General features: G+C 41.4%; 1 protein-coding gene and 3 pseudogenes across 4 annotated transcripts; 2 read left to right on the top strand and 2 right to left on the bottom strand.

Annotated features, from left to right (window-relative positions):
• Positions 1-44,763: 44,763 nt before the first annotated feature.
• On the top strand, positions 44,764-467,829 carry FBXL17 (F-box and leucine rich repeat protein 17). Its single transcript, XM_080933091.1, has 9 exons — positions 44,764-47,639; positions 58,153-58,275; positions 61,179-61,436; positions 74,183-74,314; positions 160,465-160,572; positions 185,033-185,163; positions 312,904-312,980; positions 447,976-448,118; positions 465,155-467,829. Exons 1-9 carry the CDS (start codon positions 46,671-46,673, stop codon positions 465,287-465,289), a joined length of 2,076 nt encoding a protein of 691 aa, XP_080789217.1. The 5' UTR covers positions 44,764-46,670; the 3' UTR covers positions 465,290-467,829.
• LOC308432965 (protein LSM12-like) lies at positions 141,685-142,271 on the bottom strand (annotated as a pseudogene). Its single transcript has one exon. The product of its transcript is annotated as a protein LSM12-like (transcript).
• Positions 170,649-171,087, top strand: LOC308432998 (ferredoxin-2, mitochondrial-like; annotated as a pseudogene). The gene has a single exon. The product of its transcript is annotated as a ferredoxin-2, mitochondrial-like (transcript).
• Positions 369,569-369,970, bottom strand: LOC308433093 (large ribosomal subunit protein eL32-like; annotated as a pseudogene). The gene has a single exon. The product of its transcript is annotated as a large ribosomal subunit protein eL32-like (transcript).
• Positions 467,830-527,498: the final 59,669 nt, after the last annotated feature.

Here is a 527,498-nt window from a genome sequence, read left to right as displayed (position 1 = left end):
ACAAAGAAAGAAAGGAAAGAAAATCCTTACCTCCAAGTAGGTCTAGGGCCCCTGGGTGGTCGCGCAAATCCAGGACGAGCCCCCAAATGAAAGACCTCCGAAGGGAGACCCTCACTCAAATCTCAGGAGAGGCGCGCACCCAGCGAGGCACCGAGACCAGACTTGCTGCAATCGCATGAGGAAGTTTATTGAAAGTGAAAGAGTGAGATCTCAGGCCAGCATGCTGGGGTCGAGACTCATACACCACGCAGGGGTAGAGGAGTTCGACCCCGGCCTGAACTTGTAACAGGCTTATAAAGGCAAAAATCACAAAGGAGGGGGAGGACAGGGGGAATGAGGAAATTCATAAGGGGAAGAATCATACATTTTTTTATCAGTACACCCCCAGGCACACCTAGGGCGTTGGGACATTCCACAGAGGTCATCAGGACCTTCTGTGGTATTTTGGGAACTCAAATCTCAAGAAAGTGGGATTTCCTGGGTGGGATTTCCTGGGAGCGGCAGAGGAAATCCCTAGGGCAAGGAATCAGTGTCCTTTGACAACCTTTTACTCTTCATTCTGATTGTCTGTCTTTCTCTTGTTCTCAGTTTTGGTGTGCTCAAGAGCATCTGTAAGTTATGACCATAGGGAGTCTGAAAGATGCTTCAGGCTCCCATTTGGAACCTGGTTGACTCTGGCGAGCATGTGCTTGGGAGTCGTCTGTGTGACTCTGGACAACGGGAGTAGTTTGTTTGACTGTGTCAGCGTTTGCTTGCAGGGTAGCCTGTTTACCTGTTTTCTGTGGCCTATGGCGTTCATGGCAGGACCGCTCAAGATTTTTGTTTATGTTTCTGTTGTGTGTGTGTAAACTTGGACTGACATTATTTTTGGACATTGGACAGAGTACCTCTACTCTTTTAAGTTTAAGCTTAGATTAATGAAGTGATGTTAAGAAGAGGAGAGTTTTGGTCCAGAGCTGGGTGTACACCCCGATCAGATTCCTTACATCCTGGTATGGAAAAAACTGGTGTTGGGCCCTCCTCTATGGCCCAACCCTTTTTGCCTTCCCCTTTAACCCAGATTCTCGCTTTACAGGACTGCACACCATCTAAGAAAGAGATTATACAGGACTCTTCCTCCTTTGACTTCTTCTCCTAGATCCCCCTTTTTCTAATAATCCTAGGGGGCTTACTGACCTGTTAGATTCTGTTTTGGTCACCCATCCGCCTACCTGGGATGATTGCCAGCAGCTTTTGCAGATTCTCTTTACCACCGAGGAAAAAGAGCATATTATTCTGGAGGTCAGAAAGGATGTCCCCTGGGCAAACAGGATTCCCACTCAGAACCCTGCTGACATAGATGAGGGATTCCCTCTCTGAAGACCAGACTGGGACTACAACCCTCCTGAAGGTAGGGGGCACTTAAAGGTATGTCACCAGGCAGGTCTCAAGGGGTTTGCAGGAAGATCCACCAATTTGACAAAGGTATGTGAGGTTAAGCAGGGACCAGAGGAGTCACCCTTAGCCTTTCTAGAGCAGCTCATGAAGGCATTCCACCAATATGTACCCTATGACCCCAGCAGCAAGGAGGACAAAGCTACTGTGACCATGGCTTTTATACACCAGTAGAGATGTCAGGAAAAAGCTTCAGAATCTAGAAGACCTATGGGATAAGTCATTGAGGAGTTTAGTGCAGGTTGCTGAGAAAGTCTACCATAATAGGAGAAGGAGCAGAGAAAGAAAAAAAAAAAAAAAGGAAGATGAGAGAGAGAGAGAGAGAGAGAGAGAGAGAGAGAGAGAGAGAGGAAGAAGAGGTAAGAAAGAAATTTACAGAGGATCCTTGCCAGCATAGTGAATGACAAAGAATCAGGAACCAAGTCTGCACTAGAAAGAAGCCTCTTGACAAGGATCAATGTGCTTACATTGGTGGGTCTTCCTGCAACCCCCTTGAAACCTGCCTGGTGACATACCTTTAAGTGCCCTCTACCTTCAGGAGGGTTGTAGTCCCAGTCTGGTCTTCAGAGAGGGAATCCCTCATCTATGTCAGAAGAAAAGGGCCACTAGGCCAGAGATTGTTTCAACATAAAGAAAAGGGAACCCCAACAATGGGATCCCCAGACCCATGGCCTCAAAGTTCTGACCATACAAGAAGACAGTGACCAGAAGAGATGGAAATTGGACCCCCTCCCCGAGTCCAGGGTAACCTTGAAAGTGGAGGAAAAACCTATCCCGTTCCTTGTAGATAAGGGGACTTAGTCCTCTGTCCTGCTACAAACTGATGGACCCATATCAAACAAAAAGTCTTGGGTTCAAGGGGCTATTGGCACCAAACTATATTCATGGACTACCTAAAGATCTGTGGATCTCAGAGTAGGCCAGATATCTCACTCATTCATAATGCCAGACTGTCCCTGCTCCTTGTTGGGGAGAGACCTTCTGACTAAGATGGGGGCAAAAATACACTTTCACCTGATTGACCACAGGTTAGAGAGCCAAAACAGAACCCATACAGGTCCTAACCATCCAGTTGGAGGACGAATATCAACTCTGAACAAAACCAGTCTGCCTCAGGTTAAGATGGACTGGTGGCTCAACCATATCCACAAGCCTGGGAGGAAATGAAGGGAAGGAGAGGCTAAAATCCAGCCCCTCAACCATATAGAACTGAAAGTCCAGGCTAGCTTGATAGCAGTGTGTCAGTAACCCATGTCAAAGGAGGCACAGAACAGGATCAAGCCACACATTACCCGGCTACTCCAATTAGGGGTTCTATGTAAGTACCAATCAGCCTGAAACACACCCTCCCTTACCAGATCAGAAACCTAGAACCAACAAATGCCAGCCAGTTCAAGATCTCTGAGAGGTAAACAAACAGGTGGCCAATCTCCATGTCATTGTACCTAACTGTGTTTATTGCCCCCATCCAGAACCTGGTATGTAGTACTGGACTTGAAGAAAATGTATCAATGAACTCATCTAGAGATCAACAAACTTGTGAGAATCATCTTCCAATCAAATTCTTTTTTGCCAGATTTGAGGCATCATTGGGACAAGTAGTAGATAAGTTTGTGCCATACCAGAAGGTGATGCAGGTAGAACTAAGGTAGAAAAAGATAGAGGTTAAGGGAGGGATAGACCTAGGGTCTGTTGAGATGTGGACTTTTCAGAGATTAAGCTCCTATATCATGAGGGCTTCTAGATCTTTAATATACTAGAAAAGGGGCCAGATCTAAGCCGAAGAAAGAGAGAACCAATTATAGCCTTAACCCTGAGTGTGCTTCTGGGAGCCAGCCTGGGAGGCTTAGGAACAGGATTTACCTCCTTGGCAATCTCGTCCAGCTTCTACTCAAGTTTGCATGCATCCATAGACCTTGATATCCATAGGATAGAAGATTCAATCTCTCACCTTGAGGAGTTGCTCACCTCCTTGGCATTAGTCCTATAGAACAGGAGAGGGATAGACCTATTGTTTTTACACGGTGTGGGAGTCACTTTAGATTCAAATCAGATAGGACCTTTGATCATTCTATGTTTGTTCCTAAAGTTTGGTCCTTATATTTTGAATCACTTAGTTGCTTTCATCAAGAAACACCTTAGCAGGAGGAACTTTGATTTCAAGATTAAAATAGTAGTCTAGAAAAGGGGGGATGAAGAAGTTGCAGTGAAAAATTCTCTACCCTTGGCACCCCTGCCCAACACATTCCTAAAATTCTCCTTCTCCCGGCCCAAGTGAAAACAATGGCCCAGCTTCCTACCCCACTGCAAGGAACTTCCTTGAGTAAATAGTTCTCAGGAGAATTGTATAATGTGCTGACTGATAGCTATCTGGCCCTCTGGAGAATCCCAGTTAGGGTCCTGACTTATATACTCACTCACCTACAGGTTTAAGGTCAATATGCTCAGCTAATGAATTTAAATTATAACCTTGCTGATGCAACCTGTAAAGTATAAAAACTGCTTGTAAAAGCCTCCCCTCTGGATATAGGCCACCCCAGGGCACTGGACTAATAAACCTCTTGTTTTTGCATCAATCCCTGATCTCTCATCTCATTCATGGGAGCCTCAAATAGATAAAACTCAATTTGGGTCTTAGAGAAGGATGTAACTTCTCTTTGTTCCTCTTCTGTCTTTTTCTTTCAGATGCTTGCCATAGCCTAAGTGTGCTTTATCTGGTACGCTGGGGATTCCTTCTCTTTCTGGAAAGCTTCCCTTCCTGACATAACTGCTTTTGCCTCATATGGCTAACCTGTACCAACTGTTCGTTCAAACACAGGACAAAGGCTGAGAACCTATTTAACATATCAAATCAGACTTGGCTGCCAGGTTTTCCTACCAATCCCTCAGTCCTTACCCTTTACAGGGTATGGCTGGCATCCTGGTCCCCTACCCTGATAGCTCTACAACCTAGAGTCTGGCCCTCACTTACCCCCAGAGACTCTCCCTATACATTCCCAACATTTTGGTTATCTGGCCTATTTGTACTTTCAGGCCTCTGCCTCTGCACCTGGTTCCCATCTCTCCCCTCTCCCTTCTTCTGTCCCCTCTCCGAATAAGGCTCAGTGTTTTAACAACTCTGGACTCCCCCACATGTGTCTGCCTATGCTTTCCCTTTTATCTATACCGTAGATAAAACATTTTCCTCCAGTGTACATAGGAGCAATCATGTCTTTCCTTTCCTTCCAGTCTGTCTTAAGTCCTTTTATTAATGAGACTAAGAACCCCAAGATGAGACTCTGATATTTAGGGTGCAATATTAAACAAAATGTGATGATGAGCATGTACACATGTGTGTCTCTGTGTCTGTGTATGTCTCTGTGTCTGTCTGTGTATATGTGTTGAGCATAATTAAAACATATTTAGATTGAATTCAAGTTACTAATTTTTCTCATATCTAGCTTGACTTTTTCTCCTCCAACTAAAGGAAATACTCTACCACTGAGTTTTAGCTCTGGACAATTTATTAAATTTTAAGAATGGGTTTTTCTGAGTTGGTTTACCTTGAACTCACTCTTTAGCCCAGTGTAGTACCTATTCCTGATTGTCAGCTTGACTATAGGTCTGGAAAGAGGTACAATCCAGAATTGAAAGGCTCACCTGTGATCCTGATCTTGAGGCTGGAAGATACAAGTTTCTGACCTAGACCTTGGCATGGAGATCTTGAGACATAGTTGCTATGAATCCCAGGATATTAAGGCAAGGAGATCTCTGAGTTCAAGGTCATCTGGGACAAAGCAAATCCCAGATCCAGGTGTGGTGCTACACACTTTTAATCTGGGATGCATCTTCTGTTAGAGACCTACATAAGGACATTGGAAGAAGGGAGGCGCTCTCTCTCTCTCTCTCTCTCTCTCTCTCTCTCTCCCCATCTACCTTGTGAGACTGAGCAACTGTTAGATCCTTGGACTTCCATTCGCAGCTGCTGCTGACCATTCTTGGGGAGTTGGACTACAGACTATAGTCTCACCAACAAATTCTATTGCTATATAGAAACTATCTATAGGTTCTATGACTCTAGCAAACCCTGTTTAATACACCCACCAAGGTCTTAGCTTGTGATACTTTTACCTCAACCTTCCAAGTAGCTTTGACACCTGGCCCAAACCACTTACAAAGCCCTGCTCTGGTTTCACACAGTGAAACTGATCAGAACAAAGGTGATTTAACTTCATTTTTGCTTTCCTATGCCTAAAGCTAGTAGTGTTTATACTAATAATCATCATCATCATAATCACAATCATAATCATAATCATAGTAATAATAATAAAATATCATCAAGTAGAAGAACAATTATATTGGTACTGCATTAAAAAATGAAATCATTCTTGACTTGCTGGAATTTTCCAAAGAAGAAAATGTAAACACAGGAAATATGTTGGTACAGCTTTCCCTAAACAGTTCCTATGAAATGGTGTTACGAAAGGCCTGAAGTAATGTGAATTTGTCTTAAATTAAAAGTTAGCCTGAAGAAAAGGCTCAAATGAAAGAAACTGGGAGAAGTTTGAAGGGCTTAGTAATCAGTGTTAATGCATGCATGTGATGCCTGGACTTCAGGAGATCCATTCAGGGAACCCAGGGGATTAAACGGACTTTCATATGAATAAAAGGAAGGATTTACTTCTTAAGACCTCATGCATTGAGTTGTTAGTCATTTCCCTAGAATCTTAGATGGGCTGATTTGAGACAATTACAGGTGTCATTAGCATCCAAATGAGGAAAAGGAACTGGGGTGGGGGTTGGTGCGGAAGAGTGTGGAAGGGACAATAAAGAAAGGCAGTGTCAGAAACTTGAAGGAAACAAAGGCTCAGAACAAACTCAGGGTTAGGAAAGCTATTGTTCTCCGGAGTCAGTGAACCCCACCCCTGCCAAATTTCAATTGTAACAAAAGAAAGCCCTCTTTTCATTCTGTAAATATGTTAAGGGGCACAATGGCATGCATGAAATTCTATGATAGGGCCTAGGAATTAAGGTGACCAGAGGAAATCCTTCAGTAGAATGAAAAACAACCTATTCCCATCTCCAGTACCTTGAGCACACAGGTAAAATCGATATGGTCATATTTCCTGGGCCTTGTTTTACCTAAGTTGTATCGTTGGCCATCCATAGGGTAGAGGTAGATTGTCGATTATTTTATTTTATTTTTTGGTTTGGTCAAAATTGTAAGTAATTTTACTTTTGCATTTTTATACATATTATGTTATTTTTTGTTAATTGAGGCCAAGCATTTAGACAGGGAGGCAGGTTTCCTGAATTGAAGTTGGCTATCAGTTTAAGAAAAGGACCCCAAAGTACACACGTTTTCTTTGTAAAGGCTTGAAATGACCGTGTTTCCCTCTTGACTCAGTGTTGCCCTTGCCTAGAAACCAATGTGCCTGAAAGGAAAAGATGATGGGGCACCAGTGAAAGGAAAAGTTACTGAAAGGAAAAGTCACGGGACACCAATGTTGTGAAAAGATGACATCCTGGGTTTCAGCAGCAATGTTAGGGGAAGCATGAAGAAAGTGGGGGGGCATATGGCCCATGGAAGTACAGCAAGGCCTGGGGGCAAGAGAGATGCCTCTGGAGGGTGCCTGTGTTGGGAATCCCTTCCCCCTGAGGGGCCACATAATGATGTAATACAGAATAGAGTTGATTCAGGTCATGGGAGAGTTAAGAGGGTGGTAGAGGCAGAGAGAGAGAGAGAGAGAGAGAGAGAGAGAGAGAGAGAGAGAGGAATAGAGGAGTAGAAGAGTAGAGGCCAGCCATGAACACATGGAGGGGGGGGAAGAGGAGGGGTAGGGGTGGGAGAGCAAGGCTGCAAGAGGCCTAGAGAGGCAAGAGGGAGAGGAGGGGGTAAGCAGCCCCTTTTATAGTGTCAGGTCACTGGGGCAGAGCATACCTGGCTACTGCCAGGTAATTGAGGGGTGGGCTTTACAGAATCCCAAAAGTTCCCACTTAAATTTTTAAATTATTTTTAATTAGATATTCTCTGTAATTACATTTCAAATGATATTCATTTCCCCCACACCCCTACTCCCATCCCCCCTCTTTCTTCACTTTTCTTGACAAAGGTACACCCTCTCCCAATCACCCTCTCCTCCTCAGTGCCTTGGCATTCCCCTACGTGGGGAAAGCATGCCCTCACTGGAGGCCTCTTCTCCAATTGATGCCAAACACTGCTATCTTCTGTTACAAATGTAACAGGAGCCATGGGTCTCTCCATGTGTGTTCATTGGTTGGCTTTTAGTCCATGGGAGCTGTGTAGGATTTGGTTGGTTGATAATGTTCTTCCCATGAGGTTCAAACCCCTTCAGCTCTTTCAGTCCTTTCTCTAGCACCTTCATTGGAGGTCCCTGTGTTCAGTCTGATGTTTATCGGCAAGCATGCTCAGCTGTATCTGTATGACTATGGTAGAGCCCCTGAGGAAGTATCAATATCTGGTTCATGCCAGTAAGTATTTCTTGGCATCAGCAACAGTGCTTGGGTTTGTTGGCTACATTTGGGGTGGGTTCCAAGGTGAGGCAGCCTCAGAATGATCTTTTCTTCAATCCCTGCTCCTTTATCTGACCTTGTATTTCCTCCTGTGAATGTTTTGTTCTTCCTTCTAACAAGGACAGAGGAATTCACATTCTGGCCTTCCTTCTTTTTAAGCTTCATAAGATCTCTGAATAGTCTCTTCAGTATTCAGGGCTTTCTGGAGTTAGTATCCACTTATCACTGAGTGCATACCATGTGTGTGTTATTTTCTGACTGGGCTACCTAACTCAGGATGATAGTTTCTAGTTCCATCCATTTGCCTAGGAATTTTATGAGGTCATTGTTTCTAATAGCTAAGTAATACTCCATTGTGATTATGTACCACAATTTCTGTATCCATTCCTCTGTTGAAGGACACCTGGGTTCCTTCCAGCTTCTGGCTATTACAAATAAGGCTGCTATGAACATGGTGGAACTTATTATATGTTGAACATCTTTTGGGTATATGCCCAGGAGTGGAATAACTGGGTCTTTAGGTAGTAGTATGTCCAATTTTCTGATGAACCGCCAGACTGATTTCCAGAGTGGTTGTACCAGCTTTCAATCCCACCAACAATGAAGGACTGTTCCTCTTTCTCCACATCCTCACCAGGATCTGTTGTCACCTGAGTTTTTGATCTTAGCCATTCTAACTGGTGTAAGGTGGAATCTCAGGGTTGTTTTGATTTGAATTTCCCTGATGACCTGAGTTGTTGAGCATTACTTTAGGTCTTTCTCAGCCATTTGGTATCCCTCAGTTGAGAATTCTTTGTTTAGCTCTGTATCCCATTTTTTTAATAGCATTGTTTGATTCTCTGGAGTCTAATTTCTTGAGTTTTTTATATATAATGGATACTAGCCCTCTATCAGATTGGTTGGCTGTCAGTTTGTCTTCTTGACAGTATGCTTAGTGTTACAGAAACTTTGTAATTTCATGAAGTCCCATTTGTCGATTCTTGATCTTAGAGCATAAGCCATTGGTATTCTCTTCAGGAAAATTTCCCCTGTGTCTATGTATTCTAAGGTCTTCGCCACATTCTCTTCTAACAGTTTAAGTGTACCTGGTTTTATGTGGAAGTCTTTGATCCACTTCTGCTTGAGCTTATTACAAGGAGGCAAGAAAGGATCGATTTGCATTCTTCTACATGCTGACTGCCAGTTGACCAACATCATTAGTTGAAGAGGTTTTCCTTTTTCCATTAAAGTTTTCTAGCTCCTTTGTCAAAGATCAAATGACCAAAGTGAAGAAAGTAAAAAATTATTCCCCCCCCCCACCTGTGTAGAAACAATGGCCCAGCAGCCCACCCTGCTTTGGCCTAAGGTTCTTCCTTGAGTAAACAATTCTCAGGAGAATCATAAAATGTGCTGACTGATAGCCATCTGACCCTCTGAGTCCCAGTTATGGTCCTGACGCATATGCTCACTAACCAATAGGTTTAAAGTCAATATGCTTAGCCAATGAATTTAAATTATAACCTTGCTGATGTAACCTTTACCCCTGAAAAGTATAAAAACTGTTTGTAACAGCTTTTTGGGGTCGCCTCTCCTCTGGATGTGGCCACCGCAGTGCACTGGACAAATAAAAATTTTGCGTTTGCATCGATTACCAATATCATTCCTGGGGGCCTCAACTAGATAAGACTCAATTTGGGTCTTACAATAGGTGTGAGGGTTAATTTCTGGGTCTGCAATTCTGTTCCATTGATCTACTGCCTGTCTCTGTAAGAATACCATGTGGTTTTTATCATGATTGATCTGCGGTCAGGGATGGTGATTCCCCTGGAAGTTCTTTTACTGTTGGGAACAGTTTTCACCATCCTAGGTTTTTTGTTATTCCAAATGAATTTGCAAATTGGTCTTTCTAACTTTATGAAGAATTGAGTTGAAATTTTGATGGGAATTGCATTGAATTTTGTCAAGTGCTTTCTCAGCATCTAGTCAGAGAATTATGTGGGGATTTTTTCTTAGAGTATGTTTATATAGTGGATTACGTTAATGAATTTCTGTATGTTAAACCATCCTTGCATCCCTGGGATGAGCCTCCTTGATCATGGTGAATGATCATTTGGATGAGGTTCACAAAAATTTTATTGAGTGTTTTTGCATCAATGTTCATGAGGGAAATTGGTCTGAAGTTCTCTTTCTTTGTAAACTCTTTGTGTCGTTTAGGTATGAGAGTAATTATAGCTTTGAAGAACAAGTTGGGTAGTGTTCCTTCTGTTTCTATTTTGTGGAATAGTTTGGAGAGTATTGGTATTAGGTCTTCTATGAAAGTTTAATAGAATTCTGCAGTGAACTATCTGGTCATGGGCTTTTTTTGCTTGGGAGGCTTTTGATGACTGCTTCTATTTCTTTAGGTGTTACGGAATTGTTTAGGTAGTTTATCTGATCCTGATTTAACTTTGGTACCTGATATCTGTCTTAAAATTTGTTCATTTCCTCTAGATTTTTCAGTTTTGTTGAGTATAGGCTTTTGTAGTAGGATCTGATAATTTCTTGAATTTTCTCAGTTTCTGTTGTTATGTCTCCCCTTTCATTTCTGACTTTGTTAATCTGAATACTGTCTCTGTGCCCTATAGGTAAGCTGGCCAAGAGTTTATTTATCTTGTTGATCTTCTCAAAGAATCAACTCCTGGTTTTGTTGATTTTTTTGTATAGTTCTTTTTGTTTCTACTTGGTTGATTTCTGCTCTGAGTTTGATTATTTCCTGCCTTCTACTCATCTTTGGTGTATCTGTTACTTTTTCTTCTAGAGCTTTCTGGTGTCTGTTAAATTGCTAGTGTATGCTCTCTCCAGTTTCTTTTTGGAGGCACCCAGGGGTTTGAGTTTTCCTCTTAGTACTGCTTTCATTGCATTCCAAAATGTTTGGGTATGTTGTATATTATTTTTTTCCTAAATTCTAAAAAAAAATCCTTAATTTATTTTTTAATAACTTTTGACCATGTTATCATTGAATAGAACATTGTTCAACTTCTATATGTATGTCTGCTTTTTGTTGTTTTTGTTATTATTAAAGACCAGCCTTAGTCCATAGTGATCTAATAGTATGCATGGGAATATTCCAATCTTCTTATATCTGTTGAGGCCTGTTTTGTGACCCCACTATATGGTCAATTTTGGAGAAGGTACCATGGGGTGCTAAGAAAGTATATTCTTTTGTTTTAGGATGAAATGTTCTATAGATGTCTGTTAAATCCAACTGGTTCATAACCTCTGCTGGTTTCACTGTTTCTCTGTATAGTTTCTGCTTCCATTATCTGTCCATTGATGAGAGTGGGGTATTGAAGTCTCCCACTATTATTGTGTGTAGTACAATATATGCTTTGAGCTTTAGTGAGGATTTTTTTATAAATGTGGGTACTCTTGTATTTGGAGCATAGATGTTCAGAACTGAGAGTTCATCTTGATAGATATTTTTTCTGTGATGAGTAAAAAGTATCCTTCCTTATCTTTTTTTTGATAACTGTTGGCTGAAAATCTATTTCATTCTATATTAGAATGGCTATCCCAGCTTGTTTTTTGGGACAATTTTCTTGGAAGGTTTTTTCTCAGCCTTTTACTGTGAGGTAGTGTCTGTCTTTGTCTCTGAGATGAATTTCTTGTATACAATAAAAATGCTGAATGCTATTTACATATCCAGTCTGATAGTTTATGTCTTTTTATTGGGGAATTGAGTCCATTGATGTTAGGAAATATTAAGGAATAGTGATTGTTGTTTTCTGTTATTTTTGTTGTTAGAGGTAGAGTTATGTTTGTGTGCTTTTCTTCTCACTTTCTTGTAACATTATTTTCTTGCTTTTTCTAGGGAGTACTTTCCCTCCTTGTGTTGGAATTTTCCATCTACTGTTTTTTGTAGGGCTGGATTTGTAGACAGATAGTATGCAAATTTATTTTTGTCCTGGAATATCTTGGTTTCTCTATCGTAATTGAGGATTTTCCTGGATATAATAACCTGGGCTGTCTTTGTGTTCTTTTTGGGTTTGTATGATGTCTGTCTAGTATTTTCTAGCTCTTTATAGTCTCTGTTGAGAAGTCTGGTGTAATTCTGCTTGGTCTCCTTTTATATGTCACTTGTCCTTTTTCCCTTACTTCTTTTAGGATTTTTTTTTAGAACATTCAGTATTTTAACTATTATGTGTTGGGAGAAGTTTCTTTTCTGGTCCAATCTATTTGGAGTTCAGTAGGCTTCTTGTATGTTCATAGTCATCTCATTCTTAAGGATAGGGGAGTATTCGTCTATGATTTTGTTCAAGATATTTACTGGGCCTTTTAGTTAGGAGTCTTTGCTCTCTTCTACACCTATTATCCTAAGGTTTGGTTTTCTCATTGTGTCCTGGATATCCTGTATGTTTTGAGCTAGGAGCTTTTTGATTTTTGCATTTTTTCTGACTGTTGTGTCAATGTTTTCTGTTATCTTCTGCTCCCGAGATCCTCTTTTCCATCTCTTATAGTCTGTTGGTGATGCTTGCATCTATGACTCCTGATTAATTTCCTAGGTTTTCTATCTGCAGAGTTGTCTCCTTTTGTGATTTCTTTATTGTTTCTATTTCCATTTTCAATTTCTTTACCTGTTTGGTTGTGTTTACCTGTAGATCTTTGAGTAGTTTTTGTATTTCCTCTTTAAGGGCTTCTACTTGTTTATGTGTGTTCTCCTGTAATTCTTTAAGGGAGTTATTCACGTGCTTCTCGAGGACCTCCATCATCATCATGAAGTATGATTTTAAGTCCATATCTTGTTTTTCTTCTGTGTTGTGATATCCACTACTTGCTGTGGTGGGAGAACTGGGTTCAGATGTTGCCAGGTTGTCTTGGTTTCCATTATTAGTTTCTTGTGCTTTCTTCTTGCTATCTTGTTATCTGTTAGGTGTTTTTGTGTTTGACTAGAGTTTGTCTCTCCCATGGGTCTGAAGGCCCATGGGCTCAGCAGGAAGATTGCTCCTGGGCTCTCAGTTCTTTGCAGGCAGGCAGTGAGTTCTGATGGCAGTGACTCAGCTCTGTCTCTGGGGGCTCAGGTGGAAGAGAGCTTCTGAGGTTCTCCTGGGTGCTCTGCAGTCTGTGGGTAAATCCTGAGTCCTGATGGCAGTGACTAGGCTGTCTCTCTGGGCTGGAACAGACTCTTTTCCAGAGATCACCACACTAGCTGCACCCTGAGAGTTCTTGGAGTTCTCTTTCTGGATGGTCAGTGGGGGTTCACCCATGGGCTCCAGTGGGAGAGCGCTTGTGAGGTTCTCCTGGGTGCTCAGCAGTCTCCCGTCAGGTCCTGGTTCCTGATGGTGGCCACCAGTCTTTGCCCATTTAAATTTAATGTTCAATTAAATGTTTGTAGGTTCAGGCCTGTAACCCAGCAGCTCAGTAAGCCAAGACAAGAGAATTACACACTCAAGGAGTACTTGGGCTAAGAGTGTGTTCAAAGGCCAACCAGAGCAACTTGGTGTGAACTGTTTCAGTTAATTCATCAAATGCAAATGGAAGGTTGCTGGTTAGAGATGTGTTTTGAAGCTAATAGTTGTAGTGTTTCCTTATTTCTCTCCCTGGAGGAGCATCCATTGCTGGCAATGGTATGCTCTAACTGAACATGAGAAGCACATGGCCTGTATGACTGGCCAAGTGCACTGAGCAGTTCATCTTCCTCCATAGCTCCATGCAGTACAGCCTAATTAATTCCAATGCACGGACCCTCGGAGACATTCCATGTCCAGGGAACTAGTCCCACATTATAAAAGCTGTGCCTTCTCTATTCATCTTCTGCTCCTATTCAAGAGCAACATATAACATAAACTTTCTAAAACTCACTGTCTTCTAATGAGGGATGCTAGATTCTGCTCCATTGACTATTAATATTATCCCACCAGACTTTATGGCAGGGAGTTCTGATAAGAATGCCTGCTACATAGAAGGCTGAGACAAGAGGATTGCAAGTTTGAGAATGATGTAACAAAGTGTCTTTAAAATAATAACGTTGTAAGAAGAGCTCAAGCATCCTCTAATTTAAATGCAGCGATCATTTCACTTGGGACTGAAAGTGATGGGGGTAGAGGAAGCAGAATAGAACTGGAGAGTGTTTGTGTCTTCATGTTACACACCTTTCTTAATGCCTCAAACATTGGTCCAAATTTGTGAAAAATTACTGAAAGGGAGCTGAACCCATTGGAAGGATGTAGTCAGTGCCTACAAGGGTAACGGCATGGACATACTAGACAGGTGACAACTGCTAACATTTGCATATCTACCACTGAAACCCCCCGGCGTCATTCAAGAATTCATATATTTTTAATTCAATTCATCCATCAGTGCAGCCTCAGACTACAGCCATGCACAACTAAAGAGCTTGTAATTAAGAAAGATTAATTGTGGTCATTATCCTTTTCATCCTCCAAAACACACACACCTCTACACCATTCTGTCTTCCTCTCCACACGTTTTTTAAATGCTCCTTAGTCTTCTCTCTGGTTTTGTGGATCATATGTCTAACTTATCTTTCTTCACTGTGTCCTTTACTCTCGGTCACTTCAGAGCAGTGGTTCTCACCCTTCCTGATGCTGCAACCCATTAATACAGCTCCTCATCTTGTGCTGACCCCCATCCCAGCAATTATTTTCATTGCTGCTTCATAATTGTAATTTTGTTACTTTTACGAATAGTTATGTAAATACCTGTGTCTTCTAATTTTCTTAGAGGAGCCTGTGAAAGGGTCCTTTGACCCTGAAGACCAAATTGTCCTTCCCTACTGTCAAGTGAAGTATCATGATCCAGGCAGCTTCTTGTCTCCTATGTGTCTGTCACCTTAAGAGCTCTAACACTTTTAAGGAAGTCGATGGTACTTTTTCCTCAGATTTAACTGATTTAAAAAAAAAAAATAAGATCTAAAGAATATTTAGGGGTGACACTGCATACTGTGTTAACAGCTTCAGCACAGAAGCGACACCAGTCATTGGTTGCTGTGGGCAGGATGGAGGTACCTCTGGTATTTCCTGAAGCCTGGCCAGAGCAAAGGAAACTGGAAATCGACACTTTAATGTGTCAGGACCAATGATGGTAGGGTAGGAGTGAAAACCATGAAAACTACTCAGGGCATACTGATCCTCACATAGGACCTCAGTGTCTCAGAAAACAGTGAACTGGTAAAGTCACTGTCACTGTCTCTAATGCTTTCCTGAAGCAGGTCATAGAAGCATAGGAGGGTTTGCCTGATCCTCTCCTGAACAAAGTCGCAGAACGTTCATTTGAGAGGTACCTTTCCCATACCATGAAAGAAACAGGGAATCCAGATGATGACAGAGAAAGAGCTTTCCCACAAGGTTAGTGAGAATATTATTAGATATGATTTATGTTCCGATCCATAAGACATATAGAAAGGCTCTTGGACTTTTGTTTCATGGATATTGTTACTAAGTGTATGTGGGAGTTTCTTCCCTATCAGTCACATAGCTCCTGTCAAACTGTACCTGTCCTCGACAGCAGTACATGTTTCCCCACAGAAGAATGATTAGTGTCTTGGAATAAATCAACACTGTAGCCTCCCAGTTACCATCCTTCATTGGAGCACAAACTTAAATTTGTTTCCTGAAATTTTTTTAACTTCATATTTTTTATTGAAAGTATTTTTTCACACAATATATTCTGATTACAGTTTTCTCTGCCTTGGATCTTCCCAGCCATCTACCCACGCACCCATCCAACTCCCTGCCTTCTTTCTCTCTTCCTTTATAAAACAACAGGCAAACAAACAAACCACAATAAAAAGAAAATCACAAGAAACAGACATACATGCACACAAAAACCTAAAAACATAAAATGTTTCCTGAAACATAAAATACCCAATAGTTCCTTTCACTTTTGAAATTTATGAAGTTGGATTGATCAACAGTAGAATACAGGAACATTCTTGCAAGTGAAGATGGCTGTATGTAAAACAGGAGTCTAAACCAGCTGGCTTTCCTAAGGTTTCTTTGACTCAAAATGATTTAGCACATGCCCACAGTTTTCTTACTCAAACTACGACTTAGCGTGTGCCCACTGTCCTCTTACTCTGTTTCTCATCAGTGCGCTATAAAATTATTCAGATGTCACTGTTTTTATGGCTCTTCATCTCATGAGTCACACAAAACAATGCACCTTAATGTAAATTTTCTTCTGCCAATCAGTGTAGAGAGCCTTATTTTACATAGAGAGAAAAACAGTTTTCTCTCTAGTAGATGCTAAGGAAAAGCTCTTCTGACACTTGCTAAAACTGTGTGGAAGAGTTTATTGAAGATTATTGCAATAGGGGTAATACACTAAGAAAGAGAGGTTAGGGTCAACTCAGAACACAGCGAAGACTTATTTATAAGCATTCATTAAGTAGTCTCTGGGTAGAAATTAGTAACAGAAAACAGAAGATTTTAACTAATCTGATCTAAATAGACTCCTACTACAAGTAAGAGTCTTACTGATGAGAAACATGGCCAAGCAGGCAGGATAGTAGGATAGTAAGAATGGAGAAAATTTCCCAATTCTACTTATCACAGTGGTTCCCAAACTCCCTTTAATACAGTTCCTTGTGAAATGTTCCTCTGTGAACATAATTGTAACATTTTATTGGCCGCTTTCTTTTAACAGTAAGATTAATAGGAATCATTTCCAATATACCAATTATCATATCACTCTCCTCTTATATTTCCTTAATTAGTAAAATTAGTTACAGATAATTTCAATACAGAGTTTTGATGTTATTCAACACAATCAATTGATGTTATTCAATACAAATCTACTACCAATTATTCAATACAATAATTGATAGTAGAAAATATTTTAATAATTAAAAATAGGCATGTACAGTTAGTACCAATGAACTATAAAATGTTAAACAGAGGAACATGTAGATGTAACAATATTGTCAAAAATTCTAATACTGAAACTTTATTTCTATTCTCAAAGGACAATAAAAACACTAATGAATTAAATTTACTTAAGTCACTACATTTAAACAATCTATATTTGTTTTAAGTAAATAAGAAATCTTAGGAAGGAGGGGTTAGAGGTAAAAGCACTTGCCTACAAAGCACAAGGCTCCTGATTCTATCAGTAATACCACTATGCTGACTAATTTTATGTCAGCTTGACACAGGCTAAAGTCATCTGAGAGGAGGGAGCGCCCGTTGAGAACGTTCCTCCGTAAGATCCAGCTGTAGAACATTTTCTTATTTAATGACTGATGGGGAAGTGCCCATCCCACTGTGAATAGAGCCCTCCCTGGCTGGATTCTGTAAGAGAGCAGGCTGAGCAAGCCTGGAAGCAGAGCCTACGTTAAGGTTCCCACCCTTCATGGATTCCTGTCTTCATTGTTCTTAATGATGAACTGCTGTATGGACCTGAGTGAAATAAACCCTTTTTCTCCTCAAACTGCTTTTGGTCATTTTATTTCACTCCAGCAAAAATAACTTTAAGTTAGACAACCACAAAATGACAAGAACAATAAACTTTTAAAGTTCCTAGCAAAAAAGATACACTTTAGATATTCTACAAGGCTGATTGACTTATTAGAAATTCTTTACTATAGAGAGTTGGAATGTAGCAGATCCAGAGCCAAAGTATTTTGGGCTAACATTAGTCCTCTGTCTGATGAAAAATATCCATGCATCTATCAGGTAAACCCTTTGGAAGTATTCATTAACAGTTTCTACCAACGCAGAAGCTCCAGAATTTGTCTTGTAACATTTTAAAAAATGTAGCACATGTGTTCCCTTGTGCTGTAACCACCTATATAATGACAGTTTTGTGTTTGGAAGATGCCTCATATGTGATATGTGGTTTTTGTTGTTGCTCTTGTTCCTTGACAGTAAAAGTTCATTCAACTTCCTTGTTAGAACATAGTATTTGGGGCAACTTAGGACAACTTGAATAATGTTTTAGGACCATGGTCACTAGTCACTCAGATTTGCCTCAGACTAGACAGCACACACCATCTGTAACTTCAGACCCTCCATGGGCATCTGCACACATTATACACAGACACACACACAAACACACACACACACACACACACACACACACACAGGGGTTACAGGGAGTTAATCTTACACTGTTACCATATAACTTGCATAAACACAATTATTTCAACTAACTAGAGCTTTTCGTTTGTTCACTGAAGTCTGTCCCCATCCAACAGACACTTACATGTTTCTAAACATGGTTTTAAACATTTATAAAACACTCACCTGTATACTGTGTCACGAATTCCCTGGGTATTATATGTGATCTTTGTTATATACTTTTCTGTAAATCAGACCATAATTGGGGTGCTTAATACACAATGTTTGCCCTGGCAGCCATTACAAGCTAAGCACAGCCACACTTCCTGTTACACTAACTACAGAGGTAAGCAACACTGAAAGGCAGTCAATTATTCACTGTGGTCATTTGGCAAAGAGGAAAGGTTGAAGTGGCCCGTGACCTCAAGTCCACCTTTTGGGGTGCTTACATGAGATTTAGACTTAACCTTGAGTAAAATGGGGAACAAAGGTATGAGAGATATACATAATTAAGCAGTCCTGTGGAGAACTTGATCACCCACTGCTTCGGTTATGCAAACTGATCCGAAGTCTTTACCTCCCTTATTGTTTAAGTAGGGGCATCAGTCTGGTTGCTAGAATTGACTGCTTCTGTTTCATGAGTAATCTAGGGTTTTGTGGCATAATGCTTTGTTGTTCTGAAATCTGAGGTGACTTCACATGATTAGGACAGTGACTTTCCTCTCTGCCTTCAGCCCTAAAAAAGGAAGAACTAGTTAGATAGACACTTCTTGAGGAACTAACATACCTGTGTGCAGACATAAACAGGTGACCCTAAGTAGAAAAAAAAGAAACCAAGGAAGGCAGAGACACCAGGCTTTATTGAGAACTTAGCTACACTGCAGCCTTAGAGGGGAGTCAAGGATTTTTAGCAAAAGCAGCTTCTAAATGCCTGTTTCTGAATTTCTGAAGACCTGTAAGACCCAAATTGAGTCTTATCTATTTGAGGCTCCCATGAATAAGACAAGAGATCAGGACCGATGCAAAAGTAAGAGGTTTATTAGTCCAGTGCATTGGGGTGGCCTACATCCAGAGGAGAGGTGACCATGAAAGGCTGTTACAAGCAGTTTTTATACTTTTTAGGGGTACAAGTTACACCAGCAAAGTTACAGTTTAAACTTATTGGCTAAGCATTTGAATCATTGGCTAGCAAGCATATGACAGGTATTCAAACTCTATCTGGGACCAGAGAGTCAGGTGACTATCTGTAGTGCCTGCACCACAAACAACTACTCTGAATGGGCGAAGGCCTGAGGATTTGGGAGAATGACATAACTCTATTATTCGATTATTCATGTTACCAGAAATGATGCTTTAGTCCAACTGGCTCTCAAGATATACAGCTACAAAGACAGTATGCAAAGTCCCTAGCTGCTAGGTGGAAGTGCCACCCCCTGGGGTGAGTCTGCAACCTGGGGTAGTGAAAACAAGAGAAACACAGGTGTGGATCAGCTTGTGATTGGGCCCATCTAAACTTGAATGGAGGGCATGTCCTATTCCCAATGTTTAGGCAAACAAGCAGGCAGTTCAGCTAGCCCCTAGCTGATGGGGCGCGTGGGCATGGTTCCCAACAACTATCAGTCAGTACATTCTGTGGTTTTCAAGAATCTTCCTGCTTCTCCATAGAACTGTGGGTGGAGAAGGGAACTTGGCATAGCCTTGACCTGAGGCAGTGTGTGTAAGGCTAGCAAAAGCCCCTAAGGTCCTTCATCTCTCCCCCCCTTTTTCTAGGCCACTATTTCAATCTTGAAATCAAAGGTCCTCCTGCTCCACAGCCTCATACTATTATTGTTTGAGCACTATTATTTACACAGTGTTCAGGTATTCCTAGATGAAAGCAACTAAGCTATTCAAAATGCAAAGACTAAAGGTTAGGAGCAAGCATAGAATCATCAAAGGTGAAACTAAAGTGAACCCCCTGATGTAAAAAAATTAGGCCTACCCCTCTCCTGTTCGGTAGGACTACTTCTTTCTGCCAGGGAGGTGAGCATCTCCTGAAGGTGGGAAATAGAACTTTTATCCTATAGATAACAAGATTTATGACTGCACACAAACTGGAATAGAGGCTGGACGATGTTGCCAGGGAGGTAATTCCCATTTCTAACCTTCCCAGGCTGGCTCCCAGAAGCACACTCAGGGTTAAGGCTATGATTGGTTCTCTCTTTCTCCATCTTAGAACCAGTCCCTTCTCTAGTATGTCAAAGACCTTGGAGCCCTCATGATACAGGAGCTGAGACATCAGCTGAATGAAGACACAAAACCACTTGGTCTGATTTAGGTCCTGAAGATGTACACTAGGGATCAGCCCTGAAGAGCAAGACCACCAGGTATCCTCAGGGGGAATCAAATACCCATCTGGTCTACCACAGTCATGATTAGAGTTACAAAGAAACCTTTTCTCTGGGAGGACAGTGCCTATGCCCCACCACTTGTTGCAAGGTGAGAGGTTGTCAGGACCTCCACCGGCAGCCCTCATCTGTGTAGTTCTGTCTAATGGGGCCTGAGGCAGCAATTTTCTCAGAATATGGTGGAACTGTATCATAGCAGAGCTGACAAGAGGTGGTAAGGGAAGGCTTGGTTGAGTTTAGAACTAGAAAAGATTATTCTATAAGGTTTAGAAGTGGGTGCTCATTGCCCTGGAGAACCCGATTAGAGAGCAGATTCTCTATTATCGAGGCCATGTTAGTTACTGCAGTAACCTCAGTCACCACCTTGAACTTAAAAGTTGACATGGTGGGTCAAAGGACCAGATGTGGCAGGGCTATAACAGAGTTAGACATGATGAAGGTAGTCAAGGCCTCAATTTGCAAGTGGATGGTTAAAAAAGCCCATTATCATAGCCATATTGATATAGCCTTAGTCTTTATGTAGTTCTCTTTTCCCAAGTATGTGTTCCTTTCCCCTGCTTTGGTAAGCCAGATGGAGAGGGGGTTGAAGGAGAAATTAAGACAGGGCCTTTCTCTTTCTCAGCTACCACTTCCCTGGGTGACGTCAGGGAGGGCACCAAGGACACCAAAAGACCCAGATGCTCTACTGGTCAGTGAGCTTGTGTAACAGGTGCTGTGTGTTAGCCCCCCACTTGTGGAATTCCTTCTTATAATAATTAAATCTTAAGGAGGAGTGGGGCTTCCAATGGGCATTCCCCGTGGTCTCAACTCCACAAACCACAAAAGTAGTCCATGCCCTACCTTGCCCATAAACTGGGATGATGTATAGCTCATTCCTTAGCTCAGGGTGCTGGCATCCTCATCCTCCCAGGCCACCCCCGGGACAGAGTTTTGGGAAGTATGTGGGCTTACTCTTGCATTCTGGTAGTCCCTCTCCCAGTTCCTGAGTGAGAATATCCCACTTTTCCAACCTGGCAGCTAATTTACACAAGTCTGGGGTTAAAGTGGGCCACCAGCTGTAAAAAGGTGATTCTTTAGACATGGACCACACCTGTAGCTCACAGGACCTGCCATGTAACTCTAGCAGAGATACGGAGGTTGCTCAAGGTTCTTGAGACATCCTCTGCTGGCAACAGACAAACTAGTAGCCAGATCATAGTGTTTAGAATATCTTGAGTTTTAGGGAGTTGTCAATCTTTTCAATTTTCCAACTGAAAATGTCAGACTGCTCAGGTGATGAAGGGAGTTACACATGACAGGCTGTGATCCTGTCACCTTTCACCACCATTGGTGTAGTCAGCAAAACCAGGTATAGTCCCCTCCAGTGTGGTTTGAAGGTCAGGGTCTAATGGCATGCTACTTATACCAAGTTTCTGACTTTAAAAGGGTGAGCAGGCTCTGGAGTATCTGGGATATAGGCCAAAGCCAACAAAGCCCAGATTTCTTTTTGAATTGTCTGCATAGCCTTAAGTCTGACATATAAATCATTACCATTATGGCAAGTCAATTCAGGAACATTCCCCCAATAGGGTGAGAGGAGAAAGGGTCCCATATTGTATCTCCAAGTGGATCAAGTTGAAGCAGGAGGGGTTGTTCCTAACCTTAAAGAAAGCTAAAGGAGTGCCACATAGTTTGTTCCAGTCTCCAAGGTCAATGTAGTTAAGGTCTCTTTAGAGCTTTATTTATTTATTTATTTATTTATTTATTTATTTATTTATTTAATTTATTTATTTCCTGTCCTGAACTTTGGGGATGGTAAACACAATGAAGTTTCCAATTGGTCCCCAAGAAATGAGCTAATATCTATCTGACTTACTGAGGCAACAAAAGCTGGCCCATTGTCTGATTCAATTACCTTAGGGGTGCCAAACCTAGGGAAGATGTCTTCTAGAATCCTTTTAGCCAAATCTACTGCCATTTTTCTCTTTGTTGAGAAAGCTTCTACCTACCCAGAAAAGGTATCTACAAAGACTAATAGATACTTATATCCATATCTTCCTGGCTTAATCTCTGTAAAGTTGACTTCCCAGTAAACCCCAGGTCTATATCCCCTTGGCCGCTTTCCATTTTCTACCTTAGTTTTACATGTGTCACCTTCTGGCATGGCACACAGTTATCTGCTGCTTGTCCCGCTAGATGCCTCAACTATGGCACAAAAGAATTTGATCGCAAGATGATTCTCACAAATTTGTTGACCTCTAGATGAGTACATTGATGCATTTGCTTCAAGTCCAGTGCTGTACACCAGGTCCTGGATGGTGGCAATGAGCTCAACAGGTTATAGGGGTTAGGTACCATGGGGGTAGAGATTGGACACCATTTATTTACCTCTGAAATCTTGGACTGGCTGGCAGTCATTGGTTCTAGGTTTCTGCACAGGTGGGAAAGTTGGCACTTATGCAGAACCACTAATTGGAGTAGCCGGGTGATGTGTGGCTCTTTCTCTTAGATACCCCCCTTTTTTTCTGATAAACCTAGGTGGCTCACTGACCTTTTAGATTCTTTTTTGTTCACCCATCAGCCTATCTGGGACGATTGCCAGTAGCTTTTGCAGATTTTCTTTGCCACCGAGGAAAGGGAGCTTATTAATCTAGGGGCCAGAATGAATGTCCCCAGGGCAAATGAAACTCCCACTCAGAACCCTGCCGACATAGATGACTGATTCCCTCTCTGAAGATCAGACTGGGATTACAACTCTCCTGAAGGTAGGGAGCACCTAAAAGTCTACTGCCAGGCTCTGTTGGGAGGTCTCAAAGGAGCTGCAAATGCCCCACCAATTTGACCAATGTAATAAAAGTGAACCAAGGTACTGAGGAGTCTCTGGCTGTCTTTTAGAAGAAGCTTATGGAGGATTTTTGTCAGTATACCCTCTATGACCCAAGAAGTGAGAAACACAGGGCAACAGTGACTAGAGAGAGAGAGAGAGAGAGAGAGAGAGAGAGAGAGAGAGAGAGAGAGAGAGAGAGAGAGACAGAGACAGAAAGAGAGAGACAGAGAGACATAGAGACAGAGAGAAAGCAGAAAAAGATGCAGAAAAGGAATTTACAGAGGATGCTGGCCACAGTGGTGAGGGACAGGAAATCAGGAACCAAGTCTGGTATTAGGAGGGAGCCTTTTGATAAGGATCAATGTGCTTACTGTAAAGAAAAAGGCCACTGAGCCAGAGATTGTCCCAATAAGAAGAAAAGGGAAACCCTACAACAGGACCCCTGGACCCATGGCCCCAAAGTTCTGACCATACAAGAAGACAGCAACTAGGAGGAACAGGGTTCAGAACACCTACCTGATATGAAGGTAACCTTAAAAGTGGATGGGAAACATATCTAATTTCTTGTCAACACAGGATTCGGTCTTCTGTCCTGCTACGAACTGAGGGACCCATGTCAGAAAAAAGTCTTGGGTTCAAGGGGATACCTGCACCAAACAATATTCATGGACTACCCAAAGGTCTGTGGATCTCGGAGTGCGCCCGGTATCCCACACATTCATAGGAATGCCAGACTGTTTCAGCCCCTTGTTGGGGAGAAACCTCTTGACTAAGATGGGGGCACAGATTCACTTCCACCCTGATGGACCACAAGTTAGTGGGCCAAAAGGGGAGCCCATGAGGGTTCTAACCATCTGATTGGAGGACAAGTATCACCTCTTTGAGCAAGTCTTTGTAGATACCTTTTCTGGGTAGGTAGAAGTCTTCTCAACAAAGAGAGAAATGGTGGTGGCTAAAAGGATTCTAGAAGATATATTCCCTAGGTTTGGCACCCCTAAGGTAATTGGATCATACAGTGGCCCAGCTTTTGTTGCCCTGGTAAGTCAGATATTAGCTCATTTCTTGGGGAACAATTGGAAACTTTATTGTTCTTACCATCCCCAAAGTTCAGTATAGGTAGAAAGAATTAATAGAAGTTTAAAAGAGACCTTAACTACATTAACCTTGGTGACTAGTGCAGACTGCATGGTGCTCCTTCCTTTAGCCCTTTTTAAGTTTAGGAACAGTCCCTCCTGCTTCAACTTGACCCCGCTTGAGATACTATATATGACTCCTGCCCCTCTCACCCTATTAGGAGATGTTCCTGAATTGACTTGCCATAATGGTAATGATTTATATGTCAGACTTAAGGCTCTGAAGACAATTGAAAAATAAGTCTTGGCTCTGCCATTGCTTATGCTCCAGCTCCTCGAAGGGAGACTGCTCACCCTTTCCAAGTCCGTGTGAGACACCATCAGACCCAGACTCTCAAACCATGTTGGAAGGGATCATACCTGGTTTTGCTGACTATGCCAATGGCTGTCAAGGTGGACAGGATCAGAGCCTGGATACATGCCTTCCATGTGAAACCCGCTCCAGCACCTGAGTCATCTGACATCTCCAGTTGGAAAGTCAAAAAGACCTAAAACACCCTAAAACTCAAGATCTGTCAAATGTCATGACCTGGTTACTAGTTTGCCTATCTCTGATGCAGGACACCTCAGGAACTATGAGCACCCCACATACCCCTGCTAGACTTATATGGTAGGTTCTATCAGTCACAGGAGATGTGGTGTGGTCCACATCTAAGGAATCACCCCTTTATACCTGGTGGCCCACTTTGACCCCTGATTTGTGGATATTAGCTGCTTGATTGGACAAGTGGGATATTCCCACACAGGAACTGGGAAAAGGGCTATCCCCTAACTTCAGGAGTCATTCACCTCCCTGCCAGAGGTAGTCGTACAGCACGAGAGAGAGCTATACCTATTGCTTTTTACAGCAAGGGAGGTTATGCATGGCCTTAGGAGAGGAACGCTGTTTTTATGTAGACCTCTCAGGGGTAGTTAAAGATAACATGGCTAAGGTTTGAGAAAGGCTGGCCAAAAGTAAAAAAGAAAAAGAGGCTACCCAGGGATGGTTTGAGTGGTGGTTTAACTCTTTCTAATGGCTGACCACTTTAGTTTCAACTCTGATAGGACCTTTGATGACCATATGTTTGCTCCTAACCTTTGGTCCTTGCATTTTGAGTCACTTAGTTGTTTTCATCTTGGAACCTTAACACTGTACAAATAATGGAGCTCAAACAAAGTATGAGGCTGTGGAGCAGGAGGAACTTTGATTTCAAGATTGGCCTAAGTAAAGGAGGGGAATGAAGAAGTCCCAGTGGGAAATTCTCTACCCTGACACTCCTACCTTCCACATTTCATAGATTCTCCTTCTTCTCCCCACCTGTCCTTCCTTGAGTAAATAATTCATAGGAGAATGGCAGAATGTGCTGACTGATAGCCATCTGACCCTTTGGAAAGTCCCAGTTACGGTCCTGACACATATGCTCACTAACCTACAGGTTTAAAGATCAATATGCTTAGCCAATTATTTTGAATAACCTTGTTGATGTAAACCTCTATCTCTAAAAAGTATAAAAGCTACTTATAACAACCTTCTGGAGTCGCCTCTCCTTCGGGTGTAGGACAACCCTGAAGTCCTAGACCAATAAACCTTTTGCTTTTGCATTGATTGCTGCCTCTGTGTTGCCTCTGTGTGTCTTTGTGAGAGGGTCTCCTGGATACAACGGCTCTCTGAGTCTTCACAGTGCATGACAAAAGTAGCCAAACTGAGGTTGTATTTACTGTGTACTTGATTTTATAATTCAGAAAAACATTTCCCTCTAATTTTTTAATTGTAAAGTTTTTTCTGTCTTTAGAGACTATACTAATTACATAATAGACTATTCAATACAGTCTTTTAAAAGAACTCTATTCTTATTTGTTCGTAAAATACTGCATAAATTTTGTCTAATTAAATTAAGTCATTATTTTCATAAACTATCATTTCAATAGTAAAGCACTTATATTTTGTAATATCTCTGCTTAAAATAATTTGCAAGGTTATTTTATCTTTAACTGAGAACCTTGGACTGTTATTAACAGAAAAATCATTGAATACTGCGCTATAAATTAGTAAGTACAGTTTGAAATTTATTCATTTTTGTGTCCTGATTTATTTCCTGCATAGAGCTTAGCCTTTTGTTCCCATCGATATATTCATTTTTGCTACCTAAACAGAAACATGCATTGCTAGCAAGTTGTGTTTTGTGTATTAACATGGGACTGTACCCAGATGCATGCACATGCTGAAGAATTTGACAGTCTGTTCCAATGGGAAAAGATTTCCCATTGTGACTAGGGCCTGGAACATAGCAGCCAGTAGTCAGATTCGCCTGGGGGTAAAAAAATGACAGATTGTTTTGTCTGCAGATTCTTAGTTATTGATCTCCTAATTCTACAAAGATTAAATAGAAACTTCACATCCACAAAGTGGCATTCTTAGGGATTAAGAAGATTAATGGCAATGTTGAAGAGCAGACCCATGGGCCTCTTCCATGCCAAACTCTTAGCCCCTGGGATTTTTAATACTAATGAGTATCTGTACTGTTGTATTCAGAGGTAAGGTGGGCCTTCTTAACAACAGTCATCTTCCTGGAAGACAGTTGCTCAGTTGGAGTCTGTGTCAGTTCTCTGACAGATATGAAATTTATACAAACATTTATGCACTGCCACCGGAAAGGAAGACAGGTAAGAGACAATGGTGACTGATTTTCATGAGTAGTAAGGAAAGACTTACTGAAGAAGGCTGGAAAGAAAGAACTCCCCACATAGCCTTCTTACAACTTCACATAGCCTGGAGTGAGAATTAAATCCAGGGCTTAGACTTAAATCTCAGTAACAGGCCTACCACAGCAAAACCCGGAGGCAGGCACATAACTCTCATCCCCAGGGTAGTAGGTGTGAAGTGAATTGATATAACCATTAACCAGGAGATACCAGTTTCTCCTGGTGCTGGGCATTAGGGATTGGGGTCGAGCTATCTTCACTCTCAGTATTGTAAGTCCTGTTGGAAGCTGGTTTTTATTATGAAGGACTGGTCTGTACCATACTTCTTTCAGTCACTGGTACCACAGCTGTCCCAGTGCTGCTCCTTAAAGAAAAAACCCTTAACACTTGCCTCTGGTTCCGCCAGAAACCGCACTCCAGTGTAACCAAATGTAATGGGACTTCCTCTTGGTGAATGCAAAGTCAATGAGCACAAGCCAAAGTCAAAAGAACAGAGAAGGACCTAGTACTTTGAGCAAATGAGGAAAGCTATGGGGTAATTTACAGTCAGTATCCTCGCAGCGCAGAGAAAGCATGGATAGTGGTTTTTCCTATGTCCATGTAGGGTACATGTAGGATGAGCACATTTCTAAGCATGCTCAGATTAAGGTCATAATCAAATATTTAGAAAGGAAAGATGGAAGACTCAAACTTGTTTCTAAATATATTCAACTCCAGGGCACAGAGCACTTTTTGAAAAAGGAGAAAGAGTGGATGTAAATTATTTCTGACATGCTCAGTTCAGCACTATAATGAGCCATGATGTAGCCACTACATCAACTTAAAAAGGATGAGTCAGAGCCGCTTATTGACCTTAGGTTTATAGAAGGTCCTCTGAGGAGTTTTAGTTGAAACAAAAACAGAACAATGGTGAAGTTACAGCAGGATTCTTTAGAGGAATTCAACTTTTCCTCCAGGAAGTATAGGCATTTTTTTCTTAAAGTTTTCTTCCTCATTAAATGTCTAACTGCTGATAGCCAGAATCTCGATCAGCTATGGTGCAGGCACTGGCCCACCCTGACATAGTGCAGGTCCTTGTGGTGCAACCTTGCTTAGTGCCAGCAGCCCTGGTGACTTGGAGGCAGTCTTCTAACAACTTTGTACAGCCTAGAGTGGAGAAAGACTCCATTCACTGGAGGTAAAATAAGGTAGGTTTGCATAAAACTTTGTTGGACTAGTGAAATCTAATACTGGGAAGAACCTAATGAGTCCCATTCACAGTCAAGTGAGGCCAGAGATGACAGTCTATTGTCGATTTCAGTATCTCCAAAGGCTAGAAGGTTAATTCCTGTATGACTGTTCTTCCTGCATTTTTCTTGGTTTTGCTTGTTATTTTGTTTTTCTGGTTTGTTTTGTATTTTGAGCCAGGTTCTCATGTTGCTCATATGGTCTCAGACTTGCAATGTGGCTGAGGCAGGCCTCAGAGTTTTGATTTTCTTAAATCTATCTTTTAAAATTTATATTTATTTATTTGTGTGTATGTATATATATGTCTCTCTGTCTCTGTCTCTCTTTATCTCTCTCTCTCTCTCTCTCTCTCTCTCTGTGTGTGTGTGTGTGTGTGTGTGTTTGAGTGCAGGCATGTGTACTTTAAGGTCTATAAAAAGAAAGTATACCAATGTTATTATGTAGTTTTGGAATAACCTTAACTTATTTTATTTCTGCAGTTACTTCTGTCAGATATCCTCTCCCTTTCAATAACACTCCTTAATATTTTTGTACCCAAGTACATTTTACTTTCTTGATGATGAATAAGAGGTGGATAAATACTGAGTTAGATATTATCTACTTTGAAAGCATCAACTTTGTTCATTTCAAGTTTACAAGGTTTGAGATATGATTAAATTTAGTGTTTATGTTTGAAACAACATTCTGAGGAACAAAGAATTCTTCCATAGATATTCCATTCAAGCCTTAAAATAAGAACTAGGTACACAACATCTAGAAAATCTAGAATAGTATGAAAAGACTAAATCTATAAATTTATATATGAATTTATAATAGGGACAGAGAAAGAAAAAGAAGCCTAGATCAAAAGCACAGAAGATATTTTAACAAAATCATAGGAAGAAGCTTTCCAAACCTAAAAAAGGAGCTGCCTATCAAGGCACAAAAACCATAAAGAACATCACATAGACTGGACTAGAAAAGAAATTCCCCATATCACATAATAATCAAAACACTAAATGTTCAGAACAAAGAAAGATAACAAAAGCTAAAAGAAAAAAAAAATACAAAGTTATATAAAGGCAGGTATATTGGAATAACACCTGATTCCTCCATGGAGACCCTGGAAGCCAGAATAGCCTAAGCAGGGGCCCTACAAACTCTGAAAGATCACAGATATCAGTGCAAAATACTATGGACAAAAACAAAACAAAACAAAACAACAACAACAACAAAAACTAATCATGATCAACAGAGAAAATAAAATCCAGGATTAAAACCAAACATAAGCAGTTTGTCTGCACCAACCTAGCTTTACTGAAGGAAGTAAGAGAAAATTTCCATTTTGAAGAGATTAACCATACCCAAGAAGATACAAGAAATAAATAATCCCAGACCACTCCTTAAAAAATAGGAAAATTATCCCAGAAAAAAGTAACAGCAATCAATAAAAATTGCTCATTGAGAACTCTCAATATTGATGGTGTCAGTCTTCCAATAAAGACACAGAAAAAGATTGCATCAGAAAACATGATTCATCCTTCTTAGGCATCTCAGGAGCATATCTCACCGTCAAAGGTAGATGTAACCTCCAGGTAAAAGAATAGTAAAAGGTTTTCCAAGCAAATACACCAAGAAGTAAGCCCATGTAGCCATTAGATTACCTGACAAAATAGACTTCAAGCCAAAAATCATCAGAAGACACTACTAACTCAATAGAGGAAAAAACCCAAGAGAATATAATAATTCTAAACATTTATGCATTGAAAAAAACTTAATTCATAAAAGAAAAATTACTATGGCTAAAAACACATGTTCACATTCACAGAGTGTGGGAAGCCCTAACCACAGGACTATTGCTTTGACATCATCATCGCTATTTAAACTTTATCTGCCATTTCTGAAGTTACAAACAAAGCCTGCTTTAGTTTCTCTTCTTGCATTAGTTCTCAGTTATGCAGGTTCTCACTTGTGCAGGTTCTCACTTGTGCAGGTTCTCACTTGTGCAGGTTCTCAGTTATGCAGGTTCTCCCTTGTGCAGGTTCTCACTTGTGCAGGTTCTCACTCGTGCAGGTTCTCACTCGTGCGGGTTCTCACTTATGCGGGTTCTCACTTGTGCGGGTTCTCCCCTATGCGGGCTCTCACTTGTGCAGGTTCTCAGTTATGCAGGTTCTCACTTGTGCAGGTTCTCACTTATGCAGGTTCTCACCTGTGCAGGTTCTCACTTGTTCAGGTTCTCACTTGTGCAGGTTCTCACTTGTGCAGGTTCTCACTTGTGCGGGTTCTCACTTATGCGGGTTCCCACCTATGCAGGTTCCCACCTGTGCAGGTTCTTACCTGTGCAGGTTCTCACTTGTGCAGGTTCTCACTGATGCAGGTTCTCACTTGTTCAGGTTCTCACTTGTGCAGGTTCTCACTTATACAGCTTTTCACTTAAGCATGTTCTCACTGCATAAGTTCTCACTTTAGTTTCTCTTCTTGCACATGTTTCCTTATACTGTATCTAGAGCTGTTTCCTTTAGGTATTTCCTGCCTGTGACCAGTTACCATAAATAAATCAGATTTCTTGTTGCCCCATTTTCCCTTTCAGTATATAACCCTTGCCATAAAAGTTGGACTTGGTCAGAATGCTCTGTCTTGTCCCATTACTTAGTGTCCGGTTCCTTTCTTTTCACCCCTCTCCCAGGTCAGCCATTGACTGACCTGTAGACCTGGTCAACAGAATAACAGTGGGTTACTTTAATACCTTTTTCTCTCCAATAGAAAGGTCATTCAGAGAAAAAAATTAAAAAGAAAAATGCTGGAATTAAATAACATCATAAATCAAACAGGCCTGTGAGATATCTGCAGAACAATTCACTCAGACACAAACAAATTTACTTTCTTATTAACAGCTCATGGTATTTTCTGCAAAATTGAACCCATACTTGGATAAAAACAAGATATGAAAAAAACTCAAGCACTCTTTATTCTATCTGACCACTGTGGATTATGGATATCAACAACAGAAAATGATAGCAGCAGCTGCAACAGAAAATATAGAAAATCATGGAAAGAGAAAAACTAGACAGTAAAAGAAAAATGAATCAAGACAGAAACCAAGAAAGAAATAAAAGACATGTTATAACTAAATGAAAATGAAAACATAACATACCCAAACTCTTGGACACAAGGAAGGTGGTAGTAAGAGTCAAGTTCATGTTCAATATCATTGGCTGTCCCCAGAATGGAAATTGAGATTTCATCTGTACCTGTCCGGTTGTCTAAGATCAACAAAACAAGTGACAGCTCATGCTGACTACGGTATGGAGTAAGAAAACTCATCCATTGCTGGTGAGAGTGCAGACTTGTACAGACACTATGGAAATCAGTGTGGCAGTTTTTCCTGGAGTCAGGAATAGGTCAAAATGTATCCCTGCAAGATTCATGGTTAGCAGCAAAAGATCCACAAAGAAAACTCATTTCAGCCTGGCTTAGTCAGCAGGAGTCTGACTCCAGCTGAGTTATTGCCAGCATTTTAAACACAGTACTATTTGAGAAACAGTTTTCTGCTGTAATACAATCCTTGGTGCTCAAGGAGGCAAAATTAGTTCAAAACTAAACATCAGCATAAGTATATAGGGAGCATCTGGCACCGTCTTTGTCATACATATAGCTTAAAGGTCATTTGGGCTATTGGCCATTTCCAGTCACAATTTTGGGAGCTTGATGTGGCCTAGCCCTTCAGATAACACAAACCAGATGGTTAATCACCACCAATTCACCCTTCTTTCCTTTCAGAGTATAATCCTGCTTGCTTAACATTCCTGCTTTCCTTGAAGTCTAATGGGCACAAGGGCCTTCATGCTTCCAACACCTCCAGATCCAGTTAAACTGCTCTTGGGTATAGACACAATGACATGTGCTTAAGCATGCTCATTGCTGATCTAGTCATAATTTCCAGTATTTAAAACAACCTGGACATCCCTAGACAGAAGAATAGATAAAAAAAAAATGTAGTATGTTTACACAATGGAGCATTCTTCAGCTGTTAAAAAAAATGATGTCATGAAATTTGCAGGAAAAAATGGACTGAACTTGAAAAAAATTCATCTTGAGCTATCTCAGATTCAGAAAGGTAAATATGGTATGTATTCACTTATATGTATATATTTGATGTTAATAATAACACAGCTACAATGTATAAAACAACAGAGGGGAGATACAGAGTAGAGGACTAGAGGGAACAGAGAGCTCTCATTAAGAAAGTGAACTAGAATAGATAAATATGAATGGAAGGGTAGCGGCTAGAACGCAAAGATCCTTCAGGGAGGAGGAGGGGTAGAGGGTGTGGGAAAGAATATGGGAGAGACAGCTAGGGCCATTTGAGGGGAAGTGTGGTGACCTAGCAAGTAGACAATTCTAAAATATATGCTTATATGAAAGCAATCTAAATGAAATTGCCAAATACTGGGGGAGACAGAATCCCAGCAGGCCAGCTCTTATGACAAACCAAGTTTCCAATACTGGGACTGGATTACATCTAGTTGAGTTGTTAGCCAAAGAGGCCCCACAGACATCCCCAGGCAATCCCTGCGGTTGTTCCCCACAGACTAACATCAAGATCCCATTGCTGGGACAACACCCACACAAGTCATTGAACATGGAGGTGTTAAGTCAGGTGGATCCATAAAGACTTCTATATTCATGTGTCTTTGCTACAGAATGGTACTCTGCACACCATCAAAAGAGAAATGTAAACACCAAGCCAGCCACAAACCCTTTATTCACAATGGTGTCCTGCCAGCAAGATATGCTAGGATAACGATGGTACAAAGGTCGTGGGAGTAACCAACCAATATCTGATCTGACTTCAGACCTACTTCATGATATAGTACCCAGGCCTGACACTTCCTGGGTGACCAAGAACCTGAAATTAGGTAGCCCAGGGACCTAGGATAGAACCAAATATTTAATACTGGTATTTTTTAAAGAGCAAAAATGTAGTTATAAAATGAATCCTGATGATATTCTTCTATAAGTTAGTTTCTTGTTCAGCCACCATCAGAGAAGCTTCCTCCTGCAGTAGATGAGAACAAATTCAGAATCCCACAGCTAAACATTAAGGAGAGAGTTAGAAACCTCTGTATACTCATCCCCAAATGTGATGTCTCCATTAAGTACCTTCCCACAGAACAGGAAGCAGAAAGAGTTTGGGGGGGGGGGCTGGAGAGATGGCTCAGTGGTTAAGATCACTGATTGCTCTTCCCAAGGTCCTGAGTTTGAATCCCAGCAACCACTTGGTGGCTCACAACCATCTGTAATGAGATCTGGTGCCCTCTTCTGGTGTGTCTGAAGACAGCTACAGTGTACTTATATATAATAAATAAATAAATCTTAAAAAAAAAAAAAGAGAGAGAGCCAAGGGGGATGGAAGACATCAAGGAAACGAAGCTCTTTGAATCAACATAAGGAAAAGTCATATGAACTTCCAGGATACAGCAGCACACAGGAACTACATGAGTCTCTACCAGGTCCTTTTCACATGTACTTTGGCATCTAGTTTAGGGTTTTTATGGGGTTCCTGAGTGTGAAATGAATGGATCCATGATTTTGATGCCTTTTCTTGGGATCTTTTCCTTTTGTTGGTTTGTCAAGTTTGAAGTAATATTTTTTCTTTTATCTGACTGTTTTATTTTATTACATTGTTAAAAACAAATGAATGAAAACGAGCCAATAGGGTAAAGGTTAACAACAACTGTCATTTATCAGTGAGACCAGGGTAGATCTCATGTTCAAAAGTAGTTGACCAAAAGGTTGACTCCAACGTTTTATGGGTTTGCTTACTTTTTTTGGAGGGGGGCATGGTTGTTTGGTTACAGTTTGATGTTTTCTTTTCATTTTGGATGACATTTTATTTCGTTTTCTTGGTTTTAAATAGTTTTGTTCTTGTATTGGTTTTTGTTTACTTTTTGAGACCTAGGCTCTAAGACAAGGCTTCTCAACCCACGGGTTGCATATGATATTTAAATCATTAATTCATTACAGTAGCAAAATTACAAATGTGAAGTAGCAAGAAAAGTAATTTTATGGTTGGGGTCACTGCAGTACAAGGAACTGTATTAGGGTCACTGCATTAAGAAGGTTGAGAACCATTGTGAAGATGATGTCAGAAAGCAAACCAGGAGACTTTGCTAACTCAAGATCTACAAAATAGATCTTGATATACATATTACCAAAATGTATAGATATGCCAGAAATCTGCTGAGAATTTACTTATTTGAGACACAGTGTCAGTATTTCCATGGCTGGTCTGGAATTTGGTCTGTAGATGAGGCTGGACATGAACTCCAAGATCTGCCTGTCTCTGCCCCTGCTCCTTTGAGTACACCAGCTATAAGTGACACCGTACAGAGACATACAGGTTGTTTCTTAGCCTCACCATGCCAAATGAGGATGCTCTTAGAATTCCAGTCCAAGGTTCCTTACATGCCTGCCCACTGTGAAGTTCATGCTGTGATGTCAATATTTAGTACTAATGTTTGAGTAGCAAATCAGAGAGGCCCTGTGTGGTTCATTAGCATCGGTGTTCAGTTTTTTTTTTAACTAATATTTTTGGGTTTTATTCAAGACAGAGTTTCTCTGTCTTTCCTGGGACTCACCCTGTAGATCAGGCTGGCCTTGAACTCAGAGATATGCCTTTCTCTCCCTCCTGGGTGCTGGGATTAAAGGTACCTAGCTAAAGACTAGTATTTTAAGGTGGTCAATTTTTAGATTTTACAACAAGACCAAGACCAAGTACAGTTTAGCTGTGTCCTGGCAAGGCTTGTGTTGCATAGGAGGGAAAATATTATTTTTATCCTCATAAGGCCCATGACTTAGGTTCCAATAACAGAGGACAAATTGATAATAACCCATGAAATTAGTTAGTATGTGCTTTACTTGACAGGAGAGGCTTTGTAAGGTAAACAAGTGGTGTTCCCTCTTTAAATAAAACCAGAGTTACCTTTAAACTTTGAGGGCTGCCACACAGTAGGTGTGATAAGGAATGGTTGGTGTTGAAGAACTATGACAGAGCAAAGACAATGATCTAATGGTCACAAGTCAGGGCCACTTAGAAAAGCCTCTTAGTTCTGACTCTTGAAAGTTTGGTCTTTGGAGAGAAGGCTCTTGTCATGAAAAGGATAAAGAGAATGGGGAGTGGGGATATATTCTATGGAGGTGTGGAAGGCGGATGCCTCTGAGGCATTACTCTGTTTGTCTCTCCCTGTCTCTGTCTCTCTGTCTTTCACTCCCCCCCCCCCACTACCCTCTTAACTCCCTTCTCCATGCCCCGAATAAACTCTATTCGATTCTATACTATACCATCTTGTGGCTGGTCCCTCAGAGGGAAGGAAATGGGGAGAGAAGGGCCAAAGGGGTAAGAAAGCAAGAGGGCAAGAGGGCAAGAGGGCAAGAGATGCAAAACAGCAAGAGAGTAAGGAGGGGGCAAGTAGCCCCTTCTATAGTGCCAGGCATACCTGGGTGTTGCCAGGTAACTGTGGGGTAGAGTTTAGACAGAATACTAGCATGCCTTCCTTACTGTTGAATAATCATCTCCTCTCATTTGAGCCTTGAGATCTGCTCTGGCTGAGAAGTGCCTGAGGCAGGGACCGCCTTTTTCTCAGATACCTTTAGTTTAAAATGTTCAATATGCTATGATATTACATTTTGGGGTAGCATGTTCTGAACCTCATCAAGAAACAAAACCAAAAATTCTTAACAATATTTTGACTATCTCTGTTTTAATTTGCTGACACATACTCATACTCTTTACTGTTGACCTGAAAGTGTGTGTGTGTGTGTTTGTGTGTGTGTGTGTGTGTGTGTGTGTATGTGTGTGTGTGTGTGTGTGTGTGTGTGTAGTACCCAATGTCCATCAGATGGTATCCAGTGTAAGGGACTTGTTTTGCTTTTGGGTTGGCTGTCAGTCAGCAAGTCCTAATGACCTTCCTGTCTCTGACCCTATAGCACTGGGGCTGGTTATAGGCATGAGACCATATGTAGCTTCTTTAAGCAAGTCATGGGACTTTCAGCTTTTTATAAGCTACACAAAACATTAAATATTTTATTATAAAACAGGTCTTGTGTAAATAATTACAGAAAATTTAATAAAGCTAGCCTTTTGTGTGATGAAGAATAGTTTTGATATTTGTTTTTGTGATAAGGTTTCATATAGCCCAGTGTGGTTTGAAATTAAAAAAGAACTTATTTGTGGTATGTGTATATATGTTTGTATGAATGTATATGTGTGTTGGATGTGAGTCAGTGCAGGTGTAATGTTCTGTGGTATGAACATGGAGATCAGAGGCTAACTTTCAGTCAGCTCTTCCTTCCACTATCAGTCCAAGGGATTGGTTTGCTCAGTCAACACTTTAACCCACTGAGTCCCCACATACCCGTAAATTCACTGTGCAGCCAAGGATAAACTTGAACTTTGATCCTCTTACTTCCGAGAGCTGGGATTACAGATGGGCACCATCCCACCGGGTTTTATGCTATGTAGGAGACCAAACCCAGGGTTTGTGTATGTGAGGCATGTACTCTACCAATTGAGCTTTAGGTACATGTGAAGTACTTGAAATGACAAAGAGAACAATTAACTCTGGGCGCCTGTGGACTCTGCGCATCTTCAGTATCAGTCCCCTTCCCTGCGTCGGAGGTACTTACCAGTCTGAGTTGTGCTCAGCTGCTGGGAATGGAAGTTGTCTTTGCCGATGAAGGTAAAACAGTGTTTTCCTTTGGAATTTGACTAATTTTTCATGTTAAGTTCATTTCAGCGCTCTAACTTGCCTCTACTGTGTTTTGTCTTTGAATCTCCTTGAACGGGCCATTACATTCTAGTTCCTGCAACAATTAAAAATATTCTTTAGGTCTTTATTTTTGTACTAGCTACATGTTTTGTATTGTTTCAAAAAAGGCAGTGTGTGCATATGTGTATGTGTGTGTGTGTGATATGAACGTGTTGCATGTATATATGGGCATGTATATTGGGTGTGGTGTCTGTGTAGGTATGTGTGGTATGTGTTTTTGTGTTTCAAAATTCAAAGTCCATTACCAGGGAAGTAAGTTTAGTTTCTTCGATGATTGTTTGGTCCACGCTTAGTGAGCACCAACTGTTTAGCATGGAGACTGGAATACACCAACTATGAACAAGCAGACCCTTTTATGATCCAGAGCCTCCCTTGTCTTTCCTATTGTCTAGTGAGACTCACGGTCTCACTACAAACATTTATATTGGACAGACCCACTGTTAGAATTGTAATTTGGTATATTTGGGTTGAATAAGATTTTCCAACCTGGACTTTAGGCCTTACAGATATGTTTAACAATTCTGCTATGAGAAAAATATTCTTTCATTCTGAGGAACTTCTGCTGATTAAACAGAAACCAGAATAACCTCAGCTTTTGAAATATGTGCTGTCCATGAGAAGATTAGCACTAACCTGCAAATGAACTTTTAATTAGCACTACTGTCTTGAGAACTGCACGCATTACCTGTAGAATGCATTTTTCCAGTGATGTCATCAGTATTGGATGTTTTTATTCATTGAGATTGTCTTCAAAGGCAAAAGAACATTTATGAATACTTGATTTTCATCCATTTAAGAAGGATGTAAATTTAGAAAGGATTTGTCTTCCTGTACAGATAATGTACTATGGGTCAAAGAGATGCTTTAGATGCCTCTTCACCTAGTCTCCTACCAAGTGAGGAAAAGTTGTTGAAAGGTCTTTAGCACTGTGAGGTCATATCAAGTGTTATGCATAGAATGATGAATAATATTTCTATTTGAGTTCTTCCAGTGCCTGCTCCTCTGCCTCATGCCAAATGGTGCTGGAGCTGGAGATATAAAGAGCATTAACCACAACATATAACCTATATATATCAAATTATATAGACACACTTGTATGTATGTATAGATTTAAAAACTTAGAATCATTCAATACATTTAACTGAATTTTCATTTTATATATAATTGTTTATCAGAGGTAGCGTTTTAGTCAGAAAAGATGTGTCTGATCAGTACAGTGAAGCCTCTAGGTAGGAACCAGCTTGGCTGTGTTCAATAAGAGATGTAAGAGTTGTTTTCAGCAGTAGGGTCTTACAATCAGTTTGTGGAGAGCAACCTGAGATATTTGAGAGTTTCCGGTTAGTTGAATATTTCTTAAGTTTCTCAGACATTTGTGTTTTATCTTTTGAGAACTCCATTTTGTCTTTTACTCCATTTTAAAATCAGGTTACTTGTTTTCTTGATGTCCAGATATATATTAGTTTTTATATATTTCAGGTGTTACCACAGTATTATATATGCAATTGGCAATGATATTTTCCCATTTTGTAGCCTGCTGCTTTTTCCAAATGATAGTTCCTTGATATAGAAAAACTTTCCACTTCATGAGATTCCATTTATTAATTGTTGAATGTGCTGCCTGTGCTATTAGTATCTGTTCTATTAGATTTAGGGGCCTGATGTTCTATTAGATTTAGGGGCCTGATGTTCTATTAGATTTAGGGGCCTGATGTTCTATTAATTAGATTTAGGGGCCTGATGTTCTATTAGATTTAGGGGCCTGATGTTGAGGTCCTTGATCCATTTGGAGTTGAGGTTTGTGTAAGGTGACAAATATAAAGCTATTTGCATTCTTCTTTCTATATGCAGTCATTCAATTGGACCAGCAATTTTTCAATGATGCTTTTTTTTTCTAGTGTGTTTTTGGAACTTTCTCAAAAATCAGTGTTCATAGGTTGTGTGCTTAGGTCTGAGTCTGCAATTTAATTCCACTGGACAAATTGTCTGTGTATAGGCTAATGCCATGCTGTTTGTATTATTATAACACCACTTGAGATCTGGAATGGTGATACCTTCTTTTATTATTCAGGAGTGTTTTAGTTATCCTGGTTTTTTTTTTTTTTTGTGTCCCTATGAGCTAAAATTGTCTTCCCAAGATCATGTTTCCTGTTCTCAGCATTCCTTACTTTCCTACAGAATTCTGTAGTGTGCAAGCTGTGTGAGCTTTCCCCTTCCACACTTGCATGTCTATTAGTGTCACCCTTGTTCAGCTCATGTTTAGTCAGTCATGTCAGCGAGACATCATGGTTGTTGCTTCTGACATTCCTGGGAAACACAATCTCACAAGCTCCATTTCTCTAGTCTTATTCTGCATCCCTTCTGTAATGATTCCTGGGCCTTGGCTCAGGAGTCGTTTTGTAAATAGGTTCATTGGAACTTGGCCCTACAACTTCAAGTTGATTGTGACCTTCAGAACTGTTCTCCATAGTGCAGTTCCTTGATGAGGGGTGAAAACTACAGTTACCTGTGGACATAGGGACACACATGTAGAACAGGTTAGAGATTGTAGTAGTGGCTATTGTATATTTTCCTACTATTGGAGATACAGTAACTTTTTATTCTAGGTATGCTACCTATTGCCTCCTAGTCCTTCAAATCTGTTCACATAACACAAACTATACAATAAAGTGAATATTACTATGTGAATAAATCTATGATTTTCATCAGCAGAAATTTATAGCTCTTTATAGTATTTAGACATCCTTTTACTTCTCAGGAAAAACAGTAAAATATTAACTACTGTTTGAGAAAGATTAAAAGGCTCTCCATCCCTGAAACACAAATGAGAAATCTTATTTTTAAATAAAAACCAATTTAAGAATTGACAACTGGTGCTGGAGAGATGGCTTAGCCGTTAAGAGCACTTGACTACTCTTTCAGAGGTCTTAAGTTCATTTCCCAGCAACCACATGGTAACTCACAACCATCTGTAATATAAATATTCATATAAATAAATCTTAAAAAATTTAGAGCAAGCCATTAAAAAAAGTTAAGGACCCAATTCAACAAATGTATATTCAAAAGTCCAAATAAAACATAAATATGACAACATATTAAGGTAATAGTATATTTACTGAAAGTCTATTCTAGCAATATAACTATCACCTCATGTATAGAAATATATTCATGTAACTTACATAAAATAGGCTAAACATAAAAAACAAACATGCATTTCTATAGCCTAGGAATTATCAACTTTCTGGTACCACACTGTACGTTAACTAGGAAAAAGGAGTGAATCGGTTTTGAAAAACCCAGTATTTGCAGAGTTATATCAAGACTAGACTAACTATAGAAACACCATGCTTACTGAAAAATGTCTAGTTCTTTCTGGTCATATGTAAGGGGAATGGTTCCTGCCCCTAGAACAGAGCCAGCAGGGTGTGGGCCTATACAAATGTTAATTGTTGCTGTGAGCAAAAGGTTTGTTTGTATAATAGTGTACACATATTTTCACTTTCTTCCTTTGAGGAATATCCTCTCTGCCAAGGTTAATGACTCCATGATAATCAGAAAAAGCATAAGTCTGGAAGGCTAATGTCTCAGAAAAATGTTAGAATGCTGTGACCTTCAGGACCTTAAGGCTGTGGGAACGAACACTGAAAACCTGAGTTCAAAAATACATAATTCCTCAACTATGAAATATATAAGGATGCAACATGAATTGTATAAAGAGCTTCACAGATCTAAAGAAACAGAGGCAGTGTACACTATAGGTCAGCTTATCAGAAAGATCTTAAGAAAGGAGATAAAGAAATTTAGGGAGTAAATTTAGGCAAACCTAGCTAAGTTTTTCCTTATTTATGCTTAAAAAGTCCTATATATTCCACGTTCATGGTTGAAGTCATCCTTGAGTAGAGGGAGTATAAGTCCAGGCCTGGGAGTGGTAGGAATGGTAATTTCAGATCAGGATCCCACCCAGCTAACTTACTGTTGTGCTTGTGCCTGTGTTTGCTGTTTCTTTCTAGGAATCAAGGCACTGGAGTCATAGGAGGCTGATTCATGGGATAATCAAAAGGGAACCTGGGGTAAAAACTGAATCTATATGTAAAGAAAAGAAAGGATTTTTGAGAGATGAGCTACCCAGAGAGGGCTTTTTTCCCTCTTTTTTTTTTTTTTGAATTGAAAAAAGCTGTCTGGAGACCTCCAGAGAAAGCCGAACATACAGAGAGCAATCTGGAAAGCTGTCTCAAGAACATCAGCTGTCAGCATGAAACCCATGATTTGACTTTGAGTTATTTATCTCATTGCTCTCAAACACCCCTTCTCTCAGAACCCTTCTCCAAGCTGAGGCTGGTCCCTGGTGGGAATACATAACTCTATTAACATGTTTATTTTTCCAAGAGTTAAGATGTACATTCACTTAATATTAAAAGTGAATTAAATATTAAAAGTAAATTAATATTAAAATATTAAATCATCTCCAAAAGAGATGATTTGAAAAAAATCATGGTAAGTATGAAATAAAAACAAAACAACCAAACAAAAAACAAACAATTTAATTGTATCTAACTACCACTGCTAAATTTTAAAAGAGAATTATAAGTCTGTGCCCAGATACGCAGGACTGATCCAAGTGTTTACAGATATGGAAATACACTGTCATTATGGATTGGTAGAGTGCATGGAAATAAACCGCTCTGGAGATGGTTTTGGAACAGCGTTTGCTTTATTGTTCATGAACACACACTTATACACTGGAAGGCTACTGACTGTGATTTGTTAGCATAGTACCTTGGATTTCATAGTGAGCACTGATACCATCAGGGTTTCTATGCAGAAGACGCACATCAAAGGAGACAAGCATGCTATTCATGATACTTCAGGATTCAGTGTTCTGGCTTCAGGAGCATGGTTTCTTATTTAGAAGTGCAGTATGCCAGGTAGGCTGGTTGCTAGGTCATGCCTGAATTTTCTCCTACAGGAATATAATATTACTAGATTTACTGTATTACCTCTAACTATAATACATTCCAGATTAATGCATTTAGCATTTTTATTTCTACTCTCTCCTTGGATTTAGTTCAAATATTCTACTCTTTTATTTTCATAACATTAAAGTTTTTAAAAATATATTTTTGTGTGTGGGTATGCATGATTCTATATACATGTGGGTGCATGTATTCATGCACATGGAATTCTGATGCCAACTTCTGGAAGTCAGTTCTCTTTTAACATGTGGCCACCTAGAGAGACTGAATTCAGGTCACCAGGCTCAGGAACAGTGCATTTGGCCACTGAGACATCTTGCTGGCTGGACATTGAAATTTTGATAGTCTAGGCTAGGTGTCTTTACATTTGAGTCAGGTTGAATACAATGTATTTAACATGGGCATCCATGTTCTTCAGTGTGAATGTTTTAGATTATACAAATATAGTCAGTTGAGGTGATCCCCATTACAGTCAACACTCTCCCTTTTCTTAGTTACTGTTCTGTTCCTGTGAGGACGCACCACAACAGAGGCAATTTTAAGAGAAATAATGTAATAGGGGGCTTGCTTAGTTTCAGAGGGCTAGTCTATCATCATCATAGTGCACATCATCAAGCACAGCAACAGGGATAAAGGTACAGTGCTGGAGTAGAAGCTGAGAGCTCAAAGGATCTGCAACTTGCAGCCACAGCAGGGGTGGTGGGTGGTAGGTAGTGGGTTGGGGGAGACAGACCAGGCTTGGCATGGGCTTTTGAACTCTCAAAGCTCACCCTGAGTGAAGTGACATACCTCCTCCACTGGGTGGCACCTCTTAATCCCTCCCGTTAGTTGCCCTAACTGGGGACCAAGCATTCAAACATGTGGGTATTTTTATTCAAACCACTACATCCTCCCCTCTGTCTTTCACAGGCTTGTAGATATAGCATAAAGCAAACTGTATTCAGACCAATTTAAAGGCCTATAGTCCTTCATAGTCTAAGAACTATTTAAGAGCTGGAGAGATGGCTCAGTGGTTAAGAGCACTGACTGCTCTTCCAGAGGTCCTGAGTTCAAATCCCAGCAACCACATGGTGGCTCACAACCATCTGTAATGAGATCTGATGAAGTGTACTTATATATTATAAATCTCTTTTAAAAATCCTAACTATTTAGAAGTCCAAAGACCAAAATATCTTGAGACCCGAGGCAATCTCTTAGCTGTAATTTTCTGTAACATCAAAAGGTCAATTACATACTTTCGACACATGATGGCACAGACTATAAACTACCATTCCAAGAGGGGCACATCCAGAAAACACTGGATAAAGCAAGACTGAAATCCAGCAGGGAAGCTCTAAACTCTGTCCCTATTCTTGATCTCAAAGGACTAATAAAATGGCTCTGTGTCTTCCACTCCTTGCAGATTTCCTGACTGCAACATGCTTCTCTCTCTTGGGCTGGCTCCACATCCTACCTATAGCTCTCCTTGGCAGATTTCTCATGGCTTTGGAATCCCCAACATCTTGGAGTGTCCAAGGTAATCCAGGCTTTCTCTTCAAGTATTCACACAGTGGTCTCTCTGGGCTTCCATGCTATGTGCCTGACCTCAGAAGCATTCCTTAATCATGAAGAAAGACTCCCTCCTCCTCCCCCCTTGTATTCTTATTGTCTTTCCGTCTAGAACCATGTGACTAAAGCTGCCAAGTTCCACTGACTGCTAGGGATAAAACCTCAATCCCTCCATTTACATGAGTTTTGACTAGTTGTTTTCCTTTGCTGCATAGGAGCTCCTGTTTACAAGTTGCAGGACTATCTGGGGCGCTGTGTTGTTCTTAAGTTTTTGGTGATTATTTTAGCTATTTCTCTACTGCTTTGATAAAAAAATCATGGTTAGTGCAACTCAGAGAAGAGTTATCTGGGCTAGAGCCCTTGATGGCAAAATGCAGGGCATGACACCTGAACCTGGAGGCTACCATCCTGAACTCCTCGGAAGCAGACTGTAACCTGACAATGGTGACCAGCTCTGACCTCAAAGCCTACCCCACAGTTCTTCCATCAAGGTCACTCCTCCTAAATCTACACAAGCACTACCACCAGCTGGGGTCCAAGTATTAAATGTCTGAGACTTCAGGAGACATTCATCATTACAGTCTCAATGACCATGATAGCAATTTACTGCCCCCATATCCCTGTTTTAAAGAGTGACTGCAGCCCAGGCATGCCCTGAACTGGTGACAATGCTCCTGCCTCAGCCTCCTGAGGGCTGGGATTACAGATGTGAAACCCTAGAGAGCTGATTGTGTCAAATGTTAAGTGATGTTAAATTTTCGGAATTTCATTTTGTTTCCTCAGGAAGATCTACGTGGTTAAGGGGAGCTATCAAAGAGGACACACATCTTTTAACTACTCAACACAAACGTCACTTCTCAAGCAGAATGCAACAAGACCAAGGGCAACCAGTTTGCTTCTAACTGGCTAAGGATTATAATAAAATAGCTACTGAAAGTTTCAGAAACTTCAAAAAGTCTCAGTCATCTGCCCACCTCATCTTTAGAAACACTAGGTTGGAGATCAGGCACAGATGAGTACGCAGAGTGCCAGGATCTCTATAAACCACTGGCTAAAATCAGAAAGGCATTCCGGGTGCTCACTGCAGTCTGATTCAACACACACATTTATGAGATTCATTCATATTCTATTTTATTTTTAATTCATGAGTAGTATTGCACTGAATATTCCAACTTCCCCATTCTCCCACTGACAGACATCTGGGCTCCTTGAGAGTTTTGCTCTCATGAGTACACTAGCCATGAACATCTCTTGGTGAACACAAGATGTGGGTCTGATGTGTCAAAGGGTAGATACACGTTTGACTTCAAGAAACTGACAGGGCTGTACTTTCAGCTTCGTTTGCTCAACAAAACAGCTGAGATGGTGAAGGACTGGTAAGGCCATGGTTCTGAGCTTCATGAATGGATCTCGGAGACCCTGGAAGACCCTTCCCTCACTTACAGGCAGAACAATGCCACGTGGGAAATGTCTGTAGAGGAGCTCAGGCAGCACATTCAACAGCAACAAGTTTGTGAATATCTGGCAAATCTTTGTCTCTATGATTTTCTGAAATTCAGATGATATCCCCAACCCTCTCCTTGGTAGCTTTTAAATGTACCCTCCATTTTTTTCTTCAGCAGTGGTGGTGGGGCTTCTTTTACTGGAAAGTAGAAACTGCCAGAAACAAATTACTCTATTTCTTTCCAGTCTTTGTTTCTTGTCCTCCTAAAGTCCCCTCCACTTCATTGATCTGCTTTAGACTTGTTAGCATGGTTTGAAAGTTCCTCCAAAATTCACGCCGAAATTTGCCACTGTAACAGTATGCATGCAACATTAGTAAGGAGGGGTCCATAAAAGATTATGAGTACACTGGAGTTTCCTCCCTCAAAACCAAATTGCTACCGCAGGAGTAGGTTCCTAAAGAAAACGACGACAGTTCCCAGTGCTCTTACCCTGTATGTTATTTTACCTTCTAACGCCTCCACAACCAAACAAACTCGTTCATAATTTAACGTCTGCAGTACTGTCACAGCAGAAGAGACTAAGTCAACCAACTCTCCCTACCTTCTCCTCTGTGAAAGTTGACCTCTACACAACCAATCTGTTACATTACTGTCATTTGAGACTTCTAAAGGATCAACTTGCAAGGTTACTTTTCCACCCTGGCCACCAAAGTCTGTCATACAGGCTCCGCACTAATATTCATAAAGTGGGCAGTCTGGATTTCAAGGTGTCAACAACAGTAACACTGAGCTTGGAGCCCGGAATGTTGGAGCCCTTGTGTTTGAGAAACTACCTTTCAACGTGTGTACCTGATCTGATACATGCGTCCATCCTGCAACTGCGTGTAAAGGCAGCATTATGCAACAGGTGCCCAGACAAGGGAGTAGGATCAATGTTGTCACACAACTAACCGGCCGTGCTTCTGTCTCTCACTCAGGCTTCTCTGGCGGAACTGGTTCTTTGGTTCCCAACTGGGCTGATGGTAGGGTGGGAAGTGAAGGGGAAGAGCCAAGCGGCGCCTGGCCAATGGCAGCTCTTGAACTTACACCTCCAGACGTCAGCGAAGCCGTGGAAACGGATGTCACACCGCTGGCTCGGAAGCTTCTCCATCCGCCTCCGGAGAGGGGGCGTGAGCCCCTAGGTGTCCGGGCAACCTCCGCGCGGGCGGGGCGCGCGCCCCCGAGGTCCCGCTTCTCCCCTGCGCTCCCGCCCTGGGCGAGCCCCCGCGCGCCCCCGCGGCCGGCTCCGCCCCCTCCCGGAGCGGGCGGCGCGCTCCCGCGGCGACGGGCCGTGTCGCGGGCGGGTGCGCGCGCTGCCGGCCGAGCCGCTGTTAAAATGGTCCGAGTCGGGCCGGCGCTGCCCACGCCGCGGCGCTGACTGAACCGGCTGGCCTAGCCGGCAGACTCGCTCCCTCCCTCGCGTCCCCACAGCTCGCGCCCGTCCTTCCCCGGCTCCCGGGGCAAAGCATGTAGCCCGCGTCCGGCACCCGGGCGGCCCGCAGCTGACGCCCACCCCCGCCGTCGCGTGTGCCGGGTGCGCTGCGCGGGCGACCCAAGCCAGCGGCCTGCCCCGCCGCCGGAGCCCCCCCGCGGGCCTCCCTCTCCCGCCCCGTCCCGGTCGCCCTCCTCGGGGGCCTTCTATATGGGCCACCTTCTCTCGAAGGAGCCGCGTAACCGCCCGAGCCAGAAGAGGCCTCGCTGCTGCAGCTGGTGCCGCCGCCGGCGCCCCCTCCTCCGACTGCCCCGCCGGACTCCGGCCAAGGCGTCCCCGCAGCCCGCGGCGCCCCGGAGCCGGGACTGCTTCTTCCGCGGGCCCTGCATGCTCTGCTTCATCGTGCACAGCCCCGGCGCGCCCGCCCCCGCCGGCCTAGAGGAGGAGCCGCCGCTCTCGCCGCCGCCGCGGGACGGGGCCTACGCCGCCGTCTCCTCGCAGCACCTGGCGCGGCGCTACGCGGCCCTGGCAGCTGAGGACTGCGCCGCCGCCGCACGCCGCTTCCTGCTGTCCTCCGCCTGCGCCGCCGCCTCGTCGCCCGCGTCCTGCTGCAAGGAGCTGGGGCTGGCCGCCGCCGCCTGGGAGCAGCAGGGCCCGAGCCTCTTCCTGGCCGGAGTGGGGCCCGTGCGCTTCCTGGGACCGCCGGCCGCCGTGCAGCTCTTCCGGGGACCGCCGGCGCCGCCGCAGGCCGAGCCCACCGCGGTCCTCGAGATGGTTTGCAAGCGGAAGGGGGCCGGGGTGCCCGCCTGCACCCCCTGCAAGCAGCCCCGCTGCGGCGGCGGGGGCTGCGGCGGGGGCGGCGGCGGCGGGGGAGGGCCCGCGGGGGGAGGTGCCTCGCCGCCGCGGCCGCCGGACGCCGGCTGCTGCCAGGCCCCGGAGCAGCCCCCGCCGCCGCTCTGCCCCGCGCCCGCCTCTCCCGCCTCCGAGTGTGTCCCCATCGAGGCCGCCGCCGGGGACGAAGTCCGAGCCGGGGGCACCGCCCCCTCGTCTGCCCAGCAGCAGCACGAAGGCGGCGACGCGGAGTTTCAGGAGCCCCCCGAAAACCCCTGCGAGTGTCACAGGGAGCCGCCCCCCGAGATCCCAGACATCAACCAACTGCCGCCGTCCATCCTGCTTAAGGTGGGTCTGGGCGAGACGCGCAGGGAAGCTTGCTTTCCCCCACAACCCGGCTCCCCCGCCTCGGAGACTTTCTCTCTCCTCCCCCTGACTGCGGGGGAGGGGGTCCCCTGACAGCCGGGGGACGCCGGAAGGGGGGACTGGGAAGCCTGTGTGGCCTGGTGTCGAAGCTGGAAAACCTGGAGGCTGCCGAATGCCTTGTAGTAGCTTAGGTCTTATGCCTACAACTCACGGTTCATACATTGCGTTAGCAACCCCCGATATAGAAACTACTAGTTATGAGGAATATACACGCATTCTTGAGCAGTTTGTATGCAGTGGGCAGCCACTTTGCATACTGGTGTTTGAAAAGTTTTCAGGTTTGATAGCTGTTAGTGGCTTGTAGTGCTCATTTACCATGAGCAGTCGCAGTGTCCTAGCTTTCTATATCTAAACCTCATGGATTTCTCCCGTTGATGCTGGGGGACAAGTCCTTTTAATGTCGTATGCAAAACAAACTGACATTTCAGTGTTGGGGACAGATGATTTACAGTGGTTTGCCTGGAGGGGGAGGGTTTTTTTTTTGTTTTTGTTTTTCTCTTGTGAACCTAGCGTTCCAGATGGGCCTAAAATGGTTGAATGATTTGTTCAAGGTCACACCCATAAACACTAAAGGGCATAACTGGTTCTTGAACTAGAGAGTTTTGGCTGGTTTGACTTAAGACCAATTACCCTGTTGTTTATGCTGTTTTCCTTCCTGACACGGATTACTACAAGTCAGAAGTGCTGTTTTTCCCTTAGGGGGTTGGGCGAGTGAAGAGTTGAAGTGCCTGCGGGAACTTTGTGTTAAATTACCAAGGAAAGTTTCCAGGTTTGTCAGTGCTAAGGGCAAGCTTTGTGATGGAATTTGTATAGTCCTTAACTTCGTTCCTCACCTTGTTTTCTGTCTTTGTTAGCACACCTCTTTCTGGAGATAATAAATGTGAACTTGGTTTTTCAGGGTGGATGATATTTAAATAAGACTAGCCAGAAATAACCTTCAGGAGAATTTGGCTCCTTTTATTTTTACTGAGGTAACTGTCATGAATTACAATTGTTACTGTCACTTCATTTGATTAGACTTTTGTGTTTGGCTCTGTTTCAGTGTGAACACTGTTCTTATGAACAATACAGAAACGAGGGCAATTTTTCCATGTCCTTGTGTCAGATTGTAATGATTTAATTATTATGTAGGTATATTTGTTGGAGAAGTAATTACTGTCTGTGTTCAGGGGATATGTTTAGAGCAGAGGAGACTTTCTCAAGTCCTTTAAACCTGGATGATATGGATAAAGTGTCAACGAACATTTGGTGTAGATGCTTCATTGCTGCCTCCTTAGATAGTCAGGGTGTAGAAGCAAAGGAAGACAAACGGACTCTTTTCTCCTTTTACCTTTATGTCACCAAGAAAAGGACTTTATTATCTTTTTTGGTTTATTGTGACACAGTCTCACCGTGTAATTCTGGCCTCCAGATTCTTGCTCCTGTTGCTTTGGCATCTTGAGTGCTAGGATTACAGGTGCACACTATCATGATTAAGTAAAATAAATACATCTTATAAAAAAGTTATTGAAAACTTGGTTCAAGAGACATGTAGGAACTCAGGACTTGCTTGTTGTGCTGGAGAATTTGAATATGGTGTGTAGATTCCGATTCCTTGTGCTAAAACTGTGAAGGAAGGTTCTCAGTTGGAGTCTCAGGTCTAGTTCCATGTGTCCCATGTGAAGCGAGTTGGGCTACCACGAAGTGGAGGGATTTTCAGTGTCTTCCAGCGCAGGTAGAACTTTTGCAACAGTGGCTTTGTGAATGAGCATGGCTTGCTCCTTGCTCTGGGTCTGTACTACTGAGGGAGTGAGGGGGGAAGGAAGGAAAAGGAGGGAGTGGAGAAAGGAAGGAATCTGGGTTGAGGTTCTGGGTGATGTGCCTTGCTATGAGAATGTTCTGTTTGACATGAGGTCAGAGTCATGTTAGAGTCACAGGAGGATGAGAGCATTCTGATGGTGGAGTGTTTCATTTGGAAAACAAACTTAGGAAACTGACAACTTTTCTCCTCCCATTATTACAAAGGTGATTGTATAGAGAGGTGCATTTATCACCTGCATTGAAAGTGTTACTAGTGTGACCTCCCCATAATGGACTATGATTGTATTGCTGTTGTTCCTTCTGCTCCTCCTCCTCCTGTTCCTCCTCCTCCTCCTCCTCCTGCTCCTCTTCTTCCTGCTCCTCCTCTTCATGCTCCTCCTCTTGCTCCTCCTCCTGCTCCTCCTTCTCCTGTTTCTCCTCCTCCTGCTCCTCCTCCTCCTCCTGTTCCTCCTCCTCTTGCTCCTCCTCCTGTTCCTCCTCCTCCTCCTGCTCCTCCTACTCCTACTCCTCCTCCTCTTGCTCCTCCTTCTCCTATTTCTCCTCCTCCTGCTCCTGCTCCTCCTCCTCTTGCTCCTCCTCCTGCTCCTGTTTCTCCTCCTGCTCCTCCTCCTCCTCCTGTTCCTCCTCTTGCTCCTCCTCCTGCTCCTCCTCCTCCTCCTGCTCCTCCTCCTCTTGCTCCTCCTCCTGCTCCTCCTTCTCCTGTTCCTCCTCCTCCTCCTCCTCCTGCTCCTCCTTCTGCTTCTCCTCTTTTGTACATTTTTGAAAAGAAATGGAAGTTAGGAGACTTTAGGAAGGAAATATGACTAAGCAATTGAAATTACTTTTCTAGATCTGCTCCATCCAATCAATATGTTAGCCACTAGCTACATGTATCCACATCTGCAATGTGTAAGTAAAAGTTAAAATTCAGTTTTTCAGTTATAAGAGCCAGGTTTCAGAAATCCATAGTCACATGTACTTAGTGCCTACTGTACTGGACTGTGTTGGATTTCCCCTTCACTGCTGAAAGGGCTGTGTATACTTTTCCCTCCTCAATGCCCGTGGTATTAAAAAGTTCTATGGGCTGTAATTTTGTGGTTAATGTGTTTTGGAAGTCTTTATTTTTTGTCTTTTTTGATAGCATATAGTTTGTCATTTTAAGACAGTGCTTAGTATCCAATAGTATTGTATTGCCTTCTGTTAAGAGATGCTTCCAGTTTTGTTTTTGCTGCTAGATGTCTGCATACACGTGGTAATAATTTCAAGGATAGGTATCAAGGAAGTGGAGTTTCATGTTGAAGAGTATGTGTTTGGCAGCTTAGAAACCTTTGGTGGCAATTAGTGCTCTCCTAGACGTGGAACAACTTTCTTGAACTAGTAAGCATTGCTGGATTATAACACACACACACACACACACACACACACACACACACAGAGAGAGAGAGAGAGAGAGAGAGAGAGAGAGAGAGAGAGAGAGAGAGAGAGAGAGGAAACAGGTCAGTCCAAACAGTTTAGTGACTGGCAGGTCCTGAGCTGGATGCCAGCTGTGTGCTCCTCTGTAGACACCGTTTGAATACACTGCTACGAGGACTTGAGGACTTGAGTACTCTCTCGGAGTTTATGAAAGGTATTTCTCAGTGGGGGAGGTTTGTTTGCTTACTCCAGACAACTTGTACACCGCTGAATCAGAGACTGATTAATCACTGGTGTGGGACTATTGTGTGGTCTTTATAGGAGATTTGAGAAGCAGAGAATGACTCTTCGAAGGTCAGCTCTGGGAATAGCAGTTTTCCTAAGTACCTAATAAACCTGCTACGTCTTTGGTTACTGTATTGTTCTGAATCCAATAAACTAGCCTCAGATTTTGCTACTCGTTGCTTTTACAATTTGAAGCACTTTTCTGTACTGAAATCACAGCTGGATTTTTATATGGCGAAGCCATTGGGTAACAGTTTCTTTACATATTTTCTCTTTGCACTTTGGCTACCTAGAGATAAACATTCAATATGATGTCATGTGCGTAATGTTTAGATTGTTATCCTGCTCTCTGTGAGTAAGCCTGTTTCCTTCCAAAATGTAGTAAAGAGGAGGAGAACTTGTCTGTTATCACTGTCAGAAACCCTTCTCTATGTATAGTTCTTTCCACTCTGATGTGTCAGTAGACACAAAGTTTTCATTTTGGTAGGTTTCTTTCATATGGGCTGCTTTAGTGGTAAAGGTAGTTTCAGGTGAGAAATTTGCTCTGGTAGAAAGCCTGGAAAGTTTTAGAAAGGCAGGTTTACCTCATTTCCTTTCTGAAGTGTGCTAATTGGTCTTAGGCAAATTAGGCTACCAAATAGTGCTGTGTGTTTACTTCAGAATTCTATCACTTGTTTTTAGTGAAAGCTGCCAGAGGCTTGGAGCTTCAGTGGTATAAAAGATGCTGGGAGAAATGTGGTTAAGAACCACTTCAGATCAGCACAATAGATTCTAAAGTTGGCCAGTCTTCTGGGGTGTCTCTTCCCTCTTGTCTACTACCTACATATTAAATTCCTTTCACATTGATAAGCAAAACTAACCTAGATCCACGTGGATTCAGTCAGTGCTGTGGGCCAAAAGTGCCGGAGAGAAAACTGGAGGAGTACTGGTCAGACTTGTTTCAGCTGGATGCTGCTCTGTACTATGAGCATTCGGAAAACAAATATGGAAGGCGAGAAAGGACTCCTGCAAGTTGTCCTACCTTCACAGATGTGTCTGTCTGCTTCTGCCTCTTCTGTCTCTCAGTGTCTCTGTCACACTCTCTCCCTCTCTCTCTCACATACTCATGTGCATGGACACACAGTCTTGTATATATGTGTATACATTTGTGCACATACACACTTGCACATGTGCATATACACTTTTCTATGCACATAAACAAATACATGGAATGTAAAAACAAAACGTCCAGCTTTTTAAAGAAGTTATACAGGTGACTTAGTTTCCTCAGATCTTTATTTTCTCATCTATAAAATCAGGAGGATAAGCATAAAAATATCTGCATAGCTTGGAGCTTTGAGAGGGACCATGGTTGTATGACAGGCGAATACTTTCCAAAGAAAAATAGACCTTTCCAAATGTTTGCGCTCTAGAATTAAATAAAACAAATACTGAGAAGGATTTATTCTTAGGAAACTGTTTATAAACGGTCAGTAGTCTGCCATATCTGGGGTGGTGCTCCTGGTGTGACCTACCCAGGGGTCTAGCTCAGTGTAGGACAATAAGTTAAAGCCAGTTGCCAGCTAAAAGCTTGGTAGAGAAAAAAAGAAAAAAAAGGAAAATCACATTAAGCTGGTCTGGAGGTGTAGAGCCACTTGGAGGAGTGGGAGAGGAGCCAGAAGCAGAACAAGTAAGCGAGAGCCATGCAGGAATAATAATCTTTCCACACATCTTGATTTATTATAAACTTAAGTATGGATGACGGCAGGCAGGAAGGAGTGCCAAGGTAGATTCATAAATTGGCTAAGCTGATTATCCCAGTAATTGTAGCACTTGGGGGCAGTCTGGAGGATCACAGAGGCCACCATGATGAAGACCCTGTCTCATTTACAGAACAAAACCACACTGGCTGAGCCTTGAACATCCCCTGTCGAACCCGTACTCAGACTGAGGAGCAGGCTAGACAGTTCTGAACAAACTTTCCAAGACACTGAAACAGCTGTGTGGACACAGCAGTTTCCCAGGGAGCCAAGGTAAAGGACAAGAGGACACTAATGGAACAGACACTTGCACCATAGCGAACAGCTTCCAGAGGGATCAGGCAAGTTGAAAATAAAAAGACCCAGAAAGGTCCAATTCTGTAATTGTACTGTGTTACCTGAAATACTTCTTTCAAACAATTTTGAGATATGTAGACAGTATAAAGAATGTGAGCCATAGTGAGGGAACGAAAGCAGATGGGAGAAACTGACACGGAGGCTTCAAAGAATTCAAAAGGACTGTTGTAAATGAGCAAAATAAACAATGTAAATAACAAAATGATGCTCATGACTTGAGGACCATATTGCCACATTGACTCAGCAAGTGCTAGTCCATCTCTCCAGCTGGACCGTTGTCTCCCCTTCCCAGACCGGCTCAGGTTGTTCCATAGGACCCAGTGATAATGTGCATCCTTGTCTTGTTCCTGTTCTGTGGGAAACATCTACAGATTCAGGTGTACAGCAGTTTGTAGGTGGGTGGAGTGACGTAGATCTCATTTTCACGTTGAAAAAAACACTCTTATTCTAGATTGTAGAATGTTTTAATCAAGAAATGGTGTGGTTTGGGTAAATGCCTTTTTTTTGAAACAGTTGGGGCACTATTTTCATCTTTGATTTTATTGGTCTGGTGTGTTACACGTTTTATTTTCTCACGTGTTGACCCACCCTTACTTAGAATAACTCTCGTTTGTCCATGGTTCATGTGATCTTTTACTATATTGCTAGATTTAGTTTTTATTTATTTATGTGTACGGGTGTTTTGCCTGCGTGCATGTCTATACATGTAAATGCATGTCTAGAGCTCTTAAAGGTCATGTAGGTGTTGGGAATTGAACCTGGGCCTACTGGAAGAATACCAGCTCTTTTGGTTGAACCACCTCACTAGTCCACTAGTTTGTTAATTTTTAAAAAGATTTTTTTTTAACCTACATTCATGAGGGACTTCAGTCTGTACATTTTCCTGGAATTCTTTGCTGGTCTTTGGTTTGGCTTTCAGTTTCATAATGCTGGCCTCACAGAACAAAATAGAAGGTGTTCTGTTATTCCAAAATTTATCAAAGAATCTAAGAAAAAATTAAGAATTTAAAAATTTAAATCACTTTCAACCCAGTATCTCTGAAGTCTTTAGTTCTTATAACTGTAAAGTTCTATGTTATCAACTGATAACAGGTATCTCAGAACCTACAAAGCAAGCAGTATGCTCTAAATGATTAAATTTTTATTTCTGGTTACCTTGAAGTTTTATTTGTAACAGTTTTTAGTTCATCCTGAGTGACTTGGGCTGCATCTTAGAAGAAGGAACAATGGAAAGGCTCCTTTACCTGTAGCTCTCACCTGCTCTCATCTGTCCATTTTTATAATGAAATTTTCATTTCAGTTATGGTGTAATTCAGCCCTAGAATTTCCTTCTGGTTTTCTAATTTCTGCCTTCCATTGGTATTGTCTGTTTGAGGAGACATTTCTGTTTGCCTTTGTGAACTTTAGTTCTTTTGTTTTTTGTTTTTGCTGGGCTGAGCCTTGAACTCCCACTGCCTGTGTACTAGGCCAGTGTTCTGCAACTGAGGCTCCATCCCAAGCTCTCCCTTAGCTCTTCTGCCTTCACTGTTGACTTATTGTCTAGGAAGTCTGGTATCTTAGGCTTCTTCATCTGCAGTTTCCAGTGACTTTTCTTTGTTTAGGAGTTTTATCTCACTGTATATTTGATTGTGCGCCGTATTTAAACTAGGCACTGAGAGTGTCCCAGAGCAGCCCTTCTGGGAATTAGCCTTTTCTCTGTAGGATGCATTTCTGCTGCTTGTGCTGCCAAGTTTGTCATTGGCTATCCATCACTGCTCCATGCCGTGTGTAGCCCGAGGCCTCTGCTTAGGTTACTCATTCAGTAGTCATGGGACACAGATTGCCTTAATGCTGGAAATTGTCTGCCTTTCCCCCTTGGTTAATGAACCACTTACTAGTTTATAAAATTTTAATACAATTGGTGTTGACAGTCTAAGCAGGTTTGGTGAGCAAATAGACTTTTGGACTGAACCTGTCTACCATTTTTGCTAGCAGTCTCATTCTTCTGAATAACCGTTCATCAAGGAAGACATCACAGGAATATTGGAAATATTGGAAATTGAAGGAAATGAAAGCCAATACAGGAATCATTATGGGATATAGCTAAAGTAGATTGGAAGGAATTTACTTACAGCTTTAAGTAATCTGTGTTATAAAGTGGGTTTCGTGAACCTAGCCTGGGGCAAGACAAATCTGCTAAAGTTTCATTGGCACACAGCCTTGCAAAAAATGTGTGTACTAGGCTGTGTGCCAGTAAAAGTTACTTTTGTTGTTTGAAAGATGGAGTTTCTGCCAGAGATGTAGATCTGGGCTGCTGTGTAGTTTTGTGTGACTGGGATTGCTCTTGTGATGAATTTTGTTTTAAATAATGACTCCACAGGACTCAAACCCTGGGTCACAGAGTTCTCTGCTTCCATGGCTGAGAAACATGTTCCCTTTGGGGTTTTAGGATTCTGCAAACTGTCGCGCTGCAGCTCTGCCACACAGGCGGCATAGGGGACGGGGCAGTAGGGTAAAGGACAAGAGAGAAAGAAGAGCAAGCAGAAGACACTCTTCTGGCAGATGCAGTTTTGGTCCTCTCTGGAGAGAGGCTGGTCTGTTGAGTTCGCTGTGTCTGCTTCCATTTCCAAGCAGGAGACCAGCAAAAGCAGCCGACAACCCCGTCCAGTTTTAGGCCATTCTTTGCAGTTCTGCTTCTCTGCATTTCACCCATTATTAATTTGTAGTCCTGAGGCAGTCACTCCTACTGCACTGCCAATAGCGTTTAAGAACCTCGTGCTTCTGAATAACCGTAAGGTGCTGCAGGAATACTGGAACTATTGTTCACTGACAGAAATGAAAGCCAATGCAGAAAATATTATGGGGCACAGATAAAGCAGATTAGAAGGAACTCATAGCTTGTCAATAGCTTTTATGTGTGAGCAATGCAGGGAAGGGCTTACGCCATCCTCATGAGGACTGCAGCCACATCCGCTAGGCGTTTCTTACGCATACTCTGTGCTCCCAGTTACACTCTCTGTGGAACAGAAAGGCGGTGGTTTCCCTCAGGCTCCAGGTCTAAGGCAGTAGCCTGGAGACCTACAGGTGTTGCTTGTATAGAGGTAAGTTATTTTAAGACAGCGGAGACAGAAATGATTTATATGCTTCTTACCGTTTCTGACAACATGGTAGAAACTGAACTTAGGCTGTTACATACAATCTCGTCACCTTATTAGATAAATGCTATATTATTCCCATTTTAAGAATTAGAAAATTTAGGCACATAGAGGTTATGAAGTTTTGTAAGGCTGTGACTCAAGCCTAAAGACAAGGTAATTGTGTTCATGTCTGTTCTCTCTAAAACTTTAACTTTTGTGGAAATTTTTGTGTATGCGCCAAAGCCGAAAATACTAAAACACTTTAGATGTTGTTCACCAAGCTTCAACTATATTCTACTTTTCTTGTTTTAACCTTTCAGTGTTTTAAAAATTTTCCAATAAAGAATATAAAAGCAAATTTTAGATTATAATTTCTCATAAGCACTAGAATAAAATATCAATATAATGGTGATATAAAAGATAAAATCTAGTTTCCTTTATATCATATAACGTGTGTTTGGTGCCAGTTTTCACTCATTGTCTCAGAAGCGTTTCTTTCTCACAGTTGGTTTAGTTCAGTCTCTCAGTCTGCCGACACCATTACTTGATGACATGTCTTCATGTCTTCAGAGATCTGCCTGGATTCCACCCCCGTCTTCAATAGTCCTCTCATGATGGGACTTAGTGTTTTTTTTTTTTTTTTTTTTTTTTCTGAGATGATAATTTTATTTATTCCAGTGATAAGTTTTTTAAAATTAATTTATTCATTTTAACATCCCAATATAGCTCCCTCTCCTCTCAGTACCCCCATTGCCCCCTCACCTTCTCCTCTGAGAAGGAGACCAACCCTTACGCCCTCCCACCCCTCCCTACCTGCATCAGGTCACTGCAGGACTAGGTGCTTCCTCTTCCACTTAGGCCAGATAAAGGTGGCCCAGTTCGGGGAGTGACATCCACAGGCCTCAGAGTCAGGGATCGCCTATGTTCTTTTAAAATAGATTTCACTGCAGAGTAGTGTCATTTTGCAGCATTTAAGATTTGTAATGTATATTGGCATGGACTGATTTTAGATGTATAGAGAAAGTGCAGAGGTAAAGAGAGGTCCCCTCTACCCTGCACCTGGTATGTTCCCCGTAACTTTATTTTCATTCCTGAGGTGCATTTGCCAAAACTATGGCGCCAGCACTGTTGTATTCCTAGTGATTACAAATTGACCTCTGTCTTGATTTGATCAGATTCTTCACTAATGTTCTTTTCTATTTTCTATAGTCCCAGAATCCAGGTCAGGATTCGCAGTGGTACTAGTAGCTATTTTGTGTAGTCTTTTCTGAACTAAAACTATTATATATTCCCTGTTTTTCATAACCTTGAGCTTTTGGAATCTCTAGCAGATGTTTTTGTGGGACATTCAGTGTTAGATCTGTGTCTTTTAGTGTTGGACAGGGTTATGGGTTTCTAGGGATAAGCCATGAGGACTGTACTGGATGTCTTTCCTCCCTCTTCTTCCTGTTCTGTAAGTGTAAGCATTTTTTCATTTGATTTTGGCTTTTTCTTGTGATTTTTTTTAAATACACACATTAGTATCATCCTGTTTCGCGCCCCCCCCCCCCCCCCCCCCCCCGTTATCTGAAGGGTAGTGCCAATTTCTGTCCTTAGCCTGTGTTACCAGACTTCTTGTTCTGTGGACAGTCTCTGAGTTTGGGTGGTGTCCACTTGCATTCAATGTAATTTAAGACAAAGCTTTGTCATATTGCTATATCTTGGAAAAACACTCAGCAAATACATGATTCTTTTTGTAATTTGCAGATATTTTCCAATTTGTCCCTGGATGAACGTTGCCTTTCTGCATCATTGGTTTGCAAGTACTGGCGTGACCTTTGTCTAGATTTCCAGTTTTGGAAGCAGCTGGACCTTAGTAGTCGTCAGCAGGTACGGAATTGAATTGTTAAAACCCTTATTTGATCTACTGTTGAAGAAGAGTCTTTATTTTCCCTTAGGATGACTGTAATCTACAACTGTATGCTTCCTTTTCTAAAACAGTGATTTTCTAATAAATTTAATGGTGCGTGCATGCGTGTATCCCTGCATGTGCACACATACGTTCTCATACTTGGTGTGTATATATGGTGTGTATATTTGGTGTGTATAGAAGTTTATGTGAAAGCTAGACTCCATGGAGGAAAGGGTAGTTTCTAATATAGACTGGTAATTGTGCAGTTCACGTCTCTGTCTCAGTTATTTCTGTTTCTCCCTTTATCATCATTTCAAAACTACGAGCCTTTCATTGCGGTGACATCTTAAGAGTTTAACAGCGGAGAACGTTGGCACTCATGCATCTGGCCCATGTGATGGCTCCACACATAAGACGTCATCCATCTCTTGGCAACTCCAACAAGAGATGCTGCTGTTTCCAGTTTTATGGATAAAGAAATGGAAACACATTGGATGAAAATAACTTTTTGAAAAGCCTTTTCATTTGGATGTTTTTCAGTTTTCTAGTTGCTCAGTAAACGTGCATGATTATTAGAGTCCTAAACTGCTGTTGAGTCTCTCATGCATGTTACCATTGTGCATTGGGAAGTCCTTGATGGCAGGTTTTCTTAAAGAAAGCAGATTTGTAAGATTTGTTAATTACTAGGGTGTGAATAACCCACCATGACTCATTGCAGGCTCCTTGTCTCATGTTATCAAGTGCAGATTACAAAGATGTGCACGTAATAGGCTTTTGTGAACTGGTACACGGGTCTGACATACACTGGTAGTCTGTATGTGACTCACGTTTTAAACAGAGTCAGCGAGTTCCAGACATTCATGCACAAGCCTTTCTGTCTTGCCTCCTCCTCACTAACAGACGGGCACATAGGTGGTTACTTGCTCGTGTTCCTGAGCTGTATGAACAGAGGCATGGCAGGAATGAAGATGAGACAGATGGGAAGTGACCCTCCTGCTGACTTAGCCGTTTCCTCTCAGCTACACTGGGCAGCTTCCTCTGGTGGTGAGGTCTTGAGGGGAGAAAAAAGAGGAGCAGCAAGTTGTAACGTCTGTGCTTCTTCCAGCGGACACTGAGGTGCTCCCTCTGTGGCTCTCACTCCAGTGCTCCTTTCCAGTGGACACTGAGGTGCTCCCTCTGTGGCTCTCACTCCAGTGCTCCTTTCCAGCGGACACTGAGGTGCTCCCTCTGTGGCTCTCACTCCAGTGCTCCTTTCCAGCGGACACTGAGGTGCTCCCTCTGTGGCTCTCGCTCCAGTGCTCCTTTCCAGTGGACACTGAGGTGCTCCCTCTGTGGCTCTCACTCCAGTGCTCCTTTCCAGCGGACACTGAGGTGCTCCCTCTGTGGCTCTTGCTCCAGTGCACTCAACAGGTCCCTTTTTGCCTCTTAACCGTTATCTGCATTTTCTCTTTCCCCTGCTTTTGCCACAGGATTGGAATAACATTAACTGATTTTGAAAACGTGGTTGGGCTGGGAACGTGCCTGGCTGGTATTTCATTTTATTTATAAATTCAGGTGGCTGTGAGTTTTTGACAGATGAACTTACTTGTCTTTAGCACTGAGTCTCATGAGTCAAGTTTTCTGACAAAGGCATTTCTGTGGCCTCTGCTGTGTTGCTGCCCTGCACAGTGATGCATTTTCCCAGCTGTGTGTCACCTGTGAGGTGGCTCTGTGTCAGCAGTAAAGCTCACAGCTACATACTGTGCTGCCATCTGATTCCAAGTGCGAACATTCAGGTTATGGGCTGCGAATAACTCGGAAGCTTGCCAGCTATGTGCAAGGCCCTGTGGTTACTTCTAGCACCAAAACAAACAAACAAACAAACAAACAAACAGAACATCAAATACATCGAACCAAACCAAAACCCAATCCATGTGTCATACTGATATGTAATAGTTATATATTTATAAATATTTAGTTATAAAACATTTTAAGTCTCAATGTAGATTGTTTATAGTTTTTGGTGAGCTTGAAGCTTTAATAAAAGCAAGCCCCCCAAATGATTGATTTCTGGGGTTTAGTGAGAAGTAGCGTGTGCATTCTCCTTGCTCTCTGATAGCACTTACAGTACTAAATAAACCATGGAGCTTAGTCCACACGAGCAAACAGTTTCCCATCAGAAATATGTGCTCAGGAGTCAGCACAGACTGCAAAGGGTCTGGTGCCCCGCCTCCACCTCAGACACCACTTTCTACGTCACACAGCTAGCTACAACTTCAGGAGCTATACTTCCCACCCGATCTTCAACTCAGGAAAATGTTTACTTATATTTTCTGGTTTATAATTAAGGCTATGGACAGAAACATTCACATGGAAAAGTTTCAAGTCAACTTAGGGATGAGTCTTCCAGTCGTTTGTTAACTTTTTGCTGAGACTGTTTATAGCCTCATCTCCATTGAGCGTTGTTTCCCTCCTCAGAGGTTAGAGGGATGGTAGCTCGACTCTAATGTCTATTGACTGGTTGGTGTGTGTTTTTGTTTGTTTTTACTGAAGTTTGAGCCAGGGGAATGCTCTTGCACTGAGGGGGAGCTCTCACCCTCCCTGTTTAGTCCCTGTAGTAACCAGACTTGATTCTGAAACTGTCAAGGAGCCCCTCCCTCATTTACCTTATTCAGGAAGGGTCAAAGGGGCTCTTCATGGATGACCAACGACTCTGACACTTGGAAGGTTCTAAGAGTTTTAGGAAGTTTATAGCAGGCATTGTAAACAAAGAACAAGTATGTACATAGTTTGTTGTACAAACTAAAAAAAAAGTTTTTATTACTTATTGGGAGAAGTTAAGTAATGCAAAATAGTTTTCCAGCAAAGTTTAATTTATTGTATTTTTTTTTCTCTCTCATAGGTTACTGATGAATTATTGGAAAAAATTGCCTCCAGAAGTCAGAATATAATTGAGATCAACATTTCTGATTGTCGCAGTATGTCTGATACTGGCGTGTGTGTTCTAGCATTTAAGTGTCCTGGACTTCTTAGGTATACAGCCTACAGGTGTAAGCAGCTTTCTGACACCTCTATCATTGCGGTCGCATCTCACTGTCCTTTACTGCAGAAAGTCCACGTAGGCAACCAGGACAAACTCACTGATGAAGGACTCAAGCAGGTAAATCCACCGCGTTTACTGCGAGGTTTCACACACTGATTGAACAGCTGTCGCAGCAACATTTTGAAAGGTTGTTGCATTAAAACGAATTACTAGAGACTAAAGTGAGCTATGTTTTTTTTCCTGTAAAAATGAATATTTGATTAGGTGAGTGAGCTACGGAGCTGTAGTGATGATCAGATATATCAATTTTTCTGTGTTTTACAGTGAGTATCTGGGGCCAGCCATTTTACTGGATCCCCAATTGTTAGCTCCTATTTGAAATTACAGTATTCAGTTTAGGTCAGAATAATTTATTTTAAAGATTTATTTATTTATTATATATAAGTACACTAGCTGTCTTCAGACATAGCAGAGGAGGGCATCAGATTTTATTATAGATGGTTGTGAGCCACCATGTGGTTGCTGGGATTTGAACTCAGGACCTCTGGAAGAGCAGTCAGTGCTCTTAACCACTGAGCTGATTGTCTTCAGCCCCAGAATAAGTTTTTAAAAGTTATTTAAAAGCTTAATTTCCCTTTCATGTTATCAGATGACATATTTTAAACATGGTTTTAAGACATATATGGACATTCAAATTGAAGAGCACAAAATAAGAAAAATGGCAATTACCTACATTTGGCTTAATAATTGGAATTAAATCAGTTCAATAATACCCTCCCTTTTGATACTCTTCCTCTGGAATAGCATTTAACATACCCGGAGAGAGTAGCTTACACATTTATGAAGGGAGGCTCCTTAAGTGAATCATTAAATATGGATATGTGGAAAGTTGAGTATGAGGAGAACTTTGGGAAGACTGTTTTGAGTAGAGTCTACTGTGTTTATCAAAGATGCCACTAACTTAGAGGCTGTGAAGGGATACTTTTCTTTAACTAGTTTCTTCTTTTACAGATAAAGCATTTTATAACATTCTTGAAATCAGTTAATATATTCCTTTCTAGCGAAATATATACTCCCTATGATTTTTCTTTTTCAGCATTTCATTTCTCAGCAAAACATTTTTTATATTAATGTATTAACAGCTAGATTATCTTTACATATTTAGTGTCATGTAACACAATAGGCATTATTAGCAGGCTAGTGGGGATGTTCTGAGTAATACTTGGAAAAAATTCATAGTTGTGGTTAGAGTAGAGAGAAATTAGCAAGGTTTTCAAGGAACGGACTATGTTGTCACAGTCACACACCCCTGAAACTGACTGTGTAAAGCCTGTGCTATGTCAGTCATCATAAGTGTTAGCTAACATTTCAGTGTGGTAGTTGTTCATGGGATTCAACTATGAAGTAGCTGTATACAGTGCAGTGTTCTAATAGATAGGAAAGCCGCTTGAATATTTTCTTTGTAGCGAACAGATTCTCATTGTAGTGTACAGTACCACTTTTCTGTTCTTAACTGTTCTGTAGCAGGGCATGGCAAGATTTGGCTGTTACGTTAGACTGCTCTGACTGACAGAGCGGTGTTTGGGTATGGTACAAGGAAAATGGATTATTATATATATATATATATATGTTTTCTAATTTATACTATATTACTGTGTTAAATAAATGTTGCCCATGACCCACTTAGTGAACTAATTTCTAACCTATTGATATTTGATAAATTGTGTTATGGAGTGTATTGTGGTTTTAGTAAACCAATTGTTTCATGGTGACTTATTCATGAGTAACGGTTTTCTGTGATTATTTTTTTTTTTCTTGAACTCAGTTATTTAGCAGTTCCTTGTTGACTTTGGTGACTCGTTGTCCCCCTTTTGACAATAAATGACAAATGGTGCAGAAATGAGTACATGCCTTTTATTCGTAATAACTTTGAAATGTCTTTCCTTCAGAAGTGCTATAATTTCAGCTGTATTTAGCAAAAAACAAATGTATGTTTTTTAAGTTATAATTAAAGTATTGAATTCTGCTAGATGTTTCTCCGACTATAGTGACTTCCTTAAGATTTTAGTTGTTTAAAAAAGTTTTTTTTCTTAGCATGTGTGTGTGTGTGTATGTGTGCGTGAGTGTGCATGTGTGTCATAGTGTACATGTGGAGGTTAGAGGACAGGTTGGCGTAGTTAATTCTCTCTTACCATGTGAGTTCCAGGGTTAAGACTTAGGTAGTCAGTCTTGGTGGCTAGTGCCTGTACCACTGGGTCATCTTGCTGCCCTCCCCTTCTAAAATTAACTAATTCATACGTGTGCACACATGCCATGGTTCGCACGAGTCAAGTGGCTCCCAGAGATTGAATTCGGGCACCAGGCTTATAGCAATGGCCTTTACCCACCGAGTCATCTTGCCAAAAGTTGGATGCTTTGACCAAACTATCTTACTTACAGAATGTCATCTTTTGAATGTGAATCTTTCTGTCTCCATGGAAATCATACTATATAGTTTCATCGGTGGGAACATTTTACCACTATGTTGTACCTCTGTTGTATTTGTCTAATCAGACTATGATTATGAATCTGGGAGAAAGAGCAGTTTAATTAAGAATAATAGCTATTTTAGTTTTCTTAATATTTTCTCATTTAGCATTTGTATTCATGTAAGTAATTGTTAGTAGTCAACTCATTAAAATATTTAAGAAACTATATCCTTTGTTACATTATATATGACAGTCCCAACTTAGTTTGAGTCGTGTAACTCCGATGTTTCTGAAAATAAGCCATTGTAGATTTTTTTCCATATTAAAATGATAATTAAAAACTGAATTGTCAGTAAATTTCAGTCTGGCTGTTGTATGAGTTCTTTAGTTTTCAGAAGATAGATCTTTAGGCTACAGCTCTAGCTGAGTGGTGGAGCGTTCGTCCAGGCTGCACACGGCCTGGGCTTGCTCTCCAGCTCAGCCCAACAGTCCGTCCACAAACCCCAATCCAGGCGAAAATTCTTCGAACAGGTGGAAATGTTTAAAAGGAGCCAGAGGAGCCTGATCCACTGGAAACAGGACCACAGCAAGCAGCAGGCACCGCACGTTGGAACTAGAGGCTAACCTGGCCAACAAAATGAGCCAGAGCAACACTGAACACAAAGTCAATCAAAAACCACAGCAAACCAACACCTCAAAAGCAGAAATCAAGGAAAGGCAAATTAAAAGTAGAAGGAATATAGTGTTGTTGCTTTAAAAAACACACAAAACCAATTTGTGTTCTAGTCTCTAGGATGGCAGTAGGTGGAAAGATGGCAGCTACATTCCAAGTGTGGGCACAGGTTCCTGGTCCCAGAGGGAACGGGGTGGACCTTATTTGCACATTACTTGTGTGTGTGTTTATCTAAACTATGGGGAACTACGCATAGGGGTGATGCAGGTATCCTGTAATATATTACCAGCATTTTTATGATAGAAAAGCTGTAGACATAGGTTGAAAATATTTTAAAGCAAATAGAAAAAATCTTGTAGTTGCTGTGTAGAGCGTATGAGGAGCCATACAGTAGCCTTCCCGAGGGAGACGGTTTGGGTTTAGCATCCTGTCTGAAATTAGGACTGCCAGTCTCATTATGTACAGGACAGTTTAGAAGGTCCCACGCCCTGCTCAGAACACGTTTGTTTAGGAAGACAGAAGCATCCGTTCTCACCACTGGCTGTCTTGTGCGCAGTGATGCCATGTCTCATAAGTCACCTCCCCTGTGACAAGAGAGGGACAATTAAGAGCGGAAGAAATGAAACAAGTAAGAAGCGAGCAGAGCAAGAACAATGTCGGGTCATAGCCAGAACAGAGCCTGATTGCCAAGGCTGTCCAGAGAGGGGTGTGTGTGTGTGTGCGCGCGTGTGCGTGTGCGTGCATGTGCACGTGTGCAAGGTTTTGCTTTGCTTTTAAAATTCTGGTATTTATGGAAATCTCCTTTGAAATCCCAGCCTTCAAAGTGGTAAATCCCAGGGACTGAAGGAGAGTCCTAGGTTTTCAGCTCAGCACACTGTAATGATTTACCTACTTTATTTCCTTTATGTGTGTGTGGGGGTGAGTGGATATGCATGTATCATTGTCATGGAGTTTGTAGAGGCCAAAGGGTGGTCGGCGCCTCTGGAACTGGATTGACAGGTGGCTGTGAACTGCCTGGTGTGGATGCGGGCATCTGAAGCCTAGTCCTTGCCAACAGCAGCCACTGACCCTAACCACTGAGCCATCTCTGTAGCCCTTCTAATAACCGATTTTGGACTCGAGTCACAAGGCGCGCCAGGATTTTAAATGGATAGAATCCTTTTTTGAGGAAATGTGCATGATGGACTTCTGAGAACAACATTTAAAATCAGTTTTTAAAATAGGATACTCCAAAAGCTGAGAAAAGTCACTCACAGATAGCCCAGCTGGGCTTAAAGATTGATGAATAGGTGGAGAAATGCTTATCTTTATGTGCATGTGAGGTTTTCTCATAAATAGACTGCCTTTTGAAAACCTTGAAAGTAATGAAATTATCCAGTTGTTCCCACAACTATGACGGAATTAACCTGGAAACCAAATAGAGAAAATAGTAAAATCCTCAAATATTTGCAAATTGAACAGTCTACTCATAATAGCCGGTGGCTCCCAGAAAAAATGGAGGAGGAATTGAGAGTTAGGAAAATGCGTGTGATAGGAAGAGAGTCATCTGCTGTAGAGCTTCGGGTAACAGTGCTGCAGCTCAGAAACGCAGCCGTGTGCATCTGAAGGCACTTATGTGTGACGATGAAGCCCCCAAGACTAGCAATACTATTCAGTCACAAAATCAAGAAGACTGTTGGAAAAGCAAAAACCCTTCCATTCTGACTCATTTAGCGTCATTCTCCTGCACGTGACTGACGTCTTCTCTCTTCCTAATGTTAACGATTCTGTTTGAAGTTGTGCAACGTTTAGCTTTTTCAAATTTGATATTCTTCACGGAGTCCTATATGTTTAAGGACTCTTTGTCTTTTTGTAGCTCATTTCTCTTTAGCAATTGATGACGTTCCATCACCTCTACATACAGTTCATTTCTCCTTCGTTCAGCTCCTGCAGGACTGTTGTTTAGGTGTTGTTTCTCAGAGTCTGGAAAATAATAGCAGTGAGTTTGGTGGTTGCTCTGGTCACAGGGCGAGTCTCCAGCTGTACCGTGGGCCCCTTTTTCTTCATGATGCTTATCTTATTGTTTGTCTCGGACATTTTGACAGTTTGCTGTAAGCACACGTTAGGACTGCTGTGAATTGTTGGGGATTTGACTCATATTACTTAATGTTTCCTTTTATTTCCTGTATATTTAAATAACTTTGCTTAAAGTGTGCTCTTCAGAGAGTATAGCTTCTGCTTCCGTTGGAAGGTTAGTGTTAGCACGGAGTGCCCAAGCCCTGTGCTCTCCGTCTGCTTTGTCTGTAATGGATTTTGTAGCGTGTGCCTTGCTCCTCTCTCTCTGCACTTTACCTGGTGCTCTCTTGTCACCCACATGTAAACATTTTACTCTGTTCTCTTGCGTAGTGTATGAGATTAGATATATCGTCATAGTTTGCTGTAGGCACGGTGTCCTTATCATCTGCCTCCTATCTTGTCTTTGATTTTCTGTTATTTGATAACATCCTGTGGTATCATTTGAGATTCTCAGCTTGGCATTTGGTGTGGAACATTAATCTGGGGAACGTTTGGGCTCCAGAACCTCACACACTGGCATTCTTCCCTTCGCATGGAATCACACACAACCTTTTCAGTTCCGCTATGCTCCTGCAGCAGGCCAGTGTATCCTGGCCATTCCATTCCACCTCTCCAGTCTCTTGTGTTTGCTTTCATTTTTGCGGCGTACTAGTTTCATAAAATTAAACCCTCATATTCCACTCAGCTCCTTGCAGCTTGCTAATGAGTCTGTCTGAGACAGTCTACATTTTTGTTAAAATGTATTGTGTTATTTCTAACTTGGATAATTTTTAGAATTTTTGCCTCTCATGTATTCACCTACTCTTGCATGTCGCCTATGTTTTCCATTAAAGCCCTCGGTATATTAGATAAAACAAAAAACAAAATATCCTGGTTCAGGAATTCAGCATCCCAGCTCTGCCTGACCCTAGTTCTAATGATTATGGAGTCTCTTTTCCCTGCCTCCCTATCCATCTGTGCTTTCTAATACACGTTGTGGAATTAGATCTCGGTAAGTGGAACGTGTGGAAATGCATCTTCTTTAGAGTGCAGGAAGGACTGTGTGGCAGATGGTGTCCCCTCTGTCCTGTGACGAGGGCTCTGACTGTTCGGTGAGTCTTCCCGGAGTGTTCCTGGATGGTTAGACTCCTTGGACTCTTGTACTTTTCTTCTGCCCCGGGTGGACTGGAGAGGCATAGCCCAAGGGAAGGAACTTTTCTGGGTCAGGGGGCGGGGAAGGGGTTAGGCTCTGACAGAACTCCAGCACACTAGGCTCTGGTAAACAGTTGCTCCTGAGGAGAAGCACTGTCAACAGCCGAATGTAGGCCTGTGGCACAAACTTTTAATCCCAGCACTTGGATCTCTGTGAGTTTTAGGTCAGCCAGGGTCAGTAGATGAGACCCTGACTTAACCGAATGAAATGAAACAAAACAACCCAGACCTTCTCTGGTGTATTTCGAAATAGTTTTTCTCTTCCACAGCCACAAGTGATTGTTCTCTGACAGAGTCTGTGAAGACTGGAATGTCTGTCAGGGAAGCTTGTACAGGTGCAGGGACCTTCCAGTCCCACCTTCCTGTGGGTTCCATTGTCAGAGTGACTATCCTGAGTCTATAGCAATTTGTTGATTTCAATTCAGGTTTTTCTATTTCCTGCTGCTTCTGTCAGGAGGTTTTGGTTCTGGTTAAATGTGATTATCTATAGCAATTTGTCCTGCATGTTCATAGCCGTGACGGAGGAGAAGAATGCTGTCTCCTCAGTTTGCTTGACTCTTATGCTGTTAGGACACAGAGGACCAGAAAGCAGAAACTGTTTCACTAATAGAAACGTGACTCCCAGGTGATGAACTTTATCTCTTCTCTTAATCAGACACTCATGCTGGATTATGGAACAACTGTAGTGTCTCCCCGATTGTCTGCTGGATAGTTTAGATGAAACCTTATTTAGGGATCCTGCTCTCTAACTTTATGTTAACTTGACACAAACTATAGTCATTGGAGAGGATTTATCTTATTTGAAAAAATGCCTCCAGAGGATCTGGTTGTAAGTAGATAGTGTGTAGGACATACTCTTTGTGATCAGGGAGAGAGGGCCCAGCCCACTGTAGATGAGGACACTCCTGGTCCTAAGTTTTAAAAGAAAGCAGGTTAAGCAAGCCATGGTGAGTCAAGCCAGGTCCTCTGCAGTCAGCTCCTTCTCAATGTTTCTGCACTGTTTGAGTTTCTGTCCTGACTTCCTTTGATGATGGACAGTGCTGTGGAAGGTTAAGCTGACTAAAATTGCAGCAGGAACAGTGATCAAGACAGGGACATATCTTATTTCCAGGGTGCTACTTCTGTGTGTGTGTCTCAGCTAGAGGGCAGGCATCTGATCAAGATCCCTCCGCATGGCATGGTCAGAGCTGCACTGTCATCAGCATCCTCTTCCTGGGTACAGAATCTTGTGTTGAGAAGACTTGTGTGCTCTATCTGTGGTTTGGGACTCAGGACGAGCTTATAGAGAAACCGTACAGGCTTGGTTGATGCCCTGTAAATGTCTTTCTGTGAGTCATGGTCAGATTTTTTTTACAACATGGAGGAATTGAAGGACAACAACAAAATAAACTGATATGACGGTGCCTTGAGAGTCTAGACCTTGGAATATTAATGGATAAATAATGGCAATTTGTTCAGTCAGGATTGATCTGCTTCGTGGGGTATGTTGTCTGAAACAGCGGCAGTAACCAACAAGGCAGTAACTGATGTTTCCCCTTTGGTAGTGAGTCATGTTAGCCTGCTTCCCAAGACACTAATCACTAGTGAGATAATGAAGGGACGTGTGGCATTGTGACTTGGTCCTGTCCTCTGCCATGATGTCATTTCCTTGCAGATAGAGTGACCAGTATCCTGTGTTAGTATTCCATGCAGTCAGCCTGATTCTCTGACTTTAGCTGGAGCTTTACCAGCGTGGCGTTACACAGTGATGTCTAAGACTCCACCAAAGTCGCTGTCACTCTTAGATGGAAGCTGCTTTACTTGTCTTTCCGGTGCAGTAATGGTTGAAGTTCCACAGAGGTGTGTCCTTTGCTGCCCAGAATCTCAGTAGAGTAAGAGTAAAACAGAGTGCCAGAATCACACACCAAACTCAGCACTCAGAGACTTTAGGCACAGGACGTTGCTTCTATGAGGCTAAGCGGGCTTGTGAACGTGACTCTGGCGTCTGGCCATCTGATGTAGTCATAGCTGGATAAATAGGCCAGCAGAGTAGTCCCAGTCAGAGGAGTCTGAGCTGCTTGTCCTCAGGGACAGGAGTGTAGAGATGAAGTGTGCATGTCTCTCCCTTGCTTATAGTTAATCCATTTCAGTTAGATGGCTGCTTCCTTTCCCCAGAGAGGAGAATTCAGCCCCCTTGCCCACCCTTCTCTGGTTTTTACCCTTTCATCTTGTGACTAGATTGTGTTGTGTCTTTTGTTAAAAGAGTTCTGTTTCTTCACATTGTGTAATTGTGTACTGCATTCTTGTGTATAATATTTTGCTCTGATTGGGATTTGTGTGTTCTATCCTCTTTAGTCAGTTTTTATATTTAGCAGCAGTGGAACTCACTAATTTCTCTTGTTGCATGAATGGAATTGCCTTCCTAAACTTAGCTAGTGTCCTCTGAAGACTTTGACTGGACTTGTGCCCAAGGGCTGCTGCAACAGCAAGTCATCTATACGACTTCAGCGCAGTCCATTCGCTCTTTTCATCTAGATGCTGGAGTACATTAGATTCCCTACTACCACTTCTTAGGTCTTCTTGCTTTGATATAGTCTCAGGATTTGTGCTTTAATAGCATCCTTATTAAAAGTACATGGGAGATTTTCTTTCTTTCTTTCTTTCTTTCTTTCTTTCTTTCTTTCTTTCTTTCTTTCTTTCTTTCTTTCTTTCTTTCTTTCTTTTTTAGAACTGAGTATTTGGAAAGCAACAATAACATCACCCCCCCCCCCCAAAAAAAATCCCACAAACCTCTAAATCTACCCCCATGCTTAAAGGTTTGAGTGCAGATTTCTATTCTAGGAACACAGGCATCAGGATTTGATAGTGTTGCTCTGTGGCTTTATGTGAAAACTGTCAAGAAGTTTGAGACATTCTTAGCCCACTCCTTTGTATGAACCGAATTTTTACTGGAAGCCTGGACTGTGAGACTCTCATAGCTGGGGTTGTCAAGGAGTATGACGATCTGTTTTGATCATCTGTGGTAGACACATGGATGAACCTTTCCGTTTAGAGCATTTAATAGCTTTTTAAAAGTCAGTCCAGTGCTCCCTGTGAAATGAACTTTAGCATCAGAATCATCACCAACGTGCTTGTGTTCTTAGAGACAGACCCTGTGCTCAGTTTTGTGGACCAGGAGCAAGGTCTGTGAGAAGGTAATAAAGAGGTTGTCTGAGGGTTAAAGTGGTACTTGGACTGAAAAAGTCTCGTTTTACCTTTTTTCAGACATATTTGAGCCAATTCAGAGTTCTCAGTATCGGTTTGGATTCGGCTTTCTTAGGCATACATTCTAGAAATGTACCTCCTTTTTTGATTAATTAAATGGGATTAGATAGCTGATATCAGTGAGCATGATGAATAATATCGGCAGTGTTGTATACACGTGTACATAAAGTGTTTTCACTAACAGTAAGTTTTCAGATCACATTTAGATTATGTTGTATACAGAATCACCATTTAGCTACTATAGTGTATTGGATTTACTGTTACTGTGGCTTTCACTTGTATTGTGAAGGAAAGACTAAAGCTTAGATAGATGATGGTATGTAAGTGAATTCATGTTCTTGTTTTTCTGGTCTACTCTTCTGGTCTCTCTTCTATGCGTGGACATAGTTTTAAAATCTGGGATTAACTTTGACATAGAACTGTATAAAGCAACCATGACTACTTGTGTTTGTTGCATTTAAAGGTGTGTGGAAGGTGTAGGTGTGTGAAAAAGTGCTGGTGTAGTACACACACAGCCTGGGGCTAAATCTTTAACACCAATGAAAAACGTCTTAGAGAGCTGTGTATGTACTACTTGATTACTGTATTCAATCAAGAATACTTAAGTACAGCAAGAGAAGGCCTGAAGCCACTACTCTCTCCACAGACTCAGAAAAGGGCTAGTGTTCAGTGTGACCTCATGATGCGAGTCCTGAGAAATTAGGGACAGTAGGAACATACCATAGAACAATAAAGGCTCTAGCCAACAAGCCTGTAGCCAGCACAACAGCAGATGGTGAGACCAGTATTTCCTCTAAAGCCTACAATAGGAAGGAGTTCTCTTCTTGCTATTCTTCAGCATAGATTTAACATGAGTAGTGATATGTAAACCATGAGATGGATAAAAAAACAAGAGAAAAGAAGTCAAATGTCCTTTATTCATTGACAGCTTGATTCTATATGTGAAGGACCCTGTAGACTTTGCCAGAACCTCTAATAGACCTTTCAGTTAAGTTGCAGAATACAAAATCACCATATAAAGGTTAATGACTTTGTTCTATACTGATAACAAACTCTTTTAGAAAGAAACTAAGAAAAATGTTTTTACACACACCCGGGACAAACCTAACGGAGGAATTAAAAGATCTGCAATAAAAATCTGAAGACACTGAAAAAAGGAACGAAGCAAACAGCAGACAGCAGCGGTGTCCTCCTGGATTGGCAATACGAATGCTACTAAAATTAGTGTACAGATTTAATACCTGTGCCATCAAAATTACAGTGACAGTCTTTACCAAAGTAGAAAACATAATCCCAAACAAACCTTATGGAAATGTAAAACCAATAATAACCAAAGAATTCATAGGAGAAAGAATACAGTTGGAGGTATTCTAATACTTGACCTCAAAAATTCTACCAACTATAGTGTCAAGACCACAAAATACTCTCAGAAAAATAAGGTATGTGGACCAGTGGGGTCAGGGTTGTGGACCCTGACATAAACCCACAGAGTTCCGACCACTTAATGTTTGACCTAGGTGTCAGAAGCACAGAGTGTGTGTTGGTGTATTCAGCAGAAGGGTGAAATCAGGATCCCTGTCTTCTACACTGCACAAAAATCAGTTCAAACTGGATCGAAAACCTCAATGTAAAACCTGGAACAGAATGCTCCTAAGGATAAAGTGGAGCAAGGGACGTTCCGAATAGGAAATAGCCCCAAGAATTAACACATGGAATTCCACACGATTAACAGTGTCAGCAGTGTGACCAGGCAGCTTGCAAAGGAGGATCAAGTCTTTGCCAACTTAGCTGATAATCTAGAATTTATGAGGGGCTGCAAAAATTAAAATATGCTTCCTAGAAATGGGAAGAAGTGAGCTAATGAAACAACTCTTCTCAGAAGAAACGCACGTAGCCAATAAGTACTTATAGAAGTGTTCAGCATCCCTAGCCCTCAGAGAAATGTAAATCAAAATCAAGATTCCGTGTCACCCGAGTCAGAAGAGCTGTCTGTCATCAAAAGTGGCATCAGGAAATGATGGTGAGAATGTGGGGAAAGAGGAGCCTTGGTTCCTGCTCACAGGAGTGTAAGCAGTGCAGCCTTTTTGAAAGTGGGTATGGAGCTTTCGCAGGGAAATAAAAAGAGGTCTACCATTAGACCCCGCTGTGCCGTTTCTGAGCATCTCCTAAGCACATCGTAGTGCACACCTGGGCATTCATGTTCACTGCTGCTTTCTTCATTATGGCCAGGACACCAAATGAGCCTTGATGAACGGAGAGTAAAAGTATGATACACCCCATGGAATTTTGTTTAGCTGAAAAGAAAAATTGTGGAATTTTTACAAACAGTACATGGATCTATAACTTACTCTTTTAAGCTGATTGACCCAGGCACACGTGTGGATTTCAGCTTTTAATACAATCAGAGAGAGGGAGGGAGGGAGGGGATAGGAGGGAGGGAGGATTGGTGAACAAGTCAGAGACACATTGAGGTGATGGAGGGAAAGGAATATGGGCAGAGATCGAGAAATTGAAGATGAGATTGGGGGAGGGGGAGAATGAGAGAGCGCATGAGAGAGCAGTTTTTCTGAGGAAGACCCAAGGACAAGAGGAGCCACGTGACATGACAGCACATATGAATCAGAGGAAGACAAGGAACACGAGTGGAGAGGAAGATCAACATTTGCTTGGGAATCACACAGTGAAGCAGGACTGGGTACTGATATCAAGACTCGGTTAATGAAAGGGCAGTCAGAGGAATGCTCCTCCCTGCAGCCAGTAAAGCTAGTCGTTCCCGTGTCGGTCTGCGTTTCCGTCTCTGTATACGTGCCTGTTCATCTAAGCATACACACATTGCTGTGAAAGTGTGTATATATTTTCATATTTCTTTTCCAATATTCCAGTTTAATGGCTATGTGATACTGATTTATATGACTATGCCATTAGTTTTATATTTAGGTTCCCCTAACCCCCGTCTGCATACACTATTAAGACTTACAAGTGTGAACTTAAAACTGTTAAGTCTATGTGTGTTGTGTGGCACAGTTGAAACAAGTGTGTTAGAGGGCAGATGGTTTCTAAAATAAGGTTTTAAGTGATTAGTCACCTTTGTCACTTTCTGTTAGTTTAAAAGTAATTTACAAGTCATTCTTTAACTTTGGTATGGCTTCTTTAAAGTATTGCATGAAAATCTCACTAGAAATATGTTGCCTTTGTTATTTTTTGAGCATTGAGCTAAATCTCTTTGTTTACAGCTGGGCTCAAAATGCAGAGAACTCAAAGATATTCATTTTGGCCAGTGTTACAAGATCTCAGATGAAGGCATGATTGTCATAGCTAAGAGCTGCCTGAAGTTACAAAGGATATACATGCAGGAAAACAAATTAGTAAGTACTTGTTTTTGTCTGTGCTGTTCAGTCTGTTTCTCTCTTCGAATTCCTTTTATTCTGTGTACAAGTTGTCTTCTGGATATCAAGTGGCAAGTACTACTCGTTGAAATACAGAAGTTGCTCAGCTGTTTTATAGTCTGGTGCCGTAAGAGAATAGATGCTCTTGTGTGATGCTGCTCTTAAACCTTCGTTAATGCATGCTGCCGTGCCTTTATAGAGTTCTGACGGTGAATCTGACTCGGGCACACTGGGATAGATACGGTGTGTTAGCTGAATCTGTTTATTGTGGGAGTTCCCATGGTGCCTCTAGGAATTATAATAATTCTAGATTAAGAATGTTTTAGGTCCAGCAATGTATATATTTACAAATAGTGCTTTTTATTTAGAATGGTTAAAAGATAGGATCTAGTAAATGTGGGTAAAGAATCGTGATAATTGCGTAATTTGTATATTTTGAGCACATGCATATGCGTTTCACAATGGATTAATGTACTCATTTTTTTTGGTTGAGATGTAGTCACATAAGGTTTTTATTATATACATAAAGCTGTGTAATAATCACCAATATCTAATTATATAACATTTTTTAAATTAGCTCAGACTCTGCTCATTAACCATTGCTTCTGTTCCCTTTCCCTAGCACAAGGTAGCTGCTAGTTTATTTCCTGTTTCTGTGAGTTAGCCTATTTTATATGTTTTGGTAGAAGTGGAGTCACATTGTAATGATCTTCTGCGTCTTTTTTAGGTTCACCTGTGGTGTAGCTCGTATCTAAATGAAACTCAAAGCCACTTAATTTTAACTGATGGGGATAGCATACCAATTACCAGGACATGTTGTCCCTGGGGGAGCTGGTGGGAGTTTCCAGTGTCAAAATAATGTGTGTGTGTAAAGTTTAAACTTTTAAACTTGCATCTCAAAATGAAGACATTTTTGTTGCCCTTTTAAGTTTTAAGGATTTTGAGATTAAAGACAAACTGAGATTATACTAGAACATCTCTCCCTTCCTATTCCTCTGTCCACGCCCTGCTGTGTACCCTTCTCCACTCTCCTTCAGACTCCCCACTGTGTTCACTTCCTGCTATCTTACACATATATGTTTCTAATTGTAACTTGTTCGGTCTGTATAGTTATTTGAATGTGTGTTTTCGGACCTGACCGCTTGGTATCGGACACGGAAGTGGTGTGCTCTTCCCTGGAGAGGACCTCCTCCCGGTCTCCCAGCCTTCCCTTGTTCTCCATGGGTCTTTGTGTAGAGTTGAGGCCTCCTGGGTTTTCACTGGCATGTGTGTTGCTTATCATTGTTCAGCCTATGTTTGGGCAGTCACATTTGTAAGAGCCTGGGTCTAGCTTCTGATGTTACTAGGAGACATAATCTCACAGCGAACTCCTTGATCCTGTCTCTTACAGTTACCTTACCCACTCTTCTACAATGTTCCCTGGGCCTTAGGTGAGTGAGTGTTTTGTAGATGTATCTGTAGATGTATCTGTTGGGACTGGGGTCCACAATTGCCTTTTGATTGGTTGTGGTTTTTCTGTGATGGTCTCTCTCTATTGCAAAGAACAGGACACTTATCTGTCCTAAGGAAAAGCGTTTCTAGATTGTCGTTAGGGATTATGTGGTTTAATAAATTAGTGGTTGTAGATTCTCCTCCCATAACCATGGTTTCACTTGACTGAGTAGTTAGACAGGTCCCTAGTGACCGACATGTCTGCTCTCCCTCTTTCTGATCAGGTTTTAAATCCAATATGAGAGCTGTTGGTTACCACCAAGGTGTGTGTGCCACTACTGCACCTTTAGGGTTACCATTCCATGCTGGCCATCGATGTGGAGAATTGTTAGCTGCCTCCTTTTTTTGGCAGCTTCCTTGGTGCTTTCTGGCACCATGAATGTTTGTCCACAAAGAAGGCCTGTCTGCTTCTGAAATGTAGAAAAAAAGTCCATGTATGAACTTCAGTTGTGGAAGGGGTTTGAAGTATCACCTATTCTATTGAGATGACACTTTTTGAAAGTATTTAAAAATTGAAACACCATGAATTAAAATTAAGTGCTCTTATTACCACAAAATATGCTTTTACCTAGAGAATACACAGTAAGGAGTACCTCAAAGTCTTCTTTAAAGTTAATGTGAATATAGTCTTTTGAGGGTATATGCTTACCGAGAGGTTTCTGGGTCACATAGACTGACATTTAGTTTCTCTCTTGCATGTAACCTGAAGGTCATGAAAATAACCTGAAGGTCATGAAACCTCATTTGTTGATGGTGTTGATATTTGTCTTTCAGGTTATAGTTAAGATTAGGACATATATATTTATTATATTGGCATAATAAGTACTCCCAGATTCATCAGTGCAAATTGACTCATACGATACTCTAAAAGCCTAAGGCAGTTCATATCTTATCACAGATAAATTTATTAATAAGCTTTGGTTTCCCTGGTACACAACATAAATGAGAGGCTATTAATCCTGACTTAAGCATTTCTAATGTTTAGTAGTGTTGTTGGTTTGAGTGACAGTTGTGTTCTTGTCATGAAATACAGAGATGCAGGGAGGATTAGCTAATGGCTTTTCAAAGGTGGCACTGCTCATGTTGGGAAGATATGCTTTATTTTCTTGCTTGTTTTGTCCATGCTGCGCTGCATTGGAAGTGTGGCATATACTTAAATCCATAGAGAATCAGATCTGGACTTGGTTTTTATTTTATGGGGGATTTAAAGTGTTTCGATAAACCTTAAAGAGAAGCCATGTGATAGTCATTAAGGTTCTTAGGAGGAAACTCAGAACATGTTGAGCTCTGTTGGGCGATTGGATTCCCGACAACTAACTTGCCATAGGACTTAAGCATATTTCTGTTTTTGCTCTGACAAGTATACTGGTCATTTGCTAATTTCATTAGCTGCTAATAGAGATGTTGCAAAAGAACTCTGTTTCAGAAAAGATGCCAGCAGTTTGCCCTGTGTTCAGATGAACTCCTTTATTTCTCTCTTAGTGGGTCTTCTCTGAAACAGTTAGAGCTCCTGCTTGCCTGTGTAGTCCGGAATTACTACAGTTAATTGCATTTGTCCTGTAGCTGCTCGAGCAGGCAGCATTCAAGTTAGGCCTTGGCCTTTAGGTGGCAGCATTGTCTCGGTCCATGTTTCCCTGACAGGGTTTCCCATCCTTGATGCACTGTGAAGATGGAATGCCTACAGTTTCTGCTGCTGTGGGGCCTCATTTAACTATTTTCTTTGAGGTGGTATTAGTGGGGAGATTTATGCTTCTGCCATTGAGTACTAACTGCATGAGGAACACCACACATTGGGATTGCATTTGTATGTGATCCAGAAAGAGATGTGAATATCTTATTTATGGTTCCACCTAAAATAGAATAAACTTTAGAATTTGAGATAGATGTCTTTGTCTATGAGAACTTATCCTATGGAAAATTATGACTAATTGGCATTTAGAGTCTCAATAAGCCATGTCAAAAAATAGAGAACTACACCATAGACCTTTTAAGAAGTATGAGTTTGTGCTTCTCTCATTTTCGATTGAGACAGGTGCTTTCATGGATGCATTTTGCATTTTCTGTAACCCCTATGTAGACTCTAGAACAGGTTTGTGGAATTCAGATGTAATGAGGGTCTAGCCTGTCCCAGGCTTCCGTCCTTCTCCTGAAGATTGCCTTTCAGTCCCTTTTGTGCAGAATCTGCTACAGAGCAGTTTTTAAGGTTATACTTAGCTAGAGCATTGTCTTAGTCCATTTTCCTCTGCTGGAATAGAATACCCATGGGTTAGTTATTTGTCAAAGCAGAGGTTTATCTGGCACATGGTCCTGGAGGCTGGGAAGTCCAGGAGTCTGTGCCGTACAGCTTTAGTGCTGTATCTCCCCATGAAGGACAGTAGAAAGGGAAAAAGGAGTACGGGGGTGTAGGGGGAGGGAGGGAGGGAGCGGATATAGACTACCAAAGAGCCGTAAATCAGTGCTTACCACAGAGAAACCGTTAACCTCCTGTTAAATTTTCTGCTCTCTGAAGTAGTAAAGCAAGCCCCCTTAAGCATCCACCGCTAGCTTCACGGTGTTTTCCTCCCATTGTCTCCTTCCAGAGGCAGCTGTATTGATGGCCTAGGATTTTCAAAAAGTATTTCACTGTCCACATGGATAGGATGGCGTTTGTCTTCGTGTAATTTATATTTGTTGTCATATGCTTAAGGATCTGGTCTCACAGTCTGTGCTCAGTCTGTCCTTGGTGTTCAGCTTGATTGTTGGGGTGTAGCCACGGTGACGATAATGCATTCTCTTTATGACTGGTGACTTGTGCTGTGTCTTCTCATCCATTGCTACTTGAAGGCACTAATGTCGTGCCTTCCCTCGTGCCTAGCGTTTTGTTGTCACAGGCAATAGAATCTGCGTGTCAAGGCCACCAAGTCAGGCTCAGTTCCAGTTTACTTTTACTAAGGCTCGGTCACTCCTTCATTGGAACGGCTTGGCTGTGCTTCTGCTCCTGGCCTGTCATTTCTTCTGAGGGCAGGGAGTATCGGTCACCTGTTTATCTGTCACCTTGTAAGTGTAGATCTGAAAAGAGATTGAGTAAATACTGGTTTAGTGTTACATGGGTTACATTCGACTTGAACATACTGTTGAACTGTATTTCTGTAACTGCTCTGGGAATGTACTTTTAAAAGTAAGGTACCTTTGAACAAGTAAGTAACAGCTTTATAGTTTAACAATGCAGAAATAATCATTTCTACGTTAAAAAATAATTGCATTAAAAAAAATTCAATTGCCTCACCTGTGATGTAACTTTTGTGCTAGTTTTCCCCAGACAAGTTGGTTAGTGAGGTTGGAGAGGATTTGAAGGGTTCAACACATGCAGCTCTAACCAAACAGATGATGGAATTTTGGTCAGAGTTACGCTGAGTTGAATATTCTGTTAACAAATTGGCTTAATTTTGTTGAAATACTATTTGTAAAAATAATATAATTAAAAGTAGAAATTACAGAATAATTTCAATCTAAGAGTAAATTTTTACTGTTATGATCTTGTCATTCATTTTCGTCCATTGTTATCTTTCCTTAATAGTATTTTTTATGTACCTACAACTTGTTAAGGTAAATGCATCTATTTTGTCATTTTAAATGCATAGGAAAACAAGAATGAATGTATGTGTTTCTGTTGTATGGAGGGCAGGCAGAGTGACTTGTAATATCTCAATAACTTTTCTTGGTAGTGTATTATTTTTTTACCCTGCAGATTTACTTGCCTAATTCTATTTGTTTAGTAATATTAAAATTAGTTTATGAACTGGAGGGACTCATCAGCTGATGACAAGGAAGCCCAGATGCTAGTAGAAGCTCAGAGGAGTTTAACTTCATGTTGGAGGCCTTGGTGCAGACACTGTGGAAAATGCAGAGTGATCATGCTCAAAACAGGACACTGCAAACACTGTTTTATACTCTTTTTTTTAAAAGTGATTTTTGTGTCAGATTTTAGATGCTTCCCTTGAGTTTATAATTCTCAGTTACTGAGGTAACTTGCAGTTTTGGAGATCCTCCACTTGTGTTTTTTAATGGTTTCTTTTATATGTGTAATTAAAAATTTTTTTATGTTCTTAGGATTGCATATTTTAAGAAATTAGAAACATGTGAGCAAATCAAATTCTCTCTCTGCTCCAAGAGTGAAAGTGCTGTCTTGGCTCTGTGCTGGAGTGCTGGCACCGGGAGATAGTGTGTTAAGATAAAGAATCACATCATTAGGCTTGGCAAATAGAAATTTATAAGGTTGGGTGCCAGAGGGATGCTGGGAGTACATTAAGCCTGTCACTTACGAGGACTTGTTTCCCTCAGCTACCTTCTAGCTTGCCAGTCAGCAAATGAGATGCATTATTTGGATCTGGGGAATGTTTTGGCCAATGTTTTTCTTTATTCACAGGAATGAGGTGCTGAGGTTTCTAGGTTACGTGAGACTTAATTTCATTATTATTCTGGTGATTAGGCTTAAAGACAGAGGAATTGGAGAGTTAGCGTCTTCTCTTTTTCTGCTCCTGGTCCCTTTCCCCTTTCCTTTACATTTACCTTGCTGAACATAGTTTAGAAGCTATGTTTTAATTTGTTGTACAGATTCAGTTTATAGTTTTCCCACTATTTCACTATCGTTATTTAAAAGAAGCACCACTGTGATCTCCCTATGACATTTGGCTTTTTACACACATGATCTTCTGATATAAACTGCACAAGTTCAGCTCCTGTGCAGCCCTGTGTAGGCGGTGCTCTTGCTATGGGACATGTACATACTTGTGGTATGCAGGCTGTCTCTTCCTCCCTATTTTGTAATCTTTGCTTTTAAAATAAAAATTACTTTATTGTAATGGATTTACAAATAAAATCATTGTACATCTAGGTTTAGGCAACCATTCGAACAAACAGTTGCTCAGTCTCAGTTTTCACATTATTGAAATTAACTGGTATATTGTATACAGTTAGAGCAGTCATTCTGAAGACACGGGTGTCTGCAGTCACTGACGGCTAAGTTCAACTGACGTTTGTAAACACACTGTCGATTCCATTGTGTGGACATGTCTACTACAAAAAAAAAAGACCACAGCACAGTTGAAAGGAGAGAAACAGTTTTCTATCTTCTATGATTCATACGTCTTTTTTTTTCTGCATTCTGTTCGTCACATCATCATCCAATATTACCCTATTTATTCTCCTTAATATATATCATATTATACCCATAATTATAGCTGTTAGTATGTATCTATACCTCCCAGGCTAAGATCTGCATAGAAAGAAAACATGATTTTTTTCCTTTTGTGATTGGAGTAACTTTACTTAATATTATTGTTTGTATTTACTCTCCGTAATACACATCATAGTTAGCCCATAATTGTTTACATTTATGCATGTTTAACATTATAGATTACAATCTGCATGTGAAGAGCACCTGGAATCTTGTTTTCTTTCCAAGATCAGGTAACCTCAGTAATATTGTAGATTATAACGCTGTTCACTTTCTGCCAATGTCCTGGTTTCCCTTTTATTTGAGGGTTGAATAATATAGCCTTTTATGTATGTTCCAGACTTTCATTACTCATTTAGCCTCCTAGGTTGTTTCCATTTCCTTTCTGTAGTGAATAAAATACCAATAAACCTAGATGTCCACCTCTCTGAACAGAATAGTTGCAAACCAAATTCAGGAACACGTTAAGAATGTCATCTGTTCTGACTAAGTGGGCTTCATCTTGGAGGGGCATTATTGGGTCAATATGTATAAATGTCCACAAATTGATACTGAAAAGCTTCTGACAGAATCCAGCATGCCTTTGTTATAGAATAGATGTTAGGAATAGATGGAACAGTCCTCAAAATAACAATGGTTGTGTATAACAAAGACTGCTTACAACAAACCGGCAGCTAGCTTTACATTAGAGACACTGTAGCATCTCCTCAGACATCAGGAGTTAGCACAGTGCTTGCAGTGTTACCTATTAAAGTGGGGTAAGCAGAGGAAGGAAAAGGAAACTCTCAGTTTGTGGATAATATGAATTTGCACTTCAGAGATCTTAACAGAACTTGCTGCAAAATTCTTAGATCCAGTGAACACTTACATAAAGTTGTAGATTATTGAGTCAATGTAAAAGTTTTGTATCCTTCATCTAATACCAACAATGTGCTCTTAGAGAAAGGAATCAGAAAAATTCTCTCTTTTATAATAGCTTAATAACAACAACAAAAACCAAAGAACAAACCCCACTGACACACCTAGGAATACACCCAGCCAAAGAAAAGAAAGGCACTGAATGAGAGATGAGAGACTGTTCTAGAGAATGAAAAGACCTATTGTTCTGCAATTGGCGAAATTAATAGTGTAAAATAGCTATAGCAGCAAAATTATTTACATACTTAATGGAGCACACATGTCTTAGCCCGGGTTATTGTTAATGTGATGAAACATCATGACCAAAGCAACTGTGGGACAAAGGTTTGTTTGGCTTAACCTTCCACATCACAGGCCCTCATTGAAGGAGGTCAGGACAGGAACTCAAACAGGGCAGGCACTTGGGGGTGGGAGCTGAAGCAGAGGCCATGGAGTGGTGCTGCCTACTGCCACCCCCACCCCCACCCTCACCCCGCACTGCTTTCTCATAGGACCAGGAGACACCAGCCATGGAGTGGCCCCACCCTCAACGGGCTGCACACGCCCACATCAATCACTAATTAAAAACTGCCCTACTTGCTGCCTTGCAGCCCAGTCTTTCCAGGCTTCTTTTGCAGTTGAGGTTCCCTTTTCTCAGATGACTCTGGCATGTGTCAAGCTGACATAGTTAGCAATGCACAGTAAAGTTCTGGTGTCATATTTCACATATCTAGATTTAAAAACAATCTAGGAGTTTATAAGGACTCCCAGAATTCCTTGTACTGTCAAAACACTCCTAAGAATTAAGAGCACCTCCATTAAGGAACCATAGTGGGAAACACAGCCCAGTACTGGCACAAAACCAAACAGACAGTCAGATGGAACAGATGATCTAGATATAAGCCAATCTAAATTTTGCCCACCTAAATTTTGACAAAGGCGCTAAAAATATGAGTAGAAAAGATTATTTATTCAACGAATGGTGCTGGCAAAGCTAGCTATCTACATGCAGAGAGTGATTCGCAGCCACACTCTCACCTGTGTAAACAGTTCAGAGTGGACCAGAGGCTCTCATTTAAAGGCGTAAGCATTGAAGCTGACCACACACACAGAGTGCTCTTGAAGACATCCAGCAGGAACTTTCTGAACAGAACGGAGAAGCACAGCAGCAGCGGATGGGACTCCGCCTCAGGAAAGCATTTGTACAGTTGAGGCCCACAGAATGGGAGAGAATGTTTGCTAGATAAGATCCAAAATTTACAAAGAATTGAAGAATTAAATATCATAGAAATAACTATCAACAGATGCACCAATGAACAGTTTTCAAAAGAAGAAACCCAAAAGTAAGTGACTATTTTTAAACATGTTCAATTTCCCTAGTTAGTAGGGAAACTCAAATTATAACTACCTTGAGATACACTTTATCTGAATCGTCAAAGGTTATTTTTTGGTCAGCTGTGTGTGCTGCTTGCATGTATGTCTAACCAAGTGCATGCCTGGTTTGTGAGCTCAGGGCAGGGCACTGATACCCTTCTCTGGAACTGGAAGGAATGACGGTTGTGATCCGCCAGGTGGGTGCTGGGAACGGAACCTCCCTGTGCCAAAGCAGCCAGTTCTCTTCACTGCTGCACCATCTGTAGCTTCTTCTGTATGATGTGAAAACTCTATTACGATTTTCTGTCCTTATGTGCTTTAATAGTTAGGGAGTAAATGACCCGAATAACACATAAATGCGTATTTTGGGTTTTCTTGCTTTTTTGGGTTTTTTTTTTTTTTTTGGATGATAAATTGACATTTGGATAACGTGGGGAGAAAATGCTTGAAATTACTGATTTTTGCACACTCTACTGTTTACCCTTTGACTTGCACAGTGAAGCAGTAGTGTTTGTATAGCTTTTATATTGGATAGTTCCGAGTGTATGAACTCTCCTTTGCATATTCCAAGGTCTAGTGAAAATGATGACTTTTACTATTACACTTTGAATTATAATGTCTTTAGATTGTTTAATAGGATATAATAATGCTAATTGCTGATAGCATACGAATTTGAATATTTTTCATCTAGTCCTCCACAGTAATAGTTAATTTTTAATCGTTTGGCTGCAGTTTCCTAGTTTATTCAGCTGACTTTTTAGACTTGGGCTCCTCCCTCTTTCTGTGAATGCATTTGTCTTCCTTCAGCTGTTGGAGAAGTTAGTGTTTGCCACATATCAGAGCAGACTTAAACCTCTTGTTTATGTATGTGCAGTGCTAACTAATTAGTGTTTGTTCAGTGCTAGATTACATTCACCTTAACTTCCCTGCTTCTTATTGCCATGGTCTCCACCTACTTTTTTTTTAAAGTTAAGAAAAGCTCTTCTTTCTTCAAAATGAAAAAAAAAAAAAGAGAGATCGCATTATAACTTGGAGTAATTTTAGAGGATCTTTACACTTTCTAAACTTCCCTTTAGTGTGTGTACCTGATAATATTTTGTCTGTGTGTGTATGTGTTAGAGGAGAGAGAAATATTTCTATTTAAGGATTTTTCAGTATAAAATGATGCTTTTTCCTATTGCTCATTTTATGAGAAATGATTACTGGTGAAATCAAAGGTAACACAGTCAGGGCATTATTTTAATAAGATCCTGGAATTGATTTTCAGCCTTAATCTAGTGTGAGAATGCATAGTTTAACAGTTGATTGATTTTCCTCTATGAATGTACGCATTGTTTTAGGATATCTTTCTGTTTTTTTGGCCATGAAGGCATGAACTAAAGTCGTAAAAGTTGGGTGATTTCATTTGCCACTATACTGCTGTCTGGCAGCTGTCCTAAGTTCACATAAGGGTTTGAAACCTTTTCCTTTTAGGTTTAGAGTTGAAATACAATACATTGTATCCTTTGTTTTGTCATGGAAAGGGATTTAAACAAACTTTCTTTTACACTTGTTGAATATGTATTTCATAGTAACCACCATGAAGTTTGCAGCAGTTAGGAAGATGAAGAATTAAAGATAAAAGATACACATTCAAGAAGGCTTGGGTTCACAGTTGGTGCATAATCCTTTCTGCTCTCACTGGTACCCCAACCCTGTACCTATCAGAACAAAAGAAACTGAATTGGAAATTGTGGGAGCAAGGGCACATTCTGTTGGCAGCACATCGCATGGCCCATAGGCGTTGTCAGGTCTCAGTTTGACACCCTTTATTCTTTGTGACAGATGTGAGGTAGGGTCTATGAGGGGGAAGTCATTACTAGAGAGAGGGCAGTGTCAGATCAAAAGTAACCAGTGATCAAACAAGGTAAAGGCTGTGGAGAATAGGCTCTCTTTCTGTCCTCAACAGCTGCCTGATCACGGAAGGGAGTAGTCCTTCTGCGGCTGGGCAAGTTGATTTTCTTTGATGTGCAGTGAATTACAAGTCAGAATGGAGGCTTAAGTGCAGTACAGAGGTCTTTACTTCCTACTTCTTGGGCAATTTGAGTGCTTAAATGTTTTATTTCTGTTACCTAGATGTATATAGAAGTCATTTTCTGCTGAACAACACTGTGGAGGTATACTGTTTTAGCCGCTCAGTTTGTCACTGTGCTTAGCGGTGGCACTGTTGTACAAGCCTCAGTACAAACAGTGAACTCTGAACTCACCAGACTTCATCCTGAAGCCCCTACTGTCATTTGAATCAGATTATTCTGTAATTGTCTGGTGGACAGAAAGTGTGTGCTGGTAAAGTCTGGCACATGGTACACCCCGCATAAGGAATCTAGTAACATAAGACATAGCGCACCTAAGACTTAGCATTTTATTACTGACTAGCCAGGCCACATCGAGTCAGTTGTAAGTGAATATAAAGACTTTCCCCACTGTGCTGTGCAGCAAAATAGCACTTGATGTGGAGCTCCAAGCGTGCAGTCAAGGTGTCCTCACCTGGGTCCCTTCCATACTTAAGTACGGATTGAATCCACTGCATTTCAGGCTCTATAGATGGTTTTGACCTTTGTAGAAAGGAGATTTTCTTGAAATTGCTTATTATTTTCAGTTGGAAAAGCAGTCTTAGTACCTCATTGCCTTAAAAATAAACCCTTGCCTGTGGTTTGTTTCTGTTTCATCCTTGAGGTTCACTCTTTGCTTTGCCATATGTACATATCAAATTCTTTACACACGTAGAAATCAAATGAAAGTCATCTCCTCACTTATTGACATTTGCTTATTAAGTATAAATTGGTTATGTATTTAGGAATTTCAGAATTAGTGAACTTCTAAATAGTGATATTTTCAGTTTGATGTAACTAAACATTGCTTATGAGTTCACAGTGAGTTTGTTTGGGTCCTTTTTGAATCAGAGAGATTTATATTTAGATGTATTCTAATTTTTCTTTTATTTATTTGTGGTTTTTTTGAGAAAGGGTTTCTCTGTCCTGGAACTCACTCTGTAGACCAGACTTTGAACTCAGTGCACCTGCCTCTGCCTCCAGAGTGCTGGGATTAAAGGTGTGCACCACCACTGCCTGGCATGTGTTCTAATTTTTAAAATTTTATTGGTATAAAATGGCATGCATATTAAACCAGTGATTTGAGCGTTGCATTACATTATTCCATGTACCTGTTCTCTTCATGTGGGTGATAAGACCCAGACAGCCAACACCTCAGAGTTTATGTCTTCCCATTTGTTATAGTTGACTGTGTATTTGAATAATAAGTAGTGTAATTTCTTCGTGATTTTGATCAAAATCTTAAGATCATTAATGTTTGGTAAATGTGATGTTTTAATGAATTTAGTATTTAAGAGGGTTAAAATTTAACAGACTAAGGAAACTATGTTCTTGAAGTTTAATTTGAGGATAATTCAAACCTAATTTTAAGTCTACTCTTTTAAAGAGTTTTCACATTAGTTGTTGAAATGTTTAGTTAGGGTTTTACTGATGTAAACAGACACCATGACCAAGGCAACTCTTATAAAGGACAACATTTAATTGGGGCTGGCTTACAGTTTCAGAGGTTCAGTGCAGTGTCATCAAGATGGAAACATGGTGGCATCCAGGCAGGCATGGTGCTAGAGGAGCAGAGAGTTCTACATCTTCATCTGGAGGCTCTAAGTGAGTACTGGCTTCCAGGCAGCTAGGACAAGGGAATTAAAACCCAGGTCCACAAGGCCACACCTTCTCCAACAAGACCACACTTCCCAACAGTGCAATTCCCCAGGCCAAGCATATTCAAACCATGGCAGAACGTCTGTTGGTCCCTTGAGTTTTTTATCTTCCATCTGTGAATCGTGTGTATAGATTTTGTAGTGAGGCCCTTGCTCTGTTTTGATTTCCTTCAAGTCCAGCTTCAAAAAGTTATGTTTTTTTGAGATATACAGTGACAGACCAGTAATCTAACCCAATTACTAGTTAACTATGGGGGTTACTGAAGTCAGATTAATCATACTAATATATGAAAATTTACCTACTAGTTTATATTGATACTAGCAATTGAATAAGCACAACCAGTATATTTATTCATAAAGATAAATTTATTAATCTCTTTGGTAACAGCTGTAAATATGTATGTTTTCTCCTAATTTTAAAACCACCCATTTTCAGAAAAATTGGTATTTTTTTATTAGTTAAGTAATTCAGTCAATAGTAGTCTAATATCTATTTTTTTTTTTTTTTTTTTTTTTTTTTTTTTTTTTTTTGGTGAGGTAAAACCTAATTAAGCACAGTCTTTTCTGCCTAGTTAGCAGCTGTGCACGTGTATCTAGTGACGGTTCCAGTGCATTGCCTTGTGGTGTCTCAGTGTGTTCTGTGTGTGCACACCATGGAAATGGCATGGTGAACACCAGATGGTGCTCACACAGTCTATTCAGTCTGCCAAGCAGTGGTGTGATGTGTTTGAAACTGATGTTCATTCCTAATAGACTTTTAATGAGCAGACTTGAGTGCATTCTGAAGTGAAGGTAAAAGTGTTATTAATAAGTTGGCCAATAGATGCTGTAGCCTCATTCTATCCAGTACTCTCTGATGTTTTTCAGTACATTTTAGGTGCACATTATGAGCATTGTGACATCAACCTAATGAAATAATGCCAACATTCAGCTTTCTGTATTCAGTTCTTCAAGTGCTGTTAACTATGGAATATACCCCCTACTCTTTCCATATATATATATGCATGCACACACACATATTTGGAAAAATACAACATATTAGGAAATACAAGAAAGAGCCTATTGTTCTTATAAAAGTACATGAAGGTAGGTAGAAACCTTTTCACAGTATAGAAAAGTAGACTGAAGTAAGTGCTTCTTGATAAGGCTCCTGTTATTTTCAGGAAGCTTAGTGCACATAAATATGTGTCTCTTTAAAATTATACTAAATATTTTCATCTGTAGTATTTCTTTATTGATGGATATTTTGATTTGTCTTGATTTTTTTTTCTCATGTAAGATTTTGCCACAAATCACAGTTGTTTTCTAGCAATGTATTTTGTGTGACATTTCTTTATCTTGACATCTTTTGATAACAATACTCTTTTGTCTATTTTTCATTTACGTTTCTAGCATTTGCTTTGTTATTAGTGATGTTTCTTGCTACAATTCTTGAAACTGTCAAATAGTTTTGACATAAGAAGGCAGAGGTAAAAATGTAATTATGTAAATGCTTTTAATGTTCTTGATGTTATTTACTCTGCCCTCCCTCCCTCCCTCACCCCTCCCTCCCTCCCTCCTTCTTTTCCCTGGACTTCCCTTCCCCTCCAGTTCTCTTTCTCTTCTTTCTTTTGAGACAAGGTTTTATTTGTAGTCCATCCAAGCTGTCCTAAAATGAACAGAAATCTACCTGCCTCTGGCTCCCTGGTGCTGGGGTTAAAGGTGTGTGCTGCAATACCTGGCTTATATCTTCTTTTGAGAAATATGTGTCCAATGTTTTGCCCATTTTTAAATTGGGTATTTTGGTTATTCTTGATGAGTTGTAGGAATGTAGTATATATTCTGTTCTGCAAACTAACTCTTCCAGGTGCGTTATCTGTAAATATTTTTGTCCACCGTGTATGTTATTCCTTTCTTTTCACCATGTCTTTGATGCCCAGAAGTGTCAGGCTTCTGCCACTCTAAAGACACTAGGCTTTATGAACAGGAACTCTTTCTTCCACTTTTTGTCTTTAATTTTTTTAGTGATATTTTGCTATTTTTTAAATTAAGTCTATGATTATCCTCAAGTATTGTACTTCTGTTGCTGCTCTTGTAAACATAACTGCTTTCAGCATTTATCTTTTTGATTGTTCATTGTTACCATTCTTAAGTATAACAAATTATTGTGTGGTAGCTTAACGTTCTACAACTTCATTAACATCATTTAGTCTAGCAGCCGGGGTTGGGGGAGGGAGATTATCTCTCTCCTGCATATCCTCCTCCTTCCTCTTCTGTTCATTCCCCCTTTTGGTTCCCCTCCATTTTTACTTCTCTTTTGTCGGGGATTGAACCCAGGGCCTCATGCCTGCTAGGCAAGACACTCTATCAATAAGCTCCACACCTAGCCAAGGGCCTTCTGATTCTATTGTGACAACAGAAATAAATTTCCCCTCCCGAGTAGGATGTTCTCTATTTCTTTTCTACCCTGTGTGCGCTGGTTAGAATGTTCTTAGCAGTATGCTTAATATAAGTGGCATGAGCTAAAGTCACTGTGTATTTTCTTGCGTTAGAGGACAGTTGGTATTTTGTCATTGAAAATGATGACAGTGGTGAGTCTTCTTATGTCATAATTTTTTGAGTATTCGTTTTCTGAGTCTATGTCTTTTTGTGTAGTCCAAGCAAAGAACCGCCCTAGTCTTGTCATGTCCCTTCCTCGGTCCCTGGGTGCTGGGCTACATACAGTGTGCACCGTCATTCTCCTCATCAGTGGTTCCTGTCAGAGGTGTTGTTCAGATGCACACAGTGTGGATGTATTTCCTAAAGACAAACTGACAGATGCGCTATTCGCACCAGCCTTTTTCTTCCCTGGGATCCTTAGCACAGTAACTTTTTAATATCTCTGATAATAGCCATCAATGGGACACTAGTAGATCACCATCCTGCTGGAGGACATTCATTAAGCAGTTGTTGGCAGAATAACAAATGGTTTTGGGAAGGTGAAGTAATAGATTGCAACTGTTGTATTGCAGATCAGGGTTTTATGTGTTGGAAGATTTTATGGCCTAAAAATTGTAATTCTAGCACTAGAACAGTTCTCGAATGTGTGAGGCCTAATGTAGTTTCCTTTTATAAATTGTTGATATTATTTACATGAACACAGTATGTTAATGTTCACATAGTCAAGTTTGTTTTTATCTTTTAAATTTTATATTTTTAAGGTTTCCTTTTTTTGTATTTGTTTCTTCAAAATTTTAATTGGTATAAATTTATGTATTTTTTATCTTAACACATTTTTGTGTTACATCTCTATACTGTTCTTTTGTTTCTGACTTCTGAAACTGTTATGGCCGTTTATTTGACCGAGGATCCAGCTGCTTATACATCTAAGTTTTACAGATCATTGCTTTAATTTAGTGTGTGTGTGTGTGTGTGTGTGTGTGTGTGTGTGTGTGTGTGAGAGAGAGAGAGAGAGAGAGAGAGAGAGAACCAAACCTATAGTTTTTATGTAAAAATTTGTACAGATTTTGCTGTGTTTCTCAGAATGGGACTCTTTTCCTGGAGTACAGGCTTTCATAAGTTTGATCTCTACTGTCAGGTTCCCTTTAAAGGTTCCACCAATTTCCATTCCCTTAGCCAAATGTGCTGTTTCCCACACATTATCAATGCACTGACAAACTCTCAGTTGATGCTATTTCAGTAGATGAGAAAAGGTGTCTGAACCATTTGTAATTGGTCTGTTGTTATGAATTCCAGGTGGTGGTATATGTTTAAAAACCATTTGAATCCTTTTTCTGTGACTCTTAAAGGTTGGCCCCTTAATGGAGTCACTAATATTTTTTCAGCATTATATTTTTAATACATCACAGGTAAGCAGTTCCTCGTGTGATAAACATTGTACATTTTTAATTTATTGTTTACTTGTGGCAGCATTTACCATAAGTTTTTTGTTTGTTTCAAAATTTTATTTACTTTTATATGTTTTTCTTGTTTTTGCTTTTCAATTTGAAATTAAAGTCGGAAAGGCAGAAGCAGACCTTTGGATGGCCAGGAAAACCCCCAGTAACAACATTTGTAACCTAAAGTGCACAACCCTTGTGTGGGCGTGACAGTGAGTTGTGTCAGGATGACAGTGTGTGCCCCTGTCTGCAGGGTACTCCTCAGCACTGTTGTGTCTTTCTGAAGTGTATTTCCTCCCCAAAGGTTTCAAAGGCCAGGGTCTGGCAGCCCGAGACGGCATAGTCTTTGTGGCTGCACTTGCCAGACTGAGACTCACTGTTATCTGATACTTTTTTTCTCCCATTTTGGTGCTTTAATAGTTTTACATGTTAAGTTATTAAAATTTTTAAATGTGAATATTGCTATAGGATATTATAGAATTACAGTAGTAGGTGTGCACGTCTTAGACATAGTCATTAGCATCAGCGGTTAAGAAGCTGGGCAGTGAACACCTGCTGTGGGAAACCACTTCAGTGCACCAGTTGGTGATCACTTATTTGTAGACAGTGTGAGTTTTGTTTGTTGATGGATATTAAACGCCTGCTTTAAAAATAAGTTTGCTTTCTCTTTGGTGTAGTAAAAATTAGTACTAGCTAATCCATTAAAAATCTGAGAGCAATCAACTCAAGTATGTGGATGTCCAGAAGGTCGTCATTTTCTTAAAGGCTGAGTCAGGAAATCACTTACTTATTTTTCTGTATCCCAGTGATTATATATTTGGTAGCTAATATTCTTACTAACCAGAGCAAACATTGACAGAAGCATGAGACAGTTTAGTCTGGCTTCAGATTTAAACATTTAAGTGAAACTAAAAATGGCTAAAACTTCTAGATTATAGATTTCATTTTTTTATGTGTGTTCAGCAGACTTGCTAAGGAGACTGAATTATTATATCTCAATTATTTGTTTAGTTCCCTTTCCTAGACAGAAGAGAGTTAAAAAAAAAAAAAAACTTGGATGCTTTCCAAGAGCTCCTCTGTGTGTGCATGAGAAGTTATAATCAGTTCATTCGAGTCCGAGTTTTATTGGACAGCTTTACTGGCGCCTTAAAATCCCTCCTCATCTCCAAGATGATAACTGGGTTATTTTTTTCTTCCTTAAAAACAGGAAGAATGTATTTTTTAAATAGCTATATCAGGCCTGGTGACATGGGCCATTTCGGCTGTGTGCTGCTGGATAAAGAAGGAATGAAATATGAAAGACACAAAGAGCCGGGAAGGTGAAGGTAAGAGAGAAACAAAGAGCCCGGGCTCAGAGTCTGTCTGCTGCAGTCAGCCCAGGTAGCCAGGAGGCAGGCTGCAGCGTCGCGGCTCTCAGCCAGCTGTCAGCATAGAGAGGGCTCTCTTAGCTCTCTTAATAGTTATTTTTAGAAAGACATCAAGACTGAGAGTGTCTCATATGGAAGCAGTTGGCCCGCAGGTCAGTTTTGGACATTGGTAAACATTCTGAGCTCATGTTGATAAACTTAGTTTCATCACGCACACCTCAGTCACGTACATTTGAGAAACAATTTACTGCTATTCTTTTTAAGGTGCATATTGTGATATGAATAATTACCTTAAATTCTCTAGTAATAATAGGAAGTGTTTACATAAGTGACTGCAGTCACAATTGCTACTTTTAAAAATTATATTTAGGAGGGCATGTAACTTTGAATTTAGTTTTCTTTTAACTAAAATTGCCAATTTCAGATTTATTTTAGAAATATCTCTGCAGTGGAATCAGTAAAGCTTTCACATTACCTTAGGTACATTATTTGGTAAATTTTGCTGAGAAAAACCAGGAAAGCTGTTTTATTTACTGCTACCTTTGCACTGGAGTGCACAGGCAAGTCCAGCAGGTACGTAGTAGACGGCTTTGCTTCTCACAGCCCATTCGCAGACGTTTCAGTTCACAAAGAAAACACCTGCCTTTTGTTGGTCAGTAGGCTAATGCTTACTAATAATTTCCATATTTGGAATATTTTCCAAGGTACATGTTTTAAAACATGCCTTCGGAAGAATGTGTGTGTGTTATGTTTTTTTATTTCTGGAAATTCCCTTGTGCATTTAATTTTAATGACTAGATTGACTCTAGTTTTAGAGCTTCCACACAGAACATAGATGAGTAGGTAGCTGATCTGAAAGGATCTTTTCTGTGTTATATGCATGCTCATAGTTAAAATGAAGGCAGAGCTTGTCCCTGTCGGGTATTTTTAGGAATATAGACAAAGTAGACTATTGTAGCTGTGGGGAAGCAGTCAGAGTTTATTAAAGTCGGCTTTGGCCTTGATTTGGGGATGTGCTGTGACTTATTTTTAAAATAAATTTAAATTTTCCCATGTGATTTTTCAAATGTGAAATTAAAAAGACTTTCTAAACTCTGGTTTCAGTCTCCCTGCCACACATACACTGAGGCTTAGGGATTGTTCCAAAAACTGCTTCCTGGTTTGTTTATTATTTGAATGCCTTAGATAGGAAGATCAAACATTACATTTTTATAAACACCGCATGTGTGGTGTTTGAGGCCCGTGTGGTATATTTATACCCCATGCTTTCAAAGCTCACATAGTTGTCTCCTATTTAGGATCACTCAGTGCCAGAGAGAAGCACAGTTTTGATAAGGGAGAGACAAGTATTTTATGTTTGAAGTTACCGTTATATAAATAGTAAAATAAACTAAATGTTACAAACGGGTAAGTTTTTTAAACTTTTTCACTGTGCATCAGAATTGAAGACTTTTTAATGCATATTGATTATTGAGGGCCCTTTTCCTCATGTACCTACATCAAAACAATATTTGGTTATTTTGGATTTTACAGCAAAAACCACAATTACCAAGCCAGCTATGGCTAAATAGTGAGACCCTATCTCAAAAATATTAAAATATACTAATTAGGCATATATTGAAAGGGAATGCAGTGTAAGATAATAGGGCAATGAATTTTTGTTTATGCACGATTCTGACAGCTTCAAGACATGGGGTAAGGATAAAATCCTAATGAAGAAAACATAAGTAACTGAACACAGGTTGTTGTTGAGTATGAGAAGATATACTTAACATATAGATCATCCTATATCTTAACCAAATTAAGTGAGAAATATTACAGCATAACACATTTTTGTTTTGTAAGTGGGTTTTTTCGTCTCCCATTTAGGAAGCCTAGTGGTCGTCCCTTTGGACAGCTCTCCATTAGCACAGTACTTTGCAGACACTGGCGTGAGCTCTGAACTGTTCTGTGGAAGTTGCCTGGGGTCAAGAGCGTGTATAATTACAGTTAACATATTTTAGGTTGACAAATACACATTCCAATAAAAACAGTCTCAGGTGATTTTTCTTGTAGATGTCTCCATAGGAAGGTCATATAATTTTCTGTAGTATAATTATGAGATTTATAAGGTACACCCTTTTATGCATAATATAAAATTATTATAATTTTATTGTAATTTATTCCATATCATTAGTAGCTAAAACTTTATATAGGTCTTATATAAGTCTTTTTAATACTATTTTAATACGACTCTAAATATTTGAAGATGTCTCTTACTCTACCTCAGGAGACTCCCTTTGCTATAACTGGCTTTCATTTTTAAACTGTAGAAAAGAATCTTATTTTATAGTAAATTATTAGTTTCTACTGTCATTTAAAGTGTCTTTTTTAATAGCAATTTTAGAGCTTACGCCCAAAGTTCTAGGTGTCTCTTTTCAACAAATAAGTGAATGTATATAGGCTTAATTTTTGGAAAATTAATATGTTCATATTTTTCAGTTTGAAAATTTTTTTCTGCCTTTGTAGTGCTGGATATTAAATCTAAAGTCTTATAATTGAAAATATATTGAAGAAAAACATTACTTTAAAAATTGTGCTCATTTGTTTAATTAATGTCTGAGTATATCTGCTAGACATAAAAATTGATCCTCTTTATGTGCTATTCTCCTGTGAGCCACTTTGAAATTATAAATAAAGTTAGGTATACATACAAATAATGCTCTAAAAAGGCTTAAGAAATACACAGTTTGTTGGTTTGGAGTTTAAAATGATTAATTTCTGAAGTTAATTTGTTTCAGAATTATTTTGTTTTCTGATAGTTTAATAATTTTTATAATTTAATGTCTATAAATCTTAAGCCTAAATTCTTAGAGACTGGGACCTTTTTAATGTTCTTTTTAAATTCTTGAGATGCTCATTTTATTTATGATGTTGTACTGTTTACATATGACTACTTGATTGGCAAACCAAAACCATTGACCCTGGTTGACATAATAATTAATAAGAATCATCATCATCGCACAGGAAATAAGTTGTGTTTTCTGAATATAAAAGTAATGCTTCAGCCTTTTTCTTATTTTAATGCTTGAAATATATAGTTTATATTTAGAAAGCTATCATGCCTGCATGTACTTTTGAGAATCTGCTTATATTTTCATATGATGCACTACAGTTCTGAATAGTAGGATCTCATTTATCACATATTAAGTGTGTCTGAGGTTTAGTTGATAACATAAAAAGGCTGTTTTTCAGAAGTTATTTCTTAAGATACAGGAATTTAACTGTAATTTTTCCCATTGTTGGTTATCTTTTAAAAACATACTCGTTGGCAATCACTTTAAGAACAGCATGCTGGCATATTTTCTTCCCATCCTTTAAAGTTCTTGATCATCTGGTGAGGGAAGGGATTTTTAACTTTTCACAAGGATGGCGTTTTATTCGATTCTAATATTTATTTATTTGTTTTTGACATGACACATAGTGTTCAAAAGCAGTCTGAGGAGACATCATTTATGTCTCAGGCTGATGCTGAGACAGCCTCTTGAGCAGTTTCTGCTGCCCAGGCTGCATTGCAGGCAGCGTCTCCACAGCCATGCAGTCACCCTGCAGCCACACGCTTGCCCAGCTGAGGGTGTGGGATGGAAAAGCATTTCCGCCGGAGTCCATTGTCCAGTTAAAGGACAGTGCTTTCCAACACTGTCAGTTGAACTTACTAGGATTTATGCCATGCTTGTGGGTCCTCAAATAGTCTCAATACTGTATGCATTGGTGAAATGTTTGGTTATATCTTAATTAAATTATTAAGTGATACAGGCTAACCATTGTAATTTCAGGGAGCTTGTTGGCTTTTTATGAGACTGACTGATGATGAGGTTAAGTGAATGACTAACATCTTATTACCTAACACATATTTCTGTGAAGTTTATAGCAAAGAGAAAATATAGGTTCTGGTTAAATCACAAATAAAAGAGAAAGAAAGGAAAATGCTGCCCTATGTGGATGAAGTTCTTTGTAAGGTAAACCTAGTGTTATTTTAGCCTAGCTTAAAATTGATTTTAGAGACAGACTATTCATTTATAGTTAAACACTATGTATTTACTGCAGTGCTTCTAAGCTTATTCATGACACTCATTTCTGCGTACTACAAATCCTGAAATATTAAATCATACATGAGAGAATTTTAGGATCATGTTGAGACAGTTGTGTTCTAAATAGCAGAGCTGGGGAGACTGTGAGGCCGATTCTTCTCCTCTGTCATCTTTCACAGACTCAGTGTGGAAAGATGTGAAGGGATGCTGTTTTATTAACTGTGCTTTTATTAAGATCTTTACTTCATCAGTAAAGTAGCCAGTGCGCACACTGTTTTCCTGCGTTTGGTCTTATTTTCCCTCTAAGCAGCAGTGCTTTGTAAGCCTGTAGATTGACGCCTTCCAAATGGCTGACCTGTTCTTTTACTTGATTTCTAGGACATGCTGTCAGTGAATGAAATGCTGAACTGCTTGGCATTTGTTGTTACTGCTCAAAAGCTGTTAAAAATGGGAGAACATCATCTTTTTAATTTTAATTGAGTTTCTTCCTTGACAGTATTACATATACATGTTTTAAAGTGATTCTGATCATCATAACCTACATGCTTTGTTCCCCTCTGTCCACCTATATAATCCCCCAGAGTCATGTTGATATCAAGTCAATATAAAACTTACCGCACAGTTGATGTTAGTACCATTCACCTAGTATTTGGGGAGACTAGAATAAGACGACAGATTTTAAAGCACTTTGTAAAGCTTGAAAATATATAAAAATGACTTTTAGAATGGCAGGAATTTAATAATGATGATGAAATAAATCATGCCACTTTTATAAATGGTAATTTGCACTTTGCTCATTTTTGTTGATTATTCTTTTTATTGGCTTAACTGGTGAGTACTGTGTGTCGGTGTTTAACCTTCAGATCCTATTCTGGTCTGAACTCAGTAGGATTATGTATCAGATACAGTGCTTGGGGCCCTAGGCACCAGCCATCCAGTTGGAGTACTCCATTGTGGCTGGCTCTCTGCTGCTTGCTTATAAACTTGCTCATGAGAAGGTCTTAAGGACTTTTGAGATATAGAGAATCCATTTTTTCTTATGAGTTTAGTGTTTATAAACATAATTAAAACTTGATTATGCTATTTTAGTATTGTCAGACAACAAACAGACTTTTCTTTAGAACACAATTAGACTTCTTTGTTATAAATTACAGTTGAGGAGAAAATGTATTTAGAATAATATAGGAACATGTTAGCATTTAAGCCTGTCTGATTTCTTATATATATTTTAGAGCATCAAAAATGCTTTAAATGATATCCTGCTTTTATTGTAATTTTTAAATTTTCATTTACTGTGCAATAATTTCAGTATAGAAGTATTGTCAGAATCATAAAATTAACTCATTAAAAAATTTTTTATACAGATATCGTAATTAAAAAAACTTTTTGATTTTCAAACATAGTCTTTTAGTCTTCCAGCTTCTATTTTGGTGCTGAAAGCATTCCTTTTTTTCCCCTTTATTCAGACAGGGGAAACTTACATATAGTTGGGGATGGCCCTTAAGCCTTGATTTTCTCGCCTAGCCACGAGGCGCTGCAGTCAAGGGCACTACTGAACTGCAGCCCCGGCATCCTGTTTTACAACCTCGTGACTCTCTGTTTATGTTAGGTGACATGTTGGTTTGGCTTGTTGTGTAGTAGGCTGGCCAGACTGGCTGAAGAAGCAGCACTCCTCCCTGTGTGTCCTGAGCCATGGGATTGGGGGGCACACCACCACATTGCAGTACTCTGAGAACTTCCGTTCTAGATTTGTAAAAACCAGGTCTTTTATCTGTGTTGTCCATCCTTTCATCATGTGGGAAATAAGGTGTACATTTTTATTGCATTTTTCAAATGATTGTTAGATGTGTATTGGGACTAGAAACAGTAAACTCTCAGATGGCTGTGTTTGCCTGTGGGTTCAGTTGAGGGCGCCATTACCGCTGACTTGTCTTTGTAGGGCGAGGAGCAATGGAGACACTGGGTGCAGGGACAGGTAATTGAAAGGCACAGGTCTGATGGTGGGTAGAGCCACACTTAAATGGTTGTATGCCTCTGTTACTTTTAAGAACACTGACCTGCTATTTGCAGATTGAAATACCTGTTTCCCAAGGCTGCATTTGTAGCCCAGTCCTCTTCTTTGGGCGCAGCTGTGACAGGAAAGACGATGGGGTCCGGACCTCCGCCTGGCTTCTTCTCTGACTTGGGAGCTGGCGCGTGCATTAGTGAAGGCTGCAGTCAGGTGGATTTTCACTAGAGGACTCCTGTTGAACAATGTGCTTCTCTACCTTGTTTATCACGTCTCAAAGCTGTCTTTCTCAGTAGTAAGCAGCGAAGAGCTGAAGGCAGACCTTGAAAGGGAAATAAAGCTCAGTGAGCATTGGGCATCATGGAGAGAAACGGAAACCTGAGCTCTTCTCACTGTTTAAAAGCATTAGAAATTGTCGTTCGGAATTTCTAAAGTCACTTCACTGTAATGAACTTGCTAAGACATCCCACAGGCAGCTTGAGGTGGTCCATTGCTAAGGTGCATCCACGCCAGTGAAACGGAGGGGAGCTGCTGAGCTCTACTTGCCGGAGTGACTGCACTGTCTTAGAAAGAAATGGCTAGTCATCAGAGGGCCCACAGAAAGAATACATGACTGTGTGTATGTAATGTAGCCCAGTGACTCCTTCTTAACGCCGTGACTCTTTAATGCAGTTCCTCATTTTGTGGGGACCCCCAACCAATTTTCACAACTCTAATATTTTTTGTCACTATGAATCATGATGCAAATATCTGATGTGCAAACCCCACAGGGGTTGTGTCCACAGGTAGAGAACCACTGTGTAGAGCATCAAGCTGACTTGGAGTTTGAGCAAGAATCGTGTGCATTTTCTGAACATGAACCTTTATGTAGGAGTACTTATAAGGATAAACAACTTCTTAAAAAAATTTTAGTACAGGATTACCATACCTTGAAATAACTAATTCAGAATTAGAGTATTTCAGGCAATTTTATAAAATTTAAGGTCTTCTTGAGTAGAACTAGAACGTTTTAGGAAAGTTCTTTGCACTTTGGTGTTTGGATGATGTCATTATGTGTCACTAACCTCTACAGAGTGCTGACTCTGCTCTGGGCTGTCTTCAGCGATGGAGTGCACTGCCTTAGAGTTGGAGGACTCTCGCCTTTCTAGGAGTGTTCTGTATAATAGGTCCTTCAGTCTGCAATGCTGTAGGTGTTATGAGACCCAGACAGCATTTATAAAAAAGAAGGACCCCCAAAATAATGTTGCAGTTGATTGTGACAGGAGCATTGGAAGCTGAGGTGTGTGAGTACGTTCAAACTGTATCGAGTGACGTTCTCCAAGAATTAAATACTTAAAAGTAATTTTACTAAAACCATGTTCATACACTGGCTTACTCATCTAAAGGGTTCATGCTTGTCTTCTGATGGCGTTTGCACAGGAACTATTAGTGTGGCACAGAGGCCACAGGAGGGTGTGCCAGGGTCTGGAGAACAGCTTTTGGTTTGTGTGGTGAACACTGTGAAACTCTTCCTTTGAATCCCCAGAGCAGTCAACACTCAGCCCAACTAGACCATTGCCTTCTCCGCTCTGGGCTGTTGCAGCCTCTCCTTACCACACGCTATGTTCTAAGATTCCGTTCACTTTCTCCCACTTACAGACCAGAAATCATGCCATCTCTCCTGCCATCAGAGCAAGTCTTCCTTTGACATTTTTCATAAATTTATACAAATAATGAATGGAGACTTGGAGAAGGAGTAAAAGGTTCCTGAGAGAAGCCTAAAGTCCAACAGTTATTTTGCACTTGGAAGAACTCCCAGGCTTCAGCAGGATGCAGAGGGAAGAACTTAAAAGACGTGATTAAACCGTGGAAGGTGGGCTGTGTTCCCTCTACAGCGGCACACAGAGGGATGTGTGCTGGGATTTCAGGATGCTCTCCTTTTCTTCACCCCCTTCTGTCATCCTCACACACTAGAATGGCAATGCCTACGACTCTGAGGCTTTTCTCAGTGTGTGTAAAGGGTATTGTGACTGGCAGCAGGACAGGAACATTCATGACCTGTGGACTTGAGGGTTTGTGTTTCGTGTATGACACCTGCGGAGCCAACAGTGCCTGATGCTTAAATTTCATTCTCTAAAGGCTGAAGTGATGTTTTTCTAATACAGCAGTGGGAGAAGGGCTCTGCAGCTTGAACATGTCTCAACCCGCAGTCTATTAATTGTTAAGTGGTTGTCGTTAGTGTCTGAAACATTTCAGAAATAGTTCAGAGTTCTAATGGAAAGTGATTTTAGCGTAAGTAATTTACTAAAATGTTTCAATTATACACATCATTATGTCACCTGGGCTGCTTCAGTGCACATTTGACGTGAGCGGCTGTTGGCATACATGTTTTGGGATATAGATACCTTGACAGGATTGTCACACAGACACTCGCTAGTTTGGGACAGGATATTAAGGCAGGGCATCTCAGGTTTATAGTAGGAAACTTTCATTGAGAAGAAGCTGTGACCAGATGTGTCTGACTAGGTGGTGCATGGGGCAGGGCTCTCCTTCATGCCCGTCCATGCTCTTGCGGTTCCGGGCTTACATGTGCTGTCTGTGTAAACCCACAGTTGTGGGGAGCTGTGGTTGTATATAGGAAACATCCCGCAGAAGACTCGGATTATCCTCAGGCAATAATTGCTGGTAGCCTTTAATGCACAAGAATCTACTGGCCTTTAAAAAGAACAATAAATGTTTAATTTCCTTTACACATCCTTTAAGGATTATATTCCATGTGTATGAGTGTTTGCCTATGTCTGTGTCTGCGTACCACTGGCATGCCTAGTGCGTACAGAAGCTAGCAGTGTAGAGAATGGAATGGAGTGGAGACAGTTGTGAGCTCGTGGGTACTAGGAACTGAACTGGGTCTTCCGTAAGAACAATGCTTTTAGCCACTTAACCATCTCTCCAGCTTGATATCCAACTATTTCAGAGTTTTATTGTGTAAAAATTTGCTGGGCAGTAGTGGCGCCTACCTTTAAATCCCAGAACACAGGAGGCAGAGACATGTAGTTCTCTGAGTTTGAGGTCAGCCAGGTCTACAAAGTGAGTTCCAGGACAGCCAGGGCTCCGAAAGGAAGCTCTGTCTTGAAACAAACAAACAAAACAATGTAATATCCTTTGGCCAATTCTCTTATTTTATGTAGAGTATTTTTTCTTTAAATTATCGGACACAGTATATTCAGTGTCTCAAATATGATAAGGGTAGATAATTCTTTTACTTATTTACTTTTCTTTTACAAATTACAAAAACAGTGAATTGCATTAAAGAAGTCTTGGTAGCCACAGTGAAGCTCAAAGGGTAGAAATCATAAATTACTCAGAATCCAGTGCTCAGCAGAAAAATTATTCATGGTTTATACCTAAGTTACTAGCTTATTTTTCTGTGTAAATAGAAGTTGTATTTTATAAAAATGTTATACTTTGCATGTGACTTGATTGAATCTATTGTGGACATTATTGTGAGGCAATTAATCATCTTCAATAACAGTTTAAGTTTCCCATGTCTGAGGAGGATGTATACCTGTACCATATAGGATACTGTGCTAATTCTTAGTCTTAGTGCTGTCTATGAAGCTCTTCTATTGAATCAAATTGTTTATACTGATTTTTTAGATTAAAATACAGTGAAAGCTGCTTTTGCAGATCTGTATTCCTTAATACTATGCTCCATTCTTACTGGGTCTATGTCTGAGGATTCAGTCCATTATGGATGAAAAATGCTCCCCAAAAGAAGTGCATTGGCACTGAGCATCTACAGACATGATTTCCTCCCTTGTCATTCTGTCTTAAGTAGCATAGCATGAAAACTGCATGTGTGTCTGCAGATTCTGCATACCATAAGTAATCTTGCAGTAATATCTGGAGAGCATATGCAAATACTTGACAGAAAGATGAGAGCTATGTGTGTCTCGCTTTTTGTAGGGGTCCTGGAAACAGTGGTTTCTTTGATAACAGTGGGCAGGCCATAACTTAGCACTGCTGAGTATTTCTCTTGTAGCATCATGGAGAAAGTCTTGAGGCTGACTTAAGGCAACGAGAAGTATGTTTTCCTATGTATCAAATATTCAAAGAGTAAAACAATCTATTTGCCATCATCCCATTTATCTACCTATCAATTTCCCTCAGAATGAAAACTTTACCCTCAATGTAAAACATAACCCTAAAAATACAGATTATTATATCTTTTGTGTGCATAGGATTTAGAGATCCACATGCCAGAGCCCTTGGACATTAGAATTTGCTCAGAATCCTTCAGTAATAGTACCCTGTTTATTATCTTGCAGTACTTTGTAGATTCATACGCCTCCTACTAAGATTTATGAATATTTACTGGACTCAAGATAATTTTTTATTTAACTTTTTATTAATTCCTTGGGAATTTCATATCTTATATCCCAGTCTCATTCATCTCTTTATTCTTCTATATGTTTTCTTGCAAACCCCACCCCCAAACAAATCAAACAATCAGACAAAACTGGCAGTGGAAGCTGTGATGTGTCAGTTTTACTTGCAAAGAGTCACTGGTCAAGTCTGAGGCATCTGGCTTCTGCTACACCATCAGTTCTGCATTCCTACTGAGTCTTCCCTATTGTTGCCTGTGTCATGGAAATCCTGCAGTTTTGTTTTTACAGGACCAGCCCTTTCACATGCCCCAGCAGATCATAGATGGGGCAGATGTTAGGGTAGGCCAGCTCAAAGCCCTGGATCTGGGCTTGCGCTGAGTTAATGTGCTCACCACCTCTCCTGCACCCACACTACTGGGTCCTGCTTTTCTGCTTGGTCCAGGGGCTAGCTTTCCTGCATATTGTAGTTATGCAAGGGATGTTCAAAGTAGTTCTTTAGAAAGACAATAGAAGCTTGTCTGGATGACTTACATGATAGTAAATGCTGGTTTTCTGTCAACTTGACACAAGCTGAAATATCACAGAAAAAGGAGCCTCCGTTTAGGAAATGCCTCCATGAGATCTATGGGACCTGGAGCCAGAAATCCCACACAGCTCTGTGGCTAGAGATGGGGCAACCTCTGCCACCTCCCCCTCTGGGTCCAGCTAAAGGAAGGGGAAAATCCAGTTTGGCTGTTGCTTCAGGAGACCAGTTTCTTCTGCTGCTCTACTCAGCTGGGTGCACAAGCTCAGGGAACAGAGGGAAAAACTGGTTTGGCTGCCTCTGCTGCTACAGGGCACCAGGCCAGGCTGAACTGAGCCAGCAAGAGGCTTCAGCCCCGGGGTTGCAAGAAGCTTTGGGAAAGGAAATCTCTTCCCAATCGGAGGTGTTATCAGCTCTTTAGAAAAGAGGATCTCAGGCGGAGGAATGATTCTTAAACACGTGTTTTTCTGGACCCAATCCCCCGTGTATATACAGTTTTGAAATGGTTCAGAGTCTGACAACTGGTACTTCCTATTGGCCTGGCCTGAGGGCTTGGGAAGACCTTGTCTACATATTTGGGGTGATCCTGCTTCTGCCTGGAGCTTATGTGATGTGCAGTCACATCTACCTGCAGGGGAGGGACCTGGGGCATGGCTGATCTGATTGGAATCTACAGCACATCTTTCTGTGCAGGAGGTACTTGTGGTGTGTTCAGTGCCCTGCTTATGACTTCGTGAAGATTCCTGATTCTCAGGAGTTTGGGAAGCTTCCTGCCATCTCACTCATTGATCCTGGGACTTGGATTGTCTCAACTGAGAATCAGGGTTTCTATCACAGCCTACCTGCCCCACAGAAATCCAACTGTAAGGCATTTTCTCAACTACTGATCAGGAACAGGGCCCAGCCCATTGTGGGTGGTGCCATCCCTGGGCTGGTAGACCTGGGTTCTATAAGAAAACAAGCTGAGCAAGCCAGGGGAAGTAAACCAGTAAGTGACATCCCTCCATGGCCTCTGCATCAGCTCCTGCTTCCTGACCTGCTTGAGTTCCAGTCCTGACTTCCTTTGGTGATAAACAGCATGTGGAAGTGTAAGCTGAATAAACCCTTTCCTCCCCAACTTGCTTCTTGGTTATGATGTTTTGTACAAGCAGGAATAGAAACCCTGACTAAGACAGTAAATATAAGAATGGTTAGTTGGAGAGCCAGCTAGATAAAACTGACTGATATTTGCTGCTTTCAAGAAGGACTTAATGGTTTGAAAGGACCACCTAACTGCTTTATTTCTGATAGGCTAGGGATGCCCAAACTGAGTGGGCTGAATTCATAATTTCATTTATTTTTTTTATTCAATGTATTTTTCTTCTCTGTTATTCATTGGCAAAACCTTTCAGTTTTCTTTCCTCTCAAGTAGGATATTGTTCCACAGTCCTTAGCATAGTTAACAATGACTCTCTTAGCCTAATTTCTCTTTAGAAAGCCACATTTCTGCATTGCCCTAACAAACCCATTTTGTATTAGCTGAATCCACATGCTCCCCCAAACTCGTTTCTTCCCACTCAGAATTTCCCTTTCCCAAATTCTTTATCAGACTGATCTTTGAGCTTCATTGGTTTATGAGGCAGGCTCATCTTCTCATTTCCATATGAGAAAGTTGGAAATCATATCAGCTCCTTTCTTAAGTCCACGCCAGAGCCACCTCTTGGAAATTAAAGTATTAACAAGATAAATAAATTCTTAATAAAAGTTTTATTATAGACATGAAAGGGACCTTGTTTCTGATAGATATATTTCATTGTAGACAAAGATCAGGAGGGTGTTTTTCTTCCTGGGTAAGAGGTTTTATTCTAGATTACATAAAACTGAGATATGAGGAAATCTCCAGAAAGGGATGATGAGAATTCTCACCAAGAGTCTCTTTGTGCCTCGTGCTTTTCACTCTGGTGCTGGTGATTGTGAGGGCTCCCTGAAGTTCACTTGAGAGCTTAGTGCTTGGCAGGCATGTAGACACGTTGAAACATACACATTTTTTTTTTTTTTTTGTTAAGCAGACCTTGGTTTTAGGCAAGTTCTTCACTAAACAGTGATTTCATTCTTCAGATTAGTTTATAAGTTGGAAAGAATTCAGAAAATTCCTCTTTAAAAAGTTGTTAATTCAGTTCTTTAGTTGTTTTATATATGTTGAACAAACTCATCAGGTTGGCCTACTGAGTATTTGAATGAGATAATTTGAAGTATAATCATTAGGGAGAATCGTTAACTCAGATTAACAGCATTATAGTTTTTTTCTGAAACCCTGCTACTCAGATGAAGTTTAAAGAAATATAAAGTATTAAATACAAGTTTTCCTGGGGTTTTGTTTGTTTCAAATTTATTTAAACATCTGTACTGATTCTGTATAGTATTGCTGTAGTTTACTGGTTTGAACTTACAGTAGTATAAAAATAAATAGTGATCCATGTTTTGAAAGTATGAAGCATAAATTTGTAGTGAGGAATAAAGATGGTTATGGCCCCACTTTCCCTCAAACGCAGTATTGAAATGACTTTTCTAGTTCACTGATTTTTAAAATGTGGATTTGTAGACCTACTTAGATTCGGAAGACGTGTTTAAACTCTGAAGAAATTTAGGAATTTGTTGAATTTGGACTATTGTTTACATTTTAAATTTGAAATAAGAAAAATGAATTATGCTCTGTACTGAGAATTGTAATCCGGTATCATGTGGCAGGATTGTATAGGTGACAGTAGGAGACATCGTATGATCACTGAAGTTCTTTTGGACATGCTATAATCTGCATAGGCTGTAGGTAACAGTTCATCACCAGCCTGAAAAGCATTCTGCTTCCTCTATGTTAAAGCTCTTTAAATGGGAGAAATAGGAATAGGTGTCTATTGTCTATGTCAGTTTAGCAAATTGATTACTCTTGAATTCAGAATTATTCATGGGAATATAACAGTAGTGAACACTTGGTCTTAAATTGGAAGACCAAACTATGGAAGAAAAAGTGTGGATGTTGGTGGGTTGGTCTGTCTGTCTGTTGATCAGTATGTCTATCTGTTTATACCTAATCGACATACATACATACATACATACATACAGACAGACAGACAGACAGACAGACAGACAAATGTTTTAGGGAGATGGAACTGGTTGCTTGCAGCTGAGCCAGGACTAGATGGATCTCCCAATTCAATATTCGATGGTGGTAACAGGCTCACCTTGTGACTTATCTGAACGCAGTACCTGATAGTGTAGTCACTTGGTTAGTGAAGGGACAGTTTTAAGTGCATTTCTATATGACAGTCTGATCTTTGGTTTGGACAGTGAAGTAATGATGACACTACATAATTTCAGGTGTAGGTCTTGTCCTACAGGCTCACGTCCTCGCTACAAAATGAATATAGGCTCGGTTGGTTGTATTCCTGTCTTGAATGGATGAGTCCTAGATCCAGTTCCTATTATGACAAAAATAAAAGAGAAACCAAATCTAAATAACTGTTTAACCTGTTATTTTCATTAATAAAATGAAAAATTGTTTGAACTGCTACTAACATGTCTTTCCATGTAATTTTTTCTTAAGATAGCTATTTGTGAATCCAGTTGACAATATTATGGAAATGTGTTTGTATCCTTGAAAGACATCTACATATGATGAACAGACATTTAAACTGTTCAAGTAACACTTGTTCACTTCAGTTCAGTCCACTGTTTCTTTAGTATCATTTAAATATAAAATTATTCAGAATGAAATACTGACTGTTTTATCAACAGTTCAATTTATAGTTCTTCAGGAAGTTTAATTATGGTTTTTTATTAGGTTTTGTACATGTAAATATACATTGACTTTTAAAAGGTTTTCTTGGGGCCTACTTTGAAAATTAAAGGCAATGCTCTTTTTAAAAATGGTTATTTTAAAAGTAATTATTTTTTCAGGCTAAAATTTCAAGTAGAAACATTTCTAGATTAAGACTTACCTAAATAGAATAAGGAGCTACGTGTTACCAATAATTATTTCGGGCTCTCTGTGGAATGAGTGTTCTGTGGGCTGGAAACGAGCCTTCTTCCCAGCCACAGTTCTTGTTACTGCTGCAGGCTGTCCTCCCGTGATGACTGCCTGGCGTGGGGAAAGTGAGTGCCCTTCCTCTCTCGCCATACTGGGGTCCGGTTTGTCTTCCTTGCTGTATAGCATAGTTACAGTGGATCACAGTTGTGCTTTCAGGTGAGTTAGCCGTGTATAGTTACAGTGGATCACAGTTGTGCTTTCAGGTGAGTTAGCTGTGTATAGTTACAGTGGATCACAGTTGTGCTTTCAGGTGAGTTAGCCGTGCATAGTTACAGTGGATCACAGTTGTGCTTTCAGGTGAGTTAGCCGTGTATAGTTACAGTGGATCACAGTTGTGCTTTCAGGTAAGTTAGCTGTGACTCAGTTGACTGTTTCATATTCATGCCATGTTTTCATAAAGACATGCGTTGGGCTGACACACAGAAATGTCATGTTCCAGTCAGGACATGAGAAATGGCTGGATTGCCTTAGTAGTAGCTGGTCTTAAAATTAGTTATTGTAGCTGTAGAATGTGTTGGTGGCTAGCATTTGTTCCTGTCACAGTTAAGTGTCATGATAGGTGTTTAAAAATATTTTAAATTATCATTTATGGGAACTAACATGTCAAAATTTTGGTGACTTCAAGTCTTTTATAATTCCTTTTCTAACTAAGAAAATGCTGACTTTTGTGAATAATTAACATTATCATCTGGTTTTGATTATAACCATTATAAAATTTCTAGAAATTAAGTTTAATAAATTATATTACATGTAGGAAATGACCTAATTCTCCAGTGAAGTTTTTTATTGAGGTTACATCTGTGATACAAACAAACAAACTTAATCATGGTGTCCATTGCATGAAAATAGTAATTAGCATAATATTTATACATTTATTATTAGAAATTAAGGATTCACATGCAGCTTAAGACATATGCTATAATCTCTTCCATACAAAACATATATTAAAAGGAACTTGGCAGATTTAGCGTTGAATTGTTTTAAAAGCTGGTAAGTCAAATCCTCCCTGGGTGAACGCGGCTCGCTTTGTTCTTCAGTCACTTTTACTTCTGAACAACTTTAATGTTCTGCATCTCATCTGATTTCTGTTAGTCACTCTCCCCAGGCACATGTGTGAAGGCACAAGCTCACATGTACACGTGTGTGCTTATCCAGTGATAGGAAACTGTAGCAGATTAAAGCCAGAATGGCCCTAAGTAAGAGGTGGGACTGTGTCCGAGGTGTAGTTCCAGGGCTCCCCTGTTGGTCCCTCTGAATCAGCAGGTCACAGAGCTAGTTTTCAGTAGTAGGTCTGCTGGTATTGTCTTGTACATGCATACATGTATCTTACTATGTCTTACTCTCTGTAAACTAATTGTAGACTGTATGTTAATCTGCTTAATGTGTTTAATTTTCACACTTTCAAGAAGATAAACATTTTCACTGTAATTTTAACTGTCAAGTACTTTAAATCATCAGTTTGTGTTAGAATAGCAGAACTTTATTCATATAAAAATTTAATATAGACCTTTTTGATATAAAATTAGCCTTTTATACAAATGTGGAACATTATTCAGCCTTTACTTCCCCCACTTGTTCGGCTGCTTTTCTGTATGCGTGTGTAAAGAACACAAGTATTTTATTGTAGTGAATAACTAGGTTCACAAGCTGTCCTGGGTTTTTCACATTGCCAACCACAGCAGAATAAGACTGACTAAACACACCTAAGTAATGTCCTCCTGAATTCCAGCACCGCGGTTGGAAGTCTTCGCCTCGACACAGTTGCATGGGGGGGGGCATCTTTTATAGTCATTTATTTTACAGTCCTGTCCTGTTAATACTGTTGATAACTATAGCCACACCTCTCAACTGTAATTCTCCAGACTGAGTGTGAGGAATGTCTGTGTATTAACAAACCTCAGGTTCACATCCTTGATATAGTTTAATGTTTTCTGCTGTTTGAATAAAATAAAATGAATTCTTTAGGAATAATTGAATGAAACTTAAAAAAAAATAGTTCATGTTCCCAATTTCTACATTTTAGAGTCTCAGATGCTCCTCCAGCTGTTAGCACAGTGATTCATTTAGAAGCTAAAACCTCGACCATCTCCTGCTCCTAGATTATACAACCTGGAGATTGCAATTAGAGTCCTCTCAAGAACGGACCATGCTTTCTAATCATTAGGAAATGAATTGTCAGCAGCATGTAAGACCTAAATGCACACTTAGGTTTGTCTACCCATTGCTTCAGATGTCTGGGAAGATTTTTCTATGATGTCTAACCTTTTATTCAGATTGACAACTGACGGTTAATGTGTTCCTGTGTGCGGGCTCTTAAGAATTTCACGGGCGCTGCTTTGGTCACCTGGGGACCTGGGTCTCTTGACAGGGGGCTAGTTGGGAAAGGGCCAGACCAAGCTAACTATTTAGTTTATTTTAGCTGGCATTTCACAAGATAGGCGTTCATGGAAAGTGAGAGCCAATTCTTTCTAGAATTACTCAGCTTTATCTAAAAGAGAGGCGTCCTGAGGCTCAGCCTACCTGATAGGGGCTTCCCTTGTATTAACTTGCACTGTGACTCAAGCTCTGACCACAGATCACTCCGCTCTGTGCCACAGATCTTAGACTTGTAACCTACTTTGGCAGATACAAAAAACAGCTTAAAAGCAATTTTGTTTTTTTTTTTTTTTCAAAGCATAATTTTGTGGGTTTTGGAGAAGTTCTCTAAGAACTTCAACTTTCACAAGGCATTTAATAAGGAGTACAAGATAAATTTGCCCAAGAAGCTTCAAACCGACTGCAAAAACAGGAGTTCATTCTGTGTCCCAGGTGAAGGGACCAGCCACCCTGCCGGTTTACTAGACTGTTACAGATCGAAGTCATTTTTAACAGTTTAAAATCAATCAATCAATCAATCAGTCACTCAAATAAACAGACAAAAACAACAAAAAACCAAAGAAACTTGGATATCAAACTTTTAAACAGGAAAAAAACAAGGATTTAGAGCCGCTTTTTCTATGTGTATTAGTTTAAAACTCTTGATACCGGCTGTTAAAAATGTTATTTAATTTTAATTAAATAGTGTTTTTATATAAAACCAAAGATTAATTATCAATACTTAATGAGGCAAAATTTTATTGTGTATGCAGGAGAAAAATACCATTATATAAAAACTTAAGTGATAACTACATGTTTAAATGATTACTATTAGTTTTTTTCATTAAAATCTCTGAGAAATGGATTAGGCTTTTTTTTTTTTCAGTCCGTGAATATACCTTCATGCAACAGTGAAGTGAACACAATGAATTCCAAGTCGCAAGACTGCTCGTTACGTTTGCTGACTGTTCTGAGGGAGGAGGTGGTGCCCAGGGATGAATGCTGTTTCACACTGACTAGCATTCCTCCTTTGAGGGTCATCTGACTCCTCTCAGATCCAGTTCCATCTCCTCATGGTGCCATTGGGCAGAGCGGACAGTGCGGGCTGTGGGTGCCTCCAGCAGAGCGGGCAGTGCGGGCTGTGGGTGCCATTGGGCAGAGCAGGCAGTGCGGGCTGTGGGTGCCTCCAGCAGAGCGGACATGCAGAGCCTCATTGAATTCCGGCCTGTGCTGCTCACCCGCCTCCTTTGACTAATGGACCAGAAACTGCTTTTCTGTGCACAAGTTTAAGACGCACTTCCTTCTTAGACCCCTCTGTCCTGTTGACTCTGGAAGAGAAATACTTTGGGGCACTTTTTGTCTTTAGCAAGCCGGAACACTGCCGTTTGAGGGATGGAAACATTGATGGCTTTTTTTTTTTTAATCCAATGCAGTTAAATTTTCAAGAACTTCTATGGTTCTTTGCATGGTTTTCTCCATAGGGAAGGAAAAAAGAAACACAGTAAAGTTCTATTATATATGCCCTACTTGCATTTTGTGGGAATTTAGGAGTAAAGTTATCATATCATTCTGAGATGTAATAATAGCACTGCTTTTGGTGAGAGGAGCTGACACTTAGAATTCATTCATTTGAGCCAGAAACTGCTTTTACAAGTGGAAAACACACGCTGTATGGCAGCCTGAAGTTTCAAAAATGTATGTATGACAAATTTGAACTTAGTTTTTGTGTTTTAAAAACAAGTTCGTATCATGGAATTAGGATGATAGTACTCAGATTCTAAAGCATGAGTTGGGCTGGAATAAAATGACGTATTTCCTAACTTGTTAACAATGGGGCAGTTTTAATGAAATCTGTTCTAGTTGTTTATCATCTGTATTCCAGCACTGGGAGCAGCGCTTATATGAGACTGCAGGGTAATCGGAGCCATCCTGATTCTTTTGTAAGATAAGTAGGTGAAATTATTTTCCGCTACGCAGGAGAAGCAGCTGATTGCCTTGTCTGAAATTCTATGGGAAATGCTTTGAGGGACTTTGTTTAAAAATGGAGATTGAGCGCCACCTATTGGTCACTCAGAAGCGTTTTAACTTGTGCGTCCACAGTGTATATCTTCTTATACTTCACCATTGTGCCTATGTTGTCTGTAACTGTTATAAAATTATTTAAATAAGTATTGTGTGTAGTTATTATCAAACCGTGAGGATATCCCTGTGGTCAATATGAAGTGATTTGTGCTTTTATCCTTTCTGCCGTTTTTCTGCTTTATATTGTTGAGTTTTAAAACAACCTTTTGTATTAAAAAGAATTGGTCTTATAATTATATAAGTCTGAGGTTCGATATGAGTATATAATTTTAGCTTAAATATTTATAACTCAAGTAGATATTAATAGAGCAGCATTGTTGTCAAATATTGATTTTAGCAATATCATGGAATGTGTTCATTTTTGCCATGATGATATTAACTTATTTTTTGAAATATATATTTTTTATAATTTTATGGTCTAGAGAAGACAGAATTTCCTAAGGTGTAAAAGTCAGCCCAGTGCGTCTTTCTATGCTGACATCAAAGCAAGTTCTGGAGCTTATCAAAGTGTTAACCCTCATACATTAATAATCCACAGTAAATAAATCAGCGCTCTGGGGCTTGGGGGGTTGGTCTTTTATTTTAGGTCTTATTTCTAAGACTGAATCACTCAGCACTTGTTATCAGAAGCCTTTTCAGTGAGAGTGAGTTTATAAAAAGGAAAGACACAAGCTTAGGAGACACATACTGTTATTTTATATTTTGTACCAAAGTTTTTAATATAAAAATCAAAACACTGTCAGCTATTTTGTTTTAGGTCATATATTTGATTTTCTTTAATGCTCTTTTTTTTTTTTTTTGGGCCAGATTTTTTTAGTATTTTAAGTGGGACACTTGAGACTTCTCCTCACTTTTCCCCCCCCATCTCTCAGGTTACTTCTAAAATATTCAAATTTTAGGCTTTTTAAGTGACTTCATCTTTTCCCTCTCCTAAGTACAACCCTTCATCTCTCTCAGCTCTCTGTCAAATATCTTTCCCATTCTGTTCCATCTTCATTATACCTAAAGAGCGAGTCTTCCCCCTCCCTCCCTCCCATCTCTCCTTCTCTCTCTTTCTTCTTGTTTTGGAGATACTATTCTGCTATGTAGCCCTGTGTGGCCGGGAACTGCCTATATAGATCAGGCTGGCCTTGAACTCACAGCGCTCTGTCAGCCTTGGTTCCAGAATGCTGGCACTAAAGCTGTGCACAATTACACACTGCCTAGAGTTCTTATGGATTTTCCTTGCTTTTCTGAAACACGTGGGTGGCCATCTTAATGGTTCTCCATTGCTCATCACACTTCTGAGCTTCCTGGACCATATAGTCTGGCTCCTTTTAGTTTTCTTTTCCCTTTCTTCTGCCAACCATTGAGGCCCCGTGGACAGAGTAAATGTGAAGTCATTTTAAGAATTAGCCACTCTGGCTTGTTATCCGCTACCTTTTGGATATTAGTGAACCTCATCATTAGAAGTTCTAGGAACTTCTTTAGATATTAACAGTGTTCTTGTTTGTCTGCTTAACCTATAAATTTTATGACATGTAAGTGGTAGCTTTGATTTTTAAGGAAGAAGCTTGGGCTCTGGATCAAGATTTTCTGTGTCCAGATTGCAAGTGTATACTCTGTAGTTTGACAGCTCTGCTCCTTGGTTCCCTTTTCAGTAAAATGCAGATTATGATAGTACCTCCTTCAAAGTGTCCAAGTGAAGATTAAATTACTTCTCTGTGTAACTATTTACAATAAAGTAAATGTTATTGTATTTACTATTTTCAAGGCAACAAAGCAGTAATTAAGAAATGTTGTGTTAAACGTTTTAGGACATTCAAACACAGCACAGAGGTCTAAAGGCTCTTTTTTACTTCTAGTAGTGCATCATTTCTTCTAGTAGTGCATCATTTCTTCTAGTAGTGCATCATTTCTTCTAGTAGTGCACCATTTCTTCTAGTAGGGCATCATTTCTTCTAGTAGTGCATTCTTTCTTCTAGTAGTGCATCATTTCTTCTAGTAGGGCATCATTTCTTCTAGTAGTGCATTGTTTCTTCTAGTAGTGCATTATTTCTTCTAGTAGGTCATCCTTTCTTCTAGTAGGGCATTGTTTCTTGCCTGTGTGACTCTCGTCGTATTTCACTTAGAACTGAGTGGTCAAAGGCTGTGGTGGACACAGTACCAGAGTCTGTTTCCAGGCTATGGTCAGCAGGTGCTTGTTTCTCTTTCTTCTCTCTGAGACGAGAGTTGTGCTTCTGCACACACATGGGATGTTGTGATGTAGCAGCAGTGTTAGAGGCGGACAGGTATCTAATGAATCCATCCTGTGAGGCGGCACACGTGGTGCTCCCTCCTTGCTCCTGCCCTGTTTGTGCTTTTGTGTCTCATTATTGCTCTGGCAGATCTGAGGTGTCCATAAACCTTTCTCTTTCAGGTTAGCTCATGTGTTCACACACAGTTCCAATGGTCCCCACCGTCCTTTGCATTTCTGTCACCAACTGTGAATGTTGCTTTCCTTTGTTTGTTTGAGACCATGTCTGTTCTTTCCAGTGTGAGGTCTGTTCACTGCTTCTTTTTAACTCCCCTCCCTTCCTTCTCCAGATCCTTATACGTTTCCCTCCTCGAACCCTTTTAAGGCCCCTAACTTCATTAATTATTGTATGCATATATGTATATGTGTGTGTATTCCTGAGCACAGACATGTACCCAGCTCCGGCTCCATCACGTTCCTTTCCCTTCCTTCTCCTTGTTTTGGATATGGATTGTTCTTGCTTTCCTAGTTCCTCAACTATAACCTAGATTATTTATTTGAAATCTTTGTTAACTGTGGGCACTATTGCTATAAAATAAGCATTTTGTTCACTTTTACTGTATTCCATGTTTTTTTCAAGTTCATTTGCTCTGGGACATTTTAAAATTTCCCTTTCACATTCTTGATTGGCTCACTGTGAGGGAAGAGAATGCTGTTTAGTCTCCCTGTGTCCTTTTCCTTTAAAGTTAAAATCTTTTTGTGTTGATCTCTAGTTTTAGTCCATTATGGTTAGTGACAGGGAGACTGATTTGGGGAATGTGACGTGTGATGCAATCTGTTGCAAAGAATGTTTCCTGTATTTGTGAGAAAAATGTGTATGTGCAGCTGTTGGGGCAGATGTTCTGTCAGTGTTTACAGACCTAATGGTGCCCAGTCCAGCTCAGCCCTGCTGTTCCCAGTCCAGCTCAGCCCTGCTGTTCCCAGTCCAGCTCAGCCCTGCTGTTCCCATGCTGACCTTTGTTGGGATGACTTTCCTTCTGCATTATTACTTTTCTTGTTGCAAGAACACACCTGAGCAAAGCGTCTTAGGGAAGGGCTTATTTTGGCTCAGAGTTGGGGGTACAGTCCACGGCAGAGGAAGTCACCTTAGCAGGGACTTGAGGTAGCTAGCTGCTCACATTCATCCAGGAAGCAGGCTCAGTAACTCCCTACTTTTCATTAAGTCTGTGACTCCAGCAATGGTTCTGCCCAGAATAGGAAGATCTTCAGTGGAACCTACACTGGGTAACTCCTCAGTTGTGCCTAGAAGCTTTTTTCACAGGCAGGTCACCACAAAACTATCCAACTATTCAAAAAGTAGCTTGTGGGCTGGAGAGATGGCTCAGTGGCTAAGAGCTCTGTCTACTCTTCCAAAGGTTCTGAGTTCAATTCCCAGCAACCACATGGTGACTCACAACCATCTATAATGGGAGCAGATGCCCTCTTCTGGTGTGTCTGAGGACAGCAACCATGTCCTCAAATAAAATAAATAAGTAAGATTAAAAACAAAATAGCTTGTTTGTCTCCCTTTAGAGCTAAATATTTTTGGTTTTCTGTTGTGCACCTTTCAGGTTTTGTGCTTACGATTGTTACTTCCTTTCTCTTTTGGATTAGGTCCTTTTATCAGACACAGTTCTGCATCTGCACAGCTGCAGGATGACCTGCCCGAGGAAAGGAAGAAAAGACAACACACACAGGTCCTCAGACAGGTGCACAGACAGAGAGCTAGGACCTGGTGGTCTGGGGCCTGTGTTGGGGACACTTCAGCACCCTGGAAGCTTAGGGTGTTTATTTCTCAGTTGAATAGAGAGGCGGGGATACTGCATATAGCCAAACAAGGAGACAGGGTCGTTGTGTCCAGAGACGCAGGGAGGCTGGGGTTGTAGTTCACATGGTCAAGGAGACAGGTTCACATAATGTTGGTGGGAGCCGTCTGTATGGCAAGTGTCCTCAGGCTGCAGCCATCCAGGAAGAAGGAGCCATGGTGGATGTTTTCTGCACCCATTGTCAACTCCTCAGTTTCTTCCTCAGCACTCAGTCAACAGTATCAGGAAGGCCGTGGCATCCCTCTCTCCTGTGGAGCCTCTGCCATTCCTCCCTGATCTGAGCCTTGGGCGTCTTTGGCATGGCTAGCTCATGTAAGCACACAATTCACTCATGACTTTCCACTCTTTGCACAGAGAGACCTTCTTGGTGTCCTGCTGTCTGACTGAACGTGTGCTTACCTTTTTAAGTTGCTAACTGAGCTGGCTTTAGGTCTCTGTTCATGATATACCTCATCCTTCCCTTTCCCCTTTACGCTCAACCATTGCTTCTTCACAGGTGAAATACATTTCTTAAGCCCAGCATAGTGGCTTAGTTTTTATTTTTTAGCCAGTCTATTTTTACAGGGAGACTTGATTCTGTTTATATTGTAGGTTAGTATAGGTGAGTGTTCCAGACTGGGGATATGACTTAGTGGGTGGGGTCTAGGATCCACTGCATGTGACTGTGTCTTTAAGAACTCCAATACCCCAGGTATTCAGAAGCTGACCTTCCTGAAGTAAAGAGCTTCAGGTCTAGTGAGGGAGCCTGTCTTAAAAAATGTGGAAGACAGCAACACAGGAAGAGGTTGCAGGTCCCCCTCTGGTGTGCGCTTTCGTGCCGGGGTGAGCACTGCACGGCCCTTCCCCAACTCACCCGTGTCTTCTTACTTGTAACTAGTTCTCTTCATATTTGTGCTTTTCTTGGTTGACAGGGATGGTTTTTTCTCTTTCTTAAATATCTACTGTCGAATTTTTGTATTGTTCATTTTTACGATGGCAACTACCATTCTTTTATTTCTTTTTTAAAGTCTTTTTCTTAAGCCTTTACTTTTCAATAGAATCTTCCATGCTTACAATGCTCTGTAGTGAATGTCTAAGACAAGTGACCATAGTCACTATAAGAATTTTAAAGGCCGCTTCTCACATTGATGCAGACACTGCTGTCTTCAGCTCCATATGCTACTGAAACCACAGGTCTCTCAGTGTGTGCTCAGTGGTTGGAGATTTAGTCCATGGGGCTGTGGAGGATTTGGTTGGTCGACATGTTGTTCTTCCCATGGGGTTGCAGTCACTTTCATTTCTAACAGAGGGAAACTTCTACTTTTCTCATGGACCCAGTTTGATGGTGATAGGTTGATTGATTTTGGGTTTTTGGTTTTGTTTGTTTTTAGTTTTTTTCTTCATTTATGAAAAATAAGTTTGCTGGGACTAGTGTCCTTGGTTTGCTTGTTTCCTGGACTTGTACATCTTCCCTTGCTGGCCTATGGCGTTTGTGATGACAGTAAAGTACCTGTGTGAGTTACTCTCTTTCCTGCTAGATTGAGAATTGTTCGCCATTTACCATTGACATTTGATTACACTGGCCCATAGGATATTTTTGGTCAAACCTTTTACATGACACTCAGGCCTCCGAAGTTTGTGTTTGTCTCTTCCAGCATTAGGAAAATGAAGTGTTTCAGCCTTTAATTCATTGCCTATACTTTGTATGTCCATCCCATCTCCTTTTGGAGCTTTTGTGGTAAGAGTGCTGATCTTTTCATAGACCCTGTAAGCCTCACAGAGCTTTGTTGTTTTTTTTAAATTATTTGCTTTTTTTTTTTTTAAAGCAACTGAAAACATTATTTCACACAACCTCTCTCAGGCCAAGAAACTCTTCCGTCCGTTTGATCATGCGGTTTCCTCATTTCATGCACTGCTTTGGTTTTGATCACTCTGTTTGGTCATCTGTGTCTTCTTACTGAGTATCTGTGTATCATTGAATTATCTGATGTAAAACAAGCCAGGCAAGGAGAGACAAATGCATGCATTCTCACCCATTCATCACGGTACACTTAAGCAACAGCACAGAGATCCCTAGGAACAGGGAAGAGCAGCGAGCACAGAGGAGATTACATGGGGCAGGATAGGGTGTGATGAAGTGGTAAGGGTGCATAACTGAGGGTGGTAATGGGCATGCTCAAAACACAGTGTTGGGATGAGTGCAAAAAGCACAGTGAGTTCCACTAATCTCTATGATTATTATAAGGACAACAGAATCTGTAAACATCAGCTTAAATATGAGTTTCTGGAACTTCATTGTTTCTAAGTTGTACCGTTGTCCACAATGTATGATGTAAAGTTATATACTGGTTAGTTTCTAGGTCTCGATGCATGAGTTCTGCTAGGTGCATGTCCATACTGAAATAGTGTTTAGGAGAGACAGTGACAACCACGCTCTGTCATCCTGGAGTTCACAGAAGAGTCTGAATTCTGCTCTCACCTAGCTTATGTAAGTCAGTGGACTTACAACTCAGGGGAGAAAGAAAGGAAACAGGCAGTTTCGGGGGTGTTTACAGAGCTGGTGCTGGAGGAGGACAGGCACTTGCGTACAGCTGACTGAAGGTGTAGGCTGGAGAAGGGGTATTCATTTCCTGCTCCAAGGAAGCTTCAGCATTCTGAGTATACATGCCGGTCTGATAGTTTATTTCTCTTTATTGGGGAATTGAGTCGATTTATGTTAACAGATATTAAGTAATAGTAATTGTTGTTTCCTGTTATTTTTGCTGTTAGAAGTTGAATTATGTTTGTGTGTCTTTTTTCAATTGAGCAACTTTATTTTAAAACACAAAGATAATGTATAGATTTTAAAAGCATTTTTGCATAAAAATATATGAATACATTTTTGTCAGTACTTGATTTTTTTTTAAAGTTTGATAGTATACCTTAAAATCTTACTAGTTACAATGAGCATAAAGTACATGTAAAACAAGATGTAACCTGGAATTAGTCAAAGTTTTCTTGGTGTGTAAAGATTAAGCATAATGATTTTTCAATTTTTTTTTTTTGGCTTTTGTTTTTCTTGAAGTTCATATAGTCTGTAAGTTGTTTCTGGGGTGTTCAGAGCTTTCTGGGGTTAGTATCCCATTATCAGTGACTGCATATTATGTCTGTTCTTTTGTGACTGGGTTACCTCACTCAGGATGATATTCTCTAGATACATCCATTTTCTTAGGAATTTCATAAAGTCATTGTTTCCGATAGCTGAGTAGTACTCCATTGTGTAAATATACCACAATTTTTGTATCCATTCATCTACTGAAGGACACCTGGGTTCTTTCCAGCTTCTGGCTATTATAAATCGGAATGCTATGAACATTGTGGTGCAGGTGTCTTTGTTGTATGTTGGAGTATCTCTGGCGTATATGCCCAGAATTGGAATAACCGGGTCTTCAGGTAGTATTATGTCTAATTTTCTGAGGAATCGCCAGACTGATTTCCAGAGTGATTGTACCAGTTTACAACCCCACCAACAGTGGAGAAGTGTTCCTCTTTCTCTGCATCCTTGCCAGCATCTATTGTCATCTGAGTTTTGGATCTTGGCCAATCTGACTGGTGTGAGGTGGAATCTCAGGGTTGTTTTGATTTACATTTCCCTGATGGTTAATGATGTCGAGCACTTCCTTAGATGTTTCTCAGCCATTCGATATTCCTCAGTTGAGAGCTTTTTGTTTAGCTCTGTACCCCGTTTTTTAATAGGGTTGTTTGATTCTCTGGTGTCTAGCTTCTTGAGTTCTTTGTATAACTTGGATATTAGGCCTCTATCAGATGTGGGGTTGGTAAAGATCTTTTCCCAATCTCTTGGCTGCCATTTTCTTGTTTTCTTGACAGTGTCCTTGGCCTTACAGAAACTTTGCAATCTCATTAAGTCCCATTTGTCAATCTTTGACCTTAGAGCACAAGCCATTAGTGTTCTGTTCAGGAAATTTTCTCCTGTGCCTATGTGTTCTAAGGTTTTCCCTACTTTCTCTTCTAATAGTTTCAGTGTACCTGGTTAATGTGAAGATATTTGATCCACTTGCACTTGAGCTTTGTACAAGGAGATAAGAAAGGGTCTATTTTCATTCTTCTGCATGCTGAGTGCCACTTGTACCAACACCATTTGTTGAAGAGGCTTTCCTTTTTCCATTGAATGTTTACAGCTCCTTTGTTAAAAATCAAGTGACCGTATACGTGAGGGCTCATTTCTGGATCTTCTATTCCATTGATCCACGTGCCTATCTGTGTATCAGTACCATGCAGTTTTTTAACACCATTGCCTTGTAATATAGCTTACGGTTAGCGATGGTGATTCCCGCAGATGTTTTCTTGTTGTTGAGGATGGATTTCGCTATTCTAGGTCTTTCTTTGTTCCTGGGTGTTCGGCTCTTTGTGGGCAGGCAGTGATTGAGTTCTGATGGCAGTGACTCAGTTCCGTCTTCTTGGGCTCAGGTTTGAGAGCTCTTGTGAGGCTGTTCTGGGAGCTCAGCCCTCTGCCCATAGGTCCTGAGTTCTAATGGTGGATACTTGGCCCAGTCTCTAGGCCAAAAAGGACACTTTTCAGAGAGCACCACGCTCCCTCTCCGTAAGAACTCCCTCTCCAGGCCTGTGCCTGGGGCTCACCCTGGTCCAGGTGTAAAGCTGCCTGTGCAGCTGGTCTGGGAGCTCAGCCTTGTGCAGTCAGATCCCCAGTCCCTGTGACCAACATATATAGCCATTTTTATATTTTAAGATTGTATTTACATTTTTTTCTCTTTCCAGTCCCCCTACCCACAGACACACACCAACTGCCCGTCTTTCTCCCATACTCATGGTTTCCTGGTTTTCTGGGTGTAGTGCTATCAACAATGAACTGTACATTATGCAGTTTTCTCACTTTACTCCCTCACTTTATTCACCTTCAGTTAATTTTATATTTTACTCCACCTGGGCAGTCTTCCGTGGTTGTGAAAGGCTGAGGGTGTTAGCCTGAAGTGAGAGCGATCCCTCTGTGTGTTCCTGTCTCCATAGAATTGCCCATGATGGTTTCCTAAGTCCCCCCAGCCCACCTCATAGCACAGCCCCTGTCTGTAAATCCCTGTTAACCCAAAGCAGAGTAACTTAGAATCTCTCTGGGCCCACTACTGTTGTGATCCATTCCTTTTATAGTTTTCAGGCATCAGTAGACATTTGCTGGTGTGACACACTGCTGCCGAGGTCCCGCCTATCCCCTCCTCCCACTGCTTCCCTGGGACAAGGTCTCAGTGTGTAGCTGGCTGTCCTGTAACTTTGTAGACCAGGCTGGCTTTGAACTCACAGAGATCCTCCTGCCTGTGCCTGCCAAGTGCTGGCACTAAAGCCTGTGTCACTACTGCCCAGATGTCAAAGAATTTTTATGGTGTATTCTGTTTTTTTTTTTTTTTTCTGTTCCATGGTGACTTGTTTTTGTTATGGGCAGAGGGATTAATTTTTTGTTAATTTGTTTAGCTTTCCTTGTGCTGATTCACATTCTTATTCCCCATTCTAACAGAACTCTATACTCCTTTTCTTAGTGGCCAAAACCGTTAACGGATTATTTATTATTATTATTTTTTAGTGATATTCTTCTGGGGACTTGATCCCTTCTGCTTCCTTTGAGACTTTTCCTTCCTCTTTTTGGTGAGATGTTTGTCTTCAGTGTTGATGTCTCTGGCAGCTTCTCAGGGAAGAATGCACCAGAGTGCGAGTGCGTCCCCCCCTCCCCCACTGTAGAGCAGACTGACAAGGCTGTGAGAATTCTCTAGAAATCCAGTCAGGTCCTGTGGTTCTGTAGCAAAACAGATTGTTTCTTTTTCATGCTGTGTTTGGGGGGTTTGGGAAAGAAAATGGGGAGCAGGTTGCTTGCTGGCAGATTCCCCTAAGTTGGTGCTGGCGTGGGTTTCAGGTGAGTGGAGCTTCAGGGAGGAGATGTGCAGATTCAGGAAAGTCTCAGTCGGGAAAGTGTCACGACGGCTTTCATTCACGTGCTGCCATTCGGTCCAAGTAATGTTGATCTAAATGAAAATATCTAAATTGTAGTGTTTGGAAGTAAGCATAATGACAGTCTTACATAAATATGTCTAAGGCACAATCTAAATACCGATTAAATTAGAAAAAAGTCTTTTCTAATTGCTTGTGCCAAAAAAATAAAATAAAAATTGTAGGGTGTGCATATTGGCTTGTATGGCTTGTGCATGAAAGCTTTCTGTTTTTGGAGATGTAAAATGTCTTTTTACATAAATAACATCTCACAAATCATTTCAAAATGTCTGAGATTCTCAGTAATAACTTTTTCCTTGAGCAGTCTGCAAATGACATGTCAGTCATTAACTACTTCAGGATAAAAGCATTTTGCTAACATTAAGCTTCAGTCAAAATTCTTAACTTGTTCAGATCGGCATGTGCTGTTTCTGGTGTTGTATTTGGCTTGTTAGATGTCTTTTTCCTTCCTTCTTAGTAAGAAATTTTACTGCTCTTTAGCTTGTCAGAGATGATTATAAGTAGGCGATAAAAGTCCTGGTGGTAGGTGGCTGTTTTTATTCTAAGCATTATTGATCCGTAAAGACTTACAATATATTATTCTAAGGTTGCCATTGCTAGAAAGGACTGGGGAAGGACTAGGAAGCCACAGTGACAGAAGTCATCATTTTAATGACAGGCAATTTAGTTTGAAGTAAGTGAAGCAAGCAAGGAGAACACAATCAGTCATCGTGCACGAACGGTCCCAAATGTTTATCAGTCTGTGATGGACACAGCTCACATCCGCAAGGTCATTTCCATAGTGTGTCCTGGGACCCCAGCAATGCTTTCAGATGGTAGCAAAGCAGACCATGTCGTCTCCCCAAGTTTGGGATATTTAAAGGGTTACAAATTATGAGAAAGACCCAAGAAAAATTTATCTGATTCATGTAACGTTTCATTTCTTGCACAGTATTAAGTAGTTCTTCCCTCCTGAGATGACTGCCTCGTCATCTGGGACAGGGACATATGGAGAAGATAGTTTTGTGTGAAGTGTTCTCTTAGCCTATCTGCAGTGCAGGAACCCTTTCCTACCCAGATGCTCCATCTAAGTAGAGAGGAATGCTGAGAGATTGCTGGTGGCCAAGAAAAGAAGACTGTGCTGTTTGCGGAGAGTAGCAGAGCACGCTGTTCGAGTCCCTAGCTGAATAGTCTTTAGAACTGATTTTGAGCTCAAAGTTAGGCTCTACTACCTGGATGATGTGTTTTTTGTCAGGATGTAAGTTCTTGCCTCTACTTCCATATCTATAAGATGGGAACAATAATTTTATAGCAATCCATATGGTAGTTGTAAGGAGTAATTTCATAAAATGGGTAGGGACCTATTATTTCTTGGTACTGATTGGTACTTCAGGAATGTTAGTATATTGTTCACCCTAATTTTTCTGGGTGATTGTATCATTTTAGTGATAATCGGGTTGCTTGATGGCAGACATCTAGGATGGCTATTTTATTTATTAAAACCTTTTTTTAAATTTAATTTGAATTTATGTGTATGTGCACTTGCCTGAATGTATGTGTGTGCACCATGTGCATACAATACCAGTGAGGACTTGGAGAAGTCATGGGTACTCTGACACTGCAGTTAATAGTTAACCCCACCAACATGTACGTGCTGGGAGTTGAACCTGGGCCCTCTGGAGCAGCCTCCAGTACTTTTCAGTGTTGAGCCGTCCATTTCTCTAGGCCACAGGAGCTATTTTATATATTCCAGTGGTAGATTGTTTAGAGCAGCTCTTGGAGTAGTAAACTGAGATCATTGCTGCCTAGAAGTGAAATCGCAGCATCTAAAACCTATCTTAATAAATTCATGTATCGATATTATCTTAACATATGAAGGAAGGCCTGAGGTTGACTGGGGACGGTAAGGCACAGGGGGGTAGAGATGTCAGAGAACAGGAGAAGAAGAGAAACAGCAAAAACAAATTTCTCTTGAGAAATGACATGAAACACAGTAAAAGCTGTTAAGTTGTCCATTTGAGTAAGAGGTTTGTTGGAGTCTTTTGTTCTGGACACTTTTAGATCTGAAAGCTCAGTATAGTCTCAGGTGGTGGAAATTTCCTTGTGATTGCTTTATGGTTATACACGTGTTTTAAATCACTGTTCATGATAAGTTATAGGTAGTTAGACGTGTGCATGTAAATTGCAGGTTTAATTGATAGTTCCTGGTGTAGGCTGCATATATTCTGGTTTGGGGGTTTATGTACATTTGGCCTTATTTTCTGGCTTAGTTTGCTTTGTTTATGAAAATATAAGCAGGTAATTAATGTTACTGCTCTTCATTTTCAATATTAATATAATTTAGATAATAACAGTATCCATATTTGAGTTTCTCTTTTCAGTGAAATATTACAATATGTGTACTTAATTGTTAACTATGTTTTCTTTTTCATAATCCCTCAAGATAATGTAATACACACATACATTCCACATGTCCTCACACACACACTTCAGTGTAAGCATTTATAGCATGAAGTTTTTCAGTTAGGTTATTGGCTTACTCCCATTGTAGAGTAGGTAGGCTTTCTGAGAGAGGAAACCAGAAGGATGTGATTCCATTCTAAGGAGTTGCACACTCTGTTATTGGGTAAGGTTGTCCTTTGTTACAAAGCCATGGCTGACATTTAAGTTTCACATTTAGTAGTAATGTAGTGGTCCATCTTGTTCTCACCATGACCTTGTAAAGCTCGTTCTGGTGAGGAGACTGAGCAGAGAGACTGGCTTGCTCAGGGTCATCCATAGCGCCCGGGGTGGGCATCTTTGAGGAGTGATGGCCTGCACTTGCTGTCCATTTTTTTCAATAAGTTGGTTTCTCTCTGAAGTAACAGGAAATGAAAGATTGAGATGTCATAAGTAGACACACAGAGAACCCTGCAGTCAGCTAGGTCTCTCTGACATGCCACCTTAAGCCCTGTTTTATAGTTTGTGATGTGGTTTTTTTTTTTTTTTTTTTTTTTTGGGCAGGTGTCTCCCAGCTCGTAAACTTTGTGCCTGTTGTGAATGTGTTCTCATGTACTTGGCTTTAATGGCGGTCTTTTTCATGACAGAGCGTCATGCAGTGTGTGGTCTCTAGAACATTCTCATTATCCATCTAGAGTGTATTTATGCTGTAATGAATAAAGGGAATGCTAAAGCTTTGCCAGGCTTGGACATTCATGAGCTGTTTTATTTAATCTCTCTGCGTGCGTGCGTGTGTGTGTGCGTGTGTGTGTGTGTGTTCTGTTAATCTGCTAGATTTCTCAGTGGGAAGAGGAGAACCAGAAGAGCCTGGGAGACCTGTGAGTACTTCACAGCCGTCCCCAGCTCAGAGCAGCCTCTCTCTTCTCAGGTCTCCTTCCCTCTGGGCTGACCCTTGATGAGGACTAAATGTAAGTGGGTGGGTAAAAGCTTGTCTTTGCTTCTAATTTTCCCAATTCCTCACACATCTGTGGAGGATGAGTGAAGACTGTAGAAAGAGGAAACGGCTCCACGTGAGTGCAGCATGGGCTTGAACACCTAGTAATCGATGGCCCTCTAGAGAAAATGGGGTCTGGTATTGAGGTTTATTTTCATGATTAGTTGAAAAAGTGTTTTGGGTTTTGTTTGTTTGTTTTTTTCTTCACGATTTTATTAGGTATAGATAAGATCATGTTCTGTCCTGTTACTGTTTCAGTAATAAAGATAAGTAACTGTTTACTGTTACTTGTCTTTATTCATTTACTCACTTGTCTTAATCATATCTTTTTTCTCTATAATGTGATGTTCAGAAATGGAGATACATTATATGTACACATGGTGTTGAGGGGATGAAGGAAGAGAGAAAGGAAAACAGGATGTTCATTATGACTAAATAGACTTTTGAGGGTCAGTTTCAGTAATTGCTCAGTTCATGTTATTTCCTCAATATTATAAAGGAAAAAGTGAGACAAATTCTTGAATTACAAAGAGCTTTATACAGATTTAATGCGGAGACAGAAGATGTTACGTTGTGTTAACTAGGTGCTTTATTGTTTTGATCTAATTATCTTCTCAAAAATATATTTTGGTAACTAGCCTGAAGCTGTATTCCTCTTCATTGCAGGAGTGTGGAGGAAGCCGTCTGTCAGCCCCTCCCACCGTAATGAACTACAAGGAGAACTTTCCATTTCTACCCTCTTTCTCTTTTGTAGTAAAGACAGAATGTCTGTGAATTCAAGGCTTATTTTTCATTTTTATGAACAGCCACTATTCTCACTGAGTGTGACTTAATGTTATGGTAACCTGTCTGGCATTCCTTCTTTTGAGTCTTTTGTGTGTTTCACAATTTCTCTAATAACTTTTTTTTGAAGTGCTTTGTTAATTTATTTTCTTAATACAACAGCAATGCATTATTAGTGACCTAGATTTTTTTTTCCAGTTACTTAAAATTTTTTTTTTGTTGTTTTTAGTTTTACACTCAAGATTTTATTTCCCTCCTGGTCCACCTTCCTATTGTTACACATCCCATACCTCCTCCCTGCCCACCCTGTCTTCTTGAGGATGTACCCACGCCGCCCACTCCACCAGACCTCTAAACTTCCTGGGGCCTCCAGTCTCTTGAGGCTTAGATGCATCTTCTCTGACTGAATCCAGACCTCAGAGTCCTCTGCTGTACATGTGTTGGGGCCTCATATCAGCGGGTGTGTGCTGTCTGGTTGGTGATCCAGTGTCTGAGAGATACCAGGGGCCAGGTTACTTGACTCTGGTCCTCTAACAGGGTCACCCTCAGTCTCCTCCTGCTTTTCCCTAATTCAACCACATGGGTCAGCATCTTCTGTTGGTTGGTTGCATCTGATTCTTTCAGTTGCATGTTGGGTCTTTCGGAGGGCAGTCACGATAGGTTCCCTTTTTGTGATAGCTCCTCTCACTGGGCTTTCTTTTCCAAAGGTTTTTCTCTGTTTCCGTCCCTGCAGTTCTTTTATTCAGGAACAATTATGGGTCAGAGTTTTGACTGTAGGATAGCAACCCCCATCCCTCACTTGATGCCCTGCCTTTCTGCTGGAGGTGAGCTCTACAAGTTCCCTTTCCCCACTGTAGAGCATTACATCTTGGGTCCTCCCCCCCCCCCCTTAATACATGCTTTAAAACTCCAGCCCGAAGTCAACAAAGAGGCATTTTTTTTTTTTTTTTGGTCTGGAAATGCTTTTTTTCTGCTTTTCCCTTTGTGCTGAGCTCGGTCTATGCTGAGGGGAATCTGTCAGCATCGCCTTTTCTGATATTTGTAGCAAAAGTAGGCAAGGGTGTACTTTATTGTTGTCACTATGGTTTCCAATGATAAAAAGAACTTGAAAAATATAATAATACCCTTATCTAAAACATTTCTGAAAGACCCCCAGAGGGTATCTTCCGTCTGTAGAGACCCGTCCCAAGGAACAGCGAGACCACTCACTTCGGATGCAAACAGCAAGAGGTTTATTTAGATACTCAGGTACCTGTGGGCACACAGTCTCTCGGAGGACTTGCGCGCCAGACAAAGGGGCAGTCCCCTTTTTTATAGGGCTTGAGGGGCAGAAGCAAGGTACAGAAGCAGAAGCATAGTTACAGGGAGGTGATTGGTTGATTTAAGTGAAGCCAGGGTGAACTGAGGACAAGCCTCAAGTTTTCGGAAAGAGCGGCCTTGGCCCCTCTTCTGGGACAGGGGTATTGTTTTTTGTCCTTGCCTTAACATGTATGGCAAAATATTGTGTCTTTCCCCCGGTCCAGGTGGTCAACTACAGATATCTTGTTTGGCAAGGACTGTGCTATTTCTTGGCTGACTCTCAGTTTAGTTTTTTTTTTTTTTTTTTTTTTTTTTTTATCCCTGTCTAGCTTAATTCTTGCACAAAATGGCGTTACTGCAGCTAAGGCAGTAGGGGGTCTTTCAATTTCCACTGACATTATTATTTGAGTATCCGTGGCAGCACTATCTCAGATGGTAGTGATTCCAAAATCAGTGATACTGGCCCCAGATTCTGTCCTGGTGATGGGAGAGGGATGGAGAATGAGACAGTACCTAGGTTATGATATTGCTGCTTAATCTAAGATTTTTTAAAAGCGTGGGCTGTGAGAATTCTTTTGTGAACCAGCTTTATGATCATATGCAGCCAGTGATGGAATAAAACAAATAATGTGAGGGGATTTTCACATTTTTGTGTCAGTCGTTGTATTTCTAAGTCTGTAGAACTGTGTTGTGTGCATTTCTGTCATATTCTTAAGGCTGTATCAGTCTAAGACTATGTCTCAGTGTCTTCACGTTGACTGTCCCTCTCATTTTATCTTAAACACTGACGCCAGGACTCAGCATCTGAAAACTCAGCACCTGCTTTTGCTTATTGAGTTGAAGAGAGCAGGTGCTAGAAGATCATGAGGTCTTCTTGACAGCAGAAAGTTAAATTCTCACAGAGATGTTCTTTGTGTATCAGTAGGACACTGACCTTAAGCAGAATGAGACATGTCTGGTGTCCTGTTTGTCCACAGTTGAGGCTGGGTGAGAGTGATGGGACAGTCTTTCGCATTATTATTTTACATTATTATTATTATAGTTACTGTATTATAGTCCCGGTGCAATCCTTTGCTCATGTCTTCCTGGAGACCTTTCACGGCTGTGAAAGGCTGAGCAGGGGAAGAGAGGGACAAGAGTGCAGTTCCCAGAAACTTGGGATACAGGGAGTTCAATCCAGTTCAGATAAATATTGCAGCAGACATCCAAGAGGTGTCTGAGGATCAGTTTTAAATCAGTAGCATTCATCTTCTCCGCCTTTGCTAGAGACCCTGAATCTGTGGGAGCGGAGCCCCACCCAATGCTATGAGATCCAACCGAGTTCAGGGAGCAGGCAGCAGAAACTCGCCGAGAAAACCCAAAGGGTGTTGCAGTAAATATCAAAACATAATAATAGATTTATCTCTCTACTGGCCCTGAGGTCTCACTCCTTGGGCCTGACCCGGATACAGAACCACACACGCCTCTGGCACCTGGCCTGAACAACCACGGCCCAATTTGTCCACACAACTTCCTTTCCTTGGCAGTTTTCTACCGCCTGTTCTCCACCTCTGTCCCAGGGTGTTTCTGTACCCCCAAAACCCCACAAACACAACTCTACAGCCTAATAACTTTTTATACAGGTTTATATGTTCTACTCTCAATCCGCAAACCCTCTACACAACAAGATTGCATCAAATAGACGAAGATACAAACTGCCCTTCTATATGAGATATTAGACTTGTAAAATCCTTAATATTCATAGCTTTAACACCAATAAATCCCACCTGGGTCCAGCTGGTACTTGGAAAGCTCCACGTCACCACGACCTTCCCCCTCTGCCCTCTGACCTTCTCTGACCTCCTGTGACCTCTCAGTCCTCTCTACCTCCCTAATCCTTTCCTTTATTTTACTAATTAATATGGGAAGGTTCTGTTGGAGTCACGTGACTAGGCAGCCTTCTTGGGGAAGTAGAATTAACATTAAAATCTAAACAGCTTCCAGACAATCTACTAAAGGGTCCTGGGCTGGGAAGATTAGGCAGCAGCTGGGAATAGGTTATTCCTTGTGTCTGGAGGAAAGATGGGAAAAGGAGAGGTTCTCTGTTTCTATGTGGTGGGGGTGTGTCCAACTAGCTGGTAAGTTATTTCTCCACTGGTAAAATGAGCCAATTCAAGCCAGGTTCAAGTATATGTAAACAGGTTTAACAGGCAAGTTCACTGGGCCTAAGAAATGAGGCCAAGGGAAGTCACTGTGGGAGGGAATAGGGGAGGGCAAAGAGAAAGAGAAAGCATGCACAGAGAAAGGGAGAGAAGGAAAAAGTAAGGGACAGTCAAACACAATCATTAAACTAACCTTTACTTTCCCAATCACTTCTTCATCTCATTACACTAGATGAAGCCCCTGGCCTTGTCATATTTCTGTAATCATCTACTTGTCTTAGTCTGTTTTCTTCTACTATAGTATTAAAAACATACATAAAGTGTTTTGGCTCCTGGTCCTCAAAGTTAGGATGCCTGTGAGGTTGCCAACCTGACAGGTTTTGTGTTGTACTGCAGTGTTGCAAAGGATGAGCTGCTATAAGTAGTTGAGAGGGAAGGTCACAGGACTGTGATAACTAAGGTGCCCTTCTGTTGGCATTAATCCTTTTGGAAGGAAAGAGCCCCCTGATTTCATCATCTCTTAAAGCCCTAATTCTTACAACTAAATATTTTTGGATATATTTTATTTATATTTCAAATGTAAAACCTTAATTCTTAGTTACTTTCACGACAATTGAAACAAGAGTTTTTGGAGAGAGCATGATTTTTAATAGTAGCATTATTTATGTCTCTAAATAGATCAGTGAGCTCATGTCTCTGAATGTTCGTTTAGAAGGTTCTATTACTGCAGTGAATTAATGATTTCATTAGTTAAGTTATGTCTAGAAGATACTGTTTCGTTACTGTTCCCCTTGACCTCTTTTTAACAATCTTTCAACCTGTTTTCTTCAGTGGTCTCTGAGCCTTGTTGAGAGGTGCTGTCGTGTAGATGTCCCATTTGAAGCTGAACATTCTGCAGATATGGATTTCTACTTTAACTGCCACACACTATACAAAGAACCTTCTCTGATGAGATCGGAGAAGTGCACTAATGCATGTGTAGAAAATTGAATTGAGCAGGCAGTTTGATACTATGTTAATACAACAGAGTAATAGCTGAGTCACCTCAAGTGTCCACTAGTTCCCCAGCCATGGCTCTCCATATTTGTAGTATCAGACATGTGCTTTCTCCTGTAGAGCTCTCCTGAAATCCAAATGGAGAGCTGTTGGTTGCTTCTGTAACTCTCACTATTATAACTCTCAGCATTCACAGTTGGGTAAGGCTCTTGGTAACTTCTCCCAACCCTGGATGACCTGCATAGCATCATTGTATAGTGTGTATGGTACACTGTAACCACTGTATAGCCAATAGGGAAAAGCTTCCTGGTCCTTAGCAAGTTTAGTACATTGTGCATGTCTTGTGGCCAAAGTTCATAGTGTCTTCTCAAAGTGAGTCTTGGTGAGTGAGCAAGAACAATGGTAGTAGACTACAACTCAAGGGGTGGGACTAAATACTTCGCACTGGACTTTTTTTTTGGGGGGGGGAGCATATGGCTTCACACACACACACACACACACACACACACACACACACACACACACACACACACAGAGCTCATAAAATAGTAAGTTTCCATGTGATCTTTTAAAATTTCTTTATCCTCTGTTCTGCCTTATTCTTCTCCTTTCCCTGAAAAAACCTGCAAAAGATATAGCCATGGAATGTCAGGAAGGGGTACAGGAAGGGGGCTCATGATCACTGACCCCTAGCTGATGAGCAATTGACATGTGATGTCTTCTGGAGAAGGAAGAGTCAGTTTTCTTTAAGAATACTGTTCCTGGTGTTGACCATGGTGCAGTGCGTGCACTTCACCCCCACGAGTATATTGACAGCACAAATTATAATCAGGGGTCCAAGACACACACACACACACACTGGGGGGGGGGAGACTGACAGAGAGGGGGGGAGGGAGGGAGGGAGAGAGGGAGGGAGCATAAAGTATATGTAAAACAAAATGTAACACGGAAATAGTCAAATTTTTCTTGGTGTGTAAAGATTAAACATAATGATTTTTAGATACTAAAATTGCCACAAGGCTTTCTTCTTAGTTCTTGAGTTATTAATGATTTAAGGTCTAGGTGTACCCCACTCTGAGTGGGTGCTATACACTTGTTGTTGTTGTTTTCTAAGAGGGACTGAGGCTTCCACTTTTTGGCCTTTCTTTTTTTGAGCTTCATATGATCTGTAAGTTGTTTCTGGGGTATTCAGAGCTTTCTGGGGCTAGTATCCAATTATCTGTGACTACATATTATGTCTGTTCTTTTGTGACTGGGTTATCTCACTCAGGATGATATTCTCTAGATGCATCCATTTTCCTAGGAATTTCATAAAGTCATTGTTTCTAGTAGCTGAGTAGTACTCGTGTACGTTTTTAAAATGCATTTTCTTCTACTCTCCTGTCTTTTTGTGGTTGGTTGGAATTCTTGCTTTTTTTTTTTTTTAACCAGACACTATTCAGCATAGTTCTGATTGAACAGTTTATCAGGGAAGAAGTGAAGAATCAGGTGTTTGTATTCTGTGCCAAGTAGCTGATGCATCTCAGAATCATGCATGCATGTGTGTACAACCTAACTTTTCTGCCGAGTTTCTGACATCAGTGAAGTGGCAATGTCCCCAGTTCCTGATTTGTTTGCAAGTCTTGCTTTATGACACAAAGCACTTGGAAGTAAGACTGGGAAGTGTAAGGTGAAGTTAGACAGAAAAGCCGAAATGTTCAAATTTATAAAGAACTTAAAAAAAAAAAGGTTTATCAAGAAAACAATACAAGTAAAAAGTCAAGTACAGATCTAAACAGAAAATACTCAAATGGCTGATAAAGCACTTAAAGAAAGCTTCAATGTCTGTAATCAAGGGAATGAAAACTACCTAGAGATTGCATCATATACTCATCAGAATGGGTAAGATTAGTAAAGCAAGGGACAGATTTGCTGACTAGGGTATGGAGCCAAGAGAATGCTCATCCATTGCTTTGATTTGAGTGAAGGTTCGCTCCATCTTAAAATGCATTTCTCAATTGTTAACAATTTGCCAAATTAAGAATGTACAGTGAGGTAAATTTCTTAATCTGTATATAACTTATAAGTTGACTGTTTTGTGGCTATGTATATTCTCTCTCTCTCTCTCTCTCTCTCTCTCTCTCTCTCTCTCTCTCTCTCTCTCTCACACACACACACACACACACACAGACACACAGACACACAGAATGTTTTATTTTTAGTTCAGTCATAAAAACCTGCTCTGTTTTTATAATTATGTTCAAAACATGTTCTGGAAATACTGCCTTCACTATATTTAGAGAATTCCATGGCTGTTTTACACGTGTTATATTTTCTGTTGTAGAGAAATACTTGGAAATTTAGATTTGTTTCTGTAAAGTTAGAAACATTGAAATAACAATAAGGTAAACAGTCTTGACAATAATTCTCAGACCAACTCGTAGGCTGCATTTGCCAATATAGTCCACTGAGCTCATAGCCCAATCCATTCAGCAAAAGAAGTTTATTTGAATGAATACATCGCGTGTTTTTTTTTTGGGGGGGGGAGGAGGCTGCCTTGAATACCTATATATGGATACTTGCAAATATTAAGGCAATAAGCAATATAAGATTTGCAAAGCCTTATTTTTAAAATTAAAAATTTTTAAATTTTCATTCTTTCAAAACAGGGAAACTGGTTCTTAACTACTAAGTAGGTCTTTAATAATATTGTAAATTATCTCCCTGATTACTCATTACTGGGACATCATGATTGTTCTATATTACTTTTATAATTCTTACTAATATCTAAATGTTAAATGTATTTAATAGTTAAGAGAATGTTTTGAATAATTTAATGGGAACCTTAAATAGTTACAGCTTACTCTGTAGAATAAATATTAAACCTTATAATCATTAGTTATTAAAATTATTTCTCATTATTCTAAATTTAAAATTAGTAGTATAATCTCTGCAAGTTAGTTATTGGTTTTTAACTAAAGGGCTGTTTTTAAATGTTGAAAAGTATGTATATTTTAGAACTTTGCTTCAGCTTGATAACGTTGTAAGTTCAGATGTGAGAAAGATTTGGGGTACATGCCAAGTGATAGTGTGAGGAATCTGTATTTTCATCTTTTACAGCTTCAGTTATGATCAGCACTGCTCTGAGAGTGGTAGATAGGCATTGCTGGAAGTCAGCAAGCTTTAAGTTGCTTGCTGCTGTGAGTACCCAGATGCAGTCACACATAGTCCTGACCTTTCTCATGTAACTTGAATGAGGCCCTTTTCCAGCAGGTCTGCATGGTATCCCTGAGAGTTCTATTATCTGTACATACAGTGTGGTGGCTGTCGTAGTTTTAGAAGGGGTGTTAATATCACGCTGTTTTTGTTTTGGTTAACCCACATGTAGATATGTATGAGGAATATAATATTTATATGAAAAAAAACCTATCATGTTCTGTAAAGATTGTAATTGTTATCTTGAATCTTGCCACTCAGAATATGACTTGAGTATTTGTAACATTTAGGTATTCGTTATTTAAATAGTACAAGTATTACTAGAAAACAGAGAGGTGACTTTTTAAAATCCTAGGAAAGGAACTGCCCCATGTCTGAAGAGGGAAGCCAGTATGGCCAACAGATAAAACCATGGAGTTTTACTTTGTTTTTGCAAGACTATACAGAAGATAGAGAATCAACTTAGATGTTTCTCTGTGGATAAAGGTAATAAGGAATACACACACACACACACACACACACACACACACACACACACACACACACACAGTTTCTTAGCTAATAGTGAATGCATGACATTTATGGCAACAATATGTTGAAGACATTGTACTAAGTGCAGTATTTCAGGCATGGGTATTCACAGACTGATTGCTATATATACAAGAGCGAAGGTTGAGGTCAGAGGACAAGAAAGCAGGCTCATGGTTTCCAGAGTCTTGAGAAGAGGGAAGAATCAGGGGTCTGGAGAGAGGAGGATTAACAGAGGACACAGATGCCATCACTTGGATGGAGCCATCCTGTTCTCTGTAGCACTGGATATCTGTGTCACAGTGTCACAAAATATCTACACTGGATATCAGTGTCACAGTGTCACAAAATATCTACACTGGATATCTGTGTCACAGTCTCACAGTTAATCTACACTGGATATCTTGTCACAGTGTCACAGTTAATCTACACTGGATATCTGTGTTACAGTGTTAGAGGATATCTACTCATGGCCTTTTAAATGTTACCAACAAAGAAAAATAAGGAAGGCTTGAGTTAGTGGTCAAGTGAGTCTTTGGCATGGCCATTACTGGCATTTCACATTGTGTACTACAAATAAGTAAAGTTACTGTAAGTTGAAGAACATAAACTTTAGTAGGTTATAGAATACTTCAGAAAAATAAACCAAGTCTTTATAAATGCAGGACCTCAGGTCTTATACACTGGGACAGTATCTGTTTTATCAACATGATGTTGTTAATATTATATTATAGTTTTGTTTGCTTTTTTTGAGACAGGGTTTCTTTGTGTTGCTCTGGCTGTCCTGGAACTTCCTCTGTAGATCAGACTGGCATTGCAATCACAGTGAATTTCCCTGTCTCTGCCTGCTGAATGTTGGGATTAGAGGTGCGCATTCCTCCACCCAGCTTATATTAAAACTTTTTATTTGTTTTAGTGATGTTTGAGATGCTCTGGTTTACAATAAACTCCTCAAACAAAAATATAATCAGGACTCAACTTTAGGCTAAGTAATGCTTTTCAAACTTACTAAGATATTCGATAATAGTATAATTGTTGTATTTTGTGAAAATAAACTTGTTATCATGTATATGAGAGTTTAAAAATTGCAAATAAAAGAGTTTTTAAAAAAATATAGTACATTCTGTTCAAAGTTTCCTTTCGCTTGTCTCTTCCTAGATCATCCTTCCCTTCTATCTCCATGCCTGCTTTCTCTCTCTCATAAGAAAACAAACAAAAAACCCAAATGTGGATAAGACAAATTAACTAATGGTTTAGGATTGAAATACAGTAGGACACTGAGAAGGAAGAGGAGGGTCTGTTTAGTGTGTGGATTGTATTGATTGACTGACTGGAACGTGGCGTCTGGCCAACTGTATTCTCTGTAGAAGAAGCGGTAGAACACCACTGGCTCTACGTTTTGCTGCTCAGACATGTGTATTTGAACTGAGAATGCAGCTGTTCAGTTGAGTGCTTACCTGCCCCTCTATACGACAGCTAAACAAAAGAGCACTGGGTGTGCACATGCATGCGTGTGCGTCTGTGCATGCATGTGTGCATTTGTTTGAAAACCACCAGTTTTGCAAGACTTTACATATATACATCTATGTGTGTGCTTACATAAGTTTGCATATGTTTATGTATACATATTGTTTGATCCATTTGCCTAGTTTTAAGATTTTAAGTGTGAAAAAAAATTCTTTTCCTAAATTAAGTAAACAATAATTTTTTTTTTAAACTTACTAGGTAAAAGATATTTCATTATTCCAAAACCCAATCTAACTGCTGGATTAGCTATTCATATAATTAAAACAACTAAAAGAACAATAAACAGAGAGTGGCCAGTTACAGACACAGAAAAAATTAATCAACCTTCTCTCTGTTTCTGTCTCTGAGGACAGCTGATTTTCCTCTTTTAACAGCCATTGTTTTCCCGAAGCTCTTGATCCAGGGAAAGGACCTTGTGAAATTTTCTTATCCATGTTGGCATGTTGACTGGTGTGGTCAACTGTGTTGTTGAAATTTTCTGGGTACAACTTCCCTGTTGTGTCTAGCAGACATTATCTGGCAACAGGTATTCTGGACTTCAGGCTTTTAGATTCTACCCCGATTTCTATGATGATTACTGAGGTATGGAGACAGTGTTACAGACACCCTAAGTGGGCTGGGTCTTCCACGGTCACTTTTTCTCGCCATTGCACATTTGGACCTTTTTAGAGCCTCCATTTGTTGTAAAAAAGGACTTACTTATAAAATGTGTGTGTGTGTGTGTGTGTGTGTGTGTGTGTGTGTGTGGTGTATGCTTAGTTGTGGATATAAAAATAAGTATTTAGAATGCTTTCAGGAATTATATTGTTTTAGTAAATAGCGGTCATAGGTTCTGTTGGGGTTAGTGACCTTTTGCTATGGGCAAGTGACCAGATTTACAGTACCAGGGGTGAATCCTTCCCATTGGGTAGATCTTAATTATAATGAAGCAGCTGTTGGCTTCCCTGAGATAAAAGGGCCACAGTTGTATTATCAAGGATATCTCAATGGTTGGTTATTAGAAATTTTTATTGTTTTTATCACTTGGCATCTTGCATTGTACCTTCAGACATTCTGAAGCTAGTTCTCAAGGAGGCTTCCAGGTCAGCTCCTGGTTTAATCTTCTAAGTCCTGTGCACAAAATGTGTTCTGAGAGGCATCCAAGGTCTGTGACAATAGCCTATATTGTTTTGAAAGTCTTTTGGACCCCACTGACCAACAACTTGAAAGAGTGCCTGGCACTGGGGTTTCTCTTAGATAGTCCAATGGCTCTTGGATAGAGCATTATCTACTTGTATCCCATAACTCCACTTAAACCAAGTATGTATACATATCTCTCTCTCTGTCTCTCTCTCTCTTATACACACACACACACACACACACACACACACACACAGTGTGTTTTAAAGTAAGTCTTTAAGATGCTATGTTTCTCTGGCTTTTCCATATATCCCTAGTGTCACCTCTCCTTCCTCCCTTCCTGTTTGACCCGCTCACCGTCCTCCCACATGAATGCTCCTTACCCTTTTCTCCTGCACAGCATCTGTGTCCTACTACCCCTCTAGAGACGCCCCTCCCACTCTTCCATCCAGTGCTACTTTCCCACTGCCCTGCTGTTGCAGCTGCTTCAGGTTGCACATTCCATCTTTAGACTCAGAGCTAGGATCTACAAATAAGGGAGAACTGCAGTGCTTGTCTGTTGAAGCATGACTTACCATACTGGATTTTCTATTTCTATCCATTTACATGCAAGTTTTATGATTTTATTTTTATAGCCAAATAGTGTTTCATTATGTGCTGTGTCACATTTGCATTTTTCACTTATCTGCTGAAGGACATTTAGGTGGTGTGCATTTCCTAGCAGTGAGAAGCTGGATAGTGAATGTGACTGGGTAGTTTTCTTTGTAATAAGGAGTCTCGCACTTGGGATCTATGTGTAGGCAATGTTTTGTTATAGTGTATGAATGTGTGAGGGTGAGTGTCTTAGTCTGTGTTCTGTTGCTGTGAAGAGTCACCATGCCCATGTTTAGTTGGGACTTGCTCACACTTTTATCATTGCACGTCAGCACGTAGGCAGACATGGTGCTGGAGAGGAGCTGAGAGTTCTACATCAGATCCAGGGCCCCAGGAAGAAAGAGCCATTGGGCCTGGCTTGGGCTCTTGAAATCTCAGAGCTCACCCCAGTGACATTTTTTCTCCAATAAGGCCACAACTCCAAACAAGGCCACATCTTCAAATACCTGTCAAGTGGTGTCACTTCTTGATGACCGAGTATTCACATTTCTGAGCCTGTGATGGCTGTTCTGACTTATACCACCACGGTGTGTATTCACGGTTTTCTCTCATCGACTGCCAGTGAAACGGATCTGTGTTTTTTCTCGTTATATTATCTGGTTTTAGAGTCAAGATTATATTGACCATCTGTCCTCTGCCCATCCTTCACCCCAGGACGCTTACTGTGTTCATACATCTTCAGTATCTTGACTTTTCTTCTATCTTGCTATACAATCCTTTCCTTTTGCCTTTTAGGAAAGATCCCCAATCTGATTCTTGAAGGCAATAGCTAAATTTATTTCACTATCTTATCTATTATTTTAAAAACTCTGTTGCTCTAGGTATATTTTAAAGCTATTAGTACCCATGTGCCATAGTCTGCAGTAGACAGCCGTGAAAGTCTGCAGTATCTGTGATGAGAATTACAAAAACTTGGGATGAATGTAATGTAATGAACCGACTGGGAATTCACTAGCTGGAAATTCAGTTTGTCTCAAATCTGTCCCTGTCCTGGCCATGGTTTGGTGCCATCTAGTGGTCATTTGGCCCCTGGTTTTTAATTTCCATGAGCAAAATGCAGTTTTCTTTGATGGGCTTCAGGAGATCCGCAGTAGTGTAAGACACTCAGTAAAGTACTTTCTTGCTTTGTGCGACAGATTGGAATAGTTGTCTGGTGAAATATGCTCATAGAAGACACCTTGCCTTTTTCTTCCCTGTAAAGCTGACATTTCCTGGCATGCTTTACTGTCTTCTGCCCTTTCCACGTTTCTGCCAGAAGGGGATGCCAGTGTTACATGTTTAGGTTTAAAATTGTTTTTGATGAGTAGATGTTTTTCATAGTTGATTTCTAGATCAATTCTGATTCCCATGGTATAGCTACTCTGTATGGCAGTGTGAGTTGGAAGGGGCTAAAGACCAACCTGTGGTCACTGTGTGTCTATCTGTGGATCACTGTCTGCTGGTTTCCTATGGAATCCACCTTCACTCCATCAGATGCCTGAAGCAGTTTCATACTGATGTTGGACCTTTGCTGGACACTTTAGTGCTGCGGTGATGGTGGGTCCACTTGTTGCTCATCCTCGGGAGACACAAACACACTTCTGCACAAAGAAGGACCCAGCGCCCTGACCCCAACATATACCAGTTTTGTTCCTGTTAACTTTTTGCTTTTCCATGTCCTTTATTGTGTTTTTATTTTTATTTATTTATTTTTTTGAGTACTGAATTGGAGATCTTGTATAGAGAAGCACATACTGAATCTCTGATCTAAAATGTAATGTTGAACATTAGGCATTTTAATAGACTTGTTTATCCATGATGCTCTCTTGGGTCAGTTCTCTTAGTTTTCTGACCCTTGGTGTTTGGAAAGCTGTATTGATGGTTTTCTTTTTCTCAGATTTAAATTCTGCCGATATCAGAGCAACCAGTAGCAACAGGAATCTGTCAAATTGTAGGGTGTGTGCAAATACTCTCCTTATGAAATCTAAACAACTTGGACATATATGGGTTCTGAATATTACCTATCATTTTTTATTATATTTAGGCCTTTATTGTTTGCTGGTATTTAGTTTATAGCAGTAGAATTTCTTTTAAATCCAGTGTGCTATCACTTCAGGAATGTATACTGGCAGACTATGTTAGCTTTCCTATACCTATATAGGCTCCCAGACAAATGTGGGAGCTTGAATGAAAATGGCTCTCCTAGCCCTGCCTTCAGGCCCATAAGGAGTGAGACTATTAGGAGGTGTGGCCTTACTGAGGTAGGCGTTACCTTGTTGGAGGAAGTGTGTCGTTGGGGGTGGGCTTTGAGGTCTCAGATGCTCAAGTCACACCCAGTGTGGCATTCTCTTTCTGCTGCCGGTGGATCCAGATGTAACCCTCTCTGCTACCTCTCCAGCACATGTGGACATTTTAATATATTCAATTGGTCGTGGCAGGCATTATTAGAATTTCTTGGGTTGAATCTTGGTTTTGCCAAGTGGCACCTCTGGGAATAGATTAACGTCTTCAGTTGCTCTCTGGTGAATTAAATGTATTCCTGACGGGATCTGACATGAATATTACCTGACAAAGTCCCAACTAAATAATGTCTTCAGTTAATGATAGTGATTATCATCATCTAAACTTTGTGTCTCTAGGCAATGTTATGATCTGAATGTTTTTTTTTTTTTTGATGGTTAAAAAAATTTGGGTTTTATTGTTTTTGCTAAACAATACTAAAAAAAGGTTTTTCCATTTTGGAGGCAGGACTTGAATTATTTAATTTTGATCCATTTATTTAATTAAAAAAAAGGAAAAAGAGATCATGGCCCAAAAAAAAAAAAAAAAAAAAAAAAAATTAGCCCCACCCTATCCCAAAGCTCTAGCCAGTCACATGAGCATCACCATGTCCCACTCAGTGCCTGATATTCAGGTGGTGGCATTCTGCCCCATGAGACTACCCTGGAGGTGCAGGGCCAACAAGTACCAGTTTCAGCTCTCAACAGGTTAGTCAAACCAGGCAAACCGGTGGGTGGGCTAAAGTTCAGAAATTCTTTCCAGGTTTCTGCCCATTGGCTGAGCACATACAAACTGTCATTAGCTTGTAAGATTTCAGGAGGGACAGAAGAGCAGGAGGATGGCAGAAGAGAAACTAGAGGTTATTCAAGCTTGTTCCTGGGCTAGAGGCTCTGGACATAGATTTAAGAAAGACTAGAGTAGTTGGAGTCCAGGTTTCTTAGAAGAGAAAATCAGCCCAAAGGAAGAGATGAGATGTGCCATGCAAGTGAGTTCTTCCTGCAGAGGCACGGGGGAGGGGGAGGGGGAGGGCTGACTCCCGAGTGGAGGGTGCTCAGACTTCATCTAGTACCATGAAAACAAAGGCAGAGGGAGTCCTGAGGTTGGGACCGAATGTGAGAGTTACATACAGTTAAAGACCAGAAAGCCATCGGGACCCTCAAGGCCAGATCCCGTCTGCACACTGGCTCTGCAGGGCTGTAGGAGATCCTCGCTGCGAACTAAGTCAAGTTAATCGTCGGGCTCTGGGTGGTAGAAAGAACAATACATTTTTGTTTTCAGAGGGATAAGGTGGGAAGAGTGGCCATGATCTAGTAAAAAGAGACCTGCAAGAAGCAGAAAATACTTAGAGAACATTTTAATATATATTTCCATATATATATTTAAAGTTAAGAAAAATAAAACTAATTCAAGCCATGCCCTGTGCAAAAAAAAGAAAAAAAAAGTCAAAGAAAAAAATGAAAAATTCAAAGTGAGACCCTCTGTCTTCTGTTCTCTCTGGTCTCAACTTCAGAATCACAGTCAGCTTGTTACTTTTATTTTGGAAGAAAAGATGTAGAGAAGTTTCTTTCAATCATTCAGAAGGCAAGTATATCCACTTACTTACAACATCAGAATGGCAGAAACAGACTAGGGAAGGAAAGTCACAGGTGAAGGGCAGAACGAAAAGGAATTTGCAAAAATAAAACTAACAAGATGACTGTGAAGGACATGGTGGGCCGGTCTGCTAGTCAAGTAATGATTCAGCGTTTAAATTATTCTCTTATTCTTTTTTGTTGGGTGTTTGTTCAAGTCTAGTTTTTTTTTTTTTTTTTTTTTTTTTTTTTTGAAACACTGACCCTAAGAGTCAGCAAGAAATACAGGATCCCTTCCCTCCCCCGGCCTGCCTCCGCCGAAGCCACCACCACCATCTCTGTGGCTGGATGCTACAAGAGTCCCCATGTTTGAGGACTCAGGATGACAGGACAGCTTCCTTCTGTGGTTGTTGGGCTTGTGAACGCTGCAGTATCTTTTGGCTTTCCACGTCTCTAAAATGTTTTTCAACTATTTTGCGTACATGGCTCAGTGCACTCCCCTCTTTGCCTTTACAATTTTCCACTTGATATGGGGGTGTAATACCAACTTCTTCCATGACTACAATGTTTTCTTCTTGCCATTTACAGTCTTTAATGGTCTTGTGAATGGTCTGGAAGAGCTGCTGGCCTTCCAGGGAGACGCCAGCACTGATTGCATAGGCCGGCTCAGCTTCTCCTCCTTCTCTGTCCGTGCTTTACTGGCAAGCTTACTAACACTGAGTGAAGCTAGGGGAGGAGGGGTTTCTGTTCGATCATTAATTATTTCCACTTCTGAAACATACTGTAAGTTTATAAGCAAGATGTCTGCATGGTTGGGCTTTCCACTGGAAGAGGGACATTTTAGAGCCAGCATTTTGGACTGGTAATCGAAGGCTACCACCTCGCCTTGCAGCCCCTGCTCCTGGCACGTCCGGCATGACACCTGGCTCCCAACGCTGAAGTACTCGCCCGGAGGAGCCGCCATCTTGGGAGAGCAGCCGCGGCCGGCGGTGGCGGCAGCAGCGGGCGAAAGACGGGCCGATCTGAATGTTTTTAACATCTGACTTCTAAATACCATCTCTCAAGATTTCTGTAGGCATGTGTTTCACAACCTACTTTAATAAGGGTTCAACCTTCTCTCTGGCCCAGCGTCCACCAGAGGTAGTGGGGAAGAAAGGATGTTAGCATATGGGTGAGTGGACCTTTCCAGACCTGTTTAGAAATAGCTCTTTGGGGGTGATTCCAATCCTCATTCTCAGTCCAGTCCATTGGTAAACATCAAACAAGAAACAGCAAGGCCACCAGTGCTCCAGTCCCAGTGTCTGTAGGGTCATTTATATTCCTTCAAAACAGCATGTGTCCTTTGCCATCCAGGTCTGCTTTAGCAAGTGGAACAACCAGAGCTCAAGTTTCATTGTCATATATGGAAAATAACTCAATTTTTACATTGTAAATGGTCAATGTAGGCATGGCATTTGGAAGCATGGAAGAGTATTGTAGAAAAATCTTTGGATGGAACTGAAAGTGTTTGTTTATCTCTGGGAGGGGATATAAATGGTGGGAGGATGGGGGGAGACTAGTCTGCTGTGTGCTTAAACAAATCTCCTGGAGTTACTTAATGATCAAACTATGTGAGCACAGTCTTAATAAAATGAAAGCTAAATATAAAGAAAAACCAAATTTGCCTAATGATAAATATTTTGACTTTAACTCAAATTGATGCTTTGCTTGAATGTCAAGATAAGCACCAGTTTCTTGAGAAGGCATCACAATTAATTTGCCTAATATTAAATGAATGTGTGCTAGTTTTGGCTGGGGATATAAATGTAAACGAGACAATAATCCTTGCTTGCAGCAAAGTCATGATTCTGTCAGGGGATGAGATATGTAAATGACCCACACAGAAGTTATTGCTCAGTACCTGCAGGAACCCAAGCATTCCTGAAGCTTGACTCTGGGCTTTGCTCACCTAATTCCAGTGAGGGAGCATTTGATTCCTTGGTGTCATTTGGGTATTATTGCTCTTGACTGTTTTCTCCGGACCTGCTTGGCTCAGGGTCTTGCAAGTTAGAGCTGTTCTGCAGATAGGAAGGAAACTCATTCATCAGTAGTTGTACGTTTAACTCCAGCTTTCCTCTCACATCAGAACAAAGCTTCTTCATGTGCTGACACTTTTTTTTTTTTTGAGTGTTATAGTGGGGCACAGATAAAGGTTCTGCAGTCATGTGTTACATGATATGGAAACCAAACCCTGCTCAGCTTATCTCCGAGACTTGGACTTTGAGCCAGAGACTCTTATACCTGGGTAGGTTGGAATCTAGGAGTATAATTTTATATATGAAAATAGACCTGTATAGGTAAAATGGTTTGTCTAAGTGTAACATGTTAGGCTATGTAGAAGAATAACATAGAAGCCAGTATTTCAAGCTTTTTTTTTTTTTTTTTTTTTTTTTTAGTATTTCTGCATACTCATCATAGAGTTTTGCTGGCCAGCTTCTCGTGGTTCCTTGCTCCATCACCTTGGGACCCATTGTCTTAGAAGTTGGGCACCTTTAATCTCCTAGTGTCAGGTTTTGGAATATTTCATATTTTAGAGTTTCAGATGAGGATGTTTAAGCATTCCTCAGGCATTCTGAAGCTAAAGGCCCTGTGGCAAAGCATCTACTGAAGGGACAGTATTTACTATTTCTCACTAACAGCTAGGTAGAAACTTTAAAATGTTTGTAATACTATCTGTTAAATGCTCTGTTTCCTACATGATTTGTCTGAGGCTGTCTAGCTAGAAACAGACTTTAGAAGTGCCATTTATAAAACCCTTGGAAGGATTTACAGTATTTGGGGGTTGAAGATGGGGGTTTCCAATCAGAGCAGAGCAGTTCAGCATGTGGAGATAGACTGGCGTGTGTCACACATGAGGAGTCTTAGCTGTGGTTACTTCACCACCTGGAGCAGAGCATGGGCGGAGACACCCCCCCCCCCCCCCCAGTGCTGAAGAATTCTAGGATGGAGCTGAAACTTGCAAAAGCACTTGAATTTTTCTTTTTATGAATTTATTTTGAATCTACAGACATGTAGCAATTGATGAAGAAACAAAAACAATGTATTAGTTCTTTGTATATGTTGGATATTAGCTTTCTACCAGATGTAGGATTGGTAAAGATCTTTTCCCAATCTATTAGTTGATGTTTTGTCCTAATGACAAGGTTCTTTGCCTTACAGAAGCTTTGCAATTTTATGAGATTTCATTTGTAGATTCTTGATCTTATCACGTAAGTCACTGGTGTTCTGTTCAGGAAATTTCCCCCTGTGTTCATGTGTTCGAGGCTCTTCCCAACTTTCTTTTCTAGTAGTTTGAGTGTATCTGGTTTTATGTGGAGGCCTTTGGTCCACTTGGATTTGAACTTTGTATAGGGCAATAAGAATGGGTTAATTTGCATTCTTCTACATGCTGATCGCCAGTTTGACTAGCACCATTTGTTGAAAATGCTACCCCCCCCCCCCATAGTTTTAGCTCCTTTGTCAAAGATCAAGCAACCATAGGTGTGTGGGCTTATTTCTGGGTCTTCAGTTCTATTCTATTGATCTACCTTCCTTTCTTCTTTACCAATACCATACGGTTTTTATCACTATTACTTTGTAATACAGCTTGAGGTCAGGGATGGTGATTCACCCCAGAAGTTCTTTTATTGTTGAGAATAGTTTTTGCTATCCTGGGTTTTCTGTCAAGGCTCTTTACAGGATGTTTTCTTAACTCTGCCGGATCTTTTGGCTCAGCCAATGACAGCTCAACCAGACCCTAGAGTGAGAGCCTTTCATTTTAACTTGGCTTCTGTCCTGCCTCAGTCCAGATCTGTCATGCACAATGATAGTTTATGAGTTCTCTGATGACAAAATAGTTCTTGGCTTTCTGACATCAAGATCACTTTATGTCTTTAAAACTCTCTCCTCTAGAGTGGTGTAGGTGACCTTTACCCTTTGAATTAAAGCCAGACAAAGTCTTACGTATGCATCAGGTCCTTCCCTGTGTGGTAGTATTACTTAAATATTTAAGTGTGAAAGTGGTATTAAAGGACTACTCAATCCCTGAGTGTGTGTCTGCACATTCTCAACTCTCAGAAAACAGTTGGCTGCTGCATTCACACTAAGTATATCATGGTTTGTACTTGAGGTCTTTATTGACTTCATGTCTTACTTTAGCAGAAACTAGACAATAGCAATCTTTCAGTATTTTGATTTTTGAGGATTTTTTCTTAATATCCTAGTATTGTATTTTAACAAACCTATTGCTACTTTGATTTTTGCAGTCTGGATAGTCTGTAGTCATATGTTGGTACGTGTATTAACTGTAGTTTACTTGCTTCAAACTTCAAGCACATTCTTCCAAAGCCAGTTTTATACTTAAAACCATAGAAATCTCCACCCAACAACAAAGAGTGAAGGAATCTTATGGAGGAGAGTTTAGCCTTATGGAGGAGGAAACTAGAAGATAGTACTACTGCCACATTGCTGTCTAAGTGTCCCTGACAGTCTGTTCTCACAGCTTGTCCTCTTTCTCCTTTCCACTTCACTCAGCATCCCACTGTGCAGGTGAATCCCACTGTGCAGGTGCATCCCACTGTGCAGGTGCATCCCACTGTGCAGGTGCATCCCAATGTGCAGGTGCATCCCACTGTGCAGGTGAATCCCAATGTGCAGGTGCATCCCACTGTGCAGGTGCATCCCACCGTGCAGGTGCATCCCACTGTGTAGGTGCATACACTTGTGCATCCCAATGTGCAGGTGCATCCCAATGTGCAGGTGCATCCCACTGTGCAGGTACATGCACTTGTGCATCATTTGTAGAGGATACTCTAGATGTGTCCAAAGACATACAAGGTTATGTAGTCATTCATTGCAACTTTTAAAAATATACTTTAACAAAGCTAGTAATTAAGTCACTGTGTAATGTATTGGGAGTGGTTCAAATTTATGAAATTGTATTTACATCTTATCCACATATGTCAGACAGAAAGATAGAAAGTAAGGAGGGTTCGCAATACAAATATGTAAGGAATAAAAGCTTATAGAACATAAAAAGGGTATTGATAGAGTTGTTCAGCTTTACAGAAGTTTCTAGAACGTGGAGATATGTATATTAGGAAGACGAGAGACGATTGTTTGTGAGTGTGGTTGTAGGCACCTGTAGGAGTCCGACTTTGTGCTGTGCTCATGTTGTGTGACTTGCTTGCCTGTGCTGTTGCCAGCTTCTTTTGGCTCAATTTCAAGAATCTTGTGACTTTTGAAAAGCAGCATTCGAGTTTGTCAGAATAATTCAGTCTGTGCAGCAGCTCAGCCCACTAGTCTGCTGCTTGATTCACTCACTGGAGAGACAGGTGTCAAGTTTCTTGCTGTTGTGTGCCAGGCCCCACACTTAATCAACCAGACTTAGTTTTTCTGTGGTAACTACTAGGAAAATCAGAGTAATTTCAAAAATATGGTTTTTTTAGGACGGGCATTAGAGTTTTACTCTGTTATCAGTAATGAAACAGCCTCATGTTTGAGAATTTTTGATATATATTTCCCTTCACATAGTTTTGGGCAATGCCAAGGAATTTCTCCAGTGTCTGGGCTCAGTCACTCCAGTCTTTCTGGAATATAACTTAATAAAAATCTGTCACTAGTGTCCTTTTATAGGAGTCAGAATGCAGACTAGAGTCAAAGTAACCTGGTATTGTTTTTCAAAAGATGTATATGGGGTCATCCGTCCACAGATACATTTCTTGCAATAAATATAAAAGCAAACTAAACAATACAAACACTACATGACTGAGATATGCCTCCCCATAGGAGTAATTAAATACATTTTCAATTTTTGTGTTCAAGTATTGTGTAGCTTTTAAGTAAATATGATAAATTATGTATGCTACTGTGAAAGAGTCTGAGATATTGTAAGTGAAAAATGAAAGTTTCAAACAACATATCAAAAATATATCTATTGTATAAATCAGAAGGAAATTAAACAGATGAATTTTTATGTGGAGACATCGCCACTGAGCTTTGTGAGGGCCTTAGGAAATGACAGTGATGGCCTTTAGCTTTCATCTTGTCCCTTTTAGTTGCCTGTTATCTGCCCTGGTGCTGTCTCACTGGTATTTTATACTGTTTACTGCCAGGGGAGCTTATCTGTGATTTTCAATCTCCTCACCCTCCTCCCTTATTTCCATTTTAATGATCAAACACCACCAGCTGCAGGGAGAAAACAAGCAAAAATCAGCCATTGACTGGGTGATTCTGTAAACACAAAAGAGTTCAGCTTTCAGCAAGCAAAGATGGTCACTGAGAACCACCCTTCAGAACAGGTCATCATTAATTGTTATTTATTGTCTGGTATTTCAGAACGTGATGTAAAGGTCAGGAGAGCAATGGTTAGAGCCAGTCGGTCATTAACTGACAATTATTGACCTAAAAGGAGAGTTGCTCTTTGGAATGCTCTTCTCAACGTGCCTGACTGTGTCTAAGGATGTGCAGTTACATTGTGCTGGTCACAAGCCTGCCAAGAGACATTGGCCCCATTCAGATGAAAAATTAGCTTTCTAGTGTGTAATTTGCAATAGCATTCATCAAATTATGCATTCTTTCTAAGAGGAAAAACATTGATTGGTAGCAGCCACAGTGCCAAGGTTAGCATTAATGGTGCTGAAACATCTAAATTCCCTGGCTTTTAAACCATTAAAAAAAAAAAAAAAAACTTTGAAGAGATTTATATGGGCTCTTGGATATGAAATAGTTCTTAAAAAAATAATAAAGTTGCTTCTTGCTTACATACCAAAAACATGCTTTGTCAACATAGCAAGGAAGTGCAGCCCATGCCTAACAGCTGCACAGTGCATTCCTTCACTGCTGTGCACCTGTGGTTGGAAGAACACTATTTCTCTGCGTTTGTATTTTATTAGTAAACCATGTCTAATGGTGGACTGCAGGCTCCTGATAGCATATTCATGAAACTAAGGGCACATGTATCTTGTTCTTGGAATTATACTGTCCTCATGGAATCTCGTTTGGAATCTTGGAATATGCACTGAGGCCCAAGTCCTTACTACTCCTTAGTACAGGTGCAGATCTCTCTGTCTTTCTCTGTGTAAGGTCAGGTCCTATCAATGGTGAGGTATGTAACACTGATCGCAGCTGCGTTTTTATGCATTAACATGTTGGCACATAATGGAGCAGTACTGGATTGTGCTTGGCCAGATCATAAGAAAGAACTTTCTTTATAAGCATTTGTCACTCTCTGATTAAAAGTGATGTGCAGAAGTGTACCAGCCCATTGTCCTCTTGGCTCCTCCTTTACCTGTCCTGACTGCAGAAGGTACTAAATCCCTCTCATAAGCTGTAAGCTGTAGCAGGGTAAGGGATGTCCCATTGATGTAGTGTGCGGCCATCTGCTGGTGTAAACCAGGAAGGAAATAGGAAAGGGATATGTAGCTGCCATCCAAGTTGGCTTTGTTTTTCTTACTTGTTGAATGTTGAAGTGTGTTTAGGAAACCTGAAGATGGGGGTGGAGAGTAGGCTTCCCCCCCCCCCCCCCCCCCCCCGCATTCTCAGAGCTTCAGAGCTTCTTTTGTTCTTTCCTGCTTTAAGAGATATGTTAGTCTTTTTTGGCAGTTTGGCTGGCTGGCTAAGAAATTCTACGTTTTCTTCATCAATAAACATTCCTGAAATGTATTTTTGCTAGATTTAGAATTTTGGCTTGAAAATTTAAATTGCTTTAATACGTTAAAAGCTTTGGCCTACTCTCCTGATGCTGATAAAGATGTCTTTTCATTTGCAAGAGGTTTTCCAGCTTTCAGGATGTTTGGGTTGACTCTTTAGGAATTCATTACGTGATATCTCACCCTGTATTTCTGTGAGTCTCTCTTTTGGAAGCTTTACTGACCTTAAATTTGTAGGTTCACATCATTTATGAAACCAGGGGGAATTTCTTCTGTTTCTTTGAATATCACTTTAGTTCCTGTATTCACTCTAAAGTCTCATGATAGGACCATGGCTCCTGATACAGCACCATGTGTATCTAGGTGTATCTAGGGATATGTTTGGGTTTGGTTTTCACTGTTTTGCAGATGGGTATTTGCTGTTGTTTTATCTTAAAGTTTACTTTTTTCCTCTCTTGCTTTCATTGTTCTGTTCATGGTTCTCCACCTGTGGGTCATGACCCCTCTGGGGGCGATAATGACACTTTAACAGAGATCACCTAAGACCATCAGAAAACACAGATATTTACATTATGATTCATAACAGTAACACATTACACTTACGAAATAGCAACAAAATAATTTTATGGTTGAGGGTCTCACATAACATGAGGAATTGTATTAAAGAGTTACAGCTTTAGGAAGGTTTAGAACCACTGGTTTAAAATGACCAGTAACTTGATTTTGGTTATTGATTATTCTTTTATAGTCTAATGTTTCCATTTGCTTCTTCTGTTAATTGCTTTGCCGACATCATTGTCCATTTCTTCAAGTATGCCTATACTTGTTTTCTGAGTATTTTATGTACAGGGTGCTTTACAGTTGTTGCTAGGTAACGGCAGTGCCTGTGTTATACAGGTGTTGGTATCTGTTGTCTTCCTAGCCATCCTGCAAGGCACCACAGAGGCTGCTGCTAGTTCTCTGGCTGGATGTTGTTCCTCAGTCAGGGCCTGTGGTTGAGAGGTACAGTTGAGCACACCAGTGAGCACAGATAGACTCACGTCTTCTTCACCTCTCGTGCTGGCAGCCTATCTAGTTTGAACCCGTGCAGGCCTTGAGTCAGTGAGGTCATATGTGCACTGGTCCTGTCGTATTTGGAATACACTCTTTCCCTGGAACTGTATATTACCATTGGCTTTTATAACCTCTCTACCTCCTTTCCCACATAGGCTCTCTGAGTCTTGACTGGAGAGGTTTGACCAAGACATTCCCTTAAGACTAAGTGGTCCAAATCTCTCATTGCATATTGTCGAGTTGTAGGTCTCTGGAAGCTCTCCTGATGAGGGCTGAGCAGTGCTGTACCCTGTGGGTGTAAGTGCTTGTGGGAAGGAGATTTTCCTTCCCACAATTTTCATTGTGGGAGTTCATGGCAGAGGAAGCTGTTGTAGTTGTTGGTGGAGGCAGGAAGGGGACCAGGGTTCTCATCATGGTCAAGGCATGCATTCGTTGATTCACTTGTAATTCATGCAACAGGCTGGAAATGTAAGCCTTTGGACATGGCAACTGGAGCCCCTCTCTATGGGCCTTGGAGTCCCCTCTCTTTGGGCCTTGTGTATAGTATTTGCTAGTTTCTAGTCTAGGTATGCATCTTGAAAACAAAAGGCGAGAAAGATTGTGTGTGTGTGTGTGTGTGTGTGTGTGTGTGTGTACTGGGAAATGTGTAAGTTGTATGACATCCCTTTTCTTGGCCCTTGTGTTCAATTCCTTCTCTTGAGTTTTAATTTTGTACTTAGAAAACAAACAAGGAAAAACAAAAAAACAAAAAAAAAAAAACTCCCAAAACTTTGTGTTTGAGACAGACGTCTGTGAGCGTCTGTGAGAGGTAGTCCCCAGGTAGACCTTGGATTTGGACTTCAGGTGTGGACCAGAGCAGGCAGCCTTCAGGCATGGAAAAGCTGTGATTGCTGAAGGACATCACCATGACCTTGGCATAGCTGAGGCAGGAGAAGACACTGAGTAGCTTGAGTGGCAGACTTGGGTATTCCAGAGTCAGAGCAAACAGCCTGTAGGGGCAGCGACCAAAAGAGGGCCTTGAGCAGGAATGAGGTGGCCCCTCAGAGATAACTGTGGAAGGGATTTAGAGCTGCTCCCCTCTAGAAGGCAGGCTAATAGAGAATCTAGCTTCCTTATTAGGTCACTAAAAGCGGGTGTCAACAGGTCTAGGGGAGTCGGATGTGTGTTATCCTGAGACTGGGCACAAGTGAGTGGCTGTGCAATACAAGCACGCTGTCACCATGTCTGAGGGAGGGTGTGGTCCCAGCAGGCCTGGAGTGTGCTCCACAGTTAACTGTCTCTGTTCAACGGAGCTGCTGACTACATGACTGCTTTGCAGTACATCCACAAGCATTCATATTTTTAAGCTAACAAATTAAATTCAGCATAGCATTGTTTTTATTCATTTATTTTAAAGAGAAACTTTAAAGGGTTTTCAAAATATATAAACTAAAAGCAGACTTAAAAGTAGCTTTTGGGCCTGATGCACAATACTCAGAGTTCATGAGCATTGCTTTATAAAATGTTCTTTCTTCATAGTTTATTTAAAAAGCTCCTTTTTTACCCCCCCCCCTCTTTTTTGGTAGAAAAAGAGACCAGATAATAATATGGTGCTGCTTTTTATCTATTATTTTAGAGGCTGAGGCTGAATAATCTCTTAATTTTTAAAGATATTTCCATTTTATTTTGTGATTTTTATAAGCTTTGATGGAAATTATTCATGTTACAAGGAGAGACGGAATTGGACCCTGCTGCGCACTTTCCCCTCGTTGTTTTTAAGTGTTTTTTGTGACTGAGTACTGATGCCCTTCCTGCAGGCAGTTTGCACTGGAAGCTGACTTGATGCTGAGGCAGGAGAAATTTCTGAGCTAGAGTGAGTTCAGGGTTCGTCTCTGCCTCAAATGAAATGTCAGAAAAGGGCTGGGTGTTTGGCTTAGTTGTAGAGTGTTTGAGTTTCGTGTGTAGGGCTCTTGGTTTAGAGGAAGTGGACATTAAAACAGTCATGCAAGCTCTGTGGACCAATCAGACGGCATCAGAAAGTCCTGTCAGCACTAGCTGCACTGTGAGGAGATGGAACTACTCCACCTCAGTTGTTTTCTGCGTGTGGGTAGCAGTGATCAAACTGTCTATCCTTTAATTTTATATCTACACGTCAGTTTTGTACTTTAATATTTTAGTAAATATCTTTGGCCACATAAGCTACTATTAGCCATGTTGTGACTTACAGCATATTGGAATGAACACTGTGATGTGCTAATTCGTCTCTTTTATTCTTTACTTTGCACACCCCATAGGAGTCCCTAAACCTCCTCCAGAGTCAAAATATGTACAACTCTAAGACTTTTACACTGTGTATAAATAAACATAAATGAATATAACCTAGCATCATGTCTGACAGACAGACACTCAAATCCTCAGTTTTTCTTATGGCGCTAATTTGTAAATGCGTTTGTCTGTGTGGTGTCCATGCAGGTGTTTCCAGTCCCGCTCTGCCTGGGTGGTGCATTCCTTTACTTCCACTGATGCTTTTGGGAGACTGACTGGGCTGCCCAGCTGAACTTGGTGGAGCAGTCTGCTGAAGAGGCTGTCAACCTTCGCCTCTCAACCTAGAGACCTGGGCGTCGTGAGCCTTGCTTGCTCTGTGTCTCTAATTTAAAATGTGAGGCATTTGCACAGTGCACTGTCTCTTGTCAGATGAAAAACCTCTCCCTCGCCTTTCTCCAGTTGGCTTCCCTGTGGAGGGGCGGCGTGTCCCGCACACTGGTTTGGGCTAAATGGCAGGGCTGCCCTCTCATGCCTCTCCCTGTTAGCATCTTACTAAAAGTAGGTGAGATCTTACAAGCTGTTTAAAATGTAGGAAACAACTTTTAGTGAGCTGTGAATGTATTTGTCTGACATGATGAAAAATGAATAACCTAATTTAAATTTTGTTTTTGATGATGGGTTTTTTTGTTTAAAGAATGTTAACATGAATATGTAAGAAATGTTCTGTATTCATATACCAGATTGTGTGTATTGTTTTTTAAGCAAGTGATTATTGCCTTTCATTTATGATTAAAACGTAGATTATTAGGCTTTATACCTTGGTTAGACTTTATCCATTGTGGGCTGCAGTTTTACCTGCTAAAATATTAAAGTCTAATCTAAATATTTTCCTAGCTCAGATGACTCTTGAAGGTTGTGCTCCTGTTCTTTAACACTTGGTAGCTCGTGTGAGCCTTCCTGGTGTGTGCTCTTTGCTGTTACAAAATACTGTACATTCAGATCATTCCTTCTTATACACATGAGATGAACACACCAGTGCAAGCCTGCCTTGTGTAATTCCCTCACAAATAAGATTTACCATTCTCTTACTACTGGGGACCAAATTTAAAGCTGGATGGTAGCCTTGTCCTGGGCTTTTTCACCCTGACAGGTGTTCCAGCGCTGTCACTACAGGAGAGTGTGCTGTGCTCCAATGTCATTGGCAGAAATCATTTGTGGACCAAGTCACTAAAATGTCTATCAGTGAGCATACAGTCTTGAACTCCTTACAAATTCCGCACCATATTATGTAGTTAAAGTTGGTATTGATACTTTATTAACCAGATGTTATTCTTATCACTCTACTCCTGTAAATACAACTTCAGCCTGAGTATGGAACAAACAGTTCTCATTTCTATGTTCACTAGCTTGGGCGAGAGTGGGTATGGTATTATAGCAGCTTTTGATTAGCTGCATATGCACGTACTCTCCTGAATACAGTGAGAGGAATATAAGGTATCTCTGTGCAATAATGTTCAAAGTACCACCTCCCAGGACCTAGGAGAGGAAGAGTACCTGCTCTAAGTAATGGCTAAGCTTTATGGAACACTTCATGTATTGTGGGCCTCTAGGAACATCTCATCTTTATACAAGGTTTCCCAGGTACTGAATAACTTCCTTACGTTCCCTGGATTATAACCTAGGCTGTCTGATTCCAGGAATTTCTTTGAAGTCATATAATTTTAAATTTCTTTTTGAGATAAGTTTGTTTCTATTCATTTATGTACTTATTTTATAAATAAAACTATTGTAAACTGCCAGTATTTTAAATTAATAGCATAATACTATTTAAAAGGCGTTCATTTTGAGCCAGGTGGTGGTGGCACACTCCTTTAATTCTCGCACACAGGATGCAGAATCGGATAGATCTTTGTGAATTTGAAGGCAGCCAGGGCTACACAGGGAAACCCTGCCTAGCCTCTCCAACTTACTGTATGCAAAGGCTTCCATGTGTTTCGTGCACAGTCAGCTAATGAAGAGTAGGATATTGGACAGGAGGGTTTACAAAGGCTACAAGTTAGAGCCAAGCCTTGGAGAACATTGTCAGTGACACATGGACCAGGGAGACTAGAGAGTGATCGAGGGCAGAGAGGAAAGTTTGGCGTCAGAGGTCAGGGGAGAACTCAGACTGTAGGAGCACTGTGAAGAACAGAAGCAAAGACAGCAGTGAAGTCTCAGTAACCTACTGACGGCTTCCTGCCTTCTGCTGTGTAAATTTTAACATCCTTGTAGAAGTCCTCTTTAACCTGTGTTCTCTCTAACCCATGTCCTCCCTAACCTGTGTCCTCTCTAACCTGCTGTAGATACTCAAAGACTTTGCTGTGTTCTTCCTTTCTTTTGTGTGTTAGGGAGAAGCATCGTTTGAAGCTGGATGGTGCAGAATTCAATTATAGAGCACATTTCTCGTCTCCTCATGCAACACATGATACATCCCAACAACCAAGGTTTTAAGTGCTCTGCATGAAGGATTAATATAACAGTCATGCTCCTGACTTTTTTCTTTTTTTTTTTCCTTTTCTTTTCTTTTTTTTTTTTTTTTTGAAATGAGTTTTCTGATTGTATCTAATTTTAATGTTCTATTTAAAAATAAAATAATGCTTGACAGAGTAGTCAAAGAATCTTTTACTTTCATACAATTAAAGCATGTTTCTGTGATGAACTACAGAACTACTTGCAGTTACTCAAACTTTGGATGGGCCTTTGGAACCACAAGCCAAAATAAACTCTTTCTTTCAAAAGCCAGAGAAAAGTAACTAACGCAACTTGAGGTTGTTTCCCTTCCAGATGTGCATTGACTCAGACGGTAATACTCTGTAGTAGTTGGTTCAGCCGTAATGCCTAACTCAGTGACTCAGCCTTACCTATCTGGGTGTTACTGCTAACAGCGAGTCTTTGCCTTCCATGACTTCAGAAAACACCAAGTCATCAAGTCTTAACTAAGAACAAATTGGATCTCTTTATTTAGAATCAGGACATTTATATAAAAGCCTCTCCTGCCCTACTTTTTTTCTCCTTTGCAATCCTAAACCTTTTCAGATAAAAGTGCCTTACTCAGAGTCCAGTTACTGCCTTTTCTGTTTTTTTTTATTTTAATTTATTGCTATATTCAGCATCTCCCGTACCTCTGAATTAGACTACTACTACCCTCTACTAAGCACCATCCTTATGTGGGGAAGATGTGGTTATTCCTAGAGTATGCTAATATCACAGGATCCCTTCCATTCTCACGGGACACAAAGAATAATTAGAGCCTCTGAATATCCTTAGCATGTGAACTCACCATGCTTTGATCCCTGACACTCTTCAGGGCGGATGGCAGCTGGGACGCCATGGATTTATTCTTACTCTCGAATGAAGCTATAACGCCATAAATGGAATCACATATTGATTTGTATATGAATAGATTCTGAGTTTCAGCACTCAAAAGAATAGTGTTGAAACCTATTCTTTATGCGGAGCAAGAGCTGATCTCCTTTGTAAGATGCTGACCCTGGTTGTGAGATCTTGGGTGTCATCCTCAGCACCCACACACAGAGGTGTGCATACTTAGGTCCCTACTAGCAGTTCCATTGTCTTTTGAGGAAGTCATTTGCCCTAGGCTTATTTTCACTGCCTTCTGACTTGGGGAGCAACAGAGCTGCACAAGACTCTCTTGAGAATCTCAGATGATTCGGAAAGGAAACTTGGCGCGGCACACAGTCAGCCTAGTAAATGCGGCTGCTTGTGTCTACTGTATCTTTAACTCATTGGCTCTGAGTATCCCAGACCGCAGCTGAGTGTGAGCTGTGGCTAGAAATGGAGTCTCTAAGTTTAGAAGCCACCCACAGTCTGAGCCCACACTGGCAGACTCAGTGGCCCTGTGCAGCATGCCTTTACCTGGCTTCCAGCCAGGGGAGGGTTGCTGACACTGCCTAGTTCATTGTCTCACTCCTCTAGATTATGTAAGCTCCTTATGTTTTGCCTTCTGACTCCCCATCCCCCAGGTTCAGACCCGAGCTCACGAGGAGCCCTCCTCAGAAGGCTTTCTGATTAAGTATGCCCAGTAAGAGTCCTCAGGAAGCAACACTGTCTTTCTTTGCTCTTTAACCATGTGCTTCTGGTTTCAAGGCCAGCAGTTAGACTCACACCTTCTAGGGTTCTGAACTGAAACTCTGCCAGCATCCTTGCATGTGTTTGTATCTGTTCAGACCAATCACATCCTACCTAAGTTATGCAGATCATGCTGAGTTTGGTGTCTTCTCTCTTGTTTTCACAGGCGCGTTGACTCAAACCTCAGCATCTGATTTGCAGACTGACTTTATTCTTCCATAGTCCAGTCATGTTTCTGTTGTACACTGATTCTCACTCTGCACCATAGTCTGTGTTCTCCACAATACACTGGAAACGTCCTCAGTGACTGTGTGACTTCAACAAAGGATGCTCAGACAACTGAATATGCTTGTACTGAAAGTGAATCCTTATCCTTACTGCATACCAGGCATAGGTATTAACTCCAAGAATACTACGGAGCTGAAAATAAGGAGCCACAAACTGTTACTGAGAGTAATGGGGAGAAAGAACATTAAGTTGTGTAGCTATGGAACTAGAGGAGCAGGGGACACATGATCAAACACCTCATGAAATTCTCAAAGAACTAATGAAAAAGCCACACAGTGACACTTCCATTTCCTATGTGCTTTATTCAGTAAAAACCCATATGTATTTTTTTTTAACTTAAAAATTAGGAAAATGAAAAGATAGGGCATAGCTTAGGAATGGTTTGTATTTGGCGAATGTAAAATCTTCAGTTTAGTGGTACAATTAATTCATTAAATGATAAATCAGCTTTAGTCATAGATATTTACTCACAATAAATAAAACACAATTCCATCCATATAAATACTTGTATGTGAGGAGCAGCATCTTTCAAAATCCTAAATTAGAAGGATTTCAAATATTTACCAACTGGTCAGGTGTAATTATATAGTGGGATCTTTTCTAGCAGTAACAATTTTACTGAATTACTACACACACACACACACACACAGAGAGAGAGAGAGAGAGAGAGAGAGAGAGAGAGAGAGAGAGAGAGAGAGAGAGAGAGAGAAAGAGAGATAAAAAACGTTTTACTAGGGAAATAGTTACAGAAAGGGCTACTTATGATGGAGTTGCAAGGTTTCTAGAGAAGGCAAAGGTGTAAAGAGAGAAACCATGTTGGCACTACTTGCCAGAGTGTTGGCTTGGAACAGTGGCTGACTGCATATGGGAGCAAAAGAGTAAAGGAGACTGGTTATATACTGCTATTATCTTGATAAAGTCATCTGAGCTGTACTTACTATTGTGTTTTTTTTTTTAAACAAAGTGCATGTATTCATCTCAAAGGATACATTTTGGAATTATACATTGAAAACAGTAAGTTTGCAGTATTTTCATGCCAGAGATTTAAAGCTGTACTTTAAATGTGGCAAATTGTACCTCAGTGAGCTATTTCCAAAAGCTGCCATAGTATCTGGGTTAGGAAATAACCATTTCGTATTTGGTCTTCTAAGTCCCAGAAGATAACATCCCCTGGACAGTTTCTCTCAAGCTGCAAGTTCTGGCAATCACCTAGAGAGTGGAGTAAGCACCTAGTATGATTTGGCATATAGTTAGCAGAATCAGGTTGTGAAGTCTGAACAAGTTCTAAGATGACGATGATACACTGAAACCAGACTTTTGAAGGTCCACTGGACCCTGTTCAGCAGAACCTGAACATCTTATTCTCCAAGGCTCTTAGGTCTCTCCCCAGAGAGGTCATGGTTCCTCTGTGGTTTCAATGTGTTCACAGAGTTAAAGCAACAGTTCCTCATCTCTGTCTCTGTCACCACCACCACCTCTCAATTGCACTTGTAATCTAGAGCTTCCAGGCTCTGATGGGGATCTTCAGAGCGGGCAGAAGAACAAAGGAGTGCATTTCCGTTCTGCTGCTTTCACACTATTGTTTCACCCATTGACTCTTTAGTTCTGGCTGTGAGTCAGAATACAGAAAAAAATGATCCAGGTGGTGGTACTACCTGAGAAATTATGATTTCTCGTGATTCTTTACTCTCTCATGTTCTTCATTTTATTCTGTGAAATAGGGATCATGGTTTTCTTTTATTATAAAAAGATAGAATACAGAGAAATGACTTTTCCAAAATCATCTTTGTGTGTGTGTGCAGAGGGATGATGGGTCATCCCTGTGGTACTCAGACGCTAGGGCCCTGGAGAAGCTGAGACCCACCAGTACTTGCCTTGTGCAATCTCTGCTTGGGTTTGTCAGCACTTGTGTGGCAGGCCACTCTGACTCTTGTTTGTAGGATCACTGTTTCAGAGCTGACGGCCATCCCCCAGCTGAAAGAGAAAGGCCTACCAGCAGAATTTTGACTTTTTCTTTACTTCTCTCTAAAAGCTCAAGATCTTGTGACCTGAGTACTCCTGTGTTCTTTATTGTCACTTGAGTTTCTCTTCCTTTCCAACCTTCTTGAAGATTTGATGCTAGTCTGAGAGTGAGTTGGGCATTTAACTTACTGACCATGTACTTAACCTCTGTAGCCTTTAGTTTTTGACTTTTAATTAAAGATTATGTTTCATTGATGCTTTCAGTGATTTTCGTGCCTTATGTGGTCCATGTTAACATAATATGCTTAGAAAGCTGAGGGTGAGATAGGTCCATTTTTAATTTATCAGTGACACCCTTCCTCTTAATATGCTGAGGCATACTTTACTTTTGAAGGCAGAATTAATCTTTTATCAGACCTAACATCAGTGCTTTGGGTTTCATTACTTAGGGAAATGTCCCTATGATTGTTGAAGAATTAATGCTATCCACATACTTCTGTTTCCCATTGTCTGTAAACCATAAAGAAGATACAGATAAAGTCACACACACTAAAACTGATGTGAAAACAGTGGGTGTCATTGCTGGTTGTAGTCTAACACAAGTGTTTGATTTCAGTTTGGATGAAGAAATAAATAAGGAGCCTGTATTTGGGTTTAAGTTGGCCCTTTGTGAAACCATTGTCTTAGGATTTGCTGTGAAGAGGCACAATGACAAAGGAACTCCTATAAAGGCAAAAGCCATCTAACTGGGGCTGGCACAGTCTCAGAGGGTTAGCCTGTTACCATCATGTCAGGAGTCATGGCAGCATCCAGGCAGATAGAGCATCTGAGCCCTCAAAGCCCACCCCCAGTGACATGCCACATCTATCCAGAAAGGCCACACTGAATAGTGCTACTCCCTATGGGTCAAGTGTTCAAATATGTGCATCTGTTATACCTATTGAGACCTTAAAGCAAAGTTTCACCAAATTATAAACTGGTAATTTATATATGTAGAGAAAGTTTTGGAGATAATTGTGACAGAAATGGAGTTTCATTCTGCCTTTCATTTTTAAAGCAAAGCTACCATCTAAAACCAATACCCTAAGTTTTTTGTTTTGCTGAGACCTCTGACTTTTGAATGAAGTGAGAGTCACTTGGGGCTTATAGATCCCTGGGTCTCGTCACTTTCAGGTTTGTAATCCTCTCCATTGCATTGGGTTTCTCTAGAGAGATAAAATCCTCAGTAGATTTTCTCTTTTTTTATGAAGAGTTTCTCATAGGGAGTTGACTTACATGATTCAGAAACTAAGTTTCAAGATATGTAGTTGGTAACTTGGGGACCCAGAAGAGCATCCGTATAGTGAAAGTCTTAATCTCAAGGCAGGAAAGATGAGTTCCCATCTGAGGACAGTAATCTAAGGAGAGGAATGAATATATAGAATTAAGTATTAATGATCCTTCCCAGCTTTATAAGTATATTCCTAATCACCAAGCTGAACTCTTAAAGGGTGAATTTTATGGCATATAAATAGTGTCAATAAAAACATGAAGAGGAGAGAGAGACGGGGACAGAGGACAGGAAGTGGAGTAGCTTTTGTCAGTATGTCTTTAGACAAGAAGTATGACAGCATGGGGTATAGAGGATGTGAGGGCAAGGATTCATTCTGCGTCCCACAGTTACACAGGTGCTATTGTAGCATGTTGGTGTGCTGATTGGAATGACCCACTGGAAAGGAAAAGACCAATGAGCCACTGTGAAGCAGACTTCTGCAGGGGTTGAATCTGCAACACCTGATGCCACCTAAACGTAACTTTCTTCTTGTTTTTCCCTAGGTGACAGATCAGTCAGTGAAAGCATTTGCTGAGCACTGCCCAGAACTGCAGTACGTTGGCTTCATGGGTTGTTCAGTTACTTCCAAAGGAGCCATTCACCTAACCAAGGTCAGTCCCATAGCCCCATTCTCCTGATGCTTCTGAGTCTCATGAAGGTAACGGGCCATGATGGGGTGATTGCTACCATTAACCCTCCTCCCATTTACAGGAGGGCATTTCAGCATGGGTCTGTATCCCAAGCCAGTCTCTTTGGCCTTGATCTCAATGTATAGCTTAGAGAGTCCTTGAACTTGTGTGCACAGACCTGCCGTACGCGTTTGCTCCTTGTTTGTCTTGAAGCAGGACTTTCTGTTGCCCAGCTGCTCTTGCATTCATGGGTTATGGATCAGCCAGGCTCAAGTGAGCTGCTGGGTTTATGGCAGTTTTCAGTTGTGCCTGGATTCCTGGCATTGCCAAATGTAATTGATGAAAAACAGTTGGATAACTACAGAAGCATGGTAGTAATTGATACAGTAATTGATAACCAGTTTTAGAAAACTAGCTACTTATATTTTCTTCATGGAATTCTCATTTTTAAAATTCATCATGCACTTTACATTTTCATTGCTGACACTTATAAAACTGGGCACTAAAGACACTGGCGTTGGGGGCTGGAGAGATGGCTCCGCGATTTAGAGCACTGACTGATCTTCCAGAGGCCCTAAGTTCAATTCCCAGCACCCACATGGTGGCTCACGACCATCTGTAATGAGATCTGATGCCCTCTTGTGGTGTGTCTGAAGACAGCGACAGTGTACTCGCATACACGAAGTAAATAAGAAACTGTTGTCACTTAGGTTTTATCTGAAAGCATTGCATGGAAATGGTACATTGAGTGCCAGCTGCTTTTCTGTTACCATGCCCTAGGAACATTTGTTTAAAAAGTGAAGCATGACTAACCTGAATGTATAGGTAACTGGAGATTGTATGCCTTCTAGCTCAGAGTTCACTAATCAAAATGTACATTTTAGAAGTGATGAACACATCAGCTTTTCTGCAGTGGTGTTTCATTTCTGCTATGTAACATAGCTCCAAGATAGTTAGGGGCTAATTCTTCTATCCTTGTGATAGAAAAACAGGCTACTATAAAATTAGCCCGTGTACCCCCTGACTTGTGCACTGTTTAGCTTTCAACTCACGGTATTGTACGCAGAAAAGGAGAGCTGGTGTTGCCTTAGCAGCAGGCTGGCCCCGCCCTTCACCTTCTCTCGCAGTGACTACAAAACAGTTGCCTGGCAGCACAGCGAGAGATACTGGGGAGATTGCAGCTCTCTTCAAGGCTACGGCTTAGTGAGGAACATCTCTCCTTCTCGGCAAAAGAACACACGCTTCTGCGTTACGTATAAGACGGCGGTGCTGGTACGGCAGTGAAGTGCCCGAGCTCCTTTTGCCAGCTCCAGTTTGGTCCTTGGCTCTGCCACTTACTAAGTGGACAAATTATTTTTTTCATTTTCTTAACTAAGGCAATAGATGGTTCCCTCAGTCTTGAGATCACAGTAAGAGGAAAGTAAATGGTCACTTTTACTATCAAAATAAGAATCTGCACTATGCAGATGACTAGAAAATTAATGGAAACTTAAGAAAGTCAAAGCACTATTCTTGTTTAGTGTATCTTGAAGAGAGCTCGTGGTTAGATTCTGCCTGAAGTGATTGGTCAGACTTAATTATATTCAGAGGATTGTACCCTAAATTTAGAGGAAAAGATGGATATCAATTATCAATATACCAGAACATCTTAGTAAAACCAAGACCATATGTGCGCACATATTTTTATTCATTCCCTGCAACCTTGGCCTGACAGTCTTGGAAGATGAATGTTTTTCTAGTCCCTTCTAATGCTGTGTAGTGTAGAAATGCCGGAGAAGGAACAGATTGTTCACAACTGTTATAGTGACCATATGTGGGATTTTTACGATCACTCAGAAGTGTACTCATTAAAGACAAAACAGATTACCAGATAACTTTGCTTCCCTGAGTGTTTGAGATAGCCTCAAATTCAGGAATATTGGGACATAACAGAATTGTTATCCAGGACAAAGTAACAGCTACAGTAAATGTATGGTTGGAAAGCGCCATTTGCTTTCTTCTGGCCTGAAAATAGGTGGAAACATGTAGACTCTTAAGACCACTCTGTAGAGTTGTACTACACACATTTCCACGGCAGCTATTCACTACGATGAGAAGCCGCTCACGGTGCAGTGAAGCCCGCTTTCTCCAGCTCCAGTGAGAGCACGCTGCCACTGTGCCAGGCGCTTGCAAACCTGTTAAAGGCTGCGTAAATCAAGGTCTATAAAAACCAACTTTAGGCTTAAAAATCTTTGCCTTCTGGTAGTGTTTTTAACAAGTTAATGTTTATAAAATGTTGATAAATATAATATTAAGTGCCCCATAAGATTGTTTAGATTAGATATTAAAATATCTAATTTTTAATGAAACAGGCTGGAACATGTAAAGTATGATATTGAGAGTAAATCACTTTAAATATGTTTACTTTATATGTGACTAAAAATATATTAACACAATTTTGTGGGCTTTTTTTTTTTTCTGTTTTACAAATAGAGAAAAATGCCACAAGATGTCAGCATTAATTTCTGTGTAGGAAATCAGTCACTTGAATTAAATGATCTGTCCTAAAACTAGTAGTTTCTTATACCTTAAAGAATCAAAGAATTTAGAAGTTGTTAAGCAGGGGAGAAGGGTTGTGAAGCTACTCAGCCAAGCTAAGAAATGTCAAACATTTTAGTGTATTAGTAGAAACAAAAATGGGACATTGTGATTTCTTTAATTATTAAGCAAAGGTCCAGAAGACACAGGACCGGTACTGGGTAGAAGAATATTGGTGCACTCCTCTGTGGTCACCTTGGGTCCATTCTACTTGGATAGTTCCAGTCTTAACTGGACAATGCACTTTGTGAGGATTTGTTTCCATACCTAGTAATGAGGAGATTCTGCTCACAGCAGACACTGTCACAGTAAGAACCCTTCCTACTGTCTTTACCGTGTAAAGGACAGTCAGGTGGAGACTGAGGTGCACTGACCGTGCTTAGAGAAGTCCAGTTATGTCAGGTAAGGGCTGAGGCTCCATGGGAGAGGCCAGAGCCCCAGCCACTCTCGTGGATCAGAACTGGCCTCTGGACTTGTCAGCGCTCCACCCGCTGGTAAATATAGAATGCCTTTCTCTTTACTACATATAAAACAAACCCAGCAAATGCAAGTGTACAAGTCCTCGTCTCACATTGAGTGTGCCTGTGTCAGTTGTTGGTAAGCAGCTACAAGGAGCATGTCACAGCCCTCAAAATTCATGTGGACCAATTGCCATAGGCTTCAGTTCAGATGCTTAGAGGAGAAAAAGAGAACTCACCACAGAGGATTAAAACAAGTCAAAAGTAGAATTGTGGGTTTATAACCACAACCAGGAGCAGAGTTAATATTCTGATGCAGCCAACTTCTAAACAGATAAAATACAAGCCAAGCATGATAGAGCATGCCTTTAACATTTGGGGGCAGAAGCAGAGGCAGAGGCAGGTCTGTGTGTTTGAGACCACTCTGGACTACATATCGAATACCAGGATAGCCAGGGCTAAGTTAGGAAAACCAACAACAAACAAAGCAAAACAGAGCTTTAAAATTCTGGACATCACGTGACAGAGACCAACAAGAGAGTCCCGTGATTGTCTCTGAGGACTTCACTGAAGGGTCCCCAGACTGCAGGAAATGAGATTAGTGCACTGAGACCCAGTGAACTCTGGGAAGTGACAAGGCAGCGTGAAGAGCCCAGGAGAGCAGATTTCAGGGGAGTACCAGTGAGGAAGGTACAACAGAGAAGCCCAGATGTTTGAGGGGATCTCTCTGTGCATCCAGCCGCAAACAGCTCATGAGTTGGAAAGAAATACTGGGAATGGTTTTGAATCAGATGAATATAAAAATACATGTTTCAAATTTCCTTTGATGCTGCAGACTCATTATTCAGACAAAATGAGTAGAACGAAAGAAACACCTGAGTAAGAGAAACAGTGTTATCTGGTCAGCAGGCTCAGTTTCCACTTAATGAAACTTGAGCAAGAAGAGCAGACTGGAACCCCAGGGGAGCAGGAGGAGGAGTGGAGTTGCAAGTGGAAATCAGCAGAGCAGAAAACCAAGATGAAACAAGAGCCAAATCTTCCACAGGAGAGATGACACCTATCAGGCTGATTGGCAAGGGGAGGAAGATGACAGCGCCACTGCTGCATAGGGAAGAGAGGGGCACATGAATAAAGTGTGCCCTGTGGACAATGTTGATGAAAGCACACAGTGCCAGAGCTCACCCAAGAAGGCACGGTAGCATGCGCTTAGCTTATAGTCCAGGCTGCCTGGGCAGCTGAGACAGAGGATTGGTAGAGCCCAGGGACTGGATGGTGTGTGGGCGATGGGCTAGGCTGTCATTCTTGAAAAGCAGAGATAATAGGGGTGTAGATAGCCAATATTTCCACAAGTCTCTTAAAGAAGTTATGTTTTTACTTTAAAACCTTTTTTTTTTTTTTTTTTTTTGCTAAGAATATTCCAAGTGTGGATGGATCCAGTAGAGAAATCAGTAAGAATAAGGGCTTAGAAAGAAATAAACCAATTTAGTGTGACTGCTATAGACTGAACCAATCATTACCCTTCCAGGAAAACACATTAATACCAAAACTTGTAAAACTCTAACGTAAGAAAAGGATTAACCATATTTTAAAAACTGGTAAAGTACTTGAATGGACATTTTTTAAAAGACATAGATGACCAAAGACTTAGTGTTCATCAGTAGTAATCAGCAGAGAAATATAAATTCAAAGCATGCTGTATTAGTCCACGCATGACAGAATGGGTATCAACTAAAAGTTCAAAGATGACGAGTGTCAGTGAGGCGGGGAAAAATGACCTCCACTTATTGCTGGTGATTTATGTTACCATGTGCTGAGTTATCAGAACCTGAAGTCAGTGTGCTGAAGAAATGTTCTTACTCCTGTATGCATTACAGTGTTGGCAGTTGCCATATGGAAGCCATGTGAGTGTACATCAGCACGTGAGAGGATAAAGGTAATGCAGTGTACGCCACCTTGCTCCACACAGACTGCCTGTGCTTCTCATCACAGGACTGCCAACAGTGTGAACCACCAAGCCAGTATCTTCTCTTCAAAGACTACCAGTCCTGTAGAAGTGCTTGCTATCAAGAATTATGTAGATGAACTTTAGGATTCAGAAATTCAAAGAACAATCATAATTAAAAAGTAAAACACAGGATACATTATATCAAAGAATTCCACGAGTTTAAAGAACACACATAGAAACATCTGGAAGAAGAAATCAAGAAGTAAAAGTATCTGGAGAATAAATGCCAAGGATAACAATACCAACCAACCAGAGCTCCTAGGGACTAAACCACTATCCAAAGAGTACACATGGATGGACCCGTGGCCCCAGCTGCATATGTAGCAGAGGATGGTTTTGTTGGGCACCAATGGTAAGAGAAGCTCTTGTCCTGCCAAGGCTGGATGCCCCAGTGTAGGGGAATGTCAGGGTGGGGAGGTAAGGGGGGGGCGAGTGGGTAAACATCCTCATAGAAGCAGGGAGGGGGGGAATGGGACAGGGGATATAGAGGGGAAACCTGGAAAGGGGATAACATTTGAAATGTAAATAAAATATATCTAATAAGAAAGGAAGGACGGAAGGACGGAAGGAAGGAAGGAAGAAAACACAGACAAAAGCCAGAGGGAAAGGACAAAGACAGTCCTGGATGTGGATGTAGAAGTCAGTGAAGAGCCAGAAATGGTGATGAGGACTCCACCTGAAATGAAGGTGGAGTTGAAAACTCAGCAGCCCCACCAGGAATGTCAGTGGAAAGCCTTAAAAGTGAACCAGTCGAGAAGGAGGAATATCAAGTCTTCAAGATAAAGTAGAGGCTCTAGACCAAATTAACAAGTAGCAGGAAAAATAAAAGACAAAACGGAACATGACAGGAGCATACAAGAAATGGGACACCAAAAAGAAACAACAAAACAACCAACTAAATTTGAATTATAGACACACAGGAGGAAGAAAATCCCTGGCCAGTGACCAGTGAGCTAGATTAGATCTTTAACAAGGTCATAGTAAAATCTTTCCTCAAAAGAAGCAGAAAGACACCTATAAAGATACAAGAAGTGCACAAAACACTAAATAAAGGAGCCTGAAAAGAAAATCTCCACCACATCTCTTAAAGCACTACGTATATAAACCAAAGATATCGAAAGCCTAAGAGAAAACCACAAGTCTCATATAATGAAAAACCCATCAGCGTCACAGCTGACTTCTCAAAGGAAGCATAGAAAGCCTGAAGCCTGCGCGATGCATTCCAATTCCTACGAGACTGTGACAACTAATCTAAAATAGTATATTCAGCAAAATTATCTACAGTGATTGAAGGACAAAGAAAGATTTTCTGTGACATAAACAGTGTAAAAAATTATATCCAACAAACTAAACTTAAGGAAAGCACAGAAAATATTATGTGGAAAGAATGAGGTAGCAGAGAGACTGGGAGGAAATGAAGCCATCATTATTAAAACACAGAACACCTCTGAGGACACAGCGCACGGGGGGGGGGGGGGGTCAAGCAACAGATTGGCTACAACTAACACACATTTCAGGAATGTCTTCAAATGGCAATGACCTCAGTTCTCACATCAAAGATTCAGAGTGACTGGATAGAGTAAGAGACAGAATCCATGTATCTGCTACCTACAAGAGACAGATACTTGTTGCTGTTGTATTTCAACATAGGGTTTCTCTGTGTAGCCCTGGCTGTCATGGTACTAACTCTGTAGGTCAGGCTGGGCTTGGAACTCAAAGATCCTCCTGCCTCTGCCTCTTGAGTGCTTGGATTAAAGGTGTGTGCCAATACCACAAGGCTGAGGCAACATAATTTTAAAGATAGGTACTGCTTTGAAGTAAGAGGATGGATGAATGGAGTCCAGTCAAAAGGGATCTGTTGGTAAGCAGACCTCACTGTCTTAGTGTCTGACAAAACACATCAAACTAAAACTGCTCAGAAGAGAGAGAGGGACACTTCCTTCCAGGCAAGGGAACAGTTAATTCAGAAGACATTATTTTAAACATATATGTATCAAACTAATGGATGCCCACTTCCATTAAAATCCATTACTGGAATTAAAACATCAGCCCAATAGTGATAGGGCTTTACCACTCTAGTTGGCAGTGTGAACCTAGAAGAGAAGAGGCTACAGGTAAGGCAGACTAGCCTCCTGCAATAGCCAGCCTCATTCGGAGCATCAGATGATTTGTACTGTGAGGTTCACAGTCACACGAGTGACATATCCAATCACAATAGGCTGCATGTGACAGGCAGTTGCCATATGGTGAACATGTTTTTCCACAGAGGAATATAAACAAATAACAATAGCCAGTTGCAGTAAATAATCTAAAGTAAACTCACTCCCATCTGCTGCACCAGGGCAGGGCAAGAGCCACATTCAAAGAACATTTTGAAAGTTTTGAAGAAGTGCAGGTCACAGGACTCACCTTGTGTTGCCTTCTTGGAGTTTTGTCACCAGCGCTCAGAATTCCTCTTGTTGACTCCATTCTTAGACCTTGTTCTGACATTGACTTCAGTACCCAACTTTATCTAATAGTCAAGTCATCTGGACAAAAACTAAATAGAGAAACATCAAAAAGCCACTGGCACTAAACAAAAAATGGATTTAACAGAATACATTCAGAGAGTGTTATGTCCAAACACCAAGGAATACATATTCTGCTCAGCACCACATGGGAGTTTTTCTAAAATAGACCCAATTGTAGAGAACAATACAAATCTTTACAGATTCAAAAGGTTTGAAATCGTTCTTTGCATCTGATCTGACCACAATGCAATAAACATTTAAATTGGCAGCAAACAAATCTCTCTTAAATACACAAACTCATGGAGATGATGGAACTCTTTTCTAAGTGGTGGACAGGTCAAACACAAAATCAAGAAAGAAATACAAACCTTCCCAGAACTAAAGGAAACGGAGAATACAGCCTACCACTACCCCTGGGGCACAGTGAAAACTGTCTTGCCAAGGAAATGTTTAGCTCTGAGTGCTTACATTTAAAAAATGAAAACAGGCACAAATAAATGTGTACTCCATGAGGCTGGAAAATCTAAAAGATGTGGATGATTTTCTAGATCCAGCCAAACAACCAAAATTAAACCAACAGAAAATTAACAATCTAAACAGACCCAAATGAGATTGGAACCATAGGAAAAAACCTTCTATCTAAGAAAAGTTCAGGGCCAGATGGATTCTCAGCAGAATTCTACAGGGAGGGCATTTAAAGATCTACAGCCTTTTCTTCTTAAACGCCTTTAAAAAGAGAAGTAAAGAAAAGAAACAGTAGAGCACTCCCAAACTCTCTCTAAAAAGCCAGCATTACTATAATACTCAAACCAGTTCACAGAGGGGTTAGTGGGGGGAAGGAAGGATATTACAGGCAACTATCACCAATGAACATAGACTCAAAAATTCTCAATAAAATAATTAAATATACTATAGATATATATCAAAATATCAAATTATAGAATATAGATGTATATCAAAAATATACACTGTGACAAAGTTGTTATTAGCTCTGAAATGCAGGGATGATTCAACATACATTATTCAATAAATGAACTAAACCTCATAAATGGAATTAAAGCAAAAAAAAATCTTAAAAAAAACCAACTTACCCTTATGATAAAAGTCTTAGAAAATGTAGAGTTATGGGGAACATACCTCAGTATAATAAAAGCTGTATTTGAGAAGTCCACAGCCAGTATCATCCTAAATAGAGAAAAGTGTGAAGCCATCTGACTCAGGTCAGGAAGAGACAGGTGTAGTTCCTATCCCCACTCCTACTCAACACTGTCCGTAAACTACTTAATGGGGCAGTAATGCAAGAGAAGGAAATGAACAAGAGTCACATAGGGAAAGAAGATGACAAAACTGTCCTTATTTGCAGTTGATCCTATTTGTAGAAGATAGAGGTAAAAAAATGTTACCAGAAAACATTTAGAAACAATGTCCTAATTCAGCAGTGTGGCAGGGTAAAGGACCAACTTCCAAAAATCAAGAGCTTTTCTATAAACCACCAGCAAACATTCAGAGAAGGAGATCATGGACCCAATCTCATCAACAGTCTCAAAGAAAATAAGGTTCTAGGAATAAACCTAGCCAAGGGAATGAAGGAACTCCACAATGAAAACTTGAAACTTCAGAAGAGACAGTAAGACATTAGAAAATGGAAAGACAGCGCATGTTCATGGATTGTAAAAATGACAATTCTACAAAAGCAGATTCAGTACAATCCCAATAAAATCTGCATCTCAATTTCTTCCAGAAATCCAAGAAAACTACCCTAAAATTCATATGGAGCCATAAAAGACCCCAATCACCAAAACAGTCCTAAGTGGGGGAAAACTGCCTGAAGAAAACTAAAACTGCTTTTCAGATTGTAGGATATATTACAAAGCCATAGGAATGAAAACGGTATGGTGTTGGCACAAACAGCTGTGTAGACCAATGGAACAAAAATAAAGACTCAAACCTGAGCACATGTAAGTTCATACACTTAATACCTGACAAAGACACTAATGTCATATGCCAGAAAAAAAAGAAGTGTCTTCAACTATTGTGGTGTAAAAACTGGATTTTCTCACGCAGAAGAATGAACTTAGATCCATATCTAACACCTTGTACCAAAATTGTCTCCAGTTGATCTCCTAGGTGGTGTATGTGTAGGAAAGGATTTTCTGAATAGGAGTCTGTTTGCCCAGGAATTAGGGCCAATAATTGACATTTGGATTCTCATGAAACTAAAAAGCTTCTATACAGCAAAAGTAACAATTGGTTGGGATGAAGAGGAAGCCCAGAGAATGGAAAAGAATCCTTGACAGCTAGACATCTTACAGAGGTTTACTTTACTGTTTATAACATACTACTACTACTACTACTACTACTACTAATAATAATAATAATAATAATAACACCAACAACCTAAAAACAAGTGACTTACTCAAAAAAAAAAAAAAAAAAAAAAAAAAAAAAAAAAAAAAAAAAGAGAGTTCTAAGAAGAAGCAAAATGAATGGATAAGACATATCTCAAAAATGCCCACCTTTGTGGCCCCTGGCATGAGTGCCCAGGTTCTGTTATGGGTGGCCAGGGATCTTCAGGACCCAGGGCCGGGCATACGGCAGTAACATCTAGGATGTTCGGGACGACAGGGCCAAAGTGGTGTTCGTGGACTGCTCTGGCAATCGTGTCCCTGTGAAGGGCAGAGTCGGGACAGTGGCCTTCATTTGACCCAGTTCCATGGAGTGGACTTGGAAGGGTCCTGTGAAGCATCCCTGGCATGTTCCACCTGAATCTTCTGCCTCCTCCTGAGGAGAGGAAGGAGGACATGTTGGACTGGCTCCACTGCTCCAGGAGAACTTGAGACTGGGCTGCCAGATCGTGCTGACCCCTGAGCTGGAAGGAGTCGAGTTTGCTCTTCCCAAGATCGCCAGAAACTTCTATGTGGATGGCCACATCCCCAAGCCCCACTGACAGAAGGACACTAGACTGACCGGGGCCATGGAACTGAAAAGAAAACCCATGCTTCCTACCCCAAAGCATGACTGCCCAGGAAAGAAAAAGTTGGACGCACAGTGTGAGACCAGAGTTTCCACTGGGGACAGCCAGTGTCTGAATCCTAGGGGGATGGGTCTCCATCTTGGGTGTGTCAGTTCACCAGGGAGAATCAGACTATAAATTAAGGATGGACTCAGACCAGAGCTGCAATGAAAACACACACATACACAAGAAATATCTCAGAAAATGTGTATGGTTCTTAGAAGTTATGCAGATGCAACAGAAGCAACTTCGAGATTTTGTCTTCAGTCAGAATCCAGAGATCTATAGCCAACAATAAGTGCTGGAGGGAAAAGGGAAAAGGGAGCCCTGTTCATGTCTGGTAAGATAGCACACTGGTGCAACCACTGTGGAAAACCCCCCAAAGCTAAAAATAGATGTACCATGTGGCCCAGCCCTACCTCTTCTCAGCAAATGCCCAAAGGACTCAACACCTTATTCCATAGACACTTGCTCAACAGTGTTCATTGTTCCCTAATAGGTAGGAAGTGGGGCATGTGCACTGGCCAGTACTCTGGAGCAGTAAAGTGAGACGAACTCATGAGCTTTGTGGGTCAGCAGATAGAACTAGGACAGATCATACTGAGTGAGGTAACCCAGACACAGAGAGACAATGTCACATCTCACTCACTCACAGCTCACTTCTACTCCCACATCTTCAGGTACGAATACATAGTCAGGTGTGAATTCCTAGCCTGCAGTAGCTGCAGAACCCAGGGAAGTACCAAGAGCTAGTTGCTGTGACAGGACTCGGGAGCAACAGGGAGGTGAAGAGCAGAGTGCAGTGATCTGGTGAGAAAAGTGGAGAAGGAGTTTCCGTGTGGGGTGGGAGAGGAGGGGATCTTGGCGCTGACAGAGCACGGGGGGGGGGGGGGGGAAGGGAGGAGGTTAGTGAAACAACATTGTGGATGTCTGAAAAAGTCACAGATTCATACCATTAATTAGTAACTTAAAAAAAAAAAAAACACATACACACACACAAATGAACACTCCCCCTAAACTCACAACACATAAATTAGTTCAGTGTATAAATATACATACATAATTTGAGTGAGCTTTTCTTATATGGGCTGATACTAAAGACCACCTAACAGAACCACAGTATGAGTCATGGGATGCTGTCTTTAGAGTTGTCGACCAGGGTTGCCTAAGCAGCTTGTAAAACAGCCTATTGCTGTTCCCTCGGTTAACTCCCAAGAGGTGGAAGATAAGTCCCTGTTGCTGAAGACAGTATGTGTCACAAACAGGGCCTAGAAGCCCCTGAGCTGCTACTGAGCTGAATGTCACCTCTCTGAGGACTAACTTTCATGGTGCAGAAGATGCCATGAAAAATCCAAAAGAGGAAAGCACCCAACAGTTCCATACAACTGTCATACCTGTGAACCATGTTCATGACCATTGTGGCACAATAACCCTACAAATGCAGTATAGGTACACATACCTTGGAGGTAACCAATGGCTCTCTAGTCAGACCAAAACTTTGTTGAGCAAGTGGGAGACTGTGTCTGGTACCAGAATCCTAGTTAACTACTCAGGGCTAGTAAAACCATGGTTGTTGAGGAGAATCTATAACTGTTAATTACTAAGCCACTATATTCCTAACAGTCTATAAACATTGGTCCTTAGTTTATGTTTAGTCTTCACCACTCATCAAAGAAGTTTTGTTTTCCAACAGATGGAGACTGCTACAGAAGACCACACTTAATCAGTACGCAGAGTTGTAGAGCCCAGTCCCCGTGAATACACAAAGAAAGCACTGTTGGACCTAAGGCTCAGGGAGCACTGAGAAAGAGAGAGTGGAAAGACAAAAAAGTAAGATCAGCAAGTTTGATGAGACATCGCATCTCTAGTAATTTAATAAGCTTCACCTGTAAAGTCTACACATAACATACAGACTCAGCAGCTTATATTTGGAACTGTGTGTGTGTATTAGAACACACACACACACACATAGATATATACACATACATGCAAAAAGGATTGATGAAAGATAGGTGTATGTGGGAGGGAAGAATGGAAAGGAAGGGAGAAGTATTCACAGTAATTTTAAACATTAGTTGAAGTTTAAAAAGGATAACATAATAGATATTCACAGTAGAATTCTAGCCATTGAAAAGGAAGAACATCCTGTTATTTTTGATAATATGATGAGTATGAAAATGTTATATTAAGTAAAATAAACTCAGAGAAAATGGATAGAAAGCATATCTTCTTATTTGTCAATAAGAATCTAAAATTTGAACTAATAAAAATAGTAAGTAGATTGTAGATACCAGAGTTTAGGGATATCAAGCAAATGCTGGCTAAAAAAAAAATAGAAACACAATTGCGAATTGTGGAAGACTCAGGACAGAACAACAGAATTCTTTGGACTCAAGTAGAACAACTTTGAACATACATATTGGGTTTGCTGAGAAGATATGGGTATGAACTATCCATTGGATACCAGATCACTGTGAACTTTACGATTGTGACATTTGTTACACTTTAAAAACTCTTAATGCTCAGAGGGTCATTCTTGGGTCTTGGTGAAGTGACACACAATTGGGGAAATTACCTATAAAAGGATTAAAAATAAGAAACTGCACACAGGGGCTAGAGACATGACTGTGGTTAAGAGCACTGACTGCTCTTCCAGAGGTCCTGAGTTCAAATCTCAGCAACCACATGGTGGCCCACAACCATATGTAATGAGATCTGATGCCCTCTTCTGATGTGTCTGGAGACAGCTACAGTGTACTCATATATAATAAAGAAATAAATGAATGAAACTGCATACAGGTATGGGGAAATAAATATAATAAGCTAGTGATAATTGATATAACACTATATATTAGAATATATAATTAAAGTATGATTGAGATTATACTTTTAATGGCTATAAAATGTCATGAAAATATGTTGGGTAAAAAATAAAATAGGCATCAATACACAGTATTAAGTTAAAATGTGAATATCCCTGTAGTGTGAAGTGTCAGTGTGGGCCTGTAGTACAAGTGAGCATCCCCTAGATTCCTGAGCTGTGGCACAGAGACAGTGAAGTGTGTAGTTCCAGTCAGCTCACAAGTAACTTTACACTCTTGTTGACATTAAGTGGACATTAACAAAGATGATAAAGAATTTTTGTCTAAGGTTTCATTTCTATACCATTGGTATATGAACATTATACATCCTTTATGAGTTAGAAGGAGGCATTTGCTTTCTTTTTGTACCGTGGGCATGTTAAAGTTGGAAGATTGATTAGCGCTTGTTTGTCATTGCATTATGTGTCCTTTTTAAGCTATTCAGTTTATTAATAACATTGATTAACTTTGTGGGATTTGCTAAATCAGGTTGAGCTAAATGTGTGTAAGGTAGCCGTTAAAGTAGTTATTTGAAATTAAGCTGGTGTATAAACCAGTTTTCCTTGGGAAGATGTTTAAAACCTCAGGGAAATTCCCAAACTACTGCTATTTTCTTGACCTTAGTAACATTAGAAGAAGTTGAAAGCAAAACACTTATTTTTAAAAGTGCTTATGGTTGAAAATATGAACTATTTCTTAAAGGAAAATAAAATTGATTTTTCTTCAGTCGATTTAACATAAGTAACGGAAAAAATGACCGTTCATGCAGCTAACTCAATTTTGTCGTCCGTTTCTTGTTTATTCAGAGACCAGAAATGAAAGATGAACTTTCTTGCCTCTTTATGTTTCCAAACAACTGGTCACTTCTAGCGTCTTGTTCTAATAATAGAGTGTTCTGGTTTAGAGGGTGATGATATCTTTAGTCATAGATGATTACTCCATTTGTTTCTGACAAGTTATATGTGCCTGAATGATATTTTGAAATGTAGAAAATATGTTCTTAGATTGCTTTGAGGTATGCCCTAGTGTGTGTCACTCAGGGAGTGCTGGAGAGGGTGTCTGCCGGCTTGTCCTGTTTTCTGTTCTAAGACAAAAGCTGAGCGGGAGACAGTGGGACCTTATAAGAGCAAGTAATTGACTTTTTTCCTAAAAGTTTGCAAACTGTTTTTCAAGGTCATCAAAGCTAATTGCTTGACTGCTGACGAGTCACGCTGGGAAAGCTGGGCACGTTACCTCACCTGTGTGCCTTGGTTTCCTCCTTGCTGTCTGGGGATGACCTAATATTTATTTACTTTACATTGTATAAGGAAGAATGCTTAGCATTTACATTAAGTAAAATGAATTACTTACTGACCTACAGCAGTTTTGTAGAACTCTACTTCTACTGCTATTTCATTTAAGGGTATAATACAATTTAAGTCAAACATTATTTAAACTTTAAGCCTCACTTTCTACCCAGTGTCATCCCTGCCAAAGGGTAAGATCAGTAACTGTCACTAGCTCCCCAACACTTTCTCCTCTTCTGCTCACCACCTGAAGATGCTTTATGATTCAAGCTAGCACACTGAGCAGGTGAAGTAGTATTCAAAATGAGTTGTTCTGCACAGGCACACAGACAAGGATAAACTAACTGTTGCGGCTTCTTTTTATTCCCCAAGCTTGTGACTGGTCTTCAGTCCCGCTAGTTAGGTGTGATAATGCATCACTTCTGTTGTCCCTGTGGGCCATCTCCACATGCAGGACTCTGTCCCTCACACCAGCTATAATGTATGTATGCATTTGTGCAATGTTTTCATTTTAGTCACAGAAACAGCAAGATGTAAATGAGGCCACCTTCTATCTGTCCGACCTGGGAAAGTCCCAGTGGGTCAAGTGAACAGAGTTCCTCCGTGGCTCCTCCTTTGCTAGAGTTGTCGCTTCCGGCTTAATAGAAATGTCTAACAAACCAGAGAAGGGCGGACGGGGCTTTTTGAAAGGCTTTGCTCAACTCTCAGTGCTCCCCTTACATGTTAGTTTTGTGCTTTGTCATCTGCTTTTCACCTTGGATTTTTCACCACACACTTGTTTGTCAATTGTGAGTGTCATTGCAGACACTCTGACAAAGAGGATTTCAGTGTTGCTTCATTTGACTTTAGACACTTGGGACTGTAAGATCCAGTTTTGTTCTTTGAAATTAGTTCATACTGTTGTGGTGGAAATTTTATTCTAGGATCAGTGCAATTCCACTACACTTTTTTTCTGGCTTACAAAATAGTGATATTGAAATACATGAAGTTCCATTTATAAATCAGCAGAACACCCTGCCTCAGTAAAGAAATCACACTTGGGGCTCATTGATAAAAACTTAATACTTTAGTCAGAAAGTAAGTATTGAGGAGAAGGTAAACATGTTTATAACTTTGAAGTAAATATCTATTGTCAAGTATAGAATCTAATAATTTAAAAATACAATTTATTAAAACATTGACAATTCTAGTGATTTAATAATTTTGATGATCCGTCTTAACAGTATTCTGTTTTTAACTGTCATTTTTTTAAGCAGTACATTTATTACTCTGGGCTGGCCTTGTGAGCTTCAGGGAAGCACCTACATCAATACTGCTACATATGCATTCATAAATCATTCACAGCGCACTCCGTGGTAATTTTAACACACAGAGAACCCAAAGGACCTTCTATTTCTTGTAATTGTGACAGTGGTTGGTAATAGTTGTCTAGAGCACACTCCAGCATTGTGAAGAGTTCCTAGATACCTAGAGAACACTGATTGTTGTGCCGTCCTTTTAGTCTGTTAAAACGGGAACTACCTTTCCTTGGCTGCTCCTGAGAGCACATGACAGCTCTGCTGATGTTCACTTTTCTTCCGGGGATACCGTAATAATTTAAGTGAAGTGGTAGTGTGCTGTGCACATCACCACTGCCTTCCTGCTGCTGCCGTGGCTAGAGGAAACTGTAGCTAGAGAGATAGAGGCAGAGAGTGTACATGGCAGTTAAGAATAATGAAGCTGGGGGATGGAGAGATGGCTCAGAGGTTAAGAGCACTTGTCTGCTCTTGCAGAGGTCTTGACTTTAATTCCCCCCAACCACTTGGCTCACAACCATCTATAATGAGATCTGACACCCTCTTCTGGCATGCAGACATACCTGCAGGCAGAAAGCTCTATAGTAAAAATAAATCCTAAAAAAAAAAAAAAAAAAAAAAAAAGAAAGAAAGCTGAAGCTATGATACTATGGTGGGTCCCAAGTACAGGTTTCTCTGTAGCTACCTCTTTATGTATAGAAAGACAGCGGAAACATATGCTCCTGGTACTAACAAACCTGAAGTGTTTCTTATTGCCAGTCCAGAGAGTCAATTGTAAGAATGCCAGCTAATGACATTACTTGTTCTAAGCTACTTATGTGCATTATTATTAATGACCAGTTATTTGATGTTACATCTTGGATGATTTTGATTGGCAATTTCAGATAGCTACACTCCTTTACTCATCTGTCACTCTTTACTGATACGAGGAAGGTATAAGTGACCCAGAACACGGCTGGCAAAGTGCATCATAAATCTCACATAGTTTTACTTTAGATGCAAACTAGATGTTGTCATTTTAAGTCTCGATTTCATCATCTGGAAGTTGAAAAGTTCCAGTGGGCAGATTGGTTGACACAGGTAGGCGGTTATTTCTATCAGAAAGTGGTATTTTATTCAAAAGTTTTTAATTTCCCCCTTTCATTTTGTGATTTTTCTTTGGCGTATTTTAATGATTTCATGATTCTTTATATATATATATATATATATATATATATATATATATATATATATATATATATATATATTTGCATCAAATAAAACGACATAAGGACTTTTCTGGCTGCCTTTTTTTTCTTTTTGGAATAATTGAGTTAGTACTCAACACAAGTTATTGTGCTGGAACTTTAGCTCTTTGCTTCCAGCTTCTAACCTGAGCTATGATGAAGATTCAGGAATTAAAACCAAAGCAAGTCTAAATTTAAAAACATTGTAAAGCAAGCACCTTTGTGTCTTGGAACTACTTGTAGAACAAGATGAAGAGAAGCAAACAGAGACAAGTCCATGTGGGGATGAGTCTGCACACTGCTTCACCGTCTGGCTGGCTTCCTTCCTTCCTTCCTTCCTTCCTTCCTTCCTTCCTTCCTTCCTTCCTTCCTTATTAGATACTCTCTGTATTTCCATTTGAAATGTTATTCCCTTTGCCCACCCTGCTCCCATCTTCCCTCCCTCTCTACTTGTCTTCACGAAGGCCCACCCACTCCTAATCCTCCTCTCTACTCCATTGCCTTGGTATTCTGCTACCTTGGAAGAACATGCCCTCTCTGGAACAAAGGCCTCTTATCACATTGATACATACTCAACTTAGCTACATACTCAACTGAAGCCATAGATCTCTCAATGTGTGCTCAATGGTTGGAGTTTTAGTCCGTGAGAGCTGTGGAGAGTTTGGTTGGTTGATAATGTTGTTCTTCCCATGAGGTTGCTCAAAAAATAAGGAAGGCCAGAATGTGGATGCCTCAGACCTTCTTATAAGGGAGAACAAAACACTTACAATACAAGGTCAAATACAAGGTCAAATAGAGGAACAGGGATTGAAGAAAAGATCATTCAGAGGCTGCCTCACCCAGGATTCCACCCCATATGCAGCCACCAAACTCAAGCACTATTGCTGATGCCAAGTAGTGCTTACTGTCAGGAACCAGATATGGATGCCTCCTCAGAGGCTCTTCCAGAGTCATACCGAGAAGGCTTGCAGCTAACCATCAGACTGAACACAGGGACCCCAATGAAAGAGCTAGACAAAGAACTGAAGGAGCTGAAAGGGTCTGCAACCTCATGGGAAGAACATTATTAACCAATCAAACCCTCCAGAACTCCCAGGGACTAAAACACCAACCAATGAGCACCCATTGAGAGACCCATGGTTCCAGGTGCATATGCAGCAGAGGATAGCATTTTTTGGCAACGATGGGAGGAGAGGCCTTTGGTCCAGCGAAGGCTCATTTTCTCAGTGTAGGGGAATGCCAAGGCGCTGAGGTGGAGAGGGTGGTTGGGAGAGGGAGCACCTTCATGGAAACAAGGGGAGGGAGAGTGAGATGGGAATTGGGAGAAAGGGGATGACATTTGAAATGTAAATACAGAGAATATCCAATAAAAAAAGAGAAAGATTAAAAATAATTTGAAAAAGAAAACATACATTCATTCATACATACATACATACATACGTACATACATACATACACACATACGTACATACATACATACACACACACACACACACACACACACACACACACACACACATATATATATAGAGCACCTGTTTAGAAATAGTTCTTTGGGGCGATTCCAAACCTCCTTTTTCTTAGTCCAGTCTACTAGCAAACACCACACATGAATCAGCAGGGGCAGTTCAATCTAGAAGAAGCCTTTGAGGCTCGCCAACCGGGCCCAAGTCTGTTGAAGTGGCAAGAAGCTGCCGGATCATCACAAGAAGTTCTTTAGTGAATTTCTCTCTATGAAATCATCACATGTGCAGCTCAGCAACATACAGTAAGACGAACCAATACATGCGTGTTGTCAGCAAAGATGAGCAAAGTGGAGCATGTGAAACAATGCGCCCTCACTGTGGAGTCATATTCATACTCTTTCTAAATATCTTGTACTTTCACAAAACATCCTTTAACCTGTCTGCCCTGGGAAAACATCATTATAACTTCAGTCTCCAGAGAAACCAGAAATTTCTGCCTTACTAACATGTGATTTACAAGCCTTCCAATTTCACCCTGATGCTCCCAGTGCCATGATGTAATGGGAAGGATTTGCCTAATGTCATGAATGTGACGTATTGATCCTTTGATTACTACGTATACCATTGCCATGCTTGAACTAAAGTGCTGAGCAGAAGGGGTCTCTGTGCACTGCTCTGGGGCAGCTCTTAGACCTGGTCAGGTGTGGACCTTCCCTGTCCTTCAGGTCATTTAGACTCTCTGTTTTCTCCTTTTTATTGCCAGCCATCCAACTTTCTTATTTTGTGGGGTTTGTGCCGCAGTCTCATTTCTTTCCTCATGACGCCTTCCTCCAGCCCTCTCTGCCTGTACTCTCGTACTTGAGCTTGGCTTCCATCTTCACAGGCTTCTGAAGTGCGGCCATGTGCATGATATTTGAAGTTCCAATAACAAAGTCATTAGTAAGGCAGCCAGTCTTAACCTTGATTTTATTCCCCAGGATTATAACTGATTGCTTACTTCTAATAAATCTAATATTGGTAAAGTCTTTAAAGTTTTAGAAACTAATTGTCAATAAATATTTATTTGTTTGGGTTATGAAGCCACCCTGTGTCTCCTTGTTTCATTCACTATAATCATCTTGTACAATATGGCCAGACCCCCCCTTCCATCCCTCTCTCCCTGTGTATATATTTTGATCCTCCTACCTGGGCCTCCACTTGTGCCCCTACTCTTTTTTTTTTTTTTTTTCTTTCCTTTTCCTTTATCTTTTCTTGGTCTTAAGGGAAATTGAAGTCATTGGAGACGCCTTTGTAGTCCTCACATACCATGTTTCATAGGTAATGTTTGAGTTTCTCATTTTATATTTAAATGCAGACCTAGCCTACCAAGCATCCACCAATTTTGGTCTTTCAATGTGAATGGCTACAAGTTACTTTCTTTTGAACAATGCAGTATTAAGCTGAAAAGTGGTTACTAAATTCTACATTGTGACTTAGGGTTTCTTTTAAATGTCCAGCCTGAAAATGGAGTGAAGCTTCTGGAGATGCTGGTGAAAAGGCTCTGTATACTCAAATCCTTTGGGATTCATATAACCCAAGACTACCAGTGAATTAAAAGGGAAGCAAGTTTAATTAAAGTGTCAGTTTCTCTGGATGTAATTACCTGTTTTAGACTATGTGGAATTATTTCTGGTAGCTTTTAATGAAACATTGGAGTACCCTGCTACAATGTTTCCTAGCAAGCTAATAAATGTGATGAATCTGACAAGGCTGTGTGGACTTTTGACTAAAAATGCCAAGCCTATAGAGATGCTGGGTCTGTGTCTGTGATAGTGTACTAGGGGTTAGTATCCTGCAGTCAACTGTGTACTATTAGAGTTCTACTAGTGTTGACCAAAATGCTCATCAGGAAGGCCATGTGAGCGAACACCAGTCAGGGATTGCCTCATAAAAATGGTGAGCCTTAGTGTGTCAAGTATTTTTCTAAAGTGTCTTGCATGGGTGGCATGTGAGCCAGGCGTACCTGTTAACTTTGCTATGGGCTGTAAATATTAGTCAGTGACAGGCACTGGTTGCCTGGTGCACCTGGCCCACCTCGCAGCAGGTGGACCTGGATGTGGCTTTCCAGGAGTTGAAGAGTCAGCCAAGGTCAGGCATTTTATTACCTGTAGTTTAGCCTGGTGTTGCACTGTCCTGCTGTGGGTTAGTTCTACAGGCTGCTTTAGGACTTTTACAAGTCTGTAACATAGTTTGGATTTCCTGACATCTTTCTCCCCATTGTCCACTTATGCAGAGTTGCTTAAACCTTTGAGATGAGCACTTGTCTTCCTTGAAATGAGGGACTAAACTGGTACAAACATCTGGGTCCTTCCTTCCTTCCTTCCTTCCTTCCTTCCTTCCTTCCTTCCTTCCTTCCTTCCTTCTTTCCTTCCTTCCTTCCTTCCTTCCTTCTTTCCTTCCTTCTTTTTTCCTCCCCTCCCCTTCCCTTCCCTCCCCCTCCCTCCTTTTATTTCTTATTTTGTAGCTTCTTAAAATGTATATGCTCAATAACTTCCTTTTGAAAATGATTTATTTTGATAAAATATTTTTAGGAATTTGTCTTTTTAACCATTTAAAATACATATTTCTTTGGCATTAAGTACATTCATTTAATGTATCCAGCCCCGGCCTCTCTTCAAACATAAACTTCCTCTGTAGCCTAAGTGCAGTGGTGATAAACAACCACAAAAGAATGAAAGGGTGTTGTCTACCTCACCGTCTACAAGGTCTGGAGTAGAAGTTCGTCTTCTGTGTAAGTGGAGCTGCTTCTCTTGCCAGAGCTTGGTTCAGTTGAATGTGCTCATTGGCTGGAATGAGCTCTTAGCAGGAGAGGACTGGTATCCCTGCTTTCCTGCTGGCCATTGAGGGGAGCTGATCTCAGCTGGAGACTGACATTACCACTGACCCCCCTCCCCAAAGGACAGCAGCTGTCTCCCTCTCTCTATCTCACCCTCTCTCCTCAGGATCCTTAGTACATGCTCAGTCTGCCTAGTATGAATTACTGGGCCTCTGCTGAGGATCAGGGGCGGTGATTACAGCTGCAAACCCCGCCCCTTGCACTATAAGGAGAATCCCTTTCTGTTGGCAGGTCCTGCCTGTCCATGAGAGCAAGGGAATTTACCAGGCGTTGGGGATAGAATTGTGCTATGTGCCTGTTTGTTTCTGAGAATGCCTCAGACCGTGAGGGGATGGGACCAGATCCTCTTTGATGTCCATGGAGTTGTACCAACCATCACTGCGCTGCCCCCTTAAAGAACAAGAAGCAGTTTATGTAAGACAGTACCGCGACTCTGATTTTATGGAAAGCTCGTGGTGTTCACTTGTCATGAGGGCACTGTTTCTTCACCACGGCCTGGCACCTGCTCCCAGCCCTGCTGAAGCCTGTGCTGATCCCACTCACCACCTGGGCGGTGTCAGGTACTGGGCGGGTGCAAGCTGCCGGAGTAGAGTCTGAGCCCTTTGGATTCTCACAGAATCTCAAATACTTGTATTTTATATTGGTTTTGTTTGTTTGTTTTTCTTTTTAGTTCCCTGAGGGGCTTGCAAATATGTTGTTTGTTTTGTTTCCTTTCTAGTGTAACTCGCAGAGAGATAAGAATCAATGATCCCGGAGTCTGGACTTTCCACTGGGCTCTGTGAATGGTGTGTTGGTTGCTGTGGTTATAGTCAGGAGTTCCTAGGAGATAGGGACACTGGAGAAACTAGATGACTGACTGGCCGCTGACAAGAGATGTTTACGAAGCCTAAAGGGCTTTTGTTGTTATTGATGTTCTACGTTTATTTTCCAGGGTCTCAGTAAGTAGTCTTTGCTGGTCTGGGCTCACAGAGGTTGCCTGCCTCTGCATCTCCAGTGCTGGGATTAAACCACTCTGTTCACACCATCCTGGCCCAGTCTGTTTTTAACAAGTGTGTGGATCTTCTCTTGCATTGTGCTCCAGTTAGTGACACACTTGGCTTCTGCCGAGTATACTAACAACCATCAGAACTCCTTTCTTGCCTGGTCTTACCTGCTTTCTGGAGTTTTGGTTTTCCTGGATCTGGTACTGTGCTGGATTTGGTGTGATTGAACATCTGTCCTGATAGGCAGAGCACAGACAATGCTTCTGAAGAGTCTCAGTCTACAGATTAGACAGTACAGCATGGCACAGCATGCTTCAGTAGAGAGCCATAGTGTCTCAACCTCTGCCTTGTGGTCTGAGATCAGAGCGAGTTTGAGAAGCTGCAGACTTGACTCCTCTCCAACTCTTTGATGATCTTTCATTCTCTAGTGCTGTGGCCAAGAAGGTAGCCACCACCTGCACACAGATGTAAAATCAAATAGAAATGAATTGGAGACTTGCCACTCTGGCCATGTTTGGTTTGCTCCACAGTTGACCATGCCCAGGTCTTACCATGGATTTTATTGTCTACTTCTTGGGGGATTTAAGCTGAGGTGTCTTAGGTGAGAGTTGTCTGCTCTGGGGCCTTTGGAAGTTGGATCAAATCTACAGTTCTGCTTCCCATAGGGAACCTTCCCCAAGGATGGGTTTGATGGTGGCCTGGAGAAGGTATCTGGTCTTCGCAGGGCTCCTGGGGGTCACTATCAATGTAGTGTCCTAGTTTCTAAGTGATGCTGTAACAACCTTTCACAGGCTTAGGTGACACTGCAGGAACTCACTGTCCCACTGCTTTTGAGTGAGGTCTTCCAGGGCAGAGTCAAGGTCTGAGCTAGATTGTGCTTTTCCAGGAGTGCTTAGGGACAGGGTCTGGGTTTTCTTTGTTTGTCCTTTAGATATTTGACAGAACTAATTCCTTTAAGCGTGTAGGTTTGCATCCTTATTTCTGACTGACTGTTAGCTGCAGAGCCTCACAGTCTGTGGCTCCTGGCTCCTCCCTCCCCATTCCACCGTTGTGGAGAGGTGGTTGGCTCTCTGATGACTGAGATGAGGTGGAGGTTCTGTCACATCAGGACCAGTCTCTACCAGGGCTGTGGCATACAAGGTAGCATATTAAGGCATACACACGTTTGCATGGTGGAACACTGTATTTAGTGTATGCTTCCAGATTAATTCTTTTGTCTGTTACTAAGTAAAAATTGCTTACATGGAAATAAGCCTTATTTGAAGAGGGTAATTAACATCATCTTTGCATAAGTGTCAGTAATTTACCTTTGGAGAATAAACGTAGGCATCTTCAGAAAAGGAATGAAAGAAATGAGGAAGGGTTGGGTGATAGAATAAATCGTGCCTCTAATGGACCCATTTGGAGAATACAAATAGAATATCAATACGGCATTTGCTTCAGAGATTAAAATGAGAAAACGTGTGCAAAGCTCACATTTCAGTTTGAAGATAAATACCTGAAATTGAGCCCCGTTGGACGTGCCAGCTGCAGGTGACTTTCTGTGTCCTCTCTGCTCACTGCACATCGCCACTGCTTCACTTTCACGGTGCTCCAGGAAAACAGGGTTCTGTGTCTGCTGTCCACTCAGAGACTCATCATATATCTCCACATTCATTTGAAATTTTCTGTGTAAAATCCTTCGATAATATTTAATCAAGACTAGACTAGCTCATGTGCATTAAATGCTGTATAGCGGTGCTGTTCTCCTGGATGGTAGATGGTGGGGCACGTTTTAGATTTAAATGCTGTATAGCGGTGCTGTTCTCCTGGATGGTAGATGGTGGGGCACGTTTTAGATTTAAGTTGGCACTTACTCTTTTTTTAATCTTTTTTTTATGTCATTAGCTCAGAAACCTGTCCAGCTTAGACCTCCGTCATATCACTGAACTGGACAACGAAACTGTGATGGAAATTGTCAAGAGGTGCAAAAATCTCAGCTCTCTGAATCTCTGTCTGAACTGGATCATAAACGACAGGTAACAATCGTAATGTCTGAGACGTGTGTCGGGGAAACACATAGCAGCCCCAAGAGCTGCCGCACTAGAGCAAGTCCACATTCCTGTGTCAGGGACGGCAGGCGAAGGACGGTCAGGCTGACTTCAGGGCGGTGCTGCTCACAGATGCCCGGCATTTTTCATGTTCATCACTACTGGTGTGTGTTTGAACAACGACAACATGTAGCATTTTAGTCTCTCCTTGTTACTTCTGAAGCTTCTATTGTTTGTCTTTTTTATGGTCTTGAGATTTCTTGTGGTTGATTGTTTACCTTATCAGTGATTATGAGGAAGCACCTCAAGCACTTAGACCTTTCCTTAATGATGATGATCTCATTTCTTACAAATCTGTGTTTTAAATAGACTCACGTGATTAGCAGTTTAATCATAATATAAAATATATAAAATGGGAAACATTTTCAAGTAATCATAAACCCAGTTTTTTCTCTGAAATCTTACATTGAGTTAGAAAAAGATGCAGTGTACCTCTTGTGAGTAACTTTCATAACACAGGCAAGTGTACAGTGTCCCCAGCTGCCTAGGGCGTGAGGGCGGGAGGACCTGCGCCTGGCACTGCGGAGCAGGCAGGCAGCTGAGTACGGGCCTGAGACGGGGGCCTGGCCCACCAACTTTTCTTAACTGTTTTAAACACAGGCCATTACAGAGAACTCACTTTCTAAAGAAAGCATACTGCTCCATCTAAAGTTAATGACTGTTTAAATAGAAATATTTTAAATGGATGAAATAATATTTTAAGCTTAACCTAGTAATGATTTAGTCTGAAGACTCCCCCCTCCTCTTATATTTTAAATTTCTTTTTATGTTCTGAAAACTGGTATAGATTCCATTTTTGTCAGTTATAATTAGTTGTATTGAACAATAGTTTGTCTTAAATTATTCAAGTTATATGATCATCTTTATGTAACTCTTAGTAAAATTTTTGTAGTAATTTTTTATCATTATTTTCAAATTTTAACCAATCTATAAAATTTACAATTGAATATATTTATGGTGTCTCGAGTAAAGCTTCAATGCATATTTAAATGATGTCATATCTAAATTAGGCTAAACAAATGTCTCCGGAAGCATTTATCCATTTGTGATTTCTTTTAGAAAGGCAAAAAAAAAAAAAAAACCAACGTTTAAAATCCACTCTTCTTGTTACTTAAAAGCATACAGTATGATATCATTGTCTGTAGTCAGAGTCTTGAACATCTTACTCCTGTCTAAGGTATGGCCAACTACCGTGACTCTCAGTCTCCAGAAGGCCAATTCTTACATCTTTCTCGAATGACAGAGTTCATGTCTTACTTGCCAGCAAATGTGGTGAGCACAGATGTCCTTTGACTTCCTGATCACTGGGTAGATGTCCAGTAGTAGGCCTGCTGTAGTCCCTTATGAAGTCTGTCAGGACCATCCATACTGCTTGCTGTATTGGAGTACTGACATTTGCACTGTCTGCACAGAGGTCTGTGTTTCTGTGAGTTATGAGCAGTTGTCTTAAAGGCACTCTTACTAAGTGTGTAGCATGGGGACTAACTTTGTATCTGACTGTAGCTAGTCTCTGCTACTTATGGGTTCTTCTTTTTCCCATCCCCATCCCCCCCCCAACCCCCTCCCACCTGTACCAAGGAGATGGAGATCCTTAAACCTAATTTCTTTCTTTTTGTTTCTTCTTTGCTTGTAGCTGGTGTTTGCTTCTTTGTGGGTTCTTCTTTTTGCCAACCTTTATCTCATGGTCTCACTCCATTCAAAAGAATATAGGGGAGTGTTAGAGATCCCTGAATCTGACTTTCTTCTTTGAAAGAACTACTAACAAACTACAACTAGCCCAGTGAATGAGTAGCAACCACTGTCTTAGTCAGGGTTTCTATTCCTGCACAAGCATCATGACCAAGAAGCAAGTTGGCGAGGAAAGAGTTTACTCAGCTTACACTTCCACGTTGCTGTTCATCACCAAAGGAAGTCAGGACTGGAACCCAAGCAGGTCAGGAAGCAGGAGCTGATGCAGTGGCCATGGAGGGATGTCACTTACTGGCTTTCCTCCCCTGGCTTGCTCAACTTGCTTTCTTATAGAACCCTGGTCCACCAGCCCAGGAATGGCACCACCCACAATACCCCCCCCCCCCCACTAGTTGAGAAAATGCCTTACAGCTGGATCCTATGGGAGCATTTCTTCAACAGAGGCTCCTTTCTCTGTGGTAACTGCAGCTTGTGTCAAGTTGACACAAAACTAGCCAGTACAACCACCTAGCCTGCCTCTTGGGGCCCTAGCACTTATAGACCCTCTGAAAGGGTCCCATAACTCTGAATGTCACACAATCACAGAAACTATGTGCAGCTGGAAAACCATGCCTCTGCTAGAGCATGAGAGGAATCCTAGGCACCTGCCGGGACATCCTGAAGCAGCCCCATGTCCCCACACTTGGGACTAAAACAAGAACATATTCTCATAATACTTCTGTGTTTTTTAAATACACCCAAATCCCAGGACTCTCACTATACCCCACTGAAAGAGAACTTTCAGTCCTGTCTAGTGCTGAAGTAGGAGGCAGAGTTCAGATGGTTGGTTGTCATTGTGCTGGACAAGTAGTGATCGTAACATGGTTACCATCTTCTTACAAAGGCCTGCTGTCTGTTATGAATGTCAGGCTGTCTGGTTTTGCTGTTGAGGCACATGTATTCTGGTTACTTACCTGTCATTACACATACAGTCTATAAACATTTCTCCCATTCTATGAATTTCTCTTCCCTCTTGTGTTTCCTTTGCTATGTGGAAGCCTTGGTCTTCTTGGTCTAACTCTGCCTGTTTCCAGCATTTTTGGAGTCTGCCGAGTACTTCCTAAGGTGATGTCATGAGGAACTTTCTGTTTTCTTTTTGGTGTTTCATGTTTTTTTTTTTTTCTCTCTTACAGTTTTATTGAATCAGATGTCTTGAAAAATGTAGTTATTTTTTTCAAATTTTCTTTAAAAGTCCTTTGACCTTTTGCAATTAAAATTTGTTAAAATGTATTTACTGTTTTTGGTAATATTTACTTTAAAGAGTAGCAGCTATTCCCAATCAGGTGAAGGCCTAAGCATTTGAAAAAGAAAGGCATAACTTGGACATCTGTGTAACCAAAATGTCATTTTAGTTTCTGAGTCCAGCTCCCTAGATGTCCCATACAAAAGGCAGTATGTAAATCCGCTAGCTGCCTGGTGGGAAAGACACCCCTTGGGTCAAGTCCCTGCAGCAGTGTCAACAGGAGCAGGTGTGAGTCATCAGCTTGTCACTAGGCTGATCTGAACTTCAAAGGAGGGCATGTTGCTGTCCCAATTTTTAAGTATACAAGCCGGCAGTTCAATTCTGTTAACCCCTGGGGAATGGGCATCGCTCCCAACAATATTCAAGGAAAATTGATTGATATCAGTTTAAAAATTAAATTTAATGATTTTTAAAATTTTCTTTAAAAGTCTAATAGACTTTTAAAAATTATATAGAATCAAAATTTGTTAAGATATATTAATTGTTTTTGGTAAAGTTGCTTTACAAAGTCAATCAAATATGTAAAGAAAATTGAATGATGTCAATTAAAGTATCTTCACAATCAGCATTGTATTTTACAGACAAGTATATGACAACAGTCTTTATTAGCTTTTTATGGTAAGTAATACAGTATAGTATATAAACATCTTGTATCTCTAACTGCTTAATATTTAGACAAGTTTTTAGAAATATATTAAAATAAAAGGGAGAACAGTCATTCTCCAACCGTGTGGTCATATTCTAGTTTTCTTTGCACATGACCTAAGAGTCATATATACCTAGAGAATCAGAAATCTAATCAGAAATCAGAAGCTGCTGCAACTGGTAAATAATATGAAATCTGTGTATAACTTGTGGATTGTCTTCTAAATGAACACTTTGTGTTTAAAACAAATGTGCTTAGTGATTTTAATCTTCTCGCTCTTTAAACGCTCACTTAGCCCCTGCCAGGGGACTCACGATGGGAAGTGAAAGGGCCCTTTGCCCTTTCTTTTTCTGGCTTTGTGGACTCAACTTCTAGGTCTCTACAATTTTTTTGGTTCTTATCTGTAATGGTTATTTAATGCTTGATTCTAAATATAATAAGTACCAAGGAGATTTATTTCCAAGGAATGAAAGTGTATTTTTATGTTTTTAATGGAAAAGTTTGGATTAATTGAGAAAACATGCATTTTAATGAGTCTAGCAGCAGAGTTATGGAGATCAGACTCTTTTAGTTTTAATTACAAGACTTGCACTTACCCTGTGTACTGCAATAGAAGTTTCAGACATTAAAACCCACTTTGCACTATCATCTAAATTACTCATCTCATTGTTCCTGCCGTACTGTATCACTAAGCTAAGTAATATTTGTAATTATATTGGTATAAATCTAGGACTTCCCATCAGACTTAATTATGACTTCAGCACTTAGCAGAGATGGGTTAGTAACCTTTCATAGAGAAAGCTCTGGAATGCGCTAATGCATTTAGCCTATTAATTAGCTTTGGTTTTACGTTTGCTCATTAGTCCTGTCCTTCTGTAAATCAGAAAGCAGTGCTAAGTACTGTGTCTCAGAATGTGGAGCACTGAGTTCCTGCTACTGTGGGGTTGGTCTTCTTGGGGACATAAGATGTAAAGATGGTCAGATAGAGGGGAGGAACATAGCTCAAGCTCACTGTCCAGGTAATTGGCAGTTGTGTTATCAGTTCAGAGTAAAGCCAAATTATTCCTGTGATCATTTGTTTGACTTTTTTGACTTTCAGATGGATGTGTTTTCTGTAATTACTACTATGGAAACTTGGTGGGGACAAACAAGAAAACATTAATGGGTCATGAGTCAGTTTTCTATTTCTTAGAATGGAATTAATTTGCTCTTAATATATGGAAAATTCTTAGATTTGTGTTTATGGTAAGATATCTGGGGGTTTTTGTTTGGTTTGTTTTTTTTGTCAGGAACAGCAAGCAGTTCTCAACCTGTGGGTTATGATCCTTCTGGGAGGTTGCATATCAGATATTCTGCATATCGAATATTTACATCATGATATATGTAGCAGAATTGCATTTATGTAATGGCAATGAATAATTGCATGGATGAGGGTCACCACAACATGAGGGGCTGTATTAGAGTCATATCATTACGGAGATTGAGACACGCTGGTCTAGAACTTTTTATTTTGTGTATTCATAAATTAAAACCCGTTAATAATTACGAAATTGTGTCTATAAAGTGTTTGTTTAGTAAGCTTCAGTGGTCTCCGTTTTCCTACATTTAAAGTTCTTGTCTGTGAAATTTTATTTTAAAACTAAACTTTTAAAACTGTATAGTAATTAAAAACTGTTCTCATTATGATCATGGTATCTGGTTTGTTTCTTGTTGTTTAGTTGTGATTTTGTGGGGATGGGATCAAATCAAGGGCTGTATATGCTGCATTGATGTCCTACCGTGGAGCCACAGCCCTGACTCTAATGGCAGCGCTGTGGCTAAGACGTGCTCTTCCTTCTCTTTGCTGTTTCCTAAGAGCTCCTCTGGCACGGAAGGATGGCACCGCGTGGCCTTTCCTGTGTTCAGAAGGATGGAGAGTAGTCACTGATACTTACAATCCTTTCAGACACAAACACAGCCCAAGGGCTATAGGAAAAGAGAATAGGGACTGTGTCTGTCTGTGATTTGAATCGAACATCTGGTTATTGTCTTCTTTATTTTCTGACTCCAAGTTTATTGGAATATTTATCAGTACTTGGTATAAACCTTTTGTTATTTTACAATCACTTTGGTCTTTAGGGTTTTTGTGTGACTGACACAGAATGCAAAGGCCTGCACATTTAGGTGTAAAAGGCTGATATGTTAAAAAAAACCTTGAAAGGTTCTGTGCTTCTTCATAGTAGTATGATTATAGTCCTTTATTGTTACTAATTTTATCAATAAAAATTAAAAGAAATTGCCTAAATAGTTTTTTTTCCAAAGATTAATTTTTTTGTTAATAAAATGAAGGTTTTTCAATGAAAAAATAAGTTAACACTGGTCCTGAAAACAAACAAAAAGGCTAGTGGAGATCCTTTGATCTGTATCCCTCTTAGCAAATGACCCTTTAATTCTCAGCATACTCTGCTGCTCATGAAGCAGTGTCAATTCACAGCAGCACTGTGAGAGAAATGGCAGAGCCTCTGGCAGGCACAGAGCACAGCCAGGGTTTGTCCCTGTGTCAGCAGAATCCCTGGGTGGACAGAATGCCTGCGATGACAAGAGGCCATTCGGTCTATAGTCTGGAAACTGACAGTCGCGCGTAGGTAGCCCTTGAGCTTGATTGTGGGGAAGTTCTTCTGGTGGCTGCATAATGGCAGGAAGAGATCACGTTGAGAGACAGGAAGTCAGAGAAAGGTGGGAGGTCAGGTGAGACTCCATCTCTTCAAGGGTCTGCACAGTGAGAACTGAGCAGCCAACCTATGGATGATTTAGACTCTTAGTCACATCTAAACCTCAGCAATGGTTGTTGAAGCAAACAAATCATTGCCATAATTTCTGGGTTAATCTCTTATTTCCATAAAAGGCTTTACTGTAATACATGAAGATTTTTAAATCTTGGACTCCTTGCTACTTTCTTTTCAGGTACACAATAAGACTTTTTAAAAAATGAAGATAATTTTCATGAAAATTCTGAGCTAATGTCTCTCTGGAAAAGTCTTTAAATTAAGCCTTTCTTTTTTTTATCGCCGATCTCTTCAGGATGAGGAATGGGGTATTGTCTTGGGCTGTTGGCCATTTTCCTTATCCAACGGCGACGTGATCCATGTTTCTATGTCTTTTTTCTACCCAGCCTACAACACTGGACTCTGCTTCATGAAAGTATAGAATGTAGGGAGCAGGGAGATAGCTCAGTAGTTAGCATGCGTGTTCTTCCCAACAGCCTGTAGGGAGCAGGGAGATAGCTCAGTAGTTAACATGCGTGTTCTTCCCAACAGCCTGTAACTCCACCTTCAGGGGCTTCAAAGCCTTGTTCTTGCTTCTGTGGTACCTGCACAAGTGTAGCAGATATTCCATATGTACACACATATATGTCTACATATGTGAAATATATACGAAATTATACAATATAAAAATGTAACATACAATATTAGACTGTATTTTAAATTTATACTTCAATATGAAGAATATGTTAAACTGTAATGATTTTTTTAGATAGTTCATGCTTTATATCAAATAGCTCGTTGTAAGTTGAGTCTGATAAAAAAAACCTTCACAGCCAGTAGAGTTAATTATTTTGCCTAGTTTAGTTTTTCTTGTTATTGCTGTCAGTTCAGACATCAGTCTTTGACCAACAAGTAGAAGTTACTAAGGGGGACAGAATCAGCTTTAAATAAATGAAGTACTTGCTTTCATTAACAAATTTTCAATATCTAAAACAAACAGGACTGTCATAAAACAGTTTACTAAATATTAAGCACAGATAAACTAGTTTTCTAAACTCTTTCCAACTTCAGGTCTCTCAGTTAAAGTTAGTTATTTATTTTGGTGCCGGAATCCAACCTGCTGTCTAATGCATTGTGTTCATGTGCTCTACCACCAAGCTACATCCTGTCATGGGACATGTCCTTCTAAGAAGGAAGCATAGGTGTTGCTTAGAGTTTGTTCATGGCTCCTTTGTTTTTAGCACCAAGTGAAGCCCTAACACCAGCCTCTTGTGCTTTAGGGTTTGTATGGCTTCACTGTGAAGTGGTAGATGCACACCCCACACCTCACACCTCACATCTCACAGTGAAACTGACAACCCCAGATCATGTAAAACTCAATGCAGTTTTACAGAAAGATTTTTCCTAACTCCCTTGATCGTCTCTGGGTGTTTATTCTGTTTCTTCTTTCAAATTTCCGTTGATTCAATAAAAAGCTGTGATATTTAGAAATAAAGTTCAGAGAGGATTTGAGCAGGTGTTGGTGATATAAAATATTTGCTGAGTACCCATTGTTTTATTTCCAAGAGTTGTTATGTGAGCATGTGCTATATATTGTATTGTAAGTGTGCCAGGACCAAGTGGTTAATCTTCCTCTTCAGTGAATGTCATGTCACAGTGGACTTAGACTTTCATTTCACGTCAATCCCTAATATTACTTAATTCTCAGAGAGACTGGGCTTTAAAGGTTGCCCAAGGGGACAAACCTATCTGCTAAATGCAGCAGCATAGTTGGATTTGGGCTTGAAAATATTTTATTCTCTATTGAAGTTAAGTGGTATAGAAGAGAAGATGCTTCTCAGCTGGGGTATTATGAAATTTTGGCAATTTTCTTTTCTCTAAGCACAAAATTTAGAAATAGAGAGGACATAAAATATGGCATTGTGTGTGGTGGGGTGGAGGGATGGCTCAGTGGTTAAGATCTTTTAGAGGTCCTGAGTTCAATTTCCAGCGACCACATGGTGGCTCACAACCATCTGCAAAGCTCTCCAATCCCCTCTTCTGGTGTGTCTGAGGACAGCGACAGTGGACTCATACATGAAATAGCTAAGGAAATAACTAAGTCTTTAAAAACCATGACATTGGTTTATATAGTGCCAACGCCCATAATGCCAGTGTCTTAGGAAGATGAAGTGAGAAGCCTACCTGAGGCCAGGAGTGTCACACCCGCCTAGCAAAGAGCCAGCCCATGTCCTTTGACACTATTGGTAATGCCAGCTGCCGCAGCAGCCTCACCCTGGCATCTGTACCAGTGCTGTCCTGGCCTAGAGTATGCAGGTCTTAGTTTCTTTTCTTTTTCTATCACTATTCCAAAATACCAGGAGGAAGGCAATTTTAAAGGAAAGCATCTCATCAGGGCTTATGTTGTAGAGTCTGTGACTGTCCTGACCTGCTTGGTGGCTGGCACATGAGCACGCTCAGAGCCTACAAGCTCAGACAGCAGTCACAAGGCGAGGGTGCGGATAGCAGCCGGGATGAGATGGGCCTTTCACATCTCAGAGCTCATGCACAGTGACACACCTCCTAATCATCCCTGAACAGTTCCGCCAGTTGAGGACCGAGAATTCACACACCAGGGCCCATGGGGGGCTGTTCTCATTCACATGGCCAAATGGTATCTAGTAACACACTGGGGTGATTCGATAGAGCATTTAAAAAGCTTATCCACTGAACAATTTTATGTATGTCACATAAATCATGTTCTTGTAAGACTACCTTTGACATGTATGTCTTTATGCACATATGTGCATTCATTGTTTATATGCATTTGTGTGTGCCTGTGGGGGTGCATGCACCTATGTCGGTATGTGTATAGGCCAAAGGTTGATGTTTGATGGTTTCTTCAGTTTCTTCTTCATCTTATTTTTTGAGAGAAGGCCACTCACTGAACTGAACTCAGTTATTTTTGCTAGACTTCCTGACCATGATCCCCTGGTGCTCACCTGTCTCTGTCTCTCGAGACTGGGGTCGTGGACGCAGGCCATGCCTTGCTTTTTAGACAATGGCAGCTGGAGAACTTAACTTTGGTCTTAATGTTAGTTTAACAAGCATTTTTCTCACTGTATTGTCTTCTTATCCCTAGAAGGGTAGTTTTATTTCATCATGTCATGGATGTTTGTGGATGCTCTACTATAATGTTCTTTCTGCTTTCATGCTTTTCAAGCTGTAGGAAATTTACCAAATATACAGAAAGGCCACAGTGTGTGAGATTTACCCCTCTTTTTATAAGGGAGTATTTACTGGGCATTGAACCCAAACATCTGTACTCATCAAGAGCATGGTCTCTACCACTTCTCACACTGCACTGTTACCCCAACCTAGTTATAAAATGATGATCATATCATACGAAAGAGCAGGAAGCACACATTTCTAGTCATGACGGTGCAGCGACATAAGCCCATGGTTTATTTTTCCGACCCCACAGCTGGTTTTGAATTGCTAGCAATGAGGAAAGTCTTGATTTCTTCATGAAAATAATAGCTATTGGCTGCTCATATTAATTTCTCTATCTTCCCACCCCATGTCTCCTAGGAATGGCTGTATTCAGAGTCACTCAAACTTGAAATAGTAATTAAAGTAACTCACTGTTGTCGAAATCTAAAGTATATGATAAATGAAGCCCCGTAAATAGTGAAAATATGGGAAAGATGATTAAATCCGACAATTTCCCTGTCAAGGACTTGAGATGATAAATATCTCCTGTGATTAGTTATTAATTTAGTACAGGGGATTTTCCTTCAGCCTAAAATGTTTTATGAACAGTGGCATAAAGAGATACTTTAGGAGATAGGTACGCACATGTTTAACCAGAGAGGAAATTGCTGTAACTTGATTGGTAATAATTAAAAATGGCAGACCTGACAGTGCACATGCCTGAACTGTTTTCTATATGACAGTCCTTTTGGAAACCAAGAAAGGGAGGTGTTTCCTGAAGCCATGGAAATGACAGGCTGCTTTGGCTTGGACTTCCACCTGCCATGAACATGGGAAGGTTTCATGTATCCTATCCTCAGACAGCATATTAAAGCACATTTCTCAGGCAGTGTATTGAAGTTAAAAAAAAAAAGCAAACTTGTTACATTAACAATTATTATTGTAGTGGTACTGGTAATTTGTCTTCAAATAATTAAGAATGCTTTTACAGTTAAGACAAAATGGAGCGACTCCAAGGAATCAGTGCATCATGTTCCTGTCCATCAGGACATGGGAAGCATTAGTGATGGTGGCCTTGCGTGTGTGACTTGAACTGCTTGGTTTATGAATTTTCTCTATTTCTTCACTCTTGGGCCTCTAAGATCATGTTGCCCCTTTCTGTTCACTGCTCAGAGAATTGAGTTAATCTGTGTGTGTCAAGAGAATTCTGAGTGCTGATTTTATTTCAGGGTGAATAAATGTAGTTTGAAATTTAAATTCTAAGTTTGCAAATAATCATACAATGGTGGCACTGCTCTTTCCCTTCCAGACTTATTTATTTCTGAGTAAAATTGATAGTTAAATGATTTAGTACTATAATCTAAATTCAGGTAGAACTTTATGTATTGCACACGGTTATCTGAAAGTCTTAACTGTCCCCCTCCCTGCCCCAATTACAAAAGAGTTTTAATGCTCAGTTATTGAGGGTTGCCCCCTTTTTACTTTGGGGATATTTTGTGTGAAGAAACATTAACACAGATGCCTACAATGGTAGCCAAAATTATTCCTTAATTCCCAGTATGAGCTGAGAAAAAAGCGAGAGTGGCAGCTTTCTTTGTGCTTCTGAGTGAGAAAATGGCTGTGTGAGGGAAGCTCAGCGTTTCCTCTCACTCTTCCTCTGTTCCTGCCGTGCTCTCAGATGCATGTGCATAATTGGTTAATTGCTAATATGTATCTAAACATGCTGATTAAGGCTAGGCTGAAATTTCAGCAGTCATCATCAGAACATCAGGCTGGGAGAGCAATGGAAGGCTCGTCAAGGCCCCCGAGCATGCCTACTGCAGCGCGCATCAGCAGAGCAGTTAATTTAGGCTGATTGCTTTTCTGTTTGTTCACGGAGCACTTTGGAACCTTCTTTTCAGATCTCAGGACATAAGAAGAGTAATGGAGGTAATTTTAAAATGTTAGAACAGTTACTATAAAATGATAATAATAATAAATATAATAATACCCAGTAACTATGTAGTTTATTTACCAACCAAGTAAGACTTGAAAGGTAATTTTAGACATTTACACAGTTTTTCAGTCATTTGAGGAGTAGATCTCTCGTCCCTGCACTCTAACACTGGGCTATTGTTAACTCAGAACAATCAGCTAAGGATTGTCTGGTTTCTGGAAATCATGCCAAGCTGCTTTGGAAGAAAAAGCTAGCTATACATAAGGTGACTTGGTTAGTGACATTTCCTTTAGAAGAGCATTATTTGGCCTCTTCTAACAGTAAAACATTACAGTGCCTTAAGAATTAAGGAAGCACATGCACCTGGTGGAGCTGCTCGGCCCTCAGTGTGTCTGAAACTGAGAGCCTGTATATCCAGCCGCGGCTAGTGAAGCTGGACCTGATCCTTCGCTGAAAATAACTGCAGTTTTAGGAGTTGGTTCTTCAGTGGAAACTGTAGGGATGCCATCGGTGCAGAGTTAGCTCATCCTCACACTGCTTTTTGGTTCGCCATATTGTGAAACAGCAAGTAGCAATTTTCTGTCTCTCCTCCCGTAAGGAGTGGTCCTGATTCTGTAGTGTGAGAGGCATAGTTTACCCTCTGCGATTGTCCAAAGCAGACACACCACAGTGCTGTCAATAGAAATGAGTCTTTTGGAGACACACATGTTCGAGGAAGTATCGGTAGCAATGACCATTTTTGTGACATTCTGTGACTGTCTTGAGTAATTCAGAAATACATTCAGTGGAATCTCATGCAGTAAGTTAAAGAAAAGTTTTCTCTTTTTAATCATGGTTTCTTATTTTTGTATTTGTTAGCAGACACAAAAAGTAGTGTGATAAATCTGAACTCTTCTCAATTCAATATCAATACATCTCTGTCTAGTTAAGTAATTCCAGCATAAACAAAAATTCCCCACAGATAATTTTCACACAGATGGATAGAAGTAGATGTAATTTTTAGAGTGCTGCATGTTTCCTCTCTCATGAGCTTTGTAATCTCTTGGAGTGCTCCATATACAACCTAGATTTCATGGGCTGGTTGTAGAATGCTCAATCTGCAAACTTGCTTGTTAAAATTAAAACTGTCAGGGTGCTAGAGATATGGTTAAGGAGCTACGAGTACATGCTGCTTTTCCAGAGAACCCGGGCTTGATTCTCAACACCCATGTGCAGTGTAGAACCATCCGTGACTCCAGCTCCTCAGGATCTGAAGCCTTTTTCTGGCTTTCTGGGCACCAGACACACAAATGGCACAGACATATGTGCAGGTAAAACACATAAGAAGGTGAAGATATGGAAACAGAAACATACACTCGATCAAATATAAAAGATTGAAGGCTGTTATGACATGAAAGCGACCGCCACACACACCCAGCCAGCCCCAGTGGCAGCGTCAGTTATTGTTTCTGAATTGTGCTCATCTTTTGAAATTTATCAGTGAGGCAGCCAAGTAGTATAACTCCATATGGCAGAAGACGAAAGTTAACACTTCCATTTCCTTTTCAAACCTTGAACCCTGTACTTACTGATGGTAGAAAGGTAGAGAGGTACAGTCAGACAGAGCTACTGAAGCTTACCTGTGTTCTGCAGACTGTATCCCCGGACTCCTCTCACCTGTGAGTTCACTTCAGTGGGACATTACCTGTACTGCTTAGGTATGCAATATGATATTAGCTGTTTTCCCATTAGGAAGTGAGTGTCTTTTTGCCTTTAATTGTGGGGCTTTTAGGATTTGACTCTGAGAATTCTTAGAGCATCTCTGCTCACCTCTGGAGTCTTGCCATTATTATATGGTTAGCATGGACTAGCAGTTCTCAACCTTTGGTTCAAAACTCTCACAAGGATCACATATCTGATATCTATATATTGGATATTTACATTATGATTCCCAATTAGCAAACTTACAGCTATGAATTAACAACAGAATAATTTTGTGGTTGGAGGTCAGTACAGCATAAGGAACTGTTTATAAATGGACACAGAATGGCAAGGTTGAGAACCACTGGTATAGATCACTTTACCTGGTCATGAGAGATCTCTTTAAGATGGAAGACCATCCAGTGTTTATAGCCAGCCATCAGCTTTGTAGCCAAAGCTAAACCCGACAGGCTGGCCTCAGCCTTGCCTTCAGAGTCCTGCAGTCTTGTATGGGAAGTAACAGAATGTAAGATCAGCCCCATTCACATATCTGGGCTGCAGAGTTGTGAATGAATGTAAATTTCTATTTAAGCTGCATAGTTTGGGTGCAATTTGTTACACAGCTTTTCGTGGTTAAGATACATTGCATGAATAAAGTTTCCAGAAGTCTACCATTCGTTATTTTTTTTTAGCAGTCACCTTGAGTCTTTGTCCTAGAACATTGTGTCCTATTTTAATGGTCAGGGAGGGTGAGGCAGAGAGGTCTTTCTTGTCTTCAGAAGATCATGGCTGACTAGCACTAAGTCACAGTTGAATGCAAAGTTGTTGGACCTCAGGCCATTCCACTCTCTGCTCTCACAGCTTGTTGGGTAGCAATGGTTCCTGAAATAAGCAGCCCAGTAAGGTAAAGCTGCTTGTACTCCCGGAGTTTGAATCTGAAGTTGTCAGGTAAAGAGACACTAGAAAAAAGAGCACCTTTTTGTCTCCTACAGGTCTGAGCCTGAAATGGGTAGCGTGAATATATAAAATCAAAAGATGCTGAAATATAAACTCTGGAATGTACGTATAGTAAAAACAGTTTGTGTCCCGCAGCGTTTTCCCTTCATGTTGGGAAGAAATGGAGAGAATAGGAGAGTTGTGTTTGGTGATGGAGGCTGAGGCTGACATCGCGGCTTGGCTTTGGTTGTCCATGCTCTCCATTGGCTTTGGTTGTCCATGCTCTCCATTGGCTTTGGTTGCCCATGCTCTCCATTGGCTTTGGTTGTCCATGCTCTCCATTGGCTTTGGTTGCCCATGCTCTCCATTGGCTTTGGTTGCCCATGCTCTCCATTGGCTTTGGTTGTCCATGCTCTCCATTGGCTTTGGTTGCCCATGCTCTCCATTGGCTTTGGTTGCCCATGCTCTCCATTGGCTTTGGTTGCCCATGCTCTCCATTGGCTTTGGTTGTCCATGCTCTCTATTGGCTTTGGTTGTCCATGCTCTCCATTGGCTTTGGTTGTCCATGCTCTCCATTGGCTTTGGTTGTCCATGCTCTCTATTGGCTTTGGTTGTCCATGCTCTCCAGTACACACCTTGCAGACACGGAGCACCCACCGCTCTGTCTGCCAACGTCTACCCACCTTTCACTGCCCGCTTCAGTCTCCTTGACTCCTTGTTAATAAGCCAGAGAAATTGGGGAGGTGCATCTGGCATAAGCATCATTGTTTATCTCTCCACTTACCAAGCGACAAACCCTTGCATAGGGCTGCTATAGGTTACGGCCCTGGAACATTTCCTGCATGACTTCTTATGATAATGTGGACACTTACTTTATTTGGGAAACACTGTTTCCATGACTGTTTTTATTTTCTCTTGAGGGAAAAATTAATAATGTCCACTACTAATTTTCAGTAACACAGTGTACTCAGTTTTTTATTACGCTGCACCTAGACACACATAAAATGCCTGGATGGGAGTTCATACATATTTTGAGAGTTTAAATTTGGGGCTGGGGAAATGATGGCTCATTGGGTAAGGCACTTGCTATACAAGCATAGGAACCTGAGGTTGAACCCGTAGAACCCATGAAAAGCTAGGTCTGCTAGTGTCAGCATCTGTGTCCTCAGCAGACCCACAGGAGAGACAGAGCTAATGAAGGAGAATCCCTGGAGGCTGGAGAGCCAGCTGACCCTGTGTGTACAGCAAACCCTGCCTCCACCAAGGCCGGGAATGAAAATGGTACCTGGGGTTGCCCTGCTCCCCATCCCCCAACACACCTTGACAACATTTACTGCATTTCCACATACAATTGCACATACATATGTACACTGATAGTTAATGAATGAAGTGAATTTATCTGTGGACAAGAACTGTGACTCTTCCAAAACCTCTAACATTTAGCTGAAATTTTAGAAACTGTTTACTGATTAATGATTAGTTCGTTGGTTGATTGATTGACTGACTATCCTGATTGACTGACTATCCAACCTAGTGAGCATAAACGTGTGTTCAGGTTAAGAAAGGAGCAGGATAGGAAGTGCAGGGTGTTAAATGGGCTGAGCGGAATACCTAAGTTAGTTTGAAGGGTGCCCTTTAAGGGCTCTGCAGTCTCCGTGGAAGAATTAAAGAGGCACGCCGTGGACTCTGCAGACAGAATGGTAGTGACAATGCGCATGTGACCTGATGTAGGTTGTGCTTAAACTTTTTTTTTGTTACATTTCATTTTTCAGCCTCTAGACATTTGTGTTATGATTATCTTTGAAAAAATCTATATTACCATGTAGTTAATACCTTGAATATTATGATCTCATCAGAACTATATGTAAAGTTATTTATATTTTTAAGCTGACATGTGTCTTCCTTTTGATTCTAAGATTTCTCTTTCACAAGTTTATTCACAGTGCCTAGATGTAATTGTGCTGCAGAGGAAATCGGGGTGTTCTCTCTTGGCTGCTGTTCTTCTCTGAGGACGTAACAGTGATCTAGGTAGCACGGGAGGGCCTGTGGTATTACCACACCTTTGCTGACAGACTTAGGCAGCCACACAGACGTCACTCAAGGTGGACGGAATGGGTCATCTCCCATTTGTGAAAAATGTCCCTGTTTATAAATGGGCAAGGCCACAGTGGTTTACATATTGTATAAATAGCTGTTTATTTATGCACATATATTTGCCTTGTGATTCTTTTCCTACTGACAGAATGCTTGTAATGTTTAATTCCAGTAATTATACTTAATCTTACTGATTTGTCACTGTTGGTTTTACATGATATTTTAGTTCTGCATTGATTGTGTGTGTTCACATCAGTAATGTGAGATAGTTCATACCTGCTTTGACTTGGACTGTGTTAGAGATGCTAGGGCACATTAATGCTCCCTAAGCACTGATTTCACTCCAGTCTGCTTTTGGAAGGATGGTGTCTTGTGGACATTTACATGGGTCACACTGTTTCAGACTTAATGTAGACTGTGGTTTGTCCTCAGACTGCTGTGAGATAGTTTATCTATGTCTCATTTATTTTCAAGGTTCTATTAAAGCCACCAGAATGTTTCAGTGATATGCAGATAAAAATTCTAGAATATTAAAAACTTTAATTTATCAGTAACTAATCACAGTCATTTACTTCTGTAACAGCATTGGCAAACAAATTCCATTTTTAATAAAGATCCCAAGACCTGCTTTAACGTCTTTTTCTCATTGAGATCATCTTTTTTCTTATTTGCTTTAAATTTCAAAAGAATAGATATATCTGTCTGGGTTCTTTGAAGTGTTTGTACAGGTGAAACTTTCTAAGATTGCACAGAGGGAAAATCAACAACTTTTGACTTCTCCTTTAAGGGCAGCACTACATAATTTTTATTCAATTTCTATTTAATTTTTTTGAAGGTACTTTTGACATTCACAAATTATATCACTCATTTTGACATGCAAATGAGAAAATGAGTAATTTTGGGATTCAAATGTGAGGCGCTCCTCCTAGGTGCTTAGACAGTTTCCTCCCTCCGCCTTCCTTCCACCCATCCACTCCCCAGGAACAACAGCAGTCTAATCTCAGAGTCCTCTACCTGAAAACATGCCTCTGTAAAAACAGCCTTTCTTCTCCTAATGCTGTAAAACCATTTGCTTCTTGGCTGCCCTGCCCCCTTTAGGCAGTATCTTCTTTTTTTAAAAAACAGCATTCAGTTGAGGTTTTTGTTGATGGCCACTGGTGACATTTTCTCTGGTACTTTTCTTCGTTTAATTTGGATCTTCTCCTTGCATCAAGAAATGTTTTCCTGCACTGTCAGTCGCCCTGGGTGACATTTTCATCTGAATCCTGACATATTCATTTTAGAAAACACAGCATTGTACGGAGGTTTTTGGTCAGTGACATTTTGGCAAACACTTGCCAGTGGCCACCAGAGAAGGTCACATGCACTTGAAGCAGGGAAATAGATTACTCAGGAACTCTTCTCTGAATGCTAATGAATGGAACTCACAGAGGGAGCTGAGAGAAGAGATGCTTTGTGCTTCTGTTTCTTTGTCCCAGCATTTTCTGTACAGCCTAGGTGAGCCTATGTGAGTTCTGTGTAGTGACTGGGGTAATGGGAGCACACCTCAGTGAAATGTTTGGAGGCTAATCACGCTTCAAAGGCACCTTGCTCATGAACTGTTGGTTCATTGGAGAGTGGTGGTTCTGTGATATTCCCCATCATCTGTGTTTTATCACCACCTTGAAGGTGAGTGGGCGACAGCCATGGCCATGGGAGGCCTTGAGTCAAACTTTGTGAAGACACCAGCAGGTTCTTGAAGCTTGTTTTTTATGTAACACATGGTGACGTTAAAGTGTCCGTAATGATCTTAAGAAAATCTGGTGGCCATAGTGTTAATTGTGCCTCCACAGACGTCCCTTTGGCTTCAAATTAAATGGACAAAAATGAATTCAGACTCATGAATAAATATTTACAAACAGGCAATGTTTTTCATTCGTTTTTGTTGAATAAAACCCTTTTATACATAGTAACTTACTTTATAAAATGTTTTTCACATGGATTTTTTTATACAACTGTATTTTTAAAAAGTCATAGTTTTAAAAATATATTTTGGTTATTTGCACACACATGCAGATAATAATAATGAATTAATAGAACAATAAATTAAATTAAAAATGTTGGAGAAAGCACTGTTTTTTAAACCTCCAGTTTGGTTTGAGAAAACAACCTAATTCCTATTTACTTTGTACGCTGTGAGTTTGGGTTTACCATGTCAGCCATGCTAGACAGGTAAACGTCTCAGTCCAGCTCCTTTCTCCATCTTCCCACACGCGTCCAGTGCTGCAGGTCTGCTGTGGGCTTTGCTAACCTTACTGTTCCCTTCTCACCGAGTCTCTTCATTTGCCATCCAGGGCCAGTTTGCTAACATTAAATCATATTCTGACTTCAGGATGCTTCTTCCAACAAAAGATCAGAAGTTTCTTAAAGTATTTTTGAAATTAGGTTACTTACTCTTGTGTTGTTGTTGTTGTTGTGTTTAAGACTATAGCATACCCTTTAGACAGAGCATGGGGAAGTCTATGAGAGATTTTGAAATACAGAGGTGTCTCCCTGGAGTGGTGCAGAGAGGGGGGCTGGCAGGACACCACAGGCTGCCAGAGGGCAGGCAAACTGCTAGAGGTGAGACCGATGATTTCCCTCTGCTCTGTCTTGCTCTGTTTTTCCTGTCCTGTGGCTTGTGGGTTTATTAAAATGCTAATGATGTTTATTCTGTTTTTATTGACAGCTCCCAGATTTGATTATTGATATATCTGAATAACAGTGGAATGCAATAACAGAGTCTCCCTTGGCTTTTCCCCTGGGTCTTTGTCAGTAGAAGTAGACATACCACAATGTCAGGTAGATCATATACATTAAAAAAAAATCTATGTAAAGTGAAATGTTATAAGGGGCCTGTCAACTCTTTGGAACTGAATTCTTCATGGGACAGGGTGAATCTCACATGGCCCTTGGGTTGGTGTCATCTTTCCATTCAGCACTAGCACTAGCTACAGTGAATAATAAGTATTTGGAGGTAACTTTGCTGTGACATTTGTTGTTGGACTTTGTTGTGCCAAATCCCATTCAAACCTAGTGTCACATAGGCTGATAGACCTCAAGAATAATCCCCACATGACTGGCAGGGGATGATGATGTGTCCCTGCTACACGTCATCACAGACTGAGAATTCTAAGGAACCCCAAGGACAGTCATCCCATCTCTTTATCTTGCAGTTTTCTCAGCCTCAAATGTAATTTGGTGGTGTGTCTTGTTGCTTGCGACTGGATGGTGGTAAGAATGGAACCTGACCGCTGTGTGCCGCACCTGCCCTCCCTTGCTTCTCAGCAGCACACCCTGTTCAGGCCTCACCCTTCCCTTATACGCTGGCACTGTTATCAGCCTTCTGTTTTCTGTCATGGATTAGAATTTTAGGGCTCATTTTAGTAAATACTTTGAAAAGTGAGACTATATGGAATTTAGAGATTCTCACTGTTGGTTCTTTGGAGAGTGTCTTTTCTGACAGCGTGGACACCCGTGTAGCTTTCCCTTCTCTCGGTGCAAATGTGCTGCAGGCCAAGGCCATTGCTTTCTGTTGCAGTAGCTCCAGGCCTGTGTCCTCATTCATACTGGAGACGGTAGCACATTTAGCCGTTCTCTTGTTCGTGGGCATCCTCATTAATTTTTTAATCTAGCAGTGAATAGATGAGAAACATTGTTGTATCCACATCTTTTTAAAAGCCAAAACTTAATCAGGGTGTCCTGTGGACACCGCTGAGAAGGTAACGGATGTCACAGGTTTCTGCCAGCCTTGATCTGTTTTCATTTGTGAAGTGCATCATTTTTTCCCTTTCTTGTATTTTGCATTACTTTTTTTAACTGCCGTTAAAGAGCATCTTGACTTTGTCGTTGTTGTTGGTTTGTCTTGTTTGTTGTTATAAGAAGATACCTTAGCTGGGCACTTCATAAAGCTGCTAAGCTTGTTGCCAGGCTACGGTGATCCACTTCTCTAACCTCAGCACTGGTCAGGCAGAGGCAGGTAGATCTGTGAGTTCAAGGCCAGCCTGATCTACAGAGTGAGTTCCAGGACAGCCAGGGGCACACAGAGCAGCAGCCGCAACAAAGAGGAACAGAGTGTAAGCTTGTTTAGTTTTGGATCCTAAATTCAAGCTCTGGCCTTGTTCAGTTTTTGACAAAGGACAGCTGGCAGTGTCACAGTGGGTCCGAGAAGAGGAGACACAGGAACGCTGCTGCTAACTTAGCCCATTCCTTTGCATTTGATCATTCACTTGAATCTTCTTCCCTTATTTTTTAATTCTTTTTAATTTTTGTTAGAGGCATTCATTGTACAGTGCACATTAACATTTTGATCATTTTTTATTCCCTTACATGTTATAGAAGGACTTTGTAATCTGTTGAAGTAAAACTTCTCTCCTGTTTTTTTCTATAGTTGTCCCAAACAATCGGTTCCTCTCCCCGTCTGTAAAAACCTTGCCTCTGTCCATTTTTCATTACAGTTGTGGGACTGCCTCTGTTTTTCTGTAGGATTTTGGTCTCTGGTTGTCTAGTCAGCCAAATACATTTTTTCTGATTGATAACTTTCCCGATCTCAAAGCTTCTCCCCTACTCCTTATTTCACAGATTACTAGTGTCTGTCCGCTTCCTGTACCATAGTCAGAGTTAGTGGTGAAAGGCTGGGCTGGCCATTGCCAGCTAACACAGGGGAAAGCTACACTTATGAGTGCTGAGACCCATTATGTCAGATGAGCACTGTTGATCAGTGTCTGATGTGTACAAGTCTGATCTTGCTATTACAGTGAGCTTAACCCACTATAGGCAGCTCACCAAAGTGACTCATCATGGGTCTTAGGATCTGGCTTTCCTGAACCTTCTCCATTCAACTGCTGGCTGGCTCTTCAATGTGTGGCCATGTGACAAAGTGAAAGGACTGTTGAGGTTTACAGATTTATGTTGTTGTTGTTGTTTTCTTGTTGGGACACAGTATCTAGGAGTCTTATTGCTGTGTTTCTATAACCTTTTCCTGTCCTGATTGGAAAAGTAATCCTAGAGTTTAAGCTGATTGCTTTTACTTTTATAGCTTCCTATATTAACAGACCCCCCTCTCATATAAAGACATGGATGTAGCACATAAAGAGATAATGTACATTTTTAAAAAAATTTCCCTTTATGGAAAGTTTGTCAGAACATCTTTTACCGTACAGTATCTTTATGCACTATTTTAGTCTATCTGGGTGCCTGTAGCAAAGTACCGCATGCTCTCTGCCCTGTAAACAACAGATTTCTGACAGTTCTAGAGGAGTGACCATCTAAGATCACAGTGCCAGCCAGGTTTGAGTCTGTGAAGATTCCACCTGTCTTATAGATGGCTCACCATCTCTGCATCTTTACGTATTAGAGTGGTGGAGAAATAGCTTCCTCATCCTCGCCTCAAAGGCCATCTCTACTATGTGACCTGGTTCTTCAAGATGCTGTAGGTGCCCAGAGAAGAGCATATATTCAGACCAAAGCAGAGCTTACTTCCCTATGCTTAGTATGATTTCTTACCCCCCATCATCTTTTGCTGTCGTTTCTTTTGATATCAAATTTAATAGCCTTTCAAATCAAGGAACGGGTAGGGTTGAGTTTGGCCTAAATGACTGGGATGTGAGTGGACCTTCAGCCTGACGGTAACACTGTAGACTTTTCTGTCCATTGACATGGCTGGTTGTCTGTCTTTATTCTCTGCTAGCGTCATGAGTCTGAAGTTACTTCCTGAAGCACCCCTGCTCACTTCCCAGGCACTGCCCTCTGTTCCTGGTTGAGTATGGACTACAGACTCTCAGTTGTTGTGGCTCTATCTACATCCTCCAGTTCTGTCTACACTCACGAAAGTTTAAGACTGTAGTTAGTTACCAAGGATTTCTTGTTCCGGCTTCCAGATGCCGGCCTCAGTTGTCCAGTCTGAGTGCCTCAAACTTCGTTTAGTCTGAAACAGAACAGCTCCGCCACAGTCCTGGGCTGGGTCTGCTGTGCCGCCTGCCTGGCACTGGGCAGACTGGAAGGAAGCCAGTGCACAGACTCAGCACCTCACTGTCGGCAAGCTAAAGTGGGAGTTTTACTGCAGCAATTTAGAATAGGTGAACTAGTGTAAGGCATAGGGCCATACTTGATTAAGCCCTTCTTTTTTTGAGATTTTTATTTATTTTTGTTTCTAATTGGTTACAAACAAGTAACAATATGCTTACTATACATTTAAATATAAATTTGAATGTTAACTTCATAATTGGCTTGTTCTGTGATGTAACATATTTTTGATAAATATGTAGAGGATTATCTGGGAATTTAAAAGATTTTAAAGTTACTCTTATCATGACATCTAAAAAGCATACTATTCTTCAGGGTTTTGTATTTATTTATTTAATATAGTTAATTGTATTTCCTAGAACTTTAAGGGAGTTTTTTCTTAAAGCTATTTTGTGATTTTATTATAAACTTTCTCCCTCTTTATTTTTTTACAATTATTTTAAAGCAGGTATATTAAGTTCAGTATAACAGCAGTTATTATTAATGAAAGTTACCTGCCTGTAATTAGGGTCAGAAGGCCTTATGTAGAAATAATTGGTCCATTTGTTCTGCCTAACACTGATCCTTGACGTGTTAAACTCAACTGGGTTTAGATTTTTTCTTCCAATCAAAAAGTCATTGCCTTCAGAGATTTGTCTTTTTATCTTTTCTTTTGCTAAGTAGCCAGCATTAAAATATGGTTCTTCTTACATATGAATTGATTTGTATATAAAATGCTGAAACTAGTAATTCACTATTTTAATTTTTTATTTCAAAGAGAAATGAAAGTTAAATTCATTTTTTTAAAAAAAACTTCATAGACTATTCTTAAAACTGTTCTTAAAACAGAGCACACATGATTGTTTTTATCTGTGAGTTTTGTATCTTTAAAACCAGAGTGTCTCTGTAATGTCATTTTGACATAGTCTCATGAGTAGATTTATGTAAGATTTTAGGTGTAATTTAGAATGTTAGAACATTTTCTAACAGAACTGTATTAGTATCCCCTGTAGCCAGACAAAATGCGTTATTTGGAATGGAAAAGTCTTTTGATCAGAAACTTACCCCCTTTCCAATGATCTTTTTAAATTAAAAAAAAAAAAAAAAAAGGTTTTCCTTAATTACAATGTGTTCTTGTGTTGTCCCCAGACCAGTCTTCTTCCTCGCTCAGTGCCTTACATAGGAGAGCATGAACTGAGAAATAGGATCTCAGATGATGCATGTTATCAGATGTGGGTATTAGCATATCTAACAGTGAGCTCTGATGCTTGTTCTTATATTTTTTAAATAAGTCTTCAGTGGAATTCTTTCTTAATTTAAATACTCTAGATCACTTAAATAAGTGATTAGAGATGTAAGAATATAACTTAGTCTTAACAGACTTGGTTCAGTTTTTGTATAATTCCACTGTCTTGTACTGCTTTGTTTTAAATTTTCAGTGTTTATTTGCCTTGCAAAAGAGTTGACATATTTGCATTACAAACAAATTGTTATTCTTGGAACTTCAGATTAGAGCAGGAGTTTAATGGCTGTGTGTGCTCTCTTTCTCTCTCTCTCTCCCTCTCTCCCTCCCTCTCCCTCTCCCTCTCTCTCTCTCCCTCTCTCTCCCTCTCTCTCTCCCTCTCTCTCCCTCTCTCTTTCCCTCTCCCTCCCCCCCCCTCTGTCTCTCTCTCTCTCTGTATGTGTGTGTGTATGTTTGTGCATTTTGTTCTTTATTTGATGTAAATTTAGAAGTATATTTTAAGAGGAGCTTATTTTATATAAAATTATAGGATGAATCTTAAAACATATTTTTATGTAGATGTTTAAAGTGGATGAAAACTGGTGGATACCAAGTTTTCATAGCAACACATTAATGAATAAAAGCATGTGTGTGGGGTTTTCTTGATTCCAGGTAAAATGTAATTCTTTATAACCTTTGACCATCTTGAGTACAGGAAACTTTAGGTCCTTTTACATAAAAGGTGCTATTTTATTTTCCCTCGAATATAACAAAGATATACAAATAGATATTTAGTTATACTCACAATACTACAGAAATTATAAACTGATATTAAAGATGTATATTTTATATTTAAGTTAAATATGTTTACATTTTCCCCTTTATAAAGGTTTTTTCTTCTCTCTTAAATTTGTGATCTCAGATGGAGGTAAATGCACAAGAGAACCAGATGTATCCGGTACTGTGTGTACTGGTGACTGGAGCAGAAACAGGAGCGATGGGTGGTCTCTTGGCCTGCCTTGCTCATTGCCATCAGGAAATATCTTAGTGGCTGTTTTATTAGAAGTTACAAGATGTAAAAATATTAATTGTAATAATACTAACCTATGAAATACCAAGTATATATCTAATTTTAAAATACCTTTTAAACTTGTCTAATCAGAACTGTAAAGATCATCCTTGTTTAATTGAAGTTAAATTCCAGTTAATTCTCACCTCATTTACTCATGTCCTTCCATTATAATCTATAGAAAATTCTAAGTGTCAGATGTTTTTAATACTCACAGAAACAGAACACAGATAAAAGATGATATTAAATACAATGAAAAATAACCAGAAAATATAAAGTGTTTATACATAGTTTTTAGAAACCTTTTTTTAAGTCATAAATTATCCTGATGCCACTTAGTACCTGAATATGGCAGAATATATTTTTCTTTATTTAACAATAATCACTTTATGGATGAAATCCTTGGAAATTAGGATGTTCTATTTGCAGGCTCACCTAAATTCTAGAACTTCTTACTATTTCAAGTATCTTTGTCTGTGTTTAGGCTATGTAACTGAATGCTAATTGTAGAACCATGACTAAAATTTGTTTCAACTGGAAGCCACAAACAGTTGTAACAGCATTATTCACTTTAGGGATATGGGGTATTTATTTTTGTTTTCTGAGAAAGTCCACAGGAAGATAGATGCCTTTAGAATATGGTGAGTTATCCTGTTATCTCCGAGCATTGAGTCTGGGAGTTTACATTTGCAGACTTTACTGAGATCTGTATCAGATCACTTGTATACTTTCAAGCATTGCTTGTTTACTAATAGTAACTAGTACAGTGACCCGTCCTGCAGGTCCAGTTATTCAGGGTCCCGAAGAGGCCTTCGTCCTGAAAGTCATGGGGGTGAGAGAGAAAGGAAGCCAAGCTCGCAAAGAACGACAAGAGTCAGTCTGAATGGTGTCAAGGCTTCATTGAGGGTTTGGTGCTTACAGCTTATATGGGCTGGGCAGAAAGGGGGAAGCAGGGTGCAGTGGAACTTTTACAGCATCTACGTGACCAGGGAGAGGGTAGGATTGCGGTTACCTATTTACAGCCAGGTAATTGTCCCAGGATATCTTATCTTGTCACCTAGCAGCTAATCTGAGCAGAGCCTCACAGTGGTATTCCTCGGAAAGGTCAGGCTCTAATGGGTGGGGCTGTAAATACAGCTAGTACAGCATTAACCAGTTCTAAGGTGGCTGCTGTACAGTCGTTTTCTTAAGCATGGTTCTCAGGCATGGCTCCCTATAGTACAGTATAGTTGGTATATGTTGTTCAAGAAAAAAGTTAAGCATAAAAGGACTTATATTTATCTGTTTGCTCTGAAGTATTTAATATTTTTGATCAGTAGTTACTAGGATCTTTAGTAAAGGTGACTGATTGGTTCTGTGTGTGTGTGTGTGTGTGTGTATGTGTGTGTGTGTGTATACATATATGTATATACACACACTGTGTATATGTATATATGTATGTATTATATATTGTGTGTATGTATATATGTATAATTGTGTGTATGTATGTATGTATATACTGTATGTATTTATATGTATGTGTATATATGTATATACTGTATGTGTATGTATGTAATACTGTGTGTTTATGTATACTGTGTATGTATGTATATGTGTGTATGTATATGTGTGTATATTTGTATGTATGTATATACTGTGTGTGTGTGTGTATCTGTGTCTGTCTACTAATTTAGTTTATATGAGTATTATTAGTAGTGATAGATCAACTGGCTGATGGAGGAACATAGCAAATGTTGTTTTATTCCTCAATCTGATGGGAGATTGGATTCTTTTTAGTGTCTGATTCATTCCTGAAATCATGGAAATTTTATTTATTTGTCTTGTCTCCAAGCTTCCTACTATCAAAGCAGCTTGTAGAAACAAGGTTTTACCTGGTCTATATTCTTTATGGGTGTGCTAGGTAGATTGATGTCAGCTTTACACAAGCTAAAGTCATTGGAGAGGAGGGAACTTCAATTAAGAAAATGCCTCCATGGGGATGTAGCGGGGCAGGGTAAAGGGATAACATCTCAAATGTAAATACCAAGTATCTAACAAAAAATGGAAAAAAATAAAAATAATAAATAAATAAGTAAATAAATAAGAAAATGCTTCCTTAAGATCAATTAGTCATTTATGGTGAGGGCTCAGTGTGGAGAGCTTTTGGGGTCGCTTGGCAAGAATTTGACTTTGGGCTAGGATAAGGAAGTAGACTTAGGCAGGAATATGATTTTAGGCTAGAACAAAGAAGTAGGTTTCAGGCAAGAGTATGACTTTGGCCTAGGACAAGAAAGTAGGCTCAGATAATCCTGATCATCTTTACAAGCCCTTAGAAACATGTGGGACCTGGTGCCAGGAGACCCACACAGCTCTTTGACTGGGGAAAAGGCAGCCTTTGCTACCTCCACCACTGCGTTCCTCTGGGCGCACAAACTCAGTCTTGGAAGCCTGATCAACGCTCAGCGGGGCCTGGGAACTCCAGCCTGAGTCCACAAGAACAGTGCTGTGCTGCTGATCTGGGCAGGACGCGGCGGGATGCTGCAGCCACTGAACACAGGCGGCGAGAAGCTCAGGGACAGGATGCAAGAAGCTTCAGGAGAGAAAATCTCTTCCCAATCAGAGGTTTCTTTAGAACAAAGAAACTCAGGAGGAGGAATGATTTCTATTTTTTTGAAAAGTTTCTAGTTTTTTGAAATGGTTCGGGGCCTGACAATCAGCTTTCTATTGGCTTGGCCTCAGGGCTTGGGGAGACATTGTCTATATGTTTGGAGGGACTGTACGTTCAGGGGAGGGACTTGGGGCGTGGCCAACACCTTGAGGGCTGTGCACTGGTGCACTGCTTATAGCAGCGTGACGATTTCTGATTGAGAGTTTGGTAAGCTCCTGCCATCCTGTTTGCGACTCTCAGGGCTTTGACCAGTCTCAACCAAGAATCAGGGTTCCTAATTATGGCCTGAGTCCCTGTCCAACCCAGCAGGGTGGTCTGAGTCCCACAGAAGCAGTGGTCACAGGACTTTGTTTATGGCCGTGCTTGTCCCCTCGCTACTTGTGTTCACTGCCTGGCTTGTTCCTTTAACCTAGAACTGACCTGATTATACTTAAGTGTAATTAAAATGGTATAAAAGCAGACTAGGGAAAAGTAAACCCACCTTTCAGCCTCAGAACTGGTTGGGTCATGCTGCAGTTTTGTCTAATCGTCTCTTTATATTCCTTGCTCTGCTGCTGGAGAACCCCTTTACTGACTGAGCGAGCTTGGTCAGATGGTGGTGCCTTCTCTGGGCTGGCGGTCCTGGTTTCTGTAAGAAACTGGGTAAGCCATGAGAAGCAAACCAGTAAGCAACACCCTCCTTGGCCTCTGCATCATCAGCTCCTGCTCTAGGTTTCTGCCCATTTTGATTTTCTGTCCTGACTTCCTTTAGATAAGCAGCCATATGGAAGTGTGAGACAAATAAACCCTTTTCTCCCACTTTGCTTTTTGGTCGTGGTGTCCATTGCTGCAATAGAGACTCTGACTACATCGGTGGGTCTGTCCGGAGATGAGTGACATCTCCTTTTCCAGCCTCTCATTCATTGTTTGCATGATTCTCTATCACTCTGAACCTGTCTCCCTCATTTAACCCAGGACATCATTTTGAACCCTCTTCATGGGATTTTCTTATTTCCTTTCTTAGATTTACCCATCTCTTTCCTCTCTCCAACTCTCCTAGTTTGAAGATAATCCTGTCTTACAACAAATCAAAGGTTTTTGCTTCTCATGATTCATGGACAGTGATAGCAGATGAATAAAATATTTGTTGCTTAGTTACATCTATCAAAATATTCCACAGATTTAGAGAATTACTAATAGATTGATAGTCAAAGCTTATAAAAACATGTAAACATGAAACTTGTGTAGTGTGTTGAAAGGCAATCCTTAAGTCCTTCAAAATGGCAGACTTAAATGGCTGATAGCATGGGAACCTTGAGATCATTTTTTAATAATGTGCTCTTGATTGGGGAACAGTCTGCCATTGTTTAAAATTTTTTGCCATGATATTTTGCATATTTAAAACATAGTTAAATCATTATTTTGATTTTGTAATGTTTTGCTACCTACTTAAATTATACACTATGAATTAATTCTTCTGGAGGAGTACATGGAATTATGTTTACTTCCTTGTTTATCTTTTAGCCATATGTGTGAATTCAGATTCACAGATAACTCTGAATTCGGAATTCTGACAGCTCATCAGTTCCCTTTCTTAAATGACTACATTGCTCAGAGGGAAGAATAGAGGTCAGAACCCCTTGCTTATTGTGATTACTGCTGGATGTCTGGTCTTTCCTGTGGAAGAACGTTTCCCTCACTTCTTTTACCATGAAATCAAAGTCCTTGGGAATAGATGCCATCAGAACATACTGTGTTCATTATTGGGAGCATTAATTCATACTGATCCGTCCTAGGTCACTTACTAAAAATGCCTGACAGGCTCTCTAGCAAAGAAACAGTGCAAACGGGAACATAACCTTTGTTATTCCCACTGCCTCTGCACTTCGCACAGTAGAAAGATCCGTTGTGAGTTTCATCACTAACATTTATGCCTAGGCCACAGAGACTGTCTTTAGAAGCCCCACTCTCGAACGATGTATCTTAGCAAAGCTTCTCCCACGTCTGCAGTTGGCTCTGCTCTTCCCTGACTGCCCTCTTGACTGCTGACTTGGGAGTTAGAATTTTGATAGAAACCTTATTTCACCTTTGTATGTAGTTTGCTTCATTAGAGCTGATGAAGTAAGATCTACCACAAATGAAGAAACTAGAGATGTGACAGACAACCTGGTACAAATCTTGTAGGAGACAAGCCGAGACGTTGATTGACAGATTTTCCACAATTTTGTGAAGCTAAGAGAATTTTCTTTATTAACAAGCGAGACAGATGGGCTCAAGTTTTATACGCTTTGCATAGTTCTGCTTGTGTTTGGATGGCTTTCCCTCTTCCTTTTTATAGAACATAAGGCAAGCAGTACCAAAGTGGGTGCTATAGAAGTCAGGAGGCAACCATTATGTAAAGCGATACATGATGTTATATACTATATGTAATGAATATATAATGCTTTGTTCAGATAGGACTCATAATAGCTCAGGCTCCCTCAGACGTGATACTGTAGCCATGGATAGTCTTGAATTTCAGATCCTTCTCCCTCTTTCCCAGGCACTGAGATTCCCTTTATATAGCCCCATAACTGGTCCAAACAATTATTTTTGAATAGAGAAGTCTGGCATATCACCCTAATCAGATGACCTTACATCACTGCCGGCAGTGTACAAGGTTCTTTCAGAGGAAAACCTATGGCAAGCACAGCCTCTGCTCCACTGTTCTGCAAAATGGTTAGTATACATTCAGTCAGAGGCCTGCAGTTGGACTTAGAGATCATCAGGGTGATAAAGGCAACATCAGAAGCTTAAAGAATTCAACAGTTGCTTGCATTGTGTAAATTGTTCCTTGCTTTTTGGATTGAAACAAAACTGAAGAATATGATAGGGATTGGTGGCAGTGCACTCTGTGTGTGTGTGTGTGTATGTTCATGTCATTTACTTTTCTTGACCCTGACTGATATGATCCTTAAGAAGAGAGCGCTTTTAGGAGGTATATGCTGAGTGTGTACACAGGATGTTTGAATTTATGTTCCATGGAATTGTAGAGAAACCTCCATGCTGAGAGAAGTGTGAAGCAGATGTGAAGCATGAACAATTTATGTGCTTCTATGGGGCTCAGACATATATTCTGCCTCCTTTCTGCTAGTGTGCAATATTTTATAATGTCTCATTAAAAGTCGAGGGACCTGGACCCAGGAGAAAATGATGAAGGGCTATCAGCTAGCATTGAACATTGATTGAAGGTTCCAAATATTCATGTAAAAGGCACATGTGAAAAAAATCCAAGCCACCTACAAGAAGCACTTCAGTGATATAGGATGTCTTTAAGTTGGGGATCTTCATTCCTGCAGAATCAATGGACACTTACTTACCCATGTCTTAGCATAAGAAGGGAAGGATGTGACAGGGAGTAGGTAGGAAAGCGTGTGGCCTGTGATGCTGGAGTCAGTGTGGAAGAGGAGCTAGTTAACAGGTCTAAGGCTTGACTCTGTATGTTTCACATGTTAGTGCTCTGCACTGAGCAGCCTGAGGAAGCTTAGATCAACTTAGGTGATGAGACCTCAGAGTCAGAAGAAACCGCACATCCACAGAGATGGGCTCTGAGGAAAAGTATGCTGCCATGATAGTTAGTTCCTAAGCTGGTATACTTTATCAAATGTTTGTATATAGCAATGATGTTTAAGCAGTTACTCAGCTGCTATTTCATTTATTTAATAAAATTATCTTTCTCCCCTATAAACATATACAAATATAAATTATTAATTGGCTTACTCAGGGTACAGATTGGTTGAATTTGAGCTTGGATTGCTAAACCCATACCCCTTATTTCAGGATGTGTCTTATTTGTTTCAATATGTAACTTGTTAGAAGGTATGAACAGAGTGATCAAGAAATTAGTGCTTACTTTGTATATACACTTATAATAGGGTATTTACTTTAAGTGATGGAAAAATGTAAAGAAGCTGTAGATCCCAGTATCAGGACTTCTGTTAAGATAAATGTGCCTCTAAGTCATAGTCAACGAATAAAACACTATGCATAAGCCACAACATAATGATGTGAAGAGAAGAATTAGAACCCTTAATTATAGCAGCTGAGTTTTGGTTTTATTATTACCAAAGTGAGAAGCTCTTGCTTTGCTTTAGTTATGAGAGTCACAGTGAAGGCCAGCGGCAGGCACAGGCTGAGCATTAAGAGGTTATGTCAACAGCAGTGTGTTCACATTGTTTCCTAGTGATCTTACCTAGAACCTGCACCAGACCTGCCACCCTGTGGCAGCTTTAAGAATTACACAGGATAATGTAGAGGGTGGAATTGACCCTTGAGTGTGAGTGTGTCCTTTGAGACCTCCCGAGACACTAGTGTGTATATCCTTAGGATGTGCATATTGAGATTTGCACAGTCTGCCTCCCCACAGACATTCTGGCATACGTCATTACATGTTTCTGTTTATCACCTGCAGCTGGAATTTTCTACAGTGCAGTTTCTCTTTGTTCAGACAGGAATCATACTGTGTTTACTGCTCCATGGCTTGTTTTACTTGATTAAAATATGTTCTAAGACTTATTAAAAATTTAAGATGTCTCCAATCAAGCATCTTGGGCCACCAGTGGTTTGGGTTCCATGGGTGACAGGGGACCTTGAGTGAAGGTGGAGGCCAGACAGGAAGTCTGACTTAAAGTGGGAGCACAGCCTCATTTCTTCACTATGGTAAGTTCCTAGCTAAGAACTGTCACATCTGGATGGCTTGCTTTAAATTGTTCAAATCGCTAAGGTAGAAAAGGAAATGTCACTAGCATTTAACTTTTATTTTCTGAGTTGGCTTGAAGCATTTTCATTTACTTAAATATTTTCTATGTTACAGTAAGAGGGCATAGTTTCTTTTTAATGAAAAGCTAGTGCGTATTTCAGTGATCATCCTAGATATATCATTGCTGTTACAAATGACATTTATTGAAGAAGATGTTTCTGTCAGGGAAGGTGCTGGGAACATATGCACTAAACATTTTCACGTTAATTTGTGTGTCTGTCAGCGCTGCTGTCAGGCACTTGGTGTGTTGTGGTTCTTTACACTGAGTCTGTGCAGTTCCTGCAGCTGAGGAAAGTTTATCATTGCCTGTGATCCCTTTTCTCTCTCTGTGCCTCTATCAGTGCCTGTTACAGCCTCACTGAAGAAAAGCACACGCTGGCACGTGTCAGGCAGTAGGGAAGACGGTGTAACGTGAGTGTGAGCAGGGGCACAGGTCAGTAGGAGGCAGCTGTAGGGACTCACCATGTTGTGGGCAGTCCTGCTAAGTAGCCCCACAGGATGTGTACATACAGCAAGCCTTGCACATACATCAAAGAGGAGATGTCAGGACTGATGAGGTCTGGCAGGACGCAGGGCCTAGGTATGGCTGACTGTGCAGGCTTAGAGTAGGGTGTCAAAGGAGCTCAGCTCATTTGATCAGCACTAGAGAGTACTGTGTCAGCCTTCGGTTTGTAATGAATGCATGCATATGTGTGCACATGCGTGGGTGGAAGGATGTGGTATGGTGTGTGTGTGTATGCACACGTGATGTGTATGTATGTTTCTTCGCTATCTGTGAAAGCTGGTGTCTAATTCATGTTAAGCAAGTACTGCACTGCTAACCCCAGATGGGTCCCTTGTTTGCTTTTTTTTTTTTTACTCCCCCCCCCACCCTTCCTCCCTTCTTCCCTCCTTCTTTCTCTCTCGCACTTTAATTTTAGCTAGCTAGTTCATCCCTGTTTGCATTTAGGTGACTTGTAATACATCACACTTTCAACATAACAAATTTACATCTGTGAAGTTATGCTTTTTCAATTTGATTTCTATTGTGACACTAACCCTTAGGTCATAGTCCTTGGTTAGACACTGTCGCCGATGTACCTGTGCTCTTTGCGTGGCTGCGTGTGGTTTGCCACACAAAACACTGTCCCGCAGAAATGGCTGTCTGTACTGTGAGCGTCCATGTATCATCACCACCCACACCCACTGATGGTTATTTTTTTTCCTCATCCAGTGAGAAATGGCCAATTCCCCAGGAGTCTTGGGGTTCCTTGGGCGATGAATCGCATATTTAAATTTCAGTTTTTGCAATTCTTGAAGTTTGAATGACAGGTTATTTCAGTGCCTGGTTTTTGAAACTCAAAAACACTTTAATTCTTTCTTTCCTATGATTGCTCCTGAGATAGTGGGTTGGATTGCCCAAACTACCTAGACTAGAGCAGGCATAGAGCTCCAGAGATGGTCTGAGGTAGCGGGACACTTGCCTCAAGATGACAGTGACATGTGCTGGTGAGAGCAAGACAGGCAGGACACCCAGAGCCATCTTAAGGAGGGTTTACAGTTCCCAGCATCCACCCTCTCTGTGCACCTGAGAGGTGACAGCTTAATGAAGGTGTTAAGAGGTGGCTGAACTCTGGTGCTCAGCACTCACTGTCTCACTGTCCCCAGAAGCAGCCTGACTGGGCGGGGTGTACCTGTTCTAAAGGCACGGGATGTCCCCTGTAGACTTAAGCAGCTTCGAATCCCAAGAAACGGATGCCTCCCTAGGAGACTTCCGCTGGGAGAAGAAAGGCTTCAAGCCCTGGGGCAAGCAGAAACTTGGAGGGAAACTGATCTTGCGGGAGGCCTAGGAATTAAAGCTGTTCCTAGGAGGCCTGCGTGCTGGTGCCATGGCTGCTTAGTTGTGCAGGACTGTTACTCTTCTCTCCTGTTAAAGCCTGGGCTTGAGGGTTCCTCCCTCTCCTCCCCTTTCCCTTTGCCAGGCTGAGTAAATCTCTTCTCTGCTTTTTCACTGGCAGTCTAAGTGGTGTATCGAGGATGGGAGGCCAACAGAGCTTGGGGTACAGACTGTGCCCTAAGTGTCAAAAGGGCTCTGTCTCCCTGTCCTGTGCGGATGGTGGTGGCTTGTGAATTATGAACTGTGAATTGTGAATTGTAAAGAGCTGCGTGTTTACAGCAGGCAACAAGGCTGCTCTGTCCTTCCACAGCCCCCTTCCCTGAGTCCCTTTGCATACTAATAATGGAGGTGCCTACAATTCCCAGTTCAAATAACTTTGTAGGGCTGACTGGCCTCTCAGGTTTGTTTTTGTTTTCAAGTACTTCTTATTGCCCACATGATAAGCTTTTTATTTGTAGTATTAGAACCTAAATTATAACTTAACTTCATATCCTTGAGTTTTCTGTAGCAACCACTGTAAGACACTATCATTTTTATGTGTTCACAGATGAACGTAAGACAGTGAAAAATGAAAGACTGCTCACTGAGTTACTATTACTTAGTGTGTGGTGTAAACCCTGCTTTGGGGAGGAGAGCAAACAGCATCTTGACAGTTGGTAATAAACTTCAAGTTTCTGTCTGGCTCTAAGTCCTGAGAGTCAAGTGCTCCGAGTGTCTTTGTTAGAATGCTTCCTCTTTGGAGGGCCTGCGCTGGCGTCTTCATGTTTCCCACAGAAGCTTTCTACTCCTGAACTACATGCTTCACCCAAACCTTCCAAGCTTCAGATCCATTTTAAAAATCACAAATTATAGTCTTGAGTCCATCATTGACAAGTATGATTAATTATAATATGCCGGTTTATGGAAAAGGGGTCTTACTTTACTATTTAATTAAGAATATCTTTGAAACAGACAGTGATGAAACAGCTGTTTTCCTTGGCGCCATTATTTCTCCGTTCGGGTGAATTTGAATTAAAACAATGCATATAAATGCTACTCTTTCTACCACATCTGCTTTTTAAATATAGGCACACTAACAGTGATCAGTGTGAAAGCCTAACTGGCTTGAATTGGTAATAGTGTTTATTTTTATTAGCTGTGAAGAGTCAGGCTTTCTTCTACTTGGCTCTCAAGGTGTAATAGACCAACAATGTCAGTGATGTTGTGAATTTATTTTCTTAGAGAATTTCAGTAGATTATATGTGTTAAAGAAATTTCTGATAAAAAGCACTTAGAGCCTATTAGACATACTGTTTCAGCAATGTTTGAGAAATAGTTTAAAATACATCGGCAGGACAGGATTACTAGGAACAGCTTTTTTGCCTACAGCAGTTGAGTATGAATTAGAAATGTTGGAACGCTTGGTATTATCTTTGAAAGAGAAATCTGCAGAAGTCTGCATCGACCCTTGGCAAGTTCCCAAACCCATGCATCATGGCATTTTAATATAATTTTATTCTTATATCAGATTTAAATATTTTTAGCCATGGAAAATTGCTTCCTCTGATTGACAAAATGATTTAACAAGGGTGTTTTAATGTTTGAAAAATGCTTCCCTGTGCACTTGTGTACACAAACCTGTGTGTGTGTGTGTGTGTGTGTGTGTGTGTGTGTGTCTATGATCTCAAGCCCAATTACCATGTCATTTTCAATCTATATAGAAGGAGTTTATTGAACATCTTACCGACATTGCCCTTTCCGGGAGCAGGTGCAGTAAGTCTTGGAGGGTTTAGTATGCACAGTGGAAGGAAGCAGATTTCTCCTATTTCAGAAGTGCTCAAATGGAAAACCTTTTATTTTGCTTTTGGCTCTTAATTTGGTTTGGTGCAAATGCCAAAGAAATATAGAACAAGGGGTGGTTTGCTAAGCTGCCACAGCTTGGTGGTTCTGCTGTGCTTTTAGAAACACAAGTTGGAGGCCTGTTTCCTAAAAGCTGTACATAAGGCAATTCTATGTCTTTCTATGATTTTCAATCTGAAGTTATTTCCACATGGGATTTTTCATTGTTGTTGTTGTTACAATCTCCCCAGTCCTCCAATATTTTTACTAGCTTTTGAAATTTTTAAGATTTTTATGGTATAATTTTTTTTTCTGCCCAAAATTCACATGAAGACAACTTGCAACAACAGCCATTGACAGATCATACTGGGCTTGAGAAAACAGGTTTGGCTTGTGCCTTCCTGCCCACCCTCCTGCTCATCGCCCACCTGCCCACCTCCCTCCCTCCGCTCCTGCCCATCTTGCCCATCTGCCCCATATAGAAAGCAAGTTCACAAACAGGAGGTGCCTTCAGTCAGTTCCAGCAGAGAGACCTGGGTTTGACCGTTTAAAGCTATCTGGACTTCAAAATATACCTAAATATTTATCTTATAAAACGAGGAGGAGAATTTTGGTGCAGATATTGGTAAAAATACATGGAAGAGATCAGCATGTCGTCAGAAGATTGGTTTGATTGATTCCACTTGAATGATTATTTTAAGGAGCCTGGCCTTGAGGAGATGAGGTATTTGGGTTACACTTGTTAGTCTTAATAAAGCACCCACACCAGTAAGCAAATGATCTGTGTGTGTGTGTGTGTGTGTGTGTGTTGTGATGACACAGTCACGGGAGAGAGTGTTTAGAGTCTGAATGGGTCTGTGCAGTGATATCTCCACTGTCATGGTTTCTTCAGTGGGCACTGGAACGCATTTTACCAGGGCTCTCACAGTTTAAAAGAAATCCTCCACTCCCTAGTCCACACTGTTCTCTGACTTTCCTCGTTTCCACTTAGTTTTAAATGTGGTTATTAGTATTACTTATTACTGTTATTTACAAAAACTTGAGGACAAAAAACATCAAAGGGATCTTTACTGAGAAACAGCACCTTTGTACGGAAGAAAGAGTGCTTGTGATCCAAGTGGAGCTGTGTAAGATGGTTGGCAGAGAGCACCTACAGACTGGGGCGGTTGAGCTGCCCTGTGCCCTAGCACCATGTGTCTGTCAGACTTAGCTCATTAAACACCTCTCAAGAACCTTCTTTGGTGGAAGTGGAAAAAATTCCTAAAGAGCCTCTGAAAAATTACTGTTTGCAACAACAACAACAACAACAACAAAAGATTACAGAAGAAGCAGAATGCAGAATTCAAAATAATTATAAACATATTTTAGGTGTAGGTAAGTTAATGCCAGTTGGAACAGGGGTATGTTTGTATTTTTGTGTTTGTATATGATTATCCCCTTGCTCATCCTACTAGCACGTGAACATGTAAGTGCCAGAGTTTTAAAGACAAACATTGCAGTCCTCTGAGGAACTGAGATTCTAGTAGCAGAAACACATTCTTGGCAGATAGTTAAAACTCATGAGGCTTTGCAACTCAGAAGATAAGTTGGAATAAGCCTGAGGACAGGTTAGTAGCACAGCCTCCGATGGAGTGGTGAGGTCAGACTGCTTCAGAGAGCAGTGATGTCAGGGCCTGTGGTGGAGGGAATGTAGACCTGGGCCTGCACTGGAGGCTTGCCATAGAGAATCTGTTGGCTTTCAGGCTGTAGTTTGAGAACAAACAGTAGGAAGTGTCTAGAGATGGGGGTTCAGACAGCTGATAGAGTAGTTTGGAAACGTTTAGAAATATCCTTGAGAACTTCTGTAAGTTCAAATTAATTGATGAGGTAGCTTGAATGGGTCTGTTTTTAGAAGCAGAACTCATGTTGATATGTGGGACAGTTACAGGATAGAAAAATTGGTGCATGCTTTATTTTGTTTTAATTTTTATCAAAAGGAAACATTGGTTTTTCCTGCAACGGCCTGGTCATGGTTTGAGAGAAATGTTCTCCTACGGTGGTGTGAATGTGGTTTAGCCTCTGAAGTCAGAAAACACACACAGTCTTTTTGTCATGCTTGGAGAATTGCAGCAGGTTTACAGGGTGTAGCCATTCTTGCAGATGTGAAATGACTACACTCTCAGGTCTGTGCATGGTGGGCTAAGCAGTCAGAGGAGCCTGAGGTACTTCCATTCACTCTGGAAGAACACTGCACCGTGGACTTGAGGGCCAAGTAGAATTTCTCCTGCTGCATAATGTGGCATTCTGGGAGATGGAACCGGGAGGGAGTCCACTGTATGGAAGAGCAGGGTTTATTGCTGTAGAGCACTCGGTAAGGGACAGGAGTAGAGAGCAGCCAGTCTGCATACAGTGCTGAACAGAAAGAAGAGAGACAGCAGGTTTGGAACAGTTGGGAGAAGTGCTGTGGGGTTTAGGAACTAGGATATAGAGACACTGTCCAGGCAAGAGACAATAATGTTTACACTTAGGTCAGAAATAGAGAACATTGGGAGTTGGCCTGTTAGGCAGAAGATACAGTTGTTGATTTGCTGTAGAAAGTCAGAAGATACAGCTGTAGTTTCTCATGTGTAGACAAGTAGTTGTCACACCAAATAAGAAGGAAAGCCATCTTGATCTGGGAATGATACCATCGAGTTTGCTTCTGCTTGATACTTAATTGTAGTTGTAGAAAACGAGAAATAATCCCAGCAACCACGTTAGCTCCCAACCATCTGTAATGAGATCTGTTGCCCTCTTCTGGTGTGTCTGAAGACAGCTTCAGTGCACTTATAATAAACAAATACTTTTTAAAAAATGAGAGATAAATTTGAGCCAAAAATTAGGACAGAATATGTATGTATGTATGTATTATGTACATACATATATGTGTTTCTCCATTCATTCACCTGCCTTTGGTACCTTGATTGGATGTGTTCTTAGGACTGATGTCTGAGGCCCTAACATAACCCTAAGAAACACTGTTGATAAGGGTTGGGGAGAGGAAAGAGACAGAATGAAGAAAATGAGTTTTCAGAGCATCAGGGAGAGACCTGTTAAGTGAAACTGAAGGAAGAGAATGTTTTAAGAAGGTTCCAGAAGCATCAGAAAGAACCATGACTTTACGGAGCCAGGGAGGCACTTAAAACTTGGCTTCATGCCACAGCGGGGGAGCTGGTCCTAGCTTTGTTTTGCTTCACTTTTAAAGTATGAAAGACTTAAAGGTGTTCAGAGGCCAAGACAATGGGATGTGAAGATAGCAGGTCTCCTTGGAAGGAGAGGAGGGCATTTGTGGAGAAAATGGGACTGGGGGCATGCTTAGGACTAAGGGCCTGTCAGCAGCATCATCCTGGAGGAGAAGAGAGTCCTCTCGCTCCATGATGGTGAGTGGCATGATTAAGCATCTGGCTTCTGTAGAGAACAGGAAGCTGAGAGAGTACAGGCCTGATGTTCCTTAATGGTTCTTTGCAACTTAACAAGTTCTGAGTTGAAAGCCGGGGCAGAGAAGGACTTGTTTTGGGCTCCTGTGTCAGGAGGGAAGTGGCAGAGGGAGCCAAGGGGCAGAATGTAGAACCGCTGAGTAGTTTTGGTGCTTGGAAGGCGTAAAGCTGCCATGGCACCCGTACCCATCTCTGCTGCATCTCCTCCAGCAGAGCCCTGCAGCTACTCATGAGAACGCAGGAAACACTGATTGAAACTGAAACCGAGGGCGCCGTGAACCAGGATTATACAAGACAGCTTATCACATCCCATGAGTTCACATTTGTAGATGACCAAAAACTGGGACAACTCTACACTTGGCAAATGCTGTGTCTCCCAAATAACTTGTTTACTATTTCGAAAATTCTTAGGTATGTCAATGTTCTACCCCATCAATACCCAGGCACCCAGTGGAACCTGCTCATAAATCTCCTTGCACCTGTTTGGTGCCTGTAAACTTTCTTGTTTCCATGGTATCACTTCACTTAGGTATTGAAGATTTCTCAGTTGAAAGGAAGATGTATGTTCAGTCTTTAAAAGCCAGTAAGTCTGAGACAATTTTTCTCTCAGTTTCTGCTGCGCATGTGGCCCCTCCATAGATCCTTGTGGAGCAGTTTTCCCTTTTGGATGGTTAACTTGATGTTTTCTTTGTGTCTGTCACTGTGGCCATTTTTATACTGTGCACACGTCACCGTTATCACAGCAGTTTGTGGTTCCTTCTGATATTCTTGGGCTCCTTCAGGCCCAGCAATGAGTTCTAGTCACTAGTTTGCTTTTATCTGCATCCTCTTGCCTGATGCCCGTTATTACCAAATGAGTGGTAGGTAGATGTAAAGTGACTTACTACAAACAAACACTAACGTAGCTTCTGATTCCTGAGGCTGTGCTTGAGCTTTAAGTGCTGTGTTTTCCTATCTGTACTGTCCTGTCGTTCAAGGGCAGTTGCTTCCTCCTCTGTTCCACAGCAGAGTTGACTATTTGAGTCATTAGAATAGCAGCAAGGTGTGGCTGCTCCACACAGCCTAAAATCCTCACAAAAGCCTTCACGGAGTTTGCATACAGATGAACCAAAAATTGATACTTTTAAAAACGACTTCTAGGTACTAAATATTTTTTAAAAGATAGAGAGTATTTCTATAAATATTTGTGACTTAAACTAGGTTCAGTGACACATGATGTATTCCCGGCATCACGGAAGCAGGAGATTGGTTGCACGTTGTAGGCCAGCCTGGTCTACGTAGAGAGTTTGGGGCCAGCTAGTGGCAGTGTAGACTCTGTTGTACAAAAACAAAGCAAGCATGTCTGTGCACATATTCCTGATACACACTCGGTTTTTAATCAGAGCACACCATGGCTGTTAAGTAAGTTTGCAGTGACTGGCTGTAGTGCCAGGTAAGTACTTCTTTCTTCAGCATGGGGCTGCTCACACTTCACCTGAGGACAGCACACATGGACATGATGGTGACACAAGTCTTTGCACTGGTGTCTCAGGCACACGAGGGCTCCCTCTTTTAGCTTATTGTATTGCCCAGTGATAAACAGAATGTAGCAGTCAGTCCCCCTGGCAGCTGCTGCTTACTGGCTTACTCTGAGAAGTTATGTTGTCTTTGCATTTTCTTTATGTTTGCATATCTGTTTGTGTAACCACTGAGAATATTTTCTAAGTGGAGCATTGCTCAGCACATTTTCTTTGTGTCATTCTAATTTTTAACATTTCAAGATATGCAGATTTTAATAATTTAGGTATAATCTCAGTATTTGTGCACGTTTTCTAAATTTCTTCTGGGATATGTTACATCTGTCTGCAGAACAGGTTTTTAGGTTCCACCGCAGTACAGATCTGAACTCACGTTAAAGCCCACGAGGGACCAGCCAGACTGGGGCAAGAATAGAGCCGGGTTAGGTTCCGCTCTACAGCAGGTTGTGCAGTTTGCAGGGGAGACATGTCCTCCCCATCTGACCTTCCTAAACCCTTGCTTGCTTGAAGCAAACTCCAGAAAAATTACTGAGTAACATCTCCTTGACAGGCCTGTCCTTTTGAGTTGCATTTATAAATGTCAGCATTCTGGAAACTGCTTCAAGGAATCACATAAAAGAAGCACAAATACTCTAGAAAAATAAAATCGAATAAGCCTAAAACCAAAAAAACCCAAACCAAAACAAAAACCAACAGAGTTTGTGCCTAAGTGTGGGTAGGTGTGCACATCTCTGTGTATTTCTGTAGAGTCCGGAGGAGAATGCTGGGTACTAGTAGAGTCAGAAGTTTTATGTCAGCTTGACATAGGTTACAGTCACCTGAGAGAAGGGAACATCAATTGAGAAAATACCTTTTTCAATTCAGGCTGTAGGCAAGTTTGCAGGGTTGTCCTAATTAGTGATTGATGTGGGTGGTGCAGAGCCGATTGTGGGTGTGGACATTCCTGTGTTGATATTCCTGTGTGACATTCTGAGCGGGGAATCCTAGGTTCTATAAGAAAGCAGGATGAACAAGCCTGGGGGAGCAAGCCAGTGAGCAGCACCGTCCATGGCCTCTGCATTACCTTCTGCCTCCAGGTTCCTGCCCAATTTGAGGTTTTTTATTATTTATTTATTTATTTATTTATTATACAGTGTTCTGCCTGTATATCTGCCTATATGCCAGAAAAGGGCACCAAGATCACACTATAAATGGTTGTGAGCCACCATATGGTTGCTGGGAACTGAACTTAGGACCTCTGGAAGAGCAGTCAGTGCTCTTAACTGCTGAGCCATTTCTCCAGCTCACCAATTTGAGTTCTTGCTTTGGCTTCTATCAGTGGACCATGACTGGGAATATATAAGCCAAATAAATCCTTTCCTTTTGGAGTTGCTTTGGTCATGGTGTTTCATCACATCACTGGAACTGTAATCAAGAGCAGCTGGCATCATCACTGAACTTAGAGCGAGCAAGCCACACACTTCTGGGGTTCTAGGTGCATGTGTGTATGTGTGGCCGTGATCAGCCTTTGATGAGGGGATCCCCCCGGCAGAGTCTCATTCCTGCACAACAAACTTATTCACCAAGCCATCTCCCCCAAACCATAAATAGTTTATTTTTTTTTACTATGATATAATTACATTTCTTTCCTCCCCCAAACCCCAAATACCTCACTCCATTCTTTTTCAAATTTATGGCTTCTGATTTCATCAGTATTTTTTTGGCACAGACACACACACACACACACACACACACACACACACACACACACACACATTAAATCCTAAATGTTACCTGTGTGGTCTGTACAATTTTCCTTCTGTCTATTTTCAGGTTCAATTATTTGGAACTGGACAGCCAGTTGGTATACTCTTCTCTCAGGAAGACCATCTTTCTCATGCTTTTCACAGTCAGAAAAGGACTCTGCAGAAGAGGAAAGTAGAAAGAATAGGAGCCAGAGATCAGGTGTTTGCCGTGAGATTTCTTAGTGATGTCATAGAATGCACAGTGATCTCCTAGTAATGGCAGAAGCCATACTCAAAGTCTCACCAGCTTGATGGCCCAAATGTGAGGTGAACGAGGACAACACCATAATTTAGTTTGAATAGTGTGTGGGTTTTGATCGTGGAAATGGCATGCCTGGATCATCAGGAGTCTAGGCACAGGTAGTATCTGCTCCAATTCTCACTGGTCCAGAGTAAAATACGGTGTTTACTGCCGCGCGCCTCACTTCCCGCCAGCAGGAAAAAGCGTGCAACAACAGGATTCTTCTGCGAACAACCTTTATTGTATGTTGAAGAGGAAGACACCAGGCAGGAAAAAAGCACCCTAATTTATACCCCCCAAGGGTGGTGTGTCGCTGTGTGATTGGCTGCCCACCAGTGGTCTGATCGTGACGCCCCGGGATGGGCAGTGACTTGGCTCGCACCACTCTTTGCACATGTGCCCAGTGGTTGTTTACCACACTTTAGCTGATTCATGGCACCTGAAACCAGCGCCATCTTGTAAGGGCGCAGCCTTCGGCCCTCAACATTTCCCCCTTTTTGTTTTACTAGAACAAGGCTGGTCTAGGCCTCTGTCGTTATGTCTATCTGCTGTGGCTCCTGTCTTAGGTCATTCCTCCAATGTCACAACCTTATCCGTCATAGGGTGACCCTATTGCCACTGGGCCCCGTGTCTTAGATTGGTCTGTGCATGAGGAAAGTTGCCCATCTCTGGATACCACAGTGCTGTGCGACAACAACTGCTAAATGGCCTAGGGCGAACTCTACAAAAGAGGCCAGCCAAAAAATGAATTAGTGGGGAAGTCATGATCACCCTATCGCGTGCAATGAGGAAACCTCAGCAATGTGCAAGGGCTGATCAATGACCGCTGAGTCTCTTTCATCCCAGTGCAATGGATCCATAAATCCGTGGGGTGCAAGAGCAGAGAACTCAGAAGCCGACTAATTCTTGAGCATAGATAACCAAATTTTAGGGGAGGCCCCTTGTTCAATGGCCAGAAGTGCTTGAGTGATAACGACCTTTTCACGTTTCTGTTGAGACTAGAGTCTGCAAACCAACCACAGCAGGAACACCAACCCACAGCAAAATATTGCACAAAAAAACCCCACCCTCATCCATTCCTTAAAATAGGAGAAAATCGAAGAGATCCAGGTGGAGAGGCCTTCTGTCAAAGACAGGTCCACTCGTGTTGAGTTGATAGTCAACAGTGCTGCCCTCAAAGCCTCGAGAGTCTCGTCAAATCTTGCTGACCAATTTCCTACAAGGTACAATCTAGACAGATTAGCTGATTGGGTAAAATTTTCATATTGTATGCTGGTAATGCAAAGCCCCACCAATTTTCTCTCACATCCCAATTGGCCCAATTGAAAGAGAAAATCTAATCTTTCCTCTACCAGGTCGAGGCGTTAGTTAACAATCATTAATCTGCCCTTTAACTGGGCAATAGCAGAGGTATGAAAATCAACAGCATCTGCCACTGCGGCTGACAATTGATTTAAGGCTGTGCCTGTTAAAGCTCATTGATAGTTTGCACCATTCGTACTGATGTTGAGAGTGCAAGAGCCGAGGCTGTAACCAAGCAGCTGTGACAATCAAGCCGACAATGACGGCAGAAATCCTGAAATCTCTCCTTTTTCTAAACAAACTTAAGCTACTAGGGGCATCCACCGGAACGGGAATAAACAGTTTTTATATTAGAAGAAAAATTAAAGAGGCCATTAACTGCCCAACGTACTCCCCGAGATTGACAGCCAGTCCAAGGATGCAGGGCTGAATCTCTTTTTCTTATACAAATATGTGACCACTTAGGTTGGGCTGGAATAAACAAATTACCCTTTGGCTGGGAAATAGGCCAGCAACTGGCAATCCAGGTGGCATTAGCCTATCCAGGTTTTTTATATAATTAGCAGTGATTCTATAAGTTTGGACTGACTCTGCCAACTCTTTAACTGCTGATGTTGTCATTCTCCTCAAACACCGGAAACATTTGCCTGATGGTATGGCATGTCTCCGGAGTACAAAAGAACTCACACTTCCTCTCTGGGTAAAGCGGAAGAGCAGAGGCAGCGGCTGCTTTAAGAGCTTCCGGTTGTGCTACAGGAGTCCACCGTCCGGGCTGAAACCGCTCCACCTCACATTCTGCTGCCTCCTCCTCTATATCTTTCTCCCCAAATTCAATTAATTCATCCTCTAACTCTTCTTCTGCCAACTCTAAAGCTTTTTGCTCTTTTAGCGGATACAAAGTATCCTCTCCGGGAAACTTGCACTCTGTTTCCCCAGATCCTCTCTTCTCTCAGCGGTTTTTCCGCCATATCTCCGTTTCTGACTTGTTTTGAACGTGTCTCTCGGAGACTACTACTTATAGTTTTTTCTGGCGCGCTCCCTTTTCTCGGCGGTTTTTCCGCCATCTCTTCGTTTCTGACTTGTTTTGAACATGTCTCTCGGAGACTACCTCTTTTAATTTTTTTTTGCCATCTCTCCGTTTCTGACTTGTTTTGAACATGTCTCTCGGAGACTGCCTCTTTTAATTTTTTCTGCCATCTCTCCGTTTCTGACTTGTTTTGAACATGTCTCTCGGAGACTACCTCTTTTAATTTTTTCTTGTGCGCTCCCTATTTCATTCCGCTCTGTTTCTGACCCGCCCTCTTGGTGCTGCATGATAACTTTCTGTCTAGCTAACTTCCACAACAGTAACGTTACAACAGTTACCATAAATGCAAGCATTAACCCTTCTACTTCCGGAGAAAATCCAAGAAGAGACATGCCTAAGTTTTTGGCATGCTCTTTTGGCACCCTGTAAATAAGAGACATGTCTCTCGGAGCTTACCATTTACCTGTTCGTAGTTCTGAATCCACTTCAGCGAACTGAAGGGTCCCCTCGGCGCCCCTGGGATTTTCGGCACCACTTGTTTGATCCCGGGTTTCGGTACCACTTGTCGCGCGCCCCACTTCCCGCCAGCAGGAAAAAGCGTGCAACAACAGGATTCTTCTGCAGCAAAACCTTTATTGCATGTTGAAGAGGAAGACACCAGGCAGGAAAAAAGCACCCTAATTTATACTCCCCAAGGGTGGTGTGTTGCTGTGTGATTGGCTGCCCACCAGTGGTCTGATCGTGACGCCCCGGGATGGGCAGTGACTTGGCTCGCACCACTCTTTGCACATGTGCCCAGTGGTTATTTACCACACTTTAGCTGATTCATGGCACCTGAAACCAGCGCCATCTTGTAAGGCGCAGCCTTCGGCCCTCAACAGTTTACTTCGCCCCTGTGTTTAAATTTACTTCATCTGAAAATATAATGTAGATACACTGAATTGCTTATTCTGAAGACAAGGTGCATTACTGAAATATCTGTCTGGAATTTCGTCTTTTAAACTTCGGTCAGAGCTTGGGTGTGTACTACAAGCTCTGTAAGAACTGCGCATGTTCTGCAGCAGATAATTGCTGGCCAGTGATACGCTCTGGGATAACTAAGTGATCTCATCAGTGTGCGCTTACTTGAGCAGCAGCTTCCTCTACAGTGCCACACCGCTCTCCTCTCCACGTGGGTGCGAGCAGGTGCTCATGCCATTTGTAAAAACACAAAGTGTGGGTCTGTGTCTTAAGAGGTAAGTAGCAGGTCCCAGTGGGGGCAAAGACCAAGGCAGAGAGAGGCTCTTCCATCTCTGCAGAAGAGAGCAGCAGTTGAATCTCAGCATCTATCACTAAAAATCAGCTGCAATACAGCACACACAGCCAGTTTTCATAGAGCAAAACAGAGCATTCTAGAGAGGGATTACACTGAAAACAATGATCTTCCTCTAAAAGTAAAAAACATTTCTAGACCTTTTCTGATTAACCTTGTTTTAGTCTGTAGAAAATTCCGGTTGAGGTAAGTTTACAAGACTATAGGTAGATTTGTGATCCGTCTGGCTTTTAGCTTTTATTACCCATAGTTTAAAAGATTAGATGATATTATTGAATACCAAAATTAGCTTCTTGGGTATTAGATAAATGTTACAATTTTTATGGGAGATCAGAGATAATGCCATTTGTCACAGAAATGAGAGTAACTGATTGATTTTTCTGCTGTCTGACTGTCTGCTTCTGAACTCACCACCCAAATCTAACATTTGAGCAGAAAAGGCATGCCAAATACAAATATTATTATTTAGAACAAGGACTTTAGTCCATTTTCCTTCACCTCCTCCCAAATACACTCCCTTGTATAGCCCAGGTTGTTCTCACTGTCCATACAGTGTGATGATTAGGTAAAAAGACAGAGACTGGAAACATCTAGGCTGTTGATGTCACTGCTAACGAGAACTTAAGATACTTAGGGAGTACTAAATCTCCCACAGACATGGCTCGGCTTCCGCTTCCGATGGTGTTAAGTCAAGGCAGGATCACCAGGATTCAGATGCTTGCAGCACCTTTACCCTTTCCAGTGTAAAGGTTAGAAGCCCAGGAATGCAAACAGTAGATTGTGCGTTAGTACTTCCTGGGTCCCCACCCAGAATCCCTCCTACTTATCCTCACAAGATAATCTCTTAAGTGGACTGTTCCACCAGCCTCAGAGCCATGAGCCAGCTGTACTGGCACAGCCATGAAATGCTCACTCTTGGTCCCTGGTTCCATCTGTCACTGGGTATACATAGATATACTACCCCTCTGAGTTTGTATGTTCATGGTCACAGAGAATTATTTTATTCCAGAAAAATAATAGCAGCACTGCTTTTTGTTGAACCATTCAGTGATAAAGATATTTAGATGATGATGTTACCATGAAAATGCTTTGAACGTGACTAAATTCATGGTGTTTTGTGGATAGGGCAGCGTGGGGTTTCAGGACAGAGGAAATGTGCAACAAGCTTGGTGTAGCAGAAGCATAAAGCAACCAAGGGCCCTACAAGAAAAGCAGCAGAGCCGTAGGCGGCTTGAGGAGCTAAGGGGGCTGTGGGACGTGGGACCTGACTGCAGCGGTGCAGTGGAGTGGTGAACACGTATGTGGTTTACACATCCTGGTACACAGCCTAGGGAGTTCCCAGAGCATCGTGCCATTGCTGCCATTAGCTTTAGATGCTTTGAGGGGAAATTAATCACGTTTTAAAAATTATCATTTCTGAAATTAGATCTTCCTGTTTTAAAATATCTTGAGTAGACATGGAAGTAAGCTGGGAAGATTATAAACTATAAATTAGGGAAAGTAGGAGAGCATTGTTTCATTATAAATGATTTCCTAATGGAAAAAACAAGTTTGATCCTTGGGGGTCACTGTTGGTTTTTCTGCATGTTCTACTACATATATGCTAATATATGTTGATCTGAAATACAAGGATTTATTAGTTTCTTTTCTCTTCCATATAGTTTTCCTCTAATTGATTATTATGGTCATGTACTAAAGCCTAACTATGTTGCCATTGGTATGACTTTGAGAATCACTGTTTATTTTTCAATATTATAGGCTGATCAGCAAGTGTTTCTGTATCTTCAGAAGAGCTAATAAGACAGCCATTACCCAGCATTGCCTGCCTGATGTGTTTAATTCTGTGGGACAGCAGGGGCTGGTGATGGAGGTTAGTTAGGGAGTGCTTGCCTAGCAAAGAGAAAGTCCTGGGTGCCAGATAGCAGCCTTGTCCCCAATCCCCTGTAGTATTAGAACGTTAGAAACGTTTCTTTAAAACTTACACTGTTTAAGGTTTAAGGTGTGTTGTATTATTAGGCACCTGTATTTGCTAAATTTATGCTAAATGTTGGAATTGCACAAAATACTGTATATGCCAACTTTTTTGGCCCTTTTTTATGAACAAGGGAAAGGGAACATACAACCTTAAGTACAGTAAAGGTCTCACAGCCAGTGTGAGTAAAATTTAAACTGAAGTATTTGGTTCTAGAGTTTGAGGTGGTTTCTCTTCTCTTTCTTCATCTTTCTACTCCTCCTTTGTCTTCATACAGCTAATACCCTTTTGTCTCTCTCCCTCTTTCCCACCCTCCCTATCTCCCTCCCTCCTGCCCTCCCTCCCTCCTTCCTTCCTTCCTTTTCTCCCTTCTTCCTTTCTTCCTCTCTTACTGATTCTCTTTCCTCTGTTTCAGAGTGGTCTCAGAATTAAGGAACTGAGAATGTAGTGTTTGGGAATCAGCAGTCAAGATTGCTTGCTCTTCTCTAGAAGACCTGGATTTAGTTCCCAACACTCTTGCTGGGCAGCTCATATCCCCAGCCCCAGGAGGTCCAGTATTCTCTCCAACTTCCAAGGACCCCACACATATGTGGGAAACACACACACACACACACACACACACACACACACACAGCTAACATTTATAGCCCTAGAATGGGAACTTTCATTTGTGTTCTAAATTAATAAGGAATGAATGAATGAATGAATGATGAATGAATGAATGAAGAGTTGGGAACAATAAAATGGTTCTGTTTTTGTAGAATTACAGTTTGTTTATGCTATTAGTAGAACAGAATTGTCCTTGCTGCATACACCTCTGATAAAGAGCCTCATTTGCCAGTAGAACTACAGATATAGCAACACACAGAAAGAACCTAGATTAAGGAGGAGCTAGTTACTTGGGAGAAGTTAAAAATGTACCCTAATTTTTAAAAATTGTGTGTTTTTTCCCACTTCTTTTAAAAAAAAACCCTTTAAATGATAATTATCATACACAGAGAGTTTCTACAGTGTCTGGACTCTAAATATTCCTCTAGAACCCTTGCAGGATTAGATTGGTAACTGCACTGCTGCCCACTGTCGGTGTTTGACATTTCCATTTCTCTCGGAAGGCACTGGAGACTATTTGCAGATTTTCTTACCATTCCTAACACTACCAGCAACTTTTTATAAAACATTCTTTGGTCGTATGAGGTCGAGGTGAGCTGAGAACACATTCAGACGGTGTGTAAACAGGCAGGCTGGGGAAGTTTCTGCCTTTTCTTCTGAGCCTCAGGACCACGTTTTTTGTACTGTAAGTCATCATTAATGAGGAAGTGTCCAAAAGAAGTGATTGTGGAGGGCAGCTATGGGTACATCATTCTGGACTTGACTAAGAAACTGTTAAATTTTTTAAAATGTAATTTATTCATCAAATCTGTTAGAAAAATAAAGTCTGGTTAAGGATAAGAAGATAATGCTTAAAGAGAAAATAGTGATCTGATGTTAGAATAGTTGTAAACATACGGCATCTGTGGTTATGCAATCAACCAAAGTGGGATTTATACTTTTTTTCTTTTAAATAACTTGTTCTTTACTAATTAATGCATATTTTTGGTAATAACTGTTAATAAAGAATGGGTATAAACATAGTTTCTAATTAAAGATTTCATAGTTTTCTTATGGTGTGAACATTGAACCCCGGGCCTTGCTCATGCTGGCCAGCATTATTTACTAAGTGACATCTCGGCCATTCTCATTCATATTTTCAGGCAGTGGCTTATGGAGTTTCTCAGAGTAGTCTTGAACTTGGGGGTCTTGTTCTGATGTCCCTAGGATCTGGAATGACGTAACGTTTCTGTCAGACTCAGACAGGCGCAGACTTCAGACTGTAGTGGTCTGTGCTGTCTGTGATTAAGAGTGCTAGACTTACAGAGTCATAGGACTCGAGTCATACCTGGATGTCTTCACGGAACTAAAATCATTTAGGATGTATATAAAACAATTCGTTTACATAAGAGACATCATCAGCCCTGTAGTAGAATATTAGACTTAATCTACTTGCACACACACCTTCAGCTTTTCTTAAAAATTATTTAATTAAGTAACTCATGCAATTCAGCCTTTATATTTATTGAGATAAATTTTAGAAATCACAGAGAAAACCAGAAGTTGTAATGGAATCATAGTTATTACAGCCTGGAAAATTTAACATTTGTGATATAACAAATATTATAATTATTTATTTCTCACTCATTATTCTAAATTCCCTCTGAGGTGAAGACTTACAGTTGATAAAAATGTAGTTTATTGTTTCTCAGAGAGCATAGGAAAATTCACAGTGGTGATTACTGAAAAGGAATATATCACCTTCATTGTTTCTTGATGGGATGCTTTATTCAGATTTTCACCAGTCTCTATTCTGCTATCAAAACCAACAATGCACAAGCTGCAAAACTGTTGATCCCGCCTCTCCTCAATTCTAAATCATTTATACCCATCTTATTAACGAGGACTCCGTGTCTGTTCATGTCATGTGTGATTTTAGCAGCTGAATTCTTGGGCAACTTAAATCTTTGGCAAATCATTTTATAACAAAATATTGCAAGCTAATCATTGTGTTTATTTAGACAAGGATTTAGAACTGCACTGGAGGGCTAGAAAGGCAGTCATTATCACTTAGGAGCTGCAGATACTCAGGGAATGTCTTCTGGGAGCAGGAAGTAATTCTGTTACAATAAACATAAAATAGTAGATCTTAACCTGGATCTACTATTAACAGGAAAATTGTTCCTGTTCTGATTCCTGTTTGAATCTGAAGCAAAGTTAATAATTACATAGATAATTATGTAGATCATGTCTCCTGAGTCTTATCATTTTTATAAAATTTGGAAGTTTAGAATGATTGGAGCTGTCTAGAGTAATAAAAAAGTTACTGTTTTTCTTTTTATTCCACCGTTGTATTTACTTTTAAAAGATTTTTTTAAAAATTAGATACTCTATATTTACATTTGAGATGTTACCCCCTCTGTTTGCCTCCACAAAGGTGCACTCTCTCCTAATCACCCTCCCCACCCTACTGCCTTGGCATTCCCCTACATTGGAAAAACCTGCCCTCCCTGGACTAAAAGCCCCTTCTCACATTGATGCCAGACACTGATATCTTCAGCTACATACACAACTGGATCAATAGGTCTCTCAATGTGTGCACAGAGGTTGGTGTTTTAGTCCATGGGAGTTTTGGAGGGTTTGTTTGGTTGATAATGTTGTTCTTCCCATGAGGTTGCAACGACTTTCAGCTCCTTCAGCCAGCCCTTTCTTTAGCTCCCTCATTGGGGTCCCCAAGTTCTTAGGTAATCAGGGAAATATGGATAAAGAGAGGTCCACCACACTCTGCAAAAGTCAAATTTAAATCTGTAACAAAGTTATTTTGTATTTAAAAGAGTACGATTTACCAGTCAGTCTCTCTTTCACTTGTTGAAAACTTTTGTTGTACTCTTGGCTTGGGAAAGATTTAGCAATCTATCATGGTAATGAATTACTGCTTCAGGGAATGCTGTTTGCAATATTCTCAGGGGTTATGTAACTACCTGACATATTTTTACTCAGTAATTTTCATCTCAGTAGAGAGAGATTTAAATAAGTAATGTTATTCGGGACAATTCCTGAAGTCTTTTCATTCATTTTTGCTGTATAGAAAATATTAAAATTAAAGCTGCAAGTGATTGAAGCTAAACGGGAGCATACTTTGATTATAAAAGAAAATGATACTCAATTAAACAATTCCATACCTGAGAGTCACAGCAGACACTGGTAGGATGTCTGTTTTAAGAGCATAAGTCAGACTGCAAAACAGGTTCCTTAGAAATAAGTGTATGGAACTCTGGAGGTGCATTCCCTTAATTTACAGCACTGTCACCCTGTGACTGACAGCAGTTGAATACAAAGCTTGATTTCTGAGTACTTAACAGCCTATACAACCCCTGAACAAATTGGCGAAATCCTAGTTCATGACAAAATGGTGCTAGCAACGCCCTTCTTTGGGTTCTCTCTTTCTTAGCTCGTGTGCTCCGCCAGGGTGCATAAAAAGTAGACTGATTGCTTAGAGTTGAAAGACTTTACTTAAACTAAAATTTTCTTCTTAATAGTGATCAAGATTGCTGAGTGAGTTTTTTTTATGTTAATCCTTTTGATGCAATTCCCTGAGAATGCGCTTTTCCTAGCTTCAATTGCACCCACTTAAAAATCACATCAACTAGAAAATTCCATTTAGTTAGATAGGGAAGGAATTCTTATACACTGTGACATAAAAGTAATAATTGAATTTGATTTTGTGTGTTCTAATGTTGGAGATATTTTAATACCCAGGTGCTCCCAGTGGAATATATATGGGATCACAGGGCTCTCATTCCTGTTGTTGGCACATAAAAGTACACATTGGTAGCTATAGTTTCTTGTGTTTTACAGTTGCTTACTTTAGCTAGTATTGAACAATCTATAGCTCATTAAAAATTAAAACTGCCTGAAATAAAATTGTAGTATAGATCACTACATAATGTTTAGCTGAAGTTTGCAGACAAACCCTTGTTGATTCTTAGTTTTAAAACCTGCTTTCATAGCAAACCCTCCAAATGGTTGTGCTAAGGGATTTTCCCCCCCCTTTGGGCGAGGGGGGGTGTAGTTGTGCCAAGGAACCGGTTATAGCAAGTTGATAAATTATTGTCAATATATTAATTGTCAATATATTAACCTGTTCACTTTTTCTTTCTTGTGTGTGCATACGTCTGCATGTATATACGTTCATGTTTTTGTGTGTTGGCTATGAAGCTGTCTCAGAGGATTGTTGTAGCAGGGGAAAGTGTCTGAAATGACAGCATAAACCATGGCTTCCTGTTAATCTGGAAACTCAGTGAAAACTAAGTACCGTAGCTGGATAGTTACGGTTTGGGGATAATCATGCATTACAGAGAAGGTCTTAATCATTGATAAAGAGAAAATAAAAATTTGATGGAAACTGGTGATTCTTTTGAAAGACCGGGGAGGGCTATTATACAAACATTTCTCATCCTGCCCATGGATTTATGCATTGCATTTTTTAAAGATGCATATATTTATTTTATGTATACAGATACACTATAGCTGTCTTCAGACACACCAAAAGAAGACAGTGGATTCCATTACAGATGGTTGTGAGCAGTCAGTGCTCTTAACTGCTGAGGCATCTCTCCAGCCCACATCAAATTTTCAAAAACCATTTTTAATTTTTTTTATTTGTTTGGATTTGTTAGAATAAATACATTTTAAGACATTAAAAACTATGTTTTTAATGAACGCATTTTCTACCTTTTTTAAAACAGAATTTTTAAGGTGTCAGATACTCTAAAGTACTTTTGCAGAATTTCCTCATTTATTCCCATCAGTCATTAGTTTTTCTTGTTTAGCTTCTTCAGGATTCCCAGAGCCTTCCTGTCCCCAGGGCAGCAATACTTAAGGTCTTGGTAGCCTCTACAACTCATTTCTAGTATTGTCCTGCTCTGCCTTCCAGTCTCCTGAGTAAGACAGAATATAGGCCATTCTGTCCCCATGGACCAGCACAGCTGTCCCCAAATGCCTGCAGTACCTCGGTGACAGTGTAGTCATCGCCATAGGCCTTGGTATTGGAACTCATCAGTGGCCTCACTGTAGCATGAACCTCAGGAGAGGGCAGCCCAGGAAGTAACGCTTTGTACTTGCTCCTCTTCACCCATGGACTTCAAGCAAGTTAACAAGTAAACAAACCGTGATAGCAAACAGTACAGAGAGTAAGACCAGAACTACCCTGTTCTGAAGATGTCAGGCCCTCAGACTGAACTCAAATGGACTTGATCCATATTTATAGTAGCATCTCATCTGTGAACATTAATGTGAACAAGGCCTCAGTGACTATTATTATTATTATTATTATTATTATTATTATTATTATTATTATTATTATTATTATTATTATTATTGGCTAAATGAGCCTTTGAGAGAGCTAACCCAGTAGTGTGAAATACTGTGCCTTGACTATAAAGCTGACAACACTCTTTCTCTGACTTAGGACATAGCCTGCAGCTGGCCCACTGTTATCTATAAGAATCCATCACACACACACACACACACACACACACACACACACACACACACACACACACAAAATTACCAGTGTCTGTTGGTAAAAATACAAACTAGCAGTTTCTTCTAGAGGTCTAGCCACCTAGAAAGTTTTTAAAAATCACTTTTTATCTGAGGTACATATAGTCTGATTTAAATTGGTGAATTGGGTGAAGATTTTGTGTTTATTTATTAGCTACACTTTAAAGAATACTTAGTGGTTTAACATAGTTGACTGAATCTTGAAGGCAAAGAGAGATGTGAACGAATCTTACCTTGCTTCACCCTACAGAACCCCCAAATAGTCCCTAAGAAAATCTGCCCTCGGGCTATCTCCTGTGCCAAGTTCTAGCCTAAGGGCCCAATGTACCCCCCCCCCCCCAACCTGATTTCTGAGCTGATGAAATTAGAAGCTGGATTATGCTGTGTCCCGTGCTCAGGCCATGCTCCATTAGCACGGCCCCTTAGCACTATCTCTGGTCTACAGCTGGGCAGACGCTGCTTGCCTCTGCAGCTCTCATCACTGCCATGATTGCTGTAGGGAAATTCTCAAAACCCATTCCATCAGAGCCATCCAAAATTAGGGAGTTGAGAAATAGGATTTCTGTACTTGTGGGCTTTCAGAGTTTGTGTTGACTCTTTGGACCTTTCTGACTGTGAGAATATACAGGTGGTGTTTCAGTTGGCCCAATGCCTCAGGGAAACAAAAGATCTTGTTTGGACAAAGAAAAACTATTTCTACTTCCTGGGCTTTAAGTATCCTTTGAATTGTAAGGCAGCATCTTAAGTCTCCCAGTTTAGAAAGGATCCTCTCCCCACAAGTATAAACTCAGACCTGGCTGTAGTGTTATGCAAATATCAACCAGCACGTCCTAGTCTAGCCTAGCAAACTCTCCACAGTCCTTTACAACCTCTCCATGGTCTGTGTGGTTGCATTACCCACGGCCTCTCTCCCCCAGCAAGGGCTACAGTCACACGTAAATTCTAACTGCCTCCCCTAGAAAGTTTTTTTTCTAAGTTAAATGCAAATTAGCATGTGTTATATTTGTTTTGTGATTTCCTTTTATTGACTCGTTCAGAACTTTCACAAACTTTCCATTTATTTTACAGCAATTTATTTCTTCCTTTTGACTCTTCCAGGCAGGAAATAAACTCAGGAGTTAAGATCACATCCTGTGTTACATTTTATTTTTCCTTTTGTTTGTAGATCTGTGAATTGAAACATATTGGTAACAGCTTCCGGTGCCCAGGCTAGGAGGGAATGATGGGCTCCTGACTCCTTGCCCTTTGGCTTGGGTGGCAAGCCGACACTTAGTGTACAGGTTAGCGGGATGTGGAACTTAATCCCCCAGCCTAGTACCACTTTCCTCTGAGGATATTTGATTGCAGTTAGAGTGCGAAGTTCTAACGCAATGTTAGCGACATTTTTACTGTGTCAGCAAGCAGAATGTTGTTTGCACTTCTTTGCTTTATAAATGCTGCTCAGGGAGCTGCGGAACTTATAATTGATGCACAGAAGAGATTTCAGATTTTATATGCCTATAAATTGGCGCTGCTACACAGACTAGAAAGTGCGATTGGAGAAGTTATTTTCCCGTGAGAATGATACAAATTACTGTCAAACTGTTTATGCTTGCTGTAAAAATATTTTCGGTGTTCAGGTATTTGCTTAGTAGCTGGGTAGCATTCTTAATAAAGTGCAGCATTCTGAGCCAAAGCGAAATGTTTTCCAGTGCAGTGTTTATTGTAGCGTGCAGCTTTAGTCATTGCAGAGCCAAATACCTGCAATCATGTCTGTTCTTTAAGATTCAGACTAATTTGCTTGGGTGTAGAGTTTTTAAACATGAGGAACAGTAGAGTTTATGCAGTCTGCCTTCGTATTTTACACTGGAAGAAATTGGCGCTTGGAGGAATTCAATAGTTAAGGCAAGATCAAAGACCAAGAAATTTGCAAGTTTGGAACTGAAATGGAATTTTTTTGATCCTTTGCCCCTCTTTTAATACACCCCTGCCCTTAATATGGATTCATATAATAATTAGTATAGATGTCTCTTCTTATTAGTAGCTGACAGTTAACCTCCACATGACTTGAAAGATCCAATGTTTAAGACAAATCTGTAGCACTTATTTTAGGAGAGGTTAGAAAAACTTAAAAAAAAGAAGACATGGCTTGAAAAAGGCACAGCCAGTCCCCCTTTGTTAAGGCAGTTTAGTCACATCAGCATCATGTGAGGGTCCTGCAGTCCCGATACTCTGACAGCCACTTGGCTCTTCCTTTAATGTGGTTTCAGACAGGATCAGAGCAGTGTGCATTCTGTAGGGCTGATCCAGGAAAACCACATGCACAGTGGTCCCAGGGACAAGAATGTGGTGTTTGTGTATGAAGACTGACTTAACCGAGAACGCTGGGAGAATAAATAAGTTCTTGGTTTCCTTCTTTTTTACCAAGTAAAACAGTCTTAACAAGAAAAAAAACAGGAAGTAAGTACTGGAAAGTTGTTAATCTGCTTGTAATTATTGACGTCATCAGACGGGATGTAGTGCTCTAGAGAAGTCTATTTGTTGGTTTTGTGTGTGAATGAGACATCCTGGCGATCCTGAAGGCAGACCCGTATCCTCGGCCTCAGCACTGCTTTGCCTTATTCTTTGTAGCTTTGCCTGTGTGAAGGGAAGGAAAGCTATTTGAACATAGATGCATATCAGCAATTCCTAGAGACCCCCTCCCCATTTACTAGCCTTTGTGTCTTGATTTTCCTGAAAAACGATTTCTAGACACTGGTGGCAATTATAAAAGGAAAAAAAAATACAATTTTTACCCAAACACATGCACACAAGAGCCACAACCACCATGAAAAGTCTTTCCTTAAAAGCTGCAGTGTGTCTGGAAGGTGAGAAGTCTGAAGCCTGTGCCCCCAGCCCCGACCTTTGGCAAGTTAAGGTCAGGTGTTAGGAGAGCCAGAACCAGATGCTCCTGAGCCGAATGTGGGGCTAATGAGCTAGTTACTCCAGCCAGGAACCAGAGGCTTCAGGCCACGGTGTCTGCATGTGTTCTCTGCCATGTGCTTTGGGACCTACGGAGCAGAGTTTTCTCTCTAACATTTGCTGCAGCAGGATCAGGAACAACCCGACTTCCATTTCCTTGGTGACTGTGCATGTCTGTTGTAAAGGCTTGTCCTTGTATTACCATACAACTGCTGCAGGTTTTAAATGTCGGCTTTCTATCAGGAGTGTCTCTATAAAAGTTTGTTATTGATTCTTTCCTTTGTATTCATGTGGTCTCATTCTAGAAACATTTTAGGTGGATCTCTTAAGGAAAATGAATGGTGGACTTTTCAAAGTACTGACCTTTGCCTCGGGAGGCTTCTCTAGAAGATACTGACTGCATAGATATCAGTAACGTGGAGCCAGGGCACAGGCTGTCTGGACGTGGGTCTTCGCTCTTTACAAATTTAACTTTTGTATGACTCAATTTCCTTTTATCTAAAAGAGAAAGCAAAGATAGTGTCTACTTCCAAGACTTTGTGTAAAGATTTTATATATGTGTGTGTATATATATGCATATTTTCATTCCTAAGGTGCTGCTTTGTAAATAATATGGACAATGTAAATTGACTGACATGCACTATTCATATAGTGTGGTACTTGCTGCATAAGAAGTCAGTTTGCAAACTTGCTATTATGCTGCTACTGCGTTTATCCTAAAGAACTGATAATACTTTTAAAGTATGGTTTTGTAATTAGAAAACAGTGTTTCATTGCCTTGCCAGGACTGTCTTATGTTTACTGACCTGACTCCATCCTTCTTCCAGTGGGTAGGGTTGGGGTTCTCAAATAGATGTAAACGTTTTAGATGAGGACAGGTAAAATGACAGAGCAGTAAACTACCATCTCAACACCGTTAGGTAGGTTGAAGAGCTGGCCTGCGAGGTGCAGTCCTTAATCCCACTACTCAGAAAGCAGATTCAGGCGCTCAGGAGTTCACAGCTGGTATGCACTTCACGGGGAGACACTGTCTCAACAAAGGAGGAAGGCATAACTGTGGGCCTTTCTCTGCCCACCCCATCTCCTAAGTAATGACATGGAGGCATTCATTCATTCATTCATTCATTCATTCATTCATTCATTCATTCATTCAGCCTTAGTTTAGGAGAAGTGGAAACTTTTCATTTCTTTGGAAAGTCATTTGTGTTGGATGGAGTTTTACTGGGGCAGATGTGTAAAGGAGTGTTCTCTTGAATTGGACACAGGTGGAAAATGTTTTGCTAAGCAAACACATGAAAGAACACATGATAAAGGAATGCAAATATGACTCCCACAGACGCTGGGAACTCGAGCATTGGTTTGCTTTGCTCTACCTCGGTTCTTCACTAACAACTGCATGTATTAGTTCAGCTTACATTGCATTGGTGAGCTCTAACCATGAGAGTGTCATAGAAAGAAATGTACCAAAAAATTGTAGTGGCATTCTGGTGGCTTCTTGTTCCTTCCCTGGATTTGCCCGATTGGCAGAGTGCTGTCAGCGGACACAGACTCACCTGGAGTTCTGCTAAGACAGACTCACAGGGTGAGGCAAGCACGTGGTGCTTGGAGGGCAAATCCGCAGTATAAACAGGACTCAGCTGGCCGGACAGTGAAGCCATGCCTGCTTAACTGTCTTTGCAATGCTTTTTGGTCTCACATCTTCATCTTTGTTGATCTTGTTTGAGAAACGAGGCAGGGGACTTCTCCTGGCATCCTTACTGGTCCTGGCTGCTCCTGCTGACTCAGGCCAGTTTGGCTGAGACCTGGCTGGTTCTGCTAGGCTGTGCCACAGACGCTGATTCATGTTTGCTATCCTGACACCCCTGACACTGGACGGCTGGCGTATTCATGAAGTGTTTGGGAGTGGATCAAGTGATTTCCTGACAGCCCAGATTGATTTACTCTAAAGAACAATCCCTAAACAGGTTCATTTGTCACATATTCTAATAACTTTGCTTTTATGCCAACTCGCGTGGGTGGTGGGGTAGAAGAGAGGTTAAAGTATCTAAGACCCTTATTAAAAGTAGGTTTTGAAAACTTAAGACGACACTTAGGCTTGCTCTCCAACTAGCTCTTAACTTATGTTGTACCCTTTGTACCTTTTTATGTCTGCCACATGGCTAGTTAGTTACCTTACCTGTCCTCAGTTTCCTCAGAGTTCCCTTCTCTACCCAGAGGCCCAACCTTACCATTTTGCCATTTGGTCATAGGCTTTTTAGTTTAACCAGTCAGATGGTGCCTTAGGCAGGCAAGAAAGGGCAGAGACACATCTTCACACATTGTACACAACACCACTCCCAACTGGAGGGAGAGAAGAAGAGGGAGAGAAAGACGGGTTTTAATTGGTAAATACATTTGTACACCTGCCAATTTTTGTGTTTTCATTTGTACAGTTAGTCTTACTGCTAATGCATAACTTAGACAGCCTTTTATGATTCTATGTGAACTACTTATACATAGCTTAGAAAGACAGCTTTTCATAATTCCCGTTGCATTCAGATTTTCTGTGGTGTGGAATGTGTGTATTTCTCATCATCACTTCTTACATTCTGTTGTTAAAGTACATTAATAAAAATGTCTTTTGTCATACCGAGAAGTGAGCCCAGGTCATTGTGAATGAACAGGACATACCTATGAGCTATATCCCTGCCCTAGAAGATCCTCCCAATAATGCACTGCATTTACTTAGAAACTGTAACAATGGGCAGCTCAGTTTAAATCCTTTAATCTGTTAAACTCTGGGGTTTGTGTTAAAGACACAGGCCCTTCATCACCTGGTGCCACCATGCTCTGATGCCACCCTAGGCTTTAAGGAGGTACTGAGGAAGCCTTTGATGAGATAGTTAGCTCACAAATTTATTTTTCTCTCTGTTACTGTGATTTCGTGATCTTAAATTTTTGATTGTGCTAAAGATTAAACCCAGAGCCTCGTGAATGCTAGGCTAGTACAGTACCAACTGAGGCATATTCCCAATTGTTCTTAATTGTTAATAACATCCAAGCACACATTCCATCCACTGTGCTGTTTTTCATGTTATATAATCAAAAATTTCTTAGTCAATAAATGCAGTAGCCAAATCTGAAGCATGTTTTACAAAGGTGAGATTAAGCCCACGGATTTATTTGATGTAACTCACTTTGAATAACATGGGATGTCTTAGCATCTGAATTTAAGGTGGGCTTATTTAAGTCACGTATCAATCTTTTAAGGTGGTTTTGTTCCCTCTATAATCAAAACATTATTTAAAAACTGACCCCCAAGTAGGAGAATATATCTGTATACCTTACAGTATCAAACCTAAACTCACTGGTGAGTGGGCTGAACTCACAGATTTGTGGCAGTGGTAGTTTTGAAGAAACACACATTCAGAAAGCTGTGAAGGGCATAGCTGTGTTTCTTTATGAAGCACGCACACGTCCACCTATCCGACTATAGGCTGCCACACGCTGTTGATCAACCTCTTTGTTCCAAAAGACTGAGGGACTGGAACGGGGGCATTTTCTGCTCTCCTCTACCCACAGGAAGCATTAAGGTGCTGTTCACAAGTCAGCCACCCTCATCTACCCCATCGCTTTTGGAAGGAGCTGAAGGGTACATGAATGTTAATTGTAGAACCAGCACTGATGGCACCGCGCAGCATATGCTAACAATACAGAGGCTCAATGACTGGTGCTCAGTTAGAACAAGACTAACGCCAGGACCGATCAAGCCATGCTTGGCGTCAATCGCTGCCTCTCCAAATTCCTGTTTCCTGGATATTAATACCGTGAAAACCTAGTCATGCAGTATTATTTTTATTAAATTTTAGTCACTAGGGTTACTTGAAAACACTGAAATGTTAAGGAATGCTTTTATTATCATAATGGAGGGATCCATTAACTTCAAATAAATAGGCTATGCTGGCTATACTGATTACATAGAGCTTTCTGTACAATGTTTAATTCGAGAAACAACTTACTGGACAATGCTTCTTCATTAAAGTATTAGGTGTTTTTATTTAATTGACAAAAATATGAATGATGTAATTTTGTTAATCCTGTTAAGTCTGTATTCCAGAACTTTCTTCACTTAGTCTTTGGTGAGAAGAAAATGAGCTCTTTCTCAAGTTGAGGGTCTTGTTTCTCAGTGTTAACAATGGGCCCTATTATGCTGCTTCCAACTGAGACAGGCTAGGAGAACTTCACAGCTGGCTGCATGCCTGATGTGCCCAAGGCAGGTTCTGTGACCTGCTCATAGGACCCTGGTTCTTCCTGGGGAGAGGAGCAGTTTCCATCCCCCAAGTGCTTAATTTATTCCAGGTGCTGGACAGAATAAGCTTGGTGATTTGGGATTAGAGGGGTTCCCTCGGCACCACCTCAGGGAGTGATTATCCACACCAGGGTCAGGCAGGATCTTCCCATTTGACCTTGTGCAGTTTTCACCCTGGGCATTTAACAAGAGTGATAGGCTTGGCTAGAATGTCGCATTCCTTTGAATCTGTGTCTACTTATGTTCTCCTTTATATTTACCTGAGAGACTAGCCTCATAGAATCCATTCAGGAGTAATCACAGTCCAACCCTAGAATATTTTCTTTCAGAACACATGTGCTCTTTGAATTTATAATATATGCTGAATGCAGACACAACACAGAAAAAAAACAGGAAACAATGGAAGATAGGAGGATTTTCTTTGATAGAAGAGAATAACAAGGGTATTCAAATAAGGAAAACATAGCTTAAAGACCAGGCTAAATGATCTTTGCATATTAGAAAGTGCAAGATGTTGGGTGTGTTTGGCTTACAGCTTAAATTTGGAGTTTGGAGTCAGAGAGAACTCTAGAGAAAGTAGGAACCAGAGCAAGGGGTCTCAGGTGGGAGATAAGAAATTATACAGAGGCAAAGCTTCTGGTCTCTAGTAGAGCCAGTTAAAAAACTCACCACCTACAGAGCATTGAGGGAGAGATGAGAACCAGGAAATCTGCTCATAGGTGGTTGCAGTGCTGCAGAGAAAATAATGGAATGTCAAAAATAAACAGTGAAAAAAAAAGCATGAATTCTAGAACCATTCGGATGTTTTTGGTATTAGTAATGTGAGATCTGGGAACTTGAGATTCTAGAACTACATCTGATTATCATTTTCTGGGTAAGAATGAGCTCAGCTTTGGATATGTTCAACTTGAAGTTCTTGTGGGTGGTGGTAAGGCAGCGATTCTCGGTGACAGAAATTGGGATTAGAGATAGGGACTGGAAGCATCTGTGCTTGCATGTGTATGTCTGGGGTTTTAGGAGGAAAGGCTACGGTATGATTCTGAGGAAGGTCAAATAGTCTTTGGACCCTGGAAATGTCATGGGTACAATATCCCTTTTTTTTAAAATACATGAAATTTACTGGAAATGCTAATTAGTGATAGAAAACCATGATTTAAAAAAATTATGGGGATGTGACAAAAATATTTACATATTCAAAACTATTACAGAAAGAAATGTTGACTTTTTTTTAAAATTAATTTATTTATATAAGTACACTGTAGCTATCTTCAGACACACCAGAAGAGGGCACCAGATCCCATTACAGATGGTTGTGAGCCACCATGTGGTTGCTGGGAATTGAACTCAGGACCTCTGGAAGAGCAGTCAGTGCTCTTAACCGCTGAGCCATCTCTCCAGCTCCGAAATGTTGACTTTTAAGAGTAAACATTTGAAGACTCTAGAAGCAGGGAGTTGATCAGTATAATACAGTATTATTAATTTCTAAGTTATGCAAAATGAGAATTACATGGTTTGAATACAGTAGTCTAGACTGATATTGAATTGGAGATCATACACATTTACACACTCAAGCAGCTGTTCACAGGAGTAAGCCATGGATGGGTGCTGATAGCTAAATTTTTTATTGGGTATTCTCTGCATTTACATTTTTTAAAATTTATCTTATATATGTGAGTACACTGTCACTCTCTTTAGACACACCAGAAGAGGGCATCAAATCTCATTACAGATGGTTGTGAGCCACTAGGAATTGAACTCAGGACCTAAGGAAGAACAGTGTTCTTAACCACTGAGCCATCTCTCCAGTCCCTGTATTTACATTTCAAATGTTAACCTCTTTCCCCTACTCCCATCCCCCTCCCCCTCCACTTGCTTCCACAAAGGTGCGCCCTCTCCCAATTCCTCTCCCACCTCAGCGCCTTGGCTTTCCCTACACTGGGGGAAACAAGGCTTCACTGGACCAAAGGCCTCTCCTCCCAGTGATGCCAGACAATGCTGTCCTCTGCTGCATATGCACCTGGAGCCATGGGTCTCTCCACGTGTGCTCTTTGGTTGGTGTTTTAGTCCCTGGGAGCTGTGGAGGGTTTGGTTGGTTGGTGTGGGGATATGTCCCATCTTCGGAAGGCAGCCTATTTGTCAAGTGTTACGTGGTACAAATTAATGCAAATTTCTGTCACCTGTAGCAGTTTCCTTCTGTTGCTGGTGTCCTCCCAGTGATCTGTCCACAGCTCTCTGATATAGCACTTTCCAAGCTGTTCTGTGGAACATCTATTCTGTAAGATGTTGATGAGCATTAAATTAAGTTGCTTATTGAAATCAGACACGTGAAACCTTATTAAAAATTATATGACTTCTTACAAACTTTTAGTAATGTATAAAGGGCCTTTGTTATATGAGAAAAGTAACATACTTCCAGTATTATAATTAATAATATCTTCAATAGTCTTAAATTATAAAGCTGAATGTTTATAAACCTTTAAGGTGAATTTACAAAGCTTATATTATTTGTTAATATATTTATTTGGAGTTATATTTAAAACATTTTTATTTCTTCAAAACTGATCAAATTAGCTTATACAGTCTGAATTTCTTAAGTATTTCATACCGTTTTCATATTGATAAAACTTCTTGTGGCTCTCCTCCCTTCTGGATCATTGGTCATGTGATCCATGAGGTCAGTGGGATGTCAAACAGGAAGTTTGGAAGCCCTATGAGTACATACAGGGAATGACCAGTTCGAGACCAGCTATCAGGAGGTAGATCAATTTACTTAGTGCTTATGAGGTTTTGGGGGACCGAGGGCAGGGACAACCAGGATGGGCGAAGCTCATTGGCTGGGGGTTCAGTGTACTTGGAATGCCTCATTAGCAGGGAGAAGCATTTCAGGAATCTCAGGTGCTGGCTGAACAAGTTTTACCAGGAGAAAGGAAATGGATCCTGTTATCTAATTGCGGTTATGCGACATTCCTCAGATAGAGGCATATCTGTGTCTAAGTGAGCTCCTTACGTTCGTCTCTGTCCTGGACACTGAGCTGTACTGATGTTGCCGAGCAGCTTCTGTGTTAGAATCTCCATCATATTTTCTTTTCTTTACTACCTCCCAGATTGCCTTTTTATTTTATCTTATCCCTTCCTCTCACTGTTTGTGAAAGAAACACTTTTTTTCTAGGCCAGTTTTATTCACTGTCAGCTTTATTTTAAATTTGGTTTCTATCTTTCCATCTTTTTTCCTTCCCCAAACTTTGGTTTGTTTCTCAAATTTTAAGCCAGTGTTTATGTAGCTTAACAGCACACAGGCTGGGTCATGGCCGGTGGTCTGCAGTGCTGCTTAATTTGGAATCTGGAAAGATTGTTTTGTTTGCTGAGGCTTCTCTTGTGTCTCTGATAAATTCAGCTTTTTCTTCTTATCTTACTCAATTACATTTTTGCTGATGTCATCTATAAATCTGGGTCATTTTGTATAACTGTTCAAAGAGATAAATTTTCAACACTTGACTAATGGTAAAAGTATAAAATCTTGACTCTGTTTCCTTAAAAATAGAAAGATGCAGAAAAATTTTGTCTTCATGAGACCTTTTCTCTAACAGCTAGAGCTGAGCTGAGCCCCTCTGCATGGGTCTTTCCCCTTCCCATTAGTTCACAACACATGTATGTGAGAAACCTGTGGGTGTACATGGAAACAGTGAATCTAGTAGTGATGTGTCAGTGCTGGTTAAAATAAGTAAATAAAAATGTTAAAACTTGCTATAAATAAATTTATGCCAATACATACAACTATTTCAGTTTGAAACCAATTTAGGTTTAAAATTCAATGAATAACACTCCTATTTTTCCTGGATTTTTCTCCTCTGTAGCACAAACTTTGATGGTTTACTCTTGGTACAAGGAAGAAGCAGCCATTTTGTTTATGTACTTTATCATCCTGTCGGGACTCTGTGCCAGGACTCTAGATGGCCCCGCACTTTATAACAACCGCTCTGGCTTCCCCTCCTCCAAGTACCAGGCACTTGAAAAAATGCTCAGGGATTATGATCTCATTTCCCCTAAATAAGTGCTTACTAGGTTAAACTGGCTGCTCTTCTTTTTTACCACTGTATCTCTGTGTAAGATTAGGGACATTCTTTGGTATTTCAGATAAGAAAAGAAATCTGTAACATGGTTGTCATTTACTGTGATTGTCTGGGCATAGGACATGAAATTCTATCCAACAGCTTGAGAGCAATATTAAAAAATGATGTAGTATTAAAGTCAATGATCAATATGTGGACTGTAAGAATTCAAATGTGGTGAGTAGATGGAGCGGTGTGATTAGCACTCAGTAGCCTGCCTTGTCAAGCTAACCAAGCCTGAAGCACCCAGCCTCGGAGGAACTTCACACCTTTGAAAGTATTTCTGACATATACAATTTAAAAACAAAACAACAACAACAACAAAAAAAAAAAAACCCACAGATGAGAGTATAAAAGTCACTCAGCAACCAATACCATCACAAGAAATATGGGGCCAGAGAACATATAGCTATTTCTTGTTATTGGCTATTATTTTCTTGCCTAGTTTGTTTCAATCTGACACTAGTGGTGTGTACATAATTGTCTTTCAGTAACAATATTCAACTAATATAAATGATGATTTATGCTTGATGTCATACTGAACTTATAATTTGGAAACTAGAAAAGTGACTTTTAAGGAATCAACATAAGGAGCTCACTTAGACATGGAATCTCAGAGAACACAGACCCCCACTACTCAGTAAATCCATAAGTTTTGTGAAACATGGAGTGTTGCAGTTTGTAAATGGGCACATTTTATTGTCACAAAATGGAGAAGCAGTTTTGGGGAGCTGCTTTCTTCTGTGTGTGTTCCAGAGAGCAAGATCTAAGGTGAGGTCTTGGACTGTGATGTCCAGGGTGTGTCAAGTGCACACCTACTGCCATGAGTCTGCTTCTGTAACGGGAAATAGAGACGGTTGTTTTATGTAGGTGCCACTGATATTAAGTCTTACAAGTACCTTTTATTTACAAACGTTGTAAAATCCAAGACTAAAATTTATTATTTTACACACATCTCAGTTTGGTTGTATTTTTTTAAAATCAGTTTTCTAAAGCAGCTGTGTCCAACTTCATTCTGGACTGGACATACTGTGTTTCAAACAGGGTGGGTTCAGAATAAGGAAAACTGATAGAATGATTTAGGTAAACACTTTACACTTGTAAAAGAAACAAAGAGTTAAAAAGCCCTTTGATGTGCTAAGAGTCAGTTTGTGGGCATAGGCCTCCAGGGCCAGCTCAGCGTTTGGAGGATGACTGTGGGAGGGTCTCAGGTTCCTCAGTACCTGTCAGGTTTCTAAGGCTAACTTTCCATTCTGGAGCTATTTTTAATTTCTCTATCTCTGTTTCTCACTCTCCTTGACTGACTTCCTTTATTATCTCAGTTCATATTTTCTCCCATACTTGAAACATCTTACACAAAATGTAAGAAACTACGATTATCACATAGGATTGTGTTTCAAGTCTGTGCAGTGGTTGAATTTGTTGTCTCTCAGAGGGTAAGCTTAGGTATCTCAGAGCTACTGTACCGGTAGTAAACATTCTTACCCTCTAAACGGAGCATGACCAGCTGTCATATCTTCCCCTTGGCAGGACCTCCCAGTGAGTGCTTTACTTAAGAAAAGGGGACTCTTCAGCTGTTTGTCCTGGTGAGATCTCCTGCACCTCCTTTGTTCACTAACAGATGAGAGCCTCACATTGAGTCTGCAAACATCGGGGCGTGTTTAAGTTATGAACTTGACAGATGTTGCTGGGGGTTTATTATGTGCTCATACTTTGTCCCTTCCACACTGATGACGAGTGGAGACCGGCCGCAGCCTGGTCAGCGTGCTGCTGTGTCCACGTCTGTTCTAGGAGATTGAAAAAAGCGGAAAACACTTTTGAGGAATCACAAAGTTTTGGGAAGGTTCTGGTTTTGCTGTAATTGGAAATCATTCAATATGGATAAAGTATCCAGTCCGTAATTTGTAGGCATATTCTATTCAGAAATGCTAACAACATATTTTTAGTTAGTTATCAAGAAAAGGAAGTTTATATACATTCACATTGGGAATATACTGATATAGAGACAGACTATTTTTGCATGCTCTATTACATGTATATGTACAGAAAATAATAAAATACCTTACCTTTACCATTGATATCTATGTTATATAATCTTGTTTATTTCTTCATTGTCCTATCAAAAACTTGAAAAATACTGATTTAATCAAGCCTTAAAAAATATCCCAAACCTTTCATCCTCTTTTTCTTCTTCTTTCTGTCTTTTATATTTATTATTGTTTTTGGCTTATTCCTGTTCATATTTTGAAGTACGGTGTTTGAGATAGTTATTTATATGTATGAATTCACTGGTTCATTCTAGTGCGAAATAGGTCATTTTGGAACAGTGAGAAGTGTGATTGCTGAATTTCAAGCAGTTTCTGCTACTCAGCTGGATCTGAAGCAAAAGAAAAGGGGTCAGGACAGCACTTGTTGAAGATTTCTTGTTGCTATTGTCCAAGAGGAAGCTGCTCTTGGCCCTGCTAAGAGTTGCAAGCTTCTCTATGCTCAGGAAGAAGGGAAAGGTTCAGACTCTGAGGTTCCAGGCAGCTGGCACATTTGCTAACCACTTACTGATAAAAGGAAACGTAAAAGCTCACCTTAATTAACAGGATGAAAGACATTTTTCTCCTTAACTGATAGCATAGCCAGCCATGATACTAACAAATATTTTAGGCTCAAACTTGCTACATCTGGTGGAATAAAATCCTATGAAAAGATGGAAAAACGGTATAGAATTGATGAGTGACTATTCTCATCAAAAATGACAAATCCTTTAACAAGAAAACAAAAATACTTTGGAAAAAGTACAGAAATGCACATGCTAAACAGGAGTTATATTTAAATAGTTATCTATTTGGTAAAGGATCTATCAGTTAAAACCTAATTCGCATCAAGTGGTTATAAATGTGTGCATTACTTCATAGGGTTTTTTTTTGTTGTTGTTGTTGTTAATAACAACTCTAATAAACTATGATTATTTTCATTAGTATCTATTTGAGAAGTTTTTGACGTTCTCTATTTGGAAATACGTTTATCCTATTTTTAATTATTAATATAATTGTTTTCTGTATTTAAAAGCAAATATGTATTATTGAAGAATTTATTTCAACTTTAGCTCAAAGAAAGGACCATATAAGAGATTAATTAAGAATTTTAGTTGGCCAGTTGCCTGAGAAGCTTGGACATAAGATGGGTAGTACTCTACTTCATAGGTGAACTGTTTTTTTTCTTCTTGTTTATATGTGAGGATCTTTGACAAAAGATCGGTTAACAAGAGAAAAGTACTTTCAGTTTTATTCAGCACAGCAGCCTTCAAACTGAAGCCCTAGAGAAAATAGAAATCCAGTGAGTCTTTTTTATGCCAGGTTTGATGAAGAAGAGGATTGTCCTGGAGTTGTGTGGAGGGGACATGTGGCCATTAGTTATTAACCTGGGGGAACTTCTGAAGGCCTGTCTGTTCAGAATCCTTTTTGGTGTCTGTCTTCAGAGGTTAGAATTCTTGCGTTCTCCGGGGTGACAGTGCTCTCACTACAGCTCAGGGCAAGGTCAGAACAGGTCTTCCCAAGCTTGCCATCTACTCTTGGTGACTGCATCTGGGTCACCATCCATTCCTGGGTGCAAGGGAACAAGAAACAACATTGGTTTGGACCAGGTAGTGTGAGTAAAGGTCATCTGGTTGAGTGGCTGTAGGGGAAAGGGTGTGCAGCTGAAGGGTGTGTGCTCTTTTGTAGGATGCTGAGTCTGTCCCTCACGAATAGATGGCACTAGGTAAAGGGAAGGAGTAAGCCCTGTAAACACACGAGGAAGCAGCAAGAGCACATCGGTGAGACTTGGAAAGGAGTGTGCACAGCCTGAGTGTGCACAGCCAGAGCAGAGCTGGAGTGAGTGTGCACAGCCAGAGAAGAGCTGGCAAGGAGACCACCAAATTCTGTCTCCATGTCCTGTCCTGTGCAGGCCTGGGTGGAGGTTGGGGACTAGGGGATGGCGGGGGGAGGGGGAGGCAGGGGTGGCAGGTTCTTCTGGACGTCATAGGTCAGATGAAAATTGCGATGGACTGAGGCGCAGTCTGATGTGTATCTTACAGGAATTATTTAGGATTCGTGCTCACCATATATCTGGTCAGTGTACGGTGTGCAACCCGCACCGGGGAAAGGATGGAAGCAGGGAAGTCAGGGACTGGTAACGGGTAGGACAGGTAATGTGAACGCTGCTGGTGGGAACAAAGGTTATGGCAGGAGGTTGGAGGACATAGCCAATAGCATTAAGTGCAGGGCTGAGGAGAGGATCCGCTGTGCTGACGCACACTCTGTTCTTCATGTTCCACACATGGCAGCCAAGCGGAGGAGGTTTCAGGTGCTAGTTTCCCAAGCTGATTTTGTTTCAGAACCAGGTAAGGTATAGTTTGTAAGCATTTTCTGGGTCATTGCTTTTTATTTTTCCTTAATTTCAAAAGAGGGGGTTGGGAGGTAAGCCACTGTTTGATATAGTAGACTTCTGACTATAAAGATAATTTACTATTTTTCATTACAATGACTGTAGAAAATTTCACTGTTGCTTTGTTTTGAAGATCTGTGCTCAGAACTCTAGATCTGTTTTCTTACAAATATTTCTTGTTTCCCACTTGATGCAGCCTTTACTAAGTAGGACAGGGGTGAATAAGTGGCAGTTGCATGCCACTGAGAGAAAGGGCCACTTAAAGAGGGACTCTGTCAAACCAGAGGCCCACAGAAAAGAACTGAAAAGTGAGAATGGAAAAGGATTCCATTTAGTTGTGGATTATCTGAGGTCATTGTTCTCTCCAAGAGGATGGTCTCAACTTTCCTTTCCCAGCAGGCAGAGGGGGTGGGGTTTAGCTCAATGTAGAAAACTTATTATGCCTCAGTTCAGTTTTCAGCTAAAGCAAACCAACCAGTCTACTAACAAAAAAAAAAAAAAAAAAGAAAAAAGAAAAAAAAAAGAAAAGGAAAAGAAAAGCAAACCTAACAAACCCAAGGTTTCTAGCTGGAGGGGCAGAGGATGGTTGGATGGTTTGAGTACAGCCAAGGAAAGTAGCAAATCCACACAGCAGTCAGGCTTCTCCTTGCATTTTCTGTCCTGCCAACACTAAGACTGACCAGAGTTCACCTAGTCAGCGTTATCCAGCTCTCAGTTTTGCTCTGGTGTATATTTTAGTAGGGCTGTTGGTTGAGGCCTGAGAGGAGGAACCCTGACGTTAACCTGGCTGGCTCCTTTCTGCTTGAGGGATCATGAGTAGATCTTGACTCTTTTATGAACCCCCGTTTCCCACGGTTTAAAGCAGCACCACCAGTTTCTTACTTTTTGTGATGATTCAGCAAATTATATGAAAAAAGTCTATTAAGACCTGGAAGTCGGGGCTGGAGAGATGGCTCAGTGGTTAAGAGCACTGACTGCTCTTCTAGAGGTCCTGATGAGTTCAGTTCCCAGCAACCACATGGTGGCTCACAGCTTTCTGTAATGAGATCTGATGCCCTCTTCTGGTGTGTCTGAAGACAGCTACACTGTACTTACAGACAGCTACATTGTACTTACATATAATAAATAAATTATATATATATAAATATCTTTAAAAAAAGACATCAAAGTCATTCTTCCTTTTCACCTCTGACCTTTGTATTCTCACCTGCGCACACTTTTAGAGCAAATAGAGACAGAGATAGTAATTTAGATTTGATGGTTGTTTAGACATCAGTAGTTGTGTCAACAGAAAAGAGTGAAATCTGAGCTCCTATTTTGCCCTTTGTCTTTTTGAAAGGATTTGCGGTTCATCTAAGATAAGCAAGGAAGTGTGTGTTTCTACAGATACTTGGGCAGAACATGACTCTATATTCCAGCATCTAAAGCCATTTCCCACATTTTCCTGTTTATAGTTAGAACTCTGGAGTGTGTCCAGGGAAAGCAGTGCTTCTGTGCCTTCTTTGAACTGAGAGGCAACTCTGAGAGCATATGTGAGGTTTAATGTCACAATCAGAGCACAACGTCATCGTCTTTGCCAGTTCCCAACAGGCAGACTTCCCTACTACAGCTTTGCGCTTTGTGATTCATCCAGTGAAGCCAAGCTGGCTTGCAGTCTTCCAGTGGCACAGCCTCGCTCTTTCCACCTGGCTGCTCTTTCTGAGCCACCACCATTTCCTCTTATTCTCTCTCTGGCATTCACGGTCCATTCCAGTCTGCTCTATGAAGGTCTCTCTGTTCATGAGAATCCTTTTGTTTACTGTTACTTTCCATTATAGATGGAAACCAACCCCCACACCCCTACAAAACATCTACAAAATGATCAGAGACAGAACTCCAGGAAGAGATTGGCCTTTTCTGATCCACAAAGGGCCTATATGCATCTTCTGCTTGTCTGTAAGTGTATGGTCCAGTCCATCACTCACACAAGCAGGACCAGGCCGTACGGCAGTGCTCGCTGTGCTGCAGGACCGAGTGCTAGGCCTCACATCTGCTGTGTGTCCCCTTGAACCCGTCCTGTTAGTCTTCTGATGAAAATAAGCTTCTTGGAAGGCAGAGACCGTATCTTAAGCGCTGGAGCTTTTCCGCCCCGATCAGAAATGCAGTGGCTGCTTGTATAACGTACTCAGTAAGCATTGCACATTTAATTGGACATTTTGAGCCTGTAGCTTAGATTGATGTTCTACAAACGCACACGTCTTAGAAGATTGATTAATTTCTTTATTTTAAATGCAGGTCATCTTTCTAATGAAAGTGACATTGAGCAAGCCAATTACATGTAAATTAATAGTTAGAGTGGAGGGAAGGGATCCCATTGATGAAGGCAGAGTGGCTTGCACAGCTTTACTTTGTAAAGTGTTGGAGAAGAATATCAGGGAGGGAGAAATAAGAGAGAAAACTAACAAGAAAGGAAGTCATGAAAGTGACTTGGTCACAGACCAGGAAGGTTGAACGATGGGAAAGTTACTGATTAGTAAAGTCCAAATTGTTAATGCTAAAACTATTGAGGACAGGTTCTCCTCCTAACTGCAGTGGGAGCCTCAGTGGCTTCCAGAATACCGAAGAGAGGGGAGGCTTGTGGGAAATAAAGAGAACACATCTTCTTTGTCCGGAAACAGTGGAAACATTTGGGTTCTAGACATAAAGTGCATCATAAAATACCTGGCCTGGCCTAAAAGCACATTTGTTTCCTTTTGGATTTAATTACTTTTTAAAATCATTATCAGTACTCTTTTGTTACAAAGATTCATACTGAAGATATGAAGTCAGGGTACTTATCAAAACAATCATTGGAACTTGTAGACAGAGACCGCGGCGGTTTTCTGTGTTTTCAAGTGAAGGGTGTTTGATTTTGAAGTTCTTTGCCACCGAGAAGTGGAAGGATGGGGCGTCAAACTGTCAGTGCTGGAAGCAGTGAGACGCTGCAGACACTGAACTGCTAACTACACGTGAAACTGCTGAGGTGGGTCTCTGCTCTGATTGCTCTCCAGGTCCTACCCAAGTGAACTCACCGCTGATCTGCTCTGATTGCTCTCCAGGTTCCACCCAAGTGAACTCACCGCTGATGGTTTTAAGCAGAGCGTGGATGGACTAACTGGCTCATGCAAAATAAAAACCTTTAGAGACAGAAAAAATGACGAATTCACCCTTCTTCACAACATGTTATACACATTTGAAAAGCACTCAGTAATTCCAAAGGAGAATGTCTCCCCCCTACGATGAGCTTTATTGCAGTGTTTACAGCATCCTTTACAGCTCCCTATTAGCGACTGTTATGACTTCTGTTACTCTCTCAAGTCTGCCTTGCCTTCCTCATAACAGTGAAAATCACTGATAGGAAAGAGGAGTGAGGAAATTGCTTTGTCATATGGTTTTTCTATCCTATAAAAGGTGTTATTTACATATTCCTGGTTTGTATTCTTTAGATGGTTAGATGTTAGTGACAGTATAGAGCAGATGTATTCGCATGAAGGTTTCAGTCTTGTGTGTTCTGGCAGACAAGACCCCTGCCGCAGTGCCTGTGGCTGACCTGTCTCCAGAGTGCTTAGTGTTGAGATGCCCAGATGCCCTCACCGCACACTTCACGTCAGAGCAGTAGTGCGGCGCTGTTCTCAGTACTCTGCTTGTAGCTGTGGACACAGTGGCTCAGGAAGATTTCAGTGTCGTGACTAAGGTTCTAGGGAATGTTGAAATCAAGAGATTCCAGTCTGTCTGGTTGGAAAGCTCTCTCCTTACTACCACATTCCTGGTTTTGTTTCCTCAATTCTATAAATGGGAGAAATAGGACTATTTTAGTCAAATGACATTAAACTTGTAATAACTATTTTCCTAATTTAAAACTGGAAATAATTTGGTATTAACAACTTTAGTACTTAAAAAACAGTATATATTACTTTCCTGTTTGCATGTTTGGGTACTGGGATGTCTGGTAATGTCATGCATGTTTCCATATTCCATATCCTGAAACCTTACTCCTTAAAAACACAAATTTGGGGATGGAGAGATGGCTTAGCAGATAAAAGCACTGACTGCTTTTCTGGAGGTCGTAAGTTCAATTCCCAGCACCCACATAGTGGCTCACAACCATTTGTAATGGGATCTGGTGCCCTCTTCTGGTGTGTCAGCAGCAGCTTTATAGATAGATAAATGAATGAATGAATGAATGAATGAATGAATGAATGGATGAATGAATAAATTTTTACAAAGAAAACAAAGCCAAAAACCCAGAAATGCTTTATTTGTAATGGCCACCTCTCAGAGAAAAATAAATAAATAAAAATCCAAAGCCTGCTGTTTTAACCCATTTTCTTAGACAGTTCCAATGGACCCAGCTCATCTCACAGGGGCCCCACCTACTTGTCCTGTGGTCTCACCACACTGAGTGTGGCTATACTCCATTCACTCAGATTTCCGTCAGTTGTACATCATATATATAATGTTGGGTTAAATGGTGGGGTGTCCCATGTCTGCTCCACCACAGGGCCCGCGGGTGGGAACTAGTCCAAGGCCGAGGGGGAAGAGGGGAGCTCTGGCTGGTCCCTCGTGGGTCCCTGTCTTAAAGGCAGTTGGCTGCAGGCTTGGTCTGGTGTGCAGAGGCCTTCTACGGTGGGTGGGGGGTGGAATTAGTCAACAGCTCCATAGGTGAAGGGCTTCCCTCCAGCTCTTAGCTGCAGATCTGGATGGAAACGAGGCAGTCCATGCTTTCAAGGCATTTATTGTCGTGGCAGGAAGTGGATGAGCAAAACCATACCCAGACTTCTCAGGGCAGAGCTGAGGTTAAATACGTTTTTGCAGGGAGGAGTGTGTGGGAAGAGCTAATTAGCTAAGCCTCTAGGCCTTTAGGTACCTTATTATAATGAAGACCAACCTTGAGCCTATGTGACCTGTGGTCACATCCTCACCTGTGGAGGAGGGGCTTAGGGCTTTGCCCTATGTGACTGATGGCCACAAACCTCTCTACAGGGGGCTGTAGCTATGTGAGAGGGGCCTGGCCTCCTGGGAGTTTAGAGAAGCACCTACTGTCTCTTAGGGTAACCAGGGCTTTGACCAGATCTAGACTCAGGATACCTTTCCCAGCCCCACATATACATCTTTGCTTTTCCCCTGGCTTTTAAGTGCCATAACAATTCTGTATTGTTAGTAGCTTCAGTGATTTTTCTTAGTTACTGTGGAAGCCACAGGTTAGTACAGCTGTGGAGTAGAGGCGGTGCTTCCAATATAGTGGTTTCCTTCCAACTGCAGTTGAGAGCTGTATGAGAAAATATGCATGAAAACTGTTAGCACAAAGTATCTTCTAGATGACTAGAAACAGTTTCTCCCCCTTTGTATCAGTTAATACAGCAAAAAGGTGAATCAGTGAGCTCAGAAGCCATTTTCTAAGTGAGAGGAATTGGCTGGGGACAGTGTCACTGATACTCACTGCCAGCAGCTGGATTCTGCATACAGAACATGTGCTCATGTTTTCCTTGACCTCCTTTGACTGGGCCCGCTGCTGGCTATGTACCGAATGGGTTCCGTCTGGTCTTTGGCAAGCATCTTTGGAGTAATGAGTAGTGTAACATTCAAAGGCTTAAATGCCTGGCACAGGCCCTGTGTCAGTATGCTGAGCTAACCATGGCATTGTTCGGAAAGAAGGCCCTGCATCTCTTTGGAAATAAAATCTTGGCTCGTGAACAGGGGTCTGCTGCCCTGGCAGTCCATTCACAAGGAGTCCTTGAAAGCAGAGTTCTGAAGAGGTTCTTGAATGCCTCTGTGTGTACCCCAAAAAGTTGCTGATGTAAAAATGGCATAGCCCTCCATTTTTAGTTGATAGGTCTCTGAATTCACATCAAAGAGTCCAAGAACAGACTCCCTAAACTTGAGGCCGGATTGACACCTCCCGGTCTCTCTCCTCCAAATCTCTTCCCGAAAGCCACGGTGATCACACATTTGTGCTGTAGTACTTCTGATGCCCTGACTTTTATGTGTACTGCGCCATCTGTATTTGTAGTGAAATGTCTACATTTGTCCTGGTGCGTTTCGATTTCAGGAAGGAGGGGATGTCATAGGCAAGTCCCCCCGAATGCAAAGAAGCAAAGGAATGTTTTCAGCTCCCAAGACTGATTCAGTGTGACATTACCAGTTACCTTTCTTTTCTTTCTTTCATTTCATTTTTAAAAAATGGAATGTAAATTTCACAGTTAGAGTCTGTCTGTTAGAGTGTACCTGGAGAATCTGGGCACATTTCCATCCTAGGAAGTCACAGAAACCCCCTGATGTGGATATGTAAATTACCCACAAGTGTGCACTTAAAATATTTTTATCCTGTGTTCCAAAACAAAGTTGACAGGATGCAGGTCGTTAAATGGAGCCACAGAAAGCCTGCATTATTGAAATATTGACAATCATGATCTTTCAGAAAAACATGTTGAGATAGAAATATAACGAAATAGCTGTTGCTGTTTGTGAAGAGAAGCAGGCCAACACGACCAGGATTCGTCATCAGTCAGTCACCTGACTGACACACGGCCACTCCACAGCGCCTTCTCTGACTGACACACAGCCACTCCACAGCACTTTCTCAACTATTTAGAGGGTTGGCATTCTTCATAGTAAAATGTTCCATAGTAATTTCTGGGTTTGTTAAGATACCGGGAATTTAAACTACTTTAATAGTTTTAAAGTATGTTGTGCAGGTATAAATTGTATAAATCAATCAATAAATGATCAAATTTTAAATAAGACACCCTTTAGAATACTTTCTATAAATAAGGATATAAAATCATGCTATCAGTTCGTTTGTTACCTAATATTCATAGGTAACTAGAATGATTTAATCTTGCATAGATTAGTCCTAGAAAATGTTAGTATGCTGACATGCATACCAGTAAACCTGTATCTAACAGGTGCAGGTCTCTGCAAAGTGATCAAGAAAATGGTGAGCTCTCTTGTTTAGGTGTCAGGCCATCGTGGGCATAGGAATACTTGATGAATGTAATATCAGCAGAAGAAAAGTGAAGGCATTAGGGACAGCCTGTAATTTAAACTGTTTTTGAGTTTAAAGAACTGAGACACCTGTAGGTACAGGAAGTTCTAGCTAACTGACCTCCATTTATTTAGATAGATGAAATCACCATGGAAAACAGGTCATGCCCAAGCCAGAAAGGAAGTGCCACCCTTACTAAGGATGAGAAGTTGAGGCCGAGAAATACCTGTTTAAAGTGGTCAAACTAAAGGTTAGGAAGATGGCGCAGTTGTAGGACCTAAGAGGCTGGAGGTCTAAACCGAGTTAATCTGCACCCTCCACACACTGCCACAGTGCATATGGCAGAAGAGGCACTCCAGCAAATTGTCCTCTTCCTTTGTAACGTGTGCACAGTGACCATACCCCACCGCAGCCAGCACTATCACCATCCCGTGTGTGTAAAAGTGAGTGCTAGGTTCTGACGGATTAACGCACAAAGTTATCAGGAGGTGAGTCCCCAGGGATCAAAACCTTTCTTTGAGAAGTAATATACTATAGGATGGGCTCCATGGCCCTGTGGGCATGAACATCCAGTGCTGAGCCCTTTGAATGTCAGCACCACAGGGTGAAGGAGAGAACTCACTACAGTGGTTGTCCTCTGACATCACAAGCACGCTGTGGCCTGCACACAAAATTTAAAAAGACAGTGTCGTACTCCACACTTTATAGATGTCTATAAATACGATGTCTATGTAGATATGGTCTATAATGCATAGTAGCATATATCAAATTTCCACCTTTTTCAGAACTTTATATCTATTGAAACTCTGCTAGAGTCGCATTTCCATCTCTTTGTCCGTACAGGTATCCACAGGCTCATTCAATGCGAAATTATTTAAGTTCTATGAGTTTAAGAGACTTGTGGTGAGTAAAATATATAAATAAGTTCCCAGTCATATGAAACATACAAACTAGATACAACAGGAAGATGAATAAAACCCTATCAGCTGTATGGAATTACGAAAATACTCTATAGTAGTAGCAGGAAGTGAAAGGAAGAGATGCTAGGCTGTCAAACCTCTGAAGATAGTTCTTAGCCAAATACATGGAGAGCTGACTTTGTCGTGGAAACATCCTTCGATTGTTTAGTTTATAGGGTAGAGTTGTGTCTATATTATCCACACGCACACATTTGATTCTGTAGTACTAAATATTCCCTAGAGGTCTGTTCCTCCCTTCCTTCAGCCCCAGAACATGTAGGCTGCATCTGTCGCCCATAGAATGCACTGTAATTCCCAGCACAAGCCTTGAGACCTTGCTGGTGGCGCTGGTAAGACTTCACTTGGCCTTCTGGCAGTTGTGAGGCCTGATCTCCCCAGCCCCAAACCAACTCCATGCTAGCCTCCACTGCTTTGATAGCTCCTTCCTTCCCGAGCCTTCTCCTTCCTCAGTCAGGAGTCCCCCAATCACACCCACTCACTCACTGCCTGCTCGTTCGATATATACATATATATATATATATATATATATATATATATATATATATATATATGGATTTATTTATTTTATGTATATGAGCACACTCACTGTCCTCAGACACACCAGAAGAAGGCATCAGATCCCATTACAGATGGTTGTGAGCCACCATGTGGTTGCTGGAATTTGAACTCAGAATCTCTGGAAGAGCAGTCAGTGTTCCTAACCACTGAGCAATCTCTCCTGTCCCCTCACTCTCAAATAAAACTTAGTGAACTCTCTTTGCTTATGTTCTTGGGTTTACCCTGAGTGTTACATCTGGATGTGGGACTTGAGTGTGCTCTCCTCTGTCTCCTTCTCTACTTTGCCTCACTCTGGCGTCTTCCTTCACTCCTGGCTGCCAGAAGCATATGCTTAGTGGCATTTGAAAACACTTTCCATGTGCTAATGGTGATAATGGACAGTCAGCAAAGGTATTTCAGAGACAAACAAGCTCTGTAACACTAAGGGCCTTCCGTGGGGGCCACTGGCTAAATTAACACATATTGCTACACACTTTGGAAAAGACCTATATTTCCGTATTTTTACATGGTCACTGCTATTGATAACAGATTAATGTTGTCTTAATGAAGGCCTTCTTCATGTGTAGACTCTTCTTGCCTAAAGGAACCAGTGAATATGTGAAAGGCAGAGAACATTTATGAATAAAATGAAGTGCAGTATTTTGTGTTTTGGTAATTGTTGCTGGGTTTGAGAGGGAGCATGGGGGTAATCCTTAATGTCCCAGAATTGCAAACAAATGTAACAGCGTTAAGGCAGTATTTAAGAGAATAACTAGATTAATGTGATAATCATGGTGTTCATATCAATTTAGAGCAGCTCAGCTCCTTTAAATGGAATTTAAATGTTTCAAAAACAATTTTGTCTGCATTTTAGAAGTCCTGTTTGGAGTGGAGGCTTTCTCTGTGCAGGGCATTGGAAATTGATGTACCAGCTTTTCTTGTTGGTAAAAAGACAGTTCTATAAACTCCCGCAGTCCTTTTCCAGCATCGAAGTCCCTCACCCTATCATGGCATCTGACTTAAGACATGGGGACTCTGAGCGGTGCTGTATGTCTTACCGGGAATAGAATAAAGCTGGCTTCGCCATTGATTAGCTTGGCTCACTGAAGGCAGGGCTGGATTGTATAAAATGGATTCCTACCACACATGTTCCTGTGGTTGGTTGAAGTAACACAGACATTACCAGAAATCATTACCACACCTGCTAGATAACATGTTTAGTTACTAGCTACAGTTTATTTCTCTATGTGGGAGAGAGAACTAGCACTTGAGAATTGTTTACTAAAATAACGTATTTAAATATTACATAGCTTGAATTTCCTCCACATAATGGGCGTAAATGCTGGTTTTTTTTTTTTTTTTCTTCTTCTTCTTCTTAAGAAAAAAAGACATGACATAAATGGCACATGTTATGACAGGAAACTTGCATGGCCATGGATTCTGATCTCACTTTTCATAGATAGATAACAGCTTCACTATTTTACAGTAAGGTGCTGTTTTGAGGTCTTCAAAAGTAGGGAAGGTTCTGGTAAACACTCTGAGAACATTATTGATAGAAAAAATATTTGCTACACCCAGTGTGGACATGTGATTTTTGTTTGTTTGTTCTAAGTTTTGAGACTGATCTAGCTTTTTAAAAAAGATTTATTTATTATTATATTTATCTGAGTACACCGTAGCCATCTTCAGACACACCAGAAGAGGGCATCAAATTCTATTACAGATGGTCATGAGCCATTATGTGGTTGCTGGAATTTGAACTCAGGACCTCTGGAAGAGCAGTCAGTGCTCTTAACCACTGAGCCATCTCTCCAGCCCCCCAGATCTAACTTTCACTGCTTCAACCTCATGGATACTGGGATTCCAGATGTGAATGTATGTGGCTAACACTGTAATTTTCAAATGGAGCCTTGCTGTGTAGGCTAAGCTGACCTTCAGCTTTTGACCCTCATGCTGTCAGGATGAGAGCAAATGCTGGCGTTTGCCCTTGAATAACTCACTTGTCCATGATAAAGCACAGCTGGGGTCATATTGTCAGTTTGGCCAGAGAAGCTTAAGGGTTTTGTTTTTCTTTCTTGTGACATTTGGTAGAGCTGTTTTTCTAGACCTTCTGAAATGTTTTGGTACATTCTTAGAACTCCAGCCCTGAGATACTGTTGAGGCAAAATTCTCATGGTTTACCAGACGGTTTTCCATCTGTATTTCGGTCAATTTTGATATAAAGCTTCCAAATTCTAGCTTTAAATCCATGCCAGTGGTCAGTAGTACTACCTGCAGCTTTGTGCTTTGAACCACAGTCGATTTTCCACTTGAAAGAAGAACTTTCAATTAAACATTGTCCTTCGGAATGAGTAGATCAGATAGTAGTTCATGTCCCAGTAAACAGATGAGAGAAAGGTGGGGTACAGTGGAAATCCCCTCTCCCTTTTCTTTACACATCATATGCTCCTGTAGGGACACTTTTTTTTTTTTAATAGCTTGATTGGGTAACAGTTTTCTGCCCCCCTCCTCCCTTTTCTTACATTTTTTTAATTGAATGTATTTTATTTACATTTCAAATGTTATTCCCTTTCCCGGTTTTCCCTCCTTAAGTCCCCTATCTCATCCCCACCCCCTGCTTTCATGAGGGTGCTTCCCCACCCACCCACCTCCTGCCACCTCCCTGCCCTGACATTCCCCTACACTGAGGCATTGAGCCTTGGTAGAACCAAGGGCTTCTCTTCCCACTGATGCCCAACAAGGCCATCCTCTGCTACATGGTGCAGCTGGAGCCATGAGTCTGTCCATGTGTACTCCCAGTGAATTAGTCCCTGGAAGCTCTAGTTGGTTGGTATTGTTGTTCTAATGAGGTTGCAAACCCCGTCAGCGCCTTCAATCCTTTCTCTAACTCCTTCATTGGGTACCCCCGTTTTCAGTGATGGTTGGCTGCTGGGATTGTGTTTGTACCTGCCTACTAGGAAACTCACCCATTAGAAATTAGGAACCCAGATGTTTTAACCCTGTGTTACCCTCAGAGAACCCTTAAGCAACCACAGATTTTTAATTTTTAGACAGATGTTTTATGCCCACATTTCAGAACATCAAGTGACCAGGACTTAGAGTGCAGCATGTGTGTCCCTGAATTAAGCGCTATGAACCAGCATACTGAAGGTGTGTTTTTCAAAGTATTTAGTGTCTTTTAAAAAAGACAGAAATTTACAATGTATTTAAAATAAAGAATAAAACAGAAATGCCCCACTGAGTTAAAGATTTCAAATCTTACTATATTTTACTTACTCTTAGTTCTACCCACTTAATTCCTGAGGTCTGCAGATAATTTTTACAAATATAAATGCAGCAAAATGAGTAAATCGAAAAATATTTAAAAATGGGCAGTGTAAGCGTGTGAATCTGAAGGTAGGGAGATAAGTCCTTCCAAGGCAGGAAAGTAAGAGAATGTTTGTCTCCCCACAGGCGGTCCTGAGGGAGTATGTAACGGATACCTTGTCTTTTCAGCTCTTCACTGTGAATCCTGCCAGGAGCTCAAAGGCAATCTTAAATCATTGCTCTGCTCCTGTTGGTGGATTTCTTCTCCATAATGTGCACTTCTGTTTAGCAAAGAAACCGGGGCAGGGCTGTACCAGGCATCAGCGTGGAATTAGGGTCATGATTCGGAAAAAAGACTGACCCACTAATTTCTAGAATTTTTGTTTTAAATAGAATGAGAGTTTAAATGGGAACAGGATTATAAGGGTTGATTATAGAATCTGAAATATGGAAAATTGAATTTCACTGTACCTTTCTTGAAGGAGTATTAGGATTTATGCATCATTCATTTATGCAGAGTTGCAGTTGTTAGTAAAGAAATCTTTATATGAGAAAACAATTTTTAATTGTTAACATATTATTATTTTTCTGACTCTGTGGTTTAGGAATGTTCCTATCCACTTCTGCTGCTGTCCCTCTGAATGAAAACTTCAGGATACTTGTGTCTTTACAGAATTTGAAGATAGAACAGTGATACTACAGTCAGCAAATTCAGAGTTGAAATGATCTTTTGGGGAATGACATTTAGTGAGACCTGTAAATGACTATAGGAAGTAGAAAGAAAAGTTGTATACTTATGTAAAGTTAGGCTCACTATGTAGTTACAAGAGTCTACTGTTAGCTTCTCTCACGACATCCACTTTCACTGCTGCACTAGGGAGCATCAGAAAAAATTCCAGATATGGATTGATTTAAATGAATCAGGAAGAAGCTTTGTACAGTTGGCCTTTAATCACAACAAATATACTTTAATTTTAAACCAGAAATTAACATTAGACTCAAGTAAGTTTGAGTATGCAAAACATATGGAACTAAAATCCACAGCATTTGAAGCCTCACTTTCTCAGCCTAACAGATGGTAAAAAAAGAATTAAAGCCAATGTCACAATATGAACAGAGGGGTATAGTCCCATTTTCAGGCAGAGGTGTGTGGTGTTTAAGTTAACAAAAGAAAATATGTTGTTGTAATTTATTTTTGTCCTTGCTAAACTAAGTGTTTTATTTTGCTAACCATACATTTAAACTACATTATACTGTACAGAAAACACATTAAAAATTCAGAAGAATTCATATATAGATCAGTTGAACAGAAATGCATTTAATCAAATTGCATATGGAGAGAATTCATTGGCTTCTGTTAGCAGTGAACTAATCCCAGTGCTAACCTCTGTTTGTGAAAGTGTACATGTTCTGTGTATAAGGTGTGGGACAGAGCCAGGCAGCCGATCCAGAGGCATATTTCACAGCCTCTGAGAGAACAAGTGAGGTTTACATGGAAAGAACCGCAGTGAGGAACATAACAAGAAACACACAGTCAGGTCTGCAGTGAGCGGATACTGGAGGAGAAGGAATCCAACAGACCTCCCACTCCAATAGAATCATATAAAAACAAGATCTGGAAACAGGGAAATGAGCTTTCTATTGCTGTGATTTTGCCCTTCAAGTTAAAATGTATGTGGCATTTACCTTAAGAGTTTATTTAAGAAAGAGGCCATTTAAGTAGTGGTATATAGGAGGGACCAATAACCGTTAATTACTGTTGTTATTGTTGGAAGGTTTGTGTGATGTGCTCTAGAGAGCAGTTGGTGCACTGGGAGCCTTAGCTCTCACAATGACTTGTTGTTTTGGTTGCTTTGCTTTTTCCTTATATTTTTTCAGGTTATACATTGCTGGGTTAAAAAAAAAAAATCTTGCTTTGCCTTAGATCGGTATGTAGATGGTAAGACTTTACATTAAAATTGACTCTTAACAGTTTGCTTAAGTTTAAGTGTCCCTCTATACTAAGGAAACTAACAAAAAACAAACAAAACTTAGGAGAGAGGTGTTAATTTACTGGATATTTTAGCTTATGGATAAATGGTAAGTATATAGTATTATGTTATTGTTTAACAGCCTACAATATTCAGCCAGGCATTTGAAAATTACAGATGTACAATTGCAAGGCTCTTGCTCTTGAGGCAGAGGACGCTAAAGGCTCTTGCAATAGGCAACTTTATTCAGAGCCTCCAATAATTTATCCTCTGAGGGTTTGGAAAGGTCACCTGAGTAAAGTTCTCCTGAGTTCAAGCTGTGTACATGCATAAGGACAAGCCGCATGGGGCACACACATGCTTTCCACAGAGGCATGAAACAGTGTTGAATCTGCTACGTCTAGGAGAAGCGTGAAAACATTCCAAGAACAGTTTTTTCTTGTTGGTGGTGGTGGTGGTATTTTGAGGAAATTGAGGTCACATGACTTTTTTGATTTTATTTTTTGGGGGGGGGACAGGGGCTGTATTCTCACAAGCACTCTGGATTCTTTTCATAGGACTCCATTCTTGAACCGTGGACAATCAACCTGTTCTGGTGTGCTCAGTGCTAAAACTGGCCTTTACAATTTCAGGAGGAAAAATAATTTAAAGAGGAGTTTTCATGACAAGAAATACCATTAAATCTGAATTTATCATCTGTAAGTCGTCTTATTTAACACAGCCATGTTCATTTCTTTCCCTCTGGTCTGAGATGCGTTCATGTCTTAGTAGCAGATTAGTCATGGTGATAGAGAGCATATAACCTAAACTATTTACTAATAGGTTCTTAGATAAAATGTTTGCCAGCCTTTGCTATAAGAAATATTTTGGTTGAAAAGGCAGGGGGTTAGTACCAACATCAGGAAGGCTTCGTGGGAAAATTGGACTTGATCCAGCTTGTGTGGTCAGACTTAGGAAGTTCTATCCATAAAAGATTGGAGAAGGGATGACTCTGATTTGTATACCATAATCAAACTTAGAAATGTGGAATAATTTTAAGATCCAGTGCCTTCTATGTATGGCTTATGAAGAAGGAAATATATCAGATAGTCACAACCCCCCCCCCCCAAAAAAAAGTTACCCTATGTGGTGTTTTATATGCTTGGCCTAGGGAGAGGCACTATTAGTAAGTATGGCCTTGTCGGAGGAAGCTGTCACTGTGGAGATGGGCAATGAGACCTCCTCTTAGCCATGTGGACACCAGTCTTCTCCTATTTGCCTTCATAACAAGATATGAAATTCTCAGCTCCTCCAGCACCATGCCTGCCTGGATGCTGCTATGTTCCCACCTTGATGATGATGGACTGAACCTCTGAACCTGTAAGCCAGCTCCAATTAAATTGTTGTCCTTTTTAAAGAGTTGCCTTGGTCATGGTGTCTGTTCACAGCATTGGAAACCCTAAATAAGACATCCCAGTCAAGCTTTTAATTGATGTAAAAATCTGAGCATATAACAGAGGGGTGACTGCAGAAACAGGAGGTAGCTGATGAATTCTGGCCTGAGGAGGAGATGCAGGTCCTTCCAGCTGTTAGGGAGCAGTCATGAGCAGCCTGAGGAAGAGCACAGTATGGACTGAGAACAGGAAACACAGTAGAGCTCAGGACTTTTGCAGCTGTAGGAAGATACGGTTTCCTCAGAGTATTTTAATAATGGGTATGAATTGTGAATAAGTACCAGGCAGACCAGTTATGAGAGCACTGGAGTCTAAAAGGGCATGTGGGTGGTTTCTACTAGTAGGAATAGAGAAAGGAGGGGAAGTGAAGAAATATGGAGGCGGAGCCAACGGGACTTGACAGCTACATGGAGGAAGATGGACAGAAGGATATATCACCCTGGGCTCTTGTTTGTTTTCTTGTGTTATAAGGACTAGCAGTGCTATACAAGGAGTCAAGAAACTTGGGATTTTAGAGGTGCAGCTTTGCAAGTGAGAAAGTATGCTTTTTGAGGCTGGCCTGCTACCAGAGAGACCAGTGTACACCTTACGTGAGTGAGTATGAGGTGCTGCATATTAACAGGGTCTACAGCGAGTTGCTGCTTTAGGGTCTCGAGCAGCGCTGTGAACACCAGCTGCTCACAGTGACAGCGGGCAAGACATAGAAGAGATCAGAAGTCCATAGAGAAAAGGCAACGACTTCTCAGTGCTAAAGCGCACACACCGAATGGCATAGGCACAGGAGTATTTGAAAGAGGTCAACAAGATTTAGTTGATAGGTGTCTGCAGGGCTTTTGATATAAATGTCTCCACCGACTAGAGCAAGAAGTGTCCTGATGATACAAAGATAGAAAAAGATAGAACGCAGAAGGATGGGTTCATCCAAGCCATGTACACCTTCAACATAGTCAAGAAAACTGACATTTCTAGCATTTTATTATTAAGTGAACTACCATCTGTAGCATTTTAAAACAGGGTTACTTAAAAGAATATTGTATCAGAATAGTTTTTGGTTCAAAATCGTATCATGAAAAGTGTGTTACCTAGATTATACACGTATAAAGAGTGGAGAAATGAAGAAAGGTTTGTTACTATGTTTAAGGTGATGTTTGTAAAGATGACAGGAAGATTGCATCGATGGCTACTGCACACTGAAGGCACTGTGAGGAGGAGGGCCAGGAGGCAGTGAGTAGTTAGTTCAGGGAAACCGGCCTTTCGTGCTACATCTCGTCCCCGGTCCTTCTGACTGCTTCTTGCTGTCTTGGATTGGCACCACCACAGCCTTCCAATACCCTTGTGCCTTGCCATGAATGGGCTCAAATCTGCAACAGAGACAGAATAGTTTTTCTCCTCAGTCATGGGTCAAACTAGGCAGGAGTTTGGAGCAAGTTTTGCCTGTTGGAACATTTTTCCTGGTGAAATAGACTTACTCTTAGCTTCTTGTGGCTCCATCACTGTTGCAGGCTAACTCTGGAGTCAGCTGGCTCTCTGCAGCTATGGTGGTCCTGAAGGAGCCATCACTGTGTGAGACCCCAAGTCAGTGAGCAGGAGTCCATTCATGAAGGATGACTGCATTGTAAGTAAGCCTGCACTTCATTGGTTGAAGACTTTTCATATCTTAACATTAAGTTGGATTATCTGTATTACAAGCAACAAGAATAATTTACACTCATTCAGTAGAGGTTTCTCTTACTCCTGCAGTGCAGTTCCATGCTCTGGGATTTTCACTTACTGGATATCTTTGATGTGGGGACCTATTCTCTGGTGTGACCAGATGCAGTGGTTCTCCACCTGTGCACCATGTGGTCTGCAGACAGTGAGTCGTTGTTAGGCAATCCTCGTGCAGACTCAGCCTTGATGCAAGTCAGTGTGGCAGCAGCGGGAGATGAGAAGCCAAGTGCGTAAGCCTCTCCTTTTGGGTCTAGGATGGATTCACCTTCTACCAGATCCCCATGACCTGCAAGTACATTCCAGGGGATGTGGTCCAGGGAAAGGGAAATACCCAGAAACCATGAGACACAGGGAGTTGCGGATAAACACCTGGCTGTGCGGCTGCTGCTTGTTAATTTGTTAATAACCTGTTAGCTGTAAGGCTGTCACAGAGTTGGATATCCACTGCAAGGAGGCAGCACACGACTGGCAAATTGCTGGTCATCAAATTTTGAAATTGATGTGTTTGACTTTCATCTTGTCTGTTCTGCTCTGGTTACGTCTGGGTGAAGATAATAATGAAAACAGAGGAATCAAGGAGTTTAGATGATTCAAAATGTGAGCACAGCCAAGTCCCTAAAAGCTGACTTTTGGGTCAATTTGCAACCCTAACAATAAAAGAAAAATGAACACAACGTGCTTACCCTGAGCTGTGCTAAGATGCTCACCTGCTGTATCTAGGGCTGGGCTCATCCTGGGCACCTGCTGTCCAGGAGAGAACTAGTCCCTAATTGTCTTAGGAGAGTCTATTTTACTTCATTTTTGTAAAGCAATGGCGCTTGATTGTCATGCCTTCAATAAATGGTTGAGATTGCAAAGTGACACTTATTAATTATACCAGATTTCTAATTTTAATTAGAGACTCTCTTCTGAGACTAAACCTTTTACCATTCGGCTGTTTGAAACCTATGAGATAAAAAGGGAGAGTTCTTTCAGAAAATTATTTACATGATTTTAATTAATGATTATAATCTCCATGGTCATTTTTGCAAAAGAGCATTTAATCCCATAGCCACTTTTCATGATTTGCATTTTGCAAGAATATGTTGGCCTCTTCCAGAGGTGTGTGTGTGTGTGTGTGTGTGTGTGTGTGTGTGTGTGTGTGTGTATAACATGGAACTTATTTTAGGTAAGATGCACGCTGCTCTTCCTCACATCCCCATCTCATACCGTAACACCTGTTTCTCATGCAGAGCAAACTAGTTGGTAGAAAAGTAAAATTTGCTTTTCTTTTCTTTTTTTGCCAAGACAGAACATAGCCCTTGGCAAGGTTACCTTTGAAAACAGTTCTTTTTTTTTCCTGCATAGATCCTATATAAGCAGTATCACTGTTGCCAGGATCCTCTTCCTAATGAAGGGTCGCAGAAATGCTGTGTGCTTCTTCATTGCTTGAGGCATGAAGCACGGTGTTTAGCGTTTCTTCTGAGAAAAGGCACCCCTGCTTTTCAAACAGAAGCTAGCCATTTAACCTTCCAGGAGGAGATCAGTGCTAACTCTTATTGACAACACAGAAGAAAGCCACCTTATGGGAATATGAAAGATAAGCTTTTGGCTAAGAAGAAATGGCTAAACAGTAAATGTTACACCTTTTTAATGAGAGTACTCCAGAACTCTGTTATATTTCCAGAGTTGCTTTTTCCCTCTCCCCTCTTACGGATTACATGTAAGCATTGGTGAAGACGTGTAGGGGCTCCACATGTACAACAATGTATTCTCTGTCATATTTAATTCATGGTTTTTAGAACATACACATACGTCACATAACTTTTGAAAGGAAACTTTTTGTGTTTTCATAAACCCTGAGATTGAAGTTTTGTTTCACAAGTTGTAAAATTCTAGAGAGCAGGAGGAAGGTAGGGTGATCGTCCTGTGTGCTGGGTGACACAGTCACTGTCTTACCGTCTGCTTTCTGTAAGGGGATGTGAGCAAGGCCATTAAGAAGCTTGTTTTATTTCCCTCACACTAGGTGATGCTTTCCACAGAAAGATTTTTCACCTTGCATTCCTACTTAAACCTGGACAGTTTTTTACTTTTTTCCCTATATCTTTATCCAATCTGATCAATTTCCTAAGTTTTGAGCAATGCTGATGAATTAGGCTTGCATTCTTCAACAAGGGTAAGTATATCTAATTGTTCATTGCAAGAGAGCCCTGTTCCTCCATGTTACACTGTCTGAATGGGACCTTTGATGTCAGAGCATAGGGAGGGGCCATCGGACTCTGCATAGGGACAAACCTGTTGCTGTCTCTTGAGACCCTAGGCAGGGTCTCCTTACTCTTCAGGTTTCATCGTATGATGTAATGTCTTTCTACATTGTGGTATTTCATACACACACATGTATGTATGTATGTATGTATGTATGTATGTATGTATGTATATACATACCTTTTTGTTTATTAGAATGGCTTACAGGGTGTGGTCCATCTAGTTCTACAATGGTAATCTAATGAGTAGTAGTTTAGTCCACAAGGCTGGGTGTCTCAGCTGGCCTTAAGCATATGCCTGAATCCCAAAGAAGTGGGCTCTGTGGGCAGTGAAGGAGTGACTTGCCAGTGAGCATGAAAGGAAGGAGGTAAAGAGAGCAGCGTCTTCTCCTGTGGTCTGTATCTCGGCTGCAGCAGCCCGGATTATGGGTAGCTCTTCCTACCTCAAAGATCCAGATTAGAAGAGGGTCTTTCCACTTCAAATTAATTAATTAAGGAACAAGTCCCTCACAGTGTACCCACCACTTGCATTTTAATTAAGTGTAGCTGTAGTCAGGTTGGCCACCACACCTCCTGTCAGATATGAGTTGGCACTTGTGCCATGCCCAGGAACCTGCAGAACAGGCAGAGAAGTAAACTTTTCTGTTTACCAAGTGAATCAGTGCAGCCACATTCTTGCCTTAGAACACTACTTCAGAACAAAAAGTATTTTTTTTTCTTCAATATCTCATAACTTCTCACATCTCTTAACTTCCTAGCAGGTCAAATTGCTTTCCACATTGATTATAGTTTTAATTACTATATTTTAATTATAATTTTTGTTTCCTAATACTGTCTCTGTGGTGGCAATGTGGACATATGTGTTAGATGACAATGAATGGTCGGGATATATTGCTTTCATAGGTCCTGGCACACACGCTTACTATGAAAACTGGTGAAAATTATATGTTAGTAGTGATCATTTTATAAATACTGTGTCTCCTCAAATTTTTATATTGTTAACAAATCCAAATCAATGAAACGTCTATATACCTAGGAAAACCACAATACCAAAGTATTTAAATGTATGCTTGTCTTCAATGAATAATTTTGCAGTGTTTTAACTTAATAAGGAATAAACTACATATTTTAGTTATAAGATTTCTTTTTCTGTGATAAACACTGGAGCTAAAACAGGTTGAGGAGGGAAAGGTTTGTTTGTCTTCTGTTTCTGTATCACATTTGGTTCCTCATCAAAGAATGTTAGGGCCAGGACACAAGGAAGGAACTAAAGCATCAGCCATGGAGGAATGCTTCTTACTGTTTTGCTCAGTCCTTTCTTACAGAACCCAGAACCACTTGTCCAGGATTGACCCCACCCACAATTTGATAGGTTCTCCTACTTTGATCATCAATCAAGAAAATATCCCAACTAACGTGACTACAGTCTAATCTTCTGGAAGCATTTTCTCCATTGAGATTCCCTCTTCCCAGATGACTTTTTATTTTTGGTGGAGGGAGGGGAAAGTCAGGTTGACAATAAAAAACAACCAAAATATCACATATTTAATAAATAACTATTATTTCCCTCAATTTTCAACTTGAAGTCCTGTTATGTTTAGAAGACACTATTTCTCTGGAAGTCATATGTCACCTTTGGATCTGTCTTTCTGTGGCTTCTCCAAAGATCTGAGGATTTTAAAGTCCCTCCTTCTCTGCGTCATGTCCAGTTGCAGGTCTCACTGTTCCCACTGCAGGAGCGTCTGTGGTGTGGGTCCAGGGAAGCACTGGTCTGCATCGCGGCCCAGTGTGACTGCGGAGGGTCTCAGGTACAGTGTGTCTGTAGGGATGGAGGTGGACAGGGAAGGAAGGCTGAGAAGGAAGTGCAGTGGGAAACCCTTAGGGACCCTGGGTCCACACCAAGTGCCTCCTTCAGGCAGTTGGTGCTGTCAACAGCCTATCTGGAAAGACAGCTCTGTTGTATTTCTATAGGAAATAAGGCTTGAACTAAAGCCTCATTTATTTAATCAGCAGTTACAGTCATCTTTTTTAGCTTTCTCTGTTGTGTTTGCTTTAAATCCTGTTTGCTCATTTGCGTCAGCCATATCACTGTTTCTCTGAGATCTGTTGGGTAACTCAGGTGCCTACAGTCAGTAGGTGGTGGTGTTCAGTTCTCTACAAAGTGCTGTGCACTGTAGAAACACCATGCTTAACATCTGCCTCCTACCTTCTTTCTTAATTGGATCTGTGCTCTATGGGGCATTAGGTTGAAGTGAACAACAGTGTGGGAACAACATTACATTCCTGGAACTCAGTCAATTAATCACACAACACTTTTCAAAGGAATTACTGCTAAGTAATTGTTGTATAAATTAGGCCCATTGTGATTGCTGGGTAGTAAACAAGGCACATGCCTGGCTTCAGCAACCTGCAACACTTACAGGCTCTCTACCTCCAACCCCCTGTGAGATAATCCTTTAAACCTCATTGCTGGCACCCACAAATAACTATACATTTTTCAAAATAATCACATTGGTTATGTTTCCCCCCCCAGAAAGCCTGTAATTACACATTTAACTTTTTAAAGCACAAGTTAATAATGAAGGGATTTTTGAGATTGAAGGTATTTTATTTTTCTCTAATGACTTTCTCTTGTCCTTGTGTAATACTGAGACAACATTAAAATGAGTGAAGAATTCTTCACATTTAATAGAATCAAGGCTCCACCCAGTGGTTTGCATCACCTCCGCACATCAATTCTGTTTTTGTTTTTAACTAGGACCCAACAGTTAGATCTTGAGCTGTCTACATTCAAGGAATATCTCCAACTTTCTGTAAAGGACACTTCTGGAAAGTGTTTTAGAGTCACTGTGCCTCATCATTTTTTGAATTATGTTTCCATATGCTGGTTGAAGATCCCAATAGATGGCCTTCCTATCCTCATGAAATGGAGCAATCAGATTTTTAGGAGAGAATCATGTTCAACCATGTGCACTCTTTTATTCCTATATCACCACTCAAATAGTTATCCCTGAGATAACAACAACAGAACCAAAACCAAAGCAAAGCCATGATGAAGGTAACATACGAGAAAACCATTTATTTAATCCAGGATCCACTATTTCAGTGTTCCTATCATGGAAGCATAGCAGCAGGTAGGCATGGCACTGCAGGGGCAGCCCGGGCCTTATATCTGGAACAATAAACACTAGGCAGAGAGAGCCAACTGGGAGTGGCATGGAACTCCTGGGACTTTGAAACCTTAAAACCAGCTTTAATGATACCCTTCCTCCAACAAGGCCAAACCTTTTCATCCTTCCCAAACAGTTCCAACAACCTGGGACCAAGAATTTAAACTTATAAGCCCTCAGGGACCATTCTTATTCAAACGACTATATCTCATTAGAGATTGTGATACAGACCAATTTAGTCTAGAGTAGGGTTTCCTTCATGGTTTCAGATTGTAGAAAAGTATTTTTGCAGAGAAGCCAGTTTGTAGAACGAGAAAGATACAGAAAGTAAGGCTTAGGATCCTTGCTTCCCATTTTTTGAAATGATGTTTCCTTTCTGTGGAATACAGTCATTGGCACTAATACCGCATTAGTTCAATCGGGATTTATTTTGCATTTAGCAGATGTTGACTGAATTAGTCACATCTCCTTGCATTTTTATAGTACTCAACCTAATGGAATTCCTAGCTGACTATTTCTCCATAATCACTTCTGTATAGAAATGTCCTGTCTTCCTGTTTCTTGGCATAGTCCAGCAGTTAAGTTATAAGGGGTGTCAGTTACCTTTTCTTCTATTGCTTTAAAAAAAAAAAATGACTAAAGCAACTCATAGAAGAGTTTATCTTACTTATAGTTCCAAAAGATTCCGAGTTCATGATGGCGGAGCCTCGTGAGCAGTAGGCAGGCGTGGAAGCTCAAGCAGAAGCTGAGGTCTCACAGCTTGAACCACAAGCACAAAGCAGAAAAAGCAAACTAGGAAATGACTCAAGACTTTAAAAATCTCACAGCCTGCCTCTAGGGACATTTTTTCTCCAGCAAGATTGCACCTTTTAACATACCCAAACAGCACCACTACCTGAGAACCAAGCATTCAAATGTCTGCACATTACAGGAGAATCTCGCTTAAGCCACTATAGTGGGCACATGCCAAAAACAAAAAGCGAATAAATAGGCAAGCACATTGCAGGTCCTTCTCTGTTTCTAAAGCGAGGATTTCTTATTACACTCTGGTGGATCCAGAGTTTGTAACGTGAGACTGTCATTATCTTTCTATTGCTCACACTAACAACTATCTCATTCAAACATTGTATTGTAACAGTTTCAGAGATTTTACAAGAAGCTTCTGTGGTAATCATAACTCTTAGGTTTTGTCAAATGATCTCTTTACAACTTAGCTGCATAAAACTAAATTCGTGGAGGAAATGATAAAGATGTTGGCTTTTAAACACATGGGATTCTAACTGAAAACCAAAGCCCATGTGTTTAGAAGATGAAGAAAAAGATCAGCACCCAGCATGCATTTGGGCACCCTTCTGGCAGCAAGACACATTAGCACCATGCAAGGACAGCACAGAGCAGGCATGGAGTATGTCTGAGGCTGCCAGAGGAAAATGTGTCTTTATGTAGGAGAAATTTGGCAAATTCTGATTCTGCAGAAGTTGTGTAGGATGAAAGCCCAAAGTGTGCCTTTAATTTAAGAAATCCTGTGTTTTAGGCAACTTTAGTGGAGTTATTTTCTGAAAGGTAGGATGTAGAACTTACATATATATTCAATTTAGATCATTTTATCCGTATAAGTATTTTTTGTTTGTGTGTGTATATGTACAACACGTGTACCTGGGACACATAGCTGTCAGGAACCAGAGTTACAAATGTTGTCAGTCTCTGTATGAGCGCTGGGAACTGTACCCACAGGAACAGATTCGCTCTGAGCAATCTCTCCAGCCCCTAGAATTTGAATTTTAATGAAGGGATGAGTAAACAAAAGATAGGGAAGAAAAGGCTGCAAGCTAAATGACAGGTTACACTCACAAAGGCATCTACAAGTTTGAGGGGAGTTTCTCTTAGGGTTTATTTAGGAATCGAGTTTTTGTTTGTTTTTGAGGTTATTATCTAACTACATGTCTTCATTCCTTTCCTGCAAACTTTCTCATGTGCCCTCTCCAGTCTCCACAAATCCATGGCCTCGTCCTCCTTGTTGACTGCATGGTTATAGGTATTTGTATAAATATACATGTTTCTAGATATAACTGTTGAGTCCGTACAATGACATGTTTTCAGGAGTGATCGTTTGGTCCTGGATAACCAACTGGTGTGCTCTTCCCTGGAGAGCACCGCCTCTCCTGCTCACTGGAGAGCATCTCCACTTTACTCTGACGTCTGTGGTTCTTTGGATAGGTCTGAGGCCTCTATCCGATTTGTTGTGTGTGCTGTGATGCCCTCACGTGGGCAGGTTGTTGGTGGGAATATGAGTAAAACTTCTGACATCACAGTCAAGTCCCTCGGCCTCTGGCTCCCACATTCCCACCTGTCTTCTGCAGTGTTCTTGGGACATAGGCACCTGAACTTTTCGTGGATGTATCCACTGGGACTTGGCTGTGTATGTCTGCATTTGCATTGTGGGTTTCTGTAGTGGTCTTGCTTTGATGCAAAGAAGTACATTTCGAGAACCAAAGAAAGAATAAGAAAAGAAGGAAGGGGGCAGGCAAATGGGGAGAGGAGGTGGAGAGCAAGGCGTGGGAAGAGGGAGCGCTGAGGACCAGGGGCTCTGGAATTAAGCTGGTACCAGTGTAGCATGCAGTGCAGCTATGCGGTCCTGGGGGGGCGTGGAGACGACACTGGTGCGTTCTGTTTCCTGTCTAATTTGAAACAAGCTGACAAAGACATAGAACACAAATGGAGCTTTTGTTTTCGTTGTTCAGTTCTGATTTCACCATTTCAGATTTTCTCTCATGACATTATACCTCAGACACCATAAGGACAGATAAAATGTGGTGAACTTGAAATCCTCAGTCCAGCATTCCTCATTTGGAGATACGCCGTGAAGCCTCATGTGTGACAGTCAGGTCACGGGCTACACTTGTGCACTGATTTAACACTGAGGTCACACAGTAGTGGGTCTGGGTCTGAGGAAGTCCTATCTCTTGAGAGTTTTGTTCTGAAGTGTTAGAGGTTCTTTGTAACTGAGGCAGTGTTTTCATTATTAAAAAACCTCAATATTCAGCTTATTAAATAAAATGTTTCAGGCATTCTTTATCTGCTTTTTCAGCAAAATTACAGAGTATCAAGGGTTCATTGCTTTTTTTACAGGAAGGTGTTTCCTTAAAGCCACACCGCAAAATAAGTTGCAATCACCAGTGCAGTCTTAGGGTGGTGAGTGCCCTGCATTTGGGCCTCGCCTTTGGAGGACTTGATGGTCAGCTCACTCTGGAGCTAGTCAGCCTTAAATTATCTCAGGCACTCTCCTGCAGATAGTAAGGACCAGACTTACAGGAAGCTGTCCAAAGCAAGCTCTGTGTTTTAATTAAGTGATGCTAACTCCAATACATCTCTGTTGTCAGAAGTGCTGAGATCTTAGCAGTTGAGTCGGAGTGCCCTGATGGGTTTGCCCTAACGAGCTCTCTTTGATTGACTCAGCAGCTACGGAGGAGCACAGGCCGGTCCTTCTCATTCTTTGGCTCCCACACTACAGTGATAGGCTACATCCTGGTTAAATCAACTCTGTGGATATGAAAACTGAATGACTTTTCAGTTTTTATTTTATGGAATTTTCTTTCTAAATGAGATGATGAAAAGGTCTCTGGATTTCTCGGCATAGAAATGAAACTTTAAGTAATGGTGACATTGTGTTAAATACCTTATAATAATGAATGTTTCTGAAGACTGCAGTAGTTTTTAAGAGCTTTGTACACTTCTTAGAGACAAGCACTGTCCTCATGAGAACTGTCAGTGTCCCCCACAATTGAAGCCATAAGACTGTGTCCCATTGACTCTTAACAAAATTTAGCTTTGCAGGGACTAATTAGATATAATGAAATGGTATAGTAATTTCTGATGAGTTTTTTTTTTTTTTTTTTTTTTTTTTTTGGTATGTGTATGTGTGTGCATGGCTTTGTGTATCAGTGTGGGTGTTTATATTGTATGTGCTTATGTGTGTATGCTTGATCTGTTTGACTTAAGAGATTATATGTGAGTCTCATGTATATTGGGAGTCGAATTATCAATAAGCTGTATATAGCCTTGGCCTTCTGAAAAAGATTTCTAATATTGATAGATTCATTTGAAAATCAACACACTTAGGAAATACTTACTTAAATGTTATAAGTTCAAAGTATTTAATTTGAAATATATGCCATATTGACGATGCCCGCATCACCACTGTCACCGAACCTTGGACAGAGGCCTGGAGGATTGAAAAAGAAACACACACAGACACACAAATGGGTCACTCAATAATAGATGAATGCCACCCAGGCTTTACTCGGGACTCCTTTTTTATGGGGTGAACAACAAAGCCGTGGGAGTCCAGGTGCAGTCAAAACAGGATGTTTTCAAGGTGAAGATAGCTCAGATGGACCCTTCTGATGGACCGTTCTGATGGACCGTTCAGAGGCGTGGTTAAGAACCACAAGGAATACAAGGAAGGATTTCTTTAGCAAAACAAGTGGGGGAGGGGAAAATAAGGCCGGGCTCCAATGGCGGGTTACAGCGCCATATATTCAAACAAAAAGCTTAGTACAGTGTGTTGATTTGAATACAAATGGCCCCCATAGGCTCAGATATTTGATAGGGATTAGCAAGTGTGGCCCTGCTGGAGGAAGTGTGTCACTGGGGTCGCCCCCCCACAACCGTGCCGCCCAGTTGTGACCCTCAGCTGCTTCTCTAACATCATGAGGAGAATGAACTAAAGCTTTTCTTTATAAGCCTTGCATGGTCCTAGTGTCCCTCACAGTAGAATAGTCACTCAGACACCAAAAGAAGGAAGCCACTAACTTAAACGGGCCAGTCTCCATGTGACACTATTTCTACACACTAGCCTTGTTATTTGACCAATATCTTTAAGATATTTTTCAGTAGCAGCTCCAAGAATGCTGTGAGAAGTCGTTGCTCTCAGCACTGTGTCTTCAGGAAGGTTTGATTGACAGTGGCCAGCATTAGGTTCTCATTGCTCCCTCCTCCACCTGTGAGAGGCGTGGTCAGGCAGCTCCCTCCTCCACCTGTGAGAGGCGTGGTCAGGCAGCTCCCTCCTCCACCTGTGAGAGGCGTGGTCAGGCAGCTCCCTCCTCCACCTGTGAGAGGCGTGGTCAGGCAGCTCCCTCCTCTACCTGTGAGAGGCGTGGTCAGGCAGCTCCCTCCTCCACCTGTGAGAGGCGTGGTCAGGCAGCTCCCTCCTCCACCTGTGAGAGGCGTGGTCAGGCAGCTCCCTCCTCCACCTGTGAGAGGCGTGGTCAGGCAGCTCTCTACCCTGAATTACAGTTCTTAGCTCTCCAATGAGAATGAGTCTCCTTGTTACCTTTACCTATGTAAAAAAGGCTTGTGTTTCTGCCTCATGCCTATTGTGCTAACACGTACATGAAAAGTTGTTAATAGATACAATGTAAGTAGCCTTTAAGGGTTATTTCTTCCCAAAATTGAAAATGTCCCCCCATTTTTGCATGCATGTGCAAGCACGCGCACACACTCACGTACACACACACCACTTCACTTCTCATTTTCTTCTTTGACTTAAATATATGAACTTCACATTCATATTTTCAAAATAAAATATGTATTCTTGGGTAGCCTAGACATAGACATATACTAACTTGTTAAATTAACTCTAGGTCTCCTAATCAGTTTTTCCTCCTGCTTATAGAAATAAAAATTTTATGGTGAAAATATATTAAAAGAAGAATAATTCATAACATTTTAAAGTTCATTTCGATGACAAGAAATGACTGGTGATAGTTATAGAAATTCCTCCCACAGTTATTAACAATTGTACTTTTGACTTTGGATGCCTCTAATTCTCTATAATGACATATTCATTCTATAAAAGGAAAAGATAGATTTTTAGAGTCATCTACCTACAGCAGGATTTTTCCCTCTTATTTTTCTTTTACTGGAAAATCAATTCCTTTTTTTTTTTTTTTTTTTTTACAGTATATTCTGATACAGTTTCCTCTCTCCAGGCTTTCCCGGTTTTTCCTTCACCTTTCTTCCCATCAGAATTTACATCCTTTCTGTCTCTCCTTAGGAAAAAGGCAGGCACCTAAAGAATAATAATGAAGTTAAATGAGATTTAAAAACAAACAACCAGAATAGGATAAAATAGTCATTTTATGGTTAGGTTCTGTACAGAACTGTAGTATTTTGTTTTCCTAAGTCCCTGACTATGTGCTATGGGGCACTTGGCCACCTGAGCATTGTTGGGGCTGAGCTCCCATAGGTCTTAAACCCAATCCCATCTTGGCTGGTTACTCACAAGTCTTGTACTAATTTACTAGCATATCATTGTAGACTGAAGAATTTGGAGCAGAGTTGGTGTTTTCTTTTCTCTTTTCTCCTCCTTTTATTTCCTTTCATTACCATGAACACTAGGCTGTGGGGCGAAGGCTCTAGGTAAGCCCCAGCTTGACTTCTCCTAATTTTTATCTACATTTTAAACAAACAAAGCCAAAATGTCAGGAGTCTGACACTGAATGCTGAGTAGGCAGTGTATACAAAGCTGCAACCCATATCCCTTAGCATCCCCCAAGAGAGCATCACTTCACCAGTGCTGACACATGGTCACACAAAAGTAAAAACAGGTTAACATCTACTAAGATGAGTGTTTACCGAAGGTTATCTGAGTAATAATTTTCAGAATATGTGTACTTCTTATTTCTCATAGCCCTGCTCTAAAGCAAATGGAGCTAAATTATGTGCGCAGCAGCTGTTTTGTGCATGAGGGGCTCTTTGACAGGACCCGCTGAAGACCTCTTCTCTCCACAAGGCCGATATTCTCCCCTAACTTTTATTTTGACCTAAGCTAGTGTTACCACTACAAATGCTGTCTTCCAGGGATCCATTGCTCTCATAAGCATAAGTCTTTATTTTGGATTAAGACTTCAGAGAATGTCTGATAGCAATTAGGACTATATATATTTTATTGTTGTTAAAAAACGAATCTCTTTTTTTTGCTAGATTTAACAAAAATATATTTGACCTAAAGTATTTCAAGATAATTGACTTGATAATTTACTAAACTGAATATGTAAAATATTTAATTGCTATGAAACATTCTATGTATCCTTTAAGTAATGCACATTTAACGTGAGCTCATTTGTGATAGTTTAGCTGAATGGGAAGAAGTGATGAAATGCTCTCTTGAGTTCCTTCTCTTGAGTCTGTGGATAGTGAAGGAAGTGAAATGGCCACGTAGCCAAGGCGACAGCATGTACGAGCCACTGACCACCAGGACGGGTGCAGGCATGGCCAGAGGAAGAGGGAGCTGCCATGGGAAGACACACAGATACGTGATTAGATCTCACGACATAATTGTTAGACTGTAAAGTGTATTTCAGAATTATGCTCTTAATAGTCCTTAGCTTAACAATGACCTTATCTTAATTTCCCCACAAGTGACAGATATTTGCCATCATAAATGAAGTTGTTTTTTCCTGCCTGAATGAGCCATCAGTTTTAACTCTCATGTACAGGGGGATGTACCATATTAAGAAATACAGAGGACCTGGAAAGGCTGTGCTTGCGGACCAGATGCCCAGGCACTTTTCCACCCAGACCAGCAGAGAACCTGGGGCACAGGCCTGGTGAGGTTGCGCTGTGAGTACCCAGAGCACAGAGAGTGCCTGGCAGTGCTTGTGGCAAAGGTTCCTTTCCGGCCCACAGTAAGGACCGGGACTCTGTCAGAGAGAATTGTGATCTGCCTTGGAAAGGCGGTTCTAAGATCAGCTCCACAGGCGCTTTTATTCCCTTATGAACATTGATGCAGAAATAATAAAATTCTTGCAAACCGAATACAAGGACACATCAAAACGATCATTCACCATGATCAAGTATGCTTCATCCCTGGGATGCAGGGATGGTTTAATATACGGAAATCCATCAATGTAATCTACCATATAAAAAAACTCAAAGGAAAAAAGCCACATGGTCATCTCACTAGATGCTGAGAAAGCATTTGACAAAAGTCAACACCCCTTCATGTTAAAAGTCTCGGAAAGAGCAGGAATCCAAGGCCCATACCTAAACATAATGAAAATATATATATACAACAAACCAATAGCCAACATTAAACTAAATGGTAAGAAAACTTGAAGCAGTCCTGCTAAAATCAGGGACTACACAAGGCTACCCACTCTCCCCCTACCTATTCAACATAGTACTGGAAGTCCTAGGCAGAGCACTTAGACCATAAAAGTTAATCAAAGGGATACACATCGGAAAGGAAGAAGTAAAAGAATCACTATTTGCAGATGACAGGATAGTATATGTAAGTGACCCCAAAAATCCCACCAGAGAACTTCTACAGCTAGAACTTACAAACAAGTTCAGCAAAGTGACTGGATACAAAATTAACTCAAACAAATCGGTAGCCTTCCTCTACGCAAAGGACAAACATGCTGAGAAAGAAATTAGGGAAAAGATACCCTTCACAATAGTCACAAACAATATGAAATACTTCGGCGTGACCCTAACTAAGCAAGTGAAGGACCTGTATTAAAAGAACTTCGAATCTCTGAAGAAGGAAATTGAGGAAGATCTCAGAAGATGGAAAGATCTCCCATGTTCATGGATTGGAAGAATCAAAATTGTAAAAATGACCATCCTACCAAAAGCAATCTAGAGACTCAATGCAATCCCCATCAATATTCCAACTCAATTCTTCATAGAGTTGAAAAGAACAATTTGCAAATTCATCTGGAATAACGAAAAACCTAGAATATCGAAATCTATTCTTAACAACAAGAAAACATCTGTGGGAATCACCATCCCTGACCTCAAGCTATATTACAAAGCAATTGTGTTAAATACCGCATGGTACTGGTACAGAGATAGGCAGGTAGATCAATGGAACAGAATAGAAGATCCAGAAATGAACTGTCACAGTATGGTCACTTGAGTTATGACAAAGGAGCTGAAAACATTCAATAGAAAAAGGACAGCGTCTTCAACAAATGGTGTTGGCTCAACTGGCAGTCAGCATGCAGAAGAATGAAAACAGACCCTTTCTTATCTCCTTGTACAAAGCTCAAGTGCAAGTGGATCAAAGATCTCCACATTAAACCAGGTACACTGCAACTATTAGATGAGAAAGTTGGGAAAACCTTAGAACACATAGGCACAGGAGAAAATTTCCTGAACAGAACACCAATGGCTCGTGCTCTAAGGTCAAAGATTGACAAATAGGACTTAATCAGATTGCAAAGTTTCTGTAAGGCCAAGGACACAGTCAAGAAAACAAAACAGCAGCCAACAGATTGGAAAAAGACCTTTATTAACCCCACATCTAATAGAGGCCTAATATCCAATATATACATAGAACTCAAGAAGTTAGACTCCAGAGAATCAAACAACCCTATTAAAAAATGGGGTACGGAGCTAAACAAAGAATTCTCAATTAAGGAATGGCCTAGATGCACCTAAGGAAATGCTTGACATCAGGGAAAATGCAAATCAAACAACCCTGAGATTCCACCTCACACCAGTCAGAATGGCTAAGATCAAAAATTCAGATGACAGCAGATGCTGGCGAGGATGTGGAGAAAGAGGAACACTTCTCCACTGCTGGTGGGGTTGTAAACTGGTACAGCTACTCTGGAAATCAGTCTGGCGATTCCTCAGAAAATTGGACATAGTACTACCTGAAGACCCAGTTATTCCACTTCTGGGCATATACCCCAAAGATGCTCCAACATACAATAAAGACACATATTCCACCATGTTCATAACAGCCTTATTTATAATAGCCAGAAGCTGGAAAGAACCCTGATGTCCTTCAACAGAGGAATGAATACAGAAATTGTGGTAATTTACACATTGGAGTACTACTCAGCTATTAGAAACAATGACTTTATGAAATTCCTAGAAAAATTGATGTATCTAGAGAATATCATCCTGAGTGAGGTAACCCAATTACAGAAGAACAGACATAATATACAGTCACTGTTAATTGGGTACTAGTCCCAGAAAGATCTGAACACCCAAGAAACAGCTCAAAGACCATATGAAGCTCCAAAAAAAAAAAAAAAAAAAAAAAAAATCCAAAAAGTGGAAGCCTCAGTCCTTGTTAGGGAAAAAAAAGTTTATAGCACTCCCTCAGAGTGGGGTACATCTAAACCTTAAATCACTAATAACTTTAGAGCTACGAAGATAGCTTTGTGCCAATTTTTGGTATTTAAAAATCATGTTTAATCTATACTCACCAAGAAAACTTTGAGTATGTCCACGTTGTTTTGTTTTATATGTACTTTAAGATTATTGTAATTATTACGATTTCAATGCATACTATCAAACCTTTTAAAAATCAAGTAGTGACAAAAATGTATTCATATAGTTTTATACTAAAATGCCTTTAATAATCTATACATGTATCTCTGATTTTTTTTAAAAAATAAAGTTGTAAGGGAAAAAAAAAAACACTGGAAAGTGAAAAAGAAATACAGAGGAGCTATATTAATTGTTACATTTACCCTCTTACCTTAAGAAATTAAGCTCAAAATTTTGAATAGAAAATTTATTCTAAAAATGCTGTGGTATTTAAAGAGTTGAAACATAACAATGTATGGATAGAGCAAGAGATGAAGGCTGAAGATACAGAAGCCTGTAGAATGCTTGCTGCATACATGAGACCCTCCCATCGCTTCCAGCTTTTGGTGACAGATGTAATATGAACAGAGCTACTAGAGAATTAAAGTATCCCTTTCCCCTTTTTCTGATGCATACACTGAAGTGATTTTCTTTCCATTTTATCACTACCTTTAGGAATGTTTTCATGTTTGGCTGTTCATCCAATAATGTTTGAACTTATGCTGTGTATGAGAGTGCTAACTCACAGGAGTAAAAATATTTCTGTTCCATGAAAGAAAGTAAATGGAGAGAGAGAGAGAGAGAGAGAGAGAGAGAGAGAGAGAGAGAGAGAGTGTGTGTGTGATAATAAATTATATATGTGATAATAAATTTGTATAAGGTGAATATTAACTCCATTTCATATGACTCAATACAATATGTTGTGAGAACAGAAAATTAATATACCTATATAATAAGCTTATTCTACATTATATAATTTATTAGTGAGGTACATCACATTTCTTTTAAAATGTGCATTTATTAAAAATAAGATATATTATAGTAGTCTTTTTAAAACGATCATTTAAAATACAGTGTATAATCAATGTTATGTTGTATCATGACCTTTATCCTGAATATAAGAAAATAATTCATTTTTGGAAAATAATTTTGGTTAACAGTATAATGTATTTTATTTGAATAGTTACTTGGCCTTTACATTCTAAATATTTTCTACTTAATTTCAAGATATGAATATCTTATTTCATACTTAATTTTTAAAATTACTTTTTATATCAGTAAGATATCTTAAACCCATATCCTTGCTGTTTTGAAGAGCTAAGAGTCAAGATAAAAAAAATCTTATATCTACTTCAGATAAATATTTAACAATCGTAAAACAAACCCTATAACTTTGTAAAATTATGCAAGTTGATCTAAATGACAAAGTAATAAATGAAGGGAATTTATAATAACTTGCTTTCTGAAATGATATGTTAAAAAGAAGTTTGAGTGTCCGATAATATTCTCAAGTTCAAACCATACAACTGAAGCATGTTTTACAGATTTCATTTTATCTAGAAAATTTTATATGTAGTTAATAAGAGATACTGCTATCCTTAACAATAATATGTGAACTATTTGAAGCTCTTTAATACTAAATTTTGATTATTATAAAGCCTGTTAAATCTTATAAGGCAGTGGGTAATGTATATATTACATATACATATATACACACACAAGCACACACTCAGACACTACTCATAAATATACACGTACATAGACACACACATCAATAACAGCATGTTCTGGTCTTTGTTGTCTGGGAGTTTGGACAGTGCTCTGTGTATTTCTTTGTATGTCCTGTATGTTACTGTTAGCTTGGGTGCTTAACCTGTTGTTGATCCCAACAGAGCAGTTTAGATACCTGAAGTGTCTGTGGACTGTCTCAGAACTAGCTTTGAGACTCCGTAACCTCCCTTAGGGCCAGTGTTAGTGTCCTTTGCTCCATGGAAGGCCTTTTGGGTTAGGAGCCCTGTTCTCTTCTTTCCTTCCCTGAGTCACTTGGAGAAGATCTAAAGCAAGAACAGAGTGAAAATCCCAGGTGCAGTGTGACAGTCCCAGCTTGAGAACACTGACACCCTAGAGGATGTTAGTATTTCTCTGATGACCATCCGTCCCTTTCTCATCTGGAAACTGAGCATTCTAAGTCAGACACACATGGTTGTTCAGTTCTACACTTGCTTTTCCCCCTCATTACCTCATCCTTTTGAAGGCTCAGAGGTCAGGGGTTTGCCCTGGACTAGTTTCTGTTTCTTGAGACAAGTCCTCCATTTGTTGCCACAGTGGTCTGGAAGGCCCGTGATCTCTAAGCCAGCTCTGAGCTATACACATGGACCGCTGCACCCACACAAGGCCATTTTAGTAACTCACCAGCATTTGAAGTACTCTGATGTGGACGTATCATTTGTTTCTCATTTTCCTGTTTATTCAAGAATATTCCATGATCTTATTTCCAGGGAACTCTAATTAATCACAGTTTGAATTATTAGAATATAAAGGCAATTAGAATTAGATCTGTTTCTTTTGAACTGTCTTTTCCTCATGTTAAAACAAAGTCAGTCATTAATTATGCATTCATACTATGCAATATAGTCAATATTTTGCTTTAATTATGAATTTCAGCATTGATAAAAATAAAACAAATTGGCCATATATTTTTAGATAAACAGTATAGCTATCCTTTGATCTAAACTTCTCTTGTAGATACGTATGTAACAGATGAGCTTAAAACATGTCAGGTGGAAGGACATGCGACATTCACAGCACATCCGTCCTCAGTGTGTCTTGCAAAAGGCTCATACTCACCTCCGAGTCTGGGGATTGAGCCCAGGGCCTCACACATTCTAAGAACATGTGTGCCATGCTCTTATTTATGTGAAAGCAGATTGTATTTCTGCCTGTATACATTCATATCTATCATGTAGGCATGTGTATATACTCTCATTTGTAAATTTACAGACTGTCCTTGTAAGTTTCTTCAAGAAATTGCTAGTAGGATAAGCTTTATGGGATGAAGCCATATCTAAAGATGACAAGAAAGATAAGCAGTTTCTTCTCTTTGCCTCTCCATGATTACGTCTATATAATATTTACTTTAAAATAAAATACCTAAAATTAAGTTTAAATAGTTAAAAGTAAAAAATTAGGTCCACATGATAGAGTTAAGTAAGGAAGTTACCAGAAAGTTCTGTGAGTAGCTTGATCTAGAGCGGAGGTTATCACCATCTCTTGAGGTTGAATTTACCTATCTTGGATACTGTATTGTCAGCTTCCATAGATGAAGTTCTCATTAGTCCACTAGCATCAAAATAGAGTTTGGCTTCCCTGTACTTTTCTCCATTTCTGTGTAATGAAATAATTTCTGAACCGAGGAGGGGGGAACGCAACCTCACTGGGAACCCCATTAAAGTGCGGTTCTCAGGGGATCCTGTGAGACACTGTGGGAGGCATCTCTGCTCCATGGCTGTGGGCTCACCCACGTCGCCTTAATTTCTTAGAAGAAACTCCAGCCCGGAGGGGCCGCACAGGCCGTGTGAAGTCCAAGTTCCAAGAGCCGGGGAAAAACAGTGCTCATTACCTATATTATGGATTTTGAGATTATTTCTCAGAAAGTGAAAGTTAATGGACTCATAAAAGAAAATTGTCCTTCTGCACCATTATTCAGGGCGGAATAAGAGGCACCATAGTGATTGATTGACATCAATATAGGTGTGCCCACAATATGCATTAATAAAGGGGCAGAATATAAATAGAGAACAAGCAATCTATTTTATTTTCAAAATACCAAGTGGGAATTATTTCCACAATTATGAATATTTAAACAGTATTATAGCTTCTCAATATATAGCACATGCAAACACACCCCATCATTTTTATTACCAAAACGGAAAAAATAATTAAAACTATAAAAAGCTGCTTTTAGTGTCGTTTTAATGTGTCTGTTGTTGCCATTTATCTCCAAAAGATAATATGAAAAAGAAATTGAGAAATAATGCATCAGTACCTGATAAATTTTATTCATAGCAAACTGATTTTTAAAAATAAATTCACTTTTCCCCATCCATAGAAATCATAGATAACCTAGGACAGCCATATCTGTTTGAAAGCTTAGATTTACATCATTTCAAAAGGAGATATTAGCCCCACCACATGCAAACTTAGATTTCAGTTTAGCATGCTTCTTGTGATTCTACTTCCTTCCTTTTTAAAGACATAAGCGACATTTTAATTTATGATAGAGTGTCTTTTTGAATGAATTCCGTTCTCTGGTACACACTTTATCAATGTCACACACCCTTCCTTCCTTTGGATGTGTAGACCAGGAACAGCTCCAAGATGCATTCTTGTCTAGCTGCCAAGTAAGGGTTGCGTGCTGATGTCCCTTGAGCATGGCGGGGCCCACAGTAGGGAGAGTGGACAGCTCAGGTCTAGGGAAGCTGCTAGCGGCTGTTAGGCTAGTCTTGGTCAGTCCACATTTCCTAGCAATGGAAGTGCAGGACTACAGTCTTGAGTTTGTGACCTGAAGAAGTCCGTCACTGGCACTGCAGTGTTTTTTCCTTCCCTGGTCCACCTCTCAGCCCCTTGGGAGGCCATGCGGGGGACAAACAGTTTGGTTTCCACAGAACCTCCTCTTCATACATTAAGGCATATCTACTCTCTATCATGAGAGATGAAAGCAGTGCTCAGAGAGATCAGAAGAAGTTTACATGAAAATGAACCCTTTTAAAATACGCTTGACATAGCTGGAAAGGGCGAGCTGGGACCCTATGTCTCTCATGAATGAGATATAAAAAGCGGAACACAATAACACAGAAGTAAAATCTAAACAGGACGAGGTTATGGATGTGGCAGCAATCACATTCCACTGTGGCTTCTCTGTTTGCCCTTTTATAATTCTGTTTCCTTTTACTCACATGTGCGGTGAAAAGGAAACCTGTGCTTTGGAATTTGATAATTTATGTCATGCTTTTGCAATTCTTTGTGCATTTTTTCAACACTGCACATCTGTCTATTATATATTTTTAAATGACAGAAAATACTTTCAAAATATTATCATGAAAATTGTTTTAGTATCTTAATTTCTAGACTCTTATGATACATTGCATTAGGCCAGGGAGTTTATCTCTTTAGTCATTTTCTATAGCATGAAATTCAGCCTCTCCCAGCAACCAACTGCTTTGGGATTATTATCTGTGACTCTCTTCTGGAGCCTCTGCTCACTGCCTTCTTCTCCATACCCAGGGAAATAATTGTGGGTAATTGTTAGAAAGCCGTGTGTTCACTTTAATTGATACTTTGTTAAAGTATGAATATACGTGGATGGATTTGGGTCTGTGCATTGGCCAGCCCTCATATCCACAGCCACAGAAGCATGATGTCTGTATGCTAATATGCTTACTTAATCTTTAATACATTATATTTTAATAATATAGGAGTGCCAGGCTACAGGGAGCAAATGAAAAGGTCATTTTTTATTCATGTTCTACTGAATGTACCTTCTGCATGTAGCTCATTATACATGCAGTTGAGCTCATTTTTTAGAAGTGGAAAGCATACCAAATTAAACCACCAGTTCCGTAAGTGATGTTTCTTTTCTAAAAACACTGCCCTCCTTCTATTCAATTTTCTTATTTGTGGCCCTCTCCTCTCTTTTATAGTCAAAATCTCTAATCCCATTTCCAGCAGAAGACCACCACTTCTCAGCAGCAGAGAGGCAATAAATACACATCACACTCACGTGCATGCCTTCATCTGGGAGCTCAGAGTGTTTATGCATAAGTAGAACTTCCCCTGAATTTAAAGGGAAGAATGCAGCTGGAGTGCTTAGGTGAGTAAGGGAAGCCCACTCCTTACCAGCAGCAGCCATGACTTTCATTGAATATGTATCTGGGAGCACACTCAATGTCTTGACCTGGATAAAGTATGCTTGAAGAATAACAAGACTGTGGATGCCACAAACAGTTGTAGCCCATTCTTACTGCAGCCCAGCTAGGGAAATGGCAACAACAAAGTCGGCTGTGTTGAATCCGACGGCGTGACTTCATTGCGTGCATGCCTGCCAGTACGAAAATCAGTGAAATAACTCACCTGGGGGTTTAAACACGTGTTTCAAAACCAAATTTTTAGGAGTCATGTGACTAGATCAGCCCAGAGAAAGGGCCTCCGAAGGGTGGGATTGAGCTATGGCCCCAAGCAAAAGCTAACTGTGGGAATGCGGTTTGTCTTCTTTCTCTGCCCTGTTCGCCTTGCTGGGGGTCTGCCATCGTAGTGTCACTCAGTTTATGTGGATAAGCAGTTGGAAAGCCTAAGAACGAGATTAACAAAAATAGAATTTTAATTTAAGACCGCACATTTTCCCTGAAGTCATGGATGTAGGTGTGTGGTTTGCTACCTGCTCTTCACGGCGTCAGTGGGAAAGTTAAGGACTCGGGGACTTGGTAGGTCTGTCTCGTATCCACCCTTAGTGCAGACTCATCTGATGTCACATGTTCACGTGAGTGTGAAAGGGTAGGTAAGCATGAGTCACACTGAAGAAGTGAGCGTCATACTATAGTGAGGAGCAGGTGAGCCAAGTTACACCCAGGGCAGGAGGGCGCTGGGGCAGGCAGGTGCAGGAAGAGAGTGGCTGCCTGTACGTCAGGGCTCGAGGACAAGCTGATGGGCAGGGTCTTCAGCAGTGTATGACTAGACAGTTGCAGACAAGGCATCAGTAGCAGCAGTGAGCGATCACCAAGCCCTGGCAGGAAACTTTTCCACCTGCTGCAGAGCGAAGTGAGGACAGCGAGATCAAAGGCTGGTCTTTACCTGTGCACTAAAGCTGCTGAGTCAGGGCTGCAGGAAGACTGCATTTCTTTTTAAATGGAATTGCCTGATCAGGACTCACTAATCCCACTCAATATATTTTTACAGTTATGTCTATAAATACCATATAGAATATAGAAATGTTTAGGTAACATGTAAAAATATACTTAGCATTTTGCTAAATATGTAGAAAATGGATTTCCTTCCAAGTCTCAATTGCATGTGCGTGTACACACACACACACACACACACACACACACACACACACACATACACACACACACACACACACACAGTCAGGCTTTAATTTATGTAAGGATGATGAGAATATTTTTGTTTGCTCTCTCAATTTTCCCTTGCTACATTTAGACATACCCAAGGTATTTTAAGTGTCTGTCAATAGAGCCGTTGTATAGGACACTGAGTGGATTTGCTTAGAGACATGAACATCCCAGGATACCAGGCACCTGCGCAGTGTTGTACCTTCAGACCTGCAGCCTGACCGTGATGTTCTAGATGGTTCTCTATAGTGGAGAAACAGCAAAGGCTACATAATAGTGTCCTAAGATAGTGTTCTTCTTCACTTACAGCCATGCTCCTGTAGCCTTTGCCACAGCAGGCCAGGACCAGGCCAGCAGAGAATTCCACTGGGGAGGACGGGCATCTCTGAACTTCCACAGTCAAGTCGTACTCATGAGTCTACCCTTGGAAGTGGGTAGGTCAGACCAGGCCAGCCAGACTCTTGTTCTCCAGTGTGTACGATACTGTGGCCTCCAGTTCTGAGGGCCACCGTAGCCCTGTTTTTTCAAGTGATTTGATTGAAGCCCTCTTTATTGTGTGGGAAGGCTCTCCTGTTTTGGAAATGATGTTTTTGATTGTTTTAAATTTATTCACAATATAGTCAGCTAAGCAGTCATCAAATATACTGAATTTTGCCTTTGTAACTTACTTTATCTCCAAGAAGCTGCATCTGTAATAAATTCTGTGGTAGTGAGAAGGATGGCAGTAGCTGAAGGCATCCCAGACTTGCCCTAAATTGGCCTGGTAGTGTTCAGTGCCCCGTCCTGGTTCTTTCTCCTCTTCCCTTTCCTCTTCTTTTTTCTTGTATAAGTGGATAAGCGTGTAGATAAATTATTAGAAAGGGGAGCACATCTTTAGCCTCTGAATTATTCTAAGCTTGAAATTGTCTCATTAGGAGAACTCCATATGCTCTGTAATATGCCCACATCTGCTGTTCATCAGAGACAATAAGTCAGGCCACTGGTAGCTCGGGCTTCCATGCTTGTGAAGGAGAAGAGAACACAGTGGTAAAGCAGTAAGAACCGTAGTTCTGTGACGTGTCCTATGTCAGCCCACTGTTCTCATTTTGTCTAGAAGGTCCTCCAGAAAGCAGGTGGCGTTCTTCCCCCATTGTCATCTCTTTACTGTTCATTGCACATGCTGACAAACTGTTTACCTTAGCACGGAATCATTGCTCAACTAGCTCAGTTATTTATTAAGTAAAGATAAGACCATTTCAGGAGGCAGGCATAAGAATAAATTGGCAACCAGATAAGTGATTGTGCCTTGTATCACAAGGAGTCAAGTTTTACTACTAGTGCTGAAGAAGAACTTACTGTTTGCAGTCGGGCTTTCTGAATCATCTGACTTTTAACATAATCCCCCAGCATGGAGTTTAGGAAGCATCCTAAGCCTCCTCCTTTCTCTCCTATGTGGAGGTTAGCATGCATCTAAGTGTTGGTACAAAAGTTCTTCCATCTTTAACTGCACAACGGTGAAAGATTTAGAGCTTTTAGATTTTTAGCTGATGTGTATAAAGATCAAATTCATGCATCAGAAACAACCTAGAAGTTAATAGAGCTTGGGAGATGGAGTTAGAAGTTTATAAATCTTGTCAGTCCTTGTGTGCAAAGGATGAAGAAGGTGGTCTGGAGGGCTACACAGGCTGCCTGCCCTTCAGAACATTGGGGCCCCTGGACCCCTTTGAATGTAATTTTTCTGTCTTATTTAAAGTATTCGTTTTTAAACCTATTGATTTCATAATTCAAACATACTATTAATAGTAACACTTTGTTAAAAATTAATCTCTTGTGGAATTTTGAAAGTTTTAACACAAACTATTAAAATTATAGGCATTTTGGATTTTTAGACAGTGTCGTTGTTTATGGCCTACTGGTGTGGAACTCACTATGTGACCCAGGCTAGTTTCATGGTCATGGCCTCCCTGGTTCCACTTCCCAGCCTCTGGCATCTCAGCTCTGTGCCACAGTGCCCAGCATTAGACCCTTTCTTTTGTAAACTAAGTTCTTTGTTTTGAGACGTACTACATTTATTTTATATATGTCACATGTATTTCATGTGCAGATAAGCAACCACAGACAGGGGGGACCCAAACTAGAAGAATTAGTGACAGAAAGTTTACCTTGTACACTCTGGAACATGGAACTGAGGTTTCCAGTTCAGTGCAATCTCACCCTACCCTAATACTCTGCCGCACAAGAGAGCAAATCTCTGGCCAGAGGTTCTGGCCTTCCTTTACTGGATAGTTCCCTGGAATGGGTGAATACTGCCATGTTGAAGTGGTCTATTCTAGGTTTGTACCTGAGGCTGGACCCTTGTGCCTGAGCAGTGTGTTTATGTGGCAGAGGCAGGAGAGCTCCCGTTTGCTGCACAGACGCTCTACACAGACCATGTCCCCTAAGCCTGGGGGAAGGTTCTAATGAGACCATTTTTGTATTGGACAGTCATTCATTTTGGAAAATAAGTATAAATGATTTTAGAAAGCCACCAAGGTCAGAGCCAGAGAAGTAAAGGCATATAACTCCTAGCAGGGCCCAGGTTTCTGATCTTTTCGGATTTGAGTTTTATCTTAGTATCTGGAATTAAATCAAAACAAACATGACCATGATCCCTTTTTCTCTCCTCCCCCAAGAGAACAGGGAAGAGTTACCTTTGACAGTCTTTTAGCAAAGTAGCTGTGCATCCTCGGGTTCATTTGATTTCTCCAAGAAAAGATAATGACATAGACCTTTAACCCTGTATGTCCGCATCTTAATTCTTATTTACTGGGTAATTTTTATTTGTGCTCCCTAATCCATGCTGGGGAAATATTTTAGGTTTGGCCACAACTCCTCCAGAACCCAATTCTCATTAAAATATTTTTCATTGCAAACCATGTGACTATTTTTTACACATGGTAAATATCACTTTTTTGGTTTTGTTTTTATGGGTCATTTATTATCTTTTTTAAAGAAAGGAATCTAACTCAATAAAAAGAAATTCTGTAGTAGTATCAGCTTTAATTTTTCAAATAATTTTGGAGTAGGTGTCTTTTCTAATAATATAATAATATATTGACTATTCATAAGATATTTTTCTGGGGCTGGAGAAATGTCTCAGTGGTTAGGAGCACTGACTGCTCTTCCAGAGGTCCTGAGTTACATTCCCAGCAACCACATGGTGGCTCACAACCATCTGTAATGAGATCTGATGCCCTCCTCTGGTGTGTCTGAAGAGAGTGACAGTGTACTCACATACATGGGTTAAAAAGATAATTTTCTTTATACAGATGGCACCATTTAACACTGGCCTTGAAGTCACTGTAGGGAACAGGGTAGCCTTGTGCTCATAGGACTCTCGTGGCCTGGAAGGGCTGGATTAAAGGTACCAGCCACACATGCCTGGATCCTAATCCCTCTTAAATAACGCTTTATATCCTTAGAAATTTCATACTGCATCTAGAACTTAAACGAAAACAAAAACAAATAAAATGCCGAAGGCAGGAAAGGAGGCCAGCAAGAGGGCTTGGGCTCTGAGGAGTGCATTTAATAATTCCCTGAATTTCTCTTTTTGTGTCTCTCAGACCTTGAGCTATGGAAATTGGTAACTAGAAGTAACAGTGAGCTTGCATAGAATGTCTCTAAGGAATACAAACTGAAAAGGGAAAAAAAAATCCTCAGCTCTTTGCTGATGGCTTGGTTATATATGTATAACATTGTTAGAATTAATGATCAAGACATCAGAATACAAAGTAGATGTGCACTAATCAATTGTGCTTCTAGAGTAGTAGTGAACATATGGACACTGAGATCAAAGCACAGACCATCCTACCCACAACAGAATAAAAAGGAAGACATTTGTAAGTGTGAAGCTAATAAACAGGACTCAGAAGCATGTCCCACATACTCTAAAACCCTTAAAATGAAAGCCTGGGTGGGGCATCATGTATGGCAGAGCAATACTCGGAAAAACAAAACAAAAATAAACAACAAGACCTTAATTAGGTAAAATGCTGTTTATTTACTAGAAGTCAGTGTAGTAACGTTGACAGCTTTTCCAAAATTAGTAAGAGTTTAACAAAACTCCTACATGAAAATGAGGAAGCAGCATCCACTTCTTGATTTTAAAGTTAAAGGGGCACAGGAAAGACTGTGGCAGCTGCAGAGAAAACAGCCAGGGGTGGACTCATACTGACTTAAAGCTTCTCACATTTATCACTTTGTCTGTGGGGGAAGAGGAGGGAGTGTTTGAGTGCACATGGTAAGGTGTGTGCAGGTCGAAGAGTCTGCTCTCTCCTGCCATCAGAGCCTGAGGTCACGGCCAGGTCATCAGCCTGAGCTGGCTCACCAGCCTGCTTCTCACTAAAGATGTGTGAACTGGTTTTTATTCCTGTGCTAGGATCAAACTCAGGCTTGTCAGTGTCAGACAGGTACCCTGATCTGCATTCCCTGCCTCAAAATAAAGTTTAACAAACTGTGAAAGCAGTTCAGTAGGGAAATGGCAGCCCTTCCAGGGAATGAATGATGCTAGAAAGACTGAGCATCACAGGCAGACCCCACAAACCTTAAGTTAAATCAAGTACTTTGTATAATACTTAGTTCAAAATGAATCACAGATTTAATTATAAAACAAACCCCTATCACAGAACTAGGTATGGAGGGATATGCATAAAATTCTTAGATTTGAAAACAACAGCCACAACACATGTCCATTAAAGCAAAACTGATATTCATCAAAATTAAATTTCCTTGTATGGCTAAGATTTAAAAGGAAACCGACAGTGGAACCAGGGTCTCAGCTACACTGGGCAAACATCTCACCGCTGACTGGACTCATTCGTGTTTGTTTGTATTTATGCCACTCACATATTGATAGCGCCAAACCCATCATGTAACAGGGTGTAAGGAAAAGATGATGGGGCACCAATGTAAGGAAAAGTCACTGAAAGGAAAAGTCATGGGGCACCAGTGTTGTGAAAAGATGACGTCCAGGGTTTCGGCACCAATGTTAGGGGAAGGATGAAGAGAGTGGGGGGCATATGGCCCATGGAGGTGGAGAGAGAGAGAGAGAGAGAGAGAGAGAGAGAGAGAGAGAGAGAGAGAGAGAGTGAGAGTGAGTCAGGTCACTGGGGTGGAGCATACCTGGCTGTTGCTAGGTTACTGAGGGGTGGGGTTTACAGAATCCCAACATAGGGGATGAAAAGATAAGCCATCAGTAAAACACGCCCTAGACAGTCTTAAACACTGGATTCCCAAAGGTGAAATGACCTCAGTGAACATCTCTGTGATCGGTCACAAAGATCATACTCCCTACAGTCCCCAGAATCTAAAGTCCCAGAGGAGGAATACTTAAAGCCCAAACCTAAAAACTAACCCACCAAACAAACAAACCAACAGAAGTTACTGTTTGGGGATGACAAGGCTATGACACACGGACAGTTGTCAGTGTGGAGGAGGGGTCTCTGTCTTCACCCTTCACCTCCACCTTCAGTACACGGGTGGAAAGGAAACCCGGAGCCCTGTGAGGTGTGCAGAGGAGCTGAGTGGGGGGCGTGAATCGTGGATATGGGGCGGGTCTGCTGCGTGGTGTGCACTGAACAGAGCCGGGCACCGAAAGAAAAGTTTTTGTCAAGACTTCACACGGTAGCAAACGGCCATGAAAGCAGGCCAGCTTTCCGTAAGATTCTGCAATATCTGCAGTTGCCCTGCATTCCCCATGTAGTCTACTTACGTATGTGTCACTAATTCTCCTAGGTTTGCTTGGTTGTTGTTTCTCACAGTTCGTCATGCTGTGTATTCTTAGCTCCATGTGTTACACTAGAGGTATAAATAGTCTAAATTGTTTTAGAGAATTCTAAATCTTTTTGACACATTTGCAAATTGGATTTCATGAAAATACATTTTCACAATACTGGCTTTGTGTATAGACATTGTGCAAGTAAAAATATTAAAACTTTGCCATTTGAGTGAGATGGTTCAGTAGCCAGGGGCATTTGCCTCCAAGCCTGATTACCTGAGATTGATTCCCAAAACTCACATGGTGGAAAGACAGAAGTCACTCTGACCACCTATGCAGACTGTGTTCCCCCACACAGAGAGACACTTAAATCAACAACAACAACAAAGTGTTAAAAAAGGGAAACAGATTTTCTCAATAAAATGGGGATGTCCTTTTTAAATATTTGCATTGTGAAGTATATTTTCTTCTCCAAGATCTTGTCCTTCTTCTGTTTAACTGAGGTGCTTCCAAAGAGGACACATAGTGACCACAGGTTTTCCTTAATTACCCTGTTTGGGGAACCAAAGAGCAGCTGTGACAGTCTACCGCATTTTCCTAAATCTCAATATGCAAATGTCTGACTCACTGTACTATTGCTCTGAGGAGAAACAAGGGGACATGTGGAACAACTCTGCCTCGGATGACAGACAGCCCTATGAGAAGAAGGCGGCCAAGCTGGAGAAGTACGAGAAGGATATTGCTGCCCACAGAGCTAAAGGAAAACCTGATGCAGCGAAAAAGGGGGTGGTTAAGGCTGAAAAGAGCAAGAAAAAGAAGGAAGAGGAAAGATATTGAGGAGCATGAAGAAGAGGAAGAAGAGGAAAATGAAGATGAAGAAGAAGATGATGCATAAGGTGGTTCTGGTGCAGTTTTTTCTTGGCTATAAAACATTTACCCCCCCCCCCCCCCCCGTACACAACTCACTCCTTTTAAAGAAAAAAATTAAAATGTAAAAAAAAAAAAGTGAGTTCATTTCCATCATGGTGGAAAGCACACATGCATGGTTGGTGTTGGACCAGAGAACCTGAGTGCTTAACATCCTCATTGTCAGGCAGAGGGAGGGAGGGGCGAGGAGAGGAAAAACACTGGGCTTGACATAAACTTTTGAAACCTCGAAGCTCACTCACAGTAACATACTTCTCCAAGAAGGCCACACCCATCTCTGCAAGGCCATCCCTCCCAATCCCTTTCAAACAGTTCCAGTAACTGAGGCCTCTTTCAAGATTAAGTCTTTAGCCAAAAGCGGGTGGAGGGTAATGTATAGGGAAGAGCACCCTACAAATAGCATTTGCATTGCTCAGAAACGTCAAGGCTTATAAAGCACAGAGAGAAGACGGAGTGACCTCCTTGTTAACAAGGCCTGTGTTGAGCATGACACTAAGGATACTTTAAAAACAATTAGCCTTAATGATCTGAAATTTGCATGTCCTCTCTGAATAATATAAAAGTATAAATTGCTTTCCACAGTTAATAATTTTGTAATTATTCCCAGGGGCTTGTGTTTTTAAATATTAATCTTTTGAAAAGTAAAATAGTGGCTCATAGAACTTTTAGTGTATTTTAGCACACTTGAGAAATAATGGTATATACCTTTTTCTGTCTTTAACTACCTGATGTTGGAAACATGAAACATATAGTAATGTGCCAAGTATTTTTCTCCTTATTTTTATGTTCTACAGACAGTGGTTTTTCCTACATTGCAGAAATTCTCAGATAAAAAGTCATTTGGAGTGCTTGGTTATTGTTTGATTCATTTGTGACTTTTCACATCTGTAGCCAATCATAGACGTGTTTTAAAAAAGAGACAAGCAGGATTCAGGGAGGCTAGGGAAGGAAAGGTAGAGTGAGTTGGAGGCAAGCCTATTGCATGAGTAAAAGTGTTTTGTAAACATTGTGAAATACAAGCTTCTTCAATCCTTGGGTGTTGACATGATTTCTGTTCTAGACTCTTGATGGAAGTTAAGTTACACCTCTGTTTCAGAACTGTGAAACATGGAGGGCTTATACCTGAACATTGGAAACATGTCTTATCAAAACCCATAGATCTTCAAAACGTTGTTTATGTTTTGTTTTGTTTTACAATTCTGAGTATTACACAAAGGTGAAGGCTTGCTACAGTGGGCAGGAGGGCAGTGAGGACAGCATTCTGGAGCTGGTTCTCCTTCACACCATGTGTGTCCTGGGCATCCGTCTCAGGTTCCCAGACGACGTGGCAAGTGTTTTTAACCACTAAGTCATTCCTCTGGCGCATAGATTTTCTACATGGAATTGTAACTTTCTGGAGCTGTTGAATATCTCTGCTTTATTCTTGTGTTGTATTTCAGTGTCTGGCATCCCACCCACTAACTTCTCCTGGAGGTCAGTTTCTCACAGATCAAGACACTGTGGTATTAAGAAGTGGGAGGAGAATTCATAAGTGACAGGGATATTTTTATACTTTTTAAAGCTATAACCTTTTCTCAGAGACACCTTAAGCACACCTGCTCTCTTTTTAGCTCATCATGAGTCTCAGATCTTGTTAGAGATACACCAGTGTCATGAGTCTTACGAATACCTCAGCTGTCTGTTCCTTCTCTCCTCTGCCTCCTTGAAAGCTATTCTAAAGTCTCCCACGCCCTGGGAAAACCTTCACATCTGAATTATAGAAATCCCAGTCTGTCTTTTTTTTTTTTTTTTTTTTTTCTTTTTTGGTGCCTATATTTTAAACTTACTTTGCCCTTTGCCCTTTTCAAATATTTCTCTCTGAGAGTTGTATGCTTTTTTTTTTTAGACTATGACTGAATATAGATAAACAGATAATAATTTTTAGAGCCATCGGTAACTTTTTAGTCTGTGACTGTATTGTTCCACTTCTTTGCCTAGGCTCTGGTTTAAATCAAATCAAGATGAAGTTGTCAAGTGTCCTAAGTGTATTGTCTACCCAATATCAGCACAAACTTATCCCCTCAAAAGTGAGTTTTAATTTCTCATCATCACTGAGGTATAAATCATATAATTCCTTCAATACTCTTAGAAGCATAAACCTGGTCCTAGCATATTTGCCCAGCATCTTTAATGTCTGGCTTTCCTGGCACTTATCATTCCACTGATCATTTTTGAAAGTAACAAATTGTGATCCCTCCAACGTGCTCCAACTGCCTGAACACCACGTATCTTGTCATGTGAGAGGAGTGTTCTCCTGTGTACTCACTGGACCTGGCGGTGCACACCGAAAATCCCAGCACTCAGGAGACAGCGGCAGGTAGAGTTCTGTGAGTTCGAGGCCAGGCTACTCTAAAAGCAAGTTCCAGGACAGCCAAGGCAGTTATACAGAGTAGCTCTGTCTTAAAAGGAAGGAAGGGGAAAGGGAGGGAGGGAGGGAGGGAGGCAGGGAGGCAGGGAGGACAGACAATAAGAGAAAAAATACTCCCTTCCACTTCTGTTGATGTCACTGTAATAAGCAAGTGTGTGGTAGAGAAAGTTGTTTCTTCAGTGTTTCCTATAAACAAGGGAGTACTGCCCTGAGGGGCATTACTTGGTCCTCCTCCTCCTCCTCCTCCTCCTCCTCCTCCTCCTCCTCCTCCTCCTCCTTAGGCTTGTTTCCTGCAGAGTAAAACAGTGAAGGAGCCTTCTCCAGTCTCCATGTTTGTTCACTGCCTTGCCTTTGCAAATTGCTGCTAGGAAATGTTCCCCTCAACACACACACACACACACACACACACACACACACACACTCACACACACACACACACACACACACACAGAGAGAGAGAGAGAGAGACAGACAGACAGACAGACAGACAGACAGACAGACAGATAGACAGACAGAAGTTTCTGTTGCTCTTGAGGGCTAGTTTCATTAGCTTTCTGCAACTTTCCCTAAGATCAGAGAAGCTTTTCCCTTCCTAGGGAACCCTTTGATGACTTGTCCAGACAAAGCCACCTGAATTTCAGAGATTATGGTATTTTAGTTGCTATTCCTTTGTCTAGTGCATTTCCAGTTTCCTTTTTTAAATTTAGCAACAGTGTTGGCAATGAACACATACGTTTGTCAAGGGTATTAGATCAACATGAATTTAACTATTAGAAACATTACTCATTCCTCTAATTTTAACTCTTTGCATTATTGAATAAATTAAAAGTATGCAGCACAATCTTTAGATATATTTGTTAGCTGGTGGAGTTTGGGGTCTGAGAGATTTTTGACCCCCTTGACGGAGAAGTGATTGATTCCAGAAGCTTCCCCTGGCATTTCTAAATCCTGCATGTTTGCACTGACTAAATGCTGAGTGAGAAGATGTAAAGGCTTTGTTTCTCCAGACTCCAGATAAATGCATGTCAAACTAAATTAACTGTCTTCCTTTTATATTTTAATCTCCAACTACATTTCTGACATTAGAAATTTTTAGATCAATATTGTCACTTACAGAAGTATATCAACAAGTATAATTGTTATTTGTTTTAAGTAAAATCTTTTCTGTTTGTATGAATATAACCACTGAAACATATTTGACCTACTGCCCTTCTTTCTTATGCATACTAGAACAAAGATGATTGACCTCTGACACACACTTTAGAATGTATCGGTCCAGGGCCCGGCAGCGATCAGTATGTTCAACAGTGATAATCACTGAGCCTCTGAACATGCGGAGGGCAATCTCACGGAACTGGAGTCGGGTGAAACTGGTGTGGCATCTCTGCATGCTTGATCTTTCCCCTTCCACTTTCTGGAAGCATGCACCCACCATTTTGTTCTTGGCCCTGGTCTAGACCAGTTTTTTACTGCTTGTGTTTTAGGGAGTAAGGAGATAACTTGGCTGTTATATTCTCCTAATTTCAGGATGTATTACTTGTATATAATCACTAATTACAAACCACTCTTAAGACCTCTTTTACTAGTTTCTTAGATGGACAGAAGGTTAGTTACTTGGGCTTACCCATAGGAGTTACCCACAGATTTCTGACGATAAGAGCTAACGCACACGGGAGCATGTGGCTTGGAAGCACCAGCCCACTCCCCATTGCACTTAATTTGAGCTATTTAATTGTAACCTTCAATGATATCAAACTGCCATTCTCTTAATTTCCCTTGAAAATGACTAGACTTTTTTTTTCCTTATCACTGCAACTGTTTGCTCAAACAAAAGTTTGAGTATTGTTTTTGGATGCTTTGAACTATCGTTAGCTAAAGTAGAAAGCCATCTTTAATAGTTCTTTTTGTCTTTATGTCCCATGCTCTGTGGCACTTTGAGGTTCTCTACCTTCCCAAAGGAGAAGGAAACCTTTGTGTTGTCCAAGTTGCCTCCTCGATTATACAGATCAAAGGTGGTTCGTGTCGATCATCAGTCATTGGCAGTGTTCACAAAATTCCTGTGGACATGAGCCAACTCCCAGAGAGTGCTGTGAAGAGGTGAATTGTCACTGCGAAGCACGGTTGTGGGTATCTTAGGGTGAAGACATGCTTAACTCTTTGTTAAATGAAGACTGGATTCTCATCTCCTAAATGCTTTAATCATCCGCTGAAGTACTCAGTCATTTTAAATTAAAGATGAGTCAAAATAAGTATCTATTTTATGCAACATACAAATGGGACTTTCTTATCAGTGTCCGTGACAGTTTGGGTAAAGGTCAAGCATGGGAGGGAGACAGTCTCCTGTCTTTGTCTTCTGTGCTCTGCTTCTACATAGATTTCATACCTGCGGGCAAGTCAGAAACCTGACAGACATCTTTGAAATGTTGCTGGCGTTACTGTAATTGATACCACTCCCCGTCAGTGGTAGGATAATGAGCTGGCCGGGAAAGGAGTGCACTCTGGCAGACCTCAGCTCCTCCCAGTGGACAGTAGTGCTTCTGTGCTTGATTGTCCTTTTTTTAAGGGCCTGGACTTTTGCTGCCCATGGTAAACTTTTTATTGCCTGATATGTCCGGATACCAAAGGAAGCACCGGTGGTGGCTTCGTCGGAGTTATGCAGCGTCTGAACCCCTCAAGTCGCCGAGGAGGCACTGGTGGAGCACCTTAAACCAAAAATGAAAATAAACAAAAGAAGGTTTTCAACAGTTGCCTTTCCACACTACTGTGTTTCTCTCCCAGTGCACTAACTTGATCACTTGGAAGGTCTTTAATGGAAAGAGTCTCTCCTTTCATCAGTTTCTCTCCTTCCTAGTGTTTCCGCTCACCCTGGAGAGCTGGAGTCTTTGAGTTTTGGTGATGGTGAAGATAGGGCTAGCTCTCTGTTCCCAGTCACGAACACAAGTGGACAGTGTTTGATACTTCACAATTGCAAGCCTTATGTTCAACATTATGTCACTGTGCCTTGGTCACACTTTGCCTTTGATAAAGTGCTGGTATTGAATAGATAGATAGCTTATTTCCCAAACTCTTGCTCTCTCTGTGGAATGCTTCCCAAAAGTTAGCTCAGTTTGTTAATGTAGTTCTTGTAAAAGTACGATTCAATGGCTAAATTAAATATGAGATTTTTAAAAATAATATCTAAAACGCTAATGGCAGAGTCAAAGTTATTATCATAAGCCAGTTAGTTCAAGTCTCCATTTCTACCCCTTAGAGGAACTTCAGCCATTTTGTTTCTTGATAATTCAGAGGAATGTGCTATTTATATTTAGGCCTCTTTCTGCCTGAGGAAAATTTCAACTATTCTACTAAACATTTAAATTAAATTACAGTGCGTTTGGATATATGGCTAGAGACAACGATTCCCCATGAAAGTTGCACTGCAAAATCCCACTTGGCTGTGGTACTGTTTCCTTGCTGAGTTCTCACCCTTAGAGTCCTTATAGTACCTGGAAAGAAGCAGCCCTCACCGTCGGCCCCGCCTTCTCCTGCAGAGGCTGCAAACTGCAGGAGCTGAAACCTAGCTACCTTTTGACATGCTTCCCTTGTATAAAAACCACAGGAACAATGTCTTACAATGGTCATTTTGAAACCTTTCAGTGCCTTCCTGAGTGAGAGAACGGGCTTGAGTCGGCCCTTGTTAAGTGAGAAATGTCTACCTAAATAGATCTCAGATTCACAGATCAGTTACTGGATTTCCAGAGAATGGCATTTGGTAAGTGAGAACTTAATTGGTGTCCCAAGATAATTGTTGCTAACTGGTGGAGCCGGTGACATTTTGCATGTCATTCCTAGTTTCTACCCCTGTGGTATATTAAGAATGTTCTTTGAGAAAATGAGTTAGCATTTTAATTGCAAATCAATCTTTTAAAAAATCAGTGTATATATCTTCTATGAGAATATTTTCACACGTGTTCATAAGAGTTAGCAGTGAGTTTCTACTTGGTACTCTGCAGTTACTGGTGTTGCAGAGAAGAGCGTAAGAAAGGGCATGGCGGGGTGCAGAGGGAATACATTCCTCTGCACTGTGTGCGCACCCTGCCGAGCCCTTCAGTTCCTTCTGGGTGGTGTGTCCACTCACATGCTCTGCAGTTTGTCTGTCTGTAGTCCACACAACATAAGTTAACTTATTAGCTTGCATAGTTTTAGAGATAGTGAAAATCCAGTTCTGTTTCTAAAGCCTTTACATAGATCACTTTTCTGGTGTGTTTTGCATTGTGAGGTTTCAGCGACCTGTTTATTCAGCCTTAAACACACCAGGTCTTTGTACATATTTGCCAACTTCTTTACAGCACTCTCTATATTGTTTCTTCCTTTTAATCTGTGCTGTTGTTTTGTCTTGTTGCAGTTTTTCTCTCTTTAAATATATGTCTGCTATTCAAATAGGACTGTGGCTTGGGAAGGAGCATCCCAAGGCGTCCTTAGAACTCCACCAAGCCCTAGACTAACACCTCTCTAATGGGGTATTTCTGTCCACACCTCGAAGGTGAGCGAGCCCGTCCTTTAAGATTTGCAAACCAGTGTCTGGCAGCTCCAGTTAGCTTCTTTCTGGTTTGAAGCACATCACAAACAGTAACAAGGTCTCCCAGGACCCTCCTGCACACAGCGCAGTCATATTTCCTCATTAGCTTGCCTCAGTTGTCATTAATGCCATGCTCTGGCTTTTGAGAAGGAGACAAGAAAAAACATAAAAAACTTGGAATGTATGTAGAATGGGTCATTGTTTTCCATAATCCGAGGCTCTTTTGAATTCCTTTGATAATTTTGAAGCTTACACAGCTTAATTCATTAACCTTTGACCTTCATATAAATCAGATGATTAGGAATTTATTTCTAAGAAGACAATTTTTTTCCTCCTTTGAAACTGAGAAATGCTTTCTTTTCTTGAAAAAAGGAAAAAAATCTTACAAAGCTCACAAAATAACCTTTCTGCTTTCAAATTTTACAAATTGCTTCAGGTGCATTTTAGAACATTCTCAAAAGCAAGTGACTATAAAGTTATCAAAAATAATTTTGGATGCTTTGACTATCTTAGAGCAGGTTTTCTGGCACTTTTCTCTATTCTAAAAGAGAGAAGAATACACACACACACACACACACACACACACACACACACACACACATATTTCATTCTCAACAGCTGTTACTTAGTAATTTACAATAGTAAGACTTCAATTCTTTTTACTTCACACCCCTGCCAAGGCATTAAAGCAAAAACATAATCTGAGGGCAGACAAACTGAGAATAAACTAAAGAGTATATACATGGCCATGGGACGCTTGATCTGGAAGAAAATGTTTACACGGAGCCACATTTTGAAGCAAATTATGTAGGACCTCCAGCCAAAGCCGAGGTCTGGTCCTTGCTGCTTTTACAGGTGAGGCTGGGGACTGAGCCTTTCTTTTCCCTTGTTAGGGTTATGCTCCTGTGAGGTCTAGAGCTCAGGAGGACCGTGTAGACCTAATGGGTGTGATGCTTATGGGGCATTTTAACAGTGTCTGATATCTTTTGGTATTTTCCATGCCATTCATTTACCCTTTTTAATACACTACTTCCCCTAAGAATTCCTAACCTCCACCCCTTTTAATTCCTATATTATCATGAGAATTTTTGGATCTGTGTAAAACGCTTTTAAATAATATTTAGAGGTTCGTCCTTTGGAATGTTGGGGACAGAATGTAGAAGGTGTGGGAATGTTTTAGATTTGATTCTGATTGTAGGTGTGGGAATGTTTTAAATTTGTGATTCTGATTGTAGGTGTGGGAATGTTTTAAATTTGTGATTCTGATTGTAGGTGTGGGAATGTTTTAAATTTGTGATTCTGATTGTAGGTGCTCATGCCCTGCCTCTGTACTGATGTAATTTTCTTAGCACGTTGGACGGAGCATTTCCTTGTGTGACATAAGTGACTGCAGGCGTGGAGATGTGGAGCTCCTAAGTGTCGCCTGCACTACACTGCTCAGCGTTATCAGTGGTCACTTGAAAATGTCTGTACCTTTCAACATTGTTTGAGAACATCTCTTAAGTTTTTAATAAGTACCTACCATACAAATTTCTATAATATTTACTACGTGCCATTTGGGTTTATGCATATAAATATATTTATATGATATGATAATATATTTATACCATATAAATATATTAAGTATGTATATTTATATAGACATAGACATATGTCTGGAAGCTCAGATGACTGAACCTTTAAGAACAGATAATCCTTCACGTATGGCACCTTTGCTTACAGTTTCCTCTCATTATCTAGTATGAAAGGTTAAATTCCCGCAATACCTCATAGCTCATTACAGACTCCTGAGCAAACTTCCTGATTTTGCACTAGGTACTTCTAAGCATCTGTAGCTCCTGTCTGTCTCGGCCATTCGGGGGCCAACCTTCATGGTCAGTGGCTGGGGCATTCCTCCTGTTCTGTGCCCTCTGCAGCCCCGTGTGCGCCTGTGCTGTCGGTATGCACTTGTGCCGTGTCTAGCAGTGGCCTGGACAGGACCGGATGCAGTGCGAGGATGCGAGCTCAGTGTCTTTCACAGGCAAATATGAGGCCAGGCATTTTGAACGATCTGTATGGAGCATGGGAGTAAAATACAATCACTGCTGTGCCTTTTGTTTCATTGTCCCCACAACATATCGGATTCGCTTTTTTAATTCAATAGGGACGGTAAGATATGGTCCTTCATTATTGCAGAAAGTGGCTCAGGAAATTTTAAATCATTGTGATTGTGTAATAATGTATGGCTTTTATTTTTTATTCTCAGCACAAGAAAATTCATTTTAAGTCATACATAACATTTTGGCTTTATTTAAGCTGTTTGATTTCTTCTTTTAGCATTTCTTTCTTGTGAACGTATTAAAATGGTATGAAGGTAGTGTCACTGTTTCCCTTCACAATAGCCCATGCCAGCTACTGTTGCATTGTTACTCGTCAAGATTTCTATTGTAGTTACAACTACAAAAATGTGCCTTTTGAAATCATAAATCTTTTTATATAAAATATCCAAAGAAGAATGTTTACCTGGCTGCCTTAGGAAGGAAGCATGTACTGTTTATCATTCCATTAGGACAGAATTCTATAAAAGTACTTTAAAAGAAAAATGTCTTTTGTACTAATTTAACCTTCAATAATGAATTATACAGGATAAAATTACATAAAATTCCCTGACATTTTATAGAGCTACCTACAAATAAGCCAGGCATAAAACGAAAGATCAGAAAGACAGCGATGGATGCCGAGTGAGTTTTGATGGATTGTACACACAGGTATCAAATTGCTTGAACCTTACTTCCTAGAAAAGGTTAATGACTCTTTCTGCTTTCTACCCTTTTGCTTAACTGCTATCTATATGAATTAAGCAGGGACTGCACTGAAAGGCACCCGTGCCATGTGTCAGTCAGTCAGTACGGCTGATATTATAGCAGACTGAGCTGTGGAGTAGGAAGTGTGGCTAATCTTTATTTTTAAAATTCACTAAATTCTCTACTAGAGCTGTGCTGAGGCTATATTGAAAAGTGTTTTAATGTAAGTGAAAAATCAAAGAAGACTTTAAAATATTATGTAGCTGTACAATTAGCCATTATAGCAATTCATTTGAAATATCAAAAATAAGTCTTTCTGTTTTCTTTTTAAATTTTTATTCGTTTATTTTCCCCCCTTTCTCCTCTACTCTCAGTCCCTCCCTCTCCCATCCTCCCTTCTCATCAGGGGAGACCTCCCATGGATATTGGCCAGCCTTAACAGATCAAGTTGCAGGAGGATTAGGTTTTTTGTCCCTCTTTAGGTATACATGAGACAAGGTAGCACATTTAGGGGGAAGGGGTCCAAAGGCAGGTCACAGACTCAGTTACAGGCCCTACTGTAGCTGTCGGGTTCCACATGAAGACAGAGCTGCACGGCTGTTACATGTGTGGACGGGGTTGGACCATCCCACGCACACTCTGTTTGGTGGCTCAGTTTCTGTAAGCGTCGATCAGCCTCATACAGAAAAACAGACAAAAAGCCCAAGATAGCTACAGAAATCCTGTACAATAAAAGAAGTTCTGGAGGTATCACTATCCCTGATTTCAAGCTGTACTACTGAGCTATAACAATAAAACCTTCATGGTATTGTCATAAATACCATGACAGGTTCTTTAGTGGACTAGAATAAAAAAACCAGAAATAAATCCACACACTGATGGACGCTTGATCTTTGACTAAAACAAAAACATTGGAAAAAAGAAGCATCTCCAACAAATGGTGCTGGTCTGTCTGGATGTGTGCACGTAGAAGGTGCAAATGGATCCGTATCCGTGTTTATTAGAAGTGAAACGTTTTTTAAAGTGGAAGTTCGATCATTCTGTGTGCTCGGGTTTCATGTCTTCTGTCAGTTACATAGTTTTACAACTTTGGATTGTATGTTAAGTAAACTTTCTTTTGATGTGCACTTAATGTTCAGAATTAAAAGTTGAACTCTGAATAATTGTCATTCCTTTGAAATAATTATTCTCCTGTATACTACAATGTTGGTTTATTATTTTATACCATTTTATGTAAGTGATACATTCACTATATCATGTTAGGGTTACCACCCAAACACCCAGTGGTCTTAAAGGAATATCCTCCTCCCATCTCTTGAGTTTCAAAAGATGTAATGAAGCCATTTAGGAATTAGTGCACTCATCTTGAAAGTAGAGACTATAAGACGTCCTGAAATGCCATCAGTGAGGCTGTTGAGAGCAGAGTTGGGTGTTTACGAAATACTGACGACCTTGAGGATTCATGGTGAAACATTTGCTAATTTACTTGGAGTGCATTAGTGTAACACCACCCCTTTGTGTGTTTCAGGTGTGTGGAGGTCATTGCAAAGGAGGGACAGAACCTGAAAGAGCTGTACTTGGTGTCCTGTAAAATCACTGATTATGGTATGTAAGAAGCCTTGCACTAACACCTTACCCTTAGAGAAACAGAGGTCTTACAGCATCAAAAGTTATGTAAAGAGAAGTCAAGAATCACTTTAGACTCTTTGTGTTCACTTACAAAATTCTCATGAAACAAAAAATAAACGGAGTAACAGTCTAAAAGTCACAGTAGAATGAGTGTGTGCGTGAGCTCAGTGCACAGTCGTAATGTGCATTGATACACACCGTAAGAGTGGAGATTGGACAGTAAGGAAATGCAAATAATTTTCAGGTCAATTACATGTCCTGTCTCAGGAACAGGACAAATAGGATCAGTGCACTGAGTTCACTGGCTCACGTTAGCACTGTGGAAGGTGTATGCCTGGTTTCAAAGGCAAGCCCTGATGGCGGAGTCTGCCTTACCCTGGTGGCCACTTCAGCAGGGATAGGAAGTGTCCGTGTACATTTTCTCAACAGTCTACGTTATCTGAGTATTGACTCGCCTCCGTAAACAGCAAGAACCACATTTTCATGTGTAATGTGCATTTACCCTCCTGACACAAGGGGATAGCCCAACCTCTCTTCTCTTGTGTTTTTCCTCTTTCCACAATCAGGTATGTGGCCTATGTATAGGTTTTGAGGCCAGATGTTTGCCACTGTATGAGGGAGAACAGGTTCCTTTTCTTCTGACTGCATAAATTGTTTATTTGGATTTTAATATTTTTATTTTGAGGGAAATTAGTATTTAAAATGTCTTCCACTCTTAGCTTTTATATCTGCTGTGACTCCAGTCTAGGATGTCAGGCTGAGCTGCCCAGGGAAGGAGATGGGTGCATTGTCAGATCTCAGAGCTTTAACAGGACAGTGTGTGGGGTGTATTGATTGCCTAGCGTGCATGAAGCTCTGTGCTTGATTTATAGCCACTCCCTCAAAAAAAAAAAAAAAAAAAAAAAAAAAAAAAAAAAAAAAAAAACAAACAGTAAGAATTATCCGTATTTTAAAAATGTTTTGCACAGACTTTTAGAAAACAGTTTTCATATTGTTGTCTTTTTCTAGTTAAAGCTGTAAAGATGTGTTGATTGCTTTTTCCTTTTCTATGGTCGCTTGCCTTGCTTGGCATGTTAAGCTGATACTTAGCATACCTTACTTTCACGGCCTGGAGAGTCTCCACATGAATGTGGAGAAGGCATGTGTGGACAGCCGCCTCTCTCCTCCTGTCAGGTCGCACACTCCACTTCCTCCAAGCTCTGCCAGTTACCACGTCACTAAGACTTCTGAGAGCTAGATTAAATTTCTTCTTCCTTTCACGGACTCTTCTGAGGCTCTGCAGTGGAAATGTCCCTGATATTACACTATGCTTTGGAGACGTATTTTGTTTAATAACAAAGCTCCTGTCTAGCTTGTAGCTGTTAATTCAGCAAATGTGGAGAATGTTCCAGAAAATTTAGAGAAGAAAAGAGAAAAGATACTAGATTTGAGACAAATGTAAGGTTAAATTTTTCATCTGTTCTCTGACCTTTAGGAAGTTCCTTCACAAACATATTAGAGACTCATTTATTTGTAAAGTAGAGAATTAATTCCTCTGTGCAAGTACTGCCCAGAGCAGTAGTCTGGGGGAGCAGTAGAGTGAGCTGCTTGAGAACACTGCTTTCCTACCTGAGGGTGAGCGGACTTGTTCCCACAACCTACCTGTCCTAGGTCTTCGGAGATTTTCTTCTGGTTGTCACACTTCCTATTGTTTTGTGGCATTGCCCATTTTTAGTACCGAGTATTTGTAGTATTTGCCTCCTACTATGGTGGCACTACTAAAGCCTCACCACCACAGCTTGGTTTACTTTGTCTCTGACTTACGTAGGTTCTCAGTCCTCTGCATAGTCTGTTTATTAGAATACCTTTACAGTATTTAATGGTTGTGCCTGTGTGAGCTGTGTTGGAGACCAGTTAAGGCAGAATTTCTACTTAGTGGGGCTAGAACAGAGGTTTTGTGATAGTATGTGAGGATCATATGCATGCAAATCACAGCTACTGATCTAATCCCTTTGACTGTTGGCGCCACCTTAAAATTGGACATTTTTATGTATACCTTATGCTTAAGGGCTGTCATTCCTTTGGTGACTACACATTTCTGCTTTGCCCATGTTCAACAATGTCCTCCTTGCCTGCTCTTCCTGTGGTACTGGGTATGGGCCTGCTTTGGGTGGGTAAGTGGAGACTTGTGGCAGTGTGGTAGGATGCACTGACTCAGGAGAGGCTTACCTGCCATACAAATCCTGGATGATTTTTGTTCAGATCCTCACAGGTGTTGAATGTGGCTACAGTGCTTAGCAATGTCTGTCCAGACTCTTATAAAGTAATATTCATTTAAGCTGATATATGATACAGTTGTCATGCAGAAAACCATCACACTCATGTGCTTCTATCTCTCCAAATTAAACAGGTCTTTATGATAAAGGATAAGAATTCATAAACAAATCAGTAAGTCAGAGATATCAAGGTGCAAAGCAGAGCCTTGGGCAAGAGAAGTGCAATGCTGTCAGCCATCAGTCACTGAGCAGATGTGGTATTAAGTATGGGCAGGGTAACCTAAACCAGAAGTGGGTTACGGTTAGACCTCTGTCTCTTCTCTTTGTCGTCAGCCTAAAGTATCTTACTTAACGAGTTTTGCCATGTGAAAAGCCACATGACGCGTTCCAAAGGGGTAGTGAAAACAGAAAGTTCCATGTAGCACCTGCTGGTATATTGGTCACCCATTAACAGTTCTGAGAAATTACCTCAGCTACACAAACACACACAGCTCTTCCCTTCCTTCAAGTCTATGTAGGAAACATCTGATAGAAGTTGAACTTGTTGTTGGTCTATAACTACCTTCATGACTTCCAGACCTGAGTGATTAGCAGGAAGGGAACGAAGGGCCCAAAGGGAGGCTGGCGTATCCAGGTCACATCCCTGTCTAGGCCTTATTTTGTTTTTCTTCTCCGTGTTTCTTCCTAGAAAGTTACTTTGGGTTTTTTGTGTATCTTTCTGTTCCAAGGATAGTTTCTCAACTAATATCTTTTTAATCTCTTTTAAAGCCTACTTTTGAAAATTCTCCTCATTCTGAAAAGTATCTCTTGCAATTAAGAGAACAGGAGTAAACATCAGTCTTGTGTCCCCCAGGTTCAGAAGTCAGCAGCAGTCACTCTGTCAGCAGCACAGGCTGCTGAGGAAAGCTCTTGTCTCCATTCTGAATTTCCACTGGAACCATGATGTAACCCTGATGCCAGGGGGGGCGCTTTGAAAAGGACCCAGGTTACCCGGAGTTGTTGGCATATTTTCTCATTTTTAACTTCAGCAGTGCTGAGGACCCTTACAAGTATAGTCTGCAAATACCTTTCTGTTTTTACTCTCAAGCCGCCAAGTAATCCTTAAAGCGGACTGTAAACACTTACCTGCTGATAATGTAGTTTAGTGCCCACAAGGTGACTTACACCGACACCATCACTGTGCTCTTGATGCGGGTTCTTTGCCATGCTGGAGTCAAGCCCAGGGTCGTGACTGCCATTGGACAACATTCCTAGCCCCGTAGGTTCCCTCTGTGCCTTTCCACAAGTTCCTCTGTGACTCAGAAGCCTAAAGTGCTCTCCCAGGTGTGTTCTTAACTGCTAAGTATTGCTCTTGGTCACATAACTGCCTTGATTTGGAGCATTTTTAACTTGACAGTAGGTCATGTTTCTAGATTACTCAGGACAAAGGTTTCCCAAATCAAAGCCAACCACTGTGCCCATTGTAATCACAGATGCTGTCCTTTCAGTTGACCTACAGTTATAGGCCTGATACATGTCCATTCTGTCAGAATAGAAAGTCAGCATCCACGGTGTGTCTCTTATTCCTGAAGCTGTCACAGAAGGTGAGAGGCTAGGACTGCCCTGCGTAGCCTGGTGCAAGGGGTGACAGTGCAGCTCTCTCGGAGACAAGAATGGGGGTGTGGTCTAGTAAGACTGACCTTTGCTTGGGTACAGCCCATGCTTCACCCTTGCCATGTTGACCTTCTAGTGCCTTTGAAAGACGAATGAGCTGTGCCTTCCTGCTCAGGACCCATCTCTTTGGCTGTTTGTTAGTTAACTCAGATTGGGATCTGGGATGTGTGGTCCAAGCAGCAGTGCTGGAGAGACAAAGGAAATCCAAGACAGATTCTGCAAGAGCCATAGCAAAAATGCTTCTCTCGTCAAGTCTTAAACCAAAAACCAGTTTACTCTTGTTATATCATCTTATTTTTCATATTACTGGGTGTGTATTACCTACATTGATGTTCCATTTAAAATAACTTTCTAGCATTTTCTTTTTGTTTCAGTTTAAATTGTATTTTAAACTGCTCCAAGATTGCCGGGTAAGATGCACCTCTTTTTGTCAGCAGAAGTAATTCTAATAGCTGTAAAGTGACAAAGAAGAGCTTTCGAACGTATATTTGCAAGTCAGAAAGAATGCTTTATTGCTTACTGTTATTATCCTCATTTTCCATTCTATTATTTAAATATAAATAGCACTCATTGATGGTTGTGAGCTAGGGCTACTTTGCGGAAGCCTCTCCTTTGCAGATTTTCATTTTTCTAGTCCATTTAGATATTTCCCTCTCTTTCTACCTCTGTACTTAACTCTTGATTCTGCTGCCTTTAGAAGATATCATGCTCTCCTTTCCTTCTAATTAACAGGCCCACGTTTTGCCTAAAATTTGGCATTTGTTACATTTATATATTTGAAAGAAAGGGAAATAAAGAAAATGAAAGCGTATGAGTGAATCAGAATTTATACTTCTTCCCACTCCCTCCCCCCGTGTCTGTGTGTGCATGTCTGTGTGCACACTCTGTGTGTGTGTGTGTGTGTGTGTGTGTGTGTGCGTGTGTGTGTGTACTATGGTATTTAGGGAACAAGTCCTGGGAGTCAGTTCTCTCCTTCTACTATATGGACCCATAGGACCACACTTTGCAAAGATGTTATCTATTGACCCATTTTGCTGGCCTGAAATATTTAAGTATAACTTTATCTAAAGGATTTGGTTTGATTGGAGTAAAGAAATTGTTGACTTTCCTCCCTGGTTACTAAATTCCTACAAGCCTGTAGTTAGGTGCCCTTGAAATAAAAGACTGAACAATAGCAGTGCTTATGCTGTTTGCTGTAGTCAAACTACAGTGTTCAGTTAGTAAGGACTTTAAATCTTATGCTGTTTGCTGTGGTCAAACTACAGTGTTCAGTTAGTAAGGACTTTAAATACTTCTTCAGACAATACGACTGTTGACATGTAAAGGGAGAACCACCATCTTAACAATATTAAGAATGCTATTATATATGTATTTATATTTTTGTATTATTTAATTCCTATCAGCAATCCTTTATAGTTTTTGGTTACATTTATCTCTGTATATTTTGTGCACTTGCTATTATTTTAAACATGTTATATATATTTGATAGATTTTTCTCATGTAGAAAAGGTTTGTATATTGAGTCAGTATTTTTTGGTCTTGCTATTTCTACTTTGCTCCTTTAGCTATTAAAATTTTCTAAATTGGGCTGGAGAGATGGCTCAGTGGTTAAGAACACTGAGTGCTCTATCAGAGATTCTGAGTTCAATTCCCAGCAACCACATGGTGGCTCACAACCATCTGTAATGGGATCTGATGCCCTCTTCTGGTGTGTGTCTGAAGACAGTGTACTCACATACATAAAATACATGAATGTTTAAATTTTTTAATTAAAATTTCTGTATGAAAAAAAATTATTACCATAACCATCTAAATGCAATGCTCCCTCAGTAGAGTTAAGTTAAGGAATAGCCTGACCCAGATTCTTAACTAAATAAACCCATTTGTATGATTATGGCACATGAACAGTCTTACACCTCCTAGCACATATATACACACATACGTTCTACTGTTCTAAATTGACTTTTTATAAATATTGCTGCAGTTCTACATTTACCATAGCTATTACCTAAAATGAGAACTGTCCAACGTGTCTTTTCTACTTTACTTTTGTATTTGGAAATCCCATGTTTAATTTTAATTATCTGTTTTTAACATTATACTTAATGGAGAAGACTCCTATATAGATATGGAAAACTTAGCTCAAATTAAGGGATCCATTTTTGTGACATGTCCACTTTTAGATGTCATTGCTTTCTGCTCTGCAGAAAAAGTGCTTTCATCGGTGGTGGCTGAGGCAGCGGTGGCGGCAGTGGCGGTCTTGCAGGAGCACAGATAGAATCCTGGTTGCTCATGGTGCACAGTCAGTGATGAGCCGTTTGTGAGTGGCCTTGTTACACTTGCACTGAACACCATGACTGTTACAGAGCTTCTTGCCTTGTGGCGTTCAGTGAAGAAAAAGGACATCTGGGTGTTCACAGCTTGTTGGAAATGCTTTTCTCAGTGATAATAAGTCCTCTATCCAAAGATGTATACAGGCAGGGATAGTCTCTGAGGAAGGGCAGGAGGATGGGAGCCTAGGAAGATAGTTGCCCTGTTTGATTCTTAAGCCCTCTTCTAATCCTAGGCCTTATCTGCACCATTTGGTTCAGCAAAGCTGTACTCTTAAGTGTGCACACTGCCGGTGGGATGCTACGGGAAAACCCCCCCGAACAGAAAAATGGATACTAAGTAATAGTTATGTATGAAGAGGCTGTCCATCATTTGAAATAATGTAATGGTGTCAGTTTTGAAGGTCAGCCTGGGAGTTGTAGCAGCCTATAAGAAGACAACTGTCATGGACTTCTCCAGCTGGGGGTGGTTTGGAGCATCAACAGGTGTCTGAATGGATGAGATTGTATGCATTGGTTAATCTAAAGCAAGACCAGAAATCATCCAAAATGATGCTGTGTACTCAGAGGCAAATATTTCCTTGTAACTTATCCTGACTAATTCATAATCCCATAGCAACAACTTGACATATATCATAGAGGAGAAAACATTATGTTGGGTGATAGCTACTAATCAAATATATAACTTCAAATGTATACCTTCATCATAATAATGCTAGAACAACTGCAGTTTTGTGCTATTTTCTTTTGTCACTACTTTCTTAAACAGTCCATGTTAAGAGTTACTGTTAATACTGGAGCCCACAGATGTGGAAGCTGAGATCCAGTATGGTACAACTTCACACAGTTTACAAACTGTGTTATACAGATTCAGTATCGAGCTAACTTCTGATATGCTGTTAGGTCAGTGACATGCCTGGATTATTTAGTACTTTGAAAAGTTCAGTCTATGAGGCTGGAGAGATAGATGGCTCAGCAGTTGAAAGCACTGCTTGCTCTTCCAGAGGTTCCGAGTTCAATTCCCAACAACCACAACCATCGAGAATGGGGATGATCCCTCTTCTGGTGTGTCTGAAGACAGCGACAGTGTACTCACATACATAAAGTAAATAGATCTTTTTTAAGTTCAGTTTATGTTCAGTATTCACTAATATACTATTTTTTCTATTTTAGGCAGGCTCTCTAGCTTAGGCTTCCCCCACACTCACTATGTAGTTGAAGATGTCCTTGAACTTCCAACATTCTTGGCTTCACCTCCATGGTGCTGGGATTCAAGTTGTGTGCCACCATGTCCATGAAGTTTGGTGCCAGGAATTAAATCCAGACCCTTATGCATGTCCAGCAAACATTCTACAACTGAGTTATGGCCCCAGCCCAACTATGTTCTTAATTTCAAATTTCTGTATTATTCTTTATAAATTAAATTTTCTGAAGCCCGTGATGTAGTAAAATCCTAATAAATTAATTTGATTTTCTATAATTTCCTTTTCTAAAGTATTAAAGTGAATCTGTGAACAATCTAGAACCATTGTCTTCAATAGACAAGCAAATGGAGCCCAGACAGACCTCAGTCCATTAAGGACCGTCACTGTCCCTGCTTCCTCTCATGGCAGTGACTCTCAGAATTCTTGGTGTTTCTGGCAGGTATTATTTCTTCATTTTAATGGTTTTAAACCAGTTTCAGATAGCACGGGATACTTCATAGTCTTGTAGTATGCACACATACTTGGAAATTCATAACTGTGTCATATAAAATAGCATGACTAATTGTTCTTCCCTCCACTGTCTTAGATGTGACCCCAACAGGTCCTTAAGTCTGAGTGCCACCATTTGCCTCCGTTTCCAGTACTGAACATTCTTTAAAATTAAAAAAAAAAGTTCAAGTCCCTCCTTGGTGTGGCTTTCTCCCCTGCCTCCTTCTTGGACTTTATCTTAGAGTTCCTCATTTTCTAAAATAAAGAGTTGGGGAGAAGGGAGGTCGAAGGCCCTGTGTGCCTTCCTTGTACCTCAGGACTCTTGCTCTTTCATGTGCTCTGTGTTGCTCAGAGATCATGGTCATTCTCTTTAGTCATTTCCTGAGTTCTTCATTTTGTCTTTCAAGTGTGGCCAGTGATTTATTTACTTGATATCATTTTAAGCTAAGCCATTTATATCTTACTGATATGTGAACAGTCCTATCTTCAGTAAAAGGTTGGAAGCTATTTCAAGTTGACTGTTTCTTGAATGTACCTGGCTTATTTAATTCACTTCAAGATTAATGCATAGATGAGCCATTTTTCCTACAATCTGTTGATTATTAAATGAGCTCATCTAATTATACCCAGAACCCTTTTTTTTTACTGGTTTTCTGCTTCGAAAGTCCCACCTATAACTCAGTATGTTCCTTAAGTGAGGCGCAGCCTCTGAAACCCAGCAAAGTCATTTGGGAATGCCCGTGCACTAGAGCCTTGTGGTTTCTTACATTCACTTTCCCCTCCAACCCCCCACAGCTGCCATCCTGCTTGTGGAGAAGGGAAGGGACTTAAGAATGAAAGGTAATTTTGTATTTTTACTATTTGTCAACTTTCTAGTCATTTCCTTCAGATTTTGCAGAGACCTTCTGAAGGAACCATTTGGAAATGAGTGTAGCGTTACTGAATTCGTGTGGTCCTCGTGTGGTCCTATGTGCTCCTCTCCACAGGCCTTCAAGCTTCCTGTGGCACAGTGACTACCTGAGTGTAACATTCAGTCAAGGCACAGTGTGAAGTGCCTGTGCGTTTCTGCCTTCTCCAAAGTACAGATGACATAGTGGACCTGCCGGGAAATGAGCTGCTCAGGGTGGGAACCAGTGTCTTAGGGTAGATGGCATCCAGCTTCCCAAGCTCCTCAAGTTCGTTGGTTCTGTTACCCACAGATCAAGGATGAATCATCCTCTCTGCCTCCTGTCTTCTACAAAAGAAAAAAAAAACCAGATACTCTTGATGGTTTTTCTGTAGTATGGATGTTAAACTTTCTCACATACAAAAAGGCTGACTTATTAACTTAATTTACTAATTAAGTAAATCAAACTTACTTTTCACTCTGGTATTTAGCTGTTCATTTTAACCCAAATTCCCAAAGCATTCTCTTACGACTCAATCACCTAGAATTTATCTGTCATATGTGTTTTTCATCTAGGGTTTATCGTATGACATTTAATAAATAGTTTGAACTTTTCAACTTTTCTAACAATTGAGTTGAGTTGGCAAGGCTGATCCAACCTCTGTGCCGTGTGCCGTGCATTTCAAACTGAACGTGACTTGGCTGCCTCTGGATGTGTCTGATAGTGAGCAGAGAAAACGAAAATTTTCAAAACTGAAAAGGGGGATAAACAAAACAAAACCCACTCTACCTTTAGGAATTTCTAATGCTTTTCTCTTTTGTGGTGTGTGTGTGTGTGTGTGTGTGTGTTTGGTAAAATGAACAATATCCGTAGATCTGATTCAGTTATTATAGACCATGATGTTTTCGTTTGGTAAACAATTTTTTAATGCAGAGAAACTGTGTAGAAACTAGCAGTACATACTTTTGATGGTTGATCAAGTGTATTTCCATCCGTCCCTGTTATTTAGGCTCAGAGTCCCTCCCTCATGACACTGGGCTCCCTTTCTACTGTCCCCTCCTTGCTCATACAAGGCTTTAGGAGCTTCTCCAAGAAAACAGTTTTCCTTTGAGGATATCTATTGTTCCATAAAGATTCTTCCATCCTTCTATTAAATTTTAAAATTCACAATAATCTCCTAAAAGGATCCAGCCCCTTTATTGCCCTCTGTATGTCTGGAAGTTCCCTGCAGTCAGTCTTGGAAATCGGAGTTCATTCAGTACTGCTCTGATGTGCAGATCACACCATGCAGGAGACCGGTCATGGTTGAGAGTCAGCTGCAAAGACACTGAACATGCATGAGGGACAAATACGCAAAATTAGAAGTAATTTTGATTCTGTAGTGTGATCTACCTGTAAAAGGAAGAAGGGTGATATAGATGCTGTGTGAGCATGTTAGCATAGCGTGTTAGCATGTAGGTGCTGTGTGAGCATGTTAGCACAGCGTGTTAGCATGCAGATGCTGTGTGAGCATGTTAGCACAGAGTGTTAGCATGCAGATGCTGTGTGAGCATGTTAGCACAGAGTGTTAGCATGTAGATGCTGTGTGAGCATGTTAGCACAGAGTGTTAGCATGCAGATGCTGTGTGAGCATGTTAGCACAGCGTGTTAGCACAGCGTGTTAGCATGCAGATGCTGTGTGAGCATGTTAGCACAGCGTGTTAGCACAGCGTGTTAGCATGCAGATGCTGTGTGAGCATGTTAGCACAGCGTGTTAGCACAGCGTGTTAGCATGCAGATGCTGTGTGAGCATGTTAGCACAGCGTGTTAGCACAGCGTGTTAGCATGTAGATGCTGTGTGAGCATGTTAGCACAGCGTGTTAGCATGTAGATGCTGTGTGAGCATGTTAGCACAGCGTGTTAGCACAGCGTGTTAGCATGTAGATGCTGTGTGAGCATGTTAGCACAGCGTGTTAGCATGCAGATGCTGTGTGAGCATGTTAGCACAGCGTGTTAGCACAGCGTGTTAGCATGTAGATGCTGTGTGAGCATGTTAGCACAGCGTGTTAGCACAGCGTGTTAGCATGCAGATGCTGTGTGAGCATGTTAGCACAGCATGTTAGCATGTAGATGCTGTGTGAGCATGTTAGCACAGCGTGTTAGCATGTAGATGCTGTGTGAGCATGTTAGCACAGCGTGTTAGCACAGCGTGTTAGCATGTAGATGCTGTGTGAGCATGTTAGCACAGCGTGTTAGCACAGCGTGTTAGCATGTAGATGCTGTGTGAGCATGTTAGCACAGCGTGTTAGCACAGCGTGTTAGCATGTAGATGCTGTGTGAGCATGTTAGCACAGCGTGTTAGCACAGCGTGTTAGCATGCAGATGCTGTGTGAGCATGTTAGCACAGCATGTTAGCATGTAGATGCTGTGTGAGCATGTTAGCACAGTGTGTTAGCATGCAGATGCTGTGTGAGCATGTTAGCACAGCGTGTTAGCACAGCGTGTTAGCATGCAGATGCTGTGTGAGCATGTTAGCACAGCATGCATATGTACTACATACAATGAGGGAGAACACTCAAGCTGCCCATCTTGAGAAGCAAAAGAAACTTACATTTTTTAGCTCTATAAAATAAGTGAAAAGCTTGAAATTTAATCAGTCTTATTTTGTGTGAGGCAAATGTACTTGGCTTTTTTTGAGAATCATGCCGTCTGCTCTGGTTTACATAAGAAATTGGGCAAAATCCTTCAAAGTATTCGTTTTCAACTTTGCCTTTCCAGCACACCTTGCAATCAAGGCTTGTAAATGATTCATTTCTAAAATACGATAAATTAGTATAGATTCACATATCTTTCCCTCTCATATTCTGATTAAAATATTTTCCTAAATGTCAAAAAAAAAAGAGGTGAGTTTACCAAGCTTGCTGAAACTCACATATAACTTGTGGTTTTTGCTCATGTTGGAGCTCCGTGTGCCTAGTACTTATCACTGTGAGTGATTATTGGTTATGTACATATTTGTGACCTTTACATTTATTACATTGTAATAAATAATTGTAAAGCTGCCCCTCAAGACCCAAATACATGGTCCCCTAGACTTTAAACTTGGATAAAATTGATACCAAAGCAGTTTCTAGCAATGTACTATATGTGTGTATGTGTTTCTAGAAATGTACTATGTGCATGTATGTGTTTCTAGAAATGTACTATGTGCATGTATGTCTCATGTTCCTGTGTTCATCATATTGTTTAGTGTGCAGAAGGGTAAACCAACACCCGAGCTGAGTGCCCTAAAGTAAGTGTGCAAGTAAAGAAAGACCCTTCCCACACAACGTAGATTATGGAAGGGTGTGTCCTTTACAGAACTACACATCTTTGCCACAAAGTTTCATCTCTTTTGCTAAATAGACTATTGATTTGAAATCTGTTCTCTTTTAGTTAATGAAAAATCAGATTTAATATTTCCATTTATGAGAGTAGTATCCATTTTGATACTATGTACTATTAAATTGGTTTTTTTATGACATAGTCTTTAAAGCTTTAGAAAGCTACTTTAAGTTCTTGAGGTTTCTTGGTTTGTAGAAAGGCTATACTCGTGTTCTATGTGTGGCAAACTACAAATATTCATTGTATATTTTTTTCAGCTACAGGAAACCAGTTGGCAATTGTAGAATTATAATTAGGTGCTGTGTAGCATAGCTGATATAATCTACTATTATAAATCTATATAAATAATCTACAACCTCCTAGGAAAGATGGAATCTCTTCCAACTTGTGATTATAATAACTGATTTCAGTGGCCTCAGGCCTGTCTCACGAATGCTTTTAGTGTTTTCTGAACTGAGCCTCTCTTCTGTGCCAGGCATGTTTCTAACTGTGCATGTTCAGGCTCCTGATTGACTGACTGAGAACCAAATCATTCTCGATAAGACATACTCAGTCCCAGCTACAACAGAAAAGATGCGTTCCAGGCCAGAATTGGTCCTTCACTAACAAAGCTTGCTTTTCTGCCAGCGGTGATACTTACAACGTGAATGAAAATTCACTGACCTATATTATTCCATTTAAATCCTTAAAATTTTAAACTAAAACATCGTCAACAGTAATTCTAACCACACTGAGGCAAGGAGAGTGTCCCTACAATCTGGCTGCACTAAATGTAATTCATAACTATCAAAAATCCGTTTTCTCCGAATAACTTTTAAGAACACTCCTGATGTCTTGAAAATTCCATGCAATTTTCTTTAAAAGTTGGTTTGGAATGCCACTGAGCATCTTGAAGCCCACACACAGTGAGTTAAATTGCAGCAAGCGTGTATTTCTCCAGCACCATATAGTTGCAAATCCTTTATCCTCAAGTACGCAGTGGCAGATTTTCTCCTCGAACAGTGAAGGAAGTTGAAGTTGTGGCTATTTCAATTTAACACACAATGTGCCACGTGCTCCCGCTAAGGCTCGCCTTGCCTGTCGGGTTTTTTTTTTTTTTTTTTTTTTTTTTTTGTGGTTCATTCTTGTTTCCTGTAATAAGAATTAAGTGTGTAATACAAATTATGAGGCTGGATTCATAGTCCCATCATTTTCAAAGCTTCATCTCCCTATACTGGCTTCATATAAGTGTCTCCTTTTCAGTCAGTTCTAAATTCGGAGTGGAGCGCTTGCTCTCAGTGTCTTTAACTCTCATCGCCGTTGCCCGTGTTCCCTGGCTCTGGGAATGCTTCAGTGTTCATGGTGTTACTCAGCTCGAGCTTGGGTATTCTCAGTGCCTCGTGCCCCTTCCTACCTCCTGTGGCAACCACGGCCAAGCCAAGGTGAATGTGTTCACAAAATAGACCTTCAGTAAAGTGGGTCTGTTGATAAGCCCTCAGACACCTAACTGTATTCTTGGTTCCTGTGATCCTGCTGCTTGTCTTAACCGACCGCACAGGCATGGAGGGGCTGTCCCCTCAGCAGCCCAGCATAATGCACTCTTGGAAACCAGGCTTGCATGTACCCGTTTACAGCAGCTGTCCTCCTAGTCAGAGTTGTCAATGGAGGGCTTATGGACTTGAAACCTCCTAATGGCAGTGGGGAAATGGCTTTCACAAAACAGCTATAATGAATTTTCCAAGAATGCTTTTCAGACTAAATGCTACAGACTTCTGTGGGAGCCTGAATGGCCTGTGCCTCAGCTTACCCGACACCTAACAGATGAAGACAGGTGACTCGCAGCTTACTCCCTACAAGGGTTAGTCCAGGTACAGCTCCAGTGGCATTGTCAGCAGCATCCAGCCAGGCAGGGCCTTGGCTTCCACAAGCCGTGTTTCTCCAGGACAAGATCGACATGTGTCTGTACTTACCATGGGGACAGGCTGGGGGAGTTAGCCAGAGGACAGATTCAAATGCAGAAAGAGCTTCTCTGTCTGTCTGTCTGTCTGTCTCCCTCCCTCCCTCCCTCCCTCTCTCCCTCTCTCCCTCTCTCTCTCCGCCCACTGTTGGAAGATGCATGTTTACCCCCAGTCCACTTCCGTTCCTCCCATGCTCAGTTCCTCACTGTTGAGAAATAAGGCTTCTGTCTCTAGAACAGAGAGAACACAGGTGACTGGAATCACAAGGCCGCTCAGCCGCCAGCTGAAGCTTGAGACGCAGGTGGGATTACCTGGGCTCTGGCCGGAGGCCTCAAACACAAGAGCAGGCCTCTTTAGATTTTCCTCATTCTGAGAGTTCCTTCATTTGATTTTCCTCCCACCGTGACCCAGCAGTGCGCCCTTGTAGTTTTGCCACTACTGGATAGACAGGCAGAGCTGGCTCACATCCCCCAGGCAAGCATAGACCACTTCCCACTTCCAGAGGAGCATTGGGTTCAGCAGACACTTCAAAGCCTCTCTGTATGTATGTTACCTAAGATCTCCTGCCAGGGCAGGAAACCTTCCCAGCAGGCGTGGTAGAGGAGCGTTCTACAGGAATGTCACAGAAGTGTCCCAGCAGCTTGGCTCCCAGTTCTCACATCATGGAGGACAGAAGTTCTGGTAGCATCGGAAGGGATTGGGCTGGAAGGTTTTCCAGTCATACCGACTCTTAGAAAATGTTGGCTCCTCCGAGGCCCCCATTTCTCTATGAGGAAACGGGCCCACAGTGGGTTCCACACTGTCCTCTCCTCCAGCCTGAGAGAATCCGTCCTTCCTTCTGTGACTGTCACTCCCTCCTGCCCTTCTTCCTCATTCCTGTTCTTTTGTTTTGTTTTTTTTAATGAAACTTACCAGACTTGATGAAAGGGTGGAAAACATGCTCAGTGTAAAGTAGGTCTCATTATGTGATAATATCCTGTAATTTTATTTCCATGGTGTAATGCATTTTAATCAACACAAGTCAAAACCAAATCTCCAAATGAAATTCATTTCAAATTAAGTGACATATCATTACAGACTTTAAAGTGAATCCTCACTACAATAGCAATGTAGATTTTAGTAATATACATATAAATATTGGACTAGGTGAAAATTTTATTTTTTATCGCAACTCTGTAGCTGAAACATCCATATAAACTACCTTTGGTTCAAATCCAATAATTTTACTTAAATTGGACCTCTACTAATAAATTCTTAACACTTGTTATGAAAAACTAAACTACAAAGCTGAGTAAATCTGCTGCTACTTATGAAAGAATTGTACTTCCTTGTATCCTATGGGGTATGTGGGGATTTGAGATCAACATGCTAATGTTAGCATCTTGAGGGTTTTATATTTGCAAACTTGTTTGCTGAAAATATGTACAACAGTTTCACAATTTTATATTATTCAAAGATAAAGGAAAGTGGACATGTGTGTTTAAGTGTAAAAATCACAGCCTGTGTTACATTTGACATTGCTAGTAAATACATTAAAACAATTCATTGTACTATTTTTTCTTTTATTTTTTTAACCAAATTATTGTTGAAAAGAAGATCGTTTTAATAGATGGTTTTATTCATAGAACACTTTAAGAATAGATGAGTTTTAAAATGTTCTCAAATTTATATTAACACAGTAAAGGATCACTGGAGAAGCTGTAGCGAGTTCAGATTGTGGTACATGATATATAATAAATACCTTTTTGTGCTATCTTGATACAGTACAACTTGAATGTAGATATTTCATTCGATATGAATGATGCTATGAAATCTCTTTCCACCGAATACGTAGGTCAGATTCTTAATGGTAATCAGATGTCTTTGGTGTTTGTGGAGTACTGTTTTATCTTCTGTATGTCCATGTGGGGGCAAAAAGCAAAGTTTTATTCTTAACATCCTTCTTCTTACTTGCTCTCAAAACGATCTTCATTAGGTAGCAGACCCGAACAGTGTCATGTGTGAAGATTGATATCTCAGAGCTACCTGGCCAGCACAGAGAAGGCCATCCTAAGATCACCATCCTACATGTGATCGGGTACAGTCCCTCTCAGGCAAGGCGTCCTGTGCAGACTGGATATTGATGAGTTCAGAAGGGTGGGTATAGGTGATTTGGAATGCAGTGTTAAAGCTTGGCTACAGTTAGACTATCTGATATAAATTTAGGAGCTGCTGACAATGCAGGCAGAAAGTGAGAGAACAAGTTTGTCTTCCAAAGACAAAGTCAGCAGTGTGTAAGAAATAGGTGTCACCAGGAAGAGGTTGGCAAGGAAACCAATATTAGTGATGACAGTGAGATTATATGCAGAAAGGTTTCCTAGGAGTGCTTCTCCATGCTGCACTGTGGTGTTCCATTGACACCTAGCTCCTGTGATGTTACTCAGGACTTAAAGGTCAAAATGGCTCAGTTGGGAAACTGTTAGGATGAGGAATTTATAACCAAATAAAATTTATATACATTTATATTTAGAGTTAAGGTGTGTGTGTGTGTGTGTGTGTGTGTGTGTGTGTGTGTGTGTGTGTGTGCTTGCATGCATGCGTTTAGCAGTCATGGACATAAAAACAGACCTAAATCCTTTGTTTATATCTTCTTCCTGTAGAGAGACAGGTGAGGAGGGGTGAAGGGACACAGAGAATGTGTAATGTTTAGAAACCATGAAACCTTGAGTGTTGAATCTAGTACATAAGAGAAAAGGTAAGGTGGTGGTAGCCATGAAGCAGCAGAGATCTGTTACCACCGAAGGCCAGGCAGACTTATGTCCCTGGTCTGGGCTGCCTTCCAGTGATATGCTGATGTCTGAGGGCTTTGTAGAGACGGCTGGAGGGACGAGACACACACACACACACACACACACACACACACACACACACACACACACACACACACACACACACACTGTTCATGCTTATATGTTTATAGGCCAGAGGACTACTTCAAGTGTCTTTTGTATCACCCCGCTCCTTGTGTTTTGAGACAGTGTCTCTCACAGAGCTGGAGCTGGCTTTTCCTGCTTAGACTGTCTGAGAAGACACACGGCTCCTTCCTCACAATGCTGGTACTATGGCTACCATGCCCGACTCTGGAGGCTTCTGGCACTCTCAGAGCCCAGGCCCTCCTGCACCTATCCCCTGAGCCATTTCCTCAACCCCTAGAATTAGATTCTTTAAATCATAGATCTGCGGACATTGATAGTAAAAGGTAAAAATGTTTAATGTAGCTCTCTAACATGCTAATTACACTCTGCTTAACATCATATAAACATCTGTTTCTTAATTGCAATTTGCCAGTGGAATTCTTAATGAAATTTAGTCTTTCCTATTCAAATTAAGGAGAGTAATTGTTATGTATTACTGTTTGTGTGTAGTATGTTTCATTCTCACTGTGAGCTAACCTTGTCCTACAGAAATATAATGCAAGTCACAGCTGAGAGCTTCGTAAGTAATTTAAAATTTTCTAGTCATCACATTGAAAAAAGTGAACAGACACTAGTAAAATTCATTGTAATATTTAATGCAGTATATTGAAAATACTGTCACCTCAGTCTATAATCAGCTTGTATGGCCTGTGAAATATTTTTTCACACCCTGGAGGCATGGTCTGTGTTTTCTATCTCCGGCACTTCTCAGTTTGGACCGCCCTTGTTTTAGCTGGTCCATAACTGCACAGGGCTATGGCTCCTGTGCTAGACAAGGCAGTTCTAGGATCACCACCTTTAGTAGGTTCATTATAATTTAATAAAATATAAAAAGTACTCTCAGTTACTTTATCTGTGGCAAACATGAAACCAGTCACTGAACGTAGATCTTAATCTGTTTTACTGTAATGGTGTCTGGACTGGTTCTTTATCTCCCTAGTCATAGACTTAAGTTTGCCTCCCACTTAGCCCTTCTAAGGTTTTCTTTTTTTATACTTTCCTTCTTTTGTTCTCAGCTATACAGTCATAAATACAGCAGGCTGTTCATAAGGGGAAAAGCAGAAGGGGAATCAAAGGTGTCATGAGTTCTTGCCCTCTTCTAGTGGCTTCTGGATTGTTTGGATGATAATGAAACCTTTTTCTTTAGCTTTTTATTGGTTCTTTGTGAGGTTCACATTATGCACCCAAACCCCACTCATGTCCCCTCCCCTATACCTGCTGTCCTCTACCGTTGCACCCTGTTCACCAAGAGAAAAAAGCACCTTGCTGCAGAAGCTTCAGTGCATTACACTGCACCCACAGTATAGACTTCTTTGCTTGTAAATGTTTGTTGCCATGGCTTAGATTGATCCTGGAACCTCACTGGAATTCCTCTTGTATCTGGTTGATTCCCTGTGTCATGGGGATCCTGTAGCTTTGGATCTGTAGGACCAGCAGGGTACCTCCATTTACCCCAGCAGTTCTCATCCAGCAGATGTTCCCGTGTGTTCCCGTGTGTCAATTCAAAGACCTGGATCTGGACCTCAGAGTAACCTCAGTGGGCCAGCCCACTGCCGACTTTCTGCTCTTACACCCTCAGGGCCGGCTCACCAGCAACCCCTGCTGCCCAGCGGAGGTGCAGGGGTCACTCTCCCAAGTGCTGCAGCTGGTAAGGGACATGGCCAGTTCTCCCACATGGCTAGAGCTCTACTGCCTGCCATGGATGGTGAGGGAAAATGGAGGGGAGGGGTCTCTACCTGTCCAGTGCCCAACATGGGAGGTGAGAGGTAGGGCTAGCACTCCATTGCTTATATCTTCAGAGGTAGCTCACCTGCCCGCAGCTTTCACGGCTCAAGGCCAGCTCTCCCCTGCTGATCAGGTGGGGAGTAGGGCCGGCTCTACGGAGCCCTCAGACATCAGCATATCACCAGAAGGCAGCCCAGACCAGGGATGCAGCCTGTGGTGGCAGCACAGGCCAAGATGTCACCACGGTCCCAGGTGGCATCACTGGCTACTCACATTAGGCTGTTCCTCACGATCCTTGAGTCTCCAGTTCTGCTTCTCCTTACCGTGTGCACATCCTTCTGTTTCTGTCTCTCCCATTTCCCCACCACTTACTTGTTTCTTTTAGTGACACCTGGGGTCACCCCAGGAAAGGTCTCAGAATTGGTGTGCTCTGCACATGCATTATGGTGCCAGGCGGGGGTCATCTTGAGTGTGGTCTCCCCCTGTGTTTATGCAGTACCTGACTGGCATCTCAAGCTAGTTCCCTGCCCGGGACCCATCTGCGGAACTGTGGCTGTCTCAGACTTGCTCTGTTCAGGGAGTTTAGGCTACTGGTCACTCACAGGTCGGAACACTGAGCACAGACATAGCCTCCCTCTCCTCTCTGCCCGCTACCGGAGCACACATAAGTTGTTTGTAAGGAATGTTAAACTAGTTTTCAGTATGATCTTGGTAGTTAGTATTCATTGGCTTTTTTACTCTTAACAGTTGTAGACTTTTTAAAGATCATTTTATTTTGTGTGCCTAGGTATTTTGCCAGCATGCACAGATACGTGCACCGTTTGCATGCCTGACATGATGGACCCCTGAAACTGGAGCTACAGACAGTTGTGAGCTGCCACGCAGGTGCTGGGAACTGAACTCCAGTCCTCTGGAGGAGCAGTCGGTGCTCTTAGCTGCTGATCTCTCCAGCCCGGTAGACTTTGAACATCTCTGTTATCACCGTTAGACTCATACAGAAATATGGCCTCTGTTGCCTGTGGATACAACATAAATAGTGGGAGGAACATGGTCGGAATTTACACGCATCCGTGAGCCTTAGTCACATCCTTTCCTGGGCACTGTGCTTAGTGAGTATCGCCCACCACCCGAAGCCCGAGCTAGTTTGCAGTGAGGCTTGGAGCAGTGCTCTGGGGAGTCGAGGTCTAGTCCCAGATCTGAGCTCTAGCCAGGAAGGAGAACGTGTGCAAGTCCTCCTGGTCTTTTTCAGATGATAACATGGATTTTTTTCCAAATCCATGTGTGCTTGGAGACAGAGGGTCTAATTGCTTTGAAATGAATCATGGCTTTTATCTAAATATGTGTATGACGGTAAGGGAAATGCTTAGATGCTCTGAGCCCTTCCTTGAACTATAAATTAGACTTAAAGGGATGCTGGAGCTGACGAGACAGCTGTAAAGACTGAGGACATGCAGTGGCTATAATCCGCCCTGTACCTCTCATCCCATCACACAAGATGGAGAACGTAACTGCCATATAGGTTATCTTTCTAATACCACAGCAGATCAGAGAGGAAAAGTTAAGCAAGAGCTGGGGTTGTGATGAGGAGGTTTCAGAAAGGAAGAGGAACTTAGGCTGGTATGCTGAAAACACATAGGGATTTGCATAGGGTTCTTCACAGTTCAGACTGAGGCTGGACCGTGGCACACAGGAGGACCTGTCCTTCATCACATCATCATGATCGATGCCGAGGTTTGTGTCATACGGCAGCCTAGCTGCCTCCAGCTCAGCACACCTGCCAAACACTGGAAGGATGATTGCGGAGGACTGCTGGTGAACCTCAGGTACAGTCTGCACTTTATCAGCCATGTATTCTGAAACTGTTAAATCGTCAAGTGTCTCTGAATTCCATATTTTTATTTTTCCATATTTCATGACTTGAAGTTTTACTGTAAGAACAGCAGGTTCTTTTTTTAATGCCTTTAACTAGGTTTCACAGACCTAATTTAAATGCTGATTGGTGTAATACTATTTATTTAATTTATTTAATAATATTTATTTTTATTTGATAATATTATTAAATTAAGCTTTAAATGAGACCAGATCAGTTGAATTTCTTAGTATGAAACTCATATCATTTTTCAAAAGTAAGTGTTTTAAAGATCGTGAATAATTTATTAAAGTCTTCAGAAATTTCATTAGGGTACAGTTACACTAATGCACACACATTCTCCAGGGACATTTGGTTTTTAAGAAAGGAGAATTTGGTCTACCTTTCAAATAAAGCATACTGGAATTGAAGAGACAGACACCCGTGGTTTTTGATCATGATTAATTGTCCCATTGGAAAAAGCTCACTGACCATACCTTACTCTTAGTGGGAGCTAGGATGTATACAGTATTATCCCTAATCTTTTCACTAGAACATGTGTTTGGATAGATGTGAAATAATTAGCCTTGTACTGTACTGAAAAGATTCAACTCTCTATTTTGTGTGTTTATGAATATGACAGTCTTGTTTAATTTATAAAATACCAAAATAGTAGAATATTCTAAGTGACATGTATAATGCTCTAAGATAATTTTAATTTTTAACTTTTTAAAAATTGTTACTGGTGTATGATATATAATAAAGAAAATGTGCATTTATTATAAACATACAGCTTGATAAGCTGAACATAATCCAAGAACCAGTACCCAGATCAACAGACATTTCAAATTTGCTACAGTTCTCCTGAACCCTTTTCCTCTATTTTCTGTTCCAGTGCTGGGCAGTATTATAACCCAAAATAGCATACATTAGTGGCACATCACAGAAATCTATATATCATATGGTAAATTATTTCTTTTATGTTGGTTGAAAATATCTTGTACTAGTTCTGGGAAGGTAACATGGTCATGGAAAACTTGCCTTCCATGCCCAAGGCTATGGGTTCCCTCTTAAGAGCCACAAGAAGAAACTTAACTCTAGAACCAATTTTAACCTGAAGGTAAACTATGAGTTAATTACTCATGATCTCATGGGGTTCAGGAGGCTGAACCCCACCTCTCTCTATCTCTCTCCCTCTCACACACACTCTCTCTCTCTCTCTCCCTCTCACACACTCTCTCTCTCTGTCTCTCCCTCTCTCTCTCTGTCTCTGTCTCTTTGTCTCTCACACTCTCTCTCTGTCTCTCTCTCTCTCTGTGTGTGTCTCTCTCTCACTTTCTCTCTGTCTCTGTCTCTCACACACTCTCTGTCTCTCTCTCACTCTCTCACTCTCTCTCTCTTCCTCTCTCTCACTCTCTCTCTGTCTCTCTCTCTCACTCTCTCTCTGTCTCTCTGTCTCTCACTCTCTCCCTCTCTCTCTCTCTCTCTCTCTCTCTCTCACTCTATCTCTCTCTTTCTCTCTCTCTCTCTCTCTCACACACACACACTCATATATACAGTCAAAGGGAAAGCAGGAGGCTGAACTTACATGCACACACATACTCACATGCATGAATATGCACATTTACAAAAATACACAATATAAAAAGATTTAGACCTACTGAAATTTTTTGACTTAAAAATAATATATTAATAAAAAATTATTGAATTTTTAAAATTCTACTTTAAAAACATTTGTTGTTATTTGATATCAGTATAGATGGTTTTCTTTTCAAATAGTATCTGCAATGATCTCTAACATTTAGTGGGACTGATTCCCACTGTGTGAGTCAGAAGACGTGGTCTGGCTTATGTTAATGTGTCTTCTATATCCTCAGTTCTTCCTGACTAACCATGAAAGTTAACTGTAAATATGTACAATAAGTCATGTCTTCAGAACTGCCTTTAACATGCTGTAGAACATGTAGAAGAACAAGGGGGAATCTGTGAGAGTGACAAGGTCCTCCAATATTAAACACGGAATTTTAGAGGTTGGAGAAGGCATAACCTACTTTGATAAACTTATAGAAAACTAGAAAAAGTGTTTTGTTCTATGTTTCACACGGTTTCTCTCCATGTGAGCCCAGGATAGTTGATGATAATTATACTCTGATTCGGAAAATGAGTGCCACCATCATTTAACATTGTACTCAGAGTGAGAATGTTTTATCCAGTTTATTTTCATTATGAGAAAAATCTCAAAATTCAGTCCTATATACCTGCCCTAATATGTCATTTTTACAAGTCTCATGAGGGGAGGAGTTATCATGGTGTACATCTGTATTTATGTGTGTGTAATTTTTCCTTCAGGATTTTTAAGAGATTGGTTGGTTTTCAGATTTTTTTTTTTTTTGAAACAAGGACTTGTATAGTCCCAGCTGGTCCCAGTCTCACTGTGTAGCCAAAGACATTTCAAAGAAGGAAAATCGTATTTCATCTGTCCTCTGACTTCATTTAAAAGGAAATTCTGATATTCTGAGTCCAGCAGATTCTATTTCACTAAGTATTAGATTAAATCTCCCAACCTTAAGCAATGGAATGATATACTTATATGTGGCAAAAGTGTGTTTTATCCCAGTATCCCTGAAGGTAAGTCACATCGACTCCTTCTTTCCAAGATGAGGGAAGAATATTAGAAAATAACTGATAAACAGTTCAGAGATTATTTTCCACCCAAAATAAATGGTTTCTAACTGCCGAAGACAGAAAGAGATAAACTGGGAGGAAAAACAGGTCTGAAGAAGCAAGTTGAGTGTGGGGACTGGGAGAGATAAATAAAGCCAAGCTGCCCTGAAAATGGCTGCCTTCTCTTCCACACATTCAGCTTCACCCAGGCAGCAACACAATAAACCTGCCAAGACTATCTATCACTCACCTCCTCTGACTCCAGGAACCACGCTCACACAGCCGGGCGTTTATTAGAAGGGAAACCATATCAATCACGAACAAGCCGGAACTAAAGGACGCCCAGGAGAAAGTTCTCTCTGGGAGAGTGCTGTGGCCCCCAGGACTCAGTCTCCATTTGCAAATTAAGGTGCTGTGTCAGCCAGTCTAAGCCCTTTGGCACTGCTGAAACGGAAAGCCCTGGGCCCTGAAGCTTGCTCTCTGAGGGCACGCTATCCTGACCACTCAGAACTCCCACCCGATGGCGGCTAGCCTTCCCGAAGCCTTCGTCACTTCAGTGCATCTTTCAGACTCCTCATAGCCACAGTCACAGAGTGGGTCTCAGGGATTATGTTGCTCTCTGCACACACACAGTCTGCATGTGTCTGTCCTCACTGTTAGCGTTCCTCCAGTCCTGTTTCTAGTTCCTGAGCAGCAGCTGAGGCTCCTCAGCATGCTTTGGCTCTTCTTCATCTCTCTGAGCACAGGTGACACCTGATCCTGTCATATTAGAATGTAGGAGGTGGTTCCTAGATGTAGTTCCTAGTTTTACCAGAAGGACTAGAAATGTCTTCTCACCTGCCTAGGTTTGGAGAAGTTCCTTTCTGTTCCCCGACTCTTCTATGTCTCCTATCTCTCGATGGCTGGCTGTCTCTGTCTATCTCTGTCTCTCTTTGCCTCTTTATATGTAGGCCCCATGTCTCCCTATGAGAATGATGTTTAACTAACATAATTATCACATGGAATTCTTCATGAACTTTGTCAAAGTGTCATATGTGATTCGGTGTTATCATCACTGGCTATATATGCAAAGTTGTGTTTATTTATGCCTTCACACAGAACAGAACATCACTGCCAGCGACAGTGAATGAGCTATTTGCCTTGAAATACAGAGATCAGGCATATTATAATAAACTCAGGCTGTATGTTAGAAATACTTAGATATGTTTTATGAAAAACCAGTCAGTATATGAAGTGGTATACGTAATTAGCCTGATTTTAAAATTACATATTGTAAATATACTAAATAAAATTCTTCATCATAAGTATAATCTCTATATTAAAAATAAGTTTAAATTAAGAAACAAACAGTAAACTCCAGGTCCTATGCCAGAATAGTTAAAATCAGTTTCAGTGGAGTTTGGGGGCTGGATAATACCCAAAGCTTAAGGCCAGTGCACTCAGTGTTTTCGGAACTCAAATACATGGTAGTGTTGAAGAGCAGGGTGTCAAGGTTATCACCTTCACATCAGACACACTAAATTGGTCATGGTTTAGGCAGAAGGGAAGGCTGGCTTGACCGGAAGAAGATATTGGCCAAGAGCTGGCAGTGTTTTCTAGATGTTTTTAGTGTTCTTTAGGTGGCCTTCATAATTGGTTAGATTTAGATATCACTGATCAAGATAAGTTTTCTTAAAAATTATGTCTCTCTGTCTCTCTCTTTCTCTCTGTCTCTGTCTCTCTCTCTCTCTCTGTGTGTGTGTGTGTGTGTGTGTGTGTGTGATAGCTTAGGCATCCGATAACAGAAGCTTTATCAGCCTTACACCCTGAGCTTGGCTGTCTGTTACACCATTTTTCCTTGTGGAGGGACCACTGCCAACCTCCACGTACTGTCCACCTGCTCACAATGTGACCTTTTGGACACACCAGAGACTAAGAAAGATGCTAGACTCGAAAGACACATAGGAGGAGCCATGAGAGGGAGCTCTTTTGTGCTGTTGGCTTGTAGAATCCTCAAGCAGCTACATTCTAATTAGTGTTCAGGAAGTCACTTCCTGAAACCCGTCGTTAATAAGCCGAACTCCAAAGCACAGCACTGTTATAATATCAGTCTTTATTTAAAAGCCAGTGGCTCAGGTGTGGGCCTAGCACCCTTTCGAGAGCTAGTGCTAACTTTGTGATAAAATGGATAATTAACATGACACTGCACATCAGGATGCTTGCAGAAATAAATCCTAGTAGTTTCAGAAGATGGTAAGGTGCCCAAAGCCAGTCAGCAGGGCCAGGATTCTCTCCTGTTTACTCTGCACTCAGGTGCTTGCCTGCTTGCTACTCAAAGCAGCGCACTGCCTATGTTATGGAGCAGTAGAAACTGCAGTCACCGAGCACCTGCTATGAACTTAATAAGTTCTGATAACCTGCCTCCAGAATTTCAGTCTGATTTGTTTCACAGATGAGGACCCTACGGCACGAAAACTGCAATGTAGCCTTCTGATGGAGCTGTGACCCCAGTGTGTTCCAGAGCGTGCCCTTTAGTCTGTCTTCATCACGCCCTCACCCAAAATCTAGTATAGAACTGTCCCGTTTAAAAGTGACAGGAACTGTTCTGTCTAGACTGAGGCTCAGGTGGGTTTTGAGGCAAACTGTCAGTATGAGGAGCCACACCCACCTGCACCATGACAGTCCTTTTTTCTCTAAGGCAACAGCCCCAGTAGTGTCTTCTCAGGCTGAATTGAAAGGGATGATCAGGTTGGCCATCACGTTGTCTTTCTCCTCTCCTCATTGGCAAATGCCAGGAGAAACCACGCATGCCAGAGCTAAAGAAAAACTCTATCCATAACATGTGAGCGTGGGGACAGTTCCGGAATCCATACACTGTGTTCTGTAGAAAAACCAAAGGAATTGGGAAATAATGTCTGAGCCATGTACAGAGCCCGGAAGTGGCAGTTCATTCTCACTGGAGACAAAGAGACAGTTCCTGTACAGGAAACCTGGTTTCTCCCCCTTAGTGCCAGGTGTCACTAGGAACAGGATGAACTCCAGATGCGTTTGTTTTCTGGGGTTCTGGGGAGAACACTCCCTCTGTGTACATGGACTCACTCGGAAGGAACTATCCTTACTCTCACATGTATTCAGGAATTAACTTCTTGACACAAAATTCTACTCAGTTTCCTTCTAGGCTATGAGGAATTTTAATCTTGATATTAAATTTCGGTGTGAAGTGTCCCCTTCATTAAGCTAAACAAAACAATGATATTGCCATGGTGTTTTGATTTTCTTTTACTCATGTGTGTACAAGTGTGTCTCTCTGTGGGTTTATGCATGTACGGCAAGTGTGTGCAGGACAGAGAAGGGGACATCAGATTCCCTGCAACTGTGAGCCACCCAGTGGAGACCAGAATTTAGGGACTATGCAATATTCGTACACACTGGCCATCTCTCTAGCTTGTTTTCCTTGTATTTAATTAATGCATCTTTAAAACAACAAAACATAGTATTATATCTAGATGAATAATTTAACTCTTCTAACTCGCGTAAGTAGCTATTTCACATTAAAGAAATGATCCGCACAAACACCGTCCTGTCCATGGTGCTCGGTGCTTGCCTGCTCGCTCACTCACCGGCGTGTCACTCACAAGTGACCCCTAAATCCATTACAGTGCTTCAACACAGTGATTTCCTTGTCCCCTGAAAGAGAAGCCGCTAGAACTATTTAGAAAAGAGACCACTTGGATCTGCCTGTAGATTGAACTCCTATCAGGTTTTTCATTGCTTCAAAGGTGTTGATTGTGTTTATGAAAGCGTCAGCACCCTGTGTGACATCTTCGAGGGAAAATGATTGAAAAAATTTTCAATTGCAGACTTGGAAAGAAAGTGTTGAGCAGTAGGTTCCCAGATGAGTCGTCTCCGCAGCAGAAGAGTGAGCAGCGATAAGCTGCAGGATTATGTCTTTCTAGGCCCTGACACAAACCTACCTGGATATTTTGTCAATCAATCCTTTTAAGATTGTTCTTGTCAAATAATGAAAAGGCATTAAAATTGTCCCGCTGCTTTTAAAAATCTGTGAGGATTTTAAGGTACCACTGGTAGAATTTGATATGCTTGTTTTGAAACATATATGTACAAAAATAAAACAAACCCAATGTTCTATTCTGTTAATTGATGTACAATCCACTATCAAAATAACCCTCTCAGCTGTGGGCCGCCGTTTCTCCTAATATGCCCCATGATGAATTAACCTGTAGCCAGTGTCACCCTCCATGGCTAGAAGAGGGGTAGAAGGACTTAAAGTCTGACCTGACCACAGCTTTCTTGCCAAGGCTCACACTCGCAGGCTGCTTTCGCATTTCCTCATACTCAGCCATCGATTGCAGGGCGTCTGATTTAAGATGGACCAATGAACACTGAATTTCTTGGTTTTAAATATCTTCACCCTAAAGCCATGTTTAAAAACAATAGAAAAGATCATACTCCAAGGAAGCAGTTCTGCTCTCTGGGCCCCAGCAAACAATGAACAGAGAGCAGAGGCCACCAGGACCGATGTCTGAGAAACTCCAGCCTTCTTTTCTACAACATGGGATGTGTGTGAACGGTTCACACAAAGCATCTACCTCATAACATTCCCTCTCATTTGGAAATATTTTCCCATAGGGTAGGTTTTGGTATTGAGGAAAGACTCACCCACCTACATGATTTGGTTTTCATTGGTGGCGTTGTTATCAGTTCTTTTTATTATTATTCCTATTATTAAAATAATCCACATAACACAGGAAATTTTTAATGTTTAGAAAACAGTCTTTGTAATGAGGGCATCTTAATACCAGAAGATTCTTTTTTTTTTTTTAAATAAAGAGCAAACATAAATTAACCAGTAGTTGTTATGACATTGAAAATCAATAGTACTTTGGCTTTTTTTCATTTATCAGATACAAAAATGTTTCAGTAATAAAAGGCAATCCCTGCAAGATGAAGTGTATGGGTTAAAAGGGAATTCTTAAGAGTTGATTACGATAAAGCGATATCTAAGATTCTGTACTTCATCTTCCGTCTCTCTAACTTTTAGTTTAACATGATTTGCTGTCTTACTTTGCATTTGATCTTTTCCTCTCCACAGAAGGAGGATTAACTTGCAAGAATTGACATCGTTTGTAATTAGAAACCAAACATGCCAATAAGAAATCTGTATTAAAATGATTCTCTATTTAAGGGTTTGTTTTTTAACATTATCTTTGTTAGAGTTTGTTTGCTAAAGTAAGAGGGTTTTGTTGTTGTTGTTGTTGTTGTTGTTTTTGGTTTTTTTTTTTTTTTTTAATCTATGAAACAAGGATCAATCATAGTGGACCCTGAAGTGTTTATTCCAGTGCCAGTGTGTTTTCTTTCACACATTTATCCTGGTCACTTGGTATAGTAGACTGCACATAGTCAAGAGTGCAGATTACATTTCTAATCAGAAATGTAGCATCATTTAACCACAGTAGGCATCATCATGAGCTTTCAAACTTACTAGTTTTACTTTTTAAAGTCTCCACAAAAAGCAACAAAGTCTCCTGTTCCTGTTTTATAACTTCAGCAGAGACTACAGGTGCCAAGTGGCTCATCAGTACCTTCCTGCCCTGCCTCAAAAACACTGCTGTATTGGAAACATCACAGGAAAGCACCCAAAGATAGCAATTCATTTTAAACTAGTAGCTCCTATAATATGTGGTCATTTAATCAGCAGCTTTCCGGGCTCTGTTTACCATTTGGCCTTTATCCTCAGCTATCTGCAGATTTCTAGCTGGTTGTCTTTGGTGTTACTGCCTCACACGTGGGGATATTTTAACAGCTCCCTTTGGAATTAGTCACCGGTTTCACCACTCTGATGGGTGTAAGAATAGTAAGGGCAGGAAGTCTAGGTGACCTGGCAGAACCTTGTGCAGTCTTGTGTTTCTCAGCAGTATGACAGAAATGAAGAAAATGAGATGGATTAAGGGTTTAAGGTTCCTTCGTGCAGCCTGGAAACACAGCAGAGACACGGGGGAACAGAACAGCAGGAATGTTCTCCCAGGTAATTCGGGAACAGATTCATAGTCTGCCACCCCTTCACTGAAGGTTGAGCCCCGTCTGGAGACCCTTGGCAACATGCCATATCAGGCAGATGCCAGCAGCACAGGGACTCATCAACTCCTTCAAACCCTGAACCGGGGTCAAGAGACCAAGGCATCCATTTCCCATGCATTTGGTTACAGGAGTTTATCTGTCCCCTTTGTTCTGTCACACCAGTATGTGGTGTGCCTGCCTCACAGGACTCATCAACAATTAAGGACAGAGGCCTGCAGAATTCCACCCACAACCCTCAAGTCAATTCCTATTCTGTTACTTTTGGTTTAAACTAGATGAAACTAGCATGGGTTTGAGAATGAACTTGATATTTTCAGGCTTCCGTGAAAAGGGATTGGTCAAACTCCTGGCATGATGACATAGCAGGTTATCATAAGTGCCTTGCTAATTCATTCTGATTTTCTGCAAAATGTCAGGATAAAGTTCTTACTCTAGGAAAGTACGCACAACTCTAGCAGAAAATACTCTTTTTCTTTCACCAAAATACACATTTGATAAAGTTGTGCACATGTCTTCACTGCATGCTAAAGTACTGTAAAGGAGAATTCGAATGATCCCTCTGGTACTTGGCTCCTACCCACCTCAGTTACAGCGTAACTGACGCAGAGCAGGCAGGAACCTGGGTGCCATGCCAACCAGTTTACTATGGAATTGACATTGACTCAGCCCCTAGCATGACACCAAGTCCTACTTGAATTACAGCCAACAAAGGGAAGGGTGTGGTTCGAAGTAAAGGATGTGGTGTGCAGTAAAGCCCATGAGGACCCGGAACCCACAGGCACCTGACAAATGAAACTATCCAGCTGGCGTCCACACAGCATGGAAGACCCAGTCAATCTGCTGTTCCAACAACAGGTGCTCATTTGTTAACAGTACCACATGGTATATGAATATTAGAAACAAATAGGTTACATTCAATTTATGTTATAAACTTGTAAGACATAATAGCTGGAAGACAAAGTGCAGTGGAAACTGAACTCTGTTACTTTGAAAGTGTTTTAAGTCTCTAAGTCAACCCTCAGAATCATTAGGATGCCAGTCTGTTCTGTGTGACTCTTTTCCTGTACCTTCTGTGGAACAATTAGGATGATAATCTACCCTCCTGTGTGACTTCTTCCCTGACTTTATCTGGAGCAGTTAGGATGGTAATCTTCTGTGACTTCTTCCCTGTACACTCTCTACTTTGATACACTAGTTCAGACTGGGAAAGCTGAGAAAACAGAAATTTTCATGAACTACGAAGACCACACTTGCTCACCTGACACTTAGAGAACAAGACTTACAAAAGGCACTTGTCCTGGAGGATCAGAGATGGCTCTATCCAACCTGTCTCCCCTTCTGTCTTTTTCTCCCACTTCTCCCTATGCCTGTCAATCAGTGTCATAAGCAGTCTTACCCTTTCCACTCCTAGTGTGGATTCGTAGGTACCGTGCAGTGCATCCCAGCCAAATGACTCGAGAATCCCGAGAAGTACCCGTCCCAACCGGACTCTGCCCTGCTTCCCTGGACTGGATGTTAAAACGATGATCCTCCAAGTTTACCTTTGGAGTGCATGCCATAATTTACAGTTTTGTTCCATGAATTTTCTGGTGGACCTCCATTTGTTTTGGGGAGAGAGCTTTACCATCTCTAGGATCCTCTTTCTCTTTGTCGTTTTTGACGTTGATTTTATTATGAAGTCAGTTAAATGGTTTTAGTTTCGCTTTTTGATTTAAAACAAAAAACAAAAAAACAAAAACAGATATCTGCAGCTGAAAGGCAAGCAACTCCCACTAGGAAGAAAACCAAGGCAGCACCACACTTCAGTACGACAGGCACACCAGTTATGTCTCTGTGACAGAGAAGTAAAGGGAGACACGGGGACTCACCAGAAGAACAAGGAAGCCAGGAAAAGAAGGAAAGGTTCAGTAAAAACAGGTTGCAGTGAGACCTTAGACAGCATTCCAGGTGTGTTTTGTTTTAGGGTTTTCTTTATTTTGATTTAGGGGTGTTATTGTTTTGTTATGTTTAGTTTTTCAGACAAACTAGCAGATCCCATGGGCTGTAATGTCAGTGGGGCAAAGGACAGCACCTTGGCTGTCAGGGCCAAGACACATGGAGACCATGGCTTTTGTTCAGCCGCAGGGGGTCCTGATTATAATGGACCCTTAATTAGGAGAGTACAGCAGGCCATTATAGCCTATCACCTGTTAGATCACCTGTGGGCTGTTTACTAGAAATCTATTAACTATGACATGAAGACAGATCACCTCCCATTTCTTAAAGTGACATTAAAGTCAGGATAAATGCTCAGCAAAATGGTTTGTGGAAACCATGTCTGTGTGTCCTGTCAATTAACCTAAAGGCTGCAGGAACGAAGTCTAGCCAGGCAGCACGTGGAGCAAACGGGTGTGTTCGTCTCTGGTACTCAGCAGCAGAGACGTTCCTTTTGAACTGTGGTTGTTTTTACAGTGAGTGAAAGATGCCATTGCAGAGAACTCACTTGGTGCTTACATCTTTTTTTTTTTAATTGAACAACTTTATTTTTAAAAACAAGATAAATGTACAGATTTTAAGCATTTTTGCATAAAAGTATATGAATACATTTTTGTCAGTACTTGGTTTTTTTTTTAAAGGTTTGATAGTGTGCATTAAGTTCTTACTAGTTACAATGAGCATAAAGTACATGTAGAACAAGATGTAACCTGGAATTAGTCAAAGTTTTCTTGGTGTGTAAAGATTAAGCATAATGGTTTTTCTTTCTCTCTCTCTTTTTTTTTTTTGGCCTTTTTTTTTTTTTTTTTTTTTTTTTTCTTGAACTTCATATAGTCTGTGAGTTGTTTCTGGGGTATTCTGAGCTTTCTGGGGTTAGTATCCAATTATCAGTGACTGCATATTATGTCTGTTCTTTTGTGACTGGGTTATCTCACTCAGGATGATATTCTCTAGATGCAGCCATTTTCTTAAGAATTTGGTTAAGTCATTGTTTCTGGTGGCTGAGTAGTACTCCATTGTGGAAATGTACCACAATTTTTGTATCCATTCATCTACTGAAGGACATTTGGGTTCCTTCCAGCTTCTGGCTATTATAAGTAGAGCTGCAATGAACATTGTGGTGCATGTATCTTTGTTGTATGTTGGAGCTTCTCTGGGGTATATGCCCAGAAGTGGAATAACTGGGTCTTCAGGTAGTACTATGTCCAATTTTCTGAGGAATCGCCAGACTGATTTCCAGAGTAGCTGTACCAGTTTACAACCCCACCAGCAGTGGAGAAGTGTTCCTCTTTCTCCACATCCTCGCCAGCATCTGCTGTCATCTGAATTTTTGATCTTAGCCATTCTGACTGGTGTGAGGTGGAATCTCAGGGTTGTTTTGATTTGCATTTCCCTGATGGCTAATGATGTCAAGCACTTCCTTAGATGTTTCTCAGCCATTCGATATTCCTCAATTGAGAACTTTTATTTAGCTCTGTACCCCATTTTTTAATAGGGTTGTTTGATTCTCTGGTGTCTAGCTTCTTGAGTTCTTTGCATATCTTGGATATTAGGCTTCTATCTGATGTGGGGTTGGTAAAGATCTTCTCCCACTCTGTTGGCTGCCATTTTGTTTTCTTGACAGTGTCTTTAGACTTACAGAAACTTTGCAATCTCATTAAGTCCCATTTGTCAATCTTTGACCTTAGAGCATGAGCCATTGATGTTCTGTTCAGGAAATTTTCTCCTGTGCCTATGTGTTCTAAGGTTTTCCCTACTTTCTCTTCTAATAATTTCAGTGTACCTGGTTTAATGTGAAGATCTTTGATCCACTTGCACTTTGAGATTTGCACAAGGAGATAAGAAAGGGTCTATTTTCATTCTTCTGCATGCTGAGTGCCAGTTGGACCAACACCATTTGTTGAAGAGGCAGTCCTTTTTCCATTGAATGTTTACAGTTTTTTTGTCAAAAATCAGGTGACTATATATGTGAGGGTTTATTTCTGTATCTTCTATTCTGTTCCTTAGATCCATGTGCCTATCTCTGTACCAGTACCACGCAGTTTTTAGCACAATTGCCTTGTAATATAGCTTGAGGTCAGGGATAGTGATTCCCGCAGATGTTTTCTTGTTGTTGAGGATGGATTTCGCTATTCTAGGTCTTTTGTTATTCCAGATGAAATTGCACATTGCTCTTTCCAATTCAATGAAGAACTGGGTTGGAATTTTGATGGGGATTGCATTGAATCTGTAGATTGCTTTTGGTAAGATGGCCATTTTTACAATGTTGATCCTTCCAATCCATGAGCATGGGAGATCTTTCCATTTTCTTAGATTTTCCTCGATTTCCTTCTTTAGAGATTTGAAGTTCTTGTCATACAGGTTCTTCTCTTGCTTAGTTAGAATCACACCAAGGTATTTCATATTGTTTGTGAGTATTGTGAATGGCATCTTTCCCCTAATTTCTTTCACCACATGCTTGGGATATTTGTATTTTTATGCCTGCTACATTTCCTTTACATCCTCTCATAAAAGTTTTTTGTACAGAAAAAGCATTGATGGCCCAGTACAATAATCTCGTAAAGTATGTCCTGGTGTACATTATCAAACAAACACCCCTTTAACTCTGTTGCAAATGAAAGAAAATCCATTTTTGAATTTTCCAATTATCAGTGAAAAACGCTTCTTCCTACACCCTGTGACCTTATATGTAGAGCACTGTATATTTGAATACATTTTATCTCTTCATGCTCAAAGTTCATTCTTGCCTTTTATTTAATTTTCCCAAGGAATACTATCTCTCCTCATTCAGTTGTAATTAGAGTTGGGTCTCCACACTCCGCCACACTGGAGACATCGCAGACAGCTAGCAGTCACATAAAACATAGTCGGCAGTCAGCCTCAGTTTAGGAAATGGTGTTGTACATTTTGTCTAATAAAGCCAAGTTCAAGCACAGCTTTACCCCTGAGGAGGCCTGTTTCCGCTGTAATGGGTGGATGGGGAAGGCGTGCCCGACTGGGTGACACTCGGGGATAGCTGCATGCCCATACTATCTGTGGGCTAGCTTTTCTTCCCTTCCCGTGAGAGGAGAGCAGCGAGGATGCTTTTCCTGTGCAGTCTTTCTGTCCTTGGGTCATACTTTGCTAGGCTGCTGCTACATCCGAGATCTCCTTCAGGAAAAGGAACCTTCTCCAGGGCAGAGTCACAAAGAGTCCTTCACAGCAGTGGGACCCTTGGCACCCTGTGGAGTGGGTGACTTCCTCACCCTTGAACCCCTACCCTCAAATCTCTTTCCCACAGTAGGCAGGTCATCTGCTAAGCAGCCTCTTCTCCCATTTTGTCTGTGAGTCTCACTGTTGTAGGTACCTTCATGGTCTGCTTTGGTTTGAGTTTTCTGAATTGTCCAGAATAAAACATGGACCCTTCCCCCCACACCAAATGCCTTTTTCTGATACTGCAGCTTGAGGGTAATTTGACAGCTACATCCTGCTGTTGCTTCATAACTGAGCTGTGTCTGTTGATTGAGATCTTTTGGTCTGCTTCAAACAAGACTCCCCCAGGGCCCCCGGAAAAGGATTAAGTTTAAGGATTGTCAGAGCACGTAGGATGTGCTTACCTTTAGCACTATTCTTGTTCAAGATTATTTATTTTCCAAATCTCTTTGGTTTCCCATGTAAATCTTAAAGAAAAGCAAACAATTGTATTTTTCAAAGTAAAAAGTCATTTGAATACTCAATTTTTCTTTCTACTGTGCTCCGTGCACATAAAAATTGGTGAACTCTGAAGCATAGCTTTGTGTTCATGAGATATAGCCATTAACAAGGAAAGAAGTTAGTGGTTGTCTTCAAAACAGAAATTATTGTTATCAGCATTCCAGCCTTAGGGGCAGATTCTTAGCACACTTCCCAACATTTCCTGCCTCACTTCTCCGGGGCCTGGAGAGAGTCGATGCCTGGAGTCACAGCTGGAAGAGCAGCTTTCGGAAGGGCCAAGGATGCAGAAACGGATCCTTGCACTGTTACAGTTTAACACAGCAGATGCCACAAAATTGCCTGAGCTAACAGGCAGGCGGATGTTTACTTTGTGGGGTTACTATGGATTCCCTTAACATTGATGTGCTGACTGCGATTGAATTACTGCGAATTTAAGGAGATATTATTGATATTATTAGCTCTGTTTAATAATCCATCTGAAAGACGACTAAGACTACATCCAACTTGCTTTGATGTCCCATCCTGTGGGCATTGTTTCTATAGTCACAGCCCCATGTAATCCAAGGAGACTTGTATATTCGTTATGTATAGAGGTCACTGAGCATTTGATGCTATTGATTCCTGACGAGCCCCTGTGGAGCTGTTAGTTTATGTTAAACACCGGAATAATCACTTCACATATGTCCTGTATGTTCACAGGACATAATCAGCTCCATCTTCTAAATTAGAAAGCAGGGTTAGAGAGAGGTTAATCTTGTAACAGTGCCACACTTAGTAAGACCGAGGAGTGAACCTGGTGCTCCCCTCAGACATGGTGTTCAGGGCCCCACCCAGTTGCAGCAGTACCACTCAGAAATGGAGAGATGCAAATACCTGGGCCACTCCACAGCCCAATCGAGTCATAAACTCTGGGAGTAGGGACCAGCAACTGGTTCTCACAAGCACCCAGTGATTCTGCTAGCACTACCATTTTGAGGTTCAGAGCCCCTTTATCTCACTCTCAAGCCTAGGTCTCCAGCCAGCTTTCCTATCCAATATCTGCATAAAAAGCCGAAGCCACTGTATTTTATCTGCTATCACCTAAACCCCTCCCCTAACTACCTTTCTGTATTTAACGAATCTAAGCTTTCGAGAAATATATTTAACTTTACTCAAACAATAGACTCTGTGTCAGAATTTCCTCTTGAACAGACATTTTCAGTATTATCCAGTCAGAGTTGTCCTCGGTGTGAATCCTTGTAGAATGTCTTTATCACATTTGCCTGGAGCCAGTCGCTTGGATGGTCTTAAACTCCTCATGAGGACTGTCAGGAGGCACCTGCATAGAATGCCAGGAGATTTCAAGGTTCATAAATACCCGCCACAGGGAACAAAAGTGAGACTAACTCCAGAAATAGTTGTTTTTGTTTTTCCTTTGAATAAGGTGATAATCACCATTATCATCTGTAGCAACTATGATTATTGAAAATTTACCTGTAATAAATTAAGCTTCTAGCATTATATTGGAATACTATTAAATGTGTGTGTGTATGTGTGTGTACTTTATCATTTTGAAAATAACAAAGAAAATGGATGAAAACCCACTAATTAAGAAAAAATAACCTCAAAAATAGCAATAGTTGCTTCTTACCCCAAAACCAAGTATGAAACCTATAGATGACCGATTCCTGATTTTGCTACAGTAATCTTTGTAAACCCTCTCAGAAAGATTGTCCCCTGTGAATAATAAGACATACAGCTAGTCTTGTTTCTAGGTAGTAGTAAGGAATATGTAGTTTTGCTTTACTCTTTACATTTCTAACCCCCTTCTATGGTAGGTTCTAAAAACATCTAAGTCATACATGATACTGGGCATAGAGATAACTTCGGAATTTTCAATGGTTTTTATTGTCCTAGCATATTCTAAAATTTATGATGCCCTCCTCCTACATGTGTGCATTTGGTCACACAGACACATTTGCATGTGCGTGTGCATGTGTATACACACACACACACACACACACACACACACACACACGAGAGAGAGAGAGAGAGAGAGAGAGAGAGAGAGAGAGAGAGAGAGTGAGAGAGAGAGTGTGTCCTTGAGACTAGAACCAGCTCTTGTTTGTACCTAGTGTGGCTTGAGATCCCAGTATTATAACTACTTATTCAGGTTGAATTTTGTCCCATTATATCTTTTATCTTTTTGTTTTTCTCCAAATGGTTGTCATATCATGACATGTTCCAAGGAACAATTGGGGTAAATGACATGAAAACTTTTTTTTTTTTTTTAAAGAAACGAGTCTTTTTTCCCCCGTTCATGTCAATGTTAGTTTCTTTACTGTTATCCAAATGGGTATTTTCAGATAGTTAAAGCAAAAGTAAATCACAGGAAGCCTCTCCTTAGCTCTCTACCATGGATACCATCCACACTTAACCTAGGCTCTCAGCATGACCCCCGAGAGGCCTGGTACATACACATATACATGTACATACACATATACACATATACACATACACATATACATGTACATGCACATATACACATACACATATACATATACATGTACATACACATACACATACACATATACATATACATATACACACATCTGGAGATTTATGTTCTCTTGCAGAATACTAACAAATTACCTCATCTTCTCAAAATTGGATTTGTAAAGGTTCATGTGTTAGCAATTTTTATCTCTAAAAATGGGCACCCATTTGTAACATTATAGTTGAAAGATTTAGAAACAGCATACTATCATTCTAATTTCTTTGTAGAAATTGTTGCTTTTGAGTCCCTACTTCCATGTGCTATAAGACAAAGTGCTTGAGTACCCTAATATTTATATCCATTTTGATAATACACCTCCACTTTGTAGTATGTGCCTGTTGGTATAAAACATTGAGTATTAAGCACTTCAGCAATATAACTTTATGTTACCCTATTAGATCAACCACATTTAAGTTTCCTTTAAAACAAAATCAGACTTAGGAGGATTCAACCGAGGAGCAAGAGTGAGCTTCTCTGTAAACCTCCTGACAGGCCTGTGCCGCTCTCAGAGCCCAGCTCATTGTAAGGACAGTGAGCTGCTAACACCTATGCTGCCTTAGACTAAATGGCTCAACATTCTCTTTTATTTCTACAGTTCTGTCTTATAGAAAGCACAAGAAAGTCATCTTGTTCCTATTGGTTAAGTCACATTCCACTAACCCTAAAAAAAATAAAAATAAAAAATCAAACCAAAATCCGAGGCAATGATTGATATTAATGTTTTCTTTAATATAACAGATGGTGGCAAAACAAAAAAGTGTGTGTGTGTGTGTGCACGCGAGCGTGCATGTATGCGTGTACTTTTACCTATATCCTTTACCTTGAATTTTACATACAATTAGGAAAAAAGTATTGGGTGTTACATAGTAGAAATAGATTATGTAATGATGAGGGATTTGAATTGAAAAAAAAAATTATACCTATTTCTCTACCAAATCTGTTTATGTGCCTTTGACTTAATCTTAATTAAACTTATTGCATACAAAATTTTAATGAAAAAAGTCAAATTTCTGGAGCATAGTAAACTTCCCACATTTTATAGGAGGTCTCCTTAACTGGTCCTTTGTGTCACCCACCTCTGCTTCCCTGAGGCACCCTGCAGTCAGACGGTTCACGAAGGGGGGGGGGGTGTGCCGATGCGGTTCACGAAGGGGGGGTGTGCCGATGCAGTTCATGCATGGGCACCATGGCGGTCAGTGCCTGGAACCTGATATCAGAGCGTTCATTTCATAGAAGGCATGTGTAGGAATGAGACCTTGTCGGGTCCTTCTCCTCGGAACAAAGACTGTCATCGAGCTGTATATTTAGGACTCTTGATAGAAATGAATGATGCGTTAGCATCATGTACAGACAGAACTGCCCATCCCAGCAGGAAACTGGATGGGAAGGAACGCATGCTCTGCAGGCCCAGGCTCAGCTCACTAACTGCTGAGCCCCTGAGCTCAGGTTTGCCCTCCTGACACAGGCTCCTTCAGTTGGAGCATATCCCATTGTCAAGTACCCAGTGACCCCGAGTCAACCACAATAAACAGTTAAAATTTGCCCTGGAGTCATTGGTGCATGGTTTATTAAATATGTAGCAATTAGTGGTATGATCAGACATAATAGTCTGAGATAAATGAACCTGCAGCAGAAACGTTAAAGTCATCAACTACGAAACTCCTAAAGCTATTGGACTTGTGCGTGAATCCTGCTGATGGTCTGTATGCGTTAGAGGACATAGCATTCGCTGTCCAATTATGTGATTCCTGTGTTTCTGGCATTGAAGCACCCATGACCAAGTGTCTCCTGGAAGCTGAATCTACTTTATATGTGCCAGTGAAGAAAGAATGCCACAGTTACAGTGAAATTTCCATATCCTTTCTGAACTGAGATACAGTGTGTGGTGTGGGTCTAGAGAGGAAAGGGGTGTTCTTAGCTGTGTGGACATCAATTAAGCATTCCTGTCATTGTTTATATCTCGGTGCTGGTGGCAGTGGCAGCAGCGATGGTTGTTTTTATTATTATTATTATTATTATTGCTATAGGGCCACATATCTGCTTGACTCCTCCTGACTCAGTCCTTTGTATTTGTCAGGCTCCTAACTGTTCCCTACGGGAGTGAAAACTGTTGCTGCATTTATACTTTTTGTGGAACTTAATTCTACAATTTAAAACTGTAGCCAGTTACCACAGGCTGTGTGTATGTGTTTGTGTGTAGGCCAGAGAACAGTCCTTGATATCAAGCTTGAGACTGCTGCCCACCTCCTGTGTCTTCCTCGTTACTCCTCAGCCCTGGCAGCTACAGGCACACATGGCCAGGGTTTTACTGACGGTTGGACTCAGTCTTGCAAGGCAAGCAGCTTACTGACTGAACTACCTCCCCAGCTCCACTGAGGACTGGGGGTGATGGTAAACACTTGAATGATAGGCAAAAAGTCAAAGTCTTAGGATTGATGGATGGATTGAGATCTATCTGTCTATCTGTCTATCTATATCTCTCTTTATATATATATATAAATATATGGTAATAAATGTTAGTTAAAATTTGTTTATTTCGTAAATACCCAAAGTGATAAAACTTCATTCCGTGATGAATTATTACCCACACTAGCTAAAAGGTAGGAATGAATAGAATCATTATCATGTTAGCATTAGTTTTAACTCGGCTTCATAAAGTTCCATCTCTATCACTAGGTGAGACTGTTGTTCACCTGTGATAATTAGGCACCTGTGACCCTCCCCGTCAAGTCTTCCTCATAAAGCACAGGGACCTCTGACTGGAGACAGTCAGGATTCTGCCCTTGTGCTCACTACAGACCCTGTTCTGCATTTCCTCTATTGTGTGGGTGACAGAATTAAAGGCATGCTTATTAAGTGTGAGATTACAATAAGCTAACAAGTTACACACACTTGGAAAGCTAGAACTGGAATTCAAAATCATGGTTATAAATTATATAAATCATATTTGAGAAACAGAGAATAAATTCAAGGTTATATCCTGAGCAAAGCTCGAGAAGGCAGCACACAACGTTTTGAGAGCCGACATGCCCGGAAATTGGCTGTGAACTTGACTTGGCTGGGAACAGTGGTACCTGTTTGAGCACAAGACTTGCTGAGTGGCTTTGCTCTGCTGTGGTATTGCTGTCTTAGGTCCTGTGGTGAGATCTGCAAAGCACTAAGACAGGCCACACCCTGGACAGTCTGCAGGTCCACAGGTCTAGCCACAAGCTATCGAGAGATGCAGCTGAATGTTGCATCTGTACAACACGCTGTGAGCCATGGTCCAGAGTGAGGACAGGGCCTTCAAACGCCATGTGTGGAGGAAACAGGAAACAGGCACTGGGTGGTCACAGCTTGCTAGCTTTCAGCAAGTGTGCTGTAGAACTCATGTGATACTAGGGTTTAGGGAATAATTCTTTGTTATATTTGACATTGTATGAGCTTTTACTAAAATATTTGTTTGATGAGTTTCCACACTTTAAGAGGCAGCATCAAAAATTATTAAAACTCTGTAAAGAAATGCAAAATGTTTTGGAATATAAAAGGCCATGTAGGGAAAGGTTTCTAAAAGGGAAGGTGAAGAGCCAGTTTAAGACTATCAGTAGTGAACAGATGCTGCGTTCCATACTACTCCAGTATTGACTAGTTCTTCATTGACACACTAGAAATGGGAGAAGGATGAAATGGCAAAGAACTTGTTTTTACATTAAAGGGATTTATTGATTATGAAACACCATTTTCTATCTAATTCTTTGAAGGTGCTCAAGGTGGGATAGATGGCACCTGGCTGGAAGGCTTACCTGCTGAATCAGTTATTAGCAGGGCCGCCTTTTTACAGGCTAGCTTAGGCAAGGACTTTCACCTCTCAAGACACAGCATTGCATACGGTCTTCTTGCCTCTCAGATGCCCACTGTCTTTGTGTCTCCTTCACCCAGGAAGTTCCTTTTAAGTACCTGTTCTGTAAAAGCACAACTCAAGTTGTGTGGGACAATGGACAGAAATAACATTCCTTTGTTCTTCCTTCTTTTAAATTTCTGGGCACCTCCCCTGTTTTAGGTAGTCTGCTACATATTCAGAATCTTAAAACATGTACAAAGAAGGTTCTAAATTGCTCAAAATACAGTAAACGAGGACTGTAAGTAAACAGAATTGCAGTGGGGGTGATAAGCTTCGTGCCAAAGATGAGCAGGCAGTGGAAACACTGTCATATTGTGGATGCAGCTGGGAGATGTGGGGACATGTTTGGAGGAGGTAGGTGACAAAGAGAGACTTGAGTGGGATGACAGCCTGGAGCACCAACAGCCCTGTAAACCGATGGTTTTGCTAACAGGTGCACAGTAGCAGGAAGTGTGTACAAGCATTTGTTCCACTTACCACTAAAACACCATCGACTCTGCCCTCTGCCTTTCCTTCCAGGTGATATATGTGCTTTTCAAAGTTTTCATTACATTTTTTTACTAAGGGTGAAGGGCATGCCATAATTCCTGTGTGAAGATCAGAGGACAGAATTGAGGAGTCCACCTTCTCCTCCCACACAGTGTGGGTCCTGGTACTAACATCACCAGGGCAACAAGTGCTTTTCCCTACTGAGCCACTCACCAGCCCAGTATATGGGAGAATAGAGCCAGGAACAGATATTCAAAACTTGAACATGTTTACATGTGTCAGACACTTAAGAATTACGTATTACTATTGTGTGTGTGTGTGTGTGTGTGTGTGTGTGTGTGTGTGTGTTGGGAAGTCAGTGTGGGTACAGCTTATGAAACTGTTAAGAGGCAGATGAAGGGGAAGAGGTTTAGCAGAAACGGGAGGCATAATAAAAGATGTTTCCTGGCAGGACAGAGTGCTGGAGGGACAAGGCTCCAAGTAGAACCAGCAAACTGAGGAGGGGAGGGACGATCAACCAAAAGCAAAACATGGAGACATCACTTTGTATGCTAATTAGCAGCTAAAGAAGGCTATGGTGAAGTGACAGTGGAGGGTTATCTGCAGTCAGACAGAAAGAGTGAAGCCCCAGATTCAGGTGAATTTGGCTCACACCCAGGTCATGCCACACTGATTAGATGCAGTAGCAGAAAGCCATTTCTGATTTGTGCTTTCTGGTGCTATGTGCTTGACGTACTGTGGTGCAGTTTTCTGAGGCTGTCTAGTTGTTTGTGATATGTGCACATATCACAGGAACTTGATATGTGCAAACATATTTACATGCTCATATTATCACCTCCCTTTTAAAAAAAGAACTTAACTTTTATTCTTATTTATGTATATGCCACATTAGTGCAGTTGCCTTCAAAGAGCAGCTGTCAGATCACCCTAGGCAATTGTATGCTTCCTCATCTGGGTGCTGGGAATTAACCTCCAAGCCCTCTGCTGGAGCCGCGCTTACCTGCTGAGCTCCTTTGCAGCTCCTCCACTTGTTCCTCAGTGTATCCACCCAAGTGTAATAATTTGTGATTTGAAAACAGTTTCCAGTAGAACTGACTACATATTTCTAAGATGATCTCTTCACCCTCACTCCCTTTCCTTCTCTTTCTCCCCATCATCCATCCAGTACTAGAACTTGAATCTAACACCTTAGGCATGGTGGGCAGGCAAGTTCCACAGCTGAGCCAGTCACCCAGCCTTTCTTTAACCTTCACTCCATCTCCTGAAGTTTGCAGCGTACTGTTATGTAGATGGCATGGCACAGTTTTCTGCCTAACTAATCCACACAGCTTCCATTTCTTCTATCTATCAATGAGGGAGGGGGTCCTTGAGCCCCCCCCCCTTTTAATCTAGAGCCTCTGTATGTGCAGTAAATTATACGGAGAAGTAGTGGAGAGAGAAAATGGTCTGTTTTCACTGTTGAGATAAATGACCTCACAGGAAATCAGCACAGTAGAGGATGGCCATGAGCATGGGCTAGTCTTCTCCACCAAGACCACAGAGCAGTCCGTTCTGCATTTGAGAAGGGAGCTGAGGGGTCCTGTGACATGCCCCGTTGGCCCACTAGGAAACTAAGGGGAGAGAAGGTAGCAGCTGTGGGTCTAGAGCGGCAGTGTCTTTTTCTGGGCATCTGGCCTTTTAAATGTTTCTCCACAAAGGCTTGAGGTATATTGTTATATCTGCACTGTGGTGGAAATCCTTAAAATCTAATTCAAGGATTGTGGAGACAAGGCAGTCTTTCTGATGAAAGGGAGAAGAGGGTCTCCGGAAGTTTCAGACAGTAACCCCTACACCCCAAGGCAGACTCCGTTGTTTTGGTCAGGGTTTCATTGGGTAGTCCAGGCTGCCCCACAGCTGAGAAGCCTCCTGCCTGGGTGCTAGGATGTACAGTAGTACAGCACAGGTGTCCTCTTCAGTGGGCCAGAGTCCTTTTGAAGCCTTTATCCCAAATGAGACAAGGCTTGCACCTGTCCCAGTCCCTGATTGGATAGCCATTTCATTAAAAAAATAAGTTAATTTACAAAACAGCTAAAGGGTTAAATTATACCAGATGATAAAATCCTCACATAGCCTCAAGCAGAAATTCAGCTGACAAAAATGCCATTGTATGTGTCCTGAGTGCCTTAGATATGCTTGGGTTAATTACATTACCAAATATGCAAATATGCCTTAGTGAGATTTTTCTGAAATGCAGCATTTTAAAATTAGTAGCATGGCATTAATGTTCAAAATACTGAATTGTAGAAATATGTCTGAATAGCTTACTAACATATCACATAAATTCATAATTGATCAAACCCATTTATTCCCCACTGTCCATATTGCACTGTTCAAATTGGGTTAGAAGGCTTTATGGAAATTCGATTCTCTAATATGCTTTGAGGGAAGATGAAGGAGTAGTTAAATTACAGCAGTATTCTTCAAACATGCTGGCTACCTTGCCTGGACCCGTGAGTCTGGTGAGCTCGGTTTAGGGGGCACAAGTCTCCAATAGCCCTGAGACAGGATCAACTGAAGGAAATTAGAGCACAAACTTTGATCTTAAGGGAAAAAATATTTTAGCAAGGGCATCTAAAATGATTTAATTTTATTCACCTGCTTGTGCCAATGAATAACTTAAGATTGCAGTTTCTGAATATTCTTTTGGAAATGCTAAGAAGAAATGCAATTTCTTCCAGTGTTTCTGCTTAATTGAAATGCTCATAATTTTTCCTGGAAAGTGAGTTCACTGTGTGTGTGTGTGTGTGTGTGTGTGTGTGTGTGTGTGTGTGTGTGTGTGCGCGCGCGCACTTGCGCACTCGCACACGGGAGGCCGGAGGTCAACATCAAATGCGCACACTGATTCAGCAAGGAGCCTGGCCAGGCCCTGGGATCTGTCTCTGCCTCCTCAGTGCTGAAAGTATATGCGCCCATGGCTGCGTCTGGCCTCTCACATGGACATTACGGGCCCAGGTTATACCCTTTGCTTACGCTGTGAGCATCAGAGCAACTGAGCTATCACCCTAGCCCTGGAGGCTTTTAGGACACTCTGTATTCTTGCAAGGCTCTGCAGACTGCTTTAGAGTGAAGTTTACCACCTCAGTGCTGTGTTTCTAGAAAGCTCAGATATGCCATAGCCACCAGGCCTAGTGAGGCTTGGACAGCTATCCAGCCACACTTTCCACAACCTAGAGCAAGGGCTTGAGAAGTTGGGAAGTTTTCTGTCAGGCTGTGTTTGCAGTTCCACAGAACACCAGCTTCTCGTAGCTCTGCTCGGTCTGCCATTACACTGGAGGCACAGGCCACTGCACATCTGTGGCACGCCTGGTCTCCAGTGACACCTTTTCCTAAGTGAGGCCTGGATTAAATTTCTCCTGACACATGCCACCATCTTTCTAGAGTCAGTGTTGACAATCATGAAGCTCCTGGTGCTTTGGTGGTCCTCTGCTCCTGGGCTGCTCAGTATCTACCTCCTTCCCATTTCCTGCTTTGATGCGCTTTGCTCTGTGGTGGGAAGCAGTAACTAGTCTGTCAGAGTTGTATCCAAAACCAGTCACTGGGCTCCCAAGTGAGAAAGCTCAGCTTTCTGATGTAGACACACTGCATTCCCTCTGGCGTTCCTTCTCCATGCTTGCTCATAGGTCATTTTGATTGATTTCTGAGTTACTGGACAAATTGCAGACATCTTGAGTACGGTTTGTGTTAAGAGAAGTTTGTTGTGGTTCAATGAATTTTTGTAATGATTCATCACATTTATTTAAAATCAAGACCAAATTTTTTCAAATACTTTTTTATGGGTTTGTTAATAGTGTGACTCGTCCAGCATTTCCCATATTTATGAATAGTTTATCAAGAATAACAGATGTGTCTACTCCGAAAGAAGTGGTTAAATTGCCTTTTCAGATGAGAAGAAATTGCCCTGCCCTCGCCGGACTGTGTGTTTGTGCTTACTCCTCGGTTTACTTTGTTCTTAAGAGTGAACTTCCGTGTTCTCAGGAGTTTGCTGAGAGCTCAAAGCAAGGATATGTGCTCGTGTTGGGGCTTTGCGTCCTGTAGCCTGTGTTGGTAAACAAGCTTCTGAGGCCCAGCCTTCCTCCCCACCCCGCCCGTGATACAGAGACACAGGGACACCTGCCTTAGAGAATTTGTTGATTCTTTCTTTTGCCCTAATTATTTTTCTCTTTTACTGTGTCTTTTCTTCCATGACACCCATGTTATTACAGACTTGAAACTTAAGCTCCAATCTTAATTGTTGTCTTATTGTCTGATGTGTATTCGAGTTTTATTTTTAAGTGTACTTCACCAAATTGGGGAAAATATTAAAATAGAACCTAGTATGCTAAGTTATACTGTTTTATAGAGACTATTCACATTTCAGCTTGTCATTGAAACATGTAAGACCTGAAATTTCACCGAACCCTCCAAAACCCCCATGGAGTAAAACACCAACCTGTGTGCACACATTGAGAGACCTATTGATCCAGTGTGTATGTAGCTGAGGATTTCAGTGTCTGGCTTCAATGTGAGGAGAGGCCTTTGGTCCAGGGAGGGCACATTTTCCCAATGTAGGGGAATGCCAAGGAAATGGGATGGAGAGGGTGATTGGGAGGGAGTGCACCTTCATGAAGGCAAATGGAGGGGGATGGGGGATGGGCATAGGTGAGGGAGAGGGATAATAATATCTCAAATATAAATTCAGGGTATCTAAAAAAAAAAAAAGACCTGAGATTTCATGAAATAATCGGTGGCCACATGATACAGGAAATATAGAAAGTAGAATACATCACAGAAAGTGATTTCCAATAATAGCAAGCATTGATACTTTGTCATTATACTTTATCTATGGTATTTCTACTGAGTTTCAGGTGTATGCTAGGTAAGGATTACAGGTATAGTATATGGATCACAATGTAGGATGCAAGCTCTCTGTAAAGGAATATAACCTTACAATCTATATCATTTATCGTAGCCTTTGATACCTACACAGTCCACTGCCAATGGCAGAGATCTATCTAGTCTTCACAGGAACTTGGACAGATGTAGCTTCCTAGCCAGCACTTGTCAAGCTGATGCTATTGCAGTAGCTTGAAAGGCCCCCAGGAAGGGCGTACAGTGTAGACATGGACCCACAAGGCAAATTGGATCCAAATCGTGTCCTGTTTCCAAGTCATATTGGTCCCAAGAACACAGCTTCGCCATTCTTTGTAGTGCTTCTCTCTTCTAAGGGAGAACCAGAGTGAGGAAAACCTCTGTGTCCCTCCCATTTAACCAGATTCTCCGTGGTTAACATTGTTTCTAGGGTCTGTTTTCTGTTTGTTTGTTTTTCCTCTTAAGGGAAAGCTCAACCTGCTTCTCAGCGGTGCTAAGCAATGTCTTTGCATTTTCTGTGTAATGTATGTATTTAGATATTTTTTCATGTAGTAGTTGAATGTCTGGACACACTGGACTACTTCTGCTTCAGACCACTAAATCAGTCCCAATTCATGTCTGCTGTCTGTCTCATGACTAGGTAGGCCTAGCTCCATCTGTGATGCTGAACAGTGGGATGGTATATATTTAAGACTGTAAATTCCCATCAGCACCAGCTGCATTGCATAGGTACTGCCTGCTAATTTCAGAGGATCTGAACTGTGCCTTAGTGAGGGTCTAGGAGTTTATATCCTGTTTACCTGGTCTCCACAGTCTTTGGCCTACAATACAGTTCATTTTTATGAATCCCAACAATAAGTTAATTTAACAGATATTGTTATAATAGGCTCCTTTTAAAACCAGACTTATGCAGTTGCTGCGTTCAGTGTGCAGTTCTTTGTTTGTTCCAAAGAAAAGACCAGTTTCTTCTTTTGTTTTTATTTTCCAAACATGCAAGGGTCACTAAACCTCTTTAGAAACTGCCTCTGAATAGTCATTCTTTGTGCAGAAAAACTACAGTATATTCCTTAAATGAAATTCAATCAACTACATTTGTGGTTACTGGGCTTAAAGACGTCAGTGAGAATACCCACGCAGCTCTTCCGCCGGCGTTCGTCTCAGCTGACTTCGCTATGTACTTCCCCATTGTGCATCAAACGATGAGCAAAATAGCCAGGCTTCTAATAAGCAAGTACAATATAGACAAAAGAGAACACTGATTTAGGGTCCTTGTGTCAAATGCAGTAAAACACTCTGTTTATAGCAGGTCAGGCTTGGGTTTACAATTAGCACTAATTACTGAGGAAAAAATCAAAACCACAGCTTTAAGGAAGGACACTTTTCACTGAGAGATCAAAGCCTGTCTCTGTAGAATAGGGAAGTCTCTAGCACTTAATTGCACTGAAGTGCTAATTGGATTGTAAGGTGCTTTCATGAGTTCCTCCAATTAGCCAGCCATCCCTGACCAAATCCAAAAAGAAGAGATTATGAGTTCTTAGAGCCTCTGTGTGCATGGCTGTGATTTGTATACCTGAGTGAGTGTAGCCTTGCCTTCTTCTTATGTAAATTGAGGTCTTTGGGGTCTCAGTTATTAGCGGCCTATAAACAGCTTTGAAGATAAAGCTATCCATTCTATATAAAGTATTAACTGTGTGCTAATGATAACGGCACCGCATTAAATGGAAACACATTTTACCAAGATTCTAAATTTAAAATATGGGAGATGGGCAGGTACGAATCTCGGCTCAATCTTACCATCTCGTGTGGTTAGGACTCAAGTAGTTAATAATACAAGTGTCTGTATTACGTTTTATTACTCTTCACTTGGAGTAATTTTCTGAAAAGGACAGATAATCAGTAATTTCATGGTGTTTATTCTGTACGTAATAATGTTTACCCCTGAGCATAATTCAGAGTTGTAAATTCTTTGCCCATGCACTCTGTCCTGTGCTGTTTTATTACGGTTGTGCCGTCACAGAGAACTCACCACATAAAAGCTCATAGCAAAGTGGGTTCTTTGGACAAAATTATTTGTTCAAATAAAGCGAGTGGGAACCTTGGCTTGGCACGTGGCTGGCCCTATACAAGTGAAATAAAAGTTGGCAGCTGTGCTGCTGTACATGTGTGCATTAGGGTGAAATCATTGTCATATCCCTCAAGTGTTTGTTTGCACACTTGACTAGGTGATAAATGTGCAGGGTCTCCTTAGCATAAGGAAAGAAGTCTGTGTCATTTTTCTTGGATTTTTAGATGTGAATTGCCTGATGATGTTTCTTAATTACTAGAACAAACTCTCTGCCTCTCCTCACCCCCATGTTGTTGTTGTTATGAAAACAATAAAAGTGTTGACTCTTTGGTTCTGAGTGAATGTGACCTACAGTGTAGTAGAGAAATAACTTGAAGTCCCGTGATCCCAGGCTAAGCTTTATGCTGGACGTCTACACCTTAGAGTAAAGGAACTAGGAAAGTAATAGGACCTAATTTATGTGCTTTGTACTGTCTGCGCACACACACATTTTTCTTTAACTTTTTATTTACATTTCGGGACAAGAGTCATGTCTGTTTTCCATCAGTGACTACCAGTGCCTGCCTACAGTAGGTCTGTGATAGGTGGATGGATGGGACGGGTGTGCAAACACCATAGCTACACAGCTCCTAACTCCAAGGATGGCACTTTTAGTGGTGAAAATACATGTGTGTTAGTAGAAGATCAGAACCTGAGTGTCACAGAAATGAGAAAATGGTTCCTTCTTTGGCAGTTCAACTCCTGCTCTTCCAAATATTTTAGAGTCTTATTTCTTGGGTTCTGTTGGTTTTGTTGTTGATGTTTTGGTTTTTGTTTTTTCTTTCTCATTACTTTGTAATGACTCTAATAGAGTGGGTTGTGTAATCAGGTAAACATAGCAGAGTGCTTCACAGCCTAGTGATCCCAACACTTCAGAAGCTAACTCAGAACTACCTATAGGACTTGGAGGCAGCCTTGGATAAATACATAGTGAGTTCTAGGATAGCCTGGGGTACAGGGGACACCCATGCCTCAAAAGTGGAGGGAGAAGAGACGGGATTCCACATCCAGCTTTCTTAGTACGTAATGATCATAGGATGGGGAGTGTAGGGAAATTAGTGCCTGCCTGCATACAGGAGTACCACAAACGTAAACGGGCTTTCTCACATGCAGTGACTGTCACACTGCTGCCAAATGGCAGCCATCTCTGAGCCTTCCTTTCTAGTTGTTGAAATAACTGAAGAAGTTATTACAAGCTCAGGACACATCTTTAGCCACAAGTTCAGCCAGTTACTGTTCACTTTATACTGTTTCAGACATCACAAGATTGGAAGGACCCAACAACTGGAGTGATTTTGGCAATAAAATCACAGACTTGGTGGTGCTTGTGTCCTGAGACCTGTTATACAATGTACCTTGGGACTATGAACTTTTTTACCCGGTAGACCCAGCTAGGCCAGAACTCACTACATAGCCCAAAGTGTGAGAGTTGGAGGAAGAACTTGTGTGTCTGTGTGTTTCCATGTATGTGTGCTTATATATGTGTCTGTTTCCATGTGTGTATACCTGTGGAGTATGTATGTATGTACCTGTGAGTCTGTGTCCATGCATATATATGTGTGTGTGTGTATGTCTCTATCCATGTATATGTGCCAGTGTATGTATCTGTGCCTGTGTGTCTGTCTGTGTGGGTATGTTTGTGTTTGTAATGATCATCTCAAAACACTCATTTTGTATGTAACTGACTAAAAAGTTGAGGATGCATGGGATAGTTCTAAATACTTCTAAACATACCTCTGAATAGAAAGTGTTTTTTGTACTTTGCCATCATCATCAAGAATGTGAGTGATAATTTTACCAATCAGCATCTGTAAATGGAAGTTAATGATGAGCCCGAGTACTGAAGGCTCCTGTGTAGAACAGTTTAATGGCCCAAGCACTCATCAGAACTGTGGTATCATGTATGTGAGTAAGAGGTGGCTCTTTGATGTAAGCACCAAGGCTGTTACCATGGAGACTATATGATTCAAGTCACATCCTGATGCTGTAGCACCTGATGTTCACGACTCCACTAATTTCCACAGAGCCTTGACCAGAGTTGACATTTTCAACCGTAATGTGCCATATAAAGAGTAATCTAATGTTATTATTCTTCATAAATTAAAGGTACAACTTTTTGATAGTTGCAATAATCCATGTAAATATAAAACATAATGCAAATTCTTTTTACAAATTATTTTAGAATTAAAGCAGAGTTATTTTACATATCATTTCTAATGTTCTACTTTAAGTTTAGATAAAAACACAAGCTTGCCCGATACATATATGTGAGACATATCACAGTATGCACAAGAAGTGAAGGAGAAAGAAACTGTTGTTCAGGACACACCAGGAGCAACTGCGTAACTATCCACTTAGAACTGTTGCACTGACCCTTAAGGAAGTAAGTCCATGGGTCAGGGGCACCGTGAAGGCTCTCTGTACACCAGACAGCTAGCTGACTTGGGTTACAGTGTTTTGTAAGGACAACCACGAACAGGATAACTATAGAAGAAAGGCACTGAGAGCTTTTCTCTCTTCACAAAGAGATGGATGATGTCAGCTGGCAGTGGTGCGGCTCACTGCATTGTCCATACAGCCATCTGCAGCCTGAGAGCAAAGACTTTCATATTAGTGCAGAAGGTGACAGAGAAGGGGAAACACCAGTGACACTGAGGAAGGAGACGGGAAGATGTCCGGCAGCTGTCCTATACCTCTGCGGACCAACAGGAGCTGCCCGTCACTCCCTTTATTTTACCCATGTCCTGTGTTTTTTAAAATCCCATCTCTGTCTAACGTGTCTGAGTCATAACCATGACAGAGAGAATTATGTCCTCTACCTCTTTGTCATGACCTTTGAACTTTTTCAGTTTGGATATGTACCACATCAATAATTAAAATCTATTACATGGACATAAGGCCTCCCTCTCTGCACAGAGTGCTCAAAACACAAATTGCTGTTGAGGGACGCATTCCGCACTGATGACTAACCTTCCATCTAGGGGAATGACAGATGATCTTAAAGCAGTTCCATGGATATGAACAACCGTCGTCAGTCTTGTAGGTTTCCTTCTCAATTAATAAACTTATTAAATAGAAATGTAACCACCATTTATATATTCTTATATATTTGTGTATTTGAGGTGTGTATACACATCTTTGCACTTATGAGGATTCAGGTGTGTGGACATGCATGCAAAGGCCCAACATTGTCACAGGGTTTCTGTCTCCTTCACCATCCACTTTATTCATTGAGGCAAATTCTCTCAGTTCTAGCTGGTGGCCAGATTTCCTTGTACATGCCTGTTTCTGCCTCCTGGATACTGGGATTGAAAGTAGTTGCCACACCAGCCAAGCTTTCACATAGGTCCTAAGGATGGGAACTCCAGTCTTCACACGTGTGTGGAAGTAGTTAACCTTCTGAGCCATCCTCTCACCACACCATTGAATTTTACAGTAGAATTTTACTGTGGCCAAAGTACCATTGAGACAGAGAGACAGACGGACAGAGACAGAGGAGGGGAGAGAGGAAGAGAGAGTGTGTTAGATTGGCTTTTATTGTATACTCCTGTGGAGTTTGGCCATAAACAGCAGTGTATCCGTGGACAGGGGGATCTGGTGAGAGATGTATAGTCTACTGGGTAGAACACTGACATTGCATCTTTAGGACATTGTGTGTCACTATTTAGCACAGTCATGGAATATGATATGCATCCCTTTTTAATTTAACTGAAAGCCAGCTTTTCCAACCAGTGGGGAAAAGGGGTTGCCTCCTTTCTATTCCAGTGTTAGAGCTGTTCATTAGCCTGTTACTTCCTGCTAGCACTAATTGGCTGAGTATAGCAAGCAGTCTGTGGAAGCAGATGTTGTTAACACCCGCTCTTCCCAGTCTGTCCCCTTTACTCTCACCTGGATGAGAATCCAGCCTGCACTCTTTGCACACAGGACATCTTAACAGAGTTCTGGTGTAAGGAATTGTGATCCTTCACACTGGGAAATTGAGAAAACACTGAGGAAAAATAAAAAGGAATAATCAAGATGTGACTACATTAAGCAAGAGTAAACCATGTGAACTTAAAATTTCAGGAATTGTGAAGGCTGAAAATTACATCCTAATTGTGAAATCTATGCAAATTCTCTTCACACCCTCTCAACACTGTCACAGCTTACACTTGATTACTTATACAAACCAAAGCTTTGTCTTGGAGTCACTTACTTTCTTCATTTATTTTTATAAATTATCTAGTAAACAGAACATCCTGCCCACCCCCATGAAATAGATATCACGAGGCTTTAGTAAAACTGCACAGGATTTCGTCTCATTGCCTTGGCTCGGTGTGAACAGTGCATGATTCCAGAATCATTTCTTTTACTGGTTCTATGTGAGATATTTTCTGTGGATCAGCTACAGAACAAGTTAATTTTCACTGTAGGGAGTGAACTAATTATACTACCTCTTGGGACATTCTGGGTGTCAGACTCTTAACAGGAATTTTTTGAATCTCAAAAGCCCCTGTACAAAGGGTTGAAATCCCTACTCTCAGATAAAGAAACCAAGACTTGAGCTTCAGTAACTTGGCCATGGTTAGATTTGCAGTTGCACAGACAGGTATTCTGTCTAGTCTATTACATCTAACCAGTTTTCTAATACCTTACCCTGTAGGAAGAAATCATGTTGCCAACACCAGGCTATGTACATGGGAGAGAGCTTTGAACCCTTACTATACACCTGACAGATAGGCAAACGCATGGGAAGTTCCACTTCCAGGAACTTGAACTTTTATCAAGTGTACTAAGTAATTCTAAAATATTTCTATTAATCAGCTTCTATCACGTTAATTTTCTCAAAGAACCAACCAACTCCTGGTTTTGTTGATTCTCTGTGTAGTTCTTTTTGTTTCTATTTGGTCAGTTTCAGCTCTGAAGTTTGATTATTTCCTGCCGTCCACTACTCTGCTTCTTTGTGTTCTAGAGCTTTCAGATGTGCTGTCAAGCTGCTAGTATATGTTCTTTCCAGTTTCTTTTTGGAGGCACTCAGAGCTATGAGTTTTCCTCTTAGTACTGCTTTCATTGCATCCCATAGGTTTGGGTATGTGGTGCCTTTAATTTTGTTAAATACATAAAAGTCTTTGATTTCTTTTTTTATTTCTCCCTTCACCAAGATATCATTGAGTAGAGCATTGTTTAGTTTCCATATGTATGTGGGCTTTTTGTTATTTTTGTTGTTATTAAAGACCAGCCTTAGTCCATGGTGATCTGATAGAATGCATGGGAACTATGTTCTTGTATCTGTTGAGGCCTGTTTTGTGACCGACTATATGGTCAGTTTTGGAGAAGGTGCCATAAGGTGCTAAGAAGGAAGTGTGTGTGTGTGTGTGTGTGTGTGTGTGTGTGTGTGTGTGTGTGTGTAATTTATTTTAGGATGAAATATTCTATAGATGTCTGTTAAATTCATTTGGTTCATAACTTCTGTTAGTTTCACTGTGTCTCTGTTTAGTTTCTGCTTCCATGATCTGTCCATTGATGAGAGTGGGGTGTTGAAGTCTCCCACTATTATTGTGTGTGATGCAATATATGCTTTGAGATTTAGTAGGGTTTCTTTTATGAATATGGGTGCCCTTGTATTTGGAGCATAGATGTTTAGGATTGAGAGTTCCTCTTGATAAATTTTTCCTTTGATAAGTAAAAAGTATCCTTTGTTGTCTTTTTAGATAATTTCTGGTTGAAAATCTATTTTATTCGATATTAGAATGGCTACTCCAGCTTGTTTCTTGGGACCATTTGCTTGGAAAGTTTTTTCCCAACCTTGTACTCTGAGGTAGTGCCTGTGTTTGTTGCTTAGATGAGTTTCCTGTATACAGCAACATGCTGGGTCCTGTTACATATTCAGTCTGAAAGTCTATGGGTTTTTTTTTGTTTTGTTTTGTTTTTTAAATTGGGGAATCGAGTCCATTGATGTTAAGAGATGTTAAGGAATAGTGATTATTATTTCCTGTTATATTTGTTATTAGAGGTAGAGTTATGTTTGTGTGCTTTTCTTCTTTTGATTTTGTTGCAAGAAGACTTAGTTCTTGCTTTTCCTAAGGTGATGTTGCCTCTTTGTTGGAGCTTTCCATCTATTATCCTTTGTCAGGCTGGATTTGTAGACAGATATTGTGTAAATTTGCTTTTGACCTGGAATATTGCCATTTCTCCATCTATGGTAATTGAGAGTTTTGCTGGATATAGTAACCTGGGCTGGCATTTGTGTTCTCTTAGGGTCTTCTGTAATTCTGATCAGTCTGCCTTTATATGTTACCTGTCTTTTTTTCCCTTACTGCTTTTAGTATTTTTTCTTTGTTTTAAATATTTGTTGTTTTGACTATTATGTGTTGGGAAGAATTTCTTTTCTGATCCAATCTATTTGGGATTCTGTAGACTTCTTGTATGTTCGTGGTCATCTCCTTTTTTTTAGGTTAAGAAAGTTTTCTTCTGTAATTTTGTTGAAGATATTTACTAGGCTTTTTAGTTGGGAGTCTTTGCTCTCTTCTACACCTATTATCCTTAGGTTTGATTTTTTTTTTTCATTGTGCCCTAGATTTCCTGGGTATTTTGGGTTAGCAGCTTTTTGATTTTTGCATTTTTCTCTGACTGTTGTGTCAATGTTTTTCATGGTATCTTCTGCCTGTGAGATTCTGTCTTCTATCTCTTGTATTCTGTTGGTGATGCTTGCGTTTATGACTCCTAATGTCTTTCCTAGGTTTTCCATCTTCAGGGTTGTCTCCTTTTGTGATTTCTTCATTATTTCTATTTCCGTTTTCAATTCCTTCCCTTGTTTGGTTGTGCTTTCCTGTAGTTCTTTAAATGATTTTTGTGGTTTTTTTATGCTTACTTTTTAAAGGCTTCAACTCGTTTGCGTGTGTTCCTGGCTTTTTTGTACTTCTTTAAGTGTGTTATTTATGTGCTTCTCAAGGACCTCCATTATCATCATCATGAAGTACGATTTTAAGTCTAAATCTTGTTTTTCTGGTGAGCTGGGATAGCCACTATTTGCTGTGGTGGGAAAACTGGGTTCTGATGTTGCCAGGTTGTCTTCATTTCCCTTTCTTAGGTTCTTGGGCTTGTCTTTTGCCATCTTGTTATCGGTGATGCTAGGTGACCTTGCCGTCTCTCACTGGAGCTCGTCTCTCCTGTGGGTCTGTGGTCTCTGGAGGGTGATTGCTTCTGGGTGTTTGGCTCTCTGGGTAGGCTGTGGGTTCTGATGGCAGTGCTCAGTCCTGATGCAGCTGGGCTGGCCCTGACCTTGGGCTGGAAGTGTCTGTTCCCAGGCAGCACTGCGACCTGTGCCCTGAGAGTTCCAAGCGGAGAGGGCGGGTGGACTCACCAGTGGGCTCAGGAGTGAGAAACCTCCTGCGGCTGTTCCGGGTGCCCAGCAATCTCTATTAATCAGTTTCTAAATGTGTAGTATAATCATATATATTTCCCTGTCACATCTATTTTATCATATCTAGGAGGGGGGTTTTTAGTAACTTCTTAGTGTAGAAAAAATGGTTTATCTTGTGAATCATGCTTTTTTTGTTGTTGTTTTTTGTTTTGTTTTCGTTTTTGCAGTTTTTGTGGATTTATTTGAGCACAAAACATGCACACAAGCCATCTACTCATTTTCTTCTCTGCCTAGCCCGGCGTTGGGATCGGTGACTCTGACGGCCAGCTGTGCTGCTCTTTCTACTACGGCTTTCTGTTTCTTAGAGGACACATTGTTAGGGGTCTCAGCACAGTAAGATTTGTTGCACATCAGCAGCACTTCCAGCTCCTTGAAATTGTAGACCAGAAAGTTCCGGAAGCCGCCAGGCAGCATGCGCTTCGTTTTGTTGTTATTCCCATAACCAGGGTTGGGCATCAGGGTCTGATTCATGAATCTTCTCCGCACCCTGTTGCTTCTGGGTTTGCGCCAGTTTCACTTGATTTTTACATACCGTTGTGACTGGTGCCTAATGAACGTCCTGGTCCTCTTTTTCACAATCTTGGGATTCACCAGAGGCTGGAGGGCAGCCATGTTGCCCCCAAATAGATATCAGCCACCTCACAGGCAGTGTCGAGGAAGAAGCATGAGACATGTTTTTGATAGTTTCTATGTCCATCCTCTCACTGGTAAAAAGTATCATTGTCTTCATCATAAGAAAACCAGAATTGAATTAGCTTTTTTGAGGTTAGTTTCAGAGACCATTGGCTGCGTGTGTGCATGCACATTTAAGTTTGTGTATGTGTGTGAACTTAATGCAAATGTTGTTGAAGTTTTTTTCACTTTAATGGGCTTCTAATTTAATACTGATAGCTTTCAGTGTCTTGAAGAACCATTCAATTGACTTCGTTAACCCTAAGTGTTGATTGTAATTCATAGACTCAAGTTCTAGAAGAGGTAGGCTCTTTTGAAACCAGCAACAAGTTACTTTTGAAACCTATGTCTCAGAAATAATAATGAATTGGAGTAAAATTTGTGGAATGAGACCTTTTATGATACAATTTTTAGTTTTATGAAATGTGATCTTTCACAGTTTGGTACATTTTTATTGGAAAGGTCTGCTGGCAGCACTAAAGTGCTGTCACATTTTGTAATAGTTTAAAAGGTCTGCTTCAGATTGGTTTCACAGCCAGTGGAATGAGCTCATTTATCTCCTTTGCAGCCGTTTGTTGGGATCAAGTGCAGTAGCCCTGAGCGGCCAGCTTGGTCAAGTGAATAATATTGTGCTTTCTCTTAGCCACTCTTTTCTTGAAAGTGAATCATCTTCTTGATAGTCATCATTATTAATTATTTGTTTAGTTTTTAAAAATAGTTCAGCTGCTTCTGACACCACTCACCTAACAAGTTTTATTCTTACGATGATGTGTTTAGGTGAGAAGAGCCCTGTGGTCTGCACTGAACAAGTGGTTCTTTGCTCTGCCTCTCTTCTCTGTATGCACTAGTTTTACTCACATAAGTATTCGACTTGTTGCAGACATTTTCCTGTCGGGAATATAACAGAAGGCGGAAAGCTGAAATCCTTTACAGCTCACCAGCTTTACTCTGTAGAAGGGCGATTTTAAAGAGTCAGTCGATGCATCCTGCAGTCCTCAGGCAACCTGTTTAAGGTGTGTCAGTGAATTGAGGAGTGACTCCACTCTGGAGCTTTGCAGTAAGTCTGTCCTGATATTGGATCAGAGTAGAAATTGGAATATCTGTAATTCTCGAGCTAAGTTTATGGGCGATAAAACTGAAACTCGGTTTTTCTATAATTAACCTCCACGTCCTTCCCTGCATATCGGGTCTGCTGGCCTTTTCCACTCATTTTACCTTCTAACAGAGGTTATCTCAACTTGCCTTTACCAGGAGTCATCTGTGATCAAAATCATCTTCTCTCCATCTGCTTTCTTTTCATTCATCTCTGCTTTTAAAATGTTTTCTCTCCTGTAGACTCATGAATATGCCATGGTGTGCCAACCTTCCCTGTCTAATTAGGAGAGAGATCCTTGACTTTGGAGATTGTCATTCTCCCTGTGTACCAGTCTAAACAATTAAAATCAGCTGCCTTTGCCTACTAATGAGTCCTCACATTGGATGGGGGAATTGGAATTGAGCGTTTCCTTCTTACAGCCCTGCACTCTGAAACAGCTCTTCCTTGGCACTTCCAGGCCATTGCTTATGACTCATCTGTGATTCAGCCTAACTTCTGAACTGATGTTTCCTAATGTGACAGCCTTAGTCCCTTGCAGCCATTACTGATTTAATTTTTTTTTGTCTGTGAATAAAATATGTGCCAAAAAGTATTTAAATATTCTCATTTCATAAAGAATAGAATATAGTTATTTTTATTTATCTCATTGTGGGGTGTGTGTGTGTGTGTGTGTGTGTGTGTGTACATACATATCTGTTTATGAACACGTGCACATGTTTATTCAGTCCTGTCTCTTGTGTTGTTTTGGTTTCTCTGAGACATTTTATTGACTATGTGAAGTATTCAGAAGGTAGCCAAGGAGCACCCAGAATCCAGCTGTCCCTCCCTTCATGGGATGGAATCGCAGGCGCATGGCGTTGTGCTCCGTGGTTTCACTGTCTTCTGTGCTCTAGTCCAGGTCCTCATGCTGGCAGGGCGAGCACCTTCTGACTAAGCCGTCTCCAGCCTCCCCTGTTACATTTTGTATATATCACTCATATTTACCTTTCTGCTTACTTGAAAATAGTACATTAAGTAAATTGTTTCAAGTCCTAATGAATCAGAACTTAGTTTCCTTGCTCTTAGTATTTGAATATAAAACTGATAAGCATCTCATTTATTTTCAGTGATATGCCAATAATAAGTGGCATAGAAACAATCCAAATAATGAGAATCTAGAGTTCTATATACAAATATGTATTTCATACATATATGAAAAGTTTTATGAGAAATACAAGACCATTTATAGTTTTGTCATTAGTAATACTGTAATATATATGATTAAGTATCAGAAAATTGATAAACCCAGCCAATGCTCTTTTATTTCAGAGGAAAGAGAAATCAATGTGAATTAGTTATTTTGAAAAGCTTCATTGACGATCTGGTATTTGCACTTGTCCTTGGAAGATGGGCACTATTTCAATATATCTGCCACACCGCAGCCCTTTATTGATTTAATTTAGATGCTGAAAAAGAAGCCAACTGTTTTTTCCAGGTTTCATGCAAGGATAACCTGGGAAATGAGGTGTCACTATGGGAGAAAGATGTCATGCAATCTTGCTTGAGAGGAAGTAAAGAATCTAGTTTGGACTTTCCAAAGTGTGCTGTCTGCTACTGCTCTAGAAGGTGGTGAGACCTGGGAGAATGGAGCCAATGAATGGGGTGGACTGAAGTCTCCTGCAATAGCCAACTTCATTCAAAACATCAGAGTTTATACTCTGGGTGCTAAGAAAGGTCACCTGAGTAAAGCTCTCATGGGTTTAAGCTGTGTAAAATGACAAGGACAAGCTTCATGTGGTACAGACATGTTTTACAGTTGAAGTATATAAAGAATAGTTTAGACAATAAATTGAATAGTGGCCCCAAACAATAATGAGTAACCTTCAGTAAACTCACTCCACTGAGAGGAGCACGAAAGCACATTCCGAGAACAAGTCCTTGTTTTTGAAGAAACTGAGGCCACAGACTCTTGTCTTCTTTTCTTGGAGTTTTCTCACAAGCATTGAGAATTCTCCTCACAGGACTCCATTCTTGGAGTATGATCCGGCACTGTCCAACAGGAAGGTAGGAATACTAAAGGCCTGATGAGCTACGAGGGCTAGATATGAAAACAAGTGTAACCGTCTGTAACACAGTGAGGTGGGTAGATTTAGACCACCAGCAGCATGTTTTCTGCCTCCATTTTCCACTCACACAAGAGACTGAGAAGTTCAGGCTGTGGCTCTGATGTTGAACACTTGGCAGCCCGTGCCAGAGCTTCAGCTCAGGTGAGGGCTGCAACGGTCTGTGAAGAGTTCTCTCAGAAGTTCCCATACAGAAGCACTCTCTGAACTCATGGAGGTATATCTGTCCTCTGAGAAGGACGGATCTTCAGTGGGAGTAAAGGAATAGGGGTGTAACCTTGAGGAACAACACAGTTTCTAAGTGGAAGAAGACAGAAGAGATGAGTGTATCATACAGGGTAGAAGATGGTGTCAAAGTGAAGTAGCCATCTTGGAGATGCTGGACAGGCCACAGCAGAGCAGGCAGGGAGAGGGGCAGCAGCAGTGTGTCTGTCTCCTCTCATGACGTATGTCTCACTAGAGCAGCATTTCTCAAAAGTATGTGGTCACAAAGCACAACTTGGGTACATGGTGTGTATATATGTGTATGTATGTGTATATATGTGTCTAAAGGTATAAATTAACTTCTTCACTAATTTCATCCACACACACAAATGTCAGTCAGCTAGAATGTGTGGACAGTTTAATATACTGTTTGTGCCACTGAAAATTTTTAAATGGTTTTGCTTTCATCTGTGGTTATCTATCCTAGGTCTGCATTTTTTTAATGCATTTAACCATTTAAAATGGAGTCCCTGGCCCCCAAAATATATTTCCTAGGGATGTGAGGCATTTGGTGATGTTTTGAAATAACACTCTGAATTGAGCCCTGAACTAAACAAGAACAGGCATTGGAAGACCTTCACTCCATGGTCTGCAAAAGCCTACCAGCACTTCTTCCAAACGTAACCGTTACGTTGTCAAGGGTTACGTCGGGGTGCTCATTATTTCCTGCAGGTCTGAACATGACGTCTACACAACACTAATAAGGTTAGTTGTCAAACACGGTGTTGAGTTTCAGTAATACTGAGTCAAAGCGTGAAAACTTGCCAACACCTGAAAATTATCTGCTGGAGTTTCAAGACTATTAGCAATATAGAAAAAAAACTGATTTTTTGTTTTTGCTAGTAAAAGAGGGAACTATAAATGACTGTGAAAGGCAATTGTAAAAATAAACAAAGGGTTTGAAGCAGAGGGGCCTCCTCCAGTCCCTCCCTGCTTCCTGACTCTGTCCCCTCTCCTGGAAATCCTTGCTAATCCAGATGACCCACCTGGCTCCAAGTCTTCTTCTAGTTACATTCAGTAGCGCTCCTCAGGGCTCACTCCTCCCCTCCCTCCACTCCTGCTAAGTACCCCGAGCTTTTCTGTGTTTGAAAATTAGAAAAGGATGTTTATGCTATGTCTGTGGGGTCAGAGAAGGTAGTGGTTGTCTGTGTCTGTCCTGCTTCGGTCCACAGAACTTTCCTTGTCAGAGCTGAGCTGTCAGAATGTCCACCTTGTACTTTATCTTCTTCTGCATCTAGTTTCCTCCATCACTAAACCACTGATGGTGACAAGTGGCTGTTGGATGCACCGTGTCTTACCTGCAACGTTGTGTGTCTCACAGTGACTTCTTCACTTTTAGAGAGATGAACTGAACTCAGAGAAGTAAAGTTAGTTCCCTGGGTGGCACAGGCTAGTGTGTGTCAGAGCCTGGGCTCAGCCTGTGGACTTGGGTCTCCACCCTCTGTTGATTGGCCATCTGGATAAGAACATGCTCAAGGCTGGGATGCAATGGTGGCCAGCTTCCTTCCTGGCCTCACCGGACTCTATTTTAGCAAGGTCTGGTTACTGCATCTCCTCAGGTGGCCCAACTGGTTAAACTATGCCTGCCATTAACTGCCAAAATAGATACTTCCTCCAGGTACCAAGGGAACAGCTAAGCACCTGCTCTGCCAGAAACTTGAGGCTGTGTTCTTTTATTGCCAGTGTGATAGTTGCTAAACAGATGTTCCTCACATCTGCAATGTACTCTAGTTATTGTGACTCTATTATTTTCTGAGTCTTGCACTGTTCTTTTTGGCAGAACAATAGGTAAGGAAAATAAGGTAAAAATTAAGCAAGAATATGTGCCACACGTGTTGAAACTGTTTATCCAGCTTGAGTTGGAATGCTCTGGCACACCCAGCCCCTGAGCTGGAGCCCGTAATGAGTCTTACTATTTTTTTGTACATCACCCTGTGACCTGCCACCTAGCCAGTCCATTATGACAATAGCAGCAGCAACTGTGCCCCATGCATCACACGGTGACAGCCTTTCCAGTGTGTTCCTGCCATTTATTAGGGCATTAATGGCCAGCCGTTCTCCAGACACCCAGCCGTGACTATCACACAAAGAAAACATTAGCTTTCTTGGACGTTGCTATTATAATTCGGAAATTAGTTTTGCCTTCATGGCTGCATCACATTTGGAATCTCTCTTTGATGTTGTTATTAGTTTGCACTCGTGGTGCTCATGATAACTGTCACACATTAATCACATCCATCATGTGATTCTTAATTTGCTCTATTATGACAAATGGATTTAGACACAAACTTGCAATTACCTATTTTGAGGTTAATAGCAGAGTTGGGGTTGTAATTGGTTCCCAAATATTCAATTTAAAGAAATTATTTTTCACTCTGCCCTAAAACATGCTCTAAATGAGCAAATTGTATTTTTTACTATCTCTGAAAAATTGTGCCAGATGAGACCATATGAGACGCTGGAGCAGGGTAATGTGCCCATACGTCTTTACTGAGACAGAATTTGTGTGCATTATGGAATTCTGTCCTTTGCCTTTAACTCATTTGTTTACTTCATTTACCTTGGGTCAAATTATTCTAAAATACTTTGCCTTGTATACTCTCTGTGGAGTCATATGGCGATTACTCTGGTTTCAGGTTACCTAGCTGGCTAACTTTGCAGTTAACTGTTTGACTCGGTTGGTTTGATAACGTGGCTTAGAGTTATACCCCTGGCATTCCAGAGGGAGAAACAGGAAAATCTTGATTTTAGAGCTAGTATGAGCTATACATAGCAGGATTATGCTGCCCCATGCTGCACAGTAAGGGGTGCTAAAAAATACATATGCAAGTTACTGAACTTTTCAGAATTAACTTTATATGCGTATGAGAGTCTTTGCCTTGACTGTAGGTGCATGTGGAAGAGGGAGGCTCAGATCACCTAGAACTAGAATTGCAGGCAGTTGTAAGCAGCTAGGCATCTTTGTTGTGAGCCAGCCTTGGGTCCTCAACAACAACAGTGTGTGATCTTGACTTAGGAGACATTGCTCCAGCCCTAGACTAATGCTGTGTTTTCCCCTTGGTCCTAATTACTGTGTGTTTGGAATGGTTGCTGATGTGATCTCAGGAATCCTCTCTATGGGAACAGGGTGTTGGCTCTTGGTGCTTTCTGGCTATAGCCACCACTATCTTTGATTCAGTAGGGCTTCATCATTGTCCCACATCTGCTCCAGCCACTAACTGCCCTTGTTCATTTGAATTCCTCTGCCTTGCTAGGAAGCCACATGGAACCATTTATTGCTGAAAGACCTTTTCTCACAGATTGTAGTAACAAAGCTGTAGGCATGCGGGATACTGATCAGCATCAACCAGAAAAGGTTTTGAAATCTGGCAAGATGGATTTGGAGGATGGCAGGCCTGGCTCGAGGCTTCAGCAGTTGCACCTCGGCATGAGCACATTAGAGTGCTCTGTGTCTTTGTTCATCGCTTCGTGCTGGACTGTGAGCTGGACCGCGTCAGGGTCTTCATCAGTTAAATCATGACTTCAACTTAGTGGCATGGTTACAAGTTTTAAATGAGTAATTTTGTGAAGTGTTTAGCACTTTGTTACAGGCTCAGTAAATACCAGCTGTTATGATCTTGACCATCCAGTCTGTCCTCTCAGCCGAAACTGAGATGCTTTCCCTGTAGTTCTTACCTATGATCCTTCCGCCAGTACTTTTGAAGAGCCATTCTTAGTGTGTCCCATGTCCCTCTCCCAGTCAGGATCCCTAAGAATGAGATTTCAACTCTTCCTCTAACTAATGACTCATGGATTCTGGGGTCAGCCTTGCTCATTAAAACATGAAACATATTTTTCATGAAAAGTATTTTCTTTCTTTTTTCTGATTTTATTTGCTATATTTTATTTATATTTTGAATATTATCCCCTTTCCCAGATTCCCCTCCAGATCTCCTACCCCATCACTCCTCCCCCTGCTTCTGTGAGGGTGTTCACCCACCCCCACACCTCTTCCTCCTCCCCACCCTGACATTCCGCTACACTGCAGCATCGAACCTTGGCAGGACTAATGGCTTCTCCACTGATGCCCAACAAGACCATCTTCTGCTACATGTGCAGCTGGAGCCATGGGTCCGACCATGTGTACTCTTTGGATAGTGGTTTAATCTCTGGGAGCTCTGGTTGGTTGGTATTTTTGTTCTTACGGGGTTGCAAACACCTTCAATCCTTTCTCTAACTCCTCCATTAGGGACTCTGCTCTCAATTCTATTGTTGGTGGAGAGGACAGAAATCAAAGCCTGTATGTATGTATAGCCAGGAAAGGAGGGTGAATTTATTTGAAACTCTCTAGAGAGTAGCACAGCCAGGTTTGTGAGCTTAAGACAATGACTGAGAGTCTGTCGAGGAAAGACCAAAGAACAGCTATTGTGCAGACACAGATGATACCACAAAGCTTTCAGGGCATTTAGACAAAAAATGGCTTTGCCAGGCAAAACATCCATAGAGAAATCATGAACTGAGGCTTTGGTTCTGCATTTGAATGCCTGAGATTTGATGATTGCGCATATAATATGGTCAAGGAGATAAGGAAGAGAACTAGGGTGACTCCCGTGGTCTAGGCCTCAATACAGCTAAATTCAAAGTAATAAAACCACAGTCACATGCGTGTGACAGGTGGGTGCTCAGAAACCAGTTAAGGGGTGAATGGGTGATGCATGCTCAAGTTCATTATCATAAAATTACCTAACACCTTGGTGAAGTCTGTTTGTTGTAACCAAAGTCCCTAGAAGACCTGCTTCTAAAACAAAAATGCCTTTCCAACAGTGCAGCTGGAGAGCAGCAGTTCCCATTTCTTCCTTTGTGTGCCAAGACTTTGAGTCTTTCCTAGAACGTGCCTATGAGGTTAGGTCAGTGCGTGTTTCCGAGAGCATCTGTTCTGTCAGGAGGGTTGTTGTTGTTGCAGCGTGGACTAGAGCTGGCAGGTGGTAACTGACGGGAGCACCAACTGTCAGGCTCTAGAGTGACCCAGTGACAGGACTCTGGTCATGTCGGTCATAAGTTAAATCTCTTGTGAGACACACCCAGAGGTGTGTTTTCATGGTGATCCTGAGTCTAGTCATTTGCCCATAAAAATTAACTGTGACACACTCTTATATTCAAAATAAACCATAAGGGAAGATACCAGGTTATAATTTGAAGAAAGGGGTTTTCCACTTGATAGAAATGTTGTTTTGTTGAAAAGATATGTCAATGAAAATTCAGTAGTTCCCTATTTTAAGTATGAGCATCGACATGCCATGAAAGTCAGCCTACCTGAAGGAAGGAGAATGAGAGGCAGTAAGCACCCAGGAGCCCAGACATCCAGATAAGACGAAGTGAACGTAGATAGTCAGCACATTCTAGACATACACAACATAGGCACTCGGGGCTGCCATAATGTGAAACCCATGTCCCCCTAGAAGGGGGAGGGACTTTAAGCACTTGAACCTGGCTGGTACACAGGACGCTGAGCCATGAGACTGTCCTTTAACTGTGATGCAAAGGCAATGGCTCTCACACATGACATAATTCAAACTGTAAGAATTCAGGATACTGAGTGAATAGCCACTCTCTGCGCTGTGACGGGACCCTGTCCCTCTCACTCCTTCCTACTGAGAGCCAACACATACAACATTTCTAGTGTCTTTTGGTTTTCCATCAAGCATACTCTATTATATACACTATTCTGTGACTCATTATTTTCATCAAATAGCTATAATAAACAAATAAGCCAGAAAGAAGAATTTCCTATTACACAGTCATCGAAAGTCTAAAACTGATCCAGGAGCTCTGACTCTGACAAACGGTGTACACTGTGTAGTTATAAGTAAAAATTAGGTGTGGTGTGGTTCAGGAAAGCTGAGATTTAGGGTACTGCTTACAATGCCTGCTACTTACAACCCATTCTCTGCAGCTGTCACACATGGGTTCTAATCCTTATGTCACCCATCTGACAGTTCCAATTGGTTGAGGAATGAGAATAGCTTCTGTGTCCTACCTTGCTGATAAGAATGTATAGAGTGGCCAAGCTTGAAGACAAAATCTAATTCTTGAATGCATAGCACCTTAGAGTGGTGTAACATCCATTGTAAGTGGCTGGGGAAATCTCCTATCAGATTGTCATTACATGGGGCAAGTTGTTTGTTTGTTTAACCATTTGATCCAAAAACTGTTTTCACAGTGATTGGCTTTTTTACCTATAAACATACCAGTTATTCTGCAAAGCATTAGAATGATACTCAGGTCATGTGCCTTAGCTTAAAACATTGTTTACAAAGACAGTTAACTCCTGTCTCTCTGTCCTCACTTGGGGACTTAGCATTCCTGGCCTCCCTATGATCCTGTGCCATCTGCATGTATCTGAACAGTAAACGCCACTCCTTAAGGGTTTCAGAATTTTGTATAAATGGTTTGCTGTAGCAATACCTCCTTTGGATCTTACTTTTTTGTTATTATCATTGTTCTGTTGCTGAGATAAATCCAACTGAATATGGTTCTAATTCATTCATTTTAGCTCGTATATGTTACACAGTCTAAGTAACAACTCCAATTTAAGTTTCCTTCTCCCACAAAGGAATTTAGCTTTTTTCTGTTTTCATGTTTCTAATGGTGCTGCAGTGAATGCCTTGTTGAATGTTCTGTGTCTAAGAATAAGTATAGCAATCAATAGTGTCACCAATTTACCCTCCAAAATAAGGTTTTGCTAATTTGGGATCCCATCAGGTATAAGATAATTCATGCTTAACATCTTTGCCAGTTGTTGGTTGATTATTGCCTGGTGTGTGTGTGTGTGTGTGTGTGTGTGTGTGTGTGTGTGTGTGTGTGTTCTATTCTAGTGCACACACCAGTTCTATTCTGTGGAATTATGTAACTGTGGTCTTAGTTTACAGTTTCTTGAATCTAGTGATATAGTTACCGAACCTCCAAACATCACCATATTTTAAATTGCCAATGTATGGACAATTTTTTTCTGTTTAGAAGATTAACTTTCTCTTCTGACTTGCAGCTGATTATAGACAACAACACTGTTCATTTGTAAGTTACTTGCTTTGCAAATGTTCTCGTGAACTTCATTTTTCACAGTGTGCTCATGAACAGATTTTTTTTTTACTTTAATGTGGTTGAAGTTATCTTTCACTTAGTTTCAATCTCTCAGTTTTGCCTTCTGGAGTTCTTCCTTACCCAACATGGATAAATGTAGATTTGCCTTAATGGTCTTCTTTTTATATCTTTGTTCATCTATATCCAGCTGCCTCGTTACCAATGTGAATATCTGCTTAGTGAGTGGTCAGTTTTTTCCCAGTGACACTGAATTCTTCATTCCAGCCCAAGAAAACCCATCGGGATGAATAGCTAACAAAAGTACACATTTGTTTCAGGATGGCCACCAGAACACTAAATATATATATTTTAAATTCTCCTTTAAGAATTGTATTCAGAGCCTGCACTACTTTATTTAGCAATGAGCGTCACTGGCAGGCTTCTCCTGTTAAGAGCAAATGCTGTTTTTGGAAAGGATTAAAACTCTTTGAGAATGTGCTTGCTGAGAAAATTAAAAAATAACGTTTGGGTTTAATTTACAATAATGTATAATGGTTACAGTGGCATGTCTTGTGAACATCAAGTGACCCTGAAAGCAGACACATAAATAAAATTCCCGAACCAATTTAAAATAGCAGTGGCCTCAATTGTATATAAGGGCATAAAACCTCCATTCCCTTTTCATTTGAAAGTTAAATGCTGTGTTTTTAATCTTGGTCTTCATGACTTAACAAAGAACCCAGATGTATAAATAGACAAAAAAAAAAAAAAAAAAACAGACAAGTTTATAAGTCATATTTAAATAGTAATATGGGAAGGATTTGACTCTTGAAAAAGGAGTCAGAGCAAAATTACAAGGTGATGCCATTGGATCGAGCCTGGGAAGGTGTTCTTCATCCTTTGAAGAACATGGTACACACAACACACAGCAGAAAACACAAGAGGACAAAGTTGGCATCAGCACACAAGGTGCCTCAGGAGCACAGGGATGACTCATTGTGATTGAAAGGCTGGATTAACAGACACTTTGTCTCACCACCAAACACAACTCCCAAAGTCTAGTATATGAAATCAGTGGAATAAGGCGTATATATTTAGTCAGACTCAACACAGCCATACCAGAATTAGCAGAGCTACCTGGAGGGCCAGGTAGTTCATGGTTTAGGCTTTAAGAACCACCACCACAGTACAAAAGCAGTCATAAGCTGTACACATGTGATTGGACAGTCATGGCTTTTGTAAGTCTGTTCCATTATTTTGGAAAAGGCTTTCTTGCCTCAAACTGTCAGTCCAGCTACCTCAGCCTCCCAGGGGCTGGCATTGCAGCATTGCTCAGATGGGTAACTAGAATTATTGCCGTAGATTAGGGGAATCAATGAGGTTCCAAACACGTTCTATGAAACTAGTTGGGAGGGTGCAAAATGCATCACTAGACAACGCTGCAGAGTGAAGACACTTGAGGAATGGCCGAGCTGTTGGTGAGGCAAAGGGAAGACTGTATGAGCTCACAGAAGGGAAGCTCCCGTAAAGCCCTAGGCTTCTGAGTGCCGAAAGGCTTCTCTTACCTTTTAAAATCCAAGTGCTAACTTGAGGATATTAAAGACCGTGTCTTCCTGAATCTGTACATGGAATCAGGATCCATCCTCAGCCACCAAGCCTGTGATAATGGAAGGAACTGAAGGAACTGAGGGAACATCCCAAATCTGTTGAATGTCTCCAGGCATTGAAGGCCATACTAGGACCTTACATTATTGATTGACTATAAAATACATGCTGATAACCAAACCCGAGAAACAGTGGATGTTGCCATTTTGCCCAAGGGCTGGAAGACCTTTCAGCCCAGAGGACTGGCTTAATTCAGCTAGACTGTTGGGCAGTTGTCACAGACTCAGTTTGTCAAGATCTTATCTTGGTCTCTGTTGTCACAGAAATGCAGTGGTAGATGTCTGTGGTGTCTGAGAGAGGAAACCCCTCTTGAAGACAGCCGCAGCCTTCCCTGCTGTGTTAATGGGGCTTACATGCTCCCTCCACTGCTCTGCCCCAATCCAGCTAAAAGTTCTTAGCCTTGACATATGATCCCAGACTCTGTTGGCTGCTCTTAGGTTTTCATTTGGTTTTACAAAGCTGGGAATCATAGATTAGGTAAACTGATTTATGATTTGTGTGGAATCTCTAATAGGTTTTATTCTTTAACTAGAAGACATGGAGCTTGGCCTAGATTACTTGTTTGAGTCACCAGGGAGCTTGTAAATGGAAGGATGCCCAAGCCCTCCCTCAGCTTAACTGAATTAGATCCTTTAGGGATGGGGTCAAGTTCCCCATATAACTTTAAAAGCTCTCCTGGTGATTCTAATGTGCAACCAAGTTTGAAAACCCTTGCATCTTAAAATGCAAATCTGGCTGTGGGCATCCCCACTTTAGAACCTTTTATCTACAGAAAACTAACTCACTGGCAGAATATTTAAGGTCCTTCCCAGAAAGGCTGCATACTCCTTCTTAAAGTTTACGATACTGTCTTGTATCCAGCCACCTTCTAAAGATTTGTCCTAAAATAGGCATACGCCCAAGTGGGGCTGTCTGCACTCAGGTGCACGTGCTCTTGAGTTAGAGGTTTTAGATCCACCCGAAGCTGGAGTGAGTTGATTGTGAGCTTCCTGATGTCAGGACTGGGAACCAAAGGAAGAACAGCAACCCAGGCAAAGCCCTATGCCTATCATCTGGTCCTGTTGTTCTTGTTACCAAATCATTAACTTCTACCTGAGTGGAACTATGGGTGTTTTTAGGGACAGAGAGATCACAATATAGGTCAGAATCAGTCTACAGAATGTGTGAGTTTGGTCTGGATCAGTTGATCCCCCGTGTCCTGTTTCAGGGTCTTACTGGCCTTGAACATGTGCGCTTGCAAATTGGTAGACCAATACAGAGTATTCTTCTATTGAAAGGCTGTGCCACTCAAGAGAGTGGGAAAATGAATATTTTTTTGTGAATAGCATCATTCTATATAATTCTGCTAATTTAGAAATAGAAAATAGGAGAAATGGAGACCCCCCCATGTTTGGTAATTCCCCCATTATGTCAGAAGAAAAGATGAGAACCTGTGAAGGGCAGAGAGAAACTCAATGCCCTGCTGTAAAGCGGTGGTAAAAGGGGGTAGGTAGATGCCACAATTAAGGGCTAGATCCATCCACCAAACTACAGGTGTAAATGGAAGCCAGGTTCCATGGTTCTTGATCCAGGTCTGAGTCACCTGAGGTTCTACAAGTTAAAAGGGAAAGCAGTGACTAAGAGGATGGAGATGAGCACACTCGCTGTGCCCCGTGACTGAGGATGGAGATGAGCACACTCGCTGTGCCCTGTGACTAAGAGGATGGAGATGAGCACACTCGCTGTGCCCCGTGACTGAGGATGGAGATGAGCACACTCGCTGTGCCCTGTGACTGAGGATGGAGATGAGCACACTCGCTGAAAGCACTGGATGTCAGGTCTCCCTGCACAGAGCGATGGGTGCTGGTACTGAATCCCGCTGGAAACTAGTGACCACAGTCCTGTCAACCTCTCAGTCATAGGACAAATGAAACCTGATGAATCAGGAGTGTACTCAATAGCAAAGTGCTGTTGGCTAGCCTAGCATAGCACACAAGAGGCGTAGCTTTGTTCTCCCAGCGGGGGCAGGGAGAGGCTGTGTCCTCTAGCATCGTGCAGTCAGTAGCCACCACAAAACATTAATATCATAGATGATAGTGGTTACTGATGATGATAATTCCTGACTCATTCATAATTGGGAGAACTCTTCTAGAACATATTTATGAACCTAGATTTGTGTAATTAACTAAAACTCATGTCCAATTCTCTTTGATCATATTATGTATAACAATGCTATCTTGACTTTGGGGCTTGGCATGTTTAATATCAAAAAGAAGTATCTTGTTTCAAAAAAAAATGTTGCATATAACTAGAATTATATTCCCATGATCTAAAAATGATAATTTCCTTAAATATGTACACATCACAGAAAGACAGCAAATGAAGAATAAAGGAAGGCTCCATTCTCTAGGCATAAAGAAAGAGATGCATATGGCCATTTTCAAGAAGATATGTTTGGGTGATAGAACACGTGTGAACCATATGGAGGAAGCCACGGTAGAAGCCCTCTGGAGAGCTGACTAATATATCACCACTAAGCAGATGTAAATTGCATTGCCATAGTCACCTGCAGACTGCCTGTCTCTTAGCAATTAACAGAGCCCTACAGCGGCTAACATGAGTTATGTTTGAAGGGAAAAGCACTTGGATATGCATCTCCAGTGTATTCAGTTCTATCCTTATTACTTATGTACTCAGACCGTTTGTAACAACAATGTGACTGAAAGGCAGAAACGTGACAAATGACCCTTCTGCCCTGGGGTCACAGGAACTAGTTTTTGGTGCCTAGAATCATGTTCCCCACATAGGTCTTCTCAGTGTGAGCTGCCCTGTCTTGATTGCTGATAAGCAGGCTGATGTCAGCTTCTCTGTTTCGCAGGACTTTTTTTTTTTTTTTAATGCAACTTGGCTGTATAATTTTTGAATGGCCCTTCACTGGGTTCTTTACAGCATCCCCGCACTCATCCGGCTTATGTTAATCCCATTTCAACTCAGCAGAAAGCAGTTGTTTTCATGTCTAATCAGCAGGCTTGCATAATCCACAAGAAGCCTGTCTTCTAGTGCATTTCTTAAGCCTGGGAAAGGAGCCTCATTCCAGGACAGTGCAGTTTGTGAGTCTCTTTGCCAGCATCCCAAGCCCAGCTCACCTGTGATGCTGATGAAATCGAGCAGGTAACAGAGTGGAAAGTTCAGGTCTCTGGCCATGTAGTGGGAGGTTAGACACCCGTCACTTTGATCTTGACCTTGTTGATACAGCAAGTGCCCAACCCAAAGGTCACACCGGCCTTCTTGATTGGATTTTCTCCTCTGTCAGTCAGCACACCATTAGGCAGAGTGCTGCCAGTGACCCCTGTAATCCCAGTATTGCCAGTAAGAGGTGGGTAAGGTTCTGTTGATGGGGCAAATACGTAAATCATTTCAGCTTGCATTGTATGCCTGTCACATGACAAGAAATACACAAAACGCCACAGGATAGCACACTTTCTGCCTTCTAGAAGCTTATAGTGTTATCATGGAATGCTCATGGTTAGCTGGGACACACAGTAAGTGCCACTGGAGGTTGGAATATGAGCATTTGCCGATTGGTTGTCTAGTATAACTAGTCTGCAATCATGGTCTGTCTTTCTTTGCATGTGCATTTTAAAAGCTCCCCAGGCTGCCTATAGCAGCAGCCCTTGAATGAGAGTCTCACAGGCTTTTAATGATATTCAGAGCTGTTAAGTGGAGTTTCCCAGAGGACAAAAATCACAGTCTAATACTGGCTTCAGAGTCCTTTATTCCACCCTCGGAGAATTGTTGCACATAATAGATTGAATAAGACTGGGCTGATTAGCATCCCTTATCCACCATTTGGTGACTGAGCCTCTTAGCTTCTTTATGCTTAGATGACTATTGGGTGTTTCACGTATATTCCAGAATCTTTTTGTCTCTAAAATAACCGATGCCCTACTCTGTTTATATGTGAGATTATAGATTTTTTTCTTGATAATAGGACTTGTCACCCCGGCTTTCTGCTGGCTTTTTATTCATTTACAACACATTTTTCCATGCTAACAGTGAATGTTTTTTCGTCATCCTTTGCTTATCCATGGTTACTTTCATGATAAATGGTTTCATTTTAGTTTCCTCTAGGTTGTCTTTATATGGAGAAATTTCTGTTGACCGGTTAAGACAGTGCAAAAAGCATGATTGTGGTGTGTGAAGCTGGTGATCTTGTTTCTGTTTCACCTGAAAACACAGAGTTTACCATTGTAAATATTTAGTGAATAGTCCTGCCATCCAGCCTCATGTTTGCACATGGGGTTTACTAGTGCAGTGTGTGTCAAGGGGCGATAGAGACTTGAAAGTGTTCTCAGGAAATGGTATGAGCCGGTCTGTAAAAATGATGGCTGCTTAGCATATCTGCTGTCCACTGACAGGCAGCCAGGGTAAGGGAGTCCCACCCCTGGGAAGAGTTTTAGAGACAACAAATAATACACTGAATGATCACAGGCTTTGACCTCACGCACCAAGTTAGGCACTCTCTTCTCACAAAAGAAGCGTCTGCAGGGACAGGTGATGCTTGGAAATTTTGAGCTGTTAATAATTGGACAAATCTCAGAGCATAGGTGACGGTCAACAGCGCCTCAGTGACAGATTGTAAAGTACTGCGTCTAAAAGACAAATTCACTTCCAAACTTACCCACATGAAAGGACTGAGACTACCACTGCAGCTTAAGTAAAGGCCGACATCACAGTAAAGCTAGAGAGCCAAGTGGCCGGCGCAGCAGCTCCGCAGGGGCTGACAGCATGGAAGCTTTGCAGTGGAAAGAGGTTTCCAGTTCAGGTTCCCTGTCTCTCTGACCCCAGCTCTACTCAGAGTCTCTAGGAATCTCTTCAGCTTACAAACAGTTCTCTCTTTTTTCCTTTTTTTTTTTTTTTTTTGAAAGACTTATTTATTTATTATATATAAGTCCACTGTAGCCATCTTCAGACACAGCAGAAGAGGGCATCAGATATCATTACAGATGGTGGTTGGGATTTGAACTCAGGACCTAGTGTTCTTACAGAGAGACATCTTTCCAACCCACAAACAGTTCTCTTAATTGATTAGAGGTGGCATGCAGCTCCCTGCTTCCTGCCTCCCCCAGTTGCTATGGAGATAGAGCCTGGCTTCCCTGCCACTTCCCTATTGTGTCTGTTCTGTAGGAGATCTTGTGAACCTATTGCACAGGCTGCTGCTGGTATTTTCTCTTCATGTGTATCAACCCCACATACCTGTTTGGTGGAATAAGGGAAATGTGGCCCTTTTGCTAGCTCACATGCTGATATCTTGGAAGCACTGTCAATTTTTCTTCACTGAGGTAATGTTTCTTTTCTTTTTCTTTTTTTCTTTGCTTTACTGCCTTACATCACTACTTCCTATATACCAGAATGTTAATGTTCTCAAGTAAAACCTTGAAAGCATGTTCACTTTCTTAAGGATTCTAGGTGCCACTGCAAAAGTGCTCAAGAATTCTAATACCACTGACAATACTTTCTGTATCTAAATATTAAGCATAGTATCTTGAGATGAATCTCTGTGTCTTTGTCTCTCTCTCTCTCTCTCTCTCTCTCTCTCTCTCTCTCTCTCTCTCACACACACACACACACACACACACACATACACACACACACACACAATCTAATCTAAGTCAGTAATTTTTGTACCTTTGTTATAAGTCCCCTACCAAGGTAAAAGGGACAGGGGAGATTTTCATAGACTTCAGTTCAGACCTAACAACAGATAAGTCTAACCCAGGGAACTTTTGTGCCTTCAATGAAGAAATGCATTTAAGCTCCGGTTGGCACTATACTACTTGGATCGTGTGAAGACTGAAGAGGTCAGGATGTGGAATCTGTGTTTAAAACCTGAACTCGCACCTTACAAAGTACTTGATCCATGTGATGACGTTGGTAGAAGTAGGGAAGCAGTTTCAAGTGTATCGCCTTCCTTTTACAGGAAGCACACAGTCAGCTCTTGAGGCCTGGTGCCAGGGGCTTCCATGAAGTGCAGTCACAGCAATTGATGGGCGTCATCCACGCTTTCCCCAAAGCCCACACAGACTGCCTGTCAGATCTCACATCTAGAGTGACTGAACAGTCGAGTGCATAGTGAATAATTAAAGCAAAATTAAGAAAGCAAAACATGGAAGCATGAAGTGACCGTAAATATTGCGGTCATTTTCTGCAAGTTTCAAAAAGGAAGAAAAAATATAAAACAATAACAGCAACAAAAACCTCCGATGAAGTAATACTGCCTCAAACAGATAACAAGCCCAAATGAACTTTTCAATAACTTTATCCAGGTGCAATAATTTTAAAATGTTGTTTTCTATCAAAATATCATGGTTATTTATTCTGTATTATTAACTATTTTGAAATCAGGAGGGTGAGTCACATAACTTACATGAAGCATTCACATAATATATTGAAAGGAATATATTGAATATATATTAAATTACAGTCATTCTTTTGGGAATCTGCAAGCCATTGTATATAGTTAAGTGATATTTTTGAGATAACAATTTGGCTCGTACTTCACTATTGGATTAGTATTATTTCACAGTGGAAACAACTCTTTACAGTTTCTAAGTTTGTCATAAAAAGGAAAACAGGTAGAAGAAATATGAGTGTGTGATAAATCCTTCAGAGAACCACATAGTTTTAGGTCTCCTGGTATAGAACCTTTGGTGATATTAGAAGATGGTTGTGTTCCTCAGCGGAGAACACCGAATGGCTGAGAAGCACCAAAAGAAATGCTCAACATCCCTAGTCATCAGGGAAATGCAAATCAGAACAACCCTGAGATTCCACCTCACACCAGTCAGAATGGCTAAGATCAAAAACTCAGGTGACAGCAGATGCTGGCTAGGATGTGGAGGAAGAGGAACCATTCTACATTGTTGGTGGGTTGTAAACTGGTACAACCACTCTGGAAATCAGTCTGTCAGTTCCTCAGAAATAGTACTACCTGAAGACCCAGCTATTCCACTTCTGGGCATATACCCCAAAGATGCTCCAACATACAAGGACACATGCTCCACAATGTTCAGAGCATCCTTATATAATAGCCAGAAGCTTTAAAGAACCCAGATGTCCTTCAACAGAGGAACGGCTACAGAAATTGTACATTTACACAATGGAGTACTACTTAGCTATTAGAAACAATGACTATGAAATTCCTAGGAAAATGGATGGAACTAGAAGCTATCATCCAGAGTGAGGTAACCCAGTCACAAAAGAACACACATGGTATGTACTCACTGATGAGCGGATACTAGCCCTCAAAAGCTCTGAATACCCAAGAAACAATTCACAGACCTTATAAAGCTCAAAAAGAAGGAAGGCCAAAATGTGGATGCCTCAGTCCTTCTTAGAAGGGAGAACAGAACACTTACGGGAAGAAATACAAGGTCAAATAGAGGAACTGGGATTGAAGAAAAGATTGTTCAGAGACTGCCTCACCTGAGGATCTACCCCATATGCAGCCACCAAACTTAAGCACTATTGCTGATGCCAAGAAGTACTTACTGGCAGGAACCAGATATGGATGCCTCCTCAGAGGCTCTGCCAGAGTCATACAGATACGGTTGAGGATGCTTACAGCTAACCAGTGGACTGAATTCAGGGACCCCAGTGAAAGAATTGGAGTAAGGACTGAAGGAGCTGAAAGGGATTACAACCTTATGGGAAGAACAACATTATCAATCAACCAAACCCTCCAGAATACCAACCAATGAGCACACATGGAGAGACCCATGGCTCCAGGTGCATATGCAACAGAGCATAGCACTGTCTGGCATCAAAAGGCCTTTGGTTCAGTGAAGGCTTGTTTTCCCAGTGTAAGGGAATGTCAAGGCGCTGAGGTGGAGAAGGTGATTGGGAGAGGGAGCAGCACCTTTGTGGACACAAGTGGACTGGGAGGGGGAATCAGAGGAGGGAAGGGGATAACATTTAAAATGTAAATACAGAGAATATCCAAAAGAATAATAATAAAAAAGAAGGTGGTCATGGTGACATCTAAGAGGAGCTGGAGACCTTTCTGAGCCTTAGGAATTAGAACCAGTCATCTCAAAATGAGTTCACACCCCTCTAAAATTCAGTTTCCAGTTTTCTCCTTTGGAATTGTTTAATGACAATGTAATATTCAAAGCAAACAGGAAAAGACATGTCCTATAAAACAAACTCCAGGAGAGTTGTGTCCAGATGGAAATGCACAAGCATAATCAAAAGCAAGTTGGTAAAGAAGGTGGTGGGCCCAGCCGCGCTGCAGGGTGAGCTCTGGGCACAGCCATGGAGACAGGTGTCCCTGGCAGCACCCGTGCTTCTCTGGAAGTTGCTGGCACATTTGAAATAATCAGAAATCGGGGATTTAAGACTCCATTTCTCTGCCTTCCAGTTCACTTGATATAAACAGCATTTGTAAAGGGTTTTTTCTTCTTTTTTCATTTCCTTAACCTCCACTTAACTTTCTGTCTTGTTGGTAAGTGTTAAAATAAAACAACCCTTCTAGAACAAGGGAACAGAAATAACTGTTGCTGTGCTGCAGCCCCTGAAAGAATTTGGAATGATTATGAAGGAAGCAAATTTTGAACACAAAACAAAATTGAGTAACATACCAGTACCTCCCACACGTTCTCTACCCTCCCCTGTTGGCCCCATGCCAGTGCTTCAATGATAGCAACCCCAAAGTCAAGCACTTAGAAGGCACCTCATCACAGACATGCCACGCCCTCAGAGCAAGCCTGCAGCTCCCATAAGTCCCTTGGGTAACTGTGCCTTTCCATCCCCTCATTCAAACAAACAAAAAAGGGTGAGGTTGGAAACTGGTTTTGTGAAGGTCACATTGCTGGATCTCAGACTTAGATCTTCCTGTTGTAAATCTTCTGCTGTGTTCCCACTGTCTGCTCCCCTCCTAAAGTGCTTCCTTTCTGTCCTTTCACAGTGACTGTCACTTTCTATCCTATCCAGCTCCCACATTCTCGAAGCTTACGTCCATAGTGCACACTGAGCTGGACATCTCATCCGTTCCTCGTGCTGCCTGGAAGCGATCAGTCTCACAGACATTAAAAATGTGGATAGTCACAGTATAGGAATAGCCTGCGGCCTTGCTTCCTTCTGCCCTCTCATCCCTCTCTATCCTTTTCTAATCTCTCCAGCGCCTTTCTTTACACAGATAATTTTATTTTGAAAGCCAGTGTGTTCAAGTCTACCTTTTAAAGATTCTTTGATTCTTTAACACACACACAAATTTACCATATACTAAAGGAAAAAAATTATAGCTCAGTAATTTCAGATCCAATTATGCTTTAAAAATTTAAATTAGTTTTATTAAGTATATTTTATTCAGAGAGTTGAGAAGTCAGTGATCTCTACCAAGTAAAAATAATAGGATAAAGTACACAGGGAAGTTCTCTCCGGTTCTTCACAGTAAGCCCTGCTGCCAGACACTCAGAGGCCATTAAAATATCCAGTTTCATTCATAGAAAGTTTGAAAGACAAACATCCCTGAAAGGTGTTTCTTTGCACTAAAGCAGTAGTTAATGATAGCGCTACTCAGAACATGAACCAATAAGAATGTGCTGTCAGCTAGTAAAGTTGCAAAGTAAAGGAAAATCTCTAGACAAATGAGCATCCATTCAGTGACTGTGTCACCTTAGTCATCACCAAAGTGGACACTGAAAAACCTAGACAAATGCTAGACGAGCCTTTGGCACACCAGTTCTTCCAGAGTACACGCCTTCCTCACTAGTGGGCACATGATCCACCAAGCTTGTTAGTAGAGACTTTGGGACCTCAAACACACTTACTCTGTAAGCACTGAGTAAATTACAATCCATAGAAGGGATCCAGGCATCCTGATTTCTCTTCCGTCATCTACAGTCTGAGGCTTACTGATTGCCATGAATTCGTACCTCTCAGTGACAAACACAGAAATCAAAAGATCAACACCAACCTATCCTTGTTCTGAAGAAATCTAAATTCATATTTCCAGTGAGTGTAAAATGTGAATGTATGGCTGTAACTAGAAGCCAGAAGAAGTTTGTGGAGAAATGCCTATGAGTTTTAGCAGATATTAAATGTTTTTCTAGAAATTCCTAGTAAAGTCGTGTTTGCAGAGAGTTGTGGTAAGTTTACCTTGCAATGAAGTAGAAAGATGTTCATTAACTCTTCGGTTACAAACATGTTGGTATGAGCAGCAGCAGAACTAGTAAACCTGTTGACTTCCACACCTGAAGCATGAGGTTGCTTCAGGGGATGTCAGCCCAGGGACCGCTTGTTCACAGGGTCCATTCCACGTACAATTGACAGTCTCCGAAACATCCAGTGGCTTGGATTCCTTTGTTCCACCCAACTCTGCAGGTTCCGTGAACTCAGACGGAGGTGGCAGTTGATGCGGGTCATAAGGGCACAGTGCCTAACCCCAAGAAAAATATCTTTGTTTACTTTCCTTGTACAGCTAAAACCCAGAAGATGCTCGAACAGTCAAAAGAGAACGTCTAAGCAGGAAATAACAATGTGCCACAGTGTTAACAAAACCTTCTGTAAAATCGGGTGCAACTTTACACTACTTATCAAGAAAGTGGGAATCCTGGTAAAGCACTCAGCTTCACCAGTTCCCTTGAAGTCTGTACGGTAGGTCAGAATTGTAAATAAACTGCCAGCAAAGCAAGCTGAACCATAAAAACCATCCTCCATGCCCTGCACTTCTTTCCTGTTAGTTAATTAATGCTCATTGAGTGACAGGACCCCTGGGTACAAGGGCTGATATCTAGAGTGAGCATACCCATCCCCCGAAAATAAACAAACCAGATAATTATATGACTGCTAAGGGAACTGACAAGATTTTGTGGCAGAGAACCACAGGATACAATTTTAATTTTATGCTGTGTTGTTGAAGAAAGCTTCCCTTAGAAATCTCTGTGCCCAGCCCTAAAGGTAGGGAGAAGATAGGCACAGCAGACGCAGGGACAGGAGGAAAGAGTCTGGCAAGTTGAAGGAACAGACAGACCAAAGGAAGCCCAGTGACAGGGATTAGACTCAGACTGGGGCGTGAGGCACAGGCTGAGGCAAAGCCCTTGACCTGTATTCTGGATTTCGAGGAAAGCCTTTAAAGGGCATTATATAGAGAAACGATGAGATTCTTTGCTGACTTGCCAACTGTGGAAAGAATGGCCATGGGGTTGTCCTTAGGACTATTTGCTATGGCACACATGGAATACAGCCCCGGAAATGGACAAAGAGAAAGCTTGATGGCGCTGCTGGGTTATAGAACAAACAGACTGTGATGGCACATTGTGTTTCCTTCGGGGCATTCTCTTTAAGAGCCTGTAAATCCAGAGTGTGTAGCTGCAGGGGTGTGGTAGGGTGTGTAGTGCCTTCTTCTTCTTCCTCTCCTTGCCTCCCCAAGTTCTCCTTCCCCTGAGTCCGCACAGAGCCCAAGAAGACACTACAACAGGGAGTTCTTCTTAGAACGCGCCTGCAGTGGCAACAGCAAGATTTACTGTCTCATTGGTGTCCAATTCCAACCCTAGGTTTTTGTCTTTTATGCCAAGTTCATATTTGCAGTAAATAAGCATTTTTAAATTGAGAGTGAAATCCAAGGAAGCTTTCAGAAGCTCTGACTATTTTGTGTATCTTTAAAATGTTGTAATTTCTGTTATTTCTTGCATAGTGCATATACAATGTCATAGCTAAGTATTGTCTTATTGTAATTTAATGTTTTCCTAGTAAGCAACATGAAAAGAAATTTCAGAGCATTAAGGTTAATTTATCAGACTTAATAATGCCAAACAAATGTGGCTCCAGCATAAGTAGAAACAGTAGAATAGGAAAAGTGACATTAAGGAAAAGCAAAACCCGCAGAAACTTAGATTAGGTTTTCAAAAGAACCAGCTTCTCAGCCGCCATCCCACCCAAGGAAATAAAAGGACAGGCATTTTCAAATGCACCCTTCACCGAAGACTTTGTCTGTGGTGTTCTGCAGTCTCATAGTTTTTAATATTAACAGTGAGTTCCCTTTCAGTACTGATACGGTGAATTCCTTTGAAGTAGAGAAAGTTTTCACCTTTCTGTGCCTCCTGTTATTTCCCTACTGAACTATGTAAGAGAATGTCAGTGGTAAAATGGCAACAGAGAGGACAGAGACTGTTTACTCCTGCCTAAGGAGATTGTGTTCTATCTCCTCATGTGAGATTGTGTGTGTGTGTGTTGGTGGGGGGGGGAGTTGCCATTTAGCAAGAAATTCTGGGGAGATAGTCAGGGTGTGTGTTAACTATTGTTTTAAGACTGCATTTTCTACTGATGGGTGCATGCTCTGTCAGGGTTGACTCTAATTTTAGGCATACCAGAAACAGCTAGCGACCCTTCCCCAGGAGAGTCAGGATGCATGCTTCCTGTTGTTCATGGTAAATGATATGGCAGGTATGGCTCAGACAGAAGTGCTTACTTCTTTATTTTTAAACAGCGCCCCACCCCATAGCATAGCATGCTGAAGCTATTCCTAAGGAATCTAACTACTTCTCAAATTCCACCCTCAAATCCAAGCATGGAGTACTAGTGAGTTTTTATAGGCAACTATGAATGTAACATGATTTCAAATGCAGTATAGCGTCTAGAAAATCTAGTAAAGGGGTGGAGCCACCTATGCTGACTGAAAAAGAATTCAAAGTAATCTGTCGCACCAAATGCTATAGTCGCATTTTCCTAAATAAATAAATGCTTAAAAGAATGAGTGTTTCTGGGGCTAGAGAGATGATGGGATGACTTGGAGGTTAAGAGCAGTGGCTGCTCCTTCAGAGGTCCCAGGGTCCATCCCCAGCTCACAGCTGCCTAGAAGTCCAGTTACACAAACACAGACAAAGAACCAGTGCACATAAACAATCAACCAATCAATCAACCAATCAATCAATAAATAAATAAATAAATATTATTTTAAAAAATTATGAGAGCTTGTTATATGGAAAAGGCAATTTCCATGTTTGGGTTTTTACACTTGACTAATAATCTTTTGTATAAAAGTAGGTGATTGTTGGTAAAGGTTGTTCACATGGGGTTTCAAGAGTCAAAGGCTTATAGCCCTCTAAAGAGTCTTAAGTACTTCTCTGCCATCCACAAATCCTCCGTCCTGGATGGAGTAGCTGCAGAATTGGGGTAGCCATCACATGCGTTCCTAGCATGTTGACTGGCCTGAGCTATGACGTCATGAGCCTCTGGGCCATGGTTTAGATAATGTCATGTAATGTAGTTGCAGTTCTCATTATTGAGGCCATTTATTTACAACATGTCACATTGTCATTGCTAGTTCACCAAAATAGATTAACCTTTAGCATTTACAATATTTAGTAGAAATTGAATTAGTAGTTATTCTGTATTTAGCGTTTTTATTAAAAGTCATAGGGCTTTGGAGGCATCCATTTTCATACCCACTGAGACCTACTTTGTATATGGTCTAAGTTTAGAATGTGGCTTAAAATAAAACTGCTCATTCATCTATGCAATTGTCACTATGGATTTTAGACACCACTTTATTGCTTTTTTTAAAAAAATTAACCAGCTATTTCATTGTACCTTGTTTTTAAGTAAAATTCACTTTTCTGGAAAAATAAATAGGTTTCCAGTGACAGGTTGGCTAATCCATTAGCTTATAACCAAATCAAGTGTTAATGACTCAATAATTGTACCTAACTGGAAAGTGTTTTGTGGAATACTATGTACTTTTGAGCCCAAATAAATATGTATTGCTGCTACCCTCTTTACCTCTCTTCACCTGTAGAATCCTCTTTAATGGAAAGGGGAGGAAACATTGGAATATTCTCATCAAACACAAGGGCAAGCACATGAACTTGCTTATTCAGGTGCTGTGTGGACATGTGAAGCAAGGATGGCATGAAGCATTAGCCAGTCTGATGCCGTCTATGTGCCTGTAAGCCACATTAGTATTAGTCAAGGAGACTTGTTTCTTTCCCTTGTACATTGTTCTCAATCCTCTGTGAGGTTAAAAGTTTGACCTCTAGATTGGGCCGTGTTGTTTTTATCTGCAGAGGCACCAGAAATTTACTTACCTTCCTAGGCCATTGTTACATTACTTATAAAAACTGATGTTGCCCAGTTGTGGGTGTCTGACAGGCTGAAGTACTTTTCTCTGAGACAGTAGTACAGGCAGTTAGCTATCATTCTAGGGGAGAACAGAGTGCTTACCTCCAGCTTTACCTTTACTTTAACCAGGAAGTAGGCTTTGTAGAGGATGAGTGAACTAAGTAGTCTTCAGCCGTTTCTACATCCTAAGGCTGTTGGAGACGTCAAGAGAGTGTAAAATGTAGTGCAGTGCCCAGAGTAGTGCACGTGCTCAGAAAGGTAGATGCTGTCTTGTTACTTTCAACACCACGTTTTAACACACACAGTGCATACTTTACTGAAGCAATGTTTAAATACCTGTTACATGTTTACGAACACAAGTAAGGAACCCAGCAACACTCGTCGGTGCACCGGTGACCTCAGTGCTACTGCAGAAACCATGGTCCTTTGCCCAGGAGGAGCTTGGGGAGGACGGTACAAGCACATGACTTGGGCTTTTCCTCCAATATTAACATCACTGTTCTTTCTTTGACCAAAGGCAGAATGTTAGCGGTCACTTCTGGGGCATTTCTAGCTGCGCTGTACACAATCCAAACATGATGTAGAGCCAGAGGACTCATAATGAAGGAACAGGAGCCTCTCTCTAACTGTGAACTCTTGGCCTTACTAGGAACACTTCTTGTGACACGTGAGAGGGAAGCAGCATCAGGCAGTATCGTAAGATGCCAGCCACACAAAGTTAAGAGGACCAGAGGGTAAGGATCCAAACATGGCTTGGGCTTCCTTTTTAAAGAATGGAGGAGATTTAATGTGGAAGCTGCACTATGGAAATGGACTTGGGGGTTTTCTTTCTGAAAGCATTACATCACAAGTCATTGACACTAGCGATGATTTCATAAAGATGACCACTTTTTCTTTTCAAATTAAACTTAGTTACATAATAGTTATATGAAAATTTTAACTTTTTTGTTACCCTAGCAGTTGACTCTCCAAAGTACATTGAATCTTTACATCAATGTACAGTCTTTGTCCTTAAAAGTCAACTTTACAGGTCAAAGTAGTTCTTCTGTCATGTGACACAGTCACACCAATCAGAAAATGCCAAGGCTTCGGGGGCTCTGCTTCAGGAATGATGTTCTCAGCCTGACTCTGCAGCAGAGTAACGTTGTTAGGCATTTGAAATTTTGTGGAATTCTTAAGTTTGATCTCAAGAACGTTGTGACGGATGGTTGGCTCAACTTAGATCATCTGGCAAAATTGCTTTTCAATTAAAAGAAACATTTCTCAGAATGCTCTCGGGGCAGATCATTGCAATTACCTGGCTACGTCCAGAATTGCTAAACTGTGGAGCATGAAGCATCTGCATACCTTGTAGAAAATATGATAAAAAGAGAATAGAGCAGCCTCTAAGCCAAACCTTATCAGCTTGAAATTATTCCAAGAGATTTGTACTTACCTGACGTCTCTGTCTTTTTCAACCCAGCATATTTTGCATAATCTGAACTTTAATTAATGATTATTAATTTGATATGGAGCGCTCCGCAGATGCCCAAATACCATCTGGAGAATGCTAGCAAATTACACATAATAAATGTTTCTCTAGTATGACTCTTTGTACCCAATTAGAAATGCGTGTGGCTTTCTGCCATGAAGCTAAGTTTTTCAGGAAATCAAACCTCATAAAGGCAGACAGATAAGATCTTTCACACATCTCCTCCACAGTCCTAATGAAGGCAGCAAACCAGTCTCAGGATTGCTCTCCAAAGGTCATTTCTCAGCAGAGCACAGAGCCACCTCTGCTGGTAGAATACTGGCTGCAGGATCTAAGGCTGCAACCGACCCCACCTCCTTCTCAACCTGCTTCCGTGTCCTCATCCTGGTCTCTTTTCTTCAGCGCTCATTTCTCTCAGTTCTGCTTCATCAGTTCGCCTTAGTCTGACTCCTCCCACTGAATGTCACAACCTTCCAGGAAGTTCATGCAGTCCTGTATTGAGAGCGGCTCTGTGTGTCTTCCCATGGTTAGTGCCCAGTGGCTCTTTCATTGTTGTATGGATGCTAAGAACTGTGGCCTTGAGAATAAATGCAGCATGGCAAGCAACGTGGTATTTTTATTTTAAGAAAGAATCTTAACTCTTTGCAGTTACAAAGGGCATTTTCATTTGTCTCATTGCTTGGTATATACAAATTAAAAGGGATTCTGTCTTTGAGGTGTAGAAAGTCAGATTCTCTGACAAGGAAGCAGAGAATTAGCCAGGGCAAGATGGCTTGAGCATCATTCAGGAAACTCTACAGCTGTGTTTAGGAGAGATCTGGGGGTGCATCAGCACAGGAACTGTAGTTATCAAAGGCGTGGTAAATTTCAGCTTCCTTATTAATAGGGCACATCAGCAGTACCATGGGTGCAGAGTCCGCTTGCCAAGACCAAGAACACAAGCTGAGTGGACTCCAGAGCACAGGCCTCACTGAGCACCTCTGTGAGAGCCAGCACCGTGTAGACCTTGGCGGTGCCCCTTCCTTCTCCTCCTGCCCGCCGCCCACTGGCATGCCGGCTCCTCTGGAGTCCATTGTTAGTCTCTCCTGAAGATGGTTCTGCTGCTGTGACAGGCTGAACGAGCTTCCTCTGCACACCATACTACATATTGTAGGAAGTGCTCTAGGCACTGGGCAGAAACACTGAACACACGAAAGCGCGGCCATGTTCTGTGTTCTGTGTCCCTCTGCTTCCTCGTGTCTACCCTGGAGTTAGGAGCATTGGACCTCTCTCTCTCTCTCTGACACATCACTTCTGTGTGTTCCTGCTTCTCTGAGAGTGCCAGGTGACACTTTGCCGTTTGGTTAATTCAGATGGAACCGTGGGCTATGACTGCTAAATTAGAATCTCATTGCTTATGTGACTGAACATGAAGAAACTGGACTTTTAGGATTCCTTCTGTGATATTTCCCAAGATGAGAGTGTGACAGGAAATCTTAATAAAACAAACCATGATCCATGTACTAACTGACAAAAGATTAAAAATTTTAGAAAAGCTGTCAATCTTGAAGCTATGGGGCAGGCCGGCTTGTTAACCAGACGAGCCAGTTGCTGAACACGCCCTCATTTCTGGCTCTCGGGACCCTGGGGACCATCTGCACTTTCCACGTCTGTACTGCTGTCTGCCCCCTGGGCCATTACCCTATGGGAGGAGGCTCGTCGAACCCCTGGAAACAATTCGTATCGCCTTTTGAATCTGTTCGAAAAGAAAGGTATTTTTAGAAATAAGGGAAGAGATAATTGAAAAGCTCTGTATTCATCTTTCTCTGCCCTAGGACATTGATTTTTCAGATGTTGTAACGTATTACATGGAGAAATGGTCCCCTGGACTTTTATACATATTTGTGACTCTAGTGCCCACAGCACTCATTGTAAGCCATTCCCATTCAGAGATTCCCTGTGCCTTCTGGTACTTTTGTCTGACCTCAATCTATTTCAGAAATACGTTTCATGTGCTACAGGGAAAGAAAGCAAGTCTTACTGATCGCTCTCTCCCTTCCCCAACATCCCTTGGTACCCAAGTAAAGGAGGCAGCTGCAAATAGCATTGTTCTCGGTGTGTTGGGGAATTCCATGGCCTCTGTTCCTAGCTTTAGGTCCATGTTTCAGTCTGCTGGCTTCAGCAGTATTGTCCAACCTGGTGGAGAGGAAATGTGAGCTTTGGATTCAGAAAATTCTCCACAGACATCAGAATTCTATCAGTGCTCACTCAGTAAAGCTGGGCTGAGCCATGTTTGAAATTACGTGTGTCCCTTTCCCAGCTACCTTGATAGAGAAAAGGAGCAACTAGCAGGCTAGAATGGAGGAAGGAGCTCAGAGTAAAGTGCAGGGGTTGTGCTGTTCAGTCAGGGCACCTGTCCTTGCTCCTTCCCACCTTCTAGTGAGCAAAGTGGCAGCTGGCTTGGGTCTGTTCTTCCCTGGCATGGGAGGTTCTGTTGATGCTGCTGTGCGTTTCTTCTGTGGGGGCTGTGTCCTCCAAGCCAAGCCTCCTGCCCCTGCCATGTTACTTTCTGTATCTCCATCCCATTGCCTTCAGCTGTGAAAAATCGATTAGAGATGTTTGATACTGGGTCTTATGCCTATGATATCTTAGTAGCATATTGAGTGAAAATTGATAGACTATGCAGAAATACATCCATCCAGTGATTACCCTCTAAATCTTATTTGGAGGTGTGTGTCCAGTTTAAAAAAATTTCTGAACAAACTTCATGGGCTATGGTATAGTCAGTATATTCCTGGTATGTGAATAAATTAACCTTTAAACTAGATTAGAGATAAAAAATGAGTTCCTGTGCACGCAGGGAACCTTTTGTCCAATAGGTTAGACAGGACAATGACATTTTGCTCCAGTTATTACAGCCAAGCAATGTCAGGTTTTCAGGTTTTTATACAAACTGTATCTTATGGACTGTGTGTGTGTTTGTGTGTGTCTGTGTATGTGTGTCTGTGTCTGTGTGTGTGATAACACATTCTCCCAATAAGCTATAAGCAAGGAAGTTCAATAAAAATGAAAAGCCATTTTAAATCATAGTTTTGACAAAAGCAGCTTAGCTCCTGGTTGGTAGCGTTTACAGCTTTAAGGCAAGGTGGTGACAGATTATACCATGGAGACTTCTTACATACTTAACCTTGATGAACATTAAACCTGTCCCTTCAACAGCTTACTACAGGATGAGGTCCGTCAAGCAGAAGGAGCCTCTCTGCCTTTGACACTGATGTAAATCTGGCTCCCACTAAGTTTATATGAGAAGCCAATTTCCACAAAAGTTCACTTCAGAATTTGGTGTGTGAATCTGTTCCTGTGACAGATGTCATCACGTCACTGTCTTGTCAGGTCAGCTGGTGACGAGACCTCAGGCTTGTACTGAGCTGGGCCTCCTCATCCTCACCCTGTGACTCCTGTCCTCTAGAAACCACAGTAATTCTTACTGTTTATTCAGAGTTCTGACGATTAGGTGGTAAGATTTACAAATTGTGTGTTCAGATTCATACCTACAATGTAGACAAGAATCTGACAAGTATAGTGACTTCAGTTCTCAATTTATACACTCTTTATAAAAGAAACAGTTTGTCATTTTAAATGATTAATTGATGAATACATTAAACAATTCTGCTAAAAATGTCTCAGTGTGAGTATGCGCCTGGCAGCAGTGGGGGGAAGGTGGGTCTTAGGCTGCGGGGCTGTGCTAGTCACCCCCCCCCCCTCTGTTCTGTATTCAGTGACTGTCACACCTCAAGCACTGTTCTACATGTTGTAGGGTCAGAGTGAAGAAGGAAGAAAGGAAACCAGTTGGTAAGTGATATGGAGCAAGTAAATCCAAGCACAGTGTGGGGAAGCAGGGTCAAGTGTCATTTCTCACAAGGACACAGTAAATCCAAGCACAGTGTGGGGAAGCAGGGTCAGGTGTCATTTCTCACGAGGACACAGTAAATCCACGCACAGTGTGGGGAAGCAGGGTCAGGTGTCATTTCTCATGAGGACACAGTAAATCCAAGCACAGTGTGGGGAAGCAGGGTCAGGTGTCATTTCTCACGAGGACATAGTAAATCCACGCACAGTGTGGGGAAGCAGGGTCAGGTGTCATTTCTCACAAGGACACAGTCAGCAAACAGTTAAGAATCAAAGAGCAATCTGGGTGAAGTCACTGGAGGAACAGTGATGGGCTTGTGGCCTAGTGTAGGTTTAAGGGACCCGAAGGCACTGTGTCTTTATGGCATGACTCTGAAGAGTTGATAAACAGTGTGTGATTGAAAGGAAGGACCAAGAAAGAACCCCATGAGCTTTCCATGGGATAGAATCTGTTCATACAGGAAGAGCCTGTTGCAGTGATCCAGAATCAAGGCTTGCCCTAGTGAGAGCAGGGGCACTGGAGGGAATCCATTTGTTCAGGACTGATGGACAGCAGGGCTGCCAGGACTTGCTGAAAGACCAAAACAGGTAAGAGGGAAAGTGTGCCAGGCCAGTATTGCTGCCCAGTTAGTTGTTAGATGCACAGAACAAGGAGCCAACCTCCATGTAACCACTACGCTACATGTTTCTTTCCTTTCTGATGTGATGATATTACTTTCCTTTGTCGATAAAATAGTCACTGTCCTTCGAATTTCACTTGGCCACTTGTATTGGCATAATCACTGACTGTCACACCTGATCCTGAGAGGAAGAGCCAGACTGCAGTGGCCGGGGCTGCTGAGCCCTTGGGCAGCAGTAAGCAGACAAGAACATATTCTCCAGAGATAGGCTTTAGTGAGACCACTCATTTAGGTGGGGAGAAATAAAGGCTTAACCATTGAGGGTGAATAGGGGTATTGGGGTAGGTATACTCTATTGACTGGGGCCAGGGTGCTGAGGATGCCTCATTTGCATAAGGAAGACGTCCAGTGTTGCTGGGCAGAACTTTATAAGGAAGTTTAACCTGGCTACAGGCTATGTGATCCCCTCTGATGGTGCAGAACTAGGGGAAAGATATCACAGGACTCTATGTTGCTGTCCCCAACGTGGCAGAAAGGGGTCCTACTTCTACAGATCTTAGGATGAGGTTCTGGGGTTTGGACACACCTCCACTCCACTCTTGGCTCTATACTGGCTCCTCCTAGTCCTGTGGCTCACAGCCCCCTGGAATGTGGTGTAAGGCAGAGTCAACAAAGCTTACAACAACAGAACATGAGTAGAGGTGCTTTCAGTAATATTAGCAAATATTATAGAAATTAAGTTATCAAATTCCCAGGTTCTGTAACATGGTGCTTTCCCTAAACTACAAACAGGAAGGGTCAAGGAATAAAATATAAACACAAAAGCTAGGGCCCCTGATGGCTGCCCTGAAGTGAGGACAGAATTACAGTGCAGTCTACCCTCTGTTCTGTTTTGTGAAAGTGCTGTAGAGCTAGTCTTTGACTACTGATAAGTTATTTCTCTGCCAACAAAATGAGCCAATTCAAGCCAGATTTTGAGAAATACACACACACACACACACACACACACACACACACACAAACACACACACACACACACACACAGGAACCAATGCAGGTTTGTTGGGAAACTAGTCACTGGTCTGAAGGATTGAAACCAGGGAATTCACCATGGTGAGGGAGACAGAGGGAGGGGCAGAAGAAAGTCAGGTTAGAGATGAGGGATGCTGGGAGAACCTTGGAGAACAGGTCTGCTTTGACAATATAAAATATCACCTCAGCCTCTTGTCCTGGGTCTGAAACCCAATGGCTACTGGAATTAGTAAGAGCTCAGAGAAGCTACTTATGTTTTTGTTTACATGAAATTGAAGTTGAATTTGGAAGGTTTTTGTCTAAATTAATAACATATTAACCAAAATTTCATGTATAAGCTTTGCATTGAGTTATAGGATAGCTGCAACTCTTCTAGACACACCTGGACTTTCCAGCACACTCCTAAAGTGGTCCTTGTCAGGATGACAAGTGTAATGGGAAGTTTAGGAACAATGTTGTCCAGATTGAGTCACTTCTGCCAGGACCACCAGCAGGCTCTTGCCCCAACCTCCCAAGGGAGATTCCTTCCCTGGCAGTACAAGCCTTCCATCACTGCATTCCTACATCCCTATATCCCTGCACCCCTACATTCCTACATCCCTGCATCCCTACATTCCTACATCTCTGCATCCCTGCATCCCTACATCCCTGCATCCCTACATTCTTACATCCCTGCATCCCTGCACCCCTACATTCCTACATCCCTGCATCCCTACATTCCTACATCTCTGCATCCCTGCATCCCTACATCCCTGCATCCCTACATTCTTACATCCCTGCATCCCTGCATCCCTACATTCTTACATCCCTGCATCCCTGCATCCCTACATCCCTGCATCCCTGCATTCTTACATCTCTACATTCCTACATCCCTGCATCCCTGCATCCCTACATCCCTACATCCCTGCATCCCTACATTCCTACATCTCTGCATCCCTGCATTCCTACATCTCTGCATCCCTACATCCCTGCATCCCTAAATCCCTACATCCCTGTATCCCTACATTCCTACATCCCTACATCCCTACATCCCTGCATCCCTGTATCCCTACATCCCTACATCCCTGCATTCCTCCAATTCCTGGGGCCTTTGCATTTGCGTCTTCCCAACTAAAAGGCATCCTCAGTGAGAGCCAGGTGAACATCACACTGGCATCCTGAAGTGGGGAAGGCAGAAGACTGCAGAAGGGGTCACTGCTCCTTTTCTAAACAGAAATAAACATCTAAGCCATTAGTAGTCTGTCCTCCAGGTGGAAGATAAATACAGTTGTTTTTGAGATGTTTCAAGATCCACTTGTTTCCAAGATGACGACCTTAAGAAAGTATTATGTTACTGTTAACTCACAGAAGCTCCTAAGCTGTCTTCCCTCCCTTATCCTAATTCTAAGCTTCCTTTAACTCATTTTGGAATAAGCCAAAAAAAAATCATAAATTCCAAATCAAGAAGTAAAATTAGAAGTGAAGTTAATTGATTAAATATGAAAGCAAGCATCTTAAACAAAATGAAGGCCAAGCATTTAAATCTTTACTGAAAACTGATTAATCTTTTTTTTCATTTTTTCCTTCTTTATTGGATATTCTCTGTATTTACATTTCATATGTTATCACTTTCTCCCCGTTCCCGTCCCCTGTCCCCTTCCCTTGCCTCTATGAAGGTGTTCCCTCTCCCAGCTACCCTCTCCCACCTCTGTACCTTGGCATTCCCCTACAATGGGAAAATGAGCCTTCACTGGACCAAAGATCTCTCCTCCCATTGATGCCAGAGAATGCTATCCTCTGCTGCATATGCACCTGGGGCCATGGGTCTCTCTGTATATATATTCTTTGGTTGGTGTTTTAGTCCCTGTGAGCTCTGGAGGGTTGGTTTATGATGTTCTTCCCATGAGGTTGCAGGCCCTTTCAGCTCCTTCAGTCCTTTCTCTTGCTCCTTCACTGGGGTCTGTGTGTTGAGTCCGATGGTTAGCTGCAAGCATCCTCCTCTGTATCAGTATTGTTCTGGCAGAGCCTCTGTAGAGGCTCCCATATCTGGTTCCTGCCAGTACATCTTGGCATCAGTAATAGTGCTTGAGTTTGGTGGCTGAATATGGGTTGGATCTCCCAGGTGAGGCAGTCTCTGAATGATTTTGTTGGCAAGGATGTGGAGAAAGAGGAACACTCCTCCACTGTTGGTGGGATTGCAAGCTGGTACAACCACTCTGGAAATCAGTCTGACGGTTCCTCAGAAAATTGAACATAGTACTTCCTGAGGAACCAGCTATTCCACTCCTGAGCATATACCCCAAAAAATGATAAAACATATCACAGGGGTACATGCTCTACCATGTTCATAGCAGCCTTGTTTATAATAGCCAGAAGCTGGAAAGAACCCACATAGCCTTCAACAGAGGAATGAGTTCAGAAATTGTGGTAAATCTACACACTGGAGTACTACTCAGCTATTAGAAACAATGACTTTATGAAATTCCTAGGGAAATGGATGGAACATAAAGCCATCATCCTGAGTGATTTAACCCAATCACAAAAGAACACACATGGTAAGTACTCACTGACAAGCAGATACTAGCCCAAAACGCTCTGAATACCCAAGAAACAATTCACAGGCCTTAGGAAGCTCAAAAAGAAGGAAGGCCAGAATGTGAATGCCTCAGTCCTTGTTGGAAAGAACAAAATACTCAGGGGAGGAAATACAGGGAAAAATAGAGGAGAAGGGATTGGAAAAAAACTGGTTGGTCTTAAACCAGCCAGCACTAGTTTTGTCCCACAGTTTTTTGTAGTCTGCATGTCAAGCGTTTGCAGACTACATAGTACAGGAGCTTTGAGTACACTGTGTCATGTAATGTCAGGGAGTTCGCCCTGTCCCTTTGGCTGTGAGCTTAGCAATTGAAATCATCGGCATGAAAGTGCTCAGTGTGCTACAGTTAGGAGCCACCAGTTCAGCGTGTAGTTTAAGACCACCTTTCTCTCTAGGTGAGCGTCTTGTCCATGGTCCCTCTTTTATCTCTCGGCTTCTCCAGCCTGTCCGAGGAAAAATGCACAGCTTCGGCAAGCTTTTTTTTTTTTTTTCATTCTTGGGTTTTAGAAAATTTCCATCCTCTGGATTTTCAGCTCTGCTCTTACCATCATCCTCACAAGATCACTTTAAACCCTCAATAATCCTACAAATTAAAATGGGGAAAGAGGGGCACCGTCTTTCTTCCCATGTCTGTTTGGTTCTCGGGAGCTGTCAGTCACCGTCGCCAGCCAGTGGCAAAGGCTGTAGTGGCTGACCAGTTACCTATCAGTGTGGCCGTGTTACAGTATTTCTAACTTAGAAAACACGTTTCTAATCTTGTATTTGAAACACTTGCTCATTGGGGCTGACAGAAAGGCAGAGTTACCTTGGAAGGATCACCAGGATAAAGGGAGAGGTAAAGTTCTCTCTAGCTCAACAGCATGTTTATGTGTAGGAGCCACCGAAAGAAAAAAAAAACAAAAGTGGAACAGCTTACTTGGAGCATTTATCTTCTTATATAAAAAAGACAAATGATGATGTTTCTTTAGCGTGAGCTCTAGAATAGAAATAGAAAACTTTAGACTTGACTTTGTCTAAAACGATTAAACAGAGTGCCTATTTCTCGCTGGATGTCTTGGGAGAGAGAACAGCCTTGCTGGACATTGCACATCCCAGATCACTCTCCTCACTGTTGTCTTACCATGAATCGACATTTGAAAGGTAGGCAGACAGGATACAGTTTAGAGGAAATTAGGGATGGAGATTGGACTGAGGGAGGCAGCCCCAGCCTTCCTCCACTCCACTCATCCCGGCCCCTCCACTGCCACACACACACACACAGGCACGCACACTGTGCTTACACAAAATGCCAGTGCTGTTGGATTCTTGCAGAGATTTTAGTTTTAACTAGGAATCTTCCCAACCTTTGTTGAAAATTTGATTTTATACTTTTAAAAACCATGACCTTAAAACATGTCTAAGTGGCTTTACAGTTCATACAGCCTTGGGAAAACAAAAAGTTGATTATCACAATCCCAAACCACCCAGTCATTATTGAATAAATACGGATGTAACACCTGAGACTGGTATCCTGCCCATAACCCCAGACGTGTATTCCCTGTGGGCTGACCGCACACATCTTTCAGCGGCCAGTCTCTGCTCTCACCAGACTGTCCTTGTGATGGCTGCAGAATAGCAGCAGCATGAACTGCAGAAGCCCAGAGTTCAGATCCCAGCACCGTAACTCCAGTTCCAGGGTATCCAGCACCCTCCTCTAGGCTGCCCAGGTATCAGCTTGCATACCATGCACATAGACACGTGCAGTCAAAACACGCATGCACAAAGAATAAAAATATATATTCCTCCAAAAGGAATACACCAGTATTGCCTAGGACAAAAGGTATGAAGTTGGCTTTTACCTAGTGAGATACAGTATGCACTGAAAACTAAAGATTTGAAGATGCAGACTATAATGGCAGAGGTGTGGTTCTTATGGCCTACCATTGTCTCAGGCCATGAATACACAGCTTTCTGAACTGATGTCATCCTGGCTGGAGCCTGCGTGGAGATGGCAGGACATAGCCACGGCGATGGGATGTCTGGGAAGTCGGTTTCAGGGTAAGATGTTCTGTAGCTGAACTAGGCAGCCGCAGGGAAGGCCGGTGAGCACCGCCCTCTGGCTATCCACTCATTTGCTGAAGTTCCCTGTAAGTGTTATTTCTGCATGAAACGTGCAAGCATGTTCTAAAATTATGACCCAAGACTAGGTTCTACAAGAATAATATGGTTCACTGTAAATTTCCTAGCAGCTAAGAGAAAATCTCATTATTTTCATAAGTTCTTACAGAAAGGAAGACTGGAGTATGTTTTCCCATACTACTTGTGGAAAATGTTTCTTCACATAAAAAGAATAAACCATTCTTCTGCTCTAGCTAAACAGTCTGGGGAAATGTTCTCATGAGCTGCCAGGCCTATACAAACACAAACCAACACTAAATCTGAGGCCATTTTCAGTGTCAAGATTCCCAGATCTGAAATACAAATAAAAATAGGCAAAAAGGTTTTACTTCGGTTTTATACAACTTGTAATGGGTGAGATGCTTCAAAGGTTGAATCCAACATCCCCATTTATCCCAGATTCCATATGGGATAAATTCTAAGAACTGTCAGAAATAATGAAGAAATGCTTGGGTCTAAGCAAATAATATATTTAATTTTTTAATTATAGTAAGAAACTAGTTTTTATCTATTCAACAGATATCCTATTATTATTACTCATTAAATACTAAAATGTAGTTCAGTATTATCAGATTCATTTTTAAACCATTGACCAGATAAATAGAGTGTTATCAGTTAGGAATCTTTTAGTTGCAAATAAACGCTCATTTTAGGAGAGGCTCATAGACCGAGAAGCAGTTGTAGTTACAGATGAAAACGGGGCATGCCCAGCCCACAGCCCGTGGGCTGCTTATGGACATGAATAACTTCATGCAGACTACCTCACAACCGTAAAGCGACTTAAACCTTATAAGGATTGTTTTGCCGTTTTAAACCTACTCAGTTGTGAGACTCTGAAGCATGATCTCTGCAGCCGTCTTACTGCAGTGCTGACAGTGTCCTCAGTGCCTGCCACTGTCCTCAGGCTCCGCTCTGGGTTGTACTTCTGTCTACTCTATCACACTGGATACATGTGGGGTTATTCTCAGGTGGGACGGGTTATCGCAGGTCTAGATACAATGGCACATGAACACTGTCCTGGAGGGAAAAAGCATCGTGTCCAGACACCTCTACCCAAGCGGTGGGAGAACCAGGTTAAGTCAGATGGGTGTAAATCTCTGCCCATGTGGGTGAGATCCACGGGTGTGCTCAACACCTCGTAGGGCCTAACCTCAAGGCTAAATGTGGCTGCAGTCCTGTCTCAGTGCGGGTTTTGTTTTAAAGCCAGCAATTTGACTCTGGAAGGAAAATCTCACTGCATTTAGGACAAGGGGAAGATGAACAGTCACTGAAAATTAGGGAAGCCACCAAATGTCACTTAAACCTGTGAGTCTAAAAGTCACAGGAAACTAGCTGGAGTTAGGGGATGTTTTGCTGGCTAGTTGATGCCTTTGACTTCCAACAGTTTCATTATCTGGGTGTCTCCAGGTAGAGGTGTGAGGAATCTCCCCAGAGTAGGCCCCACTGGAAGTGACTCCACCAGCCCTGTTTTTGAGAACTCTTGAAACCCTGTCTTAGGGAGGGAGGGAGAGTAGGAGGAGTATGAAATTTCTCTTTCTTTCTCTCTCTCTCTCTCCCTCCCCTCCCCCTCCTCCCTGTCTTTCTCTCTCTTCTGTTTCTACATGGGATTGCCCAGCTAAGCTAATTTCAGTACTTTCTAGCTTGTGACTTTGCGCTGCTTTCAGTGATTTTACCCTGAGATTACCCTTCCTGTCTATTACCTGAGTCAGAACTGTCACCCACAGCTGCTGCCATTCACAAAGTGAGCAGTGCCACTGCCAGGAAGCACAGTGACAGTGCTGCCCACAGACACAAGGATGAGAATCTGTCATTTGTCACCTCTACCTTGTAAGCTCAGTCCTCAGGGTGCTGAGCAGTCAGAAGCTCATGACCTGTTTCGTGCAAGGTTCCAATATTCACAGGCACTCTAAATGTTATATGTCTAGACAGAGCCCTCTGCAGTCCAGGGGATGGAAAGGTGACACTGTGGTGGTCATCAGCGTCACCACTGCCTCTTCAGGTGCCTCCTCCTTCCCTCCTTTGTTTTATCTGGAAGGAAGTGTTTCTTCCAGAACCCAACCATTCCTCTGCTCCCCACACCCTTCCATACAACCTACACAGCAGAGTGAGTCCAGCAACACATTCGCCTCTCAATCTGTCAGTGTTAGAAATGCTGCTTCTCATTCTGTTCCCGACTGTTCTCCTGGCTGTAAGTAGTCTCCTAAGACACATATACATCCTCCAGAAATCTCTTAACAATTCAGGATTTCTTGAGTGCTCTTTGAGAAAAAGCTCATCACTAGAAAGATGCAATATAAATGAAATATGACTTGTTTGTTTATCTGTTCTATTCAAGTCTCACTGAGTAACCCTGGCTGTCATGGAACTCACTCTGTAGACCAGCTAGCCTCGAACTCAAGAGATCCTCCTGCCTCTGCCTCATGAGTGAGACATGAGCCACTCCACCCAGTGTGACCACTTCCTTTCAATGCCATTGGGTCTTACGTTGCCTGCTTACCATCTTAACCAAATCAGACCACTGGTACTGTTTCAAAGGGTTCTCAACATCTGCCTCTACTGTAGGCCCTTCTTAAGTCCGGATGTAAGTTCTCCATCCCATGAGAGTCCTCGGCCAAGAGAGTAGCGCCATGGCAGACTCTTGCACGCACCCCTTAGGGACACCAAGCTCTGCAGTTCCCTTAGCATTGAATTGTGTTTACCATGTGTATGTCTGTGTGAAGGGTGCGCATCTGTACGTGTGTTCACATACATATAGGCATCCATGTGTGCATGTGGAGGCTTGGAGTTCAGGTCAGGTGTCATCCTCAGTCATTGAGGCCAGACGGAGCCAAAACTCAGCTCAGTTAGTGTGCCTGTCTCTTTCGATCACAGAATCAATACTGTGTGTGCTGTGCTGGGATTTGAGTGTAATACCCACCTGGCTTTAATGAGGATTTGGGAGCGCTAAACTCATAATTATCACGTGTGTGTGTGTGTGTGTGTGTGTGTGTGTGTGTGTGTGTGTGTGTGTGTGTGTGTTTGCCATTTGAGCTGCTCCCCTGGCCCATCCCTGCACTCAGCTTCCCTTTGGCTTCTGGTCCTTCCTGGTCCTCTAGCGTCTTTGCCCCTGGTTACTCCTAGACTGTTATATGAACACATCTGTCCGAATACCTTATTTTGATTTGTTTTATTTAAGTGAATGAACAACATGCTTTCATTAATTTCCAATATTCCTTTGAGATTCATTTGTATTGATTCATATACATCTGGTTTATTTTTTTAACCAAGTTGTGACTAAAACATTTTATTGCACCTGAAATGAATATACCATTTCATTTATATATGTATCTTATACATACATATATATATATATATATCAGCATTTATTAACATTATGCTTTTTTTCTGTATTAAAAATGATTACTTCATTGAACTTCCCTGAATGAAAGGAAACACTATATTTTTCTGGTTACTTCCCAGTTTTCAGCTTACCAGCTTACATAAGACCTTAGACAAGTTATGTAAACAATCTGAATTTTATTCTGAGGTAAAGGCTTGGCACATGGCAGGTGCCCTGTAGATGCCGCCTCCCGGGCTGTGCTCTCCCTTCCAGTCCTTGCTTCCACGTTGCTCTCTATAGTGGCCAGTGGACTTGTTTGTCTCTCAGCAGTGTGGGACAATGTCTGCTTTCCTGATTCTTGCCCACACCTTGTATGGCAAACCTTTCATTTGCTGTTCTGCCCAATGAGCAATGTCCTCTAGGCAACATTTTAATTTGCACTTCCCTGATTACTAGTGAGGGTGACTATTCATTGGCCAGTTCTATTTTTCCTTTAAACTATTTATAGGAATTGCCAATTTTTCCATTTCTGTGAACTTTGGTCAAATATAAATTCTTGACACTGATATTTTGTTATATGCTACAAATATTTTCTCTCACCCTATGACTTAGATTTACTGTGCTTCAAATATCTTTATCTTTAAAAACAGTGTAATTTTGGGGACCACATTCATCAAGCTGTTTCTTAAGTGCCTTCAGTTTTAAGGCTGAAATTCGAAACCTTGGCCAGTTCCTGACTCTAATATCTTAGGTAAATTAATGTAGCCTCTTGGTGTCTTCATTTCCTTGGCTATAACACGAGAGTAATGGTGTGTAAATAAGCATTAATGTGTGTAAGACCTGAGCACAGGCGAACTGTGAGAGTAGACTCCTTTATTAGGTAACACTATGCATTCCATAGGGAAATGTTTGAGTCCCGAATCTACGTGAAATTCATTTCTCGTGTGAACTTGGGACCTGCACATTTTAATATAGGACCATGATTATCTCGGTGTGTCTTCAAATCTATTTTTCTATCTGACTTGTAATACTTCCCTCATAGAAAGTTTCCACATATTTATTGGCCACGTCTAACGTTTCTTCTGTCTTCTTGTCTATTTCGGCCCTAATCTGATGTTATATTAATTAATGTTACTTTAAGTCAACTAGTTATCTAGAAGGGTCATCTTTGCCCCTACCCCTTTATTCCTTTTTTAACATGAATGTACTTATCCTTACATAATCAAATCAATAAATTTCTCAAACTTAATTTAAAACCTGTAGGTCTTTTGAGGGGATTACATGGAATGTATAGATTTTATTGAGGGGAAATGTCATATCACAATGTCTTTTCCATAAACTGAGTATTATTCATTTTAGAGCTTCCTTTGTGCCATGTTAATAGATTTTGTAATTTTCTCCACAAAGCTATCTGCTATTCTGTACGTCTGTTCCTCCCTAACACTGTACAATTCCCCTGCTCACTCTGAGATTTACTTTCTTTCTCTTGTTAATTCTGACTGGCTCATTCTTGCTCATGTTTGGGCCACAGTTGGCTTTAGGGCTTGTCTAGCTGACTGGCTCACTACATTTTGATAGTGTCTTATTTATTTTATTTATTTATTTTAAGAAAGTGAGCATATTCCTTGAGATCTTGATCACTTTGACTCCTTGTTTACTCTTGCTCTCGGTTATTGACATTATTTAGAGCTGTGAGTTGATATGCTGGGTGCTGGGTGCTGGGTGCTGGGTGTGCTGGGTGCTGGGGCAGGCTGGGTGCTGGGTGTGCTGGGTGTGCTGGGTGTGCTGGGTGCTGGGTGTGCTGGGTGCTGGGTGTGCTGGGTGCTGGGGCAGGCTGGGTGCTGGGGCAGGCTGGGTGCTGGGTGTGCTGGGTGTGCTGGGTGCTGGGTGCTGGGTGTGCTGGGTGCTGGGTAGTGCTAGGTGCTGGAGCATGCTGGGTGCTGGGCCATGCTGGGTGCTGGGTGTTGGATGCTGGGTGTGCTGGGTGCTGGGTAGTGCTAGGTGCTGGAGCATGCTGGGTGCTGGGCCATGCTGGGTGCTGGGTGTGCTGGGTGCTGGGGCAGGCTGGGTGCTGGGGCAGGCTGGGTGCTGGGGCAGGCTGGGTGCTGGGGCAGGCTGGGTGCTGGGGCAGGCTGGCTTGGCCTCAGTGAGCACTCAAGCTGTTACATCATCCAATCTGACTTTTGCTTGTAGGTTTCGAATGGGCACACCATGCCATCTTTTACTTCAGACATCTGAAAATCAACCCAGTTTTCTGTAAAAGCCTTCAACCTTCTGCACCTATGAGACAGAAATCCTGGTATTTTTCCCTGATTAAAATGTAAGCTTAGGCTTGGCAATTCACTTCATTTGCTCCTCTCTTAGTTTTAAAAAGACCCAGGCCCAACTCTATTATGTCTTTTCTTTCTTTAACAGGTTTTTTTTTTTTTTTTTTGAATCCCTTGAATAGCTTGCCCCTTAATCCCCCATGGCCAGCCCTCTACTTGGTCCATACCCTCCCTTCCCAGAGCCACATCCCACACTAAAGCAAACAAGGCAGAGACTCAGCTGCATTCACTTGAGCAGCATCATGAGGTTACTGTGGTTCAGGGTGCTGTGTAACTCTCCAAGAATGATTTACTGACTTTGCTTTCCTCAGACTGAGCCCAATGTGTATCCAATGTGTTTAGCAGCACGAAGAGGCGGAAAGAGAAAACTCACTGGCCTTTCCCAGGTTTGACTTCCCTCTGAAAGGTTTAGCCTATCTTTGGACATGGACAACAGTTCTGGTTTGGTCCCTGTGGCCCTAGCCAGATGTTTGTGAAATTCTGAGGAGGATTCCCCAGAGAAGTGACTTTAGCCCTTGCTAATGTTACAGCTTTCCCCAGTCACCAGACCTCACCTCTCTTGTCTTATTGTGTAAGCTTTATATTTTATTTACAGCTTCAGAACTCACTGGGTGGGGAGGTAAAGAGACACTGCTATTTGTAATATGTGTTCTTGGAAAATCCCTGAGGCAGAAAGTCCTTAATTAGCGAGGAAAGTACGAGTCTGCTGCTTAAGCTCCAGGTGCAAGGTGTGCTGGAGAAAGCTCCGAGTCCGGGAAGCTGTTTCAGAGCCTCGGAACTAATAGCCAGGCTCTCCTCGGCTTTCCTTCATTCCATTGTTACATGCCGGTTTGAAAACCACTTTCTGAAAGTTCCTTGTGCTCATTAGGCAAGGCAGCTAATTATGGCTTAAAGCTCTGTTAGTCTGAAGGATATGCGAGTTTTGTGTAACAGTGAGTAACAACATAGCCAGAGTATAGCAGGCATCATTATTTGAAGCTAATTTGACAGTCTTGAAACACTGCACAAATTGTGGTTCATTCCACAGAAACTTGGTTCAATTGTTCTTTGTGAAGGTCTCAGGATCCACTTAAAGGAGTTAATAATGAGTCTTCAGAATGCTCCGACTGGAATTGCTCCATCCTCCCAGCTTTTATTCAATCTGTATTGATTTTCACTATAGAACTCTGTTGAACTTTGTGCATTTCTCCTAGAACCTCAATATAGATTGCTTTAAATATCTATTTATGTTAATTTAAGTCCATAAGCAAAACCATCACAGGATCAGTTTATCTTAGTTAAGATGGGACAGAATCTCTCCTGAGAACCACTCAGTCTACTAACCAGCAAAGTACCCACTGGCTCAGTAAAAAGAAAAAAAAATGTCTTCTGGTCATCCTTTGGGATCCCTGAGGGTGTGACTGTGGGCCTCAAAAAGCATGTTCACTCTCCAAACTAATGTTTAAACAACGTCTCCAGAAGACCCCAGGATGCTTGCCACCTTGATGCTCTGTCTTACCACAGGTTTTATGCTCCTTGGTCTGCGCCCTGACCTCTGCTTTTTTATGCTTCTCCACCCCAGCGCCTTTGCTCCAACCCAAGTCTGGAATGCAGTCTCCTGCCTCTCAGCCCTTGTGTGCTTCAGAGTCTAGCTCATAGTCCACACCCTAAAGTCTTTTTCTATCCCAGGAGCAAACCCAGGTTTTTCCCTGCTTTTGGAGCCATTGCTCTTTAGAATTGTGTACAGATTTTTGATCACATATTTGTTTTGATAAGTGGATTCTGAATGCCTTTAAGTTTGAGTAAATGGCCAGTTTTCATTTGACAACCAGGTATACTTTTTATACCTTCTGCCCAACCCATTGTTTAATATTCTAGTATGTAAGAATTATGTACAACGTAGATATATATTTATAACCACTTGTTGAATGTGAAAATTAATTCTCCTGAACATAGGTTTCAATATGTAAGTTTTGTTGAAATACTGAATAATTTAACTATAGCTAAGTAACCAGAATACAAGAGAGTTAGCTCTTTGATTGCTGTCCTGTCGTGTGGTAGTCCACATTGGGTATCTTGCTTGGTTTTGTTTGCTTAGAGTTGATTTGGGGAGCTGGAGACTGCAGCCATCCCGAGCCAGATCCTGTGGTGTTGTGCTGCAGGTGCTGAGCGCTGAGCCTGGGTGCACCCCATTGCCAGTGCACAGGTGGCAGCAGCGTGGGTGTGAGTGTGGGGGGTCGTCAGCCCGCAGCCCAGTGCTTACCCTGTTTGTTCACCGTGGCCACTGCCTTCAAATTCCTCATCTTTTGAAACTAGTCTCTTCCCTGTGCTGAAGTCACACTTCAGAGCGCTTCACAAGGCAAGGTGGGAGCTGTGTGTGGATGGACACAGGGAAGGAGAGGCAGAGGAGAGCGGGTGCCGAGGGGCAGTTTGGCTGTTAACATTTCTCCATTCATCAGAGAGCTACTGCACATGTCATGAGATTTTTATGTTTTGCTAAGATGATAATTTCTATTCAAAAGTTGGACTGTAGTTTTAAGTCTGTCTTCGCATTTCAGTGACATGCCGTGGGAGTGAGCTGTGCTGGAGACGTGTCTACCTGGAAGGTGTTTCCGTTTAATGGATCAGTAGGGCTTGAAGCTACCTTAATGCTGCATAATGCGTATAGGACTATGTAGCCGCTTTGCCTTCCTCGGACTCTTCAGATGAAATACTAATGTGCTCCTCAGTAGCTTTGAAATCTCTTTGGTTACTTTTGTTTACTGTTACTGAAAACTCACATTTGTTAGCCATGTTCCTAGATGCCCCCCCACAACCCCTTTACTTTCTTGTCTCCGTGAGTTTTACTGTCTGCTGATGTTCAGTGACATGCTGGAGTCTGGCAGAGACAGACAGACTTCCACTTAGATCTGTTCCACGCCTACTATTGATCTCTGTGCTTAGGATCCTCAGCATAACTTCCTCATTCACGTGAAACAGATGGCACCTACGTCACGCGAGCTAACGGTACAAATGTGTAGAAAGGCACTTGGCAGGGTCTGCTACAGAGTAAGTGCTCCTGGGACGCCGTTCTTTTCTTGTTCTTCCGTTTGTTCCCAGCAGTAGGTGTTGCATTGCTTTGATTGTATAAAATGGCTTTGTCTCTATCATTTTGTATGTGATATGCATGATGGTAAATGCTGTATATATTTAATGTACACTTAGCAAGCACTTGTAAATATAGCATATCTCAAATCCTTGTGATGTTTAAGGAGCATGCTTTCAAAAGTCATGTATTAGTAGAAATTATTCTGACTACTACACTAGCCTGTCATCTAGTTTCCATGAAAAGGTCAAAATATACATTTAGACCCACAGAATTTAACCAGATTTGCTAAACTCCTTGAGGAAAAAAAAAAAAAAAGGTTTGCTCCAGGCTAGCAGTCTGTCTGCCTTGCTGTTCAGCTCCTTTGGGCATGCTATGAGAATGGCCCCCAGTGGTCCTGCCCTTGTCCAGCTGAGTTTGACTGGGACCCATGCTTCTTTCTCAGGCAGTGTTGCCCAGAGGCACATATGCACAAAGGCAGACCCACATATTACCACAGGAGGCTGCAGCTGCCTAAGGCAGAGAAGCCCAGAGAAAATACAAAACATACAGAATTTATTAAAAGGCAAGTCTCCACCCCACAATATGATATGAAACTGAATTATGAAAATAATTCCAGATGCATAATGACTTGGAAATGGTCTTTTAATGTGCACTGTAGCCTTATCTATATATCTAAACAGATGAGATTCATAAACACACATATGTGTGCACATGCTAAAGGTGTGACACATGCTCATGCTTACCTGCCACCAGCCATGTTTAACAGGGTGTGTGCAGTTAAATATACCTGATGCATTTTAAAGTGTCACTTTCAAGGAGTACACTAAACATGTTTTCCACAAACAGTGGACAAATATTATCATATTATCATGGAAAACTGAAGGGATATTCTACACTTTATTTCAAAGTTGCTTTACATAGTAAATAGAAATTGATTGCACAAAAAAAAAAAAAAAAAAAAAAAACAAATAAATACCCAGAATGATATCGGATCAAAAACTGAATTTGGTATAAACACTTTTAGAAATCTGCAGTATGTGCATGTATTTCATACACAGATTTTGTTTTTTATCTTACATTTGCTGTGTAACCCAGGCAAGGCCATCAGCTTCCTGTCTTCCTGCCTCTTCTTTTCAGGTGCTGCAGCTGCATGTGTGAATCCAGGCTTAAACAGCACATCTTAGCACAGAATAGACTGTTTTATATGTATGAAAGAATTTGGTTTATGTTCATGATTATTTAGGTAAAAGCTACTTTTAGCATACACACTCAATTCGGTGCTATACATTGAACTGAAATCTTTTTCATCCACTCTTAAATTTTCTGGATAATAAAGCAGTCATTCTTAAATTGCTCTTTTAAGCATCATTTCTCTTTGGCAGTTAACTTCACTGAAGGGCCATGATATATAGAAAAGGCATGTACATGTATATGTGTGTGCGTGTGTGTGTGTGCGTGCGTGCGTGTGTGCGTGCGTGTGTGTTGAGCTGCCCTGAATGGGAGGTAGGAACTAGGAATCCATTTACTTACCCTCATCTTCCCTCCGCTTCCTCCTTTGCCCTACTTTCTGGAATTGGTAGACTTGAGATAAACTTCAAAGGATCAGGTTCCTACTCACAGTCCAAGAATGTTCCTTCTTGAGCACAGGTTATATTAGTTCAAACTGATAATATAGGAGCAATTAGATTGCTTTTACTCGACATAGGATCCTTTCATGTATATTTGGATTTAGTTATGCGTGATTGTTAGCATGAGTAATAATCATGGGTAACCAAGGCCCCAAGTGTTCAGGCTTAGTCTTTTGTCGGTGGATGTTACCAATCACATGTGTTATGTTTGTGATGTTTGTTTCAAGGCCCAGACTAAGGAATGGAAGGAAAGAAGAGTGCTTTAATCCTGAACATGTGCATGCTATGGCTAAAAACCAGAAAGGAAACTCCTTCCCTCGGAGAGCTACAATGGAGGGGGCCAGAATAGAAGCCAGGGGCCAATTAGACGGGATCATTGATCAGCAAAAAAGGATGACTATCCAAATCAGAGCAGAGGCCTTGGGAGTGGAGGGCCTGGGGGTGACAGAAGAGCTGTTTATAGAGGCAAAAATCAATGGTAAGGTACTAATTGGACAAGGAGCCTGTCCTTGGTATGCTGTGGTCAAGTAGGAGGGAAAGATGACTCTGCTAACTCAATTCTGGGCAGCGCATCACCAGATGATAAACGGGAAGGATGAGTCAGGAAGATGACCTGTATGCTTGCCCACCCACACTCGGCTGTCTAAAGGAGGGAGGGTGAAAGCCTGAGTGGAAACCTAGTATGACCTGTAAAAGCGGGGCCGTGGGGGAGGGCAAGCAAGCTTGTGTGAGCTGAAAAGTTCAGTGGAGGTTAGGGGGTAGAAAGCAAGCTGTGTGACATGAAAAGTTCAGTCGGGGGGTGGGGTGTAAACAAGCTTGTGCGAGCTGTGTAAACTTAGACTCTTTTTCTCTCTTTGTTTTAGAAAATTTTTATACTGATTTATATTGGTATTACAATCAAAATGTTAAGTAGATGGCAATCCCATGTTACAGAAACCTGTCCCAGATGTATTTGTGTCATGGGACCAAGACTTGTTCTCTCCTGCTAGTGTATGCATGGTGCTTAGGCAGGTCAGCGTTAGGGAAATATAATCCCAGTGTGAAGACAAATGTTTCATATTTAGGTTATGCTGAAGTCTACGTTTGATGGTTACTTTCTTTCTCCTTTACTTTTTATTGGATATTTTATGTATTTAAACTTCAAACATTATTCCCTTTCCCGGTTCCCACTCTCCCATCCACCCTCCCCCTGCTTCTATGAGGGTGCTTATCCACTCCCACCCCACTGTCCTGCCATTCCCCTACACTGTGGAAACGAACCTTCACAGGACCAAGGGCCTCTCATCAAATTGATGACAGACAAGGCCATCCTCTGCCACACATGCAGCTGGAGCCATGTGTACTCTTTGGTTGGTGGTTTAGTCCTGGGAGCTCTGGGGAATCTGGTTGGTTGATAATGTTGTAGTATGGTGTTGCCAATCCCTTCAGCTTTTTCAGTCCTTTCTCTTACTCCTCCATGGGGACCCCATTCTCAGTCCAATGGTTAAGTGCGAGTATCGGTAAGATTCTGGCAGACCTTTCAGGAGACGTCCTTATCAGACTCCTGTCAGCAAGCCCTTCTTAACATCAGCAGTAGTGACTGGTTTGGTGGCTGCATGTGGGATGGATGCCCAGGTGGGGCAGTCTCTGGATACTGTCCTTCGGTCCCTGCTGCACGTGTGTTCCTGTTTTCCCTTTCTTGTTATTATTCCCACAACAAATCACAAAGCTCTGTGCTTAGGGCTCTCTTCCTCCCTCCCTTCTGGTCTGCTGTGACCGCACAGACACGCTCTCGGAGGAATGCAGCCTGGAAGAAGGGGGCCTAGAGTCCTAACTGCTGTGGTTTGTTACCTATTCAGTTAAATCATAAAGCTGATCACATTCAGCCCTAAACAACTCCACACTGTTACACCAAGGATAAGATGATCCATTTCAAGTGCTTGAAACTCTTGATAAATACGTGTTCTGTAGCCATTATATTCCTGACTACTATTGCAACGATAATTTCTTCTAAAGTCATCAATATCAAAGAAAAGGTACAAATATCAGGAAAAAGTAAACATTTAAGTTGAAAATGTATAAAGCTAACAGACATTAAAAATATGAAATATTTTTCAGACATATTGCCTATTTCTTTTGGTTTAAGATTATATTAAAAATCAGATTATAGTCACGAAGACAAAATTAAGGTAATTTGATAATTTTCATTTTCAGCATGAAAATACTCAAGGCAAATTCTTTAGTCTCATGACTTACTGACACAAAACATAAAATTTTCCTTTATATGCAGATTGTAATGAATGACTTTTTACTAAACAAATACAGTAAAATTTTAATTGTCTGGAGGTTAATTATCAACTAACTTAAAGTGGAACACAAACCAAAAGCCTTAACGCTATTGAAATATTTTATGCAATTAAAATAGATACCACTAAGTTCATGCATACATTTCCCATTTGCTCTTAAATTTATATTGTAAGAACTTTGGGGGAAAAAAATAAAAGCCCTAGCAATGGCATATCGGAAGAACAGACTGAAGAGTACTGTTGGAGTTCTCAAAAGTGTGCCATACTCCCAGTGGGAGTGCATCCCTGGAGGTGGACTCTTCGCCTGCCTCAGCTTCCTGCTCTGCACTGGCCGTGCTGGGTGCCTAACTCCCTGGACCCATAATCCAAAATAGATTCTGTTTCTTAAGTTGATTTTGGAGATGGTGTTTTATCACACCGTCAGAAAACTACATGTGGGTTTTTGAAATCTTACAGAGTTAGAAGTTGTAACCACAACTCCTATCCTGAAAAAGGTGCTTGTAAGTAGGATGACCCTGTGTGCATGCGTGCTGCTCCTCCTGTGGTGGGAGCACTGGGTCCATCAGTAGGATGCCAGTGATAACTGCATTAAAGGCATTCTTCCAAACCTACATCTTGAGTTGTAGTAGACTCAGCAATTGAAGATATTTTAAAGAAACCTTTTGTCCTTTGTTCCCTTAGAATTTATTCATTGCAACTTTACATATGAAGTGAGATCACCTGACTTCTTAAGCTGTTCATTGGGCAGGTGCCCTGGGAACACAGCTGTGGGAACCAGGAAGGGGAGAGAAATGCACACTATGCAAGCGGTCCACATAGTGTGGTCATCACACACAGCGGTTCCAAAGTCTGCGGCCATATTCAGTGTAGTCCTTTGTCTCTGGTCTGCATAAGGCTCTTGGCTCTGTTTCATTCGGTTGGTAACACTTATCAGGAGGTTTCCCTGTTTTCTTTTAAGACATTGTGTTATTCGTAGTTCAGGCCAGCCTTGAACTGAAGGCCTCCGAACTCGGCCGTCCCAGTGCCTACGTGGGCCTGTGGTAGTGCAGCTGTGTCACCACATCTGGTGCTCATTCTCACCTGTTCCTAAAACACATTTGTTCCTGTGTTTGGTGGTGGTTTTGGTGAGTTTTTTGATTGCTGTTTTGGTTTTTGATTTTCAACACAGAATTGCTTTGTGTAGACCTGGCTGTCCTGGAACTCATTCCAGACTAGGCTGGCTTTGAACTCAGAGATCCTCCTGTGTACTAGGATTAAAGGTGTGAGCCACCATGCCTGGCTCAAGACCTTTGTTCTCAAGCTTGGCGTTCCTGCAGAATGCACATTGCCTAGTTCAGACCGAGTCCCCATCCGTCCCACTTACCCGTCCACACTGAGGCTCCGTGACACCTGTCGTCTGCCACCAGTTATGTTAAAACTGAGATCGATAGATAGATAGATAGATAGATAGATAGATAGATAGATAGATAGATGGATAGATAGATAGTAGGAATGCTGACTCGTGAAAAGGGAGAGTGTGGTTTTGTTTGATGGAAGAAATATTCCTGTGTGTAACATGTAAGCCAAACATGTCTATATAAAAATGCAATAAAGCCACTTCCTTCATCTTCTTCAGACATTTGGGCCTGTTTACTAGTAATTCCTCTATAGCTGTTAGAACAGCTTCTTAATAGAGCAGGTTAAACTATGGTCAAAGGAAAGTCTGACTTGTTCTAGTAAACGCTCCTTCAAAAGTTATATATATAAATAATTTCTCCCCGAGATAATTAAAATAAGAATCTTGGAAAATTCCTGAATAATGTTTAACTGATAAAATTATTAATTTAGTTGGGTATGGTATGTATATCTTTAGTCACAGCCCATGAGACGTAGAAAATACACACTAGAGGAGGAGGAGGAAAGGGAAGGACGGTGGGGTGCTGGCTTCGCATGCAGTAACCAGTGTTTATTTCCCTTCTCTGGGGGGGCCCATCTTTGCAGAACCCCAAATGAGTGTGACTGCTTTGTTCAAGTTAATAAAGTTTATAACATGCTGAAAATAGCTATAAATATTATGTAAATGTTATAAAAACAACTAAAGCATACAGCACCATGTTTCATTACATCATAGCTCATGTTCATGCATGTGATAATATATTCTCAGTAAAATAATGGAAACTGTTCTGTGGTTGATAAGCTCTTCATTATGAGTAGACAGTCATTACATAAACCCTCTACTCTCTGGAGATGCTGAGCAAATCTCTGCAGAGGCTTCCTTTAGTTGGCATGTAACAAAATAAGTTTTTTAAAGTTATTTATTTATTATATAAATAGTACACTGTAGCTGTCTTCAGACACACCAGAAGAGGGCGTCAGATCCCATTACAGATGGTTGTGAGCTACCATGTGGTTGCTGGGAATTGAACTCAGGACCTCTGGAAGAGCAGTCAGTGCTCTTAACCACTGAGCTGTCTCTCCAGCCCATTAAATATGTTCTTAAAATTAAGGACCTTGCACTGTTAGTTCTCTAGGTATACCCTGCTGCACTGATAGGGCCCTTTAAAAAGAGAGTATTGTGCCATAGTGAAGCCATTACCTTGTATGATAACTTAAAGAGTTAATATTTGAAGAGAAATACTAGAAATACTCACTGTTTAATAAAAGATAACTTTTAAAAATAATGTTTATTGATATTTATTGAACATGTACTATATGCTAAAACTTTTCTAAGTGTGCAACATGTATCTTTAGATCACTTACTGTTTGGACCAGTGTTAACCTTGGGCTGGGACAAGAATGTGTTTAGAATAATTTGTGATGTTTAGATGAGATGTCACTGAGTACGCATGCAATATTTGTGTTTTATATGTGTTTGATTCTGGATCTCTGCTCTCCCTGCCTTCAGCCCCGACGATTGCCTGGTATGTGCAGTGCTTTTAGTGAAACTCTGTGTCCCTGAGCGTGCTAGACAAGCAGTCTACCACTTGCACAGAAACAACAGCTCTCTGTGTATATTTTTAAATGGCCTTTGAAGTTGTCCATCTGGCAAAAAAATTGACCATGCAGGACCATGTCCAGTACAGTAGCCGAGAGCTGTAGCACGGGGCTGCTGATCACTGTTTGCAGATACCCCGCCTGGGAAGTTCAGCGCTGTGTCAGGCATGTGCTGGGTTTTACCTAACTCAAAGAAATCATGTATAATTACGTTGCTTACATATTGGACTAATATTTTGATTTACTGGGTTAAATGCATCATTATAACTTCTAAGCTTTAATAAGTTCATAGTGCTTACACCAGTAGGGCTTTGGGGAAAGTAGTTTTGCTTCGAACCTTTAGTTTCTCAATATCAAACAGCCCTTCACGATAATGTGTGTGATGCACACGCGTAGCCTGTGAGCACGTGTGGCTGCTTTATGTTGTATGCATATGCGCTGGGACCGCTGCTGGGGAAGAGATCACCTGACATTGTCCAGCAGGAGAAGTTTGAGTTTGCCGCAGAGAGCTAAAATGTTTACAGTTTGATGCAATTTTTTTTAACTTCCAAAGCTATTATCACCAAGGATAGATTGTATTCCTTATACGATTGTAGTGTGTTCATAGCTGCATATATAAATATTTATGATGTCACTGATTTGAGGACGCTGTCAAGCATAGTTCCTCCTGAAGGACCTTAGAAGTGGCTTGACTTAACGCCGGTTATACACATCTACAGTAGAAGATGAGGACAGTAACTAGAAGCATAAGACTATTTCATAAAAGCTTATTACAGTCAAGCCAAGCTGAACTCTCCCACTGCAATGCAAAGAAAATAAAGCCTGCAGGACAACATTTACTCTTACAAATATCGACTCTTCAGGAGATTTCTGCCTCCATATAGTGCCAGGTGTTTGCTTGCTTGTTTCTAAATATCTTAAATAAAAATATTTAGCATATGTAAGGTGTTGGTTAAACTGTGAGTGCCTCAAAATGTGTTATGAAAGAACAGTATAAGTTATAGAAACTTTTGAAATTTCCTGAGGGAATATGAAGAACTTTCTGGCATATAGAGTTCAATCCCAGGTGTTTTATTCAGTGGGAAACAAATTGCAGTAGTTGACAAAAGAGCAAAATGCATCCAGTTGCATGAATTACATTTTAATAACTGTCTCTTCGTCCAAGCACTGTCATAAATCTAGGAGCCAAAGAGCAAAATAACCAGGAAGGTGTGATTATTTAATTACTGGTTTCATTTGTGTTTCCCAAAGAATCGTGCTCACAGTTCAGTTTACTGTCCTGTTTCTTTCAGCAAACAGTGCGTGCCATGTGTCCCATTCAACCTCCAGGGCCATGTGTCCCATTCAGCCTCCAGGGCCATGTGTCCCATTCAGCCTCCAGGGCCATGTGTCCCATTCAGCCTCGCAGGACTAAACCTTATGCCTAAGGTGAGGAGCCTTAGGAAAGGCCGTGCATTTCCTGCGCTCTTCCTTCTTACCGGTTAAAATGGTTGTCGGCATATGAATTTATCTAAGATCATTTTAAATTTTATTTTTAATTCTGTGTGTGTGTGTGTGTGTGTGTGTGCATGCGCAAACATGTAAATACAAGTGCCCACTTAAGCTCAGAGTGTTTGGATCTCCTGGAGCTGTAGTTTCAGTGGTTGTGAGACACCTCATGTGTGTGTTGGGAATTGAACTTGTGTCTTTTGTCAGAGCAGTGATGGACTTAACAAATGAGCCACCACTGTACGCTGTAAGAGAGTTGTTTAAGGCAAAATGATGGGGAGATTATAAGATACTGGCCCTTTTTTTTTTTTTTTTTTTTTTTTTTTTTTTGTCAAACATATCAGTGCAAACTGTCCTAATAAAACCAGAAAAACCACCTAAGCTATTATAAAGACACCCTGGCAAGAGATGCATCCGCAAGTTCCAGCTTTCAAAGATGCTGCCTCTTCCTGAAACTTGGGTGATAAAATAAAATTATCCTTAGGCACCTGGACATAGGACCAAAAAAAAAAAAAAAAAAAAAAGACATAAAAGTGATAAGAAAACAAATAAATAATAATGATGCCAAGAGGAAGCGGTGGCAAAGTACATGGCAATAAGTAAATAAATAAATCATAATTACTATTGCTTACACAAAGGAAGAGAAAGTGCGTCCTAGAAAAAGAAGAAAGGAAAAGTTGAACTGGCATCAAGAAGCCCAGCTCCTCGTGTAAGAGTGTAAGACTAGATTTGTATGGAGGTAGCTTGTTGTGAATTTCAGATCAAGAACAAAGTGCAAATTCTGACGCTGCCTATGAAAGAATCCTGAGGACCATGCGGATTGGAGGCTGGAGAGCTGGAGTCCTGACGAGCATGGGAAGCAGCCCTCCACCCTGAGAGGACGCCCTGTGTGCCCCTCAGCTGCTCAGTGTAGCAGACACACATGCGCTTGGGTCTCTAAGGGCCACACTTGAGTAACCACTGGTACTTTAGAAGATGTTCATCGTGAAAGAAATAGACCTCGATAGGGGTAAGATGAGGCATGGGTAAGAGCCAGGAAGCAAAATGTAAGGGATGTTCACCAGCACGGAAACAAGATCACAGTCAGAAGCAGCTGAAACTGAGAGATGGAGGTGGCTTAGCACACAGTCGTGAGTGACACTTACCTTCTGCTTGAATTATTGTCCTTTCACACCGAAAGTGAAGGCAAAGACCATTTAGTTCATCTTATGACCCTTTGTTATATTATATGAAATACTTATTCAATAAATATTATTAAAAGTAATCTAACATTCAGTAATGTCCTACATAATTTAATTTCCAATCAAATGGATTTAACTTTTTCAGCAAAAATACCTTGGGAAATATTTGTAGTTAACCTAAAAAGTTGGTATCCTCACTGGGAAACATATATCTAACAATTCTTTTGATTGATAGGACTCTCTGATATTCAAGGAAAGCTCTCCTCCACGGGTACGACACGCTGAGGACCCATCTACATCACCTGCCTCCTTCAGTTAGAGAAGATCCCCAGAGCTGATGTGGGTACAAGAGTGAGAAGAAAAAACAGCTCCACAACTTAACTCAGAATGGCCCAGATAGTTCTGACATCGAGCATCATAGAACTTGTTGAAGAGAGAAACCTGAGCAGATATGTCAGAAAAATGAAGTAATAGACCTAAGCTAAAGGACCAGACATAAGGCTTTCCTGGCAGCTGCTGTACAGTGGTCAGCTTTAGCTCAGCTGCGGTACAGTGGTCAGCTTTAGCTCAGCTGCGGTACAGTGGTCAGCTTTAGCTCAGCTGCGGTACAGTGGTCAGCTTTAGCTCAGCTGCGGTACAGTGGTCAGCTTTAGCTCAGCTGCTGTACAGTGGTCAGCTTTAGCTCACCGATCCCCTTGCCTTGCTGTCACCACAGACAACCATTCCCAGTCAATCGAAGAAGAAATGCCTTGAAAGGAACCATCACAGGATTCTCTAAGGTGTCTGTGACCCAGCACGCATTTGTAAGCATTCTGTCTGCAGGTGTGAGGATAAGGAGGGCCTGAGGTCAACAGAGCAAGGGTGAAGCTTATATAGATCATGTAGCTCAAGGGTTTTGAATACATTAAGAAAAATTTAAACCTCAGAAGTTCCAAGAAAATAAATCACTATAGAATTATGAAGGCATATTTTGATAAAGATATTGATCCTGAGAGACAAAGGGAAAGCCATATGGCTTCCAGACATTAAAAGCAAGACACATATGGAAGAGGAAGAAATCAGGTCAGACATATGCTTCTGCACAGCAACACTGGGGTACCTGTTTATAAAGCTCTGAAGATAAAAATAGGCATGACTCCCAAATGCAATATTTAGCCATGTTATTGCTTAAGCATAAGGGTAGCAGTCTTTCTCATGCGTGCAAGAACTTGAGGAGTATATGTGGAGCCTCGCTTTGAAACAGATCTTTAGATGATATCTTCTAGCTGTTCCAAGGAATTAATCAGAAGAAAGATCATTGTACTAGAGTTGTGGACAAACTTATGGTAAGTATTTAGTATTTATTTATTCCACTCAAATGTGGAACCAGAAAAAAAAAAAAAAAAAAAAACAGCAATAAGAACTGTGATTACAAAAGCAGATAGGCCAACCAGAGCTCCCAAAGATTATTAAACCACTAGCCAAAGAGCACACATGGATGGACCCATGGCTCCAGCTGCACATGTAGCAGAGGATGGCCTTGTTGGGCATCAACGGAAGGAGAAGCCCTTGGTCCTGCCAAGGCTCAATGCTGCAGTGTAGGGGAATGTCAGAGTGGGGAGGAGGAAGAGGTGTGGGGGTGGGTGAGCACCCTCACAGAAGCAGGGGTAGGAAGAGGTGTGGGGGTGGGTGAACACCCTCACAGAAGCAGGGGTAGGAAGAGGTGGGGGTGGGTGAACACCCTCACAGAAGCAGGGGTAGGAAGAGGTGTGGGGGTGGGTAAACACCCTCACAGAAGCAGGGGTAGGGAGGATGGGATAGGGGATATGGAGGGAAATCTGGGAAAGGGGATAACATCCAAAATGCAAATGAAATATATCCAATAAAATCAGGACAAAAAGCAGATAGGAACATCAAAACCTAACAATTTACAAATAATAAGGTAGCTAACAAATGCAGGACAGGGGAAAAAGATGGTCGGCTTCCCTACCCATCCTGCAGAAGCATCATGAAGACTATCTGAAGTTCACATGAAAGATGTTTAGTCACTCCACGTGTTCAATGTTTTCTGTAATCTTTTTTCATTTATATGGGGTCTTTATTTTTCTTTTTGAGACAGATTATTATATAACCTAACCTGAAGAGCCTCTTGCCTCTGCTTTCTTGGTGATGGGATTTACAGGGATATACTACTAGGCCAGGACTAATTTTATAGGTTTTTGAAAGAATTATCTGTCATTGTAAATTCTAGAATTCTTTCTGTTGCAGTTTAGTTTCATTGTTTTGATTAAATATGATGTAAAGGCCAGTAATGGACTTTAAATGCACATAAAATTATATAATAAGTGAGAATATATTTGTTTGATTTGTCTGTGTGAAGAAGGTGTTGGGGAAATGCTAGGAAGAACTCTGTTTTTGTGAAAAACAATGAATTAGGTCTTTGAAGCCACTCTAAGTACTCTAAGCACTCTTGCTGTACTCTAACCTCAGAAGTTAAGCTGGCTCAGTTCTGGCTAGTATTTAGATAGGAGACAATGTCACATATCTCATAATTCTTACAATAGTTAAGATTCTTCAGGAATGAACAACACCTACTAAATAAATACACTATAGAACAAGAAGAAAGAAATGTATTGGCAGAGAGAAAGAGGGAGACTGGGCCTGGCACACTTCCTCTAACATGGCCTGTCATAGTTAGGGTTTTACTGCTGTGAACAGACACCATGACCAAGGCAAGACTTATAAAGGACAACATTTAATTGAGGCTGGCTTACAGGTTCACAGGTTCAGTTCAGTATCATCAAGGTGGGAGCATGGCAGCATCCAGGCAGGCATGGTGCAGGAAAAGTTGAGAGTTCTACATCTTCATCTGAAAGCAGCTGAAAGACTGACTTCCAGGAAGCTAGCAGAATAGTCTCAAAGCCCACCCCTAGTGACACACTTCCTTCAATAAGACCACACTTATTTCAACAAGGCCACACCTCCCAATAGTGCCACTCCCTGAGCCAAGCATATACAAATCATCACATGGCCACAAATCCTAATCCTTCTAATCCTTTCAAATATTACCACTTGTTGGTGATTAAGCATTCAAATATAAAAGCCTCTAGGGGACCATTCTTTGTTCAACCCATCACACCTCCAAATTAAAATAAAAAAACTATAAGCTTTGGAGAGGACAAAACACAGGATCTCCAGGTGACCATGACAGTCTCTTTAGGGATCTTTCTCTAGAGCAGATGAACTCCAGATTTTATTAAGCCACCACTTCAAGGGAGATTTAGATGTGCCTGAGACTGAAAACTTGGGTTTGGGGCACATGCTGAGAACCTCATCCCAAAGCAAGGAAAACTGAAAAGTTCTGTTTTACCAGAAAGTAGCCGTGGATCCCCAATAGGTAAAAGCCATCAGTGTCCCTCAGGAGGAATTAGCTGATTTAGTCTCCTTATTAGATCTGTTCCTTCATTCCTGTCAGAATAATTACAGGCTGCTTCTCCCCTGTCTCATGATACTTATTATTAGCTAAAGCTAATTCATCAGCTGGATATAGGTGAAACACCTTTCACTATCTTTCTGGGAAAGCTTAGTAAATTGTTTGTCATTCTCCAACCCAAGAAAAGTTCTCCCTGTAAGTAAAAGTTTATTAGATACCGTGAGAGGTCCTTGGGTTCAGCCATTTTCTGTCCCAGATATAATTAGAAAGCTAGACAAATTATATCAACTCTGTGGGTAAAAATCCACACACATACTCTTTTTAATAAATCCAATTTACTCTATTTGCTTGGTATTAACAACTGTTAATGTTCTGTCCAAATTCCTTTCCTTCCTTGCTGAAGAGAACTATATTGCCACAGCCAGTCCATACAAATGAATAGTTAATTACTCGACACCGAGGGCTGTGTGATTCACCACTGCAGTGTGGAAGTAAATGTTGCCAATTGTCAGCTTTTTCCAAACCACATAGTGTTATATAGTTTATGTACCAGCCAGTGGTGGCAAAGTACCAAGAAAAAATTAATGCTACCTAGATGTCAGAGTGTCATTAAACAGATCAGCCTGTGGTCTTTCATCAATAATTTCTAAACCTGGCTGTGGACCACGATCATTTGATGATACAGAAAAAAAATTTAAAAGACACAGCACCTATTGGCTAACCACTGAATCAGTATATTCCAGGCCAGGGAATGCATCAAGATTTTGCAGAACCTGAAGTTTATTGGATTTTGGAATGTACCCAAGAAACATTATCCCAAAAAGTGTATATTACTGTGTGAATACATCTCTGGAATCCAGGCCCTAGTAATGCTAACTTCCAAAGGTCAGTCCATAGCCTAGCGTTCAAGGATTAACGTTGGCTTGTGTACCTTTCACGTGTCTGAGACCTAAATACACTATAACGAGCAGATCCAGGACTGGCATCCTGTCACATGATGTCTGTCCTGTATATTATCTGATCTTGGTCTTTCTTTCCTTTGTGTATCATTTAGACTTTCCTGACTGTGACAAGGTACCTGTCATTAGTAACCTAACTTGAAGAAAGGCTAAGTGTCTCAGCCACGGTCGTTCTGCCTGGTGCCATGTCTGGCTCTGTGGAGAGGGGCAGCATTGTGGCAGCAGTGGTGGCAGAATAGACCCCTCATCTCATGGTGGCTGGAAGCCAGTGAGAGACAGTCCAGAGGACATGCAGCCCCAGCAGTGCATCCCATCCCAGGCCTGTCCCCTCCCCCAGGCCTTGCCTCGTAATATTTGCAGACCCATCCAAACTACTGCCACCAGCTGGGGACAAAGCCTTCCATGCATGAGCTGTTTGAAGGGACACCATACCCACCCTCCCCCCCCCCCCCCCCCCCCTTGCATGCGCTATTGATGCTTTTCCAATCTCTTTTCTTTTTTATCTTGTTTTTTAAGCTTACAGCTTGGTCCCTACTCCTGGATATGGGGGTTACTGAAAGACAGACATTAGAAAATAAACTACCAGTGAGTGTAAATGTTCCAGGAGTGGGGTGGGGTGAATAAGGGGGGAAGCAGAAACAACGAGAAGACTGATAGTTTAGTGTTCTGTTTTCTTCCAGTTCTCCCCATGACCACAAGATCTCAAGAAATGCTTTGAATTTCATGCTATTTTCTTTGATTTGCTAATGTCAGATACATACCCATAAGGAAAAATTACCAAAATAACCCACATTCCATGGGAGCCCAAGTCACAGATGCTCTGACTACAGTGAAGGATGAGTAACTGAGCTCTATTTCCACATTTAGAGGGAGTTCATGATCTTACACCTGACCCCAGGGTTTGAGAGGTTGAGTATTAACACTATTAAGTGTGCTTGTCCAGAGTGTTCTAGAGTCAGTGGGAAAACCCACCAATGGGAATGCAGTGTAGTCTTTGGTTTATGTTCTAGTAAAACTCAGGGAACTGCTTTGGCCACGACCCTTTGAGCCTCTGTCATTTCCCCCAAGACATCTGCAGTCAGCCTAGTGGCTGACATCCCTAAGCTGCCCAGTTAGTGTCTTAAAAGCAGAAGAGTGAATATAACTCTGCAGGATTTATGTTACCTTTTATATTTATTATATTTATATTTATATACCTCCTGGGTGCATGTAATTGCAGTGTACATTTTTAGGTAAGCAGGTTACAGAATGCTACAAGGAGGATTTTTATGTGAGGTGATGGGCAGAGATGACCAAGGCTGGTCTATACCTCACTCTGGAGTTTATATGGCAGGGAAGAAACCTGTGTATTCCCAGCAACACAAAGATATTTAAACACCCAATGGACACGAAAAACAACTTGGTAGAAATCCATATAAGAATACAAATAAGGATACAAATAAGAGTGTTTACGTCTAAGTACTATAACTTTTTCTATGTATGTATGTATGTATGTATGTATATATGTATGTATGTATGTATGTATGTATGTATGTATGTATGTATGTAGCAATACTACAGATTAATACAGGACCTTGTGGGTGGTAAGAAAGTACCATAGCATTGGGCAATACCCACAACCGTTTGGTTTTATTTTGAGACAGGGCCTCACTAAGTTGGCCAGATGGGCTTCTATCTCTCCGTATACCCCAGGCTACCTCAAACTCATGACTTTCCTTCTTTCACTTCCAAAGGAGTTGTAGTTGGGGGTATTTGCCACCACACCCAGCTCTTTTGTCATTCTTAACATCTCCTTTTCTCCCCACTCCATCCCCCATCAGCGGAAGCTATGGTTCTCAGCCTGGATGTCTACATCTGACCTCCTCCTCTGCTTCTCTCCTGACTCCCAGCCCAGAATCCAGAGCAGCTTTGATCTTTGGGTTAATTACACCACTGCTCCGCCACACATACTCCAATGGATTTCTATTTTCTTTAGAGCCAAAGCCAATACTGTTAGGTGACCCGCAAGATGATTTTTTCCAACCCTTTTGTCTTTTCTTTAACTTGGTAATCACATTGAAACTGTTCCCCATCACTCTAGAGCAGACAAGCCTTCTTCCCACTTTATGGACTTACTCTACAAACCTGCCTGTGCAGATGCCTTTCTCTTAAATCTCTATAACGCTTGCTGGATCCACCTTCAGGCTCTGGTCAAATGTCAGTTTCCTTTCGAAGGGATGGGGCAGTCCCACCTGTAGTTCCTATTTTATTTCTCCCTAACAAAATTGTCCCCTGACAAAGCTTTAGTGAGGCAGGGGATTAGTCCCTTTGTTCTTAGTCTCTAAAACAGTACCTGGCATTTAGGAGGCACTCACAGTATGTTGAAAGAAACCAGAGAATGTGTTCTCTCTGCTTTTCCTTGGCTTCCAGCTCAGGAAGTGCTTGCCTGACACATGTGTCTGCACAGCCTCCTCACTGACGTTCCATGGGTCATGAGTGTTTGTAGCTTGTGTCTATTTAGACTGGTGCTCTCTTTACGGTAAACAGACAGTGAAGTTCTTCTCCATATACATTAACTTACTCTAATCCTGAATTCTTCTCATAAAGTGAAGATATCTAATAAAATGTCAAGATTTTGAAAAGAATATTATAATTCTTTAATACATGTATTTATGCAGGTTGGAATAAAACAGAATTGTTGAACCAGAGATTTTACAATCTCTGCTAATGTTAGAATAGTAATGCTTCTCTTATTTTGCTTCTCCTTGTTCTTCTTCATTTTGAATCTTAAAATGTAATGGGAGGATTGTCAGGGGACATAAGATCCTACCAAAGGTTGGTTGCACCAGACACAGTGAGAGTCAGAGCATGGCAGCAAGGGTGTCTGCAGGAAGTCAGGTATATAGAAATGGTTTCTACATACCCAACCATATTTATAGTGTGTTTCTTCCTGGAAAACAATGTATGTATATGAATTAAAGGGTAGCATTTACCCTTCCTCTCAAGCACTAAAAGCATGCTCATGTTGTCTCTCTCTCTCTCTCTCTCTCTCTCTCTCTCTCTCTCTCTCTCTCTCTCTCTCTCTCTCTCTCTCTCTCTCTCCTCCTCTCTGTCTCTCGTGTGTGTGTGTGTCTGTCTGTCTCTCTGTGTGTGTTTGTCTCTGTATGTGTGTGTCTGTCTGTCTGTCTCTGTGTGTGTGTTTGTCTCTGTATGTGTGTGTCTGTCTGTCTCTGTGTGTGTGTTTGTCTCTGTATGTGTGTGTCTGTCTGTCTGTCTCTCCCCCCCCCCCCCGTCTCTCTCTGTCTTTCTCTCTCTAGAAAAATCTTCACTTGTTATTATTCTTATTGCCAGCTTGTTTGCCTAAAAGGAGAAAATAGATGCCGCCTGTCAGTAACACTTGCTTCTCCACCTCAGGATGCAAAGGGTAGGAGAAGCCTTGCCATAGAAGTCGGAGGCTGTGGGTGCCCATACCATCTGCCTTGGCATGGCCTTTTCACAGGGAGCTTGAGAATGTGCAGTCTGAAATGTGGGAAAGCCAAACCTGGTATTCCCTGGCTTCCTCGCCCCCAATTGCTGTAGAAAACCACACAGAGAAGTTGAGAATGAAGTGTGGGATGTCCACAGTCCTGAGACAGGGCTGGGACTGGGGGGCTCCCAAACTCCTGGGCATGTAGACATTGTTGAGTCACTAGATGTTGGGAACAGAGTCCTGGTGCCATGGGCTGAGGTCAGCATGTAACCTGAAGCCAAAGGGAAAAGGAGAGCTCCAGCTTAGCTCAGTGGTGATTGTCCTCAGCTTGGTGGTGGTTATGGCTGAAAGCTCAGAGAGGCCTTCCATGAGAGAATCAAGCTGTGGTTCTACAGTTGAATGCCTTCTGCAGGGCTCTCCACAGCAGATTTTGATAAAAGAGACAGTCCATGCCTCTAAACTCTTTATTGACTGTTCATTATAAAAAATGGATGCATACCTCACCTAAATCTCAGAGTGGACTCGAGATTAAATACCTTTTGCAGAAAGGAATGTCTGGGAAAGGAAGCTTACTGGCTAATTCCTCGGGGCCTCTACGTACCTCATAAGCATGCAGAGCTCTGCTCTGGGCCTATGTGACCACAGGTTATATTTCCTTATGTGGGAAGTGTGGCACATGTTCCAAACCAGGAATTTGGCAGGGAGGCACCTACCTTCTCAGGTGTGTCACTCTACCTGCCAGGCTTCCTGCTATGGCAAGCCTGCTCTCTGAGTGAGCTAGGTTTGCATTTTTTGCTGCTCTGAACTTGGTCACAGCTATGTAAAATCAGTGGCCTGAGATGTAGCATCTTTAAGGTTGGAGAAAATTCTATCTTCAGATTCCAGTGTTAGCCACAGTTGTTGGGCAACTGATCTTATTATATAAAGTTTGCACTTGATTTGCAGAAATCTCATGTCTTTGACTTAAGTATATTCTACAGCGTTGGAATATTCTCCACATTCCTTCTTACCTTTCTGCATTTGCTTTGATGCTTAAAGATGCATATTTCTGAGGCAAGAAAAAGCACATTATCCTGGCAATTCTTTCAAATTCTTTGAAAATTACTTCTTACTTAGAAGACCACTCTTTTGTGAAGCCTTATCATTTAAAAGTTACCTGTCTACCTTCCCTTCCTCATTATTTAACCTGATGGATATCTGTGTATATTGGTTACATTTTTCTATTAAAAACATAAATGTATGATATCGCAATATGAAGCCCACTAGAGAGCTAGTCTGGCATACTCCAAATACCATCCACAGAGTGAAGGAAATAGAGGCTGTCATGCTGGTAGGGTGTTAAGCAGTCTGGCAACACTAGAAGCCATTTTGGGACTTAAACACATGTAACCAGAGATTCCATGCCAATATTTGTATTCTTGAGTGAGATGAGAACCACTGTCCACAGAACAGCGTCAATGTGATGTTCCAGCTGTGCTCTGCATGACAGTCCATGGTGCCAATCACTGAGTGCCCCTGGGACAGTGGAGTACCATAGAGCACTGAGGATGAGCCTGTCACCTTTCCAATATACACAGCTCTGTGGCCACGCCTCTCAAACACAATGACCAGCAAACAAGTAAAAATCCAGTTTATTGCCTAATCTATTTCTATAAATCCTTAAAGTGGCCAATCCGTGGCTGGAAACCAGGATGAACCTTCTCCCAGCTGGAGAAGTAGAAGTAAAAAGTAGAAACTTGAAGCATTCTACCATGTTGCTTCTTGTATGCAACTTGATGCATTTGCTTTTTAGCTATGGAAGATGATTTCTTCTAGGTTTATCTCCAGAGTTCAGGCTTCCTAAAGGTATAATGCAAATTCAGTGCCTCAGAGTGTTTACAACTTATTTGAAGGAAGACAAGTTCAATAGTATACAATTTTAAGGTGCAGAAAACCTGTTACATCCTGTGTTTGAAAGTAAATATAAATTATAAAACTATAAATATGTATTTGTATTATTATATTTATTATATATATCTATCCTCTTTAAAAAACAGAATCAGGAAAACGTGTCATAGAATGCAATCAGTATCTGCTAAACTACATGTAATAAGACTAAAGCATTGCTTAAAACGTACAGGGCAGAAGTAAGGGCAGTAGAAAGTATTGGGTCATGAGCATGAGAGGCCTGTGAGGGGCCTCATTGTTTTAACATGTAGAACGTGGGTGCTATTCATATCTGCCAGAGTGAGTGCATTGTGTGTGCTTGTCTGACTTTGCCAGAGTTGTAGGTCAGTCTGTCCAGCGGATCTCAGCCCTCAGCTGCACACCAGGATCCAAGAAGCTGTTACAGCTTCTAAACTGGACCCTCCAGGGGTGGTACTTGGGCATCTGTGCTTTTGAGCAGGAGCCTGTGATTCTCCTGAGCAGCCAGGACAAACTCTAGTCCCTGTGGGTGGGAGAGTCTTCTCAGGGACCATCAACACGACAACAAATGTCTCTGAAAGTGTCATTTCTTTGTCTTTGTAGCCTCTGTGACTTCTACAGAGACAAGCCATTTTTCATATTTATTTCTTTGTAAGTGTGCCAAGAAATTTCTTTACAAATGGCTTTTATCCATGTACGATATGAAAAAACATAATCCTGCTGCTCAGTGTTAACCCTTAACCTTCCCAGCACTAGGACATTTCTGATCATACTGCAAGCTCCCAGCTCTGTGGTGGGAGGCAGAGTGGGGAAGGACAGGGCAGGGCACTTGGTGACACGCTCCTGAGTCCTGACACACGCACTTCAGAGCTGTCACCCAGATAGTCCTGTTGTTGATAACAGTAAGTTAGCAGATTTTATTACAGTTAATGGAAATGAGTGTTGGAACAATAATACCAGCTAAGTTGTGTGTCTTGTCAAAATCTTACTGGGATTTCTAGTGATTTATTTATTTCATGTGTGTTTGTGTTTTGCCTGCATGTATGTCTATGTGGAGGTGTCAAATGGCCTGAGCTAGATTTACATACAGACACTTAAGATCAGCCATGTGGGTGCTGGGAATTAAACCTGGGTTCTCGGAAGAGCAGCTTTCCTAACTGCTCTAGTCTCCAGTCTCCCATCTATAAAGCTGATCTCCATGTCTTCCCAGGACCCAGTCTCACAATCTGCTCTGTATTTAGTTGCCATATTATCTTTACTCTCCTGGTTTGAGGCCAGGTGGTCATTTTGTTGTTTGTTTGAAGTTCTGTTTCTGCTGCCCTGACCCTTTCTGACAAGTGATTTGTCATTTGGATTTATATGATGTGATGTTCACTTTTGCTGTTGATAGTAGTAGTAGTAATTATTAGTATTATCGTGTGATGTGGGGGTGGTGTGTACATGCCACAGCACAAATGTGGATCTCTGACGACAATGTGAAGTTGATTCTCTCTCTTTTTTTTTTTTTTTTTTTTTTTTTTGCTCATCTTTTATTAGATACTCTGTATTTACATTTAAGATGTTATTCCCCCCTGCCCTGTTCCCATCTCCCCTCCCCCTCCATTTGTCTCCACAAAGGTCCACTCCCTCCTAATCATCCTGTCCACCCCATTGCCTTGGCATTCCCCTACATTGGGAAAACATGGCCTTCCTGGACCAAAAGCGTCTTCTCACATTGATGCCAGACACTGCTATCTTTAGCTACATATGGCAACTGGAGCCACTGGTCTCTCAATGGGTGCTCAATGGTTGGTGTTTTAGTCCATGGGAGTTTTGGAGGGTTTGGTTGGTTGATAATGTTATTCTTCCCATGAGGTTGTAACCCTTTCAGCTCCTTCAGTTCTTTTGTTAGCACCCTCACTGGGGTCCCCGAGTTCAGTCTGATGGTTAGCTTCAAGCAAGCTCAGCTGTATCTATATGACTCTGACATAGTCCCTGAGGAGGCATCTTTATCTGGTTCCTGCCAGTAAGTACTTCTTGGGATCAGCTATATTGCTTAGGTTTGGTGACTGCATATATGGTGGATCCCCAAGTGAGGCAGCTTCTGAGTGATCTTTTCTTCCATCCCTGTTCCTCTTTTTGACATTGCATTTACTCACATGAGTGTTTATTTCTCCCTTCTAAGAAGGACTGAAGCATCCCCATTTTGGCCTTCCTTCTTTTTGAGAACATTGTGAAGCATGTGTCCTTGTTACATGTTGGAGCATCTTTGGGGTATATGCCCAGGAGTAAAATACCTGGGTCCTCAGGTAAAACTATGTCCAATTTTCTGAAGAAAGGCCAGACTAATTTCCAGAGTGGTTGGTCCAGCTTACAACCCCACCAACAGTGGAGAAGTGTTCCTCTTTCTCCGCATCCTCACCAGCATCTGCTGTCATCTGACTGGTGTGAGGTGGAATCTCAGGGTTGTTTGGATTTGCATTTCCCTGATGGCTAAGGATGTTGAGCATTTCTTTAGGTGCTTCTTGGCCATTAGGTATTCCTCAGCTGAGAATTCTTTGTTTAGCTCTGTACCCCATTATTTAATAGGATTGTTTGATTCTCTGGAGTCTAATTTATTGAGTTCTTTGTACATATTGGATATTAGCCAACTATCAGATGTAGAATTGGTAAAGATCCTTTCCCAATCTGTTGACTGCCATTTTGTCTTCTTGACAGTGTTCTTAGCCTTACAGAAACTTTGCAATTTCATGAGGTCCAACTTGTCGATTCTTGATCTTAGAGCATAAGCCATTGGTGTTCTGTTCAGGAAATTTTCCTCTGTACCTATCTGTTCTAAGTCCTCCCCCACTTTCTGTTCTATTAGTTTCAGCGTACCTAGTTTTATGTGGAGGTCTTCCGTCCACTTGGACTTGACCTCTGTGCAAGGATATAGAAAGGGATCGATTTGCATTTTTCTGCATGCTGACTGCCATTTGTTTAAGAGGTTGTCCTTTTTCCATTGAATGTTTTTAGCTCCTTTGTCAAAAATCAAATGACCACAGGTATGTGGGTTCATTTCTGGGTCTTCAATTCTTTTCCATTGATCTACCTGCTTGTCTTTGTACCAATACCATGAAATTTTTCTCACAATTGATTTGTAATATAGCTTGAGGTCAAAGATGGTGATTCCCCTGGAAGTTCTTTTATTGTTGAGAATGGATTTTGCTATGCTAGGTTTTTTGTTGTGCCAGATGAATTTGCAGATTGCTCTTTCCAACTCTATGAAGAATTCAGTTGAAATTTTGATGGGGATTGCATTGAATCTTTAGATTGCTTTTGGCAAGATGGCCATTTTTACAATGTTGACCCTTTCAATCCATGAGCAATCTTTCCATCTTCTGAGATCTTCAATTTCCTTCTTCAGAGATTTAAAGTTCTTGCAATACATATCTTTTCCTTGCTTAGTTAGAGTCACATGAAGGTATTTCATATTGTTTGTGACTATTATGAAGGGTATCTTTTCCCAATTTTCTTTCTCAACATGTTTGTCCTTTGAGTAGAAGAAGGGTACTGATTTGGTTGAGTTAATTTTATAACCAGCCACTTTACTGAAGGTGTTTATCAACTGTAAAAGTTTTCTGGTAGAATTTTTGGGGGTCACTTACGTATACTATCATATCATCTGCAAATAGTGATATTTTGAATTCTTCCTTTCTGACTTGTATCCCTTTGATTTCCTTTTGCTGTCTAATTGCTCTGGCCAGGACTTCCAGTACTATGTTGATAGGGGGAGAGTGGGCAGCCTTGTCTAGTTCCTGATTTTAGTGGGATTATTTCAAGTTTCTCACCATTTAGTTTGATGTTGGCTATTGGTTTGCTGTATATTGCTTTTACTCTGTTTAGGTATGGGCCTTGGATTCCTGTTCTTCCCAAGACTTTTAACATGAAGAGGTGTTGAATTTTGTCAAATGCTTTCTCAGCATCTAGTGAGATGATCATGTGGTTGTTTTCCTTGAGTTTGTTTATATAGTGATTACCTTGATGGATTTCCCTATATTGAACCATCCCTGCATCCTTGGGATAAAGCCTACTTGATCATGATGGTGGATGATTGTTTTGATGTGTTCTTGGATTCAGTATGCAAGAATTTTATTGAGTATTTTTGCATCGATGTTCATGAGAGAAATTGGTCTGAAGTTCTTTTTTTTTTTTTTCTTGGTAGGGTCTTTGTGTGGTTCAGGAATGAGCATAATTGTATCTTGGAAGAACAAGTTGGGTAGTGTTACTTCTATTTCTACTTTGTGGAAGACTTTGGAGTATATTGGTATTAGGGCTTCTATGAAAGTCTTCTATGATAGAATTCTGCACTGAACCCATCTTTTTTTTTTTTTTTTTTTTTTTTTTTTTTTAGTAGATTTTTGATGACTGCTACTATTTCTTTAGATGTTATGGGATTGTTTAGATGGTTTATCTGATGCTGACTTAACGTTGGTATCTGATATCTGTCTAGAAAATTGTCCATTTTCTCTAGATTTTTCAGTTTTGTTGAGTATAGGCTTTTGTAGTAGGATCTGATGATTTTTTGAATTTCCTCAGCTGCTGTTGTTAAGTCTTCCCTTTCCTTTCTGATTTTGTTAATTTGGATACTCTCTCTTTGCTCTCTAGTTAGTCTGGCTAAGGGTTTATCAATCTTGTTGATTTTTACAAACAACCAACAGGTTTTGTTGATTCTTTGTATAGTTCTTTTTGTTTCTACTTGGCTAATTTCAACGCTGATTTTATTATTTCCTGCCGTCTGCTCCTCTTGGGTGTATCTGCTTCTTTTTGTCTTAGAGCTTTCAGCTGTGCTTTCAAGATTCTAGTGTGTGCTCTTTGGAGACACTCAGAGCTATGAGTTTCCCTCTTGGTACTGCTTTCATTGCATCCCATAGGTTTGGGTATGTTGTGCTTTCATTTTTATTAAACTTTAAAAAATACTTAATTTCTTTCTTTATTTTCTTCTTGACTATGTTATGATTGAGTTCAGCTTCCATGTGTATGTGGGCTTTTTGTTGTTTGTGTTGTTATTAAAGACCAGCCTTAGTCCATGGTGATCTATTAGGATGCTTGGGAGTATTTCGATCTTCTTGTATCTGTTGAGGCCTATTTTGTGACTGACTGTGTGGTCAGTTTTGGAGAAGGTACTATAATGTGCTGAAAAGAAGGTATATTTTTTTGTTTTAGGATGAAATATTCTGTAGATGTCTGTTAATTCCAATTGGTTCATAACTTCTGCTAGTTTCACTATGTCTCTGTTCAGTTTCTGCTTCCATGATCTGTCCATTGATGAGAGTGGGGCGTTAAAGTCTCCACTATTACTGTGTGTGATGCAATATATGCTTTGAACTTTAGTAGGGTTTCTTTTATGAATGTGACTGACCTTGTATTTGGAGCATAGATGTTCAGGATTGATAATTCATCTTGATAGATTTTTCCTTTGATGAATAAAAAGTATCCTTCCTTATCTTTTTTGATAACTTTTGCTTGAAAAATCTCTTTTATTTGATATTAAAATGGCTACCCCAGGTTGTTTCTTGGTACCATTTGCTTGGAAAGTTTTGTTCCCCAGCCTTTAACTCTGAGATAGTGTCTGTCTTTGTCTCTGAGATGAACTTCCTGTATGCAGCACAATGCTGGATCCTGTATATGTATCCAGTCTGATAGTCTGTTTCTTTTTATTGGGGAATTGAGTCCATTGATATTAAGAGATATTAAGGACTAGTGAATGTTGTATCCTGTTATTTTTGTTATTAGCGGTAGAATTATGTTTGTGTGCTTTTCTTCTTTTGGTTTTCTTGCGTGTTTTTTTTTTTTTTTTTTTTTTTGGGTTGGTTTTTGGTTTTTTTTTTGGGGGGGGTTGCTTCGGGGGTGGTTTCTCTTCTTTTGTTGGAGTTTTCTATCTATTATCATTTGTAGGACTGGATTTATGGACAGATATTGTGTAAATTTGACTTGTCCTGGAATATCTTGATCTTTCCATCTATAGTAATTGAAAGTTTTGCTAGGTATAGTAACCTGGACTGGCATTTGTGTTCTCCTAGGGTCTGCATGATGTCTGTCCAGGCTCTTCTAGCTTTCGTAGTCTCTGTTGGGAAGTTGGTATGATTCTGACTGGTCTGCCTTTATTATATGTCACTTGTTTTTTTCCCTTACTCCCTTTAGTATTCTTTCTTTGTTTTGAACAGTCGATATTTTGACTAAAAGGAGGAATTTCTTTTCTGGTCCAATTTATTTGGAGTTCTGTAGGCTTCTTTTATGTTCATGGTTATCTTATTCTTGAGGGTAGAGAAGTTTTCTTTATTATTTTGTTGAAGATATTTACTGTGCCTTTTAGTTGGGAGTCTTTGCCCTCTTCTAGACCTATTGGTCTTCTCATTGTGTCCTGGATTTCCTGCATATTTTGGGTTAAGAGCTTTTTGATTTTTGCATTTTCTCTGACTGTTGTGTCAATGTTTTCTGTGTTGTCTTCTGCCCCTGAGATCCTCTTTTCCATCTCTTGCAGTCTGTTGATGATGCTTGCATCTATAATTCCTGATTTCTTTCTTTGGTTTTCTATCTCCAGGCTTGTCTCTTTCTGTGATTTCTTTATTGTTTTTATTTCCGTTTTCAATTCCTTCACCTGTTCGGTTGTGTTTTCCTGTAGTTCTTAGAGTGATTTTGTTTTTTCTCTTCATGGGCTTCTACTTGTTTATGTGTGTTCTCCTGTAATTGCTTAATTGCTTAAGCTTCTCAAAGATCTCCATCATCATCATGAAGTATGATTTGTAAGTCTAAATCTTGTTTTTCTGCTGTGTTGGGAAATCTACTACTTGCTGTGTTGAGTGAACTGGGTTCTGATGTTGCCAGGTTGTCTTGGTTTCCATTGCTTAGATTCTTGTGCTTGCTTCTTGCCATCTTGTTATCTGTGATGCTAGGTGATCTTGTTGTCTCTGACTGGAGCTCATCTCTCCTGTGGGTCTGAGGGCCCATGGGCTCAGGAGGGAGATTTCTTCTGTATGTTTGGCTCTTTTTGGTCAGGCAGTGAGTTCTGATGGCAGTGACTTGGTTCTTTCTTTGTGGGCTCAGGTAGGAGAATGCTTGTGAGGCTGTTCTGGGAGCTCAGCCATCTGTGGGCAGGTCCTGAGTCCTGATGGCGGTCACCCAGCCCTCTCTCTGGGCCAGAAAGGGGCCAGAAAGGACCTGTTCGCGGAGAATACCATATTATCTGGGCTCTGAGAGTTTCTGAGCTCTGAGAGTTCCTGGCATTCCTTTCCCGGATAGCCTGTGGGGGGTGGGGGCAGGCTCACCATGGGCTCAGGTGGGCAAGAGCTTGTGAGGGTGTTCTGAGGCACAGCCATCTGCATACAGGTCCTGAGTCACCTTAATGCTTCTTCATACTCCTTCTGTTCTGATGTCATAAAACACCCAACATTTGGTTTGTATAAGAAATTCTTTCTCTAGGAAGCTCTGATTCCTCTTAGTGGAGAATGATATTTTGACACTGAAGGTCCAGTAGTACTAATTGTTCCTAATCTCTCTCAGAAGAGTATGTGCATGTTTGCTGAGCTATGCATACTCACCAACCATGTTGATTATCAGTTCTGAGAGCTGTATTTATTCACATAAGCAGTAGATACTGAATTGCTAGTTCATAGTCTTAATGTCCAGTCAAAATATTGTTTCCAAAGCAAATACATTACTGTAGCTGTGTAATTCACCTGGCTTATGTATAGTACGGTCAGATTCGTCTGTGATAGTGCTTCTCCTTGAGTTCTTCATATTGATTTTTGTTTTTGTCTAGGAAATGATGTAAAGCACGAAGATAGTTGAAAAAAATCAATAACAGGTGTTCTAAGTGGTGGCTTTCCTGCCTCAGCACACACCTTCATCTCAGACCCGCCTTTCCTTGTATGTTCTGCCAGCCCTTACCACATTGTTATAGATGAGCATGTCTGTGCATCCTTTTCTGGCATGGGTAAGGTGGTAGTACACATACACATTGCTTTGTACTCGTCTTTTTCCCCACATAGACCTTAGGAGGTCAGCATACCTTAGTCTCTGCTCGTTGTTTTGGTCTCAGTCCTGGTGGGAACCAGTACCACTGCTTATTCATGCGACTTCCTGTGTGTGAGCATTTAGGATCTTTCCTGTTTAAACTGACAGTCAACACTCCAATAAATAAAGTCACTCATACTTTTATATTTAATTTTGACCAAGAAATTCTACTTCTAGTGTTCTACTTTGAAAATATAGGTTGGATAATATAAAAGTTGTCCAGGCTAGACTTGAGCCAGCCCTCTAGCCAGGATAATGTGAGTTTATGATGCTTCTGTCTCAGCCGTTCAAGGAACTTGTATTTCAGACCTGCAGCACCAGACTCCAGCCAGGCCTTTTCATTTTGTATCAACTGCTCACTAGTGTTTGCAGAAACACCAAACCAACTATGACATTTATGTAGCAAAACGTCCCTTACAAGTATTATCTCATTTGAACCTGTGAAGTAGGTGAGACATTCAGTCAATATCCCTATTATCTGGATGAAGAAGCTGTGTCTCACACAAGTTAAATATCACCCTGAGGTCAGGCGTCTACTAAATGGAGTAGCTAGAACTGAAGCCGATGTTATATCACATTACAGTTTCATAGCTAGCTCATGAACAAGGAATGAAGAAGTTGCCAAAGGCACCATATATTTCAAGAGAGAGAAGTTATTTTATATATATTTTGTAATCAAAATTTCCCATTAAGTTGATGCTATCAACACAGACTAAATACTTGGCCATCCATAAGCTGTAATGTTTAGGTCTTGAGTTAGCAGTGAAGAGAACAGACGCGGTCACCATCCTGCCCGGATGAGCTGATCACCTGGACTGAGGTTGTACCCTTTGTTAGAGCCAGCCTTTGTGAACTACTCAGCCTGAGCTGCCTTTCCCTGAAGTGTGTATTGTTCTGTAAGGCTACAGAGGGATTAAGAAGTTCTTCAGGAATACCTCAAGGCCAGCCTGCATCCCAAGCCTGCATCCCAAGCACACATGCACTAACTACACGTTGTTATTTCCTAGAGCTGTCTACCTACTTTTCGAGAGTGCTCGTCACAGTTGAGAATTAGCTTTACTTCCACATTTGTTTTGGAACTAACTGTGTCATGATAGTGCTGAGGACTCTGCTCTGCTGCTGGTCTGCTCCAGCATCGGTCGTCACTCATGGGATATTTCCATGGTGACTCTCGCTACTTTATTTATTTATTTATACTTGAGCCACATAGACTGGCCTACGCGCTCTGTCCCTTCTCATCTCTACCTTCTAATGGGCTGTTTCCCCAGCCGGCCTGAGCCTTTGTTGCTTCAGAGAACTCTGGGTTAGTTTTTCTGGGAAGGCTTCTTTGTCATCTTCCCTTGCATATTTATAACATGTACACAGCCCAGTTACCTTAGTAGGAGAGGTAGGCCAGTAAGTCAGTCAGTGCTATGTACCCAGTTGAAACAAAGGGCTGGGTGACGAACTCTGAGCACGTGGCCTCTCAGGAAGGTCTGAGCAATGAGAGGGATGTGGGAATAGACTGGGATGGAGAAGAAACATGGTCTTGTGACCGTTAACTGAGCTGTTCTCTCCCCCTCACCTCCAGTCCGCTAGCCCTGAGCTCTACATATGTCTGAATCCCCACACCCAGGCTCAGGATGTCACACCACAGTCCCCCTGCTGGGATGCTGCCTGTCAGTGCCACCATGCCCTGTGGTTCTGGTGTGCATATCTGATTAGTAGACAGAACTGGGTACTGACTTCCATCTTCAGATCCTGTTTCCACCTGTACTGTCTTGTAACCACGAGGAAGTTATTCAGTGTCTCTGTGACTTGATTTCCCAATCTTAAGGTACCCATGAAGGCTAAATCAGATTCTTAACCAGAAAGCCTTAGTCCAGAGCCTGACTTACAGAAGGCAGTCTTGGCTGTCAGTGGAACAAGCTTTAGCTTTCTTAGCTCTCGTGAGGTTCACTGAAGAAAGGAGCCATGTTGGGAATAATGACGCTGAAGCCCAGCTTCGGGACACAGAGAGTGGCCAGCACTAAAACCACATGCCCTGGTTTACCCACAGCTGTCACCTTTGCTGTGTACTGTCATTTGGACAAGAGAGAGCAAAGAGACACCAGACACAAGTCACTCCAGAACTAGGTCTGCAGCTTCTGAAGACTTTTTCTTTGCTCATGTGGCACCCTAGAAAAGCATCTTATGCCATCTGTTTGCCTGTTCCTGACTAGTACAGGACTTCTGTGTTAGCCCTAAGTCTCAGTACACAGTGGTTTGTAATCCTCTGGCCTCCAGCCTCCCATAATGTGTGCATTGCATCTTCTATGCTCCATGGAACAATTCGGACTGGAAGAGAACTCTTTCATGCACCTTCTGCTTCCTGTATCATAGAAGGTCTTGGGGATATTCTTAACCCCTGAAAACAATGCCAATACCAGAGAGAATAATAGTCTTCGAAAGTCAGAGACACCGATGGGATTAGCCTGGGATGTTATGCCTACCCCTACTGCTGTTACACACTTGCAGTGCCTATCCCTACTGCTGTTGCACACTTGCAGTGCCTAACCCTACTGCTGTTGCACACTTGCAGTGCCTATCCCTACTGCTGTTACACACTTGCAATCCAACTTGAAGGTGTTAAATAAGCATTGGTGATAAGAGGAACTCAACAAATTTCTCTGTGGCATTTTTAGTTGAAAAGTGGAATAGGGGTCGTTGTTTTACAAACACTAAATGCCCGACTTCCTGTAAATACTTTTTGTTATGGGAACACATGGATATGGGGACAATAGTTCAAAAAATTATGGAGGTGGTTATCAGAGATTTTGCCAAGTGATGTTTCACGAGTTGTATTTATGTACATGAGAAAGTCATTCTGCCTTTCTAAATGAAGCCAGCACAGTTTTTTTAAAAAAAACACCACCACCTCTACAGTTCCAGCAATCAAAGCATATCATGAGAACAGGGGACCAAACACCCTATCTCCTTTTTAAGTGTGGTAGTGTTGAAGTTTTCATCACAGGTCAGTGCTGTGTGGCATTATGTTTGCTGCAGGTATTAAAAGCCATTTCTTATGCTTCATAAACGTTCGAGCCACACTCACCGATCTAACCCCAAAGAACAACCCTGTGTGCTGATGGTGTCTCCAGCAGGGGTTTGGAGCTTTGATGGATAACTAAAGTACCTCTGAGATCAAAGCCTAAGGCATCTGCACGGAAGTGTTGGCACTGAGATAAGGAATCAAGAACACCAGAGATAACGATGTGGTTTTCAGAAGGCAGGCTTCTTTTATATATCAATAGAAGGAAGACTTCTGATACGGCAAGGAAATTTACCATAACAAATATATTCCCATTACTGCTCTTTGGCCTGGCACCAATTAAGTTCAACTATATGTATAATGTATACTCTTAATTCCCAACAGCCCCAAGAAGAACTAATAGGAAAAATATATGTTCTTACATCTTACAGGTCACATACAGATGGAAAAAATTATACTGATGTATAAAGAATTTGCATGCACTATAACACACCTCAAAATGGTGTTTATGTGGAAATCCTTTTCTTTTAAGAATCATTGGACTTACGTGGAATAGAATTTAGCTAGCACTGGGGCTTTTACAGCGCTCCATCACTTGTGTCTGTTCCTGCTGCAGATCTGAAAGCTTAAAAGTACATGTATCCTTTATGTGAGTAAACCAGTGAGAGACTGTGTCCAGTGCAAGAGAAATTACGGAATGATTATTTACTGCACAGAAGGGTTTGTCATAGGGCAATCCCTCTTAAAGCATTTCCAGTTTAATTTAGTTTATGAAACATTCATTTGCACACAGCATTTCAGGAATCAGTTTCATCCGGAAATGAGCTGAGTGATCAGCTCAACCCTTACCCTGCTAACGCCAGTGCTCCCTCCGTTCCTCCCGCAGCACTGATCGCCATCGGGCGATACAGCGTGACCATAGAGACCGTGGACGTTGGATGGTGTAAAGAGATCACAGATCAAGGAGCCACCCTGATCGCGCAGAGCAGCAAGTCCCTGAGATACTTGGGCCTGATGAGATGTGATAAAGTAAGACTTGTTTGTTTTCTGCATTTAGTTGCTATAGCAATTCTTTTCCTACGTACCCGTGCACACCACCAGCCATACATTTTCCACCTGGTTTCCTAAAGCAATCTGGAATTATTTTTGTATTTCTGGTTAATAATGAATGTTTGTACTTAAGAGCAAAAAGATGGTCGCAGAGTCATGGTAGAATGTAGCTTCTTGTTCCTACGTGAAGAGAGCAGCGTTTGAAAGGCAGCATGCAGCATGCTACTGTAGGGACTGACAAGAGAGTTCTAGATTTTAAATATCCTGCAAGAGTAGAGTGTCAGTTTGGCTTTTCATACGTGTTCATTTGTTTATCCACCTTCATCTCTTCTGGCCATTGGTGGCAATGGGAAGCAGCGTGTGTCCCCCGCACATCAGACTGTCTCTCCTGTCACGTGTGAAATGGCCCCAGAGGCTCAGCCACTGGTTCCTGGAGCAGCAGGCAGGGCTTGAGTGTGAGTGTAGGATTAGTGCTGTAGTGAAGCTTGACCGCATGGAGACTGAGGAGGAAGATGGAGACCGTCTGTACAGACCCTGGGAAGATGGCTTCTCCTTTGCAACTTCCACAATTTCCCTACAACAGACCAAAGAATGAATTCTTTATTTGTATTGCAAAAGCAAGAAAATGGAGGTTGAGAACTCTCAGACCCCTGCAGACAGCTGCTCACCCAAAACCTCAGCCTTCCTTGCACAGTGCCGAGGCTGCCTTTAGCCAAGGTGCACTTCAAGGTGTGCACTAAAAAAGTGTTCTCATCTTATTCCAGTTTCCCTGTCTGTGCCGCCTCTGCAGAGACTATTGGGAACAAATCTATCCACAAGAAGTGACACTAGGATACCATGATGCTCAAAGGTCATACATTTTCTAAATGGAGACAAACCTGGACAAAATAACAGTGGCCCTAAACCCTTCTGTGCTTTGTCTTTCTTGACGATAGATGTAATTGTTGCTTCCGAAGCTTTAAAATTTCAACTGTTCTAAACCGTTGCCAGTTATGTTCTAGGAACTGCATTGTATCTTTTCAGCCCAGTGCAGAAAGCTGCTTTGTATCTTAGCAACAGCACTGAGACCCAGGGGACCAAGTCTCCTTCAGCACTCGTCACTGGCTAAGAGAATGCTGTTGCTAACCTTGTCATCTTTAAAGCTAAACGGTCTGCAATAGCCAGAGTATTCTAGAAACACAACACCGTAACCATCAAGCTCCTCAGAGTCCACCAGAAAGCCAGGCGGCATGTGCTCTCTCAACCAAGGACTCCAAGTGAAGGGATGTAGAACCCCTCGTCTCTAACCTACCCTCAGATACCAGTTACTATCCTTTATGTTCTTGTTTGTTAGTTTAGAAGACCGTCCACACTTTGTTGCTGACCAGCATTTTGCTGATGTTTAAGTTAAAGAATTTTGGACTTTAAAAAAAGGCACAAATTACTTCAAAATGAGATGAAGAGTCTGTTGGTGTCCCTAAGGTGTGTAGCCTACACCATGTTCAGTTTCTGAATCCATTCTCAGACCAGAGAGGTGCTCTGAGCCGTGCTGTCTAGTTCCCCGAGAGTCAAGTCAGCTCAGAGCCAGACATAGGGGGTTCCATGAGAACAGAAGATGCTTCCAAGCCACACACAAAGCAAGCAAAGCCTTGAACAGAGATTTGGATGAAAGTCCAAGCTAAAGTATCTGTTCAGATTTCACATTCCTGTCATGGCATCCATCTTAACTTCTAGCCAGGACGGAGAAAGGTTTGACAGAGAGGAAAAGAAGCTTATAATAGGGGCATGTCCTCTGGGACCAGTTTGAGTCAAATCTGAGTACAGACTTAATAGTTGTGGAGTCCCAAACAAAGCTCCTTTCCAGGTTTATGAAATGAAGATTTTTCTAGTACCTATCTTATAGAAATGTGAGTATGTGAATGAAATAATGCAAATAAAGTGCTCAGCATAACTCAGCCATTATCATATGTGTATGATATATACAGTATATATTATATATAATCCTGAATTATTCTTTTCAGTGTTATTGGAATTTGTATTATACTGTGACATTTGAATTTCCAAATGCAGTGTATACACACACACACACACACACACACACACACATCTTACACTGTATTTTTGGAAGCAAATTTTTCAATTCAAGGGAAAAGTAGACTCAGTCTACAAAAGATACTTTTGTAGTTTCTTTGTCATCAAAACTTAAATATCCTATTGAAAGATATCAATAATCATACTTTTACACACATTACAAATAATCACAAATGTCCCCATGGAACACAGTACATTTGATTATAGTTACTAACCATCTGCTCAGTCACAGACATGGGGAAAAAATAAATATTAGATCGCTGGCACAGGGGTAGGAAAATAAACTAACCGGAAGAAACCAGTCAGGAGTGGAACCAAGAAACAGGAAAACTAGGACCAAGGCTGAGAGAAGAGCTGAGGGTGTTTCAGATTTGGTCACCATGCTAGTGAAGCATTGAACAGCCAAACTGATACCTGGTTACCACCCTGTCGCAGCCCAGCAGACCTGACAGCCACTAATCAAGTTCATTAGTTAGAGAGCCCACACCATCTGGAGCCAGCCAAGGGCTAGGAGACTTCATCTACACAGCCATCTAGTCAAGAATGTGGTCAGCAGGACCCCCGAGCTGGGGAGAGACATGTTTCTATGTCTCTCCTGACATGTTCTGGGGTTCTCTGGACCTTAGAATTTGTGAAGTCAAGTAGGCATGGTAGTGGTTTCCTTTAATTCCAGGACTGGGGAGCCAGAAGCAGAGACCCTGAGTTCAGGTAATCCAGGGCTGCATAGAGCAACTGTTCCAGGGACAGAAAGGAGTGGCAGAGTCCAGTCGTGTTTGCTTCCACGTTGAAGTTTCATTTGGAGACGCTTATATTTAATTTGGAGGCTGTATTTTACCACTTCAACTTCTAAGAGGTTACAAGAATAATAAAATAGCATTTATTTGTTATAGAAAAAATTCAGTATCTCTCTGTGTCTGTCCTCCCTCCTAACCCCAGATGAGAAACATTAAACATATTCTTTGCAGCTGAGAAAGCATGTACTTGGATTATCAATGTCTAAGTAAATTTGCAGTAAATTTGTTTGGCTGCAGCCTTGCTGAGTCCTAGGGAGGAGTCCTCCAGCCTTCCGCCAACTGTAACCTTCCCCCACGAAGTTGTAAAGTTAGGAGGTGCATTAAGAAGTCTCTGTTAGAGCAGCTTTTCTGATGGCTGGGTAGATAAGCATGTTAAAAGAGTTTGAAGCTGACGCCACATAATCTCCTAAACTTTAATGCATTGTAAAAACCAGCAGAAGAGAGCGCTGTGTGAGACTGCTTTGATGAATTGGGGTGAGTTCATATTCTTAAAGACTGTTCAAAGGCTTGCTTGACCTTGGGAATTAGAGCTGACCTGATATCACCTATCAGTTTGACTTATGTTTATTTAGTGATTTGGTTAATGATACTTAGGTGATCGATGGAACTGTGATAAAAAGCAATGTGTTTACTAGAGCTTCCACAACTATAAAAGTCAATGGTGACTTTGGTCATAGAAATTGTTTTCACAACTTCAGTGACTTCTAGACTATGAGTCTGTTTCTTAGGATATTTTCCTCATTTGGAGAGAATAAAACTGAAAAGGGAAAAAATGCCTGGGAAAGCTTTAGGGCAAATGGAAATGCAGTACTGAAGGTTAATAAAAATGATTTGGGGTGACGAGGTTGGTGAGGAGGAGGGGTGCGCCATGGCATGGCATTGGCTGGAAAAGGAGCCCTTGCCAGAGGCAGCTTGGCTGGTTTGGGAAACCGCTGCACTGTGTGCTAATACCAGAGTTTGGAGACACAGGCCTGAATTATGAACAGTGAATAACATCATAAACGTAGCAGTTCTCAAATGCCAAACCCTTGTGAGAAGCAGTTGGATTGAGAAGTGCTGGAGCTTTTAAAAGCTCCCTTTCACTTTCTTCTTCTTTTTTTTTTTTTTAAACTTCATGCAGAACTAATTTTACACACTGTTCATTTGATTTGAAAATGCCAGCGTCTGGGGTATCATTAAAGAGCGTTATTGAGGGAGCCACTCTTGGCAAAGCTTCTGCTTAAAATGCTTAGTTCTTAGGATCCTGCAGAGCTATAAACCAGGAGGAAACTCACCCCGTTTATACTTTAGGCCACTCGGCCTTGTCCCTCCCCTGCCTGCATCAAGCAGGTGGCTGCCTTCTGTTGCCTCCTCCTTCTTGGGCAGTAGAGGTGTCTAGAAGGCTCTGCCAGCCCTGTTACTCAAGGAAGAGACATAAATAGGTTGTGAAAGGTCCATGCCGATGTCCTATGACCAAAGCCTCCTGGAATTTCTTTGATTTCTAGTTGACATAAATTAGAATTACACAGGCGTGAAGAGTCCACCCAGAAAAGATCAGAGAGACTGATGGGGGTGGAGAGCTGCCTTTGTGGGATTCCATTGATTACCCAGCTGCCTCCAGGCCAGGGGTCCAGCAGAGGCTGACTATTACTGGTCCACAGCATGGAAATAATCAAATCAATTCATTTCTTATAAAAATGTACTTCCCAAGACCTTCGTTTTCATCTGCCACTGTTCTTGAAATTCTTGGAAGAGTAAAATCAGTTATTTGTTTTAATGAAGGTGGATGGCTGTAAGGAGTTCTCTAGGATGCAGGAAGGTCCAGTTCTCACGTGGAATTCCTTGATTAAATGGCAAAGAGAAGGCTAATACAGAAAACAAGTGACGGAGACCAGTCAGCCAGAGTCGGCCTTACAGCCGCAAGATGTCCAGGGCCAAGTTCCATGTGCCCAATTTAATGCAAAAATATTCAGGAAAATTTGACCACTGAACTGCTTTTCTCAGAAAGTAATTATGGTAAGAGAAAGCCTCAACAACTGAAAATATTTTTGTGGGGGAAAAAATGGGGCTTTAGTAGCTTGTTTAGGAATTGTGAGCAGGAAAGCCCTGTGGGGAGAATAATAGATAGCTGTGTAACTAATACACCGAACTAACTGGAAAAATCAGTTTAAGGGAAAGATAATTTGTGGGGCACTGTGTCCAGGACTGTTTGGGTAGCAATTCAGCCATGTAACAAAGTGAACAGGGCCTCCTTCCCACCCCCACAGCTGTCTTCAGACCGCCCTTAGCCAAAATTTAAAAATTTAAATTGATGCCCTGTTGAAGAAAATACATTGAGAAAAAAAAATGCTTTCCATTCTGTGAAGGCGGGAATAGTCTGACTGACCTAAACTGTGTAGCCTCTTTCTTGAGAGACTGGTCACCTAGCCAGTGCACAGCCTTGTGTGCCCAAAGATAGAGGCAGGTTGAGACAGCAGGGGATGCAGGGCTCTGCACTCTGAGCTCCTGCCTCTGCTTGAAGCATCAGCATCTTCTTGCTGACAAACCAGTTCCACTGTGATTTTCCAATAGGAGCTCCTTAAAGCCCATCTGACAGCCTGGTAACTGAACAGGGAGAAGCCCACCAGCTAAAATTAAGGTTACCCATAGGCCTCATCTCTGTCAGCTCTTCCCATCTCATTTCTAACCATCCGATGTACCTCCAACGCTGAGTGTAACTGCCACTCCCATCCTGAGCCCAGCTCAGCTGTTACACCAGGGAACACTGGTATGGTGCTTCATGGGACATGCCACACTGCCCACTTTTGACTTTTGTTACTGTGCCACCTCTGCAGCCTTTCAGAACTTAATCACAAGCCTTAGAGTCACATGATGGTGATCTGAAACACGATGATATTAACAACATGTGCCCGGAAGGTCGTGTTACAAGAGTAACGGAAACAAGACTAAACCACTGAGCCCAAAGTCAGGGTCATGGTAAACACTCAATACATGTTGGCTTCTCTTTCCATTTATTAGGGGTATGCATTGGAATCTTTTATCTGACACATTTATCACTTGCCCTAGCAGGGTCATAGTTTTTAGCTCTAAATATAAATCTACATGCTAAGATCTTAAACAAAACAAAAAAGAAAAACAAGCAGCTTCCTGAGATACATGCAACAACAATATTTTAAAATAATAGAATTTGTTTTCAGGACTCTTAGTAAAGGGCACAGAGGAAGGTAAAAATCTAGAGGCCTGTAGGTCTCAACAATACTTGGTTTTGTGTCTGTTTGACTTTGTTGTGAGCAGAGCAGAGACTTGTCAGTCACAAGCCATCTGGGAGCCGGAGCCAGGCGAGGGTTTGCTCTTGAGGAGGCTCAGCATCTGGTTGTGAGGTGTGCTGCAAAGAACTGCTTGTGTCTTGCTCACCTCTGCTTGGGGACTGGCATATCATGAGAATCAGGGTCACTAGACTGCTGTGTTGAGGAGCCTGAAGGCACCCTGGAGTATCATTGCTGCACGGTCAGTGCTCACCTTGGAGCTTCCATTCGGCTTCAGTAATAATATGAAAGACGAGGCTATAGGATTGTGATTTAACCGTAGAAAGGGTCATGCCAGTTCAATAACCCTTGCCCAATCACAGACGGGCCTGGCTTCTGTGCCCTGTAAGACTGAAGGCCCTCTGTCATCAGCTACCAGGATGTCCAGCCCTCAGGTGAGTCGCCTGCCCCTACTGTGCTGTGGCCCCTGAAACTCTGGTTTCTGCTCTTCACATAGTCTTTCTCCTTCTAACTTTACCGTACATGTTACTAATGTGCTCAGTAAATTTCCGCTGAGTGGCTCACTATATAGTCCCGTCACTGCGGTAGGAAACACCGTAAAGATAGTTCTACCCATGGAGCTCACAGTGCCTGAGAAAGAATGGCAGCTTAAATATTGTGAATTTGGGTATTGTGTGACTGCTTGTTGGCTTGTTCTAAGAGGATATACTGAGTGATTCCATGGCTCAAACAGCAGTCCAGCTGTTGTCCTCCCTGCCCCTCCCAATCCCAGTCTTTGTCATCTGGAACCCTGGTTGTCTAGGGACAGGTCCCTGGCTTTCTCTTTACCTGTTACTTTCTGATTTTACGCTCACCATGGTTCTGATGTAGTATCTCCAAGCACACAGTCCACCTCCCTGTTCACAACCTGTCCATCTCTTGGCAGTACACTCAAAGGACAGCAACTCCCTGACTGTGAGTCATTCTTTTGCTCCCTTCTCCATCCCCACCCCACCGACCTTCTCGCCTCCTCTCTCTTCCCTTCTTGTCCCACAGTCTCTGCTCCTGGGTTTACAGAAAAGGAACAGTGTGTATAACACCCTCATGGGAAGTAAACAAACTTGCTGAGACAACATGCTGACTTTCCACCCCCTCATTACACTAAAGTTCTAAGTTTTTTAAACCAGGACCTACATGCAACAGGGTCAAACAAAACAGACTTACTACACACATACGCATCAAATAGTGGGCGGTGGATCATCTTATGTCGTCATCTGCGTTCTCTTCAGCTCTTTGTTGCTGTAGATATTTGACATCCTGCCAATTTTGCTCACACTGGTGCTGTATAGTTACAAGTTTGAAAATATTTAGAACCCACTGCCTCTTAACCATGGGGTAGATTGGGAGAGGTGTAGCATCTAGACTGAAAGAAATAAATAACCAAATAAGAAAGATGCTATCTTCAGTCTAGTGCCTGTTTCCTGTAGCTGGAGAATTTTGGGGTGACTGAAGGCACCTGTTTTTCCCCAAGCCCCTCGATAGTCCATCTCCTAAGTGCTCTGGTTTCTGTTCAGTTCTGCTTCTGAAAATCAAACACAAACATTTCCTTTCAGATTTCGGGATTTTAATCTACATGGTAACATTTCCACTGGTGCCTGCTCTCGATAACCGCTGAGTCCTGAGCATCTGTATATGAAAATGCGTACTGAAAACTGAGAGGCAGAAGCAGTGGAAACCGCTAGACATGGAAGAAATCTTATTTTATAGCGAAGAGAGTCCCCCCACCCCCCATTATGTCTTCAACTTAACTTGAGGATATATTCCATAAACACTGCGCTCACCGCTGCAACCACAGCCACGTTAGCCTTCGGGCCCAGGGTTCTCAAGGTGCTGTAGAACACCACAAATGATTCCTCTGGGTAACCAGCATGGTCTGGTTTTCACGTGTACTGCATGCACAGACTCATACCTCCTAGCAGCAGATCAAGCCCACGATCACACCTAAAGACTGGACTCAGAGGTTTGCACCCAGCATGAAACAGCATTCGTGGTGGGAGATTGCGTGCTGATACTGGGAATGAAAATGTCACCGACTTCTCTGACAGTCAGGGTATTGGGCCCCCTGTCACACTCATTCTAATTAGAGGCTTCAGGTTAGCGAGCCCCAATTCTCACCACTGTTGGTGTTTCTGTGATCCCCATCTCCCAGGCTCTTCACTGTGTCTTCATTGTGCTAATTCAAGTGAACAGAAGCAGGTGCTCGTGTTAACAGGCAGCCTGCGTCTCACGAGACACAGCGTTAGCCAGGCCTGCTGTGACATTGACAGCATATAGTGCTTCCAGTCACCGCCAGTTCTAAAATGGAAGGACTGTTGGACAACACAGACTGGCTTTACAAGGCTGCTCCATCCAGCATTACCTTCTCGTCTCTGTACCCTTCTATGCTTCAAGACTTTTAGATGAGGTGTGTGTGTTTGTGTGTTGCAAATCAGGACTATATTAGTGTTTTTCTCTCTCTCCCTGTCTCTCTCTATCCCGCTGACCACTCTCCTCCCTTACCCTCCCTTCCTTCCCTCTGTCCATTACTCTCTCTCCTGCACCGGCAGTTTACAATCTTAAGTTATAAAGGACCCAAGTTTTGTCTGTGTCTCCATTTGTCTCAAGCCACCATAATCAACTGACCCCATGATGAGCAAGTGGTATCAGAGATGCCAACAAGATACACGGCCTTCCTTCTTTTAAATGTACTGAATGGTCTTTGATGGCTTCTCTAGCACCCTGTGTCTTTCCTCTAGGAAGCACTAAGTCAGTTTGAGAGCTAGATTTCTGGGCTCTTTGTTTCTTTATTTCCCATTAGCTTCTGGGAAAGTCGTTGAGACCCAGTTAGAGACCTGAGGTCAGGCATAGAAAGAAGACAGCAGTGTGTATTTAACACATTAAAAAACAAGCCTTTTGTTTGGTACAGCAATGAATATTTGACAGTGGTGGCTATAACGTCCTGAGCGGGTTCCTCTGCCCAGCTCCATAGTCAGGGCAGTAGTGGGAGGGCATCGCTGGAACGGGTTGGGACCTGTTGCTTTTATTCTTGCCTTCAGGTGCCAGTGGCAGGAATCAGCCGTTCCTTCTCAACCTGTGCCGTGTATCTGAGTCTCCTGAGAACTTCCAAAGACTTTGGCAGTTGCCTGGGAGATGGCCTGGGCACCAGGGTTTTACAGGGAGCTCCCGCTTCCTCTGATAAGTAGTTGGGATGCCAACCACTGCATTCTTGTCTGTTCCTGATGGCAGACACAGTCTAACATATCTCACGTCAGGAAGCATGCGCCATATGTTTGCTATGTATGCACCGCGGTGGGGCTCTCGGCAGAAACCTTAGACAAAATGAGAAAGAGGGAGCTGTTTATCGAACAGAGGTAGGACTTGCCTCACTGCTGAACAAAAGACACACAACACAAACAGTATCGAATTTCTGGTTTTCTGCTCTGCCCATGGGGAAACCATAGCAAACTGTGGCTTGTCAGTGAAACGACGTTGTAAAGAATCCTGCTGCAAACAAAGGGAAATAGATTCATTAAGACCTGTGTGGTTCTGTAGACAATTAACGTGTTGTTAGTTGTGGCAGATCCTAGGGACATCGACCCATCAGCTGGCCTTTCCGTCTCTGCTAAGAGCTAATGGTAAAGGCCCACGATGGATCATGGGCCACTTGCCTGACTGCCTGGTGTGTCCTGGCTCCACTGCTGGCACCACCAGGGAAACAGTATTTTGTTGTCCTACTTAAATCTCACCTGCACTCCGGTGGCCATCACAACACATGAAGGAATTTTGAGTGGCACTTAACTCCCTGTAACTACTCACCACTTTCAGTGGACATCTTGGAGCTTGTGGCAACCAGCCACAGAGCATTGGGTGAGTATATTTGAGAGACTTGCTGGCACCCAGTGAACACTGTGGGTATCATGTATAGTTCCCCAGAGATCCAGAAAGCTGATGCAGACTCCAGGGTCTGTTGCCCCAGAGATAACACTCTGCCTCTGGGCAGCCTGGAGTTACCCCTTAGGGCTGTTAGCATTGAGTGACATTGCCCAGGGACTCTGCAAAGTCAGGATAGTGGTCCTGAGTTAGGACTCACGGCCTGAACATGTTATTTTGCAGCACCTCCGCAGAGGCACCTTCACCTTTCACCTCCTCAGAGCAGAGCTATTTGTAATAAGAGGCACACTACACTATACAAAGCAGACAACTTTCTGTTCTATTATAATAACTCTTGGGCTGGCTTGCTTTCTTATCTGCACAATATGCATACACTTAACTTTGCCTGACACCTTGCTTTTGAAAGTCCTTCTTTGGGGAGGCTCCTCCCAACCAGAGTGCCTGCTGTGGACCTCCCTCTGTGACAACTTGACTTCTCTAGAATATTCCTCTCAGCTTTTGATGTTGCTGCAGCAACATACCAGTCTTCCCTGCTGTGGTAAACCTCCAAGAGGGCCCCCATATCAGTCTTGCTGACCATTCTCTCTCTGGAACCTGGGAAAACATTTTCTTGCTAAGAAGATGAGAAAAAAGCTGTACTAGTTCTGTTGTGACCCAAGTTGTCTTTGTCAGAAGGACCCTTGTGAGAGCCCTGAGCTTGAGGGAGGGAGGGAGGGAGGGAGGGAGGGAGGGAGGGAGAGAGGGAGGGAGGGAGAGAGGGAGGGAGGGAGGGGGAGAAGGAGAGAGAGAGAGAGAGAGAGAGAGAGAGAGAGAGAGAGAGAGAAATTCTTCCATTTACTACGTGGAGGGGTGAAGCCATGTCAGTTTTGAAGCACCCCTCTCCCCACAAAAGTAGAAGATACCAATAGCATTGCTTTGAATCTAGAGACCAGCAAATACCTGTGGCATAGAAGATTCCTTAAAAGTCTTGAAAAGTTCAGACTTTTCATCAGGCCTTCTTGAGTCCACCATCCTTAGTAGGCTAGTAAAGCTCTAACACCCGAGCCTGTGGTTTATGAAATCGTAGGAACGTGTGTGTATCCAAGATTATTAACTTGTCTCCCCTCGTAGCGTGTGTAACAATGTTGACGAGTTAGATATTTCAGAGGGCTACCTGACAACCTCATACCCTGCAACAGTTTCTCTGCCACCATATGAGTGTAAAATCACTAAGCTCCTGAGAAAGCATTTGTACAAAGAGGTTCCTGACAAGTTTGGGTAGAAAACAACAGTAGCCAAGGGTCAGGATGAGCCGGAACTTAAAATTGTTAAGGGCTTCAGGACTGAGATTAGGTGAGGACACTGCCCCCATTGTAAATGACAGGCAGGTAACAGTTAACTTCTGCTTGACACAGTGCCGGCATGCTCCCTTTTTATTTATTCAGAATAGATTCTCTGAGAAACTTCTGTATTCACTGAGCCAGCAAAAGTGCGTTTAGTATGTGCTGCGTAGTAGGCATGTGCCACAGGCTGCAGATCTGGCAGTGTATAAAAGCAGAACACTACCATCTTACACAACCTGCGTCTTAATCAGTGAGGCTAATAGACAGTGCCTGTTGGGTGGGAAACAGGGTTGACTGAAATACCCCTTGTGGGCCGGAGCTTACAGCCTGGGTATAAAGTAATGTGTTCTTTTTGGTATCTCTAACGGGACCAGAGCTTTCTGCATTTGAGAGAGAATGAGCCCTGCAAAGATGAGGACTTGAGTTCAAGTCACCAGCATCCTGGGACACATAGCTCTGTAACCCCAGCATTGAGAGAGGGAGACAAGTGGCTACCAGTAGCTTGCTGGCCAACAGGGCGAACTTCCTGTTCAGTGAGAAAGCTTGTCTCAAGGCAGGAAAACAGTGGCACCCAGCCCCTTCCTCTGTTCTCACACATGGCCACTCCAGCACGTGTATTTTCATATTTGCGCTCTCACATGCGTGCACCATATACAAATTTTTTTCAGAAACAAAGAACGTTCATACTTCATCATACTTGTATTTTTTAAATAGTTGAACAAGTTTTTGAATAGCTGAGTTCTAGGCTGGGTTTTTGTCCAGATTGTCGGTGAGGACCTGGTCAGAAGGAAGGCGGTAGAGGCGTGTTGGAGCTCTGAGCTTCTCCTCACCCCTCTGGAGCAGCAGCGGTGGCAGCTGTAATGTACAGAAACCATGGTATGATTTACCTTAATTAGCATAGCAAATTGCCTCACATTTTCAAAAAGTACTAATAGATGTTAACTCAAAATAGATTAAAATACCAGACAAATTGTACTACCTTAAAAAGAGTTATAATAATTTTGAAAATGTAAATCATGGTTACGCTGCCTTTAGAGAGAACGATAAAATCTAATCTTTCTTGTATACTCTTTAAAATGCCTGGGGCATATGCTTTTACCTCCTTTAATCACAGTAATTTCTTCAATAACATTTCTGAGTCTTTCTTTAAGGGCGATGATGCTTCATTTTCCAAATCCATGTGAAGCAGACTGGTTGCCATTGATAGTTTTCAAAAAAAGAAAAAGGAAATTGAACTGTAAAGATGTCATGGGACATTGTCTTTAAACACCTTTATTTCCCCATTTATATTACATACATTTTATAAGTTAGAAAATGTGCCTTCATAAGTCATCTGGCACTGGAAAGCAATTTGGTGTCTCCTGGTCTCTTACACCAGGCTCCTGTGCACCAGAGCACTTTTAGAGTCTACAAAAAAAGGAGGCACATCATGGCTTTTGAGAAGCCAGTGAACATAACAGGATATAAAATGTGCCATCACCACCAGGAGACATTTTAAGTAAAAAATAGAACCTTCCCTGTTGTGAGCATGTGCCTGCTGCCCTTCCCCCCCCCCCCCCCCCCCCGTGTAACATTTCCCCAGCAAAGGTCTAAAATGGGATGTTTACATGTCCTCCCCGCTCGCTTTCCCACAGTTCATAGTGCATGGTTATCAAAAGGGCTGCTTAGAAGGCACCCGTTCTCTGCTCAGGACCGCAGCTGCCATTTCATGTGTGGCTACACAAAGCTACCTGTTACTTGCTTGCTCTTATCCGTGTCCTGTGAAAGCCAGAGAATTCCCATAGCGTCTGTACTTAAATACAGGTGTACCTTGCTTTATGCAAAAGAAATAGATAAATCGAATTCTGCTAAGTCAAAGGAAGTGTATTAGTGGAGCTGATGAAATAAATTAACCTTCCCATGAAAGGCTTTGCTAATGTGAAAAATTATTACCTAATTTATATACTTCATAAATCCATGTCTTCGTGTATTGAGTTTCCTTAAGGTGAATTATACATCTCTTTCTGGAAAAGTTATCACACTGGTATTTTTTTCTTTTTAAAAATTGATCCTCCAAAACAAATTGCCTGTCAGCCCTATGCAGAAAACCTTGTCCTTGCCTGCCTGTGGATTAGAAAAGGAGTGTGAATCTGTGCTGGGTGTGAGTGTGTTCTGCCCCTTGCTTCTTGTATGTTTTTAGTCAGTTCCTTCCTTGCAGTGCCTTAGACTGGAGGGACTAGTGCGGCTTTCCCCAGTGTGCTCTCTGACTATGTGGCTTCTGCCATCTTGTAGAGAAAGAAGCCTGTGTTCATCCCAGTGTGTGGGGAACACAGTCCCCTGACAGCAGAGATCTTAAACTGTGTAGAACAGGCCTTCTCTAGCACTCGCTGTTCTCAGTCCTTTTCATCATGTGAAATACCCTGAGCATATACTGAAATAAAATAGGTCTACAAATCAGATAGTTACCGATTAGAGATCATAGAGAAATTAATTTTATTATTTGCTTATTTGTGATTTATCAAGACAGTTTCTCCGTGTAGCCTGGCTGTCTTAGAACTCACTTTGTAAAACAGGTTGGCCTCAAACTTACAGAAATTTGTTTTAAAGCAATACTTTGGTATACAAATAATTTTAACATTTTTAAAAGATGAAATTTATATTCTGCTGAGGTGTGTGACCTATTACAGAGAGAATTAAGTCTTGACTGAGTATTTGCTACTTCAAGACATAGAGCATCTTCAGTGTTTCTTAGAATTGACAGATACTTGGATTTTATAATTGTCTATGCTATGAATATAAATGTCTAGACAAATACAAATCTGTAGTTCAAAATGGCAGAAGTATTTCCAGAGCCATTTTTGAAATTACTGGAGTCTGTCTTAATCCCACACCAAAACTCATTCATGAATTTTTTTTATGAAACTCAAATCTGCAGCCCAGACAACAGTTGTTAAAAATTAAACATTCCAACATAAGACAATCCAAGTGCATACTAACTTGACATTCATATGCCAAGGGATGGTGGTAGAAAATAGGGAAAGGTTTTCTTTTCTGTAACTCAGCCGTCATGTGAAACCCACTGCTTGCTGTGCCTGTTCCTTCGAGCATCGTAATGAGTGTTGTGATGAAGGTGACCTTACATCTTAAGCAGAGTGATACGGCTTAGCACTGTGAGGACAGGTTTATCTCGGACATCATTAGTCAAGCCAGGCACTCAGGAAGCCGCCACTGAGTGCCTGTTGCAATGACCAGAGCTGCCATCGAAAGGGCTCACTGTGTCAGTCATAGCACTGGGCAGAAGGCCACATCTGAGCCTAGCAGCAACAAGTTTACAGTGTAGGTCTTGTTTCTGTAGCAGAGGAGTCTGATCCTAAATTTAAAAGAAAGAGCGAGTGGGGAAAGAAAAGACTGAACAAACACATCATAACGGAGAAGTTTCTTGACATCTGAGCATGCTGGTTCACACCTATAACATGCTGGTTCACACCTATAACATGCTGGTTCACACCTGTAATCCAGGTCTTAGATCTTAGTGTCATGTGCTTGATCTCAGCCTGGTTACTTATCAAGACTTCATCTTAAACCTTAAATGTCACAAGTACAACGTGACCATAGCAATTCTTAGTGTTTAACAAAAATAATAGCCAACCTAACTTTCTTTCTTTCTTTTTTTTTTTTTTTTTTTTTTGATAAAGGTTTTAATTTGAGGGGATACTTCATATCCAAACCTTAGCAGACATTAAACATGTTTTTGACCCACAACTACAAAAAATCTGTGCTTTAACACACACACACACACACACACACACACACACACACACAAACTTAGAGCAATGGACAAAGGAACAAACTTTCAGTTAAACATCTAAACCAAAGAAAGTAGAATGTAGCTCAGGACCACCCTGCACAGCCAACTCCGTACTTTCTGATACCCATCTGATTTTGCAGTCAGCTCTGTCTGAAACTCGGCATCTAGGTAGGCATCAATACCACTTCATCTAATTTATCTTTGCTTCTTCTCCTTCATCTCTGTATCTGATTACTCCATAGTAAGACAGATATCTTAATCAAACCCCCCTCCACATCCACTGGCTTAGTCTAGGCACCTGTTTTCTCTCAATAGTCAATAAAGTCTATGAAACCTCCCTGCCCATTCTTTAAAACATGTATCTACATTGGTCCTGGTAACAGCGTCAACAATAGCAGAGGATGTGCTTGCAATGCAGTTCTTCATACTAAGTCAGAAACACCAGGGCATAAAGACCAGTTAGCTGTATCATAACACATCTCAGGATAAGTGCTGTTGCAGACTGAAGCCTTTAGATCACTGATACAGAGTTAAAAATGAAAATTAGGTGATATTTTCCAAATTGTTTGGTCAAGTTATTTAGTGATATAAATAGACCCGATGATGATACCAGAATTCCACCATCTAGTTTTCTTTCTGTAGAGCCCCATCATTTATTCAACACTCATTCCTATCTTGTACACAAGAATTCTGAAACTTTGGAAAGCTGTACAAACTAGTCAAAATCTTTTTTTTTTTTTGAACAGCTTTATTTAAAAAAAAGATAAATGAACAAATTTTAAGCATTTTTGCATAAAAGTATATAGAAAAGTGCAGACAACCAGGCTGTGTGATCATTAGACTTATAAGCAGGCTTCCAAAGCAAACAGCAAGGCCTTCTAGATTTGTTTGGGTTGTTTCTGTTTTGTAGGTTTTCTTTTTTAATGGTGGTGCTGTTGGGTTTTCAATAATGACCATTAAGAAGGTTGTTCAAAAATGTCTCCCACAAATACCTTTGTTCAGCCCTAACTCAGTATAGCTTACATGGTACAAATAAAACATTGATGTATTCGAAAATGCCCAAGTGTTCAATAAAGATTTTAAATAAAGCTACCTATAAGTTGTGGTTCTTAGGTTAATCATTTATTTATCTTAAGGATGAAGGAAGCTGTCTACGTCTGTGATATGAACTGCAATCAGCTTAAAAATAATTGACAAATTAATCCCTTCACAGCCCAGCAATTGTAAAGGTGTTAGTTTTAATTAGGCCTGTCTGATTGCCTTGTCTAATCGGGAATCAAGGTGGGCTCTCTGACAGCTGAGGTCTGCTGGGGCCTTCCCTGACCTGCCTGCCATGTGTGTTTGAATTATTGCTTCCTCGAATCTCAGCCCTTCTCATCACACTGGGCCTGAGGTTTTCGGTGTCTTAACATTTAAAGGGAAGAAAAATAAACATTTTCTTTGCACTTCTACTGAATCCTGTGCCCCCCCCCCCCCCCCCCGCCACAGCCGTGTTCAGCCTAAAGGGCTTTTCTGTGGTGAAGCCGTCGGAGATGCAGGAGGATGCTCTCACTGCCTCCGTGCTCTGTGCTCTGCGTCCTTAGTGGGCATCGTTGCGATCTTGGCCATTTCCAGTCATTTGGTCATTTATGCTTAGCAGGTACATTTGGTTTCATGCCATCCATGTTTAATTAGAAATCCATACAGGCAGTGGAGTGCTGGAATATCAGAGACATCAGACCACGGGAAAAATACAGGTGTTCAGCAAATACTTGGTCTTGTTGCTAAGTTGGAAAGGAAGGGGGGAGCCAGGATTCCTCATCACACTGCATGTCCTGCGCTCCAGTGAGCACTGGCTGCATGGTGTTGGTAGCCCCCGTGTCTGATGACAACTCTTCTCTGCTCACAGGTCAATGAGGTGACAGTGGAGCAGCTGGTACAGCAGTACCCTCACATCACCTTCAGCACCGTTCTGCAGGACTGCAAGAGGACCTTGGAGAGAGCCTACCAGATGGGGTGGACCCCCAATATGTCCACCTCCTAACTCTCTTCCTCTGCCCGGGTCTACTCAGGCTGTTCAGCAGAGTGGACAGATGGTGGGGCTGGAACGGCGTCTTTTGGAAAGGTTTTAAGTGTCATTGTCTGCACTGTACCCAAGTGTTCTGTTTGTTTGCATTCTGCGTAGCATAAGTGCACTGTTACCCCCAAGTGAGCTGGCGTGTTTGCCCTAAAACAAAGATTATGAAAACCATAACCTTTTAATTTCTTTCAATTCAAAAGTTTATTTCTCTAAAAGAGACTTTGTGGACTCTCAAATCAGAAAACTGGGTGTATAATCTTGAGCTACTTACATTCTGACACAGCGTGGAAATGCTCACCACAAGGCTTGGGCTTGTACACTTCTGAGAGGACAGAAGTGATGTTGCTTTAGCTAAAAGCCTGGAGACTAGCTCCCTTCAAAATCCCGGAATACACACCTACAGCCCCACTCTCATGGTCTGTCATGCTTAGGTACATGGGCTAGGCCACGTTCTTACTTGGTAAATGATTTCCTGACAGGACCCTTCCTGGGTCATGAAGAGAGCATGCCCCCACCGTGGTTGTGCCTACCTTACTGTGCCCATAGGCGGACACTTTGTTGTCTTGTAGGTAACTTAGGAAGTAGACGCATAAAACGTTTTGTAAATTTGTGTATGGAGGCAACAGTCCGAAGTCCCCTGGCCAGCTCACAGAAGTTAATTATTCATTGTTCTGTAAATGCATTCTGTTAAGGAATAAATATTTTAGTTGGTTTTGCTTTAGCACTGTGTTAGCTTTTACTTTGTGGATAGTTACTGGTCAATATGTATTTTAGTGACATTTGGGGCTAATCTTGGCATTATCCACATGGAAGCCACGAATGTAATTAATGGTGTGCAGTTATTTAAAACTTTTACAGATCATTTCATTATTTTGGTAATTATGAAAATATATTCTGAGGTGGGGTACTTATATTGATAGAAGATTAATGAATGAGATGTACGTAGACAATCTTCCTATTGTATTTTTTCCTTTGCTTTGGGATTTAGAACAGGTTTTTTGAATATATGCATGTTATTATTTTGAATAGTTCTTACACTACTGCAGAGACCTACTGTTAGCTAACGTCTGAGCTAAGGAGAAAATTTAGAAAATCTGTTCATTAAGATTCTGTTTACACTCACCAGAAATAGGTATTTTACTTTAATTAAATATTACCAGCTTTTAGTTGTGTCAGTACCTATCAGAGAAGGGGTATACGTTTTGGTTTCACACATCTCTACGGTTAATTCGTTTCAGGGACTCAGGCTCCATGACCTCTCCTGTGTCTGGATTTATAATCAGGCAGCAGGGAGCCTTTTTAAACTAAAGAGTGATTATCTTTCGTAGTAGGAGAAGCAAAACCTTGACTTTTGAACTTGCTATTTATTCTCCCCGTATGTGGTCTTTGGTCTCTAACAATGATAATGAGGTCTGAGTATGTTTCCCATAAATCCCAACACTGCTGAAGTGATGCTCTCTGTAAGAAGCAGGAACAGCCTTACATGTGGATGCCACTCACATGTGTATCCTGACTCCTGTAGAAAGTGTTTGTTCCCCCGACCCGAGTCTGTCAACCCAATCAGTTAAAAGCAAATCTACCGAGCAAGAACCAGGAATACCTTTTTCATAACCAAACAGGTTGCTAGTTTAATTTGACGAAAATGAAATTTGTTTAAGAAAAAGCTGTTTACCATTAGAAAACTACATTTCTTCTTATATATTGAACTGTATCATTTTATATCCATTTCTCCACTACTAAAAATGTTATTTCATAATGTTTTAACTGGTTTTTAACCCAAAACTAATTTATAAAACAGTGTGTATAGTAATAGTAGCCTAAGCGAATAAACAAGTTTAATTTTATATATGTCACACTATATTTTTAATTTTATATATGTCACACTATATTTTAAATAGTTACAAAAAGAGACAAAAGAAGGGAAGTCCATCCTTGATAGAGACAGGACAGTTTCATTTTAAAGCTGTGAGAATCTTCGAGGGTTACTCTAGTTGCCAATGGTTTCAGAGTGCACAGTTGATTTTTCTAAACGCTGTATTCTTTGAACCTAAAGTTCAGCACTATAAAATGCTTTAGCTTGGGGTGGGGGTGCACTTCTTCCTCATGATGCTGACTAATACAGAACCCTGACACAACAGAACCCAGAAAACTGCCTCGGCTCATTTGTAGAAATCTAGAAATATCATATCCAGCCTCAAAGCATTAATCTAAAAAAAGCAGCCAGGAAAAGCATCACCTCAAGTGATCCTGTGAAGGTTGTTGAATGTGCTTTTATTAGACGCTTTGAAATGAGGCTTAAAATACTTGTTTTCTGGGCAATATAGTCCCTGTTTTTCCTTAGATTGTCATAAGTACATGTGAACACATTTAATGCGGGGCTTTTTATCCTCTCTAAATGTCAACAGTATTTTCAGAATAAAGCCTATGAAATAGATTGCTGTAGTGGAAAATCCTGGCCCTTTGTCTTTAATGTCCTTTTCAATGAATAAAAAAATTCACCCAGTTTGTAGTTTCTATATTTCTGTGGATCTTTTGACCTTGCAATGGGTTGCAATAAAAGAAAAACAAAACATCGTGTCTTTGGCTTTATTTTCGACACTAAGTGGACTCCCTGTGGCTGGCTGGGTGTGACATGCAGTCACCTGTGCCCTCCAGTGTCTCACTCAGCCTTGTACAGGTTTGACTAATCCAGAATGAAGAAGACGATTCAGAAACAAGACTGAAACCTCATAAACGTAAGCAAGGGAACTTTTAAATCCCTTCTCTGTGGTTCCTCATTAGTCATCTAGTCTCTACCTACCCCTCAAAGGCAAGTAAATAAAGGCTGTGCAGTAGCAGTGTGTGCTGAGTGCAGTGGGCTTAGAGGTGAAGGAAACCCATCCCCAGATTCAACCTGTTCATACTAAGGAAGGCATCAGACTGGCAAACAAGTCGTGGTGTGAAATGTGGCACGGTAATAGTGGCTGCAGTTAGGAAAGACTGTGGGTGGTTAGCCATTGACAGGCCAGTGTTGAGATGCTCAGGTCCACGTAAAAACGCTGAGTGCCTGCTTAGAAGTAGAGAGACTTGATGGGGCTGGTCATCAGAAGATGAGTGTCTGAAGTCCTCATTCTTTACTGAGGTAGAAAGGAAAGGTATCAGTGAGTATCATGTGCTTAAACACTCCAAAGGCAGAAAGAGACGACAGAGACTCATCAAAGGAAACCAAAAACAGCCCACACTCAAAGAGTTATCAAATGTCATGCTGCTATAAAGTAAGATTAATGTGATAATTGATCATTGTGGGCTGGTATAGTGGCTACTCCTGGTTGTCAACTTGACTGTATCTGGAATGACCCACAATCCAGAATCATAGTCTCACCTTTGACCCTGACCTTGAGGTACAGAGGCTATGGATCTTAGGACACTGAGGCCTGGAGATCTCTGAGCTCAAGGTCATCTGGGACAAAGCGAGTCCCAGATCCAGGTGTGGTGCTACACCTTTAATCTGGGACACACCTTCTGCTGGAGACCTACATAAGGACACTGGAAGAAGGAGACAGATGGCAAATGGCAGCTAAAGGTGCTTGGCACCAAGCCTGGTTTAATCCCTAACGTCCACATAGCAGAAAGAGAACTGACTTCTGTCTTGTTCTCCAACCTCCAAAGAGTTTTGTGGCATATGAACCCAAACACACACACACACACACACACACCCCAATAAGTAATTTTTTAAAGAAAAAAATGTAGTCAGACTATCCTAATTAATCATAATAACTAAAACAATATGATAAAGATTTTAGGACCAATGAAGCAAATTAGACATTCTTGAAAATGTCTAAACTATATTATGGAAGTAGCAGTTTAAGTAAACATGCTAAAAATTGAATACTTTAAAAACCCAAGTCTAGTTGTGGGCTGAAGAGATACATGGCTTATCAGCTAAGAGCACTTTCTGTTCAAATAAAGGGTCTGGGGTTCAGTTCCCAGCACCCACACGACAGTTCAGAACGGCTAATAACTCCAGTCCTAGAGAAATCGACACCCTCTCTACACAAACATGAGGCAAATGCATACATGCAGGCAAAACATATCCATACATAAAAATAAGTCTTTATAAGACCTGACCAGCTAAACTGGGTATGTTTTACTATTTTAAAAAGTTCATTACTAATGAACTAAATATTAACAAAAGGCCAAAATCAGGCTTCGTATGAGAAAATACAGCATAAAATCATTACGTTGTTGTGAGGTTAATTTTAATGATCTCAGAAACAAAACTGGAAAGAGAGAGCCGCTCTAGGCAAAGATGGAGCATCTTATATTAGAGCAGGTAACTTCTGGTCTTAGAAGGCCAAGATCACAAGCTAACAGCAACTAACAGCCCTTCTTCAATGAGTCAGACTGGTAAAAATTAACTCCAGCTCCATACTGGATAATTCTTAGAGGTTCCCGAATGAAGAGAGCCAGTCGTGCAGGAACGTTAAAGCTGCACACCACCTTTTGTGTTTCAGAACCAACCAAAACTAAAATAAGTCGTTTGGTACACACATAGATTTAGGAGAAAGAGGAAACGTGGTGGTAGATAGCCATGTATTTGGCAGAGGCCGGGAAAGTGAGACTGTGGTAAACAAGCTGGGTTCCACAGCATTTGCCACCACATGGCCTAACTGGAGTCCCAAGTGGACACCTGACTAGGAGGTGCTGAGACAGCTGGGAGAATTGTGTGATGTATTATTACGTCATTGCCATAGGAACCAAAATGTCACCACACTGATGTTATTTCCTCTTTTTAATTGAGTGATAAACATGAATCAAAGCCAACTGGCAATACAGTAGTCATTGCAGATGGAGGGTCAGTTGGAATCAGGCCTACCCATTTCATCACAGGAGTAAACCACAATTTTACCATATAACTACCTGTGAATAGGTTTTTCCTGCTGGACGTTATGCTTAGAAGATTAATTCTGCTTTCCTGCGATGTTCAGTACACTCATTGCCACTACATGGTACTGTTCACTCACCAAAAACGCAACCATCTGTAGGAACATATTCCCAAACTAAAACCATATCTAAGATCCTTTAACGCCCAGCCCTGTGATCTCCCTTGGCTAATAACACGTTGTAAGAATGCCAGCAGCTTGTGAAGAAAGGGAGACGTCCAAAAGAGCCTGCGTTGTTTGATGCAGCTGTTTTATTCACAACAGGATGGAAGAGACAGTCATGCACTTCTGAGACTTTTTCCACAGTCTGGCATCACTTGAAAGATCTGGAGATGAGAGGCGTTGATGGAAAGTGGCCCGAGGACACAGGGCGGGCTGATGTGCTGACTAACAGTTCTCTGGCCTGAGATCTCCTGGCCTGTGCCTTGTGCATGGATGCCCGCATGCCCAGATGCACCATCCAGCCATAGGCGATAGCTACAGAATGCAGACTATTCAACTTTCTGTGGCTAATATAATAGAGAATGGAAGCAAGTCACTAAATAAAGACTTGCTAAACTGAACAGTCTCACAAACAGATGCTGCCTGTGTAAGTCTGGGTGGCTACTGACAATGGGGATTTTTTTAAAAAGAAAGACATTATACCAAATGAATGGAGAATGCCCAGAAATCTTGATTTTGTTGATGGAAATGTTTTTGCTGTATTTCTAAGCAACATCTTGCAACCAAGTTACTTTCTAATGGGTGAAGTTAAAACATCTTGCTATTTATATTCAAATGAAGCCTTTATTAAACCGTTTCTTCAATTCTAAATCAAAAATTGGATTTCAGTACAGTCTTCGTGGATGTAGAGAGACAAATACTGAGAGACACACTTGGAGATGACAAATAATTGAGCTGAATGTGACAACTAAGACACCAGCACCTTCAGTACCAGGTAATACTGATGGCTGCGTTTGCTCTAAAGCAAACCGTACACCAGGAAGAAAGCTTGTCTCGGATAAATGTGTACAAATGAATAGGTGGGCACTCCAAGTCCCTTTCTTCATGGTTACTGTTGAATTTATCATCCCACTCGCCCTTCAACTTCACTCTTGAGTCAGACAGAAGCTAGAGCTGGTGAGACACTGGCCGGTGACCTCACACACTTGCTTTGGGAGGTACAGGGTAGCGGTGCCAGGGAGATATAAATGAATTCCTGAAAACAATAACATTTTGAAACATTTTGCCTTGAAAGAAATGTATGTGTGTGAGAAAGATTATGTGTGTGTGTGCATGTATATGTGTGTGCACACAAATGTATGTGTGTATGCATGAATATATGTATGCGCATGCATGCACGAATATGTGTGTACGTGATTGTTTGCATTAGTGCATATGTGCATGCATGTGTGTCTGTGAGAGAGATTATATGCGTGCATGCATGTGTGCATATGTAAGTGTGTGCACATATTTTTGCATGTGTGTATGCATCTGTGCCTGTGTATATGCATGTGTATATGTATGCTGTATATGTGTATGCACATGTGTGTGTATATGAGTGCATGTGGGGGGTGAATGTGTGTATGTATATACAGTTCTAGGGTCAGTGGGGAGCAAACCCTGTGCATAGCACTTCACAAGTCAGCTGACAGATACTGCAAACACCCAAAACTTCATACTTCACGTTACAAGAGACCGGTTCCCACCTTCCAAATGTAACCTCCCTCCCAGCTCCCAACTCCATGAAAATATATCTTCCTCCTGTCGCTCTCATGTCCTTAACAACATCATTCATTTCTACCAGTCTGCCCCCACACACACTTTCCTGTTCTCTATGCTGCCTTCTCTGCCCTCATGGCTCTGGTCCCCTCTGTCTGCATGTCCATTTGTCTGTCCATACCCTTTCTCAGGGTCCTCACTTCTCTCCCTTCCTCCCAAATAAACTCCCTTATACTGGTTGCATGGAGTGATTTCTCAGGGGGATACCTTGGCATGCCCCCCAGGTATCCCCTCACTGCATTCTATGTGCTGATAGATAGATAGATAGATAGATAGATAGATAGATAGATAGATAGATAGATTTCAATAGGGAATATATATCTAATATATTTAAATACATTAATAAGTATCCTAATGGGGTTAACAAAAACCTTCATGTCAGTACTAACCCACTGAACCATGGTAAAGCTTTTTTGGGGTTCAAGATGGGATAATAAGAAACCCCACTACCAAGGACACTCTTGCTTTTATGCCCTCATAGACATGTATCTTCAGGTTACATATATAAAAGAAGAATTGCTAATATTTTTACATCCTTGGTTTCATTGTAGGATGCTACCCCATCTTGTAAAAGAGTTGAGCCAATTCAATTTTTACCAAAAGGTTACAGAGGCTTCTGGTGGCCCCTGTGGCATTCTCTTTACCCTATGGTGACATTTTATCCTGGTTTGAGTCAGTGGTATTCTCTAAAATATTTTAAAAGCTGGATATAATTTTATATTTTTATTTGCCACTGAGAAATGTTTGTGGAGACAATTTTAAGTCAGTGTTCCCCTTTCCATTTCAAAGGAAAGAAAGGTCAGGCAGGGAAGGGTGAAAGTAATGGCTTCACAGTGGCTTATAGCTGTGAATCAAAAACTATGCAGAGAGTAGGGGGTTGAGAGACCTTGGAGATTTACAGATTAAGAAGTCAACTAGCTCTTCTCTCTCCCCTTCTGTGGTCTCATTTGGCCTTGTGAGGAAGGAGGCTTCTGTCCCACAATCAAGAGAGAAGTTACAGGACACCTGGATTGGTTGAGTGCCACTGGCCATTGTTTGGCAAAACTTGCACTCAGCCCAGTTAAATAAGACTGGCAAAAAGAGAGCTGCTGTTCTTCAGCTACTAAAACACAGCTAAGGTCTTTGGAAATTCAGATGAAAGGTGTGAGGTACCAAAAATAATAATTTGTCAATTTAGTTGTGGAGCACAGAGGACATAAAATGTGGAGAAACTAAAATAGAAATCCTAGAAGGACTTTATATTGAGATTGCTCCAAAACTGCATTTGATTTCTCATCATTTTGAGGAATAGAGTTCATAGATTAAGCATTGTGAGCATAGTTTGCAAGAACAATAATAGATAATGGGAATCAAAGAAAAATGCTTGCACCTCACATCAAAAGAACAGCACTGATCATGTCTGCACACACACACAGTTTTATTTAGAACTAAAACATTAAAAACAGTTATCTGCATATAAACCTCTTCAATGTTCTAATCAACTTTCCCAATTAAATAACCGACTAGCTGATGTGACCATACTAAGGAAGTTCTCCCTGAACCCACAGACCAAAGCAGATGCCCAACTCATGGGAATAACATCTGGACATCTGTCTTCAAAAGAACTCTTTTTAAACACTGAAGTAGAATTTCCCTACAGCAAAATATACATAATAACTTTCTGGACTTTGAAAAATGTTTGAAACACATGTCCTACAAAAGCTATGTTATATGTAAAAGTTCATGATGTGTGTGTGTGTGTGTGTGTGTGTGTGCGCGCGCGCGCGCGTGCTCGCCACCCCAGAAAGTTCCCTAATTTCGTACTATCAAAGGCAAGGACTGTTTTAAATGCCATGATATATTTCTCATGCCTGTTACCTAACACTTTATGAACAAAATCGAACAATTTGTGTTATTGGTGTAATTTTTCTCTCTGCTGATTTTCTTTGGGGTTGATCTATTATATGTCGACTTGACGTGAGCTATAGTCTTCTGAGAGGAGGGAGCCTTAACTGAGAAGGTGCCTCCATAGGATTAAGTTGTAGGCAAGCTTATAAGCCATTTCCTTAATTAGTAGTTGACGGGTGAGGAACCAGCCCGTGTGGACAGTGCTACTCCTGTGCTGGAAGTCCTGGACTCAGTAAGAAAGCAGGCTGAGCAAGCCACTGAAGGGCAAATCAGTAAGCAGTAACCCTCCATGGTCTCAACATTAATTTCTGCTTCTAGTTTTCTGCCCTGTTTGAGTCCCTGTCCTGACTTCCTTCAATGATGGATCACAATATGGAAGTTTAAGCTAAATAAACCCTTCACTCTCCAACTTGCTTTTGGTCATGGTGTCCCAGATGACTAATCGTGTCAAGGGTATTTTCATGTATACTTAATTCTTGCTTGGTCTCCATTTGTGACATTTGTCTTTGATCTACACTAAAGTAAAGTTGGTCTTAATTATATGTGTCTTCATTGACCCTGTTAACATCTTGTAATGAGTGATTGGCAGTGAATGCATCACATTTCCTCCTGTACTGTAGTCATTAACTCATGCACTTTCCAAGAAACACAGCATGCAGAGCTGCATGGCTTTGAATGCCAAACTTACCCTTTACATACTTTCCAGTGTTCTTCTCTGTTGATATTTATTTTAAAATCACATTGTCAATTTCTAAAACAAGCTTAATAAAACCTTGCTGAGGTCGCTGGGAGCTCTAAAGAGCTGCAGGAGTGCTCTCTATCCTAAGTGGAAGGGAGAGGCCTCCCAGAACTTTTGTGGTGCAGGTGAAGGTACTGTCTGGGAGTACACACTTCTGCCCCAAGGCCAGACCTGGCCCAGTTTCATCAGGACAGGCAACCTGCCTGCCCACAGGTCACTGGGAGCTTGGAAGAGCTGCAGGAGCACTCTGGAAGGGTGAATCAACATCTTCTGCCCAGTGTCTACCCTGGAAGAGGCTGCCCAGAAATCTTGAGGCACAGGCTGCTGTACTGCCTGGGAGCACACACTTCCAGCCCAAAGCCAGACCCAGGCAAGCTGCATCAGGACTGGCCTCTGTCTTTAGAATGCACAGCCTACCCTGAGAGAGACCTAGGAAAAACCTCCCTCTGGAAACCACAGGTCCACAGACCCACAAGAGAGACAAGCACCAGTAAGAGACAACAAGATCACCTAGCATCACCTATAGCAAGATGGCAAGAAGAAAGCCTAAGACTCTAAGAACAGAAACCAAGACAACCTGGAAACATCAGAACTCAATTCTCCTACCACTGCAAATAGTGGATATCTCAATTCACCAGAAAAACAAGATTTAGACTTAAAATCATACTTCATGATGATGATGGAGAACTTTGAGAAACACATAAATGACATACTTTTAAAAGTACAGGAAAGCCAGGAAAATACATGCAAATAAGTTGAAACCCTTAAAAAGGAAACACAGAAAAACACAAAGATTACTTAATGAGCCACAGGAAAGCACAAAAAAAAAAAAAAAAAAAAAAAAAAAAAAACAGGTGAAGGAACTGAAAACATATTTAGAAAAAAATGAAGAAGTCACAAAAGGAGACAACCCTGAATTTGGAAAACTTAGGAAAGACATTGGGAGTCATAGATGCTAGTATCACCAACAGAATACAAGAGATGGAAGAGAGAATCTCAGGAGCAGAAGATACCATAGAAAACATTGACATGACAGTCAGAAAAATGCAAACATCAAAAAAAAAAAAAAAAAAAAAAAAAAAAAAAAAAAGACTTTTCCCAAAACATCCAGGAAATCCAGGACACAATGAAAAGACCAAACCTAAGGATAATGGGGTAGAAGAGAGCAAAGACTCCCAACTGAAAGGACCAGTAAATATCTTCAACAAATGTATAGAAGAAAACTTCCCTAACCTAAAAAACAAATGATGACCATAAACATACAAGAAGCCTACAGAACCCCAAATAGACTGGGCCAGAAAAGAAATTTTTCCTGACACATAATAGTCAAAACAACAAATGCTCAAAACAAAGAAGAAATACTAAAAGCAGTAAAAGAAAAAGGACAGATAATATATAAAGACAGACAAGTCAAAATTACACCAGACTTTTCAACAGATACAATGAAAGCTAGATGATCCTGGACTGACACTATATAGACCCTAAAGGAATACAAGTTCCAGCCCTGGTTACTACATCCTGCAAAACTCTCAATCACCATAAATAGAGAAACCAAGATATTCCAGGACAAAACCAAAGTTACACAATATCTGTCCACAAATCCAACCCTACAAAGGATAATAGATGGAAAACTCCAACACAAAGAGGGAAACTTCACCCTAAGAAAATCAAGAAACTAATCCTCTTGCAACAAACACCAAAGAAGAAAAGCACACAAACATAATTCTACCTCTAACAACAAAAATAAAAGGAAACAACAATCATTATTCCTTAACATCAATGGACTCAAGCCTCCAATAAAAAGACATAGATGATCAGACTGGATACATAAACAGAACCCAGCATGTTGCTGTATACAGGAAACTCATCTCAGCAACAAAGACAGGCACTACCTCAGAGTACAAGGATGGGGGAAAAAAACGTCCAAGCAATGGTCCCAAGATATAAGCTGGAGTAGCCATCCTGATATCGAATAAAATAGATTTTCAACCAAAGTCATCAAGAAAGACAAGAAAGGACACTTTTTTACTTACCTGTCAAGATGAATTCTCAATCGTGAACATACAAGAGCACCCACATTCATAAAAGAAACTCTACTAAAGCTCAGAGAATATATTACACCACACACAATAATAGTGGGAGACTTAAACACCCCACTCTCAAAAATGGAGAGATCATGGAAGCAGAAACTAAACAGAGCACAGTGAAACTAACAGAAGTTATGAACCAAATGGGTTTAACAGACATCTATAGAATATCTTATCCTAAAACAAAAGAATATACCTTTTTCTCAGGGCCTCATGGTACCTTCTTCAAAACTGACCATATAGGGAGTCACAAAACAGGCCTCAACAGATACAAGAAGATCGAAATAATCCCATGCATTCTATCTGATCACCAAGGACTAAGGCTGGTCTTCAATAACAACAACAACAACAACAACAAAAAGCCCACATACACATGAAAGCTAAACAGTGTTCTACTCAGTGATAGCTTGGTCAAGGAAAAGTGAAGAAAGAAATCAAAGACTTTTTAGAATTTAACAAAAAAGAAGGCACAACATACCAAACTTATGGGATACAATGAAAGCAGTGCTAAGAGGAAAACTGATAGCTCTGAGTGCCTCCAAAAAGAAACTGAAGAGAGCATACACTAGCAACTTGACAGCACAACTGAAAGCTCTAGAATGAAAAGAAGTAGATACACTGAAGAGGAGTAGACTGCAGGAAATAATCAAACTCACAGCTGAAATCAACCAAATAGAGACAAAAAGAACTATACAAAGAATCAACAAAGCCAAGAGCTGGTTCTTTGAGAAAAATCAACAAGATTGATAAGCTCTTAGCCAGACTAAACAGAGGGCACACAAAGACTATACAAATTGACAAAATCAGAAATGAAAGGGGAGATATAACAACCGAAACTGAGGAAATTCAAGAAATCATCAGATCCTAATACAAAATCGTATATTCAACAAAGCTAGAAAAACTAGAGGAAATGGACAATTTTCTAGACAGATACCAGATACCAAAGTTAAATCAGCATCAGATAGGCCATCTAAATAGCCCCATAATCCCTAAAATAATAGAAGCCTCCCAAACAAAAAAAGGCCAGGACCTGATGGGTTTAGTGCAGAATTCTATTAGACCTTCATAGAAGTCCTAATACCAATATTCTCCAAACTATTCCACAAAATAGAAGCAGAGGGAATACTACCCAACTCATTTTTCGAAACCACAATTACACTTATTCCTAAACCACACAAAGACCCTAAAATGAAAAAGAACTTTAGACCAATTTCCCTCATGAACATTGATGAAAAAATACTCAATAATATTTTTGCAAACCAAATCCAAGAACACATCAAAATGATCATTCACCATAACCAATTAGGCTTGATCCCGGGGATGCACAGATGGTTCAATATACAGAAATCCATCAATTTCATCCACTATATAAACAAACTTAAAGAATAAAATCACCATATTATCACTCTAGATGCTGAGAAAGCATTTGACAAAATCAACACCACTTCATGTTAAAAGACTTGAAAAGGTCAGGTATTCAAGGCTCGTACTTAAATATAGTAAAATCAATACACAGCAAACCATAGCCAGCATCAAAGTATATGGTGAGAAACTTGAAGCAATCCCACTAAAATCAGAAACTAGACAAGGCTGTCCACTCTCTCCCTACCTACTCAATATAGTACTTGAAGTACTAGCCACAGCAAGAAAACAAAAAGTCAAAAGGATACAAATTGAAAAGGAAGAAGTCAAAATATCACTGTTTGCAGATGATATGATAGTATACTTAAGTGACCCCAAAAATTCTACCAGGGAACTTTTACAGCTGGTAAACACCTTTAGCAAAGTGGCTGGATATAACACTAACTTAAACAAATCAGTAGCCTTCCTCTACTCAAAAGACAAACAGGCTGAGAAAGAAATTAGAAAATTGACACCCTTCACAATAGCCACAAAATATATAAAATACCGTGGTGTGACCCTAACCAAGCAAGTGAAGGATCTGTACATCAAGAACTTCAAGTCTCTAAAGAAGGAAATTGAAGAAGACCTCAGATGATGGAAAGATCTCCAATGCTCATGAATTAGAAGGATCAATGTTGTAAAAATAGTCATCTTGCCTAAGGCAATCTACAGATTCAATGCAACCCCTATAAAAATTACAATTCAATTCTTCATAAAGTTAGAAAGAGCATTTTACAAATTCATTTGGAATAATAAAAAACCCAGGATAGCAAAAACTATTCTCAACAATAAAAAAACCTGGGGAAATCCCTGACCTCCAGCTGTATTACAGATCAAGTGTGATAAAAACTGCCTGGTATTGGTACAGAAAAAGGCAGGTAGATCAATGGAATAGAATCAAAGATCCAGAAATGAACCCACACACCTATGGCCACTTGATCTTTGACAAAGGAGCTAAAAACATTCAATGGAAAAATGACAGCATCTTCAACAAATGGTGCTGGTTTAACTGGCAGTCAGCATGCAGAAGAATGCAAATTGATCCCTTTTAATCTCTTTGTACAAAGCTCAAGTCCAAGTAGATCAATGACCTCTACATAAAACCAGGTACAAAAGTGGGGAAGAGCTTAGAACATGTAAGCAAAGGGAAATTTTTTCTTGAACAAAACACCAATGGTTTATATTCTAAGATCAAGAATCAACAAATGGGACCTCATGAAATTGCAAAGCTTCTGTAAGGCCAAGAACACTGTCAAAAGAACAAAACAACAACCAACAGATTAGAAAAAGATCTTTACCAATACTACATCTGATAAAAGGCTAGTATCCAATATATACCAAGAACTCAAGAAGTTAGACTCTAAAGAATCAAAAAATCCTATTAAAAATGGGGTACAGTGCTACACAAAGACTTCTCAGCTGAGGAATATCAAATTTCTGAGAAGCACCTAAAGAAATGCTCAACATCCCTAGTCACAAGGGAAATGAAAATCAAAACAATCCTAAGATTTCACCTCATACCAATCAGAATGGCTAAGATCAAAACTCAGGTGACATCAGATGCTGCAAGGATGTGGAAAAAGAGGAACACTCCTCCACTATTAGTGGGACTGTAAACTGGTACAACCACTCTGGAAATCAGTCTGATGGTTCCTCAGAAAATTGGACATAGTACTACCTGAGGACCCAGCTGTGCCACTCCTGAGCATATACCAAAAAGTAGCTCCAACATCTAACAAGGACACATGCTCAACAATGTTCATAGCAGCCTTATGTATAATAGTTAGAAGCTGGAAAGAACCCAGATGTTCTTCAAAATAGCAATGGATACAGAAATTGTGGTACATATACACAATGGAGTACTGCTTAGCTATTAAAAACAACGAGTTCATGAAATTCCTAGGCAAATGGATGGAACTTGAAGCTATCATCCTGAGTTATCTAACCCAGCCACAAAAGAGCACCCATGGTATGCACTCATTTATAAACGGATACTAACTCCCCCCCTCCCAAGAAAAAAGCTTGGAATACCCAAGAAACCATCCACAAACGTTATGAAGCTCAAAAAGAAGGAAGACCAGAATGTGGATGACTCAGTCCTTCTTAGAAGAGAGAACAAAACAGGGGAGGAAATACAAAGTCAAATAGAGCAGCAAGGATTGAAGGAAAGATCTACAGAGACTGCCTCAGCTGGAGAACCACCACATATGCAACCACCAAATCCAAGCACTATTGCTGATACCAAGAAGGGTTTACTGGCAGGAACCTGATATGGATGTCTCCTCAGAGGCTCTGCCAGAGTCATACAGATACAGATGCTGATGATTGCAGCTAAACCTCCAACTGGACGTGGCGACCCCAATGAAAGAGCTAGAGAAAGGACTAAAGGAGCTGAAAGGTTTGCAACCTCATGGGAAGAGCAACATCATCAACCAGCCAAGGCACTGAGGTGGACAGGGTGATTGGGAGAGGGAGCACCTTCATGGAAGCAAGTTGAGGGGTAGGAGAGAGAGCAGTGGGGGGAGGGTATAACACTTGAAATGTAAATACAGAGAATATCCAATAAATTTGTAGAAAAAACCATAAAACCCTTGTTGAGATGTTTCAGCGAAGGTGTTGATCTGTTGGTAACTGACACCTCATTGTTACTGAGTTTCCTGTTCTACAGACTCCTCTCTTTCTCAAAGTCGTCTCACTCAAATGTCCACTACTGTCAGAGCAAAGTCCTGCACTGCTTCCATTAACCTACCCGGATGCTTCACTATCAAAGGAAGCGAAGACTTTCTCATTTGGGCCTATTGCTCTAGCACTTGGCAGTGCAATTTAGTTTCATGCATTGTTTTTTCAATTTCTTTAATTCAATGACCTAGCCAAGTTCACTCATTGGTGGTAAATACTTCTTTTTCAGATTCCTATGAAATTTTTAACCAAAGAAATCACACCACATACAAGCAAAACAGTGTTGATTTTTTTCCAGCACCGTACAGTTTCCCACTCGCGGTGTACCTCACTGGTACGATGGTGAGTGTGATACGGACAGCTGTGGTGATTGGAGTGCTTTTATCTGACCTTACGTAAGAAGCACTCAATTCATCTTGGAGGTAGCATTTGTACGTGCCCTTCACGAAGTTGAAACAGTTACATACCCTGTACTTATTTTTTATTATGATAAGTGGGCAATAAATCCAGTCAAACATCCTGGTTCTTGTTCAACCATATTTAACATGTCTGGCTCTCTTCAATATGTCATATTTATATGTTTTTTCTGTTTTTTCTTTATCCTGAAAAGCTTTCTAGAAGATAGATTAGTATAATTATAGAAATTCTACCATTTTTTTTGTTTTACTATAGCCTCATAGCACTCATCAGTTTCCTAGAAGAATGATGTGAGATTAGAATAATTTCTTAAAGCACATGACGAAATTCTGCCGTCTCATGACCAAGACTTTCTCAGACAAACTTCTGGATTTTGTGGCCGGATCAGTGTTCCTTTGCTTTTGAACTGAAAAAGTTGTTGGTGTGAACTTGTTCACGATCCCTTATTGTCTCGTTACTGTTTATAGAATGTGGCGTATTGCTCCTTTATTGTTCTGGTATTGGTCATTTATGTTTTATCCCTAGAAAGCAGAAAATACAAGCCTCTACAAACTGAAGGTTATCAGCCAATAACGTCCTGAAGAAAATAAATAAATAAATAAATAAATAAATAAATAAATAAATAAATAAAGTTGCCAAAGAGAAATAAGAAAAATCACAATCTCTGAAGTGAATGGTCTACAAATTCATCTGCCTAATTTTAAAGCAAAAAGAGGAATATCTGACCCATATTCAGAAAGCAAAATCAACCAAATGAGATGCAACTTAGATGTTGGTATTACAATAAAAAATCTAAATTCTGAGGGGGGAAATGGTCATAATAAGTTAACAGATGGGGGATCTCAGCTGAGAAATGGAAACTAAGTAAAAAATAGAAATTCTAGAATTGAAAAGTACAATATCCGAAATAGAAGATTCATTGAATACGGGCTTAGGAGCAAATGCGAGTTGGCAGAAGAAAGTGACAAAAGACACGAATATGTGTGTGTGTGTGTGTGTGTGTGTGTGTGTGTGTGTGTGTAGAAGTTATCCAATCTGAAGAACGGGAGAGAAAGGAGGCTGGGGAGGTGGAGAATGGTTTCGACATGAGACCATGGAAAGCTATCTAATTCGTGTGCACTGAGGATCCAAAGACAAGAAAAGATCAGGAAAGAGAACCGTGTGTGCCACAACAGCCAATTCCCATGACATGAAGAGATTTAAATTCCCAGCTCTTTCCTGCCAGCATCAGCAGGAAGAATTGTTTTAATGCCTTCAGTCCTCCAGTTCTTGCTTTCACTAGCTTTGTCATCTCTTTTCCCACACACGGACAGAATTCAGCTGAAGATCTGTAGAGCCGGCGTGTGGATTCCGAGGGGCCTCCTTACCTGCCTTCCAGGGTTTCTCTCACTGGGTTTCCAGCTCTGGAAGCCCATCACTCTCTGCTCTGAATCACACCTCAGACTGGGAAAGCTTTTTTCGGGAAAGCCATGCGAAGACAGAGCCCTCAGAGTGCTGCTGCTGCTGTATGAGTTTGCCAACATGAATGCTAGTGCCTGAGAAAGTCATAAGAGGGCATAGGATCTCCTAGAACTGCAATTACAGATAGTTGGAAGCCACCCCTAGGTGCTAAGAACCAAACCCATGTTCCCTGCAGGAAAAATATGTGCTCCTAACCACTGAGCCATCTCTCCAGCCCTTCCACTTTTCATTTTTGTTTGTTTGAGACAGGATCTCTCAATCAACCTGAAGCTCACTGATTCAGCTGTGTTGACTCATCTGTCTTTCTCCACCCCCCTGAGCACCGAGGTCCCAGACTGTTTTCCTAGGTGGTGGAGATCTAAACTCACATAGCACAGGCCTAGCAAGCACTGTTAACCAAGCCAGACAGCCCTACAGTGCCTTTCTTTAAATGGCCGAACCCCCTGTAGTGACTTCCAACTTTCTTTTGATTTCAAGGGCCTCTCCTCATAAGAAGTGATGCTTGCGTGTGTTAGTCTAGTGTAAGCTTGCCTATCACTACCAAATATCCCTGAGCTTACTCCAAAGAAGGCACGTTTATACATGCAGCATCTTCACTGTGCACTGTGGCCAGGGGTGAGGCAGCACCTCATTTCTCCTAAAACCCAAATTCCCTTTTTTCCTAAACAGTGGAAATCCACCTTGATGTGAAGCAACTTTGGATACCACTTTCTATGGCAATACTAATTGTAGTTGGTGAATAAAGCATGTAAGTCACTGAGAGTTTTGGTGGTCTCCTTTAAAGGGAGCCATGTGGCAGGAGGAAGACCTTTGCCCTCTTTCCTGCCATATTTAATCGTACAGTGACTAGAATCCCACATCTATCTCTGATCATAAACCCACTGCAAAAAGATGAGCAGAAACTTAAAAGTTGGATGAACCACCCCACCACCACCTCACTCTCTGATACCATGTTTCTATTTTTTAAATCTGATAAATTGTCCCATTGTTGGTGGTGGTTGATGCTAATCCTGATGTAAACAAAATCCTGTGCACAAATCACAAATGCACCAGTGAGTCCAAGTGTATCCTTCCAACAGGACTCTTCCCAAAGAATAAGTAGATGAGTAAAGATTCATTGTACTGCAGACACGACCATCCCACCTCTAGGCCTTCCTCCCCTGATCTAATTCTGGGGCTACAGGTTCATCAGCTCTGATGGTAAGAAAAACAACCTAATATCCTTCCCTATCCCAGCAGACCTCTTCACACTGTAGATAATAAGTCTTTGCTAATTCTAAGGATCTAATGAAGACTTTACGTTTGTACGTAATTTGTTTAATGCAATCATGAGTCTTTGCTGATAAACCTCCCCTCCCCTCTCGTTTTCTAGGAACATTTTACAGAGCTTATGTTCCCCTAGATTTCATAGATCTTAGTCTGTTCACAGAGGAATAGAAGCACAAAGAATAAATTTTTAGGGTTCTGCTCTCAAATATCCCCCTAATTTTTAAGAGGCTGGAGCCAGTCATGGATACAAGTCAAACCTATTTTTCCCCAGTGTTGAGTCTGAGACTGTGAATTGAGGCAGGGAAATGGTTTTCCTTTCTAGATGACTATTTTTCAAACTAGAAATATGTTTTGCATCAATGATGTGTTAAGGTCAAGTCAAGGAAAGAGACAATATGTCCCATGTCACGGAGACCGGGATAATGAGTGTTCTCTGGGAGCAGGCGCGAGGCTGTTCATTTCACCGGCGAAAGGTTACACCAGACAGATTGTTTCTCGTTTGATGTCTTAAATTAAACCACTGACATGGCCTGCCTCACAGTAAGAAGCTTCTGTTTTCACCAAACAGACCCTAAAGAAAAATCCTCCATTTGAGAGAGTTGGTTTCTCGAGCTGCAGCCTTTGAGGATTTTCTGTTTTCTAGTCTTGCTTAGAAATTCAAACAGGTTTTCAACTGCTGGGAAGCTTCTAATGTGATCATGAAGCGGGGAGGAGGCGGGAATCTGAGGCTTGGCAGTTTGTTAAAGTGCTGTATAGGATAGAAGCAAGATAAACGTTGTCTAAGTAAGATTCAGAAACAGTTACATACACAATGCACATGTGTTCAAACAGGAAATTGCTGCGGCGAGAAAGAATACACCGATTTGAGAGTGCTGTAGTCATTCCCTCTGTTCTAATCCTGGCTTGCCTTCCTTGCCTTCCTCTATATCCATTTGGCCCACCTCTAAGACTTAGAGATCAAACGTTATGGTAAGTGCTCAGCTGACCAGCAACACTAGTATTTCAGCATGGCAGGAGCTGGCCCAGGCACCGATGTGCTGAACCAGCCCCCCAGATGGTTGAGGAGTCCTGTCCCACAGATCTTAAACATAATGGTGATGTGCCAGACACAAGATGGGGGCTGGGGGACACAGCAGTAAAATATCTCAGGCAAGGCCTGCTTACAGGGCACTTTTGTTCAGATGGGGAAGGAAGAGCATCTAATAAATAAGCGGACAGCTGGGAACATTTCTGGTGGTGTTAAGGATTAGGCCAGGGAATCAGAGAATAGAGGGGTTGGGTAAAGGACACTACTATAAATAGTGAGCAAGGAAAACCGGCTAGAGAGGGGGAAATGATACAAAGAGACACAAAGAGAAACAAAGTACAAACTAGTGGGTAAGAGGTGGGAAAATGGCTTCTGCCCTGGTCTCCTTCTCTGTAGGTCAGATTATACACGGATGCTTCATCTCCTCCTCATCTGCCAACTAAAAGCCTCATGGGAGATGGGAGAGGATTCTGGGTGATATGTGTGTGCAGGTAGAGCTGGAAGCTCTCGTCGCCAGGATGTAGGCTGCTTGACCTTTCCCTCTGACTCACGGGGCTCCAATGACATATGATTTAGAGATGCAAATGGAGGTATTAAGGGTTGGGTTTTGCATCCTTCATCTACAGCTTTCCTGAGCACCCGACAGAGCCTATATTGGAGTCTCTACCCCACATGGGTCTTTCTCTCACTACTGAGCAGCCTGGACAACTTCCCCAGGGTCCCTTTTCACATTTTCTGGGTGACCCAGACCACTATAGCCACTCCCTCTAACATCTCTACATCATCTTCTCCTTAGGCTATGGTTCTTTCCCAGGCTGACTCCCTCCCAACTTGGAAACTTGTCTGCTTGGCACATGACCTTCATCTTCTCCTTGTGCCCATTCATGTACAATGTACGAAGTGAGTGTCACCTTTTTGACACCTGAAGCTGCAATTTGAGACTTCTTGTACAACTGTCAGAGTGTTTGGGCCATCAGTTCTGAATACTGGGTCAGGAGGTAAGGATATCCCACCCATGTGATGCATTACGGAAGAAGCCCCAAGCATGCCCGGACTGCATTTCAGGTCATGCCTCAGCCACAAAAAATTGTCTCTGGTTAATTTGAGAAATGTCTGTATTTGATGTTTTTGTAATTTTATTTTGTGTTTCAGTTGAGCAAGTCTTGCTAAATATCTGTAGAATGTGTGATGATTTTTGTATTAAAAAAAAAAAACCTCAATAAAAGAAACATTACCATAGAAAAATATCTCATGTTGTGTAAAACACTTGGCTGAGAAAATGTTTTAATGAATTATATCAAAATTCCACAGTCTTAACAGTTTTGAATGCAGGAGAGAGCTCCGTTTGGCACAAATGAAGCCCCAGCTAAGCATTGCCAAGAGGGAAGAGGGGCATGGGGTGGGGGTAAGGAGCCTGGATCAGAAAACCAGTTGACTTTCAGAAGCTTCTCTTCAATGGCACCAGCAATGGTCCCTGCATCCCCGTGCTCTGTACCACACATTCCTCCGGTTTCCTTGGGAAACACTTTGATGAGAAATACGTTTAACCTGCCTTCACGTGGTTTCCAGGCTAGCGAAGGACTGGGTCCGAACATCCAATTATTTGGTCATCTAAACGAGGGCTGGGATGAGCAGCCCACTGTGCAGGCCAGACAGCAGGAATAAGGCAAAGGCAGATGTGAACTCTGCCCTCAGCTCTGGCAGGGGTAAGAAGGCATGTTCACAAGTAGCCCCAAAATAATGTCAGATTTGGTGAGTGCTACCTTTTGACTTTCATGATTTTATATCCAGCATCTCACCACAGTCCACAGCACTGTTTCATGGCATTATGTAAAGTGTTGGAGATGCAAAGGTCAGACCTCCCATCTGTTGCTCCTGCTGCCAACTGTACTAACTGACCTGCTTGTCTCAGCCCTAGTCCTGCCCCTTGCCCCTCCCCCCATCTCCAGCCAACCTTACAGGCAGCTCCCATAGTAAATGCTCAATTAACAATTTCACAAGGAATGGACTGGATCTGTTGTTTGCTGGATGAATCTTAGGCTGGGGTCTCTTTTATTACCTCCTAACTTTAATCAAAATTTGAGCTGCCTCTGAACCACTCTGTAGAAAGAAATTTAAACAGCATTCCCTCTACAAAAATGGACAAATTTCTCTGTATTGAACTACATCTCAAAGTCTCAAGCCTTCCTCGTAGGTGCTACAAACTGGCTGAATCTAGACCCCAGACATCAGACACATTCCAAGAAAACATTTGGTTACCACCAAACTCCACTTCCAACTCTTTTTTGCTTTTGCTGATTTTTTCCTTCTTTTACCTGACTGTCACCAGAGACACTGAGCTGTCAGTCTCTGCGAGCCACTGATCCATGCTGAGACAGTCTGTGGCTTGTGGACCATGACTTTTCTCAGTACAAACCAGTCCTACCGCATAGAAATGAGCGTTACAATAAACTCTGGACTCAGATCACTGGGGAGAGAAGGAAGCAGACCAGGTAAGCCCTGTTCTGAAAGGCTGACTGATGACCCCCTGACCTATATAAATGTAACAGCCATAGGCAACTCTGGGAGACATATCACAGGAAAACCCTATGATATTAGAATCTTAATATGCTCTGAAGGAGGCTTTAAGAAGACTGTTCTAGAACTTAAAAGCACTGTTTTTGTTCATTTTTTTGCATAAAAATAACCTAATGTTGGAGTCAAAGAGATAGGAAGTATATCAATTTTTAATAAATACAAGCCACAAAATAAATTTAATAAATTATAAATGATAAAATTATTGAAAAATTAAATATTAAACATTCACACATAAAAATGTAGAGCATTTATTAATTAGGGACTTTTTCGGAGTAATCCTTGCACTTTCGGTGTTCTTGGCTTTTTCAAACATGCAGCATTGTAGACCCGCTGGATATGTATGACCAGTTACACAAAGGGGAAGATATTCGTCATCACCTCTGCAGACTGATTAGTACGGAGAAGGTCTAATTTGGCTTTGGCAGAGGGGCTAGAGAGAGATCATAGGGCCAGTGGTATGACTCTCTGGCTTACATACATGCAGAAAAGGTGAAAAATTCCACTTTTTCTGTTTGGATCTCCAAATGTAGGGAAGAGAAGCCATGCTCTGACATGTTGCTTTGTAGAAACCTGGAAAAATCCAAGCAGTGGTGGCTGGTGGTTTTCAAGATAGCATTAGGCAAATTCTAATGCCAGGAATTCTTCCTCTGGGATTTGGCTTGAGCAACATTGGTGTTAAGAGCACTGGAGGGACAGCAGGAGAAGTCAGAAGTCTGTACTCCTCCTTAAATTGTGGGACCTTCCCCTGTACTTCAAACACACATGATTATTCCTGTACCTCCTGCCATTTTCCCCACACCCTACATCGGGGAAACATGGCTTCACGGATGCCTCGGGTGGTAGCATCACTTCAGGCTACTCGTGATGCCCCTGTGGTTCTATGAGGCCTCTTGGGTTGTCTGATGAGAGGCTGGTAGTCCTTGTCAGTGTACACTGATCTCCTGTGGGACTGGGGCATGTGCACCTGTTCTCAGTCTGACTGTGTTTGCAGAGCCCCTAGCTGATGCTGTTATGATGTCAGCCATGGTCTCTGCTGAGAAAATCAGGGAAGTTGAACAAGACACTCCTAGGCAGAATTCATCCCACAGCACCCCACAAAGTGTGGCCTAGCTTTGCTCAGCTTCTATTGCTGACCAGCTTTCCACAACCGACACTTTCTTGCCCTCCTTTGTATTAATCTCTAAGAAATAGTGGTTTACGATTGCTTCTGGCTTCTGAAGAGGCAAGCTGGTGACAGCTGGTTCTGAGAAGACTGGGAGAGCAGGTGGTGGCGAGAAGTCACACCTGCGAAGCGGAATCTCTTGCTTGGATGGTAATTAGCACCTGTTTTCTGGTGACAGGTGGAACACAAATAACCTCCACACATGAGCTCTGTTGTTAAAACGTTTCCTCAGCTGTGAATTGGAATGGTGGATTGGTACAAGGGAACAAACCAGTAAAATAAAACGGAGGGCACCTTACAATAACTCATAAAGATGTAGCCGTAGAGAAACTGAAAGTGTCACAGACGGTCTACACCAAGAACATACATAGCTAATAGGAGTCACTGGCAACCGAAAGCCAGAGATGAAAACTTGCAGGCTCCAAAATAATCTCATTGTCAACTGCGCAGCACAGAAATCCAAGATTTTTTACTCAGAATGGCTAGAGTAGCCGAGAGGGGACTGCAAAGTCAAGATCAGGTCCTTGGGGGGGGGGAACTGGACATGAACATCTGAGTTGGGTACCCCAAAAGGACTTTAAATTTCTCATGGGAAAAGCCTTCACAAACTCTTAAGGTTTAGAAGCAAAACTATCTTTGGAGAATTATGCCTTCTCTAAAATCATGCCGTCTTGGCCTCATTAGGGGCAAAGTATGTGGCATCTGAAGGTGAGTGAAATCTAGACTCAGTGCTGGAAAACAGCAGTCTGGCATCAGCGGTGCGCTCCCCCGGGACTCACAGAAGGGGATGAAATTAGTTCCCAGTGATTCTAAAGTGGCCAAGCAGAGGGGACTGGTCACTCCTTTGTCAGTTTTGTTATGAGTCACCACAGCTGCAGAGGATGGCTTTACATGACATCACTGTAAATGTAAATGTCACTTTCATTTCCTCAGATGAAGGGATGAGATGAGAGCCGTTGTCCCCAAGCTGAGCGATGACGTGGTTTGGGCTAAACATAGAGCATTTCATTCTTGTTTTCTTTTAGAACCTGGGACAAGGGACTGAGGTACATATCTTACAAACAAAAGCAGACCTGACCTCCCAATTCTCCCAGCATCCCTCAGTCCCTACCTGGCATACCCCGCCACCAACCATGAACTTTTCAGGCCAGGGGCTGTGCTGCCCTTCCCCCACAGGCTCTTCCCTATGTAATCCGGACATTTTGGTCACTCCTCTTTCTGTGCATGCTCATTCTTCTTGTCCCCTCTCTTCTCTCTTCCTTTCCATGGCAACTTCACTGGCCTCCTTCCCTGGGGCAGTGAACTCAATTGAAAGCAGCTTCCCAATAAACCTGCACTTAGTATAATCTAATCTGGCTTGAATTGGCTCACTGGTAGAGAAATAACGTATTGATTCTCTGTTCTAACTATCCGTGGGCCTAGGCCTGGAAGCTTCTAGCATTTTTACAATCTAATCTTCCAAGCTGACTGATTCAATCCATCTTCTCTCAGCTCCTCCCTGAATTGTCCTGCCTGGCCTCATACTAACTCTGACAACCTGCTCTAATCTTCCAGCTCCTTCTCATTCTCCTGCGTTCACCTGTGTCTAGCTTGTTCTCGGTAACTTGTCTCTGTCAAACTGTACAAGTGTAACTGTCACACACACAGCACACACCTTTCTCTTTTGCTATTCTTAAGTAGCCTCTCCTTTCTGGGCTGTTCTTGTATGAGTTGTCTGCATCCTATCTCTGACTCATCCTCTTAAATCTTTCCCTGATTTGTTACTTTGTCTGCCCCTCAATTAGACATCACATTTAAACTTGGCTTTTTCCTTCTACAAACTAAAGTTGCCTTCATTGTTAGGAGTTAAAGACGTGTACTAGGGGTGTGTCTATATTCCAGCCAGATCATAATGTAATCCAGGGTGTGCCTGACTTCCAGCAGATCTTTGGATGTTATTCCCTTGCCAGAGCAGCCATGTGGGATTAAAATTCCTCTCCACACCACACTCTTTACAGGGCAGCTCTCACTTGGTGACTAGATGTGAGCTCAGGGATCATGGCAACACACCACAGAATGCTCCAGTGACCAATATTCACTCCATAGCACCCTCTGGGTGGGCTAACATGAGGTGGGTCTGCATCATAGATAAACCTCTAGCTCTGCCTAAGTTCTCTTTCTCCATCTTATTTGCGACAATATTTCTTCTTCCTCTTCTCTTTCTTTTTGTGATTGTTTTTAAATTCTTTTATGTTTTCGTGTGTGTGTGTGTGTGTGTGTGTGTGTGTGTGTGTGTGATTTTATGTGTGTGTAGTGCCTCTACACATATTGTTTGTGTGTGCACATGTGTGCAAATAAACATGTAAACAAATATTCTAATGCATGTGAAAGCCCAAGGTTGATGCTCAAAGTCTTCCTCAATGGCTCATCTACTTTAGGATTTCTGAGTCAAAACCAGAACTTGTTCAAATAGTATGTCTCAATGGCTAGCTTGAAATAGAGAGTCCCCTGTCTCTACTTCAGAGACAGGATGGGCCACCATATAACCTGGCATGTATGTGGGTTCTCGATACCTGAACTCTGCTCCCTCTGTTTGCACAGCACACACTGCTGAGTCAGCTCCCCGGCCCTTCTTAAGAGCATATCTTGCAAAACCAAAATCAACCTAAGCTCCTACTTCTAGATAACATATTGCATTTGAAATTCTGAATCAACCATTGGCCCCAGAAGTTACCAAGGAAAATTTATGTAGATTATCTTCCAGTCCTTGTGATGAATACCTTGGAAGTCACCCTGCAGTGAATGGACATTTCTGCATAAGTCTTTGGTAGAACTGATCAAAGAAACTCTACCCTGGCACTCTAGTAGTTTGAAAAAAAGCTCATCAGTCTTAAAGAATCTTTCTAGATCCCAGAGGGCCAAGAAACAACAAGTGAGGGACATAAAACATGCAAGGAAGTCTGGTAAGGTAGAGCAGGTCAAGACCCAGAGACTTGTGGGCACCCATCTGAGGCTTAGGTTGAATCCCAGCTCCCTGCCAGACTCCTGACTTGGAACATGTGTCATGATTCTCACATAAAAGAAACATGTCACATAGGACAAAAGCAGAATTCTCCATGCTAATGAGGTACCTAGAGGCCCAGAGGGCTTAGCCAATAAGCTTCCCTTCCAAGATGTTCCTACCTGAAAAAGGTATTTCATCTCAGGCCTACCCTGAGAAGTGGGTATGGTTTCATGCATCCATTTTCTGCCATGAACAACCAATAACCTGCTTAGAACCATAGACTGTCTCTTTGATCAAGATCTGCTGTGGGGAGCCATAAAGAATGCCTTTGCCTACAGAGCTATGGCCTAATCTCCCAAAGAAGGCCTCTCTGACCTCCAGCCACAACCAGCACCAAGCCTGCCTCTGCCACGCTAAGGACAATCATCCCCAGTCCGAAGACACCCAACTCCCTTCTCTGCTCTCCAGAGACTCCCAGTGGTGCCTGGATGTCCAAGAATGTGAGAACCTCGTGGTTCCAGCCTCATCCCAGGCCTGGAGACTCTCAGGCCAGCTCCAACTTTCCCTCATCTCAGACTGCGTTTTCTTACCCTGAGCGGTGCCTTGGATCGTCCCTACAGACTGGCAAATTCTCCAAGTTCTTCCCCCAAGCAGTTGTGCCCAGTGACAGAGCTAACTTGAACCTACAGACCAGGGTTGGTACCTTGGTGGCAACTTATTGGAGCACACAGGACAGACACATCTACTGGCATGGACCATACGCCATAGGTCTGATGGACAGAATATGTTCCGAAGATAATGTGGTAACTGAAGTGGAAACCTAAGGGTTCTTTCGAAAGCCAGTTGTGTTGGATGGTGGTTTGCTGGGGCACACACATGAAGAAACATTTCGCTGAAGCAGACACAGGTGAAAGGATGTTCTACTAAAGCAAGCATGTGAAAGGACATGTGATGAAGAATTCTTCACTAACAACACACATGTACTGGTGTGCCTTTCAGTCTGTAGTTGAGCTCCAATATTGGGACTCCAGAGAGAGGAACATGTCAAAAGACTTCTGGTGGTGTACTCTTGACTTCTTGCCACTTCTGCTGGCTCAGGCTGATTAGCAGAGTGACGTCAGCTGAGGCAAGGCCGGTGTAGGACATGTGATGTCTGGATGAAGTGTAAATAGGCCAGAAAGGCCAGTGATGGGGCTGAGCTTGGCTTGCCTGCAGATCTAGCTGTGTTACACCTTTTGGTCTTGAATCTTCACTGCCCTTTGCTTTGGTGAGAGGCACAGCTTAGAATTTTCCTGGCCCTCCTGCCGACTGGTGCTGAGGCTGTGGCCTGGCTGTCTCTGCTAAGCAGTGCCACTGCTGCTGACTCATGCTTGCTATCCCAACTCTACTAAACTGGACTGCGGTGTATCCATGAAGTGTTTGTGAGTGGACTGAGATGCCTCTGCTGACTTGTGAACTGACCTGCTGATTTCCTGACAATGCAGCTGGGAGTTGCTTCAAAGATCAATCTCTAAACTGGCCCACTTCCCCCAAAGCCTTTCTTTTCCACTACCTCTGGTGGGTGGTGGGCTAGAAGGGATGTTTGAGAACCATCGTTAAAAGTAGGTTTTGAAAAGAAAATTAAAGTTTCAGTACCCATTGGTAGGATATCTGCAGGTCACAGTAGGAGACCTGGGAACAGGTGGCTGTTGACTTGTCTGTCTTGCTTCCCCGTTAAGCATTTTGTCTCTTCTTTAATGACAATTTTGTGGCATTCCCTACACTTACTGAAATGCCTGACATAGAATCCACACATTGAAAACACTCTTCTCAAGGGGCTATATCTGAAAAAAAAAAAAAAATCAAAGGGCTGAAGAAAAGACGATCTACTTCCCAGTCTTTGGACTCCTGGTCAGTAGTGAGAGTGATACCAGCAAATCCTGCAGACACCAAGTAGAACCAGAGTTCCAGGAAATGTCTGTTAAAATCCTGAATGCTTCCCCCATGAGTGGATGGAAATGTTTGTGCCCTGGAGGCTTAGTCCCCAGATGTCAGTGTGACTGGCCCATCAAAGGGCGGGCCCTATCTGTACTTTGTTGAGCTCTTTCTTAGGAGGTGGGGCCTATTTAAAGAATGTGGAACATGCTTTGAAGAGTATATCTTGTCTCTGGCCTCTTCCTCTCTGCCTCTTTGCATCCAAGTGCAAGGACAAAAGCAGCCTCCTCTATCTCCTCCACAAGTGAGCTCTGCTGTACCTCCAACCTAGGGTGTAGAACCAGCTGACCTTGAAACACAGTACCTTATTTTTTTTTTTCTTTTTTAGTATTTTGTTACAACAGAAAAACTGACACAATGAGATTTTTATTACCTCACCCTGTTGCTAAGGGCCCTGTTTTTGGTCTGTGTATTGCAGACACCATCCTCTGCCTTGCAGTGTGCATTTCTGCTTATGTAGAATCCACACCTGGAAAGGTGGCTGTTTATTTGGGTATGTTATAACTCTTTTATTTTTAAAGGGAAAAAAAGAACATTGTATAGAATAGTTTTCATGGCAACAAATAACCCCACACCTGTCTGATTAACACGATGGAAGAGCATTGCTTGCTTGTGTTCCAGTCAGACATATAATATCTGGCTTGCAGATGGGTCTGGACTAAATGAAGTTCTCATTTTAAAAAGAAATGCAAATTCCACCGTGGACAATGAGGACGTTTAGGTTAACCCTGCCATTAAATCCATTGTCCCACTGTCCATTTACCACCCCCTGCCTGATTCACAGGGTCACCATGTACCTATAAGAAAAGAGAGCAGCAAATATCTAGGAACGTTGGCAAAGGTTTCTAAAATAGCCTGTTTGGTTGTCCCAAGCCACTGGTCTCCTCTTGCCCAGAATCACAGGGTCACAACTAAACAAAAGCCCACTCCAGGTGGAATTGATCATTAAACCCTGCTGAGGTAAAGAAACACCTGTGTCAAATAAGGCTGTTGGGTAGATGTGGGTCGGCAGCTGACACTGAGTAGTCTGCTCTGGGGGACTTCCACAGCAATTCCTTTGTGTCCACCAAACAGGTCCTTCACCAGAGTATTTCCTTGAAATATAGCAATAATGGCTTCTGTGGGTTAGCACCTTAGACACTGACAGCTCCTTAACCTCTGTGAGAGGATGGGTCAAACAGTCCCTGCAGTGGGTACCACTGGGGACTTTGCTTTCATCATCCAAGGATGTCTGAAGGCTAAAAGATAGACTGGGGAGAAGAAATGCTGGATGTGAGCTGACCAAATAGTAACAGACTGAAAATTTTCTGTCACTTCTCCCTTCAGAGGGAATCAGGAGCAGGTGAGGTGAGAAAGTCCTTTGGTTCACTTCTTCCCACCTTCCTCTGAACCTACTATTCTCATAAAAAAAGCAATAAAACTAGCTGACTGGGGCCCTAGTTTGGTTGTCAGATGTTTGTAATTTTGTAGCAGCACTGGGGACACTTTAGGTGAATGGTTGAGAGGGGAGAGGAGAGCCAGTACAGATGGCTGAGATTTCAGAGACTGTCCTGTCTAAGTCAGCCTCAGGACGAAAACCGCTGCTTCTGGGTGGAGCTTTTCCCTATAGCCCCTTGAAAGATATTTCAAAAAAAAAAAAAAAAAAAAAAAAAGCAGGGAACTGAAGGAGGGGCCTAAAGTCTGATTACTGACTCCATCCCAACCATCAAAAAGGTATGCTAAGAGTGTGTGTGTGTGTGTGTGTGTGTGTGTGTGTGTGTGTGTGACATATGGCAATTTGAAACAGTTAAACATATGAAGAATGTTTTTCATTCACAGATGGCAAAAAAAAAAAAAAAAAAAAAAAAAAAAAAAAAAGACTCTCCCACCCTGCCCCCATACAACACATTTTCAACGTTTGGAGCCAACAACCCCAAGGGAGGATCACAAATCCACTCTGTGCCCTCGAAGACTTGAGTTTCTGTTTGAAGGTTTGCTTTAGCTAAAAGATGAGTAAAAACATGGTTAAGTCAGCTCCCTGTTGGCTACAGGGTTCTAGGGCACTAGATATTTCAACAGGCTGTGGAAAAAAGTCCATTTTGTAATATTTCTTTCAGATGGGCCCACCTGTCTGAGAAAGCTCAAGAACAAAATTTCTCCATTGGAGTAAATCCTTCCCTTGACACTTAGCTGGTGCCTGTGTCACGCTCTTTTTTGAGGGCTAGGTTTCTGATAGAAAACATTTATGTCCCTCTCTCCAGTGAGTATAGCTTTGTCCACATCCTCCCCACGGATACAAGAACAAACCAGACGGAGTTCAAGCACAGCTCAGCATGACTTGCAAAGACAATTATTTCACTGGGAGCTTCTGATAGCAAGAAGAGAGTTAATTAAATCTCATTATAACATTAAGTGGCATAACTCTACATTTTGGAACCAACAAAATTATGCCTTATCATGAAGTGTTGTAAATCTTTTAGACTGTGATGTATTATCATCAGGAATTTACATAGGATACTGGAACTAAAGGGTGTGAGCAAATCACAGAAAGGAGCAGTTTCGCTTTATGACGATGAAAGCAAAGGTAAGGAAATTCTATGGCAGTCCAAAGTCTACAATGAGTTTCCTGACTTAAAGTCTAGTCCTCGGGACAATTCATTGATTTGTATTTTGAATAACTCTCAAGCCCACAACAGGTAAAGCCAGCCAGTTGTCAAAGAGGCTGGGAAGTCACTGTGCTGCAGGTGTGTGTCAGTAAGCCCAACAGCAAGGTTTGCCTTCACAGGCCAAGCTGTGGGTGACTCTTAAGCTATGCACTAGATAAAGTAGTGGTTAAGACACAGGGAGTACTGTCATGTGGAAAATGGTGTCCAAAGTCAACAACCAATACAGGAGCTTCCACAGCAAGAGGCTCCCAGAATAGTCACCAACTTTTGGGAAATTCTTAGGGGAAGACGAGAGAACTCTGACCTTTAAAGTTCCCTCTAGGATCTCGCTTCACTCGCTTCTCTGCTGTTTGGAACCCCTTCCTGGACTGTTGCCTAGACATGCTTTCTAGGCAGCAGGCTGGGGTGACAGTAGCTTCATCTCATTCACTTGTCCTGCTGTCACACTCATGGCACTATTAGGATGCTCTTGAAGCTAAGGAACCAGCAGGATGTGTACCAATCAGAAAGAAGCTTGGTGAACCTAGCCACACAATTATGGAAGTACTTGTGTGTCAAGATCTGTATCGGAGAAGCTAGAGTGTCAGGGGCTTTGAGTGATTTTAAATCAAAAGGTAAGCAGTGTCCACACCCAGATTGAGGACATTGCCAGGTAACGTCCTAAGGTAAGATGAGTCCATAATATCCCAGCTTGAGGACAGGAGCAGGTGGGGTAGTGGAGAAAGGTTTGAAAGACCTTCTGGCCTTTCTTTCTCGTTCTATGCACACCCCCAAGTGATTGGTTGCAGCCCATTCACACTAAGGAAGGCATTCTTCTGTATTCACAGCAACAGTTTAAATGCTGAGCTCACTCCAAAACACTGACAGACACACAATAATGCTGGCCCAGACACCTGCTTGTTGGTATGTGTAATTAACTAGTTTCATGCTTTCTGCTTTCCTCTGACTGTGGATTTCTATCTCAATTTTTGTCTTCTGAAATCTGGCTCTGCTATTTAGGGTGAGAGATCAAATTCAGTTTTTTGTTTTTGTTTTTTGGCCTCTTGTAGCTGAGGCTGGAAGGCTGGTAGATGCGCTGATTTGAAGGTCGCTGACAAGTTACCACAAACTGCAGGGGGTTACTCTGACCAGCAGTGAGTGAGAGAGGCCCCTTTTCCAGCCTCACAATTGGAATTTGTTGCCCAACATTAGAAGAAGTGTCCTTTCTGTGTGGTTTTAATTGCTTTCTCTTCTACTGAGGGACGCTGATAATCCTGATGTTTGCTTGGCTTCATGTTTCTTCTTCAGAGAAGTGTCACTTTGATCTTTTTGGGCTGTTAGTCTTTTTCTCTTGGCTAGAAGTTCTTTAAATAAAGAAATTATCACTGTGTGGGAACTTTGATTCTTTTACCTCTCATGACATTTTTTCACAACTTTTGTATGGACAGCATGCACATTTTTTTAATGCAGTCAAATTTATCAATCTTTTCCTTATGGACTCTGAGTTTGTAGGCACTGATACAAAGTCCTTTCCAAAGCTGAGATATAAAAAAATTGCCCATGTGGTTTTGTTTTTTAATACTTATTCCTGCATCTAAGTCACTGATCTTGCTGTACAGTGACAAGGACAGTTCCAGTTTATTTCTTTATAACATGATACTCTGTTGTATCTGTACAAAAAGCCCATTTTATCATGTACTACCTACCATGTATGCTGAATTATTTTCCTATTTTTCTATATTGTTCCAGTGATCTGTTGGTATGGCAGCCCCATACAGTTGGAATCTTGAGAGCTTTGATTATGTCCAAATATCTGCTAAAGATAGCCTCAACACCTTTGCTCTTCCCAAACACCCTTCAGAAATTACCAGGTTCTTTTGCTTGTTTTCCTATATAGACTTTAAAATCAACTTGTGTAGGTCCAGACTCGGTTTGCTGGTACTTTTATGGGGATCATGTTGAACTCATAATGAAGAGGGACCTGCTATATTTATTCTGGTTTTGGCTAAAAACAAGTCCTGACTTTTGAATTGCCAAAGGTCGAGAGTGAGTCCAGCCATTTCTGACCATGACCCTGTGGATTCAGCACTGCGTTCTGCTGGACAGCTCCGGGCTAGTTTCCTAGATGTAGTGCAAACCAGAAAGACAGCTGGAAATAGCACAGCTTTGTGTGTGTGTGTCTGTGTGTGAATGTGTGTGTGTGTGTGTTTGTCTGTGTGTGTCTGAGTGTCTCTCTGTGTCTCTGTGTGTTTTATTTGGAGTTTCTTAAAGGCATGGTTAATGATGTAGAGTTTATTTAAGAAACTTCTTAACCCAGAGATTATGCTGTGTGATGTCTCCACACAGCTCAGCAGAGCTACTTTAGATACTGTTGACCCTATGCAAAAACCTCTTGAGTTCACCTGTGCTGGTGACATCATTTTATCATCCGTTAACACGACATCTCCTTCATTTCCCTGAAGGGTGACTTCATGACCTATTTCATGTTCCTTTAATCAGATCCTATCCCTGGAAAGAATTCTGCTCTATTGGTCATTTATGCCTTAACACAGGAATCTTACTGACAGTGAGGGGATGTGTATTTACTCAAAGGAGTTTTGAGCACCTGGGAGCAATTGGACCAGGCAGGGAGAGAAGCCTGCCAGGCGCCTGAACCACTACCAGGTAGATCCGGGCTCTCAATTTCAGAGTTATGAGGACCTTGCAGCCCCCAGGCGATGCTTTTGTCTTTTCTTCCCACACTTCCTCCTCTTGGGAGGAGGATCCCAAGACAAGACTGGGGATTTCACTGTGACCACAGAAGAATGGGTTGCTATATCCAGAGTTAACCCATTTCCCTCATCAGCGGAGGTTTGGTGGGAGGACCTGGGGTCAGAACCCACTCACTGCAAATGCCGGAAATGGTGCAATGAGAAGCAAACTATGGAAACGTTGCACACAACTTCTCTCACTCCACATGCAAAGCAATCAATCAGGACCCAGAGAAAGGGGCTTCTCCCTCTGTATTTACCGATGTGCTCCTGGACAGCATTCAACATATTTGTTTCTGTTGTTTATACTCCGGCCAGTTTGACTTCCTTCCCAGGATATAAATGTCTCATCTCTGCCTTTCTCAGTATTAGTGGACAACACCCAGGCCACACTGTGTGCTATAAAGCTCACATTATTCTGGTTTACTGACAGCACCTCTTTGGCTTTGCTTTTCAGTGTTTTAAAGAGTACGGAGAACACCATTGAGAAATGAGTTCTTTTTGGCTCCATTTGAAGAGTCGGAGTCCTCGGCTCTTCAGAGGCCACCTTCTGGGGTCTTCTCCACCTCCTCCACACACACCGCCCGGAACCTGACAGGAAACCTTTCATGTGCCCCAGGCTCCACTCTCACTGCTCCCACCTCGGAATGGAAACTGTGCCTGTCTGCAAACACTACCTTCAACACTTGAAAAGCCCAGCACTCCCCTCAGGTGTAACAGGAGTCTTTGGAACAAACGTGAAAGGAATTTGTTACTGAAGCTCCTGAGAGTGAGGTGCCAAGAGTCAAGTGGCGCACTTCATTACGAACCGAGGCTGCCCAGAGACTGATTCGAGAACTCTGCAGAGCGTGGAAGAAAAGCCCCCAGTTTCTCTGCCATGTTGTTTCCTCTAAGCTTCCAAACTTCAAGAGACTTGATACTTGGGATGACCGAGGGAGGTCGCATTCTAACAGTGGGAGCAGGTATACTCTCTTCTCAAACAGGATAACCCAGATCACCTCTGTGCTTTCTGTTGATGGTTGACTGCGTGAGCACCAGCAATCATTCTAGAAATTAATTCCTATTTGGCACTGGTCGATTTTATACTAAAACCTGGATTTGACTGAAACTTTCCTCTGGGGTAGAATTCATAGTGCAGGGACGTAACGGGGACATAGATGAGTGCTGTGGAGATGTGGTGGGATGTGTTGTTGATAGTAGCTCATCAGCCCTTTTGTCTCTACCTTGATCCTGTGTTTCTCCTCCATGGGTCCCCCAGAGTCAACATCTCTCTCAGCTTCCTGATGTCCTACTCAGTGACAAAGGCACCATTTCCTCCTTTCATGCCGAGTGTCGTAAGGAAGCATGGCAGTCTCCCAAGGCTACTGAGGGTCCTTCCTGCATGGGTAGCGTCATTAAGAAGACACTTCATTCTGCAGGAAAACAGTGCTTCCTGTGGCCTCTGCTGGAATTAGAGCCATATATCATATGTGCCAGACCTTCCTCTCCTTGACTGGGCTCACAGGTCCTTCCCCACCTTTTTCCGATTTCCCCAGCCCAGGAAGCACATGCTAGTCTGAGGTGTTAAGGAGAGAGAACATGTTTGACCTTCTCTATGCAAATCCAGGATTCCTACATCTTCCTGAAGAAACCGGAGGCTGCAGGCTTTGGGGCCTTTGTTGTTTCAATCGTACGAGTTTAGGGGATACTGTAGGGGTTGGTTCTGATGCTACTGTCCAGTTCCCCAATTGGTTCCCGATCCATCAATAAAAATGCTAAATTAGGCCAATGAGCTGGGCAGAATAGGAGGGACTTCCAGGTTCCCACAGGCAAACTAGCAGGCGCAGGGAAGGAGGGTTTGTTGTTGTTGTTGTTTGGTTTTTGCCATACTATGAAAGGAGAAAAGGTGACCAGCCATGTGAGATCTCTGGTGAAGCAGCTATAGGCCACTTCTCCAGTCCAGAGGATAGGTTGTTGAGCTGGGACTGAAGGTAACTGAGCAGCTGAAGCCGAGGGCAGGTTCAGAGGTGCTGAGCTAAGAGTACTAGGAAGGGCACGCCAGCCGCGGCAGATTCGAAGCACCCAGCAATTGAGCCAAGAAGGCAGGTTGAGCAAAGTGTGTGTCTGTGCTTTTCATCTACAGATCCAGTATCCTCTGGGCTGGGATTGGTAGTGCGGTCTGCCCAGAGCTTAAAGCAGGGTAGCAGAAACTACAAGCTACAGGATACTGTGTTCACAGAGTTGACTGATGCAGTCAGAGTGCTCAGCGCTTTAACCTGCTTGAATATTTAATTTGTCTTACTGATGAGTAAGGAATGTACAGGCTTAGGAAGCGCACTGTATATTTCAAGATATGAGGTATAATGATCAAATAAAAACAACCAGTACCTCCAGGGCTTGAGTATTTTTCCACTTAGACTCTTTGAGAGCCTCTGTTCTGGTTATTTACAGAAAATGTGGAGTATGCTGTTAGAGTTGTGACCCCGCACCTGACCACACTGTCCAAACCACAATTGTGTTCCTTCTATGCACTGTGTTTTGGGACCGGTTATCCAATCGCCCCTTTTCCTCCATTCTTCTCTCTGTTCTCCATGCAGATCAGAGGTTTGCTCTTCCATGCATGAGAGAGCAAACTGTATTTGCTTTTCTTTGTCTGACTTCCCTCATTTCAACGTCCTCTAGCCCCATCCGTTCTATTGCAGATTATAGAATTTCGATCTTTTCCTTCTTTTTCTGTTGCAGTGATACGTGCATATGCCTACATTTTCTTTGTCCTCTATTCTACTGGTGTTAGTCCAGGCTCTGGGGAGCCAGGAGCCAGGATCACAGTTCTGCTTTTTACTCTGCAAAGTGTTTTTTTTTTTTTCCATTGAAATGTGTCTTAAAGTAAATATAAAATGAATTGAGTGACAGTTTGAAAATAAGCATTGTATGACCATAAAGAAAACAGCCTAAGTAAGCAGAACTCTGTCCTTGAAGGGTCCCCCTGACAGAACCCATGCTGGCCTGCTAAAGGGTGAGACGTAGCAGACTTGGCTGAAGAACCCAGACAAACTCTGAACTTGGACACTAACTCCAAATAAGCTTGGATGCAGTCATAGCACTGTCTGTGCCCATGTTAGTGTCTGAATAATGAGTTCTCACAGCCTAGCTCTGAGCTGTACACATTCTGCAAGGTCATGTCACCAAGACCAACCTGAGGATTCTTATCACTGTGGTCTGTTTTATTCTCTGATGCCTTTGGGCTTCTTGGCATATTCAGATATATATACAAAGCAATTTTTAAAAACGTGAGTGTGTTTCTCAGTTAGCACGTGTGCTCCTCAATGAGAGAGTGCTCCTCAGCAAGACCTTGCTATCATTTCTTTATCCCTAACACCGCCTTTTGAAAGTATTTTCTTTTCTATTTTTATCATTTACCATTCAATTATTTTGATTGATATATAAACTGGTGCATTTAAAAATGTTCACATACTGTTTTCAGGCATATGGTCATTCATTTATACTTTGCCTTATACTTTTTTCTTAAGGCCCTTTGCCCAGACTTCCTGGGGAGGAACAGGATAAGGAACACACAGGGCAGACGGTCTCGTCTGAACTCTGGGAGGTGGAGATAGAGGCAGCTGCTTCACGTGGCGAAGAGGATGAGAAAGGCCACCATTCAGTAAAAGAGCCCCATGGCCTCTAAGAGGACAAAGCCCAGAACTGAGTAGGAGGAGCATTGTTGCTTCAGTGAAGGGTTCCCGGCATAGCCAATGATGAAACTCCCCAAACAGCCCCACCCCTGCCCCAGAGCCAGCCACCCCAACTATAGCAGCCCTGATTCCAGTGAACATGGCGGCTGTGTTGATGTCCCTTGAAATGGCACTGCAGCTAGGGATAAGTAAGGTCAGAGGTCACCAGACAAGCTGCTGAGGCCCTCATCTGTTGGCATCTGTGGTCGCTTCAACTCCACTACAGACAGCGGACGGCCCGTCAGCTGAGAGCTCTAGATTGGGGAGCAGGGAGAGATGGATTTGGAGCAGGCAAACATTTTCAGGGGTGAAGGGTCAGGCAGGAGAGCTGCTCCCAGGGTAGAGAAGACAGAGCTATACTTTCCCTTTTAATTACAAGTCTATTTTGTATATTTTGAGGTCAAAGCTTCTATTATAGTGGAAATGTTTAAATTACTAGTAAACATTAGAAGTACAATAGATGTTCAAATATTCAAAATGGCCCATGCCAAATAACATAAAAATGGCTTAGTTTGGTTGTTGTCTTGTTTTGTTTTTAATTTCAGTGCTGGGCTCAATGTTCAGTGATCTAAAGGTCACACCTACATGCAAGCTTCTAGTCATGGGCACATTCTCTTCACCCACAGATACAAGCATCTAGATATGTGTGCCTCCTCCCAGGTTGTAGCTTACTTGTGGAGAAGAGAGATGGTGACCAGAGAGAAGGAAAGTTAACAGACAGACAGCACTGCCAAGCTCTCGCACGTCGCAAACCAGCCAATGAAGACATCACTAACTCCATCTGCAGAGAGAAGAACAAAGGCCCAGAAGGACGAGGCAGCTTAACCAAGGCTGTGAGTATATTTAGCAACACAGTTTGACCTAGAATCCAAACGAGAATTCTCGAAAGCCCCTGCTTTTCACAGTAAGCTCTAACTGTGCTCAATTTCCTGCCCACAGCACATCACTATTGGTATTTAGGTATACTTACCTTGTGTTGTTTTCTTTTTATGTGCTTATAGAAAAATCCATGCTGAGGGCTTATCTTGAAGGTATAAGATGGAAGCAGCAGACAGCCAGCTACACGCTCTGAAACATAGTCTATCCATTTCACACATTGAAACCAGACTGGCTATAAGCAGTCGTGTTGAAGGTTCTGATTGGATCATCCAATCTTTCAAGATAGGATCCAGGTCTTTATCGAGAATTAAACTATGTTTGCACTTCCTTGAGTGGGGACAGAAGTTCTCTTCACACCATCACAGATTTCCAAAGAGAGCTAACAAAAGCTTGCAGCTTAGACATGTGTGGCAAAGCATAATATTCTACTCACAAAGCCAAAGTAGTGGATCACACTGATAAGCCCCCAGTGTGTGTGTGTGTGTGTAAGTGTATGTGTGAGTATGTGTGTGAGGGTGTGTATGAGTGTGTGTGAGTGTATGTGTGAGTGAGTGTGTGTGAAGGTGTGTGTATGAGGGTGTGTGTGTGAGTGTGTGTATGTGTGTGGGGGTGTGAGTGTGTGTGTGTATGTGTGTGTGAGTGTGTGTGTATGTGTGTGAGGGTGTGTGTGTGAGGATGTGTGTGTGTGAGTGTGTGTGTGAGTATGTATGTGTGTGTGTGTGTAAGGGTGTGTGTGTGAGGATGTGTGTGTGAGCATGTGTGTGAATGTATATGTATGTGTATAAGTCGGAAGGAGCTAGGCAGAAGGGTAAGGGTGAGCTTTCATGCAGAAGATGTATGTAGCAGCCTTAAAATAGCTAGAGACACTACAGTCAGGAAGCCAGTTACAATGGATTTACTTCTGACACTCATCCTAGCAACAAGCAGTACAAATGTCTCTATTTAGAACATCCAGGCATTTGAATCTTAATTTTTTTTCAAATGCTACTCATTTGTTAATGGCTAACAGGTCCTAGAGCCTCATTTGGTCTCTTAGGAAAGAAAGAAATTCCTACTTTGGTTTAATTTTCTTGAGAATTTAAGCTTTTGCTTAAAATGCTTGGTAAAATATTTGAGGCTTGCATAACTGATGCCTTAGTGCGTGGCCTGGGATGTTCAGTCTTCCGCTTAAGCCAGGCAACAGGCAGACAGAGAGCTCTGGGGTGACCTAGGGACAAGCCAAACAGGCCCAGCCTTTACAAACCTTTTTTTTTTTTTAATTTTTTTTAATTTTTTTTTTTTAGCAGCATCTTGGTTTTCTAATGAATCAGAATGCTGAGTTCCTAACCTAAGAATTGAAGAATTCTTTTAAAGATGACCATTGAAACAGAGTCAAGAAATGACTGGTAACCAATCTGGTAGCCAGTACTTAACCAGCAATCTCCCTGGTAATATATACTTAACTAGCAATCCCCTCGCCCAGACAAACAAGCTACTCAGGGAGCGTGCAGCCTGCTCACAATATACTTCACTTTAAGTAAAATTCATTTTCTCGCCATGACTGTCTGTGTTACCCCGACCTACTCTGGGACAGTCTCAGAATATCTCAGGAGGAAGACCACTGGCTCTGAGGTCAGAAGCATGAATTCCAGACCTGAACCTGTTCCTTCTTAACTAGTGTACCCTCAGGCAGTTACTTCTTGCTCAATCTTACCACACTTGACTTAATATAAAAATTAAGAGCAAGCTAATGTTTAAATGTATTTTCCGTGCGCTGAGAGTTGGTACGGGATCACTCATATGTGAAATGCTCCATGTACACAACAATGCGGTTTTTCTGCAGTGTGCCTTTCTACACCGTTGTAGACGATTTGGGCCACATTAGGCATTAAACAAGCTTTCATTTGATCAGCAGTGTAACCACTGGCATTGCTGTGAACATTTCCTTACGTAGAAAAAAACAGTCGAGCTGTAATCAAATAATTAGCCCCTGCCCCAACTTTGTGAAGCGTAGCCCACTTACTTCCTTGTGTACAGTAGCATGCTGCCGCGAAATGAGTCGTTAATCCACTGACTTTTAAACGGCCCAGTCAATCAATCTTTGCATCTTTAGCACCACGAACAATGAAAGTTCAGGAAGGTTGCTGGAACCCAGCTGCTGAACTGAATGGAACTGAGGCAGAATAAAGAGAAGAAGCTGTCAGACAGCAAGAACCAGCCCAGGTCTACCACCTGACAGAAAAGGAAGCCAGAGCTTGAGGTGGGTCTGTAGACGGGGCAAAGCGCATTCCTGCTTCCCCGTGACACTGGCTGTACACCTCCGGTTGTGTAAAAGTGTAGTTAGATGATGTAGTAAGATTCTAAAAGTTCTCCCTTAAAATAAAGCCAAGAACTTCAACTTGTCTTCACTCCAAGTCCCCTAAACAAAACTTACTGACTGTATATCATTGTGCCACAGCTTGAGCATATTTCAAAAGGGAAGGAATACAAGGAGGAAAAAGAACTGTGTTGTAAATACAATAGTGTCTTTCACTCAGGCACCTGCTGATCAGAGCGAGGCCCTAATGGCGTCAAACATGTGAAAGCATGCGCTGCTTTTATGGGGGAAACCAAGCAGTCAGTTTTAATTCCACGTTTCGGTATCCTTAAACAATGCATCAAAGCGGGGAAGTGGTGAAAATATCTTTCCTTCTGTCGGAATTCACTTTCGTCGATCCAAATTTGGCATCACCGCTTTCTGAAATATTTTTAATTGTTGAGCAGTTGGTGATTTTAATAATTTAGTGCAGAGGAAAGGGAGACAGGAGAGAAATCAGAATTTAAAACACAATGGCAAGAGAAGTTAATTTAAGTTGATGTTTGACTTTTTCAAAAATGCAATGGTATCATGTCATTGAGTGGATTAAGGGAATGTCTCCTGCTGTGTCTGGAGGTCTCTGGGGTCAGCCCTTGGCTCTTCACCCCAGTTCAGCAAGCTTGTCAATTTACCATCACATTGATTTTTGTCACAGGACTCTCGATTGTTGTCTTGTTCTGCTGGATTTCCTTGAGGTCCTAGTGCTGCGGACGTGTCCTGCCGTCAGTCCCACACTGTGACAAGTGGGTTAGGACTCTGGTAGACAAGACCTGGTTCTGGAGTGAAGTTCCTCTGAATAATGATTGTGTTTGCCTGTAGGAGTCTTTTGGGTTTTCATTTTTTCTACCCCAGTATCTGCTTAGAACTTAGACAAAGGTTAAAGTTCAAATCGGTTGCCCCTTCCAAGACAAGTTGTGAACACAATTATGAAGAGACATGACACTGGTTTTTAGGAGGTGATCTGCCTGCCTTGTGGCATCTGGTAGGGCTGAAGATCTAAGGACGTGTCCCTCCTTACAGCTTAGTTCCCTGTGTTAATACTGGATATTTTTCTTTTTCTTTTCTTTTCTTTTTTCTTTTTTTTTTAAAGTTTTCTGTTAGCTCCAAAAATGAAAAGTCTTCTCTACTCCAAAAAGAAAAAAAAAGTTCCTTAAAATGACTTTTAGTCTTATGACTTCCTTTAGAATTTTTTGGAAAGAGTTTAAGAAAAACATCACATTTACATAAGCTGGCTCAATTATAGCTTCCATTGCTGTCCTCACACGTGCTTGGCTACTCCTTATTTAAATAGGAAGCCACTGAAATAGTCACAGCATGCATTTCTGTTTTCTTCAACTTTCAAATATTGTCTTCACATGCATTAGTTCTGTTGTTCCTTCCTCCACTGCCACGAATCAGAGAGGCTGGGCATGTCCACCCCGTGCGCAGATGGCATGCATGTGTGCTGTCTGAGGCCCCCACCAACAGCAAGTGTAGACTTGGATTCCCCCCCCCACTCATCTCAGCCCCTCCCATTGCATCCCACGGCTGGAAAGCGCCTTCAAGAACTACAGACCCCTCACATGCATTTCCCGGCAACGTTTTCCTTGCAGAAAAATAGAAATATTTTGTACCCTCAAGACTAAGGTAACATTAATATTTACCTTCACTTTAGAGAAAAACCTTCTCATTTCCAGACTCTGGAAAGTGATACAGAGGACACTAGCCTACCTGCTCATGTATAGGTTATTTAATATTAACACTCAGGGCTAGCCTTTGACGGAAGCAAAACAGGTGTTCACAGTGTCTGCAATTCTACTTCTTTATGTAACCCCCCCATCCCCAGTGAAAGTGCAGATGATCTTGACAGAATCATAAGACAGTAATTGAAATTTAACATGTGGTTTCAGGTATAATTAGTAATTTAAAAACTGAATGGAATGTGGTACCAGGAGGTCCCCTGCCAAGCTCTTCTGCATTATTTTTTCCTTAACTGTTTTCTAAAAGCAAATAGGTTGTTAGTATTCCCATTTTACAGATTAGAACACTGAGAATGCTATGGACAAAGGATGTGTACACAGTTTACAGCCCGGTAAAAGTGGGATTAGGACACTGAATTCAGTCAGCTTGGTTCCACTTGGCTCTGTAAAACACTTTGCAACCAAGGGGAAGACTATCGCTTAACCAGAGAGAAAGAATGGTAAAAAAGAGAACAGAGAGTGAGGAACAGACTAGAGGGAGGGAGGGAAAGAGGGAGAGAGGGAAAGAGGGAGGGAGGGAAGGACCTGCTTTGCTTGTCAACAGAGAAGATGCCTGTCCTGGTTCTTAAAGGATGTTGGGCAATAGTTCTTTGGAGAGGGTGAGGTTGTTGTGTTTTAGAAAAAGATAGGAGAGACCTATCTCCTAGGTCTCTGTACTATGGCCGGTGTGGTATGGTGTGGGGTAAGGCGGTCCCTCTATGGGCCCATGCTGAGGCATTCTTCCCCCTCTGAGGTACCAGCAGTATAGTATGGAATACACTTTATTCAGGGCATGGGGAGGGGAGTAGAGGGAATAGAGACAGGGAGAGAGACAGAGGTAGATGAAGAGGCAGAGATAACAGAGAGAGACAGAAACAGACAGAGTGAGAGACAGAGAGAGGGGGGAAGGAAAGAGGGGGAGGGAGAGAGGGTGTAGAGGAGTAGAGGCCAGCCCTGAGCACATGGAAAGAGAGAGGAGGGAGGAAAATAGGGGGGAGGGTAAGGGAGTAAGGGCAAGAGAGCAAGAGAGAGAGGAGGGGGCGAGCAGCCCCTTTTAGAGTGAGTCAGGCACAACTGGCTGTTGCCAGGTAACTGTGGGGCGGAGCCTAGACTGAAGGCCCACAGAGGAGGCTGAGCATTCTAGTCAGTGAACCGCAGGGCCAATTAGAAGCGCTTAAGAGCATGTAATGTGACTGCAAACTGCAGGTTTGGCACAGTTGGAAAAACAACCCCCAAACCAAAACCCAAACCAAAGACCAAAACCACCACCAACAAAACAACACCCCCACACACAGACACAACAAACAAACAAAACACTTGTCCAGTTACCTAGAACTCAGGAAGTTCCGTGCTGCCCTGTTTAGTTTGGTTTGGTTTTTGATTTTAGAGCAATAACACACAACGTTTTGCAGTAAAGTGGGTTTGGCTGGATCTGCGTAAGCACCAAGCAGTACCGAAGGAAGGACAGCACTTACCAGCCTGCTACAACTGAGGAAAACACAAGCAATGTGATCACTTACATTCTAGAACATACTGTTCCTCAAATTAGCTTAAAACCAACAGTCTTGTGGTTCTCGTGCGTTAGGATGCCAGGCACAGTTCAGCTGTATGTTAGAGCCCTTCCCTGCACACACCCTCCATCCCAGGCTAAATCAAGGTACTAGTGTGGAATAGAGTCATCTGGAGGCCTGACCAGTGAGTCCCCTGCAGGGGTCCAGCCTGGAAGCAGGGATGTCTGGAAGGTGTGCACTAAATAGACGCACACTGCTTTTTGGTACAAGATGACAGGCAGTTTTTCAAGACTTAAAGTTATTCTCTCTCTCTCTCTCTCTGTCTCTCTCTCTGTCTCTCTCTCTGTCTCTCTCTCTGTCTCTCTCTCTCTCTCTCTCTCTCTCTCACACACACACACACACACACGCTCTCACACTTGCTTGGTCATTCCCTCTCTTGCTTGCTCTCTCACTCAATCATTAGCCTTTCTCTTGCCCCAGCCTTTTATTGATACTTCAAAATCAGGTAGAAAAAAAGACACTGTATAATTATTGCCAAATAAGATCCAAAAGAATAACCATATCCTAAAGAGAAATAAGAATTACAATTGTTCCCTAAAGCTTCTCCTATTCCCAGGCCTGTGGCTAATAATAATAATAATAATAATAATAATAATAATAATAATAGCAAACGTATCATTATTTAAACTTTAACTGTTAACTTATTATACTTCAGAGCTCCGAGGTCAGCTACTTGCACTTCCCTGTGAAGCTCTAATTATAAATGACATGGGCACATCTGCCAGGCAGTGGCCAGAAAGAATCAAGTTCACCCTTAACTCAGCAGTTCCCCCAGCTTTCTGTTCCTGTACATTGCACACAATGAGTCTCCTATGAATCCCAGTATTTTGACTTAGTTTTACTAGTATATAACTTTATGCATTCTATACTTTCTTTTTCTGGAGCCACTCTCAAATGTTCTGCAAAACTTATTCCATAACTTCAGTAATTTTTTCCTTTCTTGGGGTCCCAATGTTGGCTCTAATTTATTTTCTAATAACTTCAAACTTTCTTTGCAAGTCAAGCATTAATCTGGAACTACCATTGTGAATTTATTACATTGTTTTCAAGATGAGATCACACAGCATGCACCTGGGCCACTAGCACTGTGCTGGGCCCCTGTGCCTCAACTTCCAATTGTTTAAGAATCATTACATCGAGGAACATCTAGTTACACGGAATCCACCAGAGCAGAAGGAGAAAGAAAGAGGAAAGTCAGATACACTAGAATAGTTATGCACACCAAAGCCAACTGAAACGTAGTCATGCACAAATGAAATCTACACAGCCACTGTCCAGGGCTAAGGTCAGGAGAGGTGGGAACAACTCTTGTCAATTCCCAGGTGCCTGCTAATTGTCACCCAAGACATCAACTTCTAGAGTCACCCATGTGGCTCTTAACTTTCCTCAGACACAGGAAATTAAAGGAAGCTTGAGTCCCATATAAACAAAGAATCATAAAGAAGCTAATAGGCAAGAATCAACAAGTAGGGTACCCCAGAGCCTCCTGGCATCTAAACTCAGAATGATGATCCCTTAACTTTTGACATATGCAGTGATTTAGAAGTGAGTTCAGTGACTTGCTTTTAGGTTTAGCCTACTCAGGTAGAAAGGGTGAGCACAGAGTTTGGGTTCCAGGAGGCAGGACTCTTCCCAGTCATGTGAGCTCTTGCCTACTACACTGGCCCTGTAGCTGCCAGAGGAATTCAAGGTACTGATGGCGAGGGAGTTTGCAGGATGAATTTGGAGCTGGACGTGGTGTTCCATGCTTTCAATCCCAGCACTCTGGGGACAGATGCAGGTGGATCTCTGTGCGTTTGAGGACTGCCTGGTCTACAGGGTGAGCTCTAGGACATCTAGGGCTATGTAGTAAGTCCCTGTCTCAAAAAACAACAAACAAACAAAACTACGGACTTATGGCGCTGGAGTGATGGCTCTTCAGTTAAGAGTGCTCTCTGTTCTTGCAAAAGACTTGGGTTTACTTCTTAGAACCTACATACCGGCTCACAACCATCAAAACTCGTATACATATAAAAGCAAACACATCTTTTAAAATAAGATAACCTATAAGTTTGAAATGGAAAGGGAAGGTTGCATCAAACTCCACTCCTACACAAAACAGTTGCTTTTTACAAAGCTCTACCGTAGCCGTATCTGAGAACGGAGCATGCTGTACTTGGCGTCCATTTCGTGCTGAGCTCCACCCCGTCCAAACGCACAAGTAGCGTGATCGTATCCTAGATTCACTTAGAAAAGCAGTGTACTTTTCTAAGTCTCCAACTGTTAGTCAGTTTTGTTTCCATTGGAAGGCCAGCATCACTTCGGTGCAATTTTAATGGAGGGAAGGACACAGTTTCGCGTCTTCTCTACGGTGCATGTATGTTCGGCAACACTACAATTACTTATCATCTATTCCAAGGAAGCTGGTGAAAACGAACTGGCTGTATCTCTGCCTTCATCCGTTCAGCAGCATAAACACCGACACACGGATTCTAAAGAAGTCAGACCCTCACATCTTTCCCCGTCCACGCCCCAGCGAGAATGTTTTTCTCTGGCTCCTGACCCATCTTTCTGACCTTCACTCAACTCCATCCCATCAAAGCGGCTGCGTTGCTGCCTGGAGGTGCCATGTTCCAGTAAATCGGGGTTTCTACTTGCCTCTGAGTTCTCTCAGTTCTTTCCTTTAATTGACACCTGGGTCTTCCCCCAGTGACTTTACGTCCCATGCAGCCTTTTCAAGTCCGACTGTTTCTCTAATGTGCCTTACGGCTGGTAGGAGGGGACAGACTTCTCTGTGCTTCCTGCTGCTACTCCTTGATTGTAAGAGCCTCACTTTCCGTTGTGAAGGACCCTTTGACCTGCGTCACCCCGCCCACTTCCCACTGTTGTCTCTCCTGACCCACAGGAGATCCTGCATGTCAAGTCTTCTCAGTCGTTTGCTTATCCAGGGCAGCCTCCTTGACTTAGCTTTTCAAAAGTACATTTTTTCAAGTGCCTTCTACTTTCTAACATCTGTATGTTTTTCTTTATGAAGCTTTTCACCCTATCTGAGCCCGTAGACACTGTTGGGCACAGGACTCCCACACCACCACCGCTGTAGCTGTGAAGACTGCCGCCAGCAGTCTGCTGACTTCTGCCAGGACCACTACGCTGCACTTCCATGGTCACCACCATTACTTAGATCAAAGTCCGTGCCAAGCATTTCATGTAAATGGACTTTTCTAATCTTTACAGCCCTGTGAAGTATGTGCTGTTGCTCTCTCCATATTAAATACCTCTTCTGAGATTCAGGAAGGCTTACTATTTGTAAATATTAGTATGCACCTATATGAGTTTCAGAATTCTTTTTTATAACTTGGATCTGCTTCCCAGAAAATGGCAATTTCCTTACAGGAGTTTGTGTCTTTCCATCTTCAGGTCCCACGTCCCCGCTTGGTTAGTTTTCTTCCACGAAGGTGGCTTGATTTATTCAGTGTGGTTCTTTGAGGCCAGTTACACACCAGAATTGTACCAACAGTGCAGACACAGTGACAAAGAAACAAACAACTGAGTTTCTAACATGTATGCTAAGACAACACAGAGAGCCGATTACACATTTAATTACAGCCAGGCACGCTTATATTTGGGGACCCAGACAAGAGTACAAATAAAGGCCCACATACCATATGCCTGAGCGCTTAAAGCTAATAAACTGTCAAACAAAATATGTTCTGTTTTCCTTCCTTGACAATCATATTTCATAGAGACAAAACTTGAAAAAAATGTGAGTAAAATTTTGGCCTTTCTATGACTTTAAGTTGGCAAAATGACAAGAATGACTGAATTAATTGTTATTGCATATGTCTGGGCATTCTGCTGGGGAGCTGGAGATGAGTAATAAAATAAAGGCATGCATAATTCATCAACCACCAGAGAGTCCGTAAGGTTTTCACTGTAACAAAATTGCTAGTTTAATATTACTAGATGTTCATCTAATGGATAGTTTACTAAAATTGCCAGCTCAAAGGTTAAACTATTGAGGTAAAGTTATATTTAAATGTTGGAAAATTTGAATTTATTTTCATGAGAGTGAAAATTAAAGCCCAAAATGCTAAAAAAAATATTAGAAAGCAAAATTTAAAGGGTGGGGAAGGGGAAAGTTGTTGAAAGCATATAATATTTCGTAATGAAAAGTGTCTAGAGACCTATTGTGCAAGTAGGTACATTTACTTCACACTATACTGTCTAGTTATATGTATACATTATTGAGATGGTCAATTTTATGTTACTGTCATCCCAATAACAAATTCAGTCACTGTGATGGTCTATATATGCTCAGACCAGGGAGTGGCACTGTTAGAAGGTATGGCCTTGTTGGAGTAGGTGTGTCACTGCAGGTGTGGGCTTTATGATTTATTTGTCCTAGCTGCCTGGAAGTCAACAGTCTCCTAGCAGCCCTCAGATGAAGATGTAGAACTCTCAGCTCCTCCTGCACTGTGCCTGCCTGGATGCTGCCGTGTTCCTATCTTGATGATAATGGACTGAACCTCTGAACCTGTAAGCCAGCCCCAATTAGTTGTTGTCCTTATAAGAGTTGCCGTGGTCATGGTGTCTGCTCACAGCAGTAAACCCTACCTAAGACAGTTACAGATACAGATTGCTCCATCAGTAGTGTTTGCCCGGCAAACCTGAGAACCTGAGTTTGTATCCCTAATCCCCACGCAAAAGCAGGAGGTGGAGACAGCGCACATGGAGTTCACCGTGCAACTGACCTGGTTGAGTTGATGAATTTCAGGTTCCCTGAGAGACCCTGTCTCCAAAAATAAGGGAGAATGATTTAGGGCAAAGCTTATCATTAATCTCTACATGTGTGTGCACACACATGTACATGTACCCACATGCATAATGTACCCATACACAAGTGCACAACACATGCATACTACACATGCACACTCATTTTAAACATATATTGCTTTAAAAATATTTGAGATAATACTGCAAGACCAAAAGTCAAAATACAAGTAAGAAAGTTTAAATGTAAAAATGTAAAGAACATAATTATCCACATGAAGGCTAGAGACTTGTTTCTTTGTGAAGCGCCTATCGAAATTTTATCCCATAAACTGTTCACCCTTCTAGTGCTGAATTTGTCCATAGCTGCCTGAGAATCAGCACAACAAGCACCAAGGCAGCACGCCCACACATGCATGCAAGCATGCACATTTCTTTTCTTTTCATTTTTTCTAGATACTCTGTATTTACATTTGAGATGTTATCCCTTTACCCCGCCCCGCTACATCCCCCTCCATTTGCCTTCACAAAGGTGCACTCCCCCCTCTCCACCCCATTGTCTTGGCATTCCCCTACACTGGAAAAAAACGTGCCCTCCCTGCAACAAAAGCCTCTTTTCACATTGATGCCAGACACTGGTGTATCTTCAGTTACATATGCAACTGGATCAATAGGTCTCTCAGTGTGTGCACAGAGGTTGGTGTTTTAGTCCATGGGAATTCTGGGGGGTTTGGTTGGTTGGTAATGTTGTTCTTCCCATGAGATTGCAACCCCTTTCAGCTCCTTCAGTCCTTTCATTAGCACCCTCATTGGTCCGATGGGTAGCTGCAAGCAGAGCATGCGCATTTCGAGCACACCCAGTAGGAACTGTATGTCAGCTTAGGGTGCTGTGCTAATGTGGAAGGACTCAAGGAAGAACAGCAGCAACACATGGATGCCGGCTCCACTGGGGGATGGTGTTTGATAGCCATTGCATTCATGTTTGAGAGAGGAAGGATTTGACAAGTTAATTAATTTGTCTTTCCCTGCCTAAGTGGTTTTGCTGATGAGATTATCTCTATTCTAAGTGGAGTCTGTCACCTGTATCTCCCGCCATAGAGAACAACGCTTCAGAGGCTGTTGGGGATTTGGATATGGTCATCACTTTTTAAGTTTAGGAACTGAAGAAGGGTAACAAATGTCTGGGGTTTAGACACATCTTTCAGGAGATGGGAGCGTAGTCATGTGCTAACATTGACTATAAGACATGTGGGTAGGTAGGAAGAGAGGAGACATAGGAGGGGTCGGAGTAGAGACAGGGAAGGAAGCAATACAACTATATTTTGATTAAAAACAATTCAAGGAAACAACGAAGACACACATGTAAACTCTAGGTAAACGAGCACCGGCATTTACTGGTTTCCCATCTCTGTTTGTGGAGCACCTTCTTCTTGGGGGGTCTCACTCACCGGCAGCCTATCCTGTGGCAGCCTCACTAGTTGAGGTCACATGGTTCCTTCCTGTTTCTTTCCTATCTCCTTACTCTTTCTCCACTGTGGAGTGTCTGTTATGTCTAGTCATCATTTGTAATTCAACTATGATCTGCTTTCTTGTAAGCAATGGGATAAATTTTCCTTGCAGGAAAAGGAGACCTGAGCAGAGCAATTCCTACGTTACTTTCTTAGGTTTCATTGTCCTTTCTGGATTCAACATCTTTTCCTCTGAGATCAACTCTAATTCAAGGCTGAAGTAGGAAAGATGTTTTGAATGAATAAGGTAGACATTAACATCTTCAAAAACATTCACTGTAAGTATCATGATTGTGAATTTGTTTAGTCCAATATGAATACTCTTTCCTTCGTTAGCTAATTCCATTCTATCAACCAAATCCTCCACAATTTGGTCTTATTGAAGTTTAATTTTCAAGGTTACTAATAGTATTTAGATATAGTTAAGCCAGAAATAATAGCACACATTAATAATCCTGCCACTGAGGAAGTCTAGGCAGGAGATTCAGGAATGAGTTCAAGGCCAGATATAGACCCATAGCGAATCCAAAACCAAACTGGGCTGCATGAAGCTGTATTTCACAAAATCAAGAGGTAGTGGAGGAGGTTAATAGTTATATCTTTAATAAACCTTTGTGTTTTAATTCATGAATTTGATAAACAGCATGATGAATCATCCTAACAATCATAGGTAACATGTTTTTTACTTTATGTGCTGAGAACATTTCATGAAAGCATAAAAACTCCTTCTAAGGAAGGCAAGAAAACTAAAATCCTTATAAAAGATAATTAAAGTTAATTTCCATAGACACTTTTCAAAATTAAATAGTTGAGACACCTTACATTTTCCTCATAATTCTAAAAATAATTAGATCACAATGTTGATTAATTTCTTGTCACATTTAATTTTTTGGACAAAAGCTGTTGTTATGAGCATGCGCGCGCACACACACACACACACACATACACAATAAGTGAAACTTGTCACTGTTACTTCCCATGTTTTTCCATGAACTATTTTCTAAATTGTAATTGCTCTCCAGAATCAAGGCTACAGAATAAGACAGGGTTTATATTCCTGTTTCCAATTTTCTAATGTCAAGATATAATTACATGGATAAAAAAATCCTTACATTAAACTGTGAGGTAATGGGTTGGACTATGAAAAAAAAAAGCTCATTTTCAAAATCTTAGAGTGAAAAAAGTTGTACATATAGTATCCTATTGACTCCGATGGGCCATTATTTCAGGATACTCTTGTTGGCTGAGATTTTTGAGTTTACAGTCAGAAAAATCTAGGTTTCTGATCCCAGTCCCTTTGCTCATTCGTTCTCCAGGTAACAACAGGCATGTCCCTCTGCCCTCTGAGTGTGGGTCACCTTCTTCTACCATTACCCACTATGCAAACGAGCCATGAGGATGTGGGAAGAGCAATGAACACAGGCCCTCCTTTTGTACATGTCAGGAAACACACTGAAGACGCCATCTTGACTCTCAGAACATCATATGTGCTGTCTAGTTGGCATGGAGAGAAGACTCACAGGGCTAGTGTTGCTTTGGGATAAGGGACAGTTGAAAGGTCACTGGATTTACCATGCACTTTGTGCACTTACAACTTAAGCAAGGAGGGACTATCTTAGTACTGCCTCCTCTCATAGGAACTGAGTGACCTTTGAACTCTCAGCCAGCCAGCCATTCTTCCATTTTGGAACATCTCCCAAGATCAGAGCCTGGGGTCCAGGTGGCAATGGGAGTCTGTGAAGATGCTGGGTGGAGGGACTGACCTGCTTTTGGGATGCTATAGGAAGAAGTAACAACCAGTTTGAGTTTATTAGGAAATAGCTGTTGAGACCAGCTCGAGTGAGTAATACCTGCTCAGAGTAGCCAGCCTCATTCCTGATCTAAAACACTCCCCAAACAGTTGAAGTGGAGGGGATCTTATGATGGATTTCTGGAAATCTGGATGTATGGGGCTTTACCAGAAAAAAGGATCTTCCCCAAACTACATCCACTACTTTCTCTGTTGCCCTTTTCTAATCTAATTTGCCTTTAAAATTTATCCTTGGTCCTGCCATGTAACACTGTCTGACCAGGCAAGGTACCATGCTTTAGTTCCGGGCTACTTGGCTTCAACTATGATTTCTGCCATTTGATAGCATTTGACTAGTTATTCAACCTTCTGATCCCCTCATACTCACCACAAGAAGGTGTCAAATCATATTATTTATTTATTTACCAATTCCCTTTCCTCACACTTACACAATATTCATTCTCCAACGCAAACTGACCATTGCATCTTCTGTGACATCTGCCGTTCTACTTATCCGAGTCAGTCACCAGAACAGGGGCTGATGGAGGCCAGGGAGTCAGTCACCAGAACAGGGGCTGACGGAGGCCAGGGAATATCCCTGAGCCCAGCACATAGTGAACTCTCAATGAATTCTTGTAAAATTTATTGATTCTGAAAACCCCTGAAGCTCTGGTACCCTGAACAAGAGTCTCTTCTTTTTATTGAAATCAACAGGAATTTTAGAAGAAGACACCATTTCTATTTTGTGTGCTTCCTATTAAACGTTGGCTTCTAGATCTTTAACACATTTATGTACTGTTCTTTTCCAGAACCCCATTCTTATTTTAGCTCTAAACATATTCACAGTACTTTGTAAAAGTTAATAATAATGCATTCCCATTAATATACGGGGGGGGGGGGCAGAGAGAGAGAGAGAGAGAGAGAGAGAGAGAGAGAAAGAGAGAGAGAGTGAGGAGCGCCATGGATATTTATAATATTCGACTCACTCCAGAATAATTCTGCGATTTTGTTGGGTCAGCCATCTGGCCCCTGTACTACAGGCTGCCTTGTGTCTGACTGCAGTGTCTCCCAACCTTCTATCTTATTTAATTGGGCAACAGCTTTGCTTTGGTGGTCAAACCCAGCCCTCAACCTGCTTGACCTTTTCTCTCATGGAAAACCAATCCTGAAACGGTTACATTGGGCATTGCCAAGGGGTGGGTACGTGCCAGAGGTGGAGGGTGGAGAGGGGGAAGAGAGGAAAGAGGGGTGATCCCAGCTGCATGACTGTCAGGCCTTCTGGTGGGGGAAGCTGACAGAGTCAGGAGGTGAGAGAAGGACCAGCTGCTTAGCAGCTATTTATAAGACTGTCATATGGGGAAGTGTGTCTGGCCGGCAGAAGCAAAGGGGGGTGGCGGACTAAACTGGCTCCGTATTTAGCTTGATGACACACACACGCAGCCAAACTGTGAGAACCCACTCTGTGTAGAGACACCTGGTCAAGTCTGCCTCCGCCAGACTGGAAAGAACATTGACATTTCTCAATGAATTTATAAAAAAAAAAAAAAAAAAAAATGGCACCACAAATGGTTTTGTAGCAAGAACAGTCAAGTTCTTCTGTCTTCTTTTCCACCCCTGCTCAATCTCCTGGACCTCCCAAATCAAATGGGCTGGCACGCCCCAGCCCTGCACTCTGATCGGCCAAGCAGAGCCGATGAAGAAAGAGCAGACATGGAGGTTGTCTTTCCAAACTGGGCAGGAGCAGTTGTCAGCTGCAGATTCTTATGTAACCAGCTAAGCAGCAAGAAACAGTGTCTGCTGGTCTCCCACTGTAGAGAGAGGTTAATAGCATGGTGCTTTTGGGATATGTTTGGGGACCAATAGTATTTAATGTGTTTATTATTGATTTGGAGGAACCAGTGGATAGTAAGTTAGTGAAGGCTGTGGAGGGCACTAAGTTATTTCACTTAGTAAACACCACAGAGATTTGTGGAGAATTCAAGATGGATTTTCCATGGAGTTAAAGAAATTAGAAATGAAAATGTCTCGTAAGAAGATGTGCTCTGTCCCAGCAGGCTAGCGTGGAATTGTTGCCGACAATAGGAAATATTTCCTGGAGTTTAATTCAACCTCAATTTTTAAATGCCTTAGAAGTGTTCACCTTCCCCTGGGAATAGGTAAGTTCTGGGTCGTCCCTATCACCACTCTCAAGTTTTTCTCTTTAAATTCTTTCTACTATGCCTCCAGTTATATCATAGGGATAAGAAGGTGTGTGTGTGTGTGTGTGTGTGTGTGTGTGTGCGTGTGTGTGTACATGTGTGTGTGCATGTGTGGGTACATGTGTGTACATGTGTGTGCATGTCTGTGTACATGTGTGTATGTGTGTATATGTGTGCATGTGTGTATATGTGTGTGCATCTGTGTGCAAGTACGTACATGTATATGCGTATACATGTGTGTTCATGTATGTGTACCATTGTCTACACAATGCAACAAAGGCAAACCATTAACAACTTCCTCATTAGTCCTTCTCTCAAGCCATACTTTCTTTTTTTTTTTAATTGCTTCAGCATAGATTCTTTCTGGTCCCCAGATCCTTGAGGCCATTCTATTTCCTTAGTCTCTTTTTAGGTTTCAACAGTCACCTGATTGCCTGACAGATTGTCCCAAAAGGCTCATCTCTAGTTCCAAGGGCAAGAGAAAGGAATATTGTGACTGTGTTACGCAGATGTGTATTCGTGCAGATGTACATTTGGCGGCTGAAGATCAAAGTCTTAACGACTGCTCTCCCAGTGAGTGCACTGAAGATACCTTTCTCACTTGTTCACCAAGCTCACTATCAGCACCCAGTGTCTGAGGGCTCACCCAGCTCTACCCATGCTTCAGCCAACTATCCCCTGCTAAACTCATTTGCTTGTGCACTTCCCAGAAGAGAGAGTTTTCTGGAGTATTCCATGTTTAAATATTCTTGCATATGCCTGAGGATGAAGCAGCTTAATAAGAGATTGTTCTTTGAACAAACAGAAAATGGAAAACATAACCGATATTTCTTATCCTAAGTTTTTGACTGAAAGAGAGAGGAACATGAAAAATAAAGATACTTTGAGGATGAAATGTTCTATGTTTTCCCAGGATAATCGTGGAGGAATCTGAATGTGTGACTCAATCAATCATTCATCCTTTTCCCGTTACTAATACCTTCAGCTATAATCTTTGACTTTCCCTACCCTACAGAGTCTCCACAAGGGTGAATGGGTTGGATGAAGAAAATGAAGGAGCAAATGTCTCCTTCCAACAGCACAGCACAGAGCTGCGTGCTGCCTGCATTCTAGCAGGCTAGCCTTTTATTTAGATGCCTCCCTACACTGCCTGGTTTCAATCACAAGGACGTCTGCTTCTCCTCATCCCAAATAGCGGGCTTGAGGCATCATAGAACCCTAGAGCCAGAGGATCCATGCAAGTTGCTTTGATTAACCCCCCCATTTCTGGATGCAGGATCAGAGCTACACAGGGTTTATGCTCTTTGTCTGAATGTAGCATAAAGTATCTCATCCTTGAGTGAGAAGGTCAAGAAAAATATTCAGCAAATGCAGATTTAAGAAAGTCTCTTTTTTATAGGAATTGAAGTTGATGAAAAGTGTAACCTGTCAGTTTGTTACCAAAACTAAGGGATTCTTTCCCTGGAATGTGATGTCTCCGCCCATGTGGAGAAGACAGACTAGGAGGCTTGGGAGAAGATCAGGATTTGGGTCAGTCCAACCAGCACTGGAACTCATAGCGTGACAGACAATCATAACCAGATGATTCTTATAACAAAAACGAATAGCATCCAAAAGTCCTTGTCAAGAGTGCCCTTATTTATGGTTTAAGGCAAAACAATGAATTGTTAGCTTCTTAACTTCTGGAGTATTTCCAACCTACATGTTAAATATATGTAGGATGCTATGCTGTGCAGTGTTGGATGTCACCTACATGGCCCTAATGGAGAAAAACCTTTGTTCTGGAGGTGACAGCCTCTAACTGCCAGTTACTAGAAGTGAGGATAAAGCTGTTCAGGGCTGCTCTGCACCGCGCCCACCCACTCCTGGAAACTGGTAACAACTGACGTTTCATCCCCAGCTACCATTTATCCTGAGATCATGGATAAATCTTTACAACCTTCCTTCTCAGAGACTGCTTCCTGGGACCTCTGCCTGAGACAGAAATACAGACGGGCATTTTCATTTGCGCACAAGAGCAGAGTGTGGGAAGCTCACCTTGTTCTCTGAGACTCGCCACATTTCAATCTTTAGTTATCATTCTTCTCCCTCCAGCCAGAATGTACCAGAATAGCCTGAACAAGTTCCTCAGATAATATGCCAAGGCTATCCCCTGGAGATGCTACCGCAGATCAAGTCTAGGGAAGAAGCCACTTTCTGGGAGATTTTGGAAGCATGGCCTGTCTAGAACCCTGGACAAAAGAAGCATCTTTCTTGAGTCATTATTTTTAATTCTTACACCTGAGACAATGCCTGAAATAGATACGCTAACAAACTAAAACTGGGGAATTAAAGAATCAGTCCTCTATGGACAAAGGAATAGTTCTCAATAAGGCCCTACAACAGCGGCCCCTTTGCTTTAGACACTAGTGTTGCTGGGGCGATTTAAGTGCACACACAAGAAAACAAAATCAACCGTCTTAGCAATATCTTAATTATCACTCCTTCGGCGATTGTTTATTTAACCTCTTAAAATTCCTCTCAGTTGATGGCAACAAAAATAAAACCACGAAAACCTGCACACTAATGGGCTCTGTTAATAATTTCACCACCAAGGTCCAGCACACACCCTCCCTCCCATCCTGCACTTGAGCGTCCTCTGAGCAAGGAAAGATGATGGATGTGCATATTAGTCTCTGGTTGTAATGAACACATCCATTATAAAAGCAATAGTAACTGCAACGGGAATTATGTGCTTGGTGAAAACATCTCCAGTGCCTTGTAAACACCTCAACCTTCTGGCAGCCCCCCTCTGGGCCTATTTACTGCCTCTACTATGCAAGGTAGCTACTGTCTAATTATACACAACTGGCTTGGTTAATCCCGTACAATAATAATTAAAAACAATTCATATTTTTTTCTTTTACTCTCTTTATTAACTTTAAACTTTTAAAAGCTTCAGAAGTCCCTATAGAATCAAAAGCTTATTAAAATATCAAGATGCGTGAGCCTTTTTAAGTGCATATTATTACATTTGTTTTTGTTAACATGACAAGGCCCCAAAGAAACTCAGCAGAGCTGCACAGATCAAAACAAAGGCACTGTAAGAGAATCTGGAGCGCCTGTGCAATGTCACCCAGGGTTGAAGAGAAAACACTGGGCTCCTAGGAGCCTCCCTCGGCAGCAGTTAGGCAAGGGAGAGAGAACACAGCTGGGGAATTCATTCAACCTTGACTGCTTGGAGCCTGTGGCCTTCCAGCTATCCTCAGAGAAATTCATCTGGGCCCTGGGGTTTGGGGTTACCTTGGTTACATTGCCTGTGGAGACTGGTGTGAGCTGCTGCCTTGTAAGACACTATTGGGAGAGGGTGGAGAAAGAAAGAAGAGGAGGCAACCTTCCAGACCCCAGGCTTCTGGACGGTTCAGAGAAAACTAAGGGAAGGAAAGACGCTTGGCTTGTGGGAAAATAAAAGTTGTACATCTCACTCACACAAGCCTCCGTGTGTGTATTCCCAGGACAGAGGTGCGAGGAGCGCCTTCATGCTTCCTTCCCCAGACCACAGATGACATGGCAGGAGCAGGCGCTGGTCGGTATGGCCCTGGCTGCCCTGCTGCAAGCCTCCCCGTGCTTCTTGAGATTGCTTTCTTGCTTCATTACATCTCCTTGTAAGTGTGGGAGGCAGGGGTTGAAGCTGAGCTGTGCACCTGGTTTGTATGAGCTGCTGACTCCCCTGCCTGGTGTCCTGACGGCCCTAAGGTCAGCCCAGGTAACGTTCGCCATTAAGTCCCAAAGTGGACCTTGTTAGTTCCCTATATCTAGAAGGGAATCCACATGTTCTATAAAGTATCATAGCAATAAACTTATGGATGAAAAACTGGAGAAAGCAGATTCCCTTGCTTACCCATTCTGACTAATGAGCAGTAAGTAATTTTAATTGGTCTCAAGAAGCCAAGGAGAGCGTGAATCCATGTAGGCCACACAGAGGCAATTACTATGCTGAGCAAAAGCTCCATATATTGAGCACTTCTGGGGTCAAGCGCTAGGCTAGGTGTTTTACAAATATGTAATCTCCTATCCGAGCTGGGGAACTATCTGTACTCTAACTCAAGTCCCTGGCACAGAGACTACATTTAGTACATACTTATTAAACGGATTAACTCATTTATAATCCCATAGTAACATCATGTGAACATTAATATTCCCACTTAGCGGCTACAGAAAGCACAGTGGAAATGTATCCATGTCTTTGCCTCAAGCCTTTCTCTCTGCTGTGAGGGTACTGCTCTGCCTGAAGCCCTATCCCCTCTCTAGTTATCGTTTCCCCCACTCTTCTTTTCAGAGGGCTTGTCTCTCTAGATTTACTACCTTCTGCCTTTACAAACCCCATAGCATTAGATAAATATTGGCTTCCTTCCCACTCATATTCTAGTACAGACATCTCTTTTACGCTCTAGATGTGTACATCCAACATCTCTCATATCCCTTTGGAGTTCTTTTGGAGATTACAGACTCAATGTTGAAAATTAAATTCTTGATATTTCATTATCAATCTTCCTTCACATGCTTCATTCCCCAACTCAGTAATAACAACTTCCTCCTTCCAGTCACACAGACTCCAAACCATGACATTTGTTTATTATCTCTGTCTAAGTGAGGGTTTTACTGCTGTGAACAGATACTGTGACCAAGGCAACTCTTATAAAGGACAACATTTAATTGGTCCTGGCTTACAGGTTCAGAGGTTCAGTCCATTATTATCAAGGTGAGAGCATGGCAGCATCCAGGCAGGCCTGGTGCAGGAGGAGCTGAGAGTTCTACACCTCATCTGAAGGCTGTTAGCAGAATACTGGCTTCCAGGCAGCTAGGACTAGGTTATTAAAGTCCACACCCACAGTGACACACCTACTCCAACAAGGCCATACCTTCTAATAGTGCCAATCTCTGCACTGAACATAGACAAGCCATCACTATTTCTGCCATTTCTCTTGAACACTATCCATCTCCCATCTGACTTTGGAGCTCTGTCCAGCTTGAGAGTGTCGGACACTGTCCTGTCCAGGTCGGAACCCTTGTGATCTGTTTGGATTACTGCCGTAGTTAAATACATTATGTGCCTCTCTCCTGGGCACACAAACTACTCCTGGATTAATTCTAACACTCCTTTCTCATGTTTCACAGGGATTCCCCCACTTCATTCCCAGACAAAAGCCTTAAGCAGCCGAGCGGTCTGACCTGACCTCCCAGCCTTCCCCACCTGTCAGAACCACCACCAGCCCCACGTCTGCCATTCTTCTTGGAAAATCTGTGAGGCCCACTTCTCACAAATTGTTTTTCCAGTGAGGCCCCTAAAGGAGTTTTACATAAGCATTGAGATAAAGACAGAAATGTGTGGGGGCAGAAGAGGTGGCTCGTTAGAGTGGTTAAAAGCACTGTTTGCTCTTGGGTTTGGTTCCCAACATTCATTTGTTAGCTCACAACTCCCAGGTTTAGGGGACCGAACACCTTCTCTGGCCTCTGTGGTAGTAGGCACACATACGGGTACATAAGCATGCAAGCACTGATACACAGACCTGATGTTTTGAAATACCTATATATGTTTATATTTGGAATATATGTGAAAACTTTGATAACAACCTCCTCCCAACAGAGATGTTTGCCATGTTGTGATCAGATATGGACAGACAGGCCAGGTGTTGCCGTATGCACAACAGAACTGTGAGTCAGTCAACAATAGACTGGAACAATTAAAAATTGACTCCTTAACCAAGTGAATTTGAGAACTATCCTGTAGAGAGCACATAGGTGTTGGGGACATTGTTTAGCTTACATCCAGGACATGGAGGTTAATTTTCCCCCTTGTCTTCAGCAGGGCCTGATACTTTATGTTCCTGTAACTCTATCTTGCTTCTCTATTTTGTTCCTCATTTTTGTGTCCAGGGCTCTTACTCTTTTCCCTCTAGTTGTGTGTGATCCACTTCGTTAGTTTGAAGAGGGCGAAGGGACAGGTAGAGCTACAGAGGCAAGAACACAGCTGCTGCTCCTGACAGCTGCTGCCTCTGTTTCTGAAATGGAATTAACTGAATTGGAGAGATGGGATGGAATTAGCAAGCTGCTGGACAGACCCTCTGGGAATCAGCTCCGGTGGAGCTCCTGCAAATGGGGCTCTGGGGAGGGGCCTCTTGAAGACCTCATGGGTGAGTCTGTGTCCCGGATCAGCTGGGGCTTGCAATCAGCTGTCCCTTGAGCTCAGGGGGCTCAGTTTTCTCAGCTTCGTTCAGTTGTAGAATCATTTCTGACCTCCTCCCACAGACGACATTTTCCTTCTTCTCTATCACCTGTGGGAAAGTAGTTATCTTGATCAGGGAAGCATGAAGGGTCTGACATTTTAATTATCGTCTGTCTTCTTGAACAACAAGAATAAGAAGAAAAACAAATCCCCTAAGAGCTACCTGCTGGAGGGTTTGCAGAATTTCGCTTTACCCCTACCTCTCACTGTAGAGTTAAGCAGGCCTGGGAGTTACAGCAGGGAAAAGCCTAGAGAAATGTACAGCTGTGTGAGGCCAGATAGCAGAGAGAACTGGATTTAGCTGCTGGGGCTGGGGAAGACTGGGGGCGGGGGATGGCACTACCTTGGTACTTGTGTGGATTTCAGGCATGTCATACAACTTCTTTGTTCTGCTCTCTTCCAATCTGAAAAGAGAGCGAATACAGACCTTACCAGTTTGAAGACTTACAGTGTACACAAAACATAAATGGCCCTTAGTCTACACTACCTGTCTCATAAGTGGTAGTAGGCGCCTTGTTGAGTTAAGGTGTGTGTGTGTGTGTGTGTGTGTGTATGTGTGTGTGTGTGTTTTACTAATTTCCTATCCACTTTCCTGTCCTTTTTTCTCTGTCTTGGCGTGTTAATTGGAATAATGCCTTTCCCAAGATGCCCAAAACCCATACCTGAAACCTGTGAACATACCATGCAGTGTGGTGAGGAGTTCAGTATTTATTTAGCTAATCAAATGACTTCCTGTACATTGTTCAGGAAGGGCCAATATACTGCAGGGTCATTAAAGGCACGAATAGGGAGGGGGATCAGAAGACAGGACCAGAGCTCTGCACGGTGCCTGGCTTTGGGGCTGGAAAGGCAGATGAGCACCTCCAGACAGGGGAGAAGGCAAGGAAATGTTTTACTCTCCAAGCCTAGAAAGGAGGGCCCTGCCGACAGCTTCATGGTAGCTCTGTGAAGTCTGTTTAGACTTCTGACCTCTAGAACTAACTGTAAGAGAATAAATTTATTCTAAACCACTGCGTTGGTTGCCATCTGCTTCAGCCGCAACAGGAAATGAAGACATACCCTGCTCGATGCTCATAAATCTGTATGAAGGAAAGGGTCTTACTTGAGTCACATACCCTGCTATACACATGTGTTCTTGAGTCCTAGGGAAGAATATGAGGCTCAACCAGGACTTGCTATCTAACAAGAGAACATAGGTACACGTGTGAAATTTAGGACTCAAGTGAGTTGAAAGCTGTGGAAAGTCAAACATTGTGCCTCATGCCTATAACCCAGCCTTCAGGGGCAAGTAGAAAATTTGTGGTGAGTTAAAGGACAGCCTGGGCCTCATAGTGAGATTTTTAACTCAAACAAAAACTCAAAAATCTTCACCCACTCCAAAAGCTGTTGGGAAGAGGACTGGTGTTCATTGTGGGTGTGAACTTGAGGGGTATATTGAGATCCCGACAATTATAGCCTAAAATTCATACGAAAGAGTTCTATGTGCTTTGTGACCTACTTATAAAAGAATGCCACTAGTGGGACAGTGACAGAGTGGGGACATGCCTCTCAGCTAATAGCTCTTAGGACATACCACTCCACTCTATTCAGCTACACAGCATGAAAAGCACCGAGGGGAATTTTATAAAGACTGAGACACGGCTTATGTACTTGGTATGTAGGAAACCTCACAGGCCGTTTGGGCCCCAGAAAAGCAACATTTTCCATCGAATATTTTTTACAAAA

This window comes from Micromys minutus (genome assembly GCF_963924665.1).
Source record: "Micromys minutus genome assembly, chromosome: 19".
Classification (NCBI taxonomy): domain Eukaryota; kingdom Metazoa; phylum Chordata; class Mammalia; order Rodentia; family Muridae; genus Micromys; species Micromys minutus.
This window is presented reverse-complemented; position numbering and strand designations above follow the sequence as displayed.

Coding starts and splice junctions, on each gene's coding strand:
- FBXL17 (XM_080933091.1), top strand. CDS start 46,671: ATGGGCCACCTTCTCTCGAAGGAGCCGCGTAACCGCCCGAGCCAGAAG. Junction 312,981..447,975: donor CTGTAAAATCACTGATTATG/GTATGTAAGAAG, acceptor TTCCTCCCGCAG/CACTGATCGCCATCGGGCGA. Junction 448,119..465,154: donor GCCTGATGAGATGTGATAAA/GTAAGACTTGTT, acceptor CTCTGCTCACAG/GTCAATGAGGTGACAGTGGA.